The sequence below is a fragment of the Falco biarmicus genome, chromosome 2 (assembly GCF_023638135.1).
Source record: "Falco biarmicus isolate bFalBia1 chromosome 2, bFalBia1.pri, whole genome shotgun sequence".
In the NCBI taxonomy this organism is placed as follows: Eukaryota; Metazoa; Chordata; class Aves; order Falconiformes; family Falconidae; genus Falco; species Falco biarmicus.
The window spans coordinates 34105602-34682317 of NC_079289.1; the positions used below are offsets into that span (position 1 = coordinate 34105602).

The 576716-nt window shown below is 41.5% G+C and overlaps 10 protein-coding genes and 2 long non-coding RNA genes across 33 annotated transcripts in view; 6 read left to right on the forward strand and 6 right to left on the reverse strand.

Moving 5' to 3' along the window:
- The window catches only part of VWA8 (von Willebrand factor A domain containing 8), a 185933-nt gene extending 113339 nt beyond the window's left edge, over positions 1-72594 (forward strand). For both annotated transcript variants that reach the window (XM_056329815.1, XM_056329816.1), the window contains exons 27-45: positions 3834-3942; positions 4846-4984; positions 6276-6478; positions 13103-13219; positions 13699-13763; positions 13863-13988; positions 14632-14741; positions 16734-16888; positions 18608-18809; positions 24564-24645; positions 26576-26780; positions 45327-45435; positions 46183-46339; positions 49596-49704; positions 55450-55575; positions 57449-57607; positions 66709-66807; positions 67998-68236; positions 70659-72594. In XM_056329815.1, the coding sequence (XP_056185790.1) occupies positions 3834-3942; positions 4846-4984; positions 6276-6478; positions 13103-13219; positions 13699-13763; positions 13863-13988; positions 14632-14741; positions 16734-16888; positions 18608-18809; positions 24564-24645; positions 26576-26780; positions 45327-45435; positions 46183-46339; positions 49596-49704; positions 55450-55575; positions 57449-57607; positions 66709-66807; positions 67998-68236; positions 70659-70767 (2620 nt within the window). In that variant the 3' untranslated portion in view covers positions 70768-72594. The remainder of the gene's footprint in view (positions 1-3833; positions 3943-4845; positions 4985-6275; positions 6479-13102; positions 13220-13698; positions 13764-13862; positions 13989-14631; positions 14742-16733; positions 16889-18607; positions 18810-24563; positions 24646-26575; positions 26781-45326; positions 45436-46182; positions 46340-49595; positions 49705-55449; positions 55576-57448; positions 57608-66708; positions 66808-67997; positions 68237-70658) is intronic.
- A 30348-nt stretch (positions 72595-102942) lies between these two features.
- On the reverse strand, positions 102943-117001 carry RGCC (regulator of cell cycle). Its single transcript, XM_056329593.1, has 5 exons — positions 116804-117001; positions 116468-116647; positions 106760-106867; positions 105169-105231; positions 102943-103535 (listed from the first exon to the last, which is right to left on the reverse strand). Exons 1-5 carry the CDS (start codon positions 116889-116891, stop codon positions 103528-103530), a joined length of 447 nt encoding a protein of 148 aa, XP_056185568.1. The 5' UTR covers positions 116892-117001; the 3' UTR covers positions 102943-103527.
- A 13124-nt stretch (positions 117002-130125) lies between these two features.
- NAA16 (N-alpha-acetyltransferase 16, NatA auxiliary subunit) lies at positions 130126-208997 on the reverse strand. 7 transcript variants are annotated; one of them, XM_056329902.1, is made up of 20 exons: positions 208276-208672; positions 196443-196527; positions 194099-194203; positions 182311-182468; positions 181050-181184; positions 174884-175037; positions 173451-173570; positions 171231-171326; positions 167534-167640; positions 143756-143828; positions 143313-143482; positions 142816-142968; positions 140777-140905; positions 139994-140207; positions 137122-137315; positions 136280-136388; positions 135673-135771; positions 134947-135090; positions 132175-132272; positions 130126-131906 (listed from the first exon to the last, which is right to left on the reverse strand). In XM_056329902.1, the coding sequence occupies exons 1-20, from the start codon at positions 208327-208329 to the stop codon at positions 131706-131708; spliced, it is 2598 nt and encodes an 865-aa protein (XP_056185877.1). In that variant the 5' UTR covers positions 208330-208672; the 3' UTR covers positions 130126-131705. The 7 variants fall into 7 exon arrangements, 5 of the variants coding, with proteins under 5 accessions (XP_056185877.1, XP_056185879.1, XP_056185878.1 ...); XM_056329904.1 differs by lacking the exon at positions 134947-135090 and having other exon boundaries at positions 208276-208678; XM_056329903.1 differs by lacking the exon at positions 171231-171326 and having other exon boundaries at positions 208276-208674.
- On the forward strand, positions 208195-226590 carry MTRF1 (mitochondrial translation release factor 1). Of its 6 annotated transcripts, XM_056329918.1 has the most exons (11): positions 209026-209345; positions 213020-213088; positions 215930-216384; positions 218930-219021; positions 219866-219947; positions 220180-220287; positions 220379-220551; positions 221831-221948; positions 223150-223286; positions 224879-224977; positions 226358-226590. In XM_056329918.1, the coding sequence occupies exons 3-11, from the start codon at positions 215949-215951 to the stop codon at positions 226478-226480; spliced, it is 1368 nt and encodes a 455-aa protein (XP_056185893.1). In that variant the 5' UTR covers positions 209026-209345; positions 213020-213088; positions 215930-215948; the 3' UTR covers positions 226481-226590. The 6 variants fall into 6 exon arrangements, with proteins under 6 accessions (XP_056185892.1, XP_056185893.1, XP_056185891.1 ...); XM_056329917.1 differs by lacking the exons at positions 209026-209345; positions 213020-213088 and adding an exon at positions 208195-208330; XM_056329916.1 differs by lacking the exon at positions 213020-213088.
- A 5296-nt stretch (positions 226591-231886) lies between these two features.
- On the reverse strand, positions 231887-254379 carry WBP4 (WW domain binding protein 4). Of its 2 annotated transcripts, XM_056329922.1 has the most exons (10): positions 254245-254379; positions 247868-247940; positions 246340-246402; positions 246118-246241; positions 245210-245431; positions 244264-244319; positions 241143-241209; positions 239020-239180; positions 237733-237959; positions 231887-235276 (listed from the first exon to the last, which is right to left on the reverse strand). In XM_056329922.1, coding segments are annotated over exons 1-10 (1206 nt in total). In that variant the 5' UTR covers positions 254247-254379; the 3' UTR covers positions 231887-235065. The 2 variants fall into 2 exon arrangements, with proteins under 2 accessions (XP_056185897.1, XP_056185898.1); XM_056329923.1 differs by lacking the exon at positions 246340-246402.
- ELF1 (E74 like ETS transcription factor 1) lies at positions 254369-346618 on the forward strand. Of its 7 annotated transcripts, none has more exons than XM_056329913.1 (11): positions 275776-275892; positions 277503-277702; positions 278889-279018; positions 304947-305256; positions 313004-313178; positions 321014-321121; positions 321800-321964; positions 326767-326850; positions 329192-329384; positions 330482-330949; positions 344941-346618. In XM_056329913.1, the coding sequence occupies exons 4-11, from the start codon at positions 305185-305187 to the stop codon at positions 345554-345556; spliced, it is 1881 nt and encodes a 626-aa protein (XP_056185888.1). In that variant the 5' UTR covers positions 275776-275892; positions 277503-277702; positions 278889-279018; positions 304947-305184; the 3' UTR covers positions 345557-346618. The 7 variants fall into 7 exon arrangements, with proteins under 7 accessions (XP_056185885.1, XP_056185883.1, XP_056185888.1 ...); XM_056329911.1 differs by lacking the exon at positions 275776-275892 and adding an exon at positions 276052-276238; XM_056329914.1 differs by lacking the exons at positions 275776-275892; positions 278889-279018 and adding an exon at positions 276052-276238.
- On the reverse strand, positions 269204-275449 carry LOC130145278 (uncharacterized). Its single transcript, XR_008820465.1, has 2 exons — positions 275268-275449; positions 269204-275031 (listed from the first exon to the last, which is right to left on the reverse strand). It is a non-coding gene; the product is annotated as an uncharacterized LOC130145278 (long non-coding RNA).
- Positions 346619-348152: 1534 nt separating the features above from the next.
- Positions 348153-374974, forward strand: SUGT1 (SGT1 homolog, MIS12 kinetochore complex assembly cochaperone). The gene is made up of 13 exons (XM_056328415.1): positions 348153-348331; positions 348411-348456; positions 352109-352199; positions 352917-352986; positions 353343-353413; positions 358157-358210; positions 359959-359975; positions 360976-361010; positions 361620-361716; positions 362779-362886; positions 372706-372796; positions 373644-373825; positions 374441-374974. The coding sequence occupies exons 1-13, from the start codon at positions 348303-348305 to the stop codon at positions 374540-374542; spliced, it is 993 nt and encodes a 330-aa protein (XP_056184390.1). The 5' UTR covers positions 348153-348302; the 3' UTR covers positions 374543-374974.
- A 4733-nt stretch (positions 374975-379707) lies between these two features.
- Positions 379708-394392, reverse strand: CNMD (chondromodulin). 2 transcript variants are annotated; one of them, XM_056329823.1, is made up of 7 exons: positions 394134-394392; positions 393730-393864; positions 391153-391293; positions 388374-388487; positions 385548-385701; positions 384040-384242; positions 379708-381648 (listed from the first exon to the last, which is right to left on the reverse strand). In XM_056329823.1, the coding sequence occupies exons 1-7, from the start codon at positions 394203-394205 to the stop codon at positions 381433-381435; spliced, it is 1035 nt and encodes a 344-aa protein (XP_056185798.1). In that variant the 5' UTR covers positions 394206-394392; the 3' UTR covers positions 379708-381432. The 2 variants fall into 2 exon arrangements, with proteins under 2 accessions (XP_056185798.1, XP_056185797.1); XM_056329822.1 differs by lacking the exon at positions 394134-394392 and having other exon boundaries at positions 393730-394125.
- On the forward strand, positions 391300-393584 carry LOC130145224 (uncharacterized). The gene is made up of 3 exons (XR_008820413.1): positions 391300-391604; positions 391719-391846; positions 392828-393584. It is a non-coding gene; the product is annotated as an uncharacterized LOC130145224 (long non-coding RNA).
- A 21451-nt stretch (positions 394393-415843) lies between the features above and the next one.
- PCDH8 (protocadherin 8) lies at positions 415844-420210 on the reverse strand. 2 transcript variants are annotated; one of them, XM_056329936.1, is made up of 3 exons: positions 417698-420210; positions 417345-417555; positions 415844-416866 (listed from the first exon to the last, which is right to left on the reverse strand). In XM_056329936.1, exons 1-3 carry the CDS (start codon positions 420107-420109, stop codon positions 416493-416495), a joined length of 2997 nt encoding a protein of 998 aa, XP_056185911.1. In that variant the 5' UTR covers positions 420110-420210; the 3' UTR covers positions 415844-416492. The 2 variants fall into 2 exon arrangements, with proteins under 2 accessions (XP_056185911.1, XP_056185912.1); XM_056329937.1 differs by having other exon boundaries at positions 415851-416866; positions 417345-417552; positions 417698-420201.
- Positions 420211-510317: 90107 nt separating this feature from the next.
- On the forward strand, positions 510318-534890 carry OLFM4 (olfactomedin 4). Its single transcript, XM_056329866.1, has 6 exons — positions 510318-510398; positions 512578-512655; positions 516348-516500; positions 522688-522900; positions 523831-523984; positions 531667-534890. Exons 1-6 carry the CDS (start codon positions 510318-510320, stop codon positions 532458-532460), a joined length of 1473 nt encoding a protein of 490 aa, XP_056185841.1. The 3' UTR covers positions 532461-534890.
- Positions 534891-576716: the final 41826 nt, after the last annotated feature.

Sequence of the window (576716 nt, forward strand, 5' to 3'; positions counted from 1 at the left end):
GCAGTAGGCTTTCACAGATCCATAATCAAAGAACTGATTAAGAATAATTCCTTAGAATTTGCTTTTAAGTCTTGGCCTTTGTCCTGGTTTCAGCTGGGACAGAGTTAATTTTCTTCATAGTAGCTGGTACAGTGCTGTGGTTTGCATTTAGTGTGAGAATAACATTGATAACACAGGGATGTTTCAGCTGTTGCTGAGCAGTGCTTACCCTAAGGCAAGGGCTCTTCAGTTCCCGTGCTCTGCCGGTGGGCAGGGGCACAAGGAGCCGGGAGGGAGCAGGGCCAGGACAGGTGACCCGAACCAGCCGAAGGGATATTCCATACCATAGCGTTGTGCTCAGTATGTACTGAGGGGAGTTGGCTGGGGGCCGCCGATTGCTGCTCAGGGACTGGCTGGGCATCGGTTAGTGTGTGGTGATCAGTTGTATTGTGCACCTCTTGTTTCTCTTGCATTTTATTCCTCTCTCTCTTTTCACTTTTCAATAATAATAATAATAATAATGACAACAATAACATTTTATTTTACTTTATTTCAATTATTAAACTGTTCTCATCTCAACCCATGGGTTTTACTTTTTCCTGATACTCCTGCCCATCTCACTGGGGAAGAGGGGAGTGAGCAATTGTCTTTGTGGTACTTAGTTGCTGGTTGGGGTTTAAGCATGACAGCTTTCTTACAAGATCACTGCTGTCTGTTGCGTAGTTCTTCTGTTCTAGAAACCCTTTCCAGCTTTTGAGAAAAGCCAAAATGACAGATCACTCTGTACACCCAGCTGGAGAGAGCAGTGGAGTTTCAGTACCATTCTTACGCAGCCACTGCACTTTTTACACCCATTAGATCTCTTTGCTTTGCAGATTATTGCCAGTGGTAGCATTTCCGTGGTATTCTGTCTGCCTTTTATGTAAACGCTGTTTGGTTAATTAGTTGGAGATACAGCAGTGTGCCAGGAGTGCCTAGTGAAGCTTTTTATTACTACTGTCACTTCATGTTATTTTCAAAACTTTTCAGTCCTGGGAATAAAAGGTAATTTCCCTCCTTCATGGCGTATCATATATTTTCAGTAGAGGAAAACTGTTAAGATCTGTATGTTTTCAGTGTGGGCATATTGTTCCAGTCCCTCTGCACCCTCTTGATCTCCTGAAAAATCATTCAGGAGGCAGACTGGTTATAAGGCCTGTAATGCTACTGGCTTCTTCAGTTCTTGTTTTTTCTTAGACCAGATTTATGTGAGAGAGCAGTGAGGTGGAGTAAAAAAAAAAGAGTTGTCCGGCCCTGGAAGAATAAGATCCTAATAACTTTTGACAAAGAACTCTGTATTATGAATTCTGCTGTTTATTCTTAAATTCTGATCTATCTTTCCATCCTCTTTGCTGTTTGTGATGACTTGGTCTGCTGCCTCAGGGAAGCTAAATCATTCAGAAATAGGGAAGCGAACAAAACCTCAAGAATCTAGGAGAAAGGAGAAATCAGTTTTCCTGAGGGAAGAGAGGAACTATTAGCAAAGCAAATCTCCAGAAAGCTGAAACAGAATGGAAATATTTTCTTTCTTTGGGAATGCAATCTGTAATTCTGTTGCTATATAAAGCAGGGTATTTGGTTAGAGCTAGTTATTAACATATGTTTTGTTTTAGGATTTAGTAAGTTTTCATGATTATTAGTGAACCTGTTGATTTCTAGGATGTTGTCCATGGCAGTAATATGTAAGGAATCAAAACTCAAGTCCAAATCCTTGTGGAAGTTGATGTTCCATTTGTTCCATGAAGCTAATGGGAACCAATTATTACTGATTATAGGCATATCAGAGATTATGCTACTTGGGGTCACATAGCAAAAAAAAAAAAAGTCTCTAGTTTCTTTTTGCACATAAGACAGTTTTGGCTCAAGACATAACCAACATTTTGCCAACAAATAATTTTGAAATACAAATGGAAGCCTGAAATAAAATTCCAGTTTATGGATAAACTGACATTTAGTCTAGTGACTTGACTGTTTGCCTGTTTTCTGACTGTATGAATAAATGTATATAAGAATTGTGTATATGTTGAAGTAGAGCATCCCGCATGTGTTTTCCTAATGGTGTTGAATGTTGCAATCTACAGTACTTGGGCATTTTTTTTGAGTCTAGCTTAATTTTTCTTCTTAATTTGGGAAGAATCTGGTTAGACTAGCTAGTCATAAAGAATGGGAAAATGCAAACTGAAGTGAGGTAGAATGCAAAATCACTTTTCAAATGTTGGTATCTATTGATATTCTTAATTAGGCAACAAACAGGCAATGAAGACTTGACTAGCTCTTTAACTAAGAGAGGGAATTGCCCCAGTGGCATATTGCTGGCAGCTGAATATTTATCTGTGAGCAACAATGATCTATAGCGTTAGCAAAAAGTGTATTTGGCTATCTGACTGCCTTGGCAGATGGTCCAAACACAGAATGCCAATGGAGGCTGAGTGACTATCTGCCTGTGAGCACTGGCTTCCCCTAGTTGCTTGAGGTTTGGTGTCAACATACCAGTAACAATTTTTAATGCAGCTTTCCTGCATGACTTGCAAAGATTAGAGTGTGCTAGTGTTCATTCCTTGACTTTTCCTTTAAGTTCTCAGTGGAAAAAATAAAATAAAATAAATATTCCCTGAATTTCATGTATAGTCCAGCTGCGTTTTTTTGATTTAGGATCCCTTCTTATTCTGAAAAGAATATCAAGAAGAAATTAAACCTCTAGTATCTAGAGGAGCCAGGTTGGTTGGTGGGGAGAGGGGAAATAATTGTGACTGTAGGAATGAGCATTATCAGACAGAACAGAAGAGACCAAGCACAGACTTTTAACATACAGTCTAAGAGAACTTCCTTAAAATAGATTTAGGAGATACTTATAGAAACTGGGAGAAGGAATGTCTTCTGTTCTCTTGCCAAGTCCTGTAGCTATACAGTAATATGCAATGGCATGTAACACAGAATGTAGTTTTGATAGGATGTCTCTTAGGAGCAACTGATCCCAAATAAAAGAAACCAGAAGTGATGAGTTCATTAGCTTGAAGGTATTTATGCCAATTAATGAAGTCAAACTGCTTTTAGTGGTTGCAAATTACTTGAGAGGAAAGAAAAATTGTGCTGTCCCTGTTTTACTGTCAAGCTACTTTGTCATATGCCAGTGTTTTCTTTTCCTATATAAATCAGTTATGCTGTGGCCCATGTATTTCTGCCCTAAACAAAAGATACAGAAATAAAGAAATTAGATCGAGGCATGCAACTGAGGCTTTCAAAGATGTCCCTTACCTTTCTGTGGACTGGGCTGGCCAGAAGGCAATGTGATACTCTCATGTCTGTATTCCTTTGCCTTTGTTCATGTGAGCAGTGGCAAAATATATTGGAATATATTGTACTATTGTTTCACTTTTGTTGCATGGTTAACTCATCACAGTGTTTACTGTGCTTATTCTGCGGGTTTTTTACGTGAGTATGCCACTGACAGGAGTTCATTTAAGTGGTACTATCACACCCTGCCTGATCTGAATAAAGCAAAGCAAGAGACATTTGTATATATTTTATTACGTATCTCAAATAATTCAGACTAGAAAATTTTTCCTTGTGAGGCCATATCATGTGAATTGTTGCTGCTTTTATGGTGCTGTTCAGGTTGTGACTGTATTAGTATTACAGAAAGCTAAAATTTTGGTGATTTAAAACAAAAAAAATACTTTACCATGGAAGCATTTTCTACAAGAGAATCTTCACATATGTCTCATTGGAAAAATGCAGTTGTTCAAATGATTTATTCCATATCAGTTGCTGGCTAATGAATGTAAAAATTGGTTTGTTCCTACATTGTTTGACAGACTGCCATTACCAGATCATAAATTTATGGGCTACTGGAAAGTCAATCAGCCGGGGAATGCAGAACAGAAACTGCTGTGTCCAACAGAAACTCAGAAAATAGACATAAAGGTTTGTCTTTTAAGTTGGTGGGTTTTTTTCATATAATACTGTTTTTATATATCAGGATGGAAAGAATCTAAAGCATGATTAATTTCTTCAGGAAAAAGAGTATATACAAAGTGTAGTCCTTGTTACCCATTCTTGGGGGTTTTTATACTGACTAGAAAAATGAACATTTTTGTATGTGTAGCCCTCACACTAGTTATACAATCATTAAGTTTGGTTAGAAGTTCTTGAAAAGAGGTTTTTATAAAGATATTGAAAATACTGTATTTGAAGGTGGCCAGTTTAAGGCCCCAGATCTCAATTCTTGGATAAGATCAGAGACTGAAAAGAAAGCTGTTTTCTTTTTCTATTTTGCATGCAGCTGAATTCTTATGGGTCTTTGGCACTGTCAAGTTTGAATTTGAAACTTTGGTACAGTTTGACCTGCAGCCAAAGCTTCTAAGTCCTTTTCAGCTTTAAGTTCTTGGTTTAACTTCAGTCATTTTTACTTCAGTGAATAAGGAAAAACCTGAACTGCTAATGTGATGTAGGGGTGAGATTTAAACTTTATATAATAAGAAATCTCTATTGAACGTCTTTGAAACAGAAATATTCTGATTTTTTTTCCTTGTATGGACTGCGTTTTATCAGTACATGATACCTCTTGTGCCACTGGGCAGTAATGGTTCCAAACCAATAAAAGACTAAAGAGAAAAGGCGTGTTGGTTTCTATACTGTAAAGAAAATTACAGTAGGAACATTCTGAGAGCTTGCAGAAAAGCATTTCCTTTTCACTTTTATTTATTTAGTAGTTGCTCTGTTTCTGTTGTTAGTTAATACTAAATCTTGAAGAAGACTTCTAGATTTTTTTTAAAGAATGGTGAGTGGAATATTTTAGCAAGCACTCATTGTTGTCATTTGTTTTAGGGCCCTGTGTACTTAAATATTCAAGGATTTCCACTGGAACGACATGAAGCCAGGTCCCTCAGTTTCACAGAAGAACTTGCTTTTTGGACACTGCCTTTGGGTGAAATTAACTTAGTTTGCGATGTCACAGTAACAAAAGGTACAGTAAAAAAAAATCTGCTAGCTTTTGTAATGATCCACAATATTGTAAATATGTGAAATACCCTGGAGATGAGAAGGGACAGGGCTGCTGACTTCATAATAGCTTGCTGGTAGCCAGTGGCAGAATATAAAAGGGCAATATGAGGGATTCTGAGTGTAATAACAACACTTCAATGCATTTACAGTTGTGTGGATTTCTAGGTATGTTTACAATGGAGTACAGGAATAGTACTAGGAATTGGAATATGGGACCAGAGGATATGGAGCATGGAAATGGAGTACAGGAATAATAATTTATCTTTTTCTACTTTTTTGTTTAACAGTAGGTGAAATACAAAAATAATCAGCCACTTAAATTGGAGCATAATTTCACTGAATTGTTGTGGTCTTTGTAAAGATATGCATCTTTCTCAAACCAAGAGAAAGATATGTAATTAAAGTAGAACAACCACAAAATTGCAAGTTTCTTTAGTTTGTATGTTCAACACCGTATTACTTCACAAAAACAATTCTTTTGACTTTTCCTCTCTCAATTCAGTTTAAATAGAAATCTTCCCCTGTGCTTGTACTGATTAAAATTCTTTATTACTTTTTAATTTTCTCACTCTCTGCCTCCCTGCCTTAGTTACCTATACCACTTATGTCCCAAAGTGAATTGGGTCATTGGGAATATTCATGAACATTTTTAGGGTCCATCATTAAACATGTCTAAACTTTATTGTGTATTGTAAACAGATTGCTAATGATCAATACTGGAATGCTGCTTTTTCTGCTTGTAACCTTAGTTTCAAATATATTAACAGACTTTTATGACAGCAAAACAGAAATCAGGTGGCTTTGTATTGATGTCAAGCATTGTCTGAAATCAGTCAGGAAGGTGCTGTATGTGAAAAGTTCCATACAAAGTTTGCATTCATCCTATGTTTAATTATTAAATACATTAATTGAAAGGGAGGATGGGATAGAGAAGGAGGGAGAACCAAGATTATAAACAAATAAAAACATCTAGATGGATTTTGTATATACTAGCAGCTGGCAGGTGCTGCAGTCTTGTCTACACAAATGTGCTTTGGACTGCTTGTTTGACGAGTTAACAGTATTACGGCAAGATTCTGCCTGCTAACATTTAGTTAGTAGCAAGAGACCGTTTCTTTTTATCTCCTGTGTCAGCGGTGGTAATTTTTCTGTACATTTTGCTATATCATCTGCCAAGGTTATGACATATGTATTTCCAGAAGAGCAATATATGATATCAGTAGCCTTTCATTAATTTTACATTCTTATTTCAGAAGATGAAGCTGAAAATGTTCTTTACGTCACTACATGCAATCCTGTTTCCTTGTACTTCATGAATGTTTCCAGTAAGAGTGGATACTTTGTGGATCTTTACGACCTCTTTCCAAGAACAGTTGGAAGTGTCTGGCAACCTTTTGTGACTGTGGCACTGCTGGGAAATCCACTCAAAGGTCAAGTGGTTCTACATGAAGAGGAGGTAAAAAAAAATTAAATACAGCTAAATATTTAGTGATGAGTAAAGTAGTATCATAAGGGTAGGATTGCTGAGGAGTCTGCCTCTGTAGATTGAAATAGCCTGGACAAGCCTACCCCATTCAGACTGTTCTCTTTTTCATTATACGTGAAGCTTGGGAGTTGCCTTCAGCTTTAGTTTTTATGTGGAGATTTTCCTCTTGCACTGTTCGGCTGGACAATGTCCTTTTGTGTTCTTGAAGCTGAGTTCTACCTGCATATCTTATTTCTGTTACTGATAGAGGGAGATTGACCTTCATGGGAGAAAAGGAGATAGTTCAGAAGTCTCAGTCAAGTAGCATATATTTGCAAAGTACAAAGTAAGCTGGTTTATGATGCAAACTTAAGTTCTGCTCCGATCTTGTCCTCTTTTTACTTTTCAAATAGGACATGAAAGAGACATTTTCTGAGTCAGAACGTAAAATGTTGCTTTTATTTGCTTTGTGATGCTATTTTTTGTATTGTGAATACTGGAATTTCTCATTCTGTAACATCTGAAGTACCAAGACTAGAAAGAAGACTGTATAAAACTTGACATCTAGTGTATCAGTAACACAAATTTAGAACCACTGACAACTTCAGTGTTGGTTTGACCCAAATCCTTTTTTTAAAGTCAAGTATTGCATACTTTCCACATACTTTCCACTTTCCATTACTATCAGTGAACTGATTGGAACGTTTCCAATTGAAAACTTCTTTGCCCAGGAGTGGGAAGAGACAAGAGTTGATAAAGTGCTGCTGCTCTTCATTTTGTAATATTAATAATAGTTTATTATGTTACCTACCAGTCATAGTGGTTTGACATGGGCATTTAATGTGGTCATTATTGTTGGTTGGCTTTGCCTTTTCCTTTTTTTGTTCTGAATTTCTTCTGCCCATTTTTCAGTAGGTGAGAGACTCTGACCTAGAAGAACCTTTCCTACAGTGAGTTGGGTTATTACATAGTTTTCTGTCCTTTCATAACTAGTGTCTCTGTGATATTGTTATTCCAGGAACATCGGTCAAGTGTTGACACCACTTTCTGGTCTCAAACGCTACAGTTAAGCTCGATTGCCTTATGAAAAACACCATTGTTCTGTGTTTAGTAGAACTGCCTATGCTTTCTTCTGCTTTGCCTTGGACACTTTCCAGTGCCAAATGGAAAAAATACCATTCTGAAGTTACCTGCTTGTAGTGATTGCCTGTGCTGTTGTATTGAGCAGCTTAGAAGTACCATTTGGGCTATTTTGAGATGCACATAACACATTTGTTTGGTTCTAAACAAAGTTCGGCCTTTTTGGCAAAGTCAGCACAGGAAACTGTAAAACAGATGGCAGTCTATCTCATGTCTAAGAATGTTTAGAATGTCTCACACTTTTTAATATAAAGCCCAGCAATATTCTTTGCTTTCTAAGTCTCTAAAATTCCTACTGGGAAAATAATTGTCCTGCTAGTTTTGCTTTTAACCAAATCACAGTAACATTTGGTGTCAGCAATGAAGTTTTTATCAAAGGTTCATCCATGAAGCTTTAGGTAGTTAACTCAATGACTGGTTTTGCCTGTCCTCATGGAATATATTTTTCAGTGACAGTATGAATTAAAACTCTGAAGTAAAGTCTGTTCTGTGGAGAGACTGTGGTAGCTCAGATGACTTCAGTTGAGCTGTAACCTCAGTTTTTTCTCTGGCAAAGCTAAAATATTGCCAGTTTCAGTCTTGCCTTTCTTAGCTGGTGCTACAGGTGAACAAATCCTGTCTGAAAATAAACCTGGTTTACACTGCTGGAAAATAATACAGAATTACAATATTCTGAATGCTTTGCATTACCGTAGGACTTTTTACACAGTATTAACATTAAGATAGACCTCACTTGCTGAGTGTGAAAATATGTTTCATTGAACTACAAACTTGGTTGCAAAGTCATTGTATACTTAGAACACTATTCAAAAATAATTTTAGACTTGAGTAACTTAAGTAAGCATCTTGCACAGAAAAAAATGATGGAAAAGGTTTCTTTTATGTACTGCATGTTCATATCCATGGACTACATTAGTAATTTATTTGGGACTAGTTTTCAAATGAGGCACAGTTCAGATGAATACCGCTGTTACAGTCTGCAGAGCCACTTCTATCCTTCCTTATGCTAAGGTTCATGTGTTAGGATCTCAGCATTTCTACTTCTCACTGAATCAAAAGAGGGATTCTCAAGTAGTTTAGTTTGTCCACATAGAGCTTAGGTTTTATTCCAAACATTTCCTGCCGTGGAACCATGGAAAAAACATGTGCTTCATGCACCTGTGTAATGAAGTGGATATTGCTGTATATGAAATTATATCCATTATTATTGATGTTAGCAGGTAAACATATAATCTAAGCTAATCATCCAAGTACCTGCTGTATCTGTTGGGAGGATAAAGGTGATCTACAAGAGCAGTTCATCTCAGCTAAGGTAAAGCGTGGTGAATGCCCTCTGGAGGTACCTCTCTGTTTCCACTGGCTACAGAAGGAACCTTGACATATAGTCAGAATTCCTGCCTTCAGGTGTTCTAAGGTTAATGGCAGTTGTAAGCTCAGAATTTGCAGCATTTACATGTTAAGACAAGTAGATTAGTGGCACTTCTGTATTTTGGACAAGGCTCCAAGTGTTGGCTATTTGTGCTAAGAGTGCATCAAACAGATCTTCCAAGAAAAAAAAGTAATGCAAATGATGTATGTGATGCTTTAGAGGTTCATCTACGTCTATTTACAAAAAGACCAAGAAATTTTAACAATATTTTTAGAAATAAGAAGTCACATTTATTAAATAAAGTCCTTTTAACAGCTGATATTTCATAAATAATATAAACCATTAATTAGACAATACCAAAAGCTAAAGATTTTTCCCAATGTTTTGTTTTAATAAAGGTCTTTGGACATTAATGTTTCTGACTAAGTTATAAAAAAGAACTATTTTAAACAGATGATAACCTTATTGGAAAGTATGAGGTGATGATGTTGTGGCTCTTCAAATAAGCTTGTGTGATTTATTTCCCAGATGACATCCATCTGGATTCAGTAGAGCCCTCCAGTGAAATAAAATGAAAAATCACCATTCCTTCCTGTCCTTTTAAATAAAATTTTACTAAAACTAAACTCCTCGTGGACTTAACTTAATAGCACAAATCAGACATTTGTCTGCTTTTAAGCCACCTTCTGTCATGGTTTAACCCCAGCCAGCAACTAAGCACCGTACAGCTGCTCACTTGCTCCCCTCCCAGGGGTATGGGGGAGAGAATCGCAGGACTCAATCTCATGGATTGCAATAAAGACAGTTTAATGGGACAGAAAAGGAAGAAAAATAGTAATAATTACAATAATAATTATTAAAGAATTAGAATATACAAAACAAGTGATGCACGATGCGATTGCTCACCACTCGCCAACCGATGCCTAGCCAGTTCTGAGCAGCAGCCCCCAGCCAGTTTTCCCCCAGCTTTATATGCTCAGCATTACATCATATGGTACAGAATATCCCTTTGGCCAGTTGGGGCCAGCTGTCCTGGCTGTATCCCCTCCCAACTTCTTGTGCCCCTCCAGCCCTCTTGCTGGCAGGGCATGAGAAGCTGAAAAGTCCTTGACTTAGTATATACACTACTTAATGACAACTAAAAACATCAGTGTGTTATCAACATTATTCTTATACTAAATCCAAAACACAGCACTCTACCAGGTACTAGGAAGAAAATCCCAGTCAAAACCAGGACACCTTTACACCTTTTTGGAAGAAAAAGTAGGTGATTCTTTTTCTCACAGCACTGTTGCTCTCAGTGAGTGCAGCCTGTTTTGGTTCTATCTTCTTGTTCAGACTAAGCTGATAGACTTTGAAAAGGCTCTTCAGAAATCTCAAGTCATTCCTCATAAGGTGGGGATTGCATTCATCTTTTCAAAGCAGCAATACCTCTGCCTTGTCCTCCCCACTAACTTCAGGGTAGACTTGTATTTCCTATAAAGCTTCATGCCCACCTATTTCACTTTTCTTTTTCTTTCTGCATCTATTGCTTTTACTGCTCTGAAGGAGAGCAAATACAGACTGAAAAGAATTCTGATAAATTTATGCGTGATTTTGCGTGGGATTATAGGAGGAAAATGCACATGGAGACTTGATTTGCGTATAAATTAACTGCACGCTTACATTTTTTCTTACACTTTGTTCTGTTGAAAGGCTACAACTGGGTGGACAGAGTAACCTACAGTCTAACTCAGAGAGCATAACAAGCTTTGCCCAGGCAGTGTCCTGCCAGCATCCTTTAACTCTGCTTTTATCTTTCTTGGTCAGGAAGTGGTGCAGGGAGGGAGGGAAGTGCTTTTCCCTGTACCACATATTGTTGGAGCTCTTTGTCAAAGCTCTCCAATAGCAGAGTGAGCGAGTCTGTGGTACAGAAGCTGACACAGAGATCCACTTCTCTCACTACATGTAGGAGGTGGTAAAATCCTTCAAAAGAAGACTTTTTTAACAGTTTTTGGTCTAGCCTGAAACACAAGTGGGGACCTGCGTATGGAAGTACCTGCAACATACTAGTAGTAACGTCTGAAACCTTTAGTCCCCATAGTATTTTGATATATGGTTTCAGGAGGAAGGGTTTGTTTTCTTCAAAACTAGTTGAAGTTCTTAAATTATCTTCTTTTTTCTATTATTAATATTATATTATACTTTCCTTTTCTGTAAGTCCACCTTGTAAGAAAAGGAAAGGTGCGCTCTGTCTGCAAAACCATAGGAACAACTTCCCATACTAGCAAAGTGAAATCACAACCCTGTTTTCTTTAAGGACTATTAAGAGGAAAATGCTGGTGAAAATAAAAACAGCAGTAAGGAAAGGGAAACTTTGCAGTAACTAAAAATAAAGGCACACCACAAGATTGGTTATTGCATCTGTCCAGAGTTTGGAATTCCAGACATTGGGGTCAAGAGGTCACCAAAAGGTTACTTTTCTCCCAGTCAAGAACAAACACAGCAGAATTGCACACCAACATCTTCTCCCAGCCCACTTGAAGAGTTGCCAAAGCTGCTCTTGGATGTGTTTGGGAGTGACGCAAAAATCTATTTTTAAACACAGACAGAATATACATCAGTCACTTAGCACAGAAGGAAACCATTAACATCAAAAGGGGTGGAGTAGAGAGGCTTTTTATATTACCAACTGCTCTCATAAATTTAACGCTAAGTAGAAGAATGTAATTGATTTGTATGTGTTCTTTATCTCACGTGGAAGGCTATGCCATTGCTTTGGAACAGCAGTGCTGTTGCAGAATTGTGTAAATATCATATGGCAGAAAACCAAAATCCCAAGCAAATGCCCTGTATTTTTTTCCTGAACCACATTTCTGTAATTTTGGTTTGTAATACAAAAGCAAACTTCTTTTTTTAGAAGTACTGAACTCTAGCTGAAATTCCCAAATGCTCCAAATAACATGGTAATATTTTAAATGCTTTACCATATTTAGCTTCAAATTACTATCATTATTAAATAAAGTTAATTCTCTCAAATAATTCTAGTGAAAATATGAAGCATACCCAAAAAGAACAAAACTGCTGTGACTCAAATTGTTTGTATTTGTTTTATTCAGGAGAATTTGTGGGAATTTATGTTTTACTCCCTTAACGTCTGTCGTGCGTTATTGCAGATGTTGTACGTAGACAGTTTACTTTTAGTAAGTCATTGCAGAACCTAACATCTCCTTGAATGGCAAACAAAAAATTCAGCCCCAGTCTTAATTAATTTGTTCTTCTGTATGTTTTAAATTTCATTTGATGGCGGTTAAGGTTGGCCCTGGATGATTGTTCTCTTGAATTCTTAAACACATTAGGAGCAGCTATAGTAGCTTGTAAAAAAAAATTATTAAAATGCCCCCATCATTTGATAGCGTGCGTGAACCCTCGGGCATTGAGTTAACATGACTGAGAAATCTAAGAAGTTCAAAATTTAGCATAGCATATTTTCACATGTTTTGTGTGGAGGATGGTTGCACCACTCTCTTCACTATCCTGTCTGCTTCTGATCTCCATCCTCTTCAGTTATCCTGCTGTCCTCCAACAGTTGCCCGACCTCTTACACTGTAAGCTGTCTGAGCATGCAGGTCACAGAAGGATTGTCACGCACTGTGATATTTAATAGGCTCCACGGTGTCAGAAGTATGAAAAACAGTACTAAGCCATTTCTTCTCTCACCAGCTTTTCACCGTTGGTGTAACTTAATGGTGGATTCTTTAGAGGAATGCTAAGAAAACATAAAACCTGAAATTAAATATTTTAGTGACTTGACAGAATAAAACTGGTATGTCTCTCACCTGAAGCTGACTAGAACTTGTCATACTAGCCTAATTCCTAAAGTTTCTGCAGAAGTGAAAAACTGGAATATCATTCCAGCCCTTTTTGCATGTACTTAACCTCTGCAATTAAATTTCTCCATGAACTCTGAAATGAACCAAGAAGGTTCAGCCCATGTTCTCCAACAAAATCTGGATCATCTTTTCAAGATATCCAAAGTTGCTAGAGTTGCAAAAGTGCTTCCGATAGATTTGTTGTATTCTCTTAAATGGGCTTGAGATATACATGGGTCTGCTTTTCATTTACAGAGCAATGTTGTGCTGTTGCTGGATACAAACAATGGTGCCCTTCGCCGACTTTTGCTCTTACCAAATGCTCAGGAGTCTCCTAAGAGAACATCTTGGTGGAGCAGCAAAGAAGAGATGGTGAGGAATAGTACCTGCCTCTATTATACTACGTAGTTTTTTTAAATCAAAGCTCAATATTGGAAGAACTGTCCCAGGATTGTTTATCTTTCTGTTTTTACAGCCTAAGCAGTTGCTTACTCTTGTATATGTTTAAATGCTGTACACATAAAATAGCATTGTTATGGAATAGTGATACAAAAAATATAAATAAGTTGCATTGTCTGAGGTTACATATCCTTAAATATCCCTTTATTGAGCTAGAACTGGAAATAACTGAACATTTTGTTACAAGGGATTATGTCCAAAATAATGAACTCAATTGTGATGCGATTATATGACTTTGGGACAAGGCAGGCTAGATAACATTTTGAGAGGTAATTAATATCATGGATTATTCTAAATAAAGGGAAAATGTAGTACGTTTTCAGGGGAGACAGGAAACTCACTGGGACGAGTCTAACAAACACTAATTGCTGTTATGACATATTTTTATACAGAGCGACTACAAAATGTGCAGAGAGTTTTCACACAAAAACTGGCTGGTGTTCTACAAAGAAGCAGGGTGAGAGTAAAATATATCTTTGTATTATATTGATTTGTAACAGAACTCCTGGTATACATCCCTATCTGATTATTCTTTTCTTGGCTTCCAATTTTACAGAAACAGCCTTATTGTACTGGATGTATTAGAGGGTCAAACTCATACCATCTTGCTTCCGATCAATCTGAAATCTGTTTTCCTGGTGGCTGAAGACCGGTGGCTCTTGGTGGAAAATGAAACAAATCAGTTAGTTAAGCTTAGTTTTTTTGATGGGATTATTTCTTTTTCATGTCGTCTTTATGTTCAAGAGTTTCGCTCCTGGTCTCAGAGTAGGGGTTTTTTTTCGGTTTGTGAGACTGGCTAAACTTAAACAGTTGGTGTTTAAGGTGCAGATTGGCGCTGGTGGAAATACAGGTGGGCTTTCAGAGTAGGAAATGAGAAGGGTATGCCAGCCTAAGTTAATGCCTCTGAAAATCTAGACTAGCTTTGACTAGCATGTTAATACTGTTTTTACTGAGGTGGTATTGATCTTTAGAAATTAGAATGTTGGTGGACCTAGCTTTGGCAATACAGCCATATCATCCAGAGTTAATTCCTCCTTGCTTTACTTTCATTGGCATGTGAAAGACATATTACTTTGCTGTCATATTTTTATGAATGCACAGCAAGTGGAAGTGTGTAAATAGTTACCAGAAGACATATCTGCCACTTTCTGGCTTACCCTTTCCTATCTCACAGATGTCTGGTAAATCGTATCTAGTTTTAGCAAAAGGTGTTGATAACCTTGTTTATATAAATGTAGAATGTTTTCACTATTTCAGAAGATAAAAATCTTTGTTTAGAGTTACAAGCTTAATTAGGAATTACTATAAATGTTTATCCTTTACAGGAAATTTCTTTTAACCAAGTGTGCCCATATGGAAGCTGAAGACAGTGAGGTTTGCCAGCTGTATGCATTGAGTGAAGAGCCAGCTGATACGGGGTTTGGCTTAACAACGGGTATTGAATGCAAGCTTGGCTTGTGTTTTTTTGTTTTTTGTTTTAATCATTTCTGTGTTTGCAGATGCACAAACAAGGCTCTTTTACTTTAAAGGTCTGGGTAACCTTCTCTCTGATTCTCTTTTTGTCCTCCCCTTATCATGTCTGGTTAATAATAACTTTTCACAAAGCAAGCCAAATTCCATGCTCAAATTTCAGGTTGTTTGAATAAAGCATCTTTGTTTCATTGTGGCTTTTAAGACCCTCAGTCCTGAACTTTCAGGAAACATACAAGCATACAGAATGGAAAAGGAAACAAGACAACTAGGCAGGGATTAGAGCATAGCAATAGAAGGGACCAAACACATTGATGAGTCCAATCTGTATCCTTTTGCAGGTCTGTTGTTCACACTCAGCTAAGCTAGAAGACATTTCCCACTAGTTATAAAAATACAAAGACATGTTCTGTTAAAATAGAACAGAAGTCAGAGTTTCTGAAGTTCTGCAGATAGTGTGCAGGATGCCATTGAGGCCATCACACCTGTGTTAAAAGATAGGGAGATTTTTTTCAGTACAATTCCCAGATGGTGCTAGGCATTGAGGCATGTCTTAGCTACAGAAGAAGGCAGACCTCTCCAATGGACATCATTCTGTCTGGTAAGATCTGCCTATCTTCAGATTTTCAACCCTGAGCATTTGATCACGGTGCACAAAATCTTTAGCCTTTCTGGTTTAATAACACTGGAAGTACATGTGCATCCCACATAACAGTTTATAGGCTTTGGCCTATCTCCAGTGTGTCTCGGAGAGAGAGGGAAAAAACAGAGAAGCTAATTTATATGTGTTAAAGGGGGAAAAAGTTTCATCCTGGTCCTTGTGTCTAGCATAAATATGAAGAATGAGATTAACATAGTGTAAACATGATACAAGCAAATGTTATTGACAGATAACAAATATGGCTTACTTTATACAAACAGCAACAAACTGGATACCAAAAACTCTAACCACTGATATAAATATCTAGGATCCTTTTCATCTCTTGTACAGTTTACTCTATCAACTTATCAGGCTCCATCAGAGCACAGTAGTTTCCTTCCTCTTACTACCTTATTTAGAAACCATTATAGAGTATCATTCCTCAGATGGGTACTAACATTATTATAATTTCCAATCTCGAAGTATTTGTGGACAGTTTATTGCTGCATGCTTTTTGTGCTATTTTTATCCTTTGTTATCTTTTCTCTCCCAATCTAAAAATCTATCATATCCCCTCTCCACTTTTTTTCCAAATCATCCAGCAAACCCCAAATGTAACTTCTTCAGCCTTTTCTCATTCTTTGAGGCAGAACCCATGGCAGAACTAAGAAAAGGTAGACCACTGTGGGTTTGCCGCTGACCCAAACCAGTAGCCCATTTATCCTTTGAGGGAGAAAATGTTTTCTGCTGCCAGTGTACGCCGCAAAACTAGAGACAACAGGTTCTGACTGTGTTGATAATTTGAGGCAAGGTAAAGGGCTGTTGCAGTTGCACAGAATAACATTTAGTTTTCCTTAGCTTAATGAAAAAGAAAATTAGACCATTGTTTACCAAAAATGTACAAACAACATTATTTAAATTGCAAAGACAGCGAGACAGCTACCAAGAAATGTCACATTGACACTTAACCTGTGCAAACCCACATTTTGCCTTTTTGTGCATTTGCGTTATAACAATCTTCAATGAGATCACATGCTGTTCTATTCCATAGGTTTCCTGCCTCATTTGCACAGTGGAGGGCAAAATTAAGTGGTATAAGCAACTGCAGAGCTAACATTTCCTGATTTTTAGTACTTAATTTCACAAAAATAACATTCCTGGCTTCTTTTCTGGTTATAGTGCACTATAAGCAAATCTTAGTAATTTTATGCTCAAAGTAATAGCAGTGATCAGTGCTCAGCACTTTCACAGTTAATATTGTTTCCTATTGCACATCTGGATTTAATGACTTTCATTTTGTTTAATTTCCCTGTTTAGCATCAGAACTGTGTGTGCCGCATGCAGTTTCAAGTGACCAGCTATCTTCAGAAAGCCTCAGTGCAGCTGTGGGACAAAAGATCAGCTCCCCCAACAGGATTTTCTCAGATGAACATAATTATGCTACTGTTGTTATTGGTTTCCCAGACCTCTTGGTAAATACTCAGCATTATTACACAATGAAGTAATATGATCTCATTTATTCTGTAACCAGTTAGGTTCCTGTTAACTAAATGATATGGTAAAAGAAGGGAATGACAGTAAATGACAAATTCATGTAGTGTACACTGTTTGGTAAGGCAGTCTAATCTAGGGGGATTTCAGTGGAGTTTGAAGTAATAAGAAACTGGACAATATAATGTCTAGCACAGGCAAAATTCTTTGTAGATAAGTTCTAAATAGTGCTGGTTGGAGGAATATTTTCTAAATCATGTGGGTTTATAAGTATCTACTTAAATATAACCGACAAAAAGGGCACCAGTATCATTTTGGACCGTTCAGTGTGAACATCTAGCAGCAGCTAGCAGATACAGAACATGGCAACAAAACTATGCAGCCCCTTCACTATTTAATAATGTAGTTAAGTGTAAATACTGCATGTAATTGTGCTCACTGCTGTGACACAATTAGAAAAGGACCAGAAAGAAAGTGAAACTTAACAGTGTAATGATTAAGGCGGTTGCAAGGAATGGAGGTAAACACAGGGAAAATAAAAGCAGTGTTTAATTCTTTGTATTTATTTATATTTACTACCTAGTGATACATAAAAAGGGTGGTGTTTATGGAATAAATTCTGTATCATGTTCCCATAATAAATTGGGGCAAATTAGAAGATTTAACTGTTAACAGGCATTAATTTTGGGAAAATCAAATGATTGAAGAAAACACTCCAAAATCCAAAATTATTCAAAACCACGTTTTTGTCAGTAAGACATTCCCTGTCTTTGGAATTAGCTTTTGAGTTTATTTTGATTTGGATTTATACTACCAGATTGATTATACTAGCTCTTCATATTATTTATAATAGATGTGAGTTTATTGCTGGAAAAGCGAGGTAGCCTAGGGGAGTGAGTACTGAAGATGCTACACACTTCAATACCAACACTGGTAACGCTGGTGAGGAAGCATTTTGCTCTCACTGATTGAGACTGGGCCCTGTCTTTCCTTATATATGGTTTTAAATGTCCACCTGAATGTCAAAGAGGGAGTGCTAAAGGTGAACGTGGAGGTGGTGGGACAAAACTTCAGATTCAACGTTTAGTGTTAAATGGTGTAGGTGTTCAGTATGAACAAGGTATCTAAGCTCTTAGAATAGCAATGCTCAGCTGACCAAACCTAAAGGCCTTCTTCAAGATCAGGTGACTTATTCTCTAGGCTCAACTGGCTATAGCGGGAGATGGAGCACCTGGTTCACATGTGGACACCTACATTTATGTTTCTGAACCTGGAGCCAAATCCCAACCTTAATGCCTAGCTTTGAATTTGTTACTGAAATACCTGTTTGCATTTATCTACAGTAGTGGAAACTTAGACTATGGTAATAGTTTCTTACATAGCTTGATTCCAGATTAGGTTATTTCAATGCTTTCTATTCCTGGTTCAACGTGAAAAAAAATTTTTCATTCAACTTCATATCTTCAGAGAGTCTCATTTCCTAAAACTTGTTTAGGTAGTCTATGTTTTTTTCACTATTCTAGGAGGTTTTAATCATAAAATAATCCAGGTCTTTTCCTTGTTGTGTGGTCACATGTGAAGTAACCACAGTAGCTACATTTGATTTGAAATTAGAAAAGAAGTGGAACTTATCAAGAAACGTTTGTTTTTTGGCTCAATAATAGTAACATTTTGTTCAGTAGACTCCTTCTCTCTTGTAGTCTCCTAGTGAAGTGTATAGCTGGAAAAGAAACGCCTCTCTGAGTCACAAACGTGCTTCTCCTTCTGATCCATTTTATTATGGAGGCCGGAGGAAAACAGGAGCTGCAAAACAAACCAATTGTATAACTTTATTGGCTTCTAATCAAATAGTCAGAATTTTAGCACCTGGAGATGTGCCTTTGAAAGACATTTACCCAAAAGGTAAGAGGTTCATATGCTTGTGCTGCAACAACTTTACACACTTGTTTTTGTTTTGTAAACAGCAATCACTTATGATTTTTTTCAAAATGTTTTTAAAGAATCACAAAGCAAGCATTTGAGGAGGAATGAGAATATTTGCACTCATTTTTAAAATTAATTTGGATCTTACTAACACGCTGAATTATACTTCTGACGAATTAGTAGGCTGCTTACCCTGAATATCCCAGTAGATGGGATCTCCCTCAGTCTGCACTGGGAACCAGCTACAGGAATATGATCATTCCAGTTCTGCGTTTGGCTTTCACCAGTGTTTCCAACCTCTGCTCAGTGCCACAGAGACACACAGTGATAAGAAGACCCTGTTGTCTGTCTAGCTCAGTATTCTGTCTCTAGCAGAACCAACAGGAGAGTTTATTTCGGGAATGAATGTCAGCCTGGCCACTTCTGTCTTTTTCCCTGTCATACTTCCTCAATATTTGCAGGTTTTTTGCTAGAGATGTTGCAAGGGACATACCTGCCTTGGGGGTCAACCTGCCTTAGGCTGTCCAACCCCTTTTACGGACCTTTTGTCCACAAGTTTTTCTGGTTCCTCTTTGAACTTATGTGTCTCCACAGCAAGTTCACAAGTTCACTACTCTGTGATCAACTGATCTTCTACCAGATTTATCAAGTGCCCTTCATTCTGGCATTGCAGGGTTGAGTGAATAACAGTTCTGCATTCACCTTAACCATCACTTTCATGACTTTGTAAACTTCAGTCACATCTGCCCTCTCTCCAAACTGAAGAGACCCAGGCTTTATAGTTGTTCCCTTGTCCAAGAGAATGTTGCCTGAGCAACGTTCACATACAGCAAAACCATCCTCCACTTGTACACTACTAAAGCAGGTACAGACTACAGACCTTCAGACTTTTTTGTGCCACCATGCCAAGCTTTCTGTTATCTTTGTATCTTTAGCTTCTTCAGCCAATAACTAAAAATATACCAATTAGTGCTAAATACAACATTTGTGAGTTTTGCATTTAATTACCTCTAGAAATCTCCAAGGAAAGTTCACTATCAAAAAGAGAAAACACCCAAAATATTTCTATATGAGAAAATAGCTGGGTTTTTTAATTCATCAGCACAAGAAGCTATTCCTGATTTGTTCTGTATGTGAACTCTCCATCCCAAAATAAATGCTGTATTCCAAATTAATTGACTTTTACAAAATAAATGATCTAATCTGTCTGCCCTCATTTAACACAGATTAACTTCTTTGTGTAGAGAAACCCTTTTATTTATTACTAAAAGGATAAAACATTTACTTAACTAAAAAAGCAAATCAAAGATATAAACAGGGTAGAAAACTGAAGTTACCTACATTTATAAAGAAAAGGTTAGTTTTTAAAAAGGTTAAACTTAATAAAACAGAGTTAGCATGATGATCTTCAGAACTAATTATACCACTTCAGGCTGTAATCTTCTCATACTTTATAAACTGCTGAAGGGTCAGATTGGGTCATCTTTTAGGCCTTCACAGTAAAAATAAAACCCGACTCTGAAGTGGATGGTAAAAAATTCAGAAGGTAGATCTTCTGAGCTTTCATTAAAATTAGTTTACAAATTTAGGAGTGAAGGAAGGATACAGTGCTTCCAAATGATACCTAAAATTAAGATCTTGACAGTTGTTTCTAAAAGTCTTTTGGGTTGCTGTGGTGTAGAACACTTTATAATGCTAGATTAATAAAATTAAAAACCAGGGAACATTCCTCATGAATCCTGGATACCAGTGACCTAAGCGAGTTATCTCTCTGAGAATTGGCTTCTATCTGACCGAGCAATTTAATTTGTATCTGTTGTTATATCTGAACAAGATACTAACTTTTTTTTCCCTCGACTATGGTGAAATATATTCATGAGTAGTGATTGATAGCATTAAATTTGTAGCAAATTTTATGAGGTATACTTTCTTCAGTGCTTTATAGCCATTTAAGTTAAAAGATTTAAGGCCTTGAAGAACATTTTCATTTTTCTTTTCTAAGTGACATTTTAATTTATGAATTACCAGATTTGTCCTTAGCTGAATCATATTTAATATGACCTTACTGATACAATTAAATTGGACCTGAGCAAGACTCTAGGTTTTCTATTCTGTAGCCTTTTTTTCAAGACTGCAGACATTTCCATTTCTCAGTTAATGGCCAGTTTTTCTAGTGGAGGAGGAGCTAGGAGTGGATTTCTACAGAGACCTGTGCTACTCAGCATGGTCATGAAAAAAAATGGAAAAATGAATGAACAGTGAGGTGACAGTGTTTGGTGATGATACTGGTTATTATTCACAGTAGAAAGGTTTCACCGTGAAGGATTACAGGACTATAGTGCTGACTGCAATAGAAATGGCAGATGAAAATCAGTATGGATGAATATAATGTACATGAAGGAAGAAAGAAAGAGTCCTAATTCTACATCTAAAATGATGAGGCTGATCAGTACATCTCAGCAGCATGACTTTGCTGTTATGATAGATAGTTTCTTTAAAGTATCAGTTCAAAGCTCAGTAGCAGTCAAAAAAAGAGGGAAGACCAGGGAACATCTTTGTGCTGTTATGTAAATCCGTGTGTCTTTAACACTGTAATTTTGGTCTTCTGTCTCAAGCGGGGAGAAGGCTGAACTGGGAGAAGTTCAGAAAAGGGCAACAAGGATGAGCAAGATTACATCAGCTAGTCTCCTGCGTGTGGAGACAAGATGAGGACAGGGGCATATGGTGGAATTCTACAAGAACATGTATGGCGTGGAAAACCCAGCAATTTTATACTTGGTACCAGAGTTTGGGGGCAGCTAATAAAGCTATTAGGAACTTCATCAAAACAAACAAGAGGTGGTTCTTCACAGAGAAGGGAACTGACCTGTGAAACTGCTTCCCAAAGGATGTTGTGAATGCTGAACATGGATCCAAAGGAAAACTGGAGAAACTCATGGAAAGTTACTAAATGCTTCCCTATTACAGCCCTCTCTGCTGGGCTATTGTTTCTTCAGGACTTTGCCTCTCAGTCTCACTAATTGACAGAAAATTTAATGCACATTTAACTGCTACTATGTAGCTGCTTATCCCTTGGAGATTCACTGTTGCTTATTCGTGATTGTGCTGCGTAATTCATGGGGGCATTTGGATGTTTAGTGATTTGTCTGTGCTGTTGTTTCTGCACTGGAAACCTGTAGTTACCTAAAAGAGTTGTATAAGGCTTCATTCATAAGTCTTTGTATCCTTTCCTGGGAGATGGTGCAGTGAAGCAAAGGCATCGTTTTACATAAAATCGAGTATGTGGCAGTCCCTTGAAGTTGTTGCACTAATGTCTTATAGTGCCTTCCAGACATTGTTTTATATTTTTGCTTTGGTTTGCCTATCTGTCAGGCTTTCTTTGTTGTCTTCATGGACAACTGGTCAGTTCTGGCACACAGCCTTCCATTTCTATTAATAATTCATCATACTCAGCCAAACTCTAGCGTACTTCAATATGTATTACCAAAACTGTTCCAGGAGCAACAAGCAAAGAAATAATTTCCTTTATGTTTTATTGGACCTGTAAACTAGGATAATAGTTGTGTTTGAAAAGAAACTGTAACAAGTAGTAATTTCCCTAAAGACTGCCAGATAGATGTATGGCCACAAAATATAAGCTTAGAGAAGAGATAACAGCAGAATCAAAAAAAAATCAAAGCCATAGAAATGAGGGCTACTTGAGAGCAAATATTTACTTGGATTCTCAGTGCTTTCTATATAGGAATATAAAATAACAGTCTATTACTGAGTGTGTATCTCTGTTAGTGTGACAGTAACTGGAACAACATGTAGTGTAACACAGTTACAGGAATAACCTCAACACATCATCTGGTCCAGCTATTTATATAGGGACAGGATGACACATGTTTAGACTCTTCTTAACTGATGTTTGTCAAACAATTGGCCTGTTGCAATGCTTCAGTCTCCTTGTATAAGAAAAGCTTTTCCTAGTATCCAGTTTTTTTGCTGTAAATAAAACTAAATACTTTTTCACCTTCACTCAGTCAGGATAATACTGTTCTCTTTATAAAGATTTTTTTTTTATTATGGGATGTGTTTTTTTCAAAAAAAAAGTATATTTTTAGACAAATAAGTTAATTCCATACATTTGTCCTTCTAGCCCATCTGTTCTAACCTGTTTGTCAGCCTCAGGACTGTCTCATGTGTCTGTATTTTCCTTAAAGTTTCATGTCTAGAGCTGCACATAGCTATTCTTCTTCGTCAGGCTTTGGCAAAAGAGGAACAAACTGCACTTGTTTAGGTCTGACAATCATGTTTCATCATTAAGATTCTTGGCTGCAGTTCAGGGGCCTGGCCGGTTGTTCCTGTGTTGCATTTATAAACATTTGGTTACCTTTTCTTCAGCTTCCTACTCTGCAATCCTTTGTCTTTTTAGAATTTAGTTTGGTTGATTAGTGCTCTCTCTCTAATTCGTTAATTTTTAATTCTTATCTCACAGTTCACTCCTTCCAGTTCAGTATCAGCTCTGTGTTCTAGATCTTCGTGAGAATTTTTAATGTGTGTCTTGTTCTCCATTACTACCATGAGAGAGAGAGCACATCTGAAAACAGTAACAAAATCTAGGCAAAACAAAAATTGCTCTGTGGCCCACAAACCTGCATTTTTCCAGACTTTTTTTCTGATTTCCAGTGGGTTTGATATTTCCATTTTTATGAAGATGAGTAAAGTCAACAGATGATGTAGATGTACAGACTATAGATACATAAATACAGTAGATATGCATAAAGTGCTGTTGTGGGTTATTCTTTATACTCATTTGAATATTAGATCCTTTTATACTGCTGACCTTAGTGGTGTTTTCTGTGTGTGCTGTATGGAAGCATCAACACTTCTGCAGGTAACATCAGGTTCTCCTTCATTTCAAGGAGGTGAAAGATACATTGTTTCAGAAGGAAATCTAGACTTGCTTTCATCTTCTGACAATAATATTTTGTACCCATACTGTGCAGTGTAATTCGGTCATCTGGTTTCTTTTCTGAAAAACTTAAATTCCTCAATTGATTTCAGGCAGATGAAAGCCAGCTCCTTCCTGGAAGCCACTTCTGAGCCCAGGCAGACTGTACTCATGTTGGCAAAAGCCAATGTGGGCACACACACAGAGATTTATTTCTGTGGGAGGGACCATAGTATTAGCTGTATTCATTAAACTGTCTGTAAACAGACTATTAAATGTCTGATAGTCTAGGGCTATTTAAAATTCAGTTCTAAAGTCTTTGCATGCTGAGATCTACCTGCAAAAAGTGGTTCAATTTAAGGCAACAACATTTAGGTTAATATTACTGAGAAATTTTCAAGTGGGAATCATCAGCACAATGTTTTGAAATGTTCCTCAGTATGCTTTTAAAGCCAGATATACAGCTGATATTATCTTCAGTAACAGATAAAAGCAGTGAGTTAGGGATTGCAGTAATGCCTGGTTAGTGCTTTTGTGAGTAGGGCTATGTTTGTGTGTAATTTTGACATTTGCTTTACAAATACATTGTTCTTTTATAATTTTGCCTGTCTGATTGCTCCCTGTCACAATAGTAAAACAATTCCGTATTTGCAAGTTATACTCCTGTGTTGAATGTGAAAGCTTATCATTTTCTGACAGGTACTGTATAATGAAATATTTAAATTTAATCTGCTAAATGCAAATGCAGTAACCAGTTAATCATGCAGCAGGAAAATAACATGTTTGTTTATTTTCAGATGTCACTCCTCCACAAGCTGCTGGATACTTGGAAGTAACAGATCTTAACTCGAAGAAAATCAAATACATTGCTATTCCTAGGTAACTGATTTTATTGATTAGAGCAGCTAGCCTCTGTCTTACAGGAAGAGCAAAGAGAATTAAGTGTGTATTATTACTTCAGGATAAGCAAATATTTCTTCAATGTGGAAAGTAAGAATATTTCATACCTAGTGTGTAAAATTCTGTAACACCTGCAGCATATTTTTGTCAGTATTTTTTATGTGTTTACTAGGCAATACCAATGAAAATGTAGCAATTAATTGATAAATATGAATGGTAGCTTTATCTTCTGATTTTCATTCCCTTTGCTGTTTCCCCCTCTTCACCCACTTTATCCTCTGCCCTGTTTCATTTTGTTTTGCTGTCTTTATTTTCCTTTTTCTCTATCATTGGGGTCTAACAAAGACAGGCAGAATGATCCAGTGCTAGGTGTTAGGAAACCAGGAATCAAGTTCTGGTCCAGTATAAAGTTCATCTTGAAAGTAACTTAAGCTTCTCTATGTTCTGGTTCTCCCTTTAGAAAATATGCATTCCCTTACAGGTATCTTTCATGATACGCAAGTATCTTGTATGATACATCAAAATAGCCACACTGTGTGGCTTCTGTTTTACATCTTAACATCTGTCTATCACCGTTGCAGAGCATATTTGCAAATGGTTTATGATACAAATATATTTTGGTTACAAATTGTCATTTTCCACTGCAATAATAATAAAGGGGTTTGTTTTAAATTGCAGTCTCTCAACTTTGCATGTTTAAGTAGCACATGTATGAAACCCACACATCAGGAATTTTATACGTTTTTTCAAAAATTCTATTCATTTGATGTTGGGTTTGATAATATTAATTGATCCTCAAATTAATTCATTAATAATCTGAAATTTTTTAATTGATAATTAGTTTTGGACTGTTCACCATTTTATAATTGATCCATTGGCCTACATCTTACACAACTGTTCAAAAATGTGCAGCATTAACACAGAAATAGTAGGGAATCACACTTTATTTTAGACTAGGATTTTTACAAAAATTACAAAGCCAAACGTCAACATCATGACCCTTAACCTAATATGAGCATTTAAGCTATTTATGGCAAATCTGAGCAGAAGCCCAGATTTTAAAACATACTTCACTAAGAACTGATAAATAAAGTGACTTTTCACACATCTGAATAGTTCTATGCTAAAAGCTAACAAACTTTCCTCCTTCTGGCATATTTAGCCTGGTCAAATGCTAAGATAACTCTTCTTCAGTTGAATTAGTATGTGGCAATTTCAGTCATAGGTAAAGGCATAGAAGTTTATTAATAGTAGCGTTAGTGCAAGTAGCAAGTCATTATGCATGTAATTAACAATACTAAAAAAATGCAAAGAATCTTTCCTACTTTATCTACATTTCCTTTCCTATTATGTAGTTATTAGGCCCTCTGTTTCAGCAGTAAATTTTTGTCTGCAAGTTGACTGTTTAAAACAGTGCTAAGATTCCCTGTGCATAAAGCTGTGCCATCTTTAAATATGTGTTTAAATCTTCATTTTTTAAATTAAAGTACTAGAGAAAAGTGTTACTTCAAGTTGATGGAAGGTATTTTCCTCAGTGCCCAGGTCATGTTCTCTCCTACTTCTTTTGTAGTTTTATATCTTTCTGTAACGCATTTGTAAATTTTTTATATTCTTTATAGTTTTTTGTAAAGACTGACTACTTTCAGATAGATGAGATATAGCGGTGGTTAGGCAACACATTCCCTTTCAGCCTGGTGTTTTACACTGCTTTTTATACTGACAAGTATCTTTTGGTCATACCCAGTTTCAGTAGGTGGAACGTTTCAGATTAAATAGTGGGTCTGCAAGGCTTAGTTATAGTCTCTCATGGAATGAGGATGTTATTTCATTTGTTGCCTTAACTACATGATTACTCAGCCTCTTTTTGATTGCAGCTTCAATACAAATCACATTAATTTTTGTTTTTCAGATCACAATCTCTCTCTCCATATACATCTTGGCTTTCCAAGATCTCGGATGCTGATGCCCTGTTGGCACCACTGGGCAAAGTAGGTTTGGTTACTGTGGACATGGGAGGTGGTGTGAGGCTGTGGGAGACAGGGCTGGACAGCCTTCAACGGTCACTGCAGGACTGGAGGAACATGATTGGCCAAGAAGATGGTCGTCCAGTGCAGGTAGGAGTTCACAGAGCCGAAGTGGAGAACATTTAATAAAATGAGTTGCAAATGAGTTTTCAGCTGGGAGAGGGGTCAAGGGAGAGCTGTGTTGGAAAACACTGTGAAGTAGAAATATGCCTGCAAGAATTGAATAGATGTCTTCACTGGAAAAAAAAAGGCACAATAGCTAATTAAAAAGCTTATTTGTGACCACTGTAATTATGGTTACTGACAGTCTCTTTGTCTTTGCATTTTTGCCAAATTCCAGTACATTTTAATGCAAATCAATTCTTTATCTCCTACTGTTTTTTAACTGCAACTTTCAAAATGTAGAATAATGAAAGGAATTTTTAAGGAAAGCATGGACTTTTCCAAGTTTAAATACTTGGGAAAAATTATTGTACTTGCACTTCAGAAAAGCAACTTGAAATCTAGGTGGAAGATGCCTTGAATTCACAGTAGTGCCTTTAGGTAATTTTGAAAATTCTCCCAGCTGAGCAGAGTGAAGGGGTTCTCCATACAGCCATGTTCGTTTAGGATGTTTAGGAAGGTACTGAAAATATACAGCATATACATCTATGCTCTGTGTGCATGTATGTATGCATATACAAGTGTAATGTACTGGCTAGTATGTGTGATCACCATTGCAACACAGAGGGAAAATTCAGGACTGTGCAATTGCATCTTTTCATTTCTGTTAGTGATTGGGAGAAGGTATCACTTTACTTGGAAGAACTGGAGTGTGCTTTAGGAGGACTTCTTCACTTTGACTAGGAGGATCCTGTCTCTGTCCATCATTGAAATTATTTCTGTTTCATGAATTTCTGTAACCACTTTCACAGTACATTAGAATGGGAAAACAGAACAAGTCTTTGTTAAATTAGATCTCTCTGTAGTTTTGTTTGCAAGGTGTCCAGCTGTCTCAAGTGTGAATGAGATTTATTAGGCCAAAAACATAGCTACTCTTTACAATTTCTTTTCCCATTCAGAGCTCCCTTTTTACAAGATGTTCTGCAGTTACAGAAACTTGTACAAGAACTGATGTGTTCTTTTTACTGGACCTCAGCAAATGCCTTTCATAGAAGTCATGAGAAAATTAAGCTGTTACCCAGTAGCACATTTGTGTGGATGCTTGTAGCTTTACCAGTGCCATTTTTATTACGACTGCAGTACCACTAGCACCATCTTATGGTCAGCTATAGTCAGTTTACACCAGCTCAGTTTCATTTACTGAGCAAGTTGACTACTATAAATGAAAAGAGCCGGGGGGAAAGTTAGAGCTTTACTTGTTTTAATAGTCGGGTTTCCTTCTTTTTTTTTTTTTTAATTGATAACTTGTACTTTTATTCAACAGAATTACTGCACTGTCAGTCATAATCAACTAAATATTAGAGAATACTGGCTTGGAAAGTAAACATCATTAGAAAATTTTAAAGTCATTTAAGCAGCAATGTCAAGTAACCATTTTTAAAAAAGGGTAAGAGGTTTTCCCACAGTCACAAAGCAGTTTTCAAGATCTGTTGTAGAATTTCTCTCTCCTGACAGCCTGCCTTTCTGATTAGTAAGCACATTCCAGGGTAAAGTCTTCTTAGAATATCTGTCTTTTTTCCTCTTTCAACACAGGGTATTTAGCTCAAGTCAGTGGTTTGTCAGAACTCAAAATGCCGTACTGTTTGATTTGAGCTAAAGGCCTCAAACAAAGCTTCCTATGTGATCTTCTGATGCGTGATTGTTGCTAACTTCTGTTTCTCTAAACTGCATGCTTTGCTTTAAATGGAAGGATAATGAGACCTAAGAAACTTTGTTTACAAAGGCATTACAGAGCAATAAATTAAGTATTTTATTTTATTTTATATACATCTCCAATAAGATAATAGATGCGTAGTTGCTGTGTAGACTACACTTTGCTATTTGGAGATGAAGGCCTTCATCTTTCCTACTTAACTCAATTTTTCAGTGGACCTAAACATAAAAGCAGTACTTTATTGGAATTCATTTCTGGAGATGAAAGGAACCTGTTAGCTTGAAAAAATACTCATGTAGATTCCCTGTGTAAGGTAAGCATAGCAAGAACTCCAGTGTTTTCTGTTCTAGAGACTATTTTGCTAAGAAAGCTACAGCTAAATGTTTCCTAATACCTGTTTTTACAGAATTGGAGATATTTTGCAGCCACATGTTGATCTGTTTATTCAAGTGTATGAAAATCACCTCCTTTTATATGTTTCATGCTCATGTTAAGCATCTTGGAGTCTCATGAGGCATCTCTAATTCCTTGACTAAACCCATCATTCCAAGTCATCTTGTAGCAGAAGCTCACTTAAGAAAACTGTCAGTGTTCCACATACCACTAGAATTCATTCCTCACCCACCCCCAGTTTCCCCTTCCCTAAAACCTGCCATTGGTGCATCCCACTAAGCTACTACAGGCTTAGCAAAGCTTATTAGCTGTTCATCGTGATGTTCTTAGACTAACACAAGACCTATCTAGGTGGCTGGGAACCACTGTTCTGCAAAAGCACACAGAATCTCTCTGCAGCTTCATGATTTTTGAGAGAAAGAAGAATTAAAAGGTTTTCAATATAAATATAGATTCAAAGAACTGGAAACAAATCTTCAACAAGGCTTCTGTTGGAAATGTTGGTACTACCTTCTTTCTAGGGCTGCAGTTTGGCTTTCACACACACATTATATCTCAGAAACCAGCTGGGTGTACATAAGCAATGACACAGAAGAAAACAAACAGCTGTTCCACTTATAATCAATAATTAGCCTTCCTTGATAGAATGTTTTCAAAATAGTCAACACTTGTTTTGAGTTGTTGATATACTCAGCAGAGTTCAAACTACTGAAGTCTTGAGGCTACAAAAGTAGTTTCTGGAAATATGGTTTATGTTTATGTAAGTTTCCATTTATATAGGCAGGTCAGAAATTTTCTTCACTTATTGAAGTTTTAAACTCAAAATATGCCTACAGTATTCTGAAATTATTAAATTGGAGTGCCTAAAGTACAAAATCTAAACAAAATACTGGATTTTCTTAAAGCTATGAACTCTAGTTCCAATCCAGAAATTGTAGAGATTTTTCACTGTTTCATGTTCCTGAGAACAAGGTCACTTCATTATCAAATACCTGAAAAGAATTTGAAAGACAATTGATTTTTAAAATCTTGCCCTAAAAGTTTCATGGCAATAGGCAGACATTAGTAAGATTGTGTTGCTTTTCCCATCAAAGGGTTATTGATAGAAATAGAAAAAACACTGATTACATTGTGTTATGGTTGGGTGGTTGTTTTTCAGTAAATGTTGCTTACTGGTATGTCTCACTTAGATAATGTGCAGTGCTTACATAAAAGTAATTAACAGGTACATCATTTAGAGGTATTTCAATAGATGGTAAAACATTTATCTGTGATTATCAGCAAAACCATTTATTTCTGTGTTCATTCCACTTAATGTTCTCTTGCTACAGACTGTTGCCCAAAATGTTTTATACTATGTAAAGATTATACTCAGAATGTCATTGTTTTCAGAAGTCCCAGGACATACCCAAACCTGTTGAGTGCATGAAAACGTACTTGATCAAAGATTACAAAAGCATTGGCTTGTAATTAATGATAATATATGTATATAAACCTTGAAAATTAATCACAAAATTTTTGGTAAGCTTTGCGTACTCTTGATCTAGACAGTATCACCATGCAAAATGACATCCTAAAGCTGAGGGTAGTCTCTTATTATTTCAGTGCTTAGATTGTCCAAAGAAGTGATCTGACTGATAAAAAAAACCCAAACGTTTTTGGAATGTGACATGTATAAGGGTTTGTTTTGGCAGGTATTTTTTCTGTCTATGTTGTTTGATGTATGTTTGGAACCTGCAGTAGATGGATGTCCTCTTACATGCATGAGATGAGTTTTTGAAATTGCAGTGCTCTGAGTTTGTGGCTATGTGTAAAGGCCTAACGGCATAAAGTGAAGCAGTTGCAACTCTTGATTTCCTATGGACTGTTCTCTCTCATTTTCAGTATAGCAAGCCTTCCTCATAAACATGCAGGTACATAGCTGGAAATGAAATCACAGTTTCATCTAAGTGAAAAGTTAAGCAGAGGAAAAAAAGAAAAAAATGTCTTTCTATTTTTCCGTCTTTCTGATGTAATCCTAAAGCAGGATCACAATCTCTACTGTGTTCTGCAGTACACTGCTTCTTCAGGGTTGGTTATTGCTTACATCTCTTTGGCTGACAACAGAGGCCCACTCAACATAGGTGTTCATAGGTGTGTTTTCTGCAGAAATGTAAAAATCTGAAAATTTTGGCTCAGGTTATATCTGCTGTTAGAGTTCAGGTGGGTTTCTTAAATGATCCAGATTCAGCCAGTATAATATCAAGATCATATACTGTAGGACTAAACAGAGGAAAGATAGAGCAAATGCAAATTGAGTGGGCACCAGCCTTGCTAATACCAGCTGTTTAAAAATAGGTAAAGTACTTGGCATTGATAGGTCAACTACCAGAATTTTCTTCTGCTTCAGGTGGTAAAATTACACCTATACTCACCTATGAGTGTGTGCACCTATGAGTGTGTGTGCTGTATAGAACCTGAATGATAAAACACCTCCATCATCCTACCTCTTTAGTCCCAAGATGGATGGGCAACACTCAGCTTGAAAAATCATGTACTACTTTGAAGGTGGGTCACTCCAAAGAAGTGTGTGAGAGAGACACTGACACCTGCTCAGGGCAGTTTTCTACCCACTGGGTCAACAGCTCAAAACATTTCAGTATCCCATATCACTGAAGACCATTTATATAGTTTATCAGTAATAGTCCACCTCTTGGGGGCAGACTGTTATTTGGACAATTCCTTAATATGAAAGCAAGCCCTTACAGACAAGAAGCAGCCTGGAATTGTTCTCTCCCTTTTTTTCCCCCACTTTGCTTTTTTGGCTTATCCTGATCTGTCTATTTTCCAGCAGAAAGACAACTGAGCAGTTAAGTCACATTAGAGTTCACAGCATCACAAAACTGAGATGGTGGAGTGAATCTAGAAAAAGACGTGAATGAGGAAAAAAAAAAATGCTTGCTTTGCACCAGTGATTTGAACAACAAATGCAGTAGAGACAGTTTGCAGTAGTGTGTACAAATTCATGCAGTACTGGGCCAAATTCTTTCTGTTAGAAGATGTCCTAGAGGCGGACAACTCAGCATGACTTGGATATATTTTGGATATGTTTTGGGCCTTGGCACTGAAATGAGAAATGGATGAAACATATGTAAGAATAGGGAAGGCTTTACATTAAGGGTTTGGGAGATTTCATTCAAGATCTTCTGCCCTGGAAAACTGGCAGAGACAATAGTTTTCTGCCAAAAATGAATGCTTTTATCTTAAATTGTGATTCGTTTCTCAGTAGCGCAAGAAGCATGTTATTTTGGTGTCTGCTGTGACTAGTTAACATTTTACTGATACAGTGTTTCCATCAGGCATGAATCATGGTCACTAGCTAAATGGAGCAGTGAAAAAAAAATTACTCCATCCATCCATAACTGTTTCCATTTACACACCCTTAAACATTTAAGTATGTAATTATTGCAACATCGGGAGCCAGTAAGCTTTATCATTGCTTTCCAAAGGAGGGAACTGAGACATAAGGAGGGCAGGTCACTTGTTTAAGTTCACACTGCACGTCTACACTGCAGTGTCAGAGGTGGGATAAACACAGTATATACCCATAAGGATATATAAACATGCTTTCTACCTGTGTTGCCAAGCTGAGTAGCTTGTATGTCCTTGGCTGCTGTGATCGGTATAAGCATACCTTTGATTGAGCAAAAAATTGCATATAAATGCAGTGCAGCCACCTAAGAAAAATAATGTCCATTCTAGATAGCTTAAAGTTGAAACAGGCTTAGCTAAGTATAGATACATTCAGCAAAACTCAAGAAATACAATAAATACATATTTTTCTCAGATTTAAATGACTGTCTTCGTGGTCTTATAGCAGCACTCAGAAATGCTAACAGAACACATGAATTATTCTATGTCCTGAGAACAGCTAGAAGACATGAACGTATGGTTCATGTCAGTAATGTAAAAAAGCAAATCATATGTGTTATCACCAATAGCTAAAACAATTAAGGGTGTGAGGGTTTGTGTGTCTTAACTGCTCAAATCATCCATGATGCAAGGGCTTTTTGCTAAAAATAGCATTTTGATGAGTTCAGGAGCACTCTGTAGTAGTTCTGTACATTCAGACTTTCTCATGCGATCTATCAGTTAACCTTTAGATCTGATGAAGACAAAGGCAAACGCTAAGTAGCTATTATGGGATGCTAGGTCCATCATTAGACATCTATTTAAAATCCTACCTAGACTGCAAGTAAACACCAAAAATGTCAGATTTATTGTTGAAGCTAGAAGAAGCACAGTCATGTTAGATTAGTTGGGGGGGAGGTGGTGTACATACAAGGTTGTGTGTGTATGTATATATATTTATTCACACACATATATATTTATGTATGTGCACACATGCATGCACATGTTGATACACACACACAAGTGTTCCACAGTGTTTTGCCCAGATGGACGTTGACTCTCTTGAATTAGAATTATGTCAGGAGATGGTCATAACTTTGCAGATGCGCAGTCCCTTAGTCACTGTATTTCATAATGAACAGGAATTGGGGGTGGATTTAGAGGAAGAGATTTTAGAGCAATTTAGGAACAAATCTCAGGATCCCTGTGTTACACATACACTTACCCATGAGAAATGCAACAGTACTTTTCCCTCCTTTTGTCAGGTCCTTGTCTGTAGTCAGGCAGTTAACAGACCTGTTGGCACAAGTCCTGCCCCGTGTCTGGCTTTGGCACCCGAGGTGGTGTATGTTGACACTATGGCACACTGCCCGTAGTGACACCTCAGGCACCTGACTTACCTGGGAGATCCCTACCTTTAGCTCTCTGCAGTCCAGATCTGAATTCCATCTCAATGTGCCAGGCAGCACTTACAGATTTAAGGAAATGGATTCTTGGAAGTAGAAGGGGGTTTGCTTTATGCCTCTTTCTATTATTTAGGCTGAGACCAGAAAATCTGTAGTTGTTTGATTCTCTGCTGTCTTTGGGTGATGATCATCTTACTCCCTTCCTTGAACAGTCTCATTTATTCCGTTTGTATTCCACTCAACTAATCATGCAGAACTCTACATGAATTATTCACCCTTGAAGTTCATTAATATTTTTGGGTTTATTGAGTACATTCTTTTTTTCTTTTGATTTTCTGAATCTGCATTTTGTACTTGAAAGTTTAGGGTAATGCAAGTCATCTGACAAAATTAATGGATTAGGCTGGATGTTTATCTGAAGAATAATGGATTCAGAAGTTTCAGTGATCCCAGCTTGTTTATTTGCTGCCTGGGATCTACTTTATACTGACAACATTGAATATTTTTTTCCTAACATTCTAACCAAAGTTCAGCCTTTTCCTGATGTTAAGGCTGAGCTGGGCAAAGATGCAGTTCTTGAGTCGAGATGAAAGCGTGATCTTTAGAAAGAGCGGCTTCCCACCACCTCCCCATGGTCTGTATTTTCTCCTTTAGCCCAGGTGGTTTTTCTGCCCACATGAGGGCATCAGTGAGCCAATAACAGTGATTTTGCTCCTCTTAACTACTGTCGGTGCTAAATATATATGCAAAATATATATGAAAATATATATGAAAAATATATACCCCGTGAAAAATATATATGCAGTGGAGACGTTTTGTAAGTTTGGAATAACCATGTGATAGCATTCTGCAGTCCTGCACGAGATCCTGAAAAACTCAAAATACTGCAGGTTACGGAGTTATCTAGTCAATAAGTGGATTACAATGTATAGTTTTATAGCACTTGCAGTTCTGAGATCCGTGAGCCCCAAATACACAGTTCAGGTCTGTTACTTTTTCCTGGACTCTGTGATTCATTTTAGCAAAGTGAGGAGTAGTAGATGTGTACTGCCCCTTGAAGCAAGGCATCTCAATATGGGGAGGCATAAGACTAGAAAGACATGAACTCACAGAGCTGGAAAAGTTCGTATCTCAAAGTCTCTGCTGGGTAAAGCAACTCAGATAAACATCAGCAGTTCTCTGTCAGATATTTTTCTTCATATAAATGTCCTCAGCTGAAATGAGGCCTTTGCTGGAAGCACTAGACAAACATCTCTAAAGTACATTCTCTTTGCTAAAGATCTTCCAGTCTAATTAGAGCAGACAGACAAAGAGCGGGAGTGGAAATAACTTTAATTTTCTGTTAGAGCAGGCTGATCCAGCACAAAGTTCCTTTTTCTTCCTCTGTCCTTCTGTGAAAGCCCACAGTTCTCATGGGAGAAAATACAATAGCCTCAACACGCCGTCTTTCAGATCTCAACAAGTCTTCAGCAGTGCACATTGCTAATGTAAAGGCTGGATCTCCTAAACACGGTGAAATCCTCCTGTCCTGGCAAAACAAATGCATACTAATAATTCTGCCCTTATGAAAGTTCTTCCCTGATTAGTGAAAGGATGAATGTAGTGAAAATGTAAATAATCTGATCTGTTACAGTAACGCTAAATAAGAGGCTTTCTGTTAGAAGACAAAACAAAAACTAGTTGATTTTTAATAACTTGTGTCTCTGCTTCTTAAAGACAGGTTTGACAAGGTCCTAGGTCTGCAGAAAAAAAGGCTTTTCTGCTTCCATGTGTAATATTTTTTTCAGCTTTCTTTTGACCGTGCGATGTCCCTGTGGTTTTTGGTCCAGACTGTTTCAAATTGTTATAAGTGTGTTCACTTATCCTGCCTTTCTAGCTGTTCATTATTCAGGGTACTCCAGAAGAAATTGAATTCAATGTTTTCTGAGTTCATTGACATTAGGAGGTGTGTAGTAGTCATGATCTATAACCAAGCTAGACATTAGCTGTCTGCTCTGATAATATTTTGTAGTGGATTGGCATGCTAAAAAGATGATGACCTCATATCTTTCAGTTGAAAAGAATTGAATAGGCAATTTTTTAGTAATGACAGAGGAAAATAGAATTTACACAGATATTAACACATCAGAGGATCTGTTAGATGGAAGCAAATGTATGATATTCTGTCATTATTTCATTTAGTTTATCCAGCTTTTAAACACAGAGTGCATATTCATGGATGAAAGACTCTAATGCATCTACTGCTGCAGTTTCTGAGTTGGTTCTCAGAGTGACAGCATTTAGTTCAAAGAAGACCCACAGCAGCAGCAACTGTGTTTTATATAGTGGTTTGTTTTTTTAGCTGGTGTATGAAAACTTCATTTGCAAGCCAGATACTCCTTTTTATGTGTTTCACTCAAAATCTACACTTCTTTTCCTACCCAAATTCACTTTTCTCAAACTCCATTAAAGCTATGATGCTTTGAACAGTTTTGCTGTTTGAGACAGAAGTTTAATGCCTGTATGAATTTTAAAAGCTACTTTCAGAGAGAAACTTTCACAGGAGTCTGATAATGCATGAAGCTTCATTAATTCATGTTGGATTCTTGCAAAGTTTTACAGGCAAGATAGAAAATCAAAATGAAGCCAAACAAATGAGGAAAACCTATTAAAAGTTTTATACTGCAGTGCAACTAATGCTTTTTCATTTCAGGATACAGTTGAAGACACATATTGTATTTCAGACATTATTATTGTCTTCTCTAATACTGAATATTTCTTTCTGAGGAAAAATGACTTGTGGGCTCAATTTTGTGCTGTTGATGTGAATAGAAATTGTGCTATTAATTTTTGGTACATAGAAAAAACTGTGCATGATATGGTACAAGTAAAAGTAATAGAAGCCATTAGATTATTTTTTTTTTGCCTATTTTTGCCTTTCTCCAGCTAGTTTGTATAATTCAAATATAAAATATTTTCTTTTTGTCTTTGGTAGAATCAGTTTTACAATAAAATGTAAAGGCACCATGGAACAGGCAGATTATCCTTTGATTTGCCTGATTTGTAACTTTTATATACTCTGAGAATATAATATGTATATTCGTGCTGCTGATAAAGAATGTGTTAGAGGGAAGGATGTTCTTGTGACCTGTTGAGCACAGCCTAGGGTAATATTGAGGTTTTAAGATTGGTGGGGGCAAGGCATGGAATAAAAGGAAACAACAATTTTGTTTCAGGGAAAAATCAGTCTTTTACACATCTGCTGAAATACATTCTGCATTCCATGGAATACATTTCCTAATGCTTTGTGCCACTGTGGGATGGATTATTTAATGCCTTTTTCACCTGGAGGTTGGTCATGTTTTGTACAGTCAAAGTCAATCTTCTTTCATAATAACATATGGTTCTGATAAAAGATTTTTCACAGATCTTGATTAAGAAGTTGACATCTCCTAAATCACCTGTAAGACAAAAGTCTAAGATGTTTTCATCTCTTTTCCTGCAATGCTCTTCTGATACATGTCCACAGTGCTAATGAAGAAAGCAAGCTATTTAAGAAAACATTGACATTTTAACTTTATAGAAGTTGTATTTTTGTATTCATTGTTGGGTTTTGTATTCACGTAATTCATATTTTTCAACATTAATTTAATGTGTTGTATGGAAAGTAACACATATTATTCTTTGACTATAAACTGCCCTGTTTAATATATTGTATATTAATGAAAAGGCAAAACAGCAGATTAATTCTATCCCTCCATGTCCCAGGTATGTTAGGATAAGAGTGGATATCTTCTAATTTGTGTTTTAGCAGGGTTCTTTTCTTTCCTTGATGATAAAAAGAGTAAACGAAGAATGGGATCTTGCCAGACTAGATCCTGCCTACGTCTGCCTACTTTCCAGGACTGTCTAATCATAGAACCAATTAATCTGTTGCACACCTCCTTAATTTACATTAAACACATCGATCATGTGAATTGTATTCTACCTCAAATCTTAGTGCAGACATTCTTTTTCCTATTTTCTCCTGATCAACAGTAAGAAACACCCAATAATGCAGTATTATTAGTAGTACTAGAGTAAGTGCTTGTGAAAATGGTTATTTTTTGGGCACCTTAGCTTTTACTTTTTAAAAATCTTCCTACATAAATATTCTCTACAGCTGTAAATACTGTTTGCTTGTATTTTCTAAGATTATATTTTGCCCATTTATATGTATTTATGAAGCTGACGTGAAATCATGCTGGGTTCAGTTTTAGTAAATGTGTTGTATGTGGAATAATCTACTGAATGCTTAAAAGGACTTAGTAGAAGGGTTGCTTACTTGTTTGTCACCGCATACAACAAGGAGAAATTGCATTGTTTTCTGTTAAGATGTAAAATCCTATAAGGAAAGGCCAGCTCTGTTTAAGCATAGCTGAAAGGTTTAGAAAAATTTTATTTGGGGAGGTTTGAGGAATGGAAATGTAGTCCTTTTTTAAAAATTACAAACTGCATCCCTTTACACCTGCAGGATGTTAGCCTGGAATTAGAGTATTTTTTCTGTTTCTTCCCCCCTTTTTAAGTTGTATCTGGAGTATTAAAATAAGCATTGTGTTTTGCAAAGAGGACTAGGTATGAGTTAGTCCTGGCAAGGCCAGATATATTAAAACTCAGAGGTGAAAGGTCTGTTTCCCTGCACATGAGGCAGCTTGCCCCCTTTGGAAACCAGAATTTCTTTGCCAGTCATCAGGCAGAAACTTGCTTTTGTTGATCTGAGCACCACAAAGGAGCTTTTCTAGCAAGCGCTGAATGGGGGGCACTGACTCATCCTGTGCCCTTCAGGAATTTTAATGAAGTTAACCTCATCAGGATACAAAAGTAAGCTGCTGTATTAAAAGACCATCTAGTCTGTAGCCAGCCTGCTGTGTTGAACAGAAGCCTGTCATGTACAGAGTAGGATGACAGGAATATCTATGACCAAAAAAACAATCTTCATCAGAGACGCATCCCAGACTGCATTAAGGAAAAAGTCCTTTGCATTTTACTGGCAGTCGTCACTCGTTTATTACTTTTCTGTTGAAAGCTAGAAATATTTTCAACCTTGTCTGACATCTGCTTACAAAGTCTAAAAAATATTTCCTAACCTGTAACCATGAGTTCTTTTGCTGCCAGCTGTTAAGTCTGAGTACATGTTAAGCCCCTCTTTTTACAGAGCTTTTTTAAGACAGTAATGCAGGTATGGGCGTCTAAGACAGTGGGAGACATTGGTTAGATCTCGTAATGAAACTCCAAGGAATAAAGGGAATTTCAAGTGGGAAAATATAGGAGGAGATGAGATTCCCTCTCTTTCCCTGTCTCTGCAGTAAAGAACTCCTGGGATTTTAGTCCAACCATTAACACAAGACTGCTACGTCCATCACTAAACCATGTCCCTAAGCACCGCATCTATGCATTTTGTAAACACCTCCAAGGATGGTGATTCCATCACCTCCCCGGGCAGCCTGTTCCAATGCTTGACCATCCTTTCAGTGAGTAAGTTTTTCCTAATACCCAATTTAAACCTCCCTTGGTACAACTTCAGGCCATTTCCTCTCGTCCTGTCACTTGTAACATGGGAGAAGAGACCGACTCCCCCCTGCCTACAACATCCTTTCAGGTAGATGCAGAAAGTGACAAAGTCTCTCTTGAGCATCCTTTTCTGCAGGTTGAACACCCCCAGTTCCCTCAGCCGCTCCTCACCAGACTTGTGCTCCAGACCCTTCACCAGCTCCGCTGCCCGTCTCTGGACACGCTCCAGCACCTCAGTGTCTGTCTTGCAGTGAGGGGCCCAACACTGAACACAGGGTTCGAGGTGCGGCCTCACCAGTACCCGGTACAGGGGGATGATCATTTCCCTGGTCCTGCTGGCTACACTATTTCTGATGCAAGTCAGGGCGCTGTTGGCCTTCTTGGCCACCTGGGCACACTGCTGGCTCATATTCATCCAGCTGTCAACCAGCACCCCAGGGCCTTTCCCACCAGGCAGCTTCCCAGCCGCTCTGCCCCAGCCTGTAGCGCGGCCTGGGGTTGCTGTGATCCAGGTGCAGGACCCAGCACTTCTCCTTGTGGAACCTCATACAACTGGCATCAGCCCATCGGTCCAACCTGTCCAGATCCCTCTGCAGAGCCTTCCTGCCCTCAAGCAGATCAAAACTCCCTCCTAGCTTGGTGTCATCTGCAAATTTGCTGAGCATGCACTCAATCCCCTCATTCAGATCATTGATAAAGACATTAAACAGAACTGGCCCCAGTTCTGAGCCCTGGGGAACACCATTTGTGACCAGCCACCAGCAAGGTGCAACTCCATTCACCACCACTCTTCGGGCTCGGCCAGCCAGCCAGTTTTTAGCCCAGCAAAGAGCACACCTGCCCAAGCCATGAGCAGCCAGGTTCTCCAGGGGAATGCTGTGGGAAATGGTGTCAAAGGCTTTACTAAGGTCCAGGTCGACAACATCCACAGCCTTTCCCTCATCCATTAGGCAGGTCTTCTTGTCATAGAAGATCAGGTTCGTCAAGCAGGACCTGCCTTTCATAATCCCATACTGGCTGGGCCTGACCCCCAGCTGTCATGCACATGCCATGTGATGGTACTCAGGATGATCTGCTCCATAGCCTTCCCCGGCACCGATGTTGGGCTGACAGGCCTGTAGTTCCACCGATCCTCCTTCCAGCCCTTCTTGTATATAGAAATGTATAGTTGTGCTACTTGGGACTGCCTTTGAGGTAGTGAAGCTTCTTTCTAAAGACTTCTCTTTTTTTCTCAGTTTCATTGCAATGTATGATTAAGATTACTGTGTGCTAAAATATTGTTAAACTCACTTGTACGAAATTGGCTGAAGCTAAATTTGATAATGCTTTTGGTTAGTTTTACTCATAATGCCAGAGAGATTTGTTTGCAATATATTAGAAGAAAATTAATTCTGAGCTGAAAAGGGGAGTACTGTAATTGTGGAAACAGCTGATATATTAGAATGAAATACCGATATGTGTGGGACATAAATAATTTTAATAATAGAGTATAGCAGCCCTCTCCATAATTCACACACTTTTGTTAATGGGTTATTGCAGGCTCCTTTCTGCCCATAGTTGTGACGATGTCTTGTAGAGGCGATGCACGGTGTATCTGGGTCAGCTGTGTGATCCTCAACAAATTCAGCTCCTATCTTTTACTGAGGGATGATATCAAAATGTGATGTAGTGCTTCCCTACTCTTCAGGGGTTAGTTTTATTGAATTTGATAATTTCACATCAGAATTACATAGAATTCAATCCCACATTCACCTAAGTGGCAAGAATGTGGTTCGAGATCCACTTCCAAACATGGTTAAGATGTGGGTAGTAAAATATGAAGTTCCCTTACCATAGTCTGCCTGACCAGCTGAAGTCTAGACAAAACTACCAGCCTTTGACTCCTCTTCAGAGTGGCCCCTGTTACAGATTGGTTTGCCTTTAATAGCTGTTTGGCATAAATAAGACACAGATGTGAAACACCTGGTTTCATTGTGTTGTTGAGCGCATTAAATCACGTAACTGCCTTCTCTGAGCCTCTTTACCTTCTTTATGTTACTATATGAAGGATGATAAGATCACTTTCCAAACTGAATGTGTTTGTATCGATTTCACTTATTCAGTTTGCTCTTAGAATCCCAATTTTGTCAGGAGAAATAATGAAGTGTAGCCATGTAAAACTGTTTTGGCATCCATTCGTATATCTCAGAAGGAACTGATACAGAGCGAGTTGTTCAGATGCCATGTATCCCTCACTGAATGTGAAATGAATGTTTATTTCTATTCATGCCAGGCTGCCCCTGCTGTCGAGGGTGAATGGATGTGTAAGAGGCAGGACCAGAAAATTAAGTCAAAGCATTAACAACTCTTGGTGTTTGCTATTGTTTCTTCATTTCCTGTTTTCTCAAACACTTCTTTCATACCATTGCCCTTTCAGAGAAGCACACTCCTGCAGTCTTCATATTGTTCTCACATTAAATTTTTGTTTGTTGCTTCATTGTCTTTGGAAGACCTACAGAGCCTCCATCCACAAAGTTCTTTTGAATGCACCCATCACCCATTGGTGTAAGTGCCTGAGAATATCATACAGTCCAAGAAAAGAACAAAAATAATTTAACTAGGGACTAAGACCATTGATGGTCACTGAGAATTTGGACTCTATAGAGAATAAAATAAAAATCACATGTATCCCAAGAGAGGATGGCAGTTGTGCTTATTGTGAGGCGAAGACTTAGAAGAAGAACCTGCCCAAACAGCCAGTGGAAGAGTGTTTTGATGCTCTAATCATTAAACACCAATATGTATAAACAAATTTAGATAATGCACAATTGAAATGTGTTTTGTGAGTGTTTTGGAAATAGTGGTTATTCTGGAAATCAAAAGGAAGTCTTAGAAGGCAAATTTCACAGTTTTTCCAGCTATTCTACTCTGAGCTGCACCTCATAGCTGAAACCCAAGGCTACCAGACTGAATTAGTCTGTTGTTTTACAAAACTATGATATGCACACCAGGCAGTATGGAATCTTCACAGTAATGCAGTAATGAATAGCGCCTTTCAGTGCATGTATAGCTAGAAAGAGCACAGCTTTCTCTCAAATAGAGACATTTAGTCAAAACTCTCGCTGAAAGAAACAAAGTTGATAGAAGTGTTGCAATAGATTCAAGTGGAAAGTATTCAAGAGGGGACAGATCAACTTTTGAGCGAGCAAATTATTTATATATTCGGAAAATATCCATCACAAAAGTAAGAGAAATCTCAGTAGGTTTAGAAGTTCCAGTCAGACAAGATTGGAAAAGTTACTGTGGATTTCTTAGATTTGTTTGAGCTTTTTCTCTACTTCCAGTACTTTTCTTGTCTTGCTTTTCACTCTGGACAAACTAGATTTTTCCCACTGGATGTCTTTCACTTTTTCAGGTTCATAATACATCCAGGTTTGGATCATCCCCCTTAAATCTACCTTTTAAATAATTTCTAATGTCAAAAATTCCTCCAGCCCTCAGAGGAGTGACTGATCTATGGCTCTTCCATCTCTTTTTATCTGTCATGCTGAAGAATGCATCGTTGTCCAAAAGTTTTTCTCTTCAGTTTATTCCTCATCCTTCCTCTGATTTTATGTCCAGATTCAGTGATTTACTGTTTACTTCTTTCTAAAATATATCTTCAGTTGTAATCTAGATATTTGCTAGTCTAACTTTTACTTCATAGGGGTGCCTTCTGAGCAGAGAGAAGTTATTTGTCAAATTGCCTTGAAGCCCTTCCATGGAGACAGGGACGGGAAGAAGAGAAGCCTAGTAAAACACTAATGGAATTACCTAAGAGCTCAAAGGAAAACCAGGAAAGTACACCCAGAAAGTTTTCTTCAAAGGGCTCTACAGTCTGTTAATTTAATGTGGTTTCTAAGTGTATGATAAATTCAAAAAACAATTACCCCAGCCAGCTAGCACTAATAAAAATTGGTTGTTAAAATATTCAAATGTAGCAAAATTCTACTACCTTTTTTGTGTGTACATGTTACTTAAAAAACAAGTAAATTAATGAAGCTGCTGCAATTAACTGACATGATATTTACACATCTGCTGGTGGTGTTCCATTCCAATATCCTTAAATTTTCACTTATTTTTCCCAGTAGCCTATTAACTATATAAAAAAAATCAGTAAGGAGGTCACATTCTTAAGCTATGATAAATTGTACCACTTGTCTCTTTCTCTTTCAAGCAATTTTAATAGAAATTGAATTTTGGATGTTCTGCTGTCCTTTTAAGGACAAAAAGTCACAAATCATTATAAAATAAAAGATTTTCTATTAATCACATGCTGTTTCAAAGTTAGGAATACCTTCTTTAATCAGATCAGCACCATTGTAAAAGAGATTCATATTAGAAATTGTCTAGTGTATATGTACTAGAAATACTATTTGGGAACAACTTATTATACATGAGAAAAGTATATGAGCAACAAAGCTCTTTTGTCTACAGAATTTTTCACTGTTAAAGTACTTTTATTTCAAGATATTTAGTGAAATTTTTCAATGGAAAAACTTGACAAAAATAGAATATAGCATTTGTGCCACTGATTATGGTTATTTTTGTCTCATAGAGCTTCCTTTTGCAGAATTTTGAGTATTTTTCTCTGAAGGACCCAGAAGGATGAACATGTAATAAATTTTCCGTCGTTTTATTGTTCGTCTTTACAGATTAATACTTAGTTTTGGTTCATGAGGCTGACACTACTGTTTTAGTTTTACAGTTTTATTTTAAAATAAGTTCAGTGGGTTTTGTTGACCTGTGTTTCTGATAGTTTTGGAATCTGCTAGTTATGCAAAAAAGAACACTTTATTTTGGAGGAAATCTCTTAAACCAAAAAAGCATATAACCCTAAGGGTAACATGCTGTTGTAGTTAAGTATCTTTCTTCCCATACAAATGTTAAATTAATGTAATTTATCAGATTTTATACTAATGACATGCTTCATAGAGTATGTATTGTACCTCTTTGCATTAATATAAATTCTACAAAGAGAAAAAAATGGTGTTTTCAATAGCTGCCAAGACACTGTTGTTAGAGCACATGTTTTCAGATCAAAAACATGCATGGAATTCATGGCAGCGTGAAGCTCGGTCTAGAAGACAGTGAATTCAAGGGTTAAATTTCTCTACAGTCCTGTTGAAAACCCTGTTAATGCCAATGAACTTCTGAGAAGGCAATAAACTGTAGTTATTGGGGCACATAAATTGATCATAGAATTAAATGTATTGTGGTAGATGAGAAGGAAGTTAATTTGTAGAGGTTAAAGACATCAATTTTACATCTCTGTCATTAAGTTCCGTTACAAAAATAAAGCAGCATTAAGTTACAGAAAGATTAGTAACTGAAGGGCAGTTTACACATGAATCATTGATTCACTACATGACTCAGAGTTCATAACGGGAAGGAGTACTATTACCTTCAGTCCCCTATTTAAATCCAGCCCCAGCCTAAAGTGACTCAGCCTGGACCATCTGACAGCTGTTGCGTGTTCAGCTGTGCGGTGACTCAGTGGGGCGAGTAAGCAGACAGGTGTAGGAAACCCACCACTGTGGACTTCTGCGGTCATGGCAGGGAAGTTAAGGATTACGTGAGCATGTCATTTGAACTAGCCATTTACTGACCACTCTCAGAGTAGTGTGTGTCATTTCTTTAGTCCCCCTTCATGAAGGGAAGATCGATCTGCCCATCAATAAAGAATGTAGTTGGGTGTGCCCGAGATTTGTAAATGGATGTACAATACTATGAGAAGTCTTCAAACTGCAGATGATTCTGCCTACAGGGGGATTTTGAATTATGTTGGCAATTATCATAAGCACTTTTCCAGTATGGGTGAGATCTGAATGCACTGAGTGCTTCGATGTAGCGGTAGTCTTAGATCTGGTGTGGGTCTTAACATGCCACTTCGGAGTGCTGTTTTACTCTTTTATCTGTTGTTGTACTGCTTTATCCTGTTGTCCTCATCAGGTGGGATGTTGCATTTATTGAATTAATGGCAGTCCTACAGCTCTTCAGCAGACCTAGTATGTTGTTGTTAGGTTGTTACAGCAGTTTTCCTTGCTGTAAGAGAGATTTACAGTTCTGGTTTTTATTTTACAGATAACTATTCAGAGGGACAGTGGTTTGGATGTCAGTTCCCCCAAACATGGAAAAGTGGATCCAGACAACATGCCACATGTTGGTGGAAATACTTGGGCTGGTGGAACAGGTTTTTCATTCTTTTCTTTAATGCATCATTGACAGATGTCTGAAGGAGATGCTGTGTCAAAAATGGGTTTATACAAGGCCATTCTCTGCTTAGAGCTTTTTTACCCAGTGCAGGATTGCTTTGCTGCCAGTGAAAAGTAGTATTTGCAGTGTCTAACTTAACCTGTATATAGCTGATCTCTACTTGAATTACATTCTGTTCATGTTTCTTTTCATTGGCTATATAGAAAGCCAGAAGCTTGCAGCCATAGAAATTAGCCTGAGTCGTTTGCCATTTTCTTAGATGTCTTCCATCTGCAGCTGCAGCAATGTAGGTGGCATAGGGAGGAGGTGCAAAGTGCCTCCTGATTCTGAAAGGGTGTGATAGTGATCACTAGCTGAAATGGTCTGGGAGCAGTGTAAACCAGCACATTCTAGGGAGAATACAGTCTGAATGAATGGTTTTAAGGACCAGGAGCTCTGAGGAGATGTACAAGACTTACATGATCTATAGTCCCCTTCTACAGGGTGGAAACTTTTACGACTCCGGTCTCAAGGGACTGTAAACATTAAGTATTCCATTGCAGTTTTTCTTTATCATGATAGCTGTTTGATTTTGAAAACCTTTGGCAATAAATATGTCTGTTGGGGATTGTTGGCAACATTTTTTGAACATCTGTAGATATGGCAATGGAAGCCTTAAAGAAAATGTGTTCTCATTTATTATCAAATATATGTTCTTAATTGTTTATTATCTCAACCGTGTTAGGTGGGAGAGACACTGCTGGATTAGGTGGGAAAGGTGGGCCATATCGACTGGATGCTGGCCACAGGGTTTACCAAATATCTCAAGCTGAAAAGGATGCTGTTCCTGAGGAGGTTAAGAGGGCTGCTCGAGAGATGGGTGAGAAGGCCTTTAAGCAGAGGTAATCTGAAAGTCTTGATTTTCCCTTCCATTTCCCAGAAGAATTTGAAAAAGATGGCTAAAAATAATTTTCTTTCTTAACTGCATTTATAATTTAACTACCTTCCCTGTTCTTCATCATTTAACCAAGCTTACCAGCACATGATGAACTGTTCTGGACAACAGATATAGAAAGCTTTATTGTATTAAGCGACACTGTTAAAATTACTGGGTGATTTGGTAGAGTAAAACGTAGCTAGGTGGATAAGGAGACTGGTGTGAATGTTTATCTTTTTTTAAAAGGGATCTACCATATGAAAATTTCTTTGAATTATGATGAATCCAGTTTGTGTGTTGTTAGGGGTTCATCGCCTAGCAAATCTTTCAGAATAGATCATTACAAGCAGATTGCTTCTGTTTGAAAGATCTATAGCCAAATGGTGAGATGATTTGAACCATTAAACCTCAGCAGACACTTTTACATGAACCACAGCTCTCTCCCAGCGTTAGTGTAATGTATGGTTACTAATCAACTGTTTCCCAGACTATGCACAGAGATTCAGGTTTCTTCCACCAATTGAACTCTCAGTACAACTTCTGGCACTTTGTATTAAAAAAAGAAAAGTGTATTGACAGTCATTCCAAATGAGTCTTACATTTCAGCCCAGAACGTATTGCAGTGTGAGTATCTCTCTGAAATCAGAGTGTACTAGACACAGATTAAAACATAATAAAAAATAAAAAGCAAATAAATTTAGAAGCAGCTTAGTCAGCTCACATTTTGTTGTTATTAACAAAGTGATTCCCAATGGGCAACAAAACTGGGTGCTGTGAGGAGCAAGTGAGATTGCCGTTTCCTTCAGCTGATATGTAAATAATTAGGCTGTTAAGCATAAAGCACACACTGTACATGAATCACTATATTTAAAAACAGCAATTTATCTATTGCATTCAGATTGTTTATTTTTTAATCATGATTTTATTACTGAATTACATGGACCATTTAATATTGCCATTAGAGTATTAGTGATCAATAAAGACAAGGAAGATGTATAGATTATGTCAGTCCTTCACAGGAAAAGATCCTGAAAAGAAAAATAACTTTTAATAGTCATGTAATTTACACAAGCAACATAGAGAAATTTAAATGAAAAATAGTCACTTAAGGTTTTGTTTGCAGGAAGAACGCAGAGCTTGTTGTGTCTTTTTTCCTGGTGCTTTATGGGGGAGCAGGTGGGGGGGACTACTTTTAACTGTTTCTACATCCCCATTCTTCAAAATTACTTATCAGTTGCTTCGTAACAGAAGCAATCAATATATATGGTCTTGGATGCTGTTCATCTCTTTGTGCCTATGCACATATACACACCTGGCATACTTTTGATACATTTCTACCTGTCTGTACGGTGATTTACAAAATTAATGCTAGGGGAAATTCCTGGGCATGTGGTGTGGAAACAGTGCAGCTGTGTCCTGTAAAATCTGAGTATCTGTACATGAGATAACAATTCATGTCCTGCTAAAACCGGTGAGCTGGCACATACCAGCTGTAAATGTAGCCTATTCTGAAGCCACATTTGACTTGAATAATTATTCTGTACTTTTTGGATAGTTGTGGAACTGAGTTAAGAATAGTGAGGTTGGAGTCTTCGGGCTGATGAAAAACAATAAGAGGGACTGCACATTTCACTGTTTTGTTTATACACGATTATTTGGAAAGGAGAATTTTAGTATGACAGCTATTGGTTGCTTTCCTGGCTAGATAGTATTGCTAGTGGAAAACATTTTAAATTGCCTTATTTCACTAGAATGAAGTTAGCAGCTGCTCTTGAATGGATGCAGTATTTTTCATGGTATTTTTCTGGACTAGCTTTCGCTGTGGATTGATGTGGAGTCAAGCACAGTAAAACTGCACAAGCGCTTTTTTTTGTTTGAAACAAAATGTTTTTCTTCATTGATGTGAAGATACTGAACTCTGTTGGCAGGATCCGTAAAATGAAGTATACAGCACTGAAAGTTACATTTTCCTGTCTGTAATGAATAAGAGTTGGCTATAATGACTATGTCTATGCAAAATTCAAAATAGAAAAAGACATAGTCATACTAAAGGCAAAAAGATTTGATGTTTTATTTTAATATTATCATGAAAAGGCTAGTCTAAACAGCAGTTCTCATGTATACTGTATATTCCAGGTGAGTAACTTGTGATGGTATTATGAATAGAGATATAACTAGCCTATACATACTTTACTATTTATAGCTCATTTAAAGATCAGTATTTTAAAAACAGTGTGAATGAGCTTATTCTGTTACGAAATACTTGTTGAAAACAGCTCTGCACGGATAGGCCAGTGAGTTTGACCTCAGGACTGAACCCAGCCACATACTGGATGCCAGTATGGGCAGATACACAACCGCTGCTTCGCTACGTGGTGCTGGGTCATGGAAAATAACAAACACTGCACACTCCCAGCATATTCACCTGTCCCCTACCTAGCTCATTCTTCACTGTTAGACCTCTTTAATTACATTCCAGTTGTGAGTTTCACCAATTTAAGAGTATCTGCTTAGCTACAACATTGAGAAGAATGATACAGGCCTTTAAGTGGGCACATCTTAACTTATAGGAAAAGCATGTGTTTGTTTTTATGGTGCAGATATTGCACTGTCTCTTAGGCCTCTGGACAGGATAGTGTCCAGTGACATGACTCATTTTTTTGTGAGGGAGCACAATTTTGTTAATGTTCATTTAAAACTTCTTTATTTCAAGGTTTCATCATTTTACGAAGCACAGATAGCTATTTGAGACAGAGTTACTAGTTGTAGGTCTTCAAGGACAGATTTTATACTGTGTCTTTACTTAACCTTTGTGTTAAGGCGTGGATCATGACATGTTTAAAATACTCCGACAGTGAAGTAATGAATAGAGACTCATGATCCTTTTATGTACAGATAGCAACACCTGAACCAATAAAACCTTTAGAATTTGATCACGGTTTTCAGAACATCTGATTTACTTCCCAAACATCAAAGTGATTAGGAGAGAGACAGAGGATTAGGAACTTTAATAAGTTTTATGTGATGCAATCCTTATAGGCATTGGTGATCACCTGCCGTGTCAAAAATTCACAAAAGCAGCTGCCACTTCTTTGATTTGTTTCCTGTGTGTGGTTATTACATTTCCCTGTTATCAAGTAAATGAATTTGTAATTTACATAAGTAAATGGATTATATGCTTTTTTCCTAGACTGTTCTTAGCTTCCTGTTCTTTGCTTTAGGTTGAAAGAGATTCAGATGAGTGAATATGATGCATCAACTTATGAAAGGTTCTCTGGAGCAGTCCGACGCCAAGTTCAGTCACTTCGCATCATCTTAGACAATCTGCAGGTAATCTTAGATTCACTGATAAAGGAACATGGTGAACTCATCACATTAGGCCCCAAATACTATCTTGCTAATATCCTGTTACCATCTGTGATCATACCTTTCAGGGCTAAAAGCAGATTCAGGTTATAATCATGGCTAGGAAAAAGAGTCTCATATTAAGGCAGCTCTTCAAAGGCAGCTTTTAAGTGGATCCCAGTGCTCATCTCTACAAGTTGTGGTATTCCCATACTGCAGGTTACAGAGATTATTCAGGAGCCACAATTTTGTGAAAGAAAATGCGTTATTAAAAGAACGTGATAGTATGTAGAGCATAGCCTCTGTATTTACCTCCTGTCCAAAAAACGTTTTTTAGCTGAGAAGTGCAAATGCTATAGATGTTAGAAAAATGCCCACTCCAGGTAGGAGCTCTACCGCATATGCAGCTGAGAACATCATTTTTTTTCAGGTTTGTTTTTAATTCTGGCTCATAGAAACATGTAGCCCAAATCTCTTAAGTGGAAGCTGACCAAAACCACCAGTTTGCCTTTCTTCTAGTAATTGGTCTTGTGGTTGTTCCAGGTTTCATTAATACTAGTGTTCATATACAGGGTAAATAGAATCAAAAGTGCATTGTTTCTAGGAGAAAGCTGCTACTCTTCAGTGAAAATTCAAGGAAAATTAATTTTACTCCTTATAGGCATCTCTGATTAAAAATATTTCTGTTGAAGGCTACCAACCACAGGTATACATGTACCTTAGTTTATTAGTTAGTCAGTGTGCTGTGTCTAATCTGTATCCTTACTTCAGCAATAAAATTGAAATACAGAAAGAAATTACTTTTTATGATTGACAGACTCCTCTTGGGTCAAAAAATTCAATCCCCTGGTATTGCAAATAAGAATTTGCCTTACTTATATGTTTAAGCCTTTGTAACTGCAACACTTCTATAATCACATATATACACAGAGAACCATTAACCACTTTTATTATGAATGTATCAATTCAGAGAGCTCCTGATGTAATGAATGTTTAAGATGGCCATGATTAGGTGATTCATGCATCTAATATATGTTTCAGTTCAGGACATAGGCTTTTGGCTTGTAAAGACAGTTTCAATTGAAAAAAACTTAGATATAAATCTCAGGTTTTCCTACACCATTTATATCTAAGTGCTTTTTTTACTGTGTTTCTAGTAGACATGCCATTGGAAGCACACTCTAGGAGTGAAATGAGTAAGCAAATTTTCAGGTTTAAGTCTTTTTTTCACTCTGCCTTATCTACTCCTTGGAGCCAAAATTCTTACATTCAGGGATCATGTTAATCATAATCAAAATATAACATATTTTAATTTAAAGAGATGTATCCTGTTGCTTTCTTAAAAAGGTCATTTTAGTATCAAGGCAAAGTCTTAACAGCCTTAGTATTTTGAGACTTTGCCAGCTTCCTTTGACAGCTAACCACAGAGCTAGTAAGTGTACTTTATGATGAAAAAACAAAAACTGTATTTGGAAAAGCTAGATTGTAGAATAAGAGCAATACTGAAAGCAAATTTTTAGCTTTATAAATTTTCATATAGATTTTGGTAAGTTTTTTTTTTATTAGAAGATGCACTGGGAAAATGAAGGTAAATGATAACAGGACTTACTTAGTTGCAAAATGCTTTCTGTTAATTGGGAAGCTGAGTCCAAACACATTTCATGTTATCTTTTTGAGAAGAAAAAAAATTATTTGAATTCTTCAGCACGGTAAGTCATTCAGCCCTGATGAAGGACTATGCCTTGGTCTCCCCTTTTTTCTGGATAGTCTTACGTACACCATAGGTTCTCAGCTAAACCTGTTTTCTTTCTGTTATCAGTCAGGCATTCCTTATTTCACAAATAAGAAGTCAATGCCACAGTAGGTTGCAGTAGACTTTGCAGCTCAGTCTGTGTCTTTTTAACTTTGTGAAAATCCCAAATGACCTTCACAGTAGAGAACACTTTTAGCTTTTTAAAAATGTTTGAGTTCATTTTCTTTCAAACTCATTGTATTCACGTAATAGGAATATATTGTCCATGTATATTTAATCTGGATTTTCTTTTCGACATATGCCTTTTTATTGTTAGGTTTGTGAGATTTTAAAAAATATGTTCCTTTGATTAGATTTTATATCCCAAGAATCAAGAGGCTGGGATTCAGGCCCAGTTATTGATGGCTCACAAAAATTAGTAGCAGCAGAAAGAGGTGCTTGGAATAGGCTGATCCTTGAAACCAATAGATAAATACAGTCTGAGAATGTAATTTCATTGTTCATTTCACTTCACATAGCTCACTGATCTCTGTCAGCTCTTTGAACAACGTTAACAAAACATTACAAGTTGTCATTTATCTTCTGTAGAAGTAGCAAAGCCGGAAGTCCAGGAAATCCAATGACGAGCTTTCTTCTTTCTCCTAATGCTGGCCAAACCCTGAACAAAGCTGTCTGTCTGAACTCCAGATTCAAAAGCTTATGGTCAGTCAGTCACTCAGAAAGGCCTTCTTAGATTTTAGATGACTTGCCTTCCAGAAGGTACTTCTCTTTTTATTGATTATTACAGAGGGAATCTGAGACAACTGTTCCTATAGCTTCTGAGCATCGTTTAGGCACCTACATTTAAACTGGGCAAACCTGAGTCTGAGTCACTGAGTCTACTGGGGCTCTGTCTGATTTATGTCATGTAGGAACAGTCTGATCATAGCAGCAAGAATAAAATAATGTCTGTCCCATAATAAACGTGGCTCAGAGACCTGACAATTCAAAAAAACCCCTGTGCCCTGCCAGTAGTAGTTTTCTGACTGTTAAAAGCAGCTAAGGGAACATGAGTGTACTATTTTCCCAGAAACACATGCAGTCCACAACTGGCAGTATTTCGGACCTACTGCTAGGACTGACATATTTAGATATGGTCACTCCACATACACAACTTTTTCTGTGATATTTACAGATATCACAGGGGAGGAGGTTGGGTTGGTTTGTTGGGGGTTTTTTTTGGGGGGTGGTGGTGGTGTTGTAAATATGCCTTTGATCTTTTCAGTGAAAAGAATTACTGCAGTGGCGTACTGTGATCAGCCATTGCCATGCTGATAAGATACGGTATCTAGCACATTTTTCTAATTTCCAGAGCAGCACAGTGAATATCTATACAATATCTTTTCATCAGTGTGGTTGCAGTATGTTGCAATAGTAACAGGTTCTATGCCCTTTCTGGTAAAATATCAAAGCAAGGTATATATGTAATAGCTATGTTTTTCTCTGAAAATTGTACATGCTTTTAAACCTATGTTGCTTTTAAGCTTATGATAATTACATATTGAAAATGGTATGAAGCTTCTCTCTAATATATACGTGCATTGTGTAACACATGTGCTTAAGGCAATTAAATTTTTTTCAGCTTTTATAAAAGGAAATAAATTCTTGGGAATTCTGCACAGAAGAGGCAGATGCTAAGTAGTCTAAATAATTTTAGCATCATTTTGTAAAGAGTTTAGGTCAGATTTTGTCGGCATTCTTTCCTGTTTTAGGAGAGAGTGTCAACTCTGTGTTCCTCCAATATAATTTCAGCTCAAATACTGGCTTTTGTCGCATAAGCTTCAAAAAGTATTACATGGTTTTTAACTATATCCATTGTTAAAAGCACTATTTTTCTCACACTGCTGTTCCTTCAACAATGAATAGTCACAAAGGTAAAGCATTGTCGATGAAAACAGTAGTAAAACTAACTGAGAATTTGCTCATTGAAGCCAAAACTTTATAATCTTCTGGGGTTTTGTCCCTGCTGCCTACTGAAAGGAAGAAATGACAAAAATCTGACAACACAGCAGCCCTAAGGAAGTGTTAAAGATCTACCTCTGTTCCAGTACTTACAGTGGCTAAGATGACTAGGAACAAATTCATCTCGTCTGCATCATCCCAGAAGGTGCATGATTCATTTTAGACAGCTGCTCACTCAGCAGCGTGTTGTTTCCAGGAGCGTTTTTGTAATGGTTAGTTGGAGTGTTGTTGAAATTTGCCGTGAGTTGTCCTACTGTGTTCTTCACAGCAGGAAAACTGCAGTGTGACGTTTTGGTGGAGCATGTAGAGGTCATCTGGAATTTTCAGGTGTCTTTTTGTGATGTTACACAACTCTTTGGGCAACAAAGTAATCAATGATCCTATGGAAGAAGGGACTTCAAATTTAATCCCAAGAGTATTTAATGATGGTGGAAATTACTAGTTGGTGGGAAAAACAAACTCATGGATGCCCCACTGCCAAAGTGGGTTAAAGTGAGGTTGACTGTAGCACCATGAAAATGTGTCAGCGGGCACGACTGACAGAATTCACACCTAAGAAATCTTTTCCACTTTCCCTTTCTGCGATACACTCAAAGGCTGAGCTTTCCATGTATCGCCATTGGTTTTGCCTCCCATCACGAAGCATCTGTAAAGGTTTTGACACTACTAACTAAAAAACTCTGTTTCTCACAGCTATGTAAATTCTATACTGTAAAATTAATTAATCAAAACCTTTTCCTTGTGGCTGTGTATTCTTCCTGCCCACTTATTTTCATAGCCAAGTAGTCCGTTAGTCTTGAGTAAATATAGGCAACAGACAGTAGTCCAGAACTCTTTCTTCATACATACCCAAAAGAAAAACTCATAAATTTTGACCAAAGTGAAATTAAAAATTGTCTGAGCCTTAAGAAGCCATCATCTGACTGCTCAGACTGTAAAAAATTGTAAAGATTTGTCCTTGCAAATCCCAGGCCTGCAGTTCACTAGGGATTTGTAATGTAATACTTCCTGCTCATCAGAGAGCAACTGATTTGCATTCCTCAGAACCAAAGTTTAAGGCAGTTTGTGTCCTGCTGGATATTTGATTTTCCTCCAGCTGCTGACCAATTTGCTGAGAGTGCAAAAGCATTATACATATGCAAATTTAAAATCTTTCCTTGCTAGGCTTGCTACTAGGATGAGCAACTTCAACCTAGAGATTTAAGCAGAAATGAAATAAACCATGAAACTCATATATGCAGACTTTATTGTCATTAGGTGGATCTTATGTATTATGAACCATGCTGAAGGTATCCTTTGAAAACCTTCTTAAATGTGTTGCTTGTAATATGAAGAGGAGTTCCATGAATATTTGAATTCCTGGATTGTAGTGCAAGTTCATCAAGTCAGGCTGTAGATAACTAGTGTCCTTTTAAATAAAACAAAAGAAGCATTTAATGGACTCTCTCTTGAGTATCACAATTTTCAAGGGTTTTATTTTAAAATAGAAAAATAGTTTATCGTTAATATTGTTTTAAAAGAAACCACTTATCATTACCTAAGGTGAATACTAATTAGTTTTACCTTTAAGTCACCCAGTGTTTTTTTCTGACACTGCTTGGATTAAGAACACATAACAAATGGTCAGTTATGCATGTCCCTCTGGTTGTATGTATTTCTGCAGAGGCTTGTTACAGCTTTCCAGCATATTTGAAAGAAAAATGTTAACTTTTCTGCAGTCCACAGTTAAACTCTCATGTATGAAACATCTTTAAAAAAGCAAAATTACAAAGGGAACATGTTCTTTGTAGTGTTATTTTGTCTTTCAGAGAAAAAGATCAGTACAGCTATGAAAATGTGTTTGGAATTCTTTGACTTATGCCAAAACTTTCACATCATTATAAAGAAAATGCATGTGTATGTCATGTTCAGTAGGTCTTAAATGGTCCAACATACACTCATGTTACTGAGTGAATTAAGGTTTCTTTCTGTTGTAGGCCAAAGGTAAAGAAAGACAATGGCTGAGACACCAAGCTGTTGGAGAGCTAGATGATGCCAAAATCATTGACGGGCTGACAGGAGAAAAAGCCATATATAAACGACGGGGAGAACTTGAGCCACAAGTAAGTATCCAACAAGTAGCAGGGAAAAGTGGGGAAGAGCTTAACCGTTTGCTGATTACATAGTGGCTGTACAATATCTGTGTTTGTAGTTTGAGTAAGTTATAGGGATAAGAAACTCAGAATAATCATTGCTGGCTTGGGAGGTCCATGATACAGAGGCAACCACAGGGTGGAAAATTTGCTTTACCTCTTCTTATAGTCTTCCATATGTATTTCCTGTTGGCCACTGTCAGAGAGGGGATGCTGATCTAGGCAGTGCTTTCTTTTGATCCAATGCAACAGTTTTTATGTTCTTATTTATATTTTAATGAGTTGAAGGCAATTAGCAGATAACATTTTGTTCGTTTGTTTTTCTATGAAAAAGAAAAATATTTTCTCACAAATTTAATTTAAATTTTGTTGATAAACACACAAGTACCCTAGGATTTTTTTTTAAATGTTTTACAAATGTCTTCTCCTTATTCTGTGATATGCAAAGAATTTCAGCTTCCAGAGACACTTGGATTTACGTGAATAAAAATTATAATGGGAAAAAAGTGTGAGGAAAAGCCATTAAGATACAGTGAAGTTCTCTGTCTTATGGCTCAATTCAGCTGTTCCTTAGAAGACATTACGGTTAGGCGAATGTGAGTCAGCAACACAGAAACCACTTGAGTTAGACCAACAAAACCTGGCCAGAACTGGTTGGGCTAGTCCATAGTATTTAACAGTAGTACTGAATGACAGATTACAATTTTTAACTACGCTAAGAATGTTATTTTAAATAGCAGAGTACAACATATTTTTGCATGTCAACTACCCACATCTGATGAATCCCTGGTATTGTTTTTTATGCTACTTGGTCCTGATGACTGTTGCTTTGAACAGTTTATGGAACTTGGCACTGCCTGTGTGAAAGATCAATAAAGGAAAAGTGATTAGATCTTCATTTCTCTCTCTCTCTTTTTTTTTTTTTTTCCCAAAATGTGTTTACTTAATGTATCAGTTTTAAGGCTTTGTAAAATTAGTTCAATTAGGGGAAAAAAAAAGGACATCTTCAAGTTTTGAATAAAAAACAAAATAAATGTAGAATTTAATGGGCCCTCTCTCTCCCTTTGTCTTTGGGAGGACAGGGTTGCCACAGTCTGTTAAGAGAATAGTTACAAGAATGAAGTACACAAAAGCTTGCAACCCTTTACAGGTAAAAGAAACACTTTAGTTATTTGTTTTTAATGTGAATGTTCTTTTTGCCAGATCATCTTTAATAGCCTTATACTTGAATCCAGACTCACCTCACTGCACACTAAATAAAACACCTCCCTTGAATGTACTGTGCCAAAAATTGTTAAAACAGGTGGGGATTGTTTTCAGGAAAAAAGAATGGTTTCAGCAACAGAATGAAGAAGAAACAAGTAGTTAATCAGAACAAGATTTCAAACATTTTTTGAATGTTACTAACCTCAGCAGACAAGGTTTTACAATCATATGCGGGTCCCTGTTAGTACTGTAAGCCAAGAAAAAGCATTTCCATTATAAGCTTTGGCAGAAAGAGCAAAATTGAGAGGTTTTTTACTGAAATAAAATGTTAAGAATCAAAACTGAGACACAAAAACTATTTTCATGACAAACATGTGTGGAATTTTTCGAGGTATTTTGTTTCCAGGCATTGAAGGTGAGGGGGAAGAATGAGTTATCTGTCAAGTAACTGGTTTGAAACAGTTAGAAAAAAGGTTAAAATGGTTTTGCTTTTTTTTTTTTTTAATAATTGATGTTTTCTGGATAAAAGTTTCTTGCTTTGCAAAGTCCACTGGGTTCTTTTTCTGAAATGCGTGATCATTACTGATGTTTACCTTTCCCATTTATGTTGGGATTTATTCTGCTGTTTCCCTGTCAGCCTGGGAGCCCCCAGCAGAAACCTAAACGTTTGCGCCTGGTGGTGGATGTTTCCGGTAGCATGTACCGCTTTAACGGGGTGGATGGACGACTGGAACGCTCCATGGAGGCTGTCTGCATGGTCATGGAAGCTTTTGAGAACTATGAGCATAAATTCAAGGTAATTACAGCTGGGCTAGGAGCTCTGTGGTTATTGCACAGGCTCTGTGGAGCAGTGGAAAAAAGTGTTTCAGCAGTCAGTCTAGCCAAATAGCATTATTCATTCCCACAAGAAAATAAAGACATTAATCTATTTCTAGCAACCTGAAAAATAATACTAGTGAATGGATAAGAAACATTACACACTTCGGCAGAGGAGCATTCAATCTAAGATTTTTAAGACTTTGATATAGTGAGATTTGCTGTGGTTTTCTGTATTTGTTTATTTGTTTCTCTGGGCAGAAACACTTAAGCCTACAGAACACAAGTATAAGTGAATTTCAGGGCATGCAAAGATGCTCTGCCTTTCCGTCTGCCCGAAGTACAGACAGTAGTACTTTGTCACAGGAAGACCAAACTTCCTTGTCCCTTATTTGTGTTCTCTTCCAGTTACCTGAAAGCAAGAAAATAATTTCTACTGCTGAAAGATACTAGGTTCTAAATGTCATTTAATAGTAGCCTGGAAAGGAATTGTAAATAATTTTTATACCCTTTTTGGTCTCAGTAAGCCTAAACAAGGTCTAGGATATGTTTCTTTAACCTTAAAAAAAAAGACAGGTATGGCCAATCTCAAGTTCATTCTTGACAGACTCCGTGTTCGATGGAAGAATAAAGATGTCCAATGCCTTTACCCAAGAGCATCTCAAGCACAAGACTTCAAATACATCTGAATAAATGTAGAATCTCCTAAACAAAATTAGTAGAAAATTTAGTCCAGATCAATTCAGCCAGGTCTGCTTCATGTTGCTCCTCTGACAACATAATCCTACAGGTTCCTGTTCTTCTGTAGAATCTCCTGTACAAAAACAGGCCATATGGAGGTATGTACTTCTAGAATGTCTTCTACAGTCCAGTCATGCAGACTTCCATTTGTCAGGGAAAAGGCTGTAAAAAAGGGCACAAGCCTTATGTTTTTAGCCTACTTTCCTAAGGAAAGGAGTCATGCACTAACGTACTCCCTGGCAGTAATGCTTTCTCCCCCTTAAACATGCTTAAACGGAGCACGTTGCACAATTTCAAACAAGTTTGAAACTGGGTTTGTTCACAAAGACACTAGATTCCTGCAAATGTTATGAAAATAGGCCAGGTAGAGGGTGATGCTCTGCATTCCTGTTGGAGAAAAATGCTGTAACCATAAGCTTAGACCTTAGCCCAGAGAAGCCATGTGGGAACTCAACTGTAATTAAGAACATCATGGGAAACAAGGGGTGTATTGGTTCAGCTGCTCATGAATCTCCTGCTCACTGATAATAGAAAAGGTAATGTTAATATTAACAGGGGTAGTGTAATTATACAACACGATTTGTGTAGCTTGGTAAATCAGGCGTATCTGAGCAACACGAATATTAGTATGGCCAAATGCAGGATTGCCCACAAAGGCATGCAAAATAGAAATAGTGGACACAAGTATAAAATGATATATTGGGATATATCAACATGGCTTTTGTAAAGGGAAGTAGTGCATTCTGAAGAGTGTCTATATATGTGGCAAGCAAGGTTGGTTGACAGAATCTCCTTAGCCAAAAGCATTTGACAAAGTCCCTCACCAGAGGCTTGTGAAGAAATTATACTACTTTGGGCATAAAAGGGAAAGCCTTCAGATAAAAGAATTACTGCTAAAAATATGGAAAACAGACTAAGTGGTCATTTTTTACAGTGAAGTAATACAGGAAGGTCACTGGTGGAACTCTGGGATTTGTGCCAAAGCCCATGTTGTTATGTTCTGTATATTTGTAAGTGATCCATAAAAGGGCATGGATAGTGAGGTGGCAAAAGTTGCTAGTTTTGTGAAGTTATTTGGGAAAATAAAAAGGGAAATCCAGCTGGAAGAAGTTGGAGAAGGACCTGGCCATAAATGGTGGCTGGGAAATAAAATGGCAGCTGGTGTTCAGTGCTATTAAATATAAAGTGCTACAGGTGGGAGAAAACAATTCTGATTTTAAATACACAATGAAGAAGTCTTAGCTATCCATTAGTGCTCACTCTCGGCTATATATTAGTGCTCAATAAAGAAATCTTGCAATTATGTTATATGGTTCTTTGAACACTCAGTGCCCACTAGCTGTCAAAAAAAGCTAATTGAACATTAGAAACTATGAGCAAAAGGACAGAGAATAAAGCAGAAAACATCAGAATGTCACTGTAAACATCCATAATGCATTCACATCAGCAGTAACATCTGCAACTTTTGTCCCCCATCGCACAAAAGTTGTTGTAGAGCTGAAAAAGAAGAGAGGGTGACAAAGATTACAAAGAGTATGGAGGGGTCCCCATACAACAAATGGCTAAGGAGGCAAGAACAGTGCAGTTTGGAGGAGACAGAAATCAAGTAGCTGATAGAATCTTGAGTAAAATGGAAACAGTGACCAGAGGACGGTTGTTTTGTTCTGTTCTACGACAGCCATTCTGTTCTTGTTATGAAGAATGAATTATTTTGCATTTACAGAACAGAGGACAGTGGCTTAGAAGTGATGACACTGAAAAAAGATGTTGTGTAGTGGCAGATAATCAGCTGTCCTTATTTCCAGTGCAGCTCAATAGCTGAGAACCCAGACATGACCCTCAGGTGCATGGTAAAGGAATAACACATAGAAGCAGATGGACAGACAGACCGCTGTGCAGGATTAGTAAGATCATTAAGAACTGTCTTCAGTTCTGGGATTTTAAAATCTGTTTCATTACCTTTCAAATCCCTATGTATCTATTACAGATTATTATATTTTGCTTGGAAATAGTTGCTATTGGCCAGTGTTTTGCCCTGCGTATCGATGAAAGCCTGTATTTGGCTGAGCCAATAACGCAACATGCTTTTAGTTGCAATAGTAAATATGCCTCTCTAACAACCACTTACCATTTATAAAAATACTTACATGTGCAGATATGAACATTGCCACTCTTTGATGATAGTTGACAGGAGTAATGATGTTATCCTTACAATCTCTGTGAGTCGGAAGAGCTATAAGGCCAATTTTATACTTAAAATAACAGTGGTAAGGAAGATGCTGGAAATTTTGGTGACATACCAAGGGAAAAAATTGTCATCAGCTTTCTGCATCTGTTCAACTGCTTCTGAGGTAACTCTCCTCCATTCAAGGGCTTCTCTCACTGAATAGAGAACTTTGGGGGGACAGCAACAGCCCTTTGAGCCAAGGCTAGCCAGATCCAGTGTGAACTCTGTCAACTGCAGACCTGCTGTTGCCCAAGGGAACAAAAGTATTTTTCTTCCTCCACATCTTTCTGTGCTACATCATTGGGATTTGATTCACTCAAAGCATGTCTACAAGAGTAGACCAGAGATGACTAGGACAGCAAACAGGATATGGCCTTATGCTTCACTGGCCACTGAAGTCATCCCCCAAAATGAGCACAGAGGCATTTACTAACTAGGCCTGTTTGAACTATATTCTTAACATGATCCAATGATTAGGCTAAAGTATCTCTTTTTAACCTACATTACACAGTCCTGTGATACGAGAAGTCTCCTGTGCATGTGCCAGTGGACTCTTCAGATCGTTCCTTTGATAAAAATGAACAGCATTTCTGAAATCTCTAGCCTGAATATACAGGTTTTTGGGGGTATAATCTGGTGTGGTAGTTGCCACACCTGCATGAATGCAGTCAATAGCCAGAGCTCGTGCCAGTTCCTCAGTTTCTAATGAGTGTAATTAGGTGTTCAGAGATTAAAAGAGCCAGTGATTGTTTTAAAATATCACTGAGAACACTGATGCTTTTCAAGATGCTCAGGACAAAGCTGAAATATCTGCAAAAATAGCATACATTTCTCATTTCTGAAAGAGAAACCATTTGAAAAAAAAGAAAGAAACCCACACAACTGTGTAGTGAGCAGTGAGAAATCTGTAGTTTATCACTTTTTCCTTTCTCCTTTTCCTTATCCTGTTCTTGCCTGTTTTTTTAAAAAATAGACTTTTGGGGCCTTCAGATATGCCTGCTGTTACTTGTTCCTGTTGCAGCCCCATCTGCAAGGTCATAATGACATGTGCTGCAGATATGAGGGGCTTCTTGTACAACATGTGTTGGACCTGGGGGACCATCAGGATTGTTGAGCAAGGCATTCAAAGGGGATTTATATAGTAAAGTTCCCTTCTGCTATCTAACTGCAATGCAGGCTTTGGAAACCAATTCTTGGCCTTTGCTCAAGATCACAGTTTTGCTGGTTTATTGGTTTAGTTCTCTGCTAAATGAATTAATTACATGGGCTTTTCCTTGGTTGTTTCATCATACGAGCTGAGCTTTCCCCATGTGTGGTACCCCTTGGTATTACTGATGATGTTGATTGTCCAATTGGCCTTTACAACACCGAATGAAAGTAGAGAATACTTTCTCCCTGCCTTCTCCTACAGAAGAGCTAGGTATTGGCTATGTGACTGTACCAAACAGGTTATCCCTCATAAAAAGTCAGGCAATTGCCAGCAGGTATTTGTCACCTTTTTACGCTTGCGTAGGGCAACCTGCCTGCTTCCATTTACTATAAGTGCAGGAAGCGAATCATTCCTTGTCAAGGGGATGAGCCTCCCACAGTCGGGAAATCCATTTAAATTAACAGCCATGTTTCAAAGCCCTCTTGCAATGTCATCTCATCCACGCTTCCTCTGAAGTGCTTTATTAAAGAGTGGGAGTGACAGAGGTAATAGAAGCCACATTCTCAGTCTTGTCCTAATAATGGAGGTTAAATATATTCCTACAAATGCCCCTTGGCGCCTTTGAATGTGTGGATGCATCACTTACACAAATACATTATAATAAGCAAATTATTTTACAGGATTCAGTTCTTAACATCTTTTGTACATTTCGTTTTAGCTGCCAATTATTTGAAAATGTGCAGAAGGGCAGTTTGTTCTTTGTTTTATCTGAGGTAGTATTACATCTGTCACACAAACCATATGGTTTTATATCATCCCTAATTACCATCATTTGCACACATGATGGCAGATTTAGGAGTCATGTCCAGTCAATTATCCAACAGCAATTTTATGAAGCCTTTAAAATAACTGTAAGTGGCTCAATAAATGGTATGTTATGTAACTGGTAGGAAAAGTCTGAATTGTTATTTATAGCTATATTAAAGGGATATTGCAGGGTTTATATACCCATTTCAGCATTCTGCTTTTGTAAAGTTTACTATGGAGGCAGAACTGTTAACTCAGGAAGAGAAGTGCTCCACATGCTTGCCAGAATAGTTTCTTTTAAATAATAAACAAAAAGTTTGAAATAAATTTAGTAAAGAAGAATGTTCAGTGTTGTCCAAAGAAGAGATAAATTTATAAATATCTAGCCCTCCGGCAGAGGCCTGTCTAATTTACACTGCCTTTTACATTCAGCATGCGTCTTCTTTCGGCTTTTTAACGCCTTCAGAAATTAAACCTTTTGGCATGGCAGCTGCAGAAGACAAAGTCTTCCATTTTACTCATTTTAGGCAGCAGCAACCATCCATTCAGTGCAAAATGTGACAGTGGAATAGGGATGGTTTTAGCCTGTAAGGAAAGAAACCAACAAAATGATGCTATTTCAAGAGACGTGTTTACATGTTGTGTACTCACAGCTCTGAATAGAGCAGTTCTTGTACCTGAGGCTATTCGAAAATGAGCCACAGTGTACCGCAATAATATATTAATTCAATTAAGCCTGCACTGTAGCAAACATGTATCTTGCTGCTGGATTTATCCTGAGAGCTATGCTTGCAATCTGTTTTGTAAAACAAAACAAAACTCAGTTCCAAGAAAGGTCATATCACAGCTCTTTTCTTACTTGTAACTCCATCCATATATATTCTATGTAATTTATGAGGAAAAAAAGCGTCAGATCCTTGCTTCTCAGAAGCCCTTTTTCTGTGCTCACCTTTAACTACTGCGAAGGAAGTAAGCTGGTTTTGGCAAAGCGTGTGTGTGCCTGCATGTGTTCCCAGCTGGCCAGGGCTGCACAGCTGTCTGCACCTTTTCTTTAAAATGAGCACGCCAGAACAGCATTGAATCACTAAGGGTACATTTTACTAGAACACAAATCGGGAGGTTGCCATTTACTGAAAGAAGACCTGGGTGAGAGATTTAAATCCTCCTTTGCCCTTGTGGATTGGGCTTCTTCAGTTTTATGCCTGTCCTAAATTGCAGTAAACTCCATACATTCCCCTGGGCAAACATCTTTCTGTCATGTCTGAAGCTTGGCTGTGAGCGTGCTCACATCCCTCTCTCCCAGGGAGCGTCTCCCAGGCTGCAGTCCTATGTTAACTTAAGTCAATCCAAGCCAGTGCTGCTCTGTTCCTGTCCCCTCCTTTGCTGGGGCGCAAATCCTCATCCAGCCTCACAGTTTGGGGAGCTAAGCTGCCCAAAAGCAACCTCACACTCATTAGGTTTTGGCCCCTCCTGGTCCTTGACTTGACTTCCAGGGGGATCAAAGGACCAAGAGGAGCCGCACTTGAGGGCTGGTAACCGTAGCACTTCTTTTCCACAGCATGGCAGGATCTCACCTTGCTTTTTGGGAGGCCCTGCTTGACACAGAATGCATCAGCCAGAACGAAGTAAACAGCCACTTCTTGCCTGCTGCCTCACCACATGTTTTTTTAATCACAAATAGCATAGTAAACTGTCAGCAAAGGAACCAGGAAACAGATAACGTCTGTTAAACACAAGTAGACATACTTGGGCGCATGCATGGGCACACACGGAGAATAATAAGCAGCCAGCTGAGGAGGGAGCAGGCAGGACACGACGTTCCCAGGTGAACACCTCTACGTGCCTGCAATAGTTTGCTCAGATCATTTCAGCCTCACCTTGCCCATAGCCAGGTTGTACGTTCCTGCCTTGGGCAAGAATGGGGGTGGGGAGGGGCAACTGTTGGGTCAGCCTCTGGTGTTTCATCTAGGAGCTACAGCACTTCCCGTTACTCAGACTGTCAAACTGAGTTTAAACCCAGCCTTTTTGAGAGAAAAGGTTGGTCTGTTATTTGCCAAGAGCCAAAATTATATACCCAAATAGCAAAGTGTGTCTGTTCTCATGAACTCAGTATGGCAGAGCTGATACCAGGACACCCGGTGGGAGAGGTCCATGAAGTGCTGGGAAGGAGCTCATTACGAAGGAATCGACCTTCTTTTTACACAGGAGAATGACAGCATTTTGCTTTACATAATTAGGTTGTTGATTTAAAAGTGATACCAAATACAAAACTGCTCAGCAAAGGACGTGCAGGGTTTCATAATTAAGAGCCTACCCTGAAGATCTGTGGACATTTCTAACATTACATAAGAATCATATTAGCTGCGCTGTATATTTTCTGCTTCATTAAACCATTGCTTTATTTAGTTCCTCTGATTTGAATAATCTTTAGTATTTAAAAAAATATGCCAGGACACACGCACGCTCTCTTTGTGTGTGGTTCACATTCTGGATTAATTCCTGTATTAATTAGGAAATATGCTGAACATTAGTCTCAAAAATTGTGGTTTTTTTCCAGGAAGGAGAATGGTTTGAGGAAGACAGAAACACCAACTAAATATTTACCAGGAAAGAGAGATTCTGAAGCATTATTGGTGATAAGAAATAGGTTTCTAAGAGAAAGCATGTATCAGACTGGAAGCTTTATATGAGGCTGAGTAGCAAATACGAGAAATGGAAGAGCTGAGGACAACAGGAATGGGGAAAGCCAACAGAGCAGAAAGAAATGGGATTGCATGGGGACTAGATTATATAAAGATTTCCTAAGGGAAGGAAGTCTGGGTTATGTGAGGCTGTCATAAAATGGGCTTACCTTGGGTGAAATAATTTATAGTATGTGGCACGTTTGCTGTTTTGCAGAGGGAGATGTCACCTTTAAAAGTGTTGTTGCAGCTGCTGTGGCTTTCTTTTACCCTTGATATATTTTTAAGCAAATTAGTGATAAGGAAACAAATAAAAAGAGCTTTGTTGATAAAGTATGCCATTTCTCCAGTCTCCAGGACCTCACGTACGCCAAATAAAGTGGTCTTCAAAAAGAAATAAAAGACAGAAAAAAATTAAGGAATAGGTCTCCCTTTTACCAAGTGATTATGTGGGATTTAGGGATGGTGAACGTGGCAGGGACCTAGAGGCAGTACTTGAATAAAAGAAAACAGAAAGGCAAAATATTGCACAAGGGCTCCCTGTCAGCTAAAGAGAGGTCTGTGCCAGCCAGTGAGGGGAAATACAGACATGTTCATATTGAGGAATTGCCAGCTCAGGTCTCTCCGGGCTCAGGATCTGTGAACTGTGCTCTATTACTTGGTGTAGACAGTTTAAATCCACTTTTGTCCTGCTCATGAATTCTCCCTGGGGTGACTGCCACATCCACAACACAAAGGGCAGGGCAGGACCTTGCCATAACTCAGCTTGTCTTCGTTTTCATAGAACAGCAGTAAAACTTGCACATAAAACAAAGGCCTTCCCAATATTACATTATTTGTTCAACAAGATATTTGAACTATTACAGCTCTACATGTCATTTTTGCAGCATCTTTCACAGAAGAATGATGTGCACATGATCTCCTTTGAAAACGTACAGAGACTCTTGGAATTCACTTCCCTACATACTTTCAGCAATGACTTTGATCTGTTATGCACAAAAATAAGGAGTGCTGATTTTTAAAAAAGAAGGGTTGTAATACTTTTTTTTTTTTTCAGAGCAGAATGAGGTCACTAAAAAGATCCATCAAACATAGGAGCTACTCTCAAACAATGCACTTCTTGTTTGTCAGACTCAAGAGGATGAAAATTGCTACTTTAAAAAAACACGTACACAATGTGAGAGGGCAAGGTCTTGATCTTAGGCATCACCACTCTGCAGTTGGTGGGATGATGTGAAAAACAGACTATGGAAATAAGTAACTGCTCTTTAATTTCAATATTTAACAATTCTTTCCCATGTTTTCATGTCGGTGAGAGATTGCAAGTTATTCCCTTAAGCAGCTCATAAACAGAAGCAGGGAACAGTATTTGGGTTTTCTTGTTGAAAGGAAATTGCCTTTGATCTGTCTCATGTCATTGTGACCCAAGGGGCATTTGTGACTAACAGATGACTGATGAAGTTTCTTTCTTGCAGTACGATATTGTTGGACATTCAGGAGATGGCTTTGACATCGCCTTGGTTGAGAGTGACAGAGTTCCTAAGAACAATAAGCAAAGACTAGAGGTTCTAAAGGTAAATCCTACTGATAAATGATGCTGGATAATTAAGGATTTTGTGACTGCAAAGATGAAATTGTAGGTGGGTCACAGAATGCAAAACATAAGGAGAGTAAAATAGAAGAAAGACAAGAAAGCAAAACCTGTGTATTTGCATAAAACTGAAACAGGACCTTTCAGAGACATGGGAGAAAACAAATTATGCCAAAATTGTAAAAGCTAGATATGCTTTTTTCTGGACTGCTGTGTCATAAATTTTGACTACCTGGCAAAGGATATAGGAAGTTTCAAGCATTATACAGTGATTTAGGTAGCTCTACCTAAATCATATGGTGATACTATTAACGCGTAAGTGACTAATTTAAACTGTAGAGGGATCCCAGGTCAGTGATTTAGCCTGGTACCTTCAAGAAGTAATGTGTCACAGTAGCAGTGGGAAAATGTGTCAATGCTAGACTAAAAATGTGTTAAATCACAATTGCAAAGTGAGTGTATTCACCAAGTTTTTATTGTAATAGGATGAAGAAAAATTGAACATATTTTAGGATTTACCTGGTTGGCAGCTTGATAGGTTAGAACTGTGTATTTGAGCTTCTTCCAAAAATTATTTTTAAAAGATGGGAAGCTATTTGTGTTAGAAGGACTGGATTTTCTCAAGTCTAAAACTCCTTGCCTTCTGCATAGGAAACAGCTTCTTCAATGAAAACAGTGTATTTATTTCGTAACAGCTCAGACAAAATGTTTCAACATTTTTAAAACTTGCTGTCACTCTCAGGAGTTGGATATTTGGTAATAGCTGTGACACTACAAGGGTTTGGAAGTCTAATGCAAATTATAAACAGGCAGGAGCTGGTCACAGTATTTAGGAAACTAAGCCCTTTTTCTTCCTTAAATACATAGAAGTGTAGCTACTCAAACTGGAGCTGATCAAAGTATTTTACCTTCCCTGAAGCCCAGTCTAATTACATCCATGCATGTGTTTTGATTGTTTGACCCACTGTGTTTTTAAGTGATGCCTATCTTAAAATATGACATATTATATACAGAAATCTGCCTCTTCTGAAGTATCTAGAGCACTGTCCACATTTCAGAAGCAACCCCTAATACAGCATAACTGAATATTTACTCCCTCCTGCGCCAGCTGAAATGAATGTTTACTCCTGAAGTTATCTTACATATTTCCATTTGTTTATGCTATGTACACAGATCATGCATGCCCATGCTCAGTTCTGCATGAGTGGAGACCATACCTTGGAAGGGACAGAGCATGCCATTCGTCACATTGCCAAGGAAGAGGCTGATGAGTATTTTGTTATTGTCTTGAGTGATGCAAATCTTGAGCGATATGGTATTCAGCCATCAAGGTTTGCCCAGGTCTTGACCACCAATGCTCAAGTTAATGCTTTTGCCATATTTATAGGATCCTTAGGAGACCAGGCAGATAGGTAAGTATATTTGGTTTATGCCTAATGTAGCTTTCTTTGTTTCCATTCATCATAAATATAAACTAAGCTTTTATTGCAGTGAAGTTAGGTATAGTTGCCCATGCTGGTGTTCTGCATAAGGTTTTGATCATAGCGTCATAAAATCACAGAATGGTTTGGGTTGGAAGGGACCTTTAAAGATCATCTAGTCCAACTGCCCTCCCATGGGCAGGGACATCTTTTCAATAGATCAAGTTTCTCAAAGCCCTGTCTAACCTGACCTTGAACACTTCCAGTGATGGGGCAACATGTTCCAGTATCTCACCACCCTCATTGTAAAAGATTTCTTCCTTATGTTCAATCTAAATCTACCCTCTTTCAGTTTAAAACTGATGCCCCAGGTTCTGTCACTACATGCCCTTGGTAACAAGTCTCCCTCCATCCTTCTTATGAGCCCCCTTTATGTACTGAAAGGCCTCAGTAAGGTCTCCTTGGACCTTTCTTTTCTCCAGAGTGAACAACCCCAACTCTCTCAGCCTTTCTTCATAGGAGAGGTGTTCCAGCCCTCTGAGCATTTTCAGGGCCCTTCTCTGGACTCAGTCTGACAGGTCAACGTCTTTCTTGTGCTGGGCACCCCGGAGCTGGACACAGTTCTCCGGGTGGGGTCTCACCAGAGTGGAGCAGAGGGGGAGAATCACCTCCCTCGACCTGCTGGCCACGCTTCTTTTTATGCAGCCCAGGACACAGTTGGCTTTCTGGGCTGCAGGTGCAGATTGCTGGCTCATGTCCAGCTTTTCATCCTTTTTTCATTCTTCTTTTCAATTATCTACTAGTAAGGAGCAGTAGCTTCTGCCTTGTGTCAGGGAGGAAACTGGTTTCTGGGTCCGTGCAGACAACCCTTATGGCCAGCTAGTGCAGAGCATTCTGTGCATCCAAAGGGAGAACCTGAAGCCATCGTCCCACTGGAGGATGTGTACTGTCCCTGTAAGCAACACCACTCCGCAGTCATGACAGAGTCATGGTGCCTTTGCCGTTGTCCAGTATGCGGTTTGAATGTGTGGACCTAAGAAAAGAGATTAAAGTAAGAGAAGCTGAAGTTTAATGGTCTTCAAAACTGCCAAAAATTTGACTCAGGTACTCCCCTTGTGTTAGAAACATAAATTCTTTGGAGTCTGAGCCAGTATGCCTATTTTTAGTGCTACTACATAATTTCACTTCAAATTCTTTGGGCACAGGGGAAAAGAAGGAAATTGTGTCCCAGGTGTCCTTCAGTTCCACATCCAGTACATGCGGCAAAAAGCTGGTATAGCCACAAAAAAGCCTTTTCTGCTTCTGTTCAAGTCTTCAACTAGAGCAGAATGAGAGAAGGAAATTGACCCTCGGTACATAGTTTTAGTCAGTAAAGAGTTGAAAGATACATCTGCACAGCCACCATTAGTCACGTCTGCAGGTCTGTACATCAGAGCTGCGTTATGCATGAGAAGAGAATCCATTCTGAAAGATAATAATTAGAAAAGTCCTTTTACTTCTGCTAGGAATAAAAAAATGAAAAGGCATTGGCCATATCCTGCTATGTAAGAGGAGATCTTATAATTGCCTAGTTCACTGGGTATGGAAAATGCACACAATGCTGTCACTGAAATGCATTTCTGTGTACGTGGAAGCACAGAATTAGACAAAGCCTTCCTGTAACTGCTGTGGGGGAAGAAGAAGGGAATTCTCTATTGCAGCTTCTTTAAAAACTCACTTTAAAAGTGAGACTTAACAGCATTGGAGAAATGGTGTGGCATATAAATTCCTTTAAAAAGGAGTGAAAAAATGAATTCTAAGCCTGCTGACTGGACATGAGGGAGATGGGGTTTGTAACATGCACCTTGTTTAGCTTTTTTAAGGGGCTGGGGGTGGGGAGTGGGGTTTAGCAGTGAATAAAAATGTGTCAGGCTAGTATTGGCAGAAAAATATCTTTCCATCTAATCTGCTGTGATCTCAAAAAGGAAGTACAAAGAGCACATTTATAATCACTGGAGGTGTTGAACTGAAAGAGCGGTGGGTTTGTGTTAATCTGTTTAGAGTAAGTAAATATCTTCATTTCCAGAGTAAATCTCTAGCTGCCCTCAGAAAACCCGTTGTGGTAATACCTCATGGGGTCACTGGTACCTTGAACAAAATGGAATTTTTTACATGTCTGAAAGAGGGCGTGAATAGAAATCTCTAGAAACACTTTAATTGTCCTGCTGGAAGGACCTCTGTGACTTAGCTGCCCTCAGTGTTTCCTCCCGCTGCTGCTTTCCCAAGCCTTTAATTGCATGGTGAAGCAACGTGAACGGCATGGACTGGGAAGGTATTCAAAAGGAAAAACATCCATTCTTAAGGAACCCTGGCTTGTGGTAGGGAAGATAATTTGAAATGGTAATTGTGTCTTGTCCCTCATTCTGCTCCATAGGCTGCAGAGGACACTACCAGCAGGTCGGTCTTTTATTGCCATGGATACCAAAGAGATCCCCCAGATTTTGCAGCAGATCTTCACATCTACCATGTTGTCAAGTGCCTAAGCATCACTGATGCCACGGTGTGTGCATTCAAAGAAGAAGCCCACTGCAGCTGGAGATGCAAACCCTAAAGCAGAGGATAAACACAGTTATTAATAAAATACGTACTGTTCTCTAATCAGCAAAGCTATCCAAAACTGCACAACAGCTGGCCTGTAAAATTTCACCCAAAAATCCCTCAACCAACTTAGCGCGTTCAAAGAATTGCAGCAGGGCAGAGGTAAACGGCCGGATGGCAGCAGAGTGAATGTTTTTCCGGAGGGACAAATAAATAAAGGACAGCTTGTGATCATTCCTCTGCCTGCCATGTTGCCAGTACTATAAGTTTTATTGAACACAGTTCGCTGGGATTTGATAATGTTATGCACGGCAGAGCCAGGCAATCTGTTTCAGTGTCTTGCGTGTGTATATTTGAGTGGGTAGTAACCTCCATCTCATTTAAACAGGACTGCTCTTGTCAGGCAGGAAACCCTTCCTTCCTCTGCTGTTGCTTTCTTGTCCTGATGGGCACTGGGGCTTCACTGCCGGATGCTGGAAACAATGGAGCAGTTCGGAAACACTGACCGTCACGTGTAAACATTCATTATCTGATCAGGCACAGCGCTCAGAGTTGTCAGATCTAGAGAAAGTGGCTGTTACGAAGGAAAACAAAACAAAAATAGATTTATTCAGTTCCGCCTGTGAAAAGTAAGGGGAAAGGGTCAAAATGGTCTTAAGAACCCAACAGCCACCGTTTCCAAGGAGGGAATTACTGCCACATTTCCTTTGCATGACTGATGAAGCTGTCCCGCTGCACTGTTGCCCAGAATCCCTGGGATGGCCTCGGTACATGCAGGTGCCTTTTTGATTGGAAAACAAAAAAGTTGCTAATGCTTTGCTAGAGCTCCTTCCTGATCTGTTTTGCTTGGGTCTTCTGAGGATGAAACTGGAAGAGAGATCTAGGCATGAGAAAATAAGTTCTTTTTTATAAAGGAAGAGGAAAAAAATCTATTTTTATTTTAGCAAGATATCTGTGTTGGGGTATATTTAATATCTAGGATAGTTATAAAGACTTATTTTATAATTCAGTTGGCTGGTGTTTGGCTTGTCCCATAAGGCAGTAACTCCTCTTTATTTACTAAAGAATAGATACCTTGTGCTGCACCAGGAACATTGGAATACTTGATGAATTGAATGTATGATTTAATTAAGCTGGCGTGAGGGGCGTGCATCATCACTGATTCTCTGCTGATATTAATTTGAGAGTAACTGAACAGAAAAAAGTCAGGGGAGGGTACTTATAGAAATCTGAAGGAGGAATTGCAATATTCCACATCTGATATTTCTCTTAATCCCACAGTTGCTCAAACTGCACTGTGAGCAGTATCCTTGGAGGGGATAAAGATTAATTTGATCCCGTTAAATACAACCATCAGTGTTTGAAAGGGTCCAGTTTCTAGTGGTCATTCTCTACTCCATCAGTCCTGCAGCAAAAATTGTTACCAGACCATTAAAAATGTCACATATTTAGGATGTGTTTCAAAGCCTGGCCAGCTTTGAAGCTCTTTAGGGCAAGAGAGGACGGAAGATATTTTTCAAAGGCTTGTTGGTATTGTTATGATAACTATATATGTGAAAACAAAGAGGTTGAAGATGCAATTCCTGTTTGGAGAGAAGGGAATTGGGAGGAGAAGGTTGAGAAGGTTATCCCTGGCTGGGACAAATGCATGTACATGCACATACACACAGATGCGGCTACTGAGGGGAAGTACTCTTCAAAATATAAATATCTTGGTCCTGTAAACATATGATGCGATACTAAATGCAATAAAGAACTGGCATATTCATAAATCTGTTATGAAATGTTTTTTTTACGTGGAAATTGCTTCAGCATCTCTGCTTTTATTGCCAGCAGTCCTTCAAAAAAGAATAATTTTATTACAGTTAATTAGCAAATGTGCTATACACTTTCTAGATTGAGTGGATAAACTTTCTCACCTCAGATTCACATGCAGTATAATACTGTTATCTATACTGTATAAAAATAGGGTTATTTAAGAGAAGCTAAGGTAAATCCAACTTTAAACCTTTTATTTTATTATCCCTGCACATTATATTTCATGTCGTGCTATTTAAAGTTACCTTTCTGTAGTGTTTGGCTTTATTCTTTGTTTCAGGAGATGTCTGTTGTGTTTCAGTTCACATTCCATGGGCCCACAGGACACGTTCATGTCTGGGGCCCGGCTCGGCCGGGAGGGCGGCTGGCAGGGGGTAGAAGCAGTTCCCAGTGGACTTTGAGAGAAGGGGAGAATAAATGAATGAAACATTCTTGGGGGTTTTTTTCAGTTCAGAAGGAGGGGGTTTGGGTTTTGCTTTTAACAATGCTTCATTGCAGAGCATATTTGACCTGACAGCGTCTCTCTAAATTTTAACAATTTAGGGCAAAATTTTCCTGGGGCCGTGCATCGCTCACCTGCTTTTAATGCCTGCCGCTACCCCAGGGAAATCAAAGCCACAGCTGTGCTTTTCCCTGTCTCACAAGGACTGGCAGTGTTATCTCACAGCTCAGAAATTCAGCAAACATTCTTCTTTCATGTTGCTGGGACTTGCAGAGCTTCTTAATATGCATTTATTTTTAATTAGTAAAATACTTAAGAGTAACGTGGCTTTGTTTAACTAACAGCAGCACCAGCGACTGCTCTCATTGCAATGCATGTGCCAGTGCTGTGTGTCACTCATTCCCTTGGAAAGCCTTTAAGGTATTTTTCATCTCTTCTCACAGCTTGTTAAGGCACTTTCACACTCATCATTTTTTATGAAAAGGCATGTTTCGGTGAGTGAATAGAGCTGCCGGTCGGAGCGGGTCCTGACCTATCACTAATGCTTTAATAGCATTAGTCACATCAGCAGTAGTGATTTTAACTACCTCTTATAATGCAGATTTTGGTCTAGTTCTGTTTACATATGGAATGTGTTCGTACTCACTAGCCAGTTAGTAACAGTGTGCAGTCATTCTGGATTATTATTTAACTGAGGTGCAAGAATAATACAGAAAGCCCAGGCAGATGTCATTTCAGTCAGAGCAATGCACGTTCAACATTTAGAGGCATAAGCAGCTTCACACAACTATGGGTAAAAGTGATGGGCTAGCACAAAGTGCAAGGAGAGTAGGAAGGACTTTTGAATCTTTGAATCCAGCAGTCTTTCCCCCCCCACCCCACCCCCCGCTTCTTTCCTTTACCAACACTAGGTGTCAAACATTAAGTGCAAATCTCATGCTAGAGCTTTTCTATTAGCCTGATAAAATTAAGGCTAAAGATCCTAGTCACTGATCAGATATACTGATGTAATATTTGAGCAGACAAGCATTCAACAGGAGATATAGATTCTGTATTATATGTGCAAAATCAAGCCAAAAAAAAGAACCCTGATGCCTGGTTGAGAGTACAGGTAAGAGATGCAAGAATACCAGAGGTTTTCTTTAGCTATACAGTTACGATTATATTTTTGTTAATTATTAGAAAACAAGTATTAAAATAATTTGGACAATTAATTAAAAAAAACAAGCAGTTGTGCTGTGTTGGCTATTGCACATAATTGTGTTATTAATAAACAATATTCTTATAAAAATGAGAATGTACAAGGTATTTATTGAGAAATAAAAATACAATTCCCAACCATGTATCGAATCCAGAAATCTGATTTGAAAACATAATTGTTGTACAGAACCTCTAGATTAGAAAAGGTGCTGGGTTAGTTAGTGCTTTAATTGCTACTGTCTTAGTGAAAATAGGTAAAGCTCTTCAGTGTCTGCTGTAAATGTAAGGGAAGTTGTTGTTCAGCTCCTAGGTAGTTCTGCTTTGGGGGAAAACATCAATTTTGGCCCCATCTTTAACAAAACACAAAGAACAATTTGCATTTCGTCATTTACTATTCTTTCTGCCAGCATCTGGGGAGAGCAAACCAGACTCTGTTCTGACAATGAACCTTTTAGCAAAGCAAGGTCAACATTTCTCGCTCTCAGCCCCTCTGTCTGCTGTGTACTAACAGCATTCAACACGTGGAAGCATCTTACATGGTCCGTTACATGTGGAAGACATTTTACCTGATACAATAGTTGTCCAGCAGTTCCTGAATATCACACAAGGTAAGCTGCTTGCTTTAACTCTGGCCTGGTGCCCTGGGTGTTACAGTTGGTGAATGATAGATACCGACGCCCAAAGCATTTGAGTGTTTTGGAACAGCCCAGTGAAGTCAAGAGCCTCCCATATCGGTTGAATTAAAATGCCTCCCACACCGTATGGGACTGTGCCACTAGGGATATTTTATCCAAGATGGTCTTGGTGTAGCTGTTTGATGTGCCCATGCTTTTTGATGGGAATGCTGGTGATCTCTAACTCGGGAATGTGTGATTGTTCAACAACCGTTTGTAGCGAACACATTCTCCCAGAAAAAAAGTACGCTTGCAAAGCAAATGGTTCAGCTGAAGGATTTAATCTTCTAGGAGACAGGCTTTACACCAGACATTTTAATCCTTAGAACCAGAAAAGGTCTGTCTTTAGCTGTTTTAGAAAGTCCTTTTGCAAAATTGCTGCACAAATACAACTATTATCAGTGGTTTATTTCTCAGTATGCACATTGCTGCAGGGCAATGCACAGTATCTATTCTGGACCAGCAATCCTGAGAAAGAGGAAAACTAAGTTGTTCTCTGATACTGCAAGCATTGAAAGATTTTTTGTATTGTTCAGCCTTCAAACAGGTTAAAAAACCCAAGAGTTCACGATGTCATCAAAATAAACAGGTAACAAATTGTCTAACTCAGAAGTGCTTTTGCTTTTGAGATTGTTGTGACAACGTGAACAGCATTGTCACTGAATAAAATGTTTGAAAGTCAACTACATTTTCTGGGGAACGAGTGTATCTTGGAAGGTTTGAGGAAGAGATTCAACATTCTTCAGGATGAAGGTGATTGTGGGGTTTTTTTCAAAGATGAGGACAGCATTATAAAATCTGAATAACTTCCATAATTACCTGTTCTCCAACTTCTGACAGGATAAATAAGCATATGAAAATCTACTTTAAAAGCCCAAACAGATATCCTTAACATTACTCACAGCATCATTAGTCTGAACATCTGGCATGACTGCATGCAGAAAAATTGTGTCCTCTGTGCTACACCTGTAGTGTGATTCTATTCAAGAAAGAACTAAGTTCAGCAATAGTTGGAAATGTGAAAAAACCATCTCAGATTTTGACCCTGGATGCCCCAGCCATCCCGTACAGTTTTGCTTTGGACAGGCTGAGCTGTGCAAAGCCAGGTAGGGCTGGAAACTGGACCCTGACCCTGGTTGCCCAAGGCTGCAGATCCTTACCAGCTGGGTGTAATCTGGCACCAGAGCTCCCCCGTTTCCAAAACAACCATAAGGAAAGGGAGCAGGAAGGGGAAAAAAGGACAAATTCCTCCTTTTCAACCTGTCCAGCTTCCTGAACTGCCTTGTCTTGAGCACGGGTGCAAGCATGGTCAGGAGAGAGGTGGAAACATGCAGATGAAGGAGCAGGGCTGGGAAAATCCACCAGACAGGGCCACAGCAATAAAATTATCCACAACAAAAACCACATCCTAAAGCCAGGAGAGGCTCAGCAGAGGAGGCACGTTGGCTTACACTGCTGGGACCATATGCAACAGAAAACCATCCTCACACAAGGTGCGTAGGCTCGGAGACAGCTCTCTGTTTCTAAAGTCAGCATCAGGTCAGAGCCATTGTGGTCCCATTGGCTTCAGCCCTTCACCTCTGTGCTTAAGCATCCTCATCAGTAACAGGCAGAAAATAAATTCCTTCTCTACCCCAGGCACATGTTCAGGATGAATTGAGACTTGTTAACATCATCAAACAGTGCCATGCGGGCTGCACTAAAACATGTATGTTCCCTGAATACTAATTTTGTGAGCTTTTTCCTTTTTAAATGCATGTAAGTTAGTTTCTTCTAGCACAAGCCAAAATTTTACAGTCCCTGGAACCTCTTACTGAGGGTGGAAACATACACTGAGCACCTATAAACTAAATACATTTCACAAATATGAAAGAAAAAAAAAAAAAAGAAAAAAAAGTCCTTTTTCGATACCAGGACTTGGTACAAAACCATTCTTAGCAACAGCCTTTTCAGTTCAAATCATTAAACAAGTATGTTATGTTAACTTCTCAGGCCAGGCTCTCTGAGTAACATGACAATACTACATGCAGATGGTGGTTTGGAAAAAGTCCAAAAATAGCATTGCTTGGTTAGGAAAACATGTTGTATGGGAGATTGATACGAGGAATGGTGACCCAGATATTTTTGCTGTTGTCATGACTAAATCATGCTCCATGCCAACTGTACTAACATCTGCATTTCAGCTTGGATTGGTTCAGCATCCATAAGGTCACCTACTCTCGTTTCCAAATTGACAGTTATGAATAAATGTGGGGTTTTTTGAAAAAAATGCATTTGAGTAGGGACAGGGATGCTTCCCTGCCATGATTTACAGGGAAATGTTGAACCAAGGAACATGCTCCCTGTTATCATAGCATTGCACATGCTGTCCCCATCCCAAAAATATTTGGTGGTAGCAAAGGAGCAACCTTAGCATTGCCTCATCCCCTCCTCCAGCTCGGGCAGTGCAGGGAAGGGTAGTGCAGGGGCAAGGACATCCAGCCATCTCCCCTGGCCCGTGAAGCTCACGCTCCTCCATCCGAGCCGGTGACCCCACCAGCTGTGCCTCTCCTGCCCCTTCCTTCCCCCCAGCTGGGGGTTGTGTCCACCTGGGACTCTGCCAGCTGCATTCACTGCTTCCAGCTCATGGGAAAGCCCAAAGTCCATTTTAATGAAAAACCCGCGAGCTCTGCATTCAGCAGCAGAAAGCGTGGCGGAAATGTGATGCACCAAAATGACACTAATTTTTCCCATCCAAATTATCTGAAACTGCTGTGCAGGTCCCTCCCACTCTCTGCTGTCCCCAGCCCCTGTGGTGGTCCTCAGTGAACAGCGGGTGAACAGGGAACACTGAAACTTCGTGTCCTCTTTCTCTGCTGTCACACTGAGGGGAAGGGACCGAGCACCTCACTGCATCCCTTTAGTACGAACTCACCTAATGTGCCCAAAATGAGGCAGATCATACTGGAGATACAGCTGCCATTGCCCTCCTCACTCCCTCAGTTTTTTGACATGACCCGCTTTCAGTGTGGCAGGGTTCCAAGAGAGCAGGCCAGATGCAAGAGGAAAAACGAGACCTTACCTTCATCAATATCTTCGCTGTAAGACCCTGGCTTAAGGACTGTACTTACGTTTAAGCACAGACTTAACGGTGCAAGGGCTGAGCATGCAGGCAGCCAAAGACTGGCAAGCATGCTCGTAGTGGGCAGGCATGCTAAACGAGCTGTAAGCTGAGACCTGAGGGCGGCAATCATGTTAAGAAGAGCCAACAATGAAAGAGGTCCCTGCCTCACGGTTCAAGCTCGCTCAGGACCATGCTGACCTGGTGCACGTGGGGCTGCAGCATCACAGCTGCTCCCTGTGGCATCACCAACACCTCTGGTGTTACCTTCTCATTTGAAGAAGACAGGGATCATTTGCTGCTTCTGCTAACACAGCTTGTGACAGGGAGGAATGCCAAATTGCTGTGATTTCACAGATTCGGTGCAAAGGTCATAGTAGAGCACAGACCAGGCACAGACAGATGGGACAGTGAAGTGGGGGCAGTCACTGCAAATAGTCCCAGCAGACCAAGGAGCCAGTCCTTGCTCCTTGGTTTTTTGTAGGCAGGACAGGTTGGGAGCAGGTGATCTTAAAATACAAAAGATTTGGATTAACACAGCACAAAACCCACACCACAACACTAAGGAGCCAAGCCCTGACCTGCAGCATGCATACCCAAATGTGGGCCGGCATCAATGCTGCTCGTGCATTAGATGCAGAGAGGTACAAATTCTTTTATTTACATTTTTTTAGCATTTGGTATTATAGCTCTAAACTTATTAATAAGTTTTATAATGCAATGAAAACATAAAGCATCCTTCCTCCTCTGCTTTTTACTGTGATGCATCTCATATCTTTACTACGATACACCTCGCATCACTCCTCTACTTTTTACTCCTCTGCATCAACTGTGACTTTTTATCCCCGTGCAAATGAATAGGTAAATTATTCAGTTAGAGAAGAGCTAGATACTGCCAAAGGCCAAGATACCATTTAAAACTAGTATCTCATGTTGTTCACCCGACAGTTGGAACCACAGAATATAAGCAAAACATCTGTATAAATGCAGCTCAATGATTTACAAAGCAGTTGGAAGATTCTGGTGGTTTAACTTGTCAAAAGCAGGTCAAAGTCTATTAGCCTTTTTTTTTGTTAATCATCCTTTGTCTTTAGTACACCATCTAAGGTGGCTCAGGATTGATAGGCAGGACAGTTACTTTATACACAATGTAAATCTCAGTCCACCAGTATGTGCAAGTTCCCTAAACGACACACACACACACACACACGCACACACCATTCCTTTCTCAGCATCATGCAGATGGTCTGGCTAAAAGATTTTGCAAACTATTTCTAAAGTAAGCCAATAATGTACACTAAGCACCTGCAGCAGCTCATTGCATTGACCCATGACCCCTATAACGAACTGTCCCGACAGCCTGTTGAGATGCTATTTGCATGATCCCCACAGCACACCTGGGAGAAAGTCCGTTACAGACACTGTCATCAGCATGTGGTTTTTTTGAAGCTTCCTACTTCTCTAGCACTGGTGTGCACCCCCATTAATGTGCCTTAGTAATGTGATTTGCAGGATGAAAAAAAAAGGAAGCAGTTATTCTCAAAAAAAACCCATACAAAAAGTCAAAAGATACTTCCCTCCACCCCCACCCCCACCAAAAACAATGAAGAGGGAAGAAGGAAAGCAGGAGAGGAGAACTCACTTTGCTAAAATAAATGAGAGCAGAAATGGATGCGAGCAGGCTGGCTAGAAAGAGGTGAGGAATGATGCAAAGCCAAGCTGAGGCAAGCAAAAGCAAATGGCCAAAAATAAGTGTGCCCAGGCACAGACTGAGACAGAAGAGACCCTAAAAGAGCTCTTTTCCATCTCTAGCTAATCCTCTCAAGTGCTATGGAGTGCGGCTCTGAAGAGGTGTCAGGCACCAGACTTGGCGTCTCCACATCCCACCTGGCAGGGCAGCACCTCCCTCTGCTTTTGGCTGGGACCTGCTCAGTGGTACTCCAGAAACCACACGCACCTCTTCAGGGGTATGGGCATCCTGCCTGTCACCTCCCAGCCTGCAGAGCCCAGCCTGGCTTGACATGATGGCAGACAGCAAACCAAAAGGTCACGAGGCTTTTTCCATTGTCACGGAGGAATCTGAAAGCAGCATTGACTTAACCGGCTGCTTTTAACAAAAGGCACATTGTTTCTCTGGATGACTTCTTCTAGGAAAAGCATGTGTGTGAATATGGGAGACTCAGGCTGCAAGGCAGTGAATGTCAAAGTTTAGTCATTTTTCCTCAAGAGAGGAATCCAACACTTTATGGGTTTAAAAAGAAAAAGAAATCAACCTCTTCTGAAACACTCAAGTTTCACACTCCGCCCTAAACTAGGTAAGTGGCATTTGCTTGGCCCTGAAATTTTCCTTAACCTCCAAGGGTTTGGATGGACCTGGACCCACACTGTAAGGGACCGGTCTCCAGGCCCGAATCCCCACTTCCCTCCGGGCAGTGGTACTTGTTACCACCAGCTTTCCACCCAGCGAGCGTGCTGAGCCCCCACGGACCTAACTGCTGATGTAACCACTAAGGTCCTCCACGGCTTTAGGGTATAGCTCTCATCATAGACATTTCTTCCCATTTCTTATCTCCTGCTTGAATGGGATCCCTGAAAGTGGGGAGAATTCGTTGGGTTTAATCTTGTTATTTGGGATATTTTCTTGTGGAAGCTATTTAGCCAGCCTTGTCCCTACCAGGGATGTTACGCCAGTACATTCCCAAGCCCCCCTAAAGCAGGCATCCCTCATACGGAAAAGGGTGGGGGGAAATGAAACAAGCAAGGGCATTCTCAGAGGGCATCAAAGTGTTACGGCACAGGGTTACATTAGGTCAAGATAGGAATTAAGATTCTTGCAACAAACCCATGTTTAAGACAGTTTTAATTTAACAAGGCAAGGGCTAATGCATACAAATATTTGAGTATTTGAATACCCCTTTCTAATAACTAAAAATCCCAGTATCCTTGCATCAGTCATGGAGCCTTGGTTCACACTGAAAGGCACCAAGATGAAGCAAATTCTTCAGGGAGACAAAGAAAGACAGAGAAAATTTACCCACAGGCATAAAATTAACTAGTTCCATTACACATAGTTGGGGTTTGAAAATTCTTTGTCTTCAGTTCAGATGACGTGGTGTTTGTGAAGACACAGCTTGTAGGGCAGTTTAACCTTGTTTTTCTGGAAAGCTAGTTTTTTTATTACTATTTAGTCAATCTCTTGATTACCATAAAGAATGCCAAGAGATTTGCAATGATCATTTACTTACGGAGAAAACGTAAAGCATAGAAGCATCCTACGATCGCATTAATGCTTGCACAGCCAGATGCAATGCTACACACATGCCAGTTTTGGCACAAGCTAATTGTAACAAAGTGCTTTAGGAAAAGTCCAACTCCACCTTGCATGCCCATCTGAAGAGGAATCTCTTCATTTAGGCTGACAGGTTCTGTTCATTTATGCTATGTGTTCCTTATGTATATTTAAAAAAATAAAAAAAAAACAAACAAGGAGACAGCAGAGGATTTTGAGGGGATTTCTTTCCTGTCCTGGTGAGCATGGAAAACATGTTGGCTCTCATCACTCAGGAGCCACCAAGCACAAGAGGGCTGCCATCCTGCATCTGAGAGGGACAGCTTCAGCCCCCAGCATACAGAAAAGTAGGAGGAACCTAAGGGCACAGGCAAATGCAAAGTTTGGTAGGCTGTCTAATCCGTCATCCAAGGTCCTGCTGGCTATTCAGCAGGGTGCTAGCACACACTAACCTGTCCCTGGGTCTGCCCAGACTTAGACCCCACAGTCAATGGCCAATTCATTTTTATGCATTCCTCCATCTTTTTAGCACAACCCTGCTGGAAAATCCTTAAAATCAAAAATTTCCCACCAGCTCCTCCAAATGAAGGACAGAGTTTGGCATTAAAATCCCAGAAGTTTTGCAAGTGACACCCCGCTGTGCCCTCGTGGTGACCGACTGGGTTTTGTGCATTTTGTCCCTGAAAAGAAGCAGCTCCTTTCACCAAATAACTGGAAGAATAGGGGATTTAACAAAAACACCCAAAAGGCCCCCTGCCTTGGAGGGAACCCCATCCTCTTCTGGGTGCAGACTACCAGGTGCTGCGCCATGGCTGCCAAGCAGGTGGGTGGGCCAGGCTGCATGGGGGACCTCACCCTTCCCACGGCTGGTGGTGGGCACGGAGCAGCCCCTGCACCCTCTTCCCCCAGGCAAGCCATCCATGTCCGGGTTTCTAGATTTTCCTAAGTCCTGTGAGTCCAGGAAATCCCAATCACTAACCAATCTCTCATTATCTTAAAACCAAAAATCCTGTTAATGGCTTTACCTCATACCCTGCAGCTCTGGAAACCTGCCTGGCTCCTTCTTGAGTTACTTACTTCAGCTGATGATTTTGGCAGGTTTTCCCCCAAGATCTTGGCTACTGTTCCTTGGAAAAACTGCGCCTAACCCTCTTGTGTTGTGGTTGTCCGTCCTCAGGCTTGGTTCCAAGGGACATTTATTCCTGCACTGTTCATAGGCTAAAAACAGAGCGAGCAATTAGTGCAATGCCCAGACGCTCGCAGGCACCTAAAACCAATTAACAACTTCACCAAGTGTTCATGAGTTAAGAAAATGTTTCCGTGCTTACCCATATAATAAAAACACTGACAGTGTTTAAACCCGCTTGCCATAGCCTAGTTTAAAACCCAAGTTTTATCACAGTGGTTCTCCCGCAATGAAGCTGAAAGGTGCAGCCCTCGGTCCTGCAACCCCTTTAATAACGTTTAATAAAGTTCCCGTTTACAAGCGTCTTTTGTGCTTTTATCCACCATGTGGTACGCAAGACAAAAGCCTTCAGAGCCAGCACCTTATCCTTTATTAAAAACATTTTTAGAGTTAAGCTGGGGGGTCTTTTGAATGTCAGTGGGTTTTAATGACCACCCTGGTTTCCAACTCTGAAAGCCAAGCAGGGGCTGCGCGAAGCCAGGGCACAGCCATGGGCAGCTCTGGGTTTCAAGCCGAGAGATCATCCTTCCGGGAAGCAGACAGGGATGTAGGATGGGGGCTCAATTCCCCAGACATGCATTGGCACCAGATAAAACATAACAGGCTTCTACAGTCATCTCGCATGTCTGGGCTCAGATCAACCATCTTTTATGAGGTGACACCTTTGGGGAGCTGTGTCCAGTGGAAGTTGCCTGTGATTTGCCCTTCCTGACGGTGGGGTACAACCGCAGAGGGATTTAACCTGGGTTCAGCACTAACCTCATCAGCGCCTGTCACTTCTTCAGCTGCATTTTGAGCCAAACAGCTCAAACAGGGCACTAAAATGGTCTTTTCAGGAGAGCTGGACAACCTACAGGTGAATGCCCTGTTGTGTCAGCTGCCACCATCCCCAATGCAAAACCCACTGACAACGGTGACAAGGACATTGGAGATGAAGCCATACCTCCTAAGAGGAAGAACTGAGTTTTCTTTATCCCCCCTGAGACAACACAGAAACATAATACCCTTGAGGGGGCTCAAATAATTTGCCCCTTCCAAATTTTACTTGCAGACCTGTTCTTTACCCTGCAATGTCTCTCCTTAGAAGACCATTGCCCCATTGAGCCAGGTGGGTTGAAGGACTGGGATCTCTCTTGGCCTCCGCTCCCAGCCTGTCACTATTTCCTCTTTGTCCTGAGTTAGCAGCACAAGCAAATCTGGGAGTCGTGCTTAAAGTATGCCAGCTGCTGCATAAGGGCATACGAACAAAGAAAACCTGTGTTCCCAGGCCTGGCATTTCCCAGCAGAACAACCTCCTCTTTGTGGCTTCAAAGAGCCCAGTGCTATTTATGGCACTTCAGTTTCTATTCTTCAGCAATTTCATGTTCATTGAAAAACAACTTTCTAATTTTGTAACGGCACAGAAAAAGCACAGACGGGATGGATTTGTCAGCTGCTCCCGCCTGTAAAAAACAGGGGAAAAAAATAATTTTACTACCAAGTCATGTAACATCAGTAACCAAGTCAAATGTAACATCAGCAGACCGTTCCTCCCCCTTCCCCAACACAGATCTCTCTCCCACTAGAGAGCTTTTTCAGGGTCTACCTTTGCCCTGGGGACAAGTACCTCATTTCTGGCAAAGCACTTCTTCAAGGGTGAGGTCACGTTGGGAAGCAGTGCACAGGACAGGACTCACAGGAGGTCACTTTAATTTCCAGGCTTGGAAAGAGCTGCAAAGCCTTGTTGACGGCTGGGGTTAAGGTTTTTCAAGACAAGATCACCAGAGCTGTTGCACTCTTGGGTTGTCCCAGCTCACCACAGCTCTGCTTACCCATACCTCTGGCCGTACTTGTTTTGCTGTGCACAGAGAGAGTGTTTGCTTATGCCTATATGATACACAGGCTGTATGACACCGCCTCTGAAACCACTAGTCCCCGCATACACAGCGGTACAATGCAAAAGATGGAAAATAGCATGTTGGTGTCCCTTTGCATTGGACAAAATCATTACAAAACAAAGGTGTAGCTTGCCCTTATTTGCTGAATGTATCTGGGGGCTTGGTTGAGATGACAGTGCGGCTCCTAACCTTCTGGGAAGCTTGCAAGGGACATTGGTTTGTGTTTATGGTGAATGCAAGAAGAGGATGCATGTGATTTGCAGTGCAGAATCAGAGAATCATAGAATGGTTTGGGTTGGAAGGGACCATCTCCTGGTTTCAGCTGGGATGGATAGAATTAATTTTCTTCCTAGTAGCTGGTACAGTGCTGTGTTTTGGATTTAGTATGAGAACAACATTGATAACACAGGGATGTTTCAGCTGTTGCTGAGCAGTGCTTACCCTAAGGCAAGGGCTCTTCAGTTCCCGTGCTCTGCCGGTGGGCAGGGGCACAAGGAGCCGGGAGGGAGCAGGGCCAGGACAGGTGACCCGAACCAGCCGAAGGGGTATCCCATACCACAGAACGTCATGCTCAGTACATAAACTGGGGGGAGTTGGTCAGGGGCCACCAATTGCTGCTCAGGGACTGGCTTGGCATTGGTCAGCATATGGTGAGCAATTGCATAATGCACCACTTGGGTTTTATTCCTCTTTCTCCCTCTCCTCTTCATTACAATTATTATTGTTGTTATTATTATTTACTTTATCTTCTCCAAGGGTGACAGTCTTAATCTCAACCCATGGGTCTTACCTTTTTCCAATTCTCCCCATCACCCCAGGAGGGAGGGGAGTGAGCAAGCAGCTGCATGGTACTTAGCTGCCACTGGGGTTAAACCAGAAAAGGACCTTAAAGAAAGACCATCCAGTTCCAATCCCCTGCCACGGGCAGGGACACCTTCCACTAGACCAGGTTCCTCCAAGCCCCATCCAGCCTGGCCTTGAGCACTGCCAGGGATGGGGCATCCACAGCTTCTCTGGGCAACCTGTGCCAGTGCCTCACCACCCTCACAGCAAAAAATTTCTTCCTAATAGCTGATCTAAAGCATATGAGCCCAAAACTAGTGTCTCATCATTGGGAAATACTTGAGTGGAAGAAAGGTGAGTGTTGGCTTGTAATGCTGTGAAGGAGCTACAAAAGTAGCTGGAAATACCGGTATGACTGTCATTGCTTACCATCGATCTGCGTAGCTGTCACATCGGCTCAGGAGGCCTAAGAGTTCAGTCAAAGAAATCAAAGAGCTTTTATTTGAAGTCCAGAGTGACTTACTGACCTGTTTCTTCAATTTCAGGCTAGAAGAGAACAAATGGAGAAATTTCTACCTCATTTAGCAGCACTGTCTGGATGGTGAATATCTACGTGCCAACGAAGACAATGGCACACAAAGCACCTGGCAAAGCCATCGCCACCATGCTTAGCCCCAGTAATAACAAAAACCACTTATTTTCTTCCCCTTCTGAGATCCAGCTTATTGGGTTTGGACCTTTCAGGTTTTATTCAGAGATCATGAAAGTCTGTTTGGAGGCCACATTAGGCAAAATTTTCCACTTCTAAGTGACATTTCCAGCTCTTCTGGTTGCAGTGAAAGTTTTAAAAATATGATACAAGTCAAGCAAAGCATTAAAATGCTATAAGGCAAAGAAAAGAATAATAATTTCTGATGTCTTCTCTGAAATCAAGTTTGAGACAGTTTGGAGTCTCATTGATGTGTTTTGAATACTTGTCATAGCTTTAGCTTCCTAAAATGTTCACATCTAAGGCAGGCAGACAAAAACATAGATGACTGACCTGAGCAAATTGGAGATACCATCTTGAAAGATAACATGATTTTTGGTTGGGTATGTGTGTCCTCAGCAGTTTGCTATTTGACCTTTCTTACCAAACAGCACTTCAGTGATAGAATTGGGAGCTATTCCCCTGGCAATTTCTTGAGCCACTTTGTCATGATTAAGTATTTTAATATCCTTTTAAAATTCTCTCCAGATTTCATATTATCCACCATGATGTGTTTGCTCCTGCTTAGCTAGACATGTCCTTAAAGACTCCTACTTGCTACTCTACCATTGAGGGGCAAACCTTGAACCACCAGTTTCTAAAACTGTTTCAAAAGTCTCACAAAATCAGTGCAAACTGGTTCCAGCTGGGGCATTTCACAGATGGGATGCTGGGAAGGTCTAGAGAGCTTTTTTTCCCCCCTTCATGATGTCTCAGAGTCCAAGGCAGCTGATGGGGAGGTGGATACGCTTCTTTGCTGCAGAAGGTGCTGGCCTCCTGTTCATCAATGGGGAGGACAAGAAGCCTAAGGCTGAATATGCCGGCAGCCTTGTGTTTCCAAAGACAAGGCATCATTTATATTGGACTCAGCGGACTTAAGACAATATCAGCTTTTGCCAGAGATAATTTGGGATCTTGGGGTAAAGCAACAAGCATTTAGTGGCCAAGATTAGCATGTTATTCAGACAGGAGCAGGGCTCCTTGCAGACTGAGCATCAGAAGATAAAAATGAGGGGGGACACTCAGCAAAGGCAGCAAGGTATGCCATAAATTAATGTATCCAATGATCTGTCCAGAAAGACACAATTAGATGAGGTGTAATTACTTAGTGACATGAGTGCACAGGAACAGGGGCAGGAAAATAAGCTGCTGGTGTAGGTCACCACTGTGCAGTACAACGGAGATGACCAGATTCTCCCTTAGCTGGAGTCCCCTTCATGTACTCTTAGCACTGTAATTAATGATGTTTTCCTCCTTCTGCAGGATTTTCCATGTTGCCAGAAATCCTTCCAGAGCACGTATATAATTTGGTGCTGTACCACCAGCACTGCCCCATCGCATCAAGCGCAACAGGCACGAGTGCCGGTCTGGGGCTCTCTGCAGCCTGACTCTGATCAGGGGCAGCTCTGGACCACAGACTCACAGAAAACAGGGTATGGTGGGCCACACCATCCCTTGCCAGACGCCAGCCCCTCAGCCAGGGACAAGGAGCAGTACCGCAGCCCCACGGCGTGGCTGCTTGGCCAGCGAGCAGGGACTGATAACCTGCCTCAACCCGGGGCCAAGGACCAGCAGGGATCCCTCTTCCCACCAGCCCAGGCATTTCCCAACGCCCATGTCAGAACACGTTTTTTAAGCATCGGCTAAGTACAAGAATACAACTAGCTGCAGTAACTATGCCACAGCTTTTTCTTCTGCCTGACAGTTTCAAAATTTGTGTATTCCAATCTAAGCCATGTATGTCAATGATGGAGCAATGAGCAGATCGCCTGCCATTTGCTTAGCTTTTGGTCCTTCAGCAGTGACACAGCTCAGCCACACATGTCCCCCTCTCCCTCCACGGAGAGAGAGAAGAAATTGAGTTTTTAGTCTTCTTCCATGCCTCAGTTCGTTCCCCAGCTGAGGATAAATCTTCACACAGTCACAGCACTACCTGAAAGGAAGGGGACATTTCTGATCCCCTGTGAAAACGCTCTGCTGTGCCCAAGCTCACTTGGTTTTCAGGTTGTAAAGTCACAGCCACTGACTCCTTCTCCTGGGGTTTTGCTTCATTTACAATCAACTTCCAGTGTTTAAATATTTGTCGTTTAAATGGTTTGCAGTAGGATTAGCTCTTACTTGACTAGTTTCAGATGGGATTATTTAGAAAAGGAAAAAAAAAAAGGAGAAAAATACTCCTAGTATGGCTCCACATTCACCTGACACTGACCTAGTGCACCTACAGGTCCCTGGCAAGTGGAAAGAGGTGAGGGATGGTCTCACTCCTCCCCAGACAAAGCCCCTGCTCCAGCCCCATGTCACAACTACTTCCTTTGCAAAACCAACACAGCAGCCCCGCGGAGGCACTAGGCACGTGGGTGAGTCAACTAACCAAGCAGAAAACTAAACCCCCCTAAGCAAAGCACAGTCTGGGCATACCTTCTGCATGGGTTGTCACCGGCTTCCAGCCAAGGGCCAGGAGGGGACATGTGGGGCTGGGGAGAGGGGAGCCCCCCTCCAGGCTTCTCCACTGCAACCTCGAGGAGCCACCGTTCCTTTGGGAAGTCAAGAGGATGCTGCATTTCAGAAGCAAGCTAACTCATTCTTGCTGTTTTCCAGAGCATCTCTGAGCTGCCTAAGGAAGCTGTTCAACCTGAACCTTTCTTGTTGCAGCACAAACAAACTAGCCAGCTGCAACAAGGTCTTTTACCATCTCATACCAACATACTCTTTATGCCGGTCCCTCCGCTGCCTTCTCCTCATCCAGGGCATGCATTCTCTGCTTCTTCCTCCTCTCTCTTCATTGGCTGCCCAACCCCTTAACAGAACCAGCCACAGCTGCACCTTATCTACATTGGATAACCCGCCACCCCTGAAGCCAGCCCACAGCTGTATGTTATCAATGATAATTAACCCAGCTTCGTTCTCCTACACTTTCTCAGTGGACCACATGAAGCAATAGGTAGATTTTCCAGCTCCCTTTATTCACACGGTTGTGTGCTGCAGCTACCTCCTTGATGGATGCAGCAGTTCAGTGTGAGGCAAATAGAGACTAAGACATGCTATTCATTACTGTTTTTTCCAAACCCAAGCCCTATGTTTGTGAACCTCTAAGACAAAACACCATTATTCTACAGCTGCTACTCCCCCACTCAGACAATCTGAAGCTAAATCTTGTGTTTCTATCACAGAGGTTTATCTCCATAGGCACCATCAATGGTGGTAAAGGTGGACTGGAAAGACACCCAGCCAAGCCACGGTGCACATGTCCAGGGTGAGAAAATACCAATTCCGTGGCTGTAATTTACTGCTAAGTCTCCACTTTTTTGCAAGGAAAAGGAATGACTATGAGTACTGATTTTTCTGTATCCACTAGTGACACTTTATGGGAGTGATAGAGTACCTTTTAAGCACTGATTTCCAATTTTTTCATAAAAACTTCTGCATTGCAATACTTAACTTTTAAAAGCCATGGGGCATCTTTGAGCACCAAGGAGACCCTTGCCTTTATGTGACAGCAGACACCTTGGCAGGGACCCTTGGAGCGGTGAGAGAAGGGCTTCGTTGGGGAGCAGAGAGGTGTTTGGGAATGGGGTTTGGTTTAGGTGCTGACCCTGGGCCAGCACCGCCCTCCAGCAAGGTCCTGGGTCTCAGAGCCTAAAAGCAGCTCATTGTTCCACTTGTAAGCAGGTCCTTGTCTCAAGTGCCTTCTCCCCCTTCCCAGTTTCAGCATCCACATCTTGCAGAAATAGAAGTTTTAGTCAGGAAGAGCGGCAACACAGTTAGTAATTTAAAAGCCTTGGAAGCCTTTCCACCCGCTGGAGAACTTTTATGATCAGCTGCTGCCAATATTCAGCCTCAGAGACAGGCCCTCACCTCAGATCTTGCTGCAGACCTGTGTCCTTGACCGGCCACGGACTGCGGACTTGGAGCAGAAATACTGGAGGAAATCCCAGGCTGTATGTTAAGCACAGAATATCAGAGTAAATGCCCACCAGAGTGCCTTTTAACCATCGTCTGGCATGTGTATTCAATCCAAGACGGAGAACTTGGATGTGGCCTGCAGACTACCGAGGAGCAACTTGGCCCACACTCGGTGCATGGGAGCAGAATTTGGCCCAGAATGTTGAAATCTGCTTCTCAAAGTCAGCATGTGTTTTGGGGTGAAAGGAACCCAAAAAGGGCTTCAAAGGGAATCACAGCTGGAGGCTGCACGCAAAAAGGGAGGAGGCACATCTCCAGTGAGTCACCTCCTTCTGGAAGAGGGATGCTTGCTTGCAAGGCGTCTTTATTTCAAGCAAAGTCAGTCGCTCCTGAGTCATGCCAAACCAATGCTACACGGCCAACCAGGCAGAGAAAAATGTTCACGCAGCCTTTCCCCAGCAGGGTGGGTGGCAAGCACCGTGTCGGGGCATGATGGCATCCATCTGCAGCCCCGGTCCCTTCTGGAGAGCGCTTCCTCCTTTCTGAATCTTAAAACCTGAAAGTGGATGGGAAAGAGGTGGAAAGGGGCCTGGAGTTCACACTGGAGTGGCTCAGCTCCCCAGGAGGGATGCGGTCGCTCCCCACATCCCCCTGCAGTGAGTCAGGGGCCTGGAGGACACCCAAACTGCACCGCCCTGGCTCTGCACGGCTGCCGAGGCCAAACCCCCGGCTGCGGGGAGCCTGCCAGCCCCAGCTCCTGTCAGCGGCAGTGATTTTTTCGGGGGGAGGGGGGGCTGCGAAGGGGGAGCATGGGAGGCAGGAGAGGAGGAGATGCATAGGGGGAGAGAGTAGAAAAGAAGATGTCTCCCAAGAAAGCCAGAAAAGCACCTGCACGTGCTACAGAAATAAACACTACTTTTTTTGTCCCTAATTTTGACACACATGAAAATAGACCCTTTTGCTGTGTCTGCAGATGGGTCTGGGGGGATCTCAGCACCTGCAAGGGGTGTGCCCAGGGCGGGCAGTCACCCCGCAGAGACTCCTTTCACATCAGGATGGAGGCAAGAGGAGAGCTGCAGACATCCAGCCACTGCCCTTCCCACAGCCCCTGCAGACCCAACAGCCAAAAAGCCCCAGATACTGGGCAACTTGACCACCCCTAAGGGAAAGGCAGGATTCCTGCCCATGCCCACCTTGAAAAAATCTATTTCCTTTCACTGAAGCACCTTGTAGCCCACAAGGTTGCAGGCTTACCAGAATAACATAAATGGGAGGGACTGTTTCTGCATGGATTATAAAGAGAGAATACCTGTGTGCATGTTGGAGGAGAAAACATCCACTCAAGCTTACTTGCCCAGGAAAAGGACCCATGCGAAACCTATTATTTCAACCCACCATAACTTCCCTAAACTTGCTAGAGCCTTGCAGATGGGGAGAGACTCTCACATGGGGTCAGGCGTAGGAGCCTGGGGTCTTTTGAACATCACAACACAACAGCCGGTAACTTCAAGCATGAAGCTGGCACTTAAGTCACATCAGTTTTTTGTCCAGGTCGCTGAGGTTTCACAGTATGGAGTCAGCAGCTTTCTCAGCTCTGGTTAAAGCAAGTAGTGAGCTAAAGAGGAAAAAAAATAGCCTGAAGCCAAGTCTTTAAAAGCTGAAATGACTGTGGTTTATACATAATCCACTGCTAAAGTAGGTCTTGACTTTATTGAGCTGGCTCTCTAGTGCATGATCCTGTGTCAGCTGCCTCAAATTGCATCAGGTGGGAGCATCACACCGACTTGTTCACAATTTGGACTGTCGTTTAGTTTCCAAAGGAGCGAGCCGACAAGCCAGGTAGATTCAATCTCACTGTGTAGCAACAGCCTTGCGTCAATATTTGGATAGGTTTTGGGCAAGCTTCTGTTAAAAGCAGTTTATTTTTCCCAAAACCTTGTCCAGGTACTAAATGTGCTAAAAGGGGCAAGACAGACAAGGCCTATCCATCGGCTTCTTTCCTCTGGATGAGTTACAGTGTTATTAACACTATAATCCATCTATCCGGCATATCTAAACATGGCACAGGACCCAATTTGCCAGTCTACCTTTGACCAGATCTACCATTTTCTGAACCTCCGTTTACCTACTGCTAGACGGAGGAGGAACAGTTTACTTCAGCTGGTAGGGTTCGGGGTCAAACTTCCTTTACACCAAGGAGTTAACCCCCAGAAGGGCTGGACACTGTACCCAACAACTTCAGCAAAACTTGGAAGCCATTAGCGATGCTTACCTGAATCTGCAGGGATTAGAGTGGATAGCTGCAGGATGCCAAAACAAAGGTATCTTTGCTCCCTTTGGGGATAATCAATGATCCTGGGGTCTTTTGTGGGTCTTCACACAGCCCAAAAGAAGATGGGGTCTCCCAGGTGAAAGAGGCAAGGTCCCATGGAGACTGCAGAGAGAAGCAGCAGAGAAACACCGACTGGATGAACATGTATACACACACATACCATATAAAGATATACTTTTTTCTCTACTACTCCTCTGGTTTCATGAAATTAGATCAAGGCATGAAACTGGGCTCTGCACATAGGCTAGCAAATCACTTAGCACATGAATTGCGGCCATCTGGAGATTTTACATCTTTTTTCCATTAGGAACAAGAGACTGTTGTAATTTGGAACTGAGATGAGCTGAGGGCATCAGTTTCCATGCAAATCCCTATGATATCAGCCTGATTGTAGGGAAAATAAAAGTTCAACAGCACAGCAGCTGGAGAAAAGCCAAAGAACAGGCAAAATGCAAGACTGAGCCCTTGTCTGAGCAAAGCTAAGAGACACCAGTTTTCCTGCCTTCTCCCCTTAGCATGGTCAGTTTGCAACCACACATCACTACCATATAGTAGTGTTCCTTCTTGATAAAAAGTCTACGTTTGTAAAGCTGGTGGGTCCATCACCTTACCATTTGGCTTTCACAAAAGCCAGGGAAAATTTGATATTTATCTTGAAAGTATTTGTTACAAGAGGCAAAAAGATACAATGGAACTGGGTTGGCTTTGGGAAATGGTCTGTAAACTGTAGAGGAAATCATCTGAAATGTTATCAGTGATTTCATACATATCTCAAATGCTCTTTTACATACAGATATAAAGCAGGAATCATGCTTTTGGGACGCCAGTTTCCAGTCTGTTAGCATGGTACTGCACACAAAGACACACCAGCTTGTGTAGCTCTGGCTCTGGAAGCTTTTCACCGAACTCCGCTGCATGGCAGAAGCTGAGAAAGCAAACCAACACAGCCCAGAACCCTCAAAATCCCACCTGCTCTTTTGCTGAATCTAAGCTTCACTTCTGCTAACAAGTTTTCATTTTAAGGGCCATCACTGTCATATTTCAGGCCAAGCTTTTATATGTATGTATATATACACATATATCTGCATGCCAAACCCCCCCAAAAAAGGCTTTCCTTGAGGAACTGGATGAATTCAGAGGTTCCTCATTTTGGATACCATCATTGCCACACCAGCTGCTCACTCCTGGGTGGAAGAAGAGAAGCAGCCTGAGAAACAAGAGCTGCCTGAAAATTTTCCATCAAAAACTAGATGCATTTTTAGGGTGAAATGGAGGCACTCTGAAAGTGAAAATTCCTGCATAAAAAAATAGCTCAAGGAAGGTTCCCAGAAACGTTTGAGTGTTTTTATTCTCCCTCCCCTCCATTTCATGAGGTGCTAATGATGGCATGTCACAAGATAGCATAGAAGCTCAACTGTCCTATTGTACTCTATCAGCCAATACTCCAATTTAAAACACCTTTTTTTAATGTCAGGCTTTCATTACAGGGGAGCCAAGAGACATTTCAAAACAAAGATGCTATTCAAAATGCATAGGGAAGTTTGCCTCTTCGGCTTGGTAATGTAAAATTTATTTTTAGTCAAAAAGAAGTCAGTTTTTTGAAAAGGCAGTGAGAAAGCACAATTGGCAGATGCTGAGGTCAGCTTCTTATTTAGCCAGCTGCGAGGACTTGGACAGAGTGGCAGATGGCCCAGCCATCACTGGGAGAAAAGCTTGTTTTAGTCTTAAACACAAGCCTATAGACTCTGGAAATTAAAATGTAAGCCATTGTGGATGCATCATATTAAAGAAATACTAATATAGGTCTGACATTTTAAATATTTAAATAGGCAAGATTGGCCACAGTTTTGGTACATGTTCCTTTCCCCTCCTTCCCCATCCTTAATAGGGATAAACAAAGCAGCCCATACACCCAGGGCCCATCCTCTGCCGTTTAGCTACTTAATCATGAAGAAAAGAGAAAAAAACCCCACCCAACAACAGACAGTTAATTCCAATAACTTGGTGTCAGTGCTCTTAATTGTAGAAGTCTGTGTGGGAGAAAATCCTGCCAAGGATGCAGACTGAGCTGTTGTTACTGCTGGATTTTTTTTTTTCTTAAGGGGTAAGGAAAATACGGAGCCCAATGAGGGTAAAATCTGGCTGTCTTTAGGTGCACATTTAAGGTGACTATGTCTCACAATAGGAGAATTTAATGATCTAAGGAGAAAAATTGGTTTTTTTCCTGCCACGCAGTTCTTTTGGATATTTTCTTTTGCCAATTTCTTTGTGTACCATGTGAGTTTACAAAATCAGTTCCTACAGCCCCACACGCTCACACTCTGCTCAGGATCATGAGAGTCCTATTCCCTCTCCAGACCATGGGCAATGCTTTGACATTCATCCTCAGGCTGGAGGGGTGGCTACATTTTAGCATAAGCATTTCACAAAGATAGCCACTCTGAGATCTTTGGGGAAACATGATTTTATGGTGCTCCAGCAAGGCATTTCACCCGAGAGCAAAGCAGAACTAAAATGTGCTGCTAAACACAGATGCTGAACAGAGATGATTTCACACTTCACCCCAGAAAACAAAGAAGGTAGTGTTATTGCTGCCAACAATTAGTTTTTCCAGAACTGAGTCTTCTTTTAAGAAGTTACCTATTCTAGTAAGGTGAGGCCACATGCATGTCTGTGAAATGAAATATCTGAGGGCACCGGGATATTGAAACAGAATTTTCTGGTCTCATCCTCTTCTAGCAACGCTGGTGACCAGCTGAAGCTGAAGATGGTCTTTGCTGGATCCGAAGGAATGTCCCCTCAGCAGCCAGCTTGCAGGTCAGTTTTGGGACGAAACTGAAAAAGAACAACATGGGCCAGCATTTCTCAAAGACCCACAATTAACATTTATCAAGAGCTGGAAAGACTCCTCAGGTCAAAGAAGCCAACCAGGCATCTGCCCATATGGACTGTAAGAACTCTGGCCTTGTGGACACAACAACAGTAAAAAACCTCCAGGGAAGAACAGCTCGGAGAGCTCAGAGTTCCCCAGGGCAGCACAACACGTGTCTGTAACCCACACCGAGCGCCGCAGAGCAAGGAAGGATGCAAAAGCATCCTTGAGAGAGTTTGCCAGCACCAGCAGAGCCCTCAGACAGCAGCTACCAGGAGGACCAGGAGGTATAGAAAAGCTACATCAAGCAGAAAAGCTACAACAAAAGGTGAGTTTAGAAGCACCTGTGATTTATGTTTAAACTGACATGCAGCAGGCCAAAATGGTACTGAAAATGATACCAGCACTGAAGGCAGTAAAATGTAAACAGAATTCAGGGTACATATGGATCAGCTTACACCCATCAGTGTACATTCAAAATAAGCATATAGGAGAATATTCAGCTGACACATGAGAGAATTTGGTGCGTATTAAAGTGGAGATGGTACTCTGACCTGTGAAAATGAACAGAAGTGTGAGCAATGGCTCCAACCAGCTCTGTGAAAAGCCAGAAACACTTAGAGTAACGCATGCCAAAAACATTACTTCCCTGAAGTGCAACAAACATGTTTTACGTGTGAGGTTAAACTCAGCAAGCAGTGCAAGAAGGTGGCTGAGAGGTTGGGACCGTGCCACCACAGCCCTCACTGAAGAGAGCTCATCACAAGGACTCTTTGCAACCAGTTTTGCTCTGATAAATCCTGCCAGAGGTGCTTGGGAAATTAGAAAAGCTGCCAAGAAGCTCTGTGTGCTTCCCACATGGACATGTTTCTTTAGAAAGCAGGTGAAAAAGAGAAAGCATCTCTCTTCCAGGAGAGATGCTGGGAACGAGACAACTTGTCAGCTCAGCTGCTGGGCAATGCCAGGCAACCATGCCATGGACCAGCCTTTGGATGAAGCGATCACGGTCACTTCATAGAGGAGTCATAGAGTCATGGAAGAATCACAGTGTCATGAGTCACAGAAGAGTCAGCAGAAATGTTACAAAGCCAGGGTTATGCCTCACCAAAATAACATTTTTCAGGCCAGCTATCAAATTCTGCTACCCACAAACCTCAGAGCTGGGTTTGGTGAAGCTGATGGGATCCTTAACATCAATCATGGGTAAATCACCAGCAAATACAGTTTAATTTACACATAGACTTTAAAGTATTGACAAGTTGGAGTGGCCACTGGATGTATATTCTGTGGCACAAGTTCTGTGATGGCGAAACCTTGCATTTTTGTCAAGTACCTGAAACAAAGCACACATAACCAGACATGCCAAGATTTCCTCCCTCTAACTCAAGAGCCAAGCGCAAAACTAAAGCTTTTCTCATCAGCATGCAAGAACATTAATTAAAAGTCCTACAGTTAAAACACACCACAGAGTTACAGTTAAAACAGAGGAAACAGAAAACTACATAAGCCCGGAGAGAAAGTGTGAAATGTGATCTCAGAAAACCCTTATACATAAAGCCCCTTTCTTATTTTACTGCTTATTTCAGTGCTCGCCGCCGCTTTAGCACAGCCAAGGTGCGTGCGGGGCGGCAGCTCAGCCAGACATGCTGGTAAGGGGCAGCAGCAGGGCCACCCCACGGCCCCACTCAGCCGTGAAGGAGGGATGTGAGGAGGGAGCTGCTGACCCTCATTACACAGCAAGGCACCAGTGCTGCTGGGGAAGGCCAGAGTCCAGGAAACAAGAGTCTAAAGGCTTGTTACGTGTGCATAATATTTACTCCTACACTTTCCCTATGGCTCTACAGCGTACGAGGACGGGGCCAGCTAGGATACAGGAGATTTAAAATCCTGGAGAGACAAGCAGGGTCTCATTAGCTTGGCTCTTGCTCTGCCTCCTTTCTGCTTCCGAGGCTACAGCAAAGAGGCTTATGTCTCTCGCAGCACTTTCCCACACAAGACCATGTGAACATTAAGGTGCAAAAGGGGGTGAAGGAGGAAAAGAAGTCTGTAACCTCTGGCTGTGCCTCTCTCCTTTCCTCCTGCCTTTCTGGAGATGGACTGGCTGCCAGGCAAGTTGCAATGCTCGTCTTTTGGCCCAATTTGAGAAGGGGGCACTGGAAGGAGGGGTTTTGCCAAGTACGAAAGAAAGTAGAGGGAAGAGAAGAGCTTGTGGAAAGCATTTTGTGTTAAGAGGTACCTTGCATGGTTGGTGAAGATGTGAAGAACCACATGGTCCCTGATGAAATGCATTACTGGAAACACCAAGCAAGGGTATTAATGTTTTTTGGACAAGTTTCTGGGAACTCCGTAACCCACCCACCCACCCCACCCCCCCCACAATCAACAGGGCTGAAGTTACCTAGTAGCAAGCCCAGAAAAAAACCATCAAATTTCTTCACTTAATTTTGTTCACAGAGGGCTCAGGAATGCCAGAGACACTGGCTAGGGGCCGGGCATTTCCTACAAGATTATTTAAAGCTGCAGAAGCACCACGAGCAAGAGGCCCTAATCCTAAACTGCAGGCTTCAGACCACCGACACTACCAGCTTCCCTGGGCCAAGCCACTGGGCAAGGGCCACACTTTTCCTGTCTCCCACAAAGTTAGGGTTGCCGCATGCTGCAGAAAGCTGCCTTGTGCTTTAAAACAGTGTTTATCAGAGCATGCAAAGAGCTTTGAGACAGCCGATGTGTAGCTGCTAATGTGTAATAACTACTGTTGTATTAGCATCGTGTTGTACCAGCTGTCAACAAAATAAATGATCTGGGCTATTTGGAGACAGAGCGCTGAGCTGTTCTGTTTGGCCTCTAAGAAAAACACATTGTGTTTCGCATCATAAATTCTATGCATAAACAAACATAAAGCTACTGCTCATAAATCAGTTTTCCAAGAGCATAAAGCTAGTAAACTATAGACAGCCTTAAGAACCAGCCTATGAAGACAGATTGCCAAGATTAGAGCTTAACACTGTGCTAGACCCCACTGAAATCACAGCTTGAAAGTGAGAAATATTCGCGGGTATAAGCTCGTAGCACAACCCTGCTGCCAAGACACAGGAGTTCCCCGCAGCATCTCATGTGGGCTCAGCGCCCAGGCTGTGGTCCCAGCGCTTACCCGCACAGCCCAGCGGTGCCACACCAGCAGCATTACCCTGCCCAGCACCGTGAGGATGACAGATGTCCCCAGTCACAGGGCTGAAGCAAGCTGCCGTGCTTGCACCATGTGACGCAAAGCCCCCAAAACAGATAACCCTGGCCAGCTGGGTAGCTTTACCTCTGCTTCTTCAGCCCCACAAACTGTTACACTCTAAGCCCAGTCATAGGCCGTTGTTTTTTTTAACACACACACTTTTTTTTAATGCAAGTCAGTCATTAAGAAGCTCAAGTGAAAAGTCTGTTTGTCCATAGTCTTTTACAATATTTGCTGTAGCAAAGGAACATCATTAGGGGGTACTTCAGCCTCCCTCTCCTTGTAATGGCTATTGAAGGAGCTAAGGGCACATCCTAACTAACTACAGTGGTTTATGTAAGTGCACAAGTCAGGTGGGATTGGTCCTGCCTGATTTGATACGCTAACAGGATTTGGTTTTCTTCTTGGAAATGTGAAGACTGCATAATACACCAAAATACTGTGATTTGGGTATTTTTGAGACAAAGGAAACGTTCTTAATTAGAAATACCGGTCTGAAATATATTATAAACAGAACAGAAGGATGGCAGTCAGGATTACAGCCGTGCGCTATGGAGAAGGCAACACTCACTTACAGCTTGAAGCCCATTTAAGCATCCCCAAGCCTCCTGGAGAAGCCAGGGAGCTCTCATGCCTTGGGAAAATGGAGGCACAGACCTCTAGTCTGGTTTTTAAAAGCTGAACCGATGAATATTTCGGTTTCCAAAGCATAGACATAAAAGAGCAAAAGCAACCAAAGAATTAGCGTCCCTTTGTATTGACTGGCCTGTTTTAATCCCACAGGCCAATCTACAGCATTTAACTGATAGTTTCAAATCTGTAAGAAAGAAAAGGACCTTGAAAAGATCTGGTTTACAACTCTAAGCCAATGAAATACAGCAGCCAGGATCATCTTACATTATTGTAAAGTTATTTAGACAGCTAGAGCTGTTAGCCAGGCTGCAATGAAGTCAGTAACATGGAAAGTAACATAGAAAACAGGAGTTATCCCCACTGAGAATATGGAGTTCACGCTCTTAGTATTTAGAGCTGGATTTAGTTCAAGAGCTGCTGCGGTCGTATTGGCTTTACGATACTCGCTTTGCGTCCAAACATTGCAGCGTTAGAAGTTTCTCTCCAACAGTCTAGCAGGTGTCATGTCTAGCACATTCAGGCACCTTCACATAAATGAAATCTCATGTATGATGGGCTTTAGTGTGGTGCAAATACCTCTTGGACAGTCAACCAGGTCCATCTGAGCTGAATACCATTTGGAGATGAACTCCATCAGAGTTCCTCTACAGAGACCCACACTGGGTGGACCTTTCCCACTGGTGAATTCTTTTCACTCCATGCAGGGTATGAAGCAACTGGACAATGATCTAAAAGCAACAATTAATGATACAAAGTGAAAAAAATCCATGTGTACAGCCATGAATGTTTCCCAGCAGGCAGAAGGGCTCAGCGTGGGCTTCCTCTTTGCAAGCACCCACCACTGAAACCAAGGCTTAAATGAATATGTGAAGCTCTGAACACGGTTTCTCCTCCCCTCTCTGACCTTTCACATTAGGCAACTCTTCTGAAAATCAGTTCCACACCCAGTGTTTATTGCAAAGCAAATACCAGTAACAAAGGAGGGCAGAAGGCACTGGGACAACAGGCTGTAGGACACAGAATGGGCTGAGTCATCCCTATAAGCAAGCTCCGTCGCGGCCAACACAACTGTTTTTTTCCTCTCTCCCAAAACCTCACCTGTCACTCAGTGCATCAACAGTGGCTGCAGATACACATGCAGACAGGAAAAAAAGAAGAAAAAAAAAGTTCCCTCCTTTGGCTCTTCTCTTTCTCTTACTAAGGGCTCAGAAAAATGAGCACGTTGCCAAGCTTAATGAGTTACCACGTATCAGCTAGGCCTGGATGATGGCACTGAGGACACACACAGTCAATAGCAAACCCAAGATAAGACACATTAGCTCAAGCCTCAGCGTTGGACGTTTAAACTAATCCATTTAGCCTTGAATATGCAGTAGGTAAAGCGCATACGTGCAAATAATTGTTGCGCCTCACCTCACACAGGTTAAGCTGTGGCAATACATCTGCTTAGACTAAGCTCCTCATTTCCATTTCTGGATACGTGGCATTGGCAGAACAGGGTCGAGACTCTCTTCTGAGTCCAAATTCAGCATCACAGCACAAGAAGGAGGTCAAAACAGGGATTAAAAATTCCGGCTGGTCCATAAGGACAGCGCAGTTTCCAGCAATGCTCACTGGGGATAAAGTATCACAGGAACTTTTCTCAGCAATGCATTTTTCAATGCCATATGTAATTATATTATGAGCTTAAGTCATAGGCGTACTCCAGCAAAATGACATCTACATTAGTGCCTTCCTTCTGACACAGCAAGATGTTCAAAATTGAGCATAACAAACTGGAGGGAATTCAGATCAACAGCTCCCCATAAGACACTCCCAGATTTTTCAGCCGATGATATCCAGAATTGCTATATAAGCAAGCAGAAGTCTCCACCTGTTCACGCATAAGTAAGATTAAAAAACCCAAACAGATGGTGGCTTAATCCCCAGCTCCATCCCCAACTGATGTTACACAAAATGAGGAACACGCCTTGCTCTGAACCTTTGCAGAAAAAAAAATCTTCAAAACCAGGAGTCTGCAGGGACAAAGTATTGCCATTCCAAAGTACTGTACTAATTTGGTGATTTCACTCTATAAAGGGAAGCATTCAACTTTAAATACTGATCATAGATCCCGAGTGTTCAACAGGATTGAGCAACAACTGAATATGCAGAAGGGAAGTGGAAAACTCATGCCCAATGCTTCAAACAATCTGACCTAAGGAACGGAAGAGCTAAGTATTGTCCATCTCCCCCCATCACACAATTGCTTGAGGTGGCCTCCTCTGAAACTCATGGCTTAACACACACTTACTTGGGGTATTCTGTCTTCAGGATGTCTTCATCCACCCTTCGCCACCACTCCATCATTCATGCTACCAAAGAGCATTAAAATGTAGAAAACCAGCAAAACCTGCTGCTGCTACTTGAGCAGCTTTAAAACCATGCTTTATGCTAATGATGCTTCTTTAAAAAAAAAAGAGCACAGGCTTGTCTCTGCTGTCCTGGTTCCTGTTCCCATCCCCTCGGCTCCTGATGAAAAGGACAGTGCCTCCTCTTCCCCATGTGACAGCAAGTCCTACAACAGCCAAGGGAATCCCCCTCACCGGCTTTGCACAGCAACACATCCTTCTCCATCTGGGATTGGAAGAAGGGCCAGGCTCCCTTCTGTTCCACAGAGGCAGTTAAAAGGAGGATTTTGTCCTGTGTGTTTATGGTGCAGTAGCAGTGAATTTCCACAGAGCCAGAACAAGCCTACCTTGCTGCTCAAAACGGGTTTCCTGCTGTTCAGGTCCCTCCGAGGAGGTCACAGAGCATACAGAAGCACATCACTGTCTCAAACGAAGCATCTTACATTCCTTCACAGATTTTATATTCAACTTACAGCAACATGAAACTTCATTCTTTCCTGTGAGGGTGGTGAGGCACTGGCACAGGTTGCCCAGAGAAGCCGTGGGTGCCCCATCCCTGGAAGTGTTTGAGGCCAGGTTGGATGGGGCTTTGAGCAACCTGGTCTAGTGGAAGGTGTCCCTTCCAACACAAACCATTCTATGATTCACCCTCCCAAATCAGTTCATATTTATTCTAAAGGACAATTTAGCAACTGAATCTGCAGTGGGAAACCTTGAAGGGAATTCTTCCTCTTCAGAAGAGTATTCTATCATCTTACACTGCCTTCTGCCTGAAAGAAAAAAAAAAACCCCACACAACCACCTCAGGGTTGTTTCAAACCGGTTAAAATGTACCCAGTTCAGAACTTAATTTCCTTACCATGAAATAAAAGTAGAAAAATCACATTGTGTTTAATACAACCCAAGTGTTTTGGTCAATCTTCGGGAAATCTAAAGCAGGAAGATGGATTTGCATCATCTTCATGGTGTTCCCATTAACAAATGCACAGTAGACTTCCCCCTAGCTGCAGAAGGCAGGTTCAAATTCATCCTTTAGGTCCCTAAGCAACCAGCTGGTAGCTATGCCCCAAGCACAGACACACTCACATAACGACAGAGCAAGGGGGCCACAATATCTGAGCCACTCATGCAACTGTTCACTAGCCTGCTTTGGTCAAAGTAAGACCTGGAGTCTGAACAAGCCCAGCTCACTTGGTCTGAACAGGTTAGAAAGCAACTGTGTGAGCAAATCTGACAGCAGAGCCAAAAGTGTAATGCTTGCAGCAGCTGGAGGAGAGCTCACATAACGACATCTCCAGTGCCTAACGCATATGGAAAGAATCAGGTTCCTTGTAAAAATACAGGTTCACCTTCCACTCTTTCAGCATAACACTGATAGCCAGGAAGTCTTTTTCAGAGTGGTAGACTGTTTTGGACCCAAGGGTCTGCTATCAACAACATCCAGACACTTAAATATTTTCTTGCTGCTACAGGAACTCCATACCTTTAAATCCATGGGCCTAACTGTCTGACCTCCCAGCTTGTACTTCAGGTAGAACGGTATGTACTCCTTAATGCTAGCTTTTACACAGGGTTTGAAATAGATGTTATTGTTCCAAGTCTGTGCTAAACCAGCGTTCTTTCATTTGTATTCAAGCAAATCTGAAGTAACAGTTTGACCAATTTTATTATTTTCCTGGTTGTATTCATTTTATGTAGTACAAAATTCCCTTATTTAAGCAATTTGAAAAGAAAAATATGAAGTTCCACACAAAGCCAGCATAACACATTTTACCTAACAGGAAATACACCCTTGTCAGATATTTTAAAGCTTGATGTTTTCAATAAGAGCTTAATTTGTACTTATGTTTGAGTTCACAGCTTCAGACATCTGGATTCCAGTTCAGGGTTTATTTGCATACAAAAATATATTATAATGGAAAAAAGCATTAAAAGTTCTCAACTATATAAAATTACAAATATATTTTCATAAAAGCAACTTTAAATTAAAATTCAAGCTATATTTTAAAGCAAAATACAGCTGTAACACTTAAGTTAATTTTATTCCATCTGCTGCAAAGTAACAAAACTGATGTTGCCAGTTAAATACTTGTAGGAGTTTGCAAAGGTTATGTTCCGAAGGTGAATATCTTGGGTAGCAAAGTTAGCAGACAAGGGCAGCAGTTCTCAGTGATTGATTTTACTTATCCTTCAGAAGAATTTCACAGGCAAGCACAATGCCAGAGATTCATTTCACATACCTGGAAATAACACAACAAGAAAGATCATTAAGTTCCATATTAAACAAGATTGCATGTTGTTGATATACCAGACACCTTATCTATGCCCAGCTTGCTAAACTGCCTGACAAGCCAAAATTATGCCTTTTTTTTAATTAAAATGAGAGCCAGAAGGTTAGTGTGTAAAATATTAAGGCAATTACTGTTCTAATGAGTGTTTAGGCTTGAAAAGGCATCTGTACAAAGTTCTGTGTCACCTCAAGCATGTAAATACAACTCCTCAAACATGTGGTAAGTATCAGATGGAAGCTGGACTTTTTCCTCAGAATTTCTGTGTACGATAAAGATAGTGTCACTTCTTACAGTGATACACTATAAATGAGACTCTGCTGAAATCACTAGAGATTTGCTTAGGATTAAAAAAAACAAAAAACAAAACAAAACAAAAAAACCCCCAAACCCACTACAGCAGGTGGCAGTCCCTACCCTCACCTTCAACATGTTTTGCAAGGGGACAATGAAACCCATACACTACAGGCAATTCTTTCAGAGTTAGCTGCAACACAGCTGTGCAAGATACAGTAATGTAAATACTTGCTGGTTTGCGGTTTCATTGTTCTACAAACCTTCCGAAACTCTGAAGTTTTTCATAAAAGCTGTCCATTAGGTTTCAGTGGTAAAGATAAAGTTAGCTTAAGCATACATCCATGACAGAAGTCAGGAAACTACAAATATATTTTAAGTCAGAGAAGTGAAACCAGGATTAAGATACACGAAAAACAATAGGGAAGCAGGAAGCTCGTAAAGGCAGCTGTCTTGCGTTAAGTCTAAGGCAGATGGCCAAGGGTTCAAGAATTACAGGGAAGGGAAAATACCTAATGAATACAAGAAACTCAGTTCACAATTTACTGGAAGAGGGGAGTAGGGGGGAGTATCATGCTGCTGTTTAGATCTAGTCCTACAGTTTGTTGGTTTGGGATCTATAGTCTGGTTCCATACAGGGGAAAAAAAAAAACAAACCACAACACACATCAGCAGTACCATGTCTGTAACAGCACAGGAAGAAGGAGAAAGAATAGGCAGAGTATGTGGCTGGGAACAGAAGGGCTTTTTTTTTTTGGTTTTGCTCATTATGATTTAAAAAAAAAAAAAAACAAAACCAACCACCAACAATTTAGTACTGTGACTGGAAAACACAATCTGTAGATAGTGACAGAAAAAGCGATCTAAATTCCATTCCTGGTAGACAAGCACAAACAGAACATAGCAGCTCTGTAATTCTTCCATAAAGCAAAGTCTAGAATAGAAAGGTTCCCTTCACCTACAGCTACTCCTGCAGTCACTTAGCTTTATAACAAAGAAACAAAACACCACTTTTTAGCTGAGTTTTGAGTATTTACAAAAGTGATGTTTACTTGATCTGCACATTGTAAAGGAGAGGTGAATTGCAGCTGCCCCAGAGGTGGGGACACGGGTCCATTGGAGTAATATGTATGTCTATCCACATAATGATCCATAGGATTAAAAAACTAAAATGAAGCCACCTATGTAAAAGTATTGCTAGCCTTCCCTTTCCTCTCCTCCCATACACTGGCTTTCATCGCCCTTTGACAGTACCAAGTGAGATGCAGCCTACTAATAAAAATCTACTTACTTGCTAGTGTCCTGTCAAGATCAGCAATGAAGTCTTCCAGTTCTTTTGTGTCTCCAAGCTTTGCTGCAACGTAAGAGTAAATACTGCTTAGACATGACATATTTCTTTGGCCAAAAGAAACACTGGAACCACAAGATCCTCCAAATCATTTTCAGTGGTATCAAACATGCTGTGGATTATTTTCAGGAAAGGTCATTAGAGTTGCTGCGATGTCCAGATGCATTCTTAGAAAACAGGGGAGACAATTCAAATTCTGGTTTTTATGGTTTTCCATTTGACAGAAGCAAAGCAATTCTGTTTAATTTCAACCTGTGCTTTTTAAGGAAGTGGAGAAAAAAAAAAACCTCTATGCCAACTAATCCATGTCCTTGCTATGTGGGAGTCTGCCTTATTACATCTATTCAGATACTGCATTCATGACCCTAATCAAACCCCACCCAGTTAGCTCCCAGTCCTACTAAAATCTAAGCCTCTTAAATCATATCAGTATCACTGGTTTGTTGTGATGGACCAAGACCAAAGGATCTGACATATAGTATAAATTAGGATACAAACATCCACTTAAGTTTCCACTCTTGAGAACACCACTGGTTCACTCAATCTAGTTTTACTGCAAGTGGCTTTCTTATTTCTGTGGTCCATTCCAAGCTGGTTCCAACTCTATTTCTGTCTTTCTGTCTTCTCATCAGGAAGAGCATCTTGACTTTTAGTGCAATTCCTTGCCAAGTATTTCCTGACAGTTTAACTGAACTCTTTCTTGCTACTTCTTAGTAACTATTACTCATTATTTCTCCCTAGTATCAGCTAATTAGAAAGAAAGCATTTAACTGTTTTTTTTGTAACTGGTCACTGTGGAAAAGCCATGAAAGCATGAAAAGCTCTCCAGCATGCATCTGAGAAGACTAGTTGCAACAAAAGCACCATGTAGTACATTACGTATGACTGATCATTTAACTCTGGAGTAGACATATCAATAAACTAAGTTAACCTGAATTAAAAAAAAAAAAAAGCTCCTTGATCATCTGCAAGACAGAAGCCGCTTTGAAACAACATTTCTAGGGTTATATAGCATAGCATGGGTTGTATCAACTGGGCAAGGTCTGTATGGATCCAAGTAATTGTGTTAACTTGAATGACAGATAGGGCTTTGGAGGAGTTGCCAACTGTACCCCTGCATTCAGGCTAAGTATTTCTGCGAGCAGATGGGACACTTATGGTACTTAGTTGCTTCAGTAAGAATTAACTTGTGTTATTTCTTAAGTGAAATATTCTGTAAGTAGTACTATGATTCTTCATCAACCAAAAACCTGGACTTTTTAGTTTAGTGTTTCAAAACCAGAAGAGTTGCCAGGTCACCTGCAAAGAAGTGTAGATGCAGTGTGCTATTGCTGTTGATAATCAAGACAATAATACTTGAATCTGTAGTGTGCTCAACAGTAATCCTTAGTTTTGTTGTAATTAAAAAAAAACAAACAAAAACACACACACAAAAGAGCAAATGCATGTATGTGAATCCTGGCTCACAGAAAGAAGCATATATAATGAAGATTTAGGAAGAAATGCCAGTGCCAGCAGTTAAAATTAAACTTACCTCTACACGGAGTTACGGATGGAGATGGCAAGCTTGGAGTAGATGCAGTTGGAGAATTAAGCTTTTCATCACTGAGGCTGAAACTATTTCTGTACAGTGAATCTGCACCTGTAAAAAGTTTATTATAAAGTGAAATTAACACCTTCTGCAATTTTGCAATAGAATTGAAAACAAAAATAAGGCCTTTCCTCATATGGCTTTCAAAGTCTGCAGAAAAATTTATAGACTTCAAAGTCAGAGGGATAAATAAATCATCCATTGTGTGAAAGCTACTGTTCAAAAGCAAGCAGTCCTAGGCCCAGTCCTCACTCCCAGTGAGGAAAGTGTCAGCTTTACCTGCAGTCAGTATCATTTGGAAAATATTACAAGAATGACAATTATCCCACATGACTAAATTCAGCCTGGTATGACCCGACTGACTAATTCACAATATTCTGGGAAAATCTGGTTACCTGATTTTTTCAAAAGCCATTAAAAAAAAAAAGCTGAATAAAGAGCTCCAGGACAAGGACAGTCCCTGGAATGGAGAATATATTCAGCATTGTCCTCATCCCTGAAGCAAACTCACCCATTTCTCCATACATTACTCTGCTGCTTTAGGTCTTGCATTCTAGATAAATGGTATGGCATCAGAACGTCTGTACACAAGACGTTCTGCAATCTTATTTTAGGTGGTCTTTCAAAGAAAGCTTTATATGCCCTGGAAAGTTCCGATATCATTCTGATGTTCTTTGATTTTTAGACAATGCCTTAAGTTTCAGAAATATCAAAAACTGATCTTTATATTGTCTCTTTTTAAGAAGAAGTTTCAAAATGCACAGTGCACACAAAGTATTAGTCAGGACTCCACTGGAAGGAGGAATTGTCATTGTGTTAGACACACTAAAACTGCTAGTTTCTGCAGCTTTGAGCCAGTGACCTGAAAACTGCAGTTCTACAAAAAGAAACCACTGTAATATGAACATGCCAATGGTCTCCATTTATTTGGCACACTTCCTAGGAAATAAGCGTATGTCTCATTATATGGGGTGGTACTACCACCACTTGCCATTGAGGCCAGCAATTTTGTCTCCCTGCAGCACATGTATCATTTGTCCTTGCAGCCCCAGCCTAAGAAGTGGTTGCACTGAAGCATTAAGTCATCCGAGTCAGAACTGTCACACTTCCTTGGATGCCTGTCCCATTTGCTAATCCAGGAGATGACTGCCTTAGTTAAATTAAGGGTGTCTTGCTGAATTAGCCAAAAGGGGGCAAGAACACAGCTTGCCTTGTCAAGACGCACCCATCTCCACCCCGACTGAAAACTGCCATGACATTTGCAGATAGCAAATGTAGAGACCATCCTCCAGCAGACTACTCCTCTACCACAGTTTTCCCATCTTTGGGAAGAAGAGCATGTGTCCACACCCATCTCCTCCAGCCTGCTGTCCTTACCAGCACAAAACCACCTTCCACAGGAATATGCAGACACAGTGACAAATCAGACCAGACCAGTTGACAGCATCTACTTAGCCTGTCAGATGTCTCCTCAGCCATAGGCCGACTGTCTGTTTCTTCTGTGCTAGCTTCCAGGCCTACCTCTGTTGCAATACACTCCAAAGCAGCTTGTGCGAGAAGCTTCATCCTGGAATATTTTCCTCGTTCACAGGCATGTTGGCCCGTAAGAGTACTGTACCTTTCACAGCTCGCACTGCAATCAGTTCTGATCTTGTTCTAGCAAACACGTGCTACCCACAGCACTATGCAGACATGAGCAATGCTGTGACTGACATCTGTTACCTGGGACTATTGCCTGCCCAAATCAGCCACCAGTTGGTATTTCTTGTTTAAAAAGAGGGGTATACTTCTTCATGCCAGCTTTTTATTGCTATTTCTTTATCTTCACTCCTAAGTCCCTGTTCTCTCTAAACCTGAGCAGACCAAAACCTATCTACTTGGAAGTTCAGATATAAGAAAGATTTGATTAATACAATCCAGGATTGAGATAACTGTAGATAGAAAAACGGAAGAGTAAGCGATTTTGAAAGTAGCTCCTAAAACCATAAAAACCTATGGGGAGGGGGTAATCTGGCAATGCTCTGCAATGATGTGTGTCACCAGTATTGTACTATACAACTATACAATACGAACCCTGTTACTGAACGTAACAGGTAAAGGTAACACAAATTTCCTCCTGAAATCAGCTTATGGACCAACTTTCTACTACAATCACATTTTTTTTTCAGCCAAGATGCAAACACTAGTGACCAAGAAACTTAAAACGGAAAACTAGTTGTTCAGGACAGACCCCTCCCATCACAAAAAAGCCAAACAACTTGAAACACCTCACACAAACAGTCCTGTAGCCAAGAGTACAACTTGCTGAAACACTGACAGAACAGACCAAAGATAAAACACTTTCCAGGCAATGTATTTGAAAAGAGCAGAATAAGAACTTCCAAATTATTTCATACTTTAAAGGTTTTAGAGCTCACTGAATTAACAAAAAATAATCCAGAGAACAAATGGCTACAAAACTGAGTGTACTTTTAATGTGGAGTCTACGCTACTAGTATCCAGACTAGTATCCAAATGGAGCAATGCTGTGAATTTATATTACAACACAATTCTTTGCATACACCAAATCCAAAGCTCCAGTTGCTCTTCTACATAGCTGGAATAAAATGTTCTTTTTGTGAATGCCTGTGGGGGCAACTCACATTATGAAAGCTTTAATAAGCCATTTAAATTGGCCACAAACTATTCACCCAATTCTTTTTATTTATATCCATGTACACATCCAAGCTAGCAGTCAAGTCAACTTTGATTCCTTTTGTGGTTTTCTCACCATATTCCTTCCAAAAGAAGTTTAAAGTACTGACTTCTCACCTCACAATCTATTGAAACTAGAAAATGTTATTTCATACTGTCTTCCACAAACCTTATGCTGGGAGATATTTACAACTGGGCAAAAAGAAAGTAAGACAGAACAGTTGCTTTAAGTATCTGAATGTTTTTCTTCCACTATCAAAAGGTGAAGTGTTCTCACAAAACAGCTTTATCTTCTGATGGGTTGTAATATTAATAGTTTCATGAAAATATCAACATTTATCTTTCTCAAAAAAGCAAAAACATACTTTAGCTACTGGCTGTGGATTACACGTGCCACCAAGCAGCAAAGAAACTCTGGTGATGGAAGGAGGAAGGCATTGGCTCTACTATCACAGTCCTAACTGCTGTAAACAATGTACTATTAAAAAAATACTGTGATACCCATCACACAGAAATATCCTATTTGGTGAAGTGTGGCTGTAGGGCAGAAAGCTCTGGGAAAAGGACACATCAATCCTTGCTCTCTACTGGCTGCCTCAGCCAAGATTTGCTCATTCACCTCTAATAATGGCCCTTGGAAGGCTTCCACTGCCACACAAATACAGCATCCCCTGCAACCCAATAACCAGAAGCTGATGCCAAGGATCTCTCATCACTGCTGTCCTTTCACATGGAGCCCCTTTTCTCCAACTGCAACGCAAGTTTATCTATCATTCCTAACATTTTTCACTTTGGATTTTGATTCTACTGCCTGTGTGTACATATAAACTATGTCCCTTTGGCTGTTTAAAAAAAAAAACCAAACTCAAACTGTCTCTTAAAGAAAAAAAAAGCCTTAAAATCTGAGAGAGTAAGCTATTGAGCTGATTTACGCAAGTCAAACTAAACCAACAGCTGCAAAATTAGGGGGTTGGAATAAATATGGGCGTATGTTACTTTGGCAAAATAATCTATAGTTAGTATTGACATTTGCTGTTCCAATATATGGTTAAACCACAAAGAACAAGCACGGCAATACCATGTAAATATAGAATGTCCCCATGAAATGAGTAATTGAAAGGTTCTGGGCAGTAATTAACTGAAGGAGGAAAACCTCAAACTTTTCATTTTAAAGCAGATAATGGAAAAGTTCAGCTGTCTGACTTCTTCAGTATTATGCTCTTTCTAGTACCATAGTTCAAGATACAATTTTAAAGAGCCCTGGAGTCAGTAAAATTTTTATGGCAGTTTTCAGTGGGGAAAATTTAGGGGAAAAAAAATAAATCACATCCCTAAAGTTTTCAGGAAGGAGCTTTAAAATTCCTCTTAAGTCTCTACAAGCCATGAATTTATTATAAAACAATAGTTCTGCATTTAATGAGCAGACTACAACTCGCTCCTAGTTAGAACATAGCCTACTTACTAAAAAGATAAAATTGGGAATTTAACGCCATTGGAAGTGAGAAATATTCATGATGTAAAGAGCTTGTTTCACAACATGTGTTGCAGCCCTCAAGGATAGTGTTTATTTCGATCATAATCACACCTATGCTTGGCTCCACTGGGCATTTTTTGTGGGTTTTTCGCCTAGCTAACAAACATCACTTCAAACACTGACACAAAAATCACACCTTTTCATTTTTGACATGCCTAGGCCTCACTACTTAAAAGATTTCAAATCACATAGATACAAGGAAGTGATCTAGGAAGCCTGAAATACAGATGCACACACGCGTGCCTTCTCATTATATACAAAGCTTACCTTTCCACTCCCCCACCACACTCGGTACCTTTGAGGCTGTGTTTCCAACTCCGACCTTCCCATTTAGTAATGCTCCCTTTCTAAAGTGTAATAGAAACAGGAATGCTGGAAAGATAAGAACAGGAAACCTTACAAAACCCCCACATTTCTCATTAAATTGAAATACCTGGAGAGAAGCCTATGCACCTGAAACTTCTGGCTTTTCTTCCCCCTGAATATATCAGTAATTTAATAAAACATTATTTCTCAGATCATTTAGTAACAGGTTATTTCTCCATGAGTCTTGCTTCATGTTTTCCTTATAAATATCATACTGACTTCTTGTTAGGGACAGGTGTTAGAAGTCTGCAGAAGCAATCTAACTCCTCAAAATGTTCTCTTTATCATACAAGACTGATGTGCTGCTCACCTACTCCACATTCTGTCTCTCCTAACAACTCCTAACAGATGCCTATTTAAGAGTGGTGCAGCCACAGACTGATGGCTTCAAGATAAACTCTATCAAGGCACAGACCAGTATCTTTTCTAAGACAGCAGCAGCCTACAGCAGTCCCCAGTGGCCCCATCCCTCCTGCCATAATTTTATCTGATTATTTTTTTGAGCATGTAAACTTTTAGCACCCATGATACCTTAAGGCAATATATTTTACCATTTAAGTATACACTGTGATAAGAAATAGCTTCTCTTATTTCTTTGAAATGTGCCGATTTAATTTAATTTCCTCATACTTGGTAACAGTAAGGCACTTTCCTAATGTCACTTAGGATTTTCTGGAAGACTAGCTTGTCCCCACCCAAGACATCTCTTCTCTAGCCTGACAGTCCCAGCCTATTTAATCACTTGGAAACAATTTTATGTCTCCAGTCATTTCTGTTGCCTTTTTCTGTACATTATTTAGTCACACACTGCAAGATTGCCAATGTAAACAGGCTTTTCAAGATGAGTGCTGCAGTATTAACAGTGTCTGATGCTTCATCTGTAGGCATTATTGCAAGCACATAGAGACATTCATGGCATGCAACCACGAATGCTTGCAGTACACCAGGCACTGGGTGTTAACAGATACTGTTCAACCTCTTCGTAAACCTGCACCTACTTGGTTTTGAGATTATAAAATTAAGAGTTCTAGATGCACTCAGGGTTGGTTTTTTTTGTTGTTGTTGTGTTTAAAAGCCGGAGGTATTTGTCAGAAAGAATTTACATACTCCTAAAAAACCTGAAGATACACTGTAGGCTGTATGAGTGCAAGAATTGAATCTATGCATTTAATTTGCAATGTTTTTAACAAAGAGGCTGGAAGCTGAACCTGTCTCAAGAAAATGCATCCAGAGCTAGAAGTGTGAAACATTTCTGAGAGCGCAACAACAGATTACAGTTTAGCTTTCTGGTGTTACTGTAACTTCAGCAAAAGAAACACTGAAGTGCTTCCTTTCTCAGCCTCTCAAAGTCCAACTTTCTATTCATTATCTTAAGCCTAAACTTGGAAGACTGTCCAGACATTGCCATATACTGTACTAGCACAATGCACCAAGAAGGCATGCAATTTACGCAGGCAAGCCTGCACTTTTCTTTGCAAGCTTATTCCAACACACAAGAAGCAAATTATATCTCTAGGAGTTCATCAACATAGCTGCATCTACACTAGTAGCTTTTGCCAGTACAGCACTCCTGTTTTATCCTATTTTATCACAACCAACACACACTGTAAATAGCAAAGAGTTATAAGGTATCCCTCAACCTACAAGTTTCAGCATGATTAATAACCTTAAGTACAAAGCTGTTATACTCCTATTCAATTGAATACATCAAACAAACACAGTTGGTACTCACTCACAGTCCAGCAACTCAAGAATGTTGGAGTAACTCATCAGTTGCATCATGATTTCCAGCACTGACCCCATCAGCTGTTGTGGTTAATGTAACACTTGTGGGCCAAGTACTAAGATCATCATGAACATCTGCACTTGCGAGCCTTTCTATTACTGTAAGGTCTAGAGTCCACAGTGTTACGTACACTACTTAATGTGGCCAAGACTGACCTCGTCCAAAGATTATTTAGTCAAATAGCAGGACAAGATAGGGGAGAATCAAGTGCTATCATTCCCATTTTCCACAGTAGTCTCTTGAAACGTCTAATTTTTCTTCGGAGCCTGAAATATGTAATGTAAGAATTTAAATCAGTACTTCTGGAGCTAGCTCCCTCAAGAGGGGATTTTAAGGTTAAAAGCAGTATTTGCAGGATTGATAAAGATCTTTTGTAAATATTTCTGTTAAACAGGCTCATCCTCATGGCAGAAACCCCAGGAGAGGAAAGGCTTTCCTTACCCTACTAAACAGTGCTATTCGAGTTGGACCACTTGATATCTGTTATTAGCTTCTCAAAGTTCAAGACTGATACAGGGGTCCTGAAACAAACAGCTGCAACAGTTTAAAATGTTACCTTACCTTACAGTCCCATCCTGGACCTAAAAGGTATCACTGCAGAAGTGACCAAGAGATACATATGCCTAACCTTCAGTCACACTACATCTGTTAGGAGAATTAGATTAACAAACAAACAAGAGATAGTACTAACACAGGACAGTCTGAACTGTTCTACACGTACACGACAAAGTATACTTCCAATAGTCTTGGCATTGGATAACAAAATTCTTGCAAAGATGTGAAGAGTCTTCACATGAACAAGAGAGTCATTCAAACTATCTGCAGATAATATTGTTGGAATTCTTTTTGCATTGCTACAGATTCAAGTTGTCAGAACTTGGTCTTTCAGCCCAGTTTCTCCTTGACCCTGCAGTGGCATTTAACCTAAGCACTACCATGGGAATTGCAAGGTCATGAACTCAGCACTACACAATAGAGACCAAAGGAAAGGTGAACCTAGGGGAAAAGTTTGAGTTTGAACAGAAAAAGCCTGGATAAGTAGGAAAATCCCTGCATCTATTCTTAAAATAGAGGCAGGGAGTGTAGCTGGATTACATCAGACACTGGAGCCTGTTTTGTAAAAGGAGCTCTTCATAAATCTGTGATTCCTTTCCAATCCTACCATAACTTCAAAACAAGAAGGTGTCTGCACCAAATGACGCCTTTAGGAAGAAGTGTTTTACTGGGCCTTTTCTGAGAAACAAGGCGAACTGGCTGTTTTTCTGTATCACTTTCCTTAGTCATAACCTCATACACTTTGACACCACTGGATGCCAATAGGTGACTCTTAGTGCGCCGTCCTGGTCCAGTATATGCCAGTGTCCAGAAGACAGTGATTTTGATTTCTCCAGAGCCACCTTTCACATGATGCATCACCAAGGGAGGAACCCCAGCAGAGGGTGGGGTTTGAAAGCTCAACAAGTTCCTCATACAAGAGCCTCAAGGACTTCGTATAGAACCATCAAACTCTGCCTCCCCTGCCATCCCATTAATGTCTTCAGCCTAAATAAATCAGCGCAAATTTGTGACACAGATTTTTGTTTTCCAGATCTTCCTGAAGAACCAGTCTTCCAGTTTACATGAGTATGCCGTTTCTCACCAGGCCTCCTGGCCTGCCAGAGAACACCATCACCTTCCTTCAAAGGTCCTTCCTGTCAATTCTAACAGAGGAGTTTTAAGCAGCATTCAAGATTTAAGTTTTCCAAACCACAGCAGATATGCTAAGTAACTACAGATAACTTTATCCATGCAAGAATTAAGTTCTGGGTTTTTTATGGTTTTCTCAACAGCAGATTATTTCACTCTATCATTTTAAGAGTCTCATTTGTGGCAAGAGTATGTGAGAGGTTAATATATTACAAAATTGAAGACTGCACAAGAAATAGTAACACTACGGCCATATTGCTGTAGTTAATAATAGACTTAAGATTTGTAACGCAGCTCACATACTACATCAGCTTGACTCAGTAAAGGCAGCCCTCACCTTACACACCCTCAGCCACCCAAGAGGGTCCAGCCTAGATTAGGCACATATTTACAATCTTCCTCAGAGGGAGACAGACTTACAAGGAGTGATTCACCCACTAATTTATGAAACAGCAGAACAGCATCTGGATCCATGTATCTCCACTGACTACAGGAAAAAAGACCCAAAGGCACTGCTAGACAAGGTATCCTAGTTCAGAGCAGGTAAAACATTACCTGTCAACAAAATTAACACAATCTTAGCCACAATACTGAAATAAAGGGCTCTAATAACATGGAGAAGTAATGGTCTTGCAGCTTAGGTACTAGGACGATTATATTAATATTTTAGTGCTAAGTCAACAGAACTGCACAGTAACTCCCTGAACTGATAAAAACGCACAACAGAAATTAAAGACACAACTTTATTATAAATAGTTGAAAACCAGGTAAGTTTCATGAAGCCCCCTGTACAGTTAGGACCTAGAACAGTGGCTATAGTTTGCTTTTAGCAGAACTTACTTCTGACAAAGTACCCCTTGCACCTACTGCTCCCAAGGAGAACAGCAGTTTCCAATCTAACTGTCTGGAAGAGAAAAGATTTCTTCTTTTCCTGACTAGCAAATTGAGTAAGAGAGATAACGCTTTTTCCCAAGGTATCTGTAAGAAAAAAATTTTCCCATTTCTACGCTTTCTTGCTCACAGCAGGGCCTAAGCCAGTATCTGCTCCCCACCCTTCTCAGGGGATGTTCTGCACGCACCATTGCTATAGATCTAGCATACTTAGGTGCAAGTTCGCTTAAGCTGATCACCTCTGAAACAGCAGTAACACCAAACCAGGCACCTGGATGAGCTTCCAAGTGTTCCACAAAGCACACTTTAATTCCCTCACTGTCAGCTGGTATTTTGGCTATGAGATACAACGGACAGCCCCTGTCAGCCTCAGGTTTTGAAGACGCCGCGATGCCCCAGCATTCCGGCAGCCCGACCTTCTCCCGCAGCAGTTTTCGGCCGTGCCCGCTCTCAGAGCGGCCAGCTGTGATGCGGCTGCCCTCGGCACATCTCACCCTCCCTCTTCTGCTGCTCAACACCGGGAGGATGAAGCCAGCGGGGCCAGACTTCGCAACCTTCTAACGCAAAAGGTAAAGGGAAACGTGTCGTTCTCTTTAAAAAGCAGGCGGGTTCCCCACCCTGCCCCTGTCGGGAGCGGATCGCGCTGGTTTTCGCCGCGCTGACCCCCCACCCCCGGGCGCGCCCGGACACTCACTCTCCGAGTCGCTGAGGCCGCTGCCGTCGCTGACGCTGGCGCTGCTCCGCCGCTTCATGCGCTCCAGGTGCTCGCCGTAGTGGAAGCGGCGCCGGCCGGCGGGGCAGGAGAACTCCGCCAGCACCGCGTCGAACTCCCCCAGCGCCTCCGCCAGGCCCCCGCCGCCGTCCTCCCCCAGCGCTGCCGGGCAGCAGCGTGAGGGCCCGCCGGGCGCTGTCCGCCCCGGGCCCCCGCGCTGTGAGGGCAGACCCGCCGCCCGCGCCCCCCCCGCCCCCCACCCCGCGGCGGGAAGAAGCGAAAGGGCCCCGCCGCGCCCCCTCGGCCCGCCGCTCCCACCTTGACCCGCCGGCCGCTGCGCCTGAGGCGACTTCATGGCGGCGGGCCGAGGTGCCCCGCCGCCGGCCCGGCCTGCCGCCGCCAGCATGGGCGGCCCGGCGCCGCCGCCGCCGCCTCTTATAGCCCGCCGGGCGGGGGGCTGAGGCGGAGGGGGCGGGAGGGGGCGGCGGCACCGCGGCCGGGACCGGGGGCGGGCGGTGCAGGTGCGCGTTGCCGGCCCGAGGCGGGCGCGGGGCCGGGGGGGGCCGGGGTTCGGGGCGAGTCGGGTCCCGGCAGCAGCTCACCGGTACCACGGGTGGGGGCTGCCCTCTGACCGTCCCTCCCGACGGCGCGGTCGGGCCGTCTTCTGGCTGGCCTCGGCCTCCCCGTCCCGGCTGTCTGCGGGTCGGGACGGGGCCTGCCCCGGGCGTGTGCCGGGCGCTGGCGGAGGAGAGGAGCAGCAGAGCCGGCTCACGGAGGGAATCTCACAAGAACACACGGCTGGATCATCCCCCCCTGCCCCGTGGGTGCTAGTCGCTAGGTGCAGAGCGGGACGACGAGGCGGCAGTCCCTTCCAGTGAGCCTGTGGCTTCACTTCAGCCACCGCCGGGAGCCCCTGCCACGGCCACGGCCACCCGCTGCCCACGGTGTGCTGGTGTGTGCCGGTGGCCACGGCTCAGCTCCATCCCTTAGCGAGCGGCCATGTGCACACAGCCACCGGGGCAGCTGGGCCGGCTCGTCACAGTCACAGAGGGCGACCAGGTGGCAGGGGTGGCACGGGGAACTGCTCCCACACCCAGAGCCGCGGCCCCGGCTGCATCGGCCAGGGCGTTCTCCAGTGGAGAGCCTTCCTTACTCACAGAAGAAAGGTATTAAGCACTTGTCCTGCAGTCAGGTTAACCTGATGTTTACAGACGCCATACCTACCAAATACTGCTCTTGTGCTGCCTCTTGCTCGTTGTGAATATAAGCTGAGCCACTAAAATACCAGTTCTGCTAAATACTTACTGGGGGAGGCTCTTGTCGTGTTTAGTTACAGCCAGTAATACTGAAAACAGACATCAGGTGCTATTCCATGCATATGTGTCAGGAGTTATGATTATATTTGTGTGTTGATGAGAATACCTAGAATTAAAATAGAAGAGTCGAGGACGGGGAGATGGAAGAAAAATGTCCCTCCAAAACTTCTTGACACTTTCAGACATGTTGTCATTGCTCCTGCAAGACAGAAAATGAGAAAAACAATATTCTAGACAATAAGCCATCTGTATCTAACAGATGTGCTCACCTCTCCTTACCGGCTGATACAGAGGCGTTTATTTATTTTCACAGTGGATGAAAAGAAGTTCTTACGGCGAAGTTCAATCATTATTTATTCTGCAGCTTCCTCCTTTCTTGTTGTCTTCCTCTGTTTTTCTTTCTGCTAATAAAAGTGGCTACAAACAATTGTTTCTGAGGACTGTAGTGACACAGATGGAAATCAAGGTTAAAAAGTAGGGAACAAGGAGATACGAGGGCACATCAACAGCACAAGAAGGATGAAAGACAGTAGACACAAGGCAGAAAGGAGAACTGTTGAGTACATGACTAGGTAGAACCCACAGCCCAAAAAGATAAGGACCTGGCCTGCAGCTGGCATCAATTCTCTTTTGCCCAGGCACCTACACATACGATGAGCCCTACTGTCCACACACATCCCCACCAAGCGCTGGTCATTTGGTCCTGTGCTTGGGTTGTATAGCAAGACATGACTTTGCAGCAAAAAGATGTTTTAGATTAGGCTTTAGATTATGAATCTATCCATTGTGTGAGGAATACGGGCAAAATAACCAAAGGCTAAAAGTCCTCCCGGGCCTATTATTGCTCCTAATGATGGTCAAGGAATCTCACAGCTGGGACAGGGTCTTATGCCACGTCACAAAGAGCACACGTAGGGGGGTGAAGCTGTACAATAAGGCTTGAGTTGTTCAGGGGCCTCGCTGCCACAAAAAGGGGAATGACCTGCGCTACTTCTTCCTTCTTGTACTCCTGGCCTAGACCTTCTGCGTGTCTTTTGTAGTGGGTTTGTCTCGTCTTCTGCTGAGCCAATTCAACACATTAGAACAGCAGAAAACTAATCCAGTGTAATTTTCTGGTGGGCTGAGTTGAATGGGCTCAGCTCAGGTAGGTGAGCTCCAAGAGCTGATAAAAGTAGAGAGCGGATGGGGATGTGGGTAGGGAAAGAGAACAACTGCTTCCCTGTAGTGATACAAGAGTTTATCCCTGGCCTTCTCTTCAAATTATCATTTTACACTCAAATTTACAGTTTTCAGAATAATTTATAGGCATGCTGAAGAAATTATTCCGTAAACCTCCCTTCTTTACAGCCATGTGTTTGAGAATCTTCTTTCCTTAAGAAAAACTGGGCTTAAAACTCCTTGGTCGTGTTTACTGCTCCATAGGCGAGTCTTTTAACATTTCTTCCAGTAAATACTCATGCTTTCTTCTAAGCAGCCTGAGATTCCACTGAGTGCAACTGACATTCAGCTGGTGAATTTCAATCTTCTGCATAAACAATTAGCTTATACACGAGGAAATGAAGACCGACTTTTACACCTATCAGTTCTATGTTATCGACCACATAGCTGTGCACCTCCATAAATATTACTGAAGGGCCCCAACATGCTCCTGCTGAACCAGATGCATTTTCACCACTGATGACAACGGGAGCAGCCCACACCTGGCAAAAAGAAGAGGCCACTTTTAAGCGCAGTGCCCTGAAACACCGCAGACCGATGCGCCTGGCTGCTCGTGTTTATAGGTAGAAACATGCAATGCAGCTTGTAATGTAAACTTCAGCTACTGAATCCATCCCATCTTCTAGGCAGCCATCTAAGGTGTATTTAAAGTGAATTTCTTCTTGACCATTTGACACAGTGTCTCCGGATCCCTCTCAGCTGGTGATGCAATGTTTACAGTGGTTTCCTACTGCATTTTTAACCTCACAAACTTGTGAGCCACATAGTTATTTAAATCAACAAATTCTGCCTGTAAATATGCTTCAGGGTAAGACTTTCAAAACGTTAGCAGGTATACTCTGATGTAGCCAAGTTGCAAGGCTCACAAGATACTAGTTTTCTAAGTGAAACATGGAGTAATTTGGGATAAAAAACCTTGCACTGATACACAGAAGAGAATGCTAGCACTGGTTTACACAGACATTGGTGCTGCAGGTTGACTAATCTAGTGGTTTTCAAACCATGACCCAGAGATGCCTACAGAATCATGAACAACTTCTGAGGCATTCATGTAAGACAAGCAAAAAAAGACAAATTTATTAGAAGTAGGTTAAAATTCATAATAGATATGCAGCCCCATGTGCAGAAACTGGAGCTGCAGAAGGGGCAATTTGCAAGTCAGAAATGGCTGAAAAGTTCTGGTCTAATCAATCCTTTCTTTTCACTGCTTCAAAGATCCAAAGTACCGCACAATATCAATCCTGCTGAGAGAACACCATGTTCCCACAGTTAAGAGCAGACATGTTCTGAAATCTAAGCCCATCTTCCCACTAGTACTGGTGCCAGACAACAACCAGAGTGACAGATCCCTGCCCATGGAAGCAGCCTGGAGATTTGAACATATAATTCCCATGAGTCTTTTAATATTTTTCAGTTTATCAAAATAATAATTCTCTACAAAAGTAAGAGTACCAAGTGGGTAAAGTAGATACTTCATTTAAAACCTGTGAATGACAAACAGGCGGCCATCATTGCCAAACTTCCAGCTGAAGGAAAGCAAGGCAACCCAAAATTTAGATAGCTGTGAAGGAGAAAAATGAAAACTGCCAGAGGATGAAAAAGCACAGGTGCCAGCCAGACTGACACACAGGGAAACCCAACTCCTTGAGCCACAGAGCAGGAATAGACCAAACATCATCAGCATAACTTGTCTCCCTGTTCAGTGCATTGCAGCCCTGCCCTCAGGATGCTCTTTTGAAGGGTGGAGGCAGTGCTTAACAGTCTGTTTTATCCTTTAACACTGCAAATGGAATTGCCTGTGTGAGTGAATTGCTAAACTTGTTGTGTAATAAGGACAGCTGCCTAATTAAAACTTGGCTGAGATGAGCTATGCATTTTACACTACCTAACTACCATCAGAGGCGAAACAACCTGCAATTGCTGCCAGCCGGGCTAAATACAAGCCTGTGACCTGTAGCTCAATCCACGGCGCCAGTGGGAAAAGTGAATGACTTACAGCAGTAAAATTAATCTTAAAAAACTGCTAAAAGTTAATCTTTTGCCAGAGATCTTTCACAGGACTTCCCTTCCTCTTCTCCCAACTTTTCTGTACACCTTAAACCTGAACCTAGACTTACTACAAACTGATGCAATACCTTCTGTTTTTCCCCTCTTCCTCTGATCGACACACAGTGCATGCAGACTCACGGACCAGCTCACTGCTACCCGTGACTGCGGCCTTGCAAACAAACAAACAAAAAAAATATATATCTTCCTGCTGACTTCTGCCAAAACTTAAACTCACCTTCTCTGACCCATTACACTTTCAAATTTTATGGTTGTCAAATTCACCTCCTAAATGCAAACACCATATAGCCTGTGCAGTTTTTTCTTCCTCTGTCTTTCAGAACCAAGAGGGAGAAGCTCTTGGAGTTTTGAATGGATATATTTAAATAAGTTTACTCTGAAACATGTTTATGGCAGTTTAAATGTAATCACTGCTGTTCCAGCTGGATTAAAAGTCAGAACTGATAGGTGTCATTGTAACCTGTATTGACATTGCTGGCAGGGGCAGTTTAGTGTGCGCTTCTGTCCACAGCAAAGAGATATGCAAAACCGCTCAAGAATCTGAGAGTTCTGGGATGACAGGCTTTGGCTGAGCATTGCATGGGAAAGGGAGAGGAGTTCACATAAGGAGCAGGATGGTAGTGAGTAAGTAAGAGATAAGCAAGTTTCAAAATAACTCATATTCTGTTTGGTGCCTTTTTGACAGAAGATGAAAGGAAAGTGTCACTTAATTAAAGGTATGTTCATATTATTAATCTGACTTGGGACAGTAGTAATTTTGATGCAGATCTGCTGTTGTCTCCAGCTGCCTTCTGGTGGTTTCAGTTTCTAAGCATTTTTCTTGTGCATGAGCTAACCTCTTTCAGAGGAAACTTAACTGGGAGACCAGCCCTACTGTACCCCAACTCTACAGGAGACATGACTGAAAACATGAAGATGGTCTTTGCTTCTTTGATTCTTCCATGCTCAGAAAAGTACTCTCTGCATGTCCTTGGTACTACTTCCATTTCTGCTTTACATTGGTGTAACTTAAGCTAAATTTTAGCTGAGACAACTACTGGCAACCTAATTCCTGGTCACATTTGCAAAAACACTTCTAATATCAAGCTGCATGACAGGTCCTTTTCTTCTTTTCTTCATTGAACACCAGGTTTTTCCAATGATGCCTGTGCGTTTTGCTAGTACAAAGCATTGGCGATATCCCGAAAACAGAATGTCTAGGAGCAAAGCAAACTGAATGGAGTGCATTATAAAACCAACACAAGAGGTACTGGGCTGTAATATATATATTACAGACAGGTTTTCGGGAACCTTCAATCTTGAGTTCAATAAAAGTCACAGCAGAAGTTCATGTCCATCAGAAAATCCTCAAAATCCAACCGCACAAAGCATGCACTGACCATAAAGTATATAGGCAATAGATAATGCTATGGTGGCAGTGGAGACACGCAAGAAGCTCCTTTTTAGAGATCACTTCAGACGTAGGAGAAACTAACCAAAACACTGCTTGAGAGCTGTACTAGTGTTTCTGGGTCTTAGTGCAAGGAGATAAACGTCTGGTAGTTTTTTCCCCTGCAGTGCAAAGGAGAAACCAGAGAACAAGCAGAAAGAAGTGGTCAAAAAGCCAAGACGACAGCAAGGGAAATGTAAGCAAAGAAACCGTGGCAGTAAGCCAGGAGGGGGAGAGAGCCTGGTGGCTGGAGTGCTGTGTGGCAACTGGAAGTGAAGAAATTGCCTCCTTTTGACTCTACCACCAGGAAAGCAAGGCTGTGCATGTATCCTCTGCACGGGCAGATTGCGCACGAGACTGTGCAAGACTGGGTGAAGGGAACAGTTTGTTCTTCTTCCATGAAGTTGTCCCCCAGTGGAAGTCATCCAAAAGAGTCCAGCAGCAGTAAATACCAATTTAAAAGGGTAGTGTGAAAAAAAAGGAAAAAGTATACACACAAATTCAATTTGACAACTTTTGTTTTGTGTGTTAGGTTGTGGGCTCTAGCTCAGGGCAAACCACTGTTTTGACCTCTACCTGATGCTACTGCCACTACAGTGGGATTGGTGTAAATCAATGTGCTGGATCATGAACTGGAGAAGCCGAGTTCTTCACTTCTCTGCCAGTTTTGCTTCAGAACCTTTCATGACTACCACTCCATCAGGAAACTTGTACCATTTCAAATGAAAATGTGAAACAGTTGTTGTTTTCCACCTGCTTTTGCTCTGAATTGTTGATAAATTGAGGAATTAAGATGGCTGGATACTGTGCTACTTCAAAAAAATGGTAAGTTTGTCAAGAGGAGAAGGAACGTTGACTCAACAGTGGGCAATTACAAGAAACAAATGGGAATTTAAGGCTTAAGAGGCTTGTATTTAATGAAAAATATCTGACACACAAACCACATCGCAAACAGATTTTAAGTCTTGTAAAGTGGAACACGTAAGGGAGCTCTAATGTATTAAAATAATGAAACATCTCTCCTAATTCATCTTCTCCGTAAGTAAAATAAAAGGCAGTGAAATTTTCAGGCAGATGTAATTTACATCAATGCTATTTGCTCTGACTAAAACCTAAGCATTTTGTACTGTTTCTGTTATGATATTTCAGACAGTCACATACACGTAGCCTGTTTGGCTCAGTCATCTTGTACTTCATATCCAACATTGTTTGGGGACTGTGCATTTCCAGAGCCTTAAACCTGGCCAAAAAATACAGATTCTAAATTGTTGTAATTAATAATTACAATGATAATAAAATATACTTGTGGCCAAAATACCTGCTAGAAAGATACTAACCGCATCCAAAGAAAGAAAATTGTTCCTTGCCCAAGAAGAATTCTTGTTAGATTTTCCTGGGAACACTGAATATCCTCTGGGTTTTGTGGTGTTTTTTCTTTCTTTTTAAAAATGTTTCAATTTTGTCTGTTTTACTTGCCCTTGTATGACTAAAGCAATGCTTTGTTTTTTCCATGGTCCAGAAGCATCTCTCTCTCGTATTGCACCAATCTCAAGGTAACTCATGACCAGTACAGCCACAAGAGTAAGGGAAGTCAGGAACGGCAGGGGGTGCAGGATGTCATTCCCATCCACCCTACCAAAGCAAACTGCCAAAGCAGGCTGAAAAAATCAAGTCTTGCTCTCCCTCCCATGCTCTGTTGATTTTAAGGCAGTAGGAGGCAAAAGGAGAAGCCAAGACTACTTGTTTGCTGAAGGCATGCAGTTGCATATGTTAGAACAGAAGTGGAGCTCTTCCTTTATTTGTGTTGCAGTAGTGCCAATCATGGACCAGGACCCCATTGAGTCAGTCACCATACAAACGTGGAACAAAAGCAGTAATCCTCGAGCTTTGGTGAGCCACTAAATCACCCTCCTTTAAGGGATGGGGATTTGCATATTTATGGTTGGGAAATAACCGTGCTTTGGTCCATTGGAGCCTCTCTTGTTATGAGTGCACTCACAGGGGGTTGTGTAGATGGGAAGAAAAGAATCAGTGTTACCAGTCAGTAACTACATACTGCATCCAGCTCTTTCCTCTGACCGAGACAACTGCATTTCAATTTAAGAATAATTATTAAAAGCCCTGGGTTTCTTCCATTTTTCTCAGCCTCAAATAATTTTTGTGACAAGCCATAGCAGCATCCCATTTTCTTCCCAAATGAAAGTTAAGTAAACCATGCTCTAATTCTCCCAGCCAGAGGGAGGATCCGTGACAACTTCTTCCATATGCTCACTTTCTATTTCCAGCTTTTATTTCATAAATAATAGGCTTTCAAATTGTCCACGCCATGCTGCCCAGCACTAATTTACTAGTTGCATTTCTAAGAGAACTACAGTGCGGAGAAGACAAAGAAGTTTTTAGCAACAAATTGTCAGATAAGCTCAAGGAATCCTGTGGATAAACATCTTTCAGCACAACGTGTTACAGTCTAGGTGGCACATCAGAAGCAAAAAGGGTATCAGCCTTGCAGAGCTCAGTATTACAGTAACTATTTTTAAATGTTTGGCATCCTGAGGTGCCCATAGCTTTGAAGTGGATATGGGGGTTGCCTGACAGTAGAGTTGTCCAACTTTTTGATTTTTAAGAATTCCCTGCTTACTAAAAAAGAAAGTCTCTAGTGAAGCTGTAGGATCCCCAAGATTTACACCTATTGAAGTCACTGCAAATACTGTGTGGTTTCTGTTGCCTCTGTGTCCTGGAGAAGCACCTCGTGGATGCTTCGGTGTTCACAAATCACACAGCTGCGTGCTGTAGCCCTGAAGATGCAATAGCGGGAACGTACCTGCTGAGATTTCTATAGCGATTCACATCCGGATGTTTTGCAGTGCCCGAGCTAACCATCAGTACATGTCCCCACCACCTGGAATAGAACTCTAACCCCAAAGCAAATGAATCACGGTCTGTCCTATGGATCCCAAAGTGATAAATTTATCCGTGGCATTCTGTCCACTGGTTTGAATTTCCCTAGAAAGATATTTAGACATGCAGGGAATGTTATTAATAGAAATAAAAGTTCCTCCAACTTCAGGTACTCTCTGAGCTCACTTCAACTATAATCAAGTGAGCAGCTTAGCTGAAATTTGATTATACATCTCCAGTGACAGTTAATAGACTCGTCTGGTGCCTGACACCTTTGATATCTTCTGCACTGCTGTTTACAGACCCAAGCCTCAAGCACATATAATTTGCTTACATTTATAGATGGGTTTCACAACAGTTTATTATTTGTGGTATCAATCCTTGTCCTGAACTAGAAGTGCTCTGCGCAAGGCACCGTGCGTGGGGAACAGGAAGACAGCTCCTGCTCTGCTCCTCCCTTCCTTGTTTGCTTTAAGTTCAACCATTTATCATACGAAATCAGTCCTGGAAATACGACGTCTTTCCTTCTCCCGCCTTACCGCATACCTAAAATACCACTAGGAACCTCTCATAAACCTGAACCTCTTAGTTGTTAACAGCATGTTCTCAAATACTTTGTCTAGACTTGAAATATGTTTAAGCAGCGAAGTCTGAGTGGTCAACGGACAGCATACTTAGTCTGTGATAAATTTAACTGAAGCGAAGGCTAATCTTCAAGGCCAATTCATGCTGCCCCTCTTCAACAGCCTGAGATTAAGGCAGGAACTGGGTTGACTGATGCTTTCTGCATACTAACACAGTATCTCCCCAAAGGCCAATCTCATCATCTGTGGGCTCAAATATGCTTTCACAGTGTCTCTGCTCTCAGCTGGTATGAAATAAGACCAAACAACTGTGCTCTCAACTTCAGAACCCCAAATCAATGTCTACAGACAGCTGGTTATACAAATACAAGTCTAATTCCACCACTTAAGCACAACACAAAAAACCAATGGCCTCTCTCCACTGCCCAAAAGAAAGAAAAGAGAGGCATTTTCCAGTGCTCTTACTACAAAACCAGGAAACACCTGAAAATAAGCAAGACTGGAGCCTTCTGTTCCCATGAAAATATTCTGGATGCAAGGCTTCCCTCTAGTGGAAAACCCATTACCTGGCCACTTTTCATTAACGCCTGTGGTTCAGATGTGAAAAAACAAATGCCAAAAGTACACAAAATGTTGCTGTGGAAACAGTAAATGCCAAGTGCATTCCCATATGAAAACATGCTTATGCTTAGAGTTTGTGTGACGGTTAAAGCCTGGCCTCTTCCTAGCTCAGGCATTCATTATTTGGGAAGTCTGGGGATGGTCGAGCTGAAGAGATGCAAGAAACCGCCCCTTCCACCGTAACTGTTAACTCTGGACTAAACTTTTGTTATCTGTGTGAACCTCAGGTACAGGATGTTCCATTAGGGCCTGCCTGGGCTTTTGGAACAGGCTTATTCCCTATGATGTGTGTCAGCCTCAGAGTTTGCCTGCTTGCCTGCCCGCTGGTGGGAAGGAGAGAGGGAAAGGTGGGTACTCGGTGAGATGGCCAGCACTACTGCAGGGACCTGCGTGAGGCTGGGTGCTGCGTCAGGGAGTTCTCATGGTGTTTACCTTGTTAACACAATTATTTGGTTTGTGCAGAGATAAGCAAAAGGGATTTATAAAAGAAATCCACAATAAAACAGATCAAAACAAAAAGCTTTCAAAGATCCACAAAACAAGACAGGTAGTTAAACTTACAGTAATTTACAGCAATTGCAATCAATGCATCAACAATTTCACATCTTGACTATGTAAGGCATTTTTAAGGTTTTGCTAAGACTGGTGATAAGCAAATGAAGCCTAGCTAATCTATATATACACACAACATAGCAGAATACTTAACATAAGCATATAGGTGCTACATGAGTGCAAAGGCCGCAGAACACCTGTTGTGGACAGCAGCAAATGCACCTAACCCAAGTTCAAGTCAGAATTGTGCCCGTACCTTTGCTGCCTCTCTCTCTCTAGGGGAGTCAGTTACACACTTACAAAGCACTGCTGCTACTGCCATCACTTCCAGCTCCTGAAAGAGTGCCACAGGCTTCAAGGAAGGGCACAGCCCCAACAGATCTGGACAGAAATGCCCAGCCATATAGGCAGCTTCCCGCACCAAAGGGGATGCAGCATTTTTGATACCCAGCTAGTCAGCATGGCCAAACTGAGAGCCACAATGGCTCGTGGTTCAGTCCGCCGGCACTGAAGCCCAAGAGGACGCACGTATGCCACCCAGCTACATGCTTGCGCTGCCATTGAAGATGAGCTGGCCCGTCTCAGATTGCTCCTTCTGCCACTGCTTCTGGTGATCACCTGATGAATTAATTTCATTAACCACCAGATATTAGACAAGTCAAAAATACATTGAAACCTTTCAGTCAGTTCAGCGAGCTGAATTAGCTCTTCACTAAACCATGCCCTCAACTATCTAATACTGCCGGGTATGCAGCGATAAGCAAGGTCCCGCATCCTGCAGGCAGCATTTTGCTAGGCTGTTGCTGCATTCGCACATTTTCCTTCTGCCTGGACAACAAATCCCATGTTAAGGTAACTGCAGGTGGTTGGGGCACACATCACACCACGCCCACCGGCAAAGATTAAATTGGAAGGAGATTGTGACAATGCATCACAAAATTGGGAAGCTACAGTATTGATAAAAACAACTGATAAAAAACTGTAGTGATATATTGTTGAATGTGTTTGTTAATCTGCCAGAGGAAAACAATATGATTTCCTTTATTAGTCAAAGGCTTCTTTTTGCTACCCACCCCATCCCCCAGGATAAAAATACTCAAGCATGTTACAAGACCTGGAAATTTTTTTTGATCTTTAGCAGTTCTAGATTTTTTCAGGTTTGAATCAGGAATGAGTTTCAAAGATTTAGCTACAGCTCTAGTTGTAGGGTATCACGGCTTCACTTCCTACACTACTCAATTTTCTAAGCAGAACCACTGCTACCATCAGACAAAGCTTAACAGTCCTTACCACAAAGATTTGTCTCCAGCTGCAATACGCTATGTATCAATAGCTTCATTGACATGGGTCTGCATGTGGGTGGCCACAGAGAATCTTAAAGCAACGTCCTTGCTGCCTTGCTCTTTATGCATTGAGGCCAGGCCAGAGCTCCAGAAGGAAGGAGATCTGCAGCATAAACGGGTCACTCCTACCTCCCTGTGGGTCAATGGAACAGGTGATGCTGAAAACAGGAAATATCCTAGTCTCAGCCTAGCATATTTTCCGCTAGCCTCATTTGAGAGAGGGTAGCCAGTCTCAGATTTCAGACCTAAGATGAGGTGTAGGGTGTGATTGTGTTGGGGCAAAGATGTGAGGTTCTTCAACTTCACAGTCACCCCCACCAGTTGACTCGATCCACAAATTCTTGAAGCAGCCAAGCAGTTAAGCCTGATGTCAATGGATTGGTAAGAAAAAGAGAAGTCACCTCCTGGGACATCACATTTACTAGAGAAAGAAAAAGGATAAGGGAGAGTGGAGCAAGAATGACTATAACTGACTGCCAAAGTGGACTCTATTTTTGAGATGACAAGTTGCAGAGGGGAAAAAAAAGCAAAACAGTGATGAAGAAAACAAGAATGAAAAAGACAGTATGAAAGGAAGAGTAGAGCTAGGTCAGCTGATAAAATTTAAACATTGAAATATGACACATTGATTCTATGACACTTAACATTTATGTATTACAGCACGTTTCCTTTGGGACAATTTAACAAATCCGTTAAGTTTGATGCCTTTTCTAATTCAAGTTATTGAAAAGACACTGAGTCTTTTCAGAACAGTTTAAAGAAAAACACCTTTCCTTGACACCTGTTCTTCTCTATTACTTGTTATCCTTCCCATACTACCCTACCTGCTCTTTGCAATGGTCTAGCCTACAGGATTGCCAAGAACATACTATCGCAAGCAGTTCACACCTGCGATGACAGCCCTGAAGAAAAAACTCAGCAGCAGTAAGAGAAAGCCTCCAGCAGTTCTAAGAGAAAACCACACCACACACTGGGTGACTGAAGACTCACTTTTTGTGTTTTTAGCGTTTGCAAAAGAATTCCTAATTTATTAGTCTAGAAATCAAAACTATTCATCTGCTTTCTTAAGGAATAAACTGCTGCTGACACCCCAGGTATTTTTGCTCAATGCCAATCTAAAGCGTCAAGCTAAAAAGATACAGAGGACTGGATTAGCACTTAACTGTAGTACTGCAGCCTTCTTTTGAAGGCCTGAATTAAATCCCTAGCAAACCATCGTCACTATAAAAGACAGAAGACCACTGTAACCACTTCACGTCTTCACCTCATGTGCAGGTTGAAGTGGATGTAGGGTATTGCTGAGGCACAACAATCCCATTATGTCAACTCCCTGCCTGCTTCAGACATCTTTGAGCAAGTTGTTCCACAGCAAATGGCACGCAGTCAATACGTAAGACAAAAACATCTTGTCATATTTCTCAGGGTAGCATGTTACTATAGAGAGAGATGTGACTCAATGTGCTAAATGGTGTTTTGGGGTGGGTTTTTTCCTTAACTACTTACAGAGTTCACGTTAAACCAGTGGATGTTGCAACTGAATGGAAAAAACCTAATGGATGTGATGGGCTGAAGTTTAATGTCCATAAATATGCAAAAACTCCAAACGAAAGGCAAGTGTGTACAAAATAATTTATTACAGCATAACATATGTTGGCAGTATTTTACAGTGAGTTTTCCATTCAACAATTTTGAATCTAAACAGATGACACACAAAGGAGAATTTTCATTAGAACAGTTTATTTGTCTTAATAAAATCCCCTCTTCTTGAATGTATATTTGCCTTTGAGGGGCTAGTTAATATTACTGAAATTATTTACATTGCAGTGAAATAAAAACAAACCAGGATTGAATGATTCCATTACAGTTTCCAGGAAACAGATTTTCTGTACAAGCCACAGTATAGTTATGTTTTGATAGCAGTTCTTACAGAATGTAAAGCTGTCATATGTAGCCATTTTGTCCAGCAATACTATGCTTTAAATAGTTATATTAGATTCAGACTTCCATTTTGATGTGTTGTATATTAAATAGTTAATGCACCAGAATACAAAGTAAGAAAAAGGTTCATTATGGTTTGTAGTCAGCCTCTTTGTGCTCCCTTAAACAGTTTTTAATTGTAAAACACACTCCTCACTGTTTGCTTTGCAGCACCTCAAGCAACAGTATTTAGGCATGAGAAGTACTGGAGTATCAGCCGTAAGTGGACAACTAAGACTTTTAACGGAGGTAATACATTAAACTTACCGGTGAATTTTTATGCTGTAGAGAAGAACTGTATTCCCCATTACTGTACCTTCTGCGTTTGCCCAAAGTTGGAGCAGCTTTTTCAACTTAAGTGTCAGTAAGTGAACAGATGGGGGGGAACCAGAAGGAAGAGAAGGAAGGGGAAGATGGACACAGGACAAACAACAGTATCAAATTCATTATGTTTTCTTAGGGAATTGCTTCTGGATATTCAGAAAAGTTAAACTGACCATAAACTTAAGGAAACAATAGCTATGGAACACAAGGTAGATAGAATAGTTTTCAAAAAGCCTTAAGGTGTTTTTTTTGTTTGTGGGTTTTTTATTATTTTTTTTAACACACAGACCTAATCTTCATATCCATCAACACTGGTTCCATATAAGACACACACCTGACAAAAACATGCAAACCCCCAATGCTTTCAATGTCACTGTGCTTCAAAAGAAACCAAACTGAAGGAACAGAAAGATAAAATAAAATGAAAATAAAACCAAAAAAGCCTAAAGGACAGTAAAAGACGAAGAGGGCAATTCAAGCAGCACTTCAGTCTTAATCTGCTAAAAACGCTCAAATGATAATTTATTAACAAGATATGATCACATTTAGCTGTATATGTAATGACACTTATGTGAAAGCAGTCTTTAACATCCATATTTTTTGTGAGGGAGGGCTGATGGATTATTAAAAGACTTAAAACTGTACAAGTATAAACATGAAAAATGCTGATTAGGATAATGTTTACATAAATATTGGCAGTTTTTGTTGGGAGGGAAAAAAAAACCAACTAATAGCATACTCCATTTCATTTAACTATCCAAATATTTTGTTTTATACCTGTTAAAGATATTAAAATACAACCTGGAAAAGTAACCCTGATCTGTATCCAGCCAGCATGTAACGAGTCAGAGTTTTGTATACATGTGTGCATGTAGGTATGCACACACTACTTCAAATTTCATTAGACAGCAAATCATGGTTAATGGCTGTATGATTCACAGATGCAATGCTGCTATCATCCTCGTTTGTGGCAGGCATAAAGGCAGACGTAAAAGGAAACAGTTTATGACATGCTGCTTGATATTCTTCACATTGAGTGTGGCAGCTTCCAAAACTGCCATCAAGCAGTGCCTCAAAAACCTTTGTTAATGTCTAGAGAAACAAAAGTAACAGTTAATATATGTGATTTACAATTATTTTATTACTAAAAAGATGTACTGTTAAACAATACTAATCTGAGCAAACACAGGTTCTCTGTTGGTATTCAGGTATCTTAGTTACTTCAGGGAAAAATCTGAAACCTTGTTCTTCCAAATAACATTAATTTATCATGATATATGAAGCACACACATTACCCTGCAATTAAGTACACATTCTTTAAAAGCCCACATTTTTTAGCTTTAAATACTCTATCTTTTACCTTCACATTTTTGTCTCTCATGTTTTTATCCAATCTAGTAGCAACAGCAATTGCTTTTTCTTGTCTTGATTTGTCCAGGAAATACATCATCTTTGCACCTTATCACAAGAAAGAACACAACATTTACATAACAGAGTTCCTAAATGTAGTAATACCACATACACAGACACACAGAATCCAAAAACTTACACATCAATGTGAATTAGGATTTCTTACAAGGTTTAAACAACCCTATTTTCCTCCCTTATTTAGAACTTAGAACTAACAGAACTAAAGCTATTTTGAAATGTATTAGAAGCGTAAGGACTGAGTAACACCGATCTGCTTCTGCAAAAGTGAAACGCCTCACTCTACTGAAGACCTGTCAGCCAAGAAATACACATTAAAAGTATGTTGATGTCAGAGTCCTTCAAATCGGCAGGCTAAGTGAAATCCATCCTACAGATGTAGAAGTGAGTAAAAGACATTTCCTCAGAGATACTCTGAATTCCTTTGAAAAGTATTGGATGTAAGTGAACAGTACAGGTACTAAACAACTGTGGAACACAGTCTAGAAGTAATTCAGACCAGTATATGTCTGTATGGCAGAAAGTAAGGTCAGGCTGGGCTACTAACCTGGAGCTGAATGAAATAGCTTAGGTACAAGGAAAGTGTAATGCAAGTTTGGTGCTTTGCCTGGACTAGACTGCATTGGTGACAAGCAAAACACTGCATTAATGTAACTATGCAACTTACTGGGCCACAAGCAGTTTATCAAAACCAGTCTGGGCATCTCTGCAAAATACTGTGTTGCTCCTCATATCACAGCTGCCTTAATTTAAAATCTCACCTTAAAGAATATGTAGGCATTTTGTACACTTTCCTTTTCCCAAACACAAAGCCCAGACACATGACACCTCACCACATAATCTACTACAAAGCACAAGAAGATTAAGAAATCATTTTACTGACGAAGTTAAACACCCACATTCTGAGTGTATTGTCTCTTCCTGCTCAACATATTTCCCTAATTATTAAATTTGTTTTCCTAATTAAAGAAAGTTTCCTAGTTCTTACTGCTTTTTTTTTAATCCAGAAAGTTTCAGAGAATAAACTGCTAGACTGAATATATTTGGGTTTGAGTCTTAAATGTCAAAAAAATTAAACTTAAGCTAGTTACATTTGTTTAAAGTCAGGGAGACAACAGTACAGAAACTGAAAAGGTATTAAAATTCTGCTTGCTCACTAGCAATCATTTTAAGTTAAGAAAAAACTCATCTGTACTCTCAGATTTCCGGTTTAGGTCTTTCAGATCTTTACCTTTTCAAACCTGAATTCAAGATGAGTTTCAGAAGTTACAAACTGTACAGTAGATAAGTCAATTGCTTCAAACGAGTTTCCGCATAAAAAGACGACAACACATAGGTGAAGACCTAAAGCTACCAAGGACATGTCTATTGTTAGTTCACTCCTGATTTCACTTTAAAATCCTGATCTCTACGTTTGTTCCCACTGCCTGCAAATTGATACGCTGTTGGATGACAGTCATCAATGGACCCTAAGGTCTGTTGATTGACCCTAAGGAGCTTTCACATTTTTAAGCCTCTCACCTCCACTGAATGCGGATCTGCCTGCTTCAAAAGGGTCCCTGACATCTCGCTAACATGGGTGCTGCCACTGTCAATGATCTAGCTTGGGTTCTTCTCAAAGGCACTAAAGATGTAGGCAGTGTGAAGCCAAATTTGGAAGTATGAGTCTTAGCCTGTAAAATCACTATGTCAAAGTGACTATATATACACTATTTTCCATAATAATGGAGGACTAGAAAGTAGAACCTGGAAAACATCCAGTTAGATGCCCAACAATGACAAGAGTGAAAGGAGCAACTGCCTGCTGAGATATCTGTACTTGACTTCTTGAGCCTGCTCACAGGAAAGCTGTGCCAAGTATTTTTCTCAAGATGCTGTCCTGAAACAGGGATGTTTTAATGGCCTCTTAAGTTTGGGGTAAGTTACCTAACCTTCCTTTAAGAGAGATGAACAATCCTCTGAAGCTAACTTTCTCCAGTAATTCTGGACAGACCACAGGCAACTTTTACCAACTAGGTGAGATTAGTACTGTTCTAAGTACTTTGCCTGATAAATCTACACCTATTTTTGCTTCTTAACTGCTGAAGTAGTGTTTTGGTTTCTCCTCTACTAGCTTCTCTGGTGACATCAATTTTTATCCCAAAATTTTCTTTACTCAGTAGACATGATAAATTTAAATTCCAACTTTCCTTGACTTAATTCCAGCAGCTACTTCTACACAAATAGTGTAAGTGTCACATTTCAACATATTCACAGTTGACCATGAAGCAGAAAAGCAAAAGTAGCATAACAAGCTTGTCATGGTCATGGTATTTTTTATTGATGTGACAAAGCTATGAATAGGAACAGAGACATTCCAGCTGACAGGAAAACAGGAAAAAGCACTGCTTCTAATATATAGGATGTTTTGGTTTCTAAGTGTTTCAGAACTAGAAGCTCCAACAGGAGGAATAACCATGCTTCCATACTTAAATAACTGTGGTGGTTTGATCACACTTTTTGGAGAAAAGCAGCAAGTTCCTTATGCATCTAATAAAACAAGTAGATGAGCTTTTTTAACTTGGTAAAAGCAGTCGGAAAAAAAACCCACAATGTAAACATGAATTTCTGCCTCATTTACATCTGATTTATGGACTCCAGATAAAGATTCTGGATTTAAATCACTCAATCTCCTTTTCAAGAGCACTAAGGAAGTTACACAAACCTGACAGCTGGTGCTGAATGGAGGTAGCATTGTGTTTGAGAAATTCTTCATTAAAACTTTCCAAGTTTTTATTAACAAAGATTTTCTGCATTTCTTGAGTTAGGACCTTGCTCACAATTTCTGGGAGGTTACTATGGTCAGATACTAGAAGGAGGAAGGTAAGAAGGAGAGAAGCAAAAAAAGCCATTTAAAGACCTGTAGAAGACAGTGTGAAACCACATAAACATCACTGCTAGAATTCCCATTTTTAAAATTTGGGCACAGAAAGAAACAACAAATCTCAGTTCAAAACAGGTAAACACAAGCATTACTGATGCATTTATAGATGAGACATTCATAAAGGGCACTATGTAATGTAAACTTTCTGCTGCAAGTTCACAACACATACTTTGCTTCAGTCAGAATCTTTCTCCCATATCTGCCACGTATTTTCTTAAAACTTGAGAATTTCAAGAATCTTTGGAATACCTACTCCTCTGTGAATTCTAGCCAAAATGAGCTATTGGGTCCACCTGGTGGATTAACAGAGGAAGGAGTATAATATAGTACATGTACAGTACCCTGCATAGCACAATCTGTGTTTTCTTGCGTATTACCATAGAAAATAAACCATTTATTTTTATTTTTTTATATCAGTTTGCATTTCAGAAGTATTTATGCATTACAAAAATACATAGTTATGTCCTTGTACAATATAACTTCCTATATCTATACATACATACATACCAGCTTTAGAGAATTTAATCAAGCACTCATGTAGCCATGGGTTATTACTGTTGATAGCAAAAGCTCTTTTGACAGACTGTAACATTAAAAGAAACTTTCCTGTGGGAAGGAGAAAAAACAAAAACATGCCAAGATTAAGAATACAGAACTTTTCCTCTTTATATCAACTACTGTTTTCTTTAGTGAATCTAATACAAACATTAGAAACATCAATGCCTACACAGAATTAGAAGAGAGATTTATTTTTCCCCATCCAGATTGCTTAATAAGATAGAAATGCCTGCTGCTCAGACAATGGCAGCACTGCTTAGATGATATTACTACCCATTTGGCTTTGTTTCCCCCTACATAATTGAAGATCACACTGCAAATATCTTTTTACAGCATTTATTAGTATATACTACAATCTATATTGCTCTTAGGTTGTTTGTTTTAAGGGTGGCTAAACATAAATGCTATTTCCCCTATTATTCCTGGATATGATGCAAACCCCAGCTTCAGTAAAGTAAATATCTATTCCAGACCATTTTCAGCTACACTCAGATATCAGGCTGCAGTGAAGAGTTAACATTTTGTAGAGCAAAAATAAAATTAAGCAGTACTTTACCTTTTCTAAAGTATATTTCAAATGCTAATAAATGTGTTTCTATGTCATCTCCAATAAGATTCTTAAGTGGTATAAGGAACTTAATGGCTTCTTCTAATGGATTTTCTACCTGTTTTAATAAAAACACAGTTAAACTTAAAGCTTAAAATAAATGTTAAAACCCCCACCAAGGGTAGTTTCTGCTACTCAGAGCATTTGAATAATCAGAGGCCAAAAGTGGACTGTAGATAGCTTTCTGAACTAAACTGAGCCACAACATTTGTATTTAAACACCAGATTTTAAAATGTTTACTCATGATTTCATGGTGACAAAGACAACTTCATTCTAACTCTGGCACTGCTTATGTAATGTACATGGTGATGTAACTTAGCATTTAGGAAACAGTTAAATATGACCACCTTAGACATCAAGCTTAAATTTCTGAAGTTACTGTGATAAAGGAGATAGCCTACAGTTCTCTAAGCACAAAGAACTCAAGTCTTCAAATTTTTTGAACAGCCATTAAATTTCTGTTAGTTTTTCCTCTACTCACTGTAGGAAAACCAGATTTCTTCAGGCAAGAACCATCTTTTTGTTCAATATCTATTTTAATGAAGGATGGCCTACCGTTTGAAAGGACAAAATTTAAAGAAAGTAACAATACCAATAATATAGAACTTTGATTTATCAGAGTAAAAATACTGCTTTTCTTTAGTGTAACTAGAGTTGAACTACAAAAAGATATCTTCATGCTAAAACAACCTTATAAAAACCCCTGCATTCTTTAAGAACCTGATAGTAATGCCATATTATAGGCCTTTTATGATAATCACATGAATTTAACAGGAAAGACCACGCTCACCCTTTCCAGTTTTTCAGGAACTAGCTCTTCCCTGGGTCCACTTGTTTCCTCCTCCTCTTCATCTCGTTTTTTCTTTTGATTTTTTTGCTGTCGCTCTCTTTCTGCATGTTTTCTTTCCTCTTCAAGTTTTGCTTTCTTCTGTGCTCTTCTTTGCTTACTAAGCATTTTCTTCAGTTCTTTGGCTGAGAGATTTTCTACAGATTAAAGGTAACAAACAGATAATTCATATTAACAGAGTATTTAATTAAAAAACTCGTCTCTCTCAAACAACACTCAGACATGCCACTACCTTCCTGCCCCACATCAAAATGGCATATTTTACAGCTATTTCCATAAGTATCAGCCTTGACAAACTATCATTACTAAATAGTCCAACATTACTACTAGATTACTATTTACAGCACAGCACAACACTTGATCTTGCCTATTTTCTCTTACATAGTTGTCAGAGAAACCTCAGCTATCTTAAAAGTTAACTACATAAAGTTGCTGCATCTATGACATGTTTTACCTTAAAAAATGGACAATGGTTTTCAAGGGCAATACTAAGCTCCTGTATTGACTGTAGCTCAGCTTCCTTCTAATGCTAACTAGTAACATCCAGATGGATTTACACTCCATCTTAAAACAAGCTTGTTATATTTCATTGAAGTGTCTGAGTAATATACAGCCATGATCACTGCACTGACCTTCTGCAAGAGCCATGGAATATCTAATATGGATGCAAGCAAAAACTGATACTGTTTGGGGTGAGGAGCGGTAAAATATTCTGGAATGTGTTAGCAGGATCATTATATGAATCTTAAGGCTGCTTGCTGTGTTTGTATTTTTAGACTGGACTGGCATTTAAAAAAAGCACAAAGGTTAAACAGTTGCGTGAAAAGCAGAACACAGAAAACACTGTTTCCTACAGGATTACACAGAAGTAAGGAGCCTTCAGCCTTTCCATTCACGCCTTTTTTTCCTTCCCTGGTGTCCCACTGACCTGACAAGTTTAGCCAGAGTAATACTGTAATTTCCACTGTTTACTGTGGTGTTTCACTGAAACCAGGATTTGTGCTGATAACATGGCAAGGAAAAGAAGTGTGGGCTACTGAGGGACTAACACATCTTTTTTGTGGCTATGGCACCATGACCTCTGTGCTGGGGCCACCCACCATTCTGAGACAGGGAAGCAAGTAGAAGCAAGCATTCTTTTTACCACATTCATACAGTGCTGCCTTCCCCTGTGGATGACCCTACTGAATCCCTATGTACAGCAGGCAAATAAACGAACATCAATTCTTACGTTCTTCTCTTCACCACCTCAGTTTCTATGACATATTGCTACCAAGACCCTCTGTCACACACAGATCTTACATTATATACAGAAACAAATTAAAATTCAAGACAAAAAAAGATGCAAGTTGAACTGTGCTGTGAAATGGGCCTCTGTTTATATGTACTTCATTATACACAGGCAGATAGGGAAAAACGTATTATTTACCTGTCCTGGTTTCAGCTGAGATGGAGTTAATTTTCTTCTTGGTGGCTAGTGCAGTGCTGTGGCTTGAATTTGGTGTGGGAACAATGTGGTCAGGGGTTTTTTAGTTTCTCAGGCAGGAGGGCTGGAGGGGCACAAGAAACTGGGAAGGGACACAGCCAGGTCAGCTGACCCAAACTAGCCAGAGGTATTCCATACCATGGGACTTCATGCTTGGTATATAAACTGGGGCGGTGGGGAGGTTGGCCAGGGCTGCCACTCAGTGCTCAGGGACTGGCTGGGCATCGGTCAGTGGGCAGTGAGCAGCTGTATTGTGTGTCACTAGTTTTCTTTTTTCCCCTCCCTTTGGATTTCATTCCTTTCCCCTTCTCCCTCCTTTTTGTTATAACCGTTACTGTTATTATTATTGTTCTTTCATTTTTATTTCAATTATTAAATTCTTCTTATCTCAACCCTCGAGTTTTACATTCCTTTCCAATGCTCCTCCCCACCCCCCGGGTGAGGGGGGAGGCAAGGGAGCAGCTGCATGGTACTTAATTACCAGCTGGGGTTAAACCACAACATCACCTCTGAATGAAAGGTAAGATTGTATTGAAAACATTAAGTAGCATTTTCAGTTTAATTTAACTTTTACTCCCATTGTCAAAAATTCTTCCCTTTGCAAAGAGCTAGTCATTAATTTAGCCCCTGCCCCGTAAGTCGAGCCTCTGCAATGCTGCGATTCCACTAAAGGAGAAGCAACTATTTATCTTACAGAAAAAAACCTCAGAACTCATTTGTCATTGTAGCCTCAGTTTTCCAAACCACACCCCACTGGTTTCCTAAGAAAATCCACTTCCCATTTAACACTAGTTTAAAATAATTTCCTAAATGTATCAATTTTGCTAATACACTTATCCATGTATTCTTTGGTCCTGAAGTTACATGAAAAATGATAAAATATAATGCAGTGTTAACTAGTATTACTATGCAATAAGTTAAATACACTAGATCAAGATTAAATTCTTACAATTCAGACTGATTTCCCCCAAAATCTATCCATTGTTTCATAATTAATCTGTTAATTAAATTTATCTTTTGTTTAAATGAATACATGGCTGAACTGAATTTGATTTTTCCTCTTAATATTCTGAAATGCCACTCCTCCCCAAGTACTCCAACTATAGCTAGGTTCATTTGTGTACTAGTTTAACAATATGATGAGAGGAGAACAGAGAGGAAGAAAGCTGTAGGATGTTACCTATGATCTCTTTTTTGCAATCAAATCATGACAGAAAAGAGGAAAAACTTGTGTATGTTACAACTCATTTATCCTATAGCACGTAGCTTAGCTTAATAAGCTTTTTACATGTGTCATACACATGTGAGCCTCCATTATGGTCTAGATACCTGAATTCACTTCTTGTTCTTTGCTTTCATTGGTAAGAGGATTATCATGGAGCTTCAAGTAGATTTCAATTGCTGATCGAGCAGCCTTGAAGTAGAAGGCATGTTTCCTGAGCACATCTTCTAATCTCAAAAGGTCTACATAGGCACGAAGAGTCATCTTTCTCATGCAGTATGTGTGGAAGTCAAATTGGTCATCCGTTATCTCAAAAAAATGCTTCAAAAGAAAAAACATACAACTCTTATGCACTTCCCTTGCTTAATTTATTAATCTCCACCTAATCAAAAAAAGTTACAAGTGATGTATCTACAGGCAATTTTAACAGGCATAGAAATATCCCTATAATACTGACTGTCCAAGAGAACCTGTCAGTAGGGGGATGAAAAAGACCCAGAAAAATGGAATTTTGTAAACAAAAACTACAATGTGATTGTTCAAAGACTTAGGCACTCTTAAAAAGCCAACTGAAATGTAATTGTTCCGATTAAAAAAAACCAAACAAACAATTGGCAGAAGACCACACAAAGTTAATGTACAAATAGTGTATAGTTTGGAGACATGGCATTGTACATTGAATCCTCTCCACTTCAAATAACCAGTTTTCACGTAATAGCCAGGCAGAACATCTTACTTATTACAATACATCAAATATTAACCTGTTTTTAAAAGTCATTGTACTATAAACTTTATACCCAAAGAAAATCATGCTGATTACATCAGCAAGTGTCTTCATTACCATATGAGAAATACAGGGAAACAAACTGACAGCGTTTGCACCTACTTACCCTTTCTACTTCATGGCATTTTTTCAAGGCATCACCATACTTCCCTAGCCTTTGATAAGCTGCAGCACATTCGGTCTGGAACCACATACACTGCATCTCATTTAGGTTTTCCATAGCAGAAGTTCCTTCCTGAAACAAATATTACTATCGCTTTTTGACATTATACTTTACCAGCTGCTTCTTTCAACTATGGCTAGTTTCAGGCTGTTAGTAGGAAACAATCAACGCTTCAACTACTTGGAACACAATAGAAAACGAATATAACCACCCAGCAACTAGGAGTAATACTTGTGATACCCTATGTTCCCCAAGATAGAAAAGAATAGATTTAAATTGTTTAAAAAAAAGAATTATCTGAACAAGATTAGTGTCTCAACAGATTTTTAAGATTAACTCATGCTCATATAAACAATCTTACTTTCACAAATTGGAGGCAGAAAACAACACTATTTTTACAAACCTTGACATTCAGCAAATAATTTCCATTGTTTTTCCTGTCAGTTAAGTGGCATCTACTAGTCTAAAAATTCACCAATTTACTGCTTTATCATGTAGTATGGATAAGTTTCTTAGAATTTGTTAATCTAAATAAATGTAGTTATAACTTCATAGTTTTGCAAGAAAAAATCCTAGGATTTATTCTTCGAATTTTCAGTGCTCCAGATTAAGAATAAACACATTCCACATATCATGAATGCTAGCCACCATCTTTTCAGAACAGTCTTTATAACTAGAAAGAAAACCCAGTTCAACTCACAACATTTAGTTATTTAGGACCAGATTTATCCTATCTTACCACAGATATCTATGCTAGAGTTCTGTATTTCTTGCTCTAACACTTCTGGCAAGCATACACGACAAGCTTTAGTTATCAAATTTTCAATCATTCCTAGAAATATCTAGGAAGGTCAGATTCACTTTCAGTTCTTTTCACACCTAAAATTAGAAAATATTAAGGAGCTCAATTTATTTATGTGCTTCATGAAATCCCACCAAGTAGCTGTCTTCATATTTAATTACATAAATCAATATGGAAAACTGGTCTTTATGAATCTAGATTTTGTTTAATGTCAAAAATATACAGTTTTAAGTGCTTATCCCATCTTTTAAGGATAGGATTTGCTTTAACAATTTTGTCTGTAGTACTAGCTTAAAGGAATGAAATATTCAAGTCCAAATTAGTTTTTGCTAATGCTAAATCACAACGAATACAGTGAACATTCCTGCGCAGTTAGCTCAGATGGTATTACTGGGAAGCAGCAAGTTTTGCAAACAAGGTGTTCATCGGATGCATTTCCAGAGATATTTAGAAACATGGCAATAAAAAAATACTTCTGGACAGCTACCTTTGAACAACCAATTTTTCCAGTATTTACTGGGTCTATACAGCTGGAGTACTGCATCCAGCTCTGGAGCCTCCAGCACAAAAGTGACATGGACTCATTACAGAAGGTCCAGAGGAGGGCCATGAAAAAGCAGAGCACTGGAGCACCTCTCCTGTGAAGACAGGCTGAGAGAGTTGGGGTTATTCAGCCTGGATAAGAGAGGGGTCCAGGAAACCTTAATGAAACCTTTCAATCTATAAAAGGGGCTTGCAAGAAAGATGGAGAGAGACTTTTCACCAGGGCCTGTAGGGACAGAACAAGGTGTAAGAGTTTTAGACAAGTAGGTTTAGATTGGATATAAGGAAGAAATTCTTCACTGTGAGGATGGTCAGATGCTGGCACAGGTTGCCCAGAGAATGTGTGGATGCCCCATTATTGCAAGTGTTCAAAATCAGGTTGAATGGGGCTGAGAGCAACCTAATTTATTGAAAAGACATCCCTACCCAAGGCAGGGCGTTGAACTAGATCATCTTTAAAAGGTCACTTCCAATCCAAACCGTTCTGTGATTCTATAGTTATTTACCATTAAGTGTAAGAGCACTATCTTAAAAATGGACATTAATAAAAGATAATTCTTGTTTTGCTCAGAAGTTACGAGTGAAAAAAAATGCCAGCGGCAAACAAAATCTCTCTTCGTTAAAGCAGTATACTTACCCTCGTGAATTTAGAGCACATCTCCTCTGCATCCTTCACCATATTTGCTCGCAGCATGTACTTAGCACACTTAGAATTGATAAATCTATCTGCAGTATCCAAAGACTGTGCTTCATCCATCCATTTGGCAGCTTCCTTGAGGTTACCTACATGCTGTTAGGAAGAAATTAAATAGCTTTCAGTATAAAATCTGAAAAATCTATAGTTACTGGTATTTCTCCCTCAGAAGTAACAAAAGGCAGTATTATTGTTCCTTCTCCCCTGCCCACAGATTTTTTCAGAATGACAATTTGCTGTAAGTTGTGACTTGCTTTGCAAAACCTAAACTAAAGGGTTTTCATTTTCTTCCTGACAGAATAGCACCCCAAAAGAAATCCGCATGAAAACCATGCCCATAACCATTGCTAACTGAAATACTATCCACAAATTTATGCCAGTTTGACAAGTTGGGTTTTTTTATAAACTAGGTATGCCACACGTCCAAACTAACTTTTTACCTTGTAAATTTTTGCTTTTAAATAGAATAGTTCTATTAATGTTGGAGTGCTTGCAATTGCAGCATTAATGTAATCCAAGGCCAAAGAACACTGGCCAAGTTTGTCAAAGTGCTGTGCCAGGAAATAACGAACCCAAAGCAGTGTTGTTGGGGGCTCTTTCTCTCCGTTTTCTGCAACAAAATGGAAAAAGTTAAAATAACCACTGAAGTTGAAGACTGCATTTGAAAAACAAACAGAAAAAACAAAGCTTGGAAAATTCAGGAAATATTTTCTGTAATGCATTCATTCATTCATTTTCTTATTACAATTATTATATATTATATACTACAAGGTATTACAGCTATTTTCTTGCAACAAGTATCAGTACTTCAACAGTTCTTGGTAACTGCCATGAACAGTATTAGTAATTACAATGTAATTAATATAAGACCTTAGACACTTACCACATGTACTAAAAAGGTCACAAGTTTTCAAAGAGGCTTCATAACCAGTAACAAGTTCTTGGATTGTAGAAACCTGCATATGAAAAAATATCAATGTAAATTATGCTTTACCGTCATGTTTACATAAATTAACACACTGTAAAAAATACTTGAGCAAAATTAGAACTATAATAAAATTAATTTGGAAAAAATTGGATGTATCCTTATATAAGTTTATCCTTATATCCTTATATATATCCTTATATAAGTTTACTTCAGCTTTCACCTTTGATCATGCATTTTAACTTGTGATACGGCAGGGAAACAAATGTAATCTTTGGCAGCTTATGGCAGAAAGTAATCAAGTACATTTAATTAGTATCCTTTTTAAGCTGTATTTGGGAATTTTTGTTTATCTTTACTATTAGTTTTCAAGTGTCCAAACTGAGCCAACTGAAGAAAGATGCTTTGGAAAAGACTGCATGAACTTCCCACAACAACGAAGATGCAGAAGAGACTTCTGTGGTTTTCTGGCAGGCTGATATGTACTATTAAAGATTTAATTTTTGTGTTAAGAAGGTATTGTTTGATTAGAATATGGGCTGCAACTTTTTACATAAAAATCTATACATTGATTGAAGGCTAATACTTTCTGAAAACAGAACTTGTCAATAATATTGTTATTCATTCCAAGGCTTGAAACTCAAAATTCACCCAGACAATTTTAAACTCACACTACACAAGTTTGATATTTATGATACATACAAATGTTAGCATCCGTGCATTTCACGACAGTGAACTATTCCAACACCAGGTCCATGGCTTACAAATGCCACATATTTCTAAGCATTTTATGAAATGCCTAACCTGTTTTGTAGCTACATTCTAAACGTGCCTGCCATATCCAGCAAGTAACCAGCCTCTTACAGAAAAAAGAGCAATACTAAAGAAATAAGATCTATGTATATATACCCAAAACACAGAAGGGACTTAAAAAATAACATCTGACTGTAAGCATAGCAGGATAATAGCTACACTGACTGATCAGGTAAAACCTACAGACGGTAAAAAAAAAACCAACCACCTAAACCTCAAATGGTTAAAAGTAAGATTATCCTACATTTTAAAAAAAGCTGTTTGCAAGAGTAAGATGAAAGAAATACTGCGGAGAGACAGCAAAATTTAAAAAAGCAGGATTTGACAAAGCATGCATTCATTTCAAGATATACTTTGGGAGAGGAAGAGAACAGAACAAACCTTGTTCTAGGAGATCAAAGTATACAATTTGAAGGATACTACTTTATTTAACCTAAATCAGCACAACAGGGAAGAAATGCCAAACATTTTGTTTCAAAAACAGCAAAGAAGGTGACACGCCCAAGTCATACACAGCCAGTGTAAATGTCTCAAAAGTATATAAAACAAAACCACACATATTCTGTTTGGAAAGCTCTGGGCAAATCTCATAAAAAATGGTTTCTGGTAAAAAAACCTCATCAAATACAATATAAAGTTTCTAGACTTCAAATAACTACAAAGTGATAAAGGAATGTAAAGAAGTCACAAGTAAATGGACCAAGGCAAACAAATGCATTAAGCTGTTCTCTGGCCTCAAACACCTATTTACTAAAAGAAACCAACAACCTCAGAAAAATCTTTGAAGATTCTCTTCTCTAAAATGAGTTTAAATTCAGAAATTAACATCTGCTTCAGGCAGCAGGCTTGCTGTATATATGAGCAACAGCATGTTATTTCCTTGCTGCTTTTCACTGCAACATCAAGGTTGATGTCCCCCAAAGTTAATCTTATCTGGCTGTTAGTTAACTCAAATTCCTTTGAGACTAGCCATCTTTGCTAGACTGCATGTGAACTGTGTGTAAAGGGGGAAAGACCCCATTCACTTCTTCGATAAACACACCCCATCATAACCAAACTCCCACTACTGCACACTCTGAGTACGGCTTCATAGTTAAGACAAAGACTGTGCTTCCACCAAAAAGAATGGCGCCACCATCTCAGAGTCACATGTGCCTGGTCCCTCCTTTGGGTCAGGACTAGTAGCTGTATCCAGGGTTACAAGTAATTTACTCCCTGCTCCACCTCAGTGTACAGATGCCAAATTACTAGTTCTGTCATCAGGTGGAGGTGGCAGTGGATAGACCTGGGGCAGCGTAGTAGTAAGAAAGCCTCTCTTCCTAGCCGGAGGGTCTTCAACCAGCTTACAGCAACAGCAAAATCAAATCCTCTGATCTCGAGGTGATGGAGAATACCAAACCATACCATGTTTAAAAAGATGCCAAGTTCTCCCAAATTCAGAACTCTGCAGTGGTTTTGGCTTCTACAGTCCAAGAAAACACAGTGGAATTGTCATTCTGAAAACTACTTTGAACAATACATGTGGAAACAAGTATTCAGTGAAAGCAACACCAACAAAAATAATGCAAATCAGGTAGTTAGGTTATTGCAGAATTTCTGCATGAAAGTGACAGTATTTTTGTTTCCTGTAACTATGCAGAATCTTTTTCCTCCCTTTTTATGCTTGTGCTTCAATCTCTCGCTAGTAATTTTGGAAAATAATCCCAGGTTCATGTGCTGCTTCAGGTAACAAATAATCTGGAAATATGAACTCTAATTTCTGTGTCCATATTAACTGCAAGTTTAGCAGCAAAATCTGTCTCTTGGACTTACTACCATCTATTACCTGTATTCCAGAGTCATCACTGCCACCTTAAAGGCAGTATTAGTTTACTATTTCTGAATGCTACAGCATTCTTCACGAAGATCACTTTACAATTTCTAAAAATCAAGCTGAGGTATCTGATACTGACCATGAGTTAATTTCAAATGGTATTCTTCTAGGCAAAGTTTCACTTATAGCCTTGCCATGGATCTAAAAAAGCTTAAGGTATTACAAAAGCATAGCAGAAGTCATTAACAAATCTCAGGTTTTGTTATAACAATGATGGAGCCAATTCCAGAACTGGGCCCACTGGTTTTAGAAGCATCTTAAATAACCAAAATTCAAACCTCAAACCTTTTCACAGGTCACTACCTACAACTTTAATTTTATTACAAAAGAACAATGACCTAAGAAGCATGAAAGTAAAAGGGGGAAATGGGCTCTACTCTTAGCACAGACAAGTGAAGTGCTCATTTTCTCTTCTATACCTTATATGTTAAAGATTAAAATTGCTCACAAACGAGTACAGATTCCTGTCCAGTGTAATAATCTGGAGAGTTAAGAAAGTATCTTCCACACTCTGTACTACTTGAAGCAAAGACTGCACAAAGGCCAGAATGGTCTTTATTTCCATTCCTGTGCAGTTTATTTCCATTGGAAAGGGTAGTTTCCCAAGTAAACTTGAAGTAAATGCCTTAAAATGAGTATCTGAGAAATACAAACTGAGACGGGAATAAATATCACGCATACACATCTTAATTTATTTTTAAACTGTAATCAACAGGAACACAATTCACTTGAACCCCAATTCTGAATTAATTTTTCCTGTGAACATGAGTTTTTTACTTATCTGATTATACCGAGAAATATTTTGTATCCTCTTTTGTAAGGGACAGCCTAAGGGAAAGTTACTGTTTTCCAGGTAAATGGCTGATGGCTAGAATTGTTTTATTATCAATTTAGCCAACTGTTTTATCATCACTTGTAGCACCTGTGGGCCTGTCATTAAAAGGAAATCTGTACTGCATGCTATGCCATGTACCAAGCAACTCCTGCCACAGAAATTTTTCTTCAGACAAAGAGCAAAAGAGGGCTATCAGAGATAAGAAATTAATACGGGGGTCCAAAATGGGATGTTAGGGCTACAGTAGCCTAAACCCTAGTAAGATTTTTTTTTTTTTTTTCTATACTCCATGGAGGAGGTAAGTTGAATGGAATGACAAAGGAATAAAAGTAAAGCAAAAAGCAATACAAAAAGGCTTTTAAGAAACATATATAATAAAGGTGAGGTGAAAAACATAATGGAAGATGAAGTCAGCAGCCCACTAGCAGGAAAGCAGGGATGCAAACCCTTCAAATAAGAGGTTCAGACTCTCGGGTTCATTTCTGTGGAAGTTAAATTACTACACTGATAGTATAACCTATTATTAAAGCAGTTGGGCAAAGTATTTTATAATAGACTTGTGTTTCAAATACAACCTTCAAAACACTAATACTGTTTCATTGAAGAAGGAGATACAACTGCAAGAAAAGGAACTAAACTATCAATACCAATCATAGAGAAATATTGTAATGTACTATAAAGTTGTCAGACTCAAGCTGTATCAATAACCTTTTCCTGTTAAAGGATTCAGCTTGTTAATTTATCAGTCACAGTCACTATGTTGAAGTATTTTTTTCAGTTTCTGCCATTATAAATCAGTAAGAAGTTACTAGCACTGCCACTGCACAGATTAAAAGCTACTGTAGGCAGTTTCAGAAGCAATCCATATGTTTAACACTTGGCACAGGTTTGAGCCCCTATCTTTTGAATTCCTGAGAACCTGTTTAGTATTACCTGCACTGTTCTCAAAGGCAAACAAACAACAGGGAAAGTTTTAATACTGCTACTGTGATATAAAGTTTCAGGGGACATCCATAAAGCTGCCCAGTCAAAACATGCTACTGACCTGTACAGATGCAACAGTCTTAAATTAAGAAAATTTAGTTAAGCATTAGTGCAGAAGAATCTTCAGGCAAATCCCAGAAATACGTTAGAAAGATGTGCTCTAGTATGTGCTTTTATAAAAAGATATAACTGTTAGAAAATTCATACATATTTAACGCTACTGAGACACAGGCAAGGAGTATGTTTTCTTGCCTTGAACACCACCAGAAATGAAAAGGAAACAAAACAGCGAGAAGAGTGAAAAGATAGAAGAACACATTACTTGGCACAAGTATGTTCAGAGTGACGTTTAAATCACTAAAATGGCCTATCATTGTGCATCAAATGGATCACTTCTGGGAATTAACCACACAGTGGGAGACTGACACTTTAGAAAACCACTTTAACTGTTTCCTTATGGAATGCCTAATAATCATACATACCAGAAGCTAAGCAGTTGTACGTTGCTTGGGTTTTTTGTTGTTGGTTTTTAAAGAGTAAAAGGTAGCTATTCACAGTTCTGCACTGCATCCAGAACAATTTTAATTATTCAGTTACTTTAATGAGACTTTTTCTTCTCCTTCAAGCAACTGCAACAGTCCACTGCAACCTAGTCTAAACCAGTAACTGCTATCTTTAAGAGATGTTGATGCTGCCGCCTCAGAAAATAGTCCAACCTCGCCTCAGTGTCAAATCTGCCAGCTTCTGAAATTTCAGTGTCTGAAACTGCACCTTGTTCTTCAAACAGAATTCGGTGGATGCTACAAATCTGAGACCCACATGACAGAGCTGGAGACTTTTCCATGTGAGAACACTAGCTAATTTCTTTCATAACCTTCCTTCCACAAAGGGCTAGAGGAGAAAAATTAGTTAACAGTTCTTCAGCTTCCAGTAGATGACCCAACTAGGCTTCTCTTAAGAAAATTCTGAGTATTTACTTCTCAGTAATTACAGCAGATAAGTATAAAAAAAAAAAAAAAAAAAGAAATTTCACAAGAATCTCACCTACTCAGATTCATCTGTCTCAGAAAGCTCTTGAATTAAACTGTAAGAGAAGGATGACATAGAAGGATCATTCTATATTCAAAAGCCATCTAGTATCAGTACTTGTACTAGAAAAAACAAAGAGCTGAAAGCGTGGGTGCTTCTTATTCCCCACATACACATACATAGGCTTGCACAAACACACACCTCCTTTGAGACACCCAATTCTGAAGCAGCACATAAAACCTTCGGTTGCAGGAAAAAGATTTGTAATATTCAGGAATCAGAACTGCCTTGGTATTACTGAGCAGGTATCTTCCAAACAGTTAGCAGTCTGAAAGTTCAAACACTAACTGTATTTTGGCACAAGTACCCAGTATATCCCATACATGCATTCCTTTTGGACGCAGTTGTCATACGGAGCATTACCTATCTGAACTTCAGTTTGCAGACTATTTTAAAGACAGCTGTAGCCCTTCCTGAGAAGGGGCTGGGTTGCTGCCAAACTTTTCTCCCTCCTTCAAAATAAGGGAGTAATTTCACAGAAACATCTTCTCTTATATTAGTGAAGCACTTCTGCTCTAGCAAAAAAAAGATGTCTACTGCAGAAGGGCCTGAAAAAGAGGGAAAACAGCAGGCAGAAGGGGATACCCTTCATGAACTTGATCATATTCTACAGGATGAAGGTATTCTGTGCTGGAAATGAAACAGGATGCTTCTTAAGACAGATGTTCTCAATTCTGGAATCTGACAATTTGGCTCAAATGTCAGACAGCTGCATTTTCTTATGATTCAAAGCGTCAGCATGGGTGGTCTTCACCACTAGGAAGCTTGATTTCTCAGCTGGTTCTTAAGATCTAGAGTGGTAAAAGGCTGCAAAAACAACCAGCAAAGGTAATACTTCTGCACATTTCATTTTCACTTCATGGGAAAGGATGCACACAAAAAAAAAAGCGCCAACAGACAAAAAAAAGAAGGAAAAGAGGAAAGGGAGGGACAAGGAAAAAAAAAAAAAAGAAGATAAAAGAGCATGCATTCTTGCCCTTCAAAGAAAGGTTATGCTGTTTGTCCTTGAAACTGAACAAACTCTCTTCTTAAATAGAGATTTTTCCACAGTAGTTTATTTCCTGAAGAAAACTTGTTTCTTGCAGGTATTGCGCATGGTGCTGACAACAGTGGCCTGCAGGTCACAGAAACTGATTCCAAAGCACCCCATGGCTTGCCATCAACAAATCAAACATCTCTGAATGAGATGAGAATGTATTTGAAAAACCAACTCCTAAAGATAAAAAAAAAAATATCTCCTTTAATAGCAGAAAAGTATGTTTCAAGGCTGAATAAATCAATCCCTTTGTTTTCATCTCAAAGTACAATTAAATTTTGACAGTATTTCCCATAACCAATATTCTAAGTAGTGGTATTTGAACAAAACCTCTGGTTCCCTGAGTAAGAACAGTATTCTTTATTCAGGAGAATGGGATGTAGTTGAGTTTGACACCACCTTTCTAGCACAGCAGAAGAGGCATCCACTAGACTTGGTAAGAATCCTTATGTCTGTGCGAGAAATTAAAAAACAGTCGTACTTTTCAAAATATCTAGAAACCACTTGTGAATTGCTTTGCTACAGAGTACCCAAATGAAACTGCTGTCGTGCAACTTCAAAACCAGTCCTCATCATCTAGAAAAACGGGATACCTCAAGACTGATTGACAATCTAAGCCTTTCAACAGCAGCCCAGGCAAAGTGTTTTCCTTGGGTCAGAAGAAAACCTTGTTGACATTAACAGATAAAAGTCCTTGTTATTAGTTATTAGGAGTATCTTTTACAAGACAGAAAGTACTATCTAGTACACACCCTGATGCAATACTCTAAATGCCCCATGGGAAATGGAGCAGCAATGATAAAAACAGTCCATAAGAGTACTACATCAATACTTGAGGCCTTTTCTATGAGATTGTACCTAAGAGAGAGAGAAGCAGCTGCTGACAATGTGCAGAAGAGGTATCAATGGACCCTGAAAAGTATTTATGAACTTGGTACCAAGTAAATTAAGATAGAAAAAACCAGAAAGCAGTTGCTGGTTCAGTTCTGGAGAAGGCCTTTGATGACAGCATTTCGAACAGGGTTTGCAGCTTTTCTGCAGTGCACTAATAGTACTAAACCACCCCTTTCTTGAGTTGTCTCCAGTGTGAGTCCATTTCTGAGACAGTGGTAATCATTCAGACAGGCACACAGAGCTGAACCCACAAAATAAAGAGGAATACTATAAAGAATTGGTTCCTTGCTTTTCTTTTGAAGCTATGCTCTCCACACCATTCTAAACAGAACCTTTCCCAGCAACAGCTTAGGACTGAAAAAAGCTCTGATACAATGATGGCACAAACAAGAGCATCTTCTAAAGTAATATTTCTTGAATAATTCAGATTCAAAACTCCCTTTGCTCACAGAGGCACCTTCACAGCCTCCCTGAAAAGGATTACTTGATTACTTGTGATGGATGAGACATACAGCTTGGCAAGGAACTTGTACCCCCTTCTCTAGGCCCCTAGAGACACTGTACAGGAAGATCCTGGGTTCAGAGCCAATTAAGCTCTGCCCATGTGGTGAATCTGCAAACTAAAGTCCCATCTCTACAAACACAGATGCTTATATGTGAACTTTCAGGCCTGAGAAGTATTTATGGATGGTAGCAGAGGCAGCACATTTCTGACGATTTATTGTATCTAGCACAGCCCCATCATGTGATTAACAGTATTTCAATCCAGGGCAGCACTCTGACCATACCTTTCTGGATGGAAACACTGATGGGAAGGAAGTTTCAAAAAAAAGCAGCTGCCAATAGACTCAGAAAGACAAAAAGCTCAGAAATTCAATTAACCACATCATGGAAAAAAGGGCAGGTGGGAGGGAAAGGCAGCTACACGTTTTAAAAGAAGTTTTTACTACAGCCCAATGAAGACAAGAAACATCTTAATCTATAGCCAAGAGGTGATTTCGCATGAATTGAGATTTGGTTTTTAGAGGCAGCAAAGAACAGAGCATGCCAAACACATGAGCCAGCTGGCACACTTATACTGCACAAAAGGTCTGAGTTCAGGCTCTTCCAGTGTATCCACACAGGAAGGTGTATATGGGCAGCCACCTAAAAAAGTTCCATTTCCAATGGCTTACTATAAATCTATCTAAAAGGATATCTAAAATCACATTTGTAAGCTTATACAGTTCGCAGAAGTGTTCATCAAGGTGTACAGGGATTTTTTAAGGCACTGTTCCTCTGTTATTTAAAAAATGTCCCAACTAGCTACTTTGAAACTTAAGATACTGACACTCAGATTTATGATGTATAAAGCAGGTGGTGTAGGGTATGCAAATGACTCAGTATTTCCAATTTTACTCAAGGCAGCTACACACTAACTTACTTGCAACAACTTCCTTAGTCTCACTTGAAAAGTTTCTGCTCCACAGCTTGTTATACAGCTGATAAGAGATTTACGCCATCCATTAAGTTATGAACCACAGAACAAGTCCATAGAGACTACTCACATAAAATACTCCAATTGTGACAAGATATTCAGCCTCATACAGAGAATTTCCATTGCTTACATTTTAGTATATGGCTAACATCTAAATTAATCAATTAAAAGTTATTTTACCACCTCATGAAGCAGCCTTCAACTTAACACAAGTCTCCTTAAATTTCTTATCTATCTTTAACATACACAGATGCCAAGGGTTTTTTTCTGTAAGAAGCCTTACTATTTTGTATAATACTTAATAAAAGTGTTGATTTGAAACTAACAGCTGTTCAGATGTAGGTGCATTTCTGTTTTTAAGTTTATTGAGCTGAGCCATCAATACTCACTCCTGCTTCCCTAAGAAAAGCACTGGTAAACGTATGCATATGCTATGTATGCATACACAGGGGAAGATAAAAATCTGTCACTTGCACTAACACACACATCTTAAGGGAAGTTCCAGTCATTTTAAATTGACCTGAATTAGAGTCAATGACCAAAAAAAATAATCAGTGGGTTTTCATTCAGATCTGTTCCTTGAATTCAGTCTGCTAAGCAGCTGCACAGTCTTGCACCCCTTTTGGTGGAAACCTAGATATTCTACAACTTCAAGTAGGCATTATAACACCTTTCCAGTCAGCTTGCATCCAACCATCTTGACGCAGCTAGTAGAAAATTTCTATTAGTTACTTTTTTGTAAAGCTAATTCTATGGTATCATGGTTAGTCACTAACTTCAGCGTTTCTCAGTCTGATAGCTAAGCAGACACAATTCTTGGGAATTTCACCAAAGAGGTACCAGCTTCTAAGATCTGGCTAGCCACAAAGCATTAACTCTGCAGTACCTTTTTAAAACAAAACAGAATAAAAAGAAAAAAAAAAACCTAACCCATTCCACAACCCTGGAAAGTTACACATTTCTTTTGTTCCCTGATCATCTAAGAAATCAGTTACATTTTGAAAGCAACAGAGAAAGTAGCCTTCTATTAGATATGTTTCTTTACAGCTGATTTACACTCTAAGGAAGTTCATGTTTTGGTTTATTGTGTATTTTCATAGAAAGAATGAGATACAAAAGCTTTATTATCTTTTCAGATTTTTCTTTACACTTACCTCCTTACAACTAAACACCTCCATTAATGACTTATAATCACTTTCAAATGTGAAATACGTTCACTGCAGTGTCAGATATACTCAGAATTTAAAATGCACTAAAAATCAAGCACAGCTAGAGCTCCTCACTGCCTTGGATAAGGTTTGGAGGTGTGCCTCATGACACACATCAACTCTAGTAAACTGCAAGTCTTCATGAATGGTACAGCTGCATTGCAGTAAGTTTGTGCGTAATCTGTACACACTTGACTATATATATACACCATCAAATCCTACTCTGATTTAGCATCGGAAGATAATGCTAACTTGCTGTGCAAGTGAAGATTACTGCTGCTGTCCATTGCTGCTAGCACTGGTAACAGCTACTCCCGAAATAAAACAAGTGATACTTTTTTCTAGTGTCAATACCATCGATGAACACACAAGCTATCTGAAATACTAAACTCCAGAAGAAAAAGCTTGATCCATTTATCTAAATCATTTTAGCTTGTATTTGTCATTCAAAAAATACCACGGTATTTAGACACTTGCTCAGCTGAAACAGCATGATTTCTTTTTTAGGGCATGCTATGTACTAGCATAATGAATTTGAAAGTTTATAGTACAAGTAGCATTTGAGAAGCACTACAAATGTTTTGTAAATTTTCACTGAACCATGCAACATTTCTAGTCATATGTGACTGTGTTAACCAGTTTTTGTCTCAAAAAGCTGCACTGGAAACATATTTTTGTCCCATATGTAACGGGCTTTGCACTTGCAAGCTCTTTCTTAGAGAACTCTCAGCTAGGGAAGCCTGCTCGGTACACCAGCTTTGTAGAAAGTACAATACTCAGGCAGAATGGCAAACCAGTCCCAGAAAGAACATTCTTCATAAAAGACTTTACTGCTGCTTTGGAAAGGTCTAGTACACATATGCTTACATATTGAAAGTACAACTGCACAAGCTCCTTTAGAGCTGTGCAACAGTATTAGAAGTACAAGATCAGTCTCATGTTATACAAACCAAACTTTAAGTAGGATAACTATAAATACAACAGTCAGCCATGAATTTTAAGTGCTTCAAATATGACAAGTTGAATATTAAAACAACTCCTTTAAAATTATTTTAAAAGAATACTCCTTGAATATCTTTATAAACAAACTGTTAGGGCATCTATTTGGGATGGAAAAATATAGGATTCATCCAGACTTGGAAAGGTGGCCTTCAGGGAGATTGCTAGGAAGAGTCATAAATGCTCAAATCTTTTCCATAAAATATAGCATCTTTCCATTCAGAAAGTAATAAAAGTAGGACTAGAGTAATTAAATATTTTTTCAAATTCAACTACACATCTAGCTACATTATCAACCCAGTGAAGTTTAACTTCCCTCAAAAACTGAAGGAAAGTTCAGTGAAAATGTATATTGGCTATAGGTGCAACAAATACCCTGCCCATAGTAAAGATACAACACCTAAAAGTACAAACATTAGCATTCAGCTGTGTCATAAATATTAACTAACTTGACAGCTATGTTCATATCAGATTTCTACATAATTATCTTTTTCACAAGTGAAAGCTAACACAGATTAGCTGTTTACAAAACTGTCAATGAGACACAACTGGAAAACTTTTGTGCAGAACCTAGAGTTCAGTAGGACTGCAACACTGAAGTCAGACCAGATTTACTGTCCCAGAAAAAAACTCTCCCACAGTGGTCAAGCTGCAAAATGTACAACACAAAATTTTTAAGTTTCTTTTCTGATGTTACACTTCCAAACACTGATCTTTCACTGCATTTTCAAAATAAGCTATAGAAACTCAACACAGCAGTCTACTACTGAAGCCTGCACATATTCAGAGCTTACAAATGTATCTGTTATTTCCAATTACACACAGAGAGACTTGTAGAAAAAGTGCATTGCTTAAATGTGTTAGACATTTTTCATCTAGGGATTAGCCCAAAAGGATAAACAGACTATAAATGGGATATTATTCTTACCCAGACATAGTTACAGACATGACGGAGCCTTATGAAACACTTTTACAGGCAGATAGTCATGAATTGGAAAGTTGTGCTAGAAGAGCACTTCATACTCAGGACTGAGGATCTGAAGTCTACCCTTTTTTTTTTTTTTAAGACTCCACCCCACCTCAAATTAATTTACACTTAATAGTGAACTGCAAGTATCTGTTAAAACAGTTGACACTTTCTTGATATGAGTGTAGTATAGAAGAAAACCAATACTAAAATTCAGAGGTGACTGGCTAGCTCAGACTTCTTGTTCTCATAGCAGTCCTTTGAGTTACACTAAAAACAATGCGTTATAAGGCACAGATCAAGGAGATGCTCTAAAGGGACAGAAATACAGATAGCAAGCAACACCATATAAAGTATTTTGCTATACACTTTTTCCTGAAGAGTTCTTCCCTCATTTAACATACACCAGAATGAATGAAATAGGAAAGAAATGGGATAATATTCTACAAAAGTATTGACACCCACAGACTATTTGCTTTCAGTTTCATATTGCCTTAAAATCTGGTTCTGGATGTTTTCTAACATGCTGAGCATTCCACAACAACTGAGCTCAAAAAAAGCTTCTGAAGATAAACCTCCCTGAAACCTGACTCCTGGGCTATATGATCAATGCCTGGAGAATTTGGCCTTGACATCTTACTGCCTGTTTTAATATGTGAAGTATGGATTATACTTCCTCTATTGTACTGTGTCAAGACTAATAACATGTGAGATGTGACTTAAGCCACAGCATACAAGAAAACTGCCAAACAAAAAATTTGTCATACCACAGTATATAAACACACTTTGAAAAACCGTATTCTTACTATTAGAGCATCTGACTTTCCAGTTTTACTATTACTTCTAATGATCCAGTCATAAAACTGTTGACACAACGGAATAAGTTAACAACAGCAGTACAAGTCTGTACTGAAAGTTTCAAGACACTCATAAGAACACAAGTTCAGAGCAAACCAATGCTCTAGCATGTCACTGTGCTGATCACACAAGTGATTTCACCAGCAACTGTTTTTTTGAAAGCTTTTGGACAAGCCTGGGGACTGCACAAAAGAAAGAAAATAGTATCATACGAGCAGAGCATCAGTAGGAGCAACTATGAGCAGAGATGAGAGCATTTCTTGTGGGTCATCAGATGGGTATTTGGATCAGTTATTCCCAATGTAGACCACTCAGACTAAAAAGCTCTCATGATAAAGTAGTTCGTAAGTCAGCTGCTACACTTGTCGGCTCTTGGCTTATGTGTTACCTCAGGGACCCAAACTGTCAGCCATCAACGTGTTTTACATTACCTATTCTCATTGCAGAGCAGAAGCATCCTACCCCAGCAGTATCTAGAATGAAGTTATTCGTCCTTCTCCTTCCTCCACTTACTTTAAAATTTCTTTACTTGTCCTTAAGATACAGTTATATAGCAAAAATGCTATCTTCTCTTATGAATGCACCAGTTGTTAACCAGATCTTGAACAAGACCACTTACCAGATTTCCCCTCGCAGAGTTTTAACTCAGAGACACTACTTTCTAAAACTGGAACTGACAGAATCAGTATGAACTAAAGGCTATCCTTGGTCAATCTTAAGAGTTATTTCATCTTAAAGTGTAGAGAGATTCCTAGTAGAACTAATGTTTTTCTCTTCCTTATGTAATCCACCAATAGTTCACAGAGGGCATCTAACTACAAAAAGTTGCAACTTGCTTTAATTCCTTTAGCTTTCCACATAGAGAAGGAAAAATGCCTTCTTTCCTGAAAGGGTTAAAGAAAGATCTTCACTGGAGACAGCCTACCTTCCTGCGTAGACAGTCTTACACCTTTTTTTGAGACTGTTGTTTCTGATGTTTCTTCCAGCCAGACATTTTCTCTCATCCAGTATTTCCTCACAGTCTCCATGTTTTTAGTTACTCAGATAAAGGGCACATGTGCACTAATGGCGAGCTTCAATGGAATCAACCAACGTACCTGCAACACAATCGACGCAAACCTTGATGTTGACTAATTGAAGATCTTCACTCTTTGGACTTTTCTCTCATGGATAGAGAGACCACTGTGTAGGGGGAACCAAAGAGTATTCCCAAATACTGCTCAAGTACAAAGAAAATTTCTGGGTAGGAGGTGGGGGTGGCGTTTCAAGATCTCTCTTTTGTGAGGAACAAAAATAAGGCTGTTCGCAGTTATTTCTAATACATCTGGACAGCAGCTTACAGAATGTGAAAGTTACTGTATCCCATGCAATTGCTTATAGTTCAGGTTATTAGCTTCCAGCAGAAACATTCTGCCAAGAGCCATGGCTATATTCACCTTGAACAGTAACTTTGCATGAACAACAAAATCCATAATAATGCAGTGGCACTCCTAAACACAAGTTTTTGCTTCTTGATTATGCCAAAAAGACTACAGCTTCTTTCTGAGAGAATATGTATTGTGCCAACTGTGTGAATTTTACTCAAGTGCAATGATATCAACATGACAAATGCTGTTTAAATAGCCAAGTATACTTGCTATTTAGAAACTAAAAGCCCCATTAAAAATAATAATAATAATAAGCCTCCATGCTATGTAGCAGCCTTTTTAAATTAAAGGTTTAGCATTATAGAAAACTCAAGAATGGCTACTTTGCCAATACTCATTTTTTAGTAACAGCAAACTTCAGAAACTAAAGCACTAGGCAAAGAATAAAAACTGTAAAACCACTTGTAGCATAAAAGATGAAAAGTCCAGTAGCTAGATAGTAAGTCTACACTAGAGAAAAGGATTAAGACATTCATATAAAGCGGGTGGAAATGTACACACAGACTGTACTGTGAGACATTTTCCTTGTAAATGTTCCTTGTTTCTTAGCATGTAAATAAAACATACATACAGTCACACTTCGAAACCTTTCATTTGCACAGCAGTATATGAAGTGGTTATGCCAAAGGGTACCACAAATCATGAAAATGAAACCTTTCATACTGTTTTCGAAGTATCAACTCTAAGTAATAAAATCCACTATATTCACATTTTTAAAACCCATGTTTTGTTTAGATAACATTTCAAAGTTCTAGAGGAAAGCAGGGTATCTTGTTAGTCAAGAAACCCCAAACTAGAAGCTCACAAGTTTCCTTACGCAGGATGAAGCTTCCTTTTTTATTACAGCATCTCCTGCTATCCTCCCATATATCTCACTTGCTTAGAATTAACGCATTTTAGTTAATCACCTACAATTTTTACTACTTAGTTTTACTACTTAGTCCATGGTTAAGTGACAAAGCAACAAATTCACCAGTATGGCAAGATCAAGAAAATCAAGAAAGTAAATCTTCAAAGGCAGTAAAAAATATGTTTTGAACATTTACATTTTTAATGTTCTTAAGTAAAAGAAACTACTTTTTCCAGAAAAAAGCTACAGTTCTTCAAGACACACTACCAACATTGGCCCCACTACACATACGTATCTCTCTCATTGCATGTCAACTTTTTCTACATCATGTGGGTAGATTTTTCAGGCAAGAACAACAACAAATTTTTTTCACACATTGAATCCAACCATCTTTTAAAGACTGCCACTGCAGAAATTATTTGTTGAGCAGCTGCACTTTTAGCTAAATACAACATATTCAAAAAAACAAAAACGAGTATAAATTTAAAGCTGTACAGATTCAGAAACTGGTACTCAAACATCTGCACTGTTCCTTCAGCAGAAGTGGCAACCAAAGGACAAGGGTGGCATGAACAACTGGGAACATCGACCACTGTCCATGAATCAGGGCCCTTAGATAACCCATTTTGACTTGCATGACACGCACATACTTGTGAATCAGTTCCTTAAGTAGCATCATCTGCTGGAGTCCTACAAATTCCATCCCTATTACTCTCACCTTCAACACACAGAGTCTACAAAGATCAGTGAAAGATACCAAGAAGATTGGAATAGAAGTATCACCATACCCAGTGTTTGTCTTGGTGCTAGTAGATGAGGGAGGATGCAGGTTGAGAAGGAAAAACAACCTAGTAAGTACCTGCTTGGGACAGTCTTCCTCCCAGAAAGAACAGGTATCTGCTGTATCTGCAGATTCAGTGGATGAAAGGCACAGTTTAAACTGGGGATTTAGTGTAAACATCATCATGATGTTTAGCAGTGTCTTCCTTTTCTAGGTAACTTTTCCCCCCGAATTCTTCCATTTTGCAATAGAAATTACCTAAATAAAGTTAACATGGGGGAAAAAAATCCCAAGAAACCAACATGGAATGAACTTAAAGAGTTTTGCAGAGCAGCAGGACATTCAGAGGGATCCCTCTTGGTGTCTTGAACAATAGCCAGACCCAAAGAGGAATTGTACAAAACAGACACAAGCTGGTATTTGAGAAGGTGACTGAACCCATAGCCAAGGCACATGTGTTTACTGTCAAATCTCTGTAATAGTTCCATACTGTAAAAGCTGCTTTAAAATCAGATATTCTTCAAGAGAACCAGGAGTTGCTAGCATTTCTTTTAATATACAGAACAATTTAGGTTGGAAAAGACCTTTCAAGTCAAACTGTTAACCCAGGACTGCGAAGTCCATCACTAAACCATGTCGATACGCACTGCATTTACATTCAGCAAATTCTAGAAACACTTCAAGTCTATAGTCATATTTTCCCCATCTTAGTTTCTTCCTTCAATTTAGCAGCCATACATTAATGTAGATAACTAATTAAAATTTGATTAACGTAGATTAAAGTATGTTCTTCTGAAGACTAAATTTTCTATTTTTGACAGGAAACAGCAAATTGTTTCCAAAAGACAGATAGCAACTACCTAAAACCCACTGCAAAAGTATCAGTATTATTCCTCTCTTTTATAAATACTTTGGTAAAATCATGTTTCATAACACATGCTAATGAAATTACTATAAACTCAATCCAACATGTACAGTTTTAGTAATAACTTATGCAGGAAAGTGGGTGAACTTAATTTTCTGAACAGAGACCTGCTTTTCACATTTTGTTTGTGACTGTTTTGCTACATGTAAGAGCCATCTCCCTGCACTTGCTCCACATGAGAAGCATTTAGGAGTCTGATAGCTGTTTCAGCAACCCAGAAGTTAGCTAACTGACACACCAAGTCAAACACACTTTCCTTACAAGACACTACAAGGACAAATAAATATTGAGCTCAAAATGCAGTAGGTCTGTTCCTTAGCAATAGTAACCTGTATAGGAAGGCCTCAGGTCTTGTTCAGACCAGTCTTTTCCTTTCCCTTCTCCAGTCCTAACAAGTAAGTAGAACCCGGTACAGTACTTTTTACTTTGTGAGCTTTGACTTTTATGTAACCACACTTACCTTGCACTCTTCATCATGACCAAGAGTTTTCATATTTAAAAAGCCCCTGACTGTATTTACAGCATTCTCTAGAGGCTACCATATAATAAACAGAAGGAAGACAGCCAATTTCTTCACAACATACAGTGGTATTGTGGTTTAACCCCAGCTGGTAATTAAGTACCACAAAGCTGCTTGCTCACTCCACCCTCACCCAGAGGGATGGGGAGGAGAATCGGAAAGGAATGTAAAACTCGAGGGTTGAGATAAGAACAATTTAATAATTCAAATAAAATAAAAATGAAAGAACAATAATAACAAGGACAACAATTACAGTTGTAATGAAAAGGGGAAGGGAAAGAATAAAATCCAGAGGGCAAGAAAGAAAGGAACATGTGGTGCACGATGCAACTGCTCACCACCTGCTGACTGATGTTCAGTCAGACCCCGAGCAACGATATGCCCGTCCCAGCCAACCCCCCAGGTATAATGTATACCAGGCATGATGTCCCATGGTGTGGAATATCCCTTTGGGCAGTTTGGGTCAGCTGACCTGGCTGTGTCCCCTCCAGCCTTTTTGCTGGTAAGGGCTGAGGAACTGAAAAGTCTCTCATCAAAGCCAAAACACAGCACCGCACTAGCTCCTAAGAAGATAATTAAGTCCATCCCAGCTGCAACCAGAACATATGGCTACTTCAAGTCATGTGAAACAAACGATTTCCATCGTTTTCATCACAAAAGTGGTGAACATTATTCTTCCTATTTTTTAAAAAAAATAAGAACAAAACCATCAAGATAGTGTTTCATCAAATGATTTCTCTAATATGTTTTAGGTAAAAAGTGATCTATGACTGAGTATCAGCAATGATGTACCACTGAACATAGTCTATAATAGCATTACAAACTTGTTTTGAATGAGACACTCCGGAAAATACAGTAAGACTCAGTCTGACAGTCTCTACTACCTTCTAATAGATCTTTTCTTCAGTTGGAAAGACACAGAATCTGGCTGTGTACCAATGAACTCTACATAAATATCCCCATTCACTCACACTACCTGTAGAAAAATCACTTGCCAATACTATAGCAAATAAAAACAAACATCTTTTCCGTTGGCCTTTGTCCAACACTTCTTTTTGCAATTCAGTGCTCCCCTCTTTTTTTTTTTATTTCAATATTAATTTTGTGTTATAGCATGGTATAGGAGTGTGCTCAGGATACTGAACCACTGACATTATTCTTTTAATTATACAGTATTTTAATAATCAAAAGGTCTATCCATGGCACATTTGATCAAGTTTAAATGGCAGTACAGTTTCTAGGCAAAAGACAATTGTTAGCTCTATTTCTTCAAGCATCTCACCTTTCAATCTCTATTACTTCTATCTCCTCCAGTCTAGGTGGTTTGACAAAGAGGAAGAGTCAAAAAACAGTTCACATGCTACTTAACAGACTAGCCTAACAGCAGAAAACCTTAAGAATCACAAGCTCATTTCAGGAACTTTGAAGGATTAAAAAATTTATTGGATAACTCCCAAAACTAGGGAGAAAAACCACTAGATCGCTGCTTTGCAAGCAGTGAAGGACCATAGAATCCACATTTGGATCTTGCTGCAGAAGCATGTACAATAATTTATAGCAAAGCAAGCTTAACACTTTCACCCTCTCCCTATCAGCTTCCAGAGTTATTCCGAAGTCTGTCTTAATTAACACTGAAATATAATTACCAAATCTCAGTGAGTTAGCAGCTCACTCCAAGAAGGTGACACACAATATTGCTGAGACTGTGATGAAACATCCAGCTAACCTGTTTATCCCAGGTTTCACCACACCGTATCTGTTACCTTCTCAAGTATCCAAGTTTCAAGCAGTCAGCAACTCATGAACAGTTTCCTTTTCAACCCAGTTCTGCAGTCAAAACCTCTGCACATATCACAAACTGAACAGAAGGCCAACATGTATGATTTTTTTTCTGCTCCAGAATTTTAGGGGAGACAGATTGCATAACATAATATAAAATACACTTTAACTCATTACAGACTTACTTATTAGGGAATATTTTACCTCAAAGTAAGTTTCTGAGAATGCCAAAAAGCAAAGCTGTACATAATCTTTCTTTACTGAACAGGTATCAGATCCTCATGCCTTCGGTTACTCAAAGAAAGTCTTCCAGAAATAACCTCATTTTTTTTCATGAAACAAACAGCTTTACATTATCGTACTACGATGTCTTTCACTTATGGCACTTTTCTATGACTTAACCCAAACAATTTTAAACAACAGTTCTACTTTAGGTGTGAAGGAAGACTACAAGCATCTTTCCTCCTTAACCAAGATAAAGCTTATTTATTTTAGTGAAGTGATAAAGAACCAGTTGTACTCCACACCTTTCTCCACTTAATAATGGCACAACTATGTAAAAAAATTCCAACTAGATACCCGAAATAGTCACATCCCCTCCATCCAGTCAGCACTTACTTCAGTTTTGGGTTTTGCTGGGACATTTATTTATTTCCAGAAGCAACTGCTATAGGTTCCTCAATGTTAGTTTCATAGATAGGAAGTACTCACATAATAGATACTTTGGGAACAAATATGAACAGTTCCCAACACACCCCAGTGAAACAGACTGGAAACATGGGTAGGCACCTTCAGGTTCAGGCTAGATCACCTATACTTATATCACCATAATATAGGTGCCTGTGGTCCCTCTAGAATCCAAACAGATCTATCAGATCTGCCTAGCACAGTCAAAAGGAGCCTTGATAGCTGTTCAACAGAACCTGTGTAGGAAACTACTTAAGGCAGTGAGCTGAACAGTTCCCCATGTCCACTAACCTAAATTCACATGCCTGAACCTGGAATTTAATGGCATTCCTTGACTGTGAAAAACAGATTCCAGAGAATCTGGGAGAAAAAAAAACAGATTTCAAAAACTTTCAGTTTGAAAACATATCTGCCTAAAACAATTCACCTACCAAAGAAATAGAACCAAGAAAACAGAACTACAGATAACTACTTCACTGGTCTTTCTACTGGATGATAGTCATGCCATATTTAATTTGTCAGAAATAATGCTTAGCATACAAGAACTATACTCTTTTGATTTAATCAAATACACTGAAAATTATTATCTGAATACAATATACTCTTTATAAGCTATGCAAAGATAATTCTAAGGGTTTTTTCCTACTCCTATAAAAACAACAAAAATACTGCCTTCTCTGTCTTCAGGACCCTGTATTTAGACACAGCCTATTGATCTCCAATTAAGTCTTCGATAAGAATTCAAACAACAAAACAGGAAATTTCAGTCAAATATCAGACACGCTTCTAGTTTCCCTAAAACAACTCTGTGTAACAAACATGTAAAAATAGTACCAGAGAACAATTTGGTCAAACAATTCCCAAAACAAAATGAGTGTAGTTGAAAGAAAGAGTTAAATGTAACATTTGGCCAATATGTAAATTAAAAATTACTCCAGTGTATCCTTGGTGGATTTGATTACTTGTTTGTTGAGCTATTTACCTTTCCAACTCCTTAATTGCTTAAAGTCAAATGATCAAGTCAATGCTAACAACTAAAACACTGATAGCTGATCATCAGCTGACCATCATAAAACACAGCCAAACTTTAAATCCTTAAATAGACAAAAAAATCAGAATTTTTACCACCTTATTTTCTGATGCTACTTCTACAACTTACACAAGTACAGCAAATCTGGTTTAGATCTTTATCCCACAGTGTCTGCATTAGAATACAAAGCATAACTTCCAACCTATAACCTTGGAATTTAGAGTCTAAGCAGTGTAAGTACTGAAGAGTTTCTAAAACCTCCCTACATAGTCTTTGTTATGATGTGGGCAAGTCCTAAAGCTGTGCAACTCTTATCTGAAGACAGATTTCACTCAAAACTGTTAACTAATGTTAGTAGACTAGAATCTGGTTTTAAATCAAAATATGCCAGCAATTTTTATTTAACAGTTAGTATCAAGTACCAACTTATAGCAATTAGTTAAACAACATTTTCCTGAATACATTTGACAAACATTTGCCTTCTATAGAAACATCTTTTTTTTCCCTTGCCCTCTCGAAACAGAGGAGAGATCATTATTTTTCTTCTAGAATCAGCTGCTCTTTTGGTCTTCCAACTCTGGTATAAAAGGTGTTCCTTTACACCAAAATCTTAAGTGATACCTACTGAGAAATAAAATCCTCATCTTCGCTGCGCAAGTAAAGCTATAGTTGTTCCCCCATTATTCTTCTGTATTCTTACAGGTATCAAATTCAGTAATTTCCCTTTTCCATTCCTATGTATAAAACATTACAGCATTATTTTTTTTTATCTAAGTACACACAAATAAAAACTTATTTTAATATAAATATTGCTTATATCACCTTTTTCCGCAAAACCATGGTTTATGAAAGATCCAGGACTCACCTGGAGTTCTAGAAAGAAGGAACTTTCTTGGCTTAAATACTCACACTTTCATAAAATCCCCGTATCTACGCCACTTAAAAATGCAACTGCAGTGGACGACAACAAATTACACCTGTTTCCAAAGAAATAAACAGGGAACTGTTCATTCCCAACCTGTAGAAAAGTCAGTAATTTGCTTGGTATCTTCTAGTAGGCATAACAAGATCCCGCCTGCACTTCTCTATTTTCAGTCCAAATATACCAGTAATTTATGTGAGAAGCTAGTTAAGCACAAACTTAGCCAAGCTAGATACCAAAATACAAGATTTTCCTGAAAAGTGTAGCACACATTAGTTTGCCATGGTTCTTCTGATTTTAGTCTGAGACTAGAAGTTTCTCTTAGTTTCAGAGATCCTTCTGTTACACTGTAGTTAAATGAAAACCCAACCAAGTGAAATGCAGAAGAGACCCTGTCTTGGTAAGAGGACAAGAAAGAAGAGGAAAAAACTTCTGTAGAAGTTAGCAGCACAAACAAATCCAAGCATATCTGGAAACCGTCAGGCTCTTGATTTTAATTTTAATTACTTTTTAGGATTAAGTTGGCAGTTCTGAGTGGCACTGATTTGATACAATGAAGATAACTAGCAGCAAGACACCCTTCCGGATAAGTTTGCCCCTGAACACTGTAGTCCTGATTTTTTTCACCCATCACATCAAAACCAATTAAGTGCTAAAAATCTTTGCATACACCAAATGACTTCATATGTATCTTTCAACTTTTAAATTTTCATCCTTCAAATAGCAGAGATACAACTTCCACAGCACTGACTGTACCTCTGTCTATAGTCTGTTCTGTTCTATGATCTGTGTATCATCATTTTAAAAATTTTCATCTAGTTTCAAAAATTTACATTGAAAAGTATGCAGTAGCAATAGGCACTGTAGAAAAGCTTGTCCTATACGATACCAGAATTTACTAAAATTATGTCAACCATGGAGATAACAGTAAAGACTACATTCTCCAAACAGAAGTGTATTGAAAATTTCATGTTAGAACAACTAGGAAAGAGACTCTTAGAAAGAATAATTTTAGTCCAAAGGAATATCCACTGCTGGCTGAAAAACTGCATCATGTTTAGCATTTTTCCAACTAAAATCGCCTCTTCTTACCTAGCCAAGAATGGATCTGAATAGCCAGAGTTTTCTTGCTTGTAGCAAAGACAGCAGTGTCTGAATAGACTGATGTTTATCTCTACGCATTTTAGTAACATGCTTTAGTCTTAACATTTATTTTTACTATACCTTACTGACAAGCTTGGAACGAAGAATTGCATTTGAAACAATAGCAGTACTAATGTTACACAATTTTGCCAAAACTGTGTAGAAGTGCGAAAGTTAAAACACTAAACTTTTAGCTGAAGACTGAAGTGGGAAACAAGCCTTTGTGGTAAATACCAATGTATGCATGCAATTTGGAAATGTATGTAAAACAACCAGCATTTGTGTGATATTTTAAAATTACTTCTGGTGACATCATAAACCATAAGTTGAAAAAACCCTGACATACCTGCATTCAGAGTACACAAAAATAAAGTTATTATCTTTGATTTCTCAAGAAATTTAGTGCATTCTACACCAACTTCAAGCATTTTGACATCAACTGTCTTCAGAAGGGAAGCTTCATACATATTAAACATCATCAAGTGATCATTCACATGTGACAAAATAGCACATTCAGGAGAAAAATGTGGAGCAAGTTATTGGGAAGTTACAGGAAAATCTATATAAAAACAATTAGATAATCTATCAGAAATTCAATATAGATAACTTAACCAAAACCAAATAAATACTAAATTTTACCTTTTCTGGATTGTAATATAAAGATTTCAAAGTGGTAAACAAGGGTGGGCAGCCTTTACTGAAGTTAACCCTCAGGAACTTATCCATTAGTTCTCTAAATTTTTCACCTAGAAACAAAAGTGTATTTGGTTATATGTCAGTGATTGCAAGTGTTATATAAATATAAGCACTGATTGCTGTGCAACTCTGGATAATAGAGTAACTGAGAAACTGCAACTGAAAACCCTTAGGTTTTCATCTTTCCTGTTATTTAAGAGTAAGGTACAAATATGCTCTGGATAAAAAAAGATCAGAGTAAAATGCTTAAATTGCTGGTGTTTAGAAGACTGCTGACGAAGACATGGTAACAGTCCTCAAACCTGTAAAATCTATTAAAAAGGGAAAGTATTAAATGCTGACTACAGAAGATGTAGCAAGGGCTATTTAAACAAACATCGGAAAAAATTATAATGGTTAGCATAACTAAGCACTGGAATGGATTACCTTGGAGATCTTGTAAAAGCTCCATCATTGGAAGTTTTTATGATTTAAGTTAGACAAATGTGTGTTAGGAATAGTGCAGATAAAAATTATCCTGCTTTGAGGAAGAAGAATGGATGAAATGAACCCTCTAACTCTCTTCTAGTCCTACTTTTTATGAGTAGGACATGACCTCTGATGATAATATGATTGTTTCTGGAATCAGAAACAGAATAGAAGACTGGGTTTCAGAAGGATAAGCACCATACAGAATCACCTTTATCAAAATACACTGGCAGAAAGCTAAAAATCTTATTTTGTTTTCAAGTAAAAAATTACAGTACTCGCAGCTTATGCCACCTTTCTGAGAAATGCTGTTTCCAAAAAAAAAAAAGTTTGTTTCAATTTTGTGCTTGGTTTTGACTTTTTTTTTTAATTGGTTTTGTTTGCTTCACATAGGGGTGAAGTTGCTACTTCACTGCCTACTCTGCTGTGGATTTTCCAAGTCTTTAAGCAAGTAGTACACTTCATATAACACTAACAGACACATAAAACTACTGAAATAACCTTCAACTGATTAAGAACACACTACAAATTTGATTAACAGATTTGTTTATAGAAATTCAGAAAATGAAGATACTACTGCTTTGTATGTAACATTCTTATGTAGTTCCACCAGTTCTTAACTGTTATCGGCACCGTTACTAATAAAAGTAACTCATATTCTTGCCTTGCTGTACTAAAACAAACGGCTGTATACAGAAACTCTTACTACCTGTGGCTGGGGATCCATAACTGGCCTATAAGCCCATGCTTTATTACACTTGGATTAATTAAAACTTGTTTTCTCAAGAAATACAAGAAACCCCTCTATGACAAAAAAATCCATCTCAGTTTCTCAATTTCTTCTGTTGAATTATTCTAATTTATATTCTTGATGGAAGAACTGTAATTTGGAATTAATGAAAGCAAGAGGTGTGTTTCCAATTACGTACATATTTATTTATATAAAGCAGAATAACTTTAAAACAAAGTCTGAAAGATGCAAAACACACAGCTAGACACCCACCTATGACATGAAGCCAAGCTCAAAATTTAGTCTGAGGCACAGGAAAGACCTGTCCACAGCATCAGTGAATCCACAGCAGCATAAACAAATCTAAAAATGAATGGCCAGACTCCAACGCTCCACCCTCAATCAGTCTGAAAATTAACTGTAACAGCTTTCCTCCATAAAGGTGGTTTCCAGCTGGATCAGGGAACTCATTTGTATCAAATACAAGGTTATTAAGAGCAATGCATGGCAAGGTCTGGGAAGGACTACTCTTTCAATACAAGCCTGCACTTTAGAGTATTTTAAGCCAATTCTGAATCAACGAGTGTCGGTTGCAAGCAACTGGGCACACTGGAACAGCAACCTCATTTAATGAAAAATTCTATGCTCTTGAAGTTTACAAATACAATTCTGCAAACAAGTTTGTTTCTACACCTTCACATTCTTACTATTACGTTTTGCCAACAGAAATTACCTGCTGTACTTATAAACACCAGAAAGCACTTAGTAAACAGGTTCATTTTTAGAGGATCAAAACCAGTCTTATACATCTATGACTGATAGAAGCTTAACAGACTAACAGAAACACAACTTTTAATTTAGTAAAATTCTTATTTGTTATGAAATGTTGCAGAAAGATATTTTTCTTGACTGATCTAATCATTAATTTTGCTTTCATTTAGACTACTGCTATAGCAGGAACAACTAATCCTTATTACCAAGCATATTTCTATTTCAACAAATATTAGCTGTGAAACTACACTGTCAGGTATGATAAGGTAACCTAGTGCAAAACACACAGTGAAATAAAGTCAATGGCAAGACACACTATTATTAAAGATATGGAAAAGCGTTCTGCAAGTTATTTCCTGGTTTACTATGTATTAGCACAACAATTTTATTACAGCAGAAAAACAACTGCTTGTCACCTAGCTTTTCAAATATAGCTGAACTGCCTTAAAATTTGCCCTTGTATCTTCAAAAAGACTGAAATATCTGGGATTAAGTAAAGCACAAGTGCTAACTTCAGGACTAAATCTCTTACAAAGCAATTAACATCTTGTAATTTTACATAGGAAAGGTGTATGCACATTCAGACTCCTGAGCAAGAACAGAGAAGCAGACTAGCTATGCACTGTAGCATTTAAAGGTACAACAAATGCAGTTCTCAGTAAATGAACTAAACTAAAGAGTAACCTCATGAAACTAAAAGCATGAACAGTTAATGCTGGGAATTTGCAGCTGAACTTAAGAATTTCATAACACTAAGATATCTAACCTATGTACTTCATATTTCTTTCCAAAAGTTTTCTACTGGAGTTACAGCAGTTTGACAGCTACATACCAAGCGGTAAATCCCATAAAAATATCCATTTCATTTAGCCTCCCTCCTTCTATTTTTGAAGATCATAGCTCTCTGTTTTAAAAAGTGTATACATATTCCCTCCAGAACTCAGGATATTTGTGCACTGTATTTCAAAACAACTTCTGAAAGGACAGTTACTGAAAGAACTTAGCTATAAAATTAAAAATAAAATAATTTGTGCAACATAACACTGCAGACCTTCTTTTTGTTCCTATTCTTATTATCAGCACACAAAGTTAGTTTATGCTGTAGATTTAAGTTCTAATAGTTCTGCAACAAAGTGGTGTACACCCAGTAAGGTATTCAGATTCATAAAAATAGATTTGGTGTTTTCTGTACAGTACAGAAAGTGTTAGGAAATTCATCAGTCCTATGCTATTGTGATTGTTATAGACATCCTTTACACCCAGTCTCAGGATCTATAAATTATGTTACCTTACATATATGTGTATTACAGATACAGAAGCAGCCTTTTACCTTTTGTTCAACAAAACACCCTCTACCTTTTAATTTACAGTTCTTAACTTGCATGAATCAGAAAAATTATGTACAAGAATTCCTGCAACCTATATACATTCTGTACTATAGTTTCATCAATACAAACATCCCTTAGTTTGTATCACCATATAAAAGCACATGAACTTACTCTGTCAACTCTTAAAACATAAATAATTTTGTGTATTCCAAGAGAAATGTGAACATCTGATTTGTGTACACGTACAAATAGGTATTAAATGCACATTCAACAGCCTGATAAAAAAACTTAAGAAAAAACCCAAATAAAAAAACTATTACAGAACAGATATGCAACTTGTTACCTGAAACAAAGTTTAAAGGTAATCTTCTAGGTGAAACTGCTCTGGGATGTCTTTTACTAACTTCTTCATAAATCTGAAGCCTCTCTTCTAAAGTGCCTATTATCAGTAAATATAATAAATATAAGTAAAAGAGATCAAAATCTATTCTTGTAAGTGTTTTTAAATGTTGAGAATTAATTTAGCTAGGCTTCTTATACAGTTTGGATTTGGAACAATTTCAACACTTCAAGCCATTTTTTCCAGTTAACCATAGACATTACTGTGTAAAATTGTGTACTGAAAATGCACTGTATGTACAATACGCAACTACCAGAATTAATCACTGTAAGGATAAACTGCAAACAGGACAATTACCTTGCACATTCAACCATACAGTGCTACAGTTTGGTTCCTTTCAGTTACACGCTGGGCAGACCCATTCACACAATAATTTTACATTCATAGCTTCAATTAACTGCGTTTTTTTACAACACATCCATTACTGACATACTTAAAGCATTCAAAGAAATATATTGCATTTCTAAATCATAGGTATACAAATAACATACTAAACAAGCATGCCTTAATAGGTCCTCTGGTGGCAGCAAAACCAGGACACAATACTGCCAGTGTAAGTACTGAGCACCAGAATGCTTTACAGCTTAGGGTTTAACAAAAATAAAGCTACTTTAAAGATTTTCTTCCCACTCCTCCCCTTTCCCCCATAATATGCTTTGGAGCTCCAATGTGGTTAGAACTGAAATAAAACTAATCTGTTGCTTTGAAAGATGATTTTCACATATTTAGGATCAATTTTGCTTAAATATTATTAAATTCATCAAGCAATTTAAATAAAACTGAATGTACAGATCAAGACTATGACAACATATATTCAATAAATACATTTGTTTTCCTTTCATAAGAAAAGCAATTTATCTTGTCACTGAGCTCAGATGTTGGGGAAGGGGGGGGAAATATGTTACCCAGTGGCTCCAAGAGATGTAGAGTTCTAAAAGTTATACTAAAATAATGTTTGGATTGGAACTAAAGCATATAAAAGCCCTAATTGAAGTCACAAGTTGGAGCTCCAGAACTTACCATGGGGGAGGAAATAGTCCTAAGACCACCTAAAAAATAAAGTAGCATTATTAGTTTTATAAATTAGTACAGTTTTAATCTATATAGGATTTTAATATGTCAAATAAACTGCTGGGTTGGTTCTTTATTAAGAACTACACATTTTCATTAACATATTTATTACATCAAACAGAATAATCAAGTTCTTGGGTACTTTATCTTGAGAGACAATAATCATGTTGTTCAGCTCTATGGATACACTAGGAAAACCATTCAAAGAGCAACATAGCAACAGGCCATATTCCCAGATCTTACAAAGCCCAACTGTAAAAACTTTCTAGAAGAAAGCTGGTTGAGAAATATAATGCAGCTAGAATAGCTACAAATAACAAATACCCTTGTGGGCTTATGATTTATGATGTCATCAGAATAACTCCAATAAAACTTCCACTAATTAGTGAACAGTGAAATACAAGGTAAACATTCCTGTGTAAAGGTAAACACTTGGGACACTTGCCACTGCAAACCCCTTATTATGGTATAAATTGTTGCAATATTGTAGTTTAAACAAAAAACAACCCCCCCAAACAATTAGCTATTTTCCTGGCAAGACAGAACAGTAACACTGTGAACTAGCACTGGAATAACAAAGATCTTGTATTTATCACCCTTTCCTCCAAAGAACAGTCAGATTTAAAAAAAAAATAAAATCTTTTTTTCAGATGGCCTATCTTTAAAAGGCCATCTGAAACAGGTATTTGAGTATTTCTCCACATGCCCATACAGAGTTACCACCTAAACAAGTTTCACAATGACAATTTTATGTTGTGGTGTATGATAGTAGTCTGATAATCAACTACTAGACAGGAACAAATTGCAATTTGGTTTCCAAGTTCATGTGTGGCAAGGAAATGTTCTTTGTTTAAGCAAATGCTACCTTCAGCTTCAAGAGAAAGACTTGCTGTTGGTATTTTCATGCATACAAGTTTTTCAGTGAACATTTTTAAACTAGATAAAGACAACTGTATCACATTCAAGATTAGAAGGTACATAATTTTCTGCCAAGTAAAGCTTTTAAATCTAAAACAGAACACATAAAACAGGAGTTTTCAGTATATCCTATATTGTATGTTATTTTCAATGTATTTGTGTATCTTAACTTACTAGGTTGTAGGGCTTTTTCCAAGCCTTCATAATAATACCAGTTTTCTGCATTGCGCTCAATTAACTCTTTGTATACTTCACCAGCTTCTTTCAGTCTTCCCAACTTCAGTAACATCTCTCCTAAACACAATGCAATAAAGAACTGTGAATTACATAAGAAAACATTGATGGCTTGGGAGTAAAGGTTACAAAACCAGATACATAAAAATTGGCTTAATTGTATGCAGATACTTAAAAAGCGGCTTTGTTTTTCCAAATGTATTTACTGCATATTACAAGTGCTACTTGAAGCTACCACACATAGTAACAGTTTGGAGCATTCAGCACCTGTGAAAACAATGACTATTTGTATGTCTCTATCCAAGTATTTAAAATAGCTATTGGGATTATCAAAGAAACAAGCAACTCCTCCTTCCAGGACTCCAACACATGAGTATGTTGCTTCTTACCAAGCTGTTTTCTTAACTACACCTACATTTTTCACAGCAACTAACCAGTTTTTAAACAGTTAAATCACACTGGTTTGCTACAAAGTAAATTGTTCTACCAGGTCTGGTTTGCATTGAATGAATTGTCTTCACAGCAGCCCATACAGTGCTGTGTTTTGGGATTTGCAACTAAACACTGACAACACACCAATATTTTCACTACTGCTAAGCATTACTTGTAAAGCATCAAGGCCTTCTCTTTTTACCCCTACTCTGCCACCAGCAAGAAGGTCAGGGTGGACAATAAGTTGAGAGCAGACACAACCTGGACAGCTGACCCAAACTGGCCAATGGGCTACCTCATGTCATTTGTGTCACGCTTAGTAATAAATTTGAGAGGAAGCGTGCTTGGGCAGGGGGCCATTGCTTGGAGACTAACTGAGCACCATTCTGCTTGTGGGAAGTGGCAAGTGATTGCCTTTGCATCACTGGGGGATCTGGAGTGTTAACTCAGTAGTAGTACTTTATATCTACAAAACTACTATGAGTTATTTTGAATCAAAATAGTTAACTTCAGTATTCACTGAAGTACAGCAATACATTAATGCTTTCTTAAGCATTAGAAAGCTTAGGAAGGGAACAAGCATTTGATACTTCAGAAAAAAAAAGAAAAAAGAAAAAACTAGTATTCTTCAGGAGATTGAACCTGGGTTATACTAGCTCCGGTTTATGGAAAGCTACCCTAGTATGCACCAGTATAATAATCTCTGAGATCTCCTCTGTTCCTGTGTCAACCCAGGTTAAACTACCTGCATCCACTATCCACTTTGGTAAGGCAAGTTACTTGAGCACAAAATTGTAAATCTTGTATTGTCAGTTTCTCTATAGTAATTTCTTTCATATCAGTTAAAGATTTCATGTTTTTTCTTTTACTGCTTTATTAAATCTGAAACCAAGTAGCAAAAATTTAGAACAAAATTGGCTGAGGGAAGATGAATGACTTACCTTTGATTTCTTCTACTATTAATTTATCACATATTTGCTTTTCATATGTCTCTATATGTTCTAAAGACTCCTGAAATAGATCTGCCTCTCTCATCACTTGATTTTGATATAAAATCAGTTCACTATATTCATAATCTATTTTATTAGGAGGAATCTGAGGGGGGAAAAAAGCAATAGGTTAGTTAACATTAACCTGTACCTCAACTATATGCAGTATTACAGCATACAAGATTCAGGCTACAGAATATATCAGGTCTACTTATATACCCATCCAAACATTCAAAATATAAAATTCCCATTATTTACAATCAAAATAGATTAATTCAGGATATCCTTTGTTAGAGAACAGTTTAAAGGAACTCCTGTATTTCTCTTTTCTCTATCACTGTGGCGAGCTAATTAAAAACAGAATCCTTGCCTTCTCTCATACAATTCAATAAAATTTGCAAAGATCTTTGTAATCTTTTCCTTCTGAAGGACTCATCTACTCCACAACAATTCTGACTTCAGTTCCATAGCAGATTGCTGGGATATCAAAATACTAATTTTCAGCAGACTAAAAATTCTGGATCAAACTATTTCCAAGAGCAATGAACAACTCAAATATTGGCCATAGCTTGACAACTAGAATTTTTCAGACAGGAAACTTACACTATTTCTCTCTAACAAAGTATTCTCTGTATTACAATCCCCTAGAAAGTACAGTGCACAAGCATGCCAAGAGTGTTTTCAAGCAGCATATTTTGAGGTCTGCTGCCTGTTGCACACTTAGGACTCTGTCTACATGCCATAGTAAAACTAGCAGATTATCCACCTTCCAGTGATATCAGTCACTGAAACAGAATGACATTCAAAAGTATTCCTTACTAGGGATAATTCCCTAAAGCGTATTTAGGCAATGAAAAGTCTTGCCAGAGTTATTATTTCAGACTAAATGGTCTTCACTAAAATACACAGAAGCTACTTCAATTACAAATAAATTACAAGAATTTCAGAGACCAAATGCAGAAGTCTGCAGACAGTGCCCTGCAGATATATACAACAGTTTTACTATGTGAAATATACTGCCTCAACAGAAATTGTAGGAGACAATTATAGTCCAACATGATTTTTTTAAAATAATAAAAATAGATAAATAGCAGCTGACCTTAATAAACATTAATGATTTTCTTTCCCATGACACTACACACTTTGTTTCTCCCTGAACAAGCAACACTTTGAAGTCACATTGGGCACCAAACAGCTTACTATTACTTTTCTGCTCCCTGAGTAAAGCTTTTCCTCTTTCTTTAAAGAACCAAGTAATTTCATAAACAGCAAAAATAAACCCAAAAAGCTAACCCCCAAAAGATTAAACTGGTTGAAATTAACATTCACATTAAAGGAATCTTGTCCTAAACTACTACTTCCAGCCCTTCCCTAAGCTCGGATCAGTTTTATAAGAGTTAACATTTGTTTACATGCTCTTTGAATTTTTTAGAGGCAGCTTTTATAATACTGTGCATTTTTTCAAGGAAGATTTCCCTTTTTAAAAAACATCCAGAAAGACAGCGTAACTAAATAAAATACTGTAAAGAAGTTTATATCTGAGAATTAACACCAGTTTGGGGGCTGAAAATAACAGTATTCAATTATTTTTTAGTAACTGCTAACATATTGTAGCAAATTATGGCTAATGGAACAAGACTAGACCTTGCACACACTAGAGTCAGCAGGCAGCATGAACTCCTGTCCATTTCTTTAAGTGTATTTCCTCTAGTTACAGCTCCATTTCTGTTTCCACCTTCGTTCAAATGTTATCCATATTAAACATTGGAAGTCATTAATAAAAACATTATCTGAAAAGTTTCTTAGCTGCTTCGCAGAATCAACACATGCAACAGGGGTTAAGTGTTTAAGCATGTCTTCCTGCTTACCCTTACTACAGAAGTGAAACTGCAGAGCACCAATTTAGTCCTTTCTCCTTCACCTCCCCCCTAAAAAATATCCTCCCCTCCAGTACAATACACATCTAAATTCCACAAGCAGCACAGCTTTTTGGCACATCATGAATTTGTTTTAGGCCTTCAAAAGATGGATTACCCCCAAACCCCATAAGAAAGTATATATAAAAGGCAAGAAATAGATACCAATTAACCTTCTTGTAGCTCTTCTGACTTGGCAGGACTAACATAAATTATGAGATGTCAAAAAAAATCAAACTAACTCCCTCTTATACATAGGGAAAATCCACCTGAAAGTTACAGCGCTTACTGTCACTCCATTTAAAAAGCCATTTTTAAAAGTAGTTTTAAGAAAAGTTCAATTTGAGATTTTGAAGTATCAGGTTCATGATTTAATGTGCAATTCATCAGAAGGCAAGCAGTTTATAACCCCAGTACTTCATCTGAATAATCAGATTGTCTTATAAAGCATAAAATACTCTATAAATACTTTTTTCCATGCCATTGTTATTGCTGCATAATACATCTTTATTCCTCCCTCCCCCCAGAAGAGTTATGATTCTCGCTCATGAGACGTCCAGCTTTCTCTTGAACTCAATTCTGCTGTTTCAGAATAAATTTCTTCCTCTCCTGGACCAAAAAGAGTCAACTTTACAATCGTAGATGCCCTAACATAACTGTCACTGAAAGAATGTGACAAGATGCAGCCAAAACATACCTAAGAGCAGACCCCCAAAACTCCAGAGGTTTTCTGTCCATATCTGTAATTGTGGGCCTGATGCAGAAATTAGGAATAAAATAAAAATTAAGAATAAAAATTTTGTTCTGGAAAAGAAGAAAGGAAAAATGGGACATACAACAGTAAAGCAAATTGCATTGTTGTTTTACACCTTGGTTCCCAAAATTTAAAATTCTGAAGTGTCTCTTAAATCATTTGATTTAACTTGGACAGCACAGGCTGTTATATTTCTTGCAGCTATGTCTGCATTCAACCTCATAACCTGTTTTTGACTGAAATATTGTGCATCTGGCTAGTTTACAGCTTTCAGATGACAGGCAATGTTGATCTGGATACACTAAGAGACAGCAAATTCACCATTTCCAATGATAACTTAGCCATTCAAATAAAACTGTCACTGATAAAAAGTGATTTATCATTTGAATGTTGTTACTCAGCTTCCTGCCACTACTTGTTCCTTTATTTTTCCCCACTAGGGATTCTTCCTAGCTATCATTCTTCCCCAAACCAGCATCTAAACTGTACTAGAATCACCTAGGGGTTTTACAGTAAACAAAGAAAATTTCTGACCTTCACTGGACAGCATTTTCTCTAGTCCTCTTACATTTCTGTATTCTTTTAATTTTCTAACTTTTTATAAACAGGGTCATCAGTAAGTCTTGATCTCTCAGTAATCGGTGCTCTACAGAGAAAATCCCTGCTTCTCAGAAATAAGGGTATTTTTTTGTTTTTTACCCGCAAGTTTGCCCTGAAGGACAATTTTACAGTAGAGCTAAGCCAACCTAACTGCAGCCTAGATCAACAAAGGCAGTTCACTTCCCTCTATTATTCCCCTTCCTTTTTCCCCTCTCACCTCACAGTTGTTCAGTTCAGCCAATCAATCCTTCAAAAGAGTGATTATTTTTCTGTCACTTTGGCTTCCTGAACCAGCCCTCCACGAGTCAACCAGTGCTGCACAAGGAAGCAGTGGGAGCACACAGGAAAAAGTCAGACTGCTGGTTTTGGCAACCGCTTGTAGCTAATTAGCTCCATTATTTTGTAATATTGCGTCTTCAGATACTCACCTACAAACACTAAAATCACAGTTCCTTGATCTTTTTCTTAGTTTTACTACTTGGTTTTGGCTGTGTTAATTCACATCTGAATGGACAGAGCTGCCTGAGTAATTCAAGTAAATGAATATGATCACCCTACACCACCATTATTTACCAACTATTATGACAGCAGCATTTTACATAACATGTTACATTTACTTCCTTATTCATTAACAATAATGGTAAACCATAACAGGCCTAATACAGATTGCCATAAAACTCATTGAAAACATCAGTTCGTTGAAGATTCCCATTTACTAGTGATTTGGAAACCCTTCAGTCTTTTAACACTCCTTTTAAACCTTGACAAGTATCAGTCACATGCAATATTCTATCAAGTCAGTCACAAAATCTCATCTATTGAGTTGGAGTGCATACGAAGTACAGGGCAAAGGGGAGATTTGGAAAGTGAAGTAAGCAAGAAATGCACCTCCTGGAAGATCAATGGAATACCCTGAACTCAACTATTTGAAGTGCAGGACTCAAATATCCAGGCATCACACAAACAGTAAATTGGAGGACTACCATGGAAGAGTCAATTTGCGGCAAAATTGAGCTAAGAGTTAGCTTGGGCTCTCCTGACTGTTCTGGACCCAACGCATTGACTCTCTCTTCCAGTGGCTGGGGCTCTGCATGGGCCTGCCCTCCTCAGCAAGCTAGCACAGCAAAGCCAACTCCCTATTTGCAAGAAAAATTAAACTAACATGATCACCCTTATTTTCAGTGTTTTGGGGGAGAGCACACAATATGCCACTTAACTGCCTCTACCGATCTCAAAAAAGAGGAAAGGCTTGACAATTAGTTTTCTGTAAACTCATGTTGTCCAATATTTGTAGCATATTTCTGTCCGCTTTTCCACTATTTCCCTGTGACTGCTATTAAAGGATATTTCCCAAGTATTTCCAATTTTACCAAAAAATGGCATCAGAGCTTGAGATCTTCTCAGGATTTCTTTGGTTTTGGGCAAGGTTTACATTGTGCTACCTTGCACAGCAGACTCAACTGATTTAATGTGTTCATCTACAGCAAATGGTATTTGAATCCAGCTTGGCTGCTAGACTGACAGGATTATCAGCATGACTGCCCTCAAGCAAGCATATTTACACACAACCTTTCAGAAAAGACAACATTAACAGCATCCCTTTCATTCTCTCCAAGGGGCCAATAGCACTGTTAAGCCTGTAGTCCCTAAAAGAATCTCAACTTTTTACACTTCATTTACAGTTTGTCCATGTATTATATACTCCAATTTGACTAGTCATTTTGACACTGAATTCAGTCAGATTGGGCTCTGCTGACTCAGTCAAGAACCATGACTTTCTAGCTGTCAAACACTCATAAAAGATGACCCAATTTTCATTGAAACTATTGTTATCAGTTTTTATTCAACACTGAAGTTACAATCTTTTGAAATATCAAGCTATATATACCCAGTTTGCAAAATCCTTTTTTTGACCACGATACATGATCAAGACGCAAACACTGGTCCCTCCTAGCGATTATTAATTTCTTATAGTGCCATTCTGGTTGTGTAAGATCTCAAATGCAGTTATTTCAAAAAGGATGAAAGATTTTGGTTTTTAAAAACAAAACCAAAAAAAAATCACTATCTATAGGTCAGATAATATCTTACTATTTGCACATGGCACTGCCAACACACCACCCAAGCTGAATGCATTTATAAACATGTTTTTTCCTTCCAAGTTATAGAATAATCAACACATCCACTCTGTTCTGTTAATTCAGACTTCATAGTTCTGCGTTACCACTAACAGAACAAGGGAATGTCTCTCTCAGAAAAGGTTATAATCTGTGATTTTAGCATTATACCATTTGATTCACTCCAACAAAGTTTCAGTTAACACCAACTCTCCTCAAAAAATTTTCAGCTATGCTTTCCTACTACCAAGTACTGATTTAATTACACCAAGTACTAATTTTAAGTGCATAATATACAGATGCATACAAAGCAATGAAAGTGTCTTTTAACACTCTTTGTAGAGACCAAATGGCACCCAGACTATGGCAGGAGAAAGAGCAAATGAGCACATCTAACACTAAATAGTATTTTCTGAAGTTTTACCTACTGTAAAGGGACAAGACCATCATGAATTTTCTTTAGCTACAAGCCTCACAAATCACAATTTACCTCACACATTACTGCCCATCAGTCTACCCTCATATCCTCAACCCAAACAGCCTACTGCAAAGCATATGTGTTCCTTTATAATTTGCATCAGCTGCTAAGCCCCTGGAAATCTTTCTGCTCAAAGCAGAAAGCTCCACAAATTTCCTACTAATTCTTCATTGGTTCCTAATTATGAAGAACTAATTCCTCAGATTCTGTCTCCTATACAGAAAGTGGTTTTTTTCCAGAATATAAGTCTTACCTGTTGCGTTTTCCTAAACTCTTCAAGTAGTTTTAAGGCCATATCATAATCTTTTAGTAAGTGGTAAGCAATAGCATATCCAATCCAGGAAGCTCTTTGTGTGGGGCGCAGCTGAAGTAGCTGGTATCTTGTCTCCTTCAGTAAAAGAAAAGCAATTTAAAAAGAACAGAGACGTTAAAAACAGTTACTCCACCTTTCTCATTATTTACTACCAGTAAGGCTAATATTCTAAAATATCTTTCTTAAGCCCTAGGCATTTTTTAAAAATTCTAACAGCAAAGGGAAAACCAGCATGTTTCTGTCTCATAAATCTGGGGGCTACCTTCTGAGTATAGGAGTAATTGCAAAAAGCATAAAATCTGTTTGTTGGGACAGAGGTGGTATAATTTTCAAAAGTACTTCTTAAGGGCCTAAATTACTTCCAAAGGCTGAGCTTTGAAATCTCAGAGAAGGATTTCTGTTAAAAAGCATGAGCTCACTGCCACTGGAAGAGCAGTTCCACTCTCCTCAAGTCCAGGCACATGGTCCTCATACTGCTGCAGCACTTCTCAGACTCCCTTCCCCAAGTCAAATTACATCCGAAAATCAGTTATTCCCTTTTCCCACATTAGCAAATTCAACATCCACAGTGAAAGAGACCAACTAATACCAAAGCCCACAATCCAGTCCTCTACTTCACATGAACTAGAGAATGGAAGATAAGCAGCACTCATCCCTTTCACAGCCAAGTTAAATTCAGCCATTCTGAAACCACTAACTCTGGTTTTAGATAAATTTTAAGGTTTTATTCATGATAAAATCAGTATTGGGATTCAAGAAATCAGCCATCATGTGGCAAGTTTCACACATACTTGAAAGAAACAAGATAGTGTGTTTCTCACAAAAAACACCTTCAGTATATGCACCGGAAACACCATCTGCAGTACTTCACAATAGCACAGTAAGCACTCCCACTTGCTAAGCTTTAAATTCTTATCCTTTTTATTTTCATTATTTTAGTGAAAAAATAATTGAGAATGATATATAAGGTGATCCACAACTCAAATTGTACAGAATAACTGCACTTCTAGTTCTGTTCTCAACATTATATGGAGCTCTGCTGCAATATGCTTTCATGCTTTCCTAAACAAGAGCTTAAAACACTTCTGAAACATCAAAACCAAGTAGCAACAGAATTACTACCAATAAAAGACTTAATAATGCAATACAGTAACAAGAGAATGCTAACAATAATAAATAGGAATTCAAAGAGAATACTTACTCTATACCCTTCTAAATCCCTCATCTGAATCTGCAACAGAGATAGATCCCTCAAGATCTGTAGATTATCTTTATCTAGTTTGAGTGCATTCCGGTAACACTTGATGGCTTCATCGTATTTCTTATCAGAACGTTGCAAAAGACCATAAACATGCCAACCTAATGCACATTAAGGAAGATACATTCACAACCTTCACAAAGTAACTGCAGCGCATTTCTGTTACAGACCAAAGAACTTGACATCTTCCTTGAAGATTAGCACCCTGAAGTTTGATTACTGCTGCCAGACTCTACTGACACATTTTAAATATTAAATGTTTCCAAACAAGCAATGAAGTCTCATTTAAATATCTTCTGCTAAGTCATATTCATAACCCCACAAAACAGTTATGCAAACTAAATGATTCAAGCTCCATATGACCCAGAAGAATTATTCCTAGAGTTGTATTGTTTAAAACATTACTGTAAATACAGTAGGATTTCTTACTCCTAGAAGTACGCTGATTGTATTGTTAGAATGAGATGCAAGTTTTACCTTTCCTCCCTTGCCTATCTGTAACCTCAATTAGTTTCCAATTTTACAGTAAGGGATAAACACAAAGCTACGCTTTATTCATTAACATAAGGAAATCTTAGTATTTTCTGTGCATCAAGTCTTTGTCACATTCTCAACATCTCAGATTTCCATCAGCATTGTGTCGTTTCAGTACTTTCCTTTCACAAGCATCCTTTTTATCCTGGAAAGATTCTGAATTCAAAGCATGAAACAAACATACATCATAGCAACGCATTACAATGCGTGTGTTTACATCAGTCTCCAAAAGTCACATTAAAAGAAAGATTACTTGACATTATCTACCTTTTGTTACTCCAGGTTACTAGTTGCTCACTAAGGCAACATCTTCCACAGTAGTAAATCTGGACTTACTTTGATTTTCAAATTTTCTCTCAAGAAACTCTCCCATGTGCCCCTGAAGCTGCAAAACACAGCAAATCTTAGGAGAGGTATATGCATCCTTCACCTGCTTTCAATAAAAATGGCACAAATAACTTGGTATGCTGATAACCAAAATATTTAAAAGTTCTTATGCTATTGAATTGAAACAGAAACAACCATTCCTTCCAAAGAAACAATCATTTCTAAACTTTGCATCTCAAAAAGTCAAGGAAGCACAAAAAAATTCAATGGGTTAAACTCGTCAAATTAATCAAAGAAACAGAACCGTTAAGTTCCCTTTTTCTAAGAAAGGCTCATATACTGAACTAAGTTCTATGTATGAAGATATAAAGCAGGTTTGAAGTTATTAAGAGGAAAAGATACACAAGACTCCAGTCAAAAGAAAAGACTTGTGAGAATTAAGTCTGAAGGAAACTTCCAGTATACAAACAAGAGACCCTGTTTCATATTTCTATGGGAACACAAAATTAATTTCAGGCAGCTGAAGCACACAAGAACTCCACATGCATCTTTGAGACTACTAGGAGAGCTCCTATTGCTGCTGTGAAGATTGAAGACTAAACATGAAAGGGGAACAAAATGAGTTTGGATACAGTTACAGCAGTTGGACTAACATCGCTACTTGTTTCTATAAATCCTACCTTGCCTAATTGAGCTCAAGTATTCAGGACATGGATCAAAGCTAAATGTAGCATCTTCATACGCCTCAAAACTACTGATATTTTAGATTTTCACCTAGAGCAAGACAATTCAGCTCCTAAGAATTTATGTGCACTTTAACAGCATACTTAAACTAAGATGATGCTTTGAATAATTTAATCAGGCATCATTACCATTCCTGGATTTAATAGGTAATCTGAGTTAATCTTTCATAAATCACATTCTTCACTAAGCAATCAGGTAAAGAAAAACATAAACCCATTCAGAAGTACAATAATCAAGACTAAGCCTAAGAAATTTTAACAGCTGATAAAACCAGCAAAGCACAGCACCACCAATTTATTACAGTAGACAGACATCTCTGGGCAGTCTGGCCTGTGTTCCTACAGTGCCTTGTCTGTAACATGTCACTATCTGAAACATTTATTCTTGAAATTAATGTAGATCTCTGACCTGATCATTACTTAGGTTGTATCCGAGACCACATCAGAAATAATTTGCAGTTTGACGAGAAAATTTCTGTATTTTTAAACAATTTTACAGCCAGCATTTTCCCCAAAATCTCAATATGGGCAACTATAGAAGAATTAAAACCTACTCCTCCTCTAGTAAGTCACAACACTGAAGTGACCAGCTGTATTTTACACATAATCTACCAGGTGCTCTCTAAAAAGTACAGATGATAAAATATACCAAAAGTACCTTCAAATGTTAAATACACGCATATATATATATATATATATGAACCCATAGATGTACTGCACTTGCTCAAAACCAGCTACTGGAACAAGATTACTTTAGTGGCTACCCCCTGCCTTCCCCTTTAAAACCATAGTCAACTGGCTCACGGATATGTGATTAACAGGTTAAATAATGGACTGGTCTTCTAAGATTTAGACAAAACATGTGAATATCTATAGTGAACAGGAGAGAGTTTGAAAAATATTAACAGATATTTTTATAACTGAACTATATTATATAAAAAAATATATAATTATATATATAATTCATAACTGATTATATTATAACTGAATGTTACAGATAGGTGGCGGAACACAGCCTTGGGAGAAGGGACAGACATCCTAAATAAGTCAAGCTGAGGCATAACAAGATAAGCTTAAGGGCAGCCAAACAGCTAAGGAGACCAAACTGAAATTTATTTGAACCATGCGTGAACTACCCTGATTAGCATAGTAAAAGATCCACCCTTGAACCAAGAAAGCCCCCTACTAAGGGAGCTCCTCCCCACAGAACATGCCCAGTGAAAAAAAAGAATGCTGTACCTTTAAATGGACATAAAGCTTGTAAGAACCAATGAGAATGGTTGGTGTGACTAAACATAATTGTAAACCATTGTTCAAAGTGCATAAAATGTTTTACTATGTATTAAAAGGTGTGCTGGCTTTGTGGATTTACCACCCAGCACCTATCTCTGCACAGACATGCAATAAATAAATGCCTGGTCTGGCTGTGTGAACCAGGGCTGTGCTCTCTTTGTGAGCCAGCAGCTTCTGACAACCCATGGGGCTGCCACAGTACCCTGCCAGGATCGACCAACGGCTCCAGGCAAAGCGGCTCTGCCAGACAAATTCCAGCGGTCTCTCCCAAATAAATTCCAGCGTGTGCTGACCTTTTTGATCAGGGACTTAGTACAACCAGCCCCAGAGCCAGAACAACCAGTGACTCAATGGTGCATCATATAGAGGTATTTCTTGGGTGAGAGGGGGGCAACTGGGAATTGAAAAAGTAGCAGCAGGATTTTTTCAGTCTGGGCCCTATGTAAGACAGACCAAGATGATATGCAGCAGGAGCTGTTTGTACACAGGTTTACACACTTGGTTTTTTGGATATGTGTGTGAAAATAGGGACTGGAAGGCTACGCATTTATAATTATATTCTTTTATATATATATATAATTAAATTCTTTTCAGTACCAAAATATGTTCATCTGCTTCTGCAAAAACGCCCCTTCACTCTCCTCTCAGATGCATCCTGAAGAATTTTAGTAAGTTTGGAAGTGATCCCTTGACTACAGATAAAATGATATTGCAACCACTAGTGGCCAAATTATAAACTGGGGAATGGTGAATGGTGGACAACTGATGTTTTGTTGCCAGCTGGGGCAGTGGAATGAAATGCCTCCTACTGATGCTTTTATGACTTTGCATAGAGAACCATACATTCAGAAGCGTAAATGGAGGGGCGGGGGCGGCGGCAACATGTTGCTGCCAGGTGCTAGAAAGAAAGAATGGGACTGCGGGGAGGGGTGTGTGTAGATTTGCAATTGTTGGTAGCTACAGCCCCACCCCTTTATGGTACAAATGCAGGATACTTAAAAGAGATGAAAACTTTAATCCTGTTTCTAGCAGGCTTGCTCTGAGACAAGCCGTCGAGGTGGAAGGCTTACCAGTTTTTGTACATGTGCCATTTGTCTCCAGTTCAATAAATCAGAGGTAACAATCTGTCAGCTATTTTCAGGAAAACCCTGATAGAAAGTACCAGCTTTTGGAAAACATGGCCCTAAAGAAAGTCCATCAGCTTTTTATGAGTGGTTATGAGGTAGCCAAGAGTGGATGGATTTAAACCCAGATGAGAAAGCTACTCACAAAGCATTTAACATGTTGTTCACTGGAAAATAGTCACAAAATGTAAGAAAAGTTACAGGAAGTCGATGGGGTAGGAGAAGAGTCTGTTCTGCAGTTGATAGAGATAGCATATCAAGTGTGTAAGTGTGTAACAACTCAGAAGAGAAATAAAGCAACACAAAGAACAGAGTAAGATGAAATTGCAAACATCTCTATTGACAGCACCTATAACTGAGACTGCTACAGGTAAGAGAGGAATAGGGAGAAGAAAGCGGTTGGGAAGAAACCAGCAAGGTCACACACCCTTAGGACCAAAACAGTGTGCTATACGCAGAGGGGAAAAAGAAAAGAAAAAAAGGATAGTGGAAGAATAAGGGCCCTACCTGGCAGGAAAGATTGAGTCACAGGACAATATTAAAATTTTCCCAGCTGATCCCCTGGTTCCAGTTCAGCTGGGGAACAAAACTATTAATGTCCTAGTGGATACAGAAACAACATATTCATTCAGTTATAACTAGCTGTCGGGGTTCTTTAAGTAATAGCTATATGCCAATTGTGGAGTAATGGGAAAGTGAGATTTGAAAACATTTCAAAAACTGATGGAATGTAAAATTGAAAGTGAAACCAACCCATGAATTCCTCTATATGCCAGAATGCCCCTTACCCCCTTCTTAGGGTGAGATCCATTGTGTAAATTAAGAGCACAGAAACCTTTCTCTGATAAGACAACATAGCTACACCTGCTGAAGGGAAACATGTGAAAGGCTCAAATCTGTTTATTAACAGAGAAACAACAGAGAGATGCAAATAACCCAGAGGAAATTTTGGATGCTGTAACATCCACCTTATGGGCAACCAACAGACTTGGAAGAACAAAGAACGCAGTACCAGTAAAGATTGAATTAAAACCCAGAACACAACTTGTCAGAAAAAAAACAAAACAATAGCCTATTAAGTTAGAAGCTTGAATAGGCTTAGAACCACTAATAAGTAATTTTATTAAATATGGATGATTGAAGCTGTGTCAATCTGAATATAATACCCTGACCTTAACAGTTAGAAACCCCAAAATCAGTAATACCAATTGGTGCAAGATCTGAGGGAAATTAATTAAATCACAGTCAACATACATCCTGTGGGTTTGGACCTCTATATCTTGGTATCATCCTGACCTAATAACAATATCTATTTTATAGTATTGCATTTGAAGGATGCCTTCTTTTGCATATCCTTGGAGGAGGGGAGACAAAAATCCTGCATTTGAATGGGAAAACCCAACAACAGGACAGAAAGTTCAACTCTGCTTGGCTATGTTACTTCAGGGATTCAACAATAGCCCTACTTTGTTTGGTACTGTATTGGCCAAAGAATTGGCAGCACTGGCAAGGTAAGAACTCTTTCATTACCTGGCTTCAATATGTAGATGACAATTCTACTGGGAGCCACAATGGAACAGGATATCATGCAGCCACCGTTAGCTTACTGAATTTCTTGGGACTTGCTGGGTACTGAGCACCACAGAAAAAAGCACACATTGCTCAGCCAACTGTAAAATATCCGGGGTCTGAGACTTCACAGGATGAGAGAGGACTGGGAACAGAACAAAAGGAGGCGATATGCCACACAGCCCTTCCAAAATTAAAGAATTAAGAGGACTTTTAGGAATGGCCAGGTGGTATCACCTGTGGATATGAAATTTCAGTTTAATTGCTAAACCATATATGCTGCAAAGGGTCTGAAGAAATTCCTTAATGGACTCCTGAATGTTGTAAAAGCTGTGACACTACAGAATTACAACTTGAGGGCCCTCACACTAGGATTCCCAGACTTGAGTAAACCTTTCACTTTGTATGTGTATGAAAAACAACATGTGGCCTTAGGAGTTCAAACTCAAACCCCTTGAAGGCTGGAAAAGGCCAGTGGCATACCTCTTTAGGCAATTAGATGAGGTGAGCAATGGATGGCCCAACATGCCTCAGAGCAGTGGCAGCAAGTGTCTTAATTACAGAAGCTCAAAAATTGACTTTGGGACAACCTGTTATTGGTTTTATGCATTGTGCTGTTTTGGCAGTATTGAAGCAGAAAGGCCATCACTGGTTTTCCCCAAACAGACTGATTCAGTATCAGGCATCCTTGATCAAACCAGATGATGTCACTTTGAAGGTGACTTTCGTCCTGAAGCCTGCAACCCTACTCCCTGTTCATGAAAATAATAAATTGGAATAAAACCTGTTTACGTGTCACAGAACAGGTGTACCCCAGCCAACTAGATCTGAAATACACCCTTAGAGAATCCAGACTGGGAGTTATTCACTGATGGAAGCAGTTTTATGGACGACAGAGAGCCAAAAGCAGGATAGGCTGTGGTAACTTTGAAAGGTGAAATGGAGATGAAGCTGTTATCTGTCAAAATATCAGCTCAGAAACCTGAAATTCCTGCATTGACTCTAGCCCTGGAACGGTCTGAAGATAAACGAGTCAAAATATGCATCTGAGGTGGTACGTGCTCATGAGGCCATCTGGGAAGACGACAGCTTTTATCTTCACAAGGAACTCCAATCAAACATGGGAAAAAAATTTAAGATTCTTATGTGCAGTTCAAAAATCAAAAGGAGTATCTGTGACTGACTGCAGCGCTCACCAGAACGGAAAATCAGATGTAATTAGGGGTAATCAAAGAGCAGACGAAGCCACAAAACAAATAGCTCTATCGAATTCTATAACGGAAGCCTTGATTCCTATTGAGAAAGTATTAAGAGAGCCTCCAAATTACTCTGAAAGGGATGATCAACTGGCAAAACTTCTGAATTGTACCAAAATTCAAAATGGACGGAAAACAGACAATAGACAAATTATAGTTATTGCTCCCATTAATGAGGGAATCAAAAAATAAAACTCACCAGGAAACCCATATGGGAGCTAGAACAAGTGGCAAGCATAAGACCTTATGCTGTAGAGCCAAGAATGCAACAGCTTGCTAATATTGTGAAACAATGCCTGATTTGTCACAAATAATCCAAAGATACAGAAAATGCCCCCTCCAGGATAAGTTAAGATCGGACATACTCCAGGGGAGTACTGGCAAATAGATTTCTCTGAGTTACTAAGATGTAATTGGTATAAATATCTGCTGGTTCTTGTAGATACCTTTTCTGGATGGGTAGAAGCTTTCCTGTGTTGAATGAACAAGGAAAGAGAAGTAATCAGTGTTATTGAAAGAAATTCTTCCTAGGTTTGCAATACCCAAGAGGATACCATCAGATAATGGGCCTCATTTTATTGCTAAGGTAGTGCGGGAAATTGCCAAATTTTCAGTTTGATTGGGACTAACATACACATTGGAGGCCACAATCTAGTGGGAAACTAGAGAGAACGAGTCAAACTCTGGAAAGACAAATCTTAAAATTACACCAGGAAACCCAAATGAATTGACAGATGTCTTCACCATAGCTTTATCAAGAATCCAAATTACCCCCAAGGTTTGAGAAGGAATTAGTCCTTTTGAAATTTTATATGGTAAACCATACCCAGTAAGCAGCTTAACAGGGAAAGGTGATCAGATGCATATAAGCAATAATCAGATACTTACTGAATACATGCTACTGTTGGGGCACGCTATCTTCGCTTCATAGGTACCTGAACAGAAGAGCACCTGTACCTCTGGACACCCCAGTACATACCTTCCAACCAGGAGATCTAGTTTATATCAGAACCTGGAAAGATGAACCCGTAAGAGAACAGTGGAAAGGACCACATTTGGTATTATTAGTCACATCCACAGCGATCAAGGTAAACAGAATAGATTCTTGGATTCACTACACTCTAGTGAAGAGTGCCCCTCTGGAAAAGTGGAAGTCAAAAGAGACCAGACTTTTGAAACAGAAGTTAACATGAAATCAATGAACCCCACCTTGACAAACTGAGAATCAGTAGTTCATTTAGACTGTATACAAGGAGAAATGTTTTTATACTTTGTATTATAGGGAATAACATTATTACTGTATCTTTAAAAGTATACTGGCTTTCAGAAATAGAAATGAATGAACTAAAAAGGTTAATAGTCTTCTTTTACTTGGTATTACCATTACTCAAAAGTGAACGAGGACAGTCTTCCAGGTCCATGGGACCTTAATATTCACCTCAAACTGAAGAAGCAATGAGAACTGAGAAGATGACAAATTGTTGGGTCTGTACATGCTTTCCTGAACGTGCAAAGAAAGGAATGTCAGTTACAGGAATCCCTGTTCCAGCAGAAACAACTTGGCAAAATTTATGAAGAAATACTTCTTTCAATGTAAGCTCAGACAGCCAACAAGAACGGGATATAGAAATTCCTGATCACCAGAGTGGTTACCGTAAATGAGTCCAACAGTGTACTCCTCCAAAAGGCACTGGCAGATTTGACTAACAACAACATGGTTACGGTAGAAAACTATTCTAAGTGCAGTGAAATTATTAATTGGGAAGGAATTTTCAGGAATCCTGGCCTGCTCCAGAAAGAAAAGGTTGGTATTGGCTTTGCATAAAAAATGCTAGAAAAAATTTAGTGAAGAATTATGCAGGAATATATACCTTAGGAGCACTAGTTCCAAGCATTACATAACATAACAGAAAAACTAGACTCTAAAGCCTGGTCAAGAACTTATTTACAGAAGCATAAAAGAGGCTGTAATCCACTGATACAGAGACCTATATATAGCTTTTCACTCTTCTGCTCTGTGGTTCCTTCCACGGCTAGAAGGAAGCAAATTTAAAAAGATATTGTAAATATCTCTGCAATTATAGACATATTAGAAATGAAATCGCAGATACTGCTGCAGCTTTACAACAGGAAGTTAAGACAATCAGCTAACATTGCAATTCAAGATAGAATGGTTTAGATATGCTTTTAGCTTCAAAAGGGGGACTGTATACTACATTAAACACTAGCTGCTGTAGACTCATTTCTACTGATTTGAATTAAATTTGGAAACAAACTAAAATTTTGCATGAAATACAAAAGGATGTCTTTATGATCTGAAGAAACATGGAAGTGGTTAACATCTTGGTTGCCTAAATTAACCACATGGATAAAAAGGCTGCTACATTAATAATTGGATTGTTAGTGTCTGTATGTATTTATGTATTGATTCAATGTGCCTGTAAATGTTGTTCAATGTCAATAATGCAATCAGGAGATAAGGTGAGACTTATCTGAAAAAAGTATTCTTAAACAGCCTCAAAGAGGGAAACTGCAGTTTACCAGCTCATAGATACATGATTAACAAAAGGCCAGTCTATTATTTAACCTGAGATTTAGACAAAATATGTAAATACCTACAGTCAAGAACAGGAGAGTTTGAAAAATAGAAAATGTTACAGATAGTTGGCACAACATGGCCTTGGGAGAAGGGATAGACATCCTAAATAAGTCAAGCTGAGGCATAACAAGATATGCTCAAGTTGCACTAAACTGAAAATTACTTGAACTATGTGTGAACTACCCTAATTAGCATAGTAAAAGATCCACCCTTGAGCAGAAGAAAGCCCCCTCCCACAGAATACAGGCAGTAAAAAAAAAGAATGCTGTACCTTTAAATGGACACGAGGCTTGGCTTGTAAGAACCAATGAGAATTAAGTGTGACTAAACGTAGTTGTAAACAATTGTTTAAAATGTATAAAATGTTTACTATGTATTAAAAGGTGTGCTGGCTTTGTGGATCCATCTCTGCACAGACATGCAATAAACACATACCTAGACAGGGTGTGTGAACTGGGGCTGTGCACTGGGTAACAAAGTGTTAGGCATTAAATTCACATAAAACAGGGAATGTTTACATTATTTCAGAGAACCTCCCAAGTTCTGTTTAGGTAGCACTGAGGATCAACAGGCCTTCAAGCTTCCATGTGAACTTCATAGCTAGTCACAAGCCTTTGCGAAGGATGTAGAAGGAACCTTTATTAAAAAGCTCAGCTTCTCATAACCTGCCTATATATTCTCCTAGTCTTTACTCTCCCCAAGTACTGAGCCCCACCATTAGGAAACATTCAGACATTTGGGCTCTTAAATGTGTGGTAATTGTAAAAGAGGTTTGCTATTCCTTTAAAATTTAGCAAAAGATGACAACTGAAAGTACTGTGACAAACCTGATGCCTAGTCTGGAATCAATCTAGTATCAGTTAGCTTGTGCACACTAGAGACATTAATTCTGCACAGACAAGACTACTCTAGAGGATTCTCTGTAGAGCTGCAACAATACACTTGAATGCAAAAAGCTGGCATTTCTTGCTTTGCCAGAGCTAGTTCTGTGGATACAGCTAAAAAAAATAAACAGCCACAACTTTGTGCCTAATAGGATTCAGATGAGTTTACACTTTCTCCGAGTTAAGAAAACAAAAATCTTTGTAGTTTTCTTAAGCTAAGGCAATTTAACAAGTCAGTAAAACAATGATGTAAATCCACTAGAACTCCTAATCAAAAAAACCCGGGTTTTTCTAAAACTTGTCCAGGAAGAAGGTCCCTTTGACTACCCTAATCCCCAAGTCAGATCTGAAAAAGCACAGATCCTTCCAGCATTGGCAGAAAAGTCTTCTTTACAATTGTAAGAGACAGCATAAATTGCAAGCAAGAATTCCTGATGCTGATAAATCCCACTCTGGATTTTTGCTTAGGAATCAGAATCCCCCTATACTCTCCAATAACTCACCCAGATTCTATTGTTCCCTGATTTAAGGGGTGAGACTTCTTATGCACAGATTAAAGTTGCTTTGGTATTCCTTAGGTGTTCAACTTCTAAGATCAACAAGGTACAAATCACCTTTGATTGTTCTGTGGCACACCTCTAGTAACTCTGATATCCTCCACATACTTAAAGAGGTTTTTCCCAGCCTCAAGCTCCCTGGACATTTAATACAGGAATGGTTAAGACAAAGGGATGGCTGTTTACACTAGATGGCCATCAGGAAGTGTTGCCTGTGATACTAAAGGAGGATTTTTTGGTAATGTTAAAAGCTTAAATATTTAATAGGAAACCTGCCCCTTAACATGCAACTCAAACACGAACAGAACAAGTGACACATTCTGTGCAAATGTGAAACAGCCTCCTGCCTGTGGCTTAAATAGAAGACAGCTACTCCCAAAGCCCTTGGGTAGCTGTGAAGTATTTCACAGGTATAAACTTTTCGAAAACAAACTTAGAACAGAGTAGTAGCCATCAAGTCAGTAGACCTAAACTGTTACTTAAAAATCTAGTGGCAAAATAGGTATTTTCAAAGCACCTCTAGACTGGATTTATACCTTTAGGAGAGAAAAGAACTTTAGAAAAGGCCAGATTCTATAAGTCATATCTATTCTCTGTAGAAAGTTATCATCTTTTCCTAGAAGTGTAAAAAGGCGTTTTTCTTAAAAATTCTGCAAAATTGTAAAAAGGAGAATAAAACCTACTTCAAGTATTTGATTACCAATCAAAATTCACTGTACACATTTTAGATTTTATACAGACCACATTATGTACTTCAAAAGCATGTACTGATACAGCAACAAAATCATACATGCAGAAGTGAGAACTCATAGTAAAAAGATCAGGTTTTGCATTACAAAGGATACAGACATGACTCTTTACATCATTACGAAGTCCTTTACGAACAAATTCATATGCTTCTTCCTTCTTCCCTAAGCAGTTCAAGGTCAGTCCTTTCATCGCGAGCGTCTCTGTAAGAAATATCATATTATGTTTCTGACTTCCCATATGCCAGTTTCACAGTGCAGATAGCCTTTGAAGTTGTTATACAGTGAAGTTCCCCATTAAAAGATAATTTTACATCAGGATAGCAGCATGGCACAGCTGACTTATATGAAAGCATTTCCTTTCTTGAAATTGGTAAAAAGACCACTGCAGAGCATCATACAGATGTGATGAACACAGACAACACAGACCTTTTTAATTAAAAAACACATTTAACTGGCTTTAAGGGAGTCAGGAATAACCTAAAACAATTTTGGAGAGCTTCTCAATGTGTGTTCAAGTTCCAGGTAGGCAGAAAAAGAAAGAAAATCGTCAAGTTGTATCATACCATAAGAAACAGATGTCAGTCAGCTCCACTACAGTTTGCTTACAAAGCATTAGTTTTAAGAGGCATATTTCCTGCTACAGTATTTTGGAGGTAAAAGACCTTCTCTAAAGTAGTAGCATTTTAATCAACATTGCAAGACACAAGATATAAATACATCAGTTTGACTATTGCTCCCCCTCTGTCCCCATTCTTCAAGTAACAGTGTGGGAAACAAGTTGCATGTAATGCATGCACTATGCCTGAAAACTGTTCCAAATTCATATTTCAGCATTTTTTTTGCTAAGTAAGAGACCACTTAAGTTTTGCCCCTGCCAGAAGATTAGTCACATTTTCACCACAGTACCGTTTTTTTCCAATAGCAACATTTCCCCAGTATTAATGGCAACAGCTCATCATCTCAAGCTCAGTCATAACAGCAGTTTGAAGCTTCATCAATAGACCTGTTAAACACCATTTTCTGTAAAAGTACACCTAAAGAAAATGATAACCCAGAATGGACCAGGGTTTTAAAACAAAAAAATTGTTTTTAAGTTATCCTACATCCAAGCTGTGAAACAGAGAAAGCTAGAATGATACCTTCCCAATAATATCAGGAAGCTTCAAAAACAATATCCCCACTGTGGGAAGGAGGACAAGCTACTCCTACCTTCCCACACCAGGGAGGTAACTGTCCAGCCACAGCAATCCATCTGTTTGTCACCTTCTCACTAAATTTTTCAAATTCCTTGACTCTGAAGCTAAGTGTAACAACAGTGCAGCTTCCCATCAGCTCATTTCATTGGCTTAGTTCTGCTTCAGCTGTTCGTTCCAGGCTTTGCTCCCAAGCTTCAAAGCCATTAGTGGCTCAGAGCCCAAGTTGTATGTGGACTGCCAAGGCAGCTAGTTGTCCTGGAAAAGTTTAAGAGGCAGCAAAAGCAGAAAAGACAGAGATGGATACTGGCATGTTACAAGACGACAAATGTTAGCAGAGACAAATGCATTAGGTCAGAGCTAGGTAAGCCACTCTAGCTTTGAAGCAAGAAGGAAGCTGTACTTTTATCTGTGGGTAGTAATGAAGACAGTGAAGAAACAGCAGACACTGATGGAAGCATGAAAAGGATTAGTCAAACATTTTGCCAAGATTTGACAATGTCAAATAAAATAATTTCACTGATGCAGTACATGCACATTCCACGTTAGGTTACTTCTACAGTAGACAAACAAAAAATTTAGTGTATCAGAAAGGAAGACTGGCTGAACCACGCAACAGAAATCCTGTAATACATTGACTAGAGTACCTTATTGACGATTAAGTTCTGACAGATGTAAAAAGAAGCAACATTTTGCTGTCCTGTTTCCTGCAGTATTTATCAGAACAGGATTTCCAGATTCTGTCTTTACCTTCAAGTCTTATCAACAAGAGTATTACACCTAAGTTTGCTCCTTGTAAGTGGCAATTTGGTATGCAGTACAGAATATTTAAGAGCATGAACTTGATGAAAAAGCAAGATTTTTAATTCATTGGCAGAATGCTTTCATGCGATATTCAAAAAAAAGGCTGGGCTTGCTATTAAATAGGAATGGAATTAAAAACCACACTAGCATTCTGCCCCAGAAACCTAGAAAGACTACCTACTTGGAAGCTTCACTGAAGTGTGCTTCCACAATACATTTTGATCTTCATCATCCCAACACACAGGACTGTGGCTGAGCTAGGGTGAAAACTTGGGTCTGAATGCCCAAAGACTGGAAATCCAGAGTAATTATTCAGTCCTAAGGACAATACCATACCCAGCAACAGGCTCCTTTCCCAATAGTACAGAATTGGCTGATTATACATTTTAGCTCATGACAGGGGGCGGGGGAGGGGGGAATCAATCTTTTGAGTCTGCAGTTACCTCCATGTTCAGCGAATTTCGGATTAGAGAGGATCATCTTGCAGAACTTGAGTCCATTTTTGTACTGTTTTTGTTCATAACATTTCTGGAAAAGAGGTGGAATACGATCACTGAAATGTATTTTAAAAACAGAGTACCTTAACATACTATTAAAAATGCAGTAGCTCTTTTCAGTAAGGCATGGTAATCAGATCACTAACAAGCTCTATTTGAATATGACAATTTATACTACATTGCCTTTTTCCAGCATTCAGAACAGTATCTGCCTTCATTTACATAAAGCCAATGCTCTACTTCATGGTCTCCTTTTTATAAATTGGTAGTACCTTTTCAAGCAGAATAGGAAAGTCAAGTAGGAATATCTACTTCGATTCTGAAATTCTAAGGATAGAGTACCAAGTTAGAAATCTTGACTCAATAGAATTTTTGAGAAGAGTAGTTACTCTTAAGAAGTCTAGACACTCCTTTCAACATCCCATTTCCCTGGCCTAGTGACCTTCCAGAGTAAGAAATCTCAGATAGAAAAGACTTTCCTTGTTGCCAGTGTAGACATTTGAGAGGAAGAGAGATGAAGTAGGATAAATCTATCGTAACCTCAAAAAATCTATATACAGATATCCAGGGAGGGAGAATTTACCTGGGCATTAAAAAAATTATTTAATTTCTAGCTGGAACAGTACAACTAAGGGCTACTTTTAGATTTATTTAGAGAACCATTTACCTAATCACTTAGTAAACTGGCAAACAATGCAGTTCAACTGTGGAAACACAAGGAAAAAAACAACATGTGAACCCGAGTCCCTCTTCTTCCTTTTAAAGATACTACCTGATGTTTATAAGTCAGTAAGGTCTTAGTAATTTACATTGATTACTGATCACTACAGTTAATCACTTTAAAACATATTTAAAATATACTTAAGCCAGTTAAAGGCACGCTTGTATCAATTGCGGTAAGCATGAAAGTTACTTAAGCTCTTTAGCTTGAGGAGAAATACCCAAAAGCAAACCAGGCTTAACCTGGCACTATTTTCAGTTAAAAGGTGTACTGTCCTCCTGTAATTTAGACAGTTTCTCCTGAGAATAGCTGTCATTTCAGTTATGTGCTTGAGTACTTTTAATGGTCTCTCATAGATCACTCCCACTCCATCAATCTTGCAAGACAGAGGTAAAGTTTCTGTTAAATTAATGCAGAGTGTAGTAACTCCTTTGCAGTCATAACGTATCACAGAATCACTCCCCAGGGTACAAGCAATACAGAAACATGCCTATGTTCACTTTTGGGGGAATTGGTTAAGGCGTCAAAACAAGGGTCCTCCTCCAGTCTGTGGGAAAGGACTTAACCGCTGACAATTTAAGTCTTGGTTGCCTGAAACTCAAAATACTTGCAGTTAACCATGAAAGTGGGGACTAAATCACAGAATAATTTAGGTCAGCAGGAACTTTTAGAGGTCACCTAAATCACCCCTCAAAACAAAGGAGAGCTAACCTTGATGTATCAGGTTGCTCTGCCTGGCTGACTTCTGCCAAGATGGCCAGGGAGTTCCCAGAGGCAAACGGTTAATTACCACAGTATAAACAACAGCAACAAAAAGATTTGAAAATTTTTAACTGAGAACTAGTATCCACATGCTTATCTAAAATAACCCAGGTTGCAGAAAAACTTGGGAGTCCCCTCTACGAGAAGGTCAAATTCTCACATTCATCTATTTTTTCCTTCTTAACATAAGATGCTTAGTATCATTTTTAAAGAATCATAAGATACCACCAATGCTCTAAAAAGCTTTCTAAATTTATTCAGGTATGCCTAAAAAAAAAAAGCAACAGAACAGTGAATGTTCATCTACAATTCTACAACTCTTGCAATGTTGAGTGAAACTCCAAATATACAGCAATGCCTAATCATAGAACAGAAGCTATTTGAGTCAAGTGTGCACTTAAAATAGATTAACTACTTGAGGAAATCATATCTGTTATCCTTGTTCTGACATTTTTATCTTACAGAGTTCAGTCTCAGACCTAGAATAAGAACTGAGCTTATACAGTTATGGAGAAATCCAAGATTTTTATAAGACAAAAAAATCATATTTTCCAATGGCCAACAGATGTACGGAAGAGAGAAGTTAATGCTCTCCACCAGAAAAGAAGCACAAGTTCAACATTCACAGTTGGCTGGCTTGCTGACAGAAAATCAGCATGCTTGCACTTGTCAGTAAACAAGTTAGCTTAAAACCAGACAAATCACAGCATTTCTTGCCCAGCTGCTAGTTACTAGACAAAAGAGGGGCTCACTACAGAAAGGTAGTGAATCAGCAGGAAATACAACTTCATGTAATTCCTTTGCTTATGGATCAAGCCTTGCTCTTTAGTCAGAAGGAGACTTCCCAGCCCCGCTCCCTCTGAACACACACACACACACACAAATGCATTTTTAAGTTATATATTCTAATACATTGGCTTAAATGTATACCAATATAAAAGGACTTTGCTTAGCAATATAAGTTGATTCTCATCATCAGCATACACAGATACACCAAAATACTTAGGTTCAGTTACATGAACAAGCCTGGGGCATTAGAGTATCCAAACTTCATGAACGGACCACTTTTAAACTTGTCTGTCCAAAAACTGTGAATAAGCACACTGTGCTCCACCTGTATCTTGTTTACAGGAGACCAGAGTTTGATGCCATGTGATACCATCTCATTTTGTAGTACAGATGGGAATTTCATAGTTGAAAAACCTGATGTCACCATGTGCATTCTAAAGTCTTGTACTACTCAGGAGAAATACAGCTGAAGTGTATTCATTAGTACCTGTCCCACTGCCATTAAGCCTTTGGTATATTAAAAGCCTGAGCTAATATGCTGTGTTGGGGATTATTTTGGTTTTGTTTTGGGGTTTGGGTTTGTTTTTTTCTTAAACAGCTTTATCTGTTGTGTTTAATGTGAGGCTCCCCACCACCCTTCCACAGCAATAATTCCCTGCTAAAACTGAAGCCAAATCACAAGTGTTTACACACTCAAAATCTCAAATGGGAGATTCTGGCAAGGCCAAAACATTACCCAGAACTTCTGCTACCAGGTATTTCTGCAAGGATGTTACCTCCTCTAGCACACACCTTCTCCTGATTTGTTCCAACATTAACTCAAAGATACAATTACCTATGTTCTTTGCCACAGAATTAAGCTAGACATCTTACGAACTTTCAGTTAAGTATCAAGTGCCTTTACATAGAGGTTGAATAGGCACAGCATCTAGGAAGTAAATGTAACTGTAAAGGTAAAAAATACTAGTAACAAGGATATAACAATGAAGAGTAAGAGTGGATTTCAATCCTACATTACAGTGCTCTGCTGCTTCTATTTAAGAATGCACCATTCACAAATTGTGATTTATTTTTTGTGTGATGCCATCTTTCACAGACTGTACCTCCCTAGATAAAGCATTTATCACATAAAAAAAGTCTTGTATCAAGAGAACAGCCATGAGCTGTAACAGAGCTGCAGCTAAGTAGTTCAGTCCAACTGAGACACACTGTCCAGTCTCATGGTGAGCATGTGTAATAGGGGCTTACAAGAAAGATGGGGGGTAAAATTTTTAGTGGGGCCTGTTGCAACAAGAAAAGGGCTAATGGTTTCAAACTAAGAAACTACATTCAGACTAGATATAAGGAACATTTTTTTACAGTGCTGGTAGGGGAACAGGTTGCCTAAAGAGGTGGTACATGCCCCATCCCTGGAAACATTTCAGGTCATGCTGGACAGAACTCTTAAAGCACCCTGATCTAGTTGAAGATGTCCGTGCTTATTGTGGGTGTGGAGGGTGGACTAGGTAACCTTTAAAGGCCTTTCTAACCGAAAACGTTAATTTTTGTGTAATTATCTTTAGTAATAATAATGCAATTTGGAAGTTGGGATTTCGTTGTCTCTTGACAAGAACTTGTCCAACAGTAAGTGTAAGTGGCAGTCGATTTAACACTATTCTCAGATCCCACCTGTGCAGACCACATTCTGTTAATGCAGGTCTGCACATCTATAGCCTCACCAGAATCACGCTGGACCATCAGAACCACCAATAATTAAAAAAATTTCTACCGATTTAACTACTTCTAGGTAGTGAATAAAACCAGCTTCAAGCTTTATTAGAACATCATTTATTTATGTTTTCATCTTCTCTGCTACTGTACTTCCATATAAGCCTGCCTGTAGACCTCTCAGCGCTCAACAGTTTCAACACTCTTCTTGCCAGGCAGTGTCTTCTCTCTTGTTGCCATGACTCTGGTGCAAAACTTTTCTTTTTTGGCAACACTTAGGAGTCGTTTAAACAAAATTGTAATCCTATGTTCTCAGTGCTTATATCTTCAATTTTTTTTTAAATGTTTTTTCTGCTGTGTAACACCGATGGGAGGTGCTGGGTAAGGAAGGAACCCAAGGGCTAAATGTAGAACATCAGAGCCTAGAGAAAAGGACAAAGCTTATACATCAAGCCTTAGGGAAAGAAGGCTAGAAATGCCACAGTGGTGACCAAGTTCAGCAATAAAGAACCATTAGAAATTATCACTGACTGCAGTTCTTACCAGCAACTTTTCCTGGGAGCTATCCGACAAGTATTTAGGGGCTGTTATTAATACACATTTCTGACCGAAAACAGGCACAATCAATACAGGAACACCAGCATACTGTCAGTATTACTCTTAATTGGCATTTAACATCTGGACCTTTTAAAAAGCCTTCCTTGTTTTATTGCACATCTATAAAATAATGTCATCTGCATCTACAGACAACTTATTTCATCAACTGCTGTGAGAAACATAAGATTGTCCAAGTACCTTAATCAGATGTTAGGCAGAACTCAGTATGTACAGTTCCCATGCTAACAAATTACCAAGTTATTCACCAGTTTGATAGCAAGGTGTGACACCATCTTGTTTGAATGACATATGATTAAGACCCAAAAGAGTTTAGCATTTGTGTTGGAAATGCTCCTTGTACGATTAAATACTTTTATAATTTGCAATGCTGATACTGGAAAAGTGTCTGATATTAAGTTTCAGAGGCAAGACTAGGGACTTCTGCATGAGGTCCCCCAAACAGCAACCCTCTCTCCACACCAATTTTAGTTCACTGATGTTTGAGAAAATTGATAGAAGTACCAGCTGGAAGGAGCTTAAACTCATGGAAAAGGTCATTATCACTTCCCCATTCTCACAGCATCTTAGATTTCTAGTCGCAGAACAACCCTTCCAAAGTATCAACAAGTTCAATCCTTTTTACCCCAAGGCGCTACTGGTATTTAACATATGCATGACCAGCCCTGCTCTCTGCTGGTAAGAGTGGTTAACCTCACCACCCGAAATAAAAAAAAAAAAAAAAAGACAATGAAGACAACCTAGCTCCAGCCTTACTGGCTTCAACTGTCAAAATGGACAGGTCACACAGTTCTACCACAGACCTAGGGACTTGGCAATGCAGAACAGTGCTTAGTCAGACCACAGATTGATTGTGCACAAAAGAACAAGTGGCCAGTAAAATCTAAGCTTTCATTATCACAATTCTCTGTATACATTTTTTCCTTTAACCAGCTTTTTCCAATTATTTAAGTTCAAATCTACAGAGTACGCAAAACATTTCTACCTGCATACAGTAAATTGTAAACACTGCTTTTTGTATTCTTTACTGTTGGCAAAATAAAACTGATAATGCATTTGTTATTGGAAAGAACATGTACAGTAAGAACGTTGTTTCAACATTTGTCAGAGACATATTTAACAACCCTATAAACTATGCCTCTTTTAAAAGGGGAAGCTTGCCTTAGATTAAGACCTAGTCTAATTCTGCACTGTGCACACACACTCAATACTGAATCCCTAGAATATTCTTTGCTTTGAAGGGGCAGAAACAAGAGAATATGCAGTAGCAAGAGCTCTTTGCTTACAAGTACTTCACATCTGTAGCTTCCTCATTATTTGATTTAGTAGAGTTCCCTACCATTTATGAACACATGTATACCTTGGCAAAGCAGAAACCATAACAGCAACACTAGAAATCAGACTAGTCATAGCCCCGTCATAGATTTTGAACCAGTTTTTAATCTGCACTTTGTGTAGAAGTACTGAAGAGACCAATCTGCCACATCTCCTGGGATGAAACTGCAGCTTGCCTAGCAAGAACTCAGACTGAACAGGCACTCCACAAACTAGTGGAACTGCATCTGTAAGCAGTTAAGCAAATGAAACTATCAACATCAGCACTGTTTTGTGAAACCCAATACATACACACGTAAGTCTCAGGCTTCAAAAAAGTTTATGCTTATTTAGACACCTTGAAGCAAGTTAAAGGCAATTACCAATGTAAGTCTTAACTGCTAACTTCACCTCAATCAACATTCTGTAAGATTTCAGTGATTCAGATTAAAGTGCTGCATAAATCATAATAGATCAGGACAGAGATCAGACCCACCTGGTACAGGCTACTAGAGGTGAGATATAAGTGTTAAGATGCATAGGGAGAGGCTTATGGGTAAGACAAGCATTATTAACAGTTCCCACCAGAATGTTCTCAGCCTCCCGTTATCTGTGGGTTCAGCAATCCTCTGAGCCAAAGGCTGTATCTTCACACACACACCCTGTAGAGCCTAAAAACTTTTCATGGTTACTACATCTTGCAGCAAAGGGTTCCACTGTAACTTCTTTTTTAAGAACTTCTTATTTGAAGCCTGCTACTTTGCAGCCACCACTCTTACCAAAATGAAAACTAGGCATGATAGTTCAAAAACAGGCAAGTCCCTACTTAACTTCTCCAGATAGATAGTAGATTCTGAAATTACAAGCTATTAAGTTCTTTCTCCTTTAAGAAAGTGATTTCATATTTGCATCCTTCTTCTGAGGAGGCTCAAGGGCAGGGGAAACAGCAACACACACAGCATTGCAAACATAGACTTGCAGTGTACTTGAGCAGTGCCATACCAGCATTTTTCTTTTCCCAGTATTCACCAGTTTTCAACTACCGTACAAAGAAACTGTTTTAACAGAACTTCAAAAATCCCTAAAAATGTCAAATCTAAGGGGCAATCTAGCTCACAGTCCATGCTAGAAGTACATTAAATTAGGATTTCCAAGTCTAACATTCACCTACAAACAATTTTACTTGCTATGACTCAACTTACTCCAGAAACATGAAGTATTTTCAGGTGGCCTTCACTCTTGTGCCATGAGCAGTTTAGCACAACTGAACTCACCTTGCTATTCATCACTTGTTCTGTTCAATATAGCCACAGGCAATTAAAAAGTTCCAGCACAAAACACAATGGGACTTAACTCTGGAAGTTATCATATACAGGAACTTGCCTTTAAAAAAAAAAAAGTCCAGAGTGAATAAAACAACCAGTACCATTCCACGGAAGCCTGCTTTATGAGCCTTTCACCATGACATTTATGAATTTTCAAAAATTAAAACAGGAATATTTATTTGGGATGAAGTGTTACCCAAATCAGACTCCCTCAAATCACTGACATATGTGAAACATTTTCCCTTACGAGTTTTACTGCCTCTTACCTTTAGTCTATTATCCATTTGCCACAATTCTGTTATTTTAGTAGTTTGCAGCTGGCCAGGCACCCTCACCACCTCTTTTGAGAGTTAGTACCAAGGAAACAGCCTACAGTCATCCTATGCTGCCCCTCCTTTAGCAGCACCACACCACAAATCAGTCTTATTAGTTACACCAGAAGATTTTTACTGACAGCTCCATATACCTATCTTTAAAGGAAGGGATCTTTACCACAGACTTCAAATTTCCACTACTCCATTAGTGGATTACAATGGCTACCTCTATGTTATCAATCTGATTTGGGAGGCATTAATTAGCCCAGATTCATGTGTTCCCAATTATTGAATTTAATACCTTAGTAACTCCCCCACATCATTACTAGGAGACTATTTGCATGCTTATAATTATTATTTCATTAAATAAAATTTAAAAACCTTTAAAATTTTATGAATAAGAATTAGTTTAACTCCTACAAGCACTAGCATATTTATCTTTTATCAAAGGAAGAATCTTTTAAGATTATTGTAGAAGTCAGGGAACAAAAAGGACGCCACAGAGAAGCTGAACTCCTCAGAGACAGGGCACTTCAGATAATTTCTAAGATTTCCTCACCCAAAAAAAGTGCAAGATGCACACCTGAATAAACTAAGCAGCAAGACACTACTATAAAGGGATACACTTTGCAGACTTCCTGTGTTTAATTACTTGAAGTCAAACAAGAGTAAATGACTAAACTGGTCTCAGCAAGTGTAATGCCTTGTACCTGAACAGATACAAGGACTTATCTCCCACATACCAGGATGAAATACTCACAGGCTAGCCGTTCCTCAAGGGAAATAAATACATTTGCAATTAAAGCAGCAAACCTTATTTTATGCAACAACAATATGTTGATTTCACTAAGAAATCAAAGGATTAATTATTTACAGGCATGATACCATTCCAAGTTATATTAGGTATCAAACAAACAGCAGATAATACCTTACACTGTAATGCCAGGCAGACACCAGCAGTTATTACAAGACCCCAAGCATTTCTTAAAAACAAAACTGATTTGACAAGTAAGCTATGAAAGTATGACAACCCCATGGCCTTCCTCTAAAGCACTCATAAGGATTACAGAGCTGATCTGATTCTATAATGTCAAAGATTAAAACTAATTGTAAGATGAGACATACTTCATAATCTGGGTTCTCAGGTGGAGAAAAAATAAAATTAAAGCTGCTTAAAACTGAAACATACTCTGAAGGCAAGCTTACAACTCAGTTTTAAATACACAAAATAGAAGATCTGCCTAAGCATACTGTAAGTAAACTTAAAAATGCATCTTGTTAACACTGAAGTTATCACATGTACATGTTTATTTTAGATTGCATCTGCCCCATTCACTTAAAGCCACATGAGCTGAAGACCGATTTTAAGTGACAAGAAACACAAAAGCATTCCTGTATTAATTCATCTTTATGGATGCCGTTCTCTTTCCATGAAGGGGGAGCCAGGAAGCTTTCAAACACTTCCTCCATGCTGAGTGACTCAAGAAGTGAAAGAGAAGAGCTTGACCCCACCCTTCCCAAGCAACATCACACCTGTAAGCACCATCAGAGCTTCCAAGGGAAGAGCACCAGTCTGAGAAAAAGCCACTGTGGAAGAGTGAAAGTAGGGCTTAAGAAACAGACCTGGAAGTCAAGACAGCAAGAAATATGAGCGCTAGCACTACCTTACAGCAGTACTGAGAAACTAAGACACTATTAGGTATGCTGCAATTGCTCTTAGTTCCCTAATAACATCACAGCTAGTTTTAGGTCAGCTTGTTCAACAACTGCTAAGCATGCAGGCACATAAATTGATATGGCTTAAAGATGATTTACTCAGCTTCCTGAGCAGACTTCACAGCTTACATGAACTCCATGAGACCACACTAGTTTGGGCAGCTCGCTAAGCTTGGTCTGCTGTTAACATGGTCACCTTGTTCAGACTTTGATAACCTGTCTCACATGTTACATGCACACATCAAGGCACCAACTCCTAAGTAGTTTTCGTGATCTCCAAATGAGTTTCCCATTTTGTAATTGCTAATTCTCTGCAGTGTGCTTGTAAAAATACTTTTAATATATGAGCACAGTTTCCTCACATCTGTTCCAAGTGATTAAAACTTGGAAGGTCTTATTATACAGCCTCCCACATACACACCCCACCTCCAATTTTTAAAATGCCCACAGCATCCCTAGTAATTTCAAGTATTCTGGCAGTGCTAAAGTAGGCAAGAGGCACTTCCATTAAAGAGCTTTTAGCACTACGAGCTATACTACTACACTAAAATACTCTGAAACATGTCATGCAACTGAAGGGTTCTGTCTGTACTACACAGACATTAGTATTGCAGAAAAAGTGCACCACTAAGCCAAAGCTAGCTAGAAAAAAATAGTACAAAAATCAAGCTTCAAGACTTATTAATCTATGAAGTAGCAAGCCAAGAAGTAAACGTTTGTGATTAACACCAGGAACTGTGACTAGTTAAACTTCCTGAAGGCTGAGAAATTCAGATTTCCTGAGAATTTTACTCCTGAAGTAAATTTCTGTATCAGCTTCATTGAAGTTTTATGCACCTCTTTTCCTCCCCTGCTTCATACAAAAACAAATGTCTAGAAAAGCTCTTCTCTATTTCAGTTGAAAAAGCTACAAAGTGACTGCTACTGTGAACTTGTTTGCTACTAGTAAGAATAATCACTTAACTGTTCTAATATTAGTCATTTATTTTTAGCAGAGAGAAAGAGGAGTGCTAGAATGACTTACTAAGATGCATACCATAGGCATGCAGTAAGCAACACATCACCATTAAGAACCATGAAGTCTTTCTAAAAACTGCATACTACCCAAAGCAGGTAAAAGGGAATGGCTCTGAAGCACCTGCTGAAATGAACCAGCTACATAAGAGTACACAGGCGTTACACGTCATTTATCTTGAGCTCAGCTTCCTGAAGCCAAAATGCCCACCTCTCAACCACAGAAGTATTGAAAATCACCTAACAAATTCTGATATAACCGAAGAAATTTGTGCCAGCCAACAGATTATGATCGTGCTGCAGAGACCTGCTCTGCCTGCAGACTAGCAACTGGCACAAAATACCTCGACTTTGCTGAGGCTCAAACTCACACAGATTACTATCACATGGAAAAAGTTCACAAAAGGGGAAGCCTGGTGTTTTGGTGTGGGTTGTACTTTTATCGGGGGGGGGAGCTTTTTTCCTTTCAGTAAAGCATTATAAAACATACAGCAATTGAGTAGAAACTTAAAAGTAAGCTCTCTCTTAAAAGTTACCTCACAAACACCAAATGTCCTTTTCACCAGTAAGTCTCAAAGAGCTGAATCAGCCCGAGATGGTAATTGAGTCGAAGTAGCCCAGCACCTAAAAGAGACGAATCTCCCAAAGGGCGTACAGAGTCGGGATACTTTAACCCACCAGACATCTTCACTTCAGACTGCTCAGTGAACTAGCTTTAATCTAGTCTCTATACTAAAAGTGCCGTTCTTACTGACCGCCAAGTACGTGCGGAGGTCGACTTAGCAACATCAAATCCCTGCTGCACTCGCATCGCGCTTCGAGGGCTCCTTCCCGCCTCCGGGACGCGGCGACACGGTCCGCAGGCGGCTGAGGTGAGCGGCAACCGACCCTCGAGCCAGACCCCCGGCGTGCGGCCGGCAGGGGTGGTGTGACAGCCCCCCCCGGCCGCCGCTCCCAGCCGCCCGCACGGCCGCCCCGGGCGCGGGTAACGGCCCGCCCACGCCGGCAGGGCCGCCGCCCGCTGACGGCGGGAGGGACGGGGAGGACGGAGCGGTGGCGGCGGGCTGCCGAGCCCCGCAGCCGGGGCCAGCTCTGGAGTTACCGTGGCGGGCGGGTAGGAAGGAGAACGGCGGCCTCCGGGAGAGCGGCGGGCAGTAGCTGGCTCCCTCCCTCCTTCCCGCCCTCGCCCGGCCGGGGGCGACACCAACCCTTCCCGGCGCCCCACACGAGCGAGAGGGGCTCGCCCGGCCTGCTCGGCGGGCCCCAGACAAAGGACGGAAACGGGGACGAACCGGGACGAGGAGGCGGCGGCGACGCCGGTTCCCCTCAGGCGAGCGCGGCCGCCGCATCCTTTTTCGCTCAACCGGAGCCAACTCCAGCAGCAGGCGAAGTAACCCGCGCCGCGGGTCGGAGGGCGCCGAGCAAGGCCGGCGTGCGAGAGGGAAGAGGAGGGAGAAGCGGCGGCGGAAAGGAGGGAGCGAGGCGCAGGGCTGGTGGCTCACCAGGATCCGCTTGAAGAGGTTGCTCTCCTTGGGCGGCAGCGGCACGGACGGCATGGTGCGGGCGGCCCCAGGGCAGGCACGGCGGGAGGGAGGAAAGGGAAGGGAGGGAGGGAGAGAGGGAAGAAGGCTGCCGCTGGTGGGGGCGGCCCGGGAGAGACGGCCGCTGGTGCGAGGGAGGGGAGGCGGGAAGGAAAGCCCCGAACTCCGCGGGGCGGCGGCGGCGCGATTCCTGCCCGAGCGGCGGCGGCGACTCTTTAACTCATTGGCCTGCACCGCCCTCCCCGCCGGCTCCCCTCAGACGCTGCGCGCGAGCGCGGCCCCTCTGCGCAGCTGCCGGGGAGGCCTCGCCGCTCGGCTGACGCTGCAAAATGGCAGCCGGGGTCCCCTCCGCGCAGGCGCACCGCCGCCGGGCGGCCCCCCGCTGCTTCCCCCACGTACCCCCCCGCCTCCCGTCGGCCATGAGGGGATCCTCCGCGGCGCGCTTCCGCGTATCCGCTTAGCCCGCCCGGCCTCGGGGGAAGCCTTATTGCGCGCTGGCCGTAGCTCTCCGCCCTCGGCGGCCCCGCAGGGGTTACCTGCCGTGAGCCGGCTCCGCGGGGGGGAGCCCTCGGCAACGCCCCGGGGGGAAGGGGCTCCCCCCGCCGGGCGTGACAAATAACGGCTCCGGCGCCCGCGCGGGCGGGGCGGGGGCCGCGGGGCCGGGGCGCGCAGGGCTCTGCGGCGCTCGGCTGCCGCCGGCCGCGGGTGAGAGGGCAGAAGGGCTTTGTGTGCTCGCGGTCCTGCTTCCCTGCCCCTGGTAACCTGGTTTTAGCGGCCGCCATCCCAGCGGCTCGCTTAAACTGGGATTGTGGAGAGCTCGGCTGCCGGAAAGCCTGGGAGGTATTGGAGGAGACAAACTGCAGAGCGTCGAGAGGCTGCGTGCGCGCTGTGCCCTGGCTGGTATTTAAGGAAACAACAGCAAACTTCGCAGTCAGACTTTCGGCAGGCGGGGATGTCATCTATTGCATTAATGCATTTTTCAGCAGTGGGTTATGTAAAACTTGCCAGCACTATCGTGCATGCTTAGAACAGTAAGCATTTATTCATGGCTTGGCTCCTTTGCCAAAGGACATTTAAGGTCTTTTGAAAACAATTTTTTCTTCTTGTTATTCCCAGAAATTGCTCTTAAATGAATCTTCGCAAAAATTTAAAAAACAAACCAAAACAAAAAAGCCAGAAACACAAAGACCAAATCGCCTGGGCCATTTACTTAGGAGGAAAACTGGTTAAACCGTCAAGGTTACAACCAGTTAAAAAGACCATCTTACAGGGAAAGAAAATAGGCAGTTTCAATTAGAATATCTGTTTATGTCATTATCCTTTTAAAACCTTAATTATATTTTGGTATATTTTAAAAGGATACTAGTTTTGTAATAAAATGGTTATTCACGTACTGTCCCAGATGATGAACGTGATAGATAGCCACAGTAAATAGCCACAGTAAAGCAAGCATGTATAACGAGACCCAATTAGAAGAGCTGTGTACTTAGCACATTTTTTTTGGTTACTCATAATGTAGGTGACTATGTGATTGACTGGTGATCCCAAGCAGTGCGTCTGACTTGTCAGAAGTCTTGCTGAAGCTGATGGATGTGATAGCTGCATTTCTTTCAGGCTAAAGCAAGGAACAAGAGAGTAGACAGTTTTTGGAAGAGAGTAACCTGGATGATGGCCTACCTTGGGGACTATTAATTAAAAAAAAAAAAAAAGTGGTAGGCTTAAGAAGCCTTCTGAGATGAAAATATCAAAGGCAAGGAGAATATTAGAGAACTGCAGCATATGCTTTCCTAGTTCTTCTTATCTGAACATCAGTTTATGGACACTGTTTTTGTGGATGGTGGTAGTTTTCGGTGGTGTTTTGTTCATTTGTTTAGATGTGTGGTCTTGCAATACATTTCTTTGTAGCAGGACTATCTTTATTGTGTGTATCTGTTAGGTCGTACTTCTAATGATGTCAGTCACTTGGATCACTGATAGCAGTATGTGTATTTTCCACAAGCTGTACCCAATTCACTGTTTTCTGCTATATGGTATAGTACTGCTGTGTTTATTATCTGATTTTTTTCAGAGCAGTACTGTCAACAAGGATGGCCAGCTTGACTTTGCCCTGCTGCATCATTTTCAGAGCGTGTATTCAGCACTTTTTATAACGAACTGAAGCCTTGACTTTATGAACTCTAGTTTTCTGTCTTAGCAAAAGGCGTATTATGCCTCCAGTTGGGTTGAGTGATTGCATCTCCAAGATGATCAGGCAAATATTGTGCTAGGTGGACCTTCGGTCTGAAGCAGTAAGTCTGTTCTTGGCAGCTAAAGGTTTCTGTTTCCTGCTAGTCCAAATACTGGAAAAAACGCTGTCTGGAAATAGGCAAATTGCAAATAAGAGGCAGGGGTTCGATTTGCATTTAGACATGTGTCAGTGTCAAAAATCTGTGTTAAAAGCAGCAAGAAAAGGAAAGCAAGGAGGCAATAAAAGAAACGTTTGTAGACTAGCTGGGAGAGAATAAACAAACGAGCTTTTGGGGGAGGCAGAGCTCTAGTTGAAAGTGAGGTTTGGGAGCGCAGTCAAGAAAACTTCTTGTCATTTAATCCCACTGTGCTGGGCAAAACAAAGCTCTTTCTAAAGGCTTTGTTAATAAACAGGACTGTATTCAAGACGTGTATGATTCTGTCACCAGTTTTTCCTTCAAACAGAAAGAATTCAGAAGTCCGTTGACAAACCATTGGGGTCGAAAGGGGGGAGCAATACTGAAGTAATACATACTTTATAACATGCTTGTGATTTTGCCCTGTCTCTCACTTTATCCATGACCTGTCAACGTCACTTGGTATCTGCAGAAGTTGTGGCACAATGTTTGCAGACCGCTAAACCCAGTTTGGGCCCCCTGAGTAAAAAAGGGCCTCTGTGTGGCATGGCCCTGCCTTCAAGCCAAGCACATTGTGAGGCCTGGAGCCCGTTTTGTCTGATGAGCCATTTCTTTGCCTCCAGTTTCTAAAGCAATTGGCAGGTTAGGATTATCAGATTTAAAGTACAGGGCTGCCATGTCTGTCGTGAAGCCCAGCTGTATTTCTGCTGTCATTCTTCCCTTCTGCACTGACGTTCCTGTGGGCTGCCGTGGCTGCTGAGGAAGGCAGTGGCACCCTGGCCCAAGCAGCCTCTGCCCCACAACCCCTGGTCCCCACTGGCTCCATAGGCAGCTGCTTTGGACACACAGGTTTTAAGGCATCAAAGCAAACCATAAAGGGGGTGGAAGCACAGACAGCAATGGAATTTCCCGTTCTTCGTACTCAATTCCCATATTGCATTCTAAAAGCATACAGTAAATATTGGGAAAGAGTGTATCTTGTATGTTTTGAAAATGAGATGCATGGACTAGGTCCTGTGGTTGGCGGTGTATCTGGCAGCCCTATTGACAGTAGTGAGTCCAGCTTTTGTTTTGGCCATGTGGTCCCTGCATGGTCTGCTGCCTGGTGGGGAGAGTAGGGAGAGCAGAGAGTTTGTTGCAGTCTCAATTTTCACACTTAAGATGAAGAATTCGCCTGCAAGGCGTAATAAAAACTGAATCGTGATTGCATTTAATCAGAGGATTTAGTGAAGAACCATCACTGGCTGGAGTAGAAGCTGATTTAATTTTCCTTGGCCTACCCTCTTCTTATATAACACATTTTTGAGTGCGTGGTCTACTTACAGTTTTCATGTACTTATTAGCTTCTTGGTTGTCCTCCCATGGATTACCTTCCCAAGATTTTAGTATCAGATTGCATATTTAGATTCAGATATCAGTTTGCATCCAAATGCAAGGATAATTTTATTATTTCATTTCACAGAGGTCTCAGTCATAATGGAAAAAGAATGATGCGTGTTGGGGATTACATCTGGACAATGACATCTCTCACAGTGTGGCACTGCAGGCTCAGGCCTGGGAAGCACCTCTGAGGTTTCAGGGTGCTGTTTGCTGTGGCCCTTGGATCATCTCTGGGTTGGGACCTATTCTCTGGAAGAGCCTTTTAACCTGTTTTCTTGCCTTCTGTCCCAGGGGATGGAGCAGAGCCAGAATCTGTCCTCAGACCTAAACAAGCTGTTAGTAGTCTTTCATGTGCTGATGAGGTCTGAAGTCTTCTTTTCAGTCTTTTGTAATATTTACCTCACCAAACCCCAACGACATTACAAGTGTCAAATGCCAAATTTTTACCTTTTTTTTTAAATCCTGTTGAACAACAGGGGCTGGGAAGGAATCTTTTTGGGTGATTATAGGTATAAAAAAAGCAATGTTACTTAAGTCTCTTTAAATGCAAATATAATTAGGGAGGTAGTTGTATAATCTGTTGAATATTATCTTTTAAAATGGTGTATAGGTAGTATGTTTTAAAACACACCTTATTAGGAAGCTGCAGCCTATTAGCATAATGATAATCTGAGTGGTTATGTTTATTAATATTTTGTAAGTGATATTTGTCTTCAGTAGCGTAGTAATAATCCATTTAAAATATAATCGAATAGTGAGCTTTGACATAAAGTAGAACTTATCATTGTTTTATGCATACTTCTCTGAAATTAATCTTTGAATAACCAGATTTGAAACGACATTTATTTTCAGCTCATGTTTTGGGAAAATAGATGGAAAAGTGTATGTAATATAACAGCTTAGAAGCTGGAAACAGGAGTGTGTATTCCCATTTGTTGTTACTCTTGCCATTTCTCCCAAAGTGTTGCTGAAGTCAGAGTGTTACTGGGCAGCTGTGAGGAAGATACCGAAAACAAAGATCTATTTTTAAGGTCACGTTCCCCATTTTTTATTTCAGGGCTTGCATTTCACAAAGTAAAGCAAAGTCTGCCTTTACTGATAGCATTGCTCAAGTGATACCCACAGACTCTTGGTGCCGGTACGGTGCCTCCATGGGCTGGCCACATGGGCCAGAGCCAACGCATGCTTCGAGTCATGGTTTTTAGCAGGCATGCTGGGGCTTGGAGCTCTTCTGCTCTGCTTACCATCTGCCATGACCTCGTGTTTGGAGGCAGGATCTGTCAGGCGCCGATGTGTGCGGACAGTGAGTGCCAAAGCTTTTTGACAGGTGGTGGGGAGCAGAGCCCCCCATGTCCCTCACAGCCCTGCGGCCTCCAGCTGCTCCTGCCTGCTCTGCAGCCCTGCCTTCCCTGTCCACCCTCAGCCCCTGCAGTGGGGGAGGGCTGCCAGGGGACTTCATGCACAGCTTCTGGGGGGTTTGCTCGGGGTCGCTGTGGTGGGAGGCAGAGGTGTGTGAGAAGTGGCTTGGAGGCCCAGCCTTGAGCTGTTCCTGTTACAGTGTGCATTGAAATACGTGCTTGTTCCATGTACCTACATATTCTTATGTGTCTGAATTCAGTTGCATGGAGTTGATACCATCTTTGATTGTTAGAAATTATTTTTAAAATCTTTTAAAGTGTTCACAATATTGATAACTCTTTCCCATCTGGAAATTATAAATTTGCTTGCTTGTTTGTTACTTTAATAAGACAATTACAGCTGTCACTTTTGCTTAACTGGTTTTGATTTGCGATGTGTACGAGGTAATTTTGTCACATTAAAAAGTTATTAAAATCTGGTTGGGAAAGCAGTTAATAGGTCATCTGCTCATATCACTGTAAAAGTTTTATATGTGCTTATTTCTTTTCTCTGAAAAGGGGATACCTTTTTTATTTAACATAGGAAAGTTATTTTGAAATTCCTGGCTTCCTTTAAGGTCTGTGTCATGCCATTACTTAGGGTTTTTTAGGCATTGAAACCCAAGAATTTTATATCTGAGAGCTCAGGCAAAGCGATACTACAAATCTATTATTGAGTACATCGCTTCTTAACTACACCAGTAAAAACTGAGTTAGATGCTTGTATTTAATATAATTAATTAAAATAGTTACATTTTGAAAATGAGTTAATGATGGTTAGCACTTGACAAATGACAATGGGCCATGCTGATCTGGAGCAATTCCAGTATCATCATTGGAATTAAGTCTTTTGTAGTTGAGTCTACATGTGCCCCTGAGCAACTAAGTCCGGGATTGTGGATGATTAGCCAGATATGTGCCTTTTGCTGTGTGCGTGGTGGAGGGAACATGATCCTTCTTCTACAGCTGGTTTTAGTCACTAGAGCAATCCATGAGTGGTATCGGCGGCTTTCTGTAAATTAAAGCAGTGCTGAAGTTGCCCTGTGGGTTCAACAGCACCTGCTGGCTGGGAAATCTAGGGAAGGTAGTAAAACAGACATCCAGGCAAGGAAGGCACAATACTTCTGGCTTTACTGTGTATTGCTCTTTCTTTGTTGTGGACAAATGGATGAAAGTAAATAGAGAGGATGGTGGCTAAGTTGAGTAGTTAGAATGCCATAGTAATTTGTTAATAAAATGCCTGAAGATGCATAGAATGTCTTGTTACTGATGAGTAAAAACTAATTGTGTTAGAAAACTGAAGTGTATGTTTCACGGAGATCCTGTAACAAAAGTTTCATGCTCTCATTTTCTTTGAAGCCACTTTTTTGTAAAAATCCCTAGACAGATGCGATTGTGGCACTGGCAGAGGTATTAAGGAGTGCTTCTTTATTTGTTAAACCTTTTCTGTGTGAGTAGTCCTAGAATACAAATTATTTCAATTTAGTCCTCTTGGTAGACCCTTGCACTCAAATATAAAGTTTTTGAGCACCATAAAATTTCATAACATAGTTTGCAATGTTGATAATACAAAATGAAGAGGTCTTTCCTAGAGCAACAGGGATGCTAAGGGGAGCCTGTGTTCTGCAAAACTGTAGGCCAAGTCTCAGAGAAATGCAGAGGTTGCATTTCAGAGTACCAGCTTCTTATTCACTTTTTGGATGGAAAATATTTGTCACTTATATGTAAATATATCATGGGAAGTAGTACGCAGGGCACAAAAGCACTGTTCCCATGTTTTACATAGTATGTATATGGGTACGTAATTTCTTGCAAGTGTATTGTAGTCCTGTTGACTAATCTGTTGCAGGGTCACCTCAATGTTCCTAATGTTCTCCTGCCAAAATGTTATCCTGTTATGGTAGTGGGTACGGTTTTGCACATAACACTGGACATATCTTACATTGCCTCTATAGAATTGTGTACCTCTAGTATGGATTTGTCTTCTCTCAGCAATATTTTTCTTTCACCAGTAAGGTATGAAATGGTCGTAGTTTTCCAATGAGACATATGGCAAAATGAAGCTGTTGTCTGTAAAGCCGCATCTACAATAGCTTTTCCATTTTTCAGCATAAATAAACCGAGGAGGTAAGGGAAGAGACATCTTCCAGCGTAAAATTTTCAGCGTAAATAAATTGAGGAGGAAAGGGAAGAGACCTTTTCTAACCCTCAGTCAGTACAATCGTGCTGATAAGAGTTTCTGGTTTAAATCAGGACTAAAACAGGAATAGTTTTGTCCATGACAGTTGCATTTGTGTTGGTGTAATCAAGAACAAGATTTGGGCTTGATACAGTTTTTGTTTGCTTGCTCTTTGTTTGTTTTGGTTTGTTTGTTTGGGATTTTTGTTGTGGTTGTTTTGGGTTTTTTTTTAAATGGAATGCTCTCTTTTTTTAGATAATAACACTGGTCCATGTACTATCTACTTTTAATTTCAGGTGGTGGAAAAGTAAGAAAATGAAACCTTTCCAAAGGGCCTGTCTTTTCAAGAGCCTCCTTGCCAATTGCTGCTGTCATGGTCAACTTCACAGCTGTCTTCTCCCTCCTGTTGCAAAGAAGATAGGTTATGTGGTGGGACTGCAGAACTGTGGGTTTTGGAGGCCAGAATCTTTATTGGACACAGCTAGATTTGCTCTGTCTTTTAGCAATCAGCACAGGAAAAAACATCAGGATTCTCGAGCATTGTGGAAGCATGAGGCTGTGCAGAAGCATCTGGAGACTCTAAGCAAGGAATACCAGCAAGTTAGTAATCTGTTAAATACTGACTCAATAAATGACATTGAGCAAAGAACCCTGAGGAGAAGATGTGCCAATCTGTCCCCCATTGCAGCTGCATTTCAAGAAATCAAATGGGCTGAAAGAGAAGTTCAAGAGTTAGAAGCCATGTGCAGAGGTATAGAGAACACATCTACTTACTTGTTTCAAAATGGTAGCTGTGTTTGTGATCAACTTCATTGCCCAGACTTTGAGGAAAGCTTTTAAGTTAAGCCAGCCCAGCCCTGGAACACTCTGGTCCTGCCTGCTCCTGGGAGCTTGTGTGCTGCTAGGGCTTTCTGCATCCAGCCACATCCTTCCATTTTTCATCTCACCTCACTTCAGTTTGAGGTCTTAATACTGCCGGTTTGGGAGAGTAGGGATCATCTGGAATCTCAGGGCTATCCATCTAGCAGGAATAGTTTGGAAATGTTTGTTAAAGGTTGCATTTTGATAGAACCAAGAGCGGTGTGAACTTAAGGAAAAAAAATTAGTGAGCCTAATACATTTGATAGATGCAGACTTCACCCGTCATTGTTTAAAATGGGATTCCAACTAGATACTGAGTAAATAAAATTGAAAAAATAAGTTTTAGAAAATTATGCTTGCTGAGCAAATGACATGAACTTTCATTAGGCCCTGAATTTCCAGCTTCCAATTTAAATGGCAAAAGCTGATATTTCTTTGAAAATATTTGAGGACCCCTTCAGGGAATAAAAATATTTGTCACCACCAGACCATTCTTTCATCTCTGCTGACAGTAGTTAATTTGATACTGTTTATTTAACTAATTAATAATGATGCTTTTTGGACCAGCTAGAAGCTTTTGATTCAGTAGTAGGTTTGGGTTGGAGTTGTGACATACTGTTAGGGAAATGTGTATGGTTTTCCCTTATGTACGGGAGATGCCATGTTTAAGTGTTGATCTGACATTTTGTATTTAAGGAAGAAAACCCCAGAGCGTAACTGAAAGGCTCAGATACAGAGGAGCTGCTGCTGTACTTGCTCAGTGCACAAAGCTGACTCAACATCCCAGCCCATTCAGTTCTTAACGCTTGCTGCTGAGGTCACCAGTAAACGTGCATGTGTGTTAGGTGCTGAGAACAGGAACCACGCTCCAGATCCTGGAGATGTGGAGCTCACAGTCCTTGCACGGGCCTGCTGCAGAATCCAGAGCTCAGGCGACTGGTGATGCAAGGCCAGAAGATGCATTCAGCTGTTGAGCGTCCACTTTTACGCTGCATCTCAGACAAAGCCACTCCTCAGCTGGTAGAACAGTGGGAAGAAAGATGAGAAGTAGAATGTGCTCCCTGTTTTGGCAGTGGCAGGTTTTCCACTTGACTCCCAACTGTCTTCCAAGTTTCTGCTTAGTGTATAATCTAATGCTAACTGAACAGCATCTTTAATTACTGTAAACCGGAGCCTCCATAGCAGAAGAGGTTTAGTTTCTGCTGGCTTTCCTTGAGAATGTTTCCTACTTTGGTGGTTAGCTCTAAAATGTGGGAAGAGGCAATCTAATCACAGAATCATCAAATAATTTAGTTTGAAGAGGACCTCTGAAGGTCATTTGGTCTGATGTCCTGCTCAAAGCAGAACCAGTTAGAGCAGGTTGCCCAGGGCATTGTCCAGTTGACTCTGGACTATATCCAAGGATAGAGATTCTACAACCTCTCTGAGGCCCTGTTCCAGTGTCTGACCACCCTTAGCCTTAAAATAGGTTTCCTAATGTCTCATCAGTATTTTCTGTATTCCCACTTATGTCTCCTTTTATCACAATATACGGAGTCTGTTTCCATCTTTTCAATGTCTTTTCTGTTAGGTAGTTGTACAATAAAACTTCCCCTCCACCTGCTTTCCTTGAGGCTGAACAAACACAGTTTTCTTGGCCTCTTCTCATACATCCTTTGCTTCAGCCCGTGACCATCTTGGCAGAAATACTCACGGCAGTATTTCCATGCCTTTCTTGTACTGGGGAGCTCAGAACTGGACATGGTGCTCCAGATTGTGGTCTCATGTGCTGAAGGGAGGGGAAGGGAATCTCCTTAAGCAAAGCAGAGTCCAGGTGAGGACTCCCATATCCTGATGACTTGCATCCATAACTCCCACATCTCAGTGGCCTCTGGAATAGCAGGAGACAGAAGGTTAGAAACCTCATTGTTATCATCATACCGTTATTTGTAGTGCTCACCTTAATGAGTTGCCTACAAATTGTTGAATAGAGGAGTGTTTCTGGGCTAGTCTAGAAACAAAAGATTTTGTTGCATGAAAAATTGTAATAAGGGAAACTGAGGTGGTACTTGTCTGCAAGCGTGTTTTTGATGTATTTTGTCAAATCCATTTGCGGACTTACACTGGACTATCAATCTGTGTGACATAACCATCAGTATAACTGAGAATAAATAACTGTCGGGTGGGACTGACATCTCTGTGATGCAGCCTTTGAGCCATAAAGTAGAGATTGAGAGGTAAGAGATCCACTGCTCCTTCCAGCACACCTGAAAAATATGATCATTTAGTTAGCAATATGCATCCGGGCTTGGGCTGCTCTTACTTGGTATTTCATGCTGGCAAAATGCAACTCCAAGCTTTTACGTGCTGCAATGCCCGTCCTCGGGCAGCTGTATTACAATTTGTTCTAAGCTAGGTGAGATTGGCTAACATCTGTTCCTGTTGCTGGAATTTAGAGCTAGATGGAAGAGACGAGAAACAACTTCTAGAGCTTGCCTTAGAAGAGAAGGAAGCCCTGGATAAAAAAATCAACATGTTGTGCAGAAAGGTGAGCCTGAGGTAAAATTACACAGCTTTCTAAATAAAGATGTCAGATAAACATTCCTTTGTGATCTTACCAATAGACTCTGACACTTGCATTTAATGAAACAGAAGTCCAGCTTCTGGATTCTCCCTAAAAAGAAGTGGCAACATTAATTATTAATAAGCTTCTAACTGACAATTGTGTCTTAGAAAATTACTATTTTAGTCATTTTTGCTTGCTTGCTTGTCTGTCTGCAGATGCTGAAAGGGATTAAAAAAATAGTGAGTCCGTGCTATTGAGACTTGACATGACATCCTAGCAACTGTTTGTGGCAGCGGAACATGCATTCTTGAAAGATTTCTGATTGGAACTTGCAGTCTTTCATTTTCTCTTCGGCTAATGGCACCCCATGAGTGGGGAAATTAATTATAAGCAGAGTAGCCGAAACGATTCAGTGGAGAAGCTCGTATGTTTGGGCTCACTTCTACATTCAGATTAAAGTAATATGAAACGAAACTTTCTGAAAAATAAGATTAATGTAAAGTTTGTTTGGGTTATGGCTAATAACTTTGTGTTCTTAGGTAGTTGAGGCTGGAGTAGATGACCTGGCACCTGACTTTGCAGGACTGAATTTTCAACTAGCTTTCCTACGTTTGCACCAGCATAACCCATTTCCACACTGCACTGCGTTGCAATAGCCCCTGGACAGTTTTTTGGTCCTACTTACTAGTTTGCTGAAAGAAATCGGTGGTTGTGTACGCTCAAGCTGTGGCAATTGTGAAGGTTGGCTGTAAATTTGATTCAGAGGAGATACAGAGTCATGAAGGAGAGAATGACCTTTTTTTTTTTTTTTTTTTCCCTTTTCCAGCTTTTCCAGCTTCTAGTGCCAAAGGAAAAATATGATAGAAGTCACGTCATATTAGAAGTGACAGCTGGCAGAACAACCGGAGGTCAGCAAAGTCCCCACAGTAAAGATTACTTCAAACCTCCATCCACCTTCATTAAGCCTCATACGGGTTGTTCTTAATGCCTTTTGTATACTTTAATTTATGAAGTAACACTTTCTAAAGAAGAATATTAATCTGTCTGATGACTGTGGTTAGAGTTGCAACTAAATCTAAAAAGTGGTGGCTGCCATTTTGTGAACTGCTATTTATGTTGTAGCGCCTTTTTTATTTTTAGGAGACATCTGCCAACAGTTCACTAAAGAAATGTTTGAGATGTACCAGAACTATGCAGACTATAAACGGTGGACCTTTGACATTGTGAACTATACGCCAGCAGAGATAGGTACAACGGTTCTTCAGACATTCTACCAAAACGATGAAATTAAAAGCAGTGTTTCTGTGCTGTATTTGTCACACATTATTTGTCTCTCTAGGTGGGTTGCATCATGCTGCTGCTCATATTTCGGGAGATGATGTCTACAGGCATCTGAAATATGAAGGAGGAACTCATCGAGTCCAGCGAATCCCTGAGACGGGCCTATCATCAAGAATGCAGCGTATTCACACTGGGACAATGTCAGTTATCGTCCTTCCTCAGCCAGAGGAGGTAAAGTAACTGTTAAGTAAGGGTGGTAAGGTGCTGTATCCCCGTTCTCCTATTTTAGCATTGGAGTGGGTGTTATTTAAACCCATGTTACTGTTTCGGGATTTTACTGATACCCAAGTGCTTTGTGCAAGTCCCAGCAAGTGAACCACAAGTTCTCTGACTCTGGAAAGCAATAGTCCTTGCCTCTGTACCTTACGTGTTTAAATGTCATCAGAAGCAACTCCGCAGACATTTGATATTGCCTGAAGTGGCATGTAAACCAACGATCGTTTCAATGAGTATTCCAGTCCCAACGCCTACAAAGCTGCCTGCTATGAGTAAGCCAGTTCTAAATTACTTCATGTATTAAGACAGGAAACATATCCAAGAAATATTCAGTGTTGCACAGTAGTGTGATTCTGCCAGTCCTTTTTATTTTTTTGATGTCATTTAAATTATTGGTGTCCTCTGTTAAATCGAGGACAACCTGCTTTGAATTTGAATGAGTGAGTGTGTGTTGTCTGGTCTTTCTGAGATCTCACTGATAACAAAAGTTCTCACTTAAACCAGCAATTTACACACAAAATAAATGAAAACAGATCCTGTAGACTTTCTCTGCAGGTTCTTTGCTTCCTTGTAATGCTTTCCTTGCAACATTGATCAGATCTGAATGTTCCTTTCCCATCCACTGAGCTCAAACTATGGCCCAGGTCATCGCGGACTCGTATTTCCAATGCTGCAGTCTGGATACACCCATTTTTTCCTCAGTTAGATATTTTTAAGCCCTATTGCAAGAATCATTCAGGCTTGACTTGTGAACAAGATTCTTGCAACGCTGTTTGAAAGTATTTTTTTATTATTTGCTTGTTTCTTACTCTTCCTGCCAAATCTAGTGGTTTTTAAAAAAGTTGTTGATTTTGTTTTGTTTCACACAGAATCACACAGAATGGTTGGAGTTGGAAGGGACCTCTGGAGATCATCTAGTCTAAGCCCCCCTGCTAGAGCAGGTTCACCTAGAGCAGGTTGCACAGGATCACGTCCAGGAGGGTTTTGAATGTCTTGTTTTATGAAGGACCTGGAGTGAGAGTCTGAAAAAATAAGTGAAATATTTAAAGCATCACTTGCTTCGTAGAGATATTTGACATGCATTTTTAAAAAGTATAGTAATTATAGCTGTTAGTCAGGAACAACTGTAAAGGAGTAATTTTTTGAGAAGTTGTGGGGTTTTTTTACAGTGAGTATCATTGACATTCAAATATTTTTAGAATGAGCAGAAAGTAGTAATTTTCTTTGATTCTAGGTTGATGTTAAAATGGATCCCAAAGATTTGCGTATAGATACATTCAGGGCCAAAGGAGCAGGAGGGCAACATGTTAACAAAACTGATAGTGCTGTGAGAATTGTACACCTTCCCACAGGTAAGTCTGGCTGTATTTGGTACTTCACCCTAAATGTGTCTTGAAGAGAAAGCTTGTGATTCTGCAAGCTGTCTCTTAGAGTGTCTTTGCAGGGTTGGGCCTTATACCAAAAAAAGGAAGTAGCCCCTTCTGGTTCAGCCCCTTTTCTAGCCAGGCAATGTGTGAGAAAAGGGGTATGTACCAGTGGCACAGTGGTCAGCAAGTTGCTGTTACGCCAGTTTTGTCTTCAGAGGGAGCGTTTAATGAATACGCTGTCTTTGAAGGATGAAGGGATAAATGGAGGGTGACAGGGATGGGATGGAAGGTGGAAATATTTAGTGCTGTGTGCTCTGTACCTTCAGCAATAATGGCCATTGACAGCCAAGGGTGTGCTTTGCCAAGCTGGAGCTTGTGTAGTTACATGACTAAGAAAAAAAGGAGGCTTGAAGATTTGCGTTCAGTGCTAGGTTATGCTATCATATATTGAATAGGAAGGAAAATACATGCTGATGGGAAGGTACTTTATAGACTGGATCACTCTGTCTTTTTCTGGATTTGTGTTTATTGAAATTCAGTGGGCTCCTATCTGTCCAGATGCAGAATCTTTTTAGCACAGGAAATTCTAGTAGTGAGCTGAAACCAGCTGTTTCCTATATGCCTTTTTGTTTCAGAAATCAAATGAGAAGTAAAAATAAGTACTAAATTGCTTTTAAAGACCTTTCTTTTACTTTATTTCATGATTCATAATTAAGTTCAAGATTCGCCAGTATTGTTTGTTTAGATACCTTTCTCTGCTAGAATAATGCATTTTTCAGCCTCCAAGAGCTTATCTAAACTAAGACTTTAAACACTTGTGTTATACGCTGTTTTAAACATGCTTCTGTAGACTGTGCAAATTACATTTTTAACATGTGATACTTAATTGGAGTGAACCTGTTTTTTGGAGGCAATGTCAGAAACTTGTTTGCTTCATGAAATTTTAAAATACCCCTGACTTTTCTGTAGCACTGAACAGAGCCCCTGGTGCAGCTGTGAAGAGTTTAAAAACACACTAATGGTTCTGGCCAGTGTGTTAAAATGACTTTTTATCATACAGCTGAAAGGCCCTACAAACCAGCACTCTAGAAGGTTTCATTGGCCCAATGTGTTAGAATTAATTTAGCTTGTTTGTTCTTTGTTATAATGGGCTTTTGATCTGAGCTTCTTGAATCCCTCCGTAAAGGACTAGCAGTTGAGTGCCAGCAGGAGCGATCGCAGCAGTTGAACAAGGAAAGAGCTCTGCGGACACTGAGAGCTAAGCTGTACCAGCAGATCATTGAAAAACAAATAAGTCAAGAGCAAAGTACCAGAAAACTGCAGGTGAGAACATGTGATTGCTGAAATTTGGAGAGGGTGCTATGTTGTAGATTTGTTTTTGGTGTTTTTGAGTGACAGTGACAGTGCAAATAAATGTGTGTAAAGGTGTGCAAAGGAGACTCTTGTATTTTAAGATGGGAATCCTGGTTTTCACTTATCCCCCTTCAGTGCTGTTATAGACTTCTCTGGCAGGCAATGAAAATAGACATCAACTGTAGCTGGAAAGAAGAGTCAGACTAGCTGGAATTATCCAAAAGGCAACACTCAACATCATGTACTGAATCCCTCTATTATGGCCAGAGTTACACAAACAGAGCATCAGTAAAACGTTATTTTCCATAAAAACTAAGATCAGAAGTTGTATTTTAACCTGTTTCTAAACCAGAGTATTTCATAAGACCATATAGAGCTTCTGAAAGAAACAAGTATATCAACAATTGTGCCACTCTGTGGTTAGGTAGCAGTTTGCTTGATACGGTTTAGGTAACCTTTTAAGGACGAAACAGCTTCTGTAAAAAGAGTTACCTCGAGTTGTGCTGCTAAGTGTGCTTTTCTCTTGAAATGTGCTATCATTCTATTCTCTTTCTTTGAGTATTTTCCCATTTGTAGTGCAAATTTCAGCTGTGATCAACAGGAATAAAAATGCTTCAGAATTACAGAGTTACTCAGTGCTCCAAAATTTCCAGCTTAGCTATTTAATCACTAATTGCAGGTTGCATTTAAGTGTATTGGTCTTGCATATTATTAACCCAGTCACTCTAAGTGGCAAGCCATTTATCTTTTGTTATTAATTTTAGCTTGAGAGCCTTCAAAGATGCATAAAGTACTTAGATGTATATTTGTATGAGTACTACAGAAAATCAGGCAAAAGTAAATTACCTTTCTTAATGTTTCAGAATTTATTCAATAAATTCCTTGTTTTGAAAAATATGTGTGTTGAGTGCAGGTGAAATTTTCAAAAAAGCCCACTGAAGCAGACACCCGTTTCCCTAAGCAGTTTTTGCATTTAATTCTCCATTTCAATAAAGCATTTAACCACACAACAATGCTACATCTGGATTTGTTTTAAAATTGTTTGCATTCTTGCACTTTACCGCTAGAGGACTACTCTTCGTGTTCTTCATTTACTGCTCTTCCAGTGCTAATTTCCGACAGCCAAATGTTAGTGGAACTGCTTTGCTACACGTTGACTGTGCTGCTTCTGTTAATAACGGTGCCTACTTTCATTATTTTTTGTGGGAGCTACAACCCCCCCAAAAATAAGACCACATTTTTTGAACTAATGTCTCCTATAAACATACCTCTTGCCTTATGTGACTTTTGAGAGTTACTCAATTCTTCCAGTGACAGAGCTGGAACAGAATGTACTAGAGGCTGTAAAAACTTGATCTGTGATACAGAATCACAAACAATACAGTTTAGTAATGCCACAATATTTTAAAAACCCCATATGCTAAACCAGTGACCACTAGATTTGTAGTTGTAACAGGCTGATCCATGAAAGTTTATTCTAGGTATGCTGTTTTAGAGTAGTATTTGATATTTCTTTTTAAAACGCAATACAATAGAAGTTTTTTTTTGCTGCTTCGCTGCAGTTGGGAACAAGAGCCCAATCAGAGAGGATTCGTACTTATAACTTCACCCAGGACAGAGTCACTGACCACAGGATCTCATATGATGCACGCAATATCAAGGTAATGGTTGCTTATGAGAGTATTTAAAGTTAGATACTTATGTGTGCCATAAGGAGAAACAATTAACTTAGTGAAAACTTAGAAAAATTAAAAAATTCATATATATGAGGAAATCAGATAGCCAGTTGTGCTCTGACAAAACATCGTAGACTTAGAAACGCTAAACTTTTTTCCTGCCTTGTTGTAGAATACTGTGAAAGATCACTGGCACAGGATATAACTCACTGGCCTACTTGTCTGTGTATTTTTCTCCTACTATATGAATGAAAAATGATCAAGCATGTAGTCCTTAGTGAACTCTGAGTCCCTCAGCCAAACTGGGCAAGGGGCATTTGAGATCCTTGAAGCTTAGTACATGCAAAAGGAAAACGTGAGATGAAGGACTTTTTTTGTTTTGGTTTGGGTTTTTTTTGTTTTTTTAAGTCATTCTTTCTTCCTCCTAATGCTGGAGTGGCCAAAAATGAAAACTTTTATGTTTCCCGTGCAGGCCACAGTTAAAAGAAACTGAAACTGAATGCTTTCATTTTAAGATTATCTGAGGTCTTATTTCTGAGTAAATCTCTACACATGGCATGAATCTTATTTATTTATTGGGGTTTTTTACAGGGAAACAAATACCTAATAATGCATTTTTGTTATTAGATTTATGAAAATGTTTCGGATTATAGGACAAAGTTTAGGGAGACCCTTCAATATTTTGGCTTAGGTATCCAGTTTACTGTTAGTGCTGTGGCATAAGGAGCAACACTTTTTCAGCTGTACCCACAGGTGTCCTGGGTAGCTTCAGGAACCACAGGGCATGCTGAATATGGAATGGTTGATATTTAATGGAGTGGGCAACAGGCACACAAGTACCGTGGTGGGGGAGAATGGGAAGAAGTTCCATGACTGCATAAAAATTACTTTTGTTAGTTGAGCTTTGCAGTTACTTAACGTTGGAAACTCGTTACTTTCTTGAGTGAAACTGGAACCATGAACTGCCTAACAAAAGTTAGCTGGGCTTTGCTTGCAAGGCGAACTGGTTCTGGGCATGAGCAACAGTATTTAAATTAGGTTCTTCAAGCCTCGATTGTTTTTGCTAGGGGATTTTCATGTAAATGCATGGGTTACATGAAAGCATGGTGGGAAGGCACCAGTAGCTCCTTTTGTTGCTGCCAGAATCATTGTGCTTTTCACAGGCAGCTAGCTGAGGTCCTGCTGCGGGGCACCATGCCATGTTGCTTTCACATGGGGAAGCCGCAAAGACGAGCAAGTGGATGCACCAAGATAAGACTCCAGGCAAAGTGCATTCCAGGAGCATCTTGTCTGAGTAGCCAGCATTTCGGAATGATGCTGACGTACAGTCAGTAATGCTTTTGTCTGTTTTTATTTTTTCCATAGGAAGTTCTGAGTGGGAAAGAAGCACTGGATAAGCTAATAAACAGACTACTGGAGTTTGCAGAGATGGAAGCTGTCACCGAGTATCTAGAAAATTTGCAGGCGTTAGAAGGAGGAGGCTGCTGAAGACCTTGTGTAAAGTTAAAAGCAGAAATGCTGTGTTCAGTAGCAAAATAAAACAGATGCATTTGTTAGATGATAGATTGATTAAAATCTATGCCTCTGTTTACAGTGTATGATACTACTCTTTTTTATATATATTTTTTGGTGCAGATGGGTTGAATTCATTACAGCTACCCTAGCAGAAAAGAACAACCTTGCAGTACTGTGTGTGCACACCTTCTGTCTTGGCAGCATGGCTTTGGTAAGCTGGTCCTTCTCCCGACCATGTTGCAGCTGGAAAGATACAGAATCGTGGTGATGGAGCAGAAGAAATACCACGCAGTGCATGTTTTGTTTTGGGGCTGGGAGATGTTCCTCTCCAGGTGAAAAAACATGTGCGCCCCAAACATAGTTTAGAATCCGGCTTCATGAATGCTTATTTTTATCCATCGATTGGGTGAGCTTCCTAAATGTAGTCCCTTAAAAATTACTCTATATTATGATGCTTTATTTTTTAGAGTGACTGTAGAAAAGCAAAGGGAGCGATCTTGGCAAGGGGCCAGAATCTTAGGAGAGAAGCCTGCCAGTTTTCTTCCAGCCATTCTTGGGTCAGTTTAGGGTGGGTCTGGACCACATGCTGCAGTGGCATGTAAAAGTATATGTTCTAGTTTCAAATTAAGTTGATGAGATTCTGGAAGGAGTTCAGCAGTGATAACGGGCAGCTCCCTGCTTCTTGGCAGAGAAAATGAGTTCATAGCGTTGATATGAGTTCATAGCGTTTTAGCAAATCAGGTAGCTCTGGAATTCAGTTTCTGCCTTGATATCTTTGGGAATGTGCACCTGTCCCTGTGGGCGATCCAAGTATTTGTAGAGCTCACTGGGCTTTAATAGGACTTGTGTGCGTGTTTTCACCTCCGCGCATGTTGTACGGTGTGCTGACAGGCAGATGTGTGTCGGCAGGCAGCGGTCGTACGCAGCGATTCAGGAATACTCCCGTATTTAACGTTACACAAGAATATGCAAGTGCTCTGCTGAACTGGGTCGATGTGCTAGAGCACGGAGTTCGCTTGTTATCCTGCTCTTCCCAGGTTACGCTGTAAAGCTGCTCTGCCCAATCTTGAAGAATCAATTCATTGTGACAGTGTAAATTACACCATGTGGTTGATTTACATTTGCACATTTATTTGTAATTATGAGTGATACAGGACTGAGAAAACATCAGTTATTTTAAGAAAAATAATTATTTCAATACTGAGTTCTAAATGGTGCAGGTTTTACTACTGTATGTCAAACAAACAACAGTTTTAACTTTATCCAGCTATATTAAGAAAGAGGATTTGTACCAGGAAAAAAGCAGGTAAAATTATACTCGGTTTCTCAGTCCTGGAATTATTTTTCAGTTCTTTTGTGTTTTCGCGCGTTCTTGTCAGCAAGCTTTGCCTAACAATTTTTTTTATGTTTCCAACACTTCAATTACAAAAGCTTTTGAGTTCTGGTTGGTGGTCGGGGTTTGTTTTTGGTTTTTGTTTGTTTGGCTTTTTTTCATTTATAGCTCTGTAAGTCAGTCAGGAAACATATTACCATGCAATTTAAGAGTCATTCGTACACTTGAACTTTGGCCTATGAAGTTTTCTTTACCATGAACAACTGTTGAAACACTTTTGAAAAATGAGCCTCATTTTTTTTTTCTGGAAAGAAGATGGGCATGTTTTGACTGCAGCACTTCAAGGATATTTGCAATTAAGTTAATCAATTTTCTGGAGCCCTTTGTTGTTGGCTTTGTGCAGCATGATGAGAAAGGGGAAAGCAGAAAGCAGCTCCCCTCTGCTATTAAATCCTGGATGTTCCCAATGTAGGCATTGAAATGTGGTGGCTAAATCCCTTTTCCCATCCTGGTCCAGTGCATTCTGAAGGATCTTTGCCTTATTAAGCTTACCCTGCAATCGCTCATACCTGTATATGACAGCAAAATACAGCTTTGCTAAGTCGTGACACAGAATTGGATACAGAGCAGACCCACTTCTACAGGTCACTGCCTGCTTTGCTTTAATAAAAGCAGATATATTTGCTTCTCCTCACTGAGAAAGCATTATTTGAAGCTATGTTTCCTCCTAACTTACAAAATACTGTTTGAAGCCATGTTTTATTCTAAGTTCTTCCACCCCAGTCTTTCTGTGGGATGCAAGAGCTGACAGATTGTGGTGGGGGTTGGCTGTGGGCTGGCACTTGTCCCTGAGGGAGGGATGTGGGGTGTAGCAATGGCACCTCTGAGGCGTTTTCAGGATGGAATAGTCCACACTTGGGCTTCTCAATTTCTGCGAGCAACCATGACTTTCAGCACTGAAATTGCTAGCAGGAAAAATTAGGGAGGAAAAGGAAAGGGAAGGCGGCTCCTTGGAAGGCAGTGAGCAGTCCCAGGGCACAGCACAACTTCTTGTGGGAGGGCAGAGCAAGAGCAGGTTCAGGTGGTAGAAACAGCCTTCTGCGGCTTCCCATTTCGTTATCAAATAGTGTTACAACAAACAGAACAAAATACCGCCCGTCTGCCTGGCTCCCCCCATCGCTGTGCGTCACCCAGGCCTTACGCACGGATGTGACGTTGCAGCTGGTGCAAAAGACACCAACCTCATCTCTCTTCAGCTCCTGTCGACTGACGTGAAACTTAGTTCCTGGATCTCTTTCATTTCCCTGCTGAGGTCCTGAGCAGGGAAGGAAGCCAGCCAAAAGCTGCGCCTGTAAGTAGCCCTTTTTGTGACAGCAGGAGGGTGGGTGCTTACCCTCCGCACAAGCACAGTCCGGACACCTCACCTGGATTACTTTCATTTCATCATCAACAGAATGTACAAGGGAATGCCTCAGAAATCCTGCAACTACAAATTCATTTATTCACTCATAGCAGCACGCTGCTTGTTCTCGTTTAGTTAAAAGAAAGGACTAACTAAACGCTGTTAACAACAAAATATATTTCATAATCTAGCAGAACTCTTTGCCTGCATCATACCTTTTTTTTTTTTAGCTGCTTAGTACAGCTGAACAGCTTCTTCACTTTCTGTAAAAAACAGCTGCCAAAAGACCACGCTGACAGAAAGGGGTTTTTTGGTAAAAGAAATGTTATGAAATAATTTACATGCACTCCCCACCGTTTAAAAGCGTGTATCTTTAACTCTCAGGGCATACTCGTCATTCTTAAGACCAGCAAATATGAAGACTAATGAATCACAACCCATTATCATCAGGAAGTCTATCTATTCAGCCATATTTTGAATATAACTAAATAGTAACTACAACAAAACTTACCTGAACTCTGTTAAAAATTTTAAAATTAACAGCAGTATTAAATTTAATAAAATTAAAAATTTAAAATTAAAAAAAAAACTATTAAAAAACTTTAAAATTAACTCAGGTCATTTGTTACTCATAATTGATGCAGAATAAAACAATTTCCAGTATCTGTTTCATGTACTGCTGGAAGGCACCTAGATACTACACTGGTGACCACAAAACAAAAAGTATTCATTTTAAAAAGCGTCCCCATATTTATGTACCTATTTTGTTTTTTATTTAACCCAGGCCCCATTTTTAGCAGAATATGCATCCATAAATCCCTCAGGTTGTCACAGAACCCACAAAAAGATGAACAACGGTAACACAGATTGTTGAAAGCTTTATTCAGTATTTTCATATAAACTCCACTTCAAGAGCCTGCAATATTCTGTAATCGCAACCAAGAAGCTGTTAAAGAGAAACCAGCTTGTTCAACTTTGCAGACAACACTTATAAACTGAAACAAGTGCTTTTCAATCACCCACTGTTTTTTACTGTATCTTCAGTTAAGCAAGCCATTAAAACCCACTGCCTTCAGCTTGTGGTCTGTATTACGCCATCTGCTGTTTTTTTTACAGAGACCATTTCTTTTACAGTTAAAATCAAACCTGCGTTTGCTGACACTCTCTGGAAATCCTCGGGCAAATTTAGGCTTTTTCAGATTATTATTTGCAACACTTTTTGCTTTGTACGGAAACTTTAATTCAAGCTCTATCCCAAAACATTTCACAAAGCTAAATTTGTTAATCACACAAATGGTTAACACGATTTCTACGTTCAATAATTTAGTAGGTAGAAGGTAAAGAGGACTTAAGAGGTAGATACAAGAGAGACTGAAGAGAGAGGCTGACAAAACAGAACCAAAGGGTTGCTGCAGCAGACAGCGGAAGGTATGCAGACAGCTTTCGTACCGACAAGCAAAAGGATTTAAGGGCTGCAAACCCTGTAGGAGGAATGGAATGAAATCTGTCTCAAGAAAATGAATTATCAAGGAAATCAAAAGAGCACATGTAGTCAGTCTTGAAATAGCTTGCGTGTTTGAAAATAGGCAAAGTTGTACTTCTTCAGGGCATGACGCACAGAGGCAGCAGAAGTGCTCAGCATAAGCTGGGATCTGGAGACACGGTGGCCTACATAAGACAACGTGAAGCTTTCTGAAGGTCTCAGTAGAGCAGGGGATAATTATGGTGGAGGTGGGTGCTAGAAACGCGGCACAACGGTGATACCGAGATTTGCATATATAGGGGTACTGGAGGAAGACAGTTTGAGGAAGACCGCAATAATAAGAAAAGTACTAAAAAAGGGAGGCACAACGCAAAAAGCAAATAAAGGAAACCAAACAGCATGAAACAGTTTTTTACTCCCTTTCTGAGATGCCACAATTTACACTGAAATAACATCTTTTTTCAGGGCAGGGGATGATGCTTTTATACACGCACAGGTTAGTGAATTTAACTTAGATCGATGTCGTGACCAGCCCTACCACTCCTACACCCGAATACTGGGACTGGATGATGCTGCATCACAGATTCTGTCTATGAGGTTCAAACAAAAAGCAAACTTTACCCTATTGTGGAATTCTGAATTTCAATCTACAGATTCCCAGGTGAAGGGTTGCGATTCACCTTAGCCTAAATAGGAACAAGGATTGTTCTATAACCTGGGTCCAGTTGAGCAGGTCTCTGCCCAGCTGCTGGAATAACAAATGCCCAACAAAATATGTTTTTTCTTAGTATATGCAATACATTTGCTGCTAAAAGCATCACCAACTTTAAGCATGCCCTGCTGTAAAAACACGCACACCAAAGACAAGCATCCTGCACTGGGAAGCTGTCTTTCCAAACGAACAAAGATGAGTCAAGGAAAGAAAAATAGAGAGCAAAGAAACTCGCTCAAAACCACACAAATCATCATCAGAAATTGCAATGACTCCCCCTTTTCTCTCGACTCTCCTTCTCATATTGCTAATAATGTCTACGACAGCTTATAAAACCAAGGATGTCTTGGTTTAATATGTCTCGCTCAAGGAGCTTGCCATAAAAGCAGGCAAGCAGACAAAAACACGCTGCATCATAGAAAGTGAATTAATCAGAGAACAAAAAACTCTTCTGAAAACACTGTTCTGGAACAGTAAAAGGAACATTCCTTTGTCAGAAGCCACGGCAGCCCAAGGAAGGATTAGCAGATGAGGAGTGTAACTGTGGTAATACCTGGGGGATTCCTATGGCAAATTCCAAAGGCAGATTTTGCAGGGAGATAGCACAGAAGAGCGAGAGACCTGTGCAGCACAGATGTCCTGGAACAGCAGCGTCTGCCTTAAATCTCACACAAGACTATTTTTGTATAGAAAATACTTGGTTTAGATACACATTAAGGAAATGGAATGACAACATGGTGCAAAATTAAACAGTGGCTTTGGATAGATCAAATTTGATTCAGTTGGCCCTTAGAATTTACCCTTAAGGACAAAGAATAAACTGGTCTCTCCTCAAACTGACTTTCAGAGGTAGTGGGGAGCGAAGCGCTGGATTTGTTTGTGAAATGCAGCCTTTAGATGTCACATCAGCAAAAGCAAGCATGTGGTATTTAAACCAACTGTACTAGCAGTGAGAAAAGAAAACATTTAATCTTTTTTCCTAATATTTTGGTTTGTCTGTTTGACACAGTACTTGACAAAGGCCTTTGGTTCATATTACGACTGATTAACAGTTGTAATTGTTCTTCAAGGAAACAAGTTTTGAACACTTTTATTTTCAGATGTTTTTAAAACATCTGCTCAAGCAATTTAGTTACAGCTACCTTAAATCAATGCCTATGACCACTTCAATGTGACTAAACATTTCAAAGGAAAGACGCTAGTGTATTTTGGGAACCTTAGTAAAAGAGGAAAGATGTCTTCCTCAGAGGCTATTAAAAGTGGAGCCTACAAAAAGACTAAAGTACTGTATAAAACTACTAAGAAACAATACAATCAATTTACAGAGATCATACAGAAATGTATATACTTCAGGCTTGGAGTAACACAAGCAGGATAAGTACAGCAGTACAAACTGAATTTGTAAGGAAAAAAAACTGCTTGAAAAGAAAGCATGATCAGCTGTTAACTCTGCAGCTGGCAATGGCAAAGGAGTAGAAAGAGCTGGTTGTACTGGTGGATCACAGGGCACCTACGGCAGACAGCACGATGCAGTCATGTGAAAGGCAAATGTGATTTAGGAACATTATCAAAGGAACATTATCAAAAGTTACTTGTGGCCTTCATCTTCCTTGAACATAGAATCTAGGGAAACTCGGGCTGGAACAGATGAAGAGAAGTGCTGGTGGGGCACTGAAGGTCCTGTCACACAAGGACGCTTTATGTGATTCCGAAAAGATGTGATGGATTCAAGAGGAAAAAAAAGCTACTTAGCTGAAATAAGTACCATTACTTGTGTAAATTGGGAGGAAATTAGTTTAAACTGGTCACAAACACACAGAAGCTTCAAATTAGAGCAGGCTCCTAGCTGCAAGAATAAGAACAAAACCCGAAAATCTGTTTTTTAGGAAACCTGACAACCTCTCCTTGGCATAAAGGACATTTCTGTTCTAGCCTTGCATGTGAGGTCTTTCACGCGGAGTACACGTTGTATTTTCCTGCATCTGTGACTGTGGTAACACCCAGCACACATCCTGCATCTCTAAATGGCAATCCAGGGCTAGATATTACAGGAATTCTCAAAACAAACATCAGAAGAAATACAACTACCCTGATGAAGCCAAAGAAACACACAGGATTAAATTCAACACTTAATTCTCTTCTACACATAACGAAAATATAACAGAGTAGAAAAAAGGTCTTCAGCCTCTTTTTCTATACATGATAAACCAGATTCTCTGTCTTGCGCTCCTTTCTCTGCTGATCTGACAGATTAACAGTCATTCACAGTTACCAGCTCTTACTTTGCTGCAGCTGGACTCTGACAACTAGTTGTCTTAAGTGCATCCTCTGTTTTTGATCAAGATTCTCCTGAACAAAACACCGTGAGCTTTAGGAACAGAGGCATATTTTTTTGTGGATTAATGATTTGAACCTTTATGGTCCATTGTTTGATACCTAGAGAAGCAATTAATGTAGCTGTATTTATTCTTATGCAGCCAGTGAATCCTGATGGTGCTAAATGAAGACCAATCCAAGCAAGTGAAGAAATCAAATCCACATTCCTCAAGAAAATGCCCAAGCCATCTTGGACAGTACAGCCACAAGCTCTGCTTATTCATCTTTTGTCTTCCTCTCCTATGCTACTGAGAATGATGAAGCTTCAATACAGTTAGCTCCTCTCAGCTTAGCGAACACTACTGACTATTCAATACACTCCTCTTACCAACAGACAAACCCCATCAACCTCAAAAAGGGTGCTGTATGCTGTAGCAGGGCCAGGTCTTTGGAATGTACTTTCATGAAAATGTCAGGCAATTGGTTTTTTACAAGGAAAGAGACAAAAAAAAAAAAAAAAAAAAGGCCAAAAAAAAGAAAACCTGGTATGTGAAAAGAAGGAACGATTCAAATAGAGACAACAGTAAAGCAAAATACAACAGGAAAGACACCACAGAAATATCTACTCCAGCAGGGGTGGCACTGGTGCTGTTATTGAAAGTTAAGATTCATCAGGTTTAAATCTTCTGCAGAGGTTTAATACATTTATCATGCATGTACACAAATAATTTTGTAGAACATCTTTTGGAAGGAGTGGCACTGATGTGACTCACTCTGCTAAAAACAGCTTTTAAATGATCAGTTTGAAATGTTGGCAGTCTCACCACCTACTCTTTTGCAAGCGAAAGGTTAGTAAGCACAATATTTTTACTCATTAGTAGGGAAACTACTACACACAAACTATCTTGGGGGATGATTTTACTGTCTGGTACATGCCATTGATCCAGTTCCTCTGTAAAAATAAGGATCTCCATCATTTTTGCCAGATTAAGGATTATTATATTCTCCCATAGTTAGAAAAGGAGTAAAAAACCTTACATAATGTATTTAGAACAGCATTCACAGAGCAAATTGAACTTAGATGGCATGGTAAAAATAAAAAATATATTTACAATATTGCATAAGTAATATAACACAAACTTCCATTCCAATATCACTCACATCAAAATAAAAAAATATGACAACTCACATATGTTTTAATACCTATAAATCCTTAATTTCTACCCAACATTTTCTTTATAAAAGCCTGTTTAAAATATTAAACTTTTGATTCACTCTAGCTTAAACAGAATCTAAAATGATTTGCTTAGTACTACTGATCACTTAGTCTTTGTCTTAAGTTTCTAGATTTTCCATTTTCAAATTTCCTCTTTTTAAATGTTGGCACCCCTTCTGTAAGGTCTCCCAGGGAGGTGACTGTCTTCTCTTTAAATATCACTGTTGCATCTTCTGGAACCTCTAGCACTGGAGGTGGTGGTACATTGTCACTCTCTGTACTAGGAAGCTCCAGGTCCACTTTTTCACTGTGAGAAGACAGGAAAACATGAAAGGGTTAATCTACATGGAGAAAGCAACACGCTGTACTGCAGACAATATTATCCATATTTAATTGTCACAGCAGCTTTGGGCTAGATGCAGTCTTCTAGCCAAGATCATCATCATGATGGGACCAAGAAAAGAACAGAACACACGTTCTTTGTTTCTTCTGCGTGGGCTGCCATAAAGAGTAAAAAACTAGGACCTCATTCTGTACAGAGCTTACAGCATGGCCCAAGCACTCATCATCTAAGCCATCCTGCAAAAGACAACAGAGCTGTGTGTATGAATTTAAGAAAGACAGCAGCCAGTGAGTAATTAACAATGGTTCACGGACAAAATACTATTGAGTGTTCTGCCGCAAGTGTCCATCCTTGAGGGCATGCATGACAGAACAGAGAACAGGTTACCAAATCAGCCAGAGACCCCAAGCTGGGGGAAGCAGTTTTGCAGAACAAGAGCAGAGCTAACACTGATATGAACAAATCAAAGACATGGTCTCATAATGACCAATCAGTTTTAAGGGTTTTAAAGGTTTACGCAGTTTTAAAGGTTAAGCAAACCACTGTGTTCTACAAGGACAACCTGCGGCACAAACATACGATGGGGAACAACCGAACGGTTCACAGAAAATGATCTAAATCACAAGCCCATTAGGAATCACACCAGCATAATGCTGCTGCAAAAAGATACACATCATATTCCTGGCCAATCCATACAAGAAATCTTTCAGTACTACTGAGCGTTAGTCTGATGCCAGCTCGTGTACCATACCTAGTTTCAGGTCCTGTGCTTCAGGGAAGACACAGATCAGCTCAAGCACGCAACCAAGAGCCATGAGAACGACTGCAAGCCAAGCAAGTCAAGAAAATGCAACTGTTACAGTATTGCTAAAATGTAAACCTCCTGAAAGTGGCTGGCACTGTGCCTAGTTTCAATTAAAAGTAAATAACAAACAGCTGCATTTTTGTTATTTACACGTGGGTGTATCTCAAGCCTGTGTGTAAATGTACAGAATGATCTATAAGGTTCAGTAGCTGAAAGCACTTCTTATGGGACACTGCTTTCCAAAAACCTGAAAGAACTTATCAGCTCTGAAGTGAAGGCAAAGTTAGCTGGTCCAATACAGTAGGTGTTATGAGAACATTATAATCTCCAAGGAAGCGTATCAGTTCTCAGTTTAGTTCAACCAATGTATCCACTGAATAATTTAGAACTAAAATGCTGGAGAATGGGGTGAGTATGAGGGACAAAGACTCACTGGTGTCATCCTCTGAAACCTAATTTATTCAGACTCCTAGAGGGCCCCACAAGGAAAAGCTGGACATGAAAGCATGCTTCACAAAAAACCAGAAAGAGCCATCTCAGGCATTATGCAGTAAAACGAAACAAAACAAACCTCCTGATCAGATGCATGTGATGAAAACACCTGTAGTACATTGGTTGGACATGGGAGAGAGAGAGACAGCTTCCAGATTTAAAATTGGCATAGCTACATTACACGTTTTATCTTTCATCTCCTTAGTTAAATCATTACAGAAAGCATCTCTCACATTATAGGAGCCTCCAGGACTTACCCACAGTGACAACAGAAAAGGTTGTAGTGGATTTTGGTTCGGTTTTACTTAACTTTGTTTTGAAATGACAGAAATTAGGGAAGAAGAAAAACAGTTGAACCAGGAGTTTTTTACGGCAATTATGGGTGGAAGTAAGACAAAAAAAATTGAAGTCTTTTAGGCTGTGTCCTTCAAGTGAACAGTTAGAATTAGTACATCACAAAGTGAGAAATAATGCACTGCTTGTGGAAGTAACTCAGTCAAACCTATCAGGCTTAGGTAGAAATTGCTTGGAGTCTAAAAAAGCATACTCATTATATCAGCAACTATTGATCCCACAGGGAAGGAACTGAAAGCAATGCTAACCTAGTACAGTCAACATATGATTGCTGGTGGTCCTAGAAGACCAAGATAGATCTTAGCTCAACTAATTACTCATCAGAAAGAAACAGAACTTAGCCGGGAAGCTGGAGGCCCTGAGAAAGCTGCCTATGCTGTTCCAAGGCTGAAAGCAGTTGAAAAAAGAGCCATAAGAGCTCCTGAGGCAGCTGAACTAGACTGTTGAAGGAGACAATGTTAGGGAACATAACTACATTTAAACAGTTCATATTCAGCCTCTGAGAAAAATGATGGATGACAACGATCCTTTAAATGACTTCACTTTGTACTCATGGTGAGCTTCTACACCAAGACCAAAACAGCACCACTATCCACCACGGAGAGCTATGACTTAAAATAATCACTGTGGAATTAACTGTATTTGGGCTATGTTTTCCATCACTGCTGTGCTAATTCTGCCAGAATTCAGAAGAAAAAGCTTCAGCTCTTGAAAACAAGTTTTCTGGAAACAAGTATTACCACAGTAACTATAGTATAAAGATCCTCACCATGGTTCTTTTTCTTCTTCTTCTTCTTCTTCCACTGCTTTAATTGCTTTCCATTTTCCATAAGGGTTAGGTGCATCACTAGAGGTTTCTTGGGAAGCTGAAGTACTCTCCTCTTCATTTACAGTTTCTTCTGGCTTCACTTCTCGCCATTTCCCATAAGGACTTAACTTTTTAGCTCTGGGAGATCTTTTCTTTTCCTCTGATCCTTCACCATTATCTCCTTTCCTCTAAAGAGGAAAAAACCCACCTTAAGCAAAAATGCCTAAATAAAAACACAATGTAGCTTTATTTTACATCTTTTATTTGCTATTATCTACTATTCATACTTTTCAACCAAGAGTAACTTGAAACAATAAACTCCTAAAGTAATACAATATTTAAATTTTTTTCCTTGAGATTTCATCACATACAGAGTTGGAAAAAAACCCTTAAAATGTTACGAAAAGTTAAAGCTGGAAAATCCTATCTATCACGGCTGAAGTTAGCAAGGAGAAGCCAATACAAACTTATGTAAAAGCAAAGCTTAGCACGTGTTTAGAAAAAAAAAAAAAAGGAAAAAAGAGGCAAAAATTCACATACAGCTTTCTGTGCAAGCAGATACACACACTTTACAGCTAACACCTGGTAATAGTTTATAATGATGCCCAGTGATACAAAAATACGTATTTTAGAATTAACACTTGTCTATTAATACATTTTTATTTAAACTGTCTCTGCCTGATCTGAACTACCAGTTTCAGAAAAACCATTTGACCCTAACAGAGCCATAATCATACCCTTTATCTTGTTTTAAATCTGAAGACAAGAATTTATAGTTGACAAAGATTTTGTACTATGAGCTGCCAATGTTTTTCTCAGTTAATAAGGAAACTACAACCATTTCAGACATTTTCAGTCAAAAGCATTCTCTGAAGGTCTCTTGGCAGTCACATTTACCAATAAAGGTTTGAAGACACCCTCACACTGAAATCCAAACCATTTTGTGGATTATTTCAGAGAGATAACAGTGACCTTTCTCAGAAAACATCGCATTTCTGGCAGAATTAAAGCTGCTTCTGGTGGGCTGAAGGAAAGATCATGCTTTCTATTCTGGAACAGTGCCACTAATGGGCCAAATAATTAAATATAGATTCATTTTACTATTAAAACAAGTGTAAACATCTCCTTTCAGTCATACAGTTTAACCTCATTACAATGAGTACAGCCTGTCGCAGGAGGTAAAAGATAAATCATCTTACACTAGAAAATTAATACTGTACGTAAAATAAATCTGAAGAGAAAACCTACCTTGAAATTTGTTTCTGAACTCTGTGCTTCATTTTCACTGTCTTCTGAGTCTGATTCAGATGCTTTGGAATCTGTTTCTGCAAGCTCTTCAGAATGCTTGTCACGTTGACTCTTCTCATTTGAAGATGAAACAAAACCAGCCGGCTTATCCCATGTGGATACTGTCCAAGATATTTGAACAACCGCATTATTTATGTTTCTAATTCTGATCTGTTATTGCTTTGACAACATTACCTTACAGAATCAGTACTGCCTTATGCAAAAATACACCAAATAATTCAGCGCAAGGCTTTTGCCTTTGTTCAGTATGTTTGTTTTAATAAACGTAATCAGAAAGATAACATTTCACTTCCTAGCAGAGAGACAGTCATGACAGCCGAGTCCACTGTTGATAAAGCTTGTTTTAATTAGTGTTTAAGAAAAATATCATCCACGGCAAACTACGGTTCACAAGACTGTGGCTCCTCTCATCCTTACACAGGACAGACAAATTGCCCTCTAGAGGTGCCTATTTGATTTGAGTTGTCCATTAATTACAAAGACAGGATAAGGTGAAGAATGCTAACTGCAAGCCTCAGGTCTCCGGGCAGACAACCCCCTTCCCTGTGATACTTGGCTCAGTAACATTAGATCTCTAATTAAAGAGCTCTGAAGCAAACAAAGAAATAAAAACATGAATCTGAAAAGTTATGAAAGCATGTACAGTATATGACCTTATTTTCAATTAAAAGGTCGTATTTCTGAGATTTCAATAAAAGTTGACTCAGTGGTCTTAAAACTGGTTTTAAAAACAGTAAGGTAAGAGTACACTGATTTTCAATCTATTATTTTATATAAGCTTACATGTATAATAAAACTACTATTTTTCCAATTATTTTTATCTGTTTCCAAAGAAATCTCTAACTGAAAACAACTCTGTGAGTATGTACCTAGATGTATCTTGAAGAAAAAAAGGTGCAATAAACTGGCAAGAAGTGACTTTGCATGAACAGAAAAGTCTCTTAAGGGTACTGCTGTCATCTGCCTTTAGACTAGTAACTGACAAAGTTCATGTTCCCAGGTGCCACGTATAGCCAGTGGAGTAAGGTGCAGCCTTCCAAAGCATGGCTTGTAGTGCTAAGCCTAGAGATATTGGTCTCTTAAGTTACATGCCTGAGACGAGACACTACAACTATCTCCCTTAGTTAAAAACTCGTCTTGTCTTCATTGGCGTTAACAAAACTGACAAATAATTCTCAAGTATTTCCGAGGCACTTACAGTTATACAAAAGTAATGGATCACTTTAAAATCTCACAAACCAAAATTTTACCAAATACGATGATTACAAAGACATTCTTCACAAGTGTCATATGTCCATGAAGCACTTTAAAAAATAACACAACCAAAGGCAAATAATGTATCCGAACTTAGAATGCAATGTTTAAAAATAACCAGCATCTCCTTTCCCTTTCAAAAGAAGAAATCAAATAATCTGGGCAGGGGAGTGGCATGTTAAAAAAACTAAAAGGTTTGTGGGTTTTTTTTTTTTAATTCTTGGTATCGTTAGGAGCACCACTTCATACCCATCAGCAGAAGGAAATCTCATAGCTAGCATGAAATCACTTGCTCTACGGAGAGGCATCACTGACCTTAAAATGTATTCAGATTTAGAAAACAGATGCTTATTCTGAGGGAGTTACCATGAAGTTCCCCATGCAGGGAAAAAAAACAGGTAAAAGAATGAGGAGGCAAGATTCTGGACTCTCTTACTAATGCTATGTCAGCAAGAGGAAAAGTTTAATAGATTCTTATTCAGTCCTACAGGCTTGTCAAAATAAAGCCCTGCCTCTTTCTGGTTTCCAAATTACAATTTCAATATCTATGTAGAAAAGGAGAATCCGTCGTTTATAGTTGCAAGTTGAACATCTAAAACAACCTATGAAGTGCAAATGCATACACACTGACAATACAGCTACAATGGCAGCACCGACTTAAGCAACAAGCGTATTTCAAATAAAGTAGCAGCTTAAAAAATACAAAACTTAGTAACAGCCTTAAAATGCAGTTATTTGCAAAACCAAATGCTTCTCTGAAAATCCTCTCCTCTGAAACAGAGCTTAGGTGGAAAATAAGCTCTCCTTACCTCCTGTCTGTGTGTTATAGTAATAGGTATGACCATCTTCAGTGACACCTTCTACCCACTCCACTGCCTAAGAGAAAGATACAGGAGCTACTTAAAAAACTTTTAAGGACCAGCCAAAGCATCACTTATAAGACCATTCAACCCTTGAGTATTTTTTGTTCTTGATAATTTTAGTGTTTTAAAGCCTGAACCCCTACAGTTGTTAGAAAGTATTCCCTTTGACTCAAATGAGATTGAATTGCTTAACTTACAATACTGCAAATGCACATACACAGTTTTTTCCAGTGGCTAATTAGTACGAAGCAGTACTGTAAGTGTTGTCATACAATTAAAATTATTATACAGGCCATTATTTTACATGTTCTTGATTTTCCAAGGTATTCACCCTGAGACTGTAATTTCCTGTTTGTGTCATTGTTTTTAGTAGAGATTGATAAAAATTTTTTAGAAGACTCAGAGTTTTGTGAGGGCTACAGAAAACCAATACCAATAAATATGATCACAAATTAAAGATAAACAAACAAACAAAAACTCTAAAATTTATCCCAAAATAGATCTTCAGCAAAAATAACTGAAGAATCAAACTTTGCAGGAATGTGTGCCAATGAATTTACTTCTTTAGTAAAGCACAAATTTCAGCAAACCACTGTTTTTCCCTACTGATTAATAAATTTGGCAGAAGTTGCTGGTACATCTTTGAGGACGTGTAATTAAAGATGTTTCGCAGAATCAGCCCCAACTAGACGATCAGTCATTACCCATGACTTAACATCTTAAGAACCCAATTTCCATCAACACTTAAATGTACAACTACTTCACTGCTCTGCAACTACTAATACTGCCCACTCCTCTGTATTAGGCAGAACATCTATGGAGCTTCACCATACATTATTTTTGCATTAATATCTATCTGTGTGTATACAGACACACATCTAGACAGGCTTTTGTACACACATATCTATACATCTGCTTAATACTCTATTAAAACTTTGGTGTTTTTTCAAAAAGCACAACAAAATCAGAAGTTATGTTTCTTGCACCCTTTCTGTAAACAGAAAAAATTGTACCAGCAGGTTTAGAGCAGGGAAAAGCAAGAAAGCCTTCAGTGAGCAAGTTTCCTCAAGGTTTTGCTCTCAAGTTTCGGTGTGCTAGTTTCAATAAAAGAAGCAGAAGGAAAATTTACGTTATGTAAGTAGAAAGAGGACAAAAACATAGTTTTAAGTATAACCTGTCCTTTTTGCTGAGTTAGACCTCGTTCTTCAAGGTTTTCAGTTGATAATCTGACACTAGGCAGAGTATCCTACTACCTGCATGCTAACAAGCAAGATGTCAATCCAGCTGAAGTTACAGGTAGTCTTTCACATGCCTTTTCATTACCATTTTCTCCACCTCTTACAAAGTTTAAGCAGCAAGCTAATGTGCTGTAAAACAAGGAGGCCCTGTGAATCTTGCTTGCACTACGTATTGCAAGCATGCCCTTTTATTTCTGGGCAGTGAGTCCTTCTTAGAGATCTGGAATGTTCCCCATATCTTTAGCTCAGACTAAATAAGGGAGCAATCAAATGCTTGTTTTTAGCAATAGCAAAAATAACTCAAGACACCACAAAGTCACTGGGCAGGGTGAGGGAGGAATGGCAAAATACAGCCATGTGGCATTAGAGAGATATCTGAGGCCAAAGGTGTGTGTTTATGATATAGCTGAGATGAGCTAACTTCAAATTGCTGCCAAGAATGAAGCTCCTCTCCTCCATCTGCTCTCCCCACACTGGCATTTTTCTGATTACCCAGGAAGCTCATGACAAGGGAATAAGCCTACAAAACACTAACCTAAACTCTTTGCTCCCTGAACTAGTTCACTGTCAGGGCAAATATGCACCAAGGACCATACAAGCTTAGTCACAGGACCACTTTTTTCAGTGGAAGGCTACAGTAAGACTGGCTTATGAATATTGCAAAGCTACATGCTGATTGAAAAGATTAAGTTGAAGTGCTGGTTAACAAGTTGTGCAAACCCTCAGGATAAAGGAATCAGAAAGCCAGAGTTGCATGTGATGGGCAGCTCTCACACAAAGTGTGCAGTGTCTTAGGAACAAACACTGGATGGCAAAAGCCTGCATTTTTTACATAAAACACTGCCCTAACAAGAGATGGAGTACAGACATGACGTCATGTACTTTGTGAATTGATTCAATTGCCTAAAAATATACACAATTATAACCATTTTCTCCTCTGACTGCAACTAAACCAGTATCAAGCATAGGCTACCTTCTGAGAGGGGCCAAGATTGTTTCAGAATGTCAGGCACTCTGAAAAAGCCAGGCTTTTTTGGTCTCTAACATAAAATTCAACATTAGCAAACAAAATTGACTTTAATTTATACTGTACTTATGACATCTATCTTGAAAATGGGGAAACAGATCACTTCACAGGAGTGTCGTAGAAATCCTGTTTTTAATGTTGTGAAGCACAAAAATCCTGGAGTGGTAAGCATCTGGGGAAAGTCCATTAATCATTAGAAGAAATATAACTGTCTTTGGACTATTCTGCAAGTTTTCCTGTGCTTTAAATAAGGACAATAAAGTAATATGCTAAAAGGTTGCTTGCACGTTGTTTCCGTGACCATAAGAATCCTTTGAAAAAGACAAATTATATTACATAACTGTATCCTAAAGCAAACACAAAAAACAGGCATTCTTTTTTTATAATTATCTGGACAATGCAATCTCCATGTTTCTTAAGACAAAGGAGTCTTAACTATTTCAAATGTCTAAGACTTATTTTTTAATTACATTCAATCACAAAAGGATGAACAGAATTTATTCATAATTTCTGAAAAGCTTTCAGTTTTATGGGCATCAAAAAAGTATATTCTGTAAAAATACAAATGACACTATCACTTCTGTTCCCATGATAAACAAAGCAGCCAAGAAAGATTTGTATAGTAAAATTTCAGTTTTCATCAAGGATATCATAAAACATTCTATATAGCCAAATTATGTTTTCCTAAGCTTACTAAGAGCAAACAATTAATCTTCTGCAATTAGAAGACGTGCAAATTGCTTACCTTTTTTTTTCTGGTAACTGTTTACAAGGACACAGAAAAGTAATAGTATTTGATTACCGTTTTTGAGTTTTGAGAGCTGCCTTGGAATCCTTTAGGTTTCTCCCACTGCGATTCTTGAAAAAACAAAACCACATTTTACCTATCATTCAATCCTGTGTGTGTTTCATAATCTTTACAAAAAACAGATCTAAAGGATATGACACTGATGTATGCACACATACAAATGAGTAATACAGATACATCTTATTGGAATATACATCATCCTTGATCAAACTATGGTATGAACAATAAACTAAAGTACCATAATTACAGTTGGCTTTTACCGGGACTAACCACCTTCCAGACTCTATTAAACTATGGCTGATACAGAGACACTGGAATTTTGGTACAGAAAAGACGCTTGTTTTTTGAAATGGTAGCACAGGCCAGAAGAACCGAAACACACAAGATTTTTACCTTTTGGAAGTTATCTTGTATGAGGAAAGACTACAGTAAATACTAACGTCAATCCTTAAATTTGTAAGAAACTGTAATATTCTCAGTAATCATAAAAGAGGGTTGCTTTTACGCTCTAAAGCAGATCAAACACATAGCTCCTCAACCAAAATCAGTTAGATAAATCCTGTGAATGTGGAAAGAAACAACCAGACAGCAATCCATAACTGCTCTCATTTACTTGGGCACAATCAATTTATTCACATTCCTCATCAGAAAGCTTCTTTAGGAAGAACACAGCTATCTTTTGTATACCTAACCTGTGAAAGGCTAAACATTTCAAGAAACTGTGGAATTACTGCATTCTTCCATTATTAGCAAACAGCAAAAGCAGTCTGAAGTTCTGGATGCCTAAGTCTTGAACATTAAATATCTAAACTCCATCTAACTGTTCACGTTTGAATTACTAGCTTACTACTGAAAGAGCTAAAGAGTAAAGAAGTGCAGGTAGTCTTTTCTTACTTATCTCCAATAACTATATCTGCATTCGCTCCTCACTACTTTTTACCTCCTGTTCTTGTGTTGTAGTAGTATGTGTAACCTTCAGGAGAAAGTCCTTGTACCCACTCCTTTGTTTCAATTTTTGGTGGCATTGAGGCATCCTGAGGTGTCTTGTTTTTCTTTTCTTTCTTTTCCTTCTTTTCCTTCTTCTCCTTCTTTTCTTTCTTTCCTTTAGTTTCCACTGTGTTACTCTGTGTTTTACTCTGTGTCGAACTGGGACCTACATCATCTTAAAGAAAACAATACTCCCTTTTAAAAAGAGCAATAATCTGAGCTTAAATATTAGTCACTCTTGAGCAACAGCAAACAGGAAATTTTGTTCTTATGAGTATTTTCACTCAATAGTATTACACTCAAAGCAGGTAAACTTAAAAAGATTATGTTCAAAGAGTCTTGCACTGTAGCAGTACTATAGAGTCCTAAGAAAGTTTAAGTATCAAAAGATGAATAACAAGAGAAAAACTCTAAGGACCAATGACCTCTAACTAAACAGCAAAAAAGAAACTAGAAGAGTTATGAAAAAGATGGCTTCTACAGGAGCTTGAATCTACAAACTGTTTTTAAAGGCTAATATGTCTTCGCACAGACAGAGCAAAGATACTTGCTGAACTGCAAGATGAGTAGGAGATTCTTATCTCCCCTGTTTGACACTGGTGGAAACACAACCTCTCATACTCAATAGGAATTTTTGTCTCCAACTGGCAAAGTGAAACTTAAAATCAACGAAGGGAAGCTACACAGCTGATTCAAAGGACCAACTAAAGCCTATTTTTTGTTATCACTGTTTAATTTTTCTACTCCAAATCGGATTGTTCCATGCAGCAGAGGATACTGTAGCTTCTACTTAAGAAAAAACTTTCCTATTCAATATTCTTTCAATTCTGTCTTTAATCTTCTGGCAGTTATATGAACTACCTGGCTTAATTCCAAGCCTTTTCAAATCCTCTTGATATGCTTTCATTGCAGCCTCCTCCATTGCTGCAAATTCTTTTGACATGTTTTCTTCTTCTTTTGCTTTTTCCAAGCTTTTCTTTTTAATCTAAAACAAAACAAGAACACAAAGAGAATAAATTAAACAAATCTGATAATGAAAGACATTAAAAATAAGCATCTGTGCAAATAAGATATTTGAGTTACCTCACTAATTCTATTTGCCACATTTTCTTTATGATTCTTTCCTCTTTCATGAAACTCAATGCTCTTCAAAGTGAGAAAAAAAACAAGAAAAATAATACATATTATACAATTTTAATTTATTTATTTTTAATTAAGTTAAAATTCAGTTACACTAAACTTAGTTAAACAGCCTGAATATATCCTGTTCTGAAAACACAACCAACACTACAGCTATAAAATGACTACAGGAATTCAGGGACACTGAGAAACTATCAACATAGAAATCATGAAAAAATCAGTAATACTCCAAAATGGTATCACAAAATTTCATAGTCTGTTATTTATAAGATTTAATATTTTTCAAATAATACTGTTCAGCACACATATTAGCAACAAGTAACAGGGAGACTGGGCTCTCTCTCTATGCTATCCTTCCAAATATCATACTTTGATTCTTGTTTTACCCTCTCTGTTTTCACGCAAACTTTTAAAAACCATATGGTTTATTTAGTGTTCCAAATACTAGCTACAGTCCTTAGATTATGCTACACCCCACAGATATCTTACGAACTTAAATTAGTCTGCAGGTCCAGAAATCGGGGGCGGGGGAGGAGGAGCAAAGTGGGAGAGTTGGGTAACTAAGAACAGAACAATCTCCAAGAAAAAAGGTGCCAAAGACTGAAGCCAGTAGGAACTGCAAGGAATTCAGCTCTACAGATAAAACAGTGGAAGTCCTCATGCCTCATGTGGTACTCGCTAAAAACATCTGACCTCACTTAGGTGTTCAGAAGTTAGATGCCTAAGGCTGGCCCAGTAACCTTAGAATTTATTTGCATGAACTGATGAGCAGAGGATGCACACCCAGGGGACAAGTCATCTCATTTAAAGACAGATTTTGTAAGTTACCCAAATCCCCCCCTTTAATGTGTATTTCTTTTCACTGACTACAAGAAGAAACCTAAACCAATTAGCTCCCACTCATCATTCTGAACTCCAGATCAAGTCCAGCTCTAGGACTACCCCTGGCATTAAGTCAGGAATGAAAAACTTATTTCTAAGTAAGAAACTAATGGGTCTAAAGTCTACAAAAGGCATCTGCAAGTCAGGAACACCTTTCTGTAACCCTGTAACGTTTCTGTATGAAATGAAAGAAATGCGCTTTAAAGCTCAGCGCAATGGCTATACCAGGCCTACCATATAAAACAGTACGTATGCCAGGTTTTGCTTTCTATTTGCATATGAAGGCTAGGAACTGCCGCAGACAAAGTTTCAAGACAGATCAACCGTTAAATTACAGGACTTGCAAAAAAAGCAGGGTCAGGTATTTCAGTTCTCATCTGTACCACCAAGTAGAACAGCACACAGCATCTTGTATGCAGGCATACGGTGCTCACAAAATACATTCTAAATATTACAGGTATAACAAAGGCATTTTTAAAAAAACAAATGCTATGCATCAATAGATTAGTATGAAAAATGATGTTAAAAGCCTGTAATTCAGATTTCTAGTGTTTCAAAATCATTGACATAGTATGGTAGACCATCGTACAGGTCTGTTGTCTGCTATCCAGCACTTGCAGTAATCACAGAACTTTTTTGGTTGCGATTTCCAGTAATCGGCCCTGAGGAGAGAAAAAAAAAAAAGTATAATCTGAAACAATAATCAAAGCGACAGGTTAGTATACATACATATACATAGCTTCAGAAACCAAATTCAGTCTTCTTCACATGACAAAGGACTAAGAGTTCATTTTTCTTTTTTTTTTAAAAAAAAAAAAGTATGGAAAACAAGCAAGAGCAGCTATATTGACTACTATGTCCCATAAAGCACAGTTCAGTATTAGGGCTGTGCCCATCTGACCCCCAGACTGCAAAATTTTTACAGTGGAGGTGATGGTGTAAGAATCAAACTACAAGACAAAGCAAGCCAGAGTGAAACATACCGCTCTAGATATCCCAATTAAACACAGAACTGTCAGAAAAGTGCAACTTGCACTATTTTTCATAAAAATGCACACTATAAATGTTTCTAAGTGTAAAACTTCAGATTTAATGCCAGAGTCTACTCTAGATACTGTACACAGCTTAGCAACACAAAAGTGCGGTTCTGGACATGAGCTACTGTGGAGAATCGTAGAACAGATTCTGACCTGTGGGTCACAGGCACAGTAAATTGGATGTTTCAGTGTAAAAGTTAATTTCTGATGTAAATTTTCAGTGTAAAAATGTATTTCTGAACCATGCAATTTAGGTAAGTTGCACATGTGTAACCAAATTTGGTGAAAATTCTTCAGAGCTCAAAAGTTAGTACATAAAAGTATTTAATGATAAAACAAACAACCCCTCCAATGGTTGTTTCTTCATGAAAACCCTCCTTCCAATGCCAGATGAGGCTTGTGCAGAAATAATTCCATTTCTCATTGGCTTGCAGCAACAGATGCAATGCTTTGGTTCAACAGAACACATTCCAGCAATGGAATTCTATGTTCTTAAGTTAAAATGAAAAAGAATGAGGGGTGAAAACAAAAACAATTCAAGATTACACTGAGAACATTAAAAAAAGGTCAGTCCAAAAAACGAATCTTTGCCTTCTGTCTGCATCAGTGTATGGAGTTCAAGGAAAATAATTCCTGACACTTTTATTCAAGAAAAACAAAACTTTTGCCATGCACAACAATAGCCCCTTCAAACCTTATGATACATGTGAGCAGATCCTTAGTAACAGAAAGACTTGATCAATTCAACTCTTGAAATTTAAGCAGGAATCAAAATACACTCTTCCTACCAGTGCTTAATGTAAAAATATAGCTTCCAAAAGGCATGATTATTTAGAAGTGTCAGTACAAAGGATATGCTCTGCAAAAATACATCAACCTATAAGCAATACTGTGTTAACAATGCACTGCTTTTCAAGACATTTTCTGGAAAGCTAGAAAGAAGCAACTAGGCGTTCCTTGATTTAAACAGAAATCCGCTCATCCCTAAATAGTATACTTTAAAACTGGGTGATTACTTAGTCGCACATTTAACTAAAAGACTTTTGAGATTTATATATCAAAACATACTAGGGCCAAAGCCTGGGAAATTGAATACTCTGGCTGTAAAACCACTGAGTGGAAGGAAGAAATCCAGAGCTCAGAAATACCTTGAGGCCCTTCTTCCTATTTGAGCTATAGCTCCTAAATAGTCTCCACATCCTACAATATCATCGAAGATAAAGTTCCAGCTAAAACTTGGGTTAACCTTCCAAAGGAATGGACCAGTTCTGACAGAAAACATAAATTGTGAAAGCCTCACTGTATGTTTCAGATGTGTAAGAACATCCGCATATTTCCAACTTTAACCTAACAGAGCTGGCTCTCTCTCTTCAGCAGAATCAAGTGTAAGTGCTAAAATTAAGACTGTACAGCTGCACCCACCAAAAGCCAAGATCTGAGAGTGCAATGAGCTGTATTTTCACAGCTAAATTTCCCACTTATTTCTTTCCTAAACATAAACACTACTGGACATCACATCTGCTGCAAACCACTGTAGCTACACATGGAGTAATAGTCTGGAGACCCAGAGGGGACACCTGGGGCTTAAGTACAAATCCAAGCCTTCGTAACAGAAGCCTTTTGCCTTCATCTCCTATTGGTTTTGCTAAAGATTGGAGCTGGCACTCTGTTATTACATATAAAATAAATGTAAATGATACTCTGTGCAGAAAACCTGATATCCTGGAAACCTTAAATACTGCATTTCATGATTAATGAAGTTAACTGTGTGAATTACGGTCCCAACTCTGTGACTTATGAGCATGAGGAGTGTTATATGCTAAGTAATTATCTTAAAAGATTTTCCACTTGACTTCATAACACTCAAAAAACCAGCAAGCTCTACTGAAATATCCACCGAGTAACACCTGCCATTGCAACAATGGTGGAGCCTGCAAAGCACCAACAGTGCTGCAAACCAAAGAGTAGCGTTTGGGAAGAAGGAGCAACTGAAGCAAGACCCCACTTCATCAAGATGCTAAAGGTGCTTCACAGGCTTTGATCAGAAAGCTGAAAGTTAATCCAGATCGATGTCAATGTTTAAGTACATGATTATTTTATTAATCTGCCAAATACAGGCTTGAGAGTAGATGCTGTTGAAGTGGTACAGAGGTCTTTTATACTTGAACAATTGTGTACATATCAAGGGAAACATAGTTATTTTAAAAAGCCACTGCAGTCAAAACGGTACAGCTTTTAAGACTCCTTATCTTCTGCCTGTGCTTGCATCAGTAAAATTAAGGCTGATTCTTGTTTGCAGCTTTACAGCTCGGCCAACCTGCTCAGGACCAGAAAGTTTACCAGCCAGCCAACACCACCACAACCATCTTTCTTCCTTTCACTAAAGCAAGAGAGACAGTCATAGACTCAGGTTGGAAGGGACCTTAAAGATCATCTAGTTTTAACCCCCACTGCCAGTCCAGAGTGCATCAAGTCTGGCTTGTCCAGCTTTGCAGGGCTGCGCAAGTCAGCTTGGCAACTGGCTACTGTGCACACAGGGAACAGAGCAGCACCAGTACAGATGGGTACCAGGCAACTTCTGGACAAACTGCTGTAAACTTTCAGCCAGTGTTGGAAATCCTGTACCAACTTGCAAGAAATTTGTGTGTCCTGAAGAACAGTGATTTTCTTTCATCTTTTACTGGTCAAACCACTCAGGGGCAGAACGTGCAACAGTTCAGAGGGCTAAAGGGGAATGAGGGAAAAAGAGGCAGTGAACATCAAACTGTTTTCTTGAAACTTTAATGAAATTACAAACTTTTTGCTGTGAACAGCTGTGCAGTGCAAACAGTGTCAATGTTTAAACCATCTTCAGATTTCTGAGATTAATTTAAAACTTCAGGGGGAGCGAGAAGATGGCAAAGAACAAGTAGCAACTCTGCATTAACAATGCCTGCCACATTTGCCATTTCAAAAGATAGGAAAACACTGAAACTCAGAAGACAACTCTGAAACTCAGGCATTTTTACCTGGCATAATTCATTTCTTGAGCCAAAAGAGTAACTCAGCCTGTGCTGCAGTGACCAGGTGACACATTCCAGCACATGAACTGCAAGTCTGGGAGCACACAGTGGACGGGTTCTGTCAACAATGTTCAGAAAGTAACCTACAGAGTAACTCCAGCAGTGGGTCCAGGGACCCGAACCATCAACCTACAAGCTGCTTTTCCTCACAGGTTATGGTATTATTGTTTTAACAGGTGGTGTCGTCAGCTTTTCTTACACAGGGAAGCTTAAGAAACCCTCACAGAGAAGCTATATTCAGCTGAGACCACTTTGTCAAACTTTAAACCTTGAGACTGGGCTGGCAGCTTTTGTTCCTACCACACACTGGCTGAAATTAAAAGAGGCAAGGAGAGAAGAAACAACTGTTTCAGGTGGCTCTGAACACAAGAGAAAAAAAGAATTTGGCTGTGCAAACAAAATCTTTCTGGAAAGAAACAAAATCTGGAAGCATTTGCTTTGACTAGCTCTGTTATAAAACATCAGTCTTGAAATTTGGCAGATGTGGGGGGGTTGTATCTGTCCAAATTATAAGCCTTTAGGGGGTAAAAACCACCATATGCATGCTCAGCAGGTTTTGAGATTTTTTTTTTGTTTTAGTATCTACAACCTCTGAAGACTTTACAGAAAGTTAGCATCTTACAGCTTTCTGCAGGCTGGAGCACTGAACAGCTTGTGCATGCATCCTCATATTGAATACAGGTGTGCAAAGTAAACTATATACAGATTCAAGTTCTTGACTACAGAATGAAATCAATTCAGAGCAGCTATTGTGGCTGCTCTGTAACAGCCACACAACAGGACACAGTATTCAGAAACAGTAATAAATTCTATTTGGGAATACTGTGTATTTCTAGAAAGTAAAATAATAATTCTGTAATGGAAAGAAGTAGAAAGACAAAAGAAAAAATCCCCACATATATTTCACAACAGACCCTCCTCTACATGGAAAACCATTCCAGAACAGCTAATTCTAATTCAAATATCCCAGTATTGGTAAGACCTAAGAATGCAACACTAAAATCAGGAGGGGAGGCGGCCAAAAAGGAAAAGGTTTTCCAGTACTGTGAAAGTAGGTCCCAGCGCTATGGCCCTAACGACACATGCTCCCAAAGAATTCACAGCAACTCCATTCATTCATACCGCACGAATCTTAGCCTAAAAACTCTTATGAGAGGCATAGCCTTAATTTCTATTTTTTTTAAAATGGTATTTAAAAATAAGGACTCAAGAAAACAGCATCCCTAACACACCAAGTACATGGGGCTGTCCTACCTACTCTCAGCTTGTTGGCCTTCTAATATACCACAGAATATATGCCTGTATGTGGGCTCCCACAGAGTAGTACTGGATGGGAGTTTCATCCACATGAAGCAGGGCTGTTCTCTGAAGAGTTTTGTTCTTCTGGCCTTCAAGCTGATTATATTTTTGACAATCCTTCCATAAACTCGAATTTACAACCCAAGTGGCTGCTTCTTTTTATTACTATATTAGCCCCCTCTGAACAACATACAAATCATAATATCCTGCAAGACAATCTGAGCGGTGAGCAGAGTCTGCAGAAGCTGCCCAGTCTGACCTGTATTGGTGCTGAAGCTCATTTGCATGGATCTGCTTTGCCAGATCTCCTTTCTAAATAGTAAATTACATAACTTCAGAAGTAATCCTACAAATATTTTTAACAATGCACAAAAGCACACAAGAATATCAGGGCAGGCAGTGTTCCACATGTATGGAGCAACAATGGCCTTCATTTCCCCTAACTTCAATTGTCTAAAAAGTGAGATGCTGAGTTGTCCAAGTTCTCCATGTCAATAGACAGAGATTATAATTTCCAAAATAGGTATCTGAGAAGCAAATGTAACTCTATGGGTGTGTGTTTCTTCCTTATACAGGGAACCTAAAGCAAACTGCCCCAGTCAGCCTTCCAAAGTTAAGTATCTGGAGTCAGGGATATCTACTGAGAGCAGAGGTCTGCTGCTGTAGATGCAGCAGGAGGATATGGGCTATTTCAGGAAGAATGTGATAAGAATTAGAAGAGAGGAAAAAAACAGAAACGTAAATTGGGTCAGGAGGCTGTTCAGGTATAATTTTAGCAATAACTAAAATTAAGAACACTGCTGTAATGTAGTATCAGTCAGCAAGACAGGCTCACACAACCTAACCATCAAAAACTTCCCCAGAGAAAGATCTCTGACAAAATTTTTGATCAGGTTAAGAATTTATTTTCTTTTTTCAGCAGAGAAGTCAGGATATCCTGAAAACTAACAGACATGAGCAAATACCATTCGTATGACATTCTCAATAGAGACCAAAGCTTAGATATTTTTTTAATCCCCCCAAACGTGGTCACGTATTAACACAGTTTTCCAATTAATTTGCAAATTAAACACTTAAAAAAGACGGAGATGGCCAGCAAAACCAAGGCACTGAGGCCTTCCCCCGCGCGGTTCACCCAGAACCAGAGGCGCCGAAGGAGGCGCCGGGGCGGGGGGCAGGGGGACAGGCACCCCCCGCAGCGCTCCCCGCTGCGGGCCGCAGGGCGCCCGGTAGGCGGGAGGCGAGGCCGCCCGGCGTGTCTGCGAGAGATAAGGGGCCGAAAGCGCAGCACAAACAACCGGGGGGGTGGGTAAGCCGGACTGGAGCAGAGGGGCCGGAGCGAGAGGGTAGTAACTGGGTCAACGAGGCAGGGGCCGCGGCCGCAGGTGGGCACAGCCGCAGCCCGGCCGCCCCGAGGCCTCCGCACGGCCTGCGGGCACCCGGGGCCCGACCCCGGCCACCGGAGCCCCCGCCCCGCCGGCCCTGCCCGACCCCGGCCGCCGGGGCGGAGGGGCCGCCCGCGGAGCACGGCCGCCCCCGCCCGCTCCCTCCCGGCCCCCGGCACTCACATCGCCGCGTCCCCGGGAGCGCCGCCGCACCGCGCCGGTCCCCTCCGCTCGCCGCCAGCCGCGCCGCGCCGCTGAGGGCGGGCCGGGGCGGGGGCAGGGAGCGCGGCGACGGTAGCCGGGAGGGCTCAATCCGCGCTCTCCTCCCCCGCCCTTCCCCACCTCCTGCCTTCGCCCGCTCCTCCTCCCCCGCCCCCGGGAGAGGCGAGCGCTCTGCGGGGAGCCGCTCGGATAGGGAGCCACAGCCGCCGCTCGGTGAGTGCCGCCCGGCCGTCCTCCGCGGGCTGCGGCCGGCTTCGCGCTCGGGGGGACGGGGAGCCTCCCCCCCTTCTCTCGCGGCGGGCGAGCCGCCGGGGCCCGCGGGTTCGAGCCCCGCCGCCGGCAGCACCCTGTGCCGGGCTGCTCTCGCCCCGCCGCGGCTGCGGGAAGCGGGAGGTGCGCGGGGGGGTGCGAAGGGGTTGGGGGGGCGGCGGCGGCGGCCCCCTGCGTGCGTGTGGCGGTGCGCGCCTTCGCGCCGCGGCCGGCGGCGCCCCGCCGCGCTGGATGCCCATGCCAACTTTCTGAGGAGTTTGGGCAGCGCGTAAGATCGGGATATCGGGAGCGGTGTCTCGTGCAGACTTCGCCGCCTCCGTCCTCCTGCTCCCCGTCCCCCTGCCCTGACCCGCCGCCTGCCTCTCCCCGCCGTCCTGGGGCAGCGGCGGCCCCGCGCTGCACAGGGCGGGCGCGCGCGCGGGACGGTTGGCGGCGCGCACGCGCCTGAGGCGGCGGCGGGGGCCAAGGGGGGCGCCGCCCCGGGGCGGGGGAGGGGACGCGGCACGGTCTCACTTGGTCACCTCCCCACCCCCCCTTCCCCCCGGCTGCGACACGTTGGCCCCGGCCGGGCAGCGTTGGCTCCCAGGGGTGTCGGCCCCGCCGGGTGGCCGGGGCGGGTGAAGCCCCTCTCCAGCGCCTTCCCCCCACGGGCAAAGCCCGTACCGGCTCTGTGCGCCCCCCGCCCCAGCGCTGCGCGACTTGTTTGCCGACGGTGCCGCGAAAAAAGTAATGTTAATTCACCAACTGCAGCTGGCAACCTTTTTGCTGTAGTCACGCACAAGGGTGGAGGAAAAGCCTGTGGAGTGAGTCATGGATTTAAGAGGCCCTCTGGTTGTTTATGGCGAAAACAGGGGGTGGCTCCTTCGGCGTGCGGGAAATAAGCGGAGTGAGGTTTGCTGAAGTTTGGAATAACAGGGCGAGACAGGGATGCCCGTGCATACCACCCCCCCTGCCCCAGCTGGCTATCGAGCAGCCTTGGAAAGGAGGGCGGCAAGCAGCGCTGCTTTTTACTGAAGGCAGAAGGGCCTGCGGTCGGGCTGTCATAGCGAGATGTGGTAGTTATGCATTTGTCAGCATTTCCATTATAAGTGGCGTTCTTACGTAGTTTACAACTTGGTTATAAAAATATGCACTGGGTTGAAATTTGGTCAATGGCCTCTTCTCCGGAAACATCCTCTAAGCAAGTTTTGAAATGGTTCTGCTTAGATGCTAAGGGGAAATCCATGGAAAGTATTGGCTTTTAATGTGTCTCTGAACTTTAAAACTTAGCTGCTTAGGCACATGGATGCATTTACAGCTGTTAGTAAAAAAAAAAAAAAAAAAAAAAAATCCCATGCCCCACCACCATCACCCTCACCACCCCCCAAGTCTGTTAAACTGGGGAAGAGTTTAAAGGCTTAGCCTCTGCAGGCCTTGCTTTTTACATGTTAATTACTACAGCAGAAACTCTGGAGACTCTTGCAAGGTCCCTGCACCCTCCCGTTGGGGCACCCACCTACAGAAGTGATGTAGGGCACCACGAGTCTGCACAGCTCTGACCTTCGAGTGCCAGGGCAGTTCCAACACCTCAGTGCTGCAGACAAGAAGCTGGTGTTTAAATGAAGGTGGAATATGTTAACTTTGCTCTGTGGGATTATTTTATTTTTTTTTTACCGTGTCTGTTCAGATGTTGCTTCTGAGACAGGGAACGGGGAACAAGCACAGTATTCAAGAGGTTTCGTTTGTATACCACTGTATATACATGTATCTGGATCCCGTGAAACATGCCTGCCACCCAGTGGATATGTGGCTGATCTATATATATTCTATACATTGACTACCTCTCTGCCCCATCCAGCCCTTCCCTGTTGGTAAGTTTGCAAAGTCAAATGCTTAGGAGCTGTAAAAATGCCAGGCTTATCTGGCCGCCCTGAGTCTTTGCATGATGATGGTGTCTGTTGTGATGTTATCTGCCACCATCCTTCCCAGCCAGCTCAGATGATGAACCAGCTCAGGTGATGAACCAGTGGCACATTTGCCAAAGCATACCAGCTCCCTGGCTGGGTAGTAGCGAGAAGAGGTAATGTGAACAAGGCCGATGATTGTATGCAGAGGGAGAGGCAGTTTCACACCTGGGACGGCTGGAGAATTGGGTTTTGCAGCTCCTGCCATTGCCACAGGATTTCCATGTAAACGTAAAGGTTTAGTCACATGGTCTTTTGGTTTTTCTGGGTGCCTGGCCTGAGTCCCTGGGATCTCCTTTGCAGTTATGCTGAGCTTGTCCATCTGGAACAAAAGTCAACAGCTGTTTGCTCTTGACATACAGAAAATGTTTTGTAGGTCTGAGCGTGTTAGAAATGCAAGTCTTGAGTGTCAGAGTTGCTGGACAGTGTCTGTAGCTTTTTCCTTTAGTCTTTCCATATCTTAGTTTCCCATCTTTTAAAAAAATGTCGATAACAATACCTTTTATTTGATGGATTGCTGTCGTGATGAGAACCATAAAAGAACCTGGGAGAAAAGAAATTATTCCCTCTGTGGTTTGAAATTGTGTAGTGATGGCCTAGAAAACAAGGGCAGAAAGAAGAATTTGTGTGTTAACTACAGGAAAGCTTATATGGGGAAAAAAAATGTGACCAGGTCAGTTGCAATTAGAGATTGACCTCCATGCATATAAGCACTAGGAGACGTGTTTAATTACTGTAAGCCACTTAGTTCTAAGAATTCCTAAATTCTGCCATGTTAATCTCACTTTTATTACTGCTTTTTGTGTGTGATTTCCTAGGTTTTCTTTCCCTTAGGAAAAGAGCTAGGGTAGCATACTTGTGCCATCATCCTTCATTGACTGGATTCCTGATGTAACATCTGGGATTCTGCTGTTTGAGCACTCTGTTGAGATTAACCAGTGGTCATAGGTTGTGGCTGTGGTCTGTGTTGCTGTGAACATCCATAAGACAGGGCAGGGAAGGGCAAGGAGAAGCAGGACTTCTGCTCGTGTCCCAAGTACCTTGTGCTGTCATGGCCTCCACCAGCCCTTACATGGAAAGCCTGGAGCATCCTGCTGTTCCCTGGCTTGGAGCGTGGTTATTTGAGCTGCAGACCTGCCCTTCACAGGAGCTGGGCAAGAAATTGTTGCTGTGGGGATGGCCTATCGTCTGATCAGCATGAGGCGTTGAGAAGAGTGTGGACATGGCCTAGCAAATACCTGCTGAAAAAGCACAAAGTGCAGTTTGTCTTTGAACGTTTGATCAGATGCACTTGGATTTTTCATGGGGGCAGCAAAATGGACACCTGCAATATAGTGGCTCCAGCCCTTATGTCAGACTTCGAATCTGTCACCAAGAGCTGGAAGGGTGCTGTAGCCTTCCAAGTTTCCCAGAGACTTCTGTTAACATTGAAAGACAGCATTTTCCTTGGTCTTGTTCTGAAAACAGCTAAAGTATTTTGGCTAAGTTCTAATCGCAGTCTGCCTCTTGCCGCACCTCTCGCTCAGAGGTAACCTCTACAACACATGGAACAAAATTTAGCCTGAGGCAGACATTCAGCTGGGAAAATTTCAACCCAAACAGTCAAAAGTCTGGCCAAGTTACAAGCAGCTGGAAGCAGCATCTTGCATTGGAAGCGTTTGGGAACTGCCTAATAGCCAGTGCTAAAAGTTTCATCAATACTGTTTACATGTTTATGTACATGGAAATACACTGCTGAATTATAGTATTTTACTTGGTTGACTAACTGGCAGCCAGTTGATTCTGATTTTTTTTTTAATAGAGAATCAAACCTAAAATTCTTTGATTAATTGTACAAATGCTTTTCCTCACTCACATTATTCATTGTTTTCCTGGCTGAAAAATTGAAAACTTTAAAACGGAGCCTATGAAATAAATGACAAACCAGGGCTTACTTGTTCTGAATCTTTCAGAATGGCTTAACAATTGTTAAAGACCAATTTATAGAACTAGAGCAAATTGCTTCCCAGCATTTTGAATTGTAAAAAACCACATCTCCCAAATTCCTAAGCTATTCATCAACTGTTCTGTTGTAGCAGACTCACCCTATATTGTGTCCCTGATATATCTATTAACTCTGCAGTGAAGTGTGAGTATAAAACAATTGTGCCATGGAGTCACTGTGGAATAAATACCACAAACATTGGCAAAGTTGCTTCATAAATCTTAGTTCAGAAATGAACTTAGGCGTGCCTTTCTTCTATGGGAGTGCAGCTGTTTCTTGTGGCATCCCCTGAGGGCTGAATCTTGGCGTAGGGCTGTTTAGTATCATTATATTCTCAGTTTCTGTGATGATATCTCGTTGTTACCAATAGATTACATGCAGGTTTGTGTGTGTGTTGAACAAATTACTAGTACAGTGTGCTGCATTTTTTTAAAATGGTCAGAACCCAGCAGAAGGCATTTTTCATGCAGCCACATATAAAGGAACCAGGAATGCAGTTACACCAGCAGGATAAGAGACTGTCTTCAAACTAGTAATTTGCAAGAAGGCTTAAGAATGTGTGCAGAGAATCGTCTTAACAGGATTTTTCATTGTAATGCTGTGACTGAAGTGTGATCTTTGGCTGTATAGCAATATAAATATTGCACAGAAATAGGAAAGAAGGTATGTGGCCTTAGTAAGATTGCCGGAATTCTGTCTTCTGGTGTTGCTGCTCACATGTGAGGGAGGATGTGAAATATTAGTAAGAGCACGGTGACAAAAGTGATCCAGGGTTTGGAAACCCAGCTTCACAATGCAGGGTGTACAGTTTATTCAGCTTGGAAGAGACTAAGTGGGGAAATGACGCCTGTCTATATTGTACATATGTGTAAGGAAAATACATGATATTTACTTGACCCTACTGAGACATCCAGTGTCTGGGAGATTAAGTTAAGATACATTGTACCTTGAAATAATAAGTAGCAATGAGGGCAATAAAGCATTGTCATGGATTTGCTGTTGCTGGGAGTGTTTAAAGTGAGAGGGGGTTTCCTTCTCAGAGATGTGCTTTGGCTTGATTCTGTGGAGGACACTTGCAGTGCACGTAGAAGAGGGAAGGACTGTGCTCAGTTGAACTGTATTGTTGCTAGATTGCGAAAATAAGATTATTTGCAGTCCTGTCCATGTATTGTAGCACAAGTTGCTACCTTGGACAAGATTATAGTAAAATGTCATGCTTCAGAACCTGGCTGGTCTTCTCTTGGGTCAGGAGGACCATTTCTTCTTGCTGCTTAATTTGACTTCTGGGATTGTGAGTAATTATTGTATACTTTCCTCCAGAGCATCAACATCTGGTGGCAGCTGGAGACAGGATATCGGGTACTCACCTTCCTCGCTTGCTGCTCTCTGTCAGTACAGTTCGCTCATATTCCTAGGTTAGTGTACTGTCTTTGCTCAGGATGCTGACAGCTGTATTCAGGGATGAAGAAATTTCCCCTGCCATTAGATAGACAAGGACGTTGCTCACTGTTCAGAAGTCAGCTGCTGAGGGCTCAGTGTACCTCCAAGCCTGCTCTCACCTTAACCACCTTTCTGTCCTTTGGGTTTGCCTCTCCTGCTGCCAGATCTCCTGCTGCAAGCGGACACCAGAGATGGGGACATGGGAAAGTGTGCATATGGCTTGACAGCACCCCTGGTAGTTACTAGAACAACAGAAGTTATGGTGGTGAAATCACTTTGTTGAAGCAATACCTGCAGAGCTCTTTTTCAGGCAGCTTCACAAGAAAGCTGAAGGTTTAGTTTGCCTGGGAATTGCACTTGGGCCTAGATAGTTATGAGATGATGTTTTATTAATTCCATCATTCATTCTTTTTAATACAACATTCACATTTTTTCCTCTGGCATCTGAATTTGAAATATACTTTAAGTGTTAGAAGTATTGCTTTTTGTGGAAAATTTACTTTATAGCACTTACTCTAGAGTGCCTGGTACGCAAAAGAATGCCAGGGTTTGATGTTCAATATTTCACACAGTGGCTTTGATTTGGGCTTTTTCATTCACACCTTAAAATATCCTATGAAAGTTTTAAGGTTAAAAAATTGCATTTTCTGTAGAGGATGACATTACTGGAAGTTTTCCTGTGGAGAAGAACTGAAACTTGAGGAGCATAAGTTCTTGTAAATCAGTATCTCTAGACTTCCCAAAACCATGCATATATTTCCGCTTACTTGGAAATAACTTAAGCACTAAAGTACTCCTCTCAAGCATGATTTCTAAAAACACTTTCCTCAGCTACCCTATTGAGATATGTGTGTTTGAGAAAATAATGACAGTACAGCCTTCTAGGGTTTGGCCTGTATATCCATTGCTACATTCATTGGAGTAAATGGTAATGCACTATTGATTTCTAGGGGATACAGGATCCAATTCACTAATAAAGTACAAATCAGATTGCATGTTTTCAGTTTTTAAGAGCTCTGGTTAGGTTATTTAATAAATTTCTTCCCAGAAAATGGCAAAATCAAAGAATCAACAGTAAATTTTGAATCTTATTTTAATGTTCCAGTAGTTGGATAAAACTTGGGTTGATACAGGGATGATAATGAGTATCGCCACGTGATGCCTGTTTTGAAAATGTGGTCATAGTTTGTATTTTGCCACCTTGTGACATCTTACTGTGTTGGTAATATTAAGTGATTTTTATTCCCTCACTGGCTGTCAAGTGAAACAATGTTTTAGGATGAGATTAAAATTTACAGAATTGTCAAGTGACCTAAATCCACCTCAGGGGCATATCAAAGTTGAAAATAATACTACTAAATAGCTGAGCTGTATAACTGATTGTATGCCTAACAGCACTAGATGTGCGTGTAGGATAATTATGCACCCAGACAACCAAATTAACAAAGGCTACAAATAGTATTAGGACTGTGTTCTCTGCCAGGTTTGGTTTCCCCCTTTACCAGTGCTAAATGTAACTATAATCAGGATAATCGAGAATTAGGTGTTTTTATTGAATGCATTACGCTATACCTGATGTGTGTGTGTGCGCAAACTCCCCATGTAGTCCCTAATCTAGCACATCTGTGGCCAGTGAAGACATAATTTTGCCTTCTTCCCAGAATTAGTTTGATTTTCTTCTTTTATTTATGTGTGTATACAGAAGTATCTTTTTTTATGTTAAAACCTACTATTTCAGCTTCACCTGCGTACTCTAAGCCGTGTGATATTCCAGTCTTTTCCTTCATTAATACAGTGGTGACATTAAGCAGTTACAGAGTCTGAGGTACCTGGTCATACAGGCATCAACGAAATTTAATGAGGTGTTTCAGCATGCTTGACCTTGTTCTGTGACTCGTTTATGTGTCATATTTTCATGTAGGAAACCGAGCATGCTCCAAGTCCTGGCAGAAGGTCACTCACAGGGTATCTGCTGCTGCAGCTTCTGTTTCCACATCTGCTGCTGCTTGGAGAGGCACTGCTGCTGTGTCGTTTCCAGCAGCTTCCACATTAAGTGTGTTATCGGATGCTTTTGGGCTGGGCTTGGACTCGTCAGGAGGGGACATGAACTGGTGATTGAGAAGTGGAACATTGCAGGATTCTGCAACTTGCTGCAGACCTTCAGAGAGCCTTTTTGGGCAAGGGGGTTTTGAACAGCATCCTGGCATCTGTTCCCTGCTCTTTAATTTTGTTGAGAGGAGAAATTCAATGAGAAATTTCAAGGTGTCTGGTTGATCAAGGTCTGACGTTGAACAAGAGAATTGCAACAGATACCTTTGTTTTGAGGGGAAACTGGAAAAGCACACTTTGTCACCAGTATAAACTATTGAAGAGGTGAGGAGGTTATTCTACACTGTGGCATAGAATTTGCTATTTTTTTAATATAAATGACAAGGGAAGTGGTATTGTGGGTAAAAGGACAGCCAGACTAGTCACAAAAAGGATGGTGACAGTACTTAGTGTTCACATACTGCTGTAGGAATGCTGACTGATCCAACGTGTTGTGATAATAATGTGTTACCTAAGGGACAATAAGACTCTAGGAAAAGAGCATAGTCCAAGGCAGCTTCAGAAACTGCAGTATTTTGGGGAGATAAATTGATTTAAACATCAGAAATGTGCAAACTGGGTAACTAAGTCCAGTTGTTTGAATTCATACATTAAAATACGCTTCGTGTGCTGAGGGCGATGGCAGCGGGTGACAGAGAGCTCCCACATTGCCTCGGCCTGAACCCTGGGCCTCCTCCCTCCTTCTCTGCTTCCCAGGTTGCGGGGGAACGCAACAGAAATGAAGCCACCACCAAGCTCCAGAATAAAGTCCAGCACTTGAATATTTCTAGCAGTAATTTCCCCAAACAGACAGGCCTTCAGGCAGCTCTTGCACAGTGTTTTTTCTTGCTCTCCCTGCGCATCCTGCCTCACACGTGACAGACAGCAGCATCTAATGAAATAGCTGGCATTTAATGGTTATGGATCCCAGCTGCAGTCATCTTCTCAGTAAAACATTAGGCCTGAGGGTCAGCTGTGCAGAAAAAGACATCAGCCTCTTCACACTGTCACTGGAAGTTGGCAGTGTGTATGGGTGTCCCAAGGAGGGACAGGGTCGCAGTGTGTGTAGGAAGTACAGGCAGCTTGGCCTCCGTGCCCATGGATGCTGTGGCTGTGATGGCCACCTCTCTGCTCCGTCAGCTACTCCCCCCAGCACCTTGTCACTCATCTTCTGCCATCATTTACTGCCCTTCCCACCTCCCCCCCCAGCCTGCCAGCTGAACACGGGAACCCTTCTGTTTCTGCCAAAATTCTTTTACTTAACTTACGCAGTTTAAACAGTAGATTTATTTTAGCCAAAATGGATTGAGGTGCTGAGGTGGCAAAGCTGAGGCAGGTTCTGGTAGCTGTACTGAGAAGCTGTTGTGGGGTGGGTTGAGGAAATTAGTGGTGTGTTAGTGGAGATAATGGAAATGAGATGTGTCCGCAGCCTATTGAACTGTAAGCCTTTCTCCAGCCTTGTGCCAACAGACTTGTGCCAGTGTTTTACTTTTGTATTTCCTTCTGGGAGAAAGGAATTACACCCATATGTCACTGTATGCAGAGAGTAGGTCTCCCAGCACCCGCTTACCTCCACTGAAGTGGTCCTGAGCTTTTTTCTTTTGTATTTGGGTATCTATGTGCTCTGTGCAGCTGTCTTTCGCTGAATGCATTTTCAAGCGAAACCTTAGTCTTGAGCCATCCAAAACAAACCTCTAGGGGTTTTTTTTTTAGGTTTTCCTAGTTGAACAAATCTTACGGGTTAACAGATTTTTAGTCTTTATGGTTTGTAAAAATTTTACTAAGGCTTTTGCAAATTCAGTTTTCAAATGTTAATATTACAGGGTAGTAAACCTCTTCAACTGTTACAGGTATAATATTTTAATAAATGAAAGAACTGGCTTCTGACCATAAATATACTGCAGCCAAGATGGTGAAAGCCAGAAATATACTTTTATGTTCTTGGCAAATGGCCATTTGTGAACATTTTCCAGGGCATATCTATTGATGTCAAAGAGTTTTACTGTCCTTGTGATCAAATTTGCTGGTGTACTTCTATCATTATTGTACTCTTTCGGGAGGGGAGGGGGTGATGGCATCATTATGTACCTCATCTGAGGTGAATTATTGCAAATACATTACCTAAAGTCTGACCTAGCTACTTGCTTTGACTCTGGACGTAGTTTTTGGCACAGTCTAAAACAGAGGTCAGACAGCTGGATGGTCACAACACATTTTCAGGAGGTTGTTTGCTTAAGAGGTCTCTGTATATTTTGTATGAGAAAATCAATACATTAGCTTTTGTTTTGTCTTGTCCTTCTGAAATAAAAGCTGCACAAGAAATGGGGGTTTGTAGTCTCTTGTTTTATCATTGCTGTGTGACTAGAAACTGGAAGGTCAAGTCATACACAAGGCTGTTACTGTATGAGCCCCCTCAATGTCTTTACTAGTTAGGTGGGGGTTTTTTTCCTCATTTCCCAAATCTATGTGTGTTAGTGGAAGCAAACAACTCATTTCATGTTTTTCTGAAGAAAAAAGGTAGTTATAGAAGTAATTGTTTTTATTGTGGAGAATTAATGTTGAATACTGTGTATCTTATGTCTCTGCCTCAATACCTGTCGAGAATATTACTTATTTTTCTGAATTCTCTAATCCTCTAGGGCTCATACATTCTCCCTTGTCTTGTTTCAGATTGATGTCAAGACATGTAACGACACTGAATATAGTTAGAGACTATGTTGTTCATTGGAGCTTCTGCTTTATGGTATGATGGACAAACATATCGGTCCCTCTTTATTTTTGTTTCCAGAGGTGGAGCAGGATGTGTTACACACATATTTAGATTTAAGTTTCCATTCTGTATACTTCATTGTCAGACCGAGCAGTAGTCTTATTATAGGTGTTTCGATAGGCACAGGTATTTGTGCAGGTGTGGTTTAAGGGAGAAAATGCATATTTATGGTTCTTTTGTATAGCACTATGTTCATGTTTGTGGAATGACTGCCTTTTAGCAGAAGAAGCTATTCTAAATGGGTAGTATTAGGAAAACTACTGAATTTAGGTACTGTGTTAAAGAAACTGGAGGAGTGATGTGAAAAGGTGGTTTTATCAACACTGTCACTGGTACTTTTTGTATGTGTGCTCCCCCTTTCTTATCCAGTCAGGTTTCTAAATCATGTCCTTAGGTTTCTTACTGGACTTAAGACAAGTAGAAATAAAAATCCTGAAGGTTTTTTTCACCATTCTGTGATAAAACCTTTTTTGGGATTACTTGTTTTATCTGCCAGAAGAATAAATTACCAGTTCCAGATTAAGCAGGGGAGAAGATGGCAATTGTCTGTGGATTCTGACTGGAACATAGTCACAGCTTGGGTGGCTTAAAACCAGGTGCTTCCATGCTTTTGCTCTGTGGAGCCACTGCAATCTAATTTTTTCTATTTATTCCAAAATGTATTTTGAGTGTTTGTTCATACACCTGAAGAATAGGGAATAGAGCTGGGAATGAAAGAAAACAAGGTAAAACAAATCAGAAAGGGAAAGAAATAGAAGAAGGTAGATCCAAATTGGTTTCCTCCTTCTGACTGTAAAGATATCAGCCATGAAAACGAGATGCAGAAGAAACTGTGAATAGTCCCACTGATAAAACTGCGATAATTTAAACTACAGAATCACTGAGAGCTAGATCAGTGCTTACAGCAGAATGTTGAGTTGTAAGCCATTACCAATAGTAAGGAATTTAAATTCCTCTCACCCAGCTTAGTGCATGGACATTTGTTTACTGAAGGATTTTTTTGTGTCCTTTTTAAGGACAAGGTGTTAGCTTTTACTAATGGGAGGAAAATGGACTCAAATCTGAATGCTCATACCAAATAAGGCTGAAGCCTAGTCATCTGTAATTACAGTTTAGATTTCTTTCCCTTCCTCTCCAAAACATTGTGTTAGCGTGATGTAGTTTTAAGAACAGCAAGAGCATGAAGTATGGACAGGCAGTTTTTTCACCTAATTAATGACCAGATTTTCTAAGTGAGCGGTACCCATCAATGAAGCACCAGAGCTTTCCCAGTTGAGTATGACCAAGAGCTAGAGCTCATGATCTCCCAATTCACTTTAGGCAGTCTGGGCTTACTTTGCTGCCCTTTACAAATAGGGAGGAGGGTACAGAAAGTCCTGAGCAGCTATATGGGGAGTCAGGTGCTGTTGTTAGCTTGGGATTGGTGCCAGTGATCAGACCCAAGGGGAAAGTGATGGGGAAACTGAGGTAAGAAGGCCTTATCAGGGATGTGGGGGAAAAGAATGTATGAATGAGTAGCCTGCCACCAGCTCCACTTTACCTCACTAGTGATGTTTGTGGTTTTTTCCAGAGGATTTCAAGTCTTTATACCTTTGGCATTTAATAAAAATGAAAATAAATGGATGATGAGGAGACATCTTTTGGGGGCTTGTACAAGCACAGCTAGCAGATGCGTATTTCTGCTCTGGTCAGAGTCAGAGTGATGGTGTGAATGAACAAGTACTCAAGGGAAATACGGGGTGCTTGTTTAGGGTAGGGGAGTTTGTTTTCTCATAGAACAGAGAGTAGTAGGGAATAAGCTGCTCCTAGTTTCTGCAAAGCAGCAAGGGCTCATATCCCAAAACCAACAGGTCTGAGGTTGTGGGCATTTAAGGCTAAAACAAAAGGTAATTTTCTTCACTCTTGCTCCTTCCTGAGTGAGATTATTGACCACTGCCTTAAGAAAAGATGTTTTAATTATTCTTATTTGGAATATTAAAATTAATTTTGTTTGCTATTACTTTTCAGTAGTGGTTGAAATAAAGGAAGATTTCTGTGACCGCAGTCACAAATAGTATATTTTTGTCTGATAGGCGAAGCTGGAAAACATTTCTAATGTGTCTTGCTAAAAGTGGGAAGCATTAAATGAAAAGTTCATGAAATAAAGTTGATTAGAGAGAAACAGTGGATGAAACACTCTGAATTTAGACTACTGTCCTAGAATGTGAGCACTCTACTCAAATTTGGGTCTGTGTCCCTTGATGGCAGAGGGAGCTGAAATCATTCCTCTCTGGCTAGTGGTATGTTTTCCAGAGCACAGATCTTCAAAGCTGATGGACTCTCAGTAAATGCAGGGCAAAATGGGTTGTAATGTTAAACATATATACTGAAATGCTAAATTGACAATATTAGACTAAAATAATAAACATAGATATATACATAGTACTTTGAATTGAGCATTGAGGATACTAAGTCTATGACAGGTTACTTAGGGAGAATATTGAACTCCCTCCATTAAATGAATGACCTCTATTAGTGGAAAGCAGGAGAAAAAAGCACATCTGAGAAAATGTGCCTGCCATAATGTGCTCTTGTTCTCTTAGCCTCTGTTCCCAATGTTGTCTTCAGAGCTCCCTAAACCACAGAGTCAGGAAAAATGGTTCCTCAGAGGCTTTTGGAAAACACATCATAGTAGCAGAAATTCTCTCTGGAACTGAGCTTCTGTGCGTGTGTGCAGTGGTATCTTCTAGGCTATGTCTGACAGCTGTACCTAGTTTTTATGGGCAAGTGACAATAGCAGAGGTGACGGTTTGGTTTCTTGAGGTGATCCACAGGATTATAATCTTACAGGATTTGCTGGTAAGACTGCCCACCTGGCTGAAGATCAGCATAGAGATACAAGACTTCTGTTGGTGCAACTTGAAATGTAGCTGAGAGTTGGCCTTCCAGCAGCCAGTTCACCTTTCCTGCAGTGCCAAGCTTCCCCACAGCTCTGCTTTTTGTGTCCTGCAGTCTTTATTTTTTTTCTCTCTTCTCCATGATTTATGTATTCACCAAGTGGTTAATGTAGCATGTATTTGGGTAGGGAAGCCCACTGCTTAAAGTATTGATTGTTTCCTGAACAAGCAAGTATTTGGGTTGTGTTTCTAGCTAACGTTTCTTTAATAGCCAGTTCTCTGTGTGAATGAGTTGCGATGGAAAATTGATTCATTCACATGAGCTTACTTTTTTGCAAATCTTTTTTTCTCTTGCCTCTCCAAGTTAGCACTTATATATTTTTCCATAAACACACGTTCTTTTTTTTGTGTTCACATCCTGAGCAGTGCAGAAATACCCTGTTGCATTCTCATAAGCATCTAAAATATTTGTGGAACTCTGGCTCAACATTTTTCTAAAAATGATGTTTATCTGGTTTTCCTTTAATTCCATAAATTTGGCCTGCATCCGTACAGGGAGTCGGCACAAGTGTGCAAGGTAGCTGATAAGGCCAGTCTAAGATGTCGGGATTCAAAGGATAACAAAAACTGGAATAGAAGCAAACACATTTTCATCTGACTTGAGCAGTAGAAAGCCTTTGCAGCAACGACCCCGACATGTGCATGTACTAGATGCTTTTTGTTACTGTCTAAAACTGAAGTGTGAATAAATAATTCCCTGGTACTTCTTCAAGATATCAACAATTTCCTGTAGCACAGCTGACTTTCTGGGACTGCGCAGTCTCTGCAAACTAACTCTCTAGCCTTTAAAAGAAAATTAATTTAACAACAACAAAAAAAAAAAGCAGCTGCAGAAGTACAGCTTTGGGTCCAGAACTGTCTAGTTAAGGGCGGTGCCTGGCTGTTTTCCCTCAGGAGAGGGTTTGATGGGGAACATTATGATCCCTCCCCTTGTCCTCTTGCTCTGTATAAAGGCCAAACAATAATAGTAATACTAACATTGTCGTGCTGTAACTTCTGTGCATATCTGTGCGCTTGTCTCTGGCTGTACCAAATACTTTCTCTGTGATTAATAGCATTCCTTGCATAGAAACTTCTACAAATCTCAGCTTCATTCTTGATTTGATTTTTATACTGATAGACATAAAAAAATCCAGTGTGAACACTGGGTATTTTTTTTCTTCTTCCCCATATGTGTTTATTATTCATGAATGTGTTGCAACATCCAAAAACGTAATGAGTGACTCACAGAATGAGAAGAGGAAAAATACAGTTATAGCTTTTTAATGAGGATTTCTCAGTCAACTACAGTGTCCCAGTTAAGAAACCACTATTGGACTATCTAAAACCCACCCAGTCTTTGCTTTTATGTTCCTTCTCCGTATTTGCAACATAGTTTCACTTGGTATACATTTCTGTTCATTTGCTTGTTTGGGTTTTTTTTCAGTCTTGTATCAGGGATTACAACATTCTGACAGCAGAAACAAAACAAAAACCACAGAACAACATGTTTACAAATAGCTCTGGATTTATTTCTGTGTGTGTATAAGAGAGGAAAAGAGCAAAGGCTAAGTTTACTGCTACTGGTGTAGTAACATCCTTTCAGAGTTTAGATTGAGCTTGGATTCTTCAAAAATTATCCTTGCAAGGACTGCAGAGCAAATATAACCATCCTGTTAAAGCAACACAGCTCTGAAGGAATATAATAGTGGGAGATCTGAAGCTTACCTTGTGGGATGACATCCAGTGCTGGTCTGCTTTAAGAATCAACACTGACTTTCTTTCTGGAAAGATTGTTTCTTACCCTTGGAAAGTCTAACCTTTTCTGTCATATATATGTTTTTGAATTTTAGCAGTATTTATCAGTTTCATTTCATACCTAGTATTCCCTCACCTTTGTGTCTTTCTTGCACAATAGCAGGAAATCCATATTTGTTTAAAGGCTTTGTTTTGCGTGCAAATCCATAAAAATAGATGGGCGACCTAATACTTGTCTTTCAAACCAGCTGTATACCCAGGTGATAATTTCCTTTGGAAAGCTAAGCATCTAGCTGAATCTTACTGCAGTCAGGGTTGTATAGCCTCGTACAATATTGAAGTATATTATTTAAAAAAAAAAATATTCAGGGCTGGTACATACAGTGTGTGAGAATCTGGGATTAGAACATCATAGTGTTATGTCCTTGCTGGTTCTCTTGGGATATCCAGTAATTGTTACCATACAAAAATGAGGTCATTTTGGCTTTGATTGTTGCAAATATGTTGTGGTCAGGTGTTCTGTACATAAAATAGCATTACCTTCACAGTGCATAGCTGTGAATTCTAATTAATGGGCATTAATTAGAACTACACTATCTTCTGCCTTGTTTCAGAAACTGTTTCTGTCTTTTCAATCAGTAAGCTCTTCTAGATGAAAAAAAAATAATCCAGATACAGTTACCCGTTTGTTGGTATAAAATACATTTCTCTGCCCATTTACTTCCCATTAGTTGCCTTTGCTGTAGGGCCTGTGCTGGAACAGGGTCTAGAGATGTATTTAAAAGTATAAGGCATGTTGGCCTTCTTGGATCAGTTTAGTGACTCTGAATGAAGAATTGGAAAGTAGCAACTTATAAGTGAGTTGGATTTCAGGATGCAGGAGCCTTAACTGTCTGAATGTGGTTATTGATAACATTGGGTGAGGCACGATGATGAGGCACCTGAGAAAAAGAGGTAATACATACATTATACAAATATTTGCAGATTGTGGTTTAATTCTTTCTGTTTCATGATTTTTTGGAGGGTCTAAAGCTCACTGAGAGAACTATGGGGGATGAATTTGTCCTGTCTTTGATTTCTTTGTCTTGAGTGCCTCAGGGCTATGGGTTTACAAGTATGACTTCTGTCACACCTACTGGCAGGTGTATTTATAGGATGTTAACCGACTTTCAGTGCATTTTCCAAAACAAACAGGCAAGTAGAGTGCAGAGGGAGGGTGGAACAGAGCTAGCTTAGATCTGAGAGCTGTGGGTTAAGCAGCATCTCAGTCCCTTCTTTCTGTCTGTAGCATCCCCCAAGTAACATGTGTCGAGCTTTTTTTTTTTTTTACAGCTGTTGTGCAATCATGTGAGTCTTAGAGTGAAAACTGACTTTAGTGCTGGCCCAGTCTTGTAGTCCATTACTACCCACAGAGGGAGATCCTATGCCCTTCACTAGCAGTGCTCATCAGTCTTTTTGAGCTGATTCAACAGCAGCTAGTGCTCCCCACCCCTCCCAGTCAGCTTTCTGCCACAGTCATCATAGAATCATGGAACGGTTTGAGTTGGAAGGAACCTTAAAGACCATCTACTTCCAACCCCCTGCCATGGGCAGGGACACCTTCCACTAGACCAGGCTGCTCAAAGCCCCGTCCAACCTGGCCTTGAACACCTGAGGGTGGGGGCATCCACATCTTCTCTGGGCAAACTGTTCCAGTGTCTCTTAATGTCTTTAATGGGATCAGTGGAAAGTTTAACAGGTACCACATGGACAAAAACTGGTGCAAGGAGAGGATGGGGAGAGAAAATGCAGTTGAGGTTGGTAGAGAAGTGTCAGAGAGAAGCTGGAGCCTGCAGCTTCTGGCTGAGAGTGGATCAGAGATTATTCTGTGTCAGAGCTGTATTTTCTACCTGGATTTTTGCAATTCTTTCCCTCTGAATCTTGCTTGTCAGTAGAAAGGAGGATATAACCACATTTTAAACCACTCCCAGAAATATGAGAAGCATTACTTCTCAGCAGAATAAACTCATAACAAAAGGAGGAAGGAAGGAACTTAAAAGAGCGAGGAAAAGAGACTATATAAGTAGATTTTCCTAGACACTTGTCATCTCTGGGATGTGACCTAAGAATACCTTAGAGGTGATCCAAGAAGAGTTTGTGCAAGGCTGTACAAGGTCAGGGGTTTGTAGCTGTGTGGGATGTTCCTGTGCTGCTTGGCAAAGGCAGCTACCTTGCCAAATATGCCTTCGCTAGGAAACACGAGGCAAGCTTAGAAGCATAAAATGGATGAGGTTAAAGCTGCCTGGTGCTCAGTTGGGAATCCATTTCATTTCAAACACCTCTCTTGCCCCTTCTGCTGCAAAGGCATAATTTCTGGAAGCTTGGAAGACTGCAGACTTGTGAAGGACTCTTGTGTATTCTGAAGGAAGATGACATTTACTATCTGAAGGATTTAAACTTAACAAAGGACAGCTGGGTTACCTTCCCTCCCAGCTTTTGAAAAGAATAGTGGCCTGTTCATATGTACTTGGTTTACTACCACCTTTCCTTTCCTATGATTCAACTACAGTTCAGAAGACCAGCACAGTGAAAACATAGACTGTTTTCTCTCAAATTCATGGTGCTCTACTTTCAGCCTATACTCAGTGCACACTAAAACATCACTGAACCATACCTTTAAATTGCAAATTAAGAATGGATAGCTGCATGGGCTGCAATGCAGGTATCTAAACCCCTGGGTTCTACATTTCTCCTTTAAGATGGTTTTTTACTAAAACCTCTGAAAATACAAGAGGTTTGTAGATGGCAAACAATTGTCTTAAAAATATTATAAGTATGTGGCCTGAACTGTGGTTAAATAACACAGTGAAGAGAACTTTTCTATGCCTATGTCCCATAGCAGAGACTTCTTCTGGGAATAGGAGCAAGTTACCTTACAATCTCCTGTTGCAGTTTCTCCATGCATAAATATTTAGGTCATTATGCATCTGGCAGTGTTAGAAACCCACAATAGTTTCAGTCTGTTTTATGTGGCACAGTGGTATGTGCCAGTCCACAAATCCAAAGTACCAGGACAGTAACAGCATGATAGATAAGATATTATATTAAAATATTGTAGCAGTGCTACTATATGTTTCTCAGTGTTGTATCCAAGGAGAAAGGAAAGTGCAGGAGTTTGGGTGCTAACTGAACACTTGGGGAAAGGCTGGTTCAAATGTTGTCCTTACACACACACTGTGTGATCTCAGGCATGTCCATTGCTCAGGTGTTCTTCCCTGCCATGCTTGTAAATGGGATTATTAGGATTTCTTTCTTACAGGGATGCCTGAGATTAAATACGTTGTGAAGGTTGAGATACTGGGATCCTACAAAAACAATATGAAATGGAAGTTCCTTAAATCAGATTTTTACCCAGTCTTGAGCCAGTTTGATGAGGCCCTCAGCCTGTGCGAGTTAATGGTATGAGCCTGAGCTGACAGCAGGGTGGTGGGATCTCCTCTGGCAATAGTGGAGAGGAGTTACAGCATCTTGAGCTGCTTTAGGAATGGCACCACAGGGTACCATGTAAATGAGGGCTTGCTAGGCTTCTAATGTGGTGACCTTGTGTGTAATACAGTGTGAAGATAAAAACCAGTGAGCTTTTAAATCTAAAGTTTCTGCACCCTTCTTCAAAATAATGTGTTCTCCTCCACAAACCTCCCTTTTGGCCCATTTTCATGAGACTAAAGTGTATCTGTTTTCTGGGTAGGGCAGCACACCTCCAGAGCACATCTCTCTGGTCTGTTCTCATGTGGCTTCAGAGCCTCATGCTGTCCCTTCTGCAGGCCATCTGCTGTGGTCCCATTCTGCATCTCCTGGGGAAGCATCCCATCCCATCCCATCCCATCCCATCCCATCCCATCCTTGTAACAAGAGTTGTTGCTTTCAAAGCCAGTTGAGAAGGATGGACTCAAACCAGGGCATAAAAAGAGAAGTGGCTTCCTTGGGGTCAAACATGAGGCCAGCAGAAGTGGGAGCCGTATCCATGTCTCTGCCACCCCAGCCGGTGTGCTGCACTGCTCCCCTCAGGGTGTAATTTGGCATGTGTTTCTCTGCAGGCCAGGGCCAATGGCAACGTGAAAATTGGATTGTGTGTTATTTATTTATTTATTTATTTATTTATTTATTTATGCGGCCTTAACTTTTCCACTGGTGGGTTCCACCCTCTGCCATGCTGTGCGACTGCACAAATATTTGTGCTGGGAAACAGGTTGGGGGGGTATTTTGGTGCAAGGAATATGCAGCTGTGATGGAGCAGAGGGCTAAAGCTGTTTAAATTGGCTTAAGCCATGTTTTTGGTCAGTGTCTGGCTATGTCTTCTGTGCAAACAATGATCTAAGTTTCATAGAGATACTTATCCCAGCAATGGGCAAAGTCACTTCTTTAAGCCAAAATTAAAATTAGCAAGAAACCTGATACAGTTCCAGAGATAAACATTCACCTGCATTCTCTTTTGTTAAATACGTTTACTTTTTACATATGCTTTTTTTAGAAAATAATGCTTCCAGATTTAGCTTAGAAATGGCTAAATGTTTGCATAGCTTGTGCTTGTACATCATTACGAAATGATTTTTGTATTTAGTTGACTGACTGGATAAGGCTGTGTTGGCTTTTTCCCCTGTAAAATGTAAGTATTAGACTCTAGTAATTAAAATGGCACTCTCCCTGTGCCAATGTTACAGTTTCCTTGTAACTACTTGTGCACCTGGGTCAGATTTCTCCCCGCAGTGCCTCATGATTTCCAAAGGGTTTTGCAGCAAAAGAAACAAATACTTTTAGATGTAAGACTGGATTATAATTAAGTTGCTGGAGAGAGGGAAAATACATCTGTTGCGAGAGGTGGAAAATATATGTGACTAAAATAACATCACTGTGTTTCCTCCACATGGTCTCTTTTCAGCTGAGAAATACAAATGAAGACATATTTTGATAAAAAGCTGTAGTGAAGCTACTTTAGTAGCGACTTAATTGAGACCTTTACTCAGCTAGTCATAAAAATGTGCTACTGCTGTTTTTTTCAGATCTCCCACTAAAGCAGGCTGCAAAATAACATGATAAAACCTATGTAATAAAATCGTACGTGGGTAACTGCTCTTTAAACAGTAAACTGGGAGCCAGTTTTGCCTTTGAGTGCCATGTAGGTATCACAGGGACTGCATTACTTGCAAGTAAAACCAAAATTTTCTTCTTGGTTATTAAACGTAACCAGTAGCTGGAGATATTAGCATCCAAAAAGCAATGAGTTTTGCTCAGCATGCCACTTGTGGCATTACAGTTTATTACCGGGAGGGTTAATGACAGCCACACTTAAATCATATCTGGAATTATTTCGATGTGTTTGCTAGAAGTAGTGTCAGGTTTTTACTCGCAGCTTCCCTGCTCCTTGCAAGGTTGCCTCTGCTCCTGCTGCCCTCTCTGGCCTCCCAGCTCCTTGCCCTGCAGTTACAGCCTCTCGTCGCCTGCATGGCTTGGGTCTTTGTGCAGTGTCTTCCCCTACAGCCGCCGTGCCGCTTTGGACTCTGTCCTTCTGCCAGTCAGTGGGAAACGAATGCACGTGCCAGCCTGCAAACAGAGCCTTCGTTTACCCTTCCCACTAAAATAAGATGGAAGTCATTCTGTCCTCACCCTCCACGCCATGTTGTTAAGATTAAATATGTGTCAGGCATGCCCGATGAGTTGCTAGAGCCTGGCTGAAGTGCTGACGTTGCCTTCATCTGTGGGCTGGATGGCTCGGTGCACGATGCTTGTTAGGCATGGCAGTTCCCTGAAAGAACATGAGGAGTGTATCAGAAACTTACTGAGGATCCTCGGCAGCCCTGGCTCTGCAGTTAGGTGCGTGTCAGCGCTTCACTGAGTGCTGCACATTAATGGGATTTCACTGAGCGATTTGGGCCCAGAAAGTTTTGAGGGTTTTTTCCGGGGTTAGCCAGTGTAGGGCGAGCAAGACAGCATTGGTGAAACATACCATATGTTCCCCAGAAAAGTGTTTATTTATTTATTACTCGTGAAGGGGAGCGGGGTGGGACTGTACATAGGGGCTCCTTAGGTGCCTCTGCGGCCGGGGTGGCGGAGCAGGGAGGTGGGCGGGAGCCGCCATGGGCCCGCCGCTGGTGTGAGCCGGACGAGCAGCCGCGCTCCCTCACGCTCCGCACACGAGGCGAGGCGAGGCGAGGCGGGCCGGCCTCTCCCCGGCTGCCCGCACCCCGCCAGCACAGCCCGGGGAGCGCATCGCGGCCGCCGCCACCTGCGGGGCCGGGCCCGACCGAGCGCTGGCCGCCGCCCGGGGCGTGTCGTGTCGAGCCGAGCCGCCCGGCCCCGCGGTGACTCACCGGCCGGGCCCGGGCACCACTTCCCCCCCTCGACAGGAGCCATTTTAGTTGCACGAAGCGGCCGGGGCGGCGCCGCAGGCCCCGCGGCGAGGCGGTACGTGCTCCCCGGGCAGGGCGGGGAGGGGAAGGGAAGGGAAGGAAGGGCGGCCGGGCGGGGGGACGCGGCGTCCCTGGGCTGCCGGCCTCTGCCGCCTCGACGTGCCGCCCGCGCCGGGAGCCGCGCTCCTCGGCCGTCTGGGGAGGGCGGGGGTGGCGGGGGAAGGGAACTTCTGGTAAAGTGCAGCACCTGGGCGCGATTGGGAAAAAACCACAAAAAATCCAGGGAGCCGTGAGTGAAGGCGCAGTTTCGGGGCAGCAGCGCTGCGAGCTGCCTGTAGCCGAGCGCGTCGCTCCGGGCGAAGGGCAGCGCGGCCGCCGCTGTGCTGTGACCGGCGCGCTCCGTGAGTGTCGCGGCTGGCGGGTGATTTTGATGCGTTTCATAATTGTGTTGCCTTTGAAGCGTTTGGAGGTGTCAGGCAGCCTGCTGGTCTGACCCCTTCGGCCACTGCTCAGCTGACTGTAGGATAAATTAATTTTATTTACTCCGAAGCCGCGTTTACCTGGACCCGTCCAGCACGTAGCAGAGCACGGCCCAGGTGATTGGGACAGTGTTTGCACTGGGCGCTGTGGCTCTGAGCACCTTGGCTCTGCCGCTGCCGCTCGCCCAGTGTGGCCCTGAGCGACGCTAAAATGGCAGGTTTGCTGTTTCAGAGGCAGATCTCTCTGTGCCCTTGGCCTTAAATTGTGGTTCTGTTTTTGCCGAAACAAACTTGCTTGCTGGCAACCGCCGTGGTGTAGTTTTTATATAGTGAGGGAGAAATGGGCAGGTACTCGCCTTTTCCTGAAAATGACGAAGAAGCGATAGTAATAGGGATGGTGTTTGTGGCAGAGGGACAGACCAATTATAAAATGGGCTTAGTGGTAGTTGTAATGGGAGAAGAAAGTGCTGGAGGTAATTGCGGTGTGTCAAATTGCTTTTTAAACTTTCAGTGGATCAAAACTACCTTGATTCTCCTAATTATGTACTTCTGAACTCTAGCACGGTATTATGAAAACAAAGAGTGCTTCCACCTTGTTTACAGTCGAACAGAAATGCAGGCTAATATATTTAGAAGTTTTGTCTGAGTATGTAACTTCGGACTCTGTATTTCAGTCTTCCAGTTGAGAAATAAAGTTGAGTATCGTCTTACTGAAAATGAAATGGCAGGGAGCTCGAACTATTGCACACAGGGGAACATTTCCAGTTTCATTTACTGTATGGAGCCTATATCTGATAAGTATAATGGAGTTTTGCTTAATACTGCAATTGGTTGCAGGGGAGAGAGGGAGGCAACCATTAAGTAAATGGTCGTGCTTTGGGTGAGACTGTCTCTTGTCTTCAGCCTTTCCAGTGTTCACCCATATCTTCCTTCTGCATGTTACCGTACGGTGTGTTTTTACCATCTTTTGGTTTTGTCTGTTTTGTTTTGAAAAGCAACGGGTTTTGCAAGGGTTTGGGATATTTATTTGGTGCATTGTTTCATGTTGAAAAATCCACAGAGGAGATGATAAAACTACAGAGGAACTGCTTGGAAAAAAAATGTTTTGAGTTGTCGATAGAAGTTTTTTACTGAAAAAAATCTTTAAAGTATTTGCATCTTCCTTTTTTTCATCATTAATTTTCAGATCTTAGAGCCGAGACAACTGTCTGCTGTGCTTGCAACTGGCAGAGCACGAGCCTCCCTTTCCTTACCTCTTTCCTCCCCTTCTTTCTGCTGTACTGGACCTTGTTGAGACATCCAGCCTTAAAAACTGGAGTTATCCTAAGACGGTTCCCAAGCTGCAGCTGTTTATCTTGGGCAGAATGCTTTTTTGTGTGCTAAAGGGTAAGTAGCTGCTGGTGCGTTCTCTTGAGCAGGGCTTCACGCAGGAGCAGTTCCTCTTTGAAGGCAGTGCTGCCATGTTGAGCATGTCTTGCTGCTGCACAAGGACTACACCAGGGCTACAGGAGCATCTGTGGTGCAGTGGTGGAGCTAGGAAAAAGTGATTTGAAAGTCCTCCAAGCCTTACAGATGACAGCTTGGACAAATCTAGAAGGCAGAGAAGAAGTGGATTAGCAGGGACAGAGAAATGACATTAGTTTTTGTTGATTATTATAGCTGAAGCCTGTGTTTGTTTCCAAAAAAAAAAAAACAAACCCCAAACCAAAAAAACAAACCACTTTTCTTTTTTCCTCCCACCCTAAGGCAGGGATCTTTCAGTTTGGATTGAGTTTGTGGTTGTTGTGAGATGAGCCATGGGAGTGGTATGATTAGATGCCAGTTAGCTTGAACTGTATTTCCAGACCCATGCTTTTACAGAAGTGCCTGTTTTCTAATGTGCTCTTTTTTTCATCCATTGAATATTAGAATTGCCAAGTCAGTGATCTTGGCACTCAAATGAGGAAAAAAAGAAAGAAAAAACCCCAGTAGTAAACGTCCAGATTTGAAGAATGTTGTTGGCCTGGTATAGCCTGATGTTTCAGTATTGCTGTGAACTCGTACTTCAGTGGTGTGCATTACTCTTTGGACACTTCTGTGTATAAAATAAATAAAAATACACGAGGTGTGGAAGTGTAGCCTTTTCTCCCTTTTCAGCATAGCTGTATTCAAGGGAGGGGACTTTTTGGTAAAACTGTTCAGTGAGCTGATGGAAAAGACTTTGTAAGAAAATGCAGAATTTCCCTCTCAGAAGAGAAGCGTTGATCTCCAAAATAGCTTTCACTTCTTGCATTAGCAAAAGTTTCTCAGCTTTTGCTGCAGATTCTGTTGTTTTCACTGACATTGTTGGTAACTCTGTGAAGTTTTGTTGGGTATGCGAGGAGCAGTGAGGACTTTTCCCCACCGGAGTGATTCAGCACAGGAGTGGCAGGAGGTGGAGTTCACTTTTCCAGCCTTGGTTACAATCCGCTCCATAAGCGCTGAAACTTTGCTACCATATGCCAGTGACTTACTGTGCTTATCGTTTTAATGCCACTGATGTGCTTTAGAGACGATTTGCTTCCTTAAATCTTACTTAAATGTTCCTTCACAGATAAAGGAGTTGACAGAGACTATACATACTGAAATTTGAAGTCTTTTGCTTATCGAAAGTCCGCAGAAGCCATGTGAAAGGCTGTGGACATTATCACTCTCCTGACCTGACCGGGCTAATCTGTGTGGAGGTAAAAACAATTTATTCTTCAGTATGGACTTGTCCTGCGGCAGAGCTTCCTGCTGTGTCAGCCTTTGTGCTAAAAGCATCCCATTAGATAGACTAAAGTTTATGCATTCTTACCTTGATGTGCTTTAGACCTTCACTACCTACCAGTTATCTTTAGCGAGGCATCGAATGGCTAGAGCTCAGGTCATTTATTTGTCCTGAAAGAGATCAGTCATCTTGGGTCATGTGACACTTTGTGCTAGGTTCAGGTTTGAATGTGACAATGATAGCCATTTTGTTAGCCTGGAAAGCACCTCCAATTTTTAAACTTGCATGTAAAAATTATTTCTGTCTGTGTTGGGGGGGGAAATATTGTGGTTAAGGTAAGTTGCTGGGAATAAGAATACTAAATACATAGGTTGGAAACTGTGGGAAAAGGTTGTTTTTAGATGGATTGAATGTCACTGCCTGCTGCTATAATTAGATGTTTTAGTCTATTTCTAGAATACCCTATATTTAACTCATCATCACATCAACATTTCTGTGTGAATATACCAAATTTTTTATTTTGAGGGGAGTGTTCAAGTGCTTCTTGAATGGTTACCGTTAGCATACTAACGGTTTCATCGCTTCATTTGTAAGCTCCTTCCGCATTTGCCTCGCCTTCTTGCATGGCAAGGGTTTGACTTCTGAAGTGGGTTCAGTATAAATGTCATCCCACATGAGAGTGGGTTTCAGAATTGGAAGAAAGGGGTGAGCTTGGTTGATTCGAATTGCTGCCTGCTGTTGAGAGAAAAAAATATGTTAATACATATTGTGGCTGCATATGCTGTTCTGTCATGCTGTATGTTCGTTCCTCTAGGGTTACTTGTGTTTTTCATGGGAATTTTTGAGAGAGTTAACAAAGCTGACAGGTTAGGAGAAAACTACCTTGCTTTTACGAGCTTTGTATCATTCACTTACACTCTTCTCCAGTTCTTGCCTGTCTTGGTGTTCATTCAATTTTATATTGTAGCTAGGGAAAGAAGCAGCAAAATATGATCGTGAAACTACAGGCTGACTGCTGTCAGAAAATTAATGTTTAACTTGCTCTTCCAACCAGACTCGATTTCAAGTTAAAAGCAAGTTGACAAGGGTACTGTTAGTTTTCTCCTAAGTGCTACCTGTTCTGCACTAGACAATTTTGGAGCTAACAAGAATAGTTGCCCAAGGATGTGATGGCATGGTTTGTTTTTAGTGGAGACCATCTTTCTGACCAGAAGATGACCTCTTAGGGAGAGCTTTCATGAAAACGGTGTCTTGAAAGTGCCAGGGCTTCCACGTTGTCTGCTGAAAGCAGTTTTGACTGACATTGTCCTCAGAGGTTCTGGTTATGTTATCCACCCCTGTTCTCTTGGGATGTTTGCTGTTTTGTGGTGCTGTCTTCCCTGCCTCTCCAAAGCACCTGTAAACCCTTTACAGCTGTAGCCATTCAAGCTTTGTCATGCTGCCTTTAAATCAAGCATGCAAACAAGGGTATTAGCCATCAAGAAAATAATTATGAAGCTTATGTGCTGTGGAGTGCAGAGAATGCTGCACAAATCGCAAGAATTTACTTCCCTGTCTTCTGGTACCTCTGAACCAGCTTGGCAAGAGCTCTGTGAGCCTGGCAAAGGGCTCCAGGTGCCCTTGGTGTTGTGCTACTGAGAGGCAGCCATCCTGTGGTGTTTTTTTTTTTCTTCAAAAAAACAACCAACTTTTTTCTTTTTGAAATAAACAAAAGAAGGAACTGCAGAGAGGAAGTGTCTGTTTGGGGACTTTTTTTCTTTACAAAGGTGGTTTTAGACCTATGAATGAAAATGAAACTTTCTGTGTTGAGAAATAGTCTCAAGTTTGACTGCTAGGGATGGCTTCTGGCATCTTTGAAAATATTGGCTCTTTTCTTCTTAAAAAAAACATATTTCTTTTAGTGTCAGCTAAAAGCAACAATGAAATAAGTTGCTATTGAAACAACTGAGTGAAATACAGTTTTAATTTGTCTGATAGGGCCATAGTATAGAAATGTGTTAATTTAGGCTATTTAAAAATGGGTTGTGGAGGGGTTTCCTGAGAAGAAAACCAAGAAGTTACTATTGGTAGAATATTTTCCTAAATGTGCACTTCTGAAAGACATATGTCTAATTATGAATGCTTGATGTAACACAACATTCTACCATTTCTTTTTATAAAAAGCTAATCGTTTTATGATACGGTCCTTCAAATGAGCTGTATTATGTGTTGTTTCAGTGGTAATGGCCTAGAAATAATTCTCAACAGTAAGAAACATCAGAAAACTTTTCCTAAACTACAAGCTAAGATCTTGGTCTTGCAAATGTTTTATTTAAAAATAATAGGGATATTTGAAGAAAACATTTAATACTTTTAAAGCCACATAGTTGGAAAGGGTACATTTTGTGTCTGGATTCTGATGTTTGTAATATTGAAAGCATCTCTTAAGTTCACTTGAATGCAGGGCACCCTTAGGAAGCATTTTGTTGGTTTGTACTGCCAGACTTTGTAAACAAAAGAGCTGTGACGATATTTTATTGATATACTGTGATTTAAAATGTGTGCGTTTGAGGGGAGAGACCATAGCAGTTATTAGTTGAAAATAGCTGCTGCCACGAGAGAAGCGACACAGAAGCACTTATCCGTACATGCTATACACATGCAGCATGTCTAGTGGAGAAGAAAAAAAAAATCGGTGGGAAGTTTTATGGGTTAATTTTTGCTGCCTTACATGAGCATCTCTAGATGGGGTGAAATCAGGAAAAAAGATGCCTGTGTGGAGAAACAGCTTTCTGACAGAGGCTGCCTTGGGGAGAACCTGTTACATTGTCTGTTGTGTGTAAATACTAAGCTTGGTATTTACTAACTGGATGGCAGAATTATGCTAGTGCCTCGAGGCTGCCTCTGGTATCTCCACACACCCTGTGCTTACTGAGTTTACGTGCACACTGAAGGTGCTTCAGCCTCAACCCAGCTGCTCGTTTTCACTCATAAGTGAAGGTTGCGTGTGCAGCCACCCCAGTCGTTTGGCTGCACATCCCGTTAAACCCATGTGGCAGTGGTTTACATGGATATGCCCTGAAGCACAGAAAGGAGGTTTGAACCAAGCAAGTTTTACTTGGATAATGCACTGTCTTAGAGATCATGGGTTGTAAATCCTTAAACGGCTCATTTAGCATCTGCCCAGGCCCTTAGCTTGCTTGCCCTTAGGTTCTTGACTCAACAGTGAGCTGCACTAGTTGAGCTAAAGTTGCAATTTAAACTCTAGATGTACGTTTTTGTGAGCACACAAACTTGTACCAGTCTGATTTAATTTAAAATGTGCTTTTAGTGAAACAGTTAAAGGTGGGCATGATCGTTCCTAGATGTTTCCATGGCAGAGCACTCATCCAGCTACCTTAGTGCTGCTTGAGGGGTGCCACCTTTGGTTTTCCTCACTGACAGCATAGTGTCAGTTTGTTTCCTAGTGTTTTATTGCCCTCCCCTCCCATCCGCAGTCTGAACTGTTTGTGTGAGCAACCCCTTATCTGGTTCAGCCACAGTGAGCCAAGCTGGCAAGTCAGGTGTCCATGCCATGGCAAGTTGTTGGGCTGGTTGGCTGAACCAGGTCAGGGATTGATTTTGAAGTGGTAGAGTTTGTAAGAGCTGGGGTTGAGAAATAAGGGGAGGACCAAGTAGCACAGTTGTCCTTGGAAGAAGATAGTTTTCCATGGCCAAAGCTTCAACAAAGTGATAGAACAGTTAACTCTCTTTTTACACATCACATCTAAGCTCTCTTAAAAGCTTGCATTCCAATGAGTTGTCTGAACACCACAGCTAGATGCTTCTGATTGAGAGGAAGGGTGTGTTAACGTTATAGTTAGGTTTTCCCCAAAATTATGTAGAGGTGTAAGTCTTGGTAATATAAAATGAGAGAAAAGGTGTTTGCTTTTTAGTCGGGGAGCATGTACAAATAAAAGCTTTTGGTAGAGGGGGAAGCTTGGGCTTTTTCATTCTTTTTCCCTCTGGGAGAAGAAGGGGAAGGAAACACAGGAACAAGAACCACACTGCTGTGTCTTTTTGAAAGAATGTTAGCTTCTTGACTTGTTTTAAAATATTCTAGTTATTCCTGTCTGCTAAATCAGATTATTGAAATGAAATGATGACCTTTGTTCTGAGCCTGGAAGTATACAGGAAGAAGGCAGGTGTTTGGGCAGATTAAACCTCCTAGCTAGAAAATGTTCAGATAGAGCTGAAGCTCTAAGAATGCTGTATTCTTGCTGAGGCTAAAAATGTAAGAATGAGGAAGAATTTTAAAAGTTGATTATGGTCAGTTGCCAAGAGCAATGCCGTGATAAATTATTAACTCATTGCTCTGTACTGCCTCGTAGTGCAAACAGAAAAGCTGGTTGTTGTGCTCTGCTTGGTAAGTCAACACTGTAAAAAATACCTTGGTTATCTGGAAAATGTCTTCTTTGGAGTGTTTATTAAAGGGACATTGTAGGATTAAAAATCATGTTTCCCCTCTGTTGAAGCTGGTTAAAACAAATACAAATCCAGGAAGGCAATTTCTTTCTTGCTGTCCAGGGAGCCTGGTCAGTGGCTGTTGATCAGCTTGGTTTCACTTTTGCTCCTCTCTGTTTGGTGCTTCAGTGAGGTGTGATCCCACTTACCTCCCCAAAAAACCATGAGTAGCAAGGCAATTAGGCTGCTAGTCACAGAGACATGAGGCAAGCTGACTCATAGCTGTTCTGCAGGAAAAACAGTTCTGTGGAGACCACTCCTCCCTTGTTATCTGTAACAGAGTTGGAGGAAGACATGCAAGGGGCAGGCTGTTTGGAGCATGGGGGTGCCTTGCTGTTGACATGCAGCAGCAGCTTCAAGGATTACATTTTCAATTTTGTAACAACGGAGACATCCTGATTTTTGTTTTGCTTTTATAAATACAAATTCCACAACATTCACCTTTCCATTTTTACTTAAAATATACAGTTTGAAAACTTAGATGATCTTAAGGTGCCTCAAAATCATTTATAAAAGAACCCCCCCACCCTTAATCTAGCCGTGTGATTGTGTTACATGACATTTTTGGCTAATTTAATTGTGTATAATCAATATAATAGAGATGATTATGCTTGTACATATAACTTTTTATGTGTTATGCTTAGAGCTAATACAATAGTAATAACACCATTGAAATAAATATGTATGAACATTTTGAAATATTTGCTGTAATTAAGTCTGTAGTTCATTAGCAGGACACAGATGAACTTTCAGCGTTAAAAAGAATATCCAGCTTGAGAGTAAACTATTTCTGGATCAGTGTCAGTATCTGCCACCCCAGTTTTCTTAGGAAAACATTGAATCCTGCCAGTACATGTTGCAAGATATGACCAACGTGACTTAAAAACTAAGAAACAAATCTACAAAATGCTGTTGGCTACATAGTATTGTTGGAATCTGAGATGGAAAATAATGTATTTTTTTTTTTCAGTTCTTTTCTAAGCTGTTTTGCCAATCCAGCAAAATTTAGTAAGGTTCAGCTCATGCTGCAAGGCTTTTTTGTTCAGAAAGGGTTTTGAGCAACCATTACTTAGTATCTTTTTAAAATGTGTTGGCTGCTTGGGATTACTTGAGTATTTGTCCAGGGTGGGACCTGTGTTTTAAGCCGGCATCAAACTACAATTATTCCACCAGCTTTCTGTTGTGTCTGTCCTGGTTTAGGACTTTAGTTCCGACTTTCAAGGCATGAAGGGGTCAAGTGCCCAGTGACGTGGAGAGACTAGTCTTGTCTTTTGAAGCACTGAACAGCTGTGGTTCTTTGGGATAACCCAGATGGTCACAGAGCTCAGATGGGAGCTTGTGAAAGCTGGGGACAAAGCATGCTCTGTTGGAGGAACCTAGTTACAGAATGGGTTTCTAGTTAGAAATGAGGAGAATTTGGAGCCTGGTCATTTTCAGGAAATTGCAGACCACTGACTTTGAAATGGCTGTTTTACTAACAGTGCCCGTCACCATGTGTAGGCATTTCTATTCTGCGCTGTTCTGGGATGGGATGGAGAGCATGTTAGGATGGAGAACCTGGGTTCCATAAAGGGTAAAGTGTGCTAGAAACCCTAGGAAATCTGATAAAAGCTTTTTTTTTACTGCTTTTAAGTTTATGCAGAAAATGCCCCTTGGCTATAGCCGTAGATGATGGTGTTAAATCTAGTAGATATCTACTGGTTGATGTATTTCCCAATTTTATTTAGCACTAGTGGCATGTCTTCTGTTGCTTTAGTTGGCAACCCTGCAGATACAGCTCAAAATTTCTTTTCTTCAGTTTTATACCAGCAGTTGGCAATTGGTGGAGGAAGGATATGAGGCCATCTTAATAATTTCTCATCCCACCTGAAAGTATAATTTTTAGGCTGGCTAAGGAGAAGATGTTTTCTGACGGGTGACATAATGGAGTAATCCAAGACTGAACAGAAGACTGCTTAGAGAGGGGCTGAGAATAACATAGTGCTTCACGTATAGATAACACAGAAATTACAGCTATGCTGCCGTTACTGCTTTTCACTGAAAATTTGCTTTGTCTAGCAGTTGGTTCTTTACTTGCTTAAGCTATATTATTTCTTGTGCTTATGCCGTTGGTACTAAATACTTCTTCAGTGTTTCAATTTTGTGGTAGGCTAACAGGTGTTACTCTAGGTATTAGTGTTAGAAAAGCCCCGCAGGTCATCTAACCTGTCACCTTTTCTAGGACAGTGCAGTCCCATTAAGTAGACATGCACATTTGGCAATGTGATTTCTGCTGCTGGTTGTGGTTCATTTGTGAAGATTTCGGATTGTTTGCCTCTTCATCTATTAAGTCAAGTAACTTGGTTTCTTGGTGGTGTACAAGCCCGTTTGAGGAAGGCCAGGCTCTAAAACCTCTGGAGCTGGCTTGAGTGCTGTCCTGGGCCATGCCCGGCAAGAACAGGCCACTGGTGTTTTACGCCCTGCTTTGGTGGCCTTCTGGGGCCACATTTCAGTACGGTTGACCTGATTACTTTTTATCCATCTGGCTGACTGGCTGTGCGTGGGCTTTTTTTCTTCTGGGGTTTTTTTGGTTTGTTTTTTGTTTTGTTTTGTTTTTTTTATAGAAGGTGTCACAGAGTTTCTCCCTCCCGTGGGAGGCCGTGGCTTGTGCAGGAGGGCAGGCATGCTCCGTGACAAGCGCGGGAGGGACGCGGCTGTGCGGGCAGGAAACACTCGTGGCTGGGCCCTGGTATCTTCGGCTGTGCTTCCTGTCAGTTAAACCACGAGCAGGGGAGCAGATGCACCCAGAGATGACGACTTTGCTGTCTGCCCCCGGCAGCCATTGTGTAACAAACTGTCTTTTCAAGAGTGTACTCATGTCTGTATGCTTTTGACTTTGTTATCCCTCCGAGACCCTTGTTTAGATACCTGAGAGTAAAGATCAGAATTTAATTAGTGCAACAGAAAGCAGTACTTGAACTCTTGAAGCATGAACTGTAAAAGAGTAACCATGGGACTTATCCTAACACAGTGAGAGCTGAGGTTCAGTGTTTCTTTTTCCACTGCTGCCAGAGTAGGAGTTTTTAAATGTGTATGAGAAGTGGACAGATTGTGTTTGGAGTTATGCAATTTCATTAATATCTTTCTGGGCAGATAATTGCCATGTTACTTGACCCACTGAGTGTGTATTGTAAGATCCTGTGATCTTTGGAGTGATTCTTTTTTATAATTACTAATTTTTTAATTTGAATCTGCTTGTTGATCTGTGTTTCTGAGGCAACTCTGGGTTTCAGTTAAACAGCTTGCTACAAGTGCGCAGAAAAGGCACACAAAACTGTCTAAAAGATAAGTAGGTCTCATGATTTCTGAAGATAGGCATGTTATTACAACATAGTTAATTTATTGATGCTAGAACTCTAATAATATCTTTCCCCGCATCAGATTTTAGAGAACCAAGTACTCTGCACATCAAGATTATGTTAGAACTGAAACTGTGTGGATTCATTGCAACCTTTTTGCTTGACTTGATGCTTTCTTCCTCATGTGACAACATAACTCCCACAGTATTGGGTTTTTTCCTTAAACTGTGTATTTGTTAACTAGCCAGCATGGAGTAGAGATGTCTTTGCTGTGTGATGAAATATTTCTGTCTACGTGCTGTTTAAAACAGAGGCGCTCAGCCTGAGAGGCACATCCTCAGGGTGAGGAAGAGTGGAAGGGTTGTAGGGGCAGTAAGATTAGATGGGTAAGGGGTTTTGGGGGTGTGTGTGTTGGGTTTTTTTCTCCTGACTTTTCTCAGGTGATGAAGCACCTTGTGTGAGAGGTGGGGAGATAGTTCTGTGCTTGGCAGAAAAGCTGCTTTCATAGAAGCAGGCACCACTCGTAGCTCTCAGCAGTGCCTTGACCCTGAAGGAGCAGCTCCTGGTTCTACCAGGTGTCCGCAGGGCCATGAGCCAGCACCACAAGGGCAAAACTGCATTTTGCCTCTTTGAAAGGCACCAGCTCTCGCATTTTTAACATAGCTGCACTAGAAGCTTTTCACAGTGACAGCATATTTCTGCTGATGTGTTTCCTTTCAGTTTTGAGCACCATTTTTCTCAGTACTGTCTTGTTTGAGAGAGGAAAGGTACAAATGGGGCACAACCCTCTGGGGGGAACACATAGTAAAATTTCCATGAAACTGCTTGAAGTCCATGGCACCTTGAAAAAGGCATAGTGTTGGGGTTTTTTCCTCACCTACTCATAATACTAATATTAATGTATTGTATCTGTGATCACAGCAAGCCACTGAGACTGCACAAAAGTAGATGAAATGTTAGGCAGCAGAAAAAAAGAAAAAGGAGACAGAGGAATAATAAAGGGATGGATTAGAAGCTATGTAAAACAACTTATCCCTGCATTACTTTGTGTTTAACTAGTTAGTCTTCTACTTTAAACTCAGATTTCCCTTGGGTTTTGGGTTTTAGGATTTTTTTCTTTTTTCCCCTGTGACAGGTTGAATGTCATGGTGGGAGAGGAAAGGGTAGGGTAGAAGTGATAGAATGTTTTCTGTCTCTGGTTTCTATGATAATTTGCAAGTTTTCATAACAGAGCTGATACCTGCTGAGGAGCTTCTTGCGTGATGAAGCTGTTGTGCTGCAAGAAAGGCTGAGGGCTTGCTTCATCCACACTGTACACTTGTTTTCCCAGAGGCCTAAATAAAAATGGTCAGAGGGGTGTAATACCTGTCCTGTGAGTAAAGGCTTCAGAGAGTTCGGATTGTTCAGCCTGGAGAAGAGGAGGCTCCAGGGAGACCTTATTGCGACCTTTCAATGTTTGAAGGGGGCTTATAAGAATGATGGAGAGAGGCAGTTCACCAGGGCCTGTAGTGACAGGACAAGGCATAACAGTTTTAAAATGAAAGAGGGTGTGTTTGGATATAAGGTAGACCTTTTTTACCATGAGAGTGGTGAGACCCTGGCACAGGTTGCCCAGAGATGTGGATGCCCCATCCCTGGCAGCGTTCAAGGCCAGGCTGGACGGGGCTTTCAGCAACCTGGTGTAGTGGAAGGTGTCCCTGCCCATGGCAGGGGGTTGGACTGGATGATCTGTAAAGGTCCCTTTCAGTCCACACCTTCCTGAGATTCTATGAGTTGAGGCCTGGATCAGCTCCTCATAATTTAGGCAAGTCAAGTGACTCAAAGAAAGGCCTTTCATCTCCAGGAGATGGAGCACACTTTTCCTCCTATTGATTACAGGGAGAACTTTGAGCAACCAAAGTCCTTTTTTATGGAGGTGTTTGAGGTTCTTAGAATCAATCTGAATTTAGAGGACTTGATCGTCAGGAAAAATCCTACTTTTTGTGGGTCAGAGGGGAAAAGTTGTCATAGGATAAAGTTGTTTCCTGACAGTAGAAGCTGTGTCGGTGCATATCTGCTTGACCCTTCTCCTGGGTATGACACTAATCAGGGTTTCTATTTTGGGAGGGATGGGTGGGCTTGTGCAATGGCCCTGTTCAGACAGTGCCTGAGAGGCAGGGCAAGTGCATGTGTGTGGGGGCGCATGTTTGCATGTGCATGTTTGCCTGTGTGAGTAAGAATGTGCGATATGGTGTTGCCTTTTCCTCTGAAGCCTGTGTAGCAAGAGTGGTCATCTCCTGATCTGACAAGCTGCATATCAAAATCTTTGAGCCTAGGTGCAGTAATATCTGTATGATTCATTCTGCAGGGCTGAGAGGAGGTAGAAAGAGGTCTCCAGGTTTGTGAGCCAGTGGCTGTGGCGAGGTTGTGCTGCTTTCTGTTGCAGGATGAGACCAATTTGGGCACACAACTCGGCCCAAGGTGACTGGGCAATTTTGTGTTTTCCCCATGCAATTTGGTTCCCCCCAGCCTTGCTGCCTTGCTTCCCCCCCTGCACCTGGGGAGCCAGGCTGGCTCGTGGACCCCTGCAATAGGGGCTATGGCTGGATGACAGCGTGACGTGTGCAGCAGGCACCTCTGGTGCCTGATTTAGTTCTGCAAAAGACACAGGAACTTGAACGATGAAATGAGGAAGAGGTGAGGCTTTAATATCTCTACACCTGCTTTGTGGAGGCTCTGAAACTTTCCAGAATACCCTGATTCTGTAGGTCTTCTCATGTAACACTCGTAAATTCTGTGTCTAGTTCATTAGCAGTGAATTCCCGTGTCTCCCAGGAGCAGGTGTGTGCTCATGTGAGAGTGACTTAGGCTTCAGTGTGAACGTTTCCCCAGACATTACGAAATGAGAAAGACTGGCCTGTCCAGACACTGCTTTCCCTGGAGGGACCTTTGCAGACCCCATTCCTTTTCCACATCACTCTTAAGAGAAATCTTTTTGCTTTTTTATATTAATCTTGTTGGTCTTTAACTTGTGTTTCATCACTGTTTGAAACCCCTCGGTGGGAATTGTTGGTCTAGCAGCAAGTCAGGAGATAATTTATATTCTCTTAATAGCAGAGTTTGCTAGTTTGAAATTCCCCAGACAAGTAGTCTCCTTTCTTAATCCCACCCCATGCAAATAATTTATAACATAAAATTTAAGCTGCGTTGATCTGTAAGAAGAAAAATGTACAAATGGCATGGGAATATTAGTTTGTTTTATCCTACATAGCTGCAAGTTAGTGTATTTGTTATTGTAATTACGCTAACTGTCATGAAGCACACACATTTCCAGAATAAGCTGAGTGAATACATTGCATTTTCGAGTGCATTAAAATTGGCAGCTTAAAAAGTATTACCTAAATTTTCATTATGGCTTGAGTGAATGTTATTCTCCACTATAACTGTGTAAATGGTCTCTTGCCTTGCTGAAGTTTTAAAGGCATGATTTTAGATGCAGTATTCTCTGTTTGGTTCTTTACCTAAGATTTTCTTTTCTGCAGACATTTAAGTGAATCAGATATGTCATGTTATGTTCTGGATAGATGTTCAGTACAGCAGAAACGCCTGTACTCTTCATACTGTTAATGCTCCTCCAATTTCGGCGGCCTTCAGCATGTCATTGATTTAAACGAGCAGCAGCTTTTGGGGAGGGGTAATGCTGAACAAGTAGGTGAAGGGCTGCCTTTAAAAAAAGGCACCGTGTTGGCTCAGGAGATGACCACCCTTGCTATGCAGGCTTAAAAGGCAAAGGCACCACCATATTCCATATCTGTGGACTTGGATGTGCTGGTGGATGGAAAGCTGGACATGAGCTGGCAATGTGTGCTTGCAGCCCAGAAGGCCAACTATATCCTGGACTGCATCAAAAGAAGCGTGGCCAGCAGGATGAGGGAGTTGATTCTCCCCTTCTGCTCTACTCTCATGAGACCCCACCTGGAGTACTTTGTTCAGCTCTGGGGACCCCAACATAAGAAGGACCTGGGCCTGTTGGAGTAAGTCCAGAGGAGGGCCTTGAAGATGATTAGAGGGCTGGAGCATCTCCTATGAAGAAAGGCTGAGAGAGTTGGAGTTGTTCAGCCTGGAGAAGGGAAGGCTCCAGGGAGACCTTATCACAGCTTTCTGGATCTTAAAGGAGGCTTATGAGAAAGATGGGGGCAAACTTTTTAGCAGGGTCTGTTGCAATAGGATGAGGGATAATGGTTTTAAACTAAAAGAGGGTAGATTTACACTAGGTATAAGGAAGAAATTTTTTACAGCGAAGGTGGTGAAACTGGCGCAGGTTGCCCGGAGAGGTGGTAAATGCCCCATCCCTGGAAACATTCAAGGTCAGTCTGGATGGGGCTCTGAGCACCCTGATCTAGTTGAAGATGTCCCTGCTCATTGCAGAGGGTTGGACTGGTTGACCTTTAAAGTTTCTTTCCGACCCAACCTATACTGTGATTCTATAGTTGTCTTAGAAAACTCACAAAGACTTTTTCCCAGGGCCCGTAGTGACAGGACAAGGGGCATTGGTTTTAGCCTGAAAGAAGGTAGGGTTAGATTGGGCATAGGGAAGAAGTTTTTAATGTTGAAGGTGGTGAGACATTGGCACAGGTTGCCCAGAGAAGTTGTGGGTTCTTTATCCCTGGAAGTGGTCAAGGTCAGGTTGTGGTGGGACTGTGAACAACCTGATCTAGTGAAAGATGCCCCTGCCTGTGGCAGGGGTGGTTGGAACTACATGATCTTTAAAGTTCCCTTCTGACCCCCCAACCATTCTGTGATGCTGTGAAAACAGCACAACTGTTCAGTGAATGTCTGACTTGGCAAACACCTGGAATCTGGACATAGGGTGTTACCTTTTGAAAAGCTGGCTGAAATGAGAAGAACATGTCCAGTAGGGAAATAAGAGAAATGCAGAAGCCTTTGCACCTCAAACAATAGCCCTAATGTTTATCAAGTGAGTTAATGCTGAAGATGCTAACAGGGGAAAGAAAGATGATGCCAAAGATTGAGAATGAAAAAAACCCAAACCTATGGTCTCTAGGCAGGTATGAAAAAGTTGTCTCAGGAAGGTTTAGAGACAAGAAAATTCTGTTCTTTTTTCTGCATACAATGGAGGTATATTCAGTGCGTCCACATGAGGTGAGTTTATTGGGATAACCTGCACATAGAGCTCTTTGTGCCGTGCATTCCACGCCCATAAGTAGCTGGCTGTCTAGTAACAAGGTAGTTTGTGTACCAAACAAGTTACAGCTAGAGCCTAAGGTTCAGTGGGTTGGGGTGTTTTTTTGCTTTGTTTTGTTTTCTGGAGTATGTAATACTCACCTTTTGCAACCAAGGCCATGTTGCTCCTTCCTTGTCTCTGCATGTGTGTGTTGGTGCTTCATTAAAGTTGTTTCCAATCTCAAGTTCAATTTTAAACTAATGTTTTGAGAGTATTCCTTGAGTTCAGAGCAAACTGGTTGGTGGGTGACTTTGCTCCCTTTCTGGCATGCTTACTAGTCATGTTTACTGGAGCATATCTGGAGTATTTTGTTGATTCTTGCCTTTCTCTGTGGTAAGCTGTGACCAGAACGCTAGTATGAATTACCCTTGTAGAAAGTACGTACCAGATCAGAGCTGTGACTTGTTGTGCTGAACAGAAACATACAGGCCCAAATGAGCCTTAGCCCTTCTGCCTGTGAGCTTAGATCCCTCGTTTTATGGTTTTAAACAAATTTAAGTGGGTTTTTTTTTGTTAGGCCTGTAGATGAGAAATGAGTTGCAGCTACAGTGAACTGTAAAATATGATCCACTGGAAGTCAGGCAGAAGAGTTCACCTTGAACAGGAGTAACAAACCCCATGCCTTGATACAGGGGACTCTCTTGAAGGCATGGAATTCGTTTTGATACCCCATTTAAGAGAACGAGTCTGTTGTGGCCTACATGAATTCTTCTTACATGAATGCTGTCTGAGCTACAGTAAAAAAACTGATTAAGGCAAAAATAAAATTGAATGCACTCATGCTAAAAAACCCCAGACAATTACATTAGAAAAGACAAACAGTGAAGAAAAAAAAACCAACAGACTGGTCGGTCAGTCCTGGAGGTTAGTGGGAGGGTGTTCATGAAGTCTGACTGACATCACTGACTTCCCTGTCTGCAGCTGTTCCTTACCAATCTGCCTGACTGTAGGTATGGTTTGGTACTTTGCAGCTCTCCTTATATTACCTTTCATTCCTGTTTCTACAGGCTTTTTTGAATCAAGTATTTCTGCCTGTGAAATGTTAAAAGGTGTTGTCGTTCATTCTTGGGTTGGGCTTTTTTGTTGCTTTTTGTGTTCTTTTTTTTTTTAAATATGTATGAAAGCTTAGCACAAACATTAGCATTGTGATTGTGATAAAGTAAGAGATTTCTCCTAATTTTTCTGAGAGGTTTGCTAACAGATGTGTCCCTCCTGTCCCAACCTCAAAAATAGCTCCTTGGCTATGTTAGTAATAGTATTGGACTATCTAAGCCTTGAAAAACAACAAAAAATCACAGTACTACTTTTCTTAGTTCACTCATCAAACTATTTCAAAAAGAACACATAAAAGAGGTAATCTCGATGGTCGTGGCTGAACCGGTGACAAAATGGACCCCTGGGGATGTGTAAGGAAGGTGTGTGTTGGGGCATTGTACTGTGTCTGATTACAGACTGGAGAAAACAGGTCACCTCTTGCCTGGCGTGAAAAACCTCACTGATTAATTCCTGTGGTATAACCATTGGAAATGTGTGACTGAGTACTTAACTTTACCCACAAATACAAGAAATTAAGTGAGGATCTTTGCAACAAATAGATTAAAAAGCTTCAGGCACAGTTTGCAAAACTGTATTTTAACTGATAAGCTTTATGAATAAGTAGGACTGAAAATCAGATGTTTCTATCTATATTTTACCCACATGTCATTGTTAACCACAACGCTAACTTAAATATAAATGTAAGTGTTCTTCTAAATCCAGAGCTAGAATTTCTCAAAGACCAAAATGCTTGCTTAATGCCATGTTAAGAAAGCAGCTTATAGATAAGTGTTAGTTGCAGTGCTTTGTGATACGGGCTGTACTGTTTCTCCACACAAGCCCTCTTAGCCATTTATTCTTTGCTTTGCTTTGACTGGGTCTGTGATTCTTATCTGAAGGATTAAAACGTTACTTAAGAGAAGATTTAGGTTGAAGCAGCAGCAAATAAAATTCTTCTTGTGTGTTTCATCCGTGCTCTCTTGAGTTCGCTCGCTTGTATGAGTGTAATGGTGTATTACCTTGTATTCTCGGCTTTAGCAAGATGGACCACTTGTCCCCAGAAGGAACCTGCCAGAACAACCCAGCATGAGTTGTTAGAACATACATATTTATTTGCTAAAACTGTTTAATTTCAAGGTGTATGATGTGCATGTAGGAAAGCTAAGGTACCCATCATACCTTGTGTAGTCCTCTGAAGTGTCACCATCACAGCTGATGTTCACAGGAATGGCCATGCATCTTGCATAAAAAGAGAAATCGCAGCTACTTTTTTTTCAGCATTGTGCAGTTTAACTTGCCACTGTTTAGACTGTGCACCTTAGACTGTGGAAATAGGATTAGCAGCACACCCTCCAGAAAGGGAATGTGGGCTAAAAGCTATCAGGGAGAAGGTAGGTGGAAGAGCCAAGCCCAGGGCAGCACCGCATCCTGGCCAGGCAGAGGGAAGCTGGTGGCGTGGGAGAGCTGTGGGCTGGAAAGGTCATCCACTGGTGCCGCACCAGTCACGTGCTGAAAGCCCGCCCGCCCGCCTCCTGCTCCAGCAGCTGGGTCTGGAGGGTGGTGAGGAGGTAGGTAGTGTAGTTATGTAGTCTTGAACACAGAGCGAGCCGTTTGGGGTTTCGGAGACCTGCTGAAGTAAGCAGCAAGTGTTTGCAGGCCATGGTTCTCGTTGGAGGTACAAGTTTCTCTGCTGCTGGGTCCAGGTTTGTTCCTGCGGGCATTGCAGAGCCGCTGCCCTTGGCATAGACTGTCTGTCTCCTCCAGTTTGTAAAACGAAATCTCACGCTGTCCCATAGCTGTCAGGTAAGAAGGAAAACTGACTGCTAGAAACGTTTTTGAGGTGATACATTCTAGAATAGACGTTTTCCCTTTTGATAGCAAGGGTTAAACATTGAGGGCAACAGGTATAGGCAGACCTAGGTATGTGATATGTTCGACTGTTTTGCAAGGTGCTATAAATGTTGGCTCCGTGTAATCTGATACCAGGGTAGGACAGGCTAACTTAATGAAGGAAAATAGACAGCAATGTAAAAGAACTGGAAATTCAAGTCTAGCTGACTAATACCAGCCTGCTCCAGAGGCTCTTGACTGCTCGTATTGCTGACAGCTGACAGCAAATGAGAGGCAAACAACAGAAACATTGCCTAATCTGCTCTATATTAATACAGATTCTTTAAAGGTACTACAAAGGTAAGACCCTTTATGTTTCTCAACCTGGGAGAGTAGCTGAATGCAGCCTTCAACATACACATTGTTGACAGGAGTAAAGGCTTGGAAGTCCGTGTGTGTTTGGGAAAGGGGAGGCTTCAGCAAGTTCCGTGTGGATTAGTTTGTGCCCCTTGATATTTGGCGCACATCAGTTAAATTCAGGTTTCTGAAAGTGCTCAAATGCTCAAACATAGAAATGCAAATCACACAGTATTTATATGGCTACAATACACAGTAATGTTTTGTTTGTTGTGCTTGACAGTCCAGTTGGAAAAGTTTAAAAATAAATTAATTGCAAAAGGAAATCCACAGAATGCTAAAAATCTGTGTTGCAGAAGTTGTAACAGGGATTTTTACTGAGCTTGATCCTGTAGCATCTTCTGCAGAATGCTGAAAAAGTCCTGTGGGAGTTTTAACTCCCTGGTCTAGAATTACCGATGCTTGGCTGGAAAAGGTTGCCTGGAATAAGAAACTTTTGACTTGAACCTGATCTCTGCTGGCCTTTTTTTTTTTTTTTTTTTTTTTTCAGTTTCCCCCTTTAATATATATTATTTTGTGTGCATTTATAGTCCAGTTGGGAGAGGGGAAGAAAAAAAAAAAAAAAAAATAGGAGGTCTGTCTTTGGCCAGCAGATTTTTCTTCAGTAAACTTAACTTTTACCTGCAGGTGATTTAAAAATAATGACTGTGTTACTAATTTGTGGGCGAAGTGTTTTTTTTAGAGAAGAGTTGACAGTTTTAAATCAGTATTGGGTACAAGCTGGCAACTGGTAATTTGTGAAGTTTGGCACCTAGCCAAAGCAATTATACTTGGTTTCCCCTAATGTTTCTTTCTCCCACTGCCACCACTTAGTTCTCTGGTGTGTACTCGTTAATCAAAAGAGCAAAACCTCCCAGCATCAGGCAGTTCTTCCCCTCTCCACCGTCTTTCACAAGGTTCCTCATATCCTGTTTTAGCTGTCTTGGAGCTCAGCCCTTCAGCTGTCTCTGTACTGAGACCCTTTCCCTTTGAAATCAGTGAGATCTGACTTATCTGCTGCTCTCTTGTTATAGTTGCTTATAGGATTGTGATCTTTAACGCTCTTTAAAAGGTGCTATTAAATGCCAGAAGCCACTTGAGGGTGCCTTTTGAAACATTTGTTCTGTGTCACAAGAATAATTCATTTGGTTTACAGAAATTTCTGAACTGGATTTGGAATTTTATCAATTTACAGTTTTCTTGGTGTGTTTTTTAACCAGCTTTTTGAGGTTTTTGTGCAATATAAAAAATCGTATGGTATCTTTGATACTAATGTTAGTTATTAATGCTGGTAATTTGGTTATCTTATGACAACATGTGAAACTAATCCTGTCTTTGCAAATTTACTGTTGGATAAAATAGCTTGTACTGAGTGTTGTAGGAGAGGAAGCAATGAGAGATCTTTTGTTTTCCTTTCTCTCCATAATTAGTACTACTTACCTCTTGATGAGCTAGACTATGCAGACATTTGCAGTGTAATATCAAACTTGTAGTCCTTCTATTCTGGTTTTGGAGTGTTTAATATATTGTTCTTTTTCTGATGGAGAATATGAATCCAGAAGTGAGCAGTTGCAAAGAAAAAAATTACAGCAAAATCCTGCCTGTAGAGATGTGTGGTTGTAGGCTGCATTACTGGAGGTTTGTCTTGTGTTACGACCGGTCTTTTCGATTCTGTTTAAAAAGAAATCCTTATGTAATGAGGCTGATTTGGTCTAATTACAAAAACATTTAATAATTTTCCTAAGCTTTTGACTTCTGTCATGTCTGTAGCAAGGGGTTTGAGCAAGTACATCTAGGCTGATGTGCTTTTAATTGCTTTCCTTTTATCTTTTCAAAACTGGTTGCTTCTCAACTTAATTGAATGTCTCCTTGTTCCCATTTTATCAACCGGGAAATAAGACCATCTGATTCTTTTCTTGTATTTACCAATAGTGATGAATTAACTACAAAGGCAGAATCAAAGAACGGACTTTAGTGATTTCCAAGAGTTTTAGACCAGCAAACCTCACTCCCCAGCCTCTGCATTTACTGGAGGTTAGCATGCATCTTGTACCGTTATGTAGTAGCAAGGAGAGAAGCAGGTCTTTGCTATGAATGTTACTGTTCAAAGCTGGCCCTTGGATCCATATTAGATTGCTAAACAAGGCCATGCTTTTGGAAATGTTCTTCATAACAAAACCTGATGGTTGTTAGGATAAGAGACCTTTAGACAACCCATCACGAAGTTCTTAGAAAGACTGGCAGTCACGCTGTTGGTCACCAGGAAGCTGAGTGTGACCGTGTGCTTGTGGACAGTGTTTTTCAGGTGGTGAAGGCCTGACCTGCACCTGAACTTCTCCCCTTTTTGACAGTAACTATGCACAGATGTTATCTTTACAAGACAGAGACTTCAGCGCTGCTCTGTTCCCCAGGCTGGTAGACCGACTGGTAAATTCTTGCAGACTTGGCAGACTGTGCAGGCTCGCTCTGCAGTACCTGGGGGACACTGTCCTTTTTAGGGGTGGTCCAGTTAATCTTGTTTGTTTGGCCTTCAGTGGATGAGGAGAAGATCAAGCTAAATATTCTCCCAGCAGTAGAGAGGTGGTGATGAGCAGCAAGTGGGTGACGGTGACTGAACTGGAACCAAAAGAGGAGCGCTTCTGCATATCCCCTTGTTGTATAGGGATGTGGGAGGTTATGGGGTTTTGCTTCTTTGGTAGCCAAAACAGCTACACCAAAAGTAAAAAGTCAAGTCAGTAGAACAGCACACATTTTGTGTATTTATTTTGGTGTATACATATGTGTGTGTATGTGCACATACACAAAAATGGGGATAGAGTATGTTTATGTAACTGCAACTGATATGTGTATGCATATATCTGTGCAGGCATGTAGAGTAGGTGCTATGTAACATTACATGGCTTTTATCTAACTGTAGTTCAAGTAATGTAGTTTGTCTGTGAGCTGAGCCTTTAGTAACCCAAATACGATCTGAAAAGTTTCAAAGCCCTACAGATAGCCAAGGCTGCTAGGTCACATAACCATGTCTGAAAATTTGCCCTTATCTTCTCTTTTATGCGTCTATATGCCAAAAAGTGTGATTTTAGCAGCTGCAAAATGGTGTTTGAATCCGGTAAGCAGTTTTCATCTGGTGGGGGGTGGGGGTGGGCAGGCAGGGAGGGAACATCTTACATGATTTGGGGAGGGAGGGTGGGATGGCGTTGTGATGTCCCATCTCTGTAACCTCTTCTTATACCATGCACCGAGCCTATGGAAATGCAAGATTCGGTTATTTTCTTCTCAGGAGAATGAGGAAGTAGGGGAGAGGATTTGGTGGATCCTTCCCCCTGGAGTGCCCTTGCGCCCCTGCTTTAGGGCAAGTTATAGCTAACTTTTCCTTTTGTGTTGTCTCTACTTTGCAAGAGCAAACACTGCTTGGAGGAGTGACTAAAACCCAGCATGGCCTTTCTCTTGCATGATCAGATTAGAGAGGCTTGCTCTTTATCTTAGCAGATGTTCAGATACTTTATTCAGAGCTCAAGAGCCTCAGTAGTAAAGTTGGGGAGAGCCTTCCTCACTGCAATATGAGCTTTTAGCTCGCTACTTTATTGAGCTCTTTTAGCTCGCCGTTTAGGACTGGCCTTTCGGTGGTAGTCTGATCTTTTGTTGCTGCACCATCTATTAATTATTTACATTGCTCTATGTCTACACACACTTACATTGATTTGGGGCTACCTTTTATGCATTGAACATGTTGACAGGAGAGGGTACAGAGGAAAAAATGCCTCAACTACACCGTAATTTTCTTCAGATTTCCCAGCAGCGCTCTGCTGGATTTGTGTACAGCAGCTGTGTTATATGAACGTGCTAAATAAAAGGGACTTAAAAAGAGGAACGTTTTCAGGGGTTGGGGAGTCTGTAAACAGGGCTGGAGCCATTACTGTTAATGGTCTGGAAATGAATTTTGCCTCGTATTAAATATTCAGGCTAAAAGAGGTAGTTGCCAAAAAAAAAAAAAAAAAAGAAAAGATGAAAATATGTTGGGGATTTTCTTCTGGTGATGGCAAAGAAGACCTTGTTGCTTGCATTTGTGATTTCTTCTGTCTTTGGAGTAAGCATGTGCTTTTACATGAGGTGTAGGGAAGAGAGGGGTTTCGTTTAACATATTTTGTATTGACTGAATTATGTGCCAATTCATTTTTTTTTAAAAAACCCAATGCTTATTTATATTTAACAGATGAACCTTATTGCTCTCTGTCCTCCTTGCTATATATGTACTGAGAGCCCATGGTGACATAGGCTGGTTTCCAGCCTCGCTGCAAAACAGGGTTTTATTGATACCAAAGATTTCTTTGTCCTTAATGAAAGCTCAGCAAAGGTCACTCAGTTGACTTTCATTATGTCAGCTACTTTTTGTAGTTTCCCTTAGGCAGCGTGGATGCTTTCAGAAGATTTCAGGCTGCTCCTTAAGGTGTTTCTTTCCTTCCTCGGTGATGCCCCCTTACCATGTTGTTTTCCTATCTCCTTTAATTTTGTGTGAGCAGTTGAAATACTGAACCTTCAGAAAATTCTTGTGCCAAGTAATATATATTAACTTATTCGTGCTTGTCATTTTGGTGACTGCAGATGTCTTGGGTCTAAGGACATGGTTGAAAGCCCCTGTTCTGTGCAGTTTCATAATATTTCTGAATAGGAATAATCTGTCAGTGAGGAATGCAGTAGACTATATTGTTAGCATTTATGCTTAGTGTGGACCATACACAAAGATCATCATGGGTTTGGGATTTCTGCATTACAAGAACTGTGTTATCATTCAGCTTTTCCCCCTTTTTAAGCAAACCAGACTCTATGATATATTACTTGTACAGTATTTTAAAAAGGTGTGATTCTGCAGAGGGTGGAATGGCTCTGGCTTGATCCATCCTTAACCTCCACTGGTAGAAAGGAGTTAGAACCTTGAGTGAAATGGTGCGGTTACCATCCATGTGCTTGTCTGACCTCACCCAGGATCATTTTCAGTCCTTCAGTCCGAAACTTCCAGCTGATGTCTTTATTCTTCCCTTTCCTCTCATTCACTCCCCTCTTCCTCCCACATCAAAGATGGTGTTGAGAAGGGTGTTCAGCTTTCCATTTCTGTTAAGTCACAACTTAAACACTTCTAGGCTAGAGTTAATTCTGCAGACTGTCTTGGAAAATCACTGGGAGATTTCAATCAGAAGTCACTTGTCCCCGTGCTTATTGAGCTGAGCTGTTTCAGCAGTAACTCAGGACTCAGATCTGCATTTGAATCTTAAAGCAGCTAAGCTGGTTCTTGATTTTAAATGTACAAATGATCTTACTAATTTCACAGAAAAGGCAATGCAAGATGGTTACAGTCATCTTTAGTAACCCTAAATGGGACTGGATCCAGTGGCTTGCTGGAGGCATCATTCAGCTCAGCTAGGGTGCTCTCAGTCCCAAGACTTAAGCTTTCCAAGTTCATAGCTGAGTTCCTTGCACCAATTTTTGGGTTTGTACCTGGCACTTTGATGCCTTCTACACCTGCTCCAGTGTGGTGCTGCTGTGTTCTTTCAGTGTTCTGTGTTACAGCACCTGAATGCTTAGGCGGTATGGGATATAATGGCTCATAGTGTCAGGAGCGGAGGGAGACATTGTGGATTTGTTACTTATAGGTTGGAGCCTAGTTGCAGCATTGCAACTTCACTGTTGGGACCAAAAATGTTCGTTCTGGAGGTATTTCTTATGAGCTTTGTTGAATGGGCTAAATAAGGCTAGGATTAGGTGCAGGGTATATGTGATGAAGAGTGGTGGGGATAAAAGTTGTGATGTCCACCTGGAAGGAGTCCTACAATATCTTCTGAGATACCAGAGTAGCAGTGTGCTAAGGGTTACATTGGCTGAATGTGCTTTTTGACAGACTGATGTAGGAGGTTGTTTCTAAATGCTGAAATCGGTAGAGGAGGGGAGTTTCCTGAGGAGTTGAAATCATGTATTTTTATGTTCAGTTTCAGGGATTAAGCAAAATTAAGACCTCTATTCATATTGTTGTGTCTTAATATTGCTTTTTATAATATGTTTCTACAACAATTAGTAAAAAATTAAAGCAAACCCTTACTTATTCTGTCATTCTGAAAATCTGATGTAAATTTTATGGTAATATATGCTGGGTTCCCTTTCTCCTAGGATTATTTGTATGTAGTCAAGCTTATTGTGCATGTGAATACAATTTATGCATTTTATGCTCTTTGCAAATAACTTACTTGCTACTCACAGATGTATGTAGAATCAGGCAGGGAGATAAGTGGCATTATATAGCAAAAACAATAGTCATGTTTGTGTTAGTCTATAGACCACAGGATCCTGTGATACTTGGAATAATGAAAGCACAGTTTATAAAAATAGATGTGGAGGAAAATATAGCTGGTTTAGAATTGTGTTTGCTTCTGTGAAAAGCTCCTCTTGTTTTCTGTATGCCAGAGAAAGTGATATGGGTTAAAGGAAAGTACTGTTGCATTATTTTGTCATGCTGTTATTGCCCAATAGATCATTTGCTATTACTGTGTATCGCTAAAGAAGTAATGAAAAATTTCCTGTAGATAATAGTAGTTTGAGTGCCTAACCTTTATAAGGTTAGATATAAAAGCTCACTAAAGCCTGTTCACTCACTTGTCTTTGGCTTTGGCCATAATGTGGTTAGATATTTCTTTTCTTGTAAGAAGAGGGTATCATTTGACTTAATTTATAGAAACCTTGGTGGTTTTGGGGAGAGGTTGTAGGGGGGGAGTAGGGTGGTCTGCTCTGTAGTCTTACGTCACTGTGGTGCAAAATTAGTAAAACAGCTTTTAAATGTCTGGTCCTGCAACAGTATCAGATGATTAGGAACTTCATGTTACCATGAAGTGTAATTGTTTCAAATTGTGTTTGTGGGGGTCTATTTGTGATCCAAATACATTATTCTGCAGCAGTCCTTAAAATAGTATTAAATCATGATGATTTGTTTCTTATTGTGGGTTTTGTTAGTGGGTGGGGTTTTTTTTAAATAAAAAAAAAGATTTCTTTATGGCTTTTAGTAAGTTTGTGGCCACAGTTTTTTGATATGATATATTTAGTGTGCATCTTGGTATTGTATCTACTGTCAAATATTTTTTACAGAATAATGAATGACCTGACACTAGTGGAAGAATAAGCCTGTTCCCAATGCATGCAGGGAACTTATAAAATCGGTTTTACGGTGGTGGTACCTCCAGTTTTCCTTACACCTCATGAGCTTACTAGGTAGCCTGTGTTTCCAGCACTTCATTTATCCTGATTTTACATTGATGCTGCTAATTCTTACAGACCTTTGAAAGTTACTGGACCTTAAGAACTTGTAGACTTTGTTCATATATGTGGCTTTAATTAGTGCAATGGAGATGATTATAAGCTCTTGCTGTATTCTGACTCTGGTTCTACCTGGATGATAGCTTAACCCACTATTTTAAATTTTAAAATAAGTCTCCATTTGGAAGCTAAGGAGGTTCTTGTATTTTCCCAGTGATCCTTTGGAGTGAAGTTACTCTTCACTGATTAGAAAGAGTGACAATATATTATTTCATCTTATTGAAGAGTTACAATTTATTTCTAGGCAGTAACCAAAATGGAAGTTGTACTTAAATAAATTTCCATACCTGTCCTCTCTTCTGAAAGAGCTGGTATGTCCCTGTTGGCATAGGTTGACCCACTTCAAGCACTGTCTGTAGGAAATACTAAACTATATATTATTTGATTATGTACTTTATTTTCAGGTTGGCATACAGGATGGTAGGAGTCTGGGATGGGACAAGCTGGTCTTAGTTCCACTGTGCTGGCACTTGTGTGTAATTTCTTAATGGCATTCTTACCTTCTAAAAGGCGAGGCCAAATAACGACATTTAGGGAAGTTAGCCAGGATTGTATGATTGCATGTAACACTTTTGGTGCCATAGTCCTGCTGAAGTATGGAGAAAGCCGTGGTAACTACTCAAGTCATCCTGCAAAATGGCAAGGGCTGAGGTTGAACAGTCACGGTTCCTAAAGCACCACCTCCTTTGTTCATGCATGTAGCTCTCATTAATGCAAATATTCTCTAGTTAGGGTTGTGGCTACTCTTAGGAATCCTTTAACAGCTAATTAAAGTACACTTTGGAAGTTGGGGAGGTTCTTGTGTTTGCATAATCTTGGGTTTCCTGATTTCTTAGAAGGGAAGGATCTAGTGACTTAAATGCTTGAATGCTCTGCCATCACTGCTTAGGAATTTGGGAATACCACAATCTATATGGGAAAAACAGCTGTTAAATTTCTTAGAGTGAGGGAGTATGAGGCTGTGACGTGATCCTCCCTAATTAAATTGCTTGACATCAGGGAGAGGAAGATGCCCTTCATGTTTTTGAGTTTCAGCCTACTGCAAAAACAAGGCAAAGTTAAACTTCCTGTACAAAGGCAGATGTTAATCCTCACCAATGGCACTGAAGTTGCCCAGAGGCTTTCCTGGAGGTCTCGGTCCAGATAAGTATGTGTTAGACCTCTGCCCCTTACTCTTCTGTCACAGCAGCCCTTTAATCAAAGGCAGCTTAAAAAATTTTTGTCAAAATGCTAGGCACCACACATTTCACTTCCTTAAAAACATATGGATTTAAATTCCTAGCCATCATCATACCCCCTTAGGTTTCTGATTTTAGACACCTGTTTCTGTTAACTCTTTTGAAACAGCAGACTTTTTTATCAATATATTGGTCACTTTAGTTATGTAAAAAGATTACATTTTATGCTTGTCTTTTCCTCAGAAGTGATACAGCATACCTCTTTGTAAACTCATGTTAACCTCTTTTACCTGTTGTGCTGATAAGTAAATGGAAATGTGGGAGCTGTAGGCACTCATCCCTCCAGTGAAGCTCTTTACATTCCATAGCTTGGGATATTATTTTTTTTCTTTGTTATTGTACTGTGCAGTTTTTTTTCCTGTTCTAATTTGCCATGATGTGGTCAGTGCTGTTTCCTTCCGGCTGCTTGTGAGCCTGTGATAGAGATAAGGATACGTTTACAGTGCATTTTTAACAAGAAGCTGAAAGTTTGCTTCATGTAGAAACTCGGGGACTCTCTGCATTGTACAAAGAATTTATTTACTGGATTCATCTGTTTGATGCTGTGGGAATCAAGATCTAGAGCATTTTACTTGCAAAATAACAACTTTGGTAAATTTGAACGATGTGTAAAGAAGAAAGGTGATATACTTGAGATATTCTACGGCTTGCTAGGTCAGTCTGGGTTTTGTATTTTTACTTTTGAGTATACTTTAAAGAATCAAATGAAAAGATGGATTTTCTTCTTTTAACTTTTGTAACTTTTGCTTAGTTTCATGTTTTTAATGTGAAACACCTTGAAACTGATGTATTATTTTCTGAAACAGTTTTATGTTTAAGGGAATGAAAAATTTGCATGTGTGTATCAGCAAAAGTAATACCTCTGAAGATACAAAGGTGTCTCAACTTCCTTGGAAGTCCGAGTTACAGTTTGGAGCAAGCTTTTTTGTGACTGCTACTATTTCATATAGCTAAAGCAATCATTTCTTAATTAGAACTTTTCTATTTTTTCCCTCCACAGTCATAAAGGCTATCGAGGTGGGAAGAACAACTCAGGAAAGGATTTCACTTGGTTTGTTTCCCTTTGAGAAGAGAAGAACCTGGGAACACCGATGTTCTAAGAATTACGAACACTGCTACTTGATTCATTTTATGATCCTGCCTTTCTGCCCAGCTGGGCTTCAGTAACTCTCTCCGTTCTTTCACATTTGAGAACATTTTTCTTCGTATGTGGAGCTGAGACCTGGGAATGCGTTATTATGGCAGCAGTTGTACAGCAGAATGAACTTGTGTTTGAATTTGCCAGCAACGTCATGGAGGATGAGCAGCAGGTATGATGGGACAGTGTAAGAAACCATATTCATACAAGTTGGTGCTAGGAGTATTCTGAAAACATAAGAAAAATATATGGTGTAAAACACAAAACAGCAAACACTGAGGTCATTATTGTTGCAGCAGATCTTTGTGCTGTTTCAAAAGCTTCCTGTCGCTTCCTGTAACTTGCATGGGCAGAACAGAAATTGGTTGAAATGTTACAGCTTCTGCAGTATTGCAGAGACATCCTCCTCTGAAAATGTTTTTCCTGTGTTGCTGATTTGTACCAGTAGAATCCATCTATTTGCGGTGCAGAATTCCCCACATTCTGGTATTTGACAGTAGTTTTAACTTCCCTGAGTGCTAGGATAAAATTCTGAATTAAAGTAACGGTCATACTACAGATGACTAGCAGGAGCAGTAGGTACCCGCTGGCTGCTTTTTGCAGATTGGTTTCTAAATTGTATTACTGTATGCTGGCTATTCAGAAATAAGCTTCAAAGTAATTTAAATTGGTTTCTTTCACACTGCAGGGAAAATACATCTGTTTCTATCTGAGCAGGCTCTCAGTTAGGTGTTATCTAAACCACATCCTGTGAGTCCTGAGGCTTCAGTAAAGGATTCCTGCTGTAAAAATTAGGCAGCTCCTATATAGGTGGCGGTTAATAGTAGGGTTTTGAATTTAACAAGAAATCAGGTGTCTGGGTACTGTGGAGAGGCAGTTCTTAAAAGACTGAGAAGTACCATGACAAACTGTTCTCCTTTCTGTGAATGTGAAAAGCATTTGTGCTCCTCTTTCAAAAATACTTTTGGCTTTATAATCTTGTGTCTGTTTTTTTGTGTGGCCTAGTATCTGGCTGGATTAGTGGCCTGCTTCTGGTGTCAGTCATGTGATCATTTCAATGAACTGAGTGTTGTCTGTCTAAAGTGCTAACTCAGTTTTGGGTGGAACTAGTAATGTAACTTCCTTCCCTGTATTTTTCCAGAGCTTGTGGTAGCCTGGGGATTTAGATATGGGAATTGCACAAACATAGCTGAAAATGAGCCTTGTTTATTACCTCTGTTTGTTCTTCATCGCTGGCTTTACTTTACAAGCCTATGGGAGAGGGGAGAATTGAGATGGGAGGGCTACTTCAGTGTGGTTTCTGGAAGGGGTAGTGCAAGCAAACGTGCTTTTGTTCAGTTTAGCTATGTGTTCTGCTTCTTGAAATTTCTTCAGATGCTCACCTGAAAAACTTCAAAAATACTAGAGGGCACTGAACAGGGCAGTAAACCCTCCCTAAACAGAGCTTTCTGCAGCTCCAGAGCAAACTCAGCCTTATCATTTATCTCATAACTCAAATGAATCCTACACCAGGTGAAGCCTAAGGAAAGAAGGTGTCCTGTAGCATACAGGAAATCAAAGATATGAAAGACCAGAGAGAGTGTGCATAGCAGAAGGTCCATCACTGCAAACAGTTGGATACAAGCTTCTCTCAAATTGCTGAGTTGACTTAGTTCAGATACCAAAGGTGCAGGTAGCTAGCTGGCTGGCTGCATGAAGGTAGATCTTAAATACTCACTTGTAGAAAAGGAGTCCTGTGTAGGGGAAGATGTGGGAAGGTAGAGCAAGATTTAGTTGAACAAGGATTTCCAGTATAGCATTAACCCAAAAAGATTGCTAATTGCTTATACCTGGTTGTTCTGCTTGTTACAATATAAAATCTATTGCTACTCCTGAAGTTTTGAAATTCTGGATAGATGAGCTGTATTTAGGGGTGAATTACATGATTTGTGTACGTTGCAAGAATTTTAGCTCTGGAAGTGCTCTGTGTTGGTCAAACATATTTTTTGAGCTTTATCAGTATAGAAAAGGTGACAGGTGTCATTCAACTGATCTTTGGATAAATATTTTTATGATGCCCCCAAAAGCTGGCATTGCAAGAACTTTGGTACTTTTCTTCTTGTCAAAGCTTTGCCTGGAGCCCTGTTGTGCCAAGAGCTGCCAGGACATGGAACAGCTGCAGGGAGGAGAGGTTCAGGGTCTAGATGGCAGCTACACTCAGTATTTCAGGGAAGTCATAATTCATGGCTTTTTTTTTTTTTTTAAAGGCTTAGTTAAACAACCGTAAATTATGAACAGTCTATTTGCAAATGTAAGCATTCAGCCAGTGGCAGATGCTAATGGGAGGGACTCTATCATGTAGCTCTGTGTGAATGGGAAAGTGTCTCTTTTATCAGCCGTATCCTTTTGAGGTCAGAAAATAAGGTGGCGGGTTTTTTTTTATTTTATTTTTATTGGAGGGTTCATTTATCACATTGTGCATGTATGATGAGGAAGAAATGGGGTGAAAATATCCTTGTAATTTTGAGAAAGGAGTAAGTGGCTTACATTAATGCTGCTGGTAACCTGCTACATGCTGCTACATATCAGAGATCCTGGTTAAATGAGGGTTTGCTTTCTCTCCCTCTCTGCCATCTCTGCCCTTCCCCCGCCCAGGTCAGAGTGAGAGTGACTGCACACATAGTCGGTCCTGCTGCCTGAAACTGCTTTTCTTCAAGTCTGCAGCTTCTCCTCTCAATGTCTTTTGATTTAGTCCTTCGTGAACTTACAGTTAATGTGGTATTTGATCAGGACATTCTTAATTTAAAAAGCTGAATAAAAGCAGCCACAGAGGCTGGATCTGTACTAGGAAGTTTTAAATGGTGCCGGGCACACGCAGAATCATTGCAAACATTACATCGCTGGTGTGGTCCCCGGCATGACTGCTCTGTGCCAACAGGTCAAGTCACTCAGCCAAGGCCAAGATCCATGTTTTTTAGCTATTTCCAACTCCTGCTGAAGTGCCCCCCTTGTCGACTTGCAGTTTTATGAAGACTTTGAGGAAATCATTGTAAGGTCCATAATGAGATTGTCTCCCCAGAAAAGCAAGCAGTATTTAATTGCTTCCAGCACCCCTCTCTGAAACTTCATAACTTCCCAGATGCTGGCCACAGGAACACCTTTAAAGTCAAGAGGCTGCCTCTGCTGTTGGCCCAGGAACCTTCAGCAAGAAAAAAATAAATTCCATTTTCTAGTCACTAAGTTCACTTTGCCTAGGTTTTTTTAGGTTTTGTTTTAAAAATAAATGGCCAACTGAATTGGACTTGCAAGTCTGAATTCTGTTGCTCTGTTAAAAAGACAGGTTTTTTTCACTGAGGTTTCTTTCTCTTCCCTGTGCCCTCCCTGCCCCCCCTGTAGCTTTTCCCTGCTCCTACCTATTGCATGCCTTTCTTCCTACCCATCACTCTCACAAAATTTATTCCACACCAGTTAGAACATAGTCGCCATATTCCTGGGACAAGTTTTCTTCCTTAGAGGACTTATAGGATGAGAAGGCACTACTTCCAAAACAGAAGTCCCCTTCCTTATTTTCCATTTCAACAACCAGGATGGTATTTTGATCTTCTGTCAGTTGGTGACAGCTGGTAAGAAAATTCTCAGAGAAGAGAAAGAAGCACCTTGTCAGCATGTGAAACACCCAAGAAGAATTTGAGAGCAGGAGGGAAGTTTGCTGCCTTTGGCCCCCAGAGGAGGGCAGAGTTCAGTTTTCAGGGAGTCATGGAGCATGACCGATCCTTTCAGGGACCTGCTCATGGGACCTTCCATGGACAGCAGCATCTGTCTGAAGCTTTGCACTCCTCCGAATTGTTAAAGGCTGGCCTACAGGACTGGTTTGTAGGTAAACTACAGTGAGGAATTTGTTGTCTGAGTCTTGGGAAGATTTCAGCAGTAGCTCAACTCCTTTATGTGTCCAGCAGACGTGGGAGATGTGTTGAAGTCAAACCAAAGCTTTGGCAGAGCTAGGGTGTCATATTTTAACTATATTTTGCGTGAGAAAGATGAAGTAGCAGAAATAGGCAATAGGAAAAAATGCACAAATTGTTCTTCTATGGATTTTTGTATTGATTTCTTGAAAATTATCGCTGACACTTTAATTTGGGAGGTTTTTTTTAATTTTGGGATGCTTTACACACTTCCTGTTTGTTAGTGCATGTAGAACCACCTTTGTATTAGAAATAAATTATTTTGTGATCTTGCTATTTGAGAGGCAATTTAATTTGTCTTAATGGAAGCACCACTCTCTAGTCTTTAATTTAATGTTTTCCCTGTGTGTAATTCTCATTACACACTAGCATCAAAGGGAGCAATAGTAAACATGGGCTCTTCTGCAGTTCTAAATGCATACAAAGTTATTCCTGTGTCTTACAACAGCAGAACTACAGGAAGCTTTACCTTGGCTCTCCACTGGGATTCAGGTGCTTTCAGTGGAATCAGGGACATTGTAGAAGTACTGAGGTGAGATTTTACCTCTCAAAACAGTCATATGTACATCAGCATATATTAACAGTAGCTTTTAAAACTGAATTAAGTGCTTGTTAATGAAATCATAACCAGTTGCAAATACTGTACAAAAAAGTGATGACTGTTTCCACAAGAATAATTTCAAATTAAATTTGTTTGAAGTAGTGTGAATGCTTTTCTCTCTTACGGTGTATTATTTATTTGGTCCAGCCTTTCCTTTTCACAGCTGTGACAGGAAAGAAAATCCGTATCTTACATCTCCGTAAAGTATAAGTTGGAAGCAGGTGTAACGATGGTTTTAAAATAAAAGGCTACAATAAGTGTGAATATACTCTGACTCTTCCAGTTCAAAACTGTTATTAATTTAAAGAAAACCACATTTAAAGTGTTTTACCACAAGTGAATGCTTTTGTGTTTGTCTCTTGTCTTTCGGAAGCACAGTGTGTCAGCAAGCGCCTTGGACAGTCTGGCACGGAGTTCAAGTGCCCAGGTATTCCCACGCCATGGGAGTTTCTCTGCCTGTAGACAGACATGGTTACTGTGCCAGAGTATGTGTGTATAGGATGGTTGCTTCTAGACATGGTCAAAATACAGTTTAACCTTGTGGAGCAGATCATATCTGATCGTATGGATCAAACCAAGTGCTGCTGAAATGTATGACAGCAGCACTGTTTATTACCACGGGAAACATTTCAGTCAGCAGTGAAGCCTGTTTTGTAATTAAGTTTCATAGCAGAGTGACAAGAAGGGTGTAATATAAACAGGGCTTTGAGAAACCGAGCTGAAAACGTGTAACAATCAGTTGGGTTTATCTGTGTTTCATTTATTATTCTGAAACAGTTTTTTATGACTTGCCCCCACTAAAAAGTAACAGCAGTGTTTTTGCCTCTCAGAGGCCAAGTCAATTATGTGGTTGTCAGTCATTAGAGAAGGATGATGCTGAGCCAGAGTGATTTTTTTTTTTTTTTATTCAGAAGAAGCTAAGGTGAGGCTTGTCCTTAGCACAGGCAACTTGATACACTGCTGCAGATGCTGCAGCTATCGAGCTGGTGCAATGGCAGAAGCAGGGAGGAAGGAGCACCTCGCTTCGAAGACATGTCAGGGAGTAAGCTGGCCATTTGCAGACGAGCATGGAGAAGATAGATGCCTACGTCAGCAATAGATACTCCAATGCCTCCACCCTTTTATAGTCAACAGAGAGGAATAGGCATTTTTAGGGTATGATTCATCCTATCGTAGCACAGGAGCCTAAAACTGGGCAGGGAAATTGTGCCCTAGAAATACCCCTCTCTCTCTTTTGGTTCTGAAGGATCCTAGCTCAAGTCCAAGTGTCTGTATCACAGCTGTCTGAAGTTAGGTGAGATGAACTTCACCCATAGTCTCTATGAACTGGAGCAGGATGACAAGACTGATTACTTGCATCTTACATCCTAAAAGTTATATGCTGTGGCATATTACTGAAATGGAGGTATTTAAACTATTTTTAGAGCATGAATTTTATCTCAGTTATGAGGCTGTAATCTTCCTTCTAATTTGTGGAACATATTGTTGAATATAAAACTTGTTTTAAATGCATACAGTATTTTATTGTATTTCCCTCTTTACAGTGCTTTATCTTTTTTTATTGATACGGCTTTTGTTTAATCAAATCTATTTGTTTGTTCTTGCCTGGAGGCAAATAAGATCAGGGATGTTGGTGTTAATAAACAAACAGGATGCACAATGTGAACACGATTCTTTCTGAGGAACAGCAGGGACCTCTTGACCACCAATGGTGCCTGATTTCTCAGCCTTGGCACAATGCAAACTTGGACAGATGTGGCCACAAATGTGTGGGGTAGAAGCTGTCCCATTGCTTGACTCTGTGTATGTCCAACATCTGGCAATGTGGTTGCACAAGAGGGCTTTAACTGATCTGCCCTTTGCTCATTGTTACGGATCTCCTACCATGTTACTCTATTTTGAATCTTCTGTTTGGTAGAGTAGGTAGGTTATTTGTTGGGGTTGTTTGCTTTTCATTTTGTTGGCGTTTTTTGTTTAGCAGACTGTCCATGATAGAAGCCCATGAAAATACTAGTTTTGTTTCTTAATTCTTCCTTTTTTCCTGATTGCCCTTTACCACAGTGGTTGCTGAGACATGCTTCAGAAAACACAGAGCAATTTGAAGTGATATTTGCAGCCTTTTAAAACTTCTAATTGCAGTTTCTGTTTTCTGTACTTAGGTTCCAGACTCTTCCCTAGGAGAGGCTTACTCCCATAGCTGTTTGTGTTGGGCCAGTAGCTCTGGTACCATTTTCCAGTGGTGGCAGTGTGTGTAGTGGCAAGGCTGTGAGACATGAGTAATCCCTAAGCAAGTTCATAATCATGTGGTTGGGGCTTTTTTCTTCTGTGGTTAAAAAAAAAAAAGTGCTTGATCTCACATGTCTGTGCTCTTCTATGGAGGGTGAGACCAGATGTACGTATATTGGTTTTCTCAGAAACATGTTTTAGCAACTTTGTCCTGTGTTTTCTTGTTTTTAAGCTTGCCACATTCATAACATTATTTATTTTTATAGTGGGAAAAACGTAGTTACACTAGGCTTTCTCTGAGCCTGCTCTGTTATCATCAGCTATGACTTTCTTCCTGCAAATGACATTTTAAAAGACTCACTTTGTAAAATATTGTGTCTGTAATAAACAGTATTTTCTGAAAACTTCTTACTATTGAATGGATGCCTTTTCAGAGAGTGTGCTCTTGTTATATTACTGATCAGCTAGATTTCTCTTTTCCCAGCTGCCTCTTTTCTTCTGTATCTAATGCAAAATAGCTATTGAGACAGAAGGGTGATGTCAGAAAGCTGACATAGGAAGGAAAGCAGGGTGGAAGTAGTGTCAAGTGACTAAAGCCATAGGAATTATAAAGTATTATGCCACGTGTATCAAGCTCACTCCCTATTACACCCCTTGCTCTTGTATCAAGTGTCCCCTAAAATAATCTTAACTAGCAACCCCACATGGGGGACTCGGTACCTGTGAGTTCTTCATGCAGTCCTGATATCCAGGGGACTCTTCCACCCCCAGATTGATGGGAAGAGCAAAAGATGTAAGATGCTTGCAGCAAGTGGCTTGCCCAGTATTATTGCCAGCAGAGTTTAGCATGTGCTGTGCCACTCCTCCGTATTGTCAGCTTTTATGCTGCAAAATAATGTCATGGGAGTCTGGTATTACCGAATGGAGTAAATACATTAGATACTACAGTGATATTCAGCCTCTGGCTCATAGTGGGACACTGCTGCTGTATGGTTTTATGTGCTAGAAGTCATCCCATTTTTTGGTACTCCATCCTGATGGCCTAATAATATTCAAGTGATGTAATATAGGTCTGTTGACATATTAATCAGTGTTTAGGTTGGATGTAGTCTAACTACCATTATTTTAATTTTCTTTTTTCTATGCCCCAGCTTGGTGATCCGTCTATATTCCCTGCTGTCATTGTGGAGCATGTTCCTAGTGCAGACATCCTACATAACTACTCTGGCTTAACCTGCGTGGATGAACCTAGTGACATGATCACTGAGAGCTCTCTGGACGTCGCAGAAGAGCAAATCATAGAAGATGATGATATCACCCTTACAGGTTGGCAATAAAAATATTTCTGTGCCATGTTTTTGCACCAAGATGGCTGTGGCTAATGGTAGAGAAAACCTTAATGACAAAAACCAACAGGAAACAAAATTATAGAAGTATTGAATGCTGTTAATTCTGTACAAGACACAGAAAATGTTATTAATGCTGCAGGTGGCTTGCAATCCCAGATGCACAGCTGATAACGGTAAAGAGCTTCATCCATCAACAGAGATTAAGATAGAGTCCTGCTCAGAGTACCAACAAGATTTTCCTTTGCTAGTATTTGCATAGGATTTGTTTGTTCTTCTTTAATGGTTGGTGTGTACCTAAGTAAACATACATAAACCAAATAAATGAACATACATAAACCAAACAGCAGGAATGGGCAACTTGAGTAGATGTACTGCTTTTAGCTTCCTGAGAGTATACAGTTAGCCATAAAATGTGCACATTAGCATGACTTCCTGGTGTAAGTATGCTCAGCATAGAATTAATCTTGGATTTCTAATAATGATTAAAGCCTAAAATACATATGTTCTGTGTAAATTCTGTTAGAAAATGTAACCCCAAAGAGAAGACGGCTCTCAAGAGGAAAGCTCAAACATTAAGTCACATTTTTTTTAAAAAACAACCCCTCACTGAATGCACATATTAGAAATATTTTTGCAGAACAAGTCTGAAAGGTGGGATAGATACTTCCCAGAGAGAGGATCTGTTTCTGCATCTTCCCTCAGCCATTAGGCTTCACACCTGGACTGTCTCCAGGGCTGGAGATAGCTTGCTGGTTTCAGTAATGCTTTTGACATTATTTCCAAAGGCGTACTCTGATACAATCTTTTACCACCAAAAGCAAAACAAAAACTCAACAAACTTGACATGAGGTTCACAGAGTAAATTGACATGAGCAGTTCTCAGTAAGTGGTTTTATCTGATAAAAATGGCACCTTTTTTTTTTTCTTAGTAGTGAATTATCTGTGAACAGACTGTGACCATACAAGTAAGTTAGCTGATTATTCAAGAAGATTTTACATACTTTATTTCAGGTTGAGACCTCTTGCCAACTGTTCATTTGCTATTCATGTTAATTATTCACACTGCAACTGGCATTTCCTCAGTGTGTTACTTAAGCACCACTTAACGCGGCTGTGTGAATTTTTCGTAGCAGATCATTTTTGTAAGTCCATTTTAACTGTAATATATTGTGTGTGAATTTTTACTTGCATGAGTAATTGTGAAACTCCACTTTTGTGAATGCTCTTGTTAACACTTCTTTTGTTGCTGGTCACATGGGAAGGGTTTGCAAATTGCTGCCAGAGACTGAAAATATGTAATCCTTGTAACCAATGGTGTCCAAGGGTTTCTGGGATACTTTGGAGGCAGACAAGTACAGTATTGTTCCCATCATCCATTGTGGTTCAAGCAATCTGGTTTTCTTTAAAGGCAAAGTCCTTAGAAAACCAGAGCTGCCACTTTGCAGGGATTATTGTTGTGAACGAGGTGTTAACTAATTATCTGTTTCACAGTCTCCATCCTAGCAGTTACTGTGCATACTGTGGGTTTCCTTGGAAGGGAAAGCGTATGAACCCAGGCCAGGCAGGGACCAGTACTGCTGGTGAAAGCTCCTGCTCAGGATGCAAGGCAGGTGGCACTGGCTCAGTCCATGGTTTCTGTCAGTCTGACACAAGTGGGCAGAATCTGGGGGCCCAGGGGTGTGAAGGCACCCCACAGGAGGTGAGGAGAGGATGCTGGGGAAGGAGCCCCCTGTCACCTCCCTGCCTGCTGCAGGCAGGCGTCGACTGTGGCTGCAGCTGCCCACTTGAACTGCCAGGCTGCCGTGGAAGAGACCCAGTTCAAGCATGACTTGCCGTAGGCTGCCTTTGAAATGGGACTAATCATAACTGAAATTTCCCACCTACTCTATTTTTCAACTGCCTTTTTTTTCCCCTCCCTCCTTTGAAGTACCCTTCTTGATATTTTTTTCATGGGGTGTTTGGTCTCAGCAGTGAAATGTGTTGTTTTGCTTCTTTGAAATTTGTACCAGTCTTTTCAGTCACTTCTATGCTATGCTTTTGAGAGAGGATCAGACATTATACAGACTGTACTAATTCCATATGAAAATATTTATAAGACTGAAGTTCACAGCAAAACGAAACTGAAACCGCCTTAATTTGTGACAAAACATTGCTGAGACATGTCTGCTTAATATGCAGGATTTGGGTTTTTTTAAGTTACCAGTTCTTCAGTACTGTTTTATCTCTCTGTCATACATTAAGCTTCTCTTTTCTCCTAAACTAACAGAAATTAGCAGATCTCCTGAAACCGAAGCAATCACATTTTAGGGATCTGTCTGCAGAATGATTGGTGCTAGTAGGTTTTTCCATCTATAGGATGTAGCTTCAGCCCTTCAAAGGCACAGCTATTGCACATCAGTGATTACTTACCTCTAGTATAAATTATAACCTGCAGAAAACTGTAAGAACATCTGTTTCACATGAAGCCCTGCTTGAAACATGGCTAACAACCAGCTTTTTAGTTACAATAATGCTCATGCTGTAGTTTTTTTGTAACGAATAGGCAGACCTGCCTTATCACCACCCTCCACTTTAAAAGCACTTATCCCTAGAAAAGCTGGGATGGCAATTTATATAGTCAGTTTCTTGCCAATATTATGGGATTTTAAATGGTTAACCATCATGTAGTAAAAGGCGATTAACAAAATAAATTGGAGCATTTGGCTTTGAAGTTTTATCTCTAAAGGGAATGTTGAATTGTGGGGGTTTTTTTCTGAAAAATACAGAGGATAATGTTTTGTGCAGAATAAATTCTAGACCAACTCGTCAGATGGTGCAGTTTGCTATGCTTTATATAACTTATTAATGTGACTGATTATGGTTATAAGGTGCATAAGGAGGAGGAACTAATTGGATTATATAACTTCCTGGAAAAAAAAGTTGTTATTAATTATTTTTTATTTTAAGTTTGCCATGTCTGGCCGGTTTAATTTAGAAAAATAACAGTTAATCATACTCAGCCATTTTGTGCTTCACCTGTTCTGGTGTTGTTTTCATGGATCAGGGAAGCAGCAGCACTGAGAGAGGAGAGAGAAAATTCGTGCTTAGATGCCCTGTGCCCTAGTCTGAATAGGGAGCATGGAAGTGTGCATATTTATAGATCAATAATGGTGCTAAATAACCAGTTCAGAAGTTATTTTACAACATTTCGAAGCGCAGTAGCATTTGGCTTGTATGTTTGGTGAAACTCTAGTGTTTGTGGCACAAGCCAAGTGGGTCAGGTAGAAGAACGCAGGCAAAGACACGTGAGGTGCTGCAGCCCTGCACAAACCCAGCATCTTCGGTGATAATTTGTGATGTTACAAAGAAATCCAAAAGAGTAGTTAGGTGGAAACTGAGCTTCGTAGTGTTAACCCATGAGGATTTTGATTTGACAAGATGCCAGTTGTAAAAAAACCTAACAAGTACTGTTTCAGTTACTTTATAAAGAAATTATTCACTGCTGCAGGTAGCATCTGGTTAAAAAGAGCGAGGGTTTTTTCATGTAGCTCCCCAATGAGATAGTTTTCTTTACAAATTTTAAAGCCTTACTTAAGAAAATGAAGGGTGTTGTGTAGATCTCTTGAAATACCTGTTCTTAAACTCTGTTCCAGTGGTAGTTAACAATCAGCATAGAGCTGACACTAAAAAGCAATCACCTAAATTTAACAGCCAGCTCTTCTGCAAAAGGGGGCTCTGCCCAAGTTTAGCGGATCTCTTTCTACTTTTAGCAACATTAGATTTCTTCCGTTGTTATTTTGAGGCTCTGCAGTCCCTGGTTTTGTCTATAGTGAAACCAGCAGTGAATTTAAACACAGCTGTGACTAGCACAGCCCTTATCTTGGCCTGGGCAATGACTCCTGTGGTCTGCTCTTGGGGGGCAGCTGACCACCGGGGAAGCAATGGGAGCAGGATGGGATCACCAAAAGCAGTGTAAAGCTTTCAAAAAAGGTGCTAGGCAGGAGTAGGGAAAGCAGGACTTTGGACTGAGGTGGGGAGCTGCTAGCATGAGGCATAGTTTCTTTCTCCACCAGGTGAGAAGAACAGAAAGCTGTGTTTGGGCAAGCCTCGTCCTAACGGTGAGTGCTGATTCATAGCAAACCTGGATTCGCAGTATCTGGGCTGGTATTGACGTGCAGGTACAGAGGCTTACATTTGTGGCTTGCTCAGATAAACAAGAACTTGTAGAGTACCCTGGGAAAGAAATGAAGTTACTTTTGAGTGCAGTTTTCCCTTTCCCTCCCCTTATTTTTTTCTTTCTCCTCCCTGCCTTTTGCCTCCTTTTTTTCCTTTCCCGCTCTTTTTTTTCCCCTCGCTCCTTTCCCGCTCTTTTTTTTCCCCTCGCTCCTTTCCCGCTCTTTTTTTTCCCCTCGCTCCTCTCCCGCTCTTTTTTTTCCTCCTCTCCTCTCCTCACGCTCTTTGGTTTCCCCCTCTCCTCTCCTCACGCTCTTTGCTTTCCCCTCTCTCCTCTCCTCACGCTCTTTTATAACTCTTATTTACCTCTTTTTTTTTTTTTTTTTTAATAAGTGTCTACCTATTGAAGATAACATTTGAAATCTGATGCTTCTCAGAAATTGCTTCCATCACCACCATTCTTTTGGCTCTAACTTTTCCAAAGTGTAACAAATAAAGCGTTTCATCCCAGTTCTTAAATTTGTGACTGCATCATAAATGCCAGTGGTTAGAATACTTTTCTGCAATGTTAAGAGAGAAACTAAAATAACAGACACCAGCTTGCCTTTGGTGGTTGAGTTGGTTATCTCCGAGCACTTTCTCAAGCTGGGTGATGTGAATTAGCATCTTGCTGCTAGTGGGACAGAGAGGTGCTGCTCCATCTCCTCTGTGGTGCCCCACACCTTGTTTGTGTTAGCTCTTATGTTCTTGTAATTCAACTTGCTAATCCAGGAATACACTAAAAAGTTCTTTTCAGCCATTTTATAAAGCTGAATTGTCTTGCTGCATGATCAAATAATGTGAAGTCTGGCTTGTGTTAGGTGACAGGAGTTTGGATCATGAACCAGGGGCAGAGATGGGAGGAAGAACCACAGCCCTTGTTTTTTCAGCAACAGGCAAATACTAATTTGGCTCAAACCACCTTGTGAAGTCATCTTCTAAGAGGCTTGAAGGGTGTTAGTAAAAGCATTAATGTGGTTAAGAAACTTATTATTGTCGTTCTGTGTCTGTGGATAGATAGATAGTTGGCACTCCTGATGTTTTTTGTGAGCATCTGATTATATTAATTTCTATGTTTATGTTAATTTATATGACTATTCTAAGTTCCTTTCATTAGTCCTGGATATGAATGGTCGACTTCTAGCCACAGTGATGTAAGGCTGGTGACCTCTGCCTCACCTGCCATTATTCAGAGTGAAGAATTGACTCTGCTCCGTCACCTCAGTGCATGAAAGCAAGCGGGCAGGTTTGCTCCTCATACAGCTCTTGCCAGGTGAAAAGCAAACAGAAGCTGCACCCTCCTCCTTGCCCGCAGCACCAAGAGCCAGGGGGTAGCACTGCTGGCTTTTAAATTGTATGTGGCAGCGTAAACCAGCCCCGCTCAATAGCTTTGGCTGAGCTGGATCATGGCAGGTTACCTTCCTGTCCATTTCAACAACGTCAGAACTGATGACAGATGGCTTTGGCGGTGCTATGTGTCTGTAATTAGTGACGTCCTTATTGTGGTCTTCATTATGCTGGTAGATGATAGGGAAAGTTCCCATCCAGATAAAGCTTAGAATCAGAAGCAATCAAGTCAGCACTGCCAGGCCAAGCGCGAGCATGCCTGCAGACTGCGTGGGCTGCACTTGGTTCAGTCTCCTGCGCTGGGCAGGCATTCCTTAGGGATACTGTTTGACTTCTGGGGCTGATGCTGAGCTCCAGAGCCTGAAGCTGCACAACAAAAGCATCAGCGGTTTGCTGTCTCATCTTGCTTTATGGCCTCCCAAGCTAGGACCTTAGTCCATACTCACTACCTCCCCTTTTCTTCTCATGCTGTCCTCCTCTCCAGCTCTGTGCTTCTAATTTCTTAAACTTTTTTGAAGATGTCAGCCAGAAGGCATAGAGCCTTAACTGTCTGAATGTCTGTGCAAGACATGGGGTGGGGGGGGCCTTGTAGACAACAGGGTGAGTTGCTGTGTTGGTCAGGTGTTCCCAACACCCGTCTACTTTATTATGTCTTAGCCTGGGCCTCTGATGCTTGGGACATGGTAGGACTAAGGTCAAGAAAAAAATCTAGAAGGTAAGGAGGCTTTCTCCTGAGCTCCATGTGCTGCCTGTAAATCACAGCTGGATGGAGGAGGTGAGGCTGATGCATGAATATCTGCATTCATCTTTGCCATCTCCTAATGATACGATTGCTGAAACTGTAAACATTTGGGGTGAAACTGTTTTGGGGTTTTTTGGTTGGTTGTTTTTTTTAGTTGTATGATTGTTTAGTGCTAGTGAGCTGAGCGCTTTGTTGTTACCGTGATAGTTAGATTATTTATTTTTTTTAGGTATAGAAATTCTGGCATAAATCTTTTGGTTTTAAGCAAAGAAGTGTTCTAATAGTGTTGTGCTTTATGGTGCATTTTTGCTAGCTGTGTCAGTGTGTCTCCTTTCTTTTTTTTCTTTCTTTCTTTTTCTTTGGTGACTGCCCCACCCAAAATTCCTCAAAGCTAAACAGGGAGGGGGGGTGTGAAAGCTGACTCATTACCAGACTGAGAAAGTAACTGAGGTTCATTAGTGTCCTGGGGAGGGGAATACTGATGCAGCCCTTTGTACTGCTTAGATAGGTGCAAGTGAGTTCCACAATGTAGCTTCAAATTCCTGTCAAAGGATAAGGAAGCCTGGCCCGTGCATTTCCATCTAAGAGAGAGGAATTTCTAAAAGAATGTGTTAAATAGTTCTAAAGGTTTATGGTACCAGGTGCTGGAACTATCATCTAATTTACTTGTCACTACAATTACTTTCAAAAAATTTCTCTTGTAAGCTACTCCTCCAGTCAAAGCAATATTATCTTCTTGGACAGACATTATTATGCAAAATGATACTTTTGGGGATTTTTTTTAATGTGTAGCTTCAGATGACCTTCATTATATATTAACGTTCAAGACCTTTGGATTTTTCTAATGACCACCCTCACCCTCGTGAGACTGATGAGGAATTGTTTAGTAGTCAAACTTTTTTCGAATTTTGCCAGCCACCCTGTATTGCTTTTTGTGTTTTACGTTTGCTTTCCAGTGTTTTCCTGGAGCCTGCACTGTTAGCCCTACCTGTAATTCCCATGTATTTAAATAGTTTAGGATTCATAGTTTAGGTCATAGAAGTCATGGAATGTTTTCTTATCCGTACTCCAGGCTAAATGACAGGATATTTTTGGTGAGCATCTCTTAATTATGGGATTCACTTCCTTTGGACCACCATAAGAAGAAATTTGCAATATTGGGGTTTTTTTAAAGGATACTGTTTGGAATATTGTTTGTGGTAGTGATATTTCTTAGGGTTCATGGGTGTTGTGTTTTACTGCATGTGCTTGATAAGCAGAGAGAATGGTTAGAAAGATGAGGCAGAAATGAAGTGTTTGTGTTGGTTTTGGGTTTCTTTTTTTTTTAATACAGACAGTCTGAAAAAAGTAGTGTATTAAATAAATTTTTGCAGTGTTCATTTTCTCCGCAGCTAACCTGTTACGACTCATCTAGTGGAAGACCGTGTTTTCCACTTCTTTTTTTCTAGAAATTAAATAAGAATAAATATTGTGTTAAGTTTTAAGTCCAGTTTGTAGCTTGTTAAGAATTAATTTTTCTCTCTTGCTTTTAGTTGAAGCATCTTGTCATAATGGAGATGAAACAATGGAAACTATTGAGGCTGCTGAAGCACTTCTCAATATGGACTCCCCTGGTCCTATGTTGGATGAAAAAAGAATAAGTAAGTTTTTTATGAAAGCAAATCCAATCTATATTTGCCTTGTTTATTTGTGAAAGAAGGAGGGGTTCAGTGCAGCATGGTTGCATGGAATAGGTAAGATTATTTTGCTTCCAGGTAGCCTTTACTTACACAGTTTGGATATCAGAAATCCAGTGTTGTATTGCAATGAAGGATTTCATTGCCATGTCAAGTTGAACAGGTAAGGTAAGAATCAAAATTTACAGAGGCAAAATTTACAGAGGCAAGGTATGAATGAAGTTGGGGTGTTTAGATTGCAGTGTTTTGTTTGGCTGATTAGTCTGTTTATATTGCCAAGTTAAAAGAATACATACATCTGTAGATTGCCTTAAATATGAATTAAAATGTGTGATCACCAAATAATTGTGCTTTTTAGAAGAGTGGGTTGTATTATTAAATTATTTTATTTTAATAGTGCTTCTGCGTGTGTAAAATGTTGTTGGTGCATATATTCTGTTATGAACTAGCCTTCTCTCCCATGAAGGCCTTAAGTGCCATAGTTTTACTTTATTCTGTGTTTAAAGTTTTGCTGTTAAAAAAAAACAAAACAAACAAAAAACCCCCAAAAAACCCAAAAAGTCAAACACAAAAAAAACCCAACAAACTTCTAAATGTCCTTGTGTCTGTGTAAAAATATTCCTATTGTCTGTTTCCCTTAAGCAACGATGTTTGGTGCAACTGATGATGATGATATGGTGGCTCCTATTACACATGTGTCAGTCACACTTGATGGGATCCCCGAGGTGGTGGAAGTTCACCAAGCCCCAGACCCCTATGCCGAATCACCAGAGACTCCAGAATTTGAACAACCAAAGAAGAAAAAAGGTAAGATTCTACTGGAGAACAGTGGCGTGGAATAGGAGAGCCGTGGGGTGGCATCCTTGCTTCCCCTGCGGGTGACTGGAACCATTTTGAACTCAGCTAGAAATACAGAGAAAGCATTTTCTTACTGGGTAGTGGGAGCACAGATGCTGGTGCTTAGATACTAGTTTTGGGCAGGTAGCAATGATGGCTTATCCCATAGGAAACAGGAATCTCTGCTTGTGCCTATTTATAGTTTCTTCTTACAAGCAAAATTGCAATACAAGCTATAGAGCTTTTGTTTCTGTGAATCCTGAAGTACTTTAGTTGGCTCTTGTTTAGATTCGGTTAAAGATACTTGGTCTGTTCAGAATATGGGATGAGAATGAGGAGGGGTTTTTAGCTTTTGTTAAATACGAGCAGTTTAATTTTATGGTTTTTTAAATAGTTGCGTGCTTATAGTAAGCGTTAGTCCCACATGCGGTAGATAGCATTTACAGTGATGTTCCATTGGAGTCAGTGCTGTGCTAAAGAGTAAAGAACCGGTTTTAATCAGACTTTCTGCTCCTGTTTTCCCATCATGCTTCAGCATGGATCCCATCAGAGGTCCTGAAGCTGATGTCTACAGAGAAGGGAGTCGTGATGCGGTGCAGGCAGCTGTAAAATGTTGTTGCAACAAATCTAAAAGAAAAAAAAAAAAAACAAAACACCACCACCCCAAAAAAAAAGAGAAACCAAGAGAGTGAATTTTCTGGAACTAATCCTAGGGCTGTATCAGAGGATGAGGACTTGACAGGTTCCCTTGCGAAACAAAAGCCTTTCAGAGCACGGCTCCTGCTGCCCAGCCATATTCCTGCTGAGTGAGAGTGCATTTTTCTGCTACTTTTGTTGCTACTTCATAATGCGGAGAGTCATTATCTGTGAGAGACGGCATATGGGCCTGTGGAGATCTTAGGGAAGTCTTCTGAGCCCCATGTGCGTCACCGGGTCTGGTAGGGATGGGTGTGGGTTGGGAAGTCTCAGATTCCTATAAGAAAGCTGAACTGAAACCACTGTGGAGGAGAGCTTTACCAGCAGCTGCCCTGAGAGTGCTGCTGGGGAAACTACCGTGCTGTGTGCACTACTGTGAGATAACCAACCGTAAGAGGATTTTAAACTGTTTTTTTGGTTTTGTTCTTTTCTTTTCTTCTTCTTTTTAATGTTGGCTGCTATGTAGGTCAAAACAAGGAGCCACCGTTTGCCAGACATTTAACCTCTTTGGCTTGATGCTTTCATATACCCTCTTCTGTGTTGTGCTTCTGCTTACTCCCACTCCTTCCTCCTCCCTAGCTGTAGGTTAGAAAACCAGTTGCTTCACAGCAAACATGTGTGCTTGTTTTTGGCAGTTACACCACACAGAAAAAATACTAGAAAAGATGCATCAGCTTACTGTTTCATTAACTACTGGTTTTCAATGAAGTTGAGACTTCACAAGGTAGATGTTATGGTCTGAGTGATGTTGAAGTGTTACTTCAAAGTCAGGGATTTGTTAGGCTTTGGTGTACAACAACTGCTGCAAAATGTTACTAATTTTGTAGGGTACTTCAGGATGAGGTGCAGTGTGGTGTGGTGTTCTTTTATTATTTTTTTTAAGTGCAGTGTGTTTCGCTTCCTTTGGTCAGTTTTGCCCTATCCATACCACTCATGAATTATATAGACTTCTAGCGTATATAACCCATCAACTAAACTTTCATTGTTTCATTGTGCTAAGTCATAAGGGCATTTCTTTAATTGTGCAGAGCATTGCCAGCTGAGCCAGAACAGCACTGCCAAGTAGAAATCCGCTAAGAATGTGGTCTGCAGAAGTGATGGGGTGGTTTCACTTCTTTTTCCTTGCAAGCCTTACTGCTGCAGCAGGAGAGTCGTATCCACCCATCTGCTCAAACCCATGTTCAGCTTCGTGTTTGTATTCATGAATGTCAGAAAGACAGGAAAAGCAAAGGGATGTCAGAGAAAGAAACTTGGAATTTTGCTATACTAATATCTTTGGTCTCATATTTGCTTTGGGAAGTGTATGGCAGTACGTGGTCACATAAGTTATATACACGTTATATTTTAGATATATACTGTTTATTGTAGTTTTACATTTTACATTGTTTTTTTAAACAAAACCCACTGAAAACAGTGCAAGAAAATGTATTGAACTTTTTCTGGTGAGGTATAAAATATTGAGCATCTCGCTGTCTAAATATCACATTAATTTGTAGCATGAATTTCTGATCTGAAGTGGTTTTGCAGCCATGGAAAGTGGAAATATCAATTATAAATCCAATTAGCTATACAAAATTATTTTAGCCCCACATAAGGCTTAGCTTTTGCACATTCTTCATACTTCCTCTTTGTCAAATTCTCTCCTAAAAAGGAGTTCAGCAATGTACTCTGAAAATCAACAAATTCATGCTCTATTGAACCAAAGGAGGAAGTGTGCTAACACTTAATGTGCTTTCAGAAAATACCTTCCTCTCAACAAAGGAAACATATATGTCACTGTTAAGTGGGGGTTTTTTTGATGGTATCAGTAAGTGCTTGGAGATTATAGCTCACAGTGTAGTCTAAAACCATCATCTAAAGTATCTCTAGCCCAGATACAAAGCTTCAATACCTTGCTTCAATACCTTTCTGTAAACAAGTTTCATGTTCTTCACTGATTTACAATTTTGGATGGGTGTCTGGTAGAGGATTGTCCAAATAGGATGTCCTGAATTAGCGTAGTCTGAATCTGAAGTAAGAGAGCCTAGAATTGCTGTAGCATTAGTATTCATATTTAATAAATTAGAAGTGCATAAATCACATGTGATCAGTATATATGTTTCCTGAAGCTGACTAGCAGTAGTTCAGTCATGACCTAATTTTGCTCTCATCTGCTTCATTTTCTTTTAAGACCTGATCTCATTTGAACAGAAGGTGATTAATGACATCAAAATGACACTCCTCACTCCTTAATGGTGTACATTTACACCTGTACAAGAGAGGAAACAAGATGAGCACCCAGCAGGGTCTTCCCGTGACACAACTCTAAGGGGAGGAAAGCACTTAGCCAGTTACCCTGAGGAACTTCCTGTGCAGTAGAAGCTGATCTATACAAGAGTTGACTTCATCTAGACATTTTAGGGAAGACAGAAGTTTCTGCAACCTGTAATGGTGAGCAGAAAAAAGCTGCTAAAAATGTACTCCAGTAGTTCTTTATCCTTTCATATGATTATAAGTGGAAAAAAACCAGTATTGTAGGATTTCCTCCCTCCCATCTTCACTCAAATCAAGGAAGACATTGCTGGCCAAAAAGATGGCTGAACTTTGTGTCCCATCTTCAGTCACTAATCCTGTCTGAATGGAAGCAAGAAAATTGAAGGACTCCAGGCTTTACTAGAGTTTCTTCACTGTAGCTCTCTCAACTAGCTATCCCTCCTCCCCCGTGCCCTGTCAAAAAAATTAGAAAGAAAAAGGTGCAAAGGTGGACTTAGCAAGGCTGCTTATGTCAAAAGGTGAGTGCTCAAGCCAGTGTTTCTTATGCTTCTTTATAGATACTTGGAAATCTAGAACAAAGCAGACAGCACAGGCTGGCACTGAGCATTTTTTTCAGAGCCAGTGAAAAACCCTCGCTCTTAACTGCAGCAGAGCTGTTTCTGTAGTAAAACAGCCCCTGAAAACAAAACCAAAAATGGAACATCATAGTTTATGAGATTGCACAGGTCTATTGGTCTTGTCTGCTTAGAACATCGACTCTTTGGAACTTCAATAAATAGAGAAAAAGAAAAATATTTTTCTTTAGATCTTTAATTATAACAATATCCTACTGGATTAGAAATATGTTTCTCCAAGTCCAGTGTTTGCTTGGTCTATTCTGCCTCTCAAAAGAGCAAAGATAGTATGTGAATAATGTAGGTATTGCCAATGTATTAAGGGATCACTGCAAAACCTGATAAGAGAAATTTTTATTTTACAAAAAAGGTCTGAAGGTTTCTGATGAATTGCACTACCTGTAAAAGCTGCCATTGTAGGGAATGAGAATTAATAAAGGGAATAGGTTCAAGGTTTTATATTGAAGAATACTTCAACATGACTTGTATTTTTCACTCCACTTATGTTTAGGTAGTTGATTTCTCCACATTTTCAGAGGAATGCTCTTCATTCTTCTGATTGGTTGTAACTAACTTTTTCCTTTCAGCCTTCCTCACCAGATGGAGCCACCATGCTTATGACTTAAAAACTAGTGTTTTTTCAGAGCCTGTTACTGGTTCTGCTGGTCTTAACATACAAACAAGTGATTTTCCTTTACCTGTAGCCACTCTTGAGAAAGATGTAAAAACCAGTAGGACTGAGAAATATTTTCTTCACGTGATAGTGTAGTTTGCTGCTGTAAGTGGAGACTTCCAATCTATTAACAAGCAGACAACCTTGTTTTATCCATAAATCTCATTTTGCTGATGAGTGAACAAGATAGTGCTCTGTATTTTATCTAGCTTTTCCTGTTTAAACTCTTGGCCACAAGAATTAATAGGTTATTCTTCTCATCTGTTTTAAATGCTCTTAAGAGTACCTAAAAAGCCACAGAAATTTCCAAGGTACATGGACTTTGGGAACACAAGCATAACCTCTACTAGTAGTACGCTAAGAGCATAGGCACTCCAATCCTGCTGAGAAATTGAAAAAGTTCAGTGTAGAACTGAACTCCTAAATAGAAATGGAATCCTCTCTGAACTGGGGAAACAAATCTCTTTCCTTTTTAGGTCCTTGTTCTTTTTTATTTCCTTTTTTTCTAAGCTGCAGTTACTGGTGTTTTATTTCAGGGAAGAAGCCAAAACCATCTCGTCCTGAGTCCCCTACTACAACTCCAAACATATCTGTGAAAAAGAAAAACAAAGATGGAAAGGGTAAGTCCAAGAGTTGTCACTGAAGTTTTTAAAAGAACATTATTTCTGAGAGACCTGTGAAAAGAAAAAGTTCGCAAGACATCTTGTGATGTAAAACCAGGCCTTATGCTCAGGGGTGGTTAACATCACATCTTAAGGCAAGTAAAAAATTTAGCACATGAGATTTCTTGGTGAAATACTCAGTTTCTTAGGAGAATAACATATTTGTCACTTCAATTGCAAGAGCTCTTGGAAACTCTTCAAGCCCCCACAGAGGCTGCTGTGTTTTGAGTGAAGTCTTGGGGAGCGCTTTTGCATTGTATTAGTGTTTCTTGGGCTGTGGTTGTTCTGACAGATGATCTTTGAAAACGTTTTCCATCTGTGTGTGTCTAATTCTGCATGAGGAGCTAATCAAGGCTGCCAGTTGGCAGCAGGAAGTACCAAGCCCTGAATTTTGAGGAAACTTATAACCCAGCTTGAAGACTTGGGCAGAAAACTTGGGGGTTTGATACTTCTTTCATTCCAGTGTGTTTAAAAGGAAGAAAGAAAATAAATGCCAAATAACTGATACAATAAATAATATCTATCAGATGGAACTGTTCAGTAGTGCTTGTCAGCTTTCTCAACAATTTCATTGCTTTGCTCTTGGGTCCAGCACCCACACCTGTCCCTGGGCTGGGTTTGAATGGCAGCCTGATGCCCTAGGTCTCACTAGGTTCTGCTGCGCTCAGTGGGAGCTGGAAATGAGCCTCCCTTGTGTCACCACAAGTGCCTGCCCACACACCTAGGGACTGATGTGCTTGCATGTGTGCAATACTTGCCAGGACAGAAGTCCAGCCAAACCTGGAAGGTGGTGGCATAAGACTCTAGAAATCGGAAAAATCCCTACACTTTTTTTATTATTATTATTTTGAAGAGGTATTTTCGGCAATAACAGGAAAAAAAATTACTGCTGGCAAGTAATAAATATTTAACAGGTTGATGCTAGCAATTTTGAGTATGCATTTTTGCTTTCTTTTTATAAATTAAAATCTAATTTTTAAGTAAAAATGAAAGAAAAGTATCAGAGGAATCTCCAAGTAATGCTCAAATTAAATAATAGAAAATATTAAAGCAGCTAGCCAACAAATTAAAAGGCAGAAGAGTAATGTTTCTGTTGATGATAGCAAGGATGCACCATATTTCACATTTGTCCATTGTTACAAAATTGCTAATTCAGAAAGAATTAAAAAGGAGTGTGTTGCCTGAAACCACTGCCTGTTATGAAAAAATACAACAAAAGCATTTGTTTTGCATTTTGAGGAACATAGAGTTGAAGTAAAAGGGATATTAATATAACTGGCCATGGTAGGGAAGCAGCTACAAAATCATGAGTTGCCTGTCCCAGTAGCCACAATGTTCCCCTAAGCTAAAATGCCAAGGCTACTTGTGGGAGGTGATACTTTCATACAAGAAGTTTTTTCTTCCTTTCTCAGACTAAAACCATATCACTAAGAAGCTTGTGTACAGCTTCAGGTGTCCCAAAGAACATCAGACATCAAAAGCTTTAAAAGAAACAAGAAAAGGGTGTCATTATTTACACGAGTTTATATTGCTTAAATGTGCTTTTGAAAAAAAAGGATATGCAAATTTTTTAGTAGTTTTAAGTATTCACAATCTGTAACTTTAATACTATTTCTTTATAAGTGGTAAACACTGAACAGATGTGGTGGATTTCCATAGATAAGTGTTTGTGTCTGCTTGTTTGTAAAGTGAAATTTGGATATTGTCTACCAACAAGTGCAAATGCTTACTGGATTAAAAAAAATCCACCTTTTTCTGAACATTTTTCTTGAAGATTTGCCTGCCTCAGCATATGCCACTGATTGCCCCATATAAATCTAATTGTTAAAAGTAAGGATTTTGTTTAGCCTTTTAAAGGATCATAACGCTCACTCCATTCAGCAAAGTATTTAAGCAAGGGCTTAATTTCCAGCATTTTCAGAGGGTGGACCTGAGCATGTTCCTATTGGAGGTAAGGCAATAGTGACTGCCTCTGTAACTGGATTAGGCAGGAGGGAAGCATTCACATAGGTGACTAATGCTGTCTGACATTGGTGCTTGGAACAGGGTGACTGTAGGTTGACTGCTACCTGACTGTAGGTTACAGACAGTGGCTAGGGTGTTTGGGCACCCAGATTATAATAACAAACAAGAATCCCTCCCCATGCCCTTCCATCACTTTTTCCTAGTCTTGGTGGTTCATTACAGTGCATTTGTAAAGATACCAGCTTCTTAAATTTTAGATTATTTACATCATTAATTAAATATGATCAACTAATATTTTCTTTTCTTTCTGTGTCCTGAAATACTTTTATTTTAGGAAATACAATTTATCTCTGGGAGTTCTTACTAGCACTGCTCCAGGACAAAGCTACATGTCCTAAATATATCAAATGGACTCAAAGAGAGAAGGGCATTTTCAAACTGGTAGATTCCAAGGCTGTGTCCAGGTTGTGGGGAAAACACAAAAACAAACCTGACATGAATTATGAAACAATGGGTAGAGCTCTCAGGTATGTGCATTTTTAATAATAACTGGTTTTGTTGCCTCAGTGTTTGTGTGCGTTAAATGCCTCATCTAACTTGTATAACAACAGAAGAGAGTGAGTATTCTTGAAGTATGAATTTGGGAAATGAAGTTATTTCGGCAAAATAAGTAAGCTAACGAAAACTAACCCTTACAAACCTCAAACCCCAATCAGTCACCTTCAGTCTCAGCTCAGGTATTTTCAATGCTGCTGCAAAAACTCATCTTCACAGTCAGCCACGAAGTAAGAGACTGAAGATTCCAAGTGTGGCAAGCCTTTTACAGAAAATTTTAATCTCTCTTCCCCAAAACATCCAAAATTCAGGTGTATTAATGACATTATTTCTCCTTGTTGCAAATGATTCTGTTTCCAATGGAAGATGGAGTTTTAGAGTCCAGGTCTGCTTGTGCTTCTCTAAACTTGCATGTACAGACAGTTTTAAAATATCACATGCCTCTGCCTATTGGGCTGGAATTTTTCTCACACATAAGAGACTGCAAAGCAGGCAGACATCCATGAAACTTCAGTCTTACCTGCTGATTGATAATCATCCAACTGAGCAGCTATGCATTTATTTTCATTTCTATTCACCCCTCACCTCAGTGTGCATAATTTCAAATTGTCATATTAATTTTTAAATATAACATAAGTAGTGCTCTCCTATTCCCTTTGCTCTATTGTAGCTAAAATGTCTGCCTGTGCTCACTGGTGAGTAAGCATGAATTCAGGTAATGAAAGAACTGTATGAGTCAAGAATTGCGAGTTTCATGCAACCTTTAAAGAGTATGAATTGATGGCAGAGCTGCAAAGTCAGAGTTTTTATCTTTCTCCTCAGTTACCTGAGTTTGAAGTTAAAAGATTACAAGAAATACCAGTAAAAGAAAGTTGTTTGAGAAAGAAATAACGCTATTAAATTGGCCACTCCTTTAAAATGAAGAAACTAGGCACTTAAAATATTGTTTACTTGTTACTGCTGGTCTTATTTTCTGGGGGTTTTGTTACCTTTTTTGGGGGTAGGAGTTAGTTGGATTGTTCGGGTTTTTTGCAAAAAACACTGTGAAATGTGTGTACGCTTTACACAGATACTATTACCAAAGAGGAATACTGGCTAAAGTAGAAGGTCAGCGCCTAGTGTATCAGTTTAAAGAAATGCCAAAAGATCTCGTCTATATAGATGATGAAGATGCAAGCCCTAGCACTGAATCATCAGATTCGACTCTGCTCTCAACTGCTGCCGCCAATAGAAACCAGTCGAGCAGATCTAGAGCATCTGCAAACGCGGGGACAAAGGGAGGATCAACCACAGTGCTAAAAACAGGAAACTCGAAGCCTGCTAAACTGAAGGAGCATGTAGAAGTTGCACAGCAGCAGACACCTGGCTTGACTTCAGAAGTTTTGAGGACAATGCAGTCTCCACAGCCAGTACATCCCACTCAGCTTTTTCGGACAGTTCATGTAATGCAGCCATTGCAGTCCCTCCCGGAAGGACATGCAGCCGTAACTAGTAGTGTTCCAGATGAAACGTTAAATCCCTCAGTTCAGAATATAAGGTAAGAAAATGTATAGAAAATAAATGTATGAATAATAATAAATTCACTGGATGATGGCTAGATAGACTAGATTGTTTGTTGTGCTTCAGAAAAATGCTCATCTCCCAGTTTTGTAGAAGTGAAATGATACCTTTGTGGCTGATCCTAGGAACTGGGAGTTACAGCATACTGTGACGTGTACACTCATAAATGCTCGTCTTTAGTGGAGGGAAGGGCATCTTTCCTGCAGTATTAGGCCTGATGCAAATCCTTTAGAGAGGAAAAATACACAACTTCTCTTTTAAATAGGTGTTGTCAGTTCTGTCACGCAGCAGAGGCAGTGTTTTCATAGCTCCACTTTTTCACTGACTGATGTCTTTGCTTTTGAATTACACATAGTGTGTCTGCATGATCCCTTCAAAAAGATTTTCCTTCTTAATTTTTCTTCAGAATTTTTTGTCATCTCTTTCATCTTTTTTTACTGTTCCCAGTTAAAACAATGGAGAACTCCATGTTACCTACTCTAGCATTTTGCTGCTGTTACAAGAACACGTTCTTTTGATTTTAGAAAACAATTAACAGAATAATCTCGTGGGAGCTGTGTATCTGCAGACTATTTTGGGAGACAGTCATGCTTCAACGCTTAATTTGTCAATCAACTGGCTAACACTACACAGTGTTTAAGCATCAGGACTCCTTTGCACCTACTCCTTAGTAGCAATGCCCTTATTGAAGAGGCTTTAAAAACAATCACTTAAGCCTAGTTTTACCCTAGCCTGAGTCGTCCCCTGATGGAGCTTGTTCATCTCCACTGACTACAAAAGACCTAAACCAAATAAATGTTCTTGCAATGTAGGCCCCTCACAGGAATGTCAGAGTTGTCTCTGATGATTCTGGACCTTAAAGCTGTTTCAGGAAAGCTTCAGGATATAATTCAGGAGGGGCACGTTCTTAATGAGTTATGAACGTGGGGTTTTTTTGAGGTTTACTGTGTTAACATCACCATTATAATGGTTTTGATTTTGTGCTGCAAAATGGCAGTAATGCTATTTCCTGCTCCCTTCCTCTGTTCTTTCCTTTGAAAATTACATCCAGAGTCACCAATGGATTTGGAGTGGTATTAGCTGTCTGAAGTTAACTAGGCAAGTTTGTCAGAGCGAAGACACTGAGACCAAATAATTTCTTCATTTCCAAAGAAAAAGTTTTGCTCCTTCATCTCTGCTACTAAAGGGATGCTGTAAAATCTACCCAGTTATTACAACTCCACTTACATAAAAGGAAAATCCAAATAGCAGTAACAACTAGGTTTTTCAGAGGAACTGAAATTGTTTAGATTTGTTAAGATTGTTAGCCTCCAGTGAGTGATATAATAAAATCAATAAGAAATGCTTTTGGAGATAACCAAGTTGTTGAGGAAGCTGAACATTTGTAAACGGGAAATTACAGACCAAGACTGCAGCTTCAGTCCAGAAAAAAAGTTCTATTATCTCTTCTTTCCTTGGGGTGAAAAACCCCAAACTTTAAAATTATCCCTGGACTTCCTAGTTTGAATCCTGTTTCTTTTATTTACTTAAAAATTATGAAATGTTTTCATTCATGCCGCAATATCAAAAATTCGCACTGAAAAGAGAAATTTTACTGGTTAGTAAAGGCTGCAAGGGAATAAATACGTTGGGCCATGAAAGCAAAAATATTTTTCATAGTTACTGGTAAGCACTAAAACAAACTGGAAGGAGTTAATGTTTTTAAGCAGGCAATACAGGGTTCCCTGGTCAGCAGGAGAGCACCTGAAGAGCAGCACAAAGGAATTCCAGCCAGTAGGTCAGCTTCATTGGGGCCCAACTTAAATGCCTCTGTGCAAACAGAGGTAGCATGGGGAATAAACAAGAGGAGTCAGAGACATGTGCCCGCCTGCAGGGCTATGATCTTGTTGTCATCGTGGAGATCTGGTGGGATGGCTCATATGGCTGCAGTGCTGAGATGGAAGGATACAGGCTCTTCAAGAAAGACAGGCAGGGGAGACAAGGAGGGGGTGTCACCCACTGTGTCAATGACCAGCTGGAGTGCACAGAACTTTGCCTGGGGATGGTTGAGGATCCATGAGTTTATGGATCAGGATTAAAGGGAGGCCAGGGACAGGTGACATTAATGGGGGTCTGCTATAGGCTGCCCAACCAGGAAGACTGAGTGGATGAGGCCCTCTATAGACAGATGGGAGCTGCCTCATGTTCACAAGCCCTGGTCCTCACAGGGGACTTCAACCACCTCGGTATCTGTTGGAGGGACAGCACAGCAGAGCATAAGCAATCCAGGAGGTTCCTGGAATGCATTGATGATAACTTCTTTCTCCAAGTGGTAGAGGAAACAATGAGGGGAGGTGCTGTGCTGGACCTTGTTCTTACCAACAAAGATGTGCTCATGGGGGATGTGAAGCTCAAGGGCAGCTTTGGCTGCAGTGACAATGAAATGGTTGAGTTCAAGATCCGTAGGGCAGGGAGGAGGGCACACAGCAAGCTTGCTGCCCTGAACTACAGAAGAGCAGACCTTGGCTTCTTCAGGGATCTGCTTGCTAGAGTACCAGTGGGTAGAGCCCTGGAGGGAGGAGGCACCCAAGAAAGCTGGTTAATATCCATGGATCACCTCCTCCAAGCTCAGGAGGGATGCATCCCAACAAAGAAGTCCGGCAAAAATGCCAGGAGGCCTGCATGAACAAACAAGGGGCTCCTGGACAACTCAAACACAAAAAGGAATCCTACAGAGGCTGGAAACAAGGACAGGTGGCCTGGGAGGAATACAGAGAAGCTGTATGAGCAGCCAGGAACCAGGCTAGGAAAGTTAAAGTTCGATAGAGTTAAATCTGGCCAGAGACATGAAGGGCAACAAGAGCTAGGTACATCAGTGATAAAAGGAAGACTAGGGAAAAAGTGAGCCCTTTCTGGAAGGAAACAGGAGACCTGGTTACCCAGGACATGGAAAAGGCTGAGGTACTCAGTGACTTTTTTGCCATGGTCTTCACTGGTAAGTGCTCCAGCCACAGCATCCAAGTCATGGAAGGCAAAGGCAGGGACTGGGAGAATGAAGACACACACAGACATGCAGACACACAGACACCCTCCTCCTCAAGATCAGGTTTGAGAACATCAAAGGAACCTGAAGGTGTGCAAGTCCATGGGACCTGATGAGATGCATCCGTGGGTCCCAAGGGAACTGGCAGATGAAGTTGCTAAGCTACTATCCATTGTATTTGAGAAGTCATGGCAGTCCAGTGAAGTTCCCTTGAACTGGAAAAGGGGAAACAACCCCCATTTTTAAAAAGGGAAAAAAGGAAGACCTGGGGAACTACAGGCCGGTCAGTCTTATCTCTGTGCCTGGTAAGATCATGGAGCAGATCCTCCTGGAAACTATGCTAAGGTACATGGAAAATAAGGAGGTGGTTGGTGACAGCCAACACGGCTTCACTAAGGGTAAACCGTGCTTGACAAATCTGATGGCCTTCTACAAGGGGGTTACAGCTTTGGTAGATGAGGGAAGAGCAGCTGACATCATCTCTCTCTGGACTTGTGTAAAGCATTTGACATCCTTGTGTCTAAACTGGAGAGACGTGGATTTGATGTGTGGACCACTTAGTGGGTAAGGAATTGGCTGGGTGGTCGTGCTCAAAGAGTTGCAGTCCAAGGTTTGATGTCCAAGTGGAGACCAGGGAAAGGTAGGATACCTCAGGGGTTGGTACTGGGAACAGTGCTGTTCCAACATCTTTGTCAGTGATACGGACACTGGGATTTAGTGCACCCTCAGCAAGTCTGCTGATGACACCAAGCTGTGTGGTGCGGTTGACGTGCTGGAGGGAAGGGATGCCATCCAGAGGGACCTTGAAAGCCTTGAGAGATGGGCCTGTGCAAACCTCATGAAGTTCAACAAAGCCAAGTGCAAGGTCCTGCATGCGGGCTGGAGCAATCCCAAGCACAAATACAGGCTGGGCAGAGAATGGACTGAGAGCAGCCCTGAGGAGAAAGCCTTGGGGGTGTTGGTGGATGAGAGGCTCGATATGGCCCAGTGATGTGTGCTTGCAGCCCAGAAAACCAACCAAATCCTGGGCCACATTGAAAGAAGCATGGCCAGCAGGCCAAGGGAGGTGATTCTCCCCCTCTACTCTGCTCTCACGAGACCCCACCTGAAGTACTGTGTTCAGCTTTGGGGACCCCAACAGAAGTAGGACCTTGGACCTGTTGGAGCAAGTCCAGAGGAGGGCCACCAAGATGATCAGAGGGCTGGAGCATCTGCTGTGAAGAAAGGCTGAGTTGGAGTTCTTCAGCCTGGAGAAGAGAAGGCTCTGGGGAGACCTTATAGCAGCCTGTCAGTACCTAAAGGGAGCCTCCAAGAAAGCTGGAGAGGGACTTTTTACAAGGGCACGTAGTGGTGGGACAAGGGATAATGGCTTTAAGCTGAAGGAGGGTAGACTGAGAGTAGATATTCAGAAGAAATTCTTCAGTGTGAGGGTGATAAAACACTGGTACAAGTTGCCCAGAGCAATTGTAGATGCTCTATCCCTGGCAGGCTGGATGGGGCTTTCAGCAACCTGGTGTAGTAGAAGGTGTCCCTGCCCGTGGCAGGGGGTTGGACTGGATGATCTTTAAGGTCCCTTTGAACTCAAACCATTCTGTGATTCTTACCTGTTTTCATTCGACTTTTAATTCTAAAATGCATTATTTGAAATCAAAATGTTTTGCTTATTGTTCTAACCAACTAGAATTAGTTCAAGATGCACATAGGGGAGGGAAGGGTTACGTTTGATCAGAAGTTTATATGAAAGATAATTATAAAGAATTGGGGGGGGGGGGCAAGGTGGGGGGAAGAACCACTTTTGGAATTCATTTAGAAAATAAATACAAATCTACATCAAGGTTATGTCTTCCAAATTTTTAAAGCTTAGGAATGAAGCTGCTCTGTACAGAGCAATCCTATGATTTCAGGGTTGATGAAGGATTTAATTACTTGTAAAGATGAACTAGGGCAATATAGTGAAAGGGAACAAGTACAGACGTAATCGAAGCTATACAGTACCGTTTAAGTCAGTAGAATAATGGTGTGAAACATTCATGGGAAAAGTTCAGCAATTTGCAGAGTTAAATAGCTGTAGGCTAGACCTACACTAGGTTATGTATCAAAGACAGTATCAACAGTATCATTTTATGATATAAAAAGTGGTAACAACAAACAGAAGTATCAGTAGGACCTATTAACGCAGGCAAGAAGTTCAGCCTAACATTTGGAAAGCTGCTCAGTGACATTATGACATCCAATTATTACATTACGGTATTTCACAATTGGACCTTGGGCAATAAGCTAAGGGGAAAAAGGTAGTAGAGGTGATACGTATGTGAGTTTGGATGAAGTACAAGCCTTAGAGTTCTGTATTGCATTGGTTCTAATCCGTTGTTCCTAACTTGAAACATTATTCCATGAAGTCTTTAATTGTACTTTCCTTATCTGTATTCCATTTGCTCTAATCCATTGTTCGTAACATAAAACATTATTACACTAAGTCTTTAATTGTACTTTCCTTAAGCAAGATGACAGAGTGTCTCAGATGAAGGAAAAAAGATAGACCCATCAGATCTTTTCAGTACAGTATGTAATTACTGAATGGTATGGAAGTATTGCTAATTAAGAAAGAATGTACTGTGTCTGAGCAGTTAAAGTGAAAATAAAAACCACAACCCAGGTTTTTTTGGTGTGCTTTTAACCAGGGTGGGCCAAGCTGCAAACCAAGGTGTTGGTGAGTCCTGTGCATTAGTCACTACCCATTCCAGGCTCTAAAAATAAAATTACAACAGATACATTTCTGTCCAGTTTCAAAATGCAAACCAAAAATAGTTTGGTGAGGTAGAATGGCACACTGAACTTTTTTCGGAGCATATTTTTAGGTCTTGTTTTATAATAAGGCTAAAACAAAGGAACTAGATTTTGGCTTTGTTCAAACTGCTATAAACCTCTAGAAGTTGAATGTGTTTGTGTATTTGTTCTGAATTGCTGCAGTGGGGCTTCCACAGGGGTTGAAATGAATGGTCTACATGATTTGAAAACGTACAGTAGGTATGATTGCCATTACAGAATAAGAGCTGACAAACCTTCTGATGTGTGCATACTCTGTAGGGTTGTGGTTGGAGTCACTTTATAGTAGTTTAATAGGGAAGCGTGAGGACAGATAGTAACGTCGCTTGCCATTTGGTGTTCAGAGCTTGGGGCAAGTAGATAGTCAAGGTCATTTGGGTGAAATGGCAGCCAGCATTTGGAATGATCCTCAGGTTTGCTGATGCATACTGGTTAGTGGTTGGGCTCTACCTTGAAGCATGAACATCTTGGACCCATATAATTTGTCTTAATGCAATATAGCTACTACAGTTTTATTCATATAAATGGTCTTCCCTCTTCTTCATGGAAATAAATGGTCTTCCCTCTGCAGGAGTTTGCTTCTGTTGTGTTGTGAGAAGAAAAAAAAATAGAGAAAATATTGAGGATTTTTCACCTCAGAATAATTGACTTCTTAACAATTAACCATATCCTTCAAAGATGAAGTCTGAACATGCATCTCCTCTGCTGAGGGACTTGGTAAAGGAATCATATTTGAAAAATGTTGTGAAGGGCTCATGTCACCATCCCTCCCCTGCACTAGGCAGTACTGCCTGGTAAAGTTTACTCCCAGAGCATTGTTGGAAGAGTGTGGTAGCTGTCCCCCAGGGCCTTTTTGCATTTCTCAAAGAAATGGGCATGGCAGTGAAAATCAGGTGTTGGTTCTTCACAGGAGACAGGTGGTGGCTTCATTTATAGCTGTACAAACCTTGTGCAGAGTTTTGTGTACTTTGAGGGGAGGGTAGTGTCTTACTCTGAAGTAGAAGGGTCTTGGCTTTTGGATGGCTTTTGATGGGCTTTTTGTACAAGTCTTGGTGTTGCTGTATGCAGGGGAGACAAGAAGAGTTGCTGACCAGGGATAGATGCCTCTTCTTCAGCCCCAGTGCTTAAGCAGAAAGGCTGTGATGTGGTGCTAACCAAAGCTTGGGAAATGGGGTAGGAGCAGGGTCAGGTCATGCGAACTGGGTTTTGCTGACCAGGGAAGATGTCTAGTATCCCTAGTGAGAATATTAAGAACTGCAAACTCACTGCAGTTCTGCAGGTCTAACTGCTCTGGCTTGGTGATGTAAGCAGTTATTGCAGTCTCCAGTTGTGTAACTGGGAGCAGAATTTGGCACCACATGTTTCCAGTAATAAGACAAAACCAAAAAACACCTCTCTGGATGAGCATTTTATTTCTAACTCTTTCCAATGAGCCAGCTTTTTTAAGGATGGGGGAAAAAAGTCTCTTTGAATTTAGCACTTGTAAAATTGTTCTGTTTAAACCAGAATGACTGATGCAGGTTGACCAGAATATCTGGTTTATTGGAATAATTGTGCTTTAGCTTGAAATTCAGAGGCACTGAAGTAGGCCTGGGATTCAGCTCCATGTTCATTGGGTTGTTTTGAGTCTAAGTGGCATCCTTTCTATTGCTCCAGAAAGTGTACCTCTCCTGTAAGGCTAGGGACTTACCTTGTCTAGGACACTGTACAAGGCTCTGAGGCACCTGTGTTTGGGCAATTAAATCGCTCTCTTAAATGACTAGGGCTGCAGATAGAGAGATGCCATTTTCATTTACCTTTAATCTAGATTAGTAGTGATTTAAGTTGGAGTGTCTTCTGGATGGAGTAAAAAGAGGTTCTCATGTTACTAACGGTTCAGAGAAGATCATACTGTGAATAGTTTAAAAATATGTCTCTGTTATTGACTGTATGGGACACAGCTGAATCTTCTAGTTGGCAGATCTGTATACCAAGAAATTTGCAATTAGCCGGCTGCTGACAGATCTTGTGCAATGCTTTTGCAAACTTCAGGTTTTAAACACAATGTTTCTATCAAAATTCAGCTTATTGTTTCTTTTCTGTATTTTCAAGTTGTTATTGTGATAGCTTGGCCAGAGCATGTTAGCAGACCAGTGTCCTGACTGTTCTGTAGCTGGGGGGAAAGCTAATATAGACCACAGAGGACCAGTGGGACATGCTTTGTGTGTTCACTTCTGACTGGAGAACAGCTACATGATGAATCAGCCACAGCTTTCATCTTGAACTTTTTTGCAACCTTTGGGGTAGAAAACGTTGCAGTAATTCATCCTGAAGGTGATGCAAGTGTGGACCACAGTGGCAAGATCCTCATTCAAGAGGAGAAGGAGGTAGCTGAAGGTGAATCATGTATTTTCTGGGCATGAGCATTCTGTGTAAGAACAGCAATGAAGCCAACAATATGCCAACAAAGTGGATTGGTCCCGATAAGCAGAGGGAATTAGCTTTGAAAGAGTGATGTCTACCCCAAGCAAACCCATATGCTTTCTGCTGTTGTTCCATAATCTGTTTCTGTGCCCAGGCTATGATGTGTTGGTAGTCTGACTGCAGCTATGCTGATGCTGAAAAATAGACAGATTTGTCTAGCATGGGTTTGTCAACTCTGAAAATGTGATTACGGCTGCTGTTCCAAATGAAGTGTCTTCATCGTGCCATATAAAGACATTAGCTTGTGTAAGATGTGCAGTGAATGTCACTGTTACGTTCTGTAATCACACTTTACAGCCTAGCTATATTGGTTTTGCTGGAGCTTGCATAACCACACAGACACAGGGAGGCAGTCTGGCACTGTCCTACTGAGATTTTGCATTGACTATCTGCTTTCAGTCCTTTTTCCCTGAATAAGAGGAGGAGTCAAATCTGCACAATGTCAGTTAATGTTGTAGCCCATCACTCCTCTGCCATTCATATAGGTATGCTGAATACAAAACTTCACAGGTGTCAGTCTCGGCAGAGAGCTCACTAGGCTCTCTGGGACTTCATGGAGAACATGAGTGAAGGAATACCATGCCAAGTAAGGACTTCTGGATAACTGGAAACAACTCCTGGCTAGTATTTGGAAGGCCTTACTTTGATCAGCCACCATTGGTGCACATGCTTTGTTTCTGTTTACAGTTAGACAGTAGTCTTCCGCCCATGTAACAAGTTGGGTCTTCATGCTCCAAAGAAAGCCTGTAGTAGAAGCTCTTCAGTGTACCAACTAGCGGGCACTGTTGGAGCTGGCTTGCCACTGCTGTAGCCTTTCCCAAAGGAAGGGAAGCAGGTGATTGTTGCAAAGAGCTGATTTTTCTTGTCTCTTTAAGTGAAGCTTGACTTAATTTCAGGTTTCAGGATGGTGAAGAAAATTCCCTTCCTAAGGGAGGTGTTGGTCAGAAATAAGCTAAGGTGATCTCAGAGGGCTTCTACAAGAAACTCTTGTTTAGCTTATAGCAGGGTTTGTTTCTCAGAACAGTTTTACAATAGGGACAACTTCTATCACAGCAAAGATTTTTGTTATAACCAAACCTTTCAATTTGATTTTCCTGCAGCTGAGAAGACCTTTTCTTAAGCCCATTTCTGATTTAATTTCTGTGGTAGGTAGGAATAAGGCTGCTCACAACAGAAGGGACTTCAGGATCATCTAGACAGATTAAATTTGTTTCTGTACAATGAGAAGCTATCTACAGGAGCTCTCTTTACATATCTTTGGCACTGTCAGAAGAGGTCTCTGCAGGTCTCAGTAGCAAAGCTTAGGAGTGTGAGTGTGCAGTTCTGAAAAATTCTGGAAAAAAGACTGTAAGACTGCGTGCGTCAGTAAAAAAGGACACCAGATTTGAGAGCCGGGTCCTCTGTCTCTGTCCTCATGATGTTAAGAGATTATCTTGTTCAGGCAAAGAGCTAGACAAGCACAGGCAAGTTCTGCCCTCCCTTTGGAGGAGGTGATGTTCAGACTGGGCATGGAGGCATCAGATGCCTCTGCCTCATGGACATCTCCCCCTAGACTGCTTAGCAGCTCCTGTCTGTATGGCTTGTGCTGTAGAAAGGCAAGTGGCTGTGGGGCAATATGTTGGGTCAAAGTGTTGATGAGTTGTTGACTCTGAAGATCATGTTCATGAGTGCAGCTGTGGAGCAGTTTGCAGTGAGAGTAGAGCTCCTGAGTTGCATTTGGCTGATGCTTCCTATAGTCACTCAAGATTGCCTCTGGACTTGGGCATCTGAAGTACTTCTAACAAGCACATCCCACCTCTCACTGCCCTCACTCTTCCTAGCTTCATTGAATAAGTCGTTTGCAACCAGGTAGTTGAATAAATGGAGAAAGTCCCTGGAAATTCCACCGTTTATCTCAAGGCCATTGTTGCCCCTATAGCTGTAGGTTGAACAGTGGGTATGTTGGAGAAGGAATTCTCATCTGTTACCTCTCTCTATGTATTTCTTCATATTGCCTTGTTTCATTTTCTTATTGTGCTATGAAATACTTTGTTTACCTTGACTTGCAGCTTCAGTATTTTTTTTTGTCTTCTCCCTTTCTCCACTTCATAAACTTCACATAAGCTGCCATGAATAAACTTGTTTTTCCTGCCTGTCACGTATTGTTAGCTTTATTGCTAGCTACCTCTTGATGAGCTAATATGATACTGCACAATATTAGGCTGTTAACAGTACTGAACAAATAGATGATGGTTTTCTGTCAAGCTAAAATGACTTCAGAATTTTTGTCATTCTTTTCCTAGTTGTAACCAGATTGTTTTATGGCAGCGTTTCCTTTTCATCACTGTTGCTCTATGTTCTTGTTGTTTTTGTAACATCAGCAGTAACTTTTAAAGTAATCACCCAGTATATTTGTACCTAGGAAGGGTGTTAGCAAATTTACAGTGAAATTCAGAAGCATAGCAAAATACAGAGTTCAGTACACCCAAAATAACACAGCCCAGTGTTAACAGATCACCTTAAGTAACATGTTGGTTTTTTTAAACAAGCAAAAGAGCTAAGAAAACCTGTATTTTTTTGAATGATATTCAAGGCAAATAGTTTGAGCAGATAGATTTTTAGTTAGTAAACAGGCACAGTTGTCTGTAGTTTTACCAATTAAGGCTTGGCCACCATTAGCATAAATAACAACATGTATTTATGGTGCTGTGTGCTACTCAATCCTGTGCTTGTACAGACATCTGCTGCACGCTTTTCCTGTAGCAAATTCACATGCTCTCTGTGTGTGTATACATATATGTGTATACACATGTTTATATGTGTGGGCATCATATATATGTATCTTGACTGATGGAGAAGATAAAGCATCTGGCGTAAACTATTAGCTATGGTATGATGTACAGGTATGGAACTTGCTTTTTCGAGAAATAAAATAGCTTAACATCAATATGCAAATACTAATTACAGTGTGCTGAGACAAACAGTCTGGTTTGGTCTTCTCAGCTGTTGCTCCTAGTGTTTTGCAGAATACCTTCTGCATTGATTAGATCTAGTTCATGCTTTTTGAGGTTGTCGTCTACAGCCATTTAGCAGCTAGAAGCTTTTATTTTTACTGTTTTGTTTAAAACAAAGCAACTGAAGAACAAGAAAGTAGCTTCAAAGTAATACTTGGATGGCATACCAGCACAGGCTAACAGCTTCAGCTGCTGTTTTCAAAACTGCAGCTATTTGAGTTGAACTTAATCCTTGAGGCTCAAGTAAGTATCTTCATGGATTAAAGAGCTGGCTTGGTATCTACTGTGATGCTTTAATGCTTTTCTAGTAAGGGTCAGTTGTCTTTCCTTCTTAGCTGTTCTACTTGTACTGTGAGTCTCTGTAGACTTGCTGTATCTATCTGACATTTTGGTTTTACTGTGAGACTGTTTAACTGTAGGTAGTTTACTATGGGTTTTTATTTTTTTAAAAAAGCTAGTGGATGCCCTCGTCCTGTTACTACTACTTTTGACAGACATTTGTGGGGTTTCTGTCCAGGTCCCAGGGGAATTGCTGGGGGTGGGAAGAGTTAGCACTGGTAACCCTTAGTAGCCTTGGTGTGAGCCTTGGTGCTGTCATTCTGAGCCTTGCACTTCAAGCTTGGCTGTTGGTATTTGCTGTGCAGCACCAAGTTCTTCAGAAGTTGGAAAGAAAGAAGCAATCACTCTAGCTGGTGCTTCACCTCCAGCCAGCCTCCATTTCCATGAGCTTCTAATAGGAGCTCAAGTTTGACGCTAGTGTCAGTCACATCAAGTTTTGTGCCCTGGTTATTATGGCCTCTGTGATAAGACCTGCGTGGGAGCCTCATGGGCAAGGATTTGGATTTGTTTTGCTGGAGCAGCATTCCTGGGTACTGCAGCCTTCTTTCTTATGAGGAAGAGAAAGCTACAGATGCAGATGTTTTTCCATGTATTACAAGTCACATAGAAGGTGGGGGAAAGATTGCCTGCAGCAGGGACTGGCTGCTGGAGGATGCTCAGCGAGTACTGATGTGCTCTGAGCCTGATACCAGCTGGGTTACTGAAGCTACTCTTGCTAGAGCAATTTTGGAGCTCAGCTAGAGGCCTTTGCCAGAGGACTGAGCTGAGGACCTGGGAAAGCCTTTACGAGTATTCCTTCATTTGTCTCTGCTACTGCACTAAGAAAGAGGGAATGCAGCTCCCTGTGCAGTTAGACCACTGCCATTGGCAACATCGGCATCCATATTGCCCCATAGCTTCAGCGTCATATAAGTTCTGCTTCAGTAAGCTTTTTGTTGTAACTGTGATAGCCAGAGCATAGTTTTGAATATGCTGAGTCTGCTATGACTAGTCAATGTCTAAATGCTGGCAACTAGGATTTCATAGAGCTGTAAATAATAGGTACTACATGGATAGAAGGACTATAGAAAGGAGGACATTCCACAGAAGTATAGTAGGCAACCCTTACAGCGTATCTGAGGACCAATTTTCAGAAGGAAGAACATGCAGTATTGTGGATGGACTTGAAAGTACAAATGTTGGCAGTAAATCTGTTTCCATATAAAATGATTTCAGCAGAGGTAGAAGTAAGTCAGGAGGAGGAGACAGTTATTTTTGTTTTGGTTGGTGTCACATATGTTCAAGAGAACGCAAGTGAGAGCTTAAAACTAAAAAAGGGGAGGAAGGCAGACAGGAGAAAACACTGAAAAGCAGCAGGAAGGTTGGAGAGAACTCTGCAGGACAAGCAGAAGGAAAGAAGAAGGTTGTTGGAGAGTATGGCATGGTGGACTGGAGCAAGCTGTGGGAGGATGTCAAAGCAGGTACCCTTCCCTTCCTCTTTCCCTGCCCTGGAAATAATTTGCTTCACCAGGAGTATGTTGCGGTTGGGGGGTTTTGTTTGTTTTGCTTTTATTTGCATGACTGGAGCATATGCATTTCAGCCACATCTCTAAGTCCACATTGTCCATTGTAGTAGTAGTGTACTTCGCTAATATGGCTGTTAATCCTCTAACTCTGCCCTCTCAGCTGTACATATGTAGAAAGTAATGTGGTATCCAAGTCTGCGAGCCTGCAACGATAAAATCATTCCTAATTTAAACTGATGTTTTGGGAACAAATTCTGTTCGGTTGCTTTACCAGAAGGAGTGTACAAGCCTGGCAAAGAACTGTGTGTCCTGGGAGTCTGAAAAGATCCCAACCGGACTCACAGTGCAGATACTTTTGCATATAGGTAAATAATATAGAGAGGTGTCAGGAGAACTGAGGCCTGACTTAGGAATTATTTAGGCATGTTACTTAGGAATCACTTAGGGTACCTCATGAGACTGATGGCAGATGTGTAGTGTGGGTCATGCTCGTGATGTCGGTTGATGCTTAAGAAGGAGATCTTAGATGCAATTCCCAGGTTTTCTGATGAGCTACTGAACATCTTAAAAGCAGGCTGTTCAGTATGATGATGGCAGTGTTGTTTATGCAGGGTACCTTTACTTTGGGAACTGTGTTGCTGAATTCAGGGGTCAGGTCCAGCTCTCATTTTATTAGGAGAGTGACTGCTACCTCTTCTGGAACAGCTGGGTAGATTAAATGTTTCTGATGCCAAGTGCTTTTTTCAATAGTAAATCTAATTATTTTTCAAAACTCAGAGCGGCAGTGTTCTGACCCTATAATCTTTTCTAATCTTAATAGGACTTTACAGACTCCAACTCAAGTTCCAGTGGTTGTTTCTCCTGGCAATCAACAGCTGCATACTGTAACGCTCCAGACAGTGCCTCTTACTACAGTGATAGCCAGCACAGATCCAGCCTCAGCAACAACGCCCCAAAAATTCATTTTACAAGCCATTCCTACTTCACAACCCATGACGGTTCTAAAAGAAAATGTCGTGCTGCAGTCTCAGAAGCCAGTCTCGCCTCCTTCCTCAATTGTGCTGAGCCCAGCGCAAGTTCAGCAGGTGCTCACCAGCAGCGTGCAGACAATTTGCAATGGAACAGCCAACATGGCTTCATCTCCATCCTTCAGTGCCACTAGCCCCGTGGTAACGTTTTCACCAAGCAGCTCGCAGGTGGTAGCTCATCCATCAGGCACAGTGATCACTTCAGTTATTAAAGCACCAGAAACAAAACAGATTGGCATACAAGGAGTGGTAAAAGAAGATGACAGTGACAAATTAGATGATACTGAGCAGTCAGAGCAGAGATTCCAGCAGCAACCGTTTGTGATGGTAGTGTCTAGTTCGAATGGTTTCCCATCTAACGTGCAAGTGAAGCAAGAAAATGAGCCATTGGAAGCCAATTCATATTAATAAATTTTTTAAAAAAAGACCCTGTGGATGATTATTTTCATAAATGTGATGGGACCTTTTTAGTTATGTATATTTGATTTGATTCTGAAGCAAGATGTTGCAAAGCTACTTAATTTTTGCAGTTAATTGTTAGAATTCATGCTTTAGAATGGATTTTGATTTTCTGTTAATTGCTGAATGTTACCATATAAATAAAATTATATATTACTCATGTTTCAAAATAAGGCATGAAGGAACATGCTTTTTACGCTATGAAGACTTTCCTATGAGGTTGCTGGCCAAAGTTTCAAACTTATTTCTTACTGTACATTTTCAGTTTGTTGCCGATTTACATTGCAGTAACATTATTATAACCTTTTCTGTTTAATCCGTGCGTGTATCACTTAACTTTTGAAGCAACAGTTACTTTTAGTGGGACATTTTCATTCCATGTGTATGAATTTTTATGATCAAGTATGTTTCATACTGGTGAATTACACCAGTTTTAGACTTTGATAACCAGGTATCCTCTTGCATTTTTTGCAGCACAAGCTCTTGTGTGTGCGAAATTGAATATACACTCCTGTTGAGAGTACATGCAACATTTATTCCAGTAATGGACAATGCCATGTCTGTATTTTATATGAAAACATCAGATATATTTAATTACAAAAGTTAATGGCATCACTACAGGTGCAAATGTTTCATGCCATTTTGCAACTATGAAGCTTAACAATCTTGCTTTCTACTTCAGATTATTTTTAAGGGGGGAGGGAAATAAAATACATACAATTTATGCAGGTATTTGGAGATCAATACTGCTAAGAGTTCTTTTTTTGATTGTAAATAATGTACATTCAATGTCACAGGGAAGTTTTTTCAGCTAATTTGTTTCCATACAAATTTTTGATAGATGCAAATAAGATCATTATGTTTAGAGGTCTAATGTTATATGTATTCATATTACAGAGTGAATTTGTATTTAAAGACAAATTTTTAAATGATGGAGCCCTCTGAACCTTGGGTCCTTGCCTTTTGTATTTTTAATTGGTTTCTTATGAAAATAAATCAAGTGGAAAAACATCTTCCTGTATTTACTCTGAAGTGTTTTTATATTACTATAATGTTTTGATGATAGACATAGGCAACCAAAATACAGTGAGAAACAGGACAATATGAATAATCAGTGTGAGTCTGTGGTGGGACATGAGCAATTCACATACTGCTTCTGAACAGACTTGTTGAACGCAACCAACATGCTGTGGGTATCCTTTGAAACAGCAGTACTGTATGTTTTTGCAGCTCAAATGAAAGCTGAGCTAAACCAAGAACTGGACTTAAACTTCTTTTCTGTCACTTCCCAGTATGTTACAAACAACCCAAAACTTTGAACATAATTCTGTGGTGCCTTTCATCGCAAAGGGAGCTTGTATAACACAGTGCTTCAAAACCTCACATATTGCAGTGTTTCAGCAGAAGGTGGATTATAAATACGATGCCAGGTAAGATCAGCAGAATGTAAAATTAAAGGAAATAGGACTTTCTTTGATCGAATTCATGTAGAAGTTTTATTGATTGGTTTATAAGATTAAGTTTCACTCCAAAGATAAGCATATGAGTACTAGAAAAACTAATGGGAGCAGAACTGTGTCGGAGGCAGCTTGGTACAGTTGAATAAAGTAACTCTGCAAACTGTATCGGACTCTGCCACAACTGCCCTGGTAAATTCAGTGTTTCTTCCCTCTGACTCCCCTGTGGTCAGGCTTCCACCTGCAAATCCAACACACCTCGCCCCGCTGCCAGGAAGGCTGGCCATACTCAAACCGGAGCGACTGCTGCCAGCCGCCTGCTGGTTTTATCTGGCAGCGCTCTCCACAGCTGGGGAGTGCTGCCGGGATCGCTAGGAACGCGGGGAAGCGTTACAGAAGCACAAGTGATACAGTTACCATCCGGAGGGCTATTTCAGACTGACAAAAGCACTGGAGAGGGAGGCTAGGTTTTTTTAATCAGACTATAAAATAGGGGCTTTTTCCTGTAGTACAAGCGCTTCATAATGCTAGGAAACCTGAAGTGAGAATGCTTGACTGATGAAGTTTTTAAACGCGGGGAAGTTGTTTTGCAAATTTACTGGAAACATGGAAAAAAAAAATAATCGCACCGTATGGTTACAACTTCACCAACAAAACTTCTTGCCCTAGGTGCGGCTGTTACAAAGGGACAATGATCTGTCAGCTGGAGAACTGGAGAACTGGTCCAGCAGACACTGACGCGTCCCCAGCAGCGGACTGTCGTGTAATGAACAGGAAATGAAAACCGCTCTCGTCCCGTGGGCTCCAGCCTACCAGCCGGGTGTATCCAAGGGCCAGCTTAGCTTAGTACGACAAAGCGGGAATCTGGAGTAAATCACGAAGCGAGGCCCCGCATGCGGTGCTGGAGCACGCTCCCCGCCCCTCCCCGTGCCCGCGCGGGAAGCCCCCGCACCGGCACGGCGCCACTTCCCCCTCGGCGGCGGCGCGGCCGGAAGAGGCGGTCGGCAAGGGCCTACGGGCCGCTCTGCGGCCGCCGGTCCTCCAGCTCTATGGTAGAGGAGGTGGCGCGCCCGCCGCGGTAGCCAGGGCCGCCCCGCCTCGCCCGGAGAGGCGCGGGAGGAGCTTGCGGGGCCGGTCGGCTCCTCCGCATCCCGTCGGCCCTTGCGCGGCTGCGGCCTTGGGGTTCGTTGCGCGGGTGCCTCAGCGGCTCCAGAAGTTTCCTGGGGACGGCGGGAGGCATGGCGGCGGCGGGAGCGGCCCCTCCACGGTGAGCCCCCCCTCCCCGCCCCGCGCCCCTTCCGCCCGCCCCCGCCTCGCCCTCTTACGCCGTTGTGTTTCCTCGACAGGCTCTCCGACGGGGACATCGACCGGGACCCGGGGGCAGCGGCGCAGGTGAGGGCCGGGCGCGGGGCGGCGGCGGGCCTCGCCCCTCGGGCGGTTGAAGCTCGCCGGCCTGCCGAGTCCGGGGCGCTGGGGGGAGCGGGGCGCGCAGCGTGCAGTGCCCAGCCGAGCCGTGCCGCTCTCGGGGGCGAGGGGAGCAGCTGAAGCGCCGTGCGGTTGCCCTCGCTGCGAGCGAGGCCTTGCGGAGTTTTCCCTCTGTCATGTGAGGTCCGGCTGCCGAGGAGTTCAGCGCGGTTCTGTCGGCGTACTTGTGCTACCTGTGCTGCTAAGAAGGAAAACAAAACAAAACACCAAACACCAAACCAAAACCACATCGGCTTTGTCTTTTATGTAGGTAGATGATGGTTCAAATAACTAAGTTGTGCTTAAAAAAACCCCAAGCTTGTTGAAGAAATGTACTCAGATCTTTATTAGTTTTTATTCTGCCCTGATCTATTTTTTTATTCTTTTGATATTTTGTGGGGCCCAGAACTGATTTGCATTTCGTCTAAATGCAAAAAATATTTTACAGTGAGAGTGATCATCCACTGGGTCAACCTCCCCATGGACGTTGTAAGATCCTCATCAATGGAGGTTTTCAGGACGTGACTGGACAGGGTGTTAGATAATTTCATCTGGGCTCCCTTTGCCACAAAAAGTTGGATGTGATGATCTTTTGGTGTCCCTTCCAACCTGGCCTGTTCTATGAGTCTATGGGTTTACCCATTAACACGTGTTTATGTGCTTTCAAAGGTTATTTTTACTTAAAACAGATGGTTAATGAGAAGATAGAACTGGAGGGAGGACAAGTATTTCTATTTAACATACTTGCATAGGAAGAGGATGTAAATGGTTGGTTCTGCTTCAATAGGGTAGGTGGCAAAAGCATGAAATGGAACTGAATTATCCTTCCATAAAGAAAATGGTGAAGCTAAATCTTACAGTTCTTTGGGGTTTAGGCTGTAGCTTGTAAAACTTTTTCAGAAGCTAAATGACATCTAAAAAGCTGTTTGGAATAACCAAATACTTTTGGCATAGTACAACTAATGTAAGATATTAAAAAAAAAAAATAGTAGTTTCACCTTGAGGGGTGAACCACCAACAAACAAACCAGAAAAACCCAATGCCAAAAAGTCTTTGGAAGTATTAAAGAACGCTGCCAGTATATGCATTTTTTTTTTTTTTCTGGAATAACATAGTTGCTTTGCTTTTCTGTTTTATATTTCAGTTCTTTGTACATTCAGGGCTTCAAAACAGTGTGTAACACATTCTATAGGTGTTAGTATCTGATACAGTGATCGTGGTGTCATTGTTGCAGCCTTTTTTAAAAGTACTTGATTGAATAGGCAGATTGTACTTGATAATCTCTGAACTGGTAAGTCCATAGTTCAGTGTAGCATTTAGCTGCCTTAGAGACTTGGAACTGCAGGTAGTATACTATGTTTGCATGTTCTTACGTGTTGCCTTTATAACTCACATGCTCAATATTTCTAATCTGGGACATGATACTACATAAATTGTGCTGTGTAATGCTTCCACACCTGACTAGACTTCTGCCCAGTTGGCTTGGCACTTACATGCTGTGTCCTCAGGACTTTTGATTTCTTTAACTCCTGGAGGGCATGCTTCGGCTTTCTGCACCTGGATCTGATACAACCGAAAGATCATCATCTATCTTTAAATACTGTCTGCACGATTAAGCTGTGAACTCTTTTAATTACTTTTAGGTTATTTTAAGTTGGAAAAGTAGGTTACTGTGTGGAGACCAAAAGCACCTTTATTACATACAAACTCTTATTAGCACAGAGGGTCCTGAAACTTCCCAATGGATTTAGAAATAGAATTGCAACTTGGTGGCATGGTAAGGGCCTGCAGGGTTAAAATATGTAGAAAACACATACCTGAGTGTTTGTGAGGACAAAGTCTAAGCTTGTTCCAAGTAAACTGTTGCTGATGTCCATAATCTGGAGTTCTTGGTGTTAGTTGAGTATTACTTGGCTGTCTTCTCAAATATCTGTGTTAAAGGAGTAGCTTTATTCATGTGTGTGTGGCTGAATGAGATGTGATGACTTGCTGATCAAAAAACCAACAGAGATGAGTTTCACACTATTGAAAATGTTTGGGTTTGGTTTTCCTTGCTTTCCTGGGGTGAGGGCTAGTTCCGTAGGAGAATCCATTCACATGTTGTGTGCTTGTTCTAACTGGTGCTTCTGTCATCAGCGTAAATCAGAGGAAAGAATGTTTGGAGTGAGAGGTGATCTGTTAGAGAAGTGACTCTGGTTGTGAAGTGCCTGCAAGTTCAACGTCAGAGTCAGACCCCACTTGGTTTTGAGGGTCAAAAACTGAACTTCACCTGTCAGCATAGTATGAACCAATTTTAATATGTGCGTTGCTTCAGTGTCCCTCACATGTGGAATACCTATAGCCATGAGTATTTCCCTAATGACAACTGCTTTTGAATGACCTTAAATCTTAGGAGGGCATCGGTACAATTAGATCAAGTTACAGTTGTCTTGCCTGCTGCTTTCTTCAGAGACCCCCAAGGTTTTAGATTTATATGCTGTACCTATATATAGATTTGCATATCTTACACTGGTTAAGAACTTACGCTACTGCTAAGAGAAACGGTTGTGGACACTTAACTCCTATTTAGCATAAACATTTTGTGTGACATCTGGGAAACAGAACAAGACACTGATCTAAATTAAAACTAAGGTAAGTCCTTCAGCTCTTCTTTTTTCTCTGGCTTGGTGGGACAGAGTTTTGGCAGCTGTGGTCTGCTACTATTTATGCAGGTTTAAAGCCTGTATCTTAGCTACATTTATGCTTGTTAGATTCTGAGTAGAAGTCAACTTGGCAAATGGAGTTACTGTACTGTAACAATGCACTGTAGTGGCTTTGGAAGACTTACTGTCTTCTAGCAAAGAGAAGAATTTCTCTTACTAGTAAGAGAATTGGAGATGTTCTTTCCAGGTATATGCATCAAGTCATTGTGATTTTATTCTGTTGTGTGAAAGTCATAAACTTTTCTTGTAGAGAGCATAATATAATTATTTCAATCTGTATACCAAATGATTCCCCTAATAAGGGACTACTTTATGCTTACACCCATTGTACAACAATTATTTTATGGAGCACAGGGCTCACAGGAGTCTTTTTATTCTGCTTTTGTGCTCAGCATAAATTGGAACGTCTTATGCTCAATAATGTCATGTAACGTGGTATTTCATCATGTGTTACAATGCTTTGAGCACGTTATCCCCACGCAAGTGTTTTGACATACTACATGTTGACTTAAAAATTCCTAATACTGCAGTGCTTCCTCAAATCCAGCAGACCTGTGTACAAATAACACTGAAAATTGTAGGAAGGTCTTTGGAATTTAGAAGATCATCTACGCAGTGGAGTTCATGTTTAAGGTATTTGAAAGTCATGTTTCTTCTCAGTAAGAAACAGTCTGCTTGAATCTGATATAATTGGCAAGTTCCTTGCACTTCAAGCTCTGATGTTTAAGCTTTGTGGATGAGAACTGAGCAACAGGTAAACAGTCATGCCAGTTAGTATATTTTCTTCTGAAATGTCCCTTAATCGACAATTTGGTATTGTGTTTTTATGGGGACTTCCAAGGTGCCATTTCATGGGGTTTTCTTGTGTGTCTTTACAGGAACTGACAACGGCTTTGGAAAAGAATCCAGATGATGCTGAATGTTATTGTCAACGAGCTTATGCTCATATTCTTCTACAGAAATATGCTGGTAACGTCTTCAGACAACACTGAGAATCCTCTTAGCAAGGATGTTAATGCATATGTGTTATAACATGTTCTTTGCAGAAGATGTCTTCAATCTGAAGCCAAATACAGTAATAAGAGAAAGTGTTATCTGTAACTTACTATGCTTCTTTTGCAGTTAGTGCATAATTTTATGGTTTTCTTTGATTTTTTTTGGTTTTGTTGTTTCTGCAAAACTTCCCATGAATTGGGTATTCTGCAGTCCCAGCTTTCCATTTGATTTTAGCCTAGGATTATCTTGGCAGCTTTTTTTAAGTAGAATTCTTAGGCAGATTTGAAGCCTTGTGTTGTAAGCATCTTCCATCCTTAAGTTTTTGGTTGAGACAATCCTGATATGATAGGAGTGTGATAACTGAATAATGCCTGGGAAAAAGATTAACTGAAAAACTTAAGATTTGGTCTATTTTTTTCCTTCCAGTAAAAACCAGACAGACTCATGCTTCAGATCTAGGTGGAGGATCTGACTAAATGAAAGTCATGCTACATCTTAACATAGAGCTCTGCAGCTGAATGAAGGATTCATCCATAGCAGTTGTGGCTAGATTTAATTCAAATGATGTGATCTGTGTGCAAGCTAAGAAGGCTAACATAACCTTAAAAAATTTTCACTACTGAAAGACTCAGAGTTCACTGCTTTTTATAACATTATTATGTTCCTCACGTTTATACTGACTTCCAACAGATGCTGTTGCAGATGCAAAGAAGTCCCTAGAACTGAACCCAAATAATGCTGTAGCACTCCTTAGAAAAGGGTATGTATCATATATTGTACTTTGAGAATATTGTGATAATCTGTAGGGCAATACTAGTATTTGGATTATGGCTCTGTACAAGCTTTCTGCAACACCATGAATGAATAAATTTAGTGCAATGCTGCTCGTAACCCATCCATAATAAAGCTGTGGTTATAAGAAGCAGTTTGGTTTAGAGTCATTATCTTAAACATCCTAGCCATTTCAAAGACACACCTCATAAGTGATTTAAATTCTTCCATATGTAATTTTAACCAATACAGTATGTTGTGATATAAGAATGTTGTGATCTTCAGAATGTGGATTAGACTGGGAAGTAACTACTGTTTCCTTGTGGTTTTCTTTGTTCATGCCAGGTTAGGTGAATATCATATCAAAAACTATGCATCTGCCGTAGAGTCTTTCAGAGAGGGACAGAGGCTGGACAGTAAGTATTACAATTTCTTCTGAGCACGGTGCTCCTTTGCTAATGAGAAAAATCTTTTCTAATGTGTTAGCTGAAAGTGAAGACCAGGGATTTTTATTTATTTTTTTAAAGGCTAATTAACTAGGTACCTGACTTCATATACCTGGATTTTGGAAGGTTTGTGCAGTCGTTGCATAGAAGTGTAAAACTGCTTAAAAATGTGTATCAAACTTCTTAGCAAAGTAGGATATGAATCTTTTTTTTTTTTTTTCTTTGTAAAATTGGGAGTGTTTTCCTACTTCCTGGAGGTCCTACAAATAAATGGTGGCAATGGTGTGGCATATGAAGTGTTGTAGAAAAGTTTCTGAACAGGACAGGCTCCTTATACGTAGCTGGAATTTCTTGAATGGTTTGATAGGTCAGCCTTTAGAAAGGACATGCAACTTACTGGGTATTCAAACTATCAAAATGAATGATTGCCTCACATTACATACCACTTAATTACAGAAGCATATTTATATCTCTTTTTTTAACCTTAAAGCGTTGGCTTCCTGGCTGGACTTGAGCACTTCTTAGTTTGGGGAGAATTGGAGCTTTTTCAAAACCTGACTTTATTCTAGAAGCAGGAAAGGAGTAGTTTAATACAGAAAGCTTTGGTAGAAGACGTGGGGAAGCATAAAACAAAGCAATTGCAAGATGGTTGTGACTCCTTTCTCTTCCCTCCTATCCCCCATTTTAAATAAAACCCTCTCCTTATTACGTTCCCTTCCTTCCCAGCAGCAGAAGAAAATGGTAGGAAAAGCACCTTGAAAAGGTTACACAGAGCAAAGCGTTCTAATATGATAAGCATTGTCATGGTCTCAGATCTTTCCACTATGTTGTCTTATCTGTGACAGTGGCTGGGACCTGAAGGTTTAACAAAAATTGGATTACTTCGCCTTTCCCAAATAAGTGATCTGATCCTCTGATCTAAAACTGGAGTTTCATGGGAGTGTAAGCTAGCTTGTTCTTGCTGCCAAGCGATCATACTCCCTCCTACTCTTGTGCTTGCTTAGCCTCTTCTTTCAGTGCAGTAAATCTGCAGAAAGTTATAATTTTTTTAAAGTGTTTTTCCCCTGGATTAGTGTGTTGAAATGGCTCAGTGAAGGGTCTGAGTGCTGAAGCCAGCAGTGCTAGCAATAGTGGAAGGGGGATGCGGTGGAAATGCAGCAACTGTTGCCAGCTTTGGCTGTTCTGGAATAGGAGTTAAAATAGAAGAAATTTCCTAAAGTTCTTTCAGTTGTGGTGGTTTGGATAATTAGGTAGTCTCCAGTGGTTTGTGCACTAGAAAGACAAGTGTGTCTTTGCAGTCTAACCAAGTTCTCTGTTTAGTATCTTACCTTGAAAGGAAGTGATTCCTTCTGGTGGCTTCTGTAGCTTTCCTTACAGCTCTTCATACATCTCCAAACTCATCGTTCCTGAATTTAATTGAATGATTAATCTATATTTATTCATGTTCTTGCCCCACACCAAGCAACCACTATCAGTTTAAGGCTTTTCACATGCATGGATTTTGTCACCTTTATAGTTTGTCAGTTGCAGCTGTTCAAAATACGGATGATACACAAAATCTCCTCAGGCCAGAACATCACTTCTGGGTTGGTGGGGTTTTTTTCATTCTGTTTAATCTCACATTCTACTTATGTTGTAGGGTGCAACAGCACAACAAGCTGCAGATATCTTTTTGGATAAGTCAGTGAATACCAGGATCCCCTTAGCTAATTCAGTATTCCTGAAATACAACACAACGTTTTCCTGTGTTGATTGCTTGACTTCTACCTGTTGGAATTTAATTTGCCATTTTTTTGCTGCTTACCCAAGTTGAAGAGTTTCTGAAGTGTCCTGGTCCTTCCTGATTACTCTCTCACCTGAAGATAGCTTCTGCTCTGCTTCCTGTATCTCGTTACAAAATTCTGTGACCCGCTGTGAGATGAGTCCCCTGAAGGCCTTTATTAAAATACAGATTTTTAGTTGATGCTTTTCCATATATTACCTAATTTGCTGGCAAGTTTATATCAGTAACAGAATTTTCTGTTCTGTGGAGTGTTTGATGGATCCCAGGTGAAAACAACTGTGAGCATAAGCATTTTGGCAGAACAGTTAACTTCCAGTTAAACGCAGCTAGTGCAGAATGAACAAAGCTTAGAGAGAATAATTGCCACATACTGCTAAGCAAGTGGTAAAGAGACAAGACACTAGCTGTTGTTGCTTCAGAGAGAATTGCTGTGGTGGGGAATTCTTTGCTGGCAAGGCTGGTTTCTTTGCCACACAAGGGGCAGAAGTACACCAGTACACATTTCTGTTCCTTGCTGATGTAAGGGCTCTTTTAAATCTTAACCTGGAATGCTAACAACGATGAGCTTGCTACTTGTGCTCGTTACTGGTAGGACTGACAGGCCCAGGATACCACAGCAAGCTTCCCATTACCCACCTACAGGGATATCTAAATAGGACTTGACATGATGAATTGTTGAATGAGCAATGTTTCTTTATTTTCTAAAATAACATTAGGAGTAAGATTCCTTTCACTCAACTGTGAGACTAGACGTGTGGATTTTCTGAGTTTATTAATTTGCCTTAGATTGAAGCAGCATTGTGATCTGTTACTCTTCACTGTCTTATGTGGGTTTAGGACAATTACACTCAAATTTTCTTGTTTTTTTCTGTGACCACCTAATGAATTTATGAAAGGTGGAATGTGTCAACTTTTTAAACATCTTAGTAGGTACTTTTCTTGTATTCTAAGAATTAGTTTTTCAGCAAGTGGCAACCCAGTTAAGTTTTCTGAATGAGAAAGTTATTAATAGCAGTTGTTGGCAAGTTCCTTGGGAGGATAATGCAATTGTAGAGCACACACACGAAAAAAAGTCCTTTGTCTCAAGTTATCAAAAGTGCAGGGATACAGGGAAGGAGGCAGTGGTTGGTTAGGGGGACCTTCTAGAAAAATAGGGAAGATAACACCGGACCTGTCTTTTAAAGTTTGTGTTGCATAGTGGTCCTGTCATAGGCTGTAGTTGAAAAGAGAATTGCTTGTCTGCTGCTGAAAGTCAGAGGCTAGATAAGTAAAGAGTTGATTCAGTTTCTCTTTTCTTAAACTCCTGAACCTACTTCATTTAATTTCACTTTTGATAAATAATTTTTGTTCCTAGCTGCAAAACTTGAAAGTCTTTTTAGGGTATGGGTGCTAAGTTTTAAAGTTATAGATTAATTTAGGTTGCAGTGAAGCTCTGGAGCTTGTTTAATTCCATGCCCTGGCCAAAAGCAGTATTAACTTTGAACTTTCATGTGTTTGCTCGAGTCCTTCTACTGTTGACTTCCAAGTATCTCTAAGACTTTAAGATTCTACAGCCTCTTTGGCCAACCTGCTCCAGTGTTTGACCACCCTTTTAGTAAAGGACTTTCTTGCCTGATCAGAACTTTACTGCATCTTGGATCCTTTGCCTTGCTTCCTTTCCTCATGTACTTCTGAGGACAATTTATGGTCAGTCATTTTAATCCCTTAAGTATGCATTAGGTAATCGAAGACAGCCCCTTAGATCGTCTAGCAGAACCCTCTGAAAATGTGTATCTTCTTTCTAGGGTTTGATGGGAATATAGAAAAGATGGCAGCAGTCAGTGACTGATTGTATTGTAATATCAAGACAGCCATATTATTATTTGCATTTTTATCTCTTCCTAACAACAACTGAGATATTACTAAATGTTGTGTAGCTTAAAATTTATATAACTTTTAAGATGACTGGTGGGGCTAGCAGAAGAAAAGGTAAGAGGAAGTGGATTGAGGAGTGGGGGAGCAATTTCAAGACTGAAGGTGCACCTTAATATTTATGTACATTTTATATTTGAAGTGGTTGAGATCCATACTTTGCATAACTTCAGTGGAGTCACATTTGGTGTTACATGTGTGTCTGCTGGGAACTCTTCTGTCAGGCCTCTTCAAGCCTTCTGCTGGGTAGCTGGCTGCATGAACTCCCTCAGTGTGAATACTCTCTATTGCAAAAAGATAAAAAGTCAAGGTGTTTTTAGTAGTTGATCGGTAACGTTGCCACTTCATTGCTTTCCTGACTGTGAAAGATATTTCTGGGAATTTTATTGAAATAAGGTGATTCCTCTGGTTTTACACTGCTACCTTTGAGCTATTTTCCAGTGAATTAATTTCTGGGAAGCAAGCTCCCCAGATAGAATATCAAGGTCTTTACTAAACTTTTCTGTGATTTGGATTCATAGGATGGAATTGGCACCTGTGTGTTTCTACATCCCTGAAACTTCAGGTGTGTTTGTAAAGTTTGTGTGAAACCACCAGGAGAAAATGCTTGATATTTGTGAAAACTAAGTGCAGCTTTGGGTTGTCCTTGGAACAGACAGTCTCTTCTGATATTTCTCTGGAGAGGAAGTCTGTGACTGTTTGAAAAAATAATTTTAAGAATAATGGGAAAATGTGTAAAACTATACTTGCTTTTTGAACAGTTATATAGGGGTTGACCAGACTGGAAAGCAATAGCATATTTGGGTCAGTTCAGGTAAAATCTGGTGTCCTACAAATTAATTCGAAGTTAATTAAATATAATAGAGTTAAATAGTAGCATTGTATAAAAATACTTAAAGCTTAACTGGAATGACAGAGGTTACAAGAAGATAATAGGAAATAATACCTTTTTTAGTAAATTGATACAATATGTGTAGTACTTGAAGAGTTTTAATGTTACTGTGTTTGATCTCTTCTAGATGTAGATGATACCTTTTCTATTTGGATTAAAAGATGTGAAGAAACACTAAACGGTAAGAAAAAAACACGTTTACTTGATAAGGAATTTGATATACCCAGTGCTTTGAAGCTGTGTCATGTTTTTCAAAGATTTACAGCTTACCTCTTACTTAGGAAAAACTGATTAAAAAAAAAATAATTCTTTTGTTCTGTCTCTTGTTTCTCTCACAGTACACATCCTGAACACGTTTATACTTCAGATTGAGGAACATTAATATTAGGGTTTTAATGTAATAATTGGCTGTGACAGGGGAGTGCCTATTTAAAGTTCAGACAATTCATAATTAATTTTAAGTTGTCTTCATACACAACTGCTAATAAATTTCAGCTATGGAAACTTGTCAATTTTAAGCTTTTTTCTATGTCTACTTCTGCTTGCTTTATAAAAACAACATCAAAAGAAGTTTTCAAGTCTTACAGAATATAATGTTGGGAAGAGGTGGAAACGGGGATTTTACTCTTGAGTCCCTGTGGAGAGTACTTTAGGTGCTAATTGCTGCTTACCCATGGTAGTCAGTGAGTGGGACTTTAATTCCCTTCTGTACCTTCCTACAGACCTGGCAACTACCTCGTCCACAGTGCTTAATCTGGATGTGGTTTTTGATGAGATATAACAGAATAACTGATGTAGTTTTTTCCTCAACAATGACTGTTTCTCCTCTTTGTGGTGCACACTGGAGAATGGGGCAGTAAAACAAGTTTGGATCAACATGCTGAATAAAAACCAGATAGAGGAGAACACTTTTGTGTTGTGTAGGAATGAACAAATTTCTGCTTTGTGATACGTATTTGCCAGGTTTATTTTTATTTGTAGAAATTGGATAAGTGATTGGCATGCATGATCTTATTTGCATAGAGTTATCTTGGGTGACAACTTTCTCTGCCCTCTCGAGGAAAGAGGTTATAATACACGTTTTTCTCTGATGTAATAATTACTTTTTGCAGTGTTTTGTCTGGTTCAACTCACTTGTCCTGTTTTATCCTGAATATTCATCCCTGTCTTTTCTTTTTTGAGCCATTTTCTTGATGCTTATGATACACTAGCAAAAAAACCCCAATAAAACAACTCTGATTTCTTCATTAGAACTTAATATTCTTTTTTGTTAATCTTTCTCTCTTTTTAGCAGTATGTGTTATAAAGAAACAGGCAAAGTTTAATTCTTTTCAAACATCTTTAGTCTGAAATAGTTTAGGGGAAAATATTTAAAGAGATACTGAGCTATAGTTTAGTACATTTAGTACATTTAGTAGTTTAGTACATTTACAAATATTACAGTACATCTAAGATCATATATGAGTGAATTTCTCTGCCAGCTTTCCATCTCATGCCCCAACTGGGTTTGCCTAGTCTGAGATACAGATTTGATGAGAACTTTGTGCTATTCCTATGGATGGATGATAAACCTAGTACAGACTTTTGGGAAGTAATTTTTTTAAAACTTTTGTTTACCATGATGTTGCTTTAAATTAAAAAAGTCTATGTAGTTTTCTGATAAGCAAGTGAAAGTAATGGAAAGTTTGTTCCTTCTGTTAATCAGAACTTGCTTTACATTACAGTTCTTTTGCACAAGTTGCTGATTGAAGTCTAATGAAAGTGCCATAAAAGCAAAATACTAGGGATAGAACTGGCATGTTATTAATAATTCTCCTGTTGAGACTGGAATAAAAGCAGAATGTTTGCAGTAAAGAAGGGTCAAGTGGGTATGTGCCTTTTAAGTTCAATATGTCTTTTTCTGAAACAGCAACTTTTTTCTTTCTGCAGCATCACAGACAGAAATGGTAAGATGTTTTCCTTAGTATGTTTACGGTCTTGATTTCTTTGTTATGCTGGGCTTCAGTGGCTTCTTAGGACTTTCAGGCTTTAAAAATAAACTTTTCTATTGCATGCAATTCTGAAGGATTTAACTTTTCTTCTAAACGTGTTCTTTTATTTGAGACCAAGGCTGAAAAATTTAAACCCTGAAAACTCTTGGGAATGGCATACAAATCTGGCAATTCTTGTGCACTCACTGAAGTAAATTTTAACTTTCCAACTTGCGATTTGTTGCCTGATTTACAAATTAACCAGCTCATGTTGTCAATGCTAACTTGCTTGTGACTGTTTGAAAGTAACTTTCTTTTTCCCCCAGTAGCTTGCAAGTGATTTGTGCAAACTTTTTCTGCTGTAACTTGTTCAGCTTTCAGTTTGCTTTATTTATTGGAAGCCTTCAGAAGAAGTGTTGAAATTTACACTCACACCCCTTTTTCTATGTTGAGACAAAAAAATGGGAATTTGCATTGGATGTTCTGCTCCTTTTTTCACAGGACTTCCGTTTTTTGCATTTTAGGAATAGGGTGGAGGAGGAAGGTGCACAGCAGACATGGTGGATGTATATAAAGACAAATCTTATGCTTAAAAAGTTACACCTTGCGTTCTTAGATATATTTCAAGCTTCCTTCATGACTTTTTAGATCAGCAACATAGCCACTGTGTTTTTCAGGTATATTTCTTATCCAGGAAGAAAATGAATTAAAGCTGAACTTAATGCTATTTATAAAATGTCTGGCCAATAAATTCCAAGTTACAGACTGGCATATTTAATGTAAATTTAAACTTTTTTAATCTGGCGTAAATGGCTAAGATGATGATGAAAAGCTTCACCTGTAAGCTAATGCTCATACATAAAATCAAGAAAAGGGGAACAATCAGTATGAAAATTATGTCTTTGAAAAGTATTTCATGGTATGTTTTCACTTACACTGATGTAACTTTTTTTCCAATGGAATGTGCTTCAACTAGAATACACAGCAGCAACCTCTGCCACCAAAGATCAAGTAAGTTTGCTTTAGCTTTACTGTGAGAATTAAAACCATTGACATAACTTTTCTTTGACTTGGGGATTGGAGAAGCAATATAACGACTGTAGGAATTCTTTCTGGGTGCCTTCAAAAACATGGCAGTTTAAGCAAAGTGTTTCTTAGTGTCACTGCTTTTGTTCAGGCTGAATTGTACTTCTAGGAGATTGTGTTTCACTGGGAGAATGGGCAAATGGTGTAAGCATTCTGACTTCAGCTTAATTCAAAGACTGCCCCATTGTGCCTAGTGTAGGTAACGTTTCTGAGGTATTTTTAAGATGCTGAACTAAAAAGCTAAAAAGTGCTGTTTAATTTATAGAAGGCAAACAGTATTATGAATTGGTTAAGAAAGTGACCTAAATATTGTATGCTTCTTGATTAATAAAAGGTTCTTTTTTTCTTTAACTATGTATCTTGTCAATTATGCAACTGTTCTTCTAGAGGAAGGGGAGGAAATCTAATTTTGTATATCTTTTCTCCCCATTAAACTACACAACGTACTGTTCCAGCTTTTAGTATTCTTCTGTATATATCTTTGCAGTTAGTTTTCCCTCTCTTGACCCTCTTTTTTTTTTTTTTTCTTTAAAGATATGACTGGTACCAAACAGAATCTCAAGTAATTGTGACTATAATGATCAAGAATGCACAGAAGGATGATGTCAGTGTGCAGTTCTTGGAGAAAGAGGTGATTTGTGTTGCTTATTGATATGCATCCCTAGATTCCCTAAGATGTAGTAATTAAAACAGTAAATGTTATCTGCTGCAGCAGCATGAAAAGAATGGTACAGGTGGTCTTCTTTCTGAGCTTTTTTTTTAATGTACAGTTATGCTGTACATGTGTGTATGCCCAAGCAAGTGAATTGGGATTTGTGGCCACAGCAGTGTCCATAGGATTTATACACAGCGGTATGCTGTGCATGCGGCAATGCAAACACCTGGTTTTCAGCTGCCTGTGTGTTTGGAGGGCTGGGGGAAGAAATGATCTGGATTTCAAATACTTCAGTATGCATGCATCTGGAGTAGGAATGGACAGAGACAATGGAATGGACAGACCTATTTCTAAAAATAGGTGTGAATGAGTAATATCTTGCTTTAGTACAATTATAGAAAAAGAATGAATGTGGGTAGGTGGGTTTCTCTGGCTTTTGGCATCACTGAAATTGCTGATGGTGGCAAAGTGTGTCTCAAGGAAGTGTAGTAATCTCTTTATTGTAATACCTTTTGTGGTACCTGATGTTCATGTTTAATACAGCTGAGAATATTGTAGAGTTAGGTTCTTATTCTCAACTAAGCTGATACTTCACAAACTACCAGAACTACTTGGTTGTTACTATCTCCTTTCAATTGTTAAAACTGTGTGAGTGCTTCCCACATAGTTTGCATGTATTAGAAGGGAAGTTGCATATTGTTTTCGTGTTCCATTATTAACGTGTTGATGCTTTATTTGCCATATAATTCTTTCCCCAAAGAACGCAGATAAAGCTGACAAGATAATAGGCTTCTTGAGTAGTTGCTGGCTAAGAATTGAAATCTCCTGTTCATTTTCTAGTATATTTTAGAAACACCTTGTTCAGTAATGCAGTAATGTAACGGTATAATCTGAAATTCTGATGCCTGATGCTTTAAGTGCCCCAGTGAAGGGTCATTAAATTAATCACTTAATCTTGGTGCCAAATGACAGTCCTTTACTTGGAAATGCAAAACTGCTCTCAAAGATGACCAGTGGTGTGTTTTCAACTGTTAACAGATGAATGCATCGGTGAGACTTCCATCAGGTGAAGACTACAACTTAAAGCTTGTTCTTCTTCATTCTATAGTGCCAGAGCAAAGTACATTTAAAGTGCTTTCAACAAAGGTAAGCGTCTTAAAAGTATAAATTATTTCTTTTGACTATTGCTGATGTTGAAAACATTTCTGCTTTATTGTCTTGTCTCTCTGCAACTGTCATAGTGTCTTGCTTTTCCTATAAAAATGCTTTTTCTTCAAGGTGCCTTTCAGCCAGTGGGGAGGCTTTCTAAACTTGTGCAAGTATCAGAAATACTAATATGATAGTGCTTATTGAAGTGCAAATGACAGTTATGTTGAGGGTGCTTTCAGTTGTTGCTGTGGAAAGAAGACACTGGTCTTCACTCTTAAAATTCAGGTATTAAGAAAGTATGAACACCTTTCTAATAAGCTTTTAGGAGCCAATATTGCCTTACGAGGTGTTTTTATCTGTTTGTGCCCAAGAAATGTAAGTCAAGACTTTGAAGATTTCAGTGTTGAAATAATACTTTACCCTTTCATGACCTCTTGCTGGTAAAGGTTAGCCATATGGTTAACTGCTCTTGGCTTTTCAAGAGAGTGTATTCTATGCTGTTCCTGGAAATTGTACTTGCTTGAAGATACTTGAGAATCACGTAGCGTAAGAGAGAATGCTTTTGTTTCAGCATTTTGTTTCTCCTTTATTACAGGTATAGAAAAATGAGAAACTGTCTGTGGTCTGACATAGCATATATTGTTGATATAACACACAGACAGACATATACTGTGTCCATAGAGCCTGGCCTGAATCTCTGAAACAGGAATGTGTTGTTGATTCTTTCCTTGTATTTCAGCAGTGGTTCTGCAGAGCTTTTGGAAATTCCTTTGCGTTCTTATGTTCCGTTTTACCTGTTCCCTTCTCAGAAAGGTACCTGTAATAGTTCTTGCAACATTTCAGGGAAGAGGGACTTTGAGATGACATGAGAGGATTGCCATAGAAAGTTGGTCTTGTTTTTCCACTCTTTGCACTAAGGAAGCTGAGCAGGTTATGTGGTTGAGTCATGTGAGCTCTTATGCTGTGGGAGATAAGCAGAGTGCTCAAAGTATGTAGAAAATCTGTTAGTCCATTAGCATTTGTATAAATTTGAGTGGAATGGGCATGGATCTTGTCAAGAGGAGTAACAGTGAGGTCCTGTTTGCTTTATGTTCCTATCTAGCTTGTGTTATACTTCTCATTTGTTGAAGTTCACCATTACTTCTATGAAGCATCTGCATGTTACTGAGCACTGTTGAAATGAACTTGACTTTGTCTTTCTATGCTACTATCTCTATCCTTCATTAATCTCTGAAATAATCTCTAGTAGTCTAGAACCTGGTTTGGATTGAGGTCCCCAAAGTGGTGTGAAAGCTTTAGTTATGTTCAGGTAGTGTCCAAATCGTATATATTTTGTATTTATTTTCACATGTTACTCTTCCTATATAATTGCAAGAGAATATTTTTGAGATGAAATGGTATAATAGAGAACGTAAGTGTGCTAACAGCAGAAGTCAGTGCTTCAACATGTTCTTTTTGCAGAAAAGAATAGTGTAAGGACGTTTGTGAAGGCGTAATGAAGAAATATAATTTAAATGATGCCCGAGCTAATTCTGGTTCTGACCAGTAGATGGAGTCTGGCTGAAGAAGAAAATTTAAAAGCAGGTGTATGTTAAGCATGCGAAGACTTCTTCAAAGGCTTAGAATATTTTACTTTGAAAAACAGTAAGCACTTTAAGGTCATGGTGCAGCCTTAGTGTTTGGATACTAGAAATGCTGATTTCATAAGTTTCATGTACGTACTTTGTTCTTAGGAGCGGTGTGGAAAATGCGCACTTATTACTTCGAATAAACTATCCTGGAACTTCTCAAACCCTCTACAAATTATTTTCTACCACTTACATGAAGTCCTTTTGTAAGGACTCAGAAGGAAAGACATAATCTCATTATCTTCCCAATTGCAGGAAATCTTCACTACACACTCCTGAAGAAATTGTGTTTTCATGGGTTAGGAACAGATCTGTTCTTGTGGATTAATAATTTCAGCTAAGAGTAGCTTCAGGTGTTCACATTGCTATGTTTGTATTGCTGCTTTGAATGCATGAGCTGCGTTGCCATTAGCATCATGTAGTCTTCACTACACAGACAGCAAAGAGTCTGGTCTTTCTTTTCCAATTATGTGAGGAAATAGATGAGGAGACACAGTAGAGTGTATGGGCAGGTTATGTGGTGGATAGTTCGGGTTTCCCATGAACTTCATAAAACTAACAAATGTAAAGGATAAGGGATGAAACAACAGAACTGGCAGACAGTAGAAGAATCCCACGTGGTTTTGTAACTAAGAGAAGCTGGAGAGGGATTTCTCAATACTGCTTGAAATTCAAATTCACTTGACAAGTGCAAAGGAATAAAGGTACAGATATGAACTCAGGAGGAGAAAATGGCCTTAACTGAATATGCAGAATTACAGATTCTAAAATAACTGCAAAAAGCAGACAGACTCTGGGATTGGTTCTTTCAGGGATGTTAACAGTGGTGAAAAATGCAATTGATACCTCAAGAATTGTTTCTTTCCTAGCAGTGAAACAGAAATTACACCTTTCAATAAATCCATGATACAGAGTCCCTGTTTAGAAAAGAACAGAAGTGGCAGTGGTATAGAGGTAGCATAGGTAAATGTTTGGAGGTATTTGAATGGTTTCTGTATGAGCAGAAGCAAATCAGTGTTCATGATCTGCATACTTTTGACTTCAAGCTGTGAGCTAGAAGAAGTCCAGTTTTGGGATAAAATTGTCATTTCTTTATGGATCCTAGTATTGTATGTTCTCTAACTGTCAACAGTTTTACAGACGATACTGACTGCCTTTAGTAGGGGCTGTATGTACTAGTGCCATGCTTGGAGCCGTTTTTTTACCTAATTCAAAAGTTTATTTGCTGTTTAATAGATATCGTTACTTGCAGATTCAGCTTTCAGTTGATTATGGTTCCTGTTCACAATTTAGTTGTGAGTTACTTAGAATTACCTGATGTTGTTCGCCATATAATTCTGAGATCGAGGGCCTCAACCAGCATTCATGTGAGAGGATACTGAATACAACTGTATTGAGTCCTTGTCTTGAGGGAATTGGTATATATGCATAGCACTCCCTTGTACGTGAACAGCATGGTTGATCGTAACTAGATAACTAGATCACCTGATGTTATTGATTATACTCCTCATCTGTCAAAGGTATCTGACAGTAGTAATCTAATCGAGAAAAAAATAGCGGCAGCTCCAAAAAGCACTGTATAAATTCGAGAGTTGTGTCTTACAAATGGAAGGCAATCTGATCTTTGTGTGTAGCATCACTTTGTACACAACAGGTAGGATTTTGTGTGTTTTGTTGGTCATCCTCAGGTGTCCGGTGAGGTGGAAGAAAAACTGTGCCAAGCTGAAAACTGCATGTTGCATTCAGCATTTAAGAGGAGGAAGGTACCCTTTAGTGGTGCGACTTGGTTTTTTACTTCTTTCCAGGAGAGGGAGCCAAAATGTAAAGGCTGCACCGAGTTTGCTCTTTAGAAGTTGCCAGCATGCAGTTACCCAGTAGCACAGTGTGCATAATATCATTGTACTCCCTTCGTAAAAGGAAAAAGGTATAAAAACTTCAAATGAGTGACTCAGTATGTTTAAGATAAAACTAGCTGATCTGTTTCTGTCCAGAAAATATGGCAGGAAAGTAGAATACACAAACAGTGTAAGCATTTCTAATGTTCTGAAGCAGTTCTTCAGGCACAGTTAGCCTCACTTTCCTCTCCCTTTTCTGTTCAGTCTACCAGTTAGTGTATTGGGGATTCCAGGGGAATGTTCTGCCACGTTACTGCCACAGGTTGGAAACCTGTGCAACGTGAGCAATTTCTCTGGGTCTTCTGTTGTGGTTTAGGTGATGCTCAGGGTTTTCTTCTCGTTAGACCACAAGAGGAGAGTGAGGATGAGTATGTGCATTTAGCATGTGTGCTTATGAACTTGAAAGAAACTTGAGCTAGTGCTTTCTCTTTTTATTCCCCTCTTCTCTTGCATCTACAAATAGTCTGGAGACAATTACTGTAAGATTTTAGTTTTTAGTGGTTTGGGCTTTTTGCAGGCAATGATTTGCAGCAATTTAGAGCCATTTGAAAAAGTGGTTTCTTTACCACAGAACTGTCCTTTAATTAGAGATCAAAGTTTTGCTGCAAACAGGGGAGGTGTTAGGAATCCTCAGCCTCTTGTACAGTTGACATTTGTTACTTAATAGAGATGTCTGAGGTAGAAGCATGCTCTCAGCAGCTTCTGGCCAAGAATACGGTAGTGTGCATCAGTGGAATGTTTGTTTTTTCTCTCAAACCAACATTTAGCCTTGCAAACTCTGAAATACTCTGTACCAGAAAAGCACATCAGTGCCTGTTGCTAAATGTAAAAGAAAAGGCAAAGAGTGAAACTGTTTCACACGCACTTGGACGGTCCTCAGTGTCTCTTTTCAGAGGCAAATATACACAAATAGTTAAACAGAGGAACAGATTTAACTGAAGTCAGTTCTTACTGTATCCTTAAAAGATACTTTCTCACTTTGGATATTTTCATTATGTTGCTTGCAGGTACTTGAATGCAGACTTCCCTGCTGTTATGTTTTCTTAATTTCTTTGTGAGACTTTCATGCAGATTCATATCTCCCATATATATTCTTGAGCATTTTCTGTAAATTATAAAAAGATATTTAAGATAAGAGTTGGATACTTTCTGAAAAGGGCTAGTCGGAGCAATTTCCTGACTAGACCATAAAGAAACCTTCCCAGTGATTGGCATGATATTTACTTAGCTCAAAATAAGTCTGGGGTTTTTTTTTTCTTTATGAATGCAGATGGGTGTGGGACAGATTTAAACTTGGTAATGCTCTGAGAACAGTATTTTAAACAAGCATGTAAGTCAGTACCCGTGTTTTATATAAATACGTAAAGGAAAACTATGCATAAGGGGTTTTGTTTTGTCTGTCTTGAGAGAAGATGGACTTAAGAACTGTTGGAATAGTGATGGTTTACTATAGGATAGGAGGATGCAGTGACAGAGAGCTTTAGGATACCTAAATGATCTGTATTGCTAGCTCCTTCTTTAAAATTCAGAATTTTAACAAGTGGCTGCTATGTAATGTCCATGAGGTGGAAACCTGGACATTATTGGACTCAGTTCTCCATAGTATGTATTTGGCAAAGAAACTGAAAGGTGCACACTAGATCCCTTCTGTTGCAACATATTTGCTACAGAATAAATCTCTTAATTATCATTTGTGATAAGTCTGTAGAGTTATTTTCATCTCAGTATATTTTGTTTAAAGTTATGGGCCAAAGATCTTGGAATTCAGAATATAAGCAATGTATAAAAGGTCTTTGAATAACTGTGATACCAAAACTGTGTGTGATATGATCTTAGAGGTAAGTTTGAGTAGGTTATACGTTTTTAGAAGATAGTGCTATTTTGCGCTAAGGTTAAATTTGGGTAACAAAATGCACAAGATGAATACAAAATGACAACTCTATAATAAACAAAATTTACAACATAGACAAGGCAGTCAGTAGTTCAGGAAATAAGTAGTTGATTGGAAACCCTGAATTCTTGGTTTTGTGTGTTTGATACATCAGAACATCAGAATTTAAAAGGGTATTTTTTGATGTATCTTAAAATTAACAGCTGAACTACTGCTTAAGCTCTGCCAGTTCTGATTTCCTTCATCCATCTGATCAGAGCTTGATGCACATTTGCCTGTGGTAAGTGAACTTTCCTAAGCATGGACTGTAAAATATAAAATGCAGTAGAGATTAGGGAAAAATTCTTGTAACTTGTCAGTGTACACCAGAATCTTCTTTTAGGGAGGTAGTTCTTTCCCTTTTAATGTTTCTCAGTTAAGCTGGCAATGTTTGTCCCAGAATGTAAGTTAAAGTGACATCTAGTTCATTAGAGGTTTGGGCTTTTTAACAGCAAGCTTCAGCCTAGAAAATTGATGTTAGCTAACTAGTGTTGTGTTTATCTGTAGATAAGGGGAGAAATTCTTTCTTAAAACTAGATTAAAAGCTCTCTTATGCCAGTCATCTTAAAGTAAGGGGGTTTTGTGTTCTTAGGCTACCAATGAAATAGTTTAGAATAGGTTCTGAGAGTAATTCTGGCATCTTTTGTGATTGCTAGCTTTTGGATTAAGCTGCAAACAAACAATCTCTCGTAGGTTTTAAAAAGTCGATTACTTCAAAAACTAGAAAATTCGGTGATTAGAAACTTGCCTGTATCCTTCCATTGCAGCTAGGGTTTCTTCTAGACGTTGAATCCTCCCTTTGACCCTCTTCTCAGAAGGGTGGATTTCCCTTGAGAGTATTTCACACAAGCAGTGGATGATTTGCTCTGTCAAAATTCCATGTTTCTTTCCCTTTTTGCTTTGCTCACTTGGACCCCAAAGTATCAGGAACTTAAAAATTTCAAGAGAAAGTGGACTATTTCTGTGTAAGAACTTTTCATGGATTTGAAGTATTGTGTCTAGATTTGGGCTCCCCAATGGAAGAAAGGCACTGATGTAGTAGAGCAAGTTGTAGTGGAGGGCTACCAAGATTGTCTGGTGGCTGCACGACATGAGCTTCAAAGACAGGCCGAGGAATTAGGCTTGTCCTTGAGTGGCATGTGAAACATTTAATTTGCAATTAAATTTCCCAGTCTTTTATTCTTAGGTTGTCACAAGGCACACAAGCATATGTTTTATGAAATACAAATGTTAAATCAAAGTAGTTGGCAAAGTGTTGATGTATTTCTCTTGCCTGAGTACTGGAAATTTTTTTCAAAGGAGAGGAAGAATCTAACAGTACTTGTGTGTTAGATGACACGAATGTCTGTACTGGTATGTTACTTTTCTGTGTGACAGATACTAGTATCTGCTTTAAAATGTTCGTTAAAATGCATTTATTGCCATTCGTGCGTATAATTGGAACTCACCAAGTTGTTTCCCTGTAGATCAAATAAAGCTCTCAAGTTGGAGAAATATGCGCCTTCACAAGCAGAATTTTATAGCTTTATATTTTTGGAAAGTGTGGTTATATAATGGTGTGAAGCTAATGATTTTTCTAGTTTTGCTCATGCCTGCCACTTTGCCTAATGTGTAACTTCAGTGGAAGTGGATGGAGTAGATGGGGTAGAGGTTTAATCATGTCATAAATACGTTCTGGCTCATTCTTCAGCTGTGTGTACTTCTGGCTTGGCAGGGTTTAGATTTAAGAAATCTGCATGTTACACTGGGAATTGAGTTTGTAGTATTTCCTTTTCCTTAGGGTTGTTTATTATGTAGTACTGGCTTAGGGACAGTTTCATAGAGGAAAGTATAAGAACTAGCAGATGAAGAAAAGGAGAGGGAGATTACTGGAGCAGTAAAAGCAAAGACCTGCCTTTTTTTCCCCTTCTTTTTATGCATGGGCAGAGTACTCTGATGAATAACCGAAGGTCTTTATAAGGGCTCTTTGAGGAGGATTGTATTCTGAAAAGAAAAAAGTTCATGTTTAGTAGCTCACACCAAGCATTATATTGCATTAGAGGTCATTCTTGGTGTAGATGAAATAGTCTGTTTTTGAGATACTGAAAGATATTGGTGGAAAGCCTGAAGTATAAGGGTAAGAGGAGACAGTGAAGGAACAAACGGAAGAGAAAATGAAGAAGTGTAGGCTTGAGCAGTCTTAGTATCAGGCATTTATTGTGGGTTGTGTTGTTTTGTTTTGTTTTTTTTACAGAACATATGGGGGATATGCTAATAAGCAGAGTATAAAATCTTAAAATTAAGGCCTCTTCAACTTAAATGTGCAACCGAATTGATAATACAGTTTCCTCCGGTTGTGAAGTTAGATAGGAAGCAGAGGAAGAGACAGGTTGTTTTAAATTAATACTCACGTTTCACTTGTAATTAATTAATGCCTTTGTAAGTGGCTAATTAACTTAAATGTTTGACTCATGAGATCCAAATCCATTGGGGGAAAAAACCCCTCACACTGCTAGTTCTGGCACTTGTGGAACTACTTGTCTGTCTTATGTAGATGTACAAACATTTTTTGCTTCCTCAAGCTAATTGCAAAGCATTAGATTTATGAGTGTGGGTGTTAAAAAACAAACTTTAAGATTGTAGTTTCCAAAGTGTTTTTATAAGAGTCCAGTGGAGGAGGCTTTGCTGACTTCTTTCGTTTTACTGAAGACTAATTATTGGTACAGTCTGAATGCTGCTTCTGCATAGTTTTAACAGAAATCTCTGTGTCCTTACAGATTGTAGTATTAAACTCTGGAATACAGGCTGCCTTTAGGGACAGTAGGTTGAGCAACTGGAGTAATACAGTATTTTAATGTTATATGATTAGTTTTGGTTTTGTGACTGATACTGACACTATTTTAAAACCTGATACTCTTAATTTGTGACTTTTCAAGTTGCTAAAAGCATTGGAAATCAACCAGACGTGGGGAGTGAGAAGTTAAGGATATGCGGGTATTAGACTCACAAACTTACTGAAACTCCCCTGCTTTGAAGGGCATTCCGCACCTCATGTCTTAAACTTTATTGTTCTCCGTACAAGTTAGTGGTGGAAAATAAGTATTTAAACTTGACTAGGGAAATGGTAGCTTCCCGGGTGGAGGGGGGGGGGCGTAGGGGTTAGGGGGGAAGCAGCAGTCAGCACTGAATACGGTGAGTCTTAAAATGAAGCATGATTGCAAACATGGAAGCTTTAAACTTAAATAAGGTAATTCCTTCGTTTTTATAAGGTATCTCAGTCTTGTTGCTTACCAGTGACTCATTTGAAGAATGGATTAAATAAAGCTCAGATCTCCGATCAACATGATGCTAGGCAAGGAGCTTGCTGTTAGGATCTCTAGGGTTAGCTTTCACAGTGGTGCCTTTGTTTTTGGGTCTGCAGGGATCCCCAGGTTATAGTGGCTTTCAGTGGAACTACGAACTCTTCTGCTGAGCTGTTCACAAATAAGAAACTGTTGAAGTTTAACAAGTACTGATTTCAGTTAATTAATACATCATATAAATTTTGTGATGTTTTCTTAAGTGAGTTTGTCATTTGGAGTGACCTTAGACAGTCCTTGTTTTGCAACTTTGTAACCCTGTAACCAAAGGATAAGGTTAATTATGAAAAAACATTTCAATATGGTTGTCTAAAGAGATATGTGTAGTTGCGAATAGGGCATGACATACTTCACTTAATTTTGTTTTTCCTGTGATAATTGCAACCATATCCATTTTTAATTGCCAGTTTTGTCAATGAATACTAGACAGTTTTCTCCATAGCAGTGTTTGTTCATTGAACCAAATGAATACAGCTTCTGAATTTCTCAAATGGGAAGATCTGCATAGTCCCTGGGTGTTACCCTGGTTTGTGTACTACAGATCAAATTTTTTTTTTTTTTGTTGGATGAAGTGTAAATTTAAAGTTGGATTTTTTTAGTCCTTCAAAAGTGCTATTTAATTATTTGAGCTGACTGGCAAGTAAGGGATGCTTGGAAGGTAATACCTCGGTGCCCAGCAATGTAGAAATATTGGGACTAATTGTTTCTTTTGGGATGCCATAATTTACAAAAAGAATCAAGTAACAATAAGCAAAAGAATGTTAAGTGGTAGTAAACAAAAGGGGAGAAGTCTGATACAGGAGCTATGCAGCCACAGAAGAGCTTAATTGACATATGACTCGAAGTCATGTAACTTCATCTTGTAAGGTAGGTCAATTTTGCTAAAATACAGGCTTCATATTAAAGACCGTGTTTCTTAAAACAAATGTGTGTATTTTATTGCTACAGGATCCAACTACTTTGAAACTATTTGGCAGAACTGTTTGCCATCTGGATTAATTTGTTCTTTGTCCTATGTTTTGTAGGTTGAGATAAAAATGAAGAAGCCAGAGGCTGTAAGATGGGAGAAGCTGGAGGGACAGGGAGATTCTCCTAAGTTAAAGCAATTTACACCAGGTTTGTTTTCTGAACTATTGAGTATTAAATGGTTTATTTGTATTAAGTCACTTGCCCTTATTAATAATAATTTTTCTGTGAAATTGTTAATAAAATCACAGCTTTATATTTACAATGAAAAGCCTAATAGTCTTGTTTTTACTGCTGAGAATTGACGGAAAAAGCCTGCAGGGCATTACTAAAACTTAGATATTAAATTTAGTCATAACTTCCATAAATCTGATGGATTGTTAAAGATACATGCTTTTCATTCATTCCTCTGGGCTTATCTGTTTGGCTGTGTGTATTGGTCGCAGTTCTGCAGTTCTGTGCATTGTTACACCTCTGTTGTTGCTTAAGTAATGAGCTATTATTTGCGTAAGTATTCCATCTCTCTTGGAAAACAATACTGTCGAAGTTTTTCAAGACAGATTACCAGTCTGTTTTTGAGAGAGTTTGAATTTCCTGATTAATTGATTTCAGTTTTTTTTTTTTAAATTTAGCTCATATTTTCTTATGGCTCTAGGCTACTGGTATTTTTTTCTTACCATCAGCCAATATCTCCCGCCTCATTTTGACTTTAATTATCTGTGTTGCTGTTGTCCAACTTTCTTTTTCTGTTGGATAGCTAAATTATGTAACTCTGTTTACTTAAAAGTAAACTTTTGCAACCACTGAATGTAGCCTCCAGCATTTCTTAGTTTCCTTTATTTTTGTTACTGCACTGCTTATGTCAGGAGGAATCCATTTGCATTTTCGGATTCGTGTTCCATTCTAAACTCTGATTCATTGGGTACATATGTGTCTGTGTGTTCTCTGCTACTCTAAAATCATGAGAAAATGCTTAGTTAACACTTTCTGTTTTCAGATACCCAGCACTTATATCCATCATCCTCTCACTATACAAGGAACTGGGACAAACTGGTAGTTGAAATCAAAGAAGAGGAGAAGAATGAGAAGTTAGAAGGAGATGCTGCTTTAAATAAACTCTTCCAGCAGATTTATTCAGATGGTACAGATGAAGTGAAACGTGCTATGAACAAATCATTTGTAAGTTTTCGTTCTTTTTTTCTGAAGAAGTGTGTAAATTTTGCACGCTGACACAATTTACTAAACTGTGCATCACTCGGGAAGCCTCTAGCTACCAAAAGTTTAGGCCTGTAACAAATGGCAGTGGTTCTGTTGGAAATACTGGTGTAACAAGTCTCACTGAAAGCTACAATGCTGTACACTAATGAATGTCCAGGGTTGTGCTTTGTCACTGGTCTCTGTCTCAGTCAGTGTTATCAAAGGAATACAGGTTTTGGCTCATATAGAGCTTGAAGATTTGGGTCTTTCACATGGGTGAAAGGATCAAATTCCTCTTAATTGTTTATATCTAGTTCCTTTTATTTGTAGTCCTCATAGGCAAGAATGTGACTGACCCTTCAAACGCTTCTTGTTAATTGTGTCCAGTACTGATAAAAATACTGTTGGGCTGAAAATTCCAGAATGAGGGCTTTGTCAGATTTTAGTCTATATGTACACAGAATTCCTGTCTGCAATTGCTACTACATGGAGCTTAAATCCTTAGTGTTTATTCAGTATTTGTTAATCTGCTGTAAGAAATGTGGCTTTTACTAGAATTCCACTAGCACACTAAACAAGCTTTCTCTCATATTGCAGATGGAGTCTGGAGGCACAGTTCTGAGCACCAACTGGTCTGATGTTGGTAAAAGGAAGGTAGAGGTCAATCCTCCTGATGACGTGGAATGGAAAAAATTCTAATCCTGTTTTTAATCTTTTACCAACTATACGTTGCTATTACCATGTACTGACCACAGTGTACGGACATAGCATTCTTGGATACAAAGCACTGAATGTTCCCTTGGAAACAGGAATTGTCTTTATATTTTGTGTGCTTTAGGAATTCCTCCATCTGCAGATGTTAAAGGTATACTCAAGAGCGGAACCCTATTTTCATTATCTCTGTCTAATTTTTGGAAACTGAGTCAATCATTCTAAATTTTCTGCCACCTTTATCAGTTCTGCCCTTTGGGGTAGGGTGATCTCTAATGGCTGGTCAGGATTATTGCCTTATGCCCGATATTTCTGTTCAATAACTTATTAGATCTTGGCAACTTTGGATAAAAACACTTTTCAACAACAGTGTTAAAATTGTTTGCTCTTTAACTCTGCTAAATAAAACTGTAAATATAACTTTTCCTATACAGAAGCTGTTTCATTTCTTTTTTAGTAATTTTGGTTTTTGATGGGGGAATCACTTAAAGCATGTAAGTAAGGATGTGAATACACTGCTTAAAAACACCCAAAAGCTGGCAAGTATAGGAGCAAAATGTGCGTTCACTTAAGAGGATGAGATTGCTTTTCTTGATGCAGACACAAAATTTCCACTTTTGGAGTCCTTTCACCTGGGTGATAGGTTGAACTGCAGTCAGTGATGGGAGGGAGAGAGTCAGTTGTGGCTGGAAATTTGGAGAGAAAAGTGGGTCCTCTGTCTGCCTTCTGTATTCATAAAGAAAGATCTATTGCAATTACCTGAAATCAAAGTTAGCAAGCGGTTGCTTTAAGCTCTGTTATTTCAGAATATTGGAAACCTGTTTATATTTTAAAGAAGAGTTCATGTGTCCTTAATTGTTTCCATCAGTGCAGCTTTTCCATCATGATCGAATTGTAAATAATTGTATTTACAGAAAAAGGACTGAGACATGTAAGAAATGCTGCCTGTGCTTCTACTACTTGGGTACAAGTCTGTCGGGGCCTACAGATGCTCAAAAGCCATCTGGACGTGGTCCTGGGCATCTGCTCTAGGTCACCCTGCTAGAACAGGGGGGGTTGGACAAAGTGACCTCCAGAGGTCCTTTTCCAACCTGAACTATTCTGTGAAAGATAGGAACTCACAGAGTTACGGTAAGCGTGCCTAGTCCACGTGCTGCTGTCTCATGGGAATTCAGAAATTCATAAATATTCTAAGATTCTAGAAAACAGCATGAATTGCAAATATTGGCAGCACCCTGAAAGCCACTTCCTTCCTTGCTAACCACTGGATGCTGCTTTAAATTTGCTACTTTGCCTTACATTCCTAATTATGTAGGTTTTCCCATATTGTTTGTTGTTCTACCTGTTTTCTTTGTATTTGATATGTTATTTTACTACAGTGAGAATTGGAGGAGTTTTGTAAAATATGAAGGCTATTAGAACAGGTGTTTTAATAGGACAAGTCCGCAGCTGTTACAGTGATAAATGTATGTATATAAAAGATGATTGAAAACTAAGGAGGAGGAAGAAAGGATGTATTCTGCTCCTCCTGAGGACTAGGAATCTAGGTTTTGCAGAGAAAATGCAGTAGTGTTTTTCCTGCTATTGTTACTATGCCTGTGCAGTAGATAGATACCAAGATTTTAAATTCTTACAAGTTTTAAAAAGAGAGCTTGGCTTTGTACGTATGCTGTGGCTGTGAACTTCAGATTGTCACACTGGGCAGCTGTAGACTACGACTACAGTCTTGCAATCACTGTGGTTTCTTGATGTGTTCAGATCGTGATTATCCTATAGTGCGAGCTGGGCGGTGGATTTCTCTTTCAGTCACTTTGAGCTTCAGAATTGATTGATGTTTTCCAAAGCTCAAATGTTATGACCTTCAGGACTGAATGTTATCCTGGTCTTTGAATACAGTGAACGGAGGTGCGTTGAATTTACAAGGAGTTTTTTGTTGTGCCTTACCTCTTGACTCTTACTGAGCAATGTCTGCTTCTTGGAATATGTTTCTCAAAGGATATACTTGTGGCATATTTCAGTGAAGATTTGTTAGCTTCAGTGAGGAGTTTCTTGCCCTTTGGAGAATCCTGAGTAGCTAGTTGCTCAATATGTAGAGCATTTCCCGTCCATATGGGATGCTAACTTTGAAGTTGACTTGATTTGGAACAGGGACTTGAACTTGATTCTCCTGGGTAAGTGCTTTGCTGCTTTTTATTTATGCTCTGAAAGGCATTTCTTGCTTTCTAATGACGAAGGAAGACAAATGCCTGAGCGCTTCACTTTGTCACAAAATTGGGTTCTTGTCTCCTGGCCAGCCTTACTTTATAAATGTCATTCAGAGCACTTAACAGCGCTTAGTAAAGACGTGCTGTGGGAAAAGCCTAGATAAAAATCTCTTAAATAAAAATGAAAAAGTAATTTGAGGATGTCTTCTGCCAATCAAGTTCTCTTACTTACTGAAGAGAACACAGCAGGGGTTCCTCTGTCTGCTTTCACTTACAGAATGTCCATGGGACTATTTCGTCACATGAGCACAATATAGTCTTGTATTAAATGCGTACTATTCAACTGCTTTGGGATTCAATTCACTTAGCTTAAGGCAAAAAGTTAAATAAAAGGCATTGCTACTTAATGTACTCGAGGCATATGTAATGCAAATATAATGCTTTAGCTTCGGGCTAAAACTTGTAACAATCAAGCGATAGACCTCCTTGTCCATCTCAATCCTGTAAGTCAGGTTTTGCAGGTCTAACCATAATTCCAGCGTGTCTCTGAGCACAGGCAGGTCATCTCTGTGTGTTCTGCCTTAGAATTCAGGTAAACCAATAGTGATGGCTGTTGTTGCGCTGTGGGGTGGTGATTTGTGGGGGGAGGGATCGGATCAAAGCAGTAGGCAAAACTTCCTTATAAAGCTGGGAAGAAGGTGCTTCGTGAACTTTGTGAACAGTATGTGTTTTGTTCTTGACAGAACACGTGCACAGAATGGTTCCAGAAGCCCTAGGTCAAGAGAAAGATAGGGAGAGAAGGGAGGAGGTTGAGTAGAGGCTGTGAAGTGTACCAGTGACAAGGAATGTTCTTCGGGGCTGGAGGCAGTGAGTGCAATTTGTTGCAGCACTGGCAGTGAGTTGGCTGGAGGCAGAGAACTACCTGCAGGGACAAAGTGGATGATGTTTTAATGGTATTCAAACTTCTCTTGAGGCTTGCTTTTTTTCCTCAAGCCTTTTGATCATCTGTAGATAGTGCTGTCTGCAAGACCCAGGCAGTTTCACCTTAGTGTCTGATCTATAGTCCTGTTGCAAATATGGGAGCAGGACAGCAAGAGGTAACAGTAGCTTTCCTATTTAATACCACAGGTGGGATTACTCTCTGCTGCTGTTCTGGGGTCATAGAAAATGCCCGTCTGTTGTGGCTTAAGGCTGCCTCTCATCTTTGGTATACACACCGTGTTAGTAAAAGATCTGTTGAGCCTCTCGGAAGCAGAACATGGTGGTGCTCCTGGTTCAGTCTAACTCTTGCCCTTTCTGAGCAGAGATTCTGTCCACCCTGACTGATGTGCCAATCAACAATATGTTCTTTGCCAACTGTAGTTTTATGCTTCTCTATCTTTTTTTTTTTTTTTTCCCCCCCACTGCTCAGAATAAGTGGTTAATCTGTTCTTCACTGAAACTTTCTTGAATTTATTCGTGCTGCAGTAGGGATGAAGTGTTACATGGGAGGCAGAAGACAGATCTTCCCAGCTTCTTATTTTCTCAGTGTAGATACAAGTGGAGGATGGTTCCCATATCAAAAAGGACAAAGGGAGACACTCGGGTTCATTCTTTGTAAGTAGGGAGAAAGGGGGCTGTAGATACAGAAGAAATTCCTCGTGCCTTGCCGTCACTGGCTTTCAGTCTTTTTAACCCTATGGCTTTGTTGCTGGTTTTCTTTCTCTTTTCCACCAGCCTGAGTTTATCCTCATTTTCTACTCTGATCTGCTCTGCCATCCTAATTCTGCTACTACACAATCACATGGGTATTTAAGTTTTAAGGGTAGTAGAATTATGGTCCTCTGACCAACATCCAGCCACCTGTGGTGGGAAACACCACTGATAACAAACTCATCTCTCTTTCTTTCCTCCTCCCCTAAACTTTGGCCAAAGGAGAGGTTTGAACTAGTTTCTGCTAGTGCAGGGTCTGGTTCAGGGAGCAGCCCTTCCTCCCCGCCCCCTCAAACGCAGACATGTTGTAACCTCTTCAGTGTGCAAGGTACTATGTTTGTGGTGGCAGTGGAAAAATGGTCTTCGACACTGGCAATAAATGCTGTACCGTACTGAACAGGATCACTGCGTGTAGTTAAAACTGTTGTCTGAGCCTCCACTGCGGGGAATATTGCTACGTCTTTTCATACTGTTGGCTCATTGGTTTTATTGTCATTCCTATGTTGCTTCAGAACATTCACTTTAAAATTAGATGTTGCGCTTTAAGACTTTTCAACCTTGCCACAGCAAGAGCACTTTTTTTTTTTTTTTTAATCTGATATATAGGTAAATACAATCTTTCTTACTTGAAGCTTGAGTTGAGGACAGCATTTTGTGCGTGTCTTTTGGAAATGGATAACTTGTGCCCTCTGTGTTGTACTTGGGCGGTATTGTAGTTCTGGCAATTTTACTAGTCACAGACCGCTTAAGTAGCGTACCTGTTTCTCTTATGATCGCTTGGGCTTTCTTGGCATGGTGCGTACAGGAGAGTTCTCAAGATGTACGTGCTGTATGTGAAAGTCCGTAAGTAGGATGCTTTTTTTGCTGCTTAAGTCCTTTGTGACTGCCTATAGAAAGGAGCTGATACAAGCTTTTGTTTAGGAAGAGTTAATCTTGTTAAGAACATGTAGACATGGAAATTACCTACAAGATAGGGGTGTTTTTTCTGTCTTCAGCAGGAGACTGGGTTGGTTGTGGTTTTTTTTTTTACTGGAGGGGGCAGGGAGAAGCAGGTCATGGGTTGCCTCAAGGTGGCCTTAGGTACAAAAGACAGCAACAGTCGAGTTCATATACAGTCAAATTCCCTTCACTTTGCCTTCCGTGTTTCACTTGCTGATCCCCTTGTTTTCCTTTTCTGACAGTTCTTGAGCAGGTAAGCAATGGTACTGTTAGACTTTATACATTGAAAAAAGTACAGAAAGCAATTGCTGTTTTTTAATATATTTGTTTAATCTGCAGTAAAAAAAAAAAGGAAAACATACTTTTCTAAGCATATGAATGACATACTTCTAAAACAACATAATGATCAAGGTCATTTTCATTGTAAAAAGCAGAAACAAATTTAACAGGCCGCCTTGAAATCCCACTTTAAAAAGTTTTTAATTTAAATATTTCAAAGTGAGTCTGCTCTTCAGATTAAGAGAAGGTGAAGCTTACATTAAAAAAAGCTACAATAGAACAAAATACTGAATTCTATTCTCATCTTATTCTCATTTAACACTTTGCATTTTAGATATGCAGTTCAGCATTCCACATGAGGCTGTCTTTATTTTCTTTAAGCCATGATTATGTCAAATTAATTCCTCTTTTCTGTGTGTCATGCAGTGCTAATAACATTACTAGGCTTGCAACATCTCAAGAGCTATTTAGTCACAAAAATGAATGCTCCAGAAAGTGAACTCTAAGAAAAATTGGACCATTCTGTTCATAAAGCCCATGTAGATGGCTCTGTAAACTCGGCGGTAGGGTTCAAGCTGTATAGCATGGATGAAGGCAGTGCAATACCTGCATCTTTGTTTTCCAGGGCTAGAAGCCCTAAGTCATTCCATCTTTGTGTGTCAGCTTAGTACCTCCCTTAGAAATTTAGTATGTAATAGGATCAATCCCAATAATTGCAGAGTTTGCTTAAGCACAAAGGGTTGAGGTTAGAACAACTACACACACCCCCACCCCTTCTGGGTTTTTCTTTTTCACCCTTTCTTTCTTTTTTCCTCCTTACTGATAAGCAGTTTCTCTTTTGGGGAGCGGAGGTTAGCTTCAGTGAAGCTAAAGGAGCTAGCGTGAATGGCTGCTATCCACGTGGAATAAAGAGGGGTTGTAATCTTGTGTCAAAAATGTCTAGTTCAAGGATTTATAAATACAGTGGCTGTTGTAGATTCAGAAGGGTCTTGAGACTCTTTGGTCTGCAACTGTATGTAAATACTTTTGCTGTAGTAGCTGGATAGCAGATAATTGTTAGACACTGCAGTGGTATCATGGATACAAGATTTTTGATGCTGGGGCTTCTTTGATGTTGGGATGTGCGAAGGGTTTTGATTCTGTGGCGGCACAGATTCCCTTCTGCAGCCCCCTTTCCTGCCGTTTGTTTCTGATTTAGCACAATGTGTGCTTTCCCGTGTCCCCTGGAGCAGCTTTGTGGGAAAGGTATGCTGTAATTGGTTTATAACCATTCATAATGACCTGGCAACCTGGTATGAATAGCAACGGGGAGCAACTTAACTTGTGATTTATTTAAGTAAGCTACATGGATGAAAGGTACTCCCAAGTGTACAAGTTGAGCTAGTTGCCTAATTGGATGTAAATTTTCACATGTAGTTTGGAAGGAGAGGGTTTTGTTCTGAAGGGCTGAATTTGGATTTATGAGCGAGCCTCTGGACTGCTAAACCAGTTTGTGAGCAAAGTTTAATGGTGTCTTTTTTGGGGATGTCTCAGTTTTTGAATTCAGTAAGTGCTGTGTAATATCCTTGTCATTTGTAAAGCTAATGGAATATTAACTTAAGATTTTTATTTACAGTTAGAATATCTGACCTTGCTTTTGGTGCAGTAACGCTAACTTTGACTTTTTAAAAGGCAGGATTGGTGCTGCTGCTTTGGTTGTAGTCTTTCACCGGTGAGCTGTCATTGCATTCCTGCTTGTTTTGTCAAGGCTCCAATGACTTTTTCTCACACAACACCCATGATACGAGCCACCCACCAGCTGCAGGGCATGATGATTCGGCAGGCAGTACGACAGCCTTGGTAGTTGTAAGGCCATGGGTAGTAGCCCATGAGAGGCTCGCAAATTCTCTGGCACTGTGTGTAGCTTCGTCTGCATTCAATGCAGCACACGCCTAGGTGATCCAGCATGGGGTCAAAAGCCATCCCCTCACCTTCCAGTTGCTGAAATGTAAAATATTAAGTGTCATCCCAGTGCTCTAGTTCTCAGGGAACGTAGAATGTACTGATGCTCCTGTTAACCCTACAAAGGGTGAAAACTGAAATCTTGGTCCTGTTGAAGTGAACAGAACTACCACTAACTGACCCGTGCATCTTGCTGCTTGGTTTTTTTTTTTTCCTTTTATCTTGCTCTGGGTAATTGCACAAATCCTACACTTCTACCGTGTGAAACAGAAAGAACAGGGAGCTCTAACTTCATTATTTTTCTTCTACAGTCCTTGCAAAAGCTCTAGCAGCAGTAACCTCCCAAGTTTTAAATATTAGCGATGAAAAAGATGTCAAGACAGTTATCTGGGTCTTCTGTGTAGATGACAATGTCTGAAGTGTACACTGTGTTTTTAATGTTTTAAATTTTGTATTTTAGTGCTTTTCACAGCATTCCCAGGAAACTATGCAGTAAGCTGTATTACCCTGTAAGTTTCTGACTGTTCCTCCCTTGTCTTTCAGTCTGCTTTTTTTTCCCCTGCCTCTGCCACACTTAGGTGCGTTGTGGACAGTGAGAATTCTGTGTGTTCTGTATCCGACAGTATGGAGTTACATGGAGCAAGGCATGCATAAAATATGTAAAAGCAGGTTCTTACACTGCCTTCAGGCTTCAAAATTCCTTTACTCCTTTCTGGGGGGAAAAAAGTAACGTGGATATTCTGCTTTTTGAAACTCATTTGTTCTTCTCTCCATTGGTTATATTTCAAGAAAAGCAGCAACAAAGAGCAAATGCCAGAATAATGCTTAGCTTTTTACCTGAGCATTTTTCATTCAGAAAGCTAGCAGCACACTGAAAAGGTGAGGCATGGAAAGGTGCCATCTCTTGTCTGGGCTTGTTCAGGATGCTAGTGACAGCTTGGTGTCGTTTGGGCCCCCAGCAACCCGTTCCCAGTCCTGAGAGCAGGGAGGGTGGCACTTCCTTGGGCAGGATTTATCATCCTTGAATTCGGATACTTGCAGTATGAACTTTACACCTGAGCTTGTCATTCACACCCCACTCATAGTGGGTGAAGAGAAATAACCTCTAGGAAGGATTTAATTCGTCCTGCAGGAAAGACCTACAGTATAATTAATGGTCCTTTTGAATCGAATGAATCTGTCTAAAGAAAGCTGGGATACAGGGCATCTACACGATAGCTGTTGGTGAAGGTGAATCCCACCCTGCGGGCTGGGGGAAGTCTGCGGAGTGCCCGACTGGATGTTCCCCATTTGGCCCAGGGGGGCTCTGGCTGGAAGAAGAGACCCGTGGCCGTTGTTCTGCCCTCCAAAGACAGGGCAGCTCAGACCCCATGGACGTGGTCACGTTAGTAGCTGCGAGGAGAAGTTAGATTCCAGCGCTACCGCTGTTTTACTGACCTCGTGAGACAGTAGATTTAGATCCACTTTATTTGGAGTGATTAATTTAAGTTTAATTAAGGAATGTCAACTCGGCAGAATGCTGTCACAGTATAATGATCTCCTGCTGTTGCATAAATGTCAAGTCAAAGCTGGGACTTATTTCCAAAGCAGGAGGCATTTATCTTGTGACAGTGTCGTATTAAAATGACTTGCTCCTGCTGCACCAAATGGTGGGTGTAAATTGTCTGGCGCTGGTGCAGTAGACTGGAAGGTGCCTGCTGCACAGTCCGTGTTCCTGCAGCACAGCAAAGGTGCTGGGACACAGCGGGGCGGCTCCTGTGCTCCTTCTGTGGGCTGCTTTGTGTCAAAGACTGCAAAACCTGTTCTCACTAGTCGTCTTCCACCCGCTGTTGCTGTCTCTAAACGGGTTCTCCTCTGTGAGTTGCTTGCGCTAGATCAGGGCCGTTTAGCCTGATAGAGAGGAGGCTGAGAAAACAGATTTATTTGGCCTAACCAGAAGCTTTTTGCAACCAGACAGGGCTACTGTTTTCCTCTCTAGTGGTCATTTCTGATGCTAATTTCTGTTCGAGGGCAATGTTTCTGGCTACTGGGCTCTCTCCTCACATTGTCAGCAAATGATAGGGTTTAACTGTCTGATCAAGACCAGCTTTGGTTTGTTTTCAGAAGGTGCTGTCCTTGTCAGATCTCTCTCTGGTGCTGCTTCCGTATGAACCTGGAAACCCTGAAAAGCAACTTGGCATCGACTTGCCTTCATCTTGCCACCCCGAGCATTTGTGGTGCTTTCAGACTGAAGTCTAATGAAATGAAAGCTGGGATGAGGGAGGGAGGGCTGAGGGAAGACTGTTTTGAGCTTCTTCGGTATTTTACGAGTCTGTAATTTCAGAGGGAAGCTGAACAGGCAAAGACTGCGCGGACATACCTCGTGTCACCAGTGGTACCTGTCTGCAACAGTTCTGGGCTCTGAAAGAAGATTACAATGCAAATACTTACATTATATGGGTTGTCTGGATTAAGTGTTTGATCGGTTTCTTGTCCCATTGGCCTGGTTTCATTAGACTGGTGGTCAAGCTCTTGAGTCAGCTGCGTGGTGGGTGACCTGGCGTTTACTTCCTCAGTAGCAGCTTCCAAGTCTTCCATACCAAAGTTAGATTCTGATTGGCGTTTGTTTCTCTTCATTTCTCTCCTCTGGTTATCTGAAGAAATAATAATGAGATAATAACATGACCTTCAGCTCATACTTGTGTTTATCCACACATTATCCATGGCTTCAGTCATTTCTTCAGATATGAAAAAAAGGGGGTGGGGGGCGGCAGTGAGGGGCAGAGGGAAGGATGGAACTGTGTGGTGGCAAACTTGATGAGCATCCCCATGGGAGCTGCTGGCCATCCTGTGTTGTATCTGCAGCCAATGTCACTCCAAAGGGGTGTGAGACTGCCTTCCCCGCCCCCCCCCCGGCTTCTTCCCCTTGAGACAAAACGCATGTGAGGAGATTTGTTGGGGGTTTTTGACCCACCCTGTGGTCACTGATGTTAACTCAGCAGCAGTTTCCAGCGCTAGCAAGACCAGTCATGTGCATCTCATTTTTTTTAAAGTGCTTTTGTGACAGATTGGTGCCCCGGTGCCAAGGGCAGCTGGTGAGCCTGGTGGAAACAGCTTCTGGACAGCTTTCATACTGCTTTTTTGTTGCCCAGTGGGATGTGCAAGGTCACGAGAAAAGCAGAAAATATTGGCAGTTTGGATCAACAGATGCTCTAAAATGGGGGGGGGGGGCGGGGTTCTTCCTTTTCCCTTCTTTGCGTGTTCTAATATTAACTGGAACAAGGAGGAGTGAATCTTTTCAAGTCATCTTCTCTCCTCCCAGGCCTGGAAGTCACCTGGAGAAGCTGTCATCTCCCTGGTGACTCCTGAACACCTTTACTAAGCTTGGTTCTGGGTAATGGGAATTCTTCAGTCCTGGGACTGGCCCCAGGACCCTCATAAACTTCATAGACCAGTTGCCCAGCTAAAGCATCTCGTCCTTCCACTGCACTGAAATCCTCTGGAGAAGCGGGGTAGGAAACAGGACAGGCTGTGGTCCCAGATAGATCAGAAGCTTTTGACGTCCCCCAGCTCTTGGCTAGATACAGTTGTCCTGCTACCTGGGGTCAGCTGCCTAAACACATTGGGGGCTAGTTTAAGCTGTTGTCTTGTGCTTCTGTAGGAGGCTGACCTCCCTGGGAATGTTTCACCTTGTAGTAAGTCACCAATGTGGGCCATATAAATACAAATTTATGTGTAATACAAATAGGATTTTATATGAAATACAAGCATGGAAAATGTCCAGTAAGTGTGAATAAACTTCAAACCTGCAATCTTGGCACCAACCCAAGGGGGCTTGGGAAGATGGAGGAAAGGATCTTGGTTTCCCAGATGTGCCGGTCTTGGTGGCAAACTTGATTTGGGGAAGGCACTTAGATGAAGGGAGGGATAACATACTTCTCAAATAAAAGAAGTGTTACCTTTGGGATATGTTGGTCGCAGCCAGAAAATTGGAAGATCCCTGCAAAGCTCTAAAATTTTGGGGCTTAGGAAACTGTTATGCTTGATAGGCTCGTCTGCAGCCACCCAGATAAGGGAGTTTTCGTCAAATCTCACAGGCATGATTTCATCTTCCTGCAAATAGAAGAGCATAAATCCTTTGCTGATCAGTGAACAGTCATGTGTCTGCTTGCTGTTAATTCTTGAGCATCAAACTGTATAAACATCTGCTGCAGCTAATGCTGAGCATCCTTGTATTTCATGAATGTGAAACGATTGTACTGAGCCAAAGCCTGAGTAAAGGTTGTCGCCACTGAAATGAATGGCAAAACTACTGTCAGCTTTGCTGGGGCTAAGATTTCACCTGTCTCTCTTGGAAGGCTTTTGCCCCGTGTGTAAGGACTAGGTTCAGAGATCTTTCAGCCCAAAACACCAGATTTTCAGGTGGTAGAAACTGTGAAGATTCACCACCTTCAGCAAAGCAGCAATGAAATACGCCAGTAAAACCAAGACCCTAATATTTTATCATGCCCTTTACTCATTTGATGTACTCCCAAGATATTACTGTATTTACAGTAGGGGTGGGGGGAGAATCTTGTTCAGAAGCTTTAGGATTATAGCCTGAGAACTGCTCCAGCTTCCAGTTTTAAGTCAATGTGATTGGTCTGATTAAAGGTCTTGTTTGGTGAAAGCAATTCAATTGACCAAAAGCTTGAAGTGCAAGTTAAAGGAGCCTGCCTTTTTGAAGTGTACCCTGCAGGTTTTTGGTTCATATCTTCAAAGTAATGTAGGAAAATGCCAGTGATTGATTCTTTAAAGTTGTTAGTTCAAAGTATTATTTTACATAAAATGTGTAAGTATTTTATAGCAACAGTGAAATATTAAAAGAAAAGCAACTTTTGAATCATGAAACCCAGTATGATTCAAAGCTAAAATTCTAAATTGCTTCCATAAAAGTTATCAAAACTTGTTATATAACAGACTAGATCAATTTATTCTGTCGAGTTGTTGTTCCTTTAGTGTGTTTATTGATTTCTTTTGTAGGTCTCAAGTCATTTCAGTTCGCTATCCAATCTGTCTAGTGAGAAGTGCTCTTTATTTATATTCTCCCACTTAAGCTTTTATCAGCATCAGAAATATCTGAATCTAGTTTTCAGAAATAAAAATACCCTTTGTTTCTGTTTGAGATGATCCCGACTTGTGAGCAGGCAGAGTTTGGGTACCTAGAAAATCTTGGTTTAATCAACCATTTTTATAGGTAGTGTTGGTTATGATACGTGTTGTAAGAAAACAGCATATGCATACTTTCTCCTAAATACATATGTGTCTGGGAGAGGACTTGATCTAGAGAAATAAATACTGCTTTGTGCTATTCCCGTCATACCTAACCTGGAAGGTCAAGCAATGAGGGAAGGTAAGAATCCCAACAGTAGCACTAAGTCACCTGCTTGTTTTGGCCTCGGTGCATGCGATTTATTGCAGCAGTTGTGTAGGTGATGCATCTTTGGAGAAGATGCACAGAAAACAGGACAAGGAAATAGGTCCACTGTAGCCAGGTAGAAGATTAGAAATATCTTCTTGACTGTTTCGGGATAATGTCTTCAGGAATGTGACTTCGTTCTTACAAAAAGATGAAAAATTGAAACCTTGACTTTAGACAATAGCGCTAACAAAGTCAAGAAGCCCAGACTGCCTTTAAAATAAGGCAAGGCAGGAGAGGTGTAGGTCTCTGCCTGGAATTTGCACAAGATTTCTTCCCCATGATGGGGAAAATCCCACCAACTTCAGGGGGCTTTAACATCACTGCCGCCTTGCTGACTAGGTTTAGAGACACCTTTTTCCACTTCGTTTTGAAGTGGATGTAATCACCGCAGCGCTGCAGGTAGGTGCAGCCTTAACGGTGCCTCTCTCCCAGCTAATTGTATCTGCTCTTGTTTCCTCTGGAGTGGAGCAACAGGGAAAAGGGCTGTGGATCTCCTGTGATCTCCTGCTGGTAGCAGAGCCCCCACCAGCATCCAGGCTCAGCTGCACTTGAATCACTGGAGCTAATCCTGTGTGAGTGATGTGTTTGGGGGGTCTGAGCTCCAGGAAACTCAGGCTTTGCACACCTAAAGCAATAGGCTTTTTTACAAATGTGACGTAAGGAGAAATTCTAGCAGTGTATCGGTGAAAACTGCAGCGTTTGTGGTGGTTGTGATGCAGATTCCATGAAATTTGGTTATCACGGTGTCCTAAAATGAAGTCCGATGCTGTCAAAGAAGGCAAATCATTGATTTAACTGTCATTTCTTCTGAGTTAGCTGAATTTTTGCAATAACGCTTTCCACATTTCCCCTTTATTGACTATTTCAGAGGACTGGAGTGATGGAGTCCCTGCTTCTGCTCAAGAGTGTTGATAGAAATCTCCTTGGATCTACCACAATCCCTCTTTGCACTGACTAAAGCACCTGCTGCTTTAATGCCTCTCCCTTCCAGCTTTGGGCACAGCCTGATCTTAGGCAGGTACTTCTTTCACTGAGGTCTCCTACAGATCTGGTAAAAACTGGTCTGTGGCTTCCTCCACTCAGTAATCTGTGTCCTCTCACAGTGCCCCTGGCTATAGTGGCACATCTGACACCAATCTTGCTGTTCTTATCTTTCAGAGACCCCTCGCAATCAGTCAATGAAGCCTCAGCTATCCCACCCTACCCTCAACAACGCTACCACTATCCACAGTAGCTCTCAAATGTCATTTTTATTTGTATTTAAATATTGCTTTATGACCCTCTCTATACAAAGATATATTAAAAAAAAAAAGTTACCCCTTACCAGCTCAGATGAGAGGCTCACTTTAGTCATCGCATCAACTTCAGGGACGTGAGCTTTTGGCTGAGCTTTGATGTAACACTTTTCTCCTTCAGCAAAACGGATTCCAGTTATGCCCTGCAAAAGCAGAAGGCCGGGGGTTGTGCGCAGCCCTCCAGCTCCACACCACCCCCAAGAAAGCACTCAAGCTCTGCTAAAACTGCCACTGCTTTTTCAGTCTGAAGGTTAAATCTTATTTAAAACCAGATGCAATGAAGCGCTCTTCCCTCATCCTTTTAGCTTTACAGTTTTGGTCAGATGGGTCTAGAAGTTTTCACTCTAGTTCTGAAAGATGGGGGTGTTTTATGTAAGTGCCTCCATGCCCTCGCTGTAGGCTACTTGGAGTAGCTTTGTTAAGGAATTAGTTGACATGATTTGAACTGTAAATTAGCACCTAACGTAGGCAGCCTCAAAACTGTGTTAACTGGTGGTGCGGTACCCTTATGACACAGATTTACAAAAATATGGGGGCAGCTTGGTCCCATCAGTGGCTGTGACAGCAAGGGGAAGCTCGTGATGGGGAATTTGGTGCAGAAATCTGTGTGTGGGTCTTCCTTCATCTGGCCTACGGGGTGAAATGCAGTTGCCTAAACCATGGATGTCTAGTTTTAAGCAAGAGAAAAACAGCATCCTAGCAGCTCCAGAGGGCTGCAGGTCTCCTGCAAGTCCTGCATTGTATCTGCCAGCCCTGCGCCAGCACCTTGGGCATCAATGTTTTGGCATGAGAGCCTTGTCTGCAGTTGCTATGTTTCTGCTGTAGGTTTTCAGGTACCCATAAAAAAGCTGTCTTTCACATTATGAATTTAGATACCTCATTGTAGATGGCAAAACTTCTGTTTTTCATAGGGTTGCACAAGCTCTGTTTAACCACCTAAATATAATTATCTAGTGCCATTTGAGGTGTGCTGGTTTTCTGCCTCACCTCTAGATGCCAGGATGGGGGTGGGGTGGGCGGTATGTACATTGGTGTCATCATGACCCCTCTCCCCGTCCTCTTACAGGCATCATGGATGACTTGGGCACCTAGTGCAGCTTGAGATGAATGGTACTGAGGCACCTGAGTCTCAGCCTCTGTGCTTACAAGTCCTGTACCCCCATCAAAACAAAATGACTAATTCTAGAGCAGTGAGAGAGGGGATGGCTATGCAGGGATGGGTGCACAAGGGAATGAGACTCTGTGGTGCATCTAGCATGCTACGAGTATCCTAATACTGCTAAATCCAAGTCTTCGCTGACCGTGCAATCGTTTGAGCAGTGCGAGTCAATCCAAAGCTGCTAACGTAAATACTTGGCCGCTGGAAGCACGTGTCTTCAATTTCTTTCTCATTTATGTGTGTTCTTGGCTCAAAACTCAACTGGCAGCATCCCTTTGCTCTCACTGAACCTGACCCTAGCCTGCTGTAGTTACAAGTGGGCATTGTCCCTGGGAGGTCCCTTTAGCTGGTTGGTGGTGCAAGCTGATTTCTGACCTGGCTGTGACAGGCTGTAGCTTACCAGCAGCACATATGGAAGCAATATGAATTCAGCATCTCTCCAGTGGGCTGGTGCTTTTGTGCAGATGTGGAATGGCAAAGGCAAATGAAAAGAGCTGCTTATGGGTGCTCTTATCCAGCTGCTAATAATGTTGCTAGGGTGATGATAATGAGAGAGTTTCATAAAGGCTGAACTGCAGCTGTTGGGAAAGTCAGGGTCCTGGGTCCCCTGGTGTGGACTTGTTTGTACTTGCTGAGAAGCTAAGGAGATTAATTTCCTCACCTGTCTAGATTCAGTGAGGGCAAGGTGGCTGCTCCAGAAGCCCTGTCTAAATCTTCCCAGCAACATCATCTTTATTTTAGGTGCTGCTTTGACTTACAGAGGACTTAACTCTGAAGTTGAGCGTTTAGCACTTGAGGACGTTAATTGCGAGATCTGGGCCCTGTAAATAGGTTTCCGTAACATCACATAGATGTGTCTTCAGTAGTTGAGAGGTGGTACAGCTCAGTGAATTACCCTATCCGAGCTGTTGAGCTCTGATGAGATTTGGCATCTGTTAGTCCAGTCTCTGCGCTGAGCAGCCACAGCCAAGATGCTGAGGGACTCAAATGTATTTGCTGTCAGCCCAAGTGGCCCAGCACCATGTTTAGCGCACGGATGCATAAGCTATGCTAAATGCCTCCATCCTCTCCCCTGGCCAGGAGCTATGGACCCAGGCCAAGCCATGCAGAGCAGGTCCCATCCCTGATCTCAGGGCAGAGCAAGGGCTGCTCAGGTCCAGCACTTTTTAGTGGTCTCTCCTTGATGTCTACTTGGCTTACTGTGTTGATCCTATGCTCCTAAAATGGTGACATGTGGGGGAAGGGGAGGTGGTTTTTCCAGTTCAAATCATATGAACTCATGCAAGAGCTGTGTCACAGCCTGCCAGAACATTTTTCAAGCAAGACCCCAAGGGCACATGTTGTAGCTCTGTTCAATGGTTTGACAATGCACAATGTTACATGGAGCCAAACTTGATGCAGCCTAATCCATACTGCTTCCTGGAGTGGGACCTAGCATGGCCTATCCCCAGAAGGCACTTAGACTTTGTTTTGGAGGAAACTGCCTATCTCACTGTGAAAGCAAGCCGGGGAGAGCAGGGGTGTTCATGTGGATAGCCTGGGGCTGGAACCTGAGACTGATTAGGGCGCAGAATTCAGGGCAGGGCACGATATCTTTAGGATCCAATGCTGGAGCATGTTACATGAAGGACAAAGGTGGCGGTACTTACAATCTGAAAATCATGAACTTCAACAGCCTCTTCACTCCCGCTTCCTGTTTTGAATGTCTCCAAGTTGTTTCCAGCATCTATTTCCATTGATCCATCTTGTACCTTTCCATTAATGCTCATAGTATAGTGAACGTTGTACACCTGGAATTGATAAAGGAGCAGTAGCACATGTCAGTAGTTGCTTATTGCCTTCCTCCTACGCCAGGCAGTGGGTCAGTCTGACTGTCATAACCCCATTCAGCTCTGACCTTCTGTTTCTGTAGGCCTTTGATAAACCTCCAACAATTAACACCACACAACTGCAACACTTCACCACTGAGGCAGGCCAGCAGTGCAGCAGGTTGCCCAGAGAGGTTGTGCAGTCTCCATCCCTGGAAATTTTCAAAGCCCGACTGGGTAAGGCCCCGAGCAACCAACTCGGACCCCACAGCTGTCCCTGCTCTGAGCAGCAGGTAGGACTAGAGACCTCCTGAAGTCCCTCTTCCAGGGAGTACTCACAGTACTTCAAAAACGATGGGGGGTGAGTCCACATCCAGGCTCACTCAGGCTTAAAAACCTTCTTCTAGGTCATATTTTTGGAACTGCTTCTTATGCTGGCATGATTCCCAAAGGACAGAGGAGTGAACATCCTACTCTGAAGGAGGCCAACCCCTATTTATCTCTTAGGATGTTCTGCTGAGGCACAGGAAAACAGGTTTGTCTTGAATATGAACATGCTTTCCAACTTGTAATGGATGTGAACTTTGTTAAAATTGGATGTGAAGTTGTATAGACTTCTATTTTCTTTGTCAGCGTATTTGCTCTTATCCTATTTCCAATGAGGAGAGCTGCAGCATGGTTTGTATTTGCTGAAGGACCGCAATCTGTGGAGGGGTTTTGCGATTTTCTTGTGCAGCTTTGCTAAAAGTGCTGCACAAGCAGTTTACTTTTGGCCTTAAAAAAGCCTTACAGCATTTTAATGAAAAATTTACACTGACAGCTAGAGACAAAATTCTTCTCTCACCTTTGCTCAGGAAAACGTAAGATGCTAAAGATTTATGGTTCCTCAGTTATACAGATTCAGTTCCATATTCTCTGCTGTCTAGGACTCCTATTGAACGTGATCCATAAAACCAGACCAATGTACACCATCTGTCCTGCTACAGGCTGAGGTAGAGTTGAGACTTTGTTACCCCTGTCAGTTATGGGATAATTGAAGGATTTAAAATAATAATAATTTTTAAATTGCCTTATTATTATTTTTTTAAATGACCCATAACATCATTTTTACAGTTGCTTCCCAAACATTTTCAAGTCAGGTGTAGCTTTCTGAGTTTGAAGGCAGCTTAGAAAAATTACTCTAAGCTTTTTCAGTGTCTTCACCTGGAGATCAGCTTCAAAGCTTAATGACAACAAAGAATGTGACACATCTTACAAAGTGGAATTTAGGTGATGGGAGCAGTAAAAAAAAGGAAAAGTTTGTCCCATACTCCACAAATGCACCCGCCCTGTCAGAGTTGAATACGCTGTGCCCCCTCCCTGCCTACGGACCCGTTTGCATCCCTCTCCCTTTTCAAAAGCCTAGAAAAGCAGATGACTTTTACAGCATGTTGTGGAAGTCAGCAGCCTGTCCTGTCTTTTTGGTGTAAAACCTTTTATTTCCTTTCTGATTATCTGAATTATCCCTACGTGCCAGGTGTACCTCGCAGGAGGACCTCTGCTCCGGCTGCTGGGATTCGCACAAGGCTCTCCTTGATGAGGACTGGTGTGTGGCTGGAAGTGGTACAAAATTTCTTCCAAGGTAAATTCAAAGATACTAACTGCACTTATGGAGCAAGTTACATTCACATGTGCGCCACCACGTTTCGAATACGGTTTAAACAAAAATCTTATGTGAACAGAAAGAAAAGTTTGTATGTTAACATGTTCTAATGCTCCAAAGTTTGATTCTTAAACTGATCGGCAGCTTATTGGGTTTTGCTCTTTGCATACAGGATTTTCCACGTACCCCAGTAAATGTAAATAATAAAACTTATCATGGCTGAAAAAACTGCTCCACAGCTGCTAGCCATAAATGCCTGTGTGTACACACAGTCACACAAACCACCAGAGTGAAATAATGGTGCCTGTTAATGCGTTAAATATAGCATTACATATTTGAGGGGCCAGGTAGAATCCGGACCAAGAATGCAGATGATGTGAAGAAGGAATTTACACATTTCAATGCCTTTTTTTGTCCTGAGAGCTGGAGTTTGCCCAGGATGTGAATCCCCAGGGACTTGTTGGGCTTTGAGTTTGCTGAGGATTTGCGAGCAAAAATCAATGTAGCGTCTGTGCTCTCAAAGATACGTTTCATGTTTGTTAAGAAATGTGCTTGCCGGAGGCTCCATCCCAACAGCCAGTGAAGATGATGATTATGGGTTTGGGTTGGGTTTTTTGGGGTTTGGTTTGGGTTTGGGCTTGTTGGTTATTGGTTTTCTTTTTGAAAGCATGGAAAAAATTAAAGATCTGCTTAAAGAGGTCTTTATCGACCCCGCAAGATGAGTTTCCAGCCTGCGCCCCCCCTGGCGTGCCCCCAGCCCCGCCGGCCGCGCTCACCTGCCGCTCGGTGGCTTTCCAGAAGTAGAAGGCGCCGATGGCCCCGGCCAGGAGCAGGAGCGCCCCAGCGATCAGCACCGCCGCCCCCGCCTTCAGCAGCCGCCCCGGCCCGGGGGGCGCCGCCGCCCCGTAGGCCTGTGGAGAGCGCGGTGCTGGCTGCGGGCGGGGACCCCCGGCTGCCGGGGACCCCCGCCCGGGGACCCCAGTCCCAGCGTCCCGTCCTGACCCCACCACCACGCACCTTCCGCCGCCTCCCGGTCCTGACCCGCCCCGGCCCATGCTGATCCGGCCCGGTTACCACCCGTTCGGTCCCGACGCGATGCCCCCCGCATCCCGCCCGAACCGCACCGCTCGCTCCCGCTCCGTCGCGACCCGTCCCGCCGGTGCCGCCGGGCCGCACTCACGGGGGGCAGGCACTGCTCCACATCGTCGGGCCCCGCTCGGGCGATGGGCACCTTCTCGCAGCCCTCTGCCATGGCTGCCGCGGCAGGGAGAGCTGCCCCCGGCTCCGCCACCGCCCCGGCCCCGGCCCCGACGGGGGGCAGCACCGCCCAGGCCCGCCCCGGCCCCCACGGGGAGGGCAGCACCGCCCCCCTCCCGGGCACAATGGGCCCCTTCAGCTGCCCAGCAGCCGTCAGAGCTGTGACCCCCTATCCCAGCCCCGACCCCCATCCCCCCACCCCCGGGGCTTGCCTCCAGCTTTGGAGAAGGGGAGGGGGTCAGGGGCGTTGGGGATACTCGCGCTCCGTGTGCCACTGCGGACAAGGGGGTGCCCCGGCAGACAGCCATCGTAAAAAGCATCTTGTAAAATAGAACAGCATTTAAACTGCTTTTTTTGCATTTGCCACAGCCATCTGCAGGCGCTGGAGCTGAGAAGCTGCCGGTCGGTGACTGCTCTGCAGAGCGCCCAGACGGCCGGGCCGGTGGCTGAGCCCTGCTGGGGCTGGGCATCGCCTGGGCGACGGGACAGCGAGCCCTGGCCGGCTCGGTGCGGGCAAAGCACGGGGACGGGGTGGGGGGGAATTTAATCTTTTCATTTAGAAAGGTCATGGACACCCTGCGACTTGATCTCTAAAGCAGACGTACCCTCGGGACTTCTTCTGCCTCCTGTCACTCACGATGGTCCGTTGGTTTTGTGAGCATCTAAAGTACAGTAGGATCATAGGAAATGTGGATTGAAAGGAATGTTCACCTGCACCTATTTCCTTGTTCTAATATTGTACGTGGGAAGCTTTTAAGGGTTACAGCGGGCTATGTGTGCCTGTCCGTGTTTCTGTCTGTGTCTGTGTTTCCTTCGTGCACTGCACAGATATCCGTTCTGCCTGTACATACATGCACATGTATGTGTCTGTGTGTGCGTTTTTTGATGCTGGAAAATAGTGCTGGACCACTTTAGGGCTGACATTATCAACCACAGAGCAGAGTATCCTTCATAAAGCTGAAAGCAGAGAAAAATAATATCAACTGCAAAGAGAGCATGAAGAAGGGACATCTGGGTTGTGCCTTGCCCTGCCCGGCCTTATCCTGCTCTGTCCTGCTTTGCCCTGCCTGGCCCTGCCCTGCACTTCCCTGCCTTGCTTCGCCTCGCCTTTCCCTGCCGTTCCCTGCCTTTCCCTGCCCTGCCCTGCTTGCTCCATGGCCCAGCTCCAGTTACCCAGACAGGCAATGGCACAGGAAGGAGGGGTTGTTAAACTGGGCAGACCCCTCCAGCTGGGGCCACCTCATGCCGGAGCAATGCCTATGCTAGCTAGTTCGCCGATAGCAATGTTTTTCTCACAGTATGCATTCCCCGTTCATATTTCTCTTCCCCTCCCTTCTCCCATTTTGCTTGCCTGGCAGGTCTGTGCCTCCTTGCTCAGTTGCTGCACACTACTCTCGTGCCCCCCCCCATCCTAAGCCTTCTGGGATGTTGACAGCAGAGGACAACTGATGACCCCGTCTCACAGCTGCTCATCCCAGTTCTGCGTGCCCTCCTGAGGCAGGTTTGGCCCCTGCAGTTTATTTCTTACACTTGCCTCTCCTCTGCCCCCACTCCATAACTGCAAAAATCCTTCCCGTTTTTCATGTCTAAATCCCCTCACTGACCTGACCAGTACCATCGCTAAGCCACACAAAAGCTGAGAAAACTCATGCCCACCAACTGCCTTGCGTCTGCGTGCTTGGAGACTGATTCCCAGGGACACGATCCCCATTTCTCTCCCCTTCAACCCAAATTCATCCTTCCCGTCGATTACTGTCGTTAACTATCAGACCTTAAACAAAAATTTAATGGGCATAGTTGCTGCCGAAAATAAACACAATCACAGCTCATTAAATCAAAAGCGAAGCCTACTGTGCAACTTCCTAAACTAGGGCATATTCCAGCCCGCTCTTGAATGACATACTCTTGTAGGTTGGGACTAATAATAAGATTATGATCCTCTTCATTAGCAAGTATTTTGTTACACCAAAAATCTCATGAATGGATGTGTCTATCCTGGCAAAATGTGAGGCTCCCAGCCTTTGATCTCAAATCTTCATTTAGCATTTCTGCTTTAAAAAGGCAGATTTATTTTGAGGCCCCTGTGCTCGTCTCCCACGGCAAACCACGCCAGGGAGGGAGTGCTTGCCCGGCCAGAGCTGCTGCTCACTGGGGTTCAGCTTGTTCGAGCTGCTCCCGTGTGACTGAGGTGGGGGAGCAGCTGTCTCCCTACCCCGGTACTCATCTGAGCACCCAGTGGCTCTTTCCCTGGGATAGGAGTGGAAGGACAGAGGGAGGCCACACCATTTGGGCTAGCAAAAGGTTGGCTGAGGGTGAGGAGGAGTGTTAGCAAAGACACTGTCAGTGCAAGAACAAATAGGTTTAATTAATACATCTACGCTGGATATTCACAGCAGTACCTTCACTCCAGGTGCTGCGTGGTAAAGTGCAGTATCACCCCCGGGAACGCAGAGGATGGGGCCAGAGGGCTCACTCCCACCATGGGGCAGTGGTGGCCCTGGCAGGTTTTGGCTTGGCCAGACTCCCACAATCCCAAGCAATGGTGCCAGCCACAAGCTGATCCACAGGGATGGGTGTCTGCCTGCAAGTCTTCAGCGGGCTGGAGCGTAAGGTGGGTTCTGCTTACATGGGAGGTGTGGGTGGGAGAATCAGTCCTTCAGGACTCCTTCAGGAGGGAGCTGTTCCGCCCAAACCCTGGGAGAGAAGCTGTGCAGTGTTTCCTCCTCAAATCAAGGTGCAAATCCCCTGAGTAATCCTCCAAACATATTTTTCTTATGCAGGGAACAATCCCAGATATTTTTCCCCCGACTCAGAGCACTGCTGCCTCTTCTTCTTTTGTTCCACAGGCAAAGGAAGAGCAGCATGAAATTTCAAGCAGACAGGAGAGAAAAAAATATTTTCCTGTTATACAGTTTGCAGCTTACAACCTCTAGTTAACCCTGATGCTAATGCTTTGCCTTTTGTGTGGGCACGTATCTTTTTTCCTTGGAGGGTGTAGAGTGCATCTTTTGCTGTTTGATTGATTAGGTGACAAGAGAGAAAATGGGATTTTTTAGACAGATGCAAATCCTTACAAACAGCTCAGCATTCAGCAGTTCCAGACACTCGCTGCAGAGTGGAAAGATGAGTACAACAGCCAGTGTTTGCAGGACTCGGGACAAAAAAACGTGACTTGCCTTTCACTGGCTGAATTCTTCATTTGGAATAAAGATGATGATGATACTAGTGTCTGAGCTCAGTCTCCTCTCTAAATAACATGTGTGTGCTCAGCTGGATTAAGCCAACTTCTGAGACTAGAAATCATAATAACAGTCTTTTACAGGACAGCCTTTCTGGCTGTCTAATACTATTTTCCTCTGGGCTGAAAAGCATTCCAGAGTACTTGGAGTGCTGCAATGAATGTGAGGTTGCTTAGCTGATAGTACTGGCTTGTCTCAAGGGAACACATTTTCTCATTATTTTTCAGTTTAAAGAAAAATTTTAGGAGAAATGGAAATATTAAAATAGGAAGGATTTGGTGATGCTGTGTGCCTTTCTGTAAGTCTCTTGTGGTGTCTTATGCATTTATCTTAATTTTCTAAGTGTCCCAAATAGTTATTTGAATCCATGATGGCATGAACAGAAATTCATGAGGGCTATGGAGACTGGGCACCTGATTCACTGCTTTGCTTTTCCATGGGTTTATACCACCGTAACATGGTGCTGATTCAGGTCCCACTTACCTGATGACTCTTCAAAATAAACAGAAAAAAGTCCTACAGAAAAAGAAAATCTTGGCTTTAGTATTGTGGCGGGCTGACCCTGGCTGGATGCCAGGTGCCCACCAAAGCGGCTCTACCGCTGCCCTCCTCAGCTGGGCAGGGAGAGAAAATGTAAGGAAAGGCCGGTGGGTCGAGGTGAGGGCAGGGAGAGATCCCTCGGCAGTGACCCTCACGGGCAGGGCAGGCTCCGCTTGGGGGCATTAGCTTAATTTGTTAGCAATCACATCAGAGCAGGATAATGAGAAATGAAACCAAATCTTAAACCACCTTCCCCCCACCCCTCCCTTGTCCCCGGGCCCAGCTTCACTCCCGCTCCCTCTCCCCGCTCCCAGCAGCGCCGGGGCCGGGAATGTGGCTGGGGTCAGTCCCTCACAGGCTGCCTCTGCCGCTCCTTCCCCTCAGGGGCGGCTCCTCACACCCCTCCCCTGCCCCAGCCGGGTCCCCCCACGGGTGCCGTCCCTCAGGCACAGCCGGCTCCAGCCTGGGTCCCCCCGGGGTCCCCAGCCCCGCCAGCAAACCTGCCCCAGCCCGGGCTCCTCTCCCCGCGGGGCCACAGGCCCTGCCAGGAGCTGCTCCAGCGTGGGCTGCCCACGGGTCACAGCCTCCCTCGGGCACCCACCTGCTCCGGCGTGGGGCCTCCAGGGGCTGCCGGTGGGGATCTGCTCCTCCGTGGGCCTCCCCGGGCTGAGGGGGACAGCCTGCCTCAGCGTGGGCTTCACCGCGGGCTGGGGGGAACCTCTGCTCCGGGCCTGGAGCCCCCTGCCCCTCCTGCCTGCCATGGCGGCTGCGGGGATGGGCCTCTCACGTATTTTTGCTTCTCTGACTCATCTGCAATTGCACAGCTTTTATTTCCCCTTCTTAAATATGTTATCTCAGAGGTGCCACCACCATGGCTGATGGGCTTGTCCTTGGCCAGCGGTGGGTCCATCTTGGAGCCAGCTGGCACTGGCTCTGCCAGACATGGGGGAAGCTTCTCACAGAAGCCACCCGTGTAGCCACCGCCTCTACCAAAACCTTGCCACAAAAACCCAATACAGGTATTTAACCTGTGATATGCTGAGGATTCTGAGAAGCTCTAAGGATTCTTGCTGGCAGTGAAACCAAAGGATGAAAAACCATATACATGTGTCACTACCACAGATCTTGTCTCTGTGGTGGCCCTGGACATTGTGGTGCCCCTGGGATGCTCACACTTTTCCTCCTCTCACCCCCGCATTGTGTGTGGGGTGTGCTGACACTGTCCTCCTTGTTTTGACCAGCAACACACGACATTTCAAGTACCAAATCCACTGTTTTTCCTGGTAGGCTCTGAAATTCCACCTAAAAAGCCCTGCAACATCCCTTGCTCCAATGCTGCTCCCTGGGGCATCCCCGTTTGCTCTGCTTGGGGTGTATCCCCAGATGGATGGTGCACAGCACAGGTGAGCTGGCCCTGCTTGAAAGGATGGCCCAGAACACGCTCCGTGCAGGACCTTGCTCATCCTGAATCCTTCCTCTTCTCTCCTGTGGTTGGGTGAGGACATATGGCCCATCGCAGTTTGCTCTTCCTCACCTCAGGACACTAAAGGCTGATTTGTTTTTCCCCAGGGCTGAATCCCATCTATCCGTATGTCTTCATCTCATTCATCTTAATTTAGCTAGTGGCTGTGCCTTCTGTTTTGCTTGAATTAAAGAAATAAAATAAAATAACTAGCTGTCATTACATGCTTTCATTCCTACCTTTAACAATGTGGTCTCTTTTGTAGCTATTCTGTGTAAATTGCTCATAGGCTACTTTCTTTCTTAACTTCCAACCACAGCTTTGTGCTTTGGAGGTAGTTATCTTAAACAACTCGGTAGCATCAATCTGTTTCTTTCCCAGAGGCTTCTTTACACTTTGACGAGAAATCTGCTAAGTTTCTTTTTGCTTTGTAGCGAAGGCCGAGTCTGGCTTCTTTTTTGTTTTTCTCATCCGAAAGCACCCATGCATCAACTATATTTCTCTTTTTCGATCTATGCACTGTTCTAATAATTTCATGACCCGACTTTAGAGAATATTTCCGATGAGATTGTCCTGGAGGCACCTGCAGCACCAGAATGTTTTTCACAAATCCAATCTCTTGAAACATATATTTTACTCACCCTTCTGACAACACTTTAAACATATTCTTTTTTCTTTCTTTACCTTTGTGAGGCATTTGTGTGGGTCAATTCCAGCAAGTTTAATCCTATTCACCTACTCTGTGTTCTTTCATTTAGCCTCTCACATCGGGCTTTATTTGATCCAATCTATAATACTTCTTCCCTCAGATTCAGATCTCTACTTAAAAAAAAATAAAATTAAAGATTCTTCCAGAAAAACCTCCCTCACATCAGATGTAAGAAACTAAACCTGGGAGAGTGAAAGAACCAATAAACAACCACGTCTTCTGCTAAATTTTAGGGCTGTGTTGATTTTTTTGGTCGCTTCACATCCCTTTTCTTAAGATTGCTGGTCCTCAGAGATGACCATGGAGACTATAACATGTCCATCAAGGTGGTCCAGGGCCTCCCTGTTTCCCACTGAAGGGTATGAGGGTTGCATTTCCTCTGAGGACATCTGTGCTTAGCATGGGACATGGTGGGACATGGCGGAGAAAATGGGTAAGTTCTCGCTGGAAAATCCAGCAGACAGTGCTGGCTCTGGTTGAGCCACGGACCACTTGGATGAATATTTCCCTGAGAGATAGGGTAGAGAGACATACATCAAGAGCAATCACCATTTCTGGGTGCTCCCTGTCCTCCCTCCACATGGCTTTCCTTACAAAATCAAGCTCTAGCAACACCAACAATAATAATTTTGGCCTGGCTAGGGCCAAATCTCCTTTCCCAAAGATGTAATTTGATACACCTGAAGCAGCAGGGCCCTCATTGCATGTCCAGTGTGGACTGCTGAGAGGAGCAGATGCCTGAGAAATAGCATGAAGAAAGCTGGGGACCTTTCACCTTGGACAGCCTAGAAGAGTGAGAAAGAGAGGGAGGAATGACAGCCCATGAACCTGGAGGCCAGCTGAAGGAGGAGAAGGGATCATGAGCTCCTGGGAAGAGCTGGCTGCTGTGGGGCTCACAGTCACAGCTTCCCCCCGGACCCCCAGCACAGCTCTGCTTCTCAAGACTTGCCCCATGGTGCCACGAGCAGCCATTTCCATTACGTTCCCTAATCCCCAAAGGGGAAACTGTCAAATAATTTAAGCTCCACATGTAATAGCCCGTCTGCTCTGGGCCGTGCACGGCATGGGGTAGAGCTGAGAAGCCAGAAAACACCACTGCAGGATACCAGACTAATTGGAGAGGGGGTGGCAGTGGCTTTTGTACACCAGTTTGTCCTCCAGCAGGTCCTGTGAGTGCAGGGGCAAAGCCCAGCCCCACTGCCGGGCTGGGGAGATGTAGGAGAGAGCTGAGGATGGGCTGGGCCTTTCCCTGCTCCCCACCAGCTTTCTCTTTGCTGACAGATGTTCTGGTTGCTGCCTCAGGCTGTTGGCCTGTCCTTGCATGGTCTGGCAGACAGTGAGGACTTGTCTGCAGGCAGTCTTTGGGCTGGTCTGGGGGAAAAAGAAGTTAGCTTACAGAGAGCTAGGCACATGTTCTGCAGTATTACACTAGGTGGAGAGAGCCACCTCGCAACTGCTCTGCCTTCCTCATTTTGAAGGTCTCCACCATACATGGCCTTGGTGGCCCAGAGAAGGTGCTCAAGGTAGCCAATTTCCTTGCCTTTGCCCACAGAAAGCCAAGCTTGTCCCTGGTTGTGACCACATGTGACTCCCCCCTCCTGCAAGGAGGTGGCTGCAGCTGTCCCAGAGCATCTTGCAATGCCATAAGGGAAGCCTGCCCTTCCTGGCCAAGCCCAGCAAGTGGCTCTGTGGGAGTAACATCTTCTGCACAAGCTTGGCCTGATGAAAAGAGCTTTGTTCCCCCACTGCCTGTGCTTGTTGACGCTGAAGAAACCTGGCCCCCAGCTGTGGCAATACTGGTTTTACAAATGGATGTGACTGGCATAGCCTTTGCTCCATGTCTGCGATGCAGCTGGGTGGTCCCTCATGCGATGGATTAGTTAATGCGTGAAGAGGCTGGAGGAAGGCGTAAGGCACTGAGCATTTCTCTCGCCTTCTGAGGATAATGCATTTTAAAGATCAACTTGGATTTGCCTGCAATGTGATTTGTTTAATTATTTAAAGCCTGTTAGCATATTTTCCTCAAGGGATGGAAAATCCTCAGTGAAAGGATCCTTACACCAAAACAGAGATCTCCATTGTATGCTGAAGGTCTGTGCTCACACCCAGCCACCTGCACTGATCCCAGCACCTTGTACAGCAGAAACACCATGCAAATACCCACCTTTCCAACTCCAGAAGATGCCTCATGCCAGCCTCTTTTCCATACCTTCGAGTCACCAGACACTAAAGGGCATTTTGTAGGGCAGCTGGGGTTATAAGTGGTAGGTACCTGGTACGGAGAAGGCTTTATAAGACAGTTCTCAGCCCTTTCCAAGCCTGTGCGTGATTTGGTATGTCTGCACAGTGCAAGGTGGGATAATGTTGAGATACCTGGGAAAGTACATCTGGGACTATTATTGATGCCCAAGAAAGAGCTTTCTGGTTCAGGAGTCTCATCTCCACATGGCTGCACAGCAGAGGACTGTATGAGGAAGTGCAGAGAAGGTAGGGGAGCAAAGGGTCCTGTCACGGGACTGGACTCACTGTACCCCAGGTGCTCTTGCTCTGCTTGAAAACAGTTTCTTGCTCCATTTTACTGAGCCGACTGTGACAAACAGCACATGCAACGCTGATCCCACACTGCTGAAATCCCAAGGGATGGTGCCTCTCCTTTCTTCACTGTCCCTCCATGAAATGCCAGCTTGACAGCTCTTGCTCCTTCATGCCACCTCCAAGTCTGACCTGCAACCTCCCATTTAAAAGGGAAAAAGCTCTCAATTTTTCTCAAGTTTGTGGGAAAACACCATGTTTCATCTGAGTAGGGGGGGGTGTGGGGGTGTGTTGGGCAGGGTCAGATGGCTGAGGCAGGACTTCTCTTCAGCATCCCCATCGCACCTACAAGGTGTTACACAGCAAGCTGTACCAGACACAAGCTCCTTCTTTCATCTCCTTCTGTTCCATTGAGCAATGAGTGCTCACAGATGTGCCAGCAGCACAGCCATCCTGGCTGTGGGACAGGTTGGAAATGTTTTGGACTTGGTGTGAGAAAGCACTAGGGCTTTCCACTCCTTGGCACAGTTCATGCTGGTTTCTCCATCAGTACCCTTCCTGGAGAAGGCATGGGCTGCAGGCTGGCTTGCAGCTCAGAGATTTAGAGAATAATGGGGACCATGCTCTCCCCAGCTGGGGGATCACATCCCCACCTGGATGGGCACGTCACCCAGGTTTTCCCAGCACTGCTTGGAGCCAAGGTACCTGGGTACCAGGTCTGGTGCCATGTTGCCTTGCCTGTGCTGGTGTCTACAACACCTTGTGGTTTTCTTCACTGCAGTGCCCATTGCAGGGACAGTATTTAGATTTGCTCTGACATTGTAATGGGGGACTCCAGAGACTGATGCTGTTTACACTGGCAAGGCCTGACATCCTCGTGGCATTTGAGCTGGGTCACCGCAGATTCAAATCGTCGTTGATTTTTATTTTGTGGTTTACCCACGGAACCCAGACTCAAGGCTCAACTGGGGCATGGTGGCTGGTTTCCATGAAGTCCACCCTTCAGCCAGTTTTACAGCTGAGTTGGCTGAGAAGCGAAGAGGTCAAGAGCCCCGAGTGAAACACACTGAATGGGCGGCTCATTAAGGGCTGAACTCCAGACCTGTGTTCCCAGCCCTCTGCTCTAATCACCAGGCGAGACATGGGAGAGCCTCATGGGGCTGATGCTGATGAAAGAAGAGTCAACAGCTTTATTTCGCAGCTTTATTAGCAAAATGAAGTAAAGCCAACGTGCCCGACTATTATTGAACCAGTAATCTCTGCATGCTTACATCCAGAGCTTCCCAGCCATTTAACTAAGAGGCTGAACAATAAAATATGTTAGGTCCAAAATGGCTAAAGCAGAGGCAAAGCAGGAGGTAAGCCGTCTAATTGGAGAAATTGCAGCAGGAATCTCACCCCAGGGGTCTGTCCCTTGGGATTAACGGTTTGCTGACATCTGGGTTGCAATGGCACTGCTGTCTTGCCCTTGGTCCCACCAGGGCTGATGGCAGGGAGCCAGGGAACAAAAAAACCCCCAAAAAATAAAGTCCTCAAACTCGTACAACAGGGAAGATGAAGATTTTTATGCTGTCAATGTGGAGGCCTTTGGGAGAAAGAAACTGGCAGCTTCTACCCAGAGATGTACGGTTGTGACTTCTCTTGGCTTGCAGAATTACAGAAGGAAAAAATGGGGATGGGAAATACAGTCTTTTCTCCTGATGCCAGGGGTTGTGCCAACAAAGGAATCTCCCCACTGTCTTATCCCATCCAATTTTAAAGGCCTGGTGGTCTTATGGCAACTAGTTAGGATGGCTCTTCCATGGCAAACGCACAAGGGCCTGCTGCACATCGCTTCCTCTCTTGTTTTGGCAAAGTGGTCCCAGGTCCACCTCTGCCCAGGCATGCGCCCACGTTTGAGGCATGCCAGGGTCTCAGGGGAGTGCTCCTGCTTCTGCTGGGCAACCTTTCCCAGATGCAGGCAATATTGAGACCTCAGCCACTACCAAGGACAGAGAGATTAATTTTCCCTAAATAAGGTGCCTGAACTAGTTAAGAGAAAGAGTTAGCAGCTAGAAGTCAGAGGAATCACTGTTTGGAAACATCTATTTCTTTCCTTCTTGTGAATGAAACACTGCTGCTTACTAGTTCAGACCTTTGCAGACCTTTGGCGGCCACCAGACAGGTGAGATGCATCCCACTATCAGGCAGTTGTCATGAATTTGCACTTGCCTCTCCCTCTGGTAGTCCTTCAAGACGAAACCCAGTCAGCACCCTAGCTCCTGTCCCCCTGCTTCCTCTTCCCCCTGTGATTCCATTGGAGCCCTTCACTGATGCAGATGGAAAACTGAACATGGAGAAGTAAAAAGAAAAAAGCAACCAAATGTGCTAGAGCCAAGGGACTGAACTGAACAAACAGAGTGAGGACACCCTGGGAGGGACACCATCCCATGTCAGCTGCTCCACAGCAATGTGCAGTCTCACGCAGGCTTAAAGCTTGACGTAAATCTACCTAAAGTATTCAGCCTGTTTTGAAATTCACCCACAGCCTTACTTTTTACAAACTCAGGAAGAAAATGGCAAATTAATCTGTTTTTTAAAAGGATGAGTTGGTTCCTTGTCATTCCCCGTGCAGCTCAGCATATGATAGTTCCTGCTGCATAAATACAGATTGTTTCTTTTCACAACTTCCCTTTCATCAGACTGCTAGGAAGGCCCAGAGGTTGTTAAAAAATGTGAAAGAAACTTGCTTCCCAATTAAGGTCAATCTCTTTTATCAGAGTCTTTGCATATAAACCTCAATTTCAGAAGGATTTTTATAAACTCCATCCCCAGCTCTGACAAATTTGGAGATGCCCAAACCTCCGAAGGAGCTGGAGAAGCAGCTGACTTCTTTCCCAGCTCGCAGTGCAAAGCAGGGATCTGATCTGTCATGATGACTGAGAACATGTCACAACAATCTGTTTGTGTTCTTCAGGAAAGAAAAACATCTTTCTCTCCCTGAGCTGTAAGCTAATTTGGAGATTTTGCAAGCTGACATGCAACCTGATTAAAATGACCTCAGGCCAACAATTCTTCTTAGGCAGCTCGACAATTAAAGTCTAGACCTATCTGTAGCCCAGGGTTTTTTTGCTTCAAATCCCTTTTAGGGAGGAAAGAGTTCTGTGTTTTTATTTTTAAATCTACATATTTGGAATTTTTCTTTTACACTTTGCTTCTACTACAGCAGAATGTGCTAAGGGGATCTATATTTTTTCACATTTTGAGCAGATGAAACTCGTACACAGAAGCCCCAGTTTCTTGCCTGCTGGAAAAATATGCTGAATATCCTAGGAAATAATACATGAATAAACTCCAGGACTCTAAGAAATACCCAAGGCACTTTGTGGCCTACATAAAATTGCCCTCTGAGGTAAAAAATGTTGTGCCCTCAATTTTCCAAAGTCGGTGGGTATTTTTGTAATGACCATCGTACTACTACTCAAATCACTTTTTGGCTTTTTGCAATTAGTTAAGCAGTGGGATCAGTTTATTAATCCACTGAGTTTTTGTGAACACAGCTATTTGTCAAGAAGCAAGTGATGAAAAATAAATGGGTGCCTTCTGGCAGAACATTTGTCAGACCACAAGCAACCCCTGAATTTAATTCAGTGGTTTGGGGAGACTTGGCAATTTGTCTGTGAATGTTTTAATGCCTGGCTTTTTAAAAAAAATCACTGACACTGTCATTCATCTGGGGTAAATCCAGGAGAGATTTCCCCTTTGCCGATTTGGCTCAGCCTGGATCATCAGCTGGTGCTCTAGCTTGTCAGCTGGCCGAACTGATTGACAACGGATGCTCTTCACAGTGTAATGAGATCCCCTAAAGGGCTTTATTTATTAATTCAAATTATGTACTTTCGAATTACATACTAAACTGGAGTGACTTGCAGACTAACTTCTCAGCATCACTGAAATACCCTGTATGGCGACAGTTACCTGACATTGGTACCAGGCCGCTGAGGCAGGGTGGGAGCTTTCCTGGACGTAAGGGTGAGATGGTGGCAGGGGATGCTGGTGGCTTTATGCCCGGGACCCACAGCGGGGCCTCGTGTGCCTGTCCCCTGCCAGGGGGGCTCAGCCCCTTGGCTGGGGGGGGGCTCACACGGGGGCTTTCCTCACCTGATTGCACGGCCCTGCCCTGGCTTTGCCCCTTGGCAAGACTTTTCTTCTCTTGGAGAGGGATTTGCCTCCAGGCCCATTTCTTAGGTGGAAGTTTGCCCTGAGGAGGGGCGGGAGATGCCTCCCGGGGGGACAACCTCAGGGGATGTCGGGGGAGGCCGGCTCCCAGCTCCCGGCTCCCAGCCAGGCCCAGGGGCGCGGCCTGCCCCGCCATGCCCGGCTGCCCGCACCTCCGCCGGGGCCTCACGGCGCAGGCCCGCGGTGCCGGGCGGGAGCTGGCGGCGCCCTCCGGGCTGGCAGCCCCGAGGCGTAACGCCGCCCCGGTGAAGGCGCAGCGAGCGCCAGCCCCCGCCTGCCCCGGCTGCCCTGCGCGGGCCGGCTGCGCCGCCGCCGGGGCAGAAGCTGTGCAGAAACGCGCAGCTGAACCTTGTTGGTGTCCAAGCGGCCGCCGGTGCCGTGGCTGAGCCGCCCATCCCGCACCAGCGCCCAGGCTGGAAACCCCATGGAAATAAGGGGCTCCACTAGCCAGAGAGCTCCGAAACCTTACAGGCCGTCGTGATCTTGGCGTAGCCCCCGCCCGCTCCGCCTCCACGGCGGAGGGTGGCGGAGTCCCCTCATCCCGCCGCCCCCCCGCCTGCCGCCGCCTACCCGGCCCCGGCCCCGGCCCCGGCCCCGGCCCGCAGTCCCGCAGTCCCGCGGGCGCTGCCCCGCAGCCGCAGGCCGGCTCCGCACTGCCGGGCCCGCACCCCCCCCTAGCGGCGACCCCGGCCCGGGACGCGGGGTGGCGCCGGCAGCGCGGGTCCGCGGGGCCTTTGCCCAGCCGGCGGGAGCCGTGCCCGTACCCCCTCCCGCGCCGGGACGCGTCGGAGGTTTCGGAGCAGGCGAAGTCCGGCTGGGGGGAGCCCCCCAGGGAGAGCCCCACCGCCCCGGCTACCGGGGGGCGGCGGGCAGTGCTCCCGGCGGCCGCGGGTGCGCAGCGGCACGGGCTGCGGGCTGCGGGCTGCGGTGCAGCCAGTGGGGCGGGCAGGGCCCTTCGCTATCCGCTCCATCGCCGCCGTTTCCAGTCCCATTTCATTCACGCCTCGCATTTCTGATTGTCTTGGATTAAACGTTACCAGAGGAAATAATACTAATAGCCTTTCGCAGCGAAAAAATCAACTTCTAAGGCGGTTGTTATGGAAAGGATTATAATAAATTAAATGCTTAAACTAGCACTGTGCAAGCATTTTTGTCTTGGATCAAAATGTTTGCGCTGGCTGTTTAAACATTTAATTTATTATAATGAGAAATATCATTGTAAAAATAAGCATGTTAATTAAACCTGAGTTTTGCAAATGTGAGTCATCCCATGTGGACACAGTATAATGAATATAGACAGGTAGAGTCTGCATGCCCTTTTTTTTCTCATTAAGAAAATTAACATTTACATCTTTAAACCCTGCAGCTATTAGTTATTTTTAATGAACTGTGTTGCCATTTCAAAGTTAAGCTCTTATATGATGCAATCAGATATTGCTAGGTCAGGGAAGAACTTTGCTAATTAAGTTGCAGAGAAGTTCTTTGCCACAGATAATTGATTAAAGTTGTTACACGGATAATCATTTACGCAGTTAAATAAATAAAAATAAGTAACTGCTAAGAAAACCCAGGTCACATCAGAGTGGTAAAATGAAGCAGAACCCTGGCCATCCCGGGGCCCACAGGAGCCATAATTTGGAAGCGACAGACTGAGCCTCTTTGTTATCATCTGACAGGGGAGCGAGGGACCGTGGGGACCTTCACAAAGGCGGCTCGGACAGTGATGGTTTGCTGCTGGCATGGGCGAGAGAGGACGGAGGCAAGATGCTCCCTCACTTTCAAGCAAAGCGATTGGAAAGCAATTGTTCTGCCTTCTCATGCCACTGGTCTCCAGTACATCCATCTGGTCTTGTCCTGGATTCATGTATATGCCGGTTTGTATGCTGATATGTAAACAAAAAGCAATTGGATTTACTTCCAGCTCTCTTCCAGATGTGTTGCGTGGCTTTGAACATGTTCCTTTACCTCCTGGGCATTCATAAGTGCTCTGAGCTGTGGCCCTGCAAACAGTAGAGGTAGTGTTACTCTGTTTTAATTAACATCCTGCCAAACCGTGCATTTGGAGGTATCTCAGATCTCTTGTTATCGTGCATTACTCAAACAGGCAAAGGTAAAAGCAGGCTGCCAGCCCTGGCTAAATCCCATTTCTGAAGTGATCTAGCCCCCAAGGGAGGGAGGAGGAATGTCTTTGGTATAGAAATGAAATTAAACTCTGGGGAGGGAGGAGACCTCAGTGAGTTATTTGCTGGGAGCCACAGCAAAGAGCTGGGAACGGGAAGGCCCCACTCAGGAGTCACACACCAAATGCACCATTGCCCCACACATAGTGATTCAGGCAGCAGCAAATTTGTAGGCAAAACCAATTTTAAGATCTTGATCTCTGGAGGTACCTCTTCATGCTATTCTCTAGCTGGTTGCCTGCTCAACCCGCTCTGAGTGTCTGCCGTAGGATTTTTGGAAGGTCAGGATTCTTGAATTTCTTCCAAATCCAGTGGACATGTTTTGAATGAAAAGAGAGGATGAATTAACCTGAGGATGCTCTGTTCATAATGTATTTGGTTATTTTACTGGGAATTGTCCTCCAAAACTGTTTGTGCAGGGTCTAGACAGCTTAGTCCCACATCATGTGGGTCCCTCTCTCCTGTCCCCCCATAAACTCCCTGCTTTTTTTTCTTCCTCTCACCGTGGGTGGGTTTCCAGGAGGAGAAAGCTGTTGCCCTTTCTCCTTTTTGTGTGTCTCTGTCCCTCTGATGGAGTTTTACAGAGCAGTCCATCATCATAGCCTCTGCTGACCTCCCACAAAACTACCCCTCTCCTTGCAGGAGGAAATTCAAATTATCTCTGAGCCTTTTTGCTTTTTATCTCTAAGCCTTTTTGCTTTAACCATAAGGAGTATTTCTATGTCAAGGCTGTGGGGAAAGAGAGGTCTTGTCTGCAGGGCCCTTTGTTGGGCTGGTTGTTCTTTGGTGAGCTGCCGCAATCCAAGGGGATGGAGCACATGTCTGAGGTTACAGCGGCCGTCTGTGGAGCAGCCAACCCAGGCAGGGCCAGGGTTCATCACCCTGGCAGAGGGCTACAGCCAGCAGGCAGGTGGTCCCAGGAGCTGGGCTGCAAAGATGGGCAGGGGCTGCCTGGCAGACAGCTGTAGGAACAAATGTGATTTATTGCACCCAGCATTGGGCCATCCACCCTGCAACCTTGGGAAGCTGCGAAGATGTTGGTGCCCACCTACCTGTGGTTGGCGCAAAAAGTGTTCCCACTGCATGTCCACTTTAGATCCAGAAGAAAGCCTAGATGCAGCTTTGCCGTGTTGGGAACTGGGACCTATTGCAGCCATCTGTGTGCTTATGCCAGGACAGAAATGCCCAAATCCCATGGCACTCAGGTAAGCGAGAGGACAAGTGTGACCACAAAGCCTTATTGCTGAGGCCCCATACTTTCGTTTAAGAAGCACCTGTAGATTGTGTGTCAACTGTTTCATGGCTGGAGGTAGCTGGAAAACAGACGTTGTGTTGGGATCTGAAATAATCACCTGGGAGGGGAGAATGGGTACAGGAGCAGCCTCCACCTCTGGCCTTCTGCACATTCACCCTACGTAGGTTAAGGCAATGGAGAACAACTGGGCTTTGAACAGTCACCTGCCTTCAAATCTGAAAGATGGAGTTACCACAAAAACGTCTGCATCCTTAAACAGCGCTTGACTACAGCACCACACAGGGTTGGTTTCCTACCTCACATGTGGGGCCAGTAGGTCCTCCTTACTCAAAGAGTGCTGACAGGGCACAGCAGGCAGCCGCCCACTGCAGCAGGAGCTGATGGGCAAGTGGGGCTTGACCACTGCAGGCTAAAATGGGTCCTCATGCCTGTGACCCCAAGGATTCTAAGGCCCACTCAAAAATAATTAACAATTACCAACTGAATGAACCCACTGACTTCTCACATGCAGCCTAAGTCACTGTTTTTCTCAGCTTGGTGACCATCTGCTCCATTTCCAGTTCACCTTCCAGGGTTTTAACCCTCCCTAGGCAATGTGGCATTGGAGGAACCCCCCAAAGCCAGTCTCCCTCCTGATCCCTGCATCCCTCCCTGCCTGTACTAGGGCCCCTGGCTCCCTGTGAACTCTCCCATATGATTAATTTTGGATGAGCAGCATGCCCCAGGAGCCCTGACAGTGGTGGGGATCCTGCTGCCATGGGCATTGTGGACATGAGTGAGAAACCAGCTTTGTGCATCCTTCAGGAAGGACAGGTAAGCAGAGGAATCGTTAAAGCGGGGGAAACCCAGCTCCAGGGAGCTTCTCCAAGCCACCCTCTTCCATAAGGAAGGCTTGAAGACCTTGGCATACATGGTGGGAAGTAACACTTACTTGTCTCCCAATTGCTAGTTCACATTCTTCAGCCTAAATCTGGGCTTAGGTGACGTTTGATGAGTGAGTGGGCATTATCACTGGTGATGCCAAGCCTTTAAATTATTCAGAAGGCATTATGTTCCTCCTTGGCCAACCTTGAAATTGCCTAGAAGCCTCCAGAGGTTTTACATTACGTATAGGCTGATCTGCTTGCTGGCTGATGCCCAAAAGCACAGTCCTGCTTTCTTCCCAGGCCCTGGGGGCCTCCTCCCTCTTGCCCCCCTCCCTGACAGTGTCTGACATTCACCCGACCCCTCATTGAGCTATACCTGCAGAGATATACCCGGTTTTGGTACTTTCCTGGGTCCTGGTGGCAAAGGAGTCACGGGAAAACGAAGCTGGAGACGGAGAGAAGGGTGGGCCATCCCCTTTGGTGACAGCACACCCACCCAAATATCCATGTGTGTGTCTATGTGTAAGGCAGGTGCTTAATCTGCTGTCATATACAAAGGTGAGGTAGTCAATGCAGTTCTGGGAGATCAGAGAGCGATTTTGCTAAGCGAATGCAGATGCCTACCGTAGATGAACCAGACAGCCCTCTAGACCCCTTCATTGTCTGTCACAGGAGCATAGATGCCTACAGTAGACCTATGCATTGGCTGCAAAAGGCACATCAGTCTGAATCTTCAGCTAAAATCCATCCTTGGGTCTCTCTGCCTTCAAGGCCTGGTCCAGGCAGCATTCTCTGAGCACCTCTCGCACATGTTGAGATCACAGGATGAAGCCCTTATCCCAGAGGTCACAGCCATATCCACTTACAAGCATGAGTGCTCCATTTTGTTAGGAGTCCTGCATCTGGAGCATGCACTGCACAAACCAGGATTAGGCACCTCACAGTGGTGCTTGACTCCATCATATATCACTAAACATAAAAAAAAAATTGAAGGTGTTAAAGAGGCACAGGAGAGAACAGGTCAAGGGGAATTTGACTTCATTTTTTTGGATAAAGCACCACAGAAGGCATCTCTGGGATCTTGTTTCCTTGGCGTGGTAGTGGGTTGACCTTGGTCAGCAGCCAGACCCCCACCCAGCTGCTCACTCACTCCCCCTCCTCAACAGGGCAGGGGGAGAAAATCAGATGAAAAAGCTCATGGGTTGAGATAGAGAGAGAGCAGTTACCAATTACCGTCACAGGCAGAACAGACTCAACTCTGGTAAAATTAATTTAATTTATTGACAGTTAAAACTGATTTGGATGTCTGCCCAAGGTCTCTAGGGTGGAAGTTGCAAGCCCACAGTCCCAGAACATCTCTGGGGCACTCAGGAGACAAGGCATTTTGTGGCTATGCTGCTGTAGCATCATCACTCCTCTGTGTCCTGGGTATTGCAGCTATGTCTCAAAGGCTGTGCAGGTACACCTGGAAAAGAGTCGTTGGGAATTACTCACCTCTGTGTTTGTGCTGTTTTAGTCCTCTGCCTTGATGCCAAAGAGATTGGACACTGGCTCCTGGCTGTGAGTCTGCTGGTCTCCAGCAGACTGGCTCAATGCTACTGATACCACTAGGTATCTTCATCTTCACCTAACCTACTTTGGTTACAGCTCCGTCAATGCCTTCAACTTTTGCCATGCTGCCAGTATACTGGAGTCAGAAACCTGGGAGTTTTTAGAAGCACATAGGGTGAGATTTGTTTCACTAGATGTTGGATGTCCACAGTGCAAACATCTACTGCCACTGCAGGCTGCATGTAGGGAGGGGTGGGCAGCTTCTCAGTGCAATGCACCAGACCTAGTTTAGCTGGCTGGTTCAGGAGGAGATTATTTTTGTCCTAAAAGGGCCTGTTTCACCCCACGGACTGTGAAGGGAGCTGTGGGTGCTTTGCTCCATCATAGGTGACTACCAGAGACTTCTGCAGGAGCTGACTCAAGCTTGGTGCTAGGGCTTTTGTGATCTCCAGCTGCTGTAGCCAGTTTGGGCCATGGATTTAACACCAGCTCAGTGAAAGAGTGCTGTCTCCAGTCCCGTGTCCCTGTGCCCCGCTCGTCACCTCTCCCCCTGAGCCAGGGAAAGGCAGGCAGGAGAGTGCAGCTCTCTGCGACAGAGAGGTTGTGTGGTTGCCCAGTCTCATCCACTGCACGTGACACAGGGTCTATGCTGCACCATGCTTGAGGAATACATGGAATTTAATTTATAAGTCTGCATTAATTTCTGAAGTATGTTAGCAATAATCTCAGTTATGTTAATCAAAAACTAAAAGAAAATAACTAGGACATACAGAGTGAAATAGCATCGATGGAGCAAATGTTTAATTCAAGGGGGCCTGCCCAGGAGCTAAGCCTTGGGCTCCCCTCTCCACTTATCTGCACTTTGATGATGATGTGTGCTCTTATCTGATGGAGCTTGGGGATTTTCCTCACCTAATTTTAGGCATCTAAAAGTTAAAGTAGCCTGGGCAGAATTCTGCCCCTTGCCCTTACAGGCAAAGGAGAGATCAGGAGCTTCAGTGATGCACCTGAGCTGTCCCCATTGCCTAGCTCCAAGCCAAGACGAGAAGCTCACAGAAGAGGTCTGTATATTTCCACTAACCAGAGTGTCCCTGCAAAGTGATGGGCTCGGATTTAAATGCTGGATGAGTCCCACATTTTAATGGCAGCATGTAGGACCCCAGAACAGAGAGATCCCTGATCCAAACAAGGCTAGCTGCTTGCTGCTGAAAGCTGCTTTTGGGAACAAAACCAGGAGACTTTATTTACACACACACACACACACCCCCCATTTCAAGATCGCCTCACACTGGGGTGGCCCAAACTCCTGGTTAGGCAGCAAGGAGCATCAACCCACCCATAGAAGTGCACAGGCTCTGTTGCAGGTAACAGTGAGAATTCAGCACCTCAACCCAACGCGATGGACTTGCCTTCGGCTGCGCTTATCTCCTGCCAGCCTCCCCCAGGAGAGCCTAGGGACCTGCGGTGGAGGTGTTGCACTATGTAACCCAGGCTTTTGAACTAGATGAGGAAGAACCAGCTTATCAGACTGCCCTGCTTTTTTTACAGAGAGCCTTTCCCTCCCTGTGTTCAGAGTTATGACTAATTACTTCACATGCAGGCTTGCTGCTCTGCATCACTGATGATTAGCCAGCAGGGAAGCTCCTAGCCTTCCTTCTCTGCACCCACCCTTCAGTCCCAGCTTCAGCTCTAAATTTAACCAAGACGACCCTTTTAGTTCATTAGATGCATCATGATTTTTACTACCAAGTTTAGATGAATCACCAGAAATGCTCACCTATTTTCCTGACCATAAAAGCTGTATCACAGGCGTTGCTTCCCAGTTGAGTCTTGCATCAGCCTGATTTCAATTCCCTTCAAGTACAGCCTCTGAAGCTCTCTGCCCACCACAAATCTTCACAGTGGCTTTTATGAAGCCCCTATTAAAACTCAGACTGTGTGCCTAAAAACTTGGTCAGGCTCTGCCACCTTTGCTACATGGGCTGGAGAAAGCTGGAAGTTGAGGGAGAAAGGGAATTTCTGTTCGTTAAGGGACATGCAGGTAGGATAGTGTTTTCTACTTACATTTGGAGACACAAAGTCTAATAGCACCTTGTTTATGTTTGAGAAGGCTTTATATTTTCTTTGTGAGTAATCTTCTATATATACGTACCATAGTAATTAGACATACAATTGAAGAATTAATGATAAAACCTAAAAGCTTTGCTAAATAAATTTTTTGGATTATTGATTTGTTCAAAATGTGAAATTATTTACTCCAGTTGAGGAGCAGTTCTTCTTTTTGGAAAAATTCAATCTAATATTAAAGCGCCAATAGAAGTGTTATCTCTGGTATAAGCAATTTTTTGAACACAGGAAGAAATGCTCATGCTTCAGTTTCATTAAATGCTATTCTATACCTGATTTCAGCAGAAGGATTTGAGATCTGCTTTTAGCTTCAAACCTTGAGGGGAGGGAACTTCAAAGCTCTATATGATTTTTTTTTCAGGGCTGTCATTTCTGGGAGAAGACAAAATACATATCACGTACGTTGACAAGCTCAACATAATCAACACCTATTCTTTCTGTTGTATGTACCTATATCCTTTCTCTTGATGTCTAAATATATGTACGCAAATGCAAGTTATTGTCCTTTAGTAAGGCTGCCTTAACAAAGGACAAACATATAAGCACATACCTATGCATCTTGACTCATATTGACATCTCAGCCAGATCAGAAAGCAAAGTACTCGAGTGGCTGCTGCTGCAAAGACGTTTGAACAGCATGAGCACTTCACTGATGGATCACTGAAGTTACACCCCTTCCCACCAGTGAAGGATCAAGCTGGAAGAGCTCAGACTGGGTAGTAAAAAAGCAAAGGTGAGCTCTGCCACCCAGCCCTCTCTCCCACCCATCATCAAAAAGCTCTAGAGCTAAACCTGCAGCGAGGTATTGCTGTAGATGAAGGGTGAGCAAGACTAAAAGTAGCATTGTTCATGCCCAGCCGCACCCCCCCCCCCCCGCAGTTCTCTGCGCAAAATACTTTTGTTGACCTATAAAGACTTCTGTGCTCTGAAGCGTGAAATCCACAAACAGATCCCTCCGACACATCACAAAACCTTTATTAGTGTTTACCAGTGACACAGATTACAGGAACCAAAGGCAATTAAATAACATTTAAGTTGACCACAGACTCAAGAAATACAAGTCACATTTGGCAAGGCAAACTTCTCAGTACACTGGGTTGCTTAGGTTATTACTACACTGTGAAAGAAGAATTTTCCTTACAAGGTTCTACATATTCAGGATATTATTATTAATTATTATTGTGTCTTTCAGACAGCTCCTTTGGCAAGAATTCCCATTTTTTAAGCTTTTATTATATAAAAATATAACCAATTTTCATTATGTACAAACATTACATTACACAATGTACAGGTTAAAAACACTACAAAAATGGCAGGCCATGGGTGAACCAAAAAAGAAAAAAATGTAGAAAACATGAAAAAAAAAATTTAAATACTGCACATTTCATAAAAATTACATTAACTACAAACAACGGCTTTTTGTTTGCAAATATCAAACAGTACTGATGTGATTGGAAATCTTTCCCAACAACTTCATTTTTAAGGCACATCTTGCATATTTACACACACGACACTGGATCTGGTCAATAACTTAAAGGCTCTCGGGAGTCACCTAGTTGTGTGCGCACAGGGACAGGGGTACTCGGGTAGGCTGCGTGTTGGGCTACACTTTCTCAGCTGTGTCAGTCTGGGGGCCCAGGTACCTAGTCGATGGGGCTGGATAGAGGGGCACCCCGATCTCCTGAAGGTCAGGGAGCCGTGCGGGGCGTGGTGGGGAGAGGAGCGTGATCGTCCGGTCAAAGTCCCTGTGCAGCACTTTCTCATAGACACTCTGAAGACCCACTGTTTTGGGCAGCTGGGCTTGATAAAAGTTGTCCCTGCGAAGGGGATCCCTGGGCAAGGACGTGCTCTTACAGAAAGTGGAGAGGGGTGCCGAAGGATGGGGAGAGGGGTGAGGGTTGGCTCGGCCACAGGAGGGGCTCCAGCAGCGGTCCGAGTGACCCAGGATCTTGCATTCTGCCGTGCATGCCCATAGACCTAAAGAGAGAGACACAGGAGGAGAAACTTGTCGTTACTGCAGGAGTAAGTCCACACCACTCAATCCTCAGCATTATTAGTCACGGGATGATTCAATGCACTGATGGAGCTGGGAGGCAATGCTCTACGGCACAACAAGAAAACAAGCTTAGGAAGGTTACGTCATTTTGCTAGGGACACTCCTCATAATCCTAACTTTAAGGGAGGTTTTTTGGGGAGGAAAACCCTGGATCAACCAGCATTTCCAGCATCTGCTAATTTGTGCTGGGCACTCAGTGTGGAGAGGAATCGGGAAAACCTAGCAGCCTGCTGTGAAGAGATGCAGAGGTGGGCAGTTTGAGCCATCCAGCATCAGGTTTCCTCCTCCAGCTGCCCTGCCTAACCACTGCGCCCCAGGGATGGGTCCCTCTGTCCACCTCCCTGTCCACCCGTCCCCTCTGTCTGGCGGGCCAGCCAGGAGCAGGGGCTGAGCCCTTACCGTTTTGCATGTGTGTGATGAGATCCTTCTTCAGGGCATCTCCGCTGATATCAGAGTCACTGTCATTAAAATCGCTGTCACCTTTGCCGCTGTCTTTGCCACTGAACTTCTCTGCCTCCCGGCCAGAGATGGTGTTGAACGAGTGCCCCTTCCAAATAGCCATGGGGGGAGCGGGCTCCTTGCCGTAGCTTGGAGCAGCAGCAGAACCCTGCTGGGGTGGGGGATCAAAGGAGACATGAGAAAGGGAAGTGGTGGAGGGTAAAAATTATCAGAACTGCACCTCTGTGATTCACATCCTCCGGGATGCCCCCCTCCCCATCCTCTGCCCCCCCTTCCCCACGGTGGGACCTTACCTCCCCACTCGGTCCTCTCAGCCTCTTCTGACCCTCATAGAGGCAAGTGCTGTCGCTGCCGCTCTCAGCAGTGGAGATCTCTTCGGCAGCGGGAGAAGGGTCAGGGCTGGTGAAAGAGGTTTTGCTGGGAAAGGTTCGTACCTCAAACACATTCCCCCTCTGGCTGCCCTCCTCCTGCCGGCCCTTCTCCAGGTGGGAGATGTCTACCTGGTCCTTCAAGGAAGCATTGTTTTTGATCTCATTCCCCTTCTTGCGCTTGTTACAGGTGGTGGCGATGGTGATTATAGCCACCAGGAGCAGAGTGCAGCTGCCTGCCAGGACAATGATCACGATCAGAGGGATGTCCCACTGCAAAGCCTTTCCTTCCCAGGAACTGGGCTTGGCTACATCCTGGATACTGGAAGGAGCAGTGGCAGTCACCAGGAAGTTGACTGTGGCAGTCGTGGCTAGGGGGGGTCTGCCGTTGTCTGTCACAGTTAGGATGACCTTGAACAGCTGTCCCAGCTCTTCAGAGAGGTCACCCCTCAGCACAATGTCCCCAGTGCTTGGGTTGATGCTGAAAAGGTCCTGCTGAGGCTCCTCCAGGAAGGCAAAGGTGAGCTCGGCATTGGCCCCATCATCTGCGTCTCGAGCTTTGATCTGCGCCACCAGGGAATCACGGGAGGTCTTGCTGGACACGCCAATTTCCACTGTCCCATTGGTGAGCACTGGGTGGATGATGACAGGAGGGTTGTCGTTCTGGTCCACCATCCTCACTTTGACCAGGGTGCTGCTGGAAAGCTGTGGGGAACCACCATCAGTGGCCTGGATCCTCAGGTCCAGCTGCTTGAGGATCTCATAGTTGAACATCCTCAGGGCATAGATGGCCCCAGTGGCAGGGTCCACTGAGACATAGGTGGAGATGGGGGCCCCCATGACCTGGGTGTCCAGGAGCCGGTAGGTAACCTTGCCATTGTGGCCAAGATCAGGATCGCGGGCCACCACGGTAGTGATGTAGGCACCTGGGGGGTTGTTCTCTGGCACGGCCACCTCATAGAGGGGCTTGGCAAATAGCGGTGCATTGTCATTCTCATCGCTCACCCGCACTGTGTACTGGCGGATGGTTTTGAAGGGTGGCGAGCCCAGGTCCTCAGCCACAACAGTGAGGTTGTACTCGGGGATGCGCTCGCGGTCCAGTGCTGCTGTGGTGACAATCATGTAGCTGTCCTCATAGGCACGCTGCAGAGCAAAGTGGTCGTGGCCACGGAGGCTGCAGCGCACCTGCCCGTTGGCACCTGAGTCACGGTCTGAGGCACTGACGAGGGCCACAAAGCTCTCGCTGGCAGCTGCCTCACTGACATAAGCCACGCCAGCGGCACTGGCAGCGCCACGGAGGGCACTGATGCTGATGCGTGGCGCATTGTCATTGACATCAGCGAGGCGCACGACGACGGTGCAGGTGGCGGCACGGGGACTGGCACCACGGTCCTGGGCACGCACGTCCAGCTCATAGGTGCGGGTGCGCTCATAGTCCACAGCAGCCTCCAGTGTGAGACGGCCCGAGCGCGGGTCAAGGCGGAAGAGTCGCCGTGCCTCGGGGGGCACCTGGCTGCTGAAGGCGTAGACCACCTCACCATTGGGACCCTCATCAGGGTCGGCAGCATCCAGATCGAGCAGCAGGGAGCCGGGCGGTGCATCCTCAGGCAGCTCCACCGTGACTGAGCCCTGGGCAAAGGCAGGGCTGTTGTCATTGGCATCGAGGACACGGACATGCACCGTGGCTGTGCCTGAACGTGCTGGGCTGCCACCATCTTTGGCCACCAGCTCCAGTGTGTAGGAGGGCTGGCGCTCACGGTCCAGCTCCTGGAGCAGCACCAGGTCAGCGCAGCGTGCACCATCTGCCCGCGTCTGTGCTTCCACACCAAAGTGACTGTTGAGGGAGACCTGGAAGCTCTGGATGGAGTTGGAGCCCACGTCCTCATCGACGGCCACCTCCAGCGGGAGACGAGTGCCAGGTGCAGCACTCTCTGACACTTCCAGTGCCATCTGGGCACGGGGGAAGTGTGGCGCGTTGTCATTGATGTCACGCACCTCCAGCTCCACGTGCACCAGGCGGTAGCGCTCCCTCCAGCAGCTCACCACATCGAAGGCCAGGACGCACTGGGGGGCCTGCCCGCAAAGCCGCTCGCGGTCCAGCCCGGCTTCACCGATGCTCAGCTGCCCGTCCTCCTCCCGCACCCGCACCAGCGAGCTGTTGCTGAACTGCCGCATCAGGCGGAAGCTCATCTCCCCCGGCGCCTTCACCGGCATCTCGTCGGCCAGCGTACCGATCACCGTGCCCGGCGCGCCCTCCTCGTCGGTGCGGTACCTCACCGTCTTGCAGCGGGACAGGGCCAGCAGGCAGGCGAGGGCCAGCAGCCGCAGGGGGCTCATGGCACTTGCGCGGGGCTCAGCCCGGCGGTGCGGTGCGCTCCGGGGAAGGGGGTGATGCGCGGTACCCGGGATGCAGCGCCACGCACCCTCCACCGCCGTCTGCGCCCCTCCGCGCCGCTGCACGGCCTTTAATAGACGGCGGTATGCAAATGCCCGGGCGGCGGAGCCAATGGGAGGCGGCGGGGCGCGGGCGGCGGGCGGCCCCCGGCGGTCCCCGAGCCGGGGCGGCCCCGGTAGCCGGCGGGAGCGAGGGCGCGGGGCGCTCGCCTTTGTGTTCTTTAACTCTCCGGGGTTTGGGGGTTTTCCTTTTTTCCCGGCTTTATTCCTCTTCCCCCCTTCCCTTCTTTCTTTCTTTCCTTTTTTCCTCTTTCGTTCCTCCCCTTCCCGTCTTTGCTATCTCTCTGGAGGCGCGGTAGCGGAGCTGGCGCGGGCAGCGCGGAGTAACACGCGCGCCGGGGTTTGTTTAATTGTGCCACAGGTCGGGCAGGTGTCGTGTCGCGGCATGCTGTGGCATGTCGTGTCGCGGCATGTCGTGCCGTGTGGCGGCGGGCGCGGGTGGGTGCGCGGGCGCGGGGCGGCGGCGGGCGCGGGTTGCGGGGGGCGGCGGCATTCAGCTGCGCGCCCGGAGTGCTGTGTTACTCGCGTGAGAGCCTGTGATCAGCGCCGTAAGTCGCCTTTCAGGAGATGTCCCCGCATGCTTTAGTATGCATGTCACCGCCCGGGTTTCTTAAGCCTGGGGCAGTAGCAGGCGAGGAAAAAAAAAAAAAAAAAGAAAGAAAGAAAAAGTTCCAAATAGGATTTAGCATAAGCTTGAGGAGATTTGGAAAGGTTTCAAAGATCAGGCTGTATCAAAGGCTTATGAAGCCCTCGTTAGCTGTAGAAATATAATAGCGTGGCAGGCTATCCCATTCGAGGAACCTATGTCTGTATTATTTCACTATGACAGGCTAAAGGGAGAGAAAGTTGAACAGTTTCCACAGAGGAGTTGGACTAAGTTGAATATAATGAGCAAACGCCACATGTATCCATTATGTCCCTCTATTCATTCCCAATCACTGCCATAACTCTTTGACTAAACGATGATGAGCGCTGAATTACACACAATGCCCTGCTCATATTAAAATACATTTAAGACCTATCCCTCCTGGTGCCCTGTTACGCCTATTCACAGGATTTTCTTTTTGTCCTAATAGGGCCTCTCTGGGAAGCAACACCAGTCTCGTTCCAGAACAAAATAACAGCATGAGGCTGAAACCTGGCACGAACCGGGGGGAACGAAACCATCTGCCCCGCAAGGCACCGGGGCCCAGCGCGGAGCCCGGCTCGGCCCCCCGGCCCCGCCGCGCCGGGCGGCCACGGGGGACACGGCCACGGGGGGGCGGCCATGGCGGGGGGGGGGGCGGCCACGGCGGGGGCGGGGACAGGACCCGACGGGGAGGGAAGCCGCGGGGTCGTGGGGGGACACCCGGCACTCCGCAAAACGGCATACCCTTCCTTCCCTCTGCCGGCCCTCTTCTTCCCATCCCTTTCCTTCCCGCCTATCTCCTTCCCTCTCGCTTCCCTCTTCTCCTTTCCCTCTTTCGTCTTCCCTCTTCCTTCCCTTCCTCTCCCTCTTTCGCCTTTCCCTCTTTTCTCATGCTTTCTTTTCCTCCTTCCTTTCCATCTTTCCTTGCCTCCTTCCCTTCTTCCTTCCCTCTTTCCATGTGTCAGGGAACCTAAGCGATGCGTTTCAAAGGAAGAGGGGTGACAAACGGAATTGGGGGGGCGGGGGGGAGGGGAATCCCTCCCGCTCCGGTTTTCTTTGGAAACCTCGGGTAAAGGCGCTCCGCTCCGCGATGCAGCATCCCGGGGGGCTCCGTCCCGGCTCCCGCGGGGGTGCGCGGGGTGCTGCGCGGGCGGCACGCGAGCGGGGGGCGGTGGGCTGCCCGCGGCGCCGGCTTATGGAAATGGGATTTAAATCGCGCCTCCGCGCTGGCTGCAGGGACGCGGGGGGGGACGGCCGCCCGGCCGCCAACAAAAGCTCCCGGAACGCCTGGTTTCCATACCAAAAGCCTCCGCGGAGCTCCTCGCTCCGGCCCGCGGGGGCTCCGCAGGCGGCTGTGCCGGGCCGGGGGCCGGGGCCGGGGCCGGGGTCAGGGGTTGGGGGTCGGGCTGCGCGCCTGGGAACGGGGCTGCCGGCCGGGAGCGGGCAGCGGGCAGCGGGGCGGCCCCTCGTGTGTAACAGGATTATCTTTGCCATTTCAAGTTCCATACAGCATGTAATTTATTTTTAATTAGGATTAGATCGAGCAGGGAAGGAGACCAGACCTTACACAGCCCCCCCCCCCCCCCCTCCCCCGCAAAGGCATGGCTATTCCAAGAGGAGCTCTTATTCTTTATAAAAAAATCAATCAATCGATAAACCAGGACCTGCGTTCACCTCCCACACACTTTGCAGGAGAAAAGGGTGCAAAGGGCTGTATTTTCAGTGTGTGCCCGAGTATCTGCAACCCAGTCCTTGCCTCACGCACTTGCGACCCAAACCCATTCTTAAGAGGGGTCCCGGTGGGCTCTTGCTCCTCATGCCTTTTTGGAGGGCAAATGCACTTTCTGTCTGCTTGGCTTATTCTGTTTCCACAGTCGTGACTTTGATTTAAAAATAAACATAGTTATCAATGACTCTGATGGAGCAAAGACTTTTCCCCAATAGTTTGGATAGAGTCCATTACAGAAATGTTCTGAAAGGCTAGTGAAGAATCCCATTTTACAGCTCAAAAATAAACATACGGATCAGCTGCATTAAAAGCACTTCTTTGAAATATTGTGGTTAAACAGCCCAGATTGGTTGATTGCTCCATGTGGGGACATATGTTCTTACAAACTGTGCGTATTGTTACTAATGGGGATTCTCACACCACAGCCTTTCCTTTGAATCTAAGGCACTGGTGGTTTCTCTGGAGCTGTTGCAAGGTTGTTTTAATAATTTACCAGATCTCTTGCACTTTGTGCTTTTGCGGAGACTCAGAGCTGGCTAAGAAGGAGGCGTTTTGCAGTGTCCAGAGGTCTGCTCTCTGCTGCCAAGCTCCTTCCTGTACCTCTTAGACACAGAAATCAAATCTGCTCCGAGGTGGGTGTCAGGCATAGGAAAAAGCAGGACTCCCCCACCCACCCCTGCAAACTGAATGCCTGGATAACATGTTGCTCCCCAGGAGTAAAAGCACTCCTAGATCACCAGCCTGATGCCAACAGCAACCAAGTCAGTGATGGCCAGCAAATCACTCCAGGTTCCCTTTTTTAGCTTTAAATTTACTTTTTCCCTGATTCTGATCCAGCTTTTTGAAATCAAGTTTGTGGGTGCTTTTCCCTGCTCCCCAGATAGTTACTGCCTTTCATGGGGTGACAAAGACCCAGGAGCTCCTTCTCCTCTTCCCTTCACTCTTCCAGGTGAGCACAGGCACTTACCGCTCTGGCCCTTTTCACCATCACCTACAGCGCTGTAAGTTTGCCGATGTCTCAAGCTGTCAGTGTCCTCAGTGCAACAGGGCAAGATTTTCCTCCTCTCAGCAGGTGTCTGGGAGTCTCTCCAGTGATCTCTGTTGATGGAGATAAGCCAGAAGGCATTGTATTTTGGGGCCGTGAGAGAAAGTAAGACTCCCATAGGGATCCAGCCCAGTACCTTAAGACCACATCTACTACCTTTAGCGGGTACATGCAGCTAAATGCATGCATGGGACGGTGGAAGCAAGCCAGGCTTTAAGAAGAGGTGGCTGTGTTATATGTGCTTACCCTTTCCCAGGAGATCTTTGGGGCACCAAGCCCTGGCTATTGAAAGTGTCCCTCTCTCCCTGGCCCTTGGTTCCCCTCAACATATGGTGCATGGTGACTGCATGCCCTCAGGGTGGTAGGGCCGGATCCCCTTGTAGCATAAACCCTAGGGTGGTATGACTTTGCTGGGGCTTTGCTGAGCCTTGCAGGAGAAGCCAGGCTGGCTGGGCATGTTCTCCAGCTGGTCCTGCTCACCTGCATAGCCAAAGGGTCTGGCCAACTTCTCTCCAGCCGTGAAGTTGAGATGGAACCCGTCCCCCCAACCCTCGACTGTGAGCCTGCAGAGGGGTGCCACAACCTCCTTCCCTAGAAAGCCATCTCCACCCTCAGCCCTTGTCTCTTTCTTCTTAGGCGTCCCTGCGGGCTTGGCTGCCTTGGCTGATCTACAAAAACAAAGGAATTCCTTCTGCTTCCCGGGCTAAACAATTCCCCCTGTTTAATCACTTCTTCCGCAACCAAGGAAGTGTGGGTTAACCTGTCAAGCTCCACAAGCCCAGGCTGACCAAAAATCCTGGAAAACAAAAGAGTGGAATGAAGCGGCAAAGGGTTTTGTGGCTCTATGACTGTTTGTGTTGGAGGGTAGCATGTGGCATTGTGCTTCTGTCTCCGGCCATGCAGGCTATAGAAGACGGAGGCTGCGATCCTTCCTGTGAGCTGCGCGTTGGTACCAGGGTTATAAATCATCCCAATCATTTGTTTGTTATATTTGCTTTAAATGCTTCCCTGCCTGTATCTGCCGTCTGTGAAATGTGTGCTAGAAGAAAGAGTTTGTTTTGCAGAAGAAAGAAATCGCATGGCCATACCCCCCACTCGGCAAGCAGTTTTGATTCCACAGGGAATTTATTTTTTAATTGGATTAATTTCTAGCCTCTCCCAGAGTAGCAGCTGGGGTCTTTGATTCAAGAGGTTAAAACAAAGGGGCATGAAACAAAAGACCAGTTCTTCGTATTCCCCACACAGCGTGGGCCTCGTGCATGCTGCCCGGAGGTATCCCTGGAGTGGCGCATTCCTAAAGGTCCCCCCACGTGGCCCTCAGCTGGGGTCTACTGCAGGCTTTTTTGGGGTGCTTCCTAGCCTGTCTTGCCTGCAAGGTGGCTAGATGTGAGTTTTTCTGTCCTATCCCACAACCCAGCTTGTGGTCCCACAGAATCTTACCCCTTGGTGTCCCTCCCTTCTTCTGCCCCCTCCTTTTCCAGCTCCTTTTACTCTCTACCTTTTCTGCCCCAGAAGAGATAGATGAGGCTTTTCAACTGTTAAACCGCAAGGCAGATGCCCAGGTTTTCAGTTCTCAGCTCTCTCATCTGGAGCAAGCTAATGAGGCTTAGCCCCACCACGGTCTGGGGTATTTAGGTACTTAACTGCCATTGAATGCCACACGAGTTTGACATATTTTAGCCTGGATGAGGGCTTGAGGCTCTCTCAAATTCATCCCCTTATGCCCACAGAGCACTTCATTACCTCACAGCGGAGTTGTGAAGAGGAGTGCACCACGGGCTGCGGGTGCATTGGACAGATGACAGCCTAAGTCCTGCTGTTTGCCCACCGTGAGGACCGTTAGGAGATCAGAGATGCCCTTAGAAGGAACAGTCTTTATTATGGACCCTTTCTGGCTATTTTGCCTCAGTGCCTTTGGGTTTAGAGGAGGCAGGTAACAAAGTAGTTATTTACACCAGGTTCTGATGCAGGCCTTCAGAAGAAATGCCCACCCTCTCTATAGCTTGGAGTCTAGTCAGATTGCTGGGATGTTAGAGGGGAGCTGCATGGCTTCTCTCTCTGGCTGTTGTGAATTGGTGTTCCCTCTCCATGGCTGCTGCTGTACACCTGGCTGGGATGTCTTTCATACCACTTTGAAGGTGTCCAGGCTGCTATACTTGGCTTTCCTCCAGCAGTTCCTTGTTTCCTCCTGGGCCTCATTCACATTCTCCTCCTTGAAGGACTGTTTGGGATTTTAGATTCTTACGAATGATGAATGGGTGGAAGAAATCCACCTCTCAGCTACCAGGAAGATGTACAGTCCTCTGTGAATACTTATGTGTGGTAGTTGTGAAGGGCTCCACTGATTTCTCTGTGGCAGGTCCCTCACTATCTGGTGTGCAAGGTCCTTTCCTGAACGCCCTTCTGCTGCCCCTGGCCAGCCAGTGCCACCCAGCCAGTGCCACACTAAACCAGCACAGCCACATCACTCCCTTGGCTCTGCCTACTTCTTACAGTTTCTGAAGTCCTTTCCAGTAAGGTCATATCATTATATAAGCACAAGGAGAGTTTACATACATGTCAATATGTTGTTACTATGCCAGTAAAAATATCCTCTCCGTTACTCTGCTGTCTCTGCATTTTCAGTCTTACCACACACACATGATTTCTTGCCCCGCTGATACATCCATGCGATGAGGAGGGGGCACAGGGAAGTGATCCTCGTTGTGGTCCTGGAAACAGAGAAGTGGCGTTAGTGTGATGCCATGCTCGAGGTAATTAGCTCAGTGTCACAGGGTTAATGAGCTTGGGCATGGCACCACAGCTTCAGATTCCCAGGCTGGTGGGGCTTTGTAGGTTCATGCCCTGGTCTGCTCCTGGTTGTTTCCCAGAGGATTACTGTGAAGGACAGCATGGGGGAAAAATGCAGTGCAGAGGCAGGGACTCAGCCTTGTGCCATGAGTTCCTTCCTCCATCTCGCCTCTCCCTCTCCCCCCTCTTCCCCCCCTTGTCCTCTATCATAATTGTGCCTCAGCTAGCAAAGTCGGAGCCCCCCAGCTGTGAAGGACTAAGTCTCTTCTTCTCCCAACCTCCTGAGCAGCAGCAGGCTGCAAGCAAGAGTGTGCCTTGTGTCACTTGTGTTGAAGAGGCTGTGAGAGCAGGGGAAGAGCCCAGACGCAGGCGGCTGCCGCACTTGGCCGCCTGCCAGGGCAGGAACACTATTCACTCCCGGGAAGCCGGCGAGCATCCTCCCTCAGCCAGCCGCCTGCCGAGGCCGGGAGCCTGCCCAGCCCAGGTTTTATTTTGGCATGGCAAGGAGCCTCCTGGCACTGAAGGAGTGAATTCGATCAAGCCACTCTTCTTCATCCCGATTTTGGGATCATCTCCCTTTCCTATCTGCAGGTGGGGCTCAGAGTTAAATCTCCCTCGCTGTCTCTACCTTTAACGAGCTGGATTTTTTGTAAGGATGGATTTCAGCTTCCATGCCTGCCAGCATGCTGTTGCCTGACATGCAGCCAGTTCTGGGCAGAGCAAGGCAGGGAAATAGTACACAACAGTGAAGATGAGGATGGAGAGCACACACATCCCATTACAAGAAATTAGGAAAGGCTTTAAATATTAATGCCAAATTGATAAGAAGTAAACTTTGCAGAAGCTTGGGGACTAGCGCAAATCTGGTTCCTAAATCATGTATGTACTTTTGAGTATTTCACCCAAGATTTTTGCTTTAAGGTTTTCTACTACTGCATTTTGCTGCATTTCATGAGCTTGGGGTGTTGCTCAGGATTAGGTCAGACTGCTTTATGAGGCTATGGGAAGACTTTTCCCTTCAGATTTTTCTGTCGGCATCTGACATTCTTTGACCTCCACAGGACTTTGACCTCCAGAGCTACAAAATGTTCCAGTACTCACCTCCTGTCTTTCATGTGTGGTGTTTGCTCATTCTCCACGTATGCTTCACTGAAGGGGGCTGGCTGAGGAGGCCCAATGTTGCCTCTGGGTGATGTGACCTGGGACTGGAGCTGCTGTTAGAGTGGAGAGGAACAGAGCTGTTTCTCGTGGCTGAGGGATGCACCTGCACTGTAGCCCAGAGCAGCATGTTTGCCCATCTTTAGGAGATAGCCAGGCAGCTCCTGAATGTCACCCGTCTCTCCCATACCTGTAAGTCTGTAACACTGAATGAAATTCTCCACACTCTGGCTCTGCCTAGTTCACTTCTGCAGACGTGGCGTATGATGATATGGACCTTTCCCAATTTTGGGGGAATTACCGGTTTACCTTTTCAAGTTTAACCATCTGGTACATTCACTTATTTGATATACTTTAAAAAGAGGTGCACAATTTTACACGTCACCCAGCGTCTGTGGTTTTTGCATCTGGAAATACATCTGGAAATAGACACCAGCATGTATTTCACATGTGATCCCCAGGAAAAAAAAAATTGGCCCCAAAGTCTGCAGAATTCTGTTCTGAAAAGTTAAATAAATTGTTGTCACTTTTTAAGTGCTATAATACATGTGTGGAATGATCTCACAAAAAAAAAAAAAAAAAAAAGCTTGAGGCTTAGAGAATAGGTGCTAAAGAAATGCATCAAATCAGACCAAAAAAGAGGCATAAAATCTATGTTATCCCAAGAAATAAGGGCTGACAGCTCAAGTGACTTTTCTGCTTGCTGCTGTACTAAACATCAAATTTGTGTTTCTGCCTAAAAGAATTTGCATCTCTGCAGTGAGCAGATCTGAAGGTTTTGTTTTTGCGGGAGAGTTATGCGGTGGTGGGTGAGAAGCAGAAAATGATGCAATTGGGCACAGTTTGTAAGCAAAGGGTCACGGATGGGTGAAACCTTGCAGAAGTTAAAACTGAAAAACAAGCATTCGGACATGCTCCTGGAGCAACCTGAACATTTAGAACTGGAGAGGTCTGAGTTTGCCTCAGCAGCATTATGTATGTATATATATGTGCCATATATTATAATGAATATGATAATTATAGGAGATAATTTATAATATATGTGTATTAAATAGGAGTGCCTCCTCAGTAGGCTAAAACAATGCTATGAGAGTCTAAAGAAATGTGAAATCTAATTACTGTAGCTGTGTAAGTGAAGTAATGAGGAGCTTGAGAGTGTGACTGATAAGCAATTAGATACTAGACTAATGAGCAAGCTGTCTACAGTCCATCAAAAGAGTAAGGGAGGCTTGTGCAAGACACTCCTGGCATTGCAAAGAGGAAGACCGTATCCAAATGCAGCTTTCCAAGATACATAACACAACATGAATACATGATGCTCGTTAATGACTGGAGACTGTGTGCTCAGCTCAGGGGTAAAGTCATTAACCAGTCAAAAGACGTGTGGCAAACCCACCGGAGATGAGGACAGCAAAAAGTACAAAATATAAGGAACTGCAAGTATGTAGTGAAAAGCTGTAGTCTGGAGTGAAGGCGTTGGATTAGTGACCCCCCAGCACTGAGTTTGCTGTGCTATCTTACCCCAGATAAAGGAGCCAGGGTCAGAAATTGGTGTCAGGTTGGGTTTTGTGGTCCTGACAGACCACAGTCTGCCACATTGGCAGGTCCAATGTGCATCTGGTCCTGGCAGAGCTGGGCTGGGAATGGGCAGTGGAGAGGTGAGCAAAGGCAGCAGGAGCAGAGGTAGAGGGCACACTGGGGAAAGGCACTCAGGCTCTATATGTCCTATAGGTAGTCCTGTAAGAACAATACTTGTATAGAAGACTGCCTCCAGGATCTTATTCTTCAGCAAGTGTTGTTAACTATTTAAGTTGAAATTTTTCATGCTGGGTGTCTGCTTCAGGCTGTTTATTCTTTCTAGGAGAAAGTTTCAGCTGAAGCCATTCAGCTATCTCCAGGAAGGAAGCTAGGGTAGATTTATCCTAGGCCTTTTATTGGTTGTTTTGCCTGTAGGATAAATACCTAGACTCTCCTCTTTTTATTTTCTGGTTTGTTTATTTGTTTTTTAAATCATGGGGTTTTCACGGTTTCACTTGAGGACTTGAAATTCTGCAAGAAGTTGCCCTGCTGAAGCAGGCAAGTGACTTGTGCCATTTCTGTGAGCATTCAACTGAACCGGGCTATACTTTTGAAACAGTGCAGTCCCCAGGTCAGTAGACATTAAGCAGGTAAATTCCCTGACAGGGTCTACCTGCAGTGAGCACACCATGACCTTAGCGGGGACTGGCTTTTGTTTTAAGTGCAGGCTGGACAGATCCAGAGGCCTGAAAGCGGTCTGCATCTCTCTGTGATCTCAGGCAAGTGGGTAAGGAAACTGCTGGGTTTGACGAAAGGAGGGGTGAAGGTTTGGGGAAAGAAACATCAGAAGAATCTGTTTCAATCATAGTAGCTTTTTTCTTGGTCTGCTACAAACTTGGATTGCTATTCCAGGTGAGACAGAGCCAACTATTCCTCTGCTATCAGGAAACATCCATCAAAACCCACCAGCAAAACATCCCTTACCCTCTTGATTTCAAAAGGTTGGTGATGGTAGCCCAGTGCTGGCTTTGGCTCTGTGCTTCCTCAAACGGGGCACTGTTTGTGCAATGTCCCTAAGGCTCCCAACCCTGGGGACGACTGCCAGAGAGCTGGTGGTGAACTTATGCTTTTCCAGTATCTGTTACTTTAAAGTCTAGGAAGATAGGCATCAAGCATCATGGTGTCTGCAATGTCAGGCCCTCCAGAGTGAGGGGAAAGCAGGCCTTGAGTATTTCATCTTAGGTGTGCAAAATTAGTGGATATTTATCTACTAACCTGCATCTCTCTGTGCCTCAGCTCACCAGCTGTAATGCAGAGTTAATGATACACCCTCCTTCCACAGGTTCATTATGGAAATAAGATAATTAACATCTGTGAATCACTATAATTTAAGAGTGGGGAAGGCCAAAGAAAAGTCTATCAGAAAATTATTGCCTCCATCCTGAGCAGGACTTCAGTGATGTGAGGAAACTGTGGCATGGAGCAAGGACCCAGAATGGGCCACAGAAGGGAACGAGGGCTCTTGGGTCTGTGGAGCAGAGCAGGAGAGCGGTGGAGATATAACGTTGCACTGTGCAAACATAAGGGTTGTATCACAGTGTGACTGGGGCTGCAAAGAGCACCTTAGGCCCCATATTTCCTAGTTTAAGTGCCTGACTTTGCAGTCTTACTAATGTACTTCCAGTGCAGTTCTCTTGGGTGTCATAGCCACTGAAATAGATAGGTCTGTGGAGGGAAAACCCTGTCCTGCATGCCCTGTAATCACACAACTTGCCAGTGGCATGATGGAGGTTTAGATCAATGATTGCTCATTAAGCAACAAACTTCGTCTGCCCAGGTGGCGACTTTTTTTTTCACTGTCCTCCAGGTACGCAGTGACCTTCTTGGCTTCCTTTTCCCTGCAGCTGTAAACCTTCTCCCCTCTTCCTGTGGTGATGAAGGAACCTCTGCATGGGGCTCCCTCATTTTTCTGCCTCACAAATGCGCTGTTTGAGAATAAATAGCACTGACGCATTATAGGGGGTCTGCAGCTTCCTGAGAAGGAAAACAGGCTTCTAAGGTGGTCAAAGGATAAAGATCCACGTGAGCCTTGAGGCAAAGCTGTGACAAACTCATTTTGGGCAGCCGAAAATGATGCTCAGGCACAGTTTGGTTAAGGTGTGCCTTGTGAGTTTGAAGATCTAGGTTATACTGCCATGCCACGGCCTCGCTGTGTGTTCCTGGGCAAGACATCTCTGTCTTACGGTTGACACAATACTCCACACAGGGCAGTGGGTTCAGCCTGTGTTTAGGTCCTTTAAAAATGCTGCAATGAAAAAAAGCAACACTACTGATTTTATTTTTCTAAAACCCTTCCAGACACCTAAAATCTTGGTGAAGTCATTATTGATGGAAATTTCCTCCAGAATAACTCTTCTGGAGAAAATGTGGGCAGGGAAAGGGGGCTGTGGGGTTTCATCCAGTGGGAGAAGCTGAAGGTCTGCTCCCATTGGGATGTCAGGGCTGTCAGTGGTGTGGCAGATGTGAGTGGCAGGGGTGGAGGCAGGTAGGACTCTCTGTATAGGGAGAACATAGTGGGGAGATGGTGGGGTGGGAAAACTTGGGATGAGTGAGCAAAGGTGGGAGAAGGAGGACCAGGTTGGGGGACTGGGTGGTGAAAGGAGTTGGCGGGAGAATTTGGAAAGGGAGAAATGGGCTAGAGCCTGGAGGGAGGAAAGGGGGTGGTGAGACGGCAAATCTGGGGTGCATGACTGGGCCGTGTTACAGGGTTTGAGGAAGCCTGGGGAGCTGAGGGCTTGGTGGGAAGTGATGGGAGCGATGTGGTGGGAGTGCTGGTGTCCCAGAGGCTTTGAGGCCAGCATCTGGAGTCAGGAAGGCTCGGAGCTGTGGTCTGGGAGTAGCTGGGGAATTTGAGCTTTGAGGTGGTTTAAGAGGCCTGGGGCAGCAGAGGCTGGGTATGGGCATTTCTGTGGGAAACCGAGAGATCTGGAGCGGGAATGCTGAGGGAAAGGGGCTTTGCTTCTGGGGGACAGCAAGGGCATGTGTAGGGCTGATTTTCTGGAAGAGGAGGGACTTTGGGATGGCTGCTAATATGCATCGTAGTGTGCTGGGGTGCAGGCAAGGGCATGAGCTGGGGACCACTCCCAGAAGGCTACTGCATGCCTTCTTGCTATCATAAATGTGGTAACCCTAAGCATGCCAGAAGCTTCATCTGTGCATGCATCATGCAGCTGGACGGTCATGTTTGCTCTATCACCTGCACAAATTAATTACTGTTAAGTGGGGAACAGACCTGTCTGGACATGTCCATGCCTTGAGTGAGTCCTATTAATATAACAATATTAATAGAAAAAATTCACAACTTCTCTCTCTGCTCCCCTGTTCTGTGGCTTATCCCACTTCCTTTCCACATCCAGTTGAGACAGTGCACTCCTGTCTTTCCAGTTGCTCCACAGTGTGTCTATCTCCCTTTCTGAGAGTAATCCTGGAAAAAGCATTATATACCTTTACAACCAAACATGTACCACAGTACAAAGCATTTAATAGAGAGCTTTCTTACATCTCACAATGTTGTTTAGGGGCATAGTGTCAGGACACAGGGAATGGTTGTAGGATGGCTCTCAAAAGCATTTAAAGCTGCACATAGGCAAGCTCAAACTGTGCATAGCACAGTGGCTGCCATCCTGTGTTGAAGCACAATGTCCAGCCTGATGATGCTGGTAATGTAAGCTGTACTCCTAGCCTGTCCATTTCAATTTACAGTATTTCACCTGAAATCCCTCTTTAATCATAAGCAGATAGGAAATTACTTATTACAGAATGCCATAGGTACATATGGTGCTTTACGAACATATGAGGAGACAGATTGCTGCCCTGAAGAACTTGCAATTGGATTTAGACAAATACAATAAGAAAGAAAAAAACTATCGGGGCTGAAACTTTGAGCAGACAAATGCCTGTATACAATTGCATCAGTTGCAGTCCATGGAAATATTCTCTGGTTTTTGATTCAAGTGTTCAGCTGTGTCACATCTACTGCAGAAGCTGACAGACTGTTAGTTCCTTAGGTAGAAAATGCTTATATTTTAATGCGTGTTATGTCACAAATTATTAAACCAATTTAAATGTAAAAATCAACTGAAAGGACAAACTTATGTTTAAGGATGACCTGCAGCATCTAAAATGGAGACACTGACCAAACTAGTAGAAGCAAGGTCAGATTTTGTTTAGTTCAGATAATTTATGCCCAAGTTGTAATGCTGATGTAATTTATGTTGCATTTAGTGCTTTGTTTCCTATGAAATTTGACTGTGAGACAGTGTGATACGAGTAATATTTTAAGACGGGATTTTTATAGATGATGCTTGTAACTCATATACACGGCACTTTTACTGGTCTTTTTTTGTGGAAGGGAGAAAGGGATGAAGAAGGAAGGAAGGAAAGAAGAGAAAAGCACAAGGCAATAGCCATGTAGGATTCTATCCCTTTATATCAGGAATAACATTTTGCTCACTTTAATTTTTTTGGGTGTATTTTTCCTGAAAAAAATAAGCAAATATATTTTGAAAATTATAGACTGGCTAATGTAGCCTTACTATCCAGAGCAGTCCTGAGGTAGCCCTCCTGTTCTCTGCTCCATGCCTTTTTTTTCAGGCTTTTTGTTTAACCATTAGTAAAGAAGTCCAGCCCTTGTGCTACAAATCAGCTGGAAAAGATCCTGCTCGTGTGCTGTGAAAAAGTGCTGCTGAAGTATGCTTGGTACAGCAAAGGGAATGGTCCTTAAAGGCAGTGCGTAGATTTATAAAGTATGACAGCAGAAATAAGACATGTTGGCTATCTTTTATGGGCAATCATTAAAAAAGCCCTTATTTATCAAATCTGAGACCATGGCCATATAATGGGTTTCTTGGATTCAAGGTGAATCAAAGGAAAATTGTGTCCAGGAGGACAGAGATGCTCAGCCAGTACCACTACAGCATGTGGTACACATGACATACCCAGCGGCAGGCGCGGACGGGGCTGTGAGTACAGCTGCCCACAGACTCTGCCAAGGAGCCAGATGATGCTGGAAGAGTATCTTTCACAGCTCTGGATCTGGCTATTCTTGGCTTGTTCTCTGGCTGCAGGAGCTGGAGCTCATTGCTGGGCAGATAAACAGAGAGACTAATAAAGAAGATGAGGAGCTGTTGATCGTTTGAGCAAATCAGAGATGAGCTGTGAAGCAGAGGAGTGTGGTAATCCCTATGAAAAATCACCTGGTGGTTGACACTTGATCCTGGATGAAAGTGCGTGCATAACTCCTGGAATAAAACTCTCCTCTCCCCGCAAGCAGTCCCCCTCCCCAAATGGTTAAATCCTGTGCATAATTACAAAAGTGTAAAAAACTACCTCTTTCAGACACGGATTTTTTTCTTCCTAATTCCCATAATTGGCAAGCAGGTGTACATGGGGGAAAAAAAAGGGGAGAAGGCTTTGATATTTTTTTTTCCAAGCTGAAAACGTGCAAGCCCTGTGTGGGTTAGGTCCTTTAGATATTTAAAAAGATTGAAACAACTTCAAAGGAGACGTTCTGTTCTATCAGGTTCAGTATATTTTAATATTAGCGAGTCTTATTTTTTTTTTTTTTAAGAAAAGAGATCCGTTCTCTTGAGGAAATAAAACATTCTGAAAGATTTTATCCAGAAAGGTTTTTCATTGTTTTTAAAGAGAAAACACAGGATTTCAAACATGCTGAAGCTGGTAAATGTCCTAATTTCTGCTTATCAGTGTTGGTTGTTCTGTGTTATCAGTCTGATAGTTGCTCGTTATGTAAATCAAAATTTTCTATCCACAGACTGCTGTTTTTTGGAAACGAGAAGGGAGAAGCATTTGGCAATGATGTTTTTATTTACCTGTTATGAATGCCAACACGTTGTGGATGAATAGGGTGTGGAGTGCCAGCCATTCAGTTCAGAGACACAAGGGAACTTCTCCTGAGGAGGGTTTGCTGAATTCCCTGCATGTGGCCCAGAATATGATGGATTACCAGAAGACAGAGCTATTCTCTCTCCAATGCAGGTGTCTATTTGAGCTCCCTCTCCTGTCTTGCCTGGTGGGCTAAGCGCATTTCTCATGAGAAGCGTACTTTAAATACAAATTAGAAATGTGTGCTGGGCAAAAGGGAAGGAGAAGATTTAACAGAAATAGGATGAAAAATCTTTGGAGGAGGGTCACTGTGACAGCTTGAAGCAGTGGTGAGGTGAGTAAGAAGTTGTGAGATGCATATGGGGAAGAGGGTGGGCAGGGTGCTGCAGTGGCTAGGGGCAAAGGCAATGCAAAGTGTGGGCCCCACTGCTTGTGGTCCTCATGGGACTGCCCCTCCAGGTCCACTGGCAAGAGCTGGTGCAAGTGGCAAAGGTCTTCTCCAAACCCTGAGGGACGTGATACCAATGGGGCTGTGGGACTCTGCACAGCAGGCAACGAGTGGCTGATCTGCCCCTTGTGAACCCTGAGGAGATCCAGCTGCCAGATTCTGAATATTCTAGTTATTTTAGATTAACCTCCCAGCCTGTGTGCCTTTTGGGGTCTCCAGACCAGAAATGAGGCAGTGAGACTGCGCAATCCTTGAGCAGGGTTGGTTTTCCCCTTCACCTGGCTCAGACTCCACATACTCTGCCTAAGATGCTTTAGTCTGGGAGAAAGCCTAGAGAAAGGCACCTTACCAGGTCCTCCCAGCTTGTGGAGCCTGGTCCCAGGAACACAGGGCAGAGGGCTGCTCCACAGGGTTTCCTCTGTCCCATCCATCATGGATGGGGAGGAGGCTCTGCGTTTGGTGAAGGAGCTCCTGAGTACAGCTGTCCAGGGGATGTGGGCCAGCAGAAGCGGTTGACTGCTCTCTCCTGGGGTGTCCTCCCTTGGACCATGGGAGGGCAAGATGGCTAAAACTGTCATTACTAACAGTAGTTAAACATGTGTTTTCATGTATAACATAGTACATCTGTCCTCAGTTACCCAGACTCCTGTAGCTGAAATATCATGTCCCTGTTGTCTATAATCACTCTGAAAATTCCCTCTATATTTGATGCCCCCTTGTTCTTCAGATCATTGGGAGGGGGATTTCATTTTTCACCACTGGGGTGATGTTAGGCTAGAGTGGTCCTGAATGAGTCTTGATGAGGCGAGGCGAAACGAAGAAGGAAAAAAAAAGCAGTCTCCTAGTTTCTGCACTGCTTATGTGCATCTTACAATCTCTGCATGAAGTGTCTTAATGGTGCAAGGTAATGAGCAGAGTACATATGCTTGATAAAACAGATGATAGACATGTTTCCTTAAATAGATTTGTTGCTAATTCAGCTCAGTGTTGGCCCTCCGCTTGCTCTGGGTGTCTAGACTGTAATTCCCCTGCTAAAGAACTTGCAGAAGATGCTACAACTTGGCCCAGAACTGTGACCAGGGACTTTAGCTTCCCTCACAAACAACCAAAAAGAAAGGCCCCCAAAAGCAGACTATCTCTAAGTGACTGCAGATAGCCTCAAGCCATAGTTTTCATTTAAAAGGATTTGAAGAGCTTCATTCATGCCCTGGATGAATCCAGCAACTGAAAGTTAACATTTCACATGGCAAAACTCTCTCTTGATGCTTACTTCCTAGCAGAGACATCCAGGTAGTACCAAACTTACCCCGCTCTTTCCTGGATACCAGGTTATCCCACAGGAAGGTACATTGGCAATGCTAATGATGGCGACACTGAGTTAGCTGCACAAAAAATTTATGGCTCATTCTGTTCTGGAAGTGGTCTGATATATAAAATATGTAAAATGATTAAAAAAGTCAGATAAATAACAGAGCGTATGCTCTCATTATTCATCCTCATGTTTAATTTAACAACATCCTTCATTTTGTAATGAGTGTGACACTTCTACAGGATTTCCAGCCTGGGGCACTGCAGTGCACCAAAACCAGAGGCAAGATCTAGAAGTTGTTCTCAAATCCATGTTCTTTGCTGTCCATCTTTCACTTGCTCAGCCAGAGCTCTCAGGCATAGCTGTGGGCTTGGCTTTTCAGAGGAATGTCTGTGGCAAAAAGGGCTGACCAGACCTGTGAGCTGCAAATGGGTGGTGGAAGACTGCACAGTGTCAGAAATCCTCCCAACCTGCCTACCTCCTGGCTGTAGCGAGGAGCACCTCTAACTTCACGGTAGGGCCTTTTCAAATGTTAATTTAAATTTTTCTTCAAGGATGGAACTGGTTCAGTCTTTTTCTGCAAGAGACATCTGGAACATGATGAAGAGTCTGTCTCTTGCATTGTTGCCTCCTGATTACAGTGGTTATCCAAGCAATTAAAGGTCCATGTCTGTTCTCTGCTCTGCTGGAGAAGGTTTGAATCTGCAGGTCACAGAAGACACAGCTTCCAGGTGACGGGCTTTTTAGGTGGGGAGAGACACCATGCAGGAAAAAAATGCCTTATTGTTACTCCAGGGAGAAGGCATGGAAGAGGGAACAGGAATATAAGACACAAGATAATTGTGTGAACCTCTATAAAAGCCTCTTCAGGCTGTTATATAGAAGAAGAGTACCCTCAATATTCTGTTTTCCAAATCCTTTTTAAAAGTAAGAGGCCTCAGGGTACATTTTGTGAGATCTTGAACTGCATCCATGTTCGGTGCGCTCTGAGAATGCGCCTTGGAGAGGGCTGCACAGGCAACCTAGTTTTTTGTATATTTTATTTCTTCATCCTGACAGTCTAAAAGGCTGAGCTCCCTACCTGGAGCAGATCTAGGCTTGCCAGGAAACAGAACTCTAATTTTTCTAATGTTTTCTAATGTTTTTAACTGCAAAAGAGAATGCCTACTGAATTTAGGTATTTCTGGGGCTAAATAGCTTTTGAAGGGAAGAGGTGGCAGGTTTCAGTTTCATTGAAGTCCCATTTTAGATACCCAAAGCCCTAAGAAAATTACTACTACATTGATGGACTTTTCTCGTCCTTGTGTGAATACTGCTAGTACAAGCAAAGAGACTCGTTAAACACAATTCTTTTGCAACGCAACATGAGCTATAACACCAGGCTTCAAAAAGTTTAAGCTATCTACAGCAGATTCTGTCAATTGTTCCTGGTACCTCTCTTTAAAAAGTGCAGCTGAAGATAAACCAGCTTGTTGTGTAAATAGAAACAACTCAAAAGAACAAAATTGTGGACAGTTGAGGCCAGCACCTTGAAATCCTCCATTTGTCCATCATCTCACCAAGCTGATACATGCCAAAGTATAAATGGATGAGGACACCAAGAGACTGAACTGGCAAAGCACTGGCAAAGTGCTCATAGCGGGAAGTGAGGTTCCTCAGCAACCAAATAGCAGCATGTTGACCAGTCCAGCTCCTTACCCACATGTAACTATGTTTTTCAGCTTGAGTAACAGGGCTGGAAATAGTTGTTTTCTGATGTGGCTGTATTCAGTTAAGGTTTTCTGTTAACACAGCCACGGACCATACGCCTCTGTGAGCATTACTGCAGCATCACTGTGAGCACCCTCTGCATTACTGGGCAGCCTTTTGTAGCACCACATGAGAGACAGTCAGCTCAGAGTAGCCCTGGAACATTAATTGTTTTGTGATGGTTTTGTCTTGCTAAGATGTAAGGCTGTTAAGCAAGCAGTTAAGAAGATGCTATATTGGAATATCATTCCCAGTTCTGATTGTGAGAATTTTAGAGGTGATCCAAGTACCTCAAGATTTCCTTTTTCAGTTACAATGGAAGACTTTAGGAAATGGAGAGTGGTATTTTGGGGTGGAGGTGGGTTTTGTCATTTTTTGTCTCTTTTGGGCTATGAGAAGGTAATTTTGGGGCTGTTTGGAGGGAAGCGAACTCCTGTTTTCAAATGACCTGCCAAGGATTTAGTGTGCATGTTGGCCATTGCCAGTAAAATAGAAAGATTTGCAGAGGAAGACAAGATCTTAATAGTGGGTAATGGAGCTGGAAGTCCTGATAGCAGGCTGTTGAGATGCATTAACCCCATTTATTATAGCAAGATTCATCAGGAGAGAAGCCTAAATGGGCAAACCTAGGAAAATGTATTAAAATAAATCATTGAAAAGATAACTTTTGACTTACTGTGTCCACAGACTTAGTGTTTCATGGAACAGAACAAAAAAAGACATTTTCCAAAAAAGTGTGCTCACAAAGCAGGGCATGTGTGTATGTGTTATGATTCCAAATGTATTTATTCTTTTTTTCCCAGCCTTTGAATTAATTAGCTACTGTGTTGAATTCTAAGTGCAATAATTAAGCAAATTAATGCTGCAGTGAAGTTATTAATGAGGCAAAATATGCTAATATGTTTCGATAAAGAACTCCTTTTTTCTCTTTTACCAAGAAACTGGAAGAGCTCTTTTATTTCAGGCCAGACACCTTATCTGGAGTTCTTAGAGAGAGGGTTCTCAGCTGTGTGCTGGTGAGCGAATGTTTAAAGCAGGGGTTAATATCTGCATTTTAGACACGTGCAAAACCTTGCAGAAATGTTGCGATGACAATGAAGTTATTAGCCTGGTTTCTAGCAGCATCAATAACGAGGAAGGGAAGGTGTTCTGTGACCTATGCCTCCATTATGGGAGAGTATAATACCTATTAAAGGATTGCTATTTTTATTATGATATTTTAAATATTCAATTCATATAAAGCAAGGAAGGCAATTATTACCATGACATAATAAAAAATGCATTTCTCTATTCAGTGTGTCTGGTGCCATTATGTTTTCATATTGTGAAGAAATATTCTGCATTGAAACATGATGGTAATTATTTAGTAGTTTGGAAATATGTGCATGTAACAATAATAATAACTAATAACTGATTTCTGTAAACTTTGCCCAGGCATTTGGAGTTGGGCATGTAATCCGTAAAGCCATTTAAAATATGCTGGAAAAATGACAATAAAAGACTGTTCCTTGAGATGCTAAGAGTATCCATCTATGAAGGAAATCAGCCATGTGATAACTTAGAGATCCCTTGTATGGCTCCTGTTCTCTTAGGCTCTGCCTAACAATCACTTTTAATCCCTGACACTACAATCCAATGGACACTACACTTTCCCAAACTGTCTTCTCATTTATAAGCAGCTTCTATGACTTCTAGGTATTGTTTCCCTGTGAAATCCTTTCAGCCTCTTTTCATTCACTCCTTACCTACCACTTGCTGTATGTACTTCATGTCTCTCGCTCTTTGTATTAGTTTGGTCAGATTTCCAAATGCTGAAGGGTTTCTAACTCGTTCAAAGAGGACCTTGAGCCAAGCCAGGCACCTGTATTCATTAGTTTCTTGCTTTTGTTTCATTGTTTTTTAAATAATTTTATTTTTATGTTCAGCAGTATACACGCCTTGGAGATTTTCTTACCAATTTTATGAACAGATGTATTCTTGCTACCTCTCAGGTTTTCACTTCCTTTAAACCTTCAGGATATTTTCCTGCTCATTTGCTGACATGTCAAATGTGGCATTAGCAGGTCCCTTTTTGGTATCCAACTAACCCCTTAGAGATATTTTAGTTATTTTGCAGTCAGTAGCAGTGATTCAGGTAACATTATATACTGTTTTTTACCTCTATGCCAAGAATAATCTCCCCTCTTTACGTGCTCATTTCCTGGAAAGGCTAATTTTAGAGCACTAAAGTGGTGAGAAATAATTTCTCTAAATTTTCTCCCTGCAGGCAGTTTGACCAGTTTACTGGACAGTGGTTGAGGTTCTCTGTTAAAAAAAAAATAAAATTATTAGGCGTTTGCTGCTGCTTTGATCTGTAATTGTGGCGTCTACTTCTTCCCTTTTTCTTGATCCAAGGCTCACAGTTCATCCATATATTCGTAACCTTATGGGCTGGAATCTGTATCAGATGTTCTCTGCTGTCTGCTGGATCTCACCAGTCAACATTTTTCCATCACTGGGGGTGCTGGATTCCTTTAATTAGGACACTACTCACCCATGTCTTTAGCCTTACCTGCCTTTCTGGCACTTTATGGGTCTCCACTCTTCCTTCTTGCCATTTCTGCAGTACCCTCTTCTGCAGGTCCTCATCTAAGACAAAACTTCTTACCTGTTTTTTGCTTTTGAATTGCTCTCATTCATGTTCTGGCATTTCCAGCGTTCATCCATGATGAGGAGCTAGCCTCAGTGAAGAAGGATCTGTGTGTTTACATGTTAGGTGGCACATTGATGTTTGGCTACCAACAGTACAGCGAAGAGGTCCCCATGCCAACCAGAGAGGCTCCTCCAGCAGGCTGGAGCTATGGATCGAATAGCTCTCCACACTGGGCCCTCAAGAACTGGTCAGCATTGAGGGCTGAAATCCAGTCTCAGGGAATTAAGATAGATTGAACTCCAGTTTATACTGCCCTACATTTGGGTGTCTGAGCATCAGTTGTGGGCCTAAAATTCCCATTTATATTCAAAGAGAAGTGTTTAATACCGTCAAGGGAACGTGAATTCTGCCCCATAGACTCATTTCAGCTGCCGGCCTGCCCGTGTCCATCCTCATTGTGCTGCCCTTAGGCAATCCATCCAGTCAGTCTCAGAGGGAACAGGTTTCCAGTGCTGCCTGTGTCATGCCAAGCTCCTGTGTGTGAGTAGTGAGGGCACCTCAAGTGGAGTTACGTGCCTTTGGGGGGAACTCAATGAGCCCTGATGTCTGTTGTCTCAAGGCCACGCTGTCAGGGGAGGACGCTGAGCCTCCTAGCCCACTGCTAAGGTGAGCAGCAAAGAGCATGTAATCCCTGGAGGAGGAAGGATGAGACTTAGAGATGTAGAGTGGAAGCAGGGAGTGCTGGCTACAGAATTCCTGGAAAAGGGGCTTTATATTCAACAGCCATCTCTTAAAAGACAGAAAAAGTCCTGGAAAGCAGTATAGTTAGGAAGCTTTTTAGCAGTGGTCCCTGATCCTGGCACACACCACACACATGCAGAGCAGGGATGACTGACACATCTTCTGGACTGAAAAAGAGGAAAGTGTGGCAAGGTTGTTGTTGGAACCTGAATTAGAGGACATGGGAGGATGTAAAAAAGCAGGGTGAGTCTCTGGTCATATCTGGCAGATAAACTGAACAGGGCCAAGACACTTCTCCTTTACGGTCTGCATGTGAAAATACTATTTGTGCCTTGACCTGGTCTTGTGCATGTGGCTTGAGGGAGAAGACAGTCAGGGTAGGGTCTGGTGGAGGCTACCAATGCATACAGCTTCTGCAATTGCAGGTAATGCTGTAGTTCCTAAAGCCATGTAGAAAAGCGGTCACTTTCCAAAGAGATTCACTTCAAGAAGAGCACCAGGCTACAGCACTTGGTGTTAGTTTCAGTATGGTCATACCCTGGTTAAATTTGGACCGTTGCTATTTGTTTGTGTTCCTGAGTGCCTAGGAGTCTTTGGCATGGATCTGGACCTTGCTGTGCTCACACTGCATGACAGCAGAACAAGAAGGTCATGGCTGTGTTAAAGAGTTCACATTGTATGGAGCTGAAGTTTGCACATATCACCCTCTTCCCCCTGAAGACTGTCCCCTTGGTTAGACATGAGAGCTCTGATATCAAAGGCTGAAGGTCTTTCAATTCAAAGGCCAGGAGGTTTTGCTATAAAGTAAATAGTGCCAGTGCCTAAGGAGGGTCTAAATGACTTTGGCGGAAATATGCCAAGAATGACTGCAGCCCTTTGTATGTTAGTTTGCTTTTCTGTATGATTTCCTTTGATCTGAAATGTGTTGCTGCTTCATTTATTGTGGAGGTTTTCACATGGTTTCCTTAGTCAACAGCAGAACTCCATCAGGAATTCATTAGACAGTGTTTGTACAGATGTAAAGCTCTGCCTATGATCCTATTATTATTTATATTGGGCCTGATCCTGCAAACCCTTAGTCACAGAAATAATTCCCAAGAAAGTAGTCAACTAATGTGACAGAAAGGACTGCAGCAGTGAATTTGAATTTGCAGTGCCCAGGCAGCAGTAAAATTTTTCCTTGGTACATAAGAGTTTTATTATGTGTTGTAATTTTTATTTTCCCCCATTTTTTTAAGTTATTATAATGAACTGCACCTCTATATTATGCACTATGCATACTTTTTAAAAAATACTTTAAGATAAGTAAGGAACACCTTACTTTTGCTGTTCCAGGAACTGACTATTCTAAACCTTGATCTTTGCTTCATTTTATGTTGTCTGCAATAATTCCCTTCTGTAGCCTCCAGAGATACAGTACATTGGTCATCTATATATACGGATGTCATCTATATGGGTGGCTTTTGGCATGGTTCCCTACAACATCCTTCTCTCCAAATTGAGGAGATATGGATCTGATGGATGGACTGTTTGGTGGATGAGGAATTGGTCAGATGTTTGCATCCGGAGGGTAAGGATCAGCATCTCAATGTCCAGATGGAGATCGATGATGAGTGGTGTACCTCAGGGGTCTGTACTGGGACCAGTACTATTTAGTATCTTCACCAATGACAGACAGTGGGATCGAGTGTATCCTCAGCAAGTCTGCAGACAACACAAAGCTGAGTGGTGCGGTTGACACACTTGAGGGACAGGATGCTTCTAGAGGGACCTGGACAAGCCCGAGAAGTGGGCCCATGTGAACTTCATGAGGTTCAACAAAGTCAAGTGCAAGGTCCTGCACCTGGGTTGGTGCAACCCCTGGCTGGTATCTATACAGGCTGGGAGATGAAGGAATTGAGAGCAGCCCTGCTGAGATGGACTTGAGGGTACTGGTGGATGGAAAGCTGGACATGAGCTACCACTGTGCGCTCACAGACCAGAAAGCCAACCATATCCTGGGCTGCATCAAAAGATGTGCAGCCAGCAGGTCGAGGGAGGTGATTCTGCCTGTCTACTCCACTCTGGTGAGACCCCACCTGGAGTACTGCATCCAGCTCTGGGGCCCTCACCACAGGACGAACATGGACCTGTTGGAGCAGGTCCAAAGGAGGACCACAGAAATCATCAGAGGGCTGGAACACCTCTTCTATGAAGAAAGGCTGAGAGAGTTGGGGTTGTTCAGGTGGGAGAAGAGAAGGCTCTGGGGACTCCTGTTTCTGGCCTTTCAGTACTAAAAGGGGGCTTATAAGAAAGATAGGGACAAACACCTCAGCAGGGCCTGTTGCAATAGGACAAGGGGTAATGGTTTTAAACCCGAAAGAGAATAGATTCAGACTAGGTATAAGGAGGAATTTTTTTACGATGAGGGTGGTGAAACACTGGAAAAGGTTGCCCAGAGAGGTGGTAGATGCACCATCCCTGGAGGCAGTGGGTTGATTAGCATAGATAACATGCAGCTGTGGCCTTGCCTCAGCGGCAGTGCCTTGATTGACATGGACAATGTGCAGCTGTAGCTTGTTCCCACTAAGTGGTTAAATAGCACTGAGGACGGGGGTGGGGCTGTCAGATAGAGGAGGAGCAGTATGGTCTGACTGCTGGAGGAAGGTGATACAGCACAGACAGTAGAATCTGACCAACAGTAAAGCCTTATTGCAGTCTGCTAGTTTGTGCTGTGACAATTAGTGCCCTGTGTGAGACTGACTGAGTTGGACTCCAACTGCAACAGTCAGGTTGGACAGAGCTTTGAGCAACCTGATCCAGTTGAAGATGTCCCTGCTCATTGCAGAGGGGTTGGACTAGATGACCTTTAAAGGCGCATTCCAATGTGTATGATTCTATGGTCAGTAATGATCCAACACAGATGTCAACCTTATGTGATGCTGTTGAATTTTGAGTCATTACTGTAGAACACAGCATTTCTGAGGTCGTGGTGCCCAATTGTTTGGCTGGCAATGCAAAGAGAGCAAAGATATGTTTTTACAAATAGGGTAAGAAAAGAAGAAAAAACCTCTTAGTTTTTACCTTCAGAGACCATAGCAGTAGACATTTAGAGGTAGTGGAGTCAGAACATATCCTCTCAGCTGAAAAGGAGTTGGTGGGTTTTCATCTCAATGCCAGGTGATACAGGCTAGTTGCAGTCAAGGCTGAAGCTGGTGATTGTTTTCAGCATTCAGCTCTGAGATGTTGCTTCAATGAGGTGACCCCAGAGGTCCCTTCCAGCCTAAGCCTATGATTCTGGGGGGATTCATTGCCAAATCAAGGTTGGAAATGACATTAGATATTTCTTTGGCTTAAAAAATTATTGGCACTGTTGTATGTGCATGTGTGTGTGCATACATGTAAAAATGGAAATACTCTTCCTGCAACCAGTGAATATTTAGGCCCTGTATACATGAGGCACCATGACACTTGCAATGGATAAAACTTGCTCCAGGATATGTACCAAATCTTTGCTGAATGCAAAGGCTTTTCAGTGAGGAGGGTATGGTATGACCAGTGAAGACTTTTTCTGTTCTTCAGGACTCACAGTTCATCTTCTTACAATATTCAGTTTGAGGCAGGTGCCATAACAGATTCACAGTGCTACTGTCTCACTGCAGTGCTGAGCTGAAAGCTTTGTCAAACATTGGAGAATTACCACTTTGGAGGAGGAAAGCTAATGTACAATAGTTACAATAGAAGAAGTCTCACTAGGGCTATAGAGGGACGTGGCTTAAGTCTTCATAAAACTGCTTGAAAATGGTCCTCTCAGTTCTGAGTTCCCATAAAACCATATTCCTCGCATGAACATAATGAAAAAAAAAAATGTCATCTGTCAGTTTGCAGACACTGAGTAGCACAGTCAAGAAATGAAGCATTAGGTCTTAGGAATGCATATCTTGCTGAGGGGCCCCTGGGAAGCCCCACATCAGTGATGAATACAGTTGGCATATGAGGCCATACCAGATTTTCCATCCCAAATACCATGCATCTTTTGCCCATCTGGAACATGGTATGGTTCAGCTTATGGTGGCTGAAGGACCTGTGAATGAATCTGAGTAGATGTACTGAAGGTTTCTCCTCAGACAGCTATTTGCCTCCCACTGTCAGGACCCTTCATGCCAGTGATTGATGCCATGCTGGCAATGACAAACCATTGCACTGACGAAGCTGCACATGTGGATTGTGGCTGCCTGTGACCTCTTTAATCTGAGTGTTTTATATGGCTTGCAGGCTGATGCTTTTATTTTTTTTTTATTTATAGGTCCTATTTATAGGACTGGTCTGCACTGGGCCTACTGCGTTTGGCTTGTTGCCTGTCTCCAGCACAGTTCAGGGCACCTTAGGAGGAATATCTCTTTGTGTTCCAACTGGCTGAGACATAGACTTCAATTTTGTGTGCTCCTTTGCATCTAGGCAATAAATCTTGTAATAGCTTAACTTCTTATATGAATGCTGCCTCAGGCAAGGACTGTGTGGCCTAGAAAGCAGGAGTTTTAATATTTTATAAAATTTTCTAAATGCTGTTTTGCTGCTACCTCTCCTAGCAGATAGACCTCCAGACTCCAAGCTGCATCAGTCATGGATCATCTCAGTTAACTGACATTAGGCAGAAGTCAAACACTGGGGAAAAATGGTTTGGGTGGAAGCTTTTGAGGAAATCACAATCTACTTGGGGAATAAGCAAATTAAAAAAAAAATAAAATAAAAAATACTATGCCCTGTAGGTAAGTAATTTGAGGGAAAGTGGTCGATTGTCTGTAATAATAGCAGGGCTGGAGTGTGTTTTGATCTGGGCAAACAGCTCATGTGAAGGCAGACATGAGACAAAAGGGTGAAGTCAACAGCCTGTCTCTGCACTTCAGTGGTGTTAGAACTTTGATTTTTTCCTCCATTTTCTGGGAAATGCTCGGCGGGCATCCCTGCAACCACTTTGTTTAGGTCTATTAGGTGCTACCTTGCAGCAAGGCATTGGGGGACAGTTGACTTTGTTGAGTGGAGTAGTACCTTGCATCCCCCAGAACAGAAATAATTCCCTTCTGTGTGGGTTAGGACTGAGCTGTGTGATAGTGGCACGTGTGGGATTCATCAGTGAGATTCACCAGCAATAACTTAGGGATGTTTTTGGACTCAGGATAGAGCTTTGACTAAGTGAACTGAAAAACAAACCGTGCAGAATGAAAAGAAGCCAGGCGGGTTCATGAAGAAGCTTGAGATCTTAGCAATTTGCGTATTTCCAGGCATAATATAAACCTTTCTCGAGGTAAAAAGGTCTTGTGGCTGCTGCTCTTGGTATCTTAACCTATTCCCAGCAGTGCAACACACAAACCAATATCCCATGACATAGTCCGATGATTATGCCTTGGCTATGGGCTGAAGTTATTGTTGGTAGGACTTGGGTCAGCAGAGCACTAATGTGTGTTCACCCAATGAAAGTTCATAGGGCTGAGTGAAACAGAGGGAAAATGTAGGGGGTTGTGCCTTCCCCTTTGTCCCTTTTTGGTGTGGTGGGCTGTGACATGTCACATGATGTGGTTGCATCCTTCCCCCAGTTTCCCCCCTCAAAATGACCAAATTCAGCCAGGAAAGCTGATAGGGTTCACTTAAATGCTTTAAATGAATCACAAGATTAAGTGGGTAGCAGAACTGTGTTTGTAAAGTCCCTCTGGACACCAGAAAGAATTGGTTTGAGTCCGGAGCTCACATTGCCATTTGCGAGGCTTGCTTGAGATATCTCATTTTAGACATAAGCCCCACTCAGGGAGGAATCCAGTGACATGGAACCTGCATGCATTTCATCCCTACATATTTTTTTGTTGTTGTTGTTGAAACAATTACTGTTCTCACCACATTTTCAGCCAGAGCCACATGGTGGTGGGCTAAAATGAACAGAATCACTTCTTGGAATTTGGCATCTCTGAGTGGTATTACTTACCAGTTGAGAAAGATAGGAAATGTGACAATTTGTATAGATTTTTTTCACAAATTTGCCAGCTGGGGAAGAGATAAATGACAGTTCTTGAACATGCTTCACTTATTCATCCATAACAAGTGAATGGACTAAAACCTGGAAATGTGTTGGGGTTGGGGGTAAGTGGGACTAAGGTCTTTTACAAAGGCTGGGGTAGGACATCTCTGGAAAGACGCTTTGCCCTTTGCATGGGTGCCAGCTGAGGAGCCATCAACGTGGCCGAGCAGGCAGTTCAAAGTGCTAGGCCTTCAAACTGCTTTTTTCCATACTTCTTTCCAACCCACTGTTCCCAGCTTGTATTTTCATACCAGTGCAGCTGCTTGGCTTGGTTCAGCTTTGCCTCCACTTTCTGCACCTCATTCCTGCCCTTCATTCCTGCACAGGTCCTTCACTCCCGGCTGTTTCTCCTCCCTCTGGTGTTTGACTTGCAATGGGGACCTGGGGATACCAATCCCACAGGACACCCTCCACAGAGTTTGCTGCCTGTGTGCAGATAGTAGTGCTGGGAGTTTGCAAACGGGGCTGGAGAGAAAGACTATTAATAATGCAAGAAATAGTCAACCTGGACTCTGTCTAGTCTCTCTCTCTCTTCCCTGCCCCCTCCTTCTCCCTCCCTGCCTCTTTCTTGGGGACTTTGTCTTCTTTCTGGAGCTGTGCTTGGCATGTTGATGCAGGTCCGGTGTGTGAAAAAACAGGCTGGGTCTGGGTCTGCATTTAAGGGGGATTTCTTTAGAGCCATCTGCCATCTCGAAAATTAAAGCAGGGAAAGGTCATTGGGATAAACCGATTTGCTAAACAAAATGGTTAACAACTCATGAATAAAACTTTTAAAAAAAAGAATATCCTGAGGGGAGGGGCAAACTTCACAACCAGAAAGAAACCCACCCCAACAAACCCACAGCCTGCTGGTGCTGAGCTCCACCCACCCCTTTCCCATTCATTTAGACCCTTTTGGGGAAGGGACTACACCCCCTCTTTCCTTCCTGATACCCCCCCCCCCCCCACACACACACACACTCCTGAGCCCCCCATGACCTTCTGTATGCCTTGAGAGAGGAGGACTTGCAATCTGTGCTGGGGATGTGGCTGTGAGCTTCTCAATGACTTTCCAGTGGTAATGTCAGGGGGGGTTTGTGCCCCCCCTTATCAGCAGTAGCGGTAGCAACCAAGTCACTTTTGTCCCTTGCTTGCTTCAGTGATACCTCCTCCTCCTCCTCCCTTTTGCTGGATTTCTTGCAGGTCACACACAGGAACAGTGAGGCTGCCCCTGTGCAGACAAGAGAGGAAACACAGCCCTGCACAGACACAAAAAGCAGCAAAATCCACCTCCTTCCCCTCCCCTATTTCAGCTCTAAAGAATAATCAGGATTATAGGGGAAGCTGGCTGTTGAAATATGGAACACTGGCCTTGCTGGCCACAGCCATCACACTGCTTATCTGGGCTAACCCTGACAAGGGAACAAGATGCCTGAGATGGAGAAGAGGAGGCCACCCACCCATGACCTGCTTTTGTTCCTCTCCCCAGCAGTAAGTTCTCTGTATTTTGATGAGACCTTAGCACAAAACCAAACAGTAGATGGTTTTGGTGATTGCTTACCGCTCCACAGGGTCTGTCCTAAGCACCAGTTCTTAGGGGTCTCTTAATGGAAGAAATGCTTAAAAAGGTTGTGGTCTGCATGACCTGCTGGAGACTATGGGACTTCTCTTGGAGATGGCTGAAGAGAGCCCCTAAAGACCTGAACAAAGCTCTTGCGAAGAGCACTGTGAGAACTTCAAAGGGAAGTTCAGCTGCCTTCAAGGTGAGTGTCACATTGCCCAACTACCCACGTAGGCTTGCTCTGGCTCCTTGTACTTGTCTTGCCCTCTGAACCATCAGGGCCATGATGCAGCCCACATCATCTTCCCCTCAGGACTGCAGGAATGATGGGAACTGCCCCTAACCTTAAGAAAAGGGGCTTAACACACCCCAAGCCTCAAGGGTCCAAGCCTGCATTTTTACTGGAGGTGAGGGTGCAAAGGGGTTCTGTTTGGTTTCTTTCCATCATGTCATTCTTCTCACCCACAAGTTTCTGATGCAGGAAATCTTCCCCTGTGCTCTGATGCTTGCCAGGGAAACTGACACGATTTTGTCCAGTCAGTGAGGTTTTGTCCATGTGTGGCAAAAAAAGCCATTTTGAGGTAGGAGCTCTGGAGTCAACTCCTTTCTTAGACTCAACAGGCCATGCTGGTAAGCAGCCAGAAGGTCTCATTCCTCCCCCAGACCTTTTGGAGACAAAGCTACGCACCTGCAAAGGCTGTGGGAAGAGGGTCTGAGAACCCTAAGGTACAGAAAAGAGAAGCTAAGGTGTCAGGAGATAAAGATGATTGGCTCACGGTGTGCAATCAATTCCAGATCCCATCCAAATCACACGGTTACATCATGGGTAAAAATAAAACCTGCTGGCTCTGCTCCCGTGATCCAGCTGTGTGCCAGTGGTTTGCCAAACAGCATCTGCGGTGGAGAGCGCTGCCTTGCCTTAGCTGCTGAAGGGAATTCACGTGGGCCTATTATGTAAGCTCTTTCAAAAGCTGCTTTTTGTCGGTATGTCGGGAAAAGTAAGAGCATGTTAATGTAATTTCCCATTTATTTATCTGAAGACCACTGGCATCAATTGAAAGACATCCATTCAGTCAGTTCTTTTATAATGGCTTTTAGTGTGTGCTCTTTTCTCTTACCTATCTCCATTTTATTTAGTTTTAGAGTGGTTAAAAAGAACAATATTAGGGTAAAATGAAAGTACATGGCTGAAAAGAGTTAGTTAATATTGTTATAGCTATTGCTACAGCAGAGCTCAACTTTTCTGTTGGTCTTGCAAGTGAAAGCAAAAACCTACCAGAGCAACCGAGGAAGGTCCCCCTGACCACATAACTGGCTCTATCATCAAACTTAAATGGGCAGAAAGGCATTTTCTGTGCTTATGTTTAATTTTCCAGCGTAAATGAAGTTGGCCTACATTGCTGATATGCACCTATATCAAACTCATACTTGACTTTATGAATTGTTTATAGAATTCACACCATGAATTTTGCATAAAATAGTTACAGAAGAGTTGCGCCTGGACCACATTTGCTTTTCCTGAGTAAGGTGGTGAATACTTAATATTTAATTGATTAACAAGCAAGACTGTCCAATATATTTCCTTTCTAAAATGCACAGTGTAAAACCAAGGATCTGTAACAATTATGGTCAAAACACCATCAGGAGAAAAATCTCAGAAAGCTTGAGCTGTAGGAACTTTATAAGGAGAAATCTTGATAGAATAAAAAGATGTTATCTCTGGATTAGTTGTTACTCTCATTATGTCTCATTTTCCTTTAATTCTTCCTACAAAAGAGCATATAGCTACTGACTGCTGTTTGCATATCCAGGTGATTTCTCATTTGGTTTTGGGAAGTAGAACATGCATTTAATATGTTGCTTACTTGCTTTGATCTTTGACAGTCATTAATACAATTTTAATTTTTGGACTTTCTTGCTTATATGTAGAGTATTAACCCTGAAACATTCTTCAGGGAGATGATTGTTCCTGACTTGATCTATTTAGAGTTAGAAAGAATCAAAAAGCCCTACAGGGCTGTGGCAAAGCACTCGAGATAAGTGTTTCCCCCCCCATGTATTACTTATTTATTAAAGCTGGTGGAGCATTACTAAAAGGGAGAAAAAAGGCCAAAGAAATACAGAATACAATGGCCTGGAGATTTTAATGGGAGATATGGCTGGAAGCAATTTCTAAATTATTAAATAAATCGATTTTATTCTTGCAGTCACCCTCCAAGGTGTATTTGTCAGCCTTATTATATTCATCTTCAGTGCTATTCAAACCCACTTACAGAGAAACATGTTTTCCCTGGCCACAGTTCTCCAGCCCTCCTAATTAAACATGAAATTTACATTATAGGTTCAGCTTTCTTTCCATTTCTTTCTTTTTTCAGCCTTCATCTTTTTTTTCCTGTCAGTTCTCCTCTTGTTGGTTTGTAGGTCCAAAGACAAGTAGGCAGCAGGCTGACAAACCTGGAGGTAGCCCAGTTCCCATTTAAAATGCAAGACCTGTTGGCTACAAAAGAGTTTTAAGATAATGTGTGCAGCACAGTCTTGCTTTTTCTGTTCACAGATGATGGCAGGGCACAAAGCGTTAAACAGCGTATTTGTGACAGCAGGGTTGTAGATAAAAGGTTATTGCACAAAGAAAAAAACTTAAAAAAAACCCATTTGATTTATCATTTAAGTGATTCTGTGCTCTCTCACTCTCTTTCTGTGCAGACACACACTACACAAAATCCATTTGCTCAGCTTTTCCCATGAGTAATCCAACTGTAGTAGTTTGAAGAAAAAATCTGAAGAAGCAATTGAAAAAAATCTGGTATTGAAAGTTATTATTAAATGCCCATCGATAAACCAAATGCGCTGGCATGCTGAGAAGGGAGAGGGAAATAGCGAAGTATTTATTTCCTAAAGAACAACTTTACAGTCTCCAGCAATTAAAAATGGATAAAGGCAGCGCATTCTCCCCCCCCTACCCCCCAATTGTCAATAGTGCCTGTGCCTGTGCTCAGTGCACAGAAGCGTGGAAGGAAACTGGGAGCAATTTTTGCTGCTCTCTTTATGGGGGAGTGGGAAGATGCTGTCCTGAGGACAAACACTTCAGAGCGGTGGCATGGGGTGTAGTTTTTGTGGCCAACCCCTCCACCGGCATCTCTGCTGTAGTACAACTGGAGCACAGACCGTGAGAGGTCTGTAAAGAGATGAGTGTATGGAGCTCAGAGGTGAGGTACTTCACAACACATGCCTAGAGGTTGTGCTTTTAGAGAGGGTCTCTTTGTATGTGCAAAAACATTGCTAGCATTCTGCTGCTGCTTTCTGTGTGGATTTACCATAGTGAAACAGGGCACAATGGTACTTAAAATAGATGACTACCTCTCTAGAAAAATATATGCCCACTGTGTAGTGTTCTTCCAGCTGACTTTTTTGCTCATTGTTTTTGCCAGGATATGTAATTTTTATTATTACACATTGTACCCATAAATAATATGCAACTTGAGAAAGAATGAAAACATTCCTCAGCTCAGTTAAAAAGCAGGTTATCTCAAGGCTAGAGCAGTTGCCAAGTACATAATGGCTGTTTCACTTTACTGCCACAGTCACTTTATTGTCAGAGCCAGGCTCAGTACTTGGGGCTAGCTTGCATCTCAAAGCTTTGCTCTGAGCAATGCAGAAGCCAGGTAGCTGCCTCTTCTCAGGAGCTGCTCCTGGAGACACTGTACCCCTCGCACACTGCCCCACTTCATCTTTGCTACCGGGGACAGTAATTTACTGTTAACCTATGGGCAGCAAATAACAGCAAGCTTTGATGTGCTGAGCAAGGTGTTTGGGAGCACAGCCCGTTCCCCACTTCTCTTTCTTCCCTCCCTGCTGCTTCCCCCTGCCCATAGCCCCTCCTCTCTGCGAGCTGACAGATGGGCCCATGCCTACCAGTTTTCATCTCGTGGGATGCCCGGTGTGACGAGCCTGGGCAGGGCACAGCCTGGGAGCTCCCTTCTCTTGTGCAGCCCCTTGGCTTAAGTCACAGTTGAATCCTTTGTTGTGGGGGTGCTGGGTGGGATGGCTGCAGGAACAGACTCACGCCACTCAGTGATGCACCATCTAAAACTTTTTTACTTGGCGAGATGGGTTCAGTCATTTTTTATTCCAAGAATACCATTCTGTCACACACAGATGTGCGACACGCGAATCAGAGCCCAGCACCAGCACCCCGGACCCTGGGGGGCAGATGCGTACTCTGGCAGAGGGACACGTTAGGTCCTTGGTGGCAGCTCACCCCGACACAGGGTGGTTCCACCTTGGGCAATAGCTGCTTCACCGTGTCAGCTGTCCTGCAATGTACGTGCTCCTGCCCCCAGGAGACTGCTGTTTTAACTATTTATTACTTTCTAAATCAGACTGTTGGCATAAGCTGCCAATGACTTTGCTAATTACATTGCCCCAGGCCAATCTGTTTGACTTACTCCTTACTAAGGCCAATTAGCAGTTGCCAGAGTGGTTTCTGTCACCCGCTGGCCTGCCGCCCCAAATGCGGGTTCAGCGGCAGTTACATAACAAAGTTCGTCTGATGCTTTGTTTTCTGGCTCATGCTGAATTAATGCAGCCAGTTGGAGCTGGGCAGGCACCATCAAGGTTTCATCCAGTGCTTTTGGGTGGGCTGTAGCCTACCTGATGGCTCATGGCCTTCTCAATAGAGATGTCACCCATGTTATTGAAAGAGATGTCCAAAACCCAACCTGGTCCACATCTATCTCAACCTTCCCATGACTTTTCTGGAAGAATACTTCGAAGCTAAAGTGAAAGCAGATGCAGGACAAGTTCCCTCTGCCCTGTGTGCGAGTGCAGGGGTATGCAACCACTTGTCCATGACTCATGAGGTCATGTCACACACATCGCTCTTAGGGGTCATAACAGAGAAGCTGCTGGTTCTTCTGCCTCGAAGTAAGTCTGTGCTGGAGTCAGAAGATAAGGCACTAGCATGGAGCAGGCGCGGGAAAATGTGTGTTTTGACACTCTTCTTGCAGTCCCTTAATAATACTTTGTCCCTGTTCAGAGGTGAAATGACTGGTGATGTTGACAGTGAACACATTCATCAGTCTCACTTTTTGGTGGGACACTCCACCAGAAAGCTGGGACAGCTACGTGGGGTTCTGGCAGAGACAAGCAAGCCTTGTATAACTCAGACTCAGTGAAGAGACTCTGTAGCCTGGTTGGTAGGCTGAATAGTGCTGTTTTTTAACCTTGTTCTGTTTTTAAGCTTATTTAAATTATGCCAATGCAAAGGCCTTTGTGGGCCAATTAGTCAAACATTGCTGTTGATTTTAATCACGGAAATTATACAAGGCTGGAGCTTTTCTCCTTTGGTTTTCTCATCCGCACTCCACGGTGGAATACGATTGCACTGCTTATGTTTATGGTATCAGTGCCAGAGCTAGATAGAAGCTAGCCCATCTGGGTGCTGCTAGCAGGGTAGCAACACAGCAAAAACTTTGCCCAGGATTTGCAAGACCCTCATTTTAATACTACAGACCTGGGATTTGCTTTCATTTGTATTTACCAGCCAGCTGGGGTGAAAAAGGAGGCATGACCAAGACTGAGGAAAGGGGCAGCTGGCAAGGGTGCCCCTTTTTACCAGAATGTAGGGAAAAAGGATAAAGTTGGGACTAAGGAAGAGAGTTGACCTAAAACAACATGCCTTTTGCCAGAGAGGGTGGCAATGGTGGAATGGAAACGGTTTATTGAGGTTTTTCGTGAGGTTGGAAACTCTGGCATGATTTCAACAAATGGTTTGACAGAACCAGCCCAAGCAGCCCCATTGCTGTCATGCCTTTGTCCTGCAGTCTATGCATATCAGCAGGCAATTAGCTCTAAGGATATATAGACTAGTCTCACCAGACCTTTCCCAATTGGAGTAACGAAGTGGCTACTTAGGATATATAATAAATTCCTTTCCTTCAGGACTACAGTGCTGGTAACTAGTCCCCAGAGGTTAGCTCCAGTGTATTACTTACTGCAGTTGTTTGTGTAGGCACCATTAAAGTCTTTGCACATGCTTTTGAAAGTAATTTGCAGTGAGCACTGTAGTGTTTGCTAAATATTCCTGGTGCTAAATTCTTTACAGGGAATCATTTGAACATGATGATATCCTTATCTGCTTTCAAAGGCAAAATTGGATGTGTTTTAATGATAGCCACTGTCTATGCATTTTATGCATTTTGGCGGAGTTTTTCAAAGCATATAGGTAATGAGGACATCCAATTCCCATTAATTTTAGAGGCACCTTAAAAGGCTTTATAAATCTCAGCCTTTATGCTCTAGCCAAGAAGAAGGAAAGATTGATTTCCATACTGAGAAAAATTTTAGCAAAGTACTGATAATGTACTATAATAATTTCCGTGATAGCTCACAGAAAAATTAACCTCATTATCTGCACCATGTATGAATTCCCCTTCTTAGTGGCTTACCTTGCATATCAAGGTAGTTGAAGGTTATGATTGCTGGTGTGGTCAATGTTCCATTAAGACTAAGACTACTAAGTACTTATTTTTACTTTTGCACTTCTTTTGGTCTCATGAAGTTGCTTAGATCACTTTACATAGCAATGTCACTTGGGTTGGACTAGAATTTCTCTAGGAAACAGCTTCCTATTCCTAGGGCTTCCAGACATCTTTTGTAGGACCTGGGTTTTTTTTGGCAAGGTTTTTTCAGTTCAGATCAGTTCAGCTTTGATCACTTTTGAGCACTCCTTTTATAATATCTTTTTCTTCCCCTAGATTTTTCTTGGCTCTCCTTTAATTGAGTGGAATTTGTCCTTTCTTCCAGAAATCTGTGATCCTTAAGAAGACTGGACACTTTATATAAATTTCTGTGAACTACAAGCTTATATATAAGCTAATATATTTCAGCTCTTGGATTGCTCACAAGCTGTTTTTGAACAGATTTTACTTTAGGTTCATAATTTTGAATTTGAGCTGCTTTGATTGTATGTAAGGGGTAAAATGGTGTCTTTGCTAAAGCCAGTGGGAGAGAGTGGTCTCAGTTCACATGCATATGTTTGTGTATCATTTGTGAATCTGTTCTTAATTCGAAAATTGCATGCTGTGAATTGCAATTGATATACTTATCTATATATCTGTAGAAACATGCAGATATGGATATCTATCAGTGCAGCTCTCACCATTGCTCTCTGTGGCGTACCTGTGGCTTCACCCCACAGAACTCCCAATGCTTCTTACCTTATATCTCCAGTTGCATGTAAGCAAACTGAGGCCATGTAGTGCCACCTGGAGTGAGTGACACCTTTTGCGTGCACCGTATAATTTGGTAGGTGAGGGGCTTAAACACACATCTCTTGACATACAACGGCTATGTCTAAGTGGCGGGAACTGATAGTTTGTCGCGGCTTCTGGGTCTTGCCACACAGCATGGCCATGTGCTGTCTGCTGATGGGGGCTGGAGACCAGGTGTGGGACAGCTCTTTCTGTGTCCTGATTTCTGTGTAATTATATCCTTCCCCTGCCTCCTGCACCTACCTCTTCACTGACCAGCAGTCTTCTGAATGGGTCTTGATATAGAAAGAGCTACCACGGATACTATATATAATGTACTTAACACCTACACCTCTCAGTTGGGTGGGATTCAGCTGACCCACCTTTAGTGTCAGGTTTGTGCTGAGTGTCTGAGCTCCTGTTATTGCCAGATGTAGGCAGAACAGCTCTCCAAACTCCACTGACCAGATTGTGATGAGAGGTAACACCAGATGATAAGAGGAACCACAACATATAGCCATGGCACATGCACTTAGCTCATACCGATGTCATAGATAACTCATGACAGGGAAAGCTAAACTCACAGTTAGAGACTATAATTGTGCTCATTGCTGTGTAAATTTATTGAATGGCTGTCCTTACAGTTTGGGAGACAAGCTATATAAACTCAGAGCTTTATATGCAGAGGGTTTACTGGGATGTGTGGTGGCGTACTGCATGCAAACTTGCACCCAAAGCAAAGCCATGCATCCAGCTCCTTCTGTGGAAGTTTGCATGGGAATGAAAATGTGAATTATGTAGCTTGGGTCAGTCCCTTATTATGTGGCTTGCTGAAAAGTGTATTGGTTTCTTACAGGCAAAGCTATTCCCATGAATGCAAAACACTAAATTCATCCTTGTTACGTGCCCAATGAGTCGGTGAGTTACACTTGGGCTGAGTTTGGTCCAGAATTTTTATAGGTATCAGAATTATATAAAGCCATAATTATTAAATGCTTCCTTTTTTTAGAGCCGCAATATGTAATTGTCATGTAGGTTGCTGTGGTTTATGCCTTTAGTTGCATTGCCAAGGTACTTAATGTTTAATAAAATCCCTTCATAACCCTTTGCCATTAATACATAACTTGAAAAGAGCTGGGACAACAGTCATGGAATCTAAATGAAGCAGTAAGCTAGGCACTTTTAGTCTCCCTCATTATCTATCTTTCAAAGTAGGCTAGAGCTAGAACAAACAGACTTCCTGGAAAGTATTATTAAGACATGTAAGACTAGTGTTACTGGAAGGAGTCTTGTGAAACAATTGTATTCAGGGTAATTTTGTTGATATTGTTTATTTTTCTGAAAAAAACCCCAACCAAACCCTGAAAAGAGTTTCTTGATAGAACAAAATATTCATTGAAGTGTTTTTTTCCTTTTTTATAAAGTTACTCCATATGCTTAATAAAGTTCCTTTATTGAGCAATTATGGCATTTTGTTCATTATGCATTACAACTTGTCACATCTGATGAAGGAAACAGCAAACTCTTTCTCTGTCCTTGAAAACCAAAAATGTAAATAGTGGCATCACTCCCAAGGGAAGAGCTGTGTTAATTGTGGAGCACTGCGTTAGAAATCCTGGATATTGTATGTCCTCTTTGTTTAGTTAGCACGGGGTGGTTACTGTGGGATTTAAACCATATGTCGCTTGAATTCCAAAATTGGTCCTTTCAGTCAGCTGTGCTCTATCATTCAGTATTGATCACAGATAATATGCTTTGCAAATTAGGGGTGGTTACAGTGCCTTTGTCCATAATAGATGTTGTCATTCATGTAGAATAGCCTGAAAGTGAAGAACATTTTAAACAGGGTTAAAGCTTCTATAGTCATCATTAATGAATTTTCTAATGCTCTCTGGATTCCATAATCGTGTGGAGATCAATAGCTATTACAGTATAATGTAAACAAACAGACAATCCATTAGGAATGGAGGGGTTGCACTGAAGCATTTTACTTCTTCCCTACAACAGCACATTAGTTATTGTCAAGGCAAAACTGAATAATCAAGCGTATAAAATACAGTTTGAATGAGATGGTGATTAGTGAAAGTGAGGCTATTGCTGAAAGAAGGCAGTTTTAGTACCTTTTATAAGTGAAATGAATTTGAACAAATTTAGCTGCAATAACAGGATCCCATTTAGGTATTGCTGTGGTACACAGGAATACTTATGAGCTGGGTGTTTGAAAACGGTGAAATAACAGGCTATTTTTGTTGCCTCACACCAACGCTTACACCGTGAGAGCACATAGGTGCTCCACTGGGGTGGGCCCCGCATTGCCACAGGCACAGGAGAAATACAGAGGAAATGGCAGTTCTTGTGCCTGAAGGGCATGGTCTGAAATGTAAGACATAAGAACAAGAAACAAACCAGGAGGTTAAGGGATGACAGGAAGAGGGGTGGTGCTGAGCTTCTCTCAGCATACTTTAGCATAGTCTGGCTAGCTGTGAATCTCTCATCCAGCTGGCGACAGCAGCCGCCCCCTAAGTCCATCGCTGAGTTGTGGCATTGTAAGCATTCACTGTTGCAGAATGACTGAATGATGAATCCAGACGCCAACACAACAAAATCTGCTACAATGGACCCTGATAAAGTGCATTTCTTTTGGATGGTCTGTGATACTGGGTCAAATGTGTGCTTTCTTTAATGCTTCATTAGCTTGATTGCAATGACAGTCAGAGGTATCTATTGTCCTTACTTGCAAGGAGCTGTGTATTTCTTATTATTGTTATACGCAATTTAGTGCAGCTTCCCTTATCAGATAATTGGAGAGCTCAGACCTGGGAACGTCACTGTGCTTTGCAGGACTAAGCCTGCCGAGGCCTGCTGGTGGTCCTGTACGGCGCCTGTACAAGGTTGTGACAGTGTATGTGCACAAACAGAGTATAACTGCCTAAGACTGAAATGTGTTTCACACTGCCTGCCAGCCTTCAGTGGGGAATGTCACCTGGAATATCTGTCATGCTGCAGCAACTGCTCCAGCAGTTACCAGCGCTCACCATTCAATATCACTGTTTAAAGAACCCACTTCACCAAAAAAATCAAATAACCGACTTATCAGGCAAAAAATGATCTGTTTTTCTGTCTCTCTGGTACAATTGGCAAACTGTGTTATTTCCCTGTCTGCTTTATCTATGTTACAAAAGAAATGAGAGTTGCTTGAGCACAGGATGTAACACAGTCCTGTTATTGTTTCATGGTTGGTTGACTTTTTAATGGGAACTGTGGTGCTAACACCAGAGGATCCACACGAGAAAGCAGCTCTGACTGCGACAGGGTTTTTTAAGCATCTGTTGTAGAGCAAGACCCAATGTGAATTTGTGATTTGGAGGTTCATAAAGCCACATTCCTTTTAGGTTCTCTGGAGTCTAATACAAGCTGACCTCACTCAGCAGACTTTCCTTCCGTGGTGTCATTACTGCCTCTACTAGGCCACCCATTTTCATGAAATTTCCAGGATCTTTGAGGCTGCTGTTCCTCTGTGATGTTTGAAACAGCTTGGAGACAGGCTGTATGGTTTAAAAAAGAGAGTGATTATGCCTCCATAAGAAGCTGGGGAAGAGAAAAGGGACATGAGACTTCCATCTCAAAGAAGTTTCCGCTCCATAACACACCACAACTGAAATACAACACAGCATGTCCTTCACATGCATATGAGGGTGCATTACCCAGGAAAAAAAAAAAAAAGGCCTCCTTTTCTTTTAAATTTCTCCCCAGTGGTGTTTCTTGTGGTGCTCCAGCAAGGAGGATGAATGCACCATGCAAATGTGCAGCTGACACTATGGCCACCAGGTTTACCTCTGTGCAGTTGGGCAGGGCAGTGCATGCAGCACACGGCATGCAAGTCCAGAGTTCCCACTCCTGCTCCTGACAGTGGACCTGTGTGGCTAGCAGTGAAAGCAAGGGGAATGAATTCAGGCAAAGCCTTGGCATGGAGAAAGTCATGGCAACTGCTGGAGAGCTTTCGAAGGCACATAAGGCAACTGGGAACTGAGGGTGAGATTAAAAGAAAAGTATGTAGACACCTTAGGACAGGTTAGGTGGATTTGAAGCAGGTAAGCCCTTAAAAACAACATCAAAACTGCCATGCATATTCAAATGACTTAGTGTGTAAGAAGCCACAGGATGTGTTTAATTTACCCAGGAAGTTTCTGTGGTTAGTTGGACTTGTGCTGTTGTACACAGTCGCAGCATATTACTCATACCACCGAGCGTTTATCCACCCAGATGATTCTCATTTACCAGCACCTGTACACTCAGAGGAGCCCACACAGTTAGGAACATTTACTGGGAAGCCTTCTCTGTCCTGTCTGTGAAGTTGAGATCCCCTGTGCTGTACTAATCATGTCACTGCTTCCATTTTTGCAGCAAGGCACAGAAGAGAATTTGGCTTAATCTTTCCTGAGCTGACAGTTTGCTATTTGTGGCATTTTCTCAGATTACATACCCTGTGTAGCTGACAGTAGCTTGTGATTTTCAGCAAGTGGAATGCAAGGGAATGACACGCATCCCTGGCAGTCTGGTAACACATCCACAGTGGGCTATTCCCAGAGCCCTGAAATGTCAAGCCAGTGTGAACAAATGGCTGGAGAGGCTGCCTCCACTGGTGCCTCCAGCCAGGCACAATTGTCCCTGGGTTTACTATCCAGCTTTCTCGAAATATTACTTAATTTTTGTCTGAGTGCAGATTTGCAGGACTGAACCGAAAGAGTTGATCTTATTTCAAGCCTGAATTTTCTTTTCCAGTGTGTCAGAAATAGCCCTGCTGTAATTACCCTGGTCTGAAACTTGGCAGAGAGGAAAAAAGGGCCAATGTGTTGTGTTATTTTCTGCTATTTTTGATTCCTGAGATCTTTCTCGAGCCCTCAGATTTTGTGCAACTGCCGTGTCTCTTGGAAAATTTTCCTGTCAGTCTAAATTGTCTTGCATTTGCTGTAAGTTCTTGAGGCTAATTGCTGCATAGTTGTACACTTAGTCCGCAGCTATCCACACCTCCAAGCTGCGGACTGATCGCATGTGGGTGCAGACCCACCATGGCTGACTTTGAGCATAACCAGTTTGGCTTGGTTGGGCTTATTCTTTCAGACACAGCACTGGGAGAGCAGGGCTACGTCGTTTTCTGGCCCAGCAGGCCTAGGGAAGCATTTTAGCCATTTTTGCACAGCTAGGGTATGTCTGTACCCTGCAGGCAGCTCAGGCCCGTGGGCACTGTGTGACCATGCCCTAGGAATGCCAGCAGTGTGTGTTTGGCTCTGCATGGAGCTAAGTCCCATAAAAAATGGGTCAGCCCAGCTCTACTATTAAATAAGACAGACCACAGGGATCGAGTGCTGGATCTGAGGCGAAGTGGCACAGCCTGGCTTGTGTCCATGGGCCTCTTCTCTCCAAAACAAAGCAGCCTCATGCAAACTCCCTATTTAGAAAAATCCAAGGTCTGTGCTAATCTCTTAAGGGTGCCTAGGCATTGTGTGGGAGACAGTAATTTGTTATGGGCCAAAACCTTACCAGGGTGTGTGCTAAGAATTAACCAGTATGGACAATTGTTGATCAGGGCTCAAGCCCTCCCCTCGGCCCTGGTTTATTTTCCTGTACAGTCTGCTGGAACCAGGGTGGGCTCCTGCAAAGCCCCTGGGTTTGTTTGCACTCTGCAGATGTGAGCTCATGCTTGGCAGGGCTTTGCAATGAGGTGAGCTTGCTCTGCCTGCATTTTGAGTGGACACGGTCTCCTTTTGCCTCTGAGAGCTGAAAGCAAGCCTTGTGACCATGTTAGCATGCTGCCTTGACTGAATAAACTCTGATGAGTTCCAGAGTTTATTACTCTTGGCTCAGGGCTAGGCAAAGGTGTTATCAAAGCTTCATTTTGGCCTTAAGTAAAGTTGGTGCTACATCCAATACTTGGGGTCAAAGTGCCAGGAGGTATATATTGTATGTCTCCCAGTGCACCAGTTTACTGGGATGCTGAAGCCCACCTGAGTTAACAAACTGCCCAGAAATCCTGCACCTTGGGGAAGGATGTAGGAGATACCCCAGGACCTTTGCATGAGTCAGGCTGGAAGTGATGGGGCACACTAACTCCGATTCTGTGCCAGGTCCTGGTTTCCCAGGGAATCACACAGGGTGTCTCCATGCTTTCTTTCCCTGTATCCGTATTTTCCAGGCTTTCTCTATGGCCTCTGGTATTTTAAATTCCTGTTCTTCTGAAAATGGAGAATGAACTAGGTATGTTTGCCTGGTAATATATAATAGTCAAATAATTCTCATTCAGGATCTGAAATTCCTCAGTATCTTGCATAGACGTGAACAGGAATGTACCCTTTAAGAGAGAAATTTCTGAGGAGGAAGTGCAGTTGGATACACTTACTTTTCGTAGCTTTTATGTTGAACATACTTCAGGCTTATGTCAGATGACCTTGCGACTGCAAAATACTGTATGTTACTGTACAGTGTGATTTTACATTTAATGCCTATTTTCTAGGATTTTTTAAAACTGTATTTTACACTGCTTTTAGTGTCTTTAAAAACCAAAGAAGAGTTAGGTCTGAGAAGGGAAAACTAGAGGTATCAAATTGTGTCTGCAGCGTGGGTTTGGGTTTGCCTGGAATGGCAGCACATGGAACCAGGACTACATGAATATCTACTGAAGTATAAACATGCACACTGCTCACATGCTACTCTGAACTCAGAGTTGCTTGGGAATGCAAATCTCTTTTGTTTAAGATAGAGCATTCTGCTTTTAGGAAAGCATCTACTTGAAACAAGTGTCTGCATCACAACTGATCTACAATAAACAAAGACAAATTTCTTCATAAGAGATTTTGAAAGAAAAGAAAGGAAAGAAAAGGGTATCCCTTAATTTCTGGGATGTGAAGATATAACTTCTTTTAGAAGCGAGAGTGAATGAGGGAAGTTGCAGCTACTGTGCTGCTGGGTGTAATTAGTATCCAGATTATATCACTTTTGATAATTAGATCTACATGAAACCGCCTGTCAAAGAATTCACAAGACTTTCTCGTATGCCAGCCTGGATATGTAATAGTCAGAGTGATAGATCTACGGGATAGATCTAGGCTAGTAGATGCTTTGGGAAACACCTTCATCTTTCTTTTAAGCTGGCAGATGGTTTAAGTCCAGGCTGGACCGCCTGCTGTTGTTTTCAATGAAGGAGTGTTACCTTTTTGGATTCATGAAAGGCTCTCAATCAAAGCTAAAATGGCAGGCCAGTGCGGTGAATCAATAAAATCTCTACTTTCAGCTGGAGTGTTGGATAGTAATTCTTCTCGTGTCACTGCCTGGTTAAACAGTCATACTCCCACTAAAAGCCCTATAAAACATAATAGATTCATGTGGCGTTAGTCTATTGTACTGCATTTACCCAGAAAAAGGGAGAGAGGTTACTGTTTCACTAAAACAAACCAGACACTGATGCATTGTGTATCAAAATGTATTCACCCATTTCGCTCTGCCTCATTAGAGCAGGGGGAGCTTGTTTTCCATACCGCTTGTGGAGCAGTGTTAAGACATCTGACATATTCGTTGCAAATCCTAGTTTAATGATGACTTAGACATCAAATCCCAAATGATTTTACATGCTGGCTTTCTGGTTTCCCATTACAGCACATATCCATGTGCTTTCTGTTTATTAAACTACAATACAGATGTACAAACTGGATATATCAGAACATTTTCCAAGAGGCTTTAGCATAAATCAGTTTGCCCTGCGGAGCAATTATCCAACTGTATCATTTCTAATTGCAGGAAATTAACTTGGTGCATCTGATTTGATGTATTAAATTTCGTCGTATGTCATGTTTTTGTAGAAAATGTGTATGGACAAAGAGGTTTCATTCAAAATGAATCTGAAAGTCCTTAAATGTTAAATACCAAGGCTCAGAGCATGCAAGAAAGAATGGCTGCTTTGTGCCCTGCAGCTGGAAGCTGGTGGCACTAAACCAGTCTTACTCAGATGCAGACAAGTTCCCCAGCCCTTGGAGATTCCCAGGTTGCATGTATCAGCTATGGATACCCTTCCCCTGTTCATTCCTCAAGACTGACCTCAAGACTAATCCAGAGAACTGGATTAGCAAAATGCATACAAGAGGTCTGAGTTAAAACTCTGGAGCCCTCTCATGAACTACACTGCACTCTTCTGGGACAGTCAGAATTTAGATCCAAAGTTAGACCCAACGAGCCAAAGGCAAAACAGTCAGCGTCTTAGAGGAGTAACGTTCACGTTCCAAACCATAATTTCCTTCCCTGTGGAAGAGACCTGCTCAAACAGTGGAATTTTTTCTTCCTAATACTCACATGGTGCTCACACATCTGCCATATCTGCCTACCTACCTATCTTCATGCATATTACTCATGGGAATCATTGATTATTTTGAAGAAAGTCATTAACTAAGTCTTTTGATTCCTTATTTTGGAAAGAGTTAGATTACCCTTGCTAGTATACTTATCAGTGCAGCTTGCTAACATTGTAATTCAGAGGTGATGTGCAGGATTTTTATATTTAATGAGACCCACATACCACATTATCTCACCATCTGCGTAGATCTGGGAATGGTTGTAGGAAGTTCCCATTAATCATATTAACATCCATCATGCCTTCAGCTCACTGTGAGGATACAACCACGGAAATGTTTCTTTCACCATGGAGGTTGTTTTCTTTTGAAAATCCACTGAACTTTGCAGCCTGAACAATTTCAAATATCCTTCTCTGCTACTAGGTCAGGTATGACCCTGGCTACTAAACAAGGGCAGACTGCAAAATATCAAGGGTCCCCTCCTCCACCTCTCTGGAACAAACCTCAGCAGATGTAGACAAGATTTTTATAGTTACAAAAAGAGAAATGCATGACAACCTCATTAAGGGAACTATAATAGGCTGTCAGAATATCTCCAAGAGGACAATATATCAATGTCTAGTTTGTTGCAGCATTGCTAACTATGGTAGTTTGTCTGTCTCATAATCTTTCATTCATCTTCTATTGGTCTGATTTCCAATAATACTTCACCACCGCATGCATCCTCTCTCCCTTTCAGCTGCCTCACAATTGCTGACATAACTCTTTAAGTACAGAAGAATCAGGGCTGGTAAGTGACAGTAATAAAAAGGCAGTTAGTGGTCCACCCCACTGCTAGCCCTGATACGGTACATTAGAAGGGTTTTCATTTTCTTCCCTTCTCTACCATCCTGAGGACCATTTTGTCCCATCTCAACATCTGCAGGAGGTCAAGGTCCAAAGAGCCCAGGGATTTTACACCATCTGCCACTAAGAAAAAGAAAAAAAAAAAGGAGGGAAAGGAAGCCCCTAAATGTTGCATTACAGAGCTATTTAAAGTTATTTATCACTGTAATGAGGAACCAATCATTATTAATTGTACCCACCCATTGTCTTTCATGTACACCGCAAGGCTGTGAGACATTATTAAAACAGATTTAAATCACTGCAGCTGGAGTTCTCCCCTTTCACCTTCCCCAACCCTTTGGGAAGATGAAATGGAGTCAAGTGATCTTGTTCTTTTTCTTTCACAGTGAAGCTGGCTCTCCTGTTCTGCTGGGGATCCAGCATTCCTCCAAGCTAGGAACAGTCCATAAGGGTCATGAGCCATCTCACACAGGGCTGTGACAGCTGCTGAAACTGCTTCTGAAGCTGCGCTGGAAACACAAGCAGAAACTCACACCAGAGACCCCATAAGATTGCTTCCTCCTGTATATTTAAAGATTTTCTTCCCCCACCTGCCTAGGAAACATCAGTCCCAGTCAAAAGGCAAGAAAACAACAGTGGACTTCAGGCTTTTCTGTTCATGCATCAGTAAACAGCACTTTTGCTGAACCTGCTTTTGCACATCTTAGGCAGCTGTGGTTACAATAATATGTCTTGAATGAAATGTGCCAATTGGAGGAAATTGTCAACTCATTATTGTGGCTAACAACTGAGACACAAATGTTTCAGCCAGAGCAGGAGGCAATTTTGTAAACAAGGAGCATTCCTAGGGGGATTTTTTATGGTTAAAATCGGTATGAAGCAGACCTGAAATAATTGTAGTGACAAAGGGTACAGCTCTGCTCCAGCTGGAGTTGACGAAAACTCTCCATCTGATTTCCACAGGGTCAGGATCATGCCCTTTGGGGAAACACACCTTGCACTGGTCTACGCTCTGCAGTGTTACTCGCATGGGCCCTGGTACAACCTGGAGTTCAGGTCAGCCAATTTAAACTAGCTGATTAAATGGCTCAACACCCACGTGGATGCTGCATTCCCTCTACTGGTCCAAACACACTTCCAACAACAACCCCCACTGCTTGCTGGCTGTGACAGCTCTGGGCGCGGGCCTGAACACTGCTGTCCAGTAATCCCAGTGACCAGACGCTGCCTGACCTACTTTTAAATCTCCAATGTTGTTTTAGAGATGCCTTTTCTCTCGGCTTTGCTGACATTTTTGAGCACATGTGCATGGATCCCAGAAAACTAACACTTCTGTCCTTGTGGAGGCACAGGAGACTGGGCTGTGTTTGGCTGGGAGGGCAAGGAGGAGGATGGGACGAATGGGACCATGAAAGCTTTGAGGCGCTGTGAGACTGAAGATGCCTCTGGGGACATGGCATGGCAGATAGGAGAAGATGAGAAAGGCCAGGCAGAAGAAAAGAGCAGTGGCAGCCATGAGAACACAGAAGGCCAACGGTGAGTTCAGCACTGTCTGCATGCCACTCGGCACAATTGAAGGGGTATTCATCGTTATCTTCTGAAGGTTTATATTCTCCTTGGTGCAGCATAGAACTGAAGAACATTGGTCCAGAACGGGGACAAAAGGTGGCATGGGATTAGTTAGGGGCACAGTGTCTTACTGAGAGACACCACAGTCATCCTGGAAAGAGGCAGATGCTTGGGTGAAGGAATTTCAAAAGCACAAACCAGCAAGGAGTTTGCTGAGGCTACAGAGAGAGGGAACAGAAACCAAACTGAGGCCTGGCAGCTCTTTGCAGTTCAGATGGAATAAAAAAATCCTAAGAAAAAAATAAATCCTGTCTGTTCCCTTGGAGCCCTTCTCCCTCTCGCCTTTTTTTAAGAAAGTGGCTGTATGTATAATGATGAGGTAAGGAAGATGAATATACCTGTTTTATGATGAAATCATGTACTTTCTGTCATTAACTAAACCCAAAAAAGATGGAACGAGCAACTTTATGTTACTACAAAGAACAAGCTTTCAGGTAGGGCAGACAAAAAATAAATTTCTAGTTGCAAATCTTCATGAATAACAATCAAGAAATGCTTTACACTAAGACTGATGCTTCAGCATTCATCCATAGCCTATGAAAAATTTAAAATAATCTTGGCCAGCAACCCAGTAACTGGTCATTTGTATTCCATGAGCTGTGGAACAACCCAAAAAGTAAACAAGTAAATGCTGGATGCTTTGTTTTTTCTCGTCCCAGCCCCAAATAGATTATTTGCACATTGCAAAGTCTGCAGCTGGTGCTTATCACAAAATAAATCATGTTTCAGCATTTGAGCACACAGGTTCCTCTGCCCAGATGTGTGGCTATACCTGCGCTGCTGCTTGGGGAATGCACCCAGCACCGATGGCTTTCAGGCGACCCTGCTCTGTGGTCTGCTTTTCACTGCATCACAACTAGCTGCAGCAGGAGATGCTGAAGCTGCCCAAAGGCAGGAGAACTGTCTCTGTCACCAGGGATGGTCCACTGACACATGTGGCATCCAAGCCTTTGCTAAGACAGAGCTGGCAGAGGTGTTGAATCCTGGCAGCTGGACAAACAGGTTCTGGGATGTACCTGTAGAGGTATAGTGATTGTGGGATGGAAGAGAAGGAACTGTGGGAAGTTGTCCCTGTGGTCTCACAATTCCTGGAAAGCAAGGCTGGTGTCCCGCAAAGCAGACATTACTGTCCCGCAAAGCAGCAAACATGCCAGGGAGTGACTTGACACAGACCAATGCATCTTTTTCTGGCAGAACTCAAACTGAGGTCACAAGCTCGGATAAAGACCACATGCGCCTTTTCTACTGAAACAGCAATTTCAACCGATTTTAACCAGTCTGCATCAGCAGAAATACTTCTGCCCTCTAAAGTATGAGTGAAAGCACAGTAATTCCAGTGGTATGCCTAAGGGAAGACAGGTTTGGGATTACAGCCATTCTATTAACAAAAAATTGGCGCCCTTCCCTGCGCTGCATTCTCCTTCCCTGTACAGATGACTTTGTCCTTCCCCTCACCTTTCTGCCCTTCCACCCTTCCCTTTTAGTGATCCAGTTGCCTCAGAAAATCCTGCCCATGCTGTGGGTTTTCTCCAGGTGGTTTACAAAGCAGCTGAGTTTGTGGTGCCATGCAATGTGTTCACACAACAACTCGCTGTTGCCAAATGCTGAGGTTTCTTTTGCTCCTCTGCTCTCTTGCCTGGTTCCTTTGTGCCTGCTCCTGTTTGTCAGACCCTTCCCATAGCCAGTTTAAATCACTGAAATTATCAACATTTCTACATTTCTTTTGGATTTGTTTTCTGCCATTTTCATGAGTTAGTTCAGCTTCTGCAAGGACCCTTTAAGTGACAAGCCAGGTGAGTGAATAGGGACCTTTTATACAGGGCTGAGCTGTCACATTGACTGGCCCAACCTGCTAAAACATTATTTTGAAGCAAAATGACTGCAAAAACTCATTTGCCAAGATGCTGAGCCACTGCCATTCTTTGCTGAAGCCAGTTCTGTTCTGGTGCTGCAAGAAATGCTTACTGCAGTGAGTTCCCAGGCCTTGGCACTGAGGGCAGGCAGTTGTAGTCACACCATTTACAGGCATCACAAAATGAAAAGCATCATCAGAGATGACTGTTCCTTTTGTAGAACTATACACACACCTGGACACATGATGGCTTGGTGAATGGCTGATAAAAGATGTTATGGAATAAAATCCTTTCAGCTCAGGCACCTGGCAGAAATAATATGTGTGTTGTGGGAAATAAACAGCAGCCCCTCAAATCACGTACAGTAGAGGTGGCTGTGAGCTCATCATTTGTTTTCATCCACAAAAGGATCAATAATTACACCTGAGCAGAGTGAAAGATACTGGGATGAAAAGCTTGACACCCAGTCAGTCAAAAATCTGGTCTAACTATTCAGGAAAGGATCCATCACTGCAGCGTGCACGTACACAGGCAAATACAGTCGTCCTCCTTCTGCAGTATGAACATGAGGTCTTAGATGTTTAAAGGGCTGTTTGATTCATAGCAGTTTTTCTCAACCTAAATTACAATCCACCTATCCACCTTCTTTCCTTTTGGGTAGTTCAGTATTCCTGATTCCTTCAGGTGCACTAGTTCAAAGGCAGGCAATAATGTCTTTGAGGTCACAAGCAGAGACGTATATCTGGCATAAGATTGCACCTTGTTACTTTCCAGAGGGCCCAAGCAGATGGTACCTTACGGGGCAACCTGAGAAAGGCTCTCTGCATTGTGCTGTGGGTCTCTCCAAGGAACAAGAGCTTCAAAAAGCCACAAATATGGTTTGTAGCCCTATTCTGCCCCATGTTTTTTGCCTCATTTATCTGAGACACAGCATTTTGAAGATGAAACTGGGTTTTTCCAGTTCAGGATTTGTTCTGTTTTTAAGCTCGGTGTTTTACTAAAACTGTTTGAGAAGACACACAAAAGAGATCCACAGACCTCAAGAGGAGATTCTTTGTGTGAAAATATTGATTTTATCTGACACACCTGCAGTAAGTGAAAAAAATTGTTCCAGCTGTAGACAAGTAATCTCCATTGAAATCAGTCTTCTGGCCCGAAATGAACAATTTCTAAGCTAAAATGGAATAACTTCCATTTATTTTGGTGGTTTTCCTGGTCAGCTGCATTACTTTATTTTGCTTTTTGCAGCTATGATGCTCCTATGATTAGAATCAGGCCGCCCTCATTTGATATGGCATGAAGGGTGTTAAATATTTTCAACTTAAAGACTGTCAGCATGAGGAAAGTTTGTGGTTAATATGAGTATTTATTGCTTTTCACTAAAGACACTATAATGAAGAAACCTATTTTCTTCAGATACTAATTAGACAGGTACATAATTAAACATCTTAAATAATGAAATAGATGCTCTGTAAAAGGCTAAAAATATCTGGCCATGAATTAGTCATTCAGCCTATATTAATAAATAAGTTCTGGATGTCAGCTCACAAAGATTTCCTTTCTGCAATTGGACCACCAGTGCATTGCAAAACCATCAGACTCCCCATCTCGATGCTGCTCAGTTGCATTTCTTTGTGCTCCAGGATCACTGCAGCTTACAGAGCTGGAGTGTTTTGTGTACATACTGAGCCTGATCTGATTCCTGTATGGACATCTTGGCATGTGGAGTTAAAACAGAAACGGCACACTGCCATATGTATAGTGGAGACAGGGAGTGGAATGGTACATAGTGAGATAGAGCATACTCTTTGGTAGGAAGGTTTGGGGAGGGGCAGGTTTGTGATATTGTCACATACATCTGGGAATATACACACAACGTTTGTAAAATTTTATTTCCATCTACCTGGAAGAATGACTGACTGGCTTCATGACAAGAGCTTTGTGCAGAAGGATAGGGTGGCTGTGCTGTGGAGGATGCATATAGGGCTATGCAGCAAACCTTTCTGAGTGCTGATCTGCCTTGTTATCAGTGGGGCCAGGATTTCATCCCCAAAGCCATCTGAGAAATCTCAGTGCTTGCCTGTCATAGATGTACTGTGTTCTTGGGAAACTAATCCTCTTCGCTGCTTCCTTCACCTTTGAAGACTGTGTATGTCACCTAGCCACGTGAACCGTTGCAAGGACTTAACTAACTGATATTCGTACAGGACCAGAACGAGTTTATGTTCCAAAGGAGGTGGCTATTCTTAGCCGGGTTTCCTAAGGAAATTAGACTCCCGTGATCCCACTGTCTGTGTTTGCTTTACTGTCGTACTCCCTTTAGCAACTACTGAAAAGTCCATTTTAAGCAAATTTGGCACAGCAGTAGAGGCTCTAGGACACTGTGGTCCTATAACTTCTGTGAAAATAGGCAGTAAGTAGAGGAAAAGCAAGTGGATTAGTGCTGCCGCCAAAGGGAAACTTGCAATGAAAGCAAAGCCAAGCAGTAGGCACTAGAGAATCCACTTAGGAAACAGATCATGGCCACTGGAAAGGCTGTGAACAAAACTCACGCAAACTGTGTAGCACCTTTGTTAACTCAAATTATAGGGAAAGGGCAAATTGTTTTTGGAAGAAAAAAACCACCACACTTCTCCACTGGACTTTTGCCCTTTTCTAAAAGCCTTGCTCAAACTAAATCTTTGTGAAGGTTTTGAAATATTTAGTTACTGCCTTTCCTTTCTTTGCATTTTTTTCTTGCGTGTTCCTGGACTGTGGCCAGAATGGGAAACAGATTGCTGAATATGGCAAAAAAAGCTGTTCTCAAGGTACTTCCATGCCATCTGAAAGCTAGAAATGTTGTAAATCTTGAGCTAGCCTGCTCTTGAAACCTTGAAACTTGCTGACGGTGCTCTTCCCTAGTCTGTGCTACCAGGTGTAACCGCTGACTGTTCTTGTATTAGCAGGTCTCGGCTTTCGAGGGCTGGCCTGCAGGTACCAAGGTAATACTGCTGTTCTGTGTGGTACCAGACAACTCTGACAGCATTCCATGCTGCTGCTTTGCAATGTGCAGTCCTAACATCAGCCAGGCTCCCTACTACATAGTCTGTGCTCTGCTGTTGCCGCCATCCATTTTATCCCCTGGTGCCTTTCTTAGAGCTGAAGTGGCACTTGCTTGCATGCTGTCACAAATTCAGCTTTGGGGACAGGAGATGGACTTTTCAGCCTATTTCCCTGCATCCTACCTCAGAGCAAAGAGGTGCAGCAGAGCAGAACTACGGCATATGTCAAACCAGTGCAGGACCATGCCTATGTTAGGGGCATGCTTGGAAGAGGGGTTTATAATTCCATAGAGAAGCATGGAAGCTCCTATGATGCTCTTTTGTGTTGGAAACTATCACCATGTAGAGACAGGTCTTTCCTTCTGTCAGACAGCAGGATCAGGTGAGCTGAGGTAGAAAGAATTGTTCAGTTTCTAATGCTTCTCCCCTCAAACTCTCCTAATCTTGCCAGTTCTAGCAATGTGTCATGTTTATTACATTACAGTACTTGGTGATATCATATTGCTTTTTTATCAGTGTTATGAAACTTCCAAATAACACTGCTGACGATTCCTGTTCACTTGTTCCTTCTGCTTCTTTGGTACATCTTTGTCTTACTTTGATTTAAATGTACAAGATACAGGCTGTGCCTTTGCTAGGTTTTTGCAATCCTCAGAATAACATGTCCCTGATGACTGGCAGGATCTCAAGGAACTGCTATAACACAGATAATGAACACTGTTTTTATTAAAACTTCTGCAGAAGTTCTAGCCAACTTCCAAGATCATGTCAATAAAGGTAGTTTAGGTAAGTCTCAGAAGGTCATAGTTTCCTTATACCCCAAATAGACATTTTTTCCATGATTAATATAAATTGGATTATTGATTTCTGTTTTTCAGAGAGTACAACCAAATCTAACAAAGGGAAAGGATTAATATTTTTGCATATATTTAATGAAAAATGGTGAATAATTATGGACTGCAAATTGATTCCAACCATGTTTGCTAGGAAAAAGTCTAGTTCTTTTGTTCTGCATTTTATTCTTCTGGACAGTCAACCTCATAAGAGATAGGCTGTGTAGATCTTTACAGAGGCTTGTATTCACATGAGAGCTCAGTTGATTTCCTGGACAACAGCCTAGGGATGTAAGTCCTGCCACTTCTGATGAGCACTTAGCAGATGTGTAAATGACAATAAGCATAAATAAGGTATGTATCACTCAGGTCTGTACCATGTATTCATTTGGAATGCCACTTACTGTTGTGAGTGTGTCAGCTAATCTCAGAGCAGCATGTGTGCAAGAACAACTGCTCTGCAGCAGGAGGACGGCTCCGGAAGGAAGGGTAAAAAATGCCACAGAAAAGTGTTGAGACATTTCCCCTCTTTGACTGTGAACGAGCCACAAACCATTTACTGCATGTGGTGGTTGTCAAAGACAGAGAGAAGAAAAGGCTGTTCAGACGCCTTGAGAAAGACATTCATGAAAAGTTAGGGTTTGGTTATTTCATCTTGGGTTGACACATGTACCTTCACTGAGGCCAGTGTACCTTCTTTACCTCCACAGCTCCTTCAGAGGCTGACTAATCATTTGATATTCTAGTATTTGATTAATTCTGTAACTATGATTCTAAAAATTGATGTCCTGCTGATTAGGCACCCTGTACATGGACACTTCCTGCCCCAAGAAACTATCTTTCTAGAGAAGCAGACAATAGCTAGGATAGGGGCACTTCATCTTCCCTGCTTTAGAGATGAGGAATTGGACATGAGAGATTAACTGGCTTTTCAAATTGTGTCAGAGCCAGAAACTAGTTTCCTGTTACCTGATTCCCCTACAAAAGCTTTAACTATCCCAACAACAGCTTTAACTATCCCTTCCTCTCAAGTAAATCGAGACCTTTATGAATTACTTTTGCCAGTGAGGCCATACAATGGTGGAACATAGGCTAGTGAGTGAATGGGGATTTGTAAGTAGGGCACAAACATACACTATACATGTAACTGTATAATCTCTGACCATAAATTGAAATTGCTTGCTTTCTGCCAAGGAAAGGTATATGCCTGCTTTTTTCTTTACAGTATTTCAGTAAATTTGGCTTGAAAGGTTACTTCTCACCTCTAAAGGATATATGTTAATATCTACAATCCAATCCTGTCTCCCTTTGGGTTGAAATAATGCTGGGTGAATTATATGAATTCAGGTGAATGCTCAAGCTCATGACAGTAAAATTTGCTACTTACTGTTGCCTGTCCCTGAACTTTCAGAGGAGAAATGTTCCAGGGGAGGGAGAAGACAATGGAAATGTTCTCATCACATAATTTTCAGAGTATGGGAAAACTAAAAAAAAAAAAGAAAGAAAGAAAGAAAAAGAGAGTACTCCTGCCAAACATACTGCAAATTTTCACATAATTTCTGGAAATGAGTTGCATTAGAAGACTCAACCGTTTAAGTTATGCAAAATCAATATGCTGTCATCCACGGCTATGAGCACGTCTCAAGGACAGTTTCATTTCCACAGAGGGAGGTGACGGTAGTTGGGCAGTGCATGTTGAAGGTTGGAATTAACTCAGAAGAGCCTGTTGTATATATGAATAGAACAGAACCCCAGTAGGTGAATGATTTACATAGGGGTAATCAAATCTGGAAGAACTAAAGGTTTACCTTGGTAGCCATGAATCTTCATATAGCCTTATTTATATATTTTTTTAAACATAATAACATCAGGTAATCAGAGGACCCTCACAAACATAATTGCTTTTACCAAGTTTAGGTGAGAAACTTGAGGGTTTGGTCTATTCCTTTCTACAATCCCATTGTACTTGATTCCATTGTCAATATGTTTCATGGCAAGTACGATTTCCAAGTGTTATACTGTACTCCATGTGACAGGGCCATCCTGATCTGGTGGTTTTGTTTAAAAACCACAATGTATTTAGAGGAACTGAATTCTCACGGACATGGCATGGCTAGCAATCAGGGCTGGCGTATCCTCTGTTGTAAATGGCTGTCACTGTTCCTTGTTGCTCATAGGGCAACACAAGTTCTTACCAACAACAGGGTTGGAATACATGGCACTTGCTCACCATCTGCATTTCTAGCCAGTGGAACAATTCCCTTTTTAAATCTCAAAATCAAACAAATCTGCATTTTAAGACACCGGTCTCCTTTTATGTGTACAAAGGCTTTTTTTCTTTTTCCTGAAAAAAAACCTCCACCCCAACAACACTTGCTTGAAAATGTCTTAAATAATATTGAGTTTACTTACTGGAGTGTTATGTGGAAGCACTGCAATTTATTTCAATTTCATTTCTGTAATTTCTTAAAAGAAAACAACAGAAACAGAAAACATGACATCAGGGAGTATGAGGTTCTGGCAGCTTGGCATCTCTTTCATACTGTCATGGAATGCAACTATGATACCAAATATTTTCTGCTCCGAGTCACATTCTTACAAAGGAGAGGCAAAAAAAGATTGGATGGAGATGGAAATCCTGGTTTATAATAGAAAGGAACTTGGTACACTTATAAGTTTGCGTATGTTTGGATAAAGGAACCTGGAGTTTGTATGTCAGGAATTTGGTAGGAAGCAGTGAAGAAAATGGCAATGTTCTCGATCATTTTGCCTTATCTGGTTGACTTAGAGGGTTTTTCAAGGAAAATGAGGACACAACATATGCTAGCAAATCTTTGATCTCAGTGAATAACTGCCAGCTTTGTGAAAATGGGGGTGACTGCATTTTGTACAGTGATGATACTGTTGCTCTGTACTCTCTATCTGCTGTATACATTTTCACGTGTTCTTCAGAAAAATAGTCAATAAGGGAAGTCAGCTTTTTCCCACCAACACTGCCATGTTACATTATGACTCTGATAGTCAGTGGATGGACTTTTTCTTCCATTTTAAGTAAATTCTAATTGGTTGCCCTTCAATGGGCAGTAGAATTTTTGTTTATATAAGTTCGTAGCTTTTTTGAACAGCAGCTTTGCATGCCATGCATGCAGGTTGAAGTCACCTTCTTGCTGCCTCTCCCATCCTTCAGATCATAAAAGATTTCCACTCAAGGCAGGGTGCAGCACCACTAGTTCACTTTCACACCCACATGCCACCTCCATGAGTTAAGGCTCAAAGAACTTGCATTTGCCTGCACTTCACGTTTCTGACTGTTGCCCAACGCTTTGCCCTTTTTCCTGTGGCTCTGCCCATCACCCTGATGCAAGCTGGGGTTACTCCCATCTGCGGGCAGCAGAGTAGCCCTCCTATTCAGCAAGTATCTGGTATCTTTGCTTTCCATCCCTTTTTCCTTTTTGGCGTGATATAAACTTGGGGATTCAAGCCCGCTATAGATTGATGTTGCTGATACACAATGGACAAGGTTGAACCTGAAGTTCAGACTCTGAAGTCTAGGTGATACAATAATCAATAATCAATCCCTGGAGCATTTGAGAGAGGTTCAAACTCTGACCATGACCAAGACACACAGAGAAATGAGTGAAAGCAGTCATTCCTCAGGTCAGTGTGGGTGGCTTACAGAAGCACCACATACTTTTTTCAAGATGAGCAGAATCACAGGCAGGAACTTCCAATCCAAGCCAGCAGTCCAGCTATACCCACACCCCCCTTTTTGGTCGGTGGCTAGTACCACCACCGTCGGTGCCAGCTAGTGCTGGGAGAGTTTCCTATGCAAACAAGAACTTGCACATAGGAAAATTCCTTCCTATATCTATCCCTATCAGTAAATCTCTGTCCTGTGTCCTGAACCAAACCTCTCTTTTTCCTAATTCTACATATTACAATTGGAGAAGCTGGCACTATTCAGACAAGTCTTGGATCTTTTAAAAATCAGTAAACTAATGTCATCTGAGATGTCTTTGACTGTTGTCTTCTTATATGCAGCGCCTATTTTTGTTATGGTGAAGGATGAATGCACAATTTATATTTCCCTATATCACTTGCTGTTGTATATTTTTATGTGGTGTCATTTCTTATTCATTTCCTCCCTGAATTGAACTTCCCTCATATTTTCTACTTGCTTTACACAGCTTTTTCTCCACTTTAAACAGTCTTACTGATATAGCAAAGCACTGACAGTGTTGTACAAGACTCCTGTGAGACCTCATCTGGAGCACCTCGTGTAACTTGTGGTTGGGAAATGACACACTCTTGCACAGGTGATTGGGGAAAGGGAAGATTATCATGTGAGAGAAAAATAGAAGATCCTGGCTTGTTTAGCTCCGCAAGCTGAAGGCTAAGAGAGGAGATAACTGCTCTCTGTGCATCAGGAGGTTAAATACCAGCAAGGAAAAAGAACTTTTTACGCAAAGGCTGATGTTGACATAATAACAACATGGGTAAAGACTCGCTATGGCTGTATTAAACCTTGGGAGTTATAAGAATGTCCCTAGTGGCTACAGCGGTGAGGGTCTGCAATTGTCTTCCCATCAGAGTGGGGAAGGACTAACTGCTTCCAGGCTGGAACTTGATAGTTTTATGGAGGAAGAAAGCATGACATGGTGCCCAAGGTCGTAAAGGACCATTCAAAGTCATTGAATTCAGAGGTTAATTTCAGTTTCTCTGTCTGGGGGTCCAAGGTCCAGACTGTAAATTTAGATTTCTAGAAGACACTTAAGTGTTTTGTCTCCCGTTATATCCCTCAGATAATGGAGAACAATACCCCTCAGCCAAAAATAGATACCAGCATTTGATCAGTCTCCACTAACTCTAATGAGTAGACACCTACTTTTAGACACCTCAGTTTAGATGTTAGCACTGGAATCTCATCATAGTCTGCTTTAATTGCATAAAGCACAGGAGCTTGACTCAGCTGGCTAAGGAAAAGTGTCTTGTCCAATCTGAGAGGCAAGTAAGAAATCTGCAGGGGCAGGCAGATATGGCATAGGACCTGCAGAAGACCTGCTCTCTTCTGAAGGAGTAGCCAGGGGCTCAGCAGACATGAGGGCGTCTTAGACAGCACAAGGTGCCTATATCTGGGCAACTGAATTGGACCCCCAACACAGGGGAGCATCGAATCGATAGTCATAACCTTGATAGTGTTCGCTCTTCTCCTTCTCTGCTTTTTCTTATTTTCTGCTGTATTTTTCTTCCTTGGCTACAGCAGTTACATACTTCAGAACTGACTCCAGAATCTTGAAAAGCAAACAGAATTATGCATATTTAAGCTAAAAGGGAATCAACTAAGAGTATAACTTTCCTTCCCAAGTAAAGGCTTCCATGTGCAATGGACATGTGAATTCTCTTACAGCCCCAATCCTTCTGCTGATATTTCACTAATGTTCTCAGCACAGTAAACTGAGCATTTTCAGGCTTCTCAATGACACAAGTTAGTTTCTTCTTAGCCAGCAGAAGCAGCCTTTTAGCCTTTTCATAATGTAGAGCAAGAAAGGACTTTAAGGAAGGGCAAACAGCACCAAAAGGTAAAGCACTGGTTCGCTGCAGGATCCCAGTTGCCAGCCATTATTAATATGCTCATTTCTGGATTTGTCTTTGGGGCTTTCCTTGCACAGTGACATTAAAAGTCTTGGCAGATGTTAAAAGTAAACACATTCCACAGTGTTTGTCACCCCTCTGTAGGGAAGGAAGGTGTTACTGATCACCACCTTGCAACCCCTTGATAGAAACAACGGGTGTTACCGAGGCACGCAGAGGGAACAAAACCCAACCCAAGCTGTAGTGAGGACTTCTTGAGCAAGTAAGAAGGGAAGGAGAATAAGACTGAAGATTTAAGAAGAGACAAGAGATTATGCAACTATGAGCTGTGAATAATATCCTGGCAGTACAACCCCTCCAGAGATAACTTGCCACCTGCATTTCTCTAACAGGCACCTCCAAGTCAGTGAGAAAAATGGAGCAGCTTTTGAACAAAAAGGGAAGGGGAAGAAAGAAAAATCAGACTAAGCGCTCTTTAATTCTAGCCACGTTAAACTCTAAATGCTGCCAAAAAGCCAGTAATAAAATTTAATTCTTTCTGAGGACATGATGATCAGTCATCCAACCAAGAATCTGAGTCTCCTGGGAGTGTTTCTTCCATCGTGGGGCTTGAGTAGACTTGACCCTCTCAGCATTTCATATTTCATAATTGAACTCAATGTCCCTCACACTTTTAACATCTTCCTAGATTAAATAAGTGCATTAATCACTCTTGCCTCAGAGCACCGCTGAAGATGGAAGTAGGACACCAGGCGCATTTTTGGAGAGGTGTGGGGAACGGAGGTGTTCGGTGCCTCGGTGCGTGTGTTAGTACGTGTCTGTGCCTGAGTTGCAAACAAGCATGAAACCCCCTGCAGGCGCGTTACAGACCCCAATATATTGCTCCAATATATATGATCTACCACCACCTTAACAGTTTCACTCCAGAGACAGTGGCATACAATTGAGCACTGTGCTTCTGTGGCTTATCTCTGGAGAAGTAAAAAAAAACAACAACAAAAAAAACCCCAGCAAACCCTTTTTAACTGGGTGCTTTGTTACGATTTATACATTTCTCTTTTGCATAGCTGGGGTTTATCTTCTTCAGCTGCAAGAACTTAGAGCAAATGATAAACGAACACATCAACCCAGAGCCTGCACTAATGCCTGACACAAACATGTCACTCGATATTTAAGTATTTATTTATTCATTTATGTTTTTGTAGTCTTTTCTTAGGCGCAGAACCTTTGTATTTATTGTAATAATGGTGACAAAATGTGGGAACGGGGCGAGGGGGGGGGGTGTGGGGGGTGGGGGTAGGGGGGGAGAGACGAACATAGATGCAAGCCAAAAAAAAAAAGCAGCGACACCAGAGACAGGGGAAGGATCCTCGCTGAGGTGGGGCAGTTGCTCTTGCTCCTTCTCTTAATTTTCACTTTAGCGGAGGAAAACCTAGCTGGGGAGCGGGCTGCCCACCGGGTCCGAGCCCGGCAAGGCCTCGGGGCTTGGCCGGAGGGGAGGCCTCGGGGGAGCGGGGCGAGGGGAGCCTGAGGGGAGCGGCCCTGGGGCGGCCGCAGCCGTCTGAGGGGGGCGAGGTGAGGCCGAGGCCCAGGGGCCCGGCGCGGGCAGGCCCGGCGGCGGGGCGGTCCCGCCACCAGCACGGCGGCGAATTGCCGTGGCCGCGGGCCCGGCAGGGCGGGGGTGCGGGAGGGGGGTCCCTTCCGCTCGGTCGGTCCGCGGCGGGGGCGCGGGGCCGGAGGGCGCGGCGAGGCGGGAAGGGGACAAAAGCGGTGGCCGGCGCTGGCTGCCGGAGCGGGGTGCGGGGCTGAAATCCTTCACAGTCCCCGGACACAAACCCTCTTAAATCTTCATCGGAAAGTCATTAGGAATCTGCCGGCGGGGCCGGGCGCAGATTGCCAGGGGAGGGCACCCCGGCCCCCCGGGCGCCACAATACCTGCAGTGAGCTGGAAGGGCCGGGGCGGGCCGGGGCACCGCTCCTGCCGCCGCCGCGGCCCCGCTCAGCCCGGTCGGCAACAGTTTTACGATGTGTTAGAATTTACATTCACGTGTTGTTAACCATTCTTCGGCGCAATGAAACGTTTTATCTGTCTGACCTCAACCTTTGCCATATGCTGGTGCAAACTGTTCAACTTAAGCCCCGACGAGCTTAAGAAAAGGAGGAGAAAAAAAAAAAAAAAAAAGAGGAGAGAAAGGAGGGTCCGAAAAGCACATTGCAGGGTAGGCTCTGTTGTTGCTATTGCTAGCTGCCTTCCTCTCGGTTTTCCATGGAAACGTTTTGAAAGCCAATTCCAAAAAAAGAAGGAAAAAGGGAAAAGAAAAAGATCCACGCTGATAAATGAATGGTGGCTCAGAACATGCCAGCTCTTCACTAATTGTCCGCTTTACATATGCTCCTCCATGTCTGGCAATTCCTTTTATATTGTGGAGAGACAGCAATGAAACTTCATTATAGTGCTTTAAGGACAGATGCAGGGAATGCATTTGGAATTGATTGGAATGAGTTTTATAAGGTTTTTATTTATTTTATCCTAATTTCCAGATTGCCTTAGCAGCCCAGTTGGTTTGGAAGAATAAGAGATGGGGATTACAGAAGGAGAGTGATAATTTTGTGAGGCAGTCTGGTAATTCGTAATGAAAGACCCCATTTTGTGCTTTTGAAGATGTGCCTTGCAAATTCCACCCTGTTTCTCTCGGGGACATGCATTGTGGTATCACCCTAGTCTTGCTATTCGATTCCTCTGAAACTGGTTACAAACCTGTCTCTGCATTTTGCCTCTGGTGTCTGGATGTGGTTAGGTGTTTCTCACAGTGTTTTGGGGTGGGTTCAGCAATCCAGAGTGTGCTTCCTAATATCTTGTGTGGTGTCTTTTCATGGGATTGTGGTTATTTCTGTACCGAGAAACATCAGTTTTCCTTCTTCCCACAGATGCCTCTCGAGTCTAGTAAGAGTGGTGGCACTGAGGAAACCTGGCTTCAACTCAGCCTCCTGAATGGTCTTGGACTAGTCCCTAAAGAGGATGTCTGCAACAAGGTGCTGTAATGTCATGTTCAGCAGCAGGGGGGCTGTGGAAACAAAAAAGCTCGAGTAGCCCCTGTTCAGCTGTGAAGTTCATGCCTGAGGAAGGTGCTTTAGCAAGTGCATGGAGTTGTTTATGAGAAGGTTTTGAATGCTTGAGGATACTAGATTAGTTAGGAGTTAAGCAAGTCCTTGGTGAATCGGCTAGCACTTAGGTTCCTGGAAGGTCGCCAGCTCCTTTTGTAAATCTCACCGTTGCTTTGTAAGCCTCCCTCTGTAAAGCTATGGTGGCCCTGGGGGGCATTCAGGTAAGAGAATTCTCGTGGCTAGATAAGGCTCATATACTCACTGTAGTAATGAATCCTCCAAATGAAGAGCCTAATGATGTATGTTAGCATTGTGAGCTGATACAGCCCGCCAGTAATCCCTATGCTGAACCAATCATTGCTGCAGCCCCTTGCAGTATATATTGCTGCATTTCATGGTATGTGGCATGTCTCTTGGGGGAACAAAAATCATTGTTGCTTTCTGTGAAACCCTGCCAACCCCTCTCACATTTTTATAAGTAATTTCCATTCTGCTATGGTCTATTGCACATGATGTTTTGAAAGAGTGGGAAAGAGTTAAGCGAAATGAAGACCATTATCAATATTTTATTTGTCACAGCTGAAAAATTGCATTTATAGGTCAGTCCATTGCAATCCATTCATTGATTTCAGTACTCAAAGCCCCCAGGGAGCGTCTAAAATCCACTGATGTTTCGGAGTGCTAAGTTTTGTGTTTGGATTTCTGATAAAACTGAAAGATGTGTCAAAACCATGTAACAGACTCTGGATCTGATTTACCACTGTATACTTCCAGTCTCTGCTGGTGTTAACGCCAGTGATTTCATCGGAGTGGAGCTGCATGGTATTGATTTAATTCTTAGTTGATGTGACCCTCCAGAGACATACTTCCCTGCTCTTATTCCCACTGACTTCAGTTCAGGAACATAATCAGGATCATAATTAGGAATGATGACCTGATTCAGTCAGGCATAGAAATACAAGCCAGTCTTGAAGTTTCTCAGTGATGCTACTGACTGTAGTGGGACTATTTTCTTCCTTAAAGTCAAGTATGTGTTTACATCCCTTGCAGATGGAAACCTATGTATTTAGCTTCACTCTTGAATTCTGTGGAAGTCTTTTGACTGGCTATAACAAGCTGTGGATCAGGTCCATAAACAGGAGAAACTTGGTAAGAGGTTTAAGGAGGTTCAGAATCTAAATTGTGGGTGCACCTCGATCCCCATCTATGCTATTCCATTTGCTTCAATTAACCTTTATGTTTGTAAATTGAATGGACGGAATTTGATCACATTCCCTTTCAGAGTACATTTATGGTATTGTCTGCAAAGCTGTTACTTTCAGGAAGCAAAGCAGGGTAATGCACTTCTTTCTGCAGATTGTATTGTCTGGTCTAGGTGCCATTTAAATACCTAGTGCCTCAAAAAGCATATCCAGCAGGGTTCAAATGTTTTTGTTGATGTGTATTTTTCAGGCAAAAATTTGCCAAACTCCAGTGTTGGTTGCGGGCTTCTGGGGAGAGAACTTGGCTTGGAATTAAATACCCTGGAAATGGACTGGATCCAAGAACACGTAAAATCTGTAGCTGAGGTGCAAACACCTAATTAGAACTGTTATCCAAAAATTTTATATAAAAATAATAAGGGAGAAACTACTCATTGCGTTAAAAGGTGTATTTTTCAAATGGAATTAATAGATTTCAAAACCAGCCAAAATATCAGAAATTGAGTAATCAAAGTATCTGTGATCAATATCTATATTCAGGTCAAAGTGAAGAGTCCTGAGAAAATGAAATTTAGAAATGCAGGTATTGTAACTTGATTTGAACAGTCAACATTGGTAAAAAGCCTAACTGTTTACTATAAGATTACTTTGTGATTCAGCATTGCCACATAGAGCTACATACAAAAATTACCTCTAATCTAATTAAAAATAGAATAAAAGCAGGAGCTTGATGTCCTTAGGAAGTCCTCAAACTTATTAAAGCTAAAAGTAATCCAACAAATGTAAAGAATTAATGGAATTAATTAATCGGGGGCTAGAGTCTGGCTAGTGACCTCCAGCTGCAAAGGTAACCATGAGGAATAAGAATCCTAACGCAACATCAGCAGTGTTCTTATTGCTTGATGGCATTAGTAAGAGCCTGTGATATACTTATGTTACCTCTGAAGCCACTAATTTGACCTACGTTGCCTTTGAAACAGCTAATTTGAGTTGGGCTAGCTGCAGCAGCACTGGGCTCAGTGTGGGTTGATTCATTGTTCTTGTACTGCAGGGGACTAATTTCTGCAGTTAGACTGCTAGCACTTCAGACTAGGTTAGATCTACAGATACTCTCTCTTAAGGAGTATGGGGGTACACAACAGGAAGAGAATGCAAATTCAGGTAGGCTGATTTGTGTCTTGCCTGGTCCCACCTTCTTTCTGTTGCAGATCTTTAAACTGTGACCTGAAAAAGGCTTGCATCAGAATTTCCCCTCCAACATAGTAAAAGCATTAGTTCTCTGAAGTACAGTAGATTTTCTCTAAAAAATTAATCCAGCATCCTAGCAATAACCTGTTCTTTTTTTTTTTTTTTTTTTTTTTTCCTTGCCCATCTGCTAATCCTTTGCCTGGAAAAGCCTCAACTCCACAAAAGTGGTCCCACAGTATTTTGTTCCAAAAAGCCTATGAAAACAAACACAGGCATATGCTAGGGAACAAAGTGCGAATTTTTGAGTGTTACATCTTATGATAAGTGACTAATTAAAATAGGTAGAAAATTAGTAGTCCTAAGTATTTGTGTAACATTATATGTTCTTATTAGAGGTCTCCACTTCCTATAACTAAGAGAGGACATTGGTTTGTCTTTTTAACGTGGATATCGGTGAACACAGACTAATAAATACCGTATCTGTTTCTGGTACTAAATCTTGCTGAATTGCATTGCAAATTTCAGGTGGGATTCAGGTTACCTAGCTTTAGCTGTTCAAAAAAAAAACCACACCCAAAAGGCAGCTAGCATAAGGCAGCCATCTAAGCTTTGCTTTCAGTCAATGAAGAACAATAGACTTCTCCAAATTGTGGTGTATTCTGTCCTGATGGAGGTATGTAAGAGAAATGGGGTCAGTAGCCTTTGATGAGCACCAAGAAATGTCTCTCTTCAGTGACTGTGGAGGGAGGAAGCCCAGGGAGCAACCTGCCTACACCAGATGCCTCATTCATTGCAGCTAGTTAGTTGAGGTGAAGCTCTCCTGCTATGGTGCTGTTGTGTGTCTGTGAAAGGCACAGACACTCTGATCGGTGGTTTTAGTAGACCAGATGTAGATGGTCAGATGTAGATTTGGTAAGGTGAATGCTGATTGCAAGGTCTCTGGCATTCCTGAAGGAAGACCTGTATTTCTTCCTGTCCTTGTAGAGAGTGGTTGTGGTGCACTACAGCAATTTCTCATTCAGCAGTCGTGTGTCATGTCTGGATGCCGTATCAGAAGTGGGGTCAGTGGGTGGTTGGCTGCTAAGCAGTTTTGAGCCTGAAAGTACAGTCTTGGATGTGCCTAAGGCACCCTGCTGTCACAAGCAAGGGAGTGTGGTATGCCATCCTGCTTGCCAAAGTTAGATGCTTGCAGGATCTCCAAGAGAAGCCATTTGGTTAGAAGTGAGGTGGGACATACTGTAGATGTGGCTGCTCCACAAACCTCTTCCACTTGAAAATGTAGAGCACCTTGACCTAACTCCCCAGATAAATTATTTATCATTAATATTAGATTGTCCTTTTGGAAGGAGTTGAAGCAGACAGGCTTGATATTATAGGGGCAGCTTTCAAAGAATTCAGATCCAGCTGTTTAAATATATGGCATAGGTTTCATCTTACCTGCCTCTCTAAGTCTGTGGTTTAAGTGTTGTCTATTTCTGAGCTGGTCACCTTTGGCTTCTGTTAAAGTCAGCAGAAAGAAACTAGCACCGCCAAAGGGCATGTCTTCCACATCTGCTGTATGAGACGTCTCACCCAACCGAAAGTGCTTAACTCTTCCTACTGACTAGGCTAGCCTGGAGCAATAAGCTCAGACTAGACACCTTGGTTTTAGATGTTCAGCATTAAGTGGGGTGAATCCTGTTCTTAGCATGTAGGTAGTGCTATTTAAAAATTACAGATAATAGTAATGGAAAAGGTGCTGATGATTTGCATGAGAAGTGTGATCTTCCAACCTCATGGGACTACTCACATGAGTAAAAACCATGTGAATGTTTCACTGCTCACAGGGTTTAAGCCACACTTAGTGCTGTTTAATTAAAAATAAAAGTCTGTATTGATTTTAACTGGTATCATGTTAGGATCCCACTATAGATCCTTCTTCAGAATAATCCCTTGTGTACCAGGATGAGTTTTCTAGGTTGACATTGTCATTTTCCATGTCAGAGCACATACAGGAAGATCTAGACATTGCAGTCATGGAGTGCAGTTTTAGAGAGAAGGTAGTTTTGCAGTAGCTGTGTGGCATACTGCAGGAGGTACTCTGTGCAGCTGGGGGCTGCACTGCTATGGGCTTCTGTGACTGAAACGTGAGATCTGCTTCAGTCCACGGGATGTGGTTCCTTACCTGTGCTCCTTGCAGCATACAGCTGCCACTGCCCTATTGCTACCTGCTCCTGTCTCTTCTCCAGCAGCCCCTCTGGCTCCTGCTACTGTGCAGGCAGCAGGCCCGGGTATCGGAGGTGGCTTCAGGTGCTGAGCGCTGTGTTGTGTGTATCAAGAAGAAATGGTGAGAACTGTCTGTCTCAGGCTCTTCCTTGTCCCTGACACTCCTCCTTGGACTCCTGTTGCTTCCACTGCTGCCTGAGGTTGAACTACCACCAGTGGTTACTCTGAGTGGCCAGAGGAACATGCAGGAAGCTGTGGAGTGTAGAATACAGAAAGATGGCAGGACCAGAAGACTAGAAGGCTTGTTACCCACCCACAGCACGTCCCATAAGTATCTATCTCTCGCTGTCCTTGCTATGCCACCGAATGCAGAAGTGCACTTGCACCAGTGGTCATTCTGTTCTTGTCATCTGTTTCATGAGGAGTGGCAGAACACAATACAGAAAGGAAATTGTTTTGCCATTGTGGGATTTCAGAGCATATGTCTCCTTTCTTTCACCTCCTGATGCCCTTCAGGGAATGTAGGGGAATTAACCCCATTCACAATGTGACTGCTTGTAATTAGAATTCTCATGCACTCTTAATAGCCACTGGTATCTGCCACAGGCTTGATTTCTAGGCCTGTTGCATAGCACAGTGAAGAGGAAAAGAGCTGAAGGTGCTAAGCGTGTTGGCAGAACGTAAGTGGCATAGGGGGAGCTGCTGTGCTGATGCTGAGAGCAGATTTGGAAGTCCCAGCTGTGCTTGGCATACCCCAGGGTGCTGTGTAGTCTTGAAAAGCTGGTCAGAGGAGTGGAAGTGGAGCTTTTAAGACTATTTTCTCCTGGCACTAGGGGCAGGACAGGAATGGCTTTATAATCTATTGTCATGGTTCAGCTGACAGATGGCAACTGGTGAGCAGTGATATCTTGAATGCTTCATGGGATTGAATCCTGTGCTAGCTACTATAAGCTGATGAAAGTATCCCTGTGCAGGGGAGCTGTGCTAGCTAAAGGCTGAATCGATCTGAAAACCAATTAAATTGTACTGGTGCAAATTTTGTGAGCAAGCACACAATCTCCTTGGCAGTAAGGAGAGAGATACCATTAGTGGTGTCTAAGACTGGTCCACGCTCTCCAGACAAGGTTAGCACATACTGAGAAGAGTATCAGAGACAAGGTAGTTGCCATAATATAAAGGTTAAAAGTCCCTTTATATTGTGATGGTACATGTTAATCTGTCCCTTGTTAACAGGATCTGACTGATGATCAAGCTGTAATTCAGACTTCAAAACTGGGAAAACTCCACACAATAGTACCCCATTAAAGGTACAGGAACAGTAGATTAATAGGGTACAGGGAAGCCTGCCAGATTTGTGTGATCTCCTAAGATCCCCATCCCATTTGGCAGCCTTCTCTTTACAGTGCAACAAGTGTCACTGCTGTGAGCTGGCTGCATGCTGACACATCGGATCTGTGACCTCGCACTTTAGCCCTGTGCTGGTGTAGTGGCTGAACTGACCCCTGCAGCCAGGGATCAGATGGAGAGCCATTAGGGGTGATTCCTCACCAGCACAATGTCCAGACTCATGTCACTGCTGCTTCGAGTCATCCTGGGAGCAATCATCCATGAACTGATTTTATGGCAGCGCTGACACTTGCCTTCATTCTTCCAGAGCTGGGGAGAATTGCTCTTAACCATGCCCCCTGCTGCCTCGGGATATAATCTCAGGAGCACAGTTTAGGGGCACAGCCTGCTTCAAGGAGCATTACTTTGCTTCAGTGCATTTTTATGTGTTTTCTTTTCCCCGCAGGCCTTTTTCTGCGAAGGGGGGTATTTGGTCCGGTGAATGCACTTTTCTTCTTCTTCTTAGTAAAGCAACAGTCAAAAAATCTATGTGCTGTTTTCAAAAATACAAATGTTTGTCCATTTTGCTATTGGATAGCACCCTGGGTTTATGTCTTAGCTTCCAGCTTGGTAATAATATCCTCTCTTAACAAAGGACTTTACAAACAAATGCACGTATCAAAATCAGTTCCTCAATACAACTGCATTTTGAAGCCTGCATTTGCCAAATCCACAATCCTGGGAATACGTTTTAAGGATAAAGCAAGTAAGATTATTTATGCAAAGAAAAAGGGGTTTTTTTTAGTATCAGGACCAAAATAAGTTGGTTTTTTTTCATAGGTCAGAAATCCTTTGAAGTACTTACTTTTTTTTCTGTAATTTTCATTAGCCTAATTAATTGTTGCTCTCTTTTGAAATTAGGGAGAACAAATTGTTCTGCTGGTACTGAAGGGCACAAGAAAATAATTGCAAAGAGTCTGTTTGTACCTGAGTTTTTATTATATTTCTCTTGAATGGAATCTCAGGAAAAAGGGAGGCAAATTGTTAGCAGAAAAAACCCCGAGTATATTAAAGCAAGAAATATGTTTGTGTGGTGATTTCTTGTGGATGCATGTAGCATTGCAATGTTCTGATAATGGAACCAATTTGTTTTAGAAACAGTGTAAAGGTTGCTAATTTGCAAATAATGGGAAATGGTCCGCTTGACAGGCTTTTCTTTTTGGTATTTATACTGCATATATAGTAGCAAGATAGCAGGAGCAGGGGCAAAGCTGGGCAGGCAGGGCAGGCTTTCCAACAGCTGCAGCACATCCCTGCTGTACTGATGCCAAAGCCGGTGCAATGGGACAGTGATAAGGACACAGGCTTTTGGGGGTCCTATTACATTATTAGCCCTCTCCCTTCATGCTGGAAAGGGAGAGGAATTTCTTTTTTTCTTTTAAAGAAAAATGAAGTCAACACCTACATAGGCAGAAGTGGGTGTGTTTTCCCTGTTTTTCTTTTCTATGAACAAATATTCTGAAAAACGAGCATGATTTGGAAAGGCAGCCTGGCTGGGGAGTTTGCAGAACTACATTTCTGCCAAGCTGGTTTTAATTTTCCTATTGCATGTTTCATGCATCTGAAACATGGGGAGGGAGCTTGTGCTGTTGTATAGGCAAATGGGGTTGAGCGTTGTGAATTAATAGGATGGGAGGTGGCTTCCTGCCTTTGCTGGTGGGAGAGGTAAAGGTGCCTTCTCACCTCAGAGGTCTTTTTGAAACAGTCTGTCAAGTTTGGTATAAGAAAAAAGAGTTGGTGAAGTGGGTGGGGAGAAAAGAGTTTCTGGAGCAGAGTGCATACATTATGATAACTGACTAATGATTTTATGAGTGTATTGGTCATATTGCTGTGACAGTATTTGGGACGAAGAGCAGTGATGGACTATTTAGGAAGCTGGAGCTTACTTTGGGAAGAGTGGTTTGTCTGGATCCTATTTAGCTGAGGAGTGACTTGAAAGTGGGATGGGAAAGCATGAAGACAACCACCCATGCGTAACCTCTTTGCAAGATATGAAGATTGAAGAAAGGCTGTTATATCTGCTGTCTTTGCCAGCTCATTTCTTCCCTTGTCTACATGGGAAAGCAGTTAGGAGGCAAAGGACTGTTTCCCCATCAATACATAGTAAGAATATGTAATGGCAGTGTAAGTGACAGGAAAACTTCATAGATTTTGATAGAAGGTGAACCATCCTGTGACGCTCTGTAGAGACGAGGTCATGGTTTCAGACTTTTGAATTTTCTACTGAATTCCTTAGCAGTGACATGTTTTTCTAAAAACTTTTAGAAAGGTTAGCACAATCCCTTAAGAATCTTATAAACTTCCAGGCTTATAATAGTAGAAAATCTTCAAACTTCCTGTCTTTTGGGATTTTATACTCATTAAATCCTAGAAGGCTTTACATGTGGCCAAAACTGCAAATATATACAGGAAAGGGTGGGACTCGCAAACCCCAAAAATGTGGATAGCAGGAACATGCAAAACTTCCCTCAGTGGAGTAGTTGAATACCATCTGCTCAAGGAAGGCTACAAAGATACGTGGTCAAGGAAGGCTTAAAAGGATTGAAGAACAATTGAAAAAAAAAAAGCTAAAGGAGAGTTACAAAATGGCCAGGAGAAAAGGAGGAAGAACCAAGACTCCATATGAAGTGCTGCACAGCTTCCTTTCCCCTTTGGCTTCTGCATCATGTGGCTTTTAGGCTCTGTGGAGCAAGGTCCATCCGTCTTACACACTGTTCATAAGGAACAATGTACTGCCTTGTACATGCACATACACATAATGAATCTTAATGTGATTCCCAATATAATTGTTTTGGTTATTCAGTGTATTGTGGATGAGAATGAGTAATTAAAATAATATTTAAATGTAGATTTTATTTGCACAGATACTGAAAAATATGTCTCTTTAGCAAAGCCTTTTGCTATTGCTCTTTGCACCCTGGGGAGAATTCAGATGCCTGATCATTTCCCTTGGCCCCCCAGCTCTGGGGAAATCACATGTTTTTGTTGGCTCACTTGGCTTCCCAGGCAATGCAAAGAGCTGGCTCAACATGGGACCTAAATGACAATTCATTGCCAGGAGGGAAGTAATTTTCAGGCCTCCTCCCCTTCTTCTTGCCATGAATATAATAATACACTTTGGAAACATTACTGGGGTAATCTGAAAACAGCAACGTTGTCAGAAATCAGAAAATGCCTGATAGAACTGGTTGTTCACATAGCTTTGCTATGATGTTTAGAATCACTTTACATCATATTTCACTCTTCACTGACATCCTGCTGGATTTTTCCCCAGTGAGAAGTCATCTTTGCACTAAACCACCGTAAGAGCACTATAGGTTGGACATTGTTGTTATTTTTCTTCACCTTCCTCCCTGTCACCCCCCCACCCCCCACCTTTTTTCCTTTTTTTTTTTTTTTTTTTAATTCCCACAGAAAGCTACTTCATGTTGCAAAGATCATCAGATGAAACGAATTCAGGCCAGCTGGGATTTGCTGGAAATGTGTTCAGCTTGGCAACACCTCTCACAGAGTGGCTGGGTCCCTAAAAGCTTTGTTTAAAATGATGAAATGAAAACAAAGGAGACATAATTAGCTGGTGTGTAATAATAGAAAAGGCTTGTATCCAGCTACTGTAAAAGTCATTTAATGAAGGGTAATCTGGACATAAGCCTGCACACTATAGCTGTAAAATATTTAAGCTTTTTAATGAGAAGGAAAATGGAGAGAAGGGTTTGCTAACGTGATTAGGAAAAATGCCTTTCATAACCATTTTTACAGGGGCTTGCAATTCCTAAACTGAGGTTTGTAGCTTTCTTGAAGCCAAAGCAGCAATAAAACTTTTATACCACACCAACACTTAAAAGCTACATACATCACATTGGTTTTATACGTCTGAGTGGGAACATCAGCGTACTACTTTTTATGTCTGCAGAGGGCTACACTGGCTATTGAGTAGCGTCTCCAGTTTTTTCTACTTACCTCAGATTGTAGAGTGCATGTGGATGAACAATCATTAATCTTAAGCTGCAGTAAAAGTTGTTTTCAGTGATGTTCTTTCTCATCTCTCCCTCCTTGTTCTGTTTTTCCTCTCTATGTTCTCTCTTCTCCATTTCTTCCTCCTTCCTGGAAAACTCCCTTTTCTCACACTCTCTGTACTTGCCACTATTAGAACCAAAACAGGTGCTGCTTGGTCTGAGGTGGACCAGCTGCTCTGATGTGATGAATACACACCATTATTTTTAGTCCATTCAGAGGTTACTAGGCAAAATGCAGGAATCAGCCGGGGATTCTCCATGATAGGACAATTATAAAGGATGTAATAAAACGTTATTGTACCCCTGTGAAATATTTAGAGCTGGAATCCAGTATGATTACGGTATTTACCTAACCTGAGCGCAGATGTGTATAAATTTTTGTTACCTGTGCCTGGGAGGGAGGGATAATCTTGTCCTCCTGCAGGGAACACCTTCTTTCTAATCAATGGAGAAGGATGGTCACCTGAGAATGGTGGACACCTCTGAAAAGCTGCTCAGTTATAGTCATTCCTCTCTTCAGGAAAATCAGTGAAGTCTCACAGTGGTACACTGCCTTTCCTATTCTTCTCTAAGATACTGGAATGGCTGAGGAGGGCCACATGGTGCTGAGACAGTGTGTATGGTTATGCATGGCTGTCTGAGACCCAGGGGAGCAATAATAGAGACAGACTGGTTTACACCTTAAACCTCTCTGTGGGAATGCCAGTGCCCATGGATAGCAGGATAGCCACGGGTGGGGCCTTCCCTGAAGTCCTCTGGGCCAGTGACAGGTGGAAGAGAGGGCTTGGTGATGGGGAGGAGGTGCTGGGCAGTGGTTGGGAGTTTTGCCACTGAAAGTTTTCAGGGTGAAAGGAAGAAAATCCTGGGAGTTCATGTGTCCCCGTAGCAATACTTGCCTGGCTGCCTCATGTGTGCTGACATTGTTCAGCCGCTTCAGCTGCACTCTTCCCCTTGTTTCCTAGCTGCCTGTTTTCAAGGGCTCCATGGATTGCCCTTATTGTCAGTACAGCCATCAGGGTAATTGTTGGCATTATTTCAATGATACCTCGCAGAAATAATATGCTCATAGACATGGCTTTCTCGCTTTTTCAAAGTTATCACTGCACCAACAAAATTTTAGCTCAAAGGTTTTGCTTAAGCATATAAATAATACTTGTAGGTCTGTCCCTCAGATTCCTGCAAATTCTTCATTTAAGCTTCCATGTAGGAATGGAGATAATAAATATTCATGTATTTCTTCCTACCTTGATATGCTAATTCTGGTGTGAATGGTAATCAAGAAGCAGCTGAAAAAGATGACTCAATTCTGGTATTATTTATGAATCCTGCACTGAAGTATTGGGCTGGGGGTGTGTGACAATGCCAGTTAAGAGTGATTTAACATGAGTTGCTCTCTGGAGTTATCTTCGTTGCTTTATTCATTGTATAAAATCATTTAAGGTTACTGAATTCCCTATTTATTACCTCAGTGAGCTGTCTCAAATTAGGTGAAATTGGTTCTTTCTTTCCTACCTCTCTCCCAGCCTTGTAAATGAGGTGCTGAACTCCAATGCTACAGTTTTTGCACCTAATAGTCCAATGGGCTGCAGTGAGTTAGTTAAACAAAGCCTAAATGTTTGTAAGAGTGGTGGTTCTTCTATAGTTACCAGCTTTACAGGTTAAATGGAAGAGTTCATTTCTGAATTATGTCAAGTTGACTCATTCGGTGTTTGAAGCAGAGTCACAAAAATGCTTTCATAATGTTGGAGAATTAAAAATAGGCCTAAAATGAACCTCAGACTCTAAGACCTCCAGACTTTGTTTCAGAAAGTTTTATATTTGAAAAAGCTGGGTAAGAAACCTGGGTTTTGTCACTCATCTTGAGCAGAGATCCAAGAAGACACGCTGTACTTAGTATCAGTGAAATGGGTTGAAGTTTGGATTTAAATTTCGCATTGGGATTCTGAGAGGCGGATGAATCTCTGCATAGAATATTAGTGTGAAAATACAGACACAACTGTTTCTCAGCCGATTATTTGTACAGGCTAAAGATATCAGGACTCTACTATTGAATTCAGTGGCAGCAGGGACCTGCTTTCATTGGTACCAGGACCTGACTGAGTTAGGAAAGTAGCAGTGGCTCAAACCAAACCAGTCACACCGAACTAACCTCCATGATAAACGCTTGAAGGACAGACAAAAGACAGCTTGAACTACTTGTAAATTGGTAACTCTCATCAGAGTGTGTAAACTCTGTTATGCACCATACCATGTTTGCTAGAAGTGTCATAAAAGTGATCAGAATTAATTTTTAAAAATTATTTTTAGCATTTCAATGACATTGTAAATAACAGGATGGATTGGAAAAGCATATTACCCCATTATAGCCAATCTTCCGTATCACAAGCTGGTCTCCATTTTTACTAAGTATGAAATGATTGTTATATCGACAAATCTTGACTGCTGAAAGATCAAATGACCTTTGAATGTAAGGGGTTAAAAAGACCAGATGCTCAGAATTGAATTAATTGTAGATTCAAAGTGCTTAAAGCTAAAAGCTAAAAGTCTGAGCTTTGTCTTTTCTCGTTTGATGTTGCAGGTCATGGAGGTTACATGCTCTAACTATGTGAAGGCCCTATGAATACGAAGACTTCTTCCTTTTATTGTAGCGGCTTGGTCGTAGAATAACCCATTAAGGTTATAAATTACAATTTTCTTTTCAAATGGCTGGAAAGACAAGAAGGACTAAATTTAAAACCCTAATTCAAATATGCCCAGTTTCAAGGTCTTTAGCATGGGAACTGTGGGGAGTGTATTTAACTGGAGGTAGATGGCACTCAATTAAATAATGTTGTTTTGGCTCATGAGCAGCATCATCACCAGATGTACCCATAAACTGCAAACATTCTCTTTATTCTGTTTCTCCATTGATACTGAGTAGGTTAAGGAAGAATATTTGCCTTTGTAAGTGGCCAAAAATGGTCCAGTCCGTAAAATGAGAAAAGTTATTAAAAATGGTGTAAAACATGTAGTATGATTAAATACAACTTCTCTATGCTCTCGCTAATAGGCTTACTATAAACATAACATTACAGTTTTCAAACTGTGTTTTCTATGTGTGAGATCAGCTGTTTATCTGATTGATTTTATCATGGGCAGTGGGTGGTTTGCCACATTTGACACGTGATACTTGTCATAGATAGGGCCTGATGGAGGCTGCAGGATGCAAAACTATTTTTGTGCATGCTCTTGAGCAGTCGTAAGGAAAGTCATATTCACTACATCAAAGATTTATTCAGTCTCATTATTGGTATTTCACCCTGCTGGAAGGAGGGCCTGAGTGGAGAGGACTCTTGAGAAAGTGAGAGTTTAATATTTCTTGTTAAGGATATGCAGAGACAATGGAAGGAAGTGGGACCTCTGCCAGAGGTGTCAGGGAGAGAAAGCAGGTCATTGATGCCTTCTATCAAAATGACAGCTCCCAGTAGGAGTTCCTCATCAGGGACTTCTTGGGAGCAGTGGAAAGGTAGTCAATTGTAGTCAATTTTGTTGGTGATGAGGCTCATCAGGAGCTGGCATTGTATCCATCAAACCTTCCCAGCTATACTGCTGTATGACCTGCTGGTGGGAAATGCACTGTACAAAGACAGAGGCACTGCTGGCATGGTAGCAGTCCAGCAGAAGTTTAGAGATGTCAGGAAAGCACTGACAGCCTGTGCTTTTCAGATATGGTAACCGGCTGATGCATGGCTTGTTTAGCTGTGTTACGAGGGTAGCAGGCCTTTATATGTGGTTTGGTGATGGTGAAGCTAGTTATATGTATGCCCCATATGTTGGTTTGCCTCACTACTGCTGAAGTATGCATGTGTTTTTATTATTCTTCTTGTTTCAGGAAGCAGACTGTAAGAATTACTTCTGTTTCAGCAAGACACACCTCTCAAACTTAAACATGCTATTTGTGCCCTGGCTAGCCGTCAGATCCAGGTGAAAATCATATATTTTCCTGGTTGACTACTCTTTGGGGAACCCGCTGTGTTCCTGTGGACTAAATGTGAAGGACTTACCACAGCAGGGCCAAGGGGGGAACTCTGCAGATGAGGTAGCAAGGAGCTGAGTTGCCTCCCCACATATCCAGCTTTAACCTTTCAGCATATCTTTTGGACCTTGGTGTTTCAGGGCTATTCCCTGCTTTAGGCTATATTCTCTGCATTGGCCTTACCTAAATGTAACTGTCTAAAAATTAGGTGTCTAGCCTAAACTAGTTAGACAGCTAGCTTCTAGGTTTTACTGCCAGTGGGGGGAGAAAGAGAGGTGATCCATCCAGCCTGTTTTATTTAACCTCTCTGAACCATCTCATGCTTCTCTTCTTTATGAAGGGATTTGGTGGCTACATCATTTAAAGTCACCAGAGCCTGATTCTCAGCTTTGCCATCTATGTTGACCAGACTAAAAACACCACAAAGATTCAAGCATCACTGTTGAAGATGGACTCCGACGTAGTTTGCTGCCATTTTCATATCAGGGAGCGGTAGCACAGATGGAATTTAATCTGTAGACACTTTTTCTTAAATGTAATCCAGGCATGCAAATTTAACGTGTTTGCCAGATTCTGGCCTCATTGCTGTCTTCACGGGAATTTTTTACACTGTAACTGTTTTCTCCCTAGACACAAAAGGAATGGGTTCTCTATAACGTATGATGACACATTTCGCTAGAGGGACAGAAATGAGTGGTTTACTGAAAAAAGGCCCTGTTAACATCCATCTTCCTCTTTGCAGAATGGGCAGTTACTATTATTTCTGTGAATGTCTCTGCTCGAATGTATTTTCTTTTGCATTTAAACTTGATCAGTAGCTCTTCATTAGTGCTGTTAGACCCTTAGGATGAGCAATCCATTGTACTAACTGGCTGGGTTGCTAGATACAGAAATTGGCACAGAATGAAACTCAGATGGTCACTATCTGCTTACTACACAGCCTGCCAGGAATGAGATTCACCAGGAACATACGAGTTGTTTAACACGTCTTTAAAAAGGAGCACATCTTTATTCAGTGCCCGTACCTGTTCCCCTCTGTTCAAATGAACACTTGCTTTTCACTTTGCCAAGAGCATGACTGCTCCCTTTGCAAAACTTTGTTGGCCCTCCTTTTAAAATCTCTGCTAAAATATCTTATACTTTGTCATGAGTGATCATGCATTTTTCTACAAAGCCATGGGATTTTGGTGTGCTGAATATTCCTAGATTTCAGCAGCTACCAATGCTGAAATTTTTGAGTGCTTCAGTGTGAAAGAAATATGGAAACACAACTTTGATGTAGGCACAAAGAAAAGGATTTATATCACAAGTCAGATGCCCAGTTGAATCTAGTTGTTTTTCTTCCTCTCTAATTAACAGAAAGAGCATCATATCACAAATCTTACAAAGACACTTACCTTAATGACATGCAAGTCACTCTTTGGAATTACCTTACCTTCCTTTTTATGGATTTTAGAGATGAATCCCACCCCTGCTTCCCATTGTTTTCACCTTGATGTCAGTGGGAAATTGGACATAGAAATTAAACATCTGAATATCTTTATGGATCTAGGTCAAAGCTAGAAAATTTTGTTTGATGATGTTTCTGTCTGTTTCTAAGTTCACAAGTATCATCTTACCTTTTATTTTCTCATGGCAGAGGAGAAAAATCGCTGCATAAATCCTTTCCTCAGAAAAATACTACAATCAGCTGAACACCAGTAATTGTGTTCTAAATCTTTATAGCCTCAGTTCTAGTCTTTAAAGTAAATTTAGAATAGCCTATTTAGCTGTACTTCTTCTCTTGCCTTTAGAATGCCAGGCACACCAATAGAACTATATGAATAATAAATTATTATGCTATTTATCATCTAAATTGTTATCATTTAGAATTTTTCTCTCAAGTGTTTCTTCTAGAAATCCACTCAACCCTCCCTAATGACACATTTGGATGAACATTTTTCAACTGTGAATGCCTAAAGTTAGTCATCTAGATCTATATTTAGGCACAAAAATGAATGACCTGATTTTCAGAGTTGCTGATTACTTATTTTGACACATTAATATGAATTTAATAGGTTAGCTGTAAATGCCAAAGTCTTAAGAAAGTTAATTTTTTTCCTGTGCACAACTTGTCTATCAAACTACGGAGCACATACAGAATTAAATTACTAATGAATGATGACAATATGCCATATAAAAACAATGTTACATTGATTCATTTATTTGTTTACATGGTTGGGCAGGCTAATTTTATGCACAAAGTCCACGATGAAAGCTGATTTATAGTGATTTGAACAGAAAAGCATATATTTCTCCCATTTCATATCAAGACAATGGTGAATTCTTTGTGAAGAAAGCACATCCTCTGGTTGTTCTTTGTTGTATGCCAAAGAGAAATATAAGCTGAAGACATTTTGCTCATTCTATCAGAAAAGCAAACTTAGTTTTTCCTGATGACTTTCATTATGTTAAAAATTGAGAAAAACTGGATACTGTGCAATAGATCGACACGGATGGTAAAACAAAAGCCTTTCAGAAAGCATTAAGAGCCATATGTTCAATTTAGAGATATACACTGCGACTTTGAAGTATGGCTTCCTTTTTTAAAGGCCCAGTTCATCAAAGCGCTTGGCCACTTACATGAACAGGTCATAAGCGTTTGCTGAAGGGCATTGCTGAATAGGGGCCTAACAGCCCGATTTGCTATACCTTGTCTAGTTGAGTTTGAGAAGGTCCCTAAGCTACTTTGAGGATGCCCAGGACTATTTAGAGAATAAGGACCGTTGAACTGTAGTGTGACAGGCAGGAGCTAGACTTTAGAGATAAGGCTAATAAATACCCTTCGTTTAGTGTGTTGGCCTATTCTCTGTTTTTACATTGAATTATTCTTAATACACACAAGGGCAAAGAAAGAGGTGAAAGTAGGATCAGCTGCTAGATTTCCTCATCTTTGATAGTTGGTCTTTGGGCCCTGATCCACTAGTGGGGAGACTCCTATGAGCCACAGGGTCGTTGGGTGCAGGATCCCGCCTACTGCACTTAATTGGCTTGCAAAAACCTTGAGGAGAATGGCTTGAATAAAAAGAGGTAGGCTGAGTGAGAACTGCACATCTCCACCTGACGTTATATTGACAGCAGGTGGTAAATGTGGATGGAAGTGCCAGAGTATCGCTGAATAAAGCACATAGTCCCTTCAGCGTCAGCAGCTGTGTGATCGCTGGGGAGTTGTTTGGTTACATGTGGTTTTTTCACATCTGTCATTTTCACTAAATTGGTGGTCTAAATGAATAGTGTCATGCACAAAACCATTACATGGATTTATGACAGCCGAAATGTATAGCACCTAGAGGATTTGGTTTCTGTGAAGCAGTGAATGGATTTCAGAAAGGCATGATTTTCATCTGTGGTAGATATAAGCTTGATCCATTATTCATCATGTTATGCAAAAGAGAATTGCACATTGGGTTCACAGGGCAGTCTTCTGGCATTTCAGAAAGAAGAAAAAGGAATTTAAGAGAAAGATTTATATGTTTATGTTGCTCTGTTTACGATGTGAGCAAAATAAGTTCCAATTTCCTCCTAATTAGATTATAACAGGTGCAAGCAAATCCAACAGAAGGGAAGCTGTTTGTAAAATATCTATAGAGCATTTGGTGTGAGTGTAGCAGGGAAATGGGAAGCATCTCTCAGCCATGCTTTTCTTCTCCTATGGTCTGACACCTGCCGTGTGTTCTGCCATCAGATAGCGGTGTTACTGGGCTTGGTGAGGTGGCTTCATTCTGGCTCAGGTAGCACAGGTGAGTTCAGCTGAACCACCTGTGGAAGTGAGTCCCCTTTTGATACTCATTTCGCACTTGCCTTGTTCTTCTGAGGGCTGTGTTGCCTCAGATGCTCCTGTTCCCTTTCACGCACCCTGTTTCACGCAGGCTTGGGTCCATTGCTGTCACTCACATGGGAGGCATTGCAGTTACTTGCCACTTCTCCACTGCTGGTCCTGCCTCATGTTCTGCTTTGCCCCCCTGCAGCTGAAGAGGCAGCAAAGAAAGGGTAGCACAACCTGCATGCAGACATAGCCTCCTCCAGCCATTTAAGCAGAGATGCTGAGATGTGAGCGGAGAAGGCTTAGGGGGTGTCACACATTCTGCTGTGTTACCACGTGGTCCTACCAGCAAAGTGATGCAGTGGACAGTTGGAGGCAGAAGCCTCTGAAAGTGTCATGCCAAGAACTGCCAGCGCTTGGCTATCAGAGATTTGAGGTTGTCTTGGTATGTGCAGATGGTGGGGGTTAATCTCCTTTCTCCCTAGATCTGCACTGGTGAAGCTCTATTGACATCCCTCCGCTGTACTTCTGATAATGAGAACAGAGTCCAGATGGGCCGATACTGAACAAGGAGTGTAAGAAGATGGATGTTTCACCCCTGTTTTTAAGCAACCCAGGCAGCGATGTTATTTCAATTAAAAGAAAAACTAATGAGTTCAGAAACTTTCATTGCATTTTAAAGGAGCGCTAGACTTTCTACTTTCATTTTGAGTTTATAACCTAATATGTAAGAAAGGTGAAGACCTACTTTTTAATTGAAAAACTGAAGAGATCAGAACTGAGATCCTGTTTGACTAGGATGTTAATGCTGTTCTTTAAAAACTGCGACTGAAACAGAAAATCTAGAGGATTAATTTATGAATATTATGGAGAAATGCACAGAATTGTTCGTGATGGTGAACTTCCTTTTATTGTGGGCAAAACAAACTATTCTGATGTCATATAGTGTATTTATGAGGAAATAAGGTCTATTTCTGTGTAACTACATTTTACCATTGCTTCAGACTCCTAGTGAGATCATAATGATAAAGCAGTGCAAACTGCTGTCACAAACTGGCAGAAATCAGCCTGGCAGGAAATTCCAAGCCCTATGGCAAACTTCCACAGGCTATTGGAAATTAGTTGCTGTTCCGCTAAAACAGTGATTGGGGGTATGTCTTTTGGGAAGAGGACTGAGTTTTTAATATGTAGATGTGCAGATGGGTCCTTGTCAAGTTTATGACGTGCTACTCATTTACCTTCAGGGGGAAGCTGAAATCCAAACTGTAAAGAAAAAACAGGTTCCACAGGCAGGATCTGTGAAAAAACATATTTTTTTGCAGATACTGCTCTTGACTATTCAGAAAGGCATGCAAAGAAGTGCATTTACAGCAATTAATGGCTAGATAAGTGAATGTTATAATTCTGGGTTTTTTTCCAACCTGGATTTTCTCTCTGCTTCTGTTTTTACCATCTTTTCCTCTGCTACTACATTCTTACCTGTTTTTGATATGTGTTTTGAGAAATTGCTTCAGACCTGTCTACACAGAGATCTATTAATAGCTGTTCATTCTCTAGGCAGGTGCTCTAATTCCATTGATAGAGTATGGGGTTTTTGGAATTAGCTTAGCTCCAGTCAGAGTGGACTTAAACTAATTCAGACTAAGTCACTCCTATTTTGAAATAAGAGACCCTATCAAAGAATTCATTGATGAAAGACTTATTTTTCTTTAAAGTTGACACTATCTCAGCCTAAATACACTTTGTCTATAAACAAGCCCTTGGGAACATGCCATGTGTTCTGAATTACATTTGCAAGCTTTTGTGAGTATTTCAACTCATGTTCATGTGCAGTTCAACCTACCGCAATTCAAGATGTTATCACTTCCCCACCTTCTCTGCTATTTATCACAGCCATTCTGTCAGAAGTTCATGCCAGGGTGGCAGATAGCAGACTGGAACACCGGCTCATTCAAGTTTTACTGCTCCAGTTCAAAGGGTACCGTCTTAGCACAAAGCCAGTTTCACTGACAAGTACACTAGGCTGTGAACTGGGATGTGGTTGAGGATGCACGTTCCGTGCCTTTGACTCTGTTTTAGGGGTGCTAAAATGTTGCAGGAGGGCAGCTGGATGTCGCACCATCTTCCACTGCTGCAGCAAGATTAGCCAGGCACAGAGATGTGTCAGAAGATGCCTGCGAGGTAGTGTGGCTCCGTAGCTCACCCTGGGGTCTGGGCACTGTAGACTCACATTCTTTCCCCCGTCATTGTATGAGTGGCCTTGCATAGTGCTGTTATTTTTCTGTAAAAGTTCAGTTTTGAACTTGGCCAGATTGGATTGGGTTTTTCTAGAGATCAACAAGAGAGCTTTTTCAGTCCCTGCACTAGGTTCATTTGAATGTCATGTTCCTCTGAAAGCCAGTGAGGCTGTTCAGAATTCTGCCAAAAAACAGCATTCAGGAGAACTGTCTGTTCTCCTTTAACCTTGTTCTCAAAGCAACAGCAACGAAAAATTGTTCTGGTCCTCCTGAGTCTTAACAAAACGTTAAGGCAAGCACTGAGCTCAGACACTTGAAATTTGGCTGTATTACAAGGACTGAAAATAAGGCATTTGCCCTAGTAAATTCCCAAACAGAGGGGTCATTACCTGTGTTCTCACTTTGACTGGAGTAAGCCCACTGCAGCTCAGGATGGATTGGACTAATAAACTCCAGAGCCTGTAGAAAGCCTGCAACAGTCAACAGTGGCGAAAGCAATTAGCGTGCATGTTATAGTGTGAGCATTACTGTAGGAAAGCTTGCCTTCCCCAAGGGTCCCTGGGACAGGGAGAGGGTGTGCTGCTTGGGCCACTCTGTTTTCTTCAGATTCTTTTGCAATAGTTGTCTAAAAAGTTGAAACTAGATGTGTTACTTTGTTCTGAGAAGCAGGCTGAGTTGCATAATAGCAACTGCAGGTGACGCAGAGCCTATCCTTCCAGAGACCTGCAGAAATCTGGTTTACCACTGTAGTTAGAGTTCAGGTCAATCAGCTGCAGAGAACACCTCTGAGCATGACTCTCCTTCATGCTGCCCAATATGTACATTCTCCTGTGGTCCATTTATTTCTAAGAGAGCAGGGCTACTTTGGCATCGCTTACAGTTACCGTTACGCAAAGTATGTATCTGGTCAGAATGGATTATTGTGTCCATTGCAAAGCTCAAAGCACACATGTCCAAGTCTACAGGTACAGCAAAATGGAACATTTGAATAGTTTATAAAATGAAATGATGACTTTCTTTTCTAGGGTCAAGTATTATCTGGGTGTGAGCTTTCTTTTCAGTGATCCCTGAGTGATGAATTTAGCTGAAGAGAAGGGACTGCTGATGTGAATAGCTGCTCATCGCGTCTGTTTGATCATAGTCAAGAGTCTATGTAGCCTATCTTACATATGAATGCAGCATGTCTGTGCTGCACAACGTCAGGCTGTTTGAAGATACAATGGCCACACATTGATCCTGGATATATTAATGCTCTGATGATATAATGCTCCAAGGAGGCTGAGTAGGTGTAGGGTCGGTTTAACTCTGTGTGCATGCCACAGGAGAGGCATGACAGTATTCTCCTTTCCTGGGAGCAATGAAGCCTTTGAAATACATGTTATGGGTTTCCTTAGGGATATCTAATATTAATGTGAAAGTATTCACAATGCTAATGGCTAAATAAAGCTGCAGCTGTATCCAGCTGATAGTCTGTAAGTTTCTTCATCTCTTATTCCAGCTCAGATATTTTCTATATCTTCTTCATTGTGATATCTGGCTGAAGATGAAGACCTGAAGGAGGACCTTTTTGCTACCATGCCAAGCCCAGAAGATACTGCCTTTTGCAGAGCAAGTGGTCATTGATGTTTTTGGTGCTATTGAACATACTGCACTTTACATTGGTTGGCCCATGTAGGGGGAAGAGATCCGCTTTGTATCTGTGAGAAGGAAAGTATTAGTAGAACTGCCGTGAAAACCCATTTCTCGCATCACCTCCTTAGGCTGGTCAAGGCAACCCTGGGCTGAGATTCAAAACAGGTAGAAAGATTAAGAAGCAGATGACTACATCATTCAGATGTGGGTTTATTGTGTAGGAGGTTTTTTTCTTTCCTGTCCCTTAAGTCTGTATAACATGGTGTATGCATGTTTAGTCAAGCGATCACCAAATGCTTGCTGTCTCCTAGTCGAGCTAGCCACATTTCTTGTTTGTGGAGCAGCTGGGGCTGTTGGGGCATGAGGCTGGTGCTTCTCTGCAAGTTGGCAGAGACAACAGTTTGCCTGGAATCTGCAGAGCCATAAAAGCAGCTGGGAGCCTTTTCCCTCTGGCCAAGTGGCTGTATTTATATTCACCAAGCAGAGGCATATGTAGGCATTAGAGAAAAGGCTTTTGTTTTTTTAATAAAGGTCTTAATGTTGTTGGGACCTGTGATACAGTGGTATGTGGAGCAGATGTTTCAAGGACCTTTCTGTATTAAGTTTGTATTATATAGATGCCTGTAAGTGTTTGGATAGGTATTAATGACTTAGACCATGTCCAGACCATGTTCCTCTGTTCCGTGGGACTGGAGACGTGTGAAAGACAAGTGTTTCTGAAGGAGCAGGTATTCTCATCACTGGATGCGCTTTTAGAAGGGATAGGAACTCAATGCAAGACTCTTGAGAGTTTCAGCTGCCATGTGCTGATGTGCTAAACAAATAGGTGCTTAGATGAGAAAACGACCCTTAGTAGGTTGGGGTCTTTCCTAACTGTATGTCAACTTTTACTTTTGAAAATTGATTTATCTGCAACATAATACCAAGTTAATATATCCTTTCAGTGTCATGTTGGGTCTGTTTCTGAGGTGGCCTTCGAAGGAACAGTTATCTGTTGTCAGCAACAACATGCTCCTTGCCTTGTCATTGCCACAGGTTATTGTTTGGCAACTCTTCTTTCTTCTTTAAAAGCATGTGCATGCAGGTTTCTCCTGCCTTCATACATGTGGCTAGCTGTCCATGCAAATATATCATAATCCCAATGCAACGGTACACTTCTTCCCTAGCCCAAATGTCTTCTGACCCTTTCTCTTCCAGATGATTTCTTCTGCCTTTCTTTGCCATGCTGTATGAATATACCCTGCTCTCTGGTTTTGTTCTTGTTTCTTTTAATGAAGTAGTTACTGCTTTTCCTTAAGTGTCCTGGCAATGGGATTTCATTCTTACTCACCACCCCAGCATATTCTGATACTGGTGTCCGTGTTTCATATAAACACACTTACACCTCTCCTAGATTTTGCTTTTCATGCATTTTTACGTTATTTAAGAAAATGTGCCAGTTTTCATTTATGCTCTCTCCCTTTTCCTGTCCTCTGTCCCTCCTGCCTGTTATCTTCCCCTTCTTACAGACAAGGACTATACTTCCTTGATTTCTTTTGTCTTTGAACTCGCAGGCAGATTATGGCTAGACACAATTAATTTATCAAGAATCTCTAGGTTGCTTTGTTTCTGAGTAACAAGTTTTTCTGCCAAGCCACAGAATCTGTGGGTAATAATTTCTCATCCTTCTGTCTGGCATGTAGTTCACCTGCTGTCTTCTTTCTCTTGTGTCTTTCTCGGTGAAGGTCTTTCTTTTTTGACATTACAGATATTTTTTTTTCTTTGAATTTTGGCACCTCAATCACCTCCGTTTGTGTCAGTGGCATTTTTAAAGGTGTAAAGGAAATTTCACCCTCTGCAAATAGCACTCAGTTTCTCATTCTGCTGCAGGAAGTTGTCCCTTTCCTACAGTCTCAGAAAACTGAGGCTCACTCTTACTACCATCATTTTTTAAACTAAGTGTTAATATTTCTCATACTTTCTTATTTCGGATATGGCCCAAAGGGATGGTTTTTAAAACACTAACCTGACATTCTACTGATAAAGGGATTAAATGAAAGTATTTGCATAATATCTTCCAAAAAGATGGGCTTTATGATAGATGACACCAAAATATATTGCATAAGAATGTGAATCACTTGGAGGGGGAAAAAGTGCAAGTAATTTGTAAAGAGATTAGCGGAGTAGAACAGGCCTGTGCCAGACATCGACACCGTGAAATAGTAGGATTTCATAATGTCAATTGTTAAACAGCATCGTGCTGAAGCGAGCTGCCCACCCTAACTTCCTTGTTTCACTACAGGATGATCTTATAACCAGAGAAGCACAGACTGGCTAGCTTCAGAAAGAACCATTTTGCAGCCACCTTCAGGAAAAAAAAGGAATATTAGCTGTTATGTTCTTGTATCACAGGATGAATTTGAATTAATATTTTCTCCATCTTTTTGGCTTTACTTCAGAAATACATAGTTTGGTGGGAGGGGGGATTTAACAAGCTTTAGGCAAGCTTTGCTAAATCCACAGTATACAGGGTACTGGGCAACATGCACTGGAATGCTAATTCCATGAGGCTCGGAGTCTTATCGTGTCTGCAGGCAAAGAGTAGAAATGCTTTTATGTTAGACTTGCAAAATGTAATGTGCAGTGCAGTACTTTCCGTTTGAACCGTTCTGTCAAGTTAGCATGATTAGATACTACACCCCATTCTGAATCTTCTTTTTAATTGTTGTTTTTGTTTTAAGAAAGTTTAAGTCATACACCTGTCCTGGGAATGTCCTGAACAGTTCAGAGAGAATTTGACATTGTAAAATCAGCTAGAATAAAAATATTAGTTGATTATTTGATACATAGAACCAAGATGCATAACCTACATTCAGTTCTTTATCCTGTCATTGGCCTACTAAGCTGAGACAAGTTACCTCCTTTCTTTTGCCTTTGTTTTTGCGTGTTTAATGTTCTCCCTGTTGCTGTAGTAGTTGAGTGCCTCTTGTTCTTGTTAATGAACCTAAGCTGAAAACATGACTCTGAGGCATGAAAATAGAATCTTTTCTGAATGTAGATGGGAAGCTGAGATGTAGAGGGTTATGTTTATGCCACCAAGCATGATCAAGTCATATTTGACTCCAATGACTTTGGACCGTGCCGGCAGCTTTAGAGAACAGACAATCTGGATCACCTATCTCTCTGTTGAATAATAAATTACAAAAATCTGTGGTGTAATAAACACAATGCTTAAGTTAGGCTGGTCTTGAGAAGGGCTCTGCTGAACAGGCCTATGACAGACAAAGGGCTTTTTACTCAGACATTTTAATATATAACTCCCACTGAAATCAAAGAGAAGTTCTGTGCCCCGGGGACTTTGCCCTGGATTGCCTACTAGGTCTGTTGCACAACAAGGAAGTACTGGTAGGTGCAGCTCTAGAAGGGGAAAATCCTTGTATTTTACTCTTTTCCTCAGTGGAAATTCTAAATAAGTGCAACCTTTCAGTATGACATATGAGTAAAATTTCTCTCCTCTAAAATGCAGACAATGAGTCTGACTTATTTGTCAGATGCAGGGCTCTACATATATCCAAAGAAGGTATTTTTACTTAGTAATAATTAAGGTTTGACTAGGAGTAAAAATGTAGGTCCCCACTGTCTCTGATCTCAGATCATGTGCAAACAGAAATACAGGAGAAATTGCCAAAGCACCTGATTAACTATCATTACTTAGCTAATATTTGCTTCCTATCTTGGAACTGCCTTTTAAGCATAAAATAAAAACTGGTAAGAAACTATTGTGCTTTGTATGGGACTTGCAGTACCAGGCTGTGGAAGGAACAGAGGCTCACTGTTACACTTAGGAAACAGGTTTTTCCCCTGATTAGAGATTCATGCTCCAAAGTCACAGGCTGTCTCTGCTGACTGCACGAATCTGCCCTCAAAACTGCACTTGCCATGCACTGCAGCCTGCGTGTGTGGCTGTGTGTGCTGCAAGGTTGCTCTCCCTGTAGCTGGTGGGCCTCCAGGTGCCTTAGCAAGGCCAGTGGGCTTGTATGTGCCATAGCCAGCTGCCTTCAGCCAGCTTTGTGTTGCTGCCTGGATGGGGCATGGGGCATGCTGCGCATCTGGGGTCTGCATACATACAGATGCATCTGTACTGTCAGGTTGGTTTTCCTGTGCCTCTGTGTTATGCTTTCCCTTCAGGCTGCATCTATCCTGCTAAATGCATCCACCCCTGGGAACGATGCCTGGTCCACAGGAAAAGTGGCCTGTTTGCACCCTCCTCAGAGCTGGTTTCTTTACAGCAGCCTGGTGGTTTCCCTTGTATCCTTGTGATGAAGCAGTTGTCTTTTTGGGTCTCTTCTGGGCCCTTTGGTTCAAAGATGTGATCACTGCTTTTCTGTGTTGCTTTTTTTGGTCTTTTTTCTTTTTGAAGCGTCAGAAATAACCTGAGGCATGGGTTGTAGCCCACCAGAGTGATACTTCCATAACAAGGCATGTGCCAGGATGGCTTGTGTCCGGATTTAGAGAGCTGGTTAGGACCAGGCAGGGTTGATAAAGAGCAAACCCTCATCAATGGCACATTTTAGGGGCGATCTGTTTCTAGTACTTCTCTCAATTTTGTATGGAGAAAATCAGTTGATTCACTCCGAAAAAGAGGCTGGGAAGGAAGCGGCAATTAAGCAATATCAGGCTATCACAACCTGAGAGCAAACTGGGAGTTAACTTGGTGGGCAGTGTAGGCTTACCAGTTATCTGCAATACATATGTGTTGGTTTGCACCTGAAATCTGCTCTGGAGTGGCCAAAGAGTTTTTCTTATGGTGCAGAGGAGAGTTCACAGCCTATAGCTGCTCTGATGTAGACCGGTCTGCTTCTCTTGGACTGGAGCTCAGGGCTCGAGCCCTTACAAAGAAACTGTAATTACAGCTTCAGTCTCTCCATTCTCTTGACAGGACTGTGATTTACCCCAGGAAAGCAGAGAACTACAAGCTGGGAGGGAGGAAGAGGCCTGGACTTGTTTTCTTGCACTGCCACCATGGCTTTGGTGCTTTTTGCTAAGACATTATCACATGCCTTCCAGGTCTTACCTCTCTTACATTGACTTATTAGCCATGTAATCCTCCAGTGAAGTTGCAGCTTCTTCTGTGAAGAAGTGTTTTTGCAAGAACGTATTATATCCATTCCCTACAAAATGAGCTACTTCTCAACAAAGTTGCTGCCGCCAGCCTTGTGGATCTGTCAGGAGGCTTATGCTTATGTGAAGTTGTGGTAAAACATGTTACCCCAATGGACCTGACTGCTCTGAAGAGTTTTCTAGTATGTATCTGCCCTAAGCCTCAGCTTTTCCATTTGCCACCTGGAGCTGATAGTGCTATGGTAACACAAGAAAGCCACCTGAGTTCCTCACCCGGGAGATGGGTTTCATCTAAGGCAGTACTGCTGCTCGCAAGTACAGCTGCTCCTGCCCTCACCTCTGCCCTCCGACGCTGGAAGGGAATAAGGGTCTCCTAACCACTTCTGCCACTTACACACAACTGCAGCCTTTTGTTGCTGACCTGGTAGAAGAACTAAATCTGACAAAATGAAGAAGGAAAGGGAAATGCTTCATTGATGATACAGGTGCAGGAAGGGCCAAGAAATGACATGTTTTGGTCTAGGGAATTCTTGACTTCTTTTACAGGTGCACAGACGTGGCCATTCCCTTAGTCCCAACTGGAACCTTCCTTTCAAACACCTAGCTCATTTTCCGAGTGATCCACAGAACTCTGCAGAGAAATTTTAGTCTTGTGCCAGGTGGAGGCTTGCAGCTGACTACTCCAAGGTGGTAGCTTGCTGGAAGTGGGGAGTTCCTGTGGTGGGCTGGATGCGTTGGGAACTGCAGGCAGCTCACTGCCTGCCATGCGGGGAAGTGTGGTACAGTGAGAGTGTGGGGGTCCCACTAGACATTGCCTGTGGCCTTTTTTATCTTTGTGGATCAGTGCTCTAGAGGCAGGGACAGTGAAACATTGTGGTCAGTTGGCATGCAGCTCCATGAAAAGAGAGCGAGTAAGCATTGATGGGTACACAGTGTTAATACATGAATAAACATTAACGGGTACATAGTGTTAGTGTACAAGACATAAACCTACTGAGAAGGAAATGGGAGAAGATTGATTGTGTCCCACCTGTTCTGTGTGAGAACTGAGGGAACAGAAAAGCTGTAGAGACCCTTGTGCATTTTACGTATTGTCAAAGTCCGTGGGCCTTCAAAAAAAGGGGACGATGTTTCTGGTGTGTGAACAGTCTAACCTGACCTGGTCTTCTCTGTACCTATAAGAAGTAATAAATATCACTCAGACCTGTATTGTCTGCATAACTTAAATGGATCTATAAGAATTTTTGTGACTAAGTTACAGTGAGAGGAAATATCTATCTACCTATCCTAGCAAATAAACACCCGATGTTTTATATAACCAAGATTAAGATTAGATACTGCCCTTATGGGAAAGCTTTCCTGTTTGGAAACTGGATGTAGTTAATTTCTGATGGTAACTCATATGTTCTTTGTACGTTAGTAATTTGACACCTATTATTGCATGACTTCATGATATCACTTATCCAAAAACTTGAAAAAAATATCACACAAGTTCCTTAAGATTTGGGTGGGGAAATCCCCAGACTCTACTATAAAAGACCTCCTTTGTCCCTTTGCTGTCACATCTGCTGGCTGAGAAGATGAAGCACACACAGGTGGCTGTGCTGCTGCTTGTGCAAAGCATGAATGCTCTGGCTAGAGCAACGGCAACAACAGAAGCGGTAAGATGGGGGTGTTACAACCTGCACTTTGGTGCCTTCTTGTCTTCCCATGTAATTTAGATTGCTGAAAATTCTTTTAGGTTACTGGAAAATTACTAGGCAAATGTTGAGATCCCTGCATGGAGAAAGTTTATAAAGTATTCCTCCATTCTTCCTGCAACTAATGTATAGGGACTGGATAATACATGTGAAAGTGAGGCACGGGTTTAAAATCAGAGTCAAATTCTGCCTTTGGTTAGACAAGTGCAACTCCCAGTGAGGATCTGAGTGGATATTAAATGCTCGGTGTAGCTTCTAATTAATTAGCAAGGGCTTATAGCAGGAAAGGATCCACATCTTTGATGTGGAAGGAGTTGGGAGGTGGGGGCTTTCCTAGTTGCATGATTGCTGTCACACTCTGTGACCAGGCACATGAAAGCCATACTGGATGTTTTTTGTGGGGTCGTGTTCCTCTTCCCTTATAAAACTGTATCTAGTTGGGCAAAAGAGAAGTTCAAATCAAAGCCATCAACCAGAATAAAAGGCCCCTAACCCACAAAAACAACAACAAATCCAGGGAGGAAGGGAGACAAGAAAACTTTGGAAAATTACATTAGTGAAAGATTTGTTTTAATTTTGTACTGCCTCTTTTTTAAAAAAAATTAAATTTGGCATAAATTATCAGAAGAAAAAGGTTGAGAATAGATTAAAAGCTCCTGCAAACGAAACAGAAACATTGTGGCTTTGTTTGACCCAAAGTGACTGCTTTTGGGTATTTTTTAGTTAAAATTTGGAAAAAAACCATTTTGGCTCCCAATGACTCTTTCTGATTTGTCTGGTTTAGTCACCAGCCAGAAAAATCCTGTGTGCCCTAGTTACATTTTTTTTAAGTTTGGGAGCACTGAGGATGCAGGCAGTGAAGTTAACATCTCCTGGGAAAGTGCTTTTATCTGCTCAATGAATGGGAAGTTACAAAAGTCAAGACGGAGGTAAATAAATGTTGATAAGCTGAGGGTAGAAAGCTTAATATGGAAGACACTTCTCCTCAGTCTGCTTAGCTTTAAGCTAGTCCCCAGTTTGTGTAGTTTACACAATTTGTGATGCTTTTTGCCCTACCACAGTTAATTGCTACTAGCTGCCCCTCTTCATTTTCAGTATGATCATATGAGCACACAAATATTTGTTCAAATGGGTTTATTTGACAGACCATCCTACAAAAGCTTGTTTACACTGTGCCCTTTAATAGACCTGCCCTTTGCTGGCCATTTGGATTTTCCTACCATTCCCTGGATCGGGAATTGGGCTTCAGCTGGGATTTGGGAAATGCAGAAAGACCCAGGGGTCCGCTGCAGGAGAAGCCCATTTGACGCTCCGTCTGTCACACCATTTGACATTGAGGGTGTCTTGCTGCAGTTCCCAGTTAGTGGTGAGACCCCACTATGGGTGACAGCATGCTGCATCATGCTGTGCACACTGTGCGTGGGGGACACAGTAGACCTTTGGAGACACACAGTACAGTGCCAGAGTGACAGCCAGTCTCCTTGCTGTGTCAGGAAGGCCGGCACCAGACACAGATGAAAGTTAAAGGGGACGTATATTGCCTTGCTAAGTAGGACTCCCAAGGTGGACCTGGCAGTGCAGGGGCTTCTGCCAGTGCTCCCTCCCCGCGGTGGGATGCTGTCCCCTCTGTAGTGTTAGTAGCAGAGCAGGACACGTGTCCCAGCCATCACAGCTCACAGCCTGACAGCTTGGCATGAAAGGGGCAGTGAGTCCTGTGCTGGGAGGCTGGAGCATGGGCTGGGTGGCAAGGAGCAGACATTCCTGCTGGGAGGACAGTAATCTCCGGATTTAGGGCAGAGGGACACCGTACTGTCATTTTAGACTGCCATGCAATCTGCCAGGGCTGCCTGTCAGAGCCCCAGCTCACACCTCCCGAGCAGGCTGCACGTCCCCTGCCTTGCACTGGTCACACAGAGCCTTTCTTCAAGAGGAGGTGTCTGTGAAGTGACAATGTGCCCGGGGAAACGTTAGTTGCCTCAACAGCAGGTCAGATAAGCCAATTAATTTTACTGTTGCTGGGGATGGCTCCAAGAATAAAATCAAAGTGCTTTGGAGCTGCAGGATGGGGGCTAGCTGATGGGGAAGGGACAGTTCCATACACAGGAATTCACACTGAAAAAGGCTTTCCTTTGCTTTTTAGACCCCTCGTCTCGATATGACGCTTCCACATCTGACTCAGTCTAGCAAGATGACTGGCAACCCGCACGCTCCCCCAAAGGTATAACCATTACTGTTCTGCAATAAAGTCCAGGAAAGAGCAAAATTAGGAGCTTGTGTCCCATTTTTTAAATGCTACACAGTCACTCAGAGACCCTGATATAGGTACATCATTTAGGCTGCCCAGGAAAAGAGTTTAGGTGTTGTGTATCCCACATTTTAGGCAGTAGCAGATTCCCCAAATCATCAGTGCTGCTGCCATGTCATTTAATGACTCAAGTCACATCCAGTTTTCTGCCACGACTGTTGTGACTACTGAAGTCAACCCCAGACATGGAACAGCTGGGGCTGTGGGGGTTTGATGGCAATGTACCGAACAGTTTGGTGGTTACAGCCTTCCTGGAGGAAGGGGAAGACTTCTTTTCAATTCTGTCCTCTCATGTAAACCAAAACAGGGCCTTGAAACTTACCTTCTGAGAAGTCCCCACTTGTGGTTGCTGGGAGTGAGAAAATCTTCATTCTCCCTATTCTACTTGGCTGAAATTTTATTCAATTATTTGCTGATACAGGGACTTGAATCTGATTTCCGTGCCTCTGGCACAGTGCTCAAGTCCATGGTCTAAGGATTTCAGGGTTTGGTTTCTTTGCCTCTCTCTGTCAGTGGCTGCTTAATAACGTGTTCGCTTTGGAGCAGATTCAATGGGACACACTTGTTCTGAATGGTGCTGCAACCTAGTATCAAGAACAGAGTTTTTCCAAAGCACAGCTCCAGATCAGACTGGAGATGGAAGACAGCTTGACAGCAGGTCTTCATTGTCCAGGCTAGCCTAGTGTGGCACCTGGGATGTGTGGAGGCACCTCTTCTGAGACAGAGTTAAGTTTCTGCCTCCAGTGGAGGGTTTAGAAAGTTAAATGGAGTCAGGAGACTCTCTCTCCGAGTCTCAGTACCAGAACCTAAATCTCATCCATCTCCTTGTCCAGCTGAGGTGGTCTCTGTCCCTGCTGTGGCCTCTGTCCCTGATATGTGGTTTCTGAGGATCCCATTCTATGTTTTAGGATGAGGGAGTAGCTAATTCAGAGCTGTGAATGCCGCTGGGCTACAGTGCAGCTGAAATTAAGTACTAAAATGGCTAGGCTGTTTTGAGGATGTAACCCTAAGTCCACATTTAGGCAGCTGAATAAATTTCCTATTTTTCAGAAAACCGAGTAACTCGAAAAAGGCTCCTACTCCCTTAAATTGAAGGGATGTGGGAAAGGAACATTTTTCATAGCTTCAAATATGTATTTGTAACAGCTTAATTTTACAGAGTGAAATGTTGCTGTCAAGTAAGTCCTTGCTGTAGGCTAGGACAGTTTGCTCTCTTTTAAGCATTCCGTATAAATTATTAAACTTTAAAAAACATACAACTCCATCAGAAGTAACAGCCTATCTTGTGCGTTTTTCTACAGGATGAGGGAAGGCATTTTTGGTACGTGGTTGTCATTTGACTGGTATTATATTTTGATTGAAGCGCTTGCTGACCCAAGGGGCTTTTAACTAAACATTGCTTCTTGGTCTTGTCAACATCATGATCCCAATGTTTGTAATGTCAATGGAAGAATAGAAGCAGTTCTGTGTGCCCAGGCTGTCTGCTCCTTCGGGGAAACTGTTTTTTGGCTTAGATATAAGCTGCAATTACTGCAGTGAAGCTCTGCCTTCTACTCAAGGCTTTCTCCCAACACAAATGTTAGAATATAATGATTGTTTTTTATAGGGAGCTTAAATGCACAAATTGGAGTTTTTTGGGGAGATCATCTGAATACATTTATGAATGGCTTGTTTAGCACATGAAATAAACGTGGTATCTCTAGATAAACTGATGGCTATATATAGTCAAGGCTGTAGTTTATTGCAGAGTATACAATGTATAGTTCACACTATATATGTATGGAAATGTATATACATATGTATAGTACACACTATGCTATACTATGTATAGTATACTCTCTAGGTATACACATACACGTGTATGTTACATTTGTCTTATACACAGAAAGGATAAAATACAATACCTTCCACACAAAAAATGAGCATGCCAGTGCACAACAGTCTTATTAGAAGATGCTGAACCACATTTATTTCTTCTTTTGTTTCTTCCCCCTCCCCTCTCTGTTTCTTTTGTTATTGCTGAGGAACTTGCCATCCCAGTTATGCCCATACGCAGAGGACTCAGAGGTGCAGAAGCATTTAAGTGACTTAGGAACCCTTTGGCTTTGATAACCACCTTGCAGGGAAATCAATGAAAGTTATGTGCTGGGAAATGCTTGAATGCCACGAGATACTTCTTTGCTTCCTTTCACATTAAATGTCTTCGGCAGTCTGTCTATGACTGAAGTTTTAAGGCCCGTCGTGCTTGAATACTACAGATAAAATGTCTTTTCATGCTTTCTTTCAAAATGAGATGCATGCTCTTTGTTATGGCTGTGGTAAAGGTTGCCAGAAGTGTGAACTGGGATCATTCCTGCTTGCTGCTGTTCTCTTCTTGGGCTCACAGATCAAGACAGCTTTGCTGCTGGTCATCACTGCATATTCTGGGCTGGTTTGGTGGTGAGGATGTTGGTTGAAATCACTGTGAAAAAGCAAGGGAAGAAGTGCTGCAATGTCAGTTTTCAGTAGATAGTTTTTTGTTTGCTTGTTTATTTTTAAGAGGGAGAGAGGAGAAAACACATAAATAACACCGGGATTTCTGCAAGGCACGCGGAGAGATTATAGGAAGAAGAGTATTTAAAGAGCAAATCTGTAGCTTTAAAATATGCAGCTGCATTGAAGTGTGTGCCAGAATATTTTAGAGTAACATCAAATGTCTTTATTAATAAATTTGTGATAGATTTATGAACGGGGAAGAGTTTTGTGTACAAACAAAAAGGAACTGCTCCAGACACACTCAGTATGCATCCCATTGCTTATAGGAAATTATGTGCTTCGGCTGTAAATTATGGCAAGGTCATGAATTGCCAGCCCTGACCTTTGCATGCACCATACACATTGCTCCAATGGTGATGCTTTGAGCATGCAAACAACCAGGACCAGGCAATTCATGCTAACGGCATGGGCAGTCACCTTGCAAACTGTCCACAAATGTGGGTGGGTGGGCTGTGGTGGGTGGATGTTACATGCAATGTTTTCTAGCAAAATAAGTATCTCTACCTTAGGCTGAGCCTGCACATTTAATTCATCACCTTTCAGCTGTGCATAATTAAATGCATATGTCTGTCAGCTAAGGCAGGCTGAAAACCTTCAAATGGAGCATTTTTCTTTTCAAAACTTTCCCCATTACTAGTTCTGTTTTGGTGCTTTCATCTCTATGGATGGAAATGACTAGATGATCTGATCAATTCAGATCAACAGAACAGTAACTATAAGACCTAACTTAGTAAGTTATTATTTTCCTGCTGTTGTGTGCTTTTCTATCTGCTTTAAAATTTTTTTCGTTATTTTAGGAACATTGTCTGCAAGATTGGGAAAGGAAGGACTATTATGTACTTCTGTTTTTCCAATGGTAAAATCATTTAACTATTTTCAGAAAGATTTATGAGACTGAGTCATAAAAAATTGCTAGATATTTTGAGTTCCTTGGCAGAAAAAGGTGAAAGATGTCTAGCAACGAAGTTATTGATCTCATGGTTGTCACAGCTCATATTATTGTCAGACATTAGCTACTGAATTCAAAGGATAATATTAACACTTTTTTCCTTACCTATTTGTTATTGCAGCTCTTTGCCAATGTGCCTGGCACTATGGATGACGAGGGAACTTGTCAGTGCTCTGTGTACTTGCCGGATACCACCTTTCCAGTGCAGAAGGCTGAGCAATTGGAAATTATAGCCGCAACGCTCTCGGAGAAATTTGAGATAGAGCTTTCTCAAGTAAGGTGTTCTTTTCTCATAAATACAACAACTGTATATCTGCTGAAAAATGGTTGCCTGTGAAGAAAGTACAGCAGTCAGCCCTTTTCTGTGATGTGTCTTTTAAACAGCAGGAAAGAGGGCTCTGTAAGAACGAAGAGAAGGGTGACTTGAGATTTAATCTTTGACATTGTAGCATGCCATACATTTGAATATCCTTAGGTCTCTTTTCTAGGCCTTTGTAGCCAGAGGCATATGGCATTTTTGGAAGAATGGTTATGTTTTTCCTCTTTTGGCACAGTTTTATTCATTTGTGATTGCTACACAGAGCTATAGGAAGCCAAGCCTCCTGCTCTTTCATGTGTTATTATTTGTATCAAGCCAGCCAGATTGTAGGAGGGAAATGAAGGGAAAGAGGAGAAAGGTCACCACAGCCCAGAGTGAGGAAGTAGGTGAATATTTGCCTCTTCACTTCTTCTGCTCTCACAGATTAAAACAAATTTTAAAAACTCAAATATCTTCCTTGTCAACATCTGAAGCTGTGGCAGTGAGACTGCTGAATTATGCATTGCTGTTGAAGACAAACATACCTTCAGTACTTTGGCTGCTTGTTGCATGAATTCAGATCCGTTTTTTGAGGAACTCAGGCAAACCTACACATGCTGCAGTGTACTGGGTGAAGCTGCCTGTGAAGACAGAAATCTGTCTTTGACTTTTGATAGTGGATAAATATTCAGGATTCAGATTAGATGTCCAGCAGAAAGTGTTTTCTTCAGGAACTGAGCATCTTAAGAAATGAAGTGTCCTTGAATTAATCAGCAGAAAAGGCACAGCATTAAATTATAAATTCTAACCATAAATATTCATAACCCTCCTCTGGTATAATCAAGAACAGATAAGAAGTTGTGCATAAAACCCACAACAACAGGCGGAGGATCCTGTGGTAAGATCTTTCAGTTCAAATAATTTGTTTGGAAAGAACTAGAGCTAACAATGAAACACATTCAGCTGTCAGCAGGGATATGAAGGGCAAGCTGACAGAAGCCCCACTGCCTCCAAGCACAGGAGTTACCTGAGCCCCTGCATGGAGGGTTAGCTCAGAGTGAGTGACCCATGAAAACTGCTGAGATTTCAGGTCCCCATAATGTTCCCACTGTGGTCAGTGCTGGCATTTTAAGCTAGTTGTACCGAGGCAGGATCAGGGGCATGCTTCCCAGCCAGAAAGTTGGTGTGATTCTTCAGGGTGTTTGTGTACCAGCTTTCCCAGTCACTGGCCCCGGTGTAACCAGTCCCTTACCAGTACTTTCCTTGGAATGGTGCATGTTTCATTCAGGATGTGTGACTTATCTGATAGTGCCATGTAGTTCTGCAGAGCAGAAGTACTGCTGACCTCCTTGAGTGGACAACCTCAGATCTCCTTTGAGTTCAGTCATCTTGCCCATATGAAGACACAAGTTACTATAGATACCTAAATTCAGGTACGATTTTATGGCAACCTAATGCCTAGGTTGCCAGCTGATGTCAACTGGTGTAACTGTGTTGTCATCCTTAGGTGCCCAGCAGTGTACCACTGTGTAGATGCTGACCTCGGCTTTCAATTCTCCCTGCAGACAGCAAAAATACTCGACCTAGCTCAGGCTTCACTGAATTTCGTCCTGTCGACACCAATCATCCAAGCAGTGTTACAATGCATCTAGTTAGATAAAGTGTGACATATACTTTGGTGTGATATAGGCAAAGAGACACTTTGGGTCAGAAATGAAAATGAACAGATTGCATTTTGGTATAACTGTGTGTGTAAGATTTCTCAGTTATGATGTTGTTTTTCTGTAGAAAGAAGAAAGCTGTCAAGCACTGCCCTATTGATATCTGAACTTAAGCAGTCTGAGATCTTGTGATGCATGAGTCTCCACGTTGTGGGAAAAATCATGCTTACACAATCTTGCATATTACTTTAGTCATGGTAATACTCAGAAAGAAGCAAATAATGAAATAGAAGAAAGCCAAGCTCTCATTACTGATCATTATTAGGGATAATCCTGAGCAAATTCCTAGGGAATCTTGGCCAAACATAACCTAGTTGCACCACAGGGCTGGGAATTTCTACTGAGTACTTCCTTTTTTGACTGAAGATCTGTGCTTTGGTTGCCCTTCTAAAACACCCTTTGAAGCTCATGGGAGCTTTCCCTGGGTAAGAGCTGCAGGATTGGACCGTCTTAAGGATGCTTTCCATGTCCTAGAAGCCCCAGATAAACAACCTGATTGAATCGTTAACCTTTTGCCTGATTGTAGGCTAATTCAAAAAGCAAGGGGGTCCTTTTATAGAATCAGCAGGCAAGGAAGCTCACAGATAAAGAGATGCTCTCATGTGCCAAATGAGTACAAACTGTAGACTGAAAATACCAGAATAATTTTTCCCCTGTCACATCAACCTTTGCCAGCATAATTATGATTGCAGAAGAAAATTAACCTTTCAAAGCAAAGCAGGAATTGGCTGCTTCTTTCAATAGGAGAGGGGAGAGGACACCTCTGTAACAGGATCAGCACATGATCCCAAGGAGAGAAAGTGCCGTTCAGAACTTGGCTCACAACGGCCATAACATCCTCATGTAACAAAAACAGGAGAAAAAAACCATGCCTGCCCTCTACCAGGAACAGCTGTTTTCAAAACAGATTAACCCACAGTGGAATTCCTCTTGATGTCAGCTTGCAGACTACTTGCCAACCTTGCTTCTTACGGGTCTGTAGAAGTCAGGCCTGCCCAAAGCCAGTGTCCTGGGCTGAGTGACTTTATAGAGTTGCTGGTTTTGTCACTTCTTTCTTATCTTCCCTCAGTCCTCCCACTTTTTTTCTTTTACATCTTCATCTTGCACCTTTGTTCCCTCTTCTGTACTCTCCAAATGCATGCTGGGTAAGTGTCTGTTTGCATGCTGCAAAACCTGTTCTGATAAATACCAATTGCAGGTAAATGACACAGTAAATGAGCATTGCAGATTTTTCCTGCCCTTTTCATTCCATGAGGGTGACAATGCTCGGAAAGGAGTAAAAACTGAAACTGAGGAATTTTCTTCCTATGTATGCCTCACGTGGCTCCATTCTCTTCCTATAAAGGGCTAGGACAGGCCCTATGCACTCATCATACCTCACTTTAGGCTTTTATGACACATGTGGCAGCAATCAATACTATTTATTGGTCTGTATCGCTAAGTATGGGATATGCACAGAGTTTCTGTGCCAGCTTGTCAAGAGACAACAGCCAGTCCCTAACAGGTAGATGCAGCAGAAGAGCAGGGTACAGTACAAGCTGCTTAAACGTATCTGCCAAGCAACAGAGCAACACCATGTGCCTTTTTCAACTGGTATTTCTATATTACAGAAGCTCTTAAGCCAAATCTGAGCAGGTGGGGATGTCCACACAGGGCATTGCAATGCTTGACGTATGTGCTGGATTTGTCTGCAAAGGCAGCGTAGACCTGTTAGAGCAGCACTGCTGAGAAAATGGTATTTGTCCAGTAATTTGTCAGGGAAGCTGTTAGCTTAAGTTCATTGTGATGCTGGTGTGGCTGTACAGAGCACTGCAGAGTGCTGGAGCTAGTGCAGGCTCAACTTGTATATATCTCTCATCTATACTCCACTGGATGGTGTTGATATGTCCTTAAGTGACCTAGATGGTTGACTGAATGAAAACCCTCTGATGTGGAAGGAGAACTTCAGGTCTGTGACCTGCAGCACTCTGCAATCAGGGCTGAAATAACTATGTATGCCTTGCTCCAGCCCTCAGCATTCTGTCCAGGCTCAGGACCCAGGAGAAACCTTCAAATTCACAGGTTTCTCACTAGTGAGTAGCCATCACTAATTCCAGCAGTCTGTTTATTTCAGTGGTTTGTAGATTTGGTCTTAATTGCATTATTGTTATTTTTATTATTGCTATTAGTATTACTATGAGAAATGTTATTAATACCTAGATAGATTTCCAAATACCTATGTGATATATGTAGCTTCACACAGCAGTGCAGTTCTGTTCAGACATGGGCTTGCTTTTTATTTCTCAGGCTGTAATCATATATTCTTTCTTTTTTTGTTGTGCAAACTCTAGACCAGGGGTCCTCAAACTTTTTAACCAGGGGCCCGGCGCGCGGATGAAGTGGCAGACAGCCATCTGCGGCTGCTTGGTTTCCCCCGCCAACCCCCGGTGGGGGGGGTGGTGGTGTCTGTAAATACCGGGGGCCGGATTGAGGACCCTGGGGGGCCGTATCCGGCCTGCGGGCCGTCGTTTGAGGACCCCTGCTCTAGACACACAGTCTAAACATTACCCTTTGAAGACTTTTTTCAGAAGTTTTTTTCTGAGGATATCCAACTCCAATCTGATTTTGGTGATCAAGGAAAGTCTGAGGTCCAACTACATCTGGCTTTTCCAAGAACGTTGTCCAGTTTTTGCTACTGTTCCCTCCTGAGCAGATGATGGTGACAGCTAGAAAAAGGGATCCCAGCTGTCTCTGTTGCCAGTCACTTACAAGGAACTAGGTCTAAGTCTTTATATGTTATTATTTTTTATTCTTAATTGTAACAAATAGCTCAGTTACCCTGGCTTGACCCAGGAGATTTAGAGCATTCAGTGTTATGAGTCAGGGTGCTTCTGCTGCAGCTTATGGAAACTTGCCAGTTTCCGTATCAGAGCAGCGCAAAGTCTGGCTGCACACATTTAGAACAGAAGATCTGTTTCAAGCTCGGATTTAAATGCATGGGATTGAGCAGCCTGGGTTTGGTGTATGTTACGTATGTGCATGCAGAGGTTTGGTAGTGGGTTCTTTCAGATTTATAGTGTAGTTATGCCACTATTGAAAGTTATTCTTTTGAAAACAGGGTCTTCTCTCCTGCAGTTCTACTTCTTAAGTCACATCACTGAATATCTTATGATCTTAAAGGATCCTTTCTGTCCTTCATGAATTTCCACACCATGAGTCCCCATACGTCCTCTTTGGTACAGAAGGGCTTCAATCAAATTTGAAAGGAATTATTTGATAACTGTGTTTTTGGGGGACCCTGTCCCAAGCACTGCTGCCAGAACAGCAAAAGAGGGAGTCTGTGGTCTTCACACCATGACAGGATTTTAGACACCATTCCAGAGACAATGGGGAAAAAAATTACTTTAATTTCATGTTAAGATAATGGGAAAATGATTGAGAGGATGTGGCCTAAAAATCTTTCAGTTGAAGAAGTAATAATTATGGAAGGCATAGTGCTGTAGAGAGAGGGACTTGTACTACAAATATTATCTGAGAGTATAAATATGGAGTTACTGGTTCAACAAACTAATTGTATTTATTTCTACTTCTTACCTCTTGTGATATAATTATATTGATTTAAGGGAAAAGAGACATGACTTTTATGAAGCATATGGAAGAGAAATTTCAAGGAGATAACATTTTCCAAGGAATGTCCCAAATCCATATAAAATTCTTAACATTGTGCATAACAATGTTTGTGCTGTGACCTTTACTTCAGTAGACCTATCTGTGAAAATATATTTATCTGGACAACTGTTTAACAGTTCAAAGGCTGAAAAGGCTGCTATGTAAATTACTTTAGCTAAAGCCTGCAATATATTTTACACTTTCATTTAAACAAGATTTAATTTTTAACACTGTGTTTAAACATTTTCCCCCCACCCAAAGACAAACCGCAAACCAGTTCTGTCAACTTTTGACACAATTCAAATGTACACAGGGTAAAATCCTATTTAGATTCAGAGTTAATAGGAAATGAAGTTGAAAAACATGGGAATCCTTTATTGCATTTTTCAGCCTCCTTGGGTTTCTTTTGTGAGATAATACACTGCAGATTTCCTAATAAAATTTTCACCAATGTATGTTCTTGGCATACTGAGGATAAAATTAGCTCACAGAGACAATATTGGCAAAGAATTAAAAAAATGGAGGACTGCAAGTGAAATTCTGCCTTCAGTTATCCCCAGGCGTTCCTGAGGGGACTATGTGGAACTGCCAACAATAAATGAGGGTTAAATTTCACATTTTTTTCTTCTATGTGATGCAAATTTCATTTATGTAGTGTATGTGAAGAATATATATGTCAAGTATGTGGAAGTTAAGCATGGGGTACTCAGAAATACAATGAAGATGACAAACAGACTTGTCGTACTTGCTAACCTGGACATGAATATGTCCCTTCTTTTTTTTCTTTCTTTAAGGTTAAAGAGTACTCAAAAATGATTGAACTATATCAGCAGCAAATCCTTAATATAACCATCAGAGTGGAGCATATGGAGAAGAGCAGTGTATCTTACACAGAACTGGACTTCCAGTTACTGAAAATGGAAATCAGTGACCTAGAGAGACTGGTCACTCAGCTGAAATCCAGCCTTGTTGGAAGCAATGTCATTGTTGAGCAAATATATTTGGAGGTATTGCCAAAGTCTTAATTAGCCACAGAGAGTTCAAATATATAGATAGTCTATCCTTTCATTAGTGTTTATGTTGAGGAAATGTAGCCTGTCTCTACTGCAGCCAGTGGAATTACTTTAGCATTTCATCAGCATAAATTAAAAGAAAGCTTGACCTTAAATGTATTAACATTTTTTCCTTGATACAGAGCACAGAAAAGCAAAGAAACCCCCAAACAAATGGAGACCACTGTATTTTTGCCAAGTATCTGCCTGAAAATTAACAGTTTTGCATAGCATTAAGCATATAAGCTGATTGAATTATTATAATAAATATCAATTTACAGACCCCCATGCTTGAAGGCCTCTGTGCTTTAATGTAGATAATTAAAAAATTAGCTTCTGGTTGCTAGGGCAATGGCCCAATCAATATGAAATCAAGAACTGGGAAAGACTATCACCTTCCCAGCAGACTATAAATCATCTTTTCAAAATTGTAGTTAATCACTCACCTAGAGAGAATAATTACTTCAGATGGAAAGTGAAATATCATTTCTCCATTGTCCTCTAGGTCATCAAGGATGTTATTGAAAACATTATTTATCTTTACAAATAAAAATCTCCAGATACTTTTGTAAGGCTGTAATAAGTACTTTTCATATATAATAGCTAGTAGTTGCCTAAGACTTACTGGATACTTTTATATGAGCTATAAAATAACACTATATTTTTGCATTATGTTATACAACTGAGTGTTAAAGCATTTCCTTATGGTCACATACCTCTGCTGGAAATGTAAAGTTCAGGCTAGCAGGATAAGGCCTATTCTTAGCGATATTTCTTAAAACCTGTTCTGTAGTATCTTTTGTGGTATGATCAACCCTGCCTGGAAATATCTGTTAAATAAAGTTGATGGAAATTTAAACTTGCCATCTTTTTTTTTCCCTCTAGATCACAAATCTGACTATACTGGTAAATGAACTAGAATCACTGGACAAAAACAATGTCCTTGCAATTCGTCGACAAATTGTGTCTCTGCAGAATCGATTGAAAGAGTGTGAAGAGGCCACAAACAAAACTATAATACCCCCTTATTTCCCACCAGGTAAGCATTTCTGTTGTATATCAGATAAAAACCAACGTAATATATGGGTAGAACAGTGAATTCATACATTTCCATTTGTTAATTTTAAATACAATTGTAACGATACTACTTAGCTCTTGAAAAATTGAGCAGACCACTCCTGATGTTTCATCAACAGGTTCAAAAGGAAAACGAGGGCAGGAAACAAACTCTTCCAGACACAGTAGCTATTTTCAGTGGGAAAAAGTTGTGATCTTCCTATCACCTGCAGCATGAAAAGCAAATCTCTAACCTCCTTCTCTTTTTAAAAACAATTACCTTTTGGGGGGGGGGGGGGGGGAAGCTATGCTTTTTTCTGACCAGCTTTGATTTTTAATGGTTCCTGTGGAAGTGACCTGTGTCATGGCAATTTTGCTCTAATGCTGCTTGGGAAATGTATGAGCAGCAGTTGATGTACTAAAGCTGTGGAATGCAAGCTCTGGAAGGTAGCTTTGCATGAAGATTACTTTTGCTTCACAGGCAAAAGATTCCTCTAAATCAGAAGGCCAAGAACCTTGGGGGAAATTCTGGTTTCAGGGAAGTAAGTTGGAGCTGTATTACTGATTTCAAAGGAACTAGGATTTTATAATTTCCTTAACTAGGAAAGGTTATGTTCTGGGGCTTAGATCAGTAGTTCCTAGAGTGCAGTTCATACAAAAGTGTCAAAAGTCACAGGACTTGTGGTAATTAGTTTGCAACAGGAATGATTTTTGTCTTGACATTGTGTTCAGTTTGAAAAATCACATTGTGAGTGAATCATAGTCTAGAGAAATGTTGAGAGTCAAATACGATACACTGAAGCAAACTGTTTAGGAAACAATAGTTTAGGTATGCCAGGTCAAGCATCCCACTTGCCAACAGACAGGAAGATTTTTCAAACTGTGTTGATCTCCTGTTTATACACAGGAGGTTCCTTTTGACAGGGTACTGTAAGAGAGAAAGTGCTCTGTTGTATACAATACCCAGGGGAAGGATCCTGCTTTTCCACATAAGCTTGTTAGCAGTCAGCTGGAAGAGCCCATGAAAAAGGAGTGGTGTCCTGCTTGCAAGGAGCACAGTTTTGCACCTACCAACATTTACCCCTTATCACCTTGGGGTCAGCTAGTTCAAACATCTCATTGGAAAAGTGAGAGGCGGAAATACAAGCTTCCCTTAGGGTCAGCAGCCTTTCCTATTGTGATCTCTGTAGGACTTCGTGGTGGTGCATGCAGCTGCTTCACTTCTCTGACAGGGTGCATGGGTAACACCTTGTCTGGGGATCAGGCAGGAGGAAAAGCTGAAACAAAATTGTGCATTGCAAAACCTCAAGGCCTTTCTGTGCTCATTATGGAAGGGCTTAAAATGTTTCAATGAAAAAAAAAAAAGCAGCCATGTTTTAAAAGTGTTTGAAGGGCATCTTATTGATTTATTGAGGGTGATGGTGTGTGGAAAGAAACAATCTCTTTCTCTTCAAGCCTACAGCATGCCTTTGTTTTGGTGAGAAAGTACTGGGCTCCAGAACAAGAATACTATGTCCTTCCATGAGTGATGGAGAAAGGGGCTGCTTTTATGCCTGGGTGGTTGGTGTGGGCATCTGTGGGGCACAGGGGCTTTCCCAGAGTGGGACAGTGCAGCTCCATGCAGAATAGGCAAGTCATGTCTAGAGCAGTATGATAGCTCTGGGATGGGTAAATGTAACTGCATAAGGCTGTGCCCCTAACAGAATTATTTAGCATTGTTTCTCAGGGCATGGTGTGGAGGTGAATAGAATTCATCTGGGACTAAAATGGTATTGCTTTAGTGTTGCCTTATTGCTGACTGTGTGGTCACTGCTGGCTCAGGCATCTTGGCATACATTGTGTGGGAACCACAGAATGGGAAATAACCTAGAAGGTCAAAACCCCAGGGTGGCATGAACAATGACAGCTCCATTGACTTCCAGAGAATTACCACCACTGACACCAGCTGAGCACATCCTCTGGTGTTGCCTGTGAGTTTATCTTTTGCCCACAGCAGTAGGAAACCCAGAGGAGTTGTAGGGGGGGTGTGGGCATATTGCCATGGCCACCTTTAGGGTGAGGGTGATCTCTGAGGCTGGCACAAAGCAACTTCCACAGACTGATAAGTTTCCTGGCTTTTGGGTGATGCCAGCTATACACATAACCCAGGTGTTATGTAGGCTCAGACCCCTGCTAATCAATGCAGGACTTGCATATCCTGACTTTGTGTGCCTGGCAGGGAGCAAGTATTCTCTAGGCAGAGAACTTTATAGAGCAATTGCATGTCCTGCAGACTGTATCTGAAAACAAGTAGAAGTAGTAAGATGTTACTGCTTGGGGAGATGGAGTAAGCACATGAGAGAGCTGCATTTTCTAGATGGTCATTTTGGAGGCTTTGCATGGATGCTCACACCTAGGCCTCTGAAGCTCTCTAGCACTCATTTATGCATTTGAACACAATTTCCATACTTTTTCTCTGCAAGCCTGATTGCCTTGAATTCCTGCCAAACCATTTGGCCTTGCCCTGCTTTTAGTTCATATTATATTTATAATGTTTCTATTAAACTGACTCTTTGTCCTGTTTTCAGATAGCGTTTTCTTTCCCCCTTAATCTTCTCTCCTACATATTTTGGGTAGTCAACATAAACTAGAGAAAGCTTGGCTAATCCCCAAGCTGCCTAAGACCATGAGTCTAAAGGCAAGTTTAATTAAAGCTTCTTGCTTCTCAGTGCTGTAGTACACAGCCCCTCTGACTCTGTCCCCCAAGGCTTTTGCTGCCGTGTTTCTCCGAGTGAGCAGGCCTGTTCTCCAACAACACAGCAGTAATACATCACTGGTCTTCATTTGCCTTACCCTCCAACTGGAGAGGTGGGTGTCTGAGTGTCTGAGATGGAGCTCAGTAAATTAGTTAATCATCCTCACCATCATTACTGGCTTTCCTGTCTGCAGCAGTTTCTGGCATCTCTCTCCTCTTCACTCCAGCAGGAAGAAACATTTATCCATTCATTTTTCTTTTGTGCTGATCTCATCTGGCTGCATCAGGGCAGGTAGAGTGAGAAAAGACCCCAGGATGGTTCTTTAAGGACTCCGCAGCAGCTTCTTTGTCACATCTCCCTGAAATGATCTGAGAGAGGCAGCAGGGAGAAGCGAGTCAGATGAAACTCTCCAAGGCAAAAAAAGAAAGGAAAAAAAGAGCAAAGCTGGTTTTTCTGGCTTTTATACGTTTAGAAATTTAGAAGGATTTCAAATTATTGATGAATAGGTCTCAGCAGGAGGAAGGCCTGGTGTAGCCTAATGCTGAAACACAGGCAATCGTAATGGAGTCTTAGTTAGAGTGATTTCGCTTTTACCTTATATATTACCTGCTGTGTTCCCAAGATGTCTGTGTTGAGTGTTTTGGATTGTGTTTTGAAATGAATACATCCATACATAAAGAGGGAGACATGCCCACAGGCACCTGAAAAGAGCTGGCCAGTGCCTTCTCTCCAGGACTGCCTGAACAGCCCCTGGAGACACATGCATTTCTCCATTGGCCATGGAGGGAGCTTAGATGAGGCACCTGAATTTTTAGTTGCCTGAAGGTAGGTCAGATGAACTCCAGCCCCTCACCTCATCCCCTATTAGGTACTGACAACGTAAATCTTCTCTGACACAGCTGTCAGCCTGTGTCTGCACCCCATGATACTGGTGAAGACTGAGGTATCTGTGTGGGTTCCTGTGTCAGGAATGAGCCTTTCCCTGAGCAGCACCATCTCCAGTGTCTCAAACCATAATAAGGCTCGTAACAGCTCACACATCTGGATGCAGTGGTTCATCTGATGGGAAAGGAAGGCACATCTGGTGCTTGGGAGCATGTGTGAGAGTGTATCACCAGCCTGCTCCTTGTCTCTGTGCCCCTCATGGGAGTTCCTTTAAATGTGGGTCACACCTTGCCTCATGATCTTTGGCTGCATAGGCAAACCGTGGTCCCTTCTTTTCTGCAATCAGATGCAGCTGCTTGGTGGGGGAAGGCTGCTGGAGTTTTCTTGACACCTGTATTGTTGGAGTGAGAAGCTGATGTGGTCTGTGAGTGCTTCAGAGTGAAGCAGGTAAAGCAAGACCTCATACTCATGTCTCATGCTCAGTTCTGCAGCCTGTTAGCCGAGCAAGTCAGGCTCCCTCCAGTCCTGACAGCAAAGTGCCAGCTCCTTTTCTGATGAATCAGAAGGATTAGTAAACAACTGAGCTGAGATACTGGCTCTTTATGTAGGGAGAAGGAGAACTATGTGTGTATGTACCTGTATTGTCCTCCTCTCGCCTGCTTGCTACATAAGCATGAAACAAAGGAAAGCAGAAATACCAGGACATCATTTATCAGTGGCCCAAAACAGCAGAGAAAGGAGTTAAAAACTTGAAAGTTTGAATAATGCATATGGATTTATTTCAAGTACCTTCTAATATTTACAAAATTACATGACACTTTGTTTCCTTTGTGCGTTTTCCCTCCCCCCAAGATCCAGACAGGGAGGCAAGTTTAGATTAAATAAACAACACTGAATTTTTCTGAACCTGTGCAGAAGACAGATCACCCCCTGACTACCACAGAGTTTTCTGGTTAAAAAGATAATAATTCTGGGAGAGTTTTCAGAGAAATCAAAATCAAGCACATACTCTATAAAAACCTCAGACAATTTTTGATGTCATTAAAACGGAACATGCTTCTAACTTTATTTTAATAATTCATTGTTTCATAAATAAAAACCAAACAAGTGTTCAGCAGAGAGATCTCTTTAAGGGAAGAAATAATAATTTATTATTTCTTTTGTAAAAAAAGGTCTCATTGCTGAACACACGTTTGTTTTTTATTTATGAAACAATGTATGAATTATTAAAATAAATCTGGAATTGTGTTGTGCTTAATGACATGAAAAATTATTTGAGGTCGCATATAGATGAGCTTAGCAGTGCTTCACTACCTGCAAGCCTCAGCACTATATTTTTCTAAACAAATCAAGAGTTTTAGAGCATTTAATAACCATTTAATTCTGAGATAAGTTTATTGTGATTTAAGCACAGTAACATATTCAATATGTCACCAGCTTGAAAGAAGCCCTCGTGCCAGAGGTAACAATACATAATAGAGCTATAAGAAAAAAACAGTTCAAATTGATTTATGGAGTTGGCAGGCTGCAAGCCATTTTGCACTGTCTGCCTTAGCTTTCTTTCTTTGCATGGGTTGAAGTATAAGCACATCCAAACACTGGTATCTGTGTGCAGTGCTGAGGCCGCGTTACTAGCCATGCTACGTGCCATTTCCAGAGATACAGCCTGGCTAGCCATACAGCAGCGCCTTCCTTGTGCTATATTTGGAAATGAGGTTTCTGCTCCAGGGCCTCATCCTTTCTAAAGCACTTAAGTGCATGCTTAAATGCTCATCTGCTCCGAGCCAGGAATGTTGATTTGCATCGACTCTTGGTGGCACAGAAGGAAGCAGTGTTCAACCAGGGTCATCCCATGTTCCAGCTGCAAGAATCCCAGGACACAAAATAAGTTGGGGGAGGAGGTGGGATTATTCACAACTCATGTCACCCTCCCTGCCATGAGCTGGGCACTCATTAATGTAGAGCTGCTCCCATGGGCAATACTGACCCCAAGAAAGTTGCCAACGTGGCCTAGGGGCTCAGCATACCAATTTGCATTTAATATAAAGCTGCTCCCCACCGTCCTCATAGATGTTGAGGGGAGGCTGCAGGTGAATCACATGTCCCCCAAGCCACTAGTGCAAGACAACTCAAAACTGTGAGGGGTGAAGGTGTTATGTAGCAGAAGGAGAGAAATACTACATTTCGAGAAAGGAGGAGATGTGGAGAGCTTCACTGCTCAGCTCGACTGTACATATTGGCACAGATGTTACCCTTTTGCTTAGACAATTCTAACGTTCAGGCCACAGGTTTCCCCTGGAGGCAGAACATCTTTCCCCTGGGCAAAACAGATCAAAACAAGATTTCTCTGCATTTGCTGCAGTCTGTTTTCCACCAAATATCTCGTTTCCCAGACCTTTTCCAAGTAGAGTACGTCAGATTGGTCTGTCTCTGCATTTCCCTCAATCAGTGGGATAGACTAGGATGCCTTTGAGGACAAGATGCTTCCTGAGCTTTTTATATCGGTGGATTTAGGAGTTTTCAGTTCAGCTCTATAAGTATCGTCTGGCCTTGCTTAGGGATGGCCAGCTTTGAGGGCAAAGGTAAATTCTTTCTTTGTTATTTCTCTTTTTTCTTTGTGCTAAGACATAGATTATTTATATGCTAGACATCCATTCATATGACTGAGCGTACAAACAACCATTCTTTTCATACAAGCTGTCAGGCAATCATGACATGGTACCCATGCAAAGTATTAAAACCTCAAAAGGTAAGTTTGACTTTAATCATTGATACCATAGCTGGTGATGCAAGGAGTTCCTGTGCTGAGGGAGGTATTATTAATATCAAACAGTTGTGGCCATTAATTGACATGTGAAACTTGGGTCTGTTCGTATCATACTCCACCTTTAATAAGGAAGGCTGTCGAGTGACTAGAGCACCCCACTGGACTGGGATGCACTGGAATACCACTATGTTTGTCAGGTGGTGCCAGTCACTTGACATCTCTGTCTTCATTACCTCAGGTGAACATATCCTTACAATGAAAAATCTGGGACACTTTTGTGGCAGTAATACAAAAAGCTAATGTTAACACTTGGAAAAAAGCATGCTGGTTTTTGCCAGTGGCGGCTTTGGACTCATTAAAAGCCCACGGGCATTTCTGAGTCGAGGATTTTTTCCACCAGTGACTTTTACAATATTGAGAATTTATCAGGAAACAGTAATGTCACAGCCATTCACCAGAAGTAAAAGGAAAGTATTTCTTTTATTTCCATGATCCTGGAAATGGCTTCACAGTTGATATGTGGAAAACAGAGCTGTTCTGGTTCAGCTTGAAGTCATAGTCTCTTTAGAGTTGCCTCACATGAACTTGGACTAATATCTGTCTACATTTCCTAGGCTGTGGTTGTTACTGTCTGCAGATTTCTTTGAGGGCCGGAGGTGGAAGGCACCATGTGGCTGTGATGCACTGTTGTAAAGCTGTAATTCTGACAGCAGAATGCTAATCTGAAATGTGACTCTGGAATTACTGTTGTTGCTGCTCCTTCCTTCCCCTCTGAAGTGAAATACACAAAAATCAGATACTTCTCTCTCTTTTCCCTCTGTCTCTTACGCTCTCAGTTCCACTGAGGTAGAAAATAACCTAAAAAGCTTCTGAAATTTTATTTTCCAAGGGATTTCCTAGTGCATCAGGCTAGGGTACATCAGATGGGTAGATACAGAATTCTGTCCCTTGTCTGGACAGCACAGTGAGCACTTATTTTCTGCAAATTAATCATGAGGATGGATGCCTTTTATCTTTTCTCCCCCCACCCCCACAACAGCCGTAATAATATGCATTTTATTTTTTTCCCCACTAACTTTCTGAGTCAACTTGGAATACTTAGTGCCATCCGGTTGCTGACCTTGGGCCAAAATGAGCCTTACGCATAAAGCTATGCATTTATGCCTATGCTTTGCCACAAAACTAATCCTTAGTAAACACACTCTAGAGGTACAGTATGCAAAACTTCTCTCCTAATGATGACATTTGGAAAACCTGATCTTTTCTCTTCATTTGCAGGTAGCTGCAATCATCGTGGACTGCTGAATGTTAGCCAGCCCTATATTGTAAAGCTGAACTGGAGAGGATTTTCCTACAAATATGGTTCCTGGGGTAGAGATTACTCTCCCTCTAACCCAGAGAGGGAAGTCTATTGGGTTGCACCATTGAACACGAATGGGATATACTTGGAATACTACAGAATTTATAGTTCCTTTGATGATTTGCTGCTGTTTAAACCCATATATGAAAGTAGAATAACATATGGGGAAGGAAGTGGTGCTGCCCTTTATAATAATTATTTGTACTATCATGCTTATAATTCAAGACATATGGTGAAGCATAATTTAAAAACAAACACCATGGTTTTGAGGAAGGAGCTTCCAGATGCTGTTACTGGTAACCGTTTCTCTTATGCAGGTGTTTCATGGCAAGACATGGATTTTGCTGTGGATGAAAGTGGGTTATGGGTAATATATTCAACAGAACATAGCATGGGCAACATTGTGATTAGCAAACTCAATGAGACCACACTTGATGTGGTAAATACTTGGCAGACAAGACAGTACAAACCATCTGTTTCCAATGCTTTCATGGTATGTGGTGTTCTGTATGCCACAAGGCCAATGAACACTAGGAAAGAGGAAATCTTCTACACATATGACACGGCTACTGGCCAAGAAGGTCGTATTAGTGTCATTATGGATAAAAAATTGGACACAGTGCAGAGTATTGATTATAACCCCACAGATCAGAGACTGTATGTTTACAACGATGGTTACCTTCTAAGGTACGATACGACCTTTCAGTCTTAGTGGTTCAGTGACGTAAGCATGCGATAAAACTGGCAGCAACTAAACCAAGAGATCCAATACAGCTTTAGCCAGTGCTATTGCCAGTTCAGAGTTCATCTGGTCTGATGTACTGTGTCTGTGGATGTTGTATATATATATATATATACTTATGCTCTAAAGGAATTGCCCACTCTGGTCGGTAGTATTGCTGGCAGCAGTGTTTGGCATTACTGGGTTATTTAGGTCTTGATTGGTGTTTATTGGTGGTTGGTGCTGTATGATTGTCCTTCCTCTAAGGGTAGATTTACTGCATAGATTTAGTGCATTTTGTTAACAGGAATCGATGGACACAGGCTATCTACTGACCAAGAAGTTAATTACCCACTGATGTGTATTTGTCAGTGTAACACTGGCAAGGCACCCAGAAAATGAGAATGAGTTTTCACTGATCTTCAGCAGAGTGGATTGAGGCCTCAGAGGAATTAGTCAAAGGATTAAAATAGTATAGGGAGTAGACTTGGTTGGAAGACAGCAACCTCTTTGTTCAGTGGAAGCAGTAGTATCTGGCTCAAGGCTTCAGGAGAGAGGGTGGAAGTGCACTTTGCTGTTTGAAGTCCTACCACAGGGATGGAAGAGAAGGCGTCAGGGCAGGGACAGAGCTCACTGCCCTTACCATCACTGATGCAGTGGGACAGCTGCACCTGGGCCCCCACCTGCAGCTGCTTCCTAGCAGCTCAACCCTCTCCCAAGCTGCTACAGCACCAGGCTGGATTCTTGGAATGACTGTGAGGGAGAAACTGGCAGCAGGGCTTTCACCAGCTTTCCCTCTGTCCCACTCTGCTGCCTTTAGCAGTTCTGTGTGCCTAAACCTGGCCTTACGAATGGTTTTACTGCAATCTAGCCATGCTTTGCGGTCACCATAGCCCCATTTTCCTGGCAGTACAGTGGAACAAACTCTGTTTTCCTTTCCTTTATTCTCTTGTAAGCTGATGTAAATCCTCCTGTTGACTTTATTGGCCACAAGTGGCCTTTAGGTGTATATCATGCATTGCCATAGAATGACAGTCGTGTTATTTAATGTGCCTCTATGCAACATTTTTGCAGTTCTGTAATTAGATTCCTGAGAGCCTTGTTAGTGTAGGGTCCAATTTGTTCCCTGGGTAATTCTGTCTTACAGCAAGGTAAGAGGTCTTGTGGAAAACAGAAGTCTGGTCAAGCTAGCTGGATATATGTATTGGGTTTTTTAACAGGTATTGTGTAACAGTTTCTGAGTGTGTGCACTGTAACGTCTTACATTCATCATGTCAGAAAGCAGGCTGAAAATCTGAAATTCAGAGCTCTACAATGATGAAGAAAGTGGTTCATGTGGTTCCTTTCTTCTGTTACCTATGCAATCATGTCTGTGTCCTCTGATAATCAGAATCAATACATATGCAAACAATTGCTTTTTTTTAAATAAAAAAATATATTTTCAAAGAATCTCGGCTGTGCTATAGAGCAATGTAAAGCTGCTTGTGACAGATAGGTAACTTCTGGGATGCAATGGGATGCCAGGGCACCAAATGTTTGAAAGAGGACCATTGCACTCACTTGGGCTCCATGTGCTTCAGTAGCTCTGTGAACAACATAGAAGTGTGAATCAGTATGTCAACAAGTACGTAAAAGGAGCTTTATTTCCCCACACAGAAATATGTTAGCTGGTTAGGGTAACATTTCTGCATCAAAGCTGAGATGTTACTTGAGATATTGAAGGCTGATGAAATGATGACACATTTTGAAGCCAGGTGCTGCCACTTATCAGGTATCAGCATCTGTTTCTTGGAAACCTGTGAAATGAATTTGAAAGCCATGGAGGCATTGATGCAGTAATCTGATCAGTCAGCACAGGCGGTGCTGCTGTGTGAATAATCCATAACAGCCCAAGTAAGGATTTGGCTGAGAAAGGAAGAAGAAAATACTGCAAAAATATTTTTCCCTCTATATCTGCATGTGTGTCACAGAAGGTGCGCAGCTTTCCACTTATTATCAAGAAATGCTGTCAGCACGGGCCTTGAGGCTCTTCAGCTCGCCACCGTTTAGGGAGGGAGTGGGTGTCAGCATGGAAGTGACTGACTCTAGTGAGTGGACTGGGATTCTCAAGTCCTCCCTGGGGACAGGTCCTCATGGTCTAGCTTTCTCCCCTTTGGACACAGCAGTCAGCCTCAGGTCTAGAGGCTTCCATGGTGGTGGTGGCAGTGGGAATGGCATGGCTGCCCACTGTGCCAGCAGCAGGGCAGCTGGGGAGCATCAGGGCAGCTCCAGCCCCGGGCATCGGGCACCTCCCTGGGGACAGGGGCAGGCTGAGGTTGGGCTGGGACATGGGCCCACGGGTGAGCCTGGCTTGGCGGTCCCCACGGCCTGGCAGGGCAGGGCTGCAGGGACCTGGAGACCAGCCCTGCTGCTGCAGCAGTGGGGCTGACAGCCCTAGGGGGCTGGCGTGGGGTCCTGGGCAGTGTGGGGGGAGCCCCAGAGGGGTAGGTATGGTGGGAAGTGAGGCACATAAGTGAGCCCGAGGCCCCAGCAGCGTTCCTGTTAATATTGTAACAGGCTTTGCAGAATTGTAGAAAGACCATTGTCCTTTTAAAAACAGAAAAATAAAGGCACAAAATGACTGTATTTCAACTCTTGGCCTATTGATTTGGCATCTCCCCATGGAGGTTTTGGGGTATATAAACAATATTGAACATAAATAGCACTGGCCACAGAGCCCGAAGGAGAGGACATCTGTCTGCGCGGTGACACAGTGAACTGCAGTACAGGAACTGCGATGCAATTTCACACCACCTAACTTGAGGCACCTAGGGCAGGCGCCTTGGCTCTGACCTGTGCAATGACTGCACACAGTGAGAAAGGGATCTTCTGCAAAGGAGCAGTTCAAGAAGAGGGAGTAATACATCTTTTCACTTCTTCCCTTAGACTTGTCCTTTCAGGCCTTGGATGAAGGTGGTTCAGTAGAGCTGGGTGTTAAAGTGTGTTTTTGAGCTGGCTACAGCACACAACTTTGTGCAGGCTTCACTCACTGTCCCTGTTGTCCCCTCTCCTGTAGCTGGTGCTACCTCTGCTTTTTCTGGGGGGTGTTTCCTCCTCTCCTTCCTCCTTGGACATGGAGAAGACCTCACCCCCATGCTTCCCAGCATGGGCTGTTACTGGTTTGGTGGCTCCACACCACTTCTTGATGGGGCATTTCCACCCAGACTTTCCTTACACCCACTGACCTCCACCCCCCCACCCCCAAGTCTATTCAAAGTGACAAATTCATCCTTTTTTGCCTTTCACAGTCTTTCCTGGTCCCACCTTTTCTTTAACAAATTAGATACAAGCTCTTTATTCTTTGGTCCAGGACTTTCACATTCTTCAGCTCTCAGCAACTGTGTCACCTGAACGTCCCTGCTTTGCTGCCTAAAGGATGCTAATCTCCTTCATCCTCCTGTTCTGTTGTCACACACCTTTCCCGTTATTCCACACCGATGCTTTTCTCTGGGATGCCTTCTCCAAACAGATCTATCGGCTTCCCTGGGCTCCTCCAAATTTCTCATGAATTTCTCGGTGAAGCTCCTGATAAATTGCCAGCTGACTACAGCTAACTTGTTGCCTTTCAGTAGGAGACTGGTATTTATTTGCATCATGTATTCAATTAGCTGGCACATGTGAGCATAAAGCTGGCACATATAAACTCTCTTATTATTCATTCCCGTATGTCACTCCCTGACTCTGTTACATTCACTTGTTATATCTTGTTTTAAATGGAGATTGTATGTTCCTCAAGGGAAATACCTGTCTTTTAGTTTGGGGTGGTACAGCGCCTAGCACAATGGGCTGCTACCTTCCTCCTCTCTCCTAGGTACTTCTGAGCAACAAACAGTAAAAAGCAGGGAGAGCTGGCTGGGGATTGTTGTATGCATCTGTGTTTTTGTCTGAATTTTCATGCATGTTGCTATGTGTGCTGCATATAAATTGGCTTTGAAAAGTAGGCAAACAATATGCTTCCAGACAACTGTGTAAACATTCTGTTGGAAACTGTTTCAATAGCTATATGTACATAATGTAGCTACAATGCATCCCTAAATTTGTACCATGTGGGGTAGGATCACTTTTCCTCCTGTAAATATTGGATTTCTTTCCTTCCTTTCTTTGCGTTTTTGTGACTGCACAACAGTTGCTGCCTGAAAGCCAGAGACCAGTGGCACAAGCGTGCATGGTGCACAGAGCCTGCAACCGTGGTCTTTTTTTGTACTGCCAAGCAACCTGTGATTTTGCAGGCCCAGGAGTTCTCTTTTCTAATAGGTCAAAATGTTCACTTTGTAGCTAAGCTGGGTTTGGAGAGATGCGAATTAAGGAACTGCAATGTTATGGTTTGTAAAAGTGAGCACGTGTGAGGGCAAATGTGTGTGTCTAGCAGGAATCCTGTCTTCCCCTCTGTTGGGTTGCTGCCAGTTTGCAAGCTGTTAGCTATGTATGGGGAAGAAAATGTAGTGAGGTAAGCTGCAAGGGCAACTGTTCTTTCAAGTCTTCAGGGAATGGCTCCTGCCACTGGCCTACATCCTCAGGCCAGCTGGGCTGTACTTGGCCTTGGGCCACAGGTGCAGGCAAATCTGGCTTTAAGCCATGCTCTTCCTTGGCAATGATGCTGGAAAGTGGTGGCCCAGTCCTCAGCCCAGCAGCCCCCAACTTCTTTAACTTCTGCCTGCTATGTGTGATTCCTATGGAGTAGCAGGACACAGCCATATCTCACATAGATCTCTGCTTTTGGTACATGTATTGTGCCAGAGAGGGAAAGAGATGGACAATACTTCTATACAGCTAGTGGATCCACCAGTGACAGAAGGTGTCACTAGAAGAAGACATCTGAGTGCGCTGCTTTTGGCTGGAGTTATGCAGAAGAGGGGCAGAATCATAGACAAAGATCCCACGAGGTCTCCGTGTCCACTGCTGTGCTTGAAGGCAGCATCACATATGTCTGAGCTGCGCTTGACAGCTGTTTGTATAATCTGCTCTTTAAAACCTCTAATGATGGAGATTTTGCAGTTTCCCTAGGTAGCCTCTTTGGGCACTTAACTACCCTCACAACTAGGAAGTTCTTCATAAACCTCTACTGCAAATTAAGTGGATTTAAGAAGATAAGCATGACTATGTTGCTGAGACCAAAGGCTCAGTTGTCCCAGTGTCTTCTACATAACAGTGGCCAATAGCAGAGGCTTCAGAGAAGTGTATAGGAGCAGGGCAAGGTTGCAGTGATAACCCTGCCACTGGACTTCCTTAGCCTGAAGTTTGGGAATGTTTTCTTAGTCTGTCTGCAGCAGATTCAAAGCACTGTTAACTCTCACCTATGTAAGAACCATTTACGTGGTGGAAAATGCTTTTCATATATCTACTATGTGTTCTTTTTTCTAGATAATGAAAGCCCAGATTCCCACCTCTTTCCCCTAAGCCACATTTTCTAAACCTTATAAAATTTGCATTGATCTTCCCTTTCAGTTGACCTACAACTGTTTTCTTCATCACTGAGAGAACGGACTGGTTCCCTGTAAGCCTCACATATAATATTTTGAACCAGTACCATCTTTTCTATTGCTGATGGGTTTTGGGCCCCATTTGATTTGAAATAAAAGCACTGAGGAGCCAGGAAGAGAAGAAACAAGCAGTCAGCTAACAACCTAGCCCAAGCAACTTCCCTGAACATGGAGAGTCCCATGGCCTGCCTCCTGTGTCTAATGTTCATGAATGGTGTATGTAAGATATGCAGAAGCTGCCTATAGGAGCCAGCCCTGGGATTTCTTCATCAGAGAGGCACAGAAGAACTGGGCTGTCATTACCCCTCAGGTTCCAGGGATGTTGCATACCTGCCTGCATGGTAATAGTTTTCAGAGGTGGGATGGAGAATTTGCACCCAAACTCCACACCCCAGCCCCTCTATTATTCCCTGCTGGTGCTGTAATGAGAGTTGAGAGATATATGGATTTGTGCGGGATTTGGTGCTGACTTCTAGTGTTGCAATGGCAACTAACTAGGAGATTTCAGTCTTTGGCATTTCCTTCTGGCTGGCTCAGTGTGTCTGCATCCTCCTCTCAGAAGCTCAGATCTCTCACTGAATTGCATGGGGAACCAAAGATACGTCTGTGCCCTGCAGTGCAACTCCTTACAGTGACACTTGAGTCACTAAGCTGAGATGAAGTAAAGCTGCCAGTGCCTCTTGGACTGAGGACAGAAATCTCTTTGCTGTCTTTCATTTGGCATTATAGACAGCTTCTTTAAGCTGAACAACAGGATAGCTACTTTAGCGTGATGCTAACATGAGCACTTGGCTAGCAGGCTATGCTAATGTCACTAACTTGCTTCCAGAGCGCAAGCACTGTGTCGCGGAAATGACCCAGCTTGTTTAGAAATACCTGACAAACCCCTCTGCATGGTGTGGTGTGGGCACATCGACAGGAAATTTCCTCAGTGCTGGGCGCTCTGCAACTGGTCGTGGGAATGCCTTTTGTGCCTTTACCTGGTGAGCTGTAGCTTTGTTAACCCACTGGGTTCTTGGCTAAGTTTACGTGCGTCTGTGTGACTCAGTTAATTAGATCCTCACCTGTAATCAGGGTGGCCCTAAGAAGACTCTGGAAAGACTGGGGTGATGGAGGACTGCTGCCATTGCCCATGCGATGGAAGACTGCTGTTTGAAAGACTGTCATAAAATAACTCAGGTCGTTGATGTTTATGTGGGAAGCACATACCTAAGCTACGCAAATCATTACCATCTGTATTACGAACAGACCCCAGAGCTTTAACCTGTTCTATTAGTTGCATATGCTGGCAATACTGTTTATGTAGCAAAGCTGAGGTACAAATCCGTCTTATGCATAATGCAGGACATTTTATACATTTGACAGGAAAGCAATTTGAAACATTTTGAATGGAAACATTCTCTGCTGAATTGTTTTATTGTGATGAAAAATACCCCCAAGAAACAGTGATGTTAAAGATGCTGGGTCTTTGGAATCAGGAAAGTTTGGAGTGATCAAATGCACCTTGATTTAACATTTTCTGCATCTCCCTTTTTGGTGTGTTTTAAAGGAGAAAGAGATTCGTTTGGCTTTTAAAATGGGAATAGTTAGGTCTTCGTATAGTGTCTTTTATCTGTGGGCCGCAGAGTCTTTCACTAACAGTAATTTAACATGGAAACCTCAATGTGAAGAAGAGGAAGATATAATACCACTCCTCATATTCATGCTAAGTTCCATGCCTTTATAAATGGGGAAAGAGAAAAAGTCAGTAGGAAGTTGTGAAGTATCTCTATATCTGCAAAGAATTCCTTCCATTGCTTCCTTCCCCTGGAGGAATCTGTGGCTTTGCAGAACAGGGGACAGTCAGGTTTCTGTAGATCAAATGAAGTGCATACACCTGGGCTTTTGTCTCTGTGCTGGCTACTGGGGTCTTTTCCCTTTGAGCAGCCTGATTCCCTTAAAAAATTTGGGGTGCAGTCTGTGCAGCACCACGCTATGCCTGCCACGCAGGACAGGGACTGGGGTGGGGGTTTGTACTGCTTCTGGCATCGCCAGCTCCTGCAGGGATTTCTTAGTGCAAATCTTTGGGAACTGGATTATGTTTTGGAAGCGATTCTTTGATGTCGTCTTATTGAGGGCCTGGGGGCTTTAACTGCGTGTCTGTTCTTTTTGGAAGATGGGAAGTATTTTCTCTTTTTCCTAGCTCAGACTAGTTTCTGCTTTTGCCTTTGTATTGGCAGTAACAGAAGTGGCCCAGAGAGATTCAGAGGTGCATCTACAGACACAGAATCAGGCTCAAGGAAGTTGGCAATTATTTTTCTTGTTCTGATCTTCTGGAGTGATGTCCAGAATCTGGGGTGATGGTCAAAGCATAAGAACTTCAAGACACAAGAATGATCTGTTAATTTTTAGTTTTATCCAGTGTTAACTCATCATGTTTCCATATGGAGAAATACGAGCAAGGAACTTCTTTCTGCTGCAAAGCAGCCTAAAAACATTTTAATATAGTTAGGTTCAAAAATCAATGGCTTTGTAAGTGCACATATCTGCCTTCTCTGAATGGAATTGTGGATTCATAAGCAGATCACAAAAGTCCATTTTTGCAACCTTCAGAAAAATAACTGGCACTATATTTCAAGGGAAACAGGGCTGAGTCCAGGTGGCACTAAGTGACACTAGTCCCTGCAGGTGAGAGCTCCTAGTTCCTTCAAAGCTAAGTCTAGAAGAAATCTAGTTAGAGAGGTTCAGAGCAGAGCCAGAGAGTGAGGAAACACCATGTGGATGATCAGCAGTCCAGCATGGTTCCTTATCCTCCATTATTTAGTAGTATAGATTTTCTCTTACTGCATAGCTTCAGCTTCCAGCATGGGTCACAGGCAGGTCATGGATATACTTCTTTGCAGCTTGGGAAACTGAGTTCCATATGAAATATGTCTGGGAAACATGAGCGAGAAGTTTTTCCACTGCCAGCCTATGGTGGGGTTTTGGAGAGGATGTCCTAAGTGGTGTGTCCAAGGTAGCCTGAAGATGATATTAACAGAATAAAAGTGAAAATGGTAAATACAGATATGTTGCCAAAACAGAAAGAAGGGTTTTGAATGGTTTGGCTTTGAAAGGATTTGGAGGTGAACAAATAATGAAGATGGAACACAAGGTTTCTGGACTTACAGTCTTCAATAGAAACAATGCTTGACCAAAATTTCCTGTCACTTAAATACTTTATTAAGTAAGCTTTTAGCACATTTTTCTTGAAATAAATAGCATGTGTTTACAGCTTGTAAAATATGTTCACAATGTACTTTTGGCTAAGTATTATTTTGTACCCATAAATCACACAAGTTTACTTCATGCAGTGAAAAGTGCTGTTAATTGAACAATGCACTGAACAGGGTTTAGTGGTAGCACCTGTGGAGCATTCCCAGGAGTTCATGCTTTGTGATCTTGGTAAGAAATTATTAATAGACTGCAACAGGGTGAAAACCATCCTGCATTAGCCCACATTGTAAAACAACTTCTACTTTTGGGAACAAAATACAAGATATGTGTTACTATAGGTACTAGTGGCTGTATTGACAAAGTCTCTGTTTTGCTGCTGAAGTAAGGTGCTCCAAAGAGCATTGCTTAGTTTTAGACAGGGCAGACATCATCAGCAGAAAAGTAGTTGATGTGCTGAGAGCTGGAAAAGAGATGGTGTTTAAATAGAGCAAAAATTGCCATTTTGTACCCGGCTTTTCACAATCCTGCTTTCATTTGCAGCTGTATTGTGTCATCAAACTATATGCAAGCCATGGGGTTTCAGCTGCATGACTCCCATTAGCTTTAATCAGGGTCAGGTGAATAAACTGCTGAGCAAAGCACTCTGAAAATGTACCCCTTCATTCTTAACAATTACATTACTCTGCTTTGTGTGGTGGGGCATCTTTGGGAGGCAGAGCTGAACACTCCATCATTTCAATACCTGCTCTTTGTGCATAATGAAATCAGCACTGTTTGCAGCCTGCTCCCCTACTACAGTCAACGACTGATTTCACTACACAAATGACCAAATGATTGACTTCAGCATTTTGCTACATGAAGCAGACACAGATCTTTCAGGGAAATATCAGCTGTGTTCTGTGCATGTGTTTGAGATTTTGCAGGATGGAAAGGCTGTTTAGGAAAACTGAGTGGCGTTGTCCTTTAATGAAAATTGTTGCCAGGATACTGCCAAGTTATACAGGGTAACTGCGACTGTGGTGGTTCTAGTGTTAAAGAGATGAACAAGTAACAGCAGTCAGAACCAGTGCCATATATTTAAGGCTAGAGCAGAGGTCCAGGTGCAAGGTGATATATGTCCGCTGCCATATTTCCATGGACTATGGCAACTGTGCAAATCTCAGGACGGTGCATGCAAACAACCCGGCAGCAGTCAGAGCCTGTGAGATGCTGAAAATTCTCATCCCTCATTAGTGTCACTGACTGAGAGATACGGCTGCTCAGAAACCCAGATAGGCAGTGAGCATGCAGAGCTAGCATCTAGCCCTCTCACTGTATATGTGCTTCCTGGCTTTTATGCCCAGGCTCAATTGTTCTGAGTAAATAATCGCTCTCGTTTACAAATCTGCATTCTGAATAATTTCTTCAGCGTTCAAACACGCCCTGACCTTTTACATGACCCTCAAAGTGCATATAAAACCACTGAGATTTCCTGTGGGAACTTTAAAAAAACAATAACCGCAAACTCCTCTGAAGGACAGATAAAAATGTGGTGAAAGTTTCATTAGCAACAAACTCTAGCCCTTTCAGTTGCACTAGCAGCCATATTTTTTGTTCAGTGGGATGGTTTTTGCACAGATGTCAAGTTTTGCTACTTGAGGAATGTGAAAATGAGAACAGAGTTTTCAATGCATTTGGATCAGTAGGCATAATTAGGTCTCAAGACTACCATTCCTTATCCAGATAAACAGTAATTCTTTACAATTATTTCTGAAGTGTACCATGTTCCCATTTACTTAGACACGCAGTGCTTGTAGTGGGAACCATTGAAAAGCGTTGTCCTGCATTATCTGAGGGATTTTGAAGGAAATGAAGCAAATCTGCTTTACAATACATTGTTCCTGCAAGGAAGGATCTCACAGAATCTAATCTTTTTTTCATTCATTTTTTAGTGTAGCCTGCACAACAGAGGCAGCTCTTCAGCATCATTTGTATGATAATAGCATTATTTTGTCCCAAATATGGTGCACATCTCAAGGACCTCCACAGTCACATCAGGGGAATTGTTCAGTCCAGACAAGGAGGAGGCAATTGTTGGGGGGGAACGAGTCCAAACACAGTGAAGTGAAGTGAATTTCAAATATTACCGTTAAACTGTTGCATTACCTTTTTCGGCTGCCACCAAAAAGCCTTTTCAGCAAGAGGGACGTTTGGCTTCCCATGGAATTTCTGCCAGACCAGAATAAACTGAGCTGTTCCAAGAGACTTAGTCTCCTGAACGTCACCTGTCTGCCTAATCCTGGATTGCAATAGAGCTTTAAGCAGTCAATAAATGCTTAGCCTCAAAACAGAGGCCCTTTTCAGTGTGCATGGGTAATTAAAGATAAACTTCTGGGAATTTTGAGGTGAAGTAGGAAGGCACTTACACCTTACTGTAGTTTAGACCTAGAGCTGTCTGAGGTGCTGCGCCTGGCCCCCACAGCCATTCCAGAGGGGTCTATGCTTCATATCGGATAGCCATGATACCCCAGGGTAACTCACATCATCCTAAATACCCACATGAGAGCAACTAAAAGCTAATTCATTAATGATTTTAAGCATCTATAAGGGCTGGGAGGGCTCTAAAGTCTGCAGAGTGGATTGCTATTTGAGGTTTAGGTGGCATTTAGGGAGATTGGTTCCTTTTGTTCTTTCTCTGTGGATTATGCAGGGACCCTAGGGAAATTGGCCTCCTAATTTAGGCATTTCATTGGGATGCCTAAAACTGGCAATGTGAATTCCCCGAGTGCCAGTTAGAACACTGCCTGGGCTTCCACAAGTGAAACCAAGTGCTGTCTATGACACTTTAACGAGTAGTTTTATTTTAACAGAGAAAATGTTTTGGCATGGATGCTTTAATTGTAGAACTGAACCCACTTTTCCTTTTTACAAAATGTTAGTGAATAGCTCATGAAGTACTTGTTGTAACTGGCTCTGTTTCATTCGTGATCTTGCCAGTGTGAGAATTTGCTGTGAATATTCCAAGTCCACACTTGCTATTATACTACAAAGCGACACGAATCAAATGGAATAGAATTTATTTTATGCATCTTTATCAATCTACAAGATGTATTTACTCTAAGCTAGTTGTATAAGCACTATTCATAGAAAGAGTTAGGCACTGTCCAACCATGATTCCACCTGCTCCTTAACGGAAAATATGAGTTAAGAATAATAGGTAGGCTAGATAACACTCTGGGGTATTGTTGAATGTTAAATGGATTAGATTAAACACGCAGGGTTTAAATCTGTGACCCACCCTGATATTTTTAGGGCCATTTGAAGTGCCTTAGGGTGTACTGCCTTGCTTCTCTCTGGTCTAGAGAGACACTTTTTCCATAGCTTCTGTGTCATGGGTACTTCTTCTAGGGCATCTCAAATGGCCCCAGGTGCTTACAGTGTGTTGCAGCTGAATCCCTGAATGTGTGTCCCTCAGTGATCATGGTCAACAAAACTAGGGATTTCTTGATCTGATCAGATGTACATGATTACTGTAGGTTGTGCTCAATACCTTTCTAGACTGGTGGCTGTATTCACTTTGCCTTGTGGAGGAAACCCACCTGATGTGTAGAGACCTGCACCCTGAACATCTACATGTAAGTATCTGAATTCTGCTTTTGGGGGAATTCAGTTGGATGAGATGAATGTGACCCAAAGGTTTTGTTTCTAATGAGAATACAACAAGTAGCAGAGTTTATCATTTGAGGGTTGAGACAAGAAAATTGTGAGAAAAACCCCTAGCTCAGCTTGCATCAAAATGGAGTATCTCTCATTTTTGGGGGAGACATTCAGGGACCCAAAATAAGATGATTTGCTACATACTGGCATAACTAAAATGTGTAGTCAACTAAAACTATGTTTTATGTTCTATATGGTTGAATCACCTTATTTTTAAACGAGGTCAATTTTGATATGAAAAAGCCATTTCAAAATAAAAAATCAAAAGATTCCTTTTGAAAATGTTGAAATGAAATGTGCCATTTTGAAACTTTCATTCCTGTTTTTTCAAATGAAATGTCAAATAAATGCAAATCAAATTTACATAGTCTATCACGTGAAAACAACACATTTTATCAAATCTATTATTCATCTATATTTTCAGGATAGCTCTGTGTCTGATGTGTGAGCAGACAACTTATAAAACTAGCCCAGTATAAATTCAGTTGTAAGAAGATGACAATTCATTCTCTGTGACTCCCAACACTGTAAAAGAAAGACTGAAAATTCAGCTCCCACAATATTTGTGTTTAAAAGGTTGGCTATATGATGATTTTTACTGAATAGACTATGAATGGAAACTAATTTTGACTCTAAAGAAGTAACTCTGGAGTATTTTTTTTGCCTGAATTGAAAACAAAAAGAAACTGAACTTGGCATACAAGATAAAAATAAAGTCTAGTCCTCCTACTTTATGTATTTAACTTCAGCTTAAATTTTAAGTGGCTTGTTAATGATCCTTCTACAGTAATTACCTAAGTTTTTATGTGAGTGCTCTCTGTGTAGGTATTTGGGAATTATAAGTATTTCTGAAAAAACTCCAAAAAATTATGTGGTCCATCTATATCTGGTCACTTGAGTTGGACACATAATCTCCCTGTTGAAGGCTTCACCTTTCCATATTTGCTGCATAGGGACTGAAACACGTAAATTAGGAAGACTGCCTCATCGTAAGCCTAATATTTGAAGGTTAAAGTAGAGGCCAAGTTCAGCAAGCTGGATTCTATTCTAACAGCTTAACAACATTGGTTCCAACCAACTGGTGAGAGTTAGGGATAGAAAGATTATTGGCACCTATAGCAGGAAAAGAAACTGAAATGAAAAGTTTCTGTTGATGTGCACACCGCTTTTCTTAGCTGTGGCCTAAAACTTCTGCAGGCAGGGACCTGTGCAGGAATTAGGTTCTTATTTTTGGCAGTGCCATCTTAGATTATCGCCCATATGGCTCAGGTTCTGGGCCTTTCCTTCAAAAAGCAGCTCCTGCAGCCAAATAGGTCAGACTTTCTGGGCAGTGGCTGTGCAAGTCTGGAGACTCAGACGGAGTGAATTCACACCTCCTGCTCAGGGAGCTGGTCTCACTGCGTGTACAGCCAGTGCCTCAGCTGCACATGCTTGCAGTACCCTTGGCCTCCAGCACCCTTAAGACACCACTGATTTCTGGAGTGAGTTTCCTATATGACTTTGGACAAGTCACGCTTTAGTTTCCTCATCTGTGGGCTGGGGATTATATTGCTGGAATGAATGGAGACTAAAATCACTGATGTTTGTAATTTGTGTTGATATTCTCTGAGGGGAGGCAGGCACAATAGAAGTGCAAATAAATTGTTGTGACTGTTTAGTATTTCAGTAAATGGAAAAGCTCTTCAAAGCGGAGTTCAGAGCAAGTACAATAGAGTGGAAAATTACATGTGCAGAGCTAAGAAAGACGGCGGGAAGACGTAAGGAAGCAAATTCATTGCAGTTGTTCTAGTAATCAATGAGATGTGTACTTTTATTTGCCAGCGTGGATTGTAATATCAGCCATAAGTCTCTCAAGAAGAACAATATTGGATTTGGGCAGGCAAAGCAAATTTGAGACATCAGAAAAGTGCAGGTCCAATCCTGGTCATAGAAGTCCGAACTGGTTTCCACTTCATACACACTGCTTATAGTTGGAAAGTGGAGCTACACATTTCTCTGGGGAGGGACAGCTGAGCAGGCTCATGGCTTCAAGGTGGACACACAATTTCCCCATGAGTCTGCCTACAGTGGGACCAGGCTGTCATGGTTTAACCTCAGCTGGTAACTAAGTACCCCGCAGCCGCTCACTCACTGCTCCCTCACCCAGAGGGATGGGGAGGAGAATCGGAAAGGAATGTGAAACTTGATGGTTGAGATAAGAACAATTTGACAGGTAAAGCAAAAGCTGTGCATCAAAGCAAAGCAAAGCAAAGAATTCATTCACCACTTCCCATGGGCAGGCGGGTGCTCGGCCATCCCCAGGACAGCCGGGCTCCATCACGCGTAATGGTTACTGGGGAAGACAAACACCATAACGGCAAATGTTCCCCCGTTCCTTCTTCTTCCCCCAGTTTATATACTCAGCATGGTGTCATATGGTATAGAATACCTCTTTGGCTGGTTCAGGTCAGCTGTCCTGGCTGTGTCCCCTGCAATTTCCCGTGCCCTTCCAGTCCTCTCGCTGGCAGGGCCCAAGGAACTGAAAAGTCCTTGACTGAGTATAAACATGACCCAGCAACAACCAAACCCATCAGTGTCCTACCAGCATTATTCTCACACCAAATCCAAAACACAGCACTGCACCAGCTACTAAGAAGAAAATTGACTCTGTCCCAGCCAAACCCAGGACAGACATATGACAGACAGCTTGGCGCAACAGGGGATGGTTGGAGTTTGGTGCTGGCTAAGCACAGGGTGGACGTGCTGAGCTGAGAGCACCTCTGTGATGTGGGTGGAGGGCATGTGGATCATGGAGCTTGTCATGATTGTCCCAGGTCTGCCCCTCTCAGGGGGGTGAGCATGGGCTTTGTAGACAGTAGAGGGCTGCTGCGTGGGAAGGGAGAGGCAGCTCCTGCTTGAGCCATGACGCTGGAAGTCATTGCCACTTGGTGAGGAGGGATTGGGCTGGTGACAATGCAGGAGGCAGGTCCTGAGAGTGAATTATGAGAACCAGTTTCCTGTGGGCAGATTATTTGCATTTTTTGCCATTGTTTTGCCTCTCCTTAAACCAGGAACAATATGTATAATTTCCTAATAGGAATGAGCAGGGTGTGTTTCTGTGAGAGCATTTTGAATATGAAGGCCTCTGTGTACGTGCTGTGGGCTGTGACTGTGGAAGTGGCCATTTGGCAGCTTATGGGAAATGAATTCTTTTTTAGCCTGGCTTTTAGAGGAATGGTTGTCCTCACATCAGCATTGTCTCCATAATGCTCTGCACTGATGGTCACATCAGCAAATGTGTCAGGGTGGAATGAATGCATGTCATTCCTATGGGCACGTTCCCTCAAACTCAGCACCGACACATACCATGAACTGAAGTTCTTGTCATGTTGCTACTTAAGCTATGTAATTTCTGTCCCTGAGCAAGTCTTCTAAATTTGCAGATTATCATTCTCACACTTCTAATAAGCAGTTAATCCTCTTCCAGAGAGAGATAGCATTGAACTAGACCCCAGCCGTAGAGTAGCCTTCATTCTGGGAGGTGGATAGAAGTGTAAGCAAACATGAACTTTGAGCTTGCAGCTGGGTCAATATCACCAGCAAGCTCCCCTTCCTTGGTCCAAATGCTCCTGAACTTTGATCTGCTAGGAGTATTGGTTAGAAGCAATAACTGAAACATTAAGTCTCTCCTATATAAAATGCATCCATATAGGACAATATTCTGAACTGAGGTAGGTTGTATCAGTTCTAGTCCAGCGGGAGGATGATGGTACACAGCAGGTGACGATATGCACTACTTTTTAATACCTATGTATCACACAAATGGTAGGAGAGAGAGAAACCCTGGGAACAGAAAATATGTGAAGATGTAAAGAATGGAAAAAATAAAGTGAATCATGAAACCCTAAAAGGCTTATACCTGAAAGCTATATGCAATTGGAGAGGAGGTTATCTGTGCTGAATAATGAGGACAGAAGTAATCTAAGCTGTGGTAATACAATATTACTTTATTTAAGTAATGTGTTTAATTGTTTTTAATTTGTGGGATCTTTTTCTTGGAAACCGGGGTCCTTTTGACGCTGAAGGAGTGTTAGCCCTCCTTAAAAAGCTGACCCTGCTACAAAAGAGACTGCTAAGAAAAAATGAAAACAGCCCCTTAACAATGGATGCTTCAGTTATACTGCGCAAGTGTTGGAAAAGCATGTCTCAGGACTTCCAGAGGGCTGCTGCATAGAGCTGAAAAGCGATTAAGGCTGGCAAATCACTGTATAGTTTTGCACTGCCAGTCTTGAGACTGCCTCAGTAATGGTGTGACTTACTCAATTCAATATAGCCTTGAAAAGGGACCTCTTGAGCTCAGAAATGCTGTTGTGTAGACCACTCATGTGCCTTGAGGGGATTGTCACAACATTTCCATGGCAATTGCTCTTGTAAGCTGAGAAACGTTCAGGAGGCTGCCATAATATAGACACTGGATAGTATGTACTGACTTGTGTGTGCATGTGTGCGAGAGAGAAAGGCTGTCTAAAGGAAGATCTATCTATCTGACCTACTAATGTGGCTGAACTAGCTGAGGTGCTTGTCTCAGTGCTATAAAGATCTGTTTTTAGACCAATTTCTGAGTTTCAAGCAGATACATTTGCAGAAATCAGGATTGTTCTGTGAATTATTTGTCAGCAGAAAAAGAGGTCTAAATGCATGAGATAATGTATTCATAATGCATAATTTGACTATTTTAGAAGCAATTACACTTTTGAAAACACCAGCATAAGCTTGATGCAGACAATACGGAGCTCTTAGTACCCCCTCCTGAAACCCTCTTCCTTTCCTCTGCTACTGAGCATTGTACAACCTTTTTTTTCTCACCTGAATCATTTATCCAAATCCCAATATACAGGTCACGTTAAAACCTTTCTGTTTCTTCCTATACAATATCCATAAGAGCAGCCCTTTCCCCCAGTTGTTTCCCATTTAGGTCCTTATCACCTCTCATTTCACAAGCTGTCACTGTGGTTAACCACCTCAGGAAGATTTCTGAAATTTTAGTGTAGAATAGGTGCTGGGTTGGAATTTGGGGCCAAATTTTCAGCAAAACCTTAGCCATGCAGTCATTTGGGGGACATATTGACAGTCTGCAGCTGTGCAGGTAGGACTTGGCTTCTGCCCACTAACTGGCCTTAACTGGAACCACCAACAGCGTGTGGCTGCAGAGAGATGAGGCAACACGGACATTGCTATGTCCTGAATATTCCAACTAGGTCCTCAGGGCAGGCTCTTGCAGCAGTACAAATGGATCCTGGTCTAGTTTGTGGCCATGGCTTAGCTAAAAAGGCAGGGAAAAGAATACAGTCCTACCTGGTGGTGCACTCTGTTTCTGTGGTGCCCTGTGTGTGCAATACAATTGTCACCTTAGTAATGCTATTGCCATGTGCAAAGGCTGTTGTCACCCAGCCACGGTTTGTGGCATATCTTTTCTTTTCAACTGATAACATGTTGCATGTTCGACAAGGAGCACATCAACAGCTGGGGTGTTTGGTTATATTTGAGAAACTTCTCTGCTATCATTTTCTTAGCTCTGCACTTGGTGCTTCTTTCCACTTCACCATGTACCAGTGTTACTGACCATGGCCCACCTGGCCAAGTTCAGCATGCCTTAACTGTGACAGCTGGTGAAAACACTCCAGTTCTATTAATGTTTTTTCCTTCCTGGTGGTGGATGGTGCTGAGAAGAGAACACGGAAGGGAGAAATAAACAGGCAAAGGGCTGTGTCAGCTGGAAAAGGAATGAGCTGTTTTACACATCTGCAGGACACAGGACAAGGAGTGACACACTTAAGTTACAGCAAGAAAGCAGTATGATCAGGATTTGGAAAGGTTTTCTAACTGGAAGGACAGTCAAGCACGGAAGAGACTGACTGGAGATGTTAAAAGAGTATTGGAAGTTTTTAAGGCTGGACAAATATCTGTGAAGAATAATGCAGACTTTGTTGTTCATGCTGTGGTGCTGGGACTAGTCTGAACAGCCTCTTGTGGTGCCAGAGGTCCTGTTCATGAGTCCATCTGCTGTCTGGTAGCTCAGCAATAAGTTTTTCCTATTCTGACTTACAGCCATGGCTTTAAATTCTGGAATTACAGACTTGATACTGATCTCCAGCTTCACTCCTGAATCTTGCTTGTGGCCACTTACTATCTTGTTATCTATGTTCATGAGGCATCTTGCTTTGTTTTTTCATCAGTTTATACCTCCAGAGGATGTAAACACTGGCTGCCTGACGAGTTAGGATGCTTTTGACAGCGATCTACCTTGGTTTTCTGTATTTCTAACCTTGAATCTGTCCCAATTAGCTTTACATATGGTTTCCCAAGGCTTTGGAGAATATTTCAGTATTGACCCAAGCAATCAGATGTGTCACACAGAGCTCAGATTGTTAACAGTACATTGACAGTTGAAAGGTATTTCATCTCTCCTTGACAACTGCAAAGAAAATTCTTCAGAAGAAGAGTGCTGAAGTATTTGTAAAACTCTTTAGGAAAGCAGTGTGTTCCTGTTATTTAAGTAGTCGCTGGCAGATGACCTGTTATCCTGGATCAGAGTGCAGGATAGAATTTCTGCTTCCTCTGCTGACACTTGCAGAAGCTCATCAAAGGTAGTTCATTTTCACATCTGTTTTCTCTTCTGTGATCAGAAGAAAACTTCTCATACGTAATCTCTCAGTCCAACCAGACTGGATTTACATGGTGTTTCAGGGTGTATTGACTCTTTTGTGACATCCAAACTACCTTCTGAGACAACAGCTTGATTTATTTTCTTTTAGTGGCTCAGACAGAGTCCTCCTGGTTGAACCCTGAACCTTGCTGTAACATAGAGTGTATTTTCAGTTAAATGTCTCTTGGTGTTCTAATTGAAGGATGCAGGCTGACAATCCTGATGTTTTTCAACAGTTTTCCCGAGATCTTTGATCTCTTTTTATATTCTTTGGGGACTACAGTCACTGTGACCACTGAAAGAACAATTTAATATGCTTTCTGTATTCCTCTGCAGCTTTGAAAAGCATACACATCTTTCGTATGTCTGTGTGTCTGTATATGAATGCATATGTACATTTATTTCTGACTGGAATCAAGACAGTGTAAGAAATAAAAGTCTTATATGACAAACCCTCAGTTGCCAGTCATGAACACAGAATACAAAATCAAATTAAACCCCTGTATGCTAGATGATAGCATTAGGAACAATTTGACATTTATTGAGCAACAGATGGTGATTAAAAGGATAAAACTCTGATTGTCTTGCTAAAAGCCAAACCTTATAGTTCCATCTAAGGAATGTCTAACATTTCAAATAAAACACTCAAGGCATCAATGAATTCATAGGAAGATCAATCTCAAAGGCATTCTTATAGACATTCTTATCAGAAGCGCAGTTAAAATCTCCCCTTTAAAAGTACCACATTTTTAGCTTGACAGTTTTCTGGAAATGAATCCTCTCCTCTAGGAGAAGGTCACAGATAGTAAAAACTTAACAGAGAGACCACGTGTGTTAAACTGATTTTATTAAATGAGGGGAGAACTGAATACTCTCTTTCCCTTCAACCCTGTTCTTCCAACATAGCCCAGCTTTCAGTGAGTTATATGAGGTTGCAGTGTACGGTCCTGTCCTTCGGAGTGTGAGCCCCTTGGCCGCGGGGAGATGCCTTTGTCGATCACAGTGGAGTAAATGTGGGGGCAAAGAGAGAGTCCAAATTAATTAGTAGTCTTTCCTGTCTTTCTCTTGCACCATGCTATTAGATGCTGCTCTCCATGGAGTGCCTGTGAGCCACCCAGTAAAGGTGTTGTCTCTAACCAGTAGCTTTGTGTCACAGATCCCTACAAGTCTGTATCCTGCTTGTAAAGGAATTTATGAAGGAGAAGTAAGAGAAGCAGTCTATTGTCAGCAGATTTATATTCATTTTCATGTGAAAGAGGGTGGATGCACATTGTGCCAGGCAGTGGTCTCAGGCAAGTGGTCCCGTTTTTACCTCCAACCAGCACATCTTGCCTGGCTGACTGCACTCAGAGATTGTCTGCTCTGAATGCACCTTCTGGCTGAGTCTGTTGGTGGACACAAACTGAGGTATGCTGAATTTATATTTATAGGATCAGTTATGAACAATTTTGCTTCATCTCTCTCCCTTCGTGCTAAACAATTTATCACATCTTTGTGTGCAATCACAGCGGTGCCCTTAGGAGTGACACACTGATAATTAGCAATTATTGACAGATATATTCAGCTTAATTGTTTCATTGTTCTGACTACCCACCCTTCTCTCCATGTGCAGCTGTCATGTCATTCATTGATGGATGATGGATTTGTTTTATTCTCTGTATCTAAAGCCTGCCTGCACACCTCAGACTTGTTTGCTGTCATGTCCTCCTTTGCATAGATTATGCTTATTCTCTGCATTGGCCATACTTTTCTCCTTCAGCATTTTCACCTTTCTTTTCCCTCTTGTCTTGGCCTTGCTTCTGTCTTCTCTATGTTTCACTGACTGTGCATAATGAATTTTCAGTCTTCATTCACACATATTTGCTCTGCCAAGCCTGTTTCACAGATTGCATTTGCTGTGTCTAGGAACAATAGCCAACAGCATGGTCCCAGAGACTTGATGATAGAAGATATTTCCTGTCAGAAATACCCTCTAAAGATCTTTGGAAGTCAATGACTATAAAACTCGAAGTACAGAGGCACAATAGGGTCTTAAAAGAGGGTGGGCATTCCCATGTCTGGTGACAGGGAGAGAGAAGGATATGCAATAGGTAGTTCCTCCTATCCTGGGACAGACATCATGGTAAGATGGCTGAATCTCTCTCTGAGGCAATTATACCTTTCTGTTAACTATCAAGGTTGACACAATGACTGTCTTAAAGTAGACATTTAGCTAACGGGAATTTGAGTATGGTCATGAACTGGAGCAAGAGACATCTGACTTTTAACTTCCCTGTGCCAGCATCTGGTGGTGTGCTCCCCCCACCCCCACCCCCCATGACCTTTATTTCCATGACAATGCTCAAGTGATAACCATCAGTGACAGTCCTAATGCATGCCTGTGGTGGTGATGGCTGCATCTGATACAAAGTGGATTCAGGGGGGACAGATAACACCACAGTAGCCAAGGACTGATTTGAACAATGTGCCCACGTAACCACAGTGCTGGTCAAGGTCCAACGCAAGCCAAATTTGAAAAAAACTAACTTTTGTAGTCGGTATGCAAATATGACTATAAATCATAAACCTTACTCCATAAACAGCCCAGGGCCCGTTAGGCATTCCTTCACAGCAGCGGGGTGCATGCCAGGACCTCCCCTGGAGCAGGGATGCCTCTTAAGGGTACTCCTTGAGCTTGAGATATTCCTAATCGCAACAGATTCTTGGTAAGTGATTAACAGCATGCTGAACTTTGAAGTCTTAGCTGCGTGGTATAAAGAATTGATTGAGCACGTATAATCCTTTAGATGTAAAGCATTGACCAAGTTTGGGACTAAGTCTAGATCCAGCTGCACCTAAACTCCCCTCTGAGAAGGAAATCAGAATGCAGGGAGTCCTTTCTAAACCTCATGACCCGATGGGAGGGTCCCCCTGACAGCTTTGTATGACAACTGCAGTAAATAATCAAGTGTACCTTGCCATCAAATCTTGTTAAACCACTGTCACATTTACTACCAAAATTTGTTAATCACTGTTTTATATCAATAAGCATATTGCTACTTCTGTTTTACAAGGGAATTGGATCACTCATTTCCATGACAAAGCATCACTGTGTTTCATCAAAATATTTACCCTTTTGGTTAGCATTATTCAGATTTTGAGTTTTTGGCCAGAAGGTTAGGTTGGGGTTTTTTTTCATAGCATTGCAGGCATTTTAAGGCAAGATCTAATTGCAAATTAGAATGTAACTGAGAATAAGAAAGGTCAATATAAATATGTGGTACTTTAAGAGCAGAAGAGAACTTTAATGAAAAATCTGAATGAAGCATTAGGAATTTAAAGTACAGGTGTTTCGACCTTGATGTAAATAGTGTGAAAGATGTCAGAAAACCATTACTGCTAGTTAAGGAAATTGCAATTAGCATCAACTTATTAGTGATACAGAAAGCAAGAGACAGTCAAATTTGGAGGGGGAATACCAAGGGCTATGATGAAAGGTGAACTGGAAGTGTTGGTGAAAGGAACATCTGAAGAGTCTGGAAACTGAATACTGGAGCTCTGGGTGTGCTTCAGAAAGCAGAGGGTGGCTAGTGAAAGTAATCAAAGGAAAACAGAAACAATACATGGAGAAAGACAGAGAAGATGATGTTCTTGCAATGCTCCATGGGAACTTGAGGACTCTGTCTTTGAACATGGTCGCATCTCAAGTAGATAAAGCCCTGAGCAACCTGAGCTAAGCTGACTCTGCTTTTAGCAGGGTGTTTGATGAGATGATTGCAGAGCTGCCCTCCAGTCTCTGCTGCTCTGTCATTTTGTGTCTCTTCCAAACTTCAATCATCAAAATATGGTGGTTTTTTTTTAGTTTGTACATCAATAAATGACGGAACTTATTTTCATTGCTATTAAGTGCACAAAGGCCTTCTGCTATTATCCTGTAAAATTTCATACTGAAGACATGTACTAAGGAAATCTTCCGTTACCTTAGGATTAACATTATCGCATCAGTAGAAAGCTGTAAAAGAAGACAGTAAAAAAAAAAAGAAAACATTTTATTTTGCTGATGCTTGCAATAGGTAATGACGGTATCAGCAGTAAGAACCTATTAAGCTACTTCAAATTAGTATCTGATCTGCTTTAAAAAGACACTCATTATCAGTTAATTCATTAAGGGTATTTGTTGAGGTTTAAGACATATGAAACAAAAATACCTCATTTGCAAGTAATTAATACAGAATTACTTAAGCAATACAGTATCACAAATGAAATACTTCTATTTGAATTCCTTTTAATCCACTTGAAAGAGATACTTAAATCTTTAATCATCAGATAAATTAGATATGTTTTGTTAATTACCTATCAATCAATATTCCAGCTCAGTATCTGCATTCCTCAGGAGAAGGGCACACAGTTGAGACAGGAGTTTTTTTCGTTAAACATTCTTCCTTATTTATTTTCTTTGTGGAGAGTATTAACCAATTCAATTGTTCAATAATTCAAGGGAGAATCACTGTGTTTATTTTTTTTTTGTCTGTGTTGTAAGTAAAGATCCCAGGAGATTTGGTCATGTATTCCTATGCATTCAAAACCTTTTCTAAGTTAAAGAGTTTGCTGCTATTTTTTTATTTTCTTTTTTTTTTTTTTTTTTTGTCAAGACTTCAGGAGTAAGTGTAGCTTTATTTAAAAATATTATCACAAAGACACCATTGCATTTAATCTCTCATTTCAAGTTTGAATTGACTGGACTGTGCTGGCAGTTGTGTGAGTTATTGATTTTGCAGAGCCGGTTCCCTGGCCAAGGAAGGCACATGCTTGTGTTTGAGTGGTCCACTAGGTCTTCAGGTTGTGTAAGGTGGAAGCACTAAGCACCTGCAAGGGTCAGACTTCATAATTCTGGCATATTCTGGAGGAGGACTGGGAAGAAGAGATTCTGCAAGAAGAAGGTTACACCACCAGGAGAAGTTGCCTGGGCTGTGGTTTAAGCTCCAGCACTCACTGGAAATCCTGCTATGTTTCCCTGTTCAGGAGCAAAAATGGGTTTTCATATAAAAGTGGGCCAGACTGTTTCTTTAAAAATTATTCCAAATGATTCACACCTAAGTTGAAAGTATCTACCAGTCTAAAGCCAGGGATGATAATTCTGTTAATGTCTGATTTGGAAAACACTGAAAAACCAGTGTTAATAATGAAACGCTGACACAACTTTATCTACAGCCCTTCTAGCAGAGGGGCTATAATATGAAAATGTAAGATTCAATAAAATGCAAGGCAGAAATAGCAAATTATATTAGATGTGACATATTAGCCATAAGGCCTTTTCTAAACTACACTGAAAAAATTAGGACAAGGGTATGGTAGTATATTTTTCCCCAAAGCGTGAGAAAGGCCTAGGCCCTGGAGCATTCCCTCTGAACTTGTATTCTATTTCTAGCATGTGTTTGATTAACTTTTATTTTTGTTTTGCAGGCTAGACACACAGCACCAACCTTAATGTCAAATTAGATAATGAAAAGCAATATTCATCCTAAAAAAAATCATTCAAATAACTGTCATGTTGCATTATAGTTTTTGCTGCTAGCAAAAGCCTTAATTAAGCCTGCAGAATGGTTTCTTTTCTCATCTTCTGATTTCAGATGCTCTGAACTTCCTAAGCAATTTTTCTGTTAGAGCTGCATCTTTATGTTCTTATAGAAATTTTTCTGTGTATAGAATAGAGCAATCTCTAAAAAAAACCCTGTAAATGTAGGAGGGGAGAGTTTCAGATAGAGTTGTGCCATTTATCAAGTTGTAGGGAAAAAAATGAAAGCTAGAACTTTGAGTGTTGCTAGATTTCATCTGGGATGATGAACACAAGCCTAATGACTGCTGCTGCTGATGTATAGTGATTAACAAATCAGAACAACAGCGAATGACATGTTAGTATGACAACCTGGAAATATACTATGGAAGAGATCATGTCCTCCTCATGGTGCAGTGAGGTTACCCAAGCTGGGAGTAATCTCTGGCTGGTGCTGAACCAAACTTGCCCCAAAACAAATTTTCCTAAAGGAAAGATCATTGCTGCTTTGAGCAATCTCTGACTGAAGCAGTAATTCTTGACATGGAATCTAATTATGCCTGGGGCTGAAATGGTAAGTACAGGGACCAGAAAGTGCAAGGAAAATTGAGCCACACTTGGGTGCTGAATCAAGCAGAGCACAGCCAGATCTGGAGAAATGGGTCTAATGAATGCATGCATGCATAATAAATTGCAATCAATACCACCAAATGAGTCATTGGTGTGATAGGCATTACCTACTATAAGTGCATTATTGGAATTAGTAAATTGGATGTGTTACTACTGCTTACGAGCCTGCAGCATTTCTCCTTAACCTTAAGAGCAAACCCTTCCTCACTTGCTATGCTTTGATTTGTATCATGAAGTGGTCTCAGCATTCATGAACCAGAGTCTCTTGGGTTGAAACTAAACTAAAAGCGATGGTTGAGGAGATCACTTACTGCTCTAGAGCTGCAGATCGGTGTTCAGTCCATAGAAACAGACCAGAACTATTTACAAAATGAAGTACTCATAAAACTGTTTATTGATATGCCAGAACCTCTGCATCAGCTCCTGAGGTCTGTAGATCTACTTCTGGTGGTCCAAACTGCTTGCTGAAGCAGTTGGAAAGATCCTTAGGCCCCAAACAAACTTTGGCCATGAGGAAACCATGGTCTCCTCTGTCTAGCATTTGCATAATACAGGTGCAAAATGTTTCCAGGTCAGAATATTCCATTGTCACATGTTCCTATTTATACAATGTCCTGTAGAAATGACAGTGATTACATGAGGTAGCAAGTCACAGTGAGCCGAGCTTCTGTTTTTCCACTGAGTCTCCAGACTGAGTTTTCCCTGGCTTTGTTAACTCCTGAATTCAGTTGGGTCTATTGCTTATTGCACCTGTGAAACCAACAGCAGTATTATTGGCTGTTAGGGCTTGACTGTGAAGCCAAGTATTGCACGTGTCTCCAGGTGATTTCGAGAGTATGATACTCTAAGATGGCCTTTAATGTTGGCCTAAATTCCCCTTCTGCAAAACTGAAACAGTGAAACTACATTTCCCCCATAGTTTGCCCTCTCCACCCCAGTGATAAGTGCTCTGTAACGTAAGAACATAAAATTATTGGGCCAGACCATCCTTTCAGGATCATGTGCACCAGGGAAATGGCATCCTCCTGGGAATACATCCAGTTTGACACGAAACCAGACTACCTTTAGTACATAAAGAGGAAAAACAGCTCGAAAGGAAACACAGAAACTTTCCACAGAAAATGAAAATGTGGTCAAACGGAGAAGGAAAGGAGAAAAGTAAAATAAGCAAACAAAATGGTTTTAAGAATTCTTAATGGTGTCTTTTGAATTTGGGTGCTGTCAAGATTTGCCTGTGCTTTGACCAGCTCTGCAAAGTCACAGTAGAGCTGACAGGAGGAAAAGAGGGTCAGGACATGCCAAGCTGTAAAAGTATACACCCCTTAAATTTACTCATGCTTGCTGCATCCACTAAATGATTTGCTCATAAAGACCTGTAGCTAATGTTGCCTAGTTCTTCAGATTTATGACCAGTTTGCATGGCAGGCATAAGCCAGATTTAAACCCTTTTGAGACACGCAGGCATGTTTGCAAATTCCTCCCTTCTTTCCTTCCTTCCTTCCTCTGCTGAATCAAAACCAAAATGATTCCCTTTACATGGGTATGTTATAGCTTTCTCTGCCAACATAAACAGCAATAAAAGACTTGGTCACTTATCACTACATACATGTAATAAGTGACTAGGCCACCTCCATATTTTACAGTGCTGTTTAAAAACATTTGTTTCTGGAATGTAGGCACTGGTTTCTAACCTGGAAATGAGAAAGTAAGGAATAGCATATGAGGAAGATTTATACTGTAGATTGAAGGAAAACCTTTGTTAAGCAGGGTTTTGGGGTTTTTTGGTGTTGTTTTGATTTTTAGTTTAGTTTGTTTATAGGTCCTGGAAAATCCATCAGATTAAAATACATCAGAAAATCCCCAGGAACCAGGCTGAAAGTGAACAAGAATTTAATCTTTCTTCATCACTGTCAACTGAAATTCGTTCCTCCTGATAAATATAAGTAGATGCTGTTTCTGCTTCTTTATTGATGCTGGTGATCTCAATCCAATAGCACCGAAGAAAGTGGAAGATTAAGATGTATGGTAAAGCAGGATTGCAATAAAATGGGAAAACTGTCAGTCACATATTGCCTTAAGATGGAATTTTACAATGCTTTTGTGGTTAGGAAAGGTTAAAACTCTTCCAAGAATATCTTTCTTACTGATAGACTTTCCCCGGAGAAGACCTTGTAGTCATTTAAGTCCTCGGTGACCTGACTATAGATCTGATAATATCAAAAGTACAAAAATAAACTGACTTGCTTAAGGATTTTCAACTGTTGAATTTATACTTGCTGTAAACTGCATAAAAGAGAAAATTAGAATCTAGCTAAAAATCAGTGTCCATGGTGTTTTCAGCACTAAACCCAGCATTTCCAATAATATTCAGTTAACTAGATGGCAAGAGTTCCTGAAGAACAGGATCAATGTGTTAACCAAAGAAGCCATCTGGGGATGATATGAACAGTAACTTAAGCTGGTATCCCAAGAAGCCACCACTTAAATGTGACTAAGGTTATTTGGACTAATAAAAATTGCTCCTGAGATTTTAGTAAGGCCCAAAAAGTGTCTGGGACCTGCCTCTTGGAAATTGCAGTTTTAAAATGGTAAAGATAAAATTAGCATACAAACACCAGCATACAAAGAGCCTGGGGTTGTGCTAGCACTCAGATTGTCACCTGAAGAGAGAGTAGGATGTGATCACTGTAGCAGAGGGTTTTGTGTAGGAGAAATCTGTGTTTATCTGGTGAAGGCCTGAAGTTGCCTTAACAGAGGCACAGGGTCTGGAAATATGCTGCGTGCACAGGCAAATGTTATCGCCGCAAGAGAATTTAAGCAGAGCCCTTTCCCAGCACAGGATGCTGACCCTGAAGCTTTACAATAACATCAGGCATGTACATGTTTTTTCACATACCCTCTGCTTGGACAATTTCTATTGTGAAAAGGACCAGGCAGGCATCACTCCTGTTCTAGCATCCTTTGACACTGAGTTGAAAATATTTAAGCCTGTGGGGAGATTGATGAATGCCTCTTTTGAATATTTTTTCATCTAAATCGTTAGGCACATGAGTAGTGAGGGGAAGAAGTCCTGACAACAGTTGCATGGCATATGTCTTTAACATCTCTTAACTACAGAGAAAGAAGTGACCACAGAAGTTGGTCTGAGGGCCCAGTATGTCAAAGCATTTCCAAAATGCTTGCATTCCCTATTTACACCCCTCTATTTGCATGTGAAAGGCCTGTATTTGTGGATGTCAAGATTTCACTAAGGGTCAGACTGAGCTGAAACCCTGAGATTCAAACACTTCAGAAGGCCTGAGAAGGCTGGTTTTCACGGCTCTGGTTTATGTCATTGTTGGAGATAAGAAAGTGAGATGATTCAGTGCAGAAATAAATCCCTCCGGGGTTGGTATGTGCTTTGGTTTTGGCCACTTCTGTCAGATGGCATTGTCTGGTTGTCTTACTTGGCTGGTAAAGCTTCATACACATTTTGCTCTCATTTGAAATGGAGCTTACTCTGCTCTTGATCAAGATACTTCAGTTTCCTAGAGAGCTGTTTTACAGAACTGCTCTAGGGCACCTTTCAGCATGATCAGCCATGTCCAGGAATGGGGTGGCAACTGAAGCAGCATGCCAGGAAAGCAAGGGAAAACATGAGAAGAATGTTCTTGGTGTCACAGTGGCTACTGCACTTCTAAACTTGGCTTATGCTCCCTCATCCAAGGCAGGGGAAACTGCTGCTGTAAGTATAGCCCTTCCTGAGCAACTGGGGGTGCCATGGACCTCCATGCCCCCAGCAGTGGGTAGCTCTGATTCTGCTGCCTGCATGGCCATCCCTGCTTTCAATCCTCCACCATCCAAGCTCCTTTGTATCCTCAGCAACTGGTTGCAGCAGGGTGGAGTGTCAGAGCTACTGTGAAACTGCATTTCCCTATCCAGTAGTGAGGCTGCAAGAATTTGTCCTCATTCCTGGGACAGTAAAATTTGATCTTGTCTGTGCTGTCGTGAATCCTTGGTCTTCCCCTGAGGACTGCTCTTACAGAGCGCAGAATGAGACTGTTATTACATTACCATTCAGAGTGGGCTTGCCAACATAATTATTTCCTATTAGAAGTGCCTGCATCGTTGCAATTTCAGAGTCTTGAATTTGCATTACACAAAACTATAGGCAAAGATCTTAGCTGATGTAACCTGCACCACTTCGCTGAAAGCATTTGTAGTAGGTATGGCTCTGGCTATATGTATGTACGTATCTGTGTATGTAGATCCAACACAGAAATGTTACAGAATACATGACATCAGTAGGAAAAATCCTGCTTTATATTCATTTTGGTGCTTCTATGATAGAAATTACACAAGGAGAATGAGTTTGATTTTTCAGATAAAGAATGGAAATTGGTCAGTTTTGCCTTTTAGTAGAATTAAACCTTGAATTATGTACCATAAGTCTTCAAATAAAACACTGCAATTACCTATCTATTCACTTCTCTGTTGAGAGACTTTTTGTCAGGGAATGTGTATGCAGAATGGGAAGGAAAATAAAAATCAGTTTTAAACAAAACTAAAAGGCATTTTCTCAGCTGGAGGTTAGAAAAAAGTGATTCCATGAATGCAGAATTTTGTGAGAAGTCCTTGATGGTATCTGGAATAACACAACATACAGCATAACATAATAATGAAAAGAGAAAATAAAAAAAAAAACCCACCAACCCCTGCTTTAAACTTATTTGATTCAATGCATGTACATTTTTCTTTTTGGTATTGTTTCTGTTCTACACAAAGTTATTTTAAAGACTACTTAGATGTTTAACTGCATTGAGATCATGCATTATACAATTTGTCCTTTACAAAAGAGGGCATACCTGCCAGGAACACATAATTTAATAAAGAAAATAACATTATAACTAGGTTTTGGTGACACTATAATCAGGAAACACAGGCGAGGGGTCAGCCAGCCAGATTGTTTCTACTGAGTATTTGAGAACTGTGGGCTGCTGTTATTTTCAGCTGCACCGTAATTGTATTTTATTGTGGAGCATAAATCAAGGTTTTAAAGGGAAGATATATATATATCTATATCTCTAGATATAGATATATATTTCATATCTAAAAGCTACAGATGTTGGCAGGAGAATTGCTTGTTGCCAAAACTAGCTGGAAGTATATTTAGTCCAAGAGAAAATGATCGGGTTTATAGCTCAGAGGTTGAAAAAACACCCCTATGACAATTATGCTCCGTTTAACATCAGTGCAGGTTCTTCTGTGCTTTCCTGTCCTCACTTCATTCTTCTTTACATTATTTTCTTGTTATTGTGTCCTGTAGGGAATGGGTCTTTACAGGCTGTTCAGTCTCTGAATGGGTTCAATCCCTCACTTCTGTGGAGACCACTGAGAAAGGTGTCACTTGTGAAGGCAGTTTTGTGGGGAGACAACTCACTAATAAGACCCGTACTCAGACAACCAGCCTGCTCCTGCAGGCCTCCGAGCAGCTATTAGAAGCTAATTGTAATGCTTATTAAAGACAGCTTAGCAGGGATGCGAAAATGGCAGGCAGAGCTTTGCTATTATCTACACCAGCTCTCAGCCCTCTTAGCAGCTCTGCTCTCTGGGTCTATTCAGGGGCAGAGATGCTGCTTTTCTAAAAGGGGCGGGGGCGCAGGGGGGAGATTCCCAAACCTATATAACTTGGCAGTTCTGAAAAATCATCCCAGCCTGGGAAGGCTGATGGAGACTCTTTCGATTGCACTTGCATCGTGTGCCAGTTTTTTGGTGGAAGGCTGTCTGCAGGACCACTAAACATATCGTACCTTTTTCACAGTCAGCAGGTGAGCATGACATAGGTGTTTCTGAGGAAAACTGATGCACAGATGTTCCTAAGATCCTTTATTAGTGGTGATAATAAAATAAACAGACACCCAGAAAAGTACAACTTGAATTAAACATCCCCATTTAAGCTTTTCAGTGTCATCTCTTATCATTTGCAACATCTCCTTCCCACCTTCCTCCCACCTCTTTCGGGTTTTTCCTGCAAAAACTAAGCAAGTATGGTATGGAAATCAGGGACACAACACATGTCAAACTCAGCATGCCATATCCTTAAACTCCCTGTCAGAGTAAAAATTCAGTTTGAGGCTTTGCATCCTGTTATTCCTCGTGCAAACTGCCACTGAAGGCAAGCACTTTGCCTGTGGTAAATGCTCTTGTTCAGAGCAGATGTTTCCCTCAGTTAGCATTTATTCAACTATTTAGCAAGTACATTCTATTAAAATATTTTAATTTATGCATAAATTATGTTATTAAATTTACAAATTCTTTTTATAAAACACATCCTATAGTTTCAAGCTAATAATTTTCTATCAGTAACAGTTATCAGGGACCAGAGAGTATTCCTCTAAAAAGAAGCCTTTGCATTATGTTTTCCACCAGTGAGACATTTACTTCTTTCATGTATTCCTCATAGCATGATGATGGCATTTTTTTATACCCTCCACATAAAGATACTTAATGTTTAAGACACTTGACAGGTTTTTGAAAACATGGAGATGCAGATTTGAGTTTTCAAAGTTCTGTACATATGTAATAACTCTTTTGTTCTTATTCTATTAGCTGTCCTCCTTCCAAAATCATGGATAGACAAGACAGTCTTTTCTCCTTATCTTTCCATCTGTTCAGACTGTTTTCACACACTCTGCCAGTGCAATTCTGCCCTAATGTTACTTTTCCCCTAAGTATTGACTTAAATGGATAGCATAGCTTAAGAAGTCCATATGCAGGTCAGCATTATTTCTGAAAACATTTTCATCTGTCGATTAAAATTAGCTATAGCACAGGCTAATACAGTTTTCTCCTGGGAGACTGAATAGCTCCTGTGCTTGATAATGAAATGCAGGTTTTTTTGCATCTAGGTTGTCGGCAGGAATCCAGCTCAGGTTACTAGTGACCGACAGTTGCTACCATCTACTGGCTGTTTGCAGTCCTCTGTGAAACAACGGGGCACCTCGGTTCCTTCGCATCGCGGAAAGGTGGGGTCTGTCTTGTTGGCAATCTGACCAGAATCTTGTTGGGATTGGCAGCTGACAAGAGGAGTAGCACTTTCACACGTCTTTTTAGCAGGTCTTCGGGTTCAAGAAAATGTGATTTTTTTTCTCTTGCTATCTAATGTAATGCTAGTTGTTTACTTCAGACAACTGTGTTTAGGAGTGTGCCAGCTAATTGCTGCTGAACTGCAATTTTATGCGGAGCAGTCCTTGTGTACCTTGGATATTAACATTCAATGTCCCATTGGTTAGTGTGTGTTTATCTGTATATTTGTAATGGTCTTTCTCAGTGCTGGCAAAACTACAAGGCTTTGTGGGTAAAAAAATAACATCTTTTATCAAGGTTAGAACTGAAAGACTGTAAGTTAGCTGTGAAGATCCTAAAGTGCCTAGGCAGTAAGGCAGATAATCTTTTTTCCATAAACAATAAACATATTCACTTCATAATGAGCATAGAGTAAAAAGGTTCACTGCCACAACACTGTCCGTTTCAGGTTTTTCAGAAGATTCCATGCAATTTAATTTAACTAATTTTTATATGCATAGCTTAACTACTTTTAAAAAATTGGTCTAATCTGGATACATGCATGTTTATTCTTCATGCTTATGATTTTGGGGATAAACATTGGTTATTAATAATAATAACAACATACATGGGTTATTGTACTAACCCAAACTCTTCCTTCTTTCTTGCTTTCCTTTGTTTCCTAGCTCTCTTAATACTGGAGTTCAACTGCATTTGGCTTTTTCTTTCACATCTCCTACATGGAGCCTCCCTGGTCCCCAAAGGCGAATGGCTTTGACTAGTTGCCCAGTCCTTGTCAGCTACTGTTGAAAGAAAGGTTTCTAAAGTAGACTAGCGAGTGACAGTACACTGGCAGTGTGTTTGCAGAATGTAATAGATTATAGATCTGCCCATCACCTAAAGGGAAGTCACAGAGGCAGCAACGGCAGAATGACAGTAGAGTTTGCAGAAGCCAAAATTCTACATAGCAGTGAATGTTCCCAAAAGCAGTGAACTCCAGCAAGAGGGAAAGTAACCTCAGATTTCTTGTAAATTTGGGTCACAAACGAAACCAACATGAACCTTGTAAATAACCAGAGTGTCACTGTTGATTTGATGTTACGAATGATGATATTTCCCTGTATCTACCTGGCCATGAGCAGTTTTTTAATAATGTAGGAACTCTAGTGCAGCAAAACACTGATAATATTCACTGCCATAATGGAAGAAATAATCTCTCCTTGACAAAAGTATTAGGTGGAATTCTCTGGCTTCTCCTCTGTAGGAGGTGAAACTAATTATTTGACATATTTTTATTTGGCCCGAACCTCCATGGAATCTATGGATAATATCCTCTCTGATTCATCTGTTTCATCTCTCCAGGTTTAAATGAACACATACAGGTCATGGTGGGAACTGTTGTGGAGTTGAGGTATTTGTTATCTATGCAGTGACTTCCAATTTATGCAGTTTAATAGTAGGGTAAGAAGATGAAGGGGAACTATGTCCTCCTGATAACTGGATCATAAACTGAAATACTTTTTAAAATAGTTGAAGATGAAAAATTATAGTGAACAAGTAATTTTTACTGGGCATTGGAATTATTTGCTTTATTAGTTACTCTTAACTGTGTGGTAAGCTAAGTGGTGTGGTCACCACAGAAGTGGTCAGCACTGAGGAATCTCTAGGATGATCTTCATTACTAGTTCTGTATAGAGCTATTTAAGTGACTGGGACTTCAGTGTCTGTATCCATAGCACTCTGACACAGCTGACCCTGGAAGTGTACCATCCTATTTTCCCCTTTACAAGGACACATTACAGCCTAGCTGCCCACTAGCTGTGCTGAGCGGTGTAGTAACCCAGAATTCCTCCTGCTATTCTGAACTAAGGCTTGCAGACTTGTTAAATGGTGGACAGATTTGATCCTGTGTCTGCTCTGACTGCAGCAGTCTGATCAATAAGACGGGATTCAGCTCCAGGTAAAGATGCCTAAATGTAGGTGTCTAAATGAAGGTATTTGCTATAATCATACCAAAGCCCTACTGCAGGTTTTCAGCATTATCTGAGTCACTTTCTAGGCACTGCTGAATGTACAGACTGGCAACTGACCTCAGATGCCCACACATGGCCTCAGTGATGTTTCAGATTCTCTGAAATATCCTCCCTGATTTCACTTGCCACTATGGAAAGTTACTGCTCTGTTGTAGGTCTTCTGTCATATCTGCCATCTCCACATGATGGTCTTTCACACTACAGGGCATCTTAAATGTAACTCCGTGTGTATGTGTGTGCAGCTGAATTGAGTCAGGATCTCCAGTGGCTATATTGGGAGCTTATATATACAGGTCACATGTAAAACATCTGATGTACCTAAACATTAGAGTCTCCTGACATTAGAGATGCCTTAGGATGCTCCACCTGACTGTCCTAGATACTGTAGCCTGCCTGAAATGGTGCTGCATGTTTTTGTTTAGTTAACTGAATCCTGCTCCTAAATTTAGATGTCTTGGTCTCAGACTGAGTCTTACCCTGGCGGTTTGATACAGGTGCCTGAAACACAGGCTTTCTTCCATGTTCAATACCCACGGGTACCCCTGACATCTGCAGAGGTGTAACAGGTATGCCACAGGATTTATAGACCTGAGCAGCGTTGGAGTGGCAGCTGGAGAGATACCCTTAATGTCTCATGGAGAATAAGGACAGTGCTGCACTACTGGGTCTGGCTGCGGTATCTTCCGAGCAGTCTGGGTTATATGTGCATCCTGCCTGTGTCCCAGACAGAGCCAGGGTGGCTGGAGCCCTGTGAGAGACTATGTAGGTGCACATGTGTGTGTGTACGGGTGATTTATCTGGGTCACCTGCTTCACTTCAAAGGGAATATTCTACTGTTTAGACTCTGGGAGGTCAGATGTGCTTCATTCCCTTCAGAGACTAAGCTGGTTCACTAGGTTAGGCACTGAACCATCGGATGCCAGCACTGCTAATGGAAGTGCTGCTTTGTTTTTTATTTTTTTATTTCTTTGATGGATTTCATTTTTCCTGAGCCTGGCTGACTAGGATGAGCAAATTAGGTAAGATAGAAATGGTTATGGAAATATCAGGAGAGCTAGATAAAAATGGTGCCTGAATCATCTGTTTGAGGCATTTTTTTCCTATTTACTATATGGTCATCAGTTAAAAGCCATACTTGACCTGTCACTCTGTGTCCATTTCCAGACAAAATTGGTAGCTCATTGTGTCTTTTGAAATCTATTTGGACAGAGGATTGAAACACTTTTTTTTCTTTGATGAGGGGCTTGTCATGTCTTACTCATGTCTTTGTCATTCCAAGCAAGATTTCTGCAACATGTTCTGCTTTAAAAGGATTTATAAATATCTACTAGAAAGAGAAGTGAGCAGCTCATCTCCTTTTTAAAGTGGTCACCAAATACTATTCCAATGTTGCTTGCCCTGCATTTCGCTCTCCCTTCCAGTTTGCTGCCAGCTGAAGCTCAGAGAGTTACTTCTGACCTTGCAAGCCCCATGGATACAACAGCTTGAGAGAGAAGTCTTGTGAAAAATCCTGATGGAATGGAAAGTTGTAACTGAGAACATATTTATTTGTGAGGAGGAAAAGAAAAGTTTTTGTTTTTCTTGACAAAAACTGTGATTTTGGCTGGGGTGCGTGTATGTGTAAAACAGGGAAATTCCCCATAAATAGTTTTTTTGACAATGGAGGCATCCTGCCTATGTACAAATGCTAGGTCAGCTTGATAATGGGAATTTGCGATGCATACAAGTGTTCAGCTACAAAATACATTTTGAGGATATGGTTTAGTTCTCTGATGTGCTTTGCTTCCACTGTTGTAATTAAATCCATAGTTGGTAACAGGAAAAATTCTTGCACCTAGTGTATAAATAACAACAGAGCTATATCAAACTTGAATGACTGCCAGTAAAGGCAAAGCATCGCTGGACAAAGCAATATTTCAATTCTGCACTTCAAGAGAGGTAGCCAAGTGACAGATTACTTGGTAGAAAGTGGTTTTCGCCAGGTGAAACTTAAGGGGAAATTTCCCACAAAGTTGAGATCAGAAGGGTTAACTGACAAAAACGACAGCCTGTGAAGGGACACAAGAAGTGGGGAGACATGTTTCGTAGCAAAGGTGCCAAGGACAAAGTAATTTGGCTGTGGGAGTGGAGGTGTGAGTCAGAGAGACTACCTATGAAAAGAGAAAAGTGCAATTCTGAGCAGATGTGAAGCTGAACCCTCAACGATCAGGACTGTTGTGGCAGAAAAATACACAGAGATGGCGTTTCTTTTATCTGTAACTGTCTGACACACCCTTTTCCTTCAGGAAATCATGTTGATGGGAAATTTTCAACAAGTTCTGCCTGGTTAATTCAAGAGAGAGGAACACTGGCACCTTCTGTGCCTGTCATTATGCCCAGTCTTCTACCACTTTAGGCTGTGATGCCAGAGAAGTCTGCTCAGAAATATGTGAACTCGTTTCCTCTGTACATCTTGACTATGAATATTGCATTTCGAATGACTTTACTGGAATACCTCTAAAAGAAATCTAAAAGAAATTACTCTCCCTATGACACACATATCATCTGCCCAGTTAAGGATACTATGCAAAAGATGCTTGTATATAGTATTTGTTCTTGCAAGTACTGCTCAGGCAGTTGTTGCTCTCCATAAACTATTTTGTATGCTCCTCCACTGCAGCAATATTATGTTCAGATAGTATGGTGCTGAGTGTCAAGTTTAAACGTACAAATAAGCAAATTAATAATCCTTGGTTATTATAAAATTCTGCCTTTAGTTCTCCACTGGGGGCCGGGGGGGGGGGGGGGGGGGGGGAAGGTTCACAGAGTTCTTTACAGAGTAAAAAATGCCTGTATATTTTATGAGAAAACATTTTCCACTTTAAAAACATTAAAAAAATAAACACTTGCATTAAACCTGGCTTAAGGTTTATTACATATGACGGTCTTTAAAAGAGGAATATATCTGGAGGTTTTCATGACTTCATAAAAATACCTAAGTTACACATGCTGAAAGTGCTGCACGTTAGATACTCTTGTCTTGGAATGTAATTGCCTTAAAGGTATAAAGGAGGCTGAGACTAATAATTCCCCCAGCGTGTCTGTTCTCCATTTCTGTTCCACAGAGGAAGCTAGAAGGATGTGGTATCATCAAAGAAGCATGTGTTGGGAGAGGGAAGAGCTAATCCTTAAACAGTTGTGCCCTGCATCTCAACTAAGGAATGAAAACCTTGCTAAAGGATTTCCTGAAATCTTACATGCACTATATCCCTTAACCTATTAAATGCTATAATTGTTGCACTAAGATAAGAGATGCTTCCAAAGTAATCCATGCTGGGTGGCCCTAGGTAACAAACTATTTATTAATATCCCAGACTTGTGCCATGCAGTGATAGTGATGGAAATTTGGCAAACCAGCTCTACTTCTGTCAGATGAGGGAAACAGCCACTTCACTCAAGACTGGATGACAGATAGATGTAGAGATCATTGTACTAGGGAAATTTGAAGGGATGGCTTATGATTAGGATGGTGACTGAGAAAGATGACAAGAAAAAGAGAAGAGGGTATTGAGTATCTTCTCATCCAGACAGTTTTACAGACATAAATATGTCTGAAACCTCTTTCTCTTATGATCCATATTGACAATATGGATTGGCTGCAAAATATTGTTAATTTGGATTATTAACATTTGGCACCGGTTTTGAGTTTGTGCAAATTATTTGGGGTGGTGGACTGGTTTCAAAGAATCTCTGCAATCTGTTTTACACGGGCTGGTATGATTTTTCATACTGTGTAAATGGGAGAAGTGTGAGATGATAGAACTGAAATAACTTAAGTGGAACAAGTAGAAAACTTGGGTGATAACTAGTATTTATTTTTGTGACTAGTTAAGTTCTTCGGAAAATATGCTCTTTAGTTGTCCTAAAATCCTGAAGTTGGCCAGACTCTTTTCAGTGGTGCCCAGAAACAGGGCAAGGGGCAACAGACACAAACTGTAACACAGGAGGTTCCATCTAAATATGAGAAAAAACTTGTTTACTTTGAGGGTGACAGAGCCCTGGAACAAGCTGCCCAGAGAGGTTGTGGAGAGTCCTTCTCTGCAGACACTCAAAACCCACCTGGATGTGATTCTGTGCAACATGTTCTAGGTGAACCTGCTTTAGCAAGGGGTTGGATTATTAGGGGTCCTCAAACTATGGCCCACGGGCAGGATACAGCCCCCCAGGGTCCTCAATCCGGCCCCCGGTATTTACAGACACCACACCCCCCCGCCGGGGGTTGGGGGGGGGAAACCAAGCAGCCGCAGATGGCTGCCTGCCACTGCATCCGCGCGCCGGTCCCCTGGTTAAAAAGTTTGAAGACCCCTGGATTAGATGAACTCCAGAGGTCCCTTACAACACCAACCATTCTGTGATTCTGTGAAAACTAGTCATAAATGTGGGTTAACAGTGAAAATCTGGCAGAATAATGCAGGAGGAAGAATAATGTGGGAGGTTTCATTCAGGAAACAACTTTTACTCAGCAGTATAGGGGAGTGCAGCATTTGCTCAAGTTCTGGGAAATTTGGGGCTGACTACTTCAGCTGTACTGAAACAATTTTCATTTCTCCTGGTCTACCCAGGGAAGGTCCCTCCTGTTAAGCTACCCAGGGCTAGGTAGTTCTCTGCTGTGGATAACGTCTCATTTTTTTTTATCATCACCCAAACATTCAAGTGCTGCAACTCTTAGGACAAAGGATGACTGCTCCATGTAGGAAACACTGTCAGTTGGTGGTGGGGTTCTTCAGTGAAGACATAGAGCCTTGGATCATTTGTCTGTGATAAATTGGTCAGAATGTGGCCTTGAGCTTGTGTGCCCGGCTAGTTAGATAGCCCTGACCTAGTTTGGTTTTGGGGAGACATGTGCTATTGAGTGTCCTTCCTAGAGCTGTTCCACTTTATGAAGCAGACATTAAGATGGATGTTCTGCTAACAACACATGGAGCAACGTTGCAAGGCATGCTCTCAACCCAAGCCTGATGCTTAAATCCAGGATTGCAAAATCCAGTGCCCTGTTCTACTAACAGGTAAGAGGGGAAATAATGTCACTAGTAAGTTTTGTGAATTTGTCTCTCTCGCTTCAGGAGGCAAAGGGTTGTTTGCTTTTTTTTTTTTTGTGTCCAAAACACTCTTATTCTTTGTTGAGTGGAATATTTTCACAGTGGAATATAATACTATGCACTAAAAAAATGTTTTCATTTAATTTTTTCTTCTTCTAGAGATGAAGAGCTGAAAGGCATTCTGAAGGGTCTGAAATGAGGCTTGCTTTCTTTTGTTTTCTTTGTTGGCTGACCTGAGAAATCAATTACACTGCCTGATTGTGGGGGATGCCCCAGCTCTGAGCAGTGAGGGGATATAGGCGAGAAGTCCCAGTGAAGAAAAGTCACTAGTACATATTAACTGCTGTGAAAATCCCACCATGCTTGAGGTCAATGGTGTTGTCACACTTCCTTTGTGAAACACTTCTTCACATGCTTTCTCTTCATGCTTCACTCTTGCCACTTGGACCTGTGCTGAGTTTTACCAAAAGAAACTAGATCAGAGGATCTAAATATTACAGACAATAACACACCACTGCACAAAAGCTTTATGAATGTCTTGGTGACAGGGCTGCTTGGCAGGGAAAGGGAGCAGAGGGTGGTGGCAAGGCAGGCAGGGGCAGCGTCCTCCGCTTCAAGGGCACTGTACCACTGTGCCCCAGCAAGACCAGCAGAGCAGTGACAGGGACGGAGGGTTGTCCAAGAGCCCAGTGATGACTAGAGATGTTCTCAGTGACAAGGCAGGTCTGAGATCAAGCCAGTCTACGCAGGCACTTCAGGGCCACTGGTGTACTCAGAACCTTGAAACTTACAGCAGCTTTGTGTCATGGTAGACCTTGGGCATGTGAACAAAATTTATGACCATCAATACATTGAGCTGGGTCCCTAAGATGGCCAGTTTACAAAAACTGAAAATTGTGAATGAAGTTAGTGAAAGAAAACATTTAAATATAAAGATGTATACGAGAACTGCAGTTTTTTAGTGAATGCTTCCATAGATGTTCCTTTCCACCCTGCCAAATCAAGAAGTTCTGCCAGGTAGAAAAAGACATCAATATATTTTAGATATTATCAAAATGAATGAGAAATAGAGAAGTTGATAAACACATATATAAATTAGCAAAGGAAACACTCAGACAAATGAAAAACTAAGTTAAGCGTGTTTGTGAAAGATCTAGATGTACAGCAGCAAAGAAATAAAAATAGTAACATTACTGATTATGATTCAAAAAAGTAGCCATATATGATCATAATTATTTTTCTTACTTACACAGTCCGGATGATGCTTTAGTATCAGATAGTGAAAGACTATAGCTTAAACAGGAGAAGCCAGATGTTGTTAGATATTAAGTGTTTGGCCCTCATTTTGTACTCCACAATCCCCAGGTGGACACATGAGTTCCCTTCTCTGTGTGAGGGAAGCAAAGTGCCTTGGGCTGAAATCCAGACTTGCCCATGGACTGACTGAGTGGGAGAACACTGAGCAAAGAGAGATGAATGAACTCCTGCCCTTCCTCATGCTCATGCAGCAAAACCGCAGATTTCAGGGGATTACCCTGTGCTCGCTTTGCAGTGAACTGACCTGGAATCATGCAGCTGTAAAAACCTTGTTCTTGTGTTGGGAGGAAAAAAACCCAGCAACCCACAGTCAGAAGATGTACTATCTCTGGCAGTTTTCTACATAATAATGTAGTGGTTAGAGCACTCACTTTGGAGAAAGGGATTTTTTCAGAGCTCTCCTCAGCATGACAGAGTCCTACTTACACCTTCCATCATTCTGGAGTGTAATCTGAGCTGCCAATTATGATGAATTGCCTCCAATAGTGTTTGTGAATTCACAATCAGTGACTAAACACCATTTAAACACAGCCTGGGTGTAAATGAAGAAGAAAGTAGTCCTAGAGCAGGTTAGAGCACAGAGCTCCCTCTGAATGCAGGTGAGCTACCTACCAGCTGGGTTACTGAGTTTATGTCTCATCTTGTTCCCTTTTCCTTTTGTCCACCTTCCATAAAGGTTTCATTTCTTTCTGAACTCTACAGGGTGAAGAGATCCCACTCCTCAGGATACCTACCCAGCATTCTGACAAGTTTGTATTCTGGAGCTAGGACATTTTAAGGATGGCAGGAGATGTGGCCTTGACATTAATGAATAAATCTGTGCTGAATTCTTTGCCTGCATAAAATCCCCAGGGGGGTGTTTCCAGGCTGGTTGGAAGCAATGCCCACCCAGGTACTTAGGATTGCACCAGAGCACAGTGGAGAAGACAGCTGGAATGTACTCCAGGAGTCAACAGTCTCCTTGCTCTCCATCCCAGTAATGGTGTGGGTCTCAGCAGAGATATGAGGGTGGTGTGAGCAGGCAACCAGCCTCTGAGATGAAGGGAAGACAAATCCTAATTTGCAGTTGCTTCTGTTGTGGCTGCACATGTAGCAAGTGGAATTCTTTGTCCCTCTCCTCTCTCCCCGTAGACTTGCCTGTTCCTCAGTGCTGGTGAGTGCAGACCTGACAGCCTCCTGGTGATGGTGGCAGGGCTGGAGGGGAGGTAGCAAGGATCTCTGGGGATGTGTGGGGAACAGCTGTGGCAGATAGCAGTAAAAGGGGGCTGTGGAAAGGGTGACGGTCCCCACAAGCTGGATGCAGTTGTTAGCTGAACTCCAGGTACCTGGTAAATGTAAATGGCCAATTTTGGTTGTTTTTCTGACTGCAGTTTTCATGTAGACACTTTGGATGTGCTTAAGCCATTATATGTGCCCAGCCCATAATGAAATGTTTTCTGTTCTTCCAGTAACTAAGAATGGAGTACAGGGGGGGATGAGCATGAACGACTTAGAACAACCTCAAGGTTCTTGGTATGGCCACAGATGGGGAGAAAGAAAGATGAATTAGAGCCACCATTTGCTAGGCTGCTTCTCCTATCATCTGTTTTTTTTGTGTGCTAGTTCCAGCTAGCTTCAAACATTCAAGGACCCCATGACCACTGAGTTTTTTTGTAGTAAATACTCTTACCTTGTGACCACATTCACCTGGGCCGGGCTTGGCGTCTCCTGTAGACAACATTAGGACTCTGGCATAGCTCAATTTAGCTTGGGGAGGATGATGCAGGTTTTTTTTTATTTAGGCCACACTGGAATTAGGAAGCGTAGCACTATCTGCTCTTGGTGAAGCAGCACACAGTGGATCCCATGGCACACATCCAAGGAGTCAGACATGACTCACCTTCCTATACAAATACTTCATTATACATTGTGTCATGTGGTCTCCTAATGACGTTCTCTCATGCCTCTACCATGTAATTGGTCCATTACTTTAGCCCTGTGCTCAGCATGCACTCAGATGCCAGTCATTACCAGTACCATGTGTTCAGTTTGAACTATATATCTTTGAGTGCTATATTTGGTTGTTTTCTGGTCCCTATGCACTATTTATACAATACCACATATGTTTTGTGGAGCCCTCTGATGAAATGCAGACTTACTTCTTGTTAGGCTATTTTCTAGCTGCTAATCAGTAGCAGTTCTCAGATGCCTTTTGGTGGAAGTTACAATAATCGAGCTTCCTGGTTTTTGGGTCTGTACGGTCTATGACTTTACCCTTCAATGATGCTGGCCCTTGGCCTGCTGAGGGAATCTGGGCCCGTGAATGAAAAATAGGGTGAGGCTGCAACAGATAGTTTGATGATTGTAATCTTTAATAAGGGTTTTATGAATTGACTAGTGCTTCACGAGCATACAGTAAGTGTTCTAATGAATCAAAACCAAATATTTACGGGAGAAGAGCAATTAGATGTGAGCAAATAGAAAAAACTATTAAACCATCTGGATGGTTCAAAGAATTGGTAATTTTCAGATAAAACATTGAAGGGTTAAGGACACCAGGTAAAATCTGACCCTTGTTAATGGTGATTAGATATTACTACCACCTGATTGCTACCTGGGAGACAGGTGAAATGACTCAGGGATTGCTTTTGCGCTTATGGCTAAATTTGAAGAAAAGATTTTCACATTCTTGTCATCTTTCCCATAGGTCCCCAGCAGAAAGAAGAAATTTTAGATTATTTTTTTTCTGCATCAGTGTCCTTTCGAATTTAAGTTGGGATGTGTTAGATGTGGGAAAGCTTGTGTTTCTATAACAAATTATATGTGTATTCTAACAATTAAAAGAGAAGTGGAGATTCCAAAATGGATGATTTTAAGGCAAAGGGGGAAAATCTCATGAAAAAGATTGGAAATCCACAAGAATGTTTTATATGGAGCATAGACAGACATGGAAGGTTAAAAAAAAGAATAGAGCACTAACTGAAACCTGCTTATAAGAAATCTTTGGCAGCAGAAGAAAATTACTTGAAAAATTTGAACCCTCAGCAATTAAGAAACCAAGTCCTCAAACAAGTAAGAAACTGAAGGAAGCAGGAATTACACAACCAAGTTTTGTCTGAATTAGAAAGAAATTAAATTCAAGTGGCTGGAGGTTGACTCTCACTTTGCATAAAGTGATATTTACCATTGTCACAGCTGAGAACAAATTTCAGTCAGACAGCTGCATTCAGCTACAGTCAGGCTAACAAGCTGTTAATGTATCTTACAGCTAAGAAGCTGCTTATGTGACCCAGTACTACATTTAGCAGGAAGTTACTTTAGTCAAGAGCATCTGAACGTTTCAGAGTGGTGTTATTCTCTTCTTCTTTTGAAACAGCTACTGATTCAGCAGGGTTGTGATTAAGGAGATGAGGAAGGTAACATTGGGGTGCTGGAGTCTACTTTGGTTCCTTGCCCTATGAAAAGAGCAGTGAGTTTCTGCCTCCAGCTTCTGCCACACAATGAGGTTGCTTGTGTTGTTAAATACATCAAGGAGAAA

Bases quoted from the DNA above. Each gene is read 5' to 3' on its own strand.
- RGCC (XM_056329593.1), bottom strand. From the start codon at position 116,891: ATGCTGGCGGCGGCAGGCCGGGCCGGCGGCGGGGCACCTCGGCCCGCC. The intron at 106,868-116,467 runs GTGAGTGTCCGG...AACTTTTTACAG, and splicing joins CGGCCTCAGCGACTCGGAGA to GTGCAGATTCACTGTACAGA. The intron at 105,232-106,759 runs GTAAGTTTAATT...CTTACGTTGCAG, and splicing joins ATCCGTAACTCCGTGTAGAG to CAAAGCTTGGAGACACAAAA.
- NAA16 (XM_056329902.1), bottom strand. From the start codon at position 208,329: ATGCCGTCCGTGCCGCTGCCGCCCAAGGAGAGCAACCTCTTCAAGCGG. The intron at 136,389-137,121 runs GTGAGCGTGGTC...TTATTAAAACAG, and splicing joins TTCCTGAAAAACTGGAAAGG to GTAGAAAATCCATTAGAAGA. The intron at 135,772-136,279 runs GTAAAGTACTGC...TCCTTCCCACAG, and splicing joins TGAAATATACTTTAGAAAAG to GAAAGTTTCTTTTAATGTTA.
- MTRF1 (XM_056329917.1), top strand. From the start codon at position 215,949: ATGAAACCTTTCCAAAGGGCCTGTCTTTTCAAGAGCCTCCTTGCCAAT. The intron at 220,552-221,830 runs GTAAAGTAACTG...CTTTGATTCTAG, and splicing joins TCCTTCCTCAGCCAGAGGAG to GTTGATGTTAAAATGGATCC. The intron at 224,978-226,357 runs GTAATGGTTGCT...TTTTTTCCATAG, and splicing joins ATGATGCACGCAATATCAAG to GAAGTTCTGAGTGGGAAAGA.
- WBP4 (XM_056329922.1), bottom strand. The intron at 245,432-246,117 runs GTAGTTCATATA...GTTTTCTTTAAG, and splicing joins AAGGCTTGGAATTAAGCCAG to ATGATGTAGGTCCCAGTTCG. The intron at 241,210-244,263 runs GTAATCAAATAC...TCTTTCTCTTAG, and splicing joins GCTCTCAAAACTCAAAAACG to GCAGTGGAGTGGGTAGAAGG.
- ELF1 (XM_056329910.1), top strand. From the start codon at position 305,185: ATGGCAGCAGTTGTACAGCAGAATGAACTTGTGTTTGAATTTGCCAGC. The intron at 305,257-313,003 runs GTATGATGGGAC...TCTATGCCCCAG, and splicing joins TCATGGAGGATGAGCAGCAG to CTTGGTGATCCGTCTATATT. The intron at 321,122-321,799 runs GTAAGTTTTTTA...GTTTCCCTTAAG, and splicing joins GTTGGATGAAAAAAGAATAA to CAACGATGTTTGGTGCAACT.
- SUGT1 (XM_056328415.1), top strand. From the start codon at position 348,303: ATGGCGGCGGCGGGAGCGGCCCCTCCACG. The intron at 353,414-358,156 runs GTAAGTATTACA...GATCTCTTCTAG, and splicing joins AGAGGGACAGAGGCTGGACA to ATGTAGATGATACCTTTTCT. The intron at 373,826-374,440 runs GTAAGTTTTCGT...CTCATATTGCAG, and splicing joins GTGCTATGAACAAATCATTT to ATGGAGTCTGGAGGCACAGT.
- CNMD (XM_056329822.1), bottom strand. From the start codon at position 394,008: ATGGGCCGGGGCGGGTCAGGACCGGGAGGCGGCGGAAGGTGCGTGGTG. The intron at 388,488-391,152 runs GTAAGTACCGCC...CTGCTTTTGCAG, and splicing joins AAGTTCATGATTTTCAGATT to GGCATAACTGGAATCCGTTT. The intron at 381,649-384,039 runs GTAAGTATTTGC...TTTACATTTCAG, and splicing joins ATCCAGACAACCCATATAAT to CAACTGGAAGGTGAGGGGAT.
- PCDH8 (XM_056329936.1), bottom strand. From the start codon at position 420,109: ATGAGCCCCCTGCGGCTGCTGGCCCTCGCCTGCCTGCTGGCCCTGTCC. The intron at 417,556-417,697 runs GTAAGGTCCCAC...CCCCCACCCCAG, and splicing joins TGAGAGGACCGAGTGGGGAG to CAGGGTTCTGCTGCTGCTCC. The intron at 416,867-417,344 runs GTAAGGGCTCAG...CTCTCTCTTTAG, and splicing joins CATCACACACATGCAAAACG to GTCTATGGGCATGCACGGCA.
- OLFM4 (XM_056329866.1), top strand. From the start codon at position 510,318: ATGAAGCACACACAGGTGGCTGTGCTGCTGCTTGTGCAAAGCATGAAT. The intron at 510,399-512,577 runs GTAAGATGGGGG...TTTGCTTTTTAG, and splicing joins CAACGGCAACAACAGAAGCG to ACCCCTCGTCTCGATATGAC. The intron at 512,656-516,347 runs GTATAACCATTA...TTGTTATTGCAG, and splicing joins ACCCGCACGCTCCCCCAAAG to CTCTTTGCCAATGTGCCTGG.